We start from the raw sequence: 539,512 nt of genomic DNA, 5'->3' as shown, positions 1-539,512 counted from the left end.
AAGATTACGGCCAGTCAAGGACAGTGGTGGGAAGTTGTGCGTGGAGTCTGAAGAGATAGGAAAGGCGCTAAATGAATATTTTTCGTCAGTATTCACAAAGGAAAAAGACAATGTCGAGGAGAATACTGAGATACAGGCTATTCGACTAGATGGGACTGAGGTTCATAAGGAGGTGGTGTTAGCAATTCTGGAAAGTGTGAAAATAGATAAGTCCCCTGGGCCAGATGGGATTTATCCTAGGATTCTTTGGGATGCTGGGGATGAGATTGCAGAGCCTTTGGCTTTGATCTTTATGTTGTCATTGTCTACAGGAATAGTGCCAGAAGACTGGAGGATAGCAAATGTTAGCCCCTTGAGTAGAGACAGCCCTGGTAATTATAGACCAGTGAGCCTTACTTCAAGTGCTAGAAATGATTATAAGAGATAGGATTTATAATCATCTAGGAAGGAATCATTTGATTAGGGATAGTCAATACGGTTTTGTGAAGGGTAGGTCGTGCCTCACAAACCTTACTGAGTTCTTTGAGAAGGTGACCAAACAGGTGGATGATGGTAAAGCGGTTGGTGTGTATATGGATTTCAGTAAAGCATTTGATAAGGTTCCCCATGGTAGGCTGTTGCAGAAAATATGGAGGCATGGGATTGATGGTGATTTAGCGGTTTGGATCAGAAATTGGCTAGCTGTAAGAAGACAGAGTGTACTGGTTGATGGGAAATGTTCATCCTGGAGTTTGGTTACTAGTGGTGTACCCCAAGGGTCTGTTTTGGGGCCACTGCTGTTTGGCATTTCTATAAATGACCTGAATGAGGATGTAGAAGGATGGGTTAGTAAATTTGTGGATGACACTAAAGTCGGTGGAGTTGTTGATAGTACGGAAGAATGTTGCACGTTACAGAGGGACATAGATAAGCTGCAGAGCTGGGCTGAGAGGTGACAAATGGAGTTTAGTGCGGAAAAATGTGAGGTGATTCACTTTGGAAGGGGTAACAGGAATGAAGAATATTGGGCTAATGGTAAGATTCTTCATGGTGTGGATGAGCGGAGACATCTCATTGTCCATGTGCATAGATTCCCGAAAGTTGCTACCCAGATTGATAGGGTTGTTAGGAAGGCTTACAGTGTGTTAGTTTTAATTGGTAGAGGGATTGAGTTTCGGAGCCATGAGGTCATGTTGCAGCTCTGAAGCGGCCGCATCTGGAGTATTGGGTACGGTTCTGGTCACCGCATCACAGGAAGGATGTGGAAACCTTAGAAAGGGTGCAGAGGAGATTTACCAGCATGTTGCCTGGTATGGAGGGAAGGTCTTATGAGGAAAGGCTGAGGGACTTGAGGCTGTTATTGTTAGAGAGAAGACCATTAAGAGGTGACTTAATAGAGACATACAAGTTGACCAGAGAATTAGATAGGGTGGACAGTGCAAGCCTTTTTCCTTGGATGGTGATGGGTAGCATGAGGGGGACATAGCTTTAAATTGAGGGGTGATTGATATAGGACAGATGTTAGAGGTAGGTTCTTTATTCAGAATAGTAAGGGCATGGAATACCCTGCCTGCAACAGTAGTAGACTCGCCAAGTTTAAGGGCATTTAAATGGTCATTGGAAAATGGAATAGTGTAGGTTAGATGGGCTTCAGATTGGTTTCACAGGTTGATGCAACATCGAGGGCTGAAGTGCCTGTACTGCGCTGTAATGTTCTATGTTCTACCCTTATCTTTATCTGCATGCACAAGGTATATGTAACAAGATAGATGAGTTGACAACAAAAATAAACGAATGTGACTTGGTAGCTGTTACTGAGATGTGGTTGCAGAATGGGAACTCGGTATAAGGGTATGTGACATGCTGGAAAAATAGGCAAAAAGGTAAAGGCGGTTGGGAAACATTTAGTAAAGGAGCATATCAGTGCAGTGTTGAGTAGTGATATAATAGATGTGGAATCAGTTTAGATGGAAATAAGGAATAGCAAGGGAACAAAGTCACAAATGAGAGTTATGTTTAGACTCCCGAAGAGTTGGCTTATTGTAGAACAAAACTCAAATTTGAGAAATAATTGAACTTTGCAAGGACACTATAATTGTCGTGGAGGACCTTAGTCTGCCAATTGACAGGATACATTGGATGGACAAAGGTAACATAGACGATGAATTTGTGGAGTAAATCAAGAATTATATGTTGTAGAAGCAACCTGAGAACAGGCTATTTTAGATGTAGTATTTTGTAACAAAGTAAGATTAGTAAGAGTTCTTAGTTAAGGATCCTCAAGTTGGAAGCAAGCACAACATGATAGGTTTCAAATTCAGGATGAGGGCAAACAACTCTTGTCTAAAACCAGTGTCTTCAAATTAAATTAGGGCAGCTACACAGGTATGAAGAAAGAGTTATCTAAAGGGGATTGGGAAAATAGACAAAGGTCAGTGGATGGAGAAGTGAAAAACATTTAAGCAGATATGTCACTAAGCTTTACAAAAATTTGTTTCAGTCAAAAAAAGACTCAATGAAATGTTTGAACTATCTGGTTTACAAAGAGCGTATCCAAACCCAAAGCTGAGGCATACATAGTGGCAAAAGGTTAGCGGTAGGCCAGAGGTTTGGATACATTTCTCAGAAACTAGCAATGCATGACTAAAAATCTACTAAAGAGGGAGAAAATTGCTTATGAAATTGTCTAGAAATATACAAATAAACAGAAAAACCATCTATGGGTATACAAAAAATTAGAGAGGAGCTAAAGTCAATGTGGGATCCAAGGAGGATGCAACTTGAGAATTAATAATAGAGAACAGGGAAATGGCAGATAATTTAAATAAAGCTTTTACTTCGGTCTTCACAGTGGAGGATACAATAAACATCCCAAACGTATGAATGGTAGGAAAGATCTTGTAATATCCTTTATTGTTGCCTGTCTCTCAGAGATGACAGTGTTCACATAGATGATGATACAGCAGAGACACTTAGAACTCTTAAAATGCGAGTAATTCGTTAAGCACTCCAACAACACACTCTTAATGACTAGCGATACCTTAATCACTGTCTTTCACTACCCTGATTTCTGTAACCAACCCCAAACATTATTACACGACAGACCTGGCAGCTCGCCAGGCCGAAACTCTTTTCGTCATCACCACATCTCCTGGTGAAGGGTACCTCTTGCAGCTTGAGTCTTCAAAGTTTGGCTGAACAATCGGGTTTCTTGGACTGCTTTGAACACAGGTATACGCCTTATTTAGAATTATCTATGCATGTGAGCAGTCCTGAATGTTTTGTCCAAATGCATGCCTTATTTGGTAGAGGCAGCAGTTACTGATTTCCTGCAGTTTTAACTCTAAGCAGACCTGAATGACTCAGCATAACTCCACTAACATAATAACCCATTATAAATCCTTTTATCACTTCATGTTACCTTCAGCCTTATCCAAAACTAAAGGAGAAAGTATTTGACATCTAATGGGAATATAGACACAAACTAGTCATCAGGACCAGTTAGCCTGCATCCAACGGAATAAAAGGAAGTAACTACAAAGATATGCAAGCATCAGTTGAAATATTCCAGAACTTCCTGGATTCGGGGAGGATTCCAGCAGGTTGGAAAACTGATAATGGGATGACCCTGTTTAAGAAAAGAGGGAGACAGAAAGCAAACAATTACAGTCCAATTCGCCTTAACTTTCATTACTGGGAAAATGTTAGACTCCATTATTGTTAAGGAAGGAATAGTAGGATATTTAGATTAGCTTAAACACAAACAAAGTCATCATGGCTTTGTGAAAAGGACCTCATGCCTGTGAAATCTACAAGAGTTCTTTGAGAATTTGATTTGATAAAGGAAACTGGTAGATGCAGTGCGTTTGGATTTTCAGAAGGCATTCAACAAGGTTTATTTAGAAGGTTATTGAAGAAGATAGGAGGCCATGGTGTTGGAAATAATGTATTGGAATGAAATGAGTGTTTATTCACACACAGCAGACAGAAAGTCAGGACTTTGTGTCTTTTTCAGGTTGGAAAGACATAACTAGTAGAGTGCTACAAGGATTTGGCCTAGGACTTTGATTACTAGCTATATTAACGACTTGGAGGAGGAGTGTAACATATCCAGATTGGTGATGAGACAAAAATAGATGGGAGGGCATGTTATGATGAGAACATATGGAATTTGCAAATGGAAATTGATAGATTGCATGAGTGGGCAGAATCTTGGCAAATGGAGTTTAATGTAGCAAAGTGTGAGGTCATGCAAGTTCTGAGAAGACAAAATGAAATTTGACTTTTATTATTAGAGATTTGGAATTTTAGAAAAGGGATATCTTGTTATAAATGTACAGAGTTTTCATGAGGTCGATTTTTTTCCTCCCCATATTTAAGAAAGGATGTATTAGCAGTTCAAAAGAAATTCACTAGGTTAATTTCTGGAATAAAGTCGCTTGTGAAGAAAAGCTAGTACTTTATGTAGTTGAGTTTAGAGGAATGCTTATTGAAACAGCGGGTGTTTGATAGGGTAAATGTTGAGAAGGTCTTTCTGCTAATTGGGAAAATTTCAAGCTAGGCACATAATTTCAGCATAAGGGCACACTTGTTTAAATCTGGGATGCGAAATAATTTCTTCTCCTGGAGGGTAGTGAATATCTGGAATTTCCATCTGACAGTGTTGCGGAGGCTTGGTCACTGAATGTATTTAAAGAGGAGGGAGGTAACTTTTTTTGCATATCAGAGAATTGATGGTTATGCTGAGCTGGCACAAAGGAGGAGTTGAAGCCTGAGGCAGATCAGTCATGATTGCATTAAATGGTGGATTGTGCTTGAGGGGCTGGGTGGCAGCATTCCTATTTCTTACGTTCTGACAGGTAAGCTTTAAGGACTATCTTAAAGAAGTGATAGAGGTGAAGGGGTTTAAAGAGAAAATTTTGCCTTATTGTTGAAAAAGTAGTGAAAATGATAGGGTGTTTTAGGTCGCACATATTTACAATAAACTGGGCAGCTATCATTGCAGGAAAAAGACATGCATCGACCTTTAAGCAAAATAGAATGATGAAACGAAACAAATTGCTGATCCAGATTTTAGTCAGCGTTTCACAAATATGGATGTAGTCTAACTCAACTGCTATCAAGTACCACAACAATCCCTTCATCTGCTGCTATCGTAATCTGCACTGTCAGAAACGAACACTTAGGACAAAATGGAAACAAAGTGCAATGACTTAATTTCATTATAAAACTTTTAACTTTTTTCACCTCTGTGCCTCCCTTTGACAGTGTAAGAACAGTATCTCTTGACAATTGTAACTTTTCAGGACAGAGACGTAAGTAAGTAGTGTGCCTATCTGTTAGTTGCTTGCAGATGTCTTTACTTCTGATCTGTTTCATTAGATATCCCTGTGTCTAGAACACATTTGATGCTGCACTGGCTGCTATCTTCCACTTGTTTAGTCAATTGAGGCTACTGGCCAAAAGTAGCCCTTCACTATCAGGTGGGAACCTCATCTGTTCCTATACCATGACTCGGCTTTCTTCTGTCTTTTCCTGTATCCTGTTATATTCTGTTCCAATATCTTGTTTTGTCACTTGAGATCTAATATTGTTTGAGGATGCTTCTGTTGCCGCTTTTTAAAATGTATGATTTAATTCCTGTCCAGAGCAGTGTTTGCCATTATGATTATTGTATGTAAATTTATCACCGAATCATTGAATTATTACAACACAGAAGAAAACCATTCAACCCCTCATGCCCATACCAACTCTCCAAATAAGTAATTCACCAAATATAATTGTCCACCTCTTAAAGCAGAGTTTTCATTTTCAGATAATAATCCAATTCTCTCGAGTACCTGAATTGAATCTTGTTCCACCACAGGCAGTTCATTTGAAATACGTGAAAACATTTTCTTCATATCACCATTGATTCTTTTGCAAAAGACCTGAAATCTGTGCCCTCACATTCTCAATCACTCCATCAGTGAGGGTAGCATTTCCCTATCTACCTAGTCTAGACACTTTGTGATTCTGAATACCTTTATCAAATCTCCACTCAGCATTCTTGTGGAAGGAAAACTGTCTCAAATTCCCCAGTCTTTCTATGTAACTGATGTTCCTCATCCCATGGACCATTCTCATTAACCTCTTCTGCACGCTGTCTAATGCCTTTGCATCTTTCCTATAAAGTGTGCTCCCAAAACGAGATACAGTACTCCAGTTGAGGTAGAACGTGTTCTACACACATTTAACATAATATTCTTGCTTTTATAAAACATATCACAATTAGGCTTGGGATACTGTATGTTTATTAATCATGCTCTCAACCTATCTTGTAACCCTCAGTGGTTTACAAACATATCCACACGGGTCTGTCTGTTCCTGCACCTCCTTTCTAATTATAACCTTATTTAATATTGATCTTCCAGGTTTTTCCAAACATTTCACTTATCTAATTTTGGACCATATTGCTATTATTTTTATGAGGGAACCGTGGGTGCTCAGTCATTGAGTATATTTAAGACAGGAGTTGAAGGATATCTTGTGATGAAGGGCATTAAGGGATATGGTGATGCAGGAAGAAGAGGGAGAGATCAGTACGACTTTGTTGGATGGTGGACCAGGCTTGAGACAAGCTTATGGCCTTTGTTCCAGCTCCTATATTTGACCCACCAATAGCAGTCCTTTGATATCAGTATCTGGATTTGCACCTGAGAAAGAAGCGGGGAGCTGCCTTCTTGACAAGTCTGTGTGTTGTAGAAACACCTATTGATTGGGAAGGATAGGTGATATTACTCCAATTCAGCATGGCAACTTGGAGGGGCACAGCAGGCCAGGCAGCATCAGAGGAGCAGGAAAGTTGATGTTTTGGGTTGGGACCCTCCTTCTGACCCAAAACATCACCTCTCCTGCTCCTCTGCTGCTGCCTGGCCTGCTGTGTTCATCCAGCTCGACACTGTCATCTCAGACTCCAGCATCCGCAGGTCTAACTAACTCTGATAGGAGGGGTTCTTGCAGGTTTTCCCATACATCTATTGCCCCATGTTCTAAGAGTGGTCGTTGCAGCTTTTGAACTAGTTTTGGTCAGTCATTGCAGTGACTCTTGTCTGTATTGCTACCACTGGTTGAGGGAGGTTATGTTTAAGTTGCCAATTCAACGACCGGTTTCTTCCTGGATGGACCTGTTGGTATATCCAAATGCTCTTTAATGATTTCTCGTTCCTCGAAGAGGCCGCCCCTGAAATGGCGCCTATCCTGGCAGCTAAAGTGCATGGCGCCTGTTCCACATGTGGCAGATTGCAACAAGAGGGCGCGGGCGCGTCTGCGCCAGTTTACACCCGCACCTCCCAACAACACGTCGCTGCAAACCCCAGCTGTCAGCCGGAGGCGCCCGCGCATGCGTACAAGTGAGGTCACGTCAGGACACTGATCTGCCCGGCAACAGCTGGGCTGCAGCTGCCACGCCTGCGCAGTTGGAGGAGGTTCCTGTCTACGTCACCGACAATGTAGCAAAGTTGCCAAAATGTTGCACAACTGTCAAGTATCTAATAATCAAGTACACTGCACATTACTGAGCTGTTAGTACTGTACACAACACTCAGCATTTTTTCAGACAATTCCGTACCATTTATAACCTAGAAATTTACTTTTAAAATATTTATTTAAAATTATGTTAAATGAAATTCTAGGGCATTTTTAAATAAAACATCTGCTCTTAAGATTTTATTCACTGAAGACAAAAAAGTCAGTCGTTCAAATGAGAAGGAAAGAGTGAATGCAATAAATAATACATAGAGGAATAAAGTTGTCCCCTACATTTCGTGCCCTTTAACCCTTTATTGGCTTGCACTCAAAAGGTTGCTCGCTGAAATTATTGACTTGCAGCCATCGGGAGTGACCACTAGCTCAGAACTATGAAACGAGGAACGATACACAAAGGGATCTTTGTTTTAAGTTGTTCAGTGCATTTTTGACATTTATTTACTTCCCCCAACCCGCATTCAAAGTTTCTCACGTAGAAATAATGTAGAAATTTTGCTGGGGATGCAGGCTTCCTCACGCAGAGGAAAGGTGACATCTACCGGCTAATTTTATAATTACCGGTGCAACGATCTGCTGAAGGAATGTACAGTTTTTGAGAAGTGAAGGCGATGTACTTCCGTATAATAAGTTATCGCCTCCTATCAGGATAATGATTCCTTCCAATAACAATAAATGGAGACTTATAATTACTACTTGGAGTTTGTGTGAATATTCTCGACCCAATCCTTTAGTCTTTGAGTTATATGTTTTTTAAAGGTACTAAGTTTGTACTATGGGTATTTGAATTTAGATCTGTATTCAGATTTCAATATAGATAAAAATGGCCTTTTAAAGAAGAAATTACTATCAATAAGCTTGCGTTGGTTCTTTTCAAACATGCAAAATAAAATAGTTGTGATAGAAACCAAAAGAACCGCGGATGCTGTAAATCAAGAACAAAATCTAAGTTGCTGGAAAAACACAGCAGGTCTGGCAGCATCTGTGAAAGAGAAAATAGAGTTAACGTATCGGACCCGAAATGTTAACTATGTTTTCTCCTTGAAAAATAGATTAGATTCCCTACAGTGTGGAAACAGGCCCTTTGGCCCAACAAGTCCACACCGCCCCTTGGAACATCCCACCCAGACCCATCCCCCTTTAACCCCCCCCACCCCCCGAACACTATGGGCAATTTAGCATGGCCGATCCACATAGCCTGCACATCTTTGGACTGTGGGAGGAAACCGGAGCACCCGGAGGAAACCCACGCAGACACGGGGAGAATGTGCAAACTCCACACAGACAGTCGCCCGAGGCTAGTTGTGATGATGCATAGTTTCACACTGAATCCTTTTAAAAAGCGCAGGGGCGACCGCAACTAGATAGCTGCATCCAGTTCTGGTCATTGCACTTTAAGAAAGGCGTAAGAACCCTGTTCGAAGGTGCAGAGGAAACCTATCAAAATTGTTCCAGAGAAGGGAGAGTTTAGCTAGTTGAATTTTTTTTAAAATTTGCTCACGAGGTGTGGGTGTCACATACTAGACCAGAATTTATTCCCCAGCTTTAATTTTTGGGGGCTGTTAAAAGTCAGCCACATTGCTATGAGTCCAGGAGCATACCTAGACTTGGTGAGGATGGCAGATTTCCTTCCCTAGGTCTTCACAACTTATGGTTGCCATTGGGGGAACACTTACTTCCAGATTATTTATATATTTCACAATCCATCATACTGGAATTCAAAGTCATGTCTCCAGAACACTAACCTGGACTCTGGATTACCAGTCCAGATACATTACCACTACACCACAGCCTCTTGAAGCTGGGGTTGTTCTCCTTGAGGATAGAGACGAAATTTGATAATATTATAGAAATGGAAACATGGCCGGACTACGCAGCCCATCAAGCTTGCCCCACCATTCAACTGGATCATGGCTAAAATTCACCTTCAAAAATCATTCTGAATTGCTTCTGTACCTTGCAGGCACATACACAAACCTCTTCCCATATCAACAATTAGGAGTTTCACTCTTTTTCGATCTTTCAATTCTTCCATCCAAAGTAAATAACCTCGCATTGCTCACAGGATAATTCATCTGTCACCTGTTGGCACTCAGCTAATGTGACTATATCCCTTTACAGCTTCTTTGGATCCACCACACAGTGTGGAATTCTACTTAACTTTTCTTTCATTAGTAAACTTAGATATATTACTCTTCATCTCTTAATCTAAGTCATTAATACAAATGTAAATAGCTGAGTCCCCAGCATCTATCCTTGCAGCATTCTCTTAATTGCACTCTGACAACTTGAAAATGCCTTGCTTATCCCCATCTTGCAATTCACAGGCTAATATAGCTCCTCCATATACATGTACACACATATTGCTTATTAACTTTTCATCAAATTGGAAATCCAAGTATACTACATCTACTGACACCTAGTAAGGGCAGGACTAGTGTTAAATATTCCTGGCTACAAAGAGTTCAGAAAATACAAGATGAAAGAAAGGAAAAGAGTTCGGGTGTTGGTATTGGTTAATAAGAGCATTTTAGATCTGGAGAACGATGACATTACAGAGGGTTCAAGGACAGAATCAATCTGGGTTGAGCTAAGCAATAAAAAGTGGTGCAAGTACATTAATCAGTGCACTCTATTGATGATTAACTGGTCGGAAAGATATAATGGGACAAATCTGGATGGAAATGACAAGATACCAACATAATATTGTTATATCTGAGGATTTTAACTACTCAAATGTAGACTGGGACAGTGGTAGCATCAAGGGTGGAGAGTGGAAAATATTTCTAAATTGTGTTCCGGAGCATTTCTTACATCAGTACGTGCTCACTTCAATTGAAAGGATGCACTGTCAGAATTAATTTTTGGAAATAGAGTAGATCGAGTGTTTTTGGCAGTGAGGGGGCTTTAAGTGATAATGATCACTGTACCTTAAGGCATAGGATGATAATAGAAAAGGACTATAGACAATCCAGAGTAAGAATAACTAATTGAGTGACCTTCAACGGTCGACGGTTAAGGTCAAGCAGGTAGGCTGGAATAAAAAGCTGTGGGAAAAACTGCCACCTACAAAGAAGATATGGTTCATGTACAATTAAGGTATGTTCCCTCAAAAGGGAGAAGGAGGTCGAACAAATCCAGTGTTCCATGGGATAAAAAGGGGTTAGGAAACAAAAATGCAGAAAGCAAGTGTGTTTACAACAGATGTCAGGTAGTAAATGCCAATGAGAACCAAGAGGAATATAGAAAATTTAAAACGTGATGAAAAACATATGAGGGAAGTAAAGGGGGTTTGTGAGAAACACCTGGCAACCAATATAATGGGGAATCCCAAAGACATCCACAGGCATATAAATAGTAAACGTGTGGTAAAAGGAGGAAGAGAACCTGTCAGTGACCAAAAGGGGGATTTACAAGAAGCAATTGGAGGCAAGAAGCATTGCTGAGAGGTTAAATTAACACTTTTCATCTGTATTTACCAAGGAGACAGACACCACCCAGCCATAGTGAAAAAGTTCTGCAGTAACACCATATTCTGCATTCTGTTCTATTACACTGATGTACTTATGCATGGTATGCTTTGTCTGGTTAGCACACAAAATACTTTTCACTGTATCTCGGTCCATGTGACAATGTTGGATGGGCTATCAATGCTGAAAGGTGTGGAGGTGCTGGTGTTGGTCTGGAGTGGATAAAGTTAGAAGTCACACAACACCAGGTTATAGTCCAATAGGTTTACTTGAAATCACACAAGCTTTCAGCGTGCAGCCCCTTTGTCAGGTACAGTCAGAGAGGAGAGCACCCAGAAACAGAGTTTATAGGCAGAGAGATCAAGGGCAGACAGAACAAAAGATCATACAGCTGGTGTGATTAGAGTGCCAGCTAATAAGTCTCTGCAGGTGACCAAGAGTGTTAGACAGCAAGTAAAGGGGCAGTACAGTGGCTCAGTGGTTAGCACTGCAGCTTCACAGCACCAGGGACCCGGGTTTGATTCCACTCTTGGGTCACCGTCTGTGTGGAGTTTGCACATTCTCCCAGTGTCTGCGTGGGTTTCCTCCAGGTGCTCCACTTTCCTCCCACAGTCCAAAGATATGCAGGCTAGGTGGATTGGCCATGCTAAATTGCCCATAGTGTTCAGGGATGTGTAGATTTGGTGGGTTATAATGGGATGGGTCTGGGTGGGATGCTCTGAGGGTTGGTATGGACTTGTTGGGCTGAAGGGCCTGTTTCCACACGGTAGGGATTCTTTGATCTAAAATGTTTATAAAGTCAATGTCAGTGCTGTTATGACAAACAGGCAATATACAAAAGTTGACATCTCAGGTCAAACACTGCATTTTAGGTTCAGAATCTGTCTCAGAGTTTCAACCTGAAATCAGGCTGGTTCTATTTCAAAAGTTGGAATTTATAAGATGCCACACTGACTGACTGTGACTACAAATTGTGTGTTTACTAACAAAATAGAATGTATCTGCAGATAAACAAACATCTTGGATGAAATGATTCACCCCATAAACCTATGTGTGTGTATGTGCGTGTGACGGAGAGAGAGAATGTGTGTGTTTGTGTGTGTGTGTGTGTGAGAGAGAGGGAAATAGTGAGAGGAAAAGTGTGAGTGTGTGTGAATGTGTAAGGGAGAAAGAGTGTGTGCGCATGTGTGTACGTGTGCATGTGTGAGGGAGAGACAGTGTGTGTGAGAGAGAGAGATGAGAGAGATGGTGTGAGGGGGAGTGTGTGTGTGACTGTGTGTGAGGGGGGGTGGTGAGAGAGAGCGTATGGCAGCCCCCAGCTCCATTTCCTGGGAACGAGTGAGGTGCAGGCTTCAAATGTACCAGGATATTGTGGTGGAAGTTTGCCAATTGCAGAAGTGGGAGGTGATTCCATCTCACTGGCTGTGAAGGTCACTGTTATTCTTACCTCCATGTGATTGGCTACTTCCAGGGAGCGATGGGTGACCGTTCTGTGATCTCTCAGTCGTGCTCCCACAAATACATCAGAACAGTGACCGGTGCCATCCATACAAGATCACACCAGTTCATTTTGTTTCCCCAAAGCAGGGTCATCCTGGAGCACTGAGTATTGAGGGTCCAGGTGCCTTGCAAACCTGGTTATCTACCCGGGCCATGGCTAATGATACCATCTCACAACCATCTGAGTGATGCAGAACACAGATACAATACTGTCCATGCTTCAACCAAGGCTGTGGCGGAGCAGACCGTGAGGCTGCTGCAGGTATGGTTCCACTGCTTAAACCAGTAGTGGCTCCACTATAGTCCAAACAGCGTATGTCACATCATTCCGAACAATCAGAGCAGGCAATGTGCTGGCTGCTGAGGAATTCGAGGAACAGGAGTGGAAGTCTGAGGAGGATGATAAGGACATTGGGGAGGAGAAAGCTCTGACACTGGCAGAGCTCAGTTGCATCAGATGTTACGAGTCAGGCAGGGATAGCAAGATGTACACAGCAGGCCAAGCAGCAAGCAGGAAAGCTGATGTTTCGGGCCTAGGCTGAAACCCAATTCCAGTCAATAAGATCTGGGTGCTACAGACCATCATGGAATGTTGCCATCGGTCATCACGGCAGTATTTGCTATGCATTGTGGGGGGCAATCTGAAGTCTCCATTGGTGTTATTTGTTTTCCCTTCTGGTGACTGTCAATGAAGCTTACATTTTGACTTGTCCGATTGCTTAGCTATGTGTGACGATCGCCTGTTGGACAATGGCAGGGAGTCGCTGAACAATAAACTCCGGTGGCGGAGTCATAGTGACTTAGAAAGGGTATTTAGGTGGGATGTAGCTGCAGAGAAGTAAACTGTGTGGCCTGGTAGTTACACAGCAATAAGGGTGAGAATAGAGATGTATATGTGAGGCAGTGTGGCTGAGAGCCATGGGCACCATGACTGTGGGTCTGCTGTGCCATTGACATTAGTAATCCAATGTTACCCCTTGTCGGCAATGTTTGTCTACACAGTAGTCTTTCAACGATGGAGTGGACACAAGGAATACCAGTCTTTCAGCTGATATCTGCTACGTGTTCCACTGGAATGCCACATGAAAGACAGGGCTTCTATCAGACATGAGGGATGCCATTAAGTGGGGTTGGCAGTTAATAAGGAGTATTTGATAAGATATGGCAAGAAATAGTGCTAGGCCTCACAGCAGGAATCCCTCCAAAAAAATCTCAACCTAAATCAGAAAGCCAAACAAAAAAATGTAAAATTCATTCCAGAATTAATATTTCAAGTCCACTACAATTCTTCTTCGGATCTAAAGGGGACGAAAACTGATTATTTTTATGTTATTGATAATATAGGAAGGAGGATCAAGTGGAAGGATGGTGAGTGTGCCCAGACCATAAGGCAAAGGCACTGATGATGGTAGTAAAGATATTGATACACCATATACGTTAATGGTAGATCTTAAAAGCAGAAAATGTAAGGTCTGCCGAGCAAACAAGACATGCACAAAGAGGCGGAAATGGTTATAATCACAAATGGAGGACTGTGTCCATGATCTTGAAGCTGATGAACTGAAGGCTGGAAGTGCCTCAGATGCTGTCCTGCCAGCTTGTGTTGGGCTTCACTGGAACACTGTAGCAGGCTAAGACAGCATGAGAGCATCCCAATTAAATGCCTATTAAAGTAGCAGGTAGGCAACTTAATGGACGGCATGATAGCTCAGCAGTTGTTGCTCACAGCGTCAGGGTCATGGATTCAATTCCAGCCTCAGGCAACCGTCCGTGTGCAGTTTGTACATTCTCCCAATGTCTATGTGTATTTCTTCCAGGTGTTCCAGTTTCACTTATTATTCCATTTTCACTTTTTCAAAAAGGACATCTTAACCAAAATACATTTCTGATTTAAAAATATCAGACATTTGAAAAAAAAAATCTTGTTGACAATGAACAGTTTAAAAGCTAGCAACTAGGACCAGTGAAATATTTAATCATCAAAACATGAAATTCATCCAAACAAGATTTCAAAAGAAAGTTCAAAGCAACTTGCATATATTATGTGGCCAAGCAAAATGACATTGTGTAGCCATCACACTAATGGCTTAAGTATCACCTACTAGCTAGTGATGCTGGTATAAACATATGTACAATTAAAGGAATTAACCATGAGGTATTTTTAGGCTGTTTTATTAAAGTAATTTTAACTTTTTCCATATGCAGAAGTTTGTAAGATTTGTACTGCCATACGGTATGTTATGGCTGTCTTCTTTTTAAACTGAATAGCATTTGAATTAACTTAATGAAGCTATGTTCATAAATGCCAGTAAAATGTGTTGCATCCATTGACACAAATGTCTTATTTCTCATTATTATGAGGCTGATACGATATTGTGCTTCTGCCCAGATTTTAAAATTGCCCCTGAGTTGTTAAGGTTGCTAATTAGATCATATCCCTGTTCAAGTAAGAATCCAACTTTATTCTGAAAGTTACGGAATCTGTTTTGACCATCCTCAGGCAGTGCATTCTAAAACAGAAATCCGTGCGTAAAAATATTCCTCCTCTCCCACCTCATTCCTTCACTATTTATCTTAATATGTCCTAGACAGTATTTGTTGCTCATGCTGATAATTCGTGCTGTAACCACAATCCAGATTTAGTACTGTTATGACTCTATGAGTGGTCTTTTAAAGGTCACTCACACCACCTCTGCACACCTACTGTTCTGAGAGCTGTATTTTTCACCCTAGGCCACACTTATGGAGTAGCAGGGATGGTTGCATGAGTTTGAACCACAGGAGTACAGTTCCCTTCTTGAACACATCACAGATGTACATACATCCACTCGTTTATTTTCTTCCACGTGCTTTTATGTTTTCACATTAAACTCCTGCAGGCAATGCTCTGACTAATTAAAGTAGCAGGTAGGAATTTGATGACAACACTGCTAACTCTCGAGTGTGCATTTTGCCAATTCATTCAGAACACTATTTGACACTCAATAGTAATATTCTTTCCCACTGTATCTATTGAGCTGGTTAGTTCATCAGCTCTTTTCTAAAAAAAAACAGGAATTTTAAAAGGTTTAATTAGCATTTTGCAATTGCTGTCAGGTACTGCCACAAGAGCAGTAAACACAATTGAAACTTTATTGTCCAGTATTATATTCAGAAATTCACAAAAATATCTTTCCCCAGCTTTTGGATCATTGCTTAACCTATTGTTATAAAACCAAATTCATGTAAAATCCCTAGAGATGGACTTACTGATTGTTGACTTCTTCACAAATGCTACTGTTTCTCCCCTCACCTCCAACAGAAACTCAAAATAGAAGCAGCAGGAGGCGCCTCAGTCCATTGTGCTTGCTGCAATATTTAACAGCAGTATGGCTGATCTTGAATCGCTGCACCAGACTCCTGGGCTCCTGCTATACCCTTGACATCTTTAATATATTGAAATCCATCTATTTCTTTTTTAAATATATTCAGTGACTTTGCCTCCACAGGCTCATGTGGTAGAGAGTTCCACAGGTTCACCACCTTCTGCATGAAGAAATTTCTCCTCATGTCAGCCCTAAACAGCCTACCTGTATCCTGAGACCTTGTTCTAGATCCCCCAAGCAGGAGAAAACATCATTCCATCTGTCCACCCTTGCTGGAATTTTGTAAATTTCAATAAGATGCCCTCTCATTTTACCAAACTCCAAATTAATACAGGCCTAGTTGAACTAAATGTCTCCTCATGCAACAATCCTGCCATTCCAGGAATTAGCCTGATGAGAAATGTTACACTCCACTTATAGCCAGCATATCCTTTCGTGGTAAGGCAACTAAAAGAGTGCACGTGATCCAGGCCTGGGCTAACCAGTGTCCTGTACAGGTGTAGTAAGGTGTCTATGCTCCTGTACTCAAATCCCCTTGTGCTAAAGGCCTTCCTATCTACTTGCTGCACTTGTGTGCTTGGTTTCAGTAATTGGTGTACAGACACCCAGGTCCGTTACTGCATTTGCACCTTTTTTTGTCACTCTCATAAATGTCTCAGAGTTTCTTTCCTCATGTTACTCCCTTAAATTATACTATTTGGCATGTACGGTTGCGCCTACCATCTGCCAAATTGGTGCACTGAACTGCGTTAGCCATTGACACTCACCTGGGTAACTCAGCTCCAGATCTCATTCTAGCTTGTTCCACGCATAGACAAAACAGCTGTCCAGGAGGTGAAGCAAGTGTGATTGAACCTCACTTACTCAAAGTCTCAAGAGCTGGGATGAAGAATAATAATTGCCAAAGCTTAGGACTCCCACCAGTATCCGATGTAATGTGAGCTGAACTTGCAGCCTACTCCGTACAGAGCCTCATGACCAATTAGGGTTTCTATTCTCTTCCAGGACATTGCTGTGACAGGTTATCAAAAACCAAGGGCATGGCTTTAAGCTTTAGTCATAGATCTACCTTTGCATGTCCCATTATTGAAGAAAGGTATCAGCGGAATCATTGATACTCTAGACTACACGATACTCAATGACCTGTCTCAGAATAGGGAGCATACCTGGGAAGCTTGACTCAGTTCCACTCGTCTGCTTGTTGCTAAGTTCAGAATCCAACAATGTAAATAAAGATGCCCTCAAATGGTTGAAATTTAAAATAAAACAGCATATTACAGCTGTCGCTGAAAATAATTTAAATGCAAATTATTGTTTTATATAGATTCACAAATCCAGGGAATGAATTACTAATTATACTTGGGCTGCTCATTTCGATAGAAGAGCGACAACCTGCATTTCACACTTTTTAAATGACAATCAATGTTTCATATTTAATTCTCGTTCCCTCTCTTGTAAGCATTGAACTACCTCACTGGACTCGAATTGCACAGTGATTGTTCCAGGTGCTTTGAGAGTAAACCAACTTAACAAACATCTAAGATAATGGGAACTGCAGATGCTGGAGAATTCCAAGATAATAAAATGTGAGGCTGGATGAACACAGCAGGCCAAGCAGCATCTCAGGAGCACAAAAGCTGACATTTCGGGCCTAGACCCTTCATCAGAGAGGGGGATGGGGAGAGGGAACTGGAATAAATAGGGAGAGAGGGGGAGGCGGACCGAAGATGGAGAGTAAAGAAGATAGGTGGAGAGAGTATAGGTGGGGAGGGGATAGGTCAGTCCAGGGAAGACGGACAGGTCAAGGAGGTGGGATGAGGTTAGTAGGTAGCTGGGGGTGCGGCTTGGGGTGGGAGGAAGGGATGGGTGAGAGGAAGAGCCGGTTAGGGAGGCAGAGACAGGTTGGACTGGTTTTGGGATGCAGTGGGGGGAGGGGACGAACTAGGCTGGTTTAGGGATGCAGTAGGGGAAGGGGAGATTTTGAAACTGGTGAAGTCCACATTGATACCATATGGCTGCAGGGTTCCGAGGCGGAGTATGAGTTGCTGTTCCTGCAACCTTCGGGTGGCATCATTGTGGCAGTGCAGGAGGCCCATGATGGACATGTCACCTAGAGAATGGGAGGGGGAGTGGAAATGGTTTGCAACTGGGAGGTGCAGTTGCAAACCATTTGCTTGGCCTGCTGTGTTCATCCAGCCTCATATTTTATTATCTTAACAAACATCTACTTCACATCTAACATTCCATATAGGATTCACCCAGGAACTTTAATCAAACTTCATAATTCTAATCCAAAACCTTGCAATAATTGCTGTGTCCTAATTGTTGCCTTTTTAAAAACCACCTCAATAATCCCAAATTACTACTTATGGCAAATCCATGCTGTGGACGTGCAACTATTCTACTGCAAATAAATACACGAGACAAATTCCCCACCCTGTGTGCACTGAAGGCAATCAATATTAATCTAAAAACTGCACAATGTACAAATGCTTGGGGTTTTAATATCTGTGTTGGTATGATGCATTTGCCTTCTGATTTCTGGATGAAAAATGGGCTCTTCAACATCACAAAATCTAAACAAGAACACTCCACCATGTTGTTAACTTACAGAAACTAGGTGCAAGATTAGGCCATTCAGCCTTTCATGCCTGCCTTGCTATGTAAATATGCTGATTATCTAGTACAATATTCCCACTTTCTCTCCAGGGATTACACAGCTCTTCTGAGACGTTTCCCTGCCTCATTGATACTCTGTCACTTCAAAGCAGGAAAATAAACCTCTTCATCAAGAACTTCCATCACACTGTCCAGGTTTCAGGCCAATCCACATCCATCAACCAACTTTGAAAACCTTGCCCACATTTTTACCGCTGTGACAAGTTGCACTACAGCAGCTGAGAGAATTCGCAACATCTTAAATAAGAAATTTCCGCTGCCAAAATCTAATAATTTCTTCATTGGGCACAACTCCCAAGTTTTAGTAACATCCGTCTGGCAGCTTTTAAGATATATTGGCCATACACAAACAGAGGAAAAGAACACCTCCCATCTTCAGAGGCAGAGGTAATAAGAAAATATTGATATGCAAGAAGATACTCTTTTGACCTGTAATCATAACACAATTTTGATATGACTTTGCAGCCAACATTTTTCTGCAGTGCAATCACTGTTCCATATATAAAATGCAACTTGTTCAGTGAGAGATCTTAAACATCAATGAAATAAATAAGCAGTGCTTTTTGTTAAAAAGATGCTAACGAAGGATGAGATATGCAGACAATAACATTGACCTCTATTTAACTAACTAATTTGAGCAACAGAAATGAAGCAATGCAGCACTCTACTGAAATGCGCAGAAGAGACTGTGTTGCAAGTCTCTTGGGTGAAACTTGGAGTTGTGGGCTTCTGATTTGGAAGCAACAGTGTTACTAAGTGAGACAAGGCTGATACTGATTTCTTTCAATGTTATATACAGTTCCTCTCTCAAAAACAGTTATGGCCAGAAACTAAAATGCAGTAACATCTTCAGACTGACTGTAAGCTATTGATACCTCTGTCTCCAGAAGGATTGAAAATTGATAATGTGGCAGAATTGGATGAGCTATCCATATTGCTAAGAGATCAGGAGCCAGTGAGGTGCATCCAAGGATATTGAAGGCAGTGGGTGAGGGAATTAGAGGGGCACTGGCCATAATCTTTCAATCATCTCTGGATTCAGGGTCAGTGCCTGGAGTATTGTGAACATTACAATCCTTCGACATGAGCACAATTGTGAGACCTCAGTTTAAATTCAGTGGTGGAGATACTTTTAGATTATTTACAAAAGAATTAATCGTCATATGGAAGACACCACCGTTAATTCGGAAGAATCGGCATGGATTTATTAAGAGAAAACCATGTCTTACTAACTTCCTGGAGTTTTTTGGAGAGACAATAGTAGAATTGACGAGGGCATCTATTGAACTATTGTACATGGACTTCCCAGAAGGCATTTGATACAATGCCAGACAACAAACTTGAATATGTCAGATCACGGAATAAAAGGTTTGATGGTACAAGGATTCAAAGTTAGCTGACTGACGGAAACAGAATTAACATGCATTTTTAGGCCTGGAGGAAGATTTATAGTGTAGCTCCTCAGGGCATCAGTACAAGGACACTTGTTTTTCCTCAAAAATAATGATCTAGAGCTCAGTGTGCAGGGGACAATTTCAAACTTTGCCACTGACACAACTTGGAAATACTGCAAATTGAGAGGACAGATTGACAAGTTGGTGAAAATGGTCACATTGGTGGTAGATTGAGTTCAATGCAGAGAAGTGTGAGGTGCAGACAGAAAACACAAAGACAGTATGAAGTAGTAGGTACTGTGCTAAAATGGACTATTATTTAAATAAGAGCATGTAAGAAATGGGAAAAGACACATGTTTGGCACTAAGTCAAAATGCTCAGTAAGAGTTGCAGACACTATAGGGCCAAATGGTCTCCTGCTGCACACTAAAAATTCTGTGATTTTGAGATAATACATTCTGCGCATCCCCAAAATTCCTCCTGCAGAAGTCCTTCAGTTACTCCCCTGGCAGCGTACATTTGTTGTATATGCTGAGCCAAGGACTTATAACTGACGTCAGGGATGCAGGAAAACGCAAATCGGGCTTCCCATTATTAATTTTTACTCAATGTGCCATACAGGTTTCAGAACGCTGGGCTAATCTAGAAACTGTCTGGATGGGTGCAGCTCGAACAATGCTCAAGATGCTTGACATCATCCTGGACAAAGCAGCCTGCTTGATTGGCACCACATCGACAAGTATCCACTCCCTCCATCACCGACTTTTGTAGCAGCAGCGTGTACCATTTACAGGATGCATTGCAGAAATTCACCAGAGATCCTTAGCACCTTCCAAATCCACAACCACTTTCATCCAGAAGGACTAGGGCAGCAGATACATAGGAACACCACCACCTGCAAGTTCCCCATAAAGCCACTCACCATCCTGACTTGGAAATATATTGCTGACCCGCAGTCACTGGGTCAAAATCATGGAATTCCCTTCTTCAGTGCTTTGTGGGTCAACCCACAGCAGGTGGACTGCAGTGTTTTAAGATGGCAGCTCGCCACCACCAACTAGGGATGGGCAATAAAATATAGTTGGCAAGCCAGCAATGGAATGGCCACATCCCACAAGTGAATTCTTTTAGGGGTAATACCAGAGCATCTACAAACAACTAATTCAAAGATGCTTCACAGGAGCATTAAAAAACAAAAGTATGATAACCCATAAGGAATATACACATTTTTTAAAAACTCTCTTTTAAACAAAAAAAGACAAAAAGAATAGCACAAAATAAACCATTATGAATAAGTGATGTGTAGCAGATAAATAATGATTTGCTCCTTTGACCTAGTGAAAGCTTAATATTACATAGAGAACAAAAGCCAATTATCGGGTCAATTAATTTCCCATCACATCCAGGTATTTATTTACGTCAGAGATCACCAAGGCCCCAAATATCACTCCACTGCCATTCCCACTTCCACATCCCTTGACTTGGAGTTAACCAGTTCACGTCGGGTCTCAGATGAAATCTGCGGATGGCAGTGGATCCGCAGCAGTTCTAGCAAGGCCTCTTTTTGCTCAGAGGACAGGTCCTCCTTATACCGCTGGGCAAAGGTAAGCAGACACTGGTGCCACAGTACAGGTAGGATTCGCTGATCAGTCCTGAATTGCAGGAAATGGAACACCAAAGCATCGATTACTCGGAAGGGAAGCGCATACTTCTTGTCAATCATCAGTCTGAGGAAGATGCTGTTTGCTCCATTATATTCCATTTCCGCAATCTTCAGCATTGCAGCACTGTTAACAGAAAATACACTGTGCTAAAGAGATGGAAATTGCAGTATCACAAAACTGCAGACTATTAAAAAAAACCTTTTTGCATGTTGCACCACCAAATCATCACTCAAATTTATAAGAATTGATTAATTAACTTAGAAAAGAATTTTGAGTTTGTATTTTTAAACATGCATCATCTTGGAACCAAGATAAATTTTCATTCCATTGCTTACTTTTCTTCATTCACAAATGTATTATTGAAAAGAAGAACTGATTGATTGCTTCCTGTTTTTAATATAATTAGGCAAGGTCGAGGAAGAACTGCTCTCATCACTATGGAGAGCAACTATTTGCATTTAAATAGCACCTTTAACAAAAATGTTCTAAAATGCTTCAAAGAGATGACCTCAAAAGTAGGATGGCATTGCACCTAGAAGGTGGTATTAGAAAGTGTGTGTGTGTGTGTGTGTGTATATATATATATATATATATATATATATATATGTGTGTGTGTGTGTGTGTGTGTGTGCCTTGGGGGTTGGTTCACCAAAAGTGCAAAACGTTACATCCGCAATAAAAGTGTCACTATTTCATAACGGAGTTACAACCTACATTTAAATAACACCTTTAGCAGAAACAAAATGCCCAGAAGTAGTTCACACATGGATTACCAAATAAACAGTTTGATGTGTAAATTTTCCTTCCCTCCCCTCCACTTAGAGAGTACAACATGCAAACCAACAATTACCTAGTGTGCAGAACTGGGATAGAGCATTTTGTCAGAATGCTCCCAATAATGATAGCTTCTCTTAGCGTGCATGTGCCAGATTCACACAAGGGAAGCAGAATACCTGGGGAATGTGGAGGGGGAAAAAACATTAATTAAAAAATTGCAACCAAGCATGCATTCTTGCCTTCTCACAAATTATGCATCTTTTCCCCAGTCTCTCTCACACAATAAACATGTTTAAAACTCACTGAAATGAAACAAAAAGAAATGCTCGAAGTATGCCAGATTAATGAAATTTTTTTACCAGAACAGTAACAAAATAAAAACAATAAACCTGTTATATTAACTCCGTTTCCATCTCCACAGAAGCTGCCAGAGATATGCAATCTCCATTTTTATTTCAGATTTCCAAGCATCTGCAATATTTTCAGTTTTGAAATAAAAATCCACTTATTGCCAGGAATGAAAAGACACAATAATTGTGTAGAACAGACATGGGACATTTCTCCTTGGTATCCTAAAGCATTTTCTCCAAATGTTTCAGTGCTCTCAGTAAGCATCAGGATCACACTCTGCAAATATCTCAGGCTGCAACTTTTCATTGTTACTAAATTAGAATATCCGAGACCAAAAAAATGCATAATGTGTCAACAATGAGGGTAGAGGGAAATGCCATTCTTAACTGAAATGATTTGTAAAAAAAATTCCTTCACAGGACCATTACTCATCCTAAATGCCCTCAAAAAAGTGGTGGAGCTAAACTGCCGTCTTGAATCACTGCAGTCCATGTGCGACAAAAATTAAAATGGACATGCCTTACAAATAGTCCACCAGCACTAACTCAGATGATGACAAAGACAACCAAAGCAAAAGTAGGTACCTTCAGTGCAGGCAGGGAAAAGACGTCTGCATTTAAAGATCAATATTGTTGTTTTATTGTCAACCACCAGTTACCTGCCTGGAATTACCAGCACTTAGTCTTTACTTTCTACAGTTCAAAATTTCTTAAAACAAAACCCAAAGTGCAGGTTGGGTTTATTTATTGCTTTGTGATCAACATAGTTCGTGTTGAGAAATTTAGAGTCCCAGCAACACAGGGTTATACAGCATAGAAAACAAATCCATTGGTCCAACTTGTCTGCATCGACCAGACATCCAAACACAACCTAGTTCCATTTGCCAGCATTTGGCCCATATCCCTCTAAACCCTTCCTATTCATGTACCTATCCAGATGTCTTTTAAAATTGTAATTGTACCCACCTCCACCACTTCCTCTGGCAGCTCTTTCTACACAGGCAACACCCACGATGTGAAGAAGTTAACCCTCAGGTGCTTTTGTTAATCTTTCCCCTCTCGCCTTAAACGTATGCTCTGCAGTTTAAGACTCCCCTACCTTAGGAAAATGACCTTGGCTATTCACCCTATTCATGCACTTCAAGATGGATACTGGACTCCAGGTAAATGCAGCAATTTCTGCAGGTGTGGCTGGGAAACCCCAGTGAGGGCAAGGAGGAGGAATTACAGAGGCTTAGGGATCTAAGTGCATATCTTATGACTGAAAAAGGAAACTGACAAATGTACAAATCAACTGTAGTCTGCTGATGGTGCAAGCTTCCAGATAGAATGTACCAGTTGTTACAATCATGAAGCTCAAATGGGTGATAAAATGATTACAGGGGTTAATTTGTTCATGAGTTAACACAGAACTTGTACATATCCCTATCCCTACACCTACATTAGTGCTCTTAATTGTCTTTACCACAGGAAAGCCTTTTTACCTTTAAACCAAGCTCCAGGTTTGAACAGTGCTTTTTTTAAGGCTGCATAAAGGTGAAAGTTCAGGCGTTTGTATTCCGCAATATCATCTCTGATTCGGGGCAAAAGCACTAAGTTATAGAATCTCTGCGCCATCTTTGCCTTCAGATTGGCAGTAAAAATCCTAGTTTGGAGAGGAACAAGTTAGGCAAGCATCAAAATTTTACCATTTTTCTGTTTCAATACAAAATTGGTGAAACCATGCTGAAACATCTTCTTCTACATCCTGTATATGACTGTATTATATATTATGACATATGATCAAAATACATATAATATACATTAAAAGATTGAATTTTCATTCAGTTTGAGGCAGAGAAGAGTGGGTCTAAGACTAGTAGCTTAAATTTAAGTAAGGGTCATTGTGAGAGAAGAAAAGCACGGCTAGCAAAACTGGACTGACGACTTAGGTTAAACATTAAGTCAATAGAGATTCAGTGGCACATATTTAAGAGAGCAATTCAGGATATACTAAATAGGTGCCTTCTAGTAAGAAAGAAAAATTCCCAGGGGGGAATCCACCAACTGTGGTTAAAGAAAGAAAAAGGTAAAGTTAACGAAAAAAGATAATTTCATCAAGATATGAAACAAGTCCCATAAGACTGGACAGAACATAAAAAACAAAGAATGACTAACTAATAGGTAAAGTTGACATAGTAGCTAGGTAGAAACAGCAAAGAGGATCTGCTAAGTGGATATGAGCAAAGGACTAAATTAAAAAGCAGAACGAAAACAAGGTAATAATCTCTGGATTACAACTTGAACCATGAGCAAATTGGCACAAGATTAAAGAGCTAGATGCTTGGTTGAAAGATTTGTGTGGGAGAAATGGGTTCATTCGAAACAAATTCAAACAAACAATGGGATTTTGGCACCAGTACCGGAGAAGGAGGGAGCTGTTCCAATGGGACAGACTCCACTTAAATCACACTGGGACCAGAGTCGCATAATCGCATAACTAGGACTTTAAGCTACATACTGCGGGGAGGTGATGCAGTTGCAGTTGGAAAACTATGGAAAAAAATAAAGTGAGGGGAAGGCTCAGAAGAGATTTATTAAAGCTTCCGGATTATGTATTAGGACAGAGAGCATAGAAAGGGTCAGGTGAAACTTCAGGCACAGGAGACAACTATGAGAAGCCGGGGGGGGGGGGGCAGTCAACACAGGACTGAGGGTTTTGTACTTAAATGTATGCAGTATATTAAACAAGGTAAAAGAGCTTTTAGTGCAGATTGAAGTTAGCATGTACTATGATGACGATACCACAAAGACATGCTGCAGGGAATCAGGGCTGGGAACTAAATAACCAAGGATTCATATCCTAGTGAAAGGACAGGTAGGTGGGCAGAGTGGGTGGGATTGCCTGATTGGTAAGAAATGAAGTTAAATTGGGCGCAAGAAGTAATATTTTGTCAGAAAACTTAGAATCTGTACAGGTAGAGTTGAGGAACCGAAAGGAGAAACAGACCCTGATAGGAGTACTGTGGAGGCCTCCAAGCAGTGGTCAGGATGTGGAGAAGAAAATAGATCAGTAGATAGAAAGAGCATGTAAGAAAGGCACTCTAACAATAAGCATGGGGGCTTCAATATACAAGTGTATAGGGAAACTCAGGTTGATAGCGGATTTCAAGAAAAAAGGAATTTGTGGAATATCCATGAGATTTTTATTTTGGGAACAGTTTGTGGTACAGCCCACTAGGGAACAGGCAATTCTGGATTTGGTGATGTGTAATGAGGCAGACTTGATTAAGGTGAAGGTTAACCTTGAGGTGAAAACACCCGAGGGGAACAGTGACCAAAATATAATAGAAATCACCCTGTAGTTTGAGAGGGAGAAGCTAGAATCAGATGTAGTGGTATTACAATTGAATCAAGCTAACTATAAATATACGTGGGAAGAGCTGGCCAGAGTACATTGGAAGGGGAGTCAAGCAAGGAAGATGGTAGAGCAGCAAAGGCAGGAATTTCTGGGGGTAACTCAGGAGGCACAGCTGAAATTCAACTCTGGGAAGAAACAACATACTAAGCGGAGGATGAAGCAATGATGGCTGACATGGGAAGTCAGGGACAGCATAAAAAAAACATATAATATCATACAGTGCAGAAAAGGCTCTTCAGTCTGTCAAGTCTGCACCAATGTCTATTCCCACTAAAAGTGCGCCAATTTCCTGGACTTGTCCCGTATCTCTGAATGTTATAGTTCAACTGCTCATCCAATTTTTTTTTGAAAGCTTGTAAGATTTCTGGCACCTGCTACCTTCCCAGGCAGTGCATTCCAGATTCCAACCACCCACTGAGTGAAAATGTTTTTGTTTCCACAAATCCCCTCTAAATCTCCTTCTCTTTACCCTAAAACTATGAACCCTCAACCAAGGAGAAGCTGCTCCCTACTCATCTGTCCATGCCCCTCATAATCGTATACACCCCAATCATGTCCCCGCCTCAGCCTCCCCTGCTCTAAAGGAAACAATCCAAGCCTCCATAGTCTCTCGTTATAGCTCAATTTCTCTATCCCAGGCAACGTCCTGGTGAATTTCCTCTGTATCTACTCTCGTGCTATCACACCCTTCCTGTTTAGAGGTGACCAGAACGACACATAATACTCCAGGCGTGATCTAACCAATGCTCTGTACAACTCCAACATTATCTCCTTGCCCTTTACGGCACAACTGACCCATGTGCAAGTGTCCCACATGCCTTCTCAACTACCCTACTCATGTGGTCTGTCAACTTCAGGGATCTCTGAATAATTACTGCAAGATCCCTCTGTTCCTCTAAGCTACCCAGTATCCTGCCACTCATTAAATACCTCATCTGATTTCTTCTTCCAAAGTGCATCATCTCACACTTAGCTGGGTTAAATACCATCTACCACTGCTTTCCATGTATGAATGGGGTGAAGATTAGTGGAAAGCCCAAGGCTCAGGTAGCCATAAAAATCCAGCAGATGAGAACCAAAAAAAGCAGTAAAACAGGGAGGCAGTGAAATATGAGGGTAAGCGAGCTAGTAGCGGAAAAGATTGCAGGAGATTTTTTTAGGATATCCAAAGCTGAGAGACCACTGGAAAAATGAGGCAGGAGATGTAGTAATGGAGAACAAAGAAATGGCAGAAGTAACTGGTACTCTACACTAGTTTTTCACAATGGAACACCACCAGTAGCATACTAGAACTTCTAGACAGTCAGGGGGCCTAGGGGAGTGTAGTGGCCATCACTAAGGAGAAGGCACTGGGGATGCTGAAAGGTCCGAAGGTGGATAAATAACCTGGACCAGATGGGCTACATCCTAGAGTACTGAAGGAGATAGCTGAGGAGATTGTAGAGGCATTGGTGTTGATCTTTCAGGGATCACTGTAGTCATGGAGGGTCCCAGAGGACTGGAAAATGGCTAATGCAACGCTCCTGCTTAAGAAGGGAGGGAGGCAGAAGGCAGGAAACTATAGGCCAGTTAGCTTCATCTTGGTCAATGATAAGATTTTGAAGTCCACTATTAAGGATGAGATTGCAGAGTACTCAGAAATGCATGGTAAAACAGGCTGAATCTTTAACGAGTAGTGTGCCACGATCTGAAAAGAAACTGTCTATACCTACTGTTCCCTGTTGCTAACCATTCACATACAGTTCACCTGAAGCTTCATCAAGAAGTCGTCATGCCTGATAGATGTTAGAATTCTTTGAGGAGTTAACAAGCAAGTTAGACAAAGGAGAGCCAATGGACATAATTTATTTAGATTTCCAGAAGGTCTTTGACAAGGTGCCACACAGGTCGTCGCTAAATAAGAGTGCATGGTATTAGGAGCAAGGTTTTGGCGTGGTTAGATGATCGGCTGACTGGCAGGAGGCAGAGAGCAGGAATAACGTGGTCTTTTTCAGGATGGCAGATGGTGGCTTGTGGAATTCTGCAGGGGTCAGTGTTGGGAACACAACTATTCACATTATACATTAATGATCGGGACAAAGGAACCAAGGGCATTGTTGCTAAGTTTGCAGATGGCACAAAGCTGGGGGAAGGATAGGTAATGCTGAAGAGGCTGGGAGGGTGCAGAAGAACTTAGACATGCTTGCCAGGAGAGTGGGCAAAAGAAGTAACACATGGAACATACTGTAGAAACGAGAGAGGTTATGCACTTTGGTAAGAAGAATAAAGGCATACACTATTTTCTAAATGGGGGAAAAGTCTTTGGAAATCTGAAGCACAAAAGGGACTTGGGAGTCCTCGTTCAGAATTCTCTTAAGGTTAACAATACTGGTTCATTTGGCAGTTATGAAGGCAAATGCAATGTTGGTATTCATTTCAAGACAGCTAGAGTACACGAGCAGAGATGTACTGCAAAGACTGTACAAGTCTCTGGTCACACCACATTTGGAATATTGTGACTGGTTCTGAATCCCTGTATATAAGAAAGGATGCATTGGTGTTGGACCGGGGTGTGTGGGTTATAGGGGAATGGGTCTGGGTGGGATGCTTCAAGGGGCGGTGTGGACTTGTTGGGTTGAAGGACCTGTTTCCAAACTGTAGGTAATCTAATTTAATGGACTGGGTCTAGAAGAGGTTTATAGGAACAGTCCTGGGGATGAGACGTTTGTTATAGGAGAATGTTAGGACTTTGGATCTGAAATCAAAGGAGCTTAGAAAGATGAGGCAGCGGGGGCTAGGATCTACTAAGAGAATATTAAAAGGCCTGGATTGAGTAGACATGGAATAGATGCTTCCGCTAGTTGGAGTGGCACAGCCCTCAGAATGAAGGACCCGTTAGAACGGAGATGAGGGACTCTTCAGGGGGTTAATCTGTGGAAGTCAATTTTGCAGAGCTTATGGAAGCCAAATCATTGATTGTATTTAGGACAGACATTGACAGTTCTTGATTGGTAAGGAGATCAAGGGTTACTAGGAGAAGGAGGGCAGGGTTGAGAAACATATCAGCAGAGCATATTCCATGAGCCGAGCAGGTTCTTTGCCTTATGGTCCTGTAGTCCAACCAGACCACAGTGCTGCTCTCTCATAACGGAGAGATGACTGGTGGTGGTTGAAGCAGAGGGTCATCACACTTCAGGTGAACTATACAAGAATGGTTAGCCAACACGGAACAGTAGGCATAGATAGTTCATTTTCAGATTGTAGTATACCACTTGTTGTATGTGGCCAATAATCAGTACTGGAACCTCAGCGTTTTGCAGTTTTTATAAATGTCTTGGATAAAACGATCAAAGCCATAGTCACTACAAAGACAGGAATGGAAGTAGAGTATGAAGAGTACATAAGAAGGCTACAAAAGAGAAGTTAAATGAGTGGGAAAACACTAGCAATGTTGTATAACTGAGGCAAAATATGAAAATGTCCACTTTGCAGGAAGAATAATTTTTTAAAAAAACTATGATAAATAGTGAGATATTTCAGAGCTCTGAGATGCAAAGGGATCAGGATGTCCTACTGCGCCAATTGCAAAAGGTTAGGATGAAGGAACAAGTAATTAGGAAAGTTAATGGAATGTTATCTACTCTGGGGGAATTAAAGACAAAAGCAGGGGGGTTATGCTTCAGTGATGAAGAATGAGGCGAGACCACATCTAGAGTAGGTGCAATACTGGTTTCCTTATTTAAGGAAGGATGCAAATGTATTAGAAGCAGTTCAGAGAAGAGATGCTTTGGACTCAAAAGGGGCACACAATGCAGGTCCCCTTTACCTTGTTGCCTGATACATGGCTGCTGCTGTCCAGCTTTCTGGTTCAGTGATGTACAAGATCTGTTCCCAGTTTGACAATGCTGGGATAATCTTAAATGCTTTTGGGAGTTTCCCACTCCTGTACTTGCACAATACCTTTTGGAAATCAAGAAACAAAATTTAACCATTTTTGTTAAACCATTACAGTATTCAATTAATACAGTATGATGATATACTCTATCATTCCAGCTTCAAATGTTAAAGACAGACACGTTTTAATAAATAATAGTTGTGGAAAAATTCATACACCTACAAAGGACATTGGACCTAGTTGAGAAAGGAGATTTCAGTTGTCAATGGTTTAATGGAAAAAAAACACAGGACTGCGTTTCAACACAATTGACAGATGTGCCTAATGTCTTTTCGCAAAATTGATTATGACACATATTCCCCAGCACAACAGAAGAACTTTTCCCAGGAAACAAATGGCAGGAGAAGCTGAAGGAAAAAGGAGCTAACAACTTAAATATTTATACAGGTAACTAACTCTGTCACAGAATGAGAGCAGTTCACAACACTCACCTTAGATCAATGCGTAGGACAGAGTTAGGAATAATCAGTAAGCTAACATCTTTCAGGATTCATACCAGCATACTACAATGCATCGTAAAATCTTCTAGACTGCAACAGTTCAAGAAGGCACCACGTTCTCAAGGGCAATTAGAGGTGACCTAGCTAACAACGTCCACATCCCTGAATTGGAAATGGATTTTTAAAAAATCCACCTTTTAACCTTTATCTTTTTTAAGAAGGGGCTGTTGCACAAAGTTTCCTTTCAATCATTTTTCAATCATCTTTAAGGGGTAAAAGAAAACATTTTGGACCAGAAATGTCTACGACACACAATTAAAATTTAAAGGACTATCAATAATAAAGATAACAAAAATTCCAGATGAAACCAATTTTAGGATTGCGGAAATAATAAATAATAGCAAGACTGCGAAACCAGAGGCTCAATTCAGAGAAACGTGATGACAGGCCTCTTAGAAATCCACACCTGAAGGCTTAAAATTTCAAATGGTGTGAAGAGCCCATAATAGGGGAATTACATTGTACTGCTGACAGAAAACTAACAAAAAAATGGTTCAAGATTGACACATAAGCAATAAGCTAGGAAACAGCCCTCAAGCAAAGTATAAGTGACAAATCATTGTCAGTACCAGTTTAACTAAGTAGGTATCAAATTGATCATTTCTTTGGCTTTGTATCCACAGTTATAGGATGAAAAAGTTCAGCAAACAAAACAAAACTAAACTTGCTCCTCCAGTCCCAGTTTAGTTCTACTTGTACCAGTGGTAATGGCCTCTTCAGAAACAAGAGTGGGAGACTAACGCTCAAGTCAGAATGCAGAACTTTAAAGGCTCGTCTGAGAATGGAGGAGGAGAATGTTTAGAGGAGAAATTCCAGGGGATGGGGGCCTGGTCAATGAATGGAAAAAGGTCAGAATCCTCAGGGCTGAGAGTTCCTGGCAGGTGATGACGATGGATTTGTAGGCACGGATGAAGTAACGTACCTAACACCTTCATATTATACTGTGGCAGAATCAGAATAGAGGTTAAACTCTTTACAGCTCGAGAGCTCCCATCCACAGGATTGTAGGGACAGGGGCATCAGCAGGAAGCAAAATTAATCTCTCTCAATAAAATCTATTTTCAGATAAATAATCTAGAAGATTTCTCAGCTGGGAAATGGTGCAAATATCTGGGGGAGTGGCAAGAAAGTAAGTTTAGTTTTTGAAAATAAGTAAGAAATATGCTGCATTATGAAAATATTTTTAAAAACATTCACAGAATACAAGCATTGCAGGCTGGACCAGCATTTATTGCCCATTCCTAACTGCCCTGGATAAGGGTGGCATGCTGGTTCAGTGGTTAGCACTGCTGCCTCATAGTGTCAGGGACCCAAATTCAACTCTTTGCACATCCTCCCTGTGTCTGCATGGATTTCTTCCAGGTGCTCCGGTTACCCTACAGGTGCTCTGGTTTCCCTCCGAAGATATGCAGGTTGGGTGTATTAGCCATGATAAATTGCCTATAGTGTCCAGTGATGTACAGGTTAGGCAAATTACCTGTGGAAAATGCAGGGTTACAGGAATAGGGGAGGGAGGTGGGGCTGGGTGGGATCTTCTTTGGAGGAGCAGCAGGTACTCAATGGGCCAAATGGCCTGATGTAGGGATTCGATGATAAGGCAGTGACGAGCTGCGTTCAAGTGCTGCAATCCTTGGGATATAGGGTGCTCTTCCACAGTGCTGTTAGGAAGGGATTTTGATGACAAACCATGACATTGACAATGACACAGTGCGAATAACTGGGACACCACAGGGATTCCCGCTCAGGACAGGAGTTCATGAAATGGGCAATGGGGAGACTGGGACAGCCACAATCATAATTTCAGCTGCCCCTTGTTCCACTTATGCAGCAAGCTGGCTACACTTCCTGGCCTGTCCTCAAGTAGTTGAGGACTGTCCAGATTTTCCATGGAAGGTTGAAAGCTGACACCTAACTGCTTGGGTTCTTTCCCCCAGGTTGCAGTTGGCTAAGTCTGCAGTCAACCAGGAAATGGACTTCAGAGAGATGTAGCCGTCAACAGTTTATTGGGGTGCAGAATGCATTTCAATAGGGACAGCAGGATTTTAGATGAGGGTATTTCTTTGAAGTCTTGCCTTATTGGAAATGCTTCATCAGCTGTCATTTGGCATTCCTGAGGAAGACGTTTCCACTACAGACATCAGGAAGCTCAAGATGTGCTTATAGGCAAAGTCACTTAAGCTGTGTTGGTCAATATCATGTCATAGGGCTTGTTTCCTTGCTGTAAGCCTCTTCGGCCCAACTTGTCCATACCAACCTGGTTTCCTAAACTGAACTAGTCCCACTTGCCTGCATTTGGCCCATATTGCTCTAAACCTTTCCTATCTACATACCGGTCTTTACAAGTTACAATTGAACCCTCCTCTAGCTCGTCATCCGGCTGCTTGTTCCATACACACACACCCACTGATTGAAAAGGTTGGCCCTCAGGTCCCTTTTAAGTCTTTCCCCATCCCACCTTAAACCTATGCCCTCTTGTTTTAGACTTCCCTACGTTGAGTTGGAAGCAGTTCTGATCACTCGCCACACTGCACTCCCTCTACTGGCAAAGCTGGATAGAGCAAATTATTATAAACACCATCCAGTATCCCTGTCATGACCACTTTGGTCAATATTACATATTTTACAATGGACCTGGCGGAACACTTTACCTCATGCACGCCTTTATAAACATCCAGGACCCTGGGATCAAGCTGAGGCATAGGTCGGCCAGAGAATTCAGACATGGCTGTCTCCACTTCTGTCTGTTTCTCTGTGATCTTCTCCATGATGATGTCGGCAAGTGTACGCCTTCAGTGAAAAACAAGAAAGTTAACCGAGTAGTGCGCGTGTATCATTCAGAGAATTTCTACAGTGTGGAAACAGGTCCTTTGGCTCAACCAATCCGCACTGACCCTCAGAGCAGCCCACCCAAATCAACACATCCATGAACATTACGGGCAATTTAGATTAGATTCCCTACAGTGTGGAAACAGGCCCTTCGGCCCAACAAGTCCACACCACCCCTTGAAGCATCCCACCCAGACCCATCCCCCTATAACCCACACACCCCTGAACACTAAGGCAATTTAGCATGGCCAATCCACCGAGCCTGCACATCTTTGGACTGTGGGAGGAAACTGGAGCACCCGGAGGAAACCCACACAGACAGGGAAAATGTGCAAACTTTACGCAGACAGTTGCCCGAGGGTGGAAGCAAACTGGGGTCCCTGGTGCAGCCAAAATACTTGCACATCTAATACCTGTGCGGGCTCAAAATTCAACGGTTGATCATTATTCGACATCTAATTCCACACTTACTGACAGTATAGAGGAACATAGCAAGGGGCTCTTATAACACAATGGAATGTCCCTATCTCTGATCTAGAATGCCCAGGTTCCAGTCTCACCCGTTCCACAGCTGTGCCATATCATCTCTGAACAGGCCAATTTAAACATATCTAGAGGAACTTGACATTGGAAGCCTCAAGACCATTATCGCATCGTTAAGAATAGGTAATCCTCACTCATGCCAATTCTGTGAATACATTCATCATCTAGTGTGACACTGGGCACATACATACACAAAAGCAGAAATTTAATCCCTGTTCTGTGCTGGATTTTTCAGATTGCAGAGACTGCGCTGGGACACAATACTAGACAATGGTATACTGACGTCAGCAGGTTGGCTGACAGGGCTCAAAGGTATTGGCTTCTCCATGCTTCGGAGCACTACACAGGGACCACTGCTGGACACCGTACACAAATATGTCAGCTGAGAAAATAAAGATCAGCTGTAGCATTCACCCTAATCTGCACCCATGCACCCAGAGATAACTGCCTGCTGACAATCACAGCTGGATTTGCACCCAAGGCATGATTTCTTGGACAGAGGAGTGCCATGGGAGGGGTGCATGAGATGGTGGAATTAATTAAGTATACTAATTTGACCACCTATTTCTCCCTTCATTCCTATGAGGGTGTTCAAAACATTTGTAAATACTACACATATCTTTTCAAAAAATGTTGTGCATTATAAACACAGCTGATGTGGTATTTAAAGGGATATGTGGACAAATGCTGGCAAATGGGATGACATTAATTTAGGACATCTGTGCAGTGTAGATGAGTTGGACCAAAGGGTCTGTTTTAGTACTGTACAATTCTACGACTCCCCATCTCTACGATTTCAGATTAAAAAAACACATGCACTTCCCTCTGGCAACCATTAAAGCCACTCTACACAGCACATAGGTAGAACATTACCGGGAACAGCCTGTTTGTAGTAAAAGTCCAACTTGACAACTTTTAATATTCCAGACCAAAACTGGAATTAAATAAAAAAAGGTGACCTCAGTAGGTGAAGAATGGAGCAGGCATAGGGTAGAAATTACTGAGTTTTTCTGCTGAAGCAGTCACTTTCAAATAAGTACTAAAAAGCAATGGGCCTCAATGTTTTCTCGACATTACCTTAATGGTGGATTTTTGCTCATGAACATATCGATCGCCTTTTCATCTTCAGGGTTCACGATGACTTCCTTACAATAGTCTTCCTTTGCCATTGCTGCAGCTGTCTCCAGTGTAGGCCATTCATCATCCGAATCGGAGTCAGAACCTTTACTCTTCGAACTTGTGCCTACGTAAGTCAGAAGACATTTCATAACAACAAGCACAGGGTGGGGGTCCTCTTCTTCCTAATTCCATAGTTATGCTTAAACATTCATTCCCTTGGTTTTGCTTCCAGCAGCTTTTAATGAAGGTGAACCTGTCACCTCTCATGACCCTTTGACCCAAATTTCTAAAGGTGTTCAAAGATTCTTTGTGTAAGGCTGCAAATTCATAAGACAATATAGAGGATCTAAATCCAAGATGGTAATTTTCTACATGTAACAGACTGAGTCCTTTCAGTGCCACATATGGGCATTTTGATACCGTAGCCTGCATCGAATGTGGCAAGCCAATGTTTCTATGTGCCCAATCCTTTCAGCCTCTCTGTTGAAGCCTTGTCTAAATTCACCAAAGTGATGTTATTTCTCTTTTTCTATACTTCCAGCTCTGGATTACATTGACAATAAGCGTAGACAGATTCATTCAATGATTACAATGCAAACCGAGGCCATTGAACAGGCCTGTGCTGGATCTCAGCAAGGGCAACTCAGCTGATTCCACTCCACAGTCCTCTCACTGTCAACCTGCAAATGTTCTCTCTTCGGGTGCTTATCCAATTCCAATCTGAAACCCTTGCTGAATCTATCTCCACCAGTGGAGACAGTGCATTCCAGATCATTACCATTCATCCTGCAAAATAAAAGGATATTCCTCATGTCTCCTTTGGTTCTTCAGCTAGTCACCTTAATAATGGGTGCTTTTGTGTTCCTCATTTTTCAGCCAGTCAGCAATAGTTTCTCCCCATCTACCAACCTCAGCAGTTCAACTCTGCATTGCAAAACACACTAATGGTCTTAATCCTTTCTACAAAAGGGTTTATAGCAATATTGATCTGAAAACAACTCAGCAGCTGTTGCAATCAGTTTGGTAGTTTTTCCAAGATTACCCAAAAACTGGAGAAAAGCAAGTGCAAATTTCAAGACTTGGTTTTTACTGAAATTATGCCCTGTATCCAGAATGATACAGCACTCTGCAAGTAGCAGATAAATAAGAATTGAGTGCATTCAAACTGAACAATACTACTGGTCTTACAGACAGGCAAATAATTTCAGTACCCCGAAATAAGCCAAAGACCTCAAGACTGTTCTAAATTTATGTCAAGGAATGGGTGGTTAGCATTCTTAAATATCAAAATGCTCAATCTTTTCAAACACCAAGAGATCTATGTTGTATTTTCTTCAACCTGGCTCTGAACTCCTGTTAATCTGAAATGATGCACAATCAAGGGAACATATTTTATTAAAAATATTAAAATACAAGGAAGTAGGTCTACAGATAATTTTCTATGGTCCATCTTTCACTTTACTTAAGAAAGTAATAGCAGCTTTCCCTCCCCAGTTCAGTCATGACTGAGTACAATCCCACAGGACCTGTACCCTGACTGACATTGTTATTCACTGTCTATATGCATCCTACCACATCAAGCCATGTATGGTACAAGGTATAATGTTTCAAGGTATATAGGCCAGCATGTGTCAACTCATTAATGTTGCATTATTGTTGTCAGTTTCTCCATTTGAAGTCAGAAATGTGCAGTGTTGCAGATGGCTATTGTTGGGGGTCCCAGCAGGACTGGTCACTTATGAGTAGCCCTATCTTCTGTGGAGTTTCTCCCCAACTGCAAACTGAGGACAATATTGCAATAAGATTGAAAACAGCAAACAGTGAAGCTTTGAATCAGAGTTATCCAGGCTTAAAGCCTTAGCTTGCTGTCTCTCCATAGATGCTATCTGACCCACCTGTGATCTCCAGCATGTTATTTTCAGTGCAGATTTCAGCATCTGCAGTAATTTGTTCCTATATCACAATAAGATTGCTTCTTGTCCATACAAGTACAGCATGCTTCTTTTCAAAGGTAGACCAAGAAAACACTTGGTAAGATGAGACCAGCTACAAATGAGGAAGCTGGTCAGCAAAGTGACATACAAACAGTAGGTGAGATTGAAGTGACTTTCTTTAGTCTGTACAAAGTGTCTTCATGGAATGCCAAATAAAAAAAAACACAATGCACGTACCCACATCTTCCTTGATAAAAAAAAATCAACTTACAATTTCTTTGCTCTACCTTCAGAGTATGCATGAAAACATGCTATAGTAAGTTTTTTACCTTGGTCCACATTTTTACAACTGGCGAGCAGGGTCTAGGATCAAAGATTTCACAACACAATGGTCGAGTGATGTTTATCAATTACTATGAGCAGATAACAGATTGTTTGTTTGCAGTACTTAGTGGGACCAATTTCAATACCTAACTTATTAACATTATAATCACTTTTTTGTTCTTGTACTTTACAAAGACACATGCATACTTTGCTTTAAAGCCCCACAATTGAAAACAACCCTTTCCAAATTCCTGCGGAAAAGGAAGAGAAAATCATCCAGTTCCAAAATCCAGAGGAACTGTGCACAAAATACATTTCAAGTTAGGTGTACAACTTACTGATACCACAAACTAAAAAGAAAATGATCAGATTAACAATCTCCATCCAAATCTTAACTTTTTTTCCCCCTCAATTCCTTTCCATTTCAGCTGCTACACATTTTTACCATTTTCTGATTGTACTAGAGAATCCTGTGCAACAGGCAATTAGGAAGGGTAATGGTACGTTAGCCTTTCTCCATGTTAAGAGGATGTGAGTACAGAAATCGTGAAGTCTCATTTCAATTATACAGAAACTTGGTTTGACTGCATCCAGAGTGCACAGCATGTCTAGTTTTGGTGCCCTTACCTTAAGAAGGGTAATACCACTATAGAGGGGGTGCTCTGAAATTCTACCAGATCTCAAAATGTTCAACTAATCTTGAAGAGAGAGACTGAGGAAACTGTGATGACATTTTATAGAGTGAGAGGTCATCTCATTGGAATCTACAAAATAGTTGAAGTGAAGGATGGGAAAGATGCAGACAAGGGGTTTCCTCTGGTTGCAAAGTCTAGAAACAAGAGTCACAATTTGAAAATAATGGGGAAGCCTATCAGAACTGAGATGAGAAGTTTTTTTTTAAAAAAAACTTTGGGGGAACATGAATCTTTGAAAATGTATACTCCAGAGAGCTGTGGAAGCTCATTCACTGCATTTGTTTGATTGACAGATTTTTCAAGACCCATGATATTAAGGAGTAAGAAGATAGTGTGGGGGGGAAAAAGACATGGAATTGGACAATTAGCTGTGATCATATTGAATCTACAGCAGGCTCAACAGGCTGAATAGTCAACTCCTGTTCCTAAACTCCAAAAGTCCAAAGGATCCAATAGCAAAACAATACATCATTAATGTCCTAAAGTATTAGTCATTAACAATACAAAGAAATTTCCAGTTTTTACAAATAGGTACATAACAACTACTTGGAGAACTAACTCTTCACTTACAAACTCATCAGGCCTGGCAACGTCTACAGAGAGAGAAAAAAATCAATCAATGTCATCGGGAAGGCGATCACTGACGTTCTGGGATTCCAAGTTTGAATCCTGCCATAGCAGAACTTTTTATGAAAAGATCCAGAATTAAGAATCTCCTGACGACCATGAAATCGTCATCGATTGTCGGAAAAACCCGTCTGTTTCACTAATGTCCTTCAGGGAAGGAAATCCACCATCCTCACCTGGTCTGGTCTACATGTGACTCCAGACCCAAAGCAGTGTGGTTGACTCTCAATTGCCCTCTGAAATGGCCTAGAAAGCCAGCCATTCAGTTGTACCAATCGCTACAAGATCTCAAAGAAATGAAACCAGATGGATCACCTGGCATCAGCTTAGGCACCAGAAGAGACCATGGCAGAAATAGCCCTGTAGACCCTGCAAAATCCTCCTTACTGACAACTGGGGGCTAGTGCCAAAATTGGGAGAGCTGTCTCACAGACTAGTGAAGACAGCCTGACAAAGTCATACTCACGGAATCATCAGTAGTAACAGTGTGTAGCATCTACAAGATGCACTGCAGAAATTCACCAAACATCCTCAGAGAGCACCTTCCAAACTCATGACTACTTCCATCTAGAAGGACAAGGACAGCAGAGATATGGGAACACCCAACCACCTTCAAATCCCCTCCAAGCCACTCACTGTCCTGACTTGGAAATGTACACTTTTCCTTCACTGTTGCTGGGTCAAAATCCTGGAATTCCCTCTGACAGGAGGTGGACTATAGCGGTTCAAGAAGGCAACTCACTACCACCTTTTCAAGGGCAGCCAGGGACAGAGAAGAAATGCTGGCCAGCCAGCAATGCCCACATCCCACAAATTAATTTTAAAAAGGTCCAAATTAACTCTTCTTCAGGGTTGTCGTCCATGGAGAAGAAGCTAAAGAGGGCCTTCAAGAGGGTTTTTTTTAAAAAAAGGGTTTGAAGACAATATTGCACATAAACAGAAAGTTATCAATGACTTAAGGGTGAAGGGTCCTAAGACAAATACCAACAGAGTGAGGTGACTTATCTGTAAGGCAGAATCTGCTAGGGTGACGGATACAGGTTCAATTATAGCTATTAAAAAGGAACCAAATTGTTTTTTTCCTTCACCAGCAAGAAAACAGCAAATGCAATTCAGGCTCTAACTTGATTTCTCATTGAAAGTGGTACAGACCTGAATGTTCACTTCTGCGCTCAACAAAGAAAGATAGTTTGTATGCATCAACTGTGGTCTTAGAATCACCACACCACGCAAGAAATGTAAATAGCAGGATTGTTAGATTCTGTAAAGAAATGGGTTATTATTTCAACTGAACACATCAAAAGCACCTTCAGTCGGGCCATTCGGCCAACTAACTACTGGCGTTCATGCTTCAGACGATTTTCATCTAAGTTGCTCAGCATTTATTTCTTCCCCCTGCAGTTATCCAACTTTCCCTTAAATTTTGACAGAATTCCAGATCATACGATATTCCAACACTTGTTTAGCCTGGTTAACTATTTTTCGAAACTGCTTTGGCAACCTTGGGTGATGCGGATTTAATACCAAACCTGTTACTACACTTTGAGACCCCCGGCTCCCGCGCTTTCTGGCCGTACGGTGCAGTCAAACCTACCCAGGACCGTGGCTTGGGGTCTCTTCTTCTTGCTGATTCCATGCTCTGCCTCCAGCTCCTCCTGCTGAATCCTGGCCTGCTCCAGGATCTTGCGGGACAGTTTCTCGTCCACGTACTCATCGTCAGCCTCGTCGCCCCGGCCCCGCTTCTTGTTGCGGCTGATCGGTTTGACAGCATCTTCCTGCAGGATCTGATCGGCCAAGGCCAGGCCCCTGGACTCCTTTAGCCTGCCTTTAGCCGCCTTCGCTTTCGGCATCACCCCGTCCAAACTAAAGCACCAACCCCTCCTCAGACACGTTGAAACAAAAACGGAATCGTACCCCTCCTTTCCTAGACGCCGGAAGGAAAACACCGGATCGAAAAGCACTGATCACGTCTGCCCGACCCACGTGGCCAGTGCACTGACTCCTGCGCCTGCGCGACGTGTATCAATTTCAATAAGACGCACCACGTTCCATAATTACATCGCCAGTTTCATTCTACTCAAGTGCTCCTTCCTGCCTTTCTCCCACTTGGTCTCTTTCCATACTTATTGCTTCCTTTCAGTCGGAAGCAGGCCTTCCAGCCTATCCTGCTGATGCTGGCCCTTTGAAAGAGCTCATCCAATCTGTCCTGTAAATTGTATCAGTGGTAAGGGGAACTGCAGATGCTGGAGAATCCAAGATAATAAAATGTGAGGCTGGATGAACACAGCAGGCCAAGCAGCATCTCAGGAGCACAAAAGCTGACGTATCGGGCCGAGACCCTTCATCAGAGAGGGCGATGGGGTGAGGGCTCTGGAATAAATAGGGAGAGAGGGGGAGGCGGACCGAAGATGGAGAGAAAAGAAGATAGGTGGAGAGAGTATAGGTGGGGAGGTAGGGAGGGGATAGGTCAGTCCAGGGAAGACGGACAGGTCAAGGAGGTGGGATGAGGTTAGTAGGTAGGAGATGGAGGTGCGGCTTGGGTTGGGAGGAAGGGATGGGTGAGAGGAAGAACAGGTTACGGAGGCAGAGACAGGTTGGACTGGTTTTGGGATGCAGTAGGTAGAAGGGAAGAGCTGGGCTGGTTGTGTGTTGCAGTGGGCGCAGGGGACGAACTGGGCTGGTTTTGGGATGCAGTGGGGGAAGGGGAGATTTTGAAGCTGGTGAAGTCCACATTGATACCATTGGGCTTCAGGGTTCCCAAGCGGAATATGAGTTGCTGTTCCTGCAAGTTTTGGGTGGCATCATTGTGGCAGTGCAGGAGGCCCATGAAGGACATGTCATCTAAAGAATGGGAGGGGGAGTGGAAATGGTTCGCGACTGGGAGGTGCAGTTGTTTATTGCGAACCGAGCCCCCGCCACAACCGCCCAAAGAGGATCCCCCTCGTTCTCACACACCACCCCACCAACCTCCGGATACAACGCATCATCCTCTGACACTTCCGCCATCTACAATCCGACCCCACCACCCAAGACATTTTTCCATCTCCACCCTTGTCTGCTTTCCAGAGAGACCACTCTCTCCGTGACTCCCTTGTTCGCTCCACACTGCCCTCCAACCCCACCACACCCGGCACCTTCTCCTGCAACCGCAGGAAATGCTACACTTGCCCCCACACCTCCTCCCTCACCCCTATACCAGGCCCCAAGATGACTTTCCATATTAAGCAGAGGTTCACCTGCATATCTGCCAATTAGGCATACTGTATCCATTGTACCCGGTGTGGCTTCCTCTACATTGGGGAAACCAAGCGGAGGCTTGGGGACCGCTTTGCAGAACACCTCTGCTCGGTTCGCAATAAACAACTGCACCTCCCAGTCGCGAACCATTTCCACTCCCCCGCCCATTCTTTAGATGACATGTCCTTCATGGGCCTCCTGCACTGCCACAATGATGCCACCCGAAGGTTGCAGAAACAGCAACTCATATTCCGCCTGGGAACCCTGCAGCCCAATGGTATCAATGTGGACTCCACCAGCTTCAAAATCTCCCCTTCCCCCACCGCATCCCAAAACCAGCCCAGTTCGTCCCGTCCCCCCACTGCACCACACAACCAGCCCAGCTCTTCCCCTCCACCCACTGCATCCCAAAACCAGTCCAACCTGTCTCTGCCTCCCTAATCTGTTTTCCTCTCACCCATCCCTTCCTCCCACCCCAAGCCGCACCTCCATCACCTACCTACTAACCTCATCCCACCTCCTTGACCTGTCCGTCTTCCCTGGACTGACCTATCCCCTTCCTACCTCCCCACCTATACTCTCTCCACCTATCTTCTTTTCTCTCCATCTTCGGTCCGCCTCCCTCTCTCTTCCTATTTATTCCAGAACCCTCACCCCATCCCCCTCTCTGATGAAGGGTCTTGGCCAGAAACGTCAGCTTTTGTGCTCCTGAGATGCTGCTTGGCCTGCTGTGTTCATCCAGCCTCACATTTTATTGTCCTGTATATTGGACTGGGGCAAAAAAAACAGAAATTGCTAGAAAAGCTCAGCAAGTCTAGCAGCATCTGTGGGGAGAAATTAGATTAGATTCCCTACAGTGTGGAAACAGGCCCTTTGGCCCAACAAGTCACACCACCCCTTGAAACATTCCACCCAGACATATTACCCCATAATCCACACTCCCCTAACACTACAGGCAATTTAGCCTGGCCAATCCACCTAGCCTGCACATCTCTGGACTGTGGGAGGAAACCCACACAGACACATGGAGAATGTGCAAACTCCACACAGACAGTTGCCTGAGGCTGGACTCAAACCCAGGTCCCTGGTGCTGTTAGGCTGCAGTGCTAACCACTGAGCCACCATGCCACAAAATCACAGTTAATGTTCAGGGTCGAGTGACCCTCCCTCAGAATGCACCCAGTTAGACTGGGATTGTTTTCCTTAGACCACAAAGAGCTCATTGAGGTCTACAAAATTATGGGGTCATAGAAAAAGTAGGTAGAAACATCTTTTCCTCTTAATAGTGTGGTTAATAGCCGGGGTAGATGACGGGAGGGACACAGCATTAAGGTAAAAAGCAGGAAGTTTACAGGGGAATTTCTTCCAGTTGGGTCGGTGTCTGGAAATTATTGCTTAAAAGTATGGTTTAGATGGGAACCCTTAAGATATTTAAAAGCATTTAAATGACCCCTCGAAATACCATTACATACTAGGCTATGGGCTATGAACTGAGTGCTGGAAAATGGGACTGGACTGGATAGATGCATGATGACCAGCACAGGACACGACGGGCTAAAAGGTCTTTTTCCCTGTATAAGGTCTCCATGGGTCGAATGATGCCTATTGTACGAGGTTTTAGTCAGTTTTACTGGCATCGTAACATTCTGTCTTCAACTCAATGACCCAAGCCCTTCTAATCCTAATTTCTTGTACTTCATTGATTTTAATCACTATATGGTCATATCTTCCCTAGGCCTCCAGGCTCAGAAATACTCACCCTACACTTTTCCGCTTCTCTATCTCCCTTTTATTTTAAATTCTTCTTAAAACCTATTTTTTGACAAAATGTCTGGGCTCCAATATCGCACCATGTGGCTGAGTATCATACTTTGTTTTTATAATACCCTTCCGAATCAACACCTCCTCAGAAACGTTGAAACAAAAACTAAATCATACCCCTCTTTTCCCAGATCCCGAGGGGAGGGAGGAAAAAAAACACTGGATCAAAAAGCACCAACCACTTCTGCCTGACCCACGTGGCCAATACACTGCATTTTGCACCTATGTGACATGTATCATTTTCAATAAGACACACCACATTCCAACATTCCCACAGTCAGTTTCATTCTACCCATAATGTTTTATGACATTAAAGTTTCTATATAAATACAAGTTGCCCCCTATACTCACCTTTGGTTCCTTTACCAGTTTCCATAATTAGCAAGAAGGGTCCCGACCCAAAATGTCAAGCTTTCCTGCTCCTCTGGTGCTGCTTGGCCTGCTGTGTTCATCCAGCTTCACACCATGTTATCTCAGATTCTACAGCATCGGCGGTTCCTACTATCTCCATGATTAGCAATCCCAGTCCTTGCCCATTGCTTAAAGACTTAAAGACTCGATTCTTCTAAATGGACAAATGGACTTCAGAGTTCAAGAAGCTGGCTCACGACCACCTTCATAAGAGCAACCAGGGATGGGCAGTAAGTGTTGGCCCAGCCAGGGATGTTCACATGCCATGAGTAAATGAAAAAAATCTCCACAGTCTCATTCAAAACAAGACAGATTCTCCCAAAGGCTCCCCTTCCTATCATTTTTTCAAGCTCTCACACTTCTTTCATATCCAGCTGGGAGATGAGAATTTGATTTTAAGACCCAAGTTGTTATGATTTTGAAATGTGCTGCCTGATTGGTTGAAGGAAGTATTTTTAAAACTTTGAAATGTAATTACTGTATAGTTCTATAATGACTTGAACAGGCAAAAATAGCAGGGCTGTGGGAAATGAGCAGAAGATTGGGATGAGGTGAATTGCCCTTCCAAAGAGGCTGTATAGTCATAAACCAATTTGGATCAATTTGGCAGCTGCCTCTTCGCTTCAATCAGTATCGTGCTACCTTGTTCAGCAAGTGGAGAGATAACATCAAAATGTTAAAGCTGTTGGGAACCCATTGTGTCAATATGCTTCTGCTGCAGCACCATTTTGCATGTCTGTTAACACTTGTAGACATGAACATATATCATGTAAGTATTTTGTTAAGATGACAACATATCAGAACTTTGAGATACAGCAAATTGTGGATGCTCTTCTATTTAGGATATGGCGGATATGATAACATTTCAACACTTGCAATGTATTCTGATTACCTTGTATGGATCAGATACAAACTTGGTTTATTTGTCTATTCTGACAATAAAAAGTACTTGCAGATGGAATCTTGGCTGATTCCTTCAGTTCTGTTAATTGCTGATTTGGTGCTAACATTTACTTGTTCCAAACTACACTGATTTGTGCATCCATATGCAAAAGTACTTTTAGAAAGTAAGTCACTGTTTATTGTCAGTAGAACAAAGCCTAAGGGGTATATTTCATTTAAAGTAATTCCCCAAATTTTATTATGTGTTATGATTTTATTTCCTTCATTATTATTCCAAAGTGGGAAATAACCTTCTACTTCTGCTAAATTGCACTTCCTTCCTACAAGAATAAATGTTTGTCCCCATAGAACAATATATATCTTGAGTGGTTTCTGGGGTGAAACAAGGACATTATGTGCATTTTTATTAAAAATCTGTATACTTTTCAGGTCAAGAATGGGATGGTGTGGCCTTTGGGAACAGAAAAACCTGCATGAGTGAATAATCATTGTTATAGAACTTTTGTTTTTACTACTGAGACATGATAGATGTCATTTTTGATTAAGATTTCCATCATAGTTCAAAATGCAGGAGGAAAGAGATATTATGCAGTTTTGCACTGTTACTTTTGAGGTGGGAAGAAATGCATTTGAAGGCCACATTCTTTGTGCTTTTAGAAAAAAATTGTCTTTGATGGCCATAGAGTAGAATAGATTTACCTCCTCCAGCTATATTTTTATGTTCTTAAGAGAGCTCTTGTTAAATAACAATGGTGAATTCTCACTCTAAGGTTTAATTGTGACCCCTTTGATCATTTTACAGAGCTTTCTATCCACTGCTTGTTAAACTATTCTTGATCAACCTCATACTCAATTTATTTAAACTGCTGTATAAAAATATTTCACAGTAGTTGTGTTCATGCGTATTATGCATATAATTTGTGATTTTGATCATGATAAATTGAATAAATATTCACGTATAACCAAATACCAGTTTCATTTTGCTTATTGCAACATGTAGATGAATAGGAAGGTTCAGAAGGATGTAGGCCAAATGCTGGCATATAGGTCTAGATTAGGTTAAAATATCAGGTCAGCATAGTCAAGCTGGACCGAAGGGTCTGTTTCTGTACTGTACTACTCTATGACTCCATGTTCTCTTAACAATATAGAACTTTGCTTAAAACAGTCTATTCTGTGTTGACCTATAAAGTTAACTTCTTGTTAATCCCAAATCCAATTGAAAATTAGTTTTAGAGATAATGGGAACTGCAGATGCTGGAGAATTCCAAGATAAAAATGTGAGGCTGGGTGAACACAGCAGGCCAAGCAGCATCTCAGGAGCACAAAAGCTGACGTTTCGGGCCTAGACCCTTCATCAGAGAGGGGGATGGGGAGAGGGAACTGGAATAAATAGGGAGAGAGGGGGAGGCGGACCGAAGATGGAGAGTAAAGAAGATAGGTGGAGAGAGTATAGGTGGGGAGGTAGGGAGGGGATAGGTCAGTCCAGGGAAGACGGACAGGTCAAGGAGGTGGGATGAGGTTAGTAGGTAGATGGGGGTGCGGCTTGGGGTGGGAGGAAGGGATGGGTGAGAGGAAGAACCGGTTAGGGAGGCAGAGACAGGTTGGACTGGTTTTGGGATGCAGTGGGTGGGGGGGAAGAGCTGGGCTGGTTGTGTGGTGCAGTGGGGGGAGGGGATGAACTGGGCTGGTTTAGGGATGCAGTAGGGGAAGGGGAGATTTTGAAACTGGTGAAGTCCACATTGATACCATATGGCTGCAGGGTTCCCAGGCAGAATATGAGTTGCTGTTCCTGCAACCTTCGGGTGGCATCATTGTGGCACTGCAGGAGGCCCATGATGGACATGTCATCTAGAGAATGGGAGGGGGAGTGGAAATGGTTTGCGACTTGAGAATGGGAGGTGCAGTTGTTTGTTGCGAACTGAGCGGAGGTGTTCTGCAAAGCGGTCCCCAAGCCTCCGCTTGGTTTCCCCAATGTAGAGGAAGCCGCACCGGGGAACCCTGCAGCCATATGGTATCAATGTGGACTTCACCAGTTTCAAAATCTCCCCTTCTCCTACTGCATCCCTAAACCAGCCCAGTTCGTCCCCTCCCCCCACTGCACCACACAACCAGCCCAGCTCTCTCCCCCCACCCACTGCATCCCAAAACCAGTCCAACTTGTCTCTGCCTCCCTAACCGGTTCTTCCTCTCACCCATCCCTTCCTCCCACCCCAAGCCGCACCCCCAACTACCTACTAACCTCATCCCACCTCCTTGACCCGTCCGTCTTCCCTGGACTGACCTATCCCCTCCCTACCTCCCCACCTATACTCTCTCCACCTATCTTCTTTACTCTCCATCTTCAGTCCACCTCCCCCTCTCTCCCTATTTATTCCAGTTCCCTGTTCCCATCCCCCTCTCTGATGAAGGGTCTAGGCCCGAAACGTCAGCTTTTGTGCTCCTGAGATGCTGCTTGGCCTGCTGTGTTCATCCAGCCTCACATTTTTATCTTGACAATTAGTTTTGTTTGGAGGGAAATCTTCAGGACAGAAGAAACTAATGTGAAATTACTGGCTTTACTGAATTTTTAAAAAATACTTTTGGCATTTTTAAGTGTGAAAGGCCTTTCAGTCAAATGCTGTAGGTATGCACGTAGAATAAATTAAAGGATCTACTGATTTTCATTCATTTTAGTGGATTTTATTATTGAACTCTATAAAATACAAACTTAAATTCTAACATAATAATAAAACAGAGAACTGTGGTTGTTGAAAATCTGAAACACACAAAATCAGTAAGATGCTATCAGACCTGCAAAGTTAAACTTTATTTTGATACCTAATCTCTTATGTGTTTTTTTCTGGATTCCATTAGTTTGCACAATATGCATTTTGGCACTACATGGGACTTCTTTGATTGAAGTAAAAGGAGACTAACCCTAACCCTAACCCTAAACCTAACCCTATCGCAGGAGACTTTGAGGAGTAGTCATACAGTTATACCGCACAGAAACAGACGCTTTGGTCCAACAAGTCTATGTCGAACATAGTCCCAAACTAAACTAGTCTCACCTGCCTGCTCCAAGCCTCCCTACAAATCTTTCCTATTATCTACTGATCCAAATGTCTTTCAAATGTTGTAGTTGTACCCACATTCATCACTTCCTTAGGAAGTTCATTCTGCACTCAAACCATCCTCTGTGTAAAAAATTTACCCTTTGTATCTTTTTTAAATCTCTCGCCTCTCAATTTAAAAATATGCCCCTGCTCTTGAAATCCCCCATCCTAGAAAGCCACTATTAACCCAGTAGTAGTGAGAGAATAGGAACTGCCGATGCTGGAGAATCTGAGATAACAAGGTGCAGCGCTGGATGAATACAGCAGGCCAAGCAGCATCAGAGGAGCAGGAAAGCTGACTTTTTGGGCCTAGACCCTTCTTCAGAATCTTTCCAGACCTTTCTGAAGAAGGGTATAGGCTCGAAACGTCAGCTTTCCTGCTTCTCTGATGCTGCTTGGCCTGCTGTGTTCATCCAGCTCTGCAACTTGTTATCTCATTAACCCAGTAGTCACTACTGTACTGTAGAAAACATAGTGTCGATGGAAGAGATAATGGGAACTGCAGATGCTGGAGAATCCAAGATAACAAAGTGTGAAGCTGGATGAACACAGCAGGCCAAGCAGCCTCTCAGGAGCACAAAAGCTGACGTTTCATCATTCTCTAATGAAGGGTCTAAGCCCAAAACGTCAGCTTTTGTGCTCGTGAGATGCTGCTTGGCCTGCTGTGGTCATCCGGCTTCACACTTTGTTATAGTGTAGATGGAATACAAGGTGTGGAGCTGGATGAACACAGAAGGCCAAACAGCATCTTAGGAGCAGGAGATGCTGCTTGGCCTGCTGTGTTCATCCAGCTCCACACCTTGTTATTTCAGATTCCCCAGCAACTGCAGTTCCTATTTTCTCTGTAGATGGAATACCTCTTTATTTAAATAAATCATGTGCTTAATTTTGCTTTAAATAATTCCCTCAATTACGGTATGAGATCGTGATCAAGTTTGTCTTAAAGGCAAGAGACGTTTGTAGGAAATGGATCTTTAATGCTAGCATAGCTCCTAAGCCCTGATTCTGAAGACCAGTGGCAGCCAGGAGGTCTTCTTGTCCAGTAGGGGCGCGGTTGCGGGAGAGTCATCGTGAGCGAGGTGAGAGACGCCTCTTGGAAGGTTTGTGAGCTTCGTTGTGGGGATAGCTCTGGGGAGGAGATCGAGGATAGATCGTTACTGGCACCGAAAGGAAAAGCGGAACATTGAGATCTTATCTTAGCAGCAGGAGGTGACTCAGGAGGGTGCTGAAGGATTGCAGAGTTGGAGGAAGAGCCGGAGCTGAGAGGATGGGTGTTACCTGGTGAGAGGCACCTTCTTTATGAACTCTATTCATTAAACAGAACTATCAGTGCGGGGGAGGGAGTTGAGCCTTAGCAACGCTCCCAGACCTGAAGGCAAGTGCATTCAGCAGCCTGTGAGTTCCAGAACAATTTCAAACGTTAAATTTGTATTATATTAGAGCAAAAAAAGGTCACCAAAGCATCCCTCTATGCAAGGAGCCTCTTAATTGCTTAATACATTACAAATCACTGTAAGGTAAAATACTTGTGTCAGATTCGTCAATTTTTATCTTAAAATGTTTTATTTCTGACATGATTACAGATTCTGACCAGTTCCTCTGTACTGCCTGACGTGGGTTTAACTGGAATCCACATGCATGTTAATATTTAGGCCTCTCAGAGGGCTTAAGATTCGAGACTTGCTTTGCTGTCTGTGCTCTGAGTTGTAACTTGAACAAGAAGTTGAGTTTATTTTTGCCCCAGAGTATGGTGGGTGTGTGGAACTTACTGCCTGAAAGTTGTGATGGTAGTAGAAGTCCTCTTCACACTTATAAATCCTTGGATGCTCACTTGAGGTTCCATAACCTGCAGGGTCATAGGCCAAGCTCTGGAAAGTAATATGGGCACAATGGGCCTGAATGGTCCCTGTCACAGCAGTAAATTTTCTACGTTTCAGAGCAATTTTGTTTGAAAGCACCATTAAAGGTGCAGGAAAACAAAAGCAAAGTACTGCGTGTGCTGGAGATCTGAAACTAAATTAAAGAGAAACTTGTATTTGAGGATCTCTGTCACAAGAGAAACAAGCAGTGGAGTTTTGAGTCCAATATAACTCTCATGAACTGTTCGTATTGAACTTGGAACATCTACTCTGTTTCAGTCTCTACCGGTGTTACCAGACCTACTGAGTTTCTCTAGTCCTTTTCTGATGAAGGGTCTGGGCCCGAAATGTCAGCTTTTGTGCTCCTAAGATGCTGCTGGCCTGCTGCGTTCATCCAGCTTCACACTTTATTATCTTGGATTCTCCAGCATCTGCAATTCCCATTATCCCTTCTCTAGTACTTGCAGTTTTCCAGCAAAACTAGAATCAATAGGTATCAGGTGCCAACTCCCCAGTGGTAAGAGTCATACCTGACACACAGGAAGATGGTCATTGTGGTTGGTCAGTCATCTCAGCTCCACCACATCTCTGCAGGAGTCCCTCAGGGTAGTATCCCAGGTACAACCATCTTTAGCTGCTTCATCAGTGACCTTCCCTCCAACATAAGGTCAGAAGCAGGCATGTTCACCGATGTCTGCACAATGTTCGGCACCATTCGTGACTCCTCAGACACTGAAGCAGTCTGAGCCTAAATGTAACAAGATCTGGACAATATCCAGATTTGGGCTGACAAGTGGCAAGTAACATTTGTACCACACGAATGCCAGGCCATGACCTTCACTAACAAGAGACAATCTAACAACTGCCCCTTGATATTCAATGGTGTTACCATCACTGTATCCCCCACTATCAACATCCTGGGGGTTATCATTGATCAAAAACTCAGCGGGACTCAGGTCAGAGGCTAGGAATATTGCAGTGGGTAACATGACCTGACTCCCCAAAGCCTGTGCGCCACCTACAAAGCACAAGTCAGGAGTGTGTTTGGAATACTCCCCACTTGCCTGAATGAGTGCAGCCCCATCAACACTCAAGCTTGACACCATCCAGGACAAAGTAGCCTGCTTGACTGTCACTGAATCCACAACCATCCACTCCCTCCACCAGCGATGCTCGGTAGCAGCAGTGTGTACTATCTATGAAATGCACGTCAGAAATTCACCAAAGATCCTCACAGCACCTTCCAAACCCGCGACCACTTCTATCTAGAAGGATAAGGGCATCAGATATATGGGAGCACCACCACCTTAAAAGTTCCCCTCCAAGCCACTTGCCATCCGGACTTGGAAATATGTTGGCATTCCTTCAATGCTGCTGCGTCAAAATCCTGGAAATTCCTCCCTCATGGCTTTGTGAGTCAATCCACAGCAGGTGGACTGCAGCAGTTCAAGAAAGCAGCTCACCACCACCTTCTCAAGGGCAGTTAGGGATAGGCAATAAAAGCTGGCCAGCCAGATGCACCCACATCTCTCAAAATGAATAAATTTTAAAAGTTTTTATATAATATCAGATGCCCATGTAGACACCAGCAAAAGTTGGTCTTGTCTCCCCGCTCCACACAGCCAATCCTTTGAATGAACGTCTTCTGAATAAAGGCTTATGACAGACAAAGACAAGTTTGGATCCTCAAATGCCAGTGAGAGTAGGTGTGAGCTCAATTTCAAACTTGTGTTCCTGGAGGATGGCACTGAATCCTAACACCCTTGAGGCACTGCTCCGGGAGTGACAGGGAGCTGCTTGCCCCCAGTTAATGTTAAGCTCCTTGAAGAGTTTATTAACTGGGTTGATGTAAAGGTAATTTTCAATGTGAAAATCAACAAACCCAAGCAATTTGGTACACTTTATGGTCTAGATTAATTTAGGGTATCTAGTCAGCATGGATGAGTTGAACCAAAGGGACTATTTCTGGGCTGTACAATTCTATAACGTTATCTGTCAGCTTTAATTTGGGGATGAGTGGAAGTGTTTTCACTACATTGGATCATAGTCATACAGCATGCTCGTTTGGTCCACCTCATCCATGCCAACCACTTGCCTGTATTTGGGCCATACCCCTCCAAACCTTTCCTATTCATATATTTATCCAAATGTCTTTTAAATGTTGTAACTGTGCCCGCATCCACACTTCCTCTGGCAGTTCATTCCACATGTGAACCAATCTCTGCATTTTAAAAAAAAAGTTGCCTCTCATGTCTTTTTTAAATCTTCCTCCTCTCACCTTAAATATATGCGCTGTAATTTTGAACTCCCTCACCCTAGGGAAAAGATCCTGGCTATCCACGTTATCTATGCCCCTTATGATTTTATAAACCTCCATAAGGTAACCCTCAACCTCCTATGCTCCAGTGAAAAAAGCCCCAGCCCATCTCAAACCCTCCAATCCTGGCAACATTCTGGTAAATCTTTTCTGAACCCTCTCCAATTTGATAATATCCTTCCTATAACAAGGCAACTAGAACTGTACACAGTACTCCAGAAGGGGCCTCACCAATGTCCTGTACAACTTCAACATGACATCTCAAATCCTATACTCAAAGGTCTGAGCAATAAAGGTCAGTGTGCTAAATGCCTTTTTATTCACACTGTCTGCATGTAATGTAAATTCCAAAGAATTATGTACCTAAACCTCTAGGTCTCTCTGTTCTATAATACTATGCACGGCCCTACCGTTAACTGTATAACACCTGCCCTTGTTTGTTTTAGCAAAATGCAATACCTTGCATTTATCCAAATTAAACTCCATCTACCACTCCTCAATCCATTGACCCAGTTGATCAAGATCTCTTTATGACCTTTGATAATCTTCTTCATTGCAACGTAGACAGAGGAACTAGCAGAATGGAATAAAGTCTTTACAGGAAGCAGGGTGTGAGGACGTCTAGTTGAGGGAACTGGGAGTTTGTCGGATTGCTGTGTATATCGGCGGCCACCCTAGCTTCAGCAATGGAGACAGAGATGTTGAGGAAGGGAACTGAGTTGGTGGTTCATTATGCATATTAGCCCTCATTTTGACCATTTGGCAACATATGCTCACAGTTAGGCTCCTGACCCTCTGTGGTGATGCCTGCTTCCTTGAGGGTAACTGCAAGTCTCCTCATGGTTGCCATCTGCCTTTGCCACTTGCATTCTGCAGACAGCTCCCATGTCCTGTTAAAGCTTGGTGCCCATAACTAGATGCTGAGCTCAGCAGTGGTCCAGTTAGGGCATTTGCATTTTGAAATAGCATTGCATGAGGGATTCTCTAGCCCTTGATGTTTTATATAATATTAAATGTCTATCCATGTAATACCAACAAAAGTTGGTTTTATTTCCCTGACTTAGGCAGACAATCTGTTGAAAATCAAGACCTGTTATAGCCTGGGATTGGCACCTGGAAATTACCCAGCTATTGGGTTCTCAATCCTGATCTTGGAAATCACTCTCCAAGGAATCTGTGAGAGTGCAACAAGGCACTGTCTTATCATATCTGTAACTGCAAGTAAGCTGAGAGTAGAATGTTGTTTAACCTGAAGTACATCAAAGTGCAGTTGCTAGCAGGAAGTGCTAAAAGTTGATGAGTGCCAATGATTTGACCTTTGTTTCTTTATGGGTTTCAAGGTTATGCTGTCAAGAAAACTGTTTGTGCAATCCTTTTAACTTTGTGGAGTATACCACAGCCGATCCTTGAAAGGTTGAATATTTTAAACACATAGAACTGCTTCCTTTCCTTGAGAACACTAACTATCGCGCACAAAAAATTTAAGCTAACAAACCAACCCATATCAGCAATAATCCCAGGCAGCATAGTATTCAAAAGCTAAAGCTGTTGCATATGCCCTTGCTACAGAGCCCAAGTAAAGCTATCAACTCAGATTGGAGGGTATCTTGGAGGTTTCATCATATGATGTTTCACCCCTGCCCTCCCACTGTTGACTGCCTGATAATCCCATTTTTCCTGTACCACATGCGACATGGACTCAGTTGGGTGGTTTTTGACTCAGTTGAAGTGAGTTTTCCCATTGCTGGGGGCATACCTATATTTTTACAACCAAAATTTGAACATGCATTTTCTTCCTAGAAAATAAAAACAGCACACAATTTTGCCAAAATTTTCTCTGTGGAGAGAAAGGAGAGTTAATGTTTTGGGTCCGGTGACCCTTTTTCAGAACTGATTGTAACCAGGAAAAGGTCAGTGGGGGTTGGGGAGGAGTAAACAATAGGTGGAGATGAAGCCCGGAGAGAGTAAAAAGTAGTTAGGGCGGGAAAATGAATCGGTAAAGGTCATCCTCGGGGAATGATTGCGGCTAATGGGGAACTCGGGCTTGCTGCTGTGCTCCAGTGAAAATCAGTGCAAGCTGGAAGAACAGCACCTCATTTTTCTGCTTGGGACTCTATTGAACTCAATAATTTTAGGGCCTGAGTACCATGTCCCATGTCCTTACCCCAACCCCTACACACTAGGCCTTGTCATTACTTTGGATGCTACCACAAACAATCCGTTGTCAGCCACTAATGATCCCTACTGGCAGCTATTGATTTCCCCAGGCTGACATTTACCCAAGTTCTGAGAATTCAACTTCTTCAAGACTAGAAGCTAATAATTATTACCATTGCAGAAGCCAGGCTGCAAAAAAATTACTTCTCTGGGAAAAGAAAAGTTTTAGAATTTCACTGGTTGGTTATAAGCTATAAATGTCTTTGGGAGTGAATACACCACAACCTTTCAAAGCTGTTCATTCATTTTGCAAATTCTTCAAGAATTGCCCTAGCTTCTACATTAGTCTCATGGGTTAAAAGATGGAAAACCCAAAACCATGTTCAAAAAAGGAAGGAGAGAGAAAATATAGATAGTTATCCTCACATCAGTAGTAGGGAAAATTCTGAGGCATGATAATTGGGAAGTGGGAAGAACATAATATTAAGCTGAGTCATTGCTGATTTACGAAAGGGAAATGGTGTCTGGCCAGCAGTAAGTTTTATGAGGGCATAACTAATCAGGTGGGGAGGGGTACTTTGATTTCCCAAATGGGGAAGGGAACACGGGCTGTGAACGGATTTGACGGGTGAACTGAGTCTCTTGGCACGTGCCAGATGGAATGCTGGTATGGTGCCTCAAATTCCGGTTAGCTAAAAACTGATGATGTGTGAATACAGTTTAAGAAAAGAAGTTAAATTGCCATGAGTATTTTTTAAATTCACCAACAGGGCATGGAAATCACTGGCTTGGCCACATTTATTGCTGATCCCTGGTTCCCGTTTAGAAGGTGGTGTTGAGCTCCTTTCTTAAACCGGTGTAGTTCATGTGCTGTAGGTGGGCCCACATTGCCATTAGAGAGGAAATTTTAATTATTATTCAATGAGTAAAATAACACATGGGCATGTTGACAAGTTTTCAGCTTCTGCAGCTTTGGTGTCTGCCTGTCCTTTTCTGATCTGAGTGACCTTTGACCTCTGACCTCATTTAGGCTGATCTGCCTGACTCAGCCCAAACTGCCCAATCCCAAGACTGGCAGAATCCATGCTGACTTTCTTTGGTGTGTGGAGATTCGGCTTGGGATTCCAACAGGGTAGGGAGTGAGGTTCTCAAGCCATGAAATAGACTAATTTCTCTTTTTCTTTCTTTTTTGATTGCACCATTGTGGAAGGACTGTTATGCTGAACATTCTAATTATTTACTTTCCTGATTTATTACTGTGATTTTATACTTTTGAATGTCTGTAATGTTGGACTTTTTATTTTATTTTTCTCTTTTCTTTGCCTAGGTACCTTTGTACCTAAGATGGTGCCCCAAGTGGTGACTTGTAAACCTTTCACTGTACGCGTGTGACTACGTGACAATAAAGTTAATTCTATCCACTTGTAGACCTGGCTGTGAATTGCTGGTTTTGAGACGCGTGACTTGTACAATATGGGAAAATATGAAGTTGTTTGCTCTTAGTTAGAATGAATTGAAAAGTAGAATATCTTTTAAAAGGTGAGGTATTGGGAAATATTGGCTTTCAGAGGGACCTAGGAGTTCATATAATCACTGAAAGTTAAGACGTGGATACAGCAAATATTTAAGAAAACAAATGCTACATTAATATTTAACTCCCAAGATAATGAAATGTACCAGTCGCCAAATCACGGAATACCTAGAGTGTGAAAGCAGGCCACTCAGCCCATTGAGTCTACACTGACTGTATGAAGAGCATCCTCCCAGATTCCAACACACCCCTCCCCGCAACCCCCACTCAAATCCCCAGTCTCTGTAACCCTGCGTAGCTAACCCACCTAGCCAGCACATCCCTGGACACCACGGGCCAAATATAGTGTGGTCAATCCACCTAACCTGAAAAAATCTTTAGACGGTGGGAGGCAACCAGAGCACTCAGGAAACTCACACAGACAAGGGGAGAATGTGCAAACTTTTAACAAACTCCAGTCCCTGAGGGTGGAATTGAACCTGTGTCCCTGGTGTTGTAAGGCAGCAGTGCTAGCCATGGTGTCACCCTTGTGTAGAGTTTGGTGAGACCACACCTGCAGTGTTGACTATAGGTCTACTTGCCTTATTCAGACTGTACTTGTTTTAGATTGCACAGAAGAAATATTTCCAGGATAAGGTGATTGTCTTGGAAGGGATGGAGTAGGTAAATTACCTTGAGCTTAGAACAATTATAGGTGATTTCATTAAACACATACAATTCTTAAGGGACTCGACAGGAGAGACGTTGGGAGCTATTCACGGAATTTAGAACTCGAGATCCCAGTTTCAGACTGAAGGGTCAACCGTACAGGACTGAGCTGAGAAAACCTATTTATCCAGTCAAAGATTTGTTGATGTTTGGGTTTCTGCACCCCAGAAAACTCTGGAAATTCAGTCATGTAATCATGGCGAGACTAAGACGGAACCTTTGTATGGCTAAGGAATTGGCAGGTATGGGGATAATGTTGGAAACTAGCTGAGGTAGAAAATCAGCTCAGATCTGTTTGAATATTGGGGTAGACTTGAGGGGCTGAATAGCCGATTCCAGCTCCTGTTTATGTTTAGAATTTATGACCTCAGTTGTTTTAAGTAACACGCAAATTGATTTGTGCAGGTTCCAGTTTCACCCTCAAACCAATCTGGTAGGTTCTGTCAGTTTCTATTCCTGGTCTGTAATTGATCTGATTGGATCAGACATTTCTCATTTCCTGCTTCCTATTTGGTTTATACCAACAGTCACTAATTGGGTGATTTTTTTTTCCCTTCTCAAGTACTGACTTGTAAGGTGAGACTCTGTTTTATGTACAGAGTGAAGAGAAAGCTGTGTACCTGAGAGCCTGTTGTAAAAAGTCTGTGTCAGGAACTTGCGAGAAGGCTAATCTCTGATGTGTGCAAGTATTAGGATTAGTTCCTAATTGTTGCTGAGATATAATAACTGCTATAACGGTTCTGGGCCTGAAAACGGATGGTCATTCGTTCACATTCCACATGACAAATTGTGAAATCGGGTTTGTGAGCTGGTTTGAAGGAGCATGCTGTCTTTAGTAAACTTGTCCACACCCCCATCCCCACACATTTATTTAGAGCAGCCTGCTTGCCCTATGGATCACTCCAGTCTATCTGCATTGCAATATGGAAATGGTTACTTTCCCGGTGGATGTTCCAGCCATGTACCTCAGGCAGTTGGAACAACTAGCTTCTTTACTTGAGGTAAATGTGAGCTTTGATTTCATTTGATCAGACTGTGAAGTGTTCTTGCTATGAGTTTGAGGGAGCTCTTGTGATGCTGTGATAGTGTTCTTATATCTGAGACAGAAAGTCCAGGTTCAAATCCTATCTACTTCAGAGATTGTAATAACACACCTGAATGTCTTCATTAAAAATGCCTTTGATGCTTTGTGTGGTTGAATAGTCTGCCAACCCTACTGGGCTGGATTCCAAAACATTATGCATCTGTATCATGCAGATAGGAAGATCTGTTCATGACATGAGGGGAGAAAATGGAATGGAAATACAAAGCTCACTTCTTTCCACACTCCACAACCCCAAACCCAAAATGCTGCACTTGAATCTCTGCTGACTTTTGTTAATCTGCTGATTCTCATTTACAGTGTTTCCCAGATTCCTGCAGTTGAGGGCAAGAGTGTTCAGCAAGCAGTGGAAATGCTCACCAAGAAACTGGAGATATTGGGTGCTGTTAAGCAGGGAACGTTTTGTGTGGACTGTGAAACCTATCATGCAGGACCGACTGTGACCATCCCAGGTAACTGTCACAAACACTGAAGACCCACAAGTCCTTTTCTGCTGTGTAATAATTTGTGATCATTTCTTCGCAAGTTGTAAAATGTAAAGGGAGACACACAGGCACAGCTAGCAGAGCTCTGCAAAACATTTGAAATCAAGTTGGTATCTTCGGTGCAATACTTTAAATCCCAGTTCCGTTCCTTTGAACACTCCCCTTCCACCCCTCCTTTCTACACCATTTCTGTTCCCCCAGCTACCTTGAAGCCCACCCCTATAGCTCCTGTCTCGTGCTTTATACTTGCTCTTAGTTATTCTTCCTTTTGTTGTATTTCTTCATTCACTTGCTGCCACCCCCAGCCTTTGAAAATCAGGCATATGCCATACGCTCCTGATCGTTGGGATGCTGGGTGCCTCAATGTTTGCCAGCCTTTGCCCACCAATCAGAACTTTGTAAACTGCGTATTGTTGTTACAGATTGTCTAACTTCACTAACTGCTGAATTGGAAAATTAATGCATAAATGAAGCTTAGCAAAATGTCCATGTCTCTTTTTTGAAAACCAGAGCAATTTCTCAGAATTGTTTCAGAGAACAATGCAGGCTAGATGTTGTTATAACTCCATTTTTTGGGTGGAGTCAGAGTCGGTCCCCCCTCCTAACCCCCATATTTGGTGCAGCAAAGATTTTTAGTTCTTTTTTAGGCATGGGCTGCATCACATTTCCAATAAAACATGATACTTGCCAAAAGTTTTGGAGCCAATTTCAAGTTTTTCTTGAGTAAAAGGCAGTGGAATTTTGTAACTTATTTACCTGAAAAAAAGTGACATCAGACACATGTAAACACAAGTGTAAAGTTTAAAAGGAATAGTGCATCAAACAAAATAGGCGATTTAAAGTCAGAGCTTTTACAGAACACATAAAGGTGTTTCAGCCCATTGTATCCGCACCAATCATCAAGCATCTATATTCTAATCCTGTTCTGACTTTGTTCTTTTCCAAGTTGGTAAATCTCTGTGACTTTCGTCTTAATATGCATGCCATCCAGAAAGGTGTAAATCAACCAATGGATATAAACTTTAGTCTCTGTACATTTTTGTAATGAAGTTAATTTCTGCTCTGACTGATTCCTGTTTTGTTGATGTCTTTGAGCTGGCCTCAGCCTGGTTGTGTGACCACTTAGCCTTTGTAAGTCAATGTTTTAACCTTTGTAAAATGATTTTAGACCATAAAAGGTCCCAGGTATTGAAAGTGGATAATGGAACTCAAAAATTGATAGTCTATTTTTTACCACCTTAACAACAACCTTGTTGTGAGCTGTAACCTAGCTGGGTTTCCCTCCTGCCTCACCCCAGCATCGTGATCAATATATTCTATTGTGGCCCATCCATAGATATCAAGGGCAGTTTGAGTCCAGTTCTGACCAATGCAGTTTAAAACAACCTATTACACACTAAAGGTCTGGTTTACTTTGAGACCAATTCAGTCAGTAATGTGAGCAGAAATTGCAGAACTGGGCTGCAAAATCTTCCAATGAATCAGCCTAGAAGTACCAAAACTGACCTCAAAGTATTTCAGCAAATCGAGGCCCAAGAAATAAAAATCATTTTAGTTTATTAGTGGCAACACACCTAAGTGTTCATTTGCAACTTTCTAAGTCAGTGAGAGAGTTTGGAATGTTCATGGTGTTTGGTATAGTGTTGGATGTGGCGAATGAGGTTTCAGTTTTCTTCCCCCTCAAGCAAGTGGATTTTTAATGTTAACCTTATTACAGATTGTAAAGACCTAAATGTTTGATGAAAAATCATTTACTGGCTAAGGGAATGAAGCACATGTTGAGATATAGTCAGAAGTCACACAATGCCAAGTTATAGTCCAACAGGTTTAGTTGAAATCACAAGCTTTCATAGTATTGCTCCTTCATCAGGTGACGAGGGTGCAGCACTGGGAAAACTTGTGATTTCAAATGAACCTGTTGGACTATAACCTGGTGCCATGTGACTTCAGACTTTGTCTATTCCGGTCCAACACGGGCACCTCGATGTCATGTGACAATAAATGATTCAATTCAATAAAATGGATATGATGACTAGCCAAGGTTTGTTTTTATCAGAGTAGGGGAGTCCAAAAATAGGAAGCCTAGGCTTAATGTGAGAGGGGAAAGATTTAAAAGGGACCTGAGGGGCAATCATTTCATGCAGAATGTGGTATGTTTATGGAATGAGCTGTTAAAGGGGTGTGTAACGCAGGTACAATTGCAAAATCTAAAAGACATATGGGTATATGAAAAAGAAGGTTTTAGAGGGATGGGGGCTAAATGGTGCAAATGGGAGTGGATCAGTTTAGGATGTCTGGTTGTGGACGAGTTAGACTGAGGGTCTGTTTCTGCACTGTATATCTCTATGAATTCCAATGTGATACGTTCAGGACATTAGCACATATCTTGAATTTGTTTTTTGTCTTGACCAAAGCTCTGAAGTCATCACCGTAACAATCCCATACACACCGACGTGCACTCACACAGGTGCAGAGACACCCTCACCCACAGCCTGCACATTGGCATGTGAGGAAACCCTGGATTAATAAATAATAACTTGCACAAAGAAGACCTGTCAACACTGCAAAAGATTGTGCAAGTGTTGCGAAGGGTAGAGGGTTGTCAGTAGCAGAATAATTGTTGCAAACTTGAAAAATTTATGATTGAAAATCTTACATCATTCAGTGGTTCACTTTCTGACATTGTAGTGGACTGAAAATCTTACTATCTTCCTCTGATGCGAACAGTCAAATGGCAGTTTCATCTATGTCATGTTTTAGACCCAGGAAGCATAATTCTACCTGCATGAATGAAACAAACTGTTTTGTTTTAAGCTAAATGGGTTGCTCTCCATCTGTCTGGCAATAAAAGTAATTAAGAAAGTTGGTAGGATGTTGACCTTTATCTTAAGTGGCTGGGATAAAATGAGGTGGAAGTTGTATTGGTGTTATATAAAGCTTCAGTTAGACCCAATTTGAAGTACTGTTTTGAAGAAGATTAAATTTCGAAATCAGAACTAGGCCTTTCAGGAGTGATGTTATGAAGCACATCTTTACACGAGTAGTGTAAATCTGTAATGGCACATTCCCCTGCAACAAAAAGCATCCTGACCCCCACCAAAAACACTATTGGAGCTTTCATGCACAGTTGATGACTGGGATGAACAGATTATCACTGCTACTCTTTAAAGATACCGCTGAGTATTCCCAGCGCTTTCTATTTTTATTTACAGTACCATGTTCACTTCCGGGCACCACAGGTTCAGGAACAAGATATTGGCCTTGGAAGGGCTGGAGCAAAACTTTTTCTTTCCACTCAGAGGATTGTGAGAGTGCTGAGCAGGCTGCTTGAATGAACAGAAGCAAAAAACTGTCAACTAGCCCAAGAGATGGGATGAAGCAAGATTGCTGCTTGACAGCCATGCGGACGCAACAGCTGAATGGCCTTTCCATGCTGTGAATTTCTTCTCTGATTCACCAGAACAATACTGGAGCTACAAGGGTTAAATTAGGAGGACAGATTGTATAGACTAGGCTTGTATATTTGAGTGTAGGAGATGAAGGGATGATCCATTTGAAATATTTCTGATTAAAAGAATTGTTAGCGCAGACAGAGAAAGGGAAACAAATTTCTCTTGCGATGGAGAACAAGGAAATTGACTTAAAATTAGATCTAAACTAGTCAGGGGTCATGTTGGGAAGCAAATCTTCACATAGAACATAGAACAGTACAGCACAGAACAGGCCCTTCAGCCCACAATGTTGTGCCGACCATTGATCCTCATGTATGCACCCTCAAATTTCTGTGGCCATATGCATGTCCAGCAGTCTCTTAAATGACCGCAATGACCTTGCTTCCACAACTGCTGCTGGCAACGCATTCCATGCTCTCACAACTCTCTGTGTAAAGAACCCGCCTCTGACATCCCCTCTATACTTTCCACCAACCAGCTTAAAACTATGACCCCTCGTGCTAGCCATTTCTGCCCTGAGAAATAGTCTCTGGCTATCAACTCTATCTATGCCTCTCATTATCTTGTATACCTCAATTAGGTCCCCTCTCCTCCTCCTCTTCTCCAATGAAAAGAGACCGAGCTCACTTGTGGAAATGTGGAATTCTCACCACTCGTTCACTCACCAGACTCTGGAACTAAGATAGTGAGGAACAGATCAGCTATGTCCTAATTAATGGGCTGAATGGCCTGCTCTTGTCCCTTATGTGCAGTGCATGTGCATCCAGCATGAGTCAGAGGCTAGAGATGGGGAGGGGAAGTTTGATTTTCTTTTGCTTTTTTGCTCAGAATGTCAGATTATTTAGAAAACTAGCATGAAAGTTCTCCAAGTCAAAATTGGCATGATCAAAACAGTGCTGAGATAAAATGGCACCAATCTTGGATGTGTAACTTGGCAAACAGCTGAACTGAAGACAGATTTTCCTCAGAAGAAAGGATTGTGTCTTATTTTGGTTTGTGCATTTCTAACTGCTATGCCTCATTATAGCTGCTTGAAACGTTAAGAATTGTTATATGTATGATGCCTGCTGGTATTGATGTACTTAAGATTACCTGAATAATATTCAATCAATTCATGTTCACCATGTTGGTATCCCTAAGATGTTTATGAAAAGTACGGAGGTTCACTGCTACCTTGGAAGACTGAACTGGTTGAAACTTTGAGTAGTTCTTCATAATATCATAGAAATGGTTATGTTGCCTTGGGCTTACCTATTCAGGAATGCAGTAGAACTTGGTCTTTAATGCTATTTCTATTGATGATGGAACATGCATTCTCATTCTTAGAACACCAGACCTTTGAAGTATTTAAGGAATTTACTGACATAATGTGTATTATATATTTTCTTGAAAACTTTGAATGTATTCTGCATGTCTGCCTGCATTACAGTTTTGTCTTCTTAAGTGTTTCCAATCCACCAAACTCAACATTCATTTGCAGAAATGAATCTCAACTAGAGATCTTTAGAGGATGAGCATCTGCATTTGACTTTGGTGCTCTTGGGCTAGGGAGAAGGAAATCAGCCAGAGCTCTAGTTTTTGCTCATTATCCATTGACTTATTAGCATATTATGCATAGAGACAGGACAGGATTGTGAAAATTGCTATGATGACTTCTGTGGCTGAATAGTCTACCAACTTCTCCTATTTGAGTGTGGCACAGTTGACAATTGTAACACCAGCAAGTGATCCAATGCCCGTAGAATTTCAAGCCAGTCTGAATGAATGAGTGAGTTCCTTCAAAAGAGGAAGCAACTCAATAAGTGATGTAAATCTCTAGTAGACTGTGGTTAGAACTCTAAATACTGTTGTGTATGTGTTACAGAGCATGATTTATTGCATCTTTGTTAGACAGCTGCAGCACCCACCCTGAACTCAATGTGACCTCTGAGAGGCTGGATATATAACGAGGTCTTAAATCTCTACTTTTGCCTTGTGCTCATTAATTCTAATGATATCCATCCTACTTTTCATCAGGGCAGGCTGCAAAGTTCATGTACGTTATGCACAACACAGAATATCCTCTCAGCTGCTTTGCACTTTTTGAAAACGGCCCCTACTTGGTGGCAGACTCAAACTTTGACACGCTGATGATCAAACTGAAGGGGTTTTTCCAAAATGCAAAAAGCAGCAAGATAGAGAGCCGTGGACCTCGCTACCAATATGGCGATTTCCTGGTGAAGGTTGGGACGGTCACCATGGGACCAAGTGTGCGTGGCATATCAGTTGAGGTATGTTCATTGTTTTCCATGATTTCAGCTGCAGATGCTTGTTCTTTACACCCTTGTATTTCCCTGGCATTGTTTTGTGAGTGTTCTTTCATGTTTAATGCATTGGTTTAGATAAATGTGAGGTGTTGCATTTTGATAAGGCCCACTAGGGCAGGACTTACACAGTTAAGAGTAGGGTCCTTGGGAGTGTTGCCGAAAAAGAGACTTAGAAGTTTAGGTACATGGTTCCTTGAAAGTAGAATTACACGTAAACAACATGGTGAAGAAGACTTTTGGCATGCTTAATTGGTCAGAACATTGAGTATAGGAATTGGGACGTCATGTTGCGGCAATACAGGACATTGAGCCCACTTTTAAAATACTCTGGACCATCCTGGTCGCTCTTCTATAGGAAAGATATTGTTAAACTTGTAAGGGTGCTAAAAAGATTTGCAAGAATATTGCTGGGATTGGAGGGGTTTGAATTATAGGGAGATGCTGAATAGACGAGGCAAGGCAATGGCCTAGTGGTATTATGGCTGGACTGTTAATCCAGAGACCCAGATAATGTTCTGGGAACCTTAGTTTGAATCCCGCCATAATAGATGGTGAAATTTGATTCCAACAAATATCTGGAATTAAGAGTCTAATGATGACATTGAATCCATTGCCAATTGTCTGGTCCACTAATGTCCTTTCGGGAAGGAGACGGCCATCCTTACCTGGTGTGGCCTACATATGACTCCAGACCTACAGCAATGTGGTTGACTGTTAACTGTCCTCTGGACGATTAGGAATGGGCAATAAATACTGGCCTAGCTAGTGAAGTCCTCATCCCGTGAATGAACAAAAAAAAGTGGGTTTTTTTTCTCCTAGAGCATCAGAGGCTGAGGGGTGACCTTATCGAGTTTTATGAAATCATGAAAGGCATGGATAGGATGAATAGCCAAGGTCTTTTTCCCAGGGTGGGCGGAGCCCAAAACTAGCAGACATGGGTTTAAGGTGAGAGGGAGAAGATTTTAAAAAAGGACCTGAGGGATAACTTTTTCATGTGAAGAGTGGTGCGTGTATGGAACAAAGCTGCCAGATGAAGTGGTGGAGGCTACTATAATTACAACATTTAAAAGGCATATGAATGTGTATATAAATAGGAAGGGTTTTGAGGGATACGGGCCAAATGCTGGCAATGGGGCTAAGTCACATTGGAATGGTTGGTTAGCGCTGACTAGTTGGTCTGTTTCTGTGCTGTATGCCTCTGACTGTAAGTTAATGAAAGTTATGATTTCAAAACAAATGCTAAGTGATGTATACCCCACCATGGGGTATTTGGTCAAGAGAGATTCTAATGAGGGTCTTAAAGGAGGAAACTGAGGTAGTGAGACAGCAAGTTTTATAATCAAACATATTCCAGAGTTTAGGGCGTAGGCATCTGAAGACATGACCCTCAATGATAGAGCAATTAAAATTGGGGATTCAGAAGAAGCCACAGGAACAGAGTGGATATGGTGAATGATAGTGAGAGGAGAGGTCAGTGGAAAAATCAATTGTTCCTTGTTTGGTAATTACAATGTTTGCAGTTTTTTAAATTGATATCAAAATAGGTGATCTGTAAAAAAGAAATTAAATAGCCCCTGACCCATTAGTTTGATGAAGCAGCTGAACTGATGTCCCTAAAGAATGATGGAGGTTTTGAACTCTCTTCCAAGAATGGCAGATGGTGCTAGTCTGGATGTTAATTTTAAATCTGAAATAAATGCATTTTTGTTTCGCAATAGTATTAAGGGAGACAGGCCAAATGTGGGTATATGGAGTTAGGCCACTGATCAACCATAATCAATGAGTGGGAGTACAGGCTTGAAGGGTCGAATGGCCTACTCCGGTTCCTATACATGTAACGTGATAGTTTCGGTTCACGTGTTATAAGAAAATCACACAATAGCTGTGTCATTTAAACTAATGGGATTGGAATCAGGTTACAATCTATACAGGTAAGGAAAGTTCAATTTCTTACAAACAGCGGTCTAAATTCTTCAATTGCTGTAAGGTCAATTTGCATTGAAGAAACACGTGTTATTACAGAACCGACTATGTATATATTTTCTTTCACTTTCTGTGCAACATGGTGTGTTTTTGGTCTTTACTTGGTCCATCCTGGCAGTGACCTGACCATACCTAAGAGATAACTTGCGGTTAAATAAGATATACATAAGAGTAAATACTGTGTTGTTCATAATTCTAGGTGGAGTACTGTCCTTGCATTGTATCCAATGACTGTTGGAATCTCATGATGGAATTCATGCAGAGTTTCATGGGAAGCCATACGCCTGGGATTCCTTCTGTATTCTCAACAAAACATGATGGAATTTATTCACCAACAGACACAGCTATTCAATACATGGAGCTGTTCAATAAGATACGGAAACAGCAACAGGCCCCTGTGTCTGGAATCAGATAGACTACTTCAGTGTAGGAAATCTACATTGAGTCACATATGGACTTTGTACTTTTTGTTTCTTTTTGCAATCTAAGCCACATTCTTGCTAAATTAAATAGCAGATTTTCAATATGGAATGTTCTTGGAAGCATTCAAGGTGCTGCAAAAATCTCTCCAGTAATTTGTTTCAAAGAAGCAGAAGGTGGAGTGCAGAAAAATGGTTTGTTGCTTTCCCCCCCCTATCGACAGATGTGGACACTCAACATCTGGGTGTCACTTTTCTGATGTGGTCAATGAAGTCTTCCTGTGCTTTACTTTTAACGTCTTCTCCCTCCACCATCCCAACTCTGCTCACACTGATTCCCTTGTTATATTTGGAATGCTTTTTGGAGCAGAATTGTGCAATTAAATATAGGCACAACCTGAAGTGATGACATCTGCTGGCTTGGCTGTACAATCAGTGCTTTTGCAATTTCAAGTGGTGAGTGGAAGCTTTCAGGAAAGATTTGAAGAGAGTGGTACAGCCTTATGAAGAAGGATCACTGGACCCAAAACATTAGCTGTCCTTTGTCTCCACAGGTGCTGCCAGAACTGCTGAGATTTTCCAGCAGTTTCTGTTTCTGTTACAGCCTTGTTTTTGATTGCACATCCAATCTTCGATTTGAAAGACATGTGAGTGAATGGCTAATTCAGACTGCTGGCCTGGCTGTGGGCAATGTGAGGTTTAGAAACAGTGTGACAGAGGAAAATGCTCTCCAGCTCCTCACGGCCGAATAATCTTTAAACAAAACCAATGTTGGAAATCCAAAATAAAAATTAAAAAATTTTTAATTGTAGTACATGAAGTGTCTGAGGAGAGAGGAAGCTGCTGATGAAAGGTCATTATTCTGAATGCTTACTGTTTTTCTCACTTACAGATGCTGCTTAACCAGAATATTGCCTGTATTTTCTGTTTTGATAAATTAAGTCTTAGTATCTTCCTGTACAACTGTACGGGTTATAAGCTTAATGAAAAGAAACTGCTTTGCTTTAGATTACGACTGAAAGATTGTCTTACGCTTTGTAAACCCTTTTTTCTGCTGGTTCTTCATGGACAAATGAATTTAGTGAAATTAGTTAATAGATCTTAGTTTGTGTTAAAATATAAGTTGGTCAACATCACAAGTACGTTGCTCCCAGGCTGAGGAGGTAATTTAAAACAAAAAAATGCCCCATTTCTGACCAGTTGACTCCCACTGGAGCAATTGTGTGGGCTTCCAGAGAGGGCCAGATCTGGCTACATCAGTCCTTGTGACCATACAGCCTGCTGAGGCAGATTTACATATGAATGGTGCCTCTTGTGAGGTGCTGGTCAACTGCTGGTGCTGTTGGGTGTTTCTAAATTTTGGCTATTAGATGTTTAAAATTCTCTACAATTGTATCTATCATTGAAGCTGTCCAATGCTATTATTCCTTAAAATAATGATTAAAATAATTTGATGAATTTGCTTTTTGCTTTCTGAGCTACTTTCCAACTGGGTTCACTGGATAGTAATCAAAACTGGGGATAATTACTGCTTCCCTATCTCCTGGTAGAGGAGTGCTAAAGAAACATATGGTGTTCCACCTGCTCAGATTAGCAAACTCAAATCAAAAGAAAGGGAAGGACCCTGATAACTTGGATGGCTCCAGTCCCTACTGCAATGAGATTTTTTGATGGCCATCAAAACAATTTATGGAGCACAACTTACTCCAAAAAGTAAGGTAAAACACCCAATACAGTGGGGAGATGAAGAAATCCAATGTTATTGCAATAAGTTTTTAGATGCCTTAATTCTGAAACTCATTATTGTTTAAAGCTATCCAGACTGTTATGTACAATATTATATTTCTGTGTATGGTTAATGGTTTCATCTAGTTTTGGAAAAGACAATTCATTAATGGGACACACCACTCCACAACTGCCAGAGATTGAGATAATGTCATAAACCACAAAGGGCAAACCATAAATAACTTACAAACGATGTCAATTTTGGGAGGTGTTGATGCTCAGAATCCCTTTCAAAAGTGCAAGATTGCAGTATGCTGAATGCAACGTATTCTTGTTCATTTTGTGCTGAGCATTGCTACAATGGAATTGTTGGATTTATGAAGTAATATTGTGTCATATGATGGCTTGGTAAGCAGAAATAGTGAGATTTATTTAACTGAGAAAATAGACAAACAGGACAACCTGTCTGCTGAAAAACAAAAGGAAATACAAATATGCTAGAAATGTGATAGTGTAATAAAATGCGGGAAATGTTCAGGTTGTTTACAAAATGTGGAGACAGTTCTGATGAAGGGTGCAGTCTGACTTTTAAACTAGTCTGTGATTGTTTTTGTATTTTGTTTTCTCCCTACCTCAATATTTCAGTTCTCATACTGACTCTGTTTTTGAGATAAGTGAGGAATGTTTCCAGTTCTTCAACTTGTTAACACGCTTCCAGTGAAGGCCTAGATAGAATATTGGTATGGTTACTTGGCCATGAGAGGCATCAGACTTGATCTGAATCACCTATCCATTTAGTAGGTGATATGTCCCAAAATGTTTCACAAAACCATGAGAAAACGATGGCACCTAGTCAACATATAAGACAGGTGACCCAAATCTTGATCAACAAGGTAACTCTTAAGAACCAGCTTAAAGGAAGAGAGCAAAGCGGAAAGATTTGAGAGAGTTCCATAACTTTGCTACTAGACGACTGAAGCAATTATTGGAAGTTGTAGGAGGTAGAAGATGCACAAAACCGGAATTGGAGGTATGCAGAGTTGACTGAATTGCAAGGCTTGAGGAAGTTGCTGAAATAAGCCTTCTGTAATCAGACAGCCAGACGTTATGCTTTTGACTGTGATCATTGGATCATATTGAAAACTGGGGATAATTTCTCTTTCCTACCTCCTGGTCAAGGAATGCTAAGGAAACATGTAGTGCCGCACCCGCTCAAATTAGCAAACTCAAAACGAGCAAAGGAGGGATCCAGAGATCCTGGACATCTTAATTCCCTACTGCAATGAGATTTTTGGCTATCCTCAGGATTGTTTCTTTACACATTTATTTCTGCTCAGTTGGTACAGTATGGGAATAAATATCCAAATAGCGTTTTAAAACAGGGGGCAATAAAAGTGGCTCATTCATTTTGCTTGTTCGGGATTGTGCTGCACTTGTGACAATTATACAGAATCTGTTTTTGTGTTATTCTTTCATGGGATGCAGGCATCACTGGCTAGGCCAACATATATTCCATTCATGATGGCTCGAGGACAGTTAAATGTCAACAAAATTATTCTGGGTCTCGGGTCAAAAGTAGGTCAAACCAGGTAAGGTCAGCAGATTTTCTCCCTGGTGTGCTAGTTATGTGATCTTGTATAATGTTCAAGATTAAATGAGTTACTATTCGTTTCACGCTGCCTTTTATAAGAAATAGATGCAGGAACTGGCTATTTCTGAACTTGCTCCACCATTCAATAAGATTACAGATGAGCTAATTTTAGTCTTTTCTCCACTTTGCTGTCTCTATATCCCTTGATTTCTTTGTTGATCAAAAAGCTAACTTAATCTTGAATATGTTCAATGATTCAGCCTCCACTGTGCTCCCAGAGACCTTCAGAGGAAAAAAAAATGTCATCTCAGTCTTAAATGGGAGACTCCTTATTTTAAAAATGTGATAGGGTCTCCAGCTCTAAGGATGTCCCTCACAAGGAAAATCACCATCTTAGCCTCTATCTCTCAAATTCCCTTATCTTTTGTTTCTGTAATATTACCCTTTATTCATCTGGTGAACTTTATCTGGACTGCTTTCCAATGCAAATAATATCCCTCCTTAACAAGGAGACAAATACTGCACGCAGCTCTCTAGATGCGGTCTCACCAGTGCCTTGTACAGTTGTAGCAAGGCTCCCTACTTTAATGATGCACCCCCCTTCCAATCATAGTGGATTTTACTTCCCCAGTGGTTGAAAACAGTATTGCTCCATTCCTCAAGAAGTCAGCACAAGTAATCAAGTTGTTAGAGCACCATCTGGTATCCAGCCCTACAGTGCAGGAGGCCAATCATGTTTATTGTGCCTGTGCTGAGGAATTAATAAATAAAAGCAATGACAATCTGTTTTTGTTGTTTATGATGTTGACAATTAGCAATAAAAACCAGGAGTGGAACCACCTCATGCTACCAGCAGGTGGTGGCACCTTAAGACTGTGTGTGTGTGTGTGTGTGTGTCTCAGACTCTGTCTCTCTGTTTCTCACTGTTTGCCTTATGCAGCTGACGAGGCAGCCTGTGGAGTTACCAGCTGTAAACATATCTTTTAATCTTATGCCAGATTCTTGAGACTCACCTAGTTCAGTTCTGAAAAGTCGGAGACTGATGAGTGCAGCTAATTAGCTTTAATATGATATGCAACATGTTGCTGTTTCAGTGTCTGTTCCCAAACAGAATGACTGACAGGGTCAGTGGATTCTGCATACTGAGTCTTAGGCATGACTGTTGACCCATTTAAAACACACTTTCTTTTATATTTTTATCTTTTTGACAGTTTATTGCCAATTGTATTATTTCCTAATTTCTTCTCTCAAAACAAACATCTGTCAACAAAGGGGAGTTATTGAGAATGCGTAAGGCTAAACATATGGAAGTGTTTATTTTTACAAGTGACGTACATCAAAGTGGATAATATTTTTCAGACAATTTCCATTGCGCACACTTACTTTTCTGTTACACCTATGTCAAATTTTATTTTGAAACACCTTTTAAATGCTACAAAGTCTTTACAATGCTACTGCAGACAGTAGCTATATCATTGAGTGGGTTAATGGACACCATCACTTAAAGATTTACTCTCTGTCTTAGTTGGCAAATATGGAATACAGGGTTGCTAAATCATTTGGAAAAGAGCATTGTGATTACTGTTCTCATTTGGGTGGCAGCAGTTGACATATCCATATCCTGGACCTCAATATATTGTTCATGCTTCTTGTGTTGTTGCTATCCTTCTGGAAAATCCAGTTGTGGGGATATTTGACAAGGGCTTAAGCTTGACTGTGATGCCCATGTAGTAAATAATGCAGGTATAAGTTAGGATTTTATTTTATTCCTCATATTTTCAAGATCTGGAATTTACTACCTCAATAGACACAGGAATGGACTGTTTCTGAGCCTGTCAGTAACAATATAGCTGATCTAATTTTATTCTTTACTCCACTTTCCTGTCTAACTCCATGAGTCTTGTTTCTTTTTTCTTCAGTCAAAAAAACTGACGTAGCCCTGAGAACATTCAATGACTCAACCTCTACCATCCTCACAGTAGCAACCCTTAGAGGGGAAAGAGTGGGAAGTAAACCAAATTTTTGATTTTTTTTCAAAAGCTGGCAAAGGCAGAATGGGCTTAGTGGCCTCCTTCAATGCTATAACATTCTACTGTGTGGTTAAATAGCCTTCTGAAATTACTGAGAGCTAATTCTTGGGGGTTGGCCTCTTGGCAAAGGTACAATGGTAGCAGCTGACATTTTGGAACTCCACTCTCAGTCGGAGAAAACTTTCCAGAAAGTAGAGAAAGTTGGGTGGGGAATTGGAGGAGTGTAAGTTGGGAGAGGGGATTTAGTTTGAAACAGGGTATCTGACAAAACAAGAGACAAGTAAACTCAGCAAAACTCATATGCTAGGAATGGTAGTATTTTAAGTGACATTTTAATATATTAATTCTTGCTCCAAAAATAAACTTAGATTGTAAACTCGTTTAACAAAATGATTATATCTAATTACAAATGTCTACAGAATCTGGATTCCATTACGTTCCAGTCATTGCACAATGGTTACAAATTAAAAACATGTTTTTAATAACAAAGCTGATCATTTGATAATTGTCTCTTCTAACGTGCAGTTTAAAAAAAAATTACAAAAGTTTAGATACCTTGCATTTGATGTCTGGATGTAACATTTGCCTATTTAGGCCACTGGCCCATTGGAAATATTTGAGCTGTGATCTTGAAAGGGACAGGCTCAGCTTGCAAACAGTGCTCCAGCAGACTTCAGATATTTTGGCATCTTTTACAGGATTGAAGGGCTCAAGAGGCATTAATTTGGTTAAGTGGTGGCATTTTGAGTCACTCAGTTGTGGGTTTAAATTTCATTCTTGGATCTCAAGGGCTTTATCTAAGTTGACATTTAAGTACCAGAGCTTTGTTTTGAGAGAGAATTTTCTTTATTTTATATAAAATATTAATTTAAACTGAAGTCCTGTGTGCAAGTGAATTAACCTTTACATACTTTGAAGGATATGAGAGATTTCCTGGTCAGCATTTATCCTTAACAGAGTCACAGAGATGTTATGGTGCAGAGCCCATTCGGCCCATTGGACCCTTAACCAAAATCGATTAACTCCTTGTTAACCTTTTGGGCTGTCCTTTCTGTGTCTGATTAACTTCTGCTTTCAAATTTATTGCTTTTAATCCAATCACGTGTTGAGGGCATTGCTGGCTAAACCAGCATTTATTGCCCATCACCGAAGATGACAGTTTCCTTCCCAAAACGATGTTGGTGAATCAGAGGTCTTTTCTAACCATCAATTCATTTTTAGACTCTTAATTCCAGGTTTTTATTGAATTCAAATTCCACCGTTGGAAATGGCACGATTTGAATCTGTGTCTCTGCCATAATACCACTAGGCCATCGTGTAGTGCTTTGAGATCATGCATCAAGGGTAATTGATTGACTGCAAAGCATTTTAGGACACCAGGATGTACTTTGCCACTTTTCCAATCTGGAATGCTTGGGACCAAGTTATTCCTGGATTTATTGTAGAAGATCATTAGAATGTCTACTCATATGCGAGTGAAATGGAAAACATCATTGATAATTCATTATAAAGCAGCAATAAAACCAGTTTTGATTATCTAAGTGCTAAATTTTTCCAGGTATTTTTCTCTCAAAATACTGTACTAAAATGATGAGTCATTTAGGTCCACTCAAAAAAAAACCTTCTAGATAAGTCGTGTTCTTATCCATAGAGGCCAGACTGGAGAGAGACAGTATTATATAAAAAAAATTTCTCTCTCTGAAATGGGATGTATGTGAATTTGAACAGAAGTGATAGCATTTTGCCTATTTTCTATAGCTCTGTCTTTGTTGTCTGGTGTAAAATGAAACACTTCTCTCCTCTTCTAAATAATAAAGGAGCAGTAAATGTATTGTCATAAAGGTACTGGATTTTGTACTGGACATTGGTGATAATATTTGATTATATAAGCTTCTTCGTGTATTTTTATTAGTTGTGCCCATCTTAGTAAGGGAAAATGTTTTGTTTGATGTCACCAGCCCAGTGTCTCCTTACAGTTCTATTATGACGGGTTGTACTGCAAATGAATGGTGCCAACATTATTTGGATATATCCATGAAGTCTTAGTCATCGAAACCACTGCACCCAGTCAAACAACATTCTTTTCCCATATGTCCTTGTGCAAAAACAAACAGTTTGTAAAAGATTTATTCAAGGGATATGGGTATCACTGACTGCCCAGCGTTTGTTGCCTGTTTCTAGTTGCCTTTTAGAAGGTGGTTAGCTGCCTTCTTGCACCACTGCAGTCCACATGCTGTAGATTGCCCTACAATGCCCATGGGGAGGGAATTCCATGAATTTGACCTAGTGACAGAGAAGGAACTCGTAGGTGGTGGAACTTGTAGGATAAGTATTCCAATTTGTAGATAGTATGCACAGCTGCTTCTGAGCATCGGTGGTAAGGGGCTGGATGCTTGTGGATGTGGTACCAATCAAGCGGCTCCTTTGTACCAGATGGTGTCAAGCTTCTTGAATGTTGTTGGAGCTGCATCCATTCAGTCAACTGTAGAGTATTCCATCACATTCCTGACCTATGCCTTGTAGATGGTGGACAGACTTTGGGGAGTTAGGGGTGACTTGCCACAGTATTCCTTGCCTCCAACCTACTCTTGTAGCCACTGTGCTTATGTGGCGAGTGCAGTTGAGTTTCCAATCATTGGTAAACTCCTGTTTTCCCACCCCCACGTCCCAGGATGTGGATAGCAGGAGACTCGGTGATGGTAACAGCATTGAATGTGAAAGGGCAGTGGTTCGATGGTCATTGCCTGGCATTTGTGTGGTGTGAATGTTACTTGTATTTGTCAGTCCAAGCATGGATGTTGTCTGGATCTTGTTACTTTTGAACATCGACTGCTTCAGGAGTTGTAAATCATGCTGAACATCCCCACTTATGACCTTATGATGGAGGGAAGGTCATTGATGAAGCAGCTGAAGATGCTTGGGCCAAGGACACCGCTGAGGGACCCCTGCAGCAATGTCCTGGAGCTGAGATGACTGACCTCCAACAACCAAAATCATCTTCATATGTGCCAGGTATGCCTCCAATCGGCAGACAGTTTATCCTTGATTCACATTGATTCCAGTTTTGCTAGAAATGATATAAGGAAAAACATTGCAATATTCCTATGATTTGGAACACAGTTACTGAAACATGGTAGAAACAAGTTGGATAAGCATTTGAAGGGGGAAAATTGCACTTAAAATAATGTATTTATAAGGTGCTTTTCCTAACATGCAACATCTCAAAAATAGATTGGCTGATGGTGAGAAGAACATTTCCTGCCAATCATCCATTCTTGGTCAGATTCTCATCACTGCAAATTGCCTTTGAGATGGCTGCAGCAATGAAGAGAGAGTTGGACGTCTCCTGGAATTTGCCTTTGCAAAGGCGTTTTGGAAAGAGATGCAGTGGCTTTTGTGGAAGTTCATCCCGAGCAGTTCTGTGATTCTTAGCTTGAGCTGTTGCCTGGAATACACAATGACACAAACCTCAACTGTGGCTAGGGTAGCTAGGCTTCTAGAAACACTTTAACAACAGCTGTTTGTGTGAAGACCGATCAAGTGGAATAGGAATTCCAAGATCCAGGGCTATGCGCTGAGAGTTGCACGAAAACCCAGAGCAGCCACTACCAAGGTACAGTGGGGAAAAGCCACTTTACGCCAAAATGTACCAAGCGGCTACTAACTTCTATAACCCTTTTAGCAAAATACTTGCATTGAAATGTGTTTAGCTTTTGTATTTAGTAATCAAATAAATTTTGCATTTGGAAGGAGGCATGGTGCAAATCATTCAAATGAGAAATGTGGAATTGTATTTTCTGTAATGTCCAATTTGGATTGTTTTGTCATGTACTTTTATAAAATTTATACATGAAGTGTTTTCTGCAAACAAAATATCAGATGTCCCAAAATGCTTTATGGGGCAGTTCAATAGTTTTTGAAGAGTAGTCGCTGTTCTAATAAAACAGCAACATGATAATGATCAGATAATCTCTTTTTTGAAGTTGATTGAGTTGTAAATATCGTGCAGGCCACTAGAGATAACTCCTTGCTGTTCTTTGAAGTAGTGCCACAGGATCTTTTACATCCGTCCAAGCAAGCAGACAGGCCCTCAGTTTGAATCTCTTTCCAAAGACAGCACAATCTGACAGCCCTGCACTCCCTCAGTGTTCCACTGAAATGCTGTGTGCCCAGAGTGACCCTGTAAGACACAACACTCAGACAAGAGTGCTAAAAATCAAGGAGAACAAAGTGTGGTGCTGGATGAACACAGCAGGCCAAGCAGCATCTTAGGAGCACAAAAGCTTTGATGCATCCTCTGATGCTGCTTGGCCTGCTGTGTTCATCCAACTCCACGCTTTGTTATCTCGAATTCTCTAGCATCAGCAGTTCCCATTATCTCTGCTAAAAATCAAGCCTCACTTCACACTAGTCTACATAGTAGAGCGTTGTTAAAAGGAAGTGGGGGGGATTAATTGATTTAGATATTGCTTTTAATGAGCTAGCACAGAGACAATGAAATGACAGTGTATTGGTCTATGATCTCCAATATTTTATTATTTAATAAAAAAAGTTTTGAAAACAAAAGGGAACGTTTTCACCATTTGAAGAAGTACCCTGCCCCCAGCCTGCTTGCCCGCCACCCCATCATCTGATCTGAGTTGCTTTCAGCCAGTATCCAGGAAATGTTAAGTTGTTAGTCTCTGGAGAATCCTTCATGATGTTTCTGGAGGGTTTAAGGGAAGGTTTGCATAAATCCACCTTTAAGGATATCAAGACATCCAAAAAATCTTCATAGCAGCTGAAAACTGTTCACGCTGTATCTTTATCAGTTCCTGTTTGTGAAAACTTTGAACAAATTGCCTCTTCGACTGAAAGGCAGTAGATTTTATGTTATGTCTTTTTCCTCCTTAGTCCTGAGCCACAAACCAGACTATCTTCCATGCTGCTGTCAGCTCCCTATGATAACTGGGAAAGTGCAATTCCCCAGTCACCCGTAACTCTTTAGACAGACACTGACCACCCCTCCCACTCCCCTTGTCTATGGTGCTAACAATGAAAACTGTACTTAGCCTGTGTGCATTGAATCATAATAAAAACTAAAGGAAAACAAAGGAAGATTTGCATCTGTATCATGTTTTTCATGCTCGTTGGCATTTCAAAGTATCGTACAAGTTGTTAAGTAATTTTTGAAGTTAAAGAGCCAAATAAAAAGGGTGTAAAAACACAGCAGGGCAGGAAACATTTGTGGAGAGAACCAGAGTTGGGTTGAGGTGAAATTTCATCAGAATCCAATACTTTCTGAAAGTGGTCATTGTTGGGAAGTAAGAAATGCAGCAGCCAACATATTCACAGCAAACTCCACTCAACATCGATTTGGTAACGACTAAATTAATTTTGTTTTTAATGTTGATAGAGGGATAAATATGAGCCAGAGGTGGAGTGGGGAATGTAACTCCTTTCCTGTTCTTCACAGTAAAGCTATTGCATCTTTTATAACCACCTAAACAAAGTGACAAGTTTAACATCTAATATGAAAAAGATGGTACCTCCAACAGTGCTGTACTGCCTCTACTGCACCGAAGTTGGGGGCGATCAGATTTTCAGAAGGCAAAACTAGGACATGTTGACCAGCTCTTGTTAATATGAAGTTTCAAACTAAGGGGATGTGAGAACCCGTTTAACTGTGGCCCAATCTAGTGTAGTACTGAGCTGTTTCCTTGGCCACCTGGATTAATGGTTTTACCTGAAATTGGAGCATCTGCCTTGCTATTTGTGAACGTGTGACCTAAGAGGTGCTGTCAATATTACACTTGAGAGTGAATCAGGTGAATTTCGCATGAATTCCCAGAGCACAAGCTTGGTTGGAGATGTTTCCCTGGGACAAGTTGTAAATCAGCCTAGATACTCTCCCTAACCCTATCATCGTTTCCAGTTGGTTTACATTCCAGTTGCATTACTATTTTGTCACCACTTCCCTACCTTTGACATAATTTACAACTAGGGTAAAGCTGAAACCTCAGCATTTGAACCACTTTTGAGGAGTTTGTTGGGACAGCCAGGACACAATGAAAATTTGGGACTGCCTTGGTTATACAGGGTATCTAGTCACTCTGAGGAGTGTCAAGTGTGGATATTCACATTTTGGGTGTTTAAGCGGTGGGAATGGGACTTTTATTCCTCCATAGGATATCGGAGGTGGGCATTGTTAGCTAGGCCATTATTTGTCGTCTATCCTTATCCTTGAGAAGGTGGTAGTGGTCTGCCTTCGAGAAATGCTGCAATTAATTTGGAGTAGCTACACCCATAGTGCTGTTGAGAAGTGAGTTCCAGCATTTGTATGAAGGACTGATGATATTGGAACAGATAAATAAATAAATTAGAAGTAGGAGTTAGCTTTTCAGCTCCTGGAGCCTGCTTTACCAATAGAAAAGATCATAAATAATCTTATTCTGGCCTCAATTCTACTTTCCTATTGATTCTCTATAACCTTTGACTGCCTTATCAATGAGGAATCTATCTAAGTCAGCCTTAAGATATTTGATGACCCTCCTCTGTTTAGGAAAGTGAATTTTATCAATCAATGACTCTGAGAGAAAACCTTTCTCCTCATCATTTTAAATGTGACACTCCTTATTCTGAATCTGTCTTCTCAGGACCTAATCTTTCCCATTGGAGAAACATTCCTTCAGCATCCACCCAGTTGAGTCTTCTTGAGCGCTTGCTATTTTTAGTAAGAGGTAGCCTTTCACCAATCTAAACTCCAAAGGATACAGGTCCGACCTGACCCCCAATCTTTCCTCAAGATAACCCTTTCATCCCAGCATCCTTCCAAATGAGTGGACTCTACCATTAATAAAAGCAGGGGCAATGGATTCACGGGAACACCACCACCTGCAAGTTCCCCTGCAAAACATACACCATTCCAACTTGGAAATATATCACCATTCCTTCACTGGGTGTAATGTTAACTTGCAATGTCACATCCCAGGAATGAATCTTTTAAAAAATATGTATAGTGTTATCATTTACTCATTTTTTTCCAGGTCAAGGCGAAAGAAGTCAAGTGAAGGCCTTTGGCTGCTTGAGCCTGCTCCACCATTCAACCAGAACATGGCTGATCTCTAAATCAACTCCATCCTTCCTGCATGAACTCCATATGCTTAAATTCTGTTCATAAACAAACATTTTTCTATCTCTGTCTTGAGTATACTTAATGATTGAGCATCCACAGTTCTCTGGAATAGAGAATTGCAAAGGTTGTTAGCTCTTCGAGTGAAGACATTTCTTCTCACCTCAGTGCTAGCCGGTTGCACAAAGAGCAAATGATTTCCTGCCACTAGCTTCTCAAGGACAATTAAGAATGGCCAATAAATCCTTGCCTAGCCACTGATACCCATATCCTGTTAAGGAATAAATATATAAAAAGAATCAGTTAAGTAGAGGACATTGTACTGATTGGTAAGATATGAGGGTGGAATTGAATGTGGTTCGTGGTGAACATGGTACATTGTCAATGTGAGGCAAGGGTGTGTTAATTGTCAAAGTAAGTGTTGTACATGGTTGGTGTGTCTAGTGTGAAAACTGGCAAAGTGAATGTGGTCATGATCATTCATTAGTGGTCCATTGCAGACAAGGATGACTCTCTTCCACTCTCTGGGTGAATCTGTAAGTGCAATGACTGCAGGCTTGTAACACTTGGGGCAAAAGATGGTTGTGGGAATGGGCGGGTGAGCCATTTGTGTGTTTTTGCTTGGCTTCCACCTTCTCCTGATGGCAAGTCTTGTAGTGCTTGATGCCTTCCCAAGTTTCTCCTCCCCTTTGGTTGGTCTTGGACCAGTGATTCCCAGGTGTTGGTGGGAACGCCACACTTCACCAGTGATACCTTTGAGGATATCACTGAGGTGCTTCTTTTGTCCACCTAGGGCTCACCTGCTGTTTAGATGCTGGGAGTGGAGCATCTGTTTGGTGAGTCTTGTATCAGTACTGTGGAAAATGTGCCCAGTCCGTTGTAGCCGATCAAGGGTGGTTAGTGCCTCGATGCTGGAGATGTTGGCCTGGTTGAGGACGCTGGTGTTGGTGCATCTTGCTTCCTAGTGGATTCACAGGATCTTGTGTAGGCAGTGTTGTTGGTACTGCTCCAACACCCTGAGGTGTCTGCACACAGTCCATGTCTTAGAACCACATTGGACGGTGTGAACCGAAACAGCTCTGTAAATCATGGTCTAGGTGTCAGATCTGATGTTGTTGTCCTCAACTTCCTTTTCCTCAGGGACCTGAAAGCTGTGCCAGTACACTGGAGGTAATGTTCGATCTTTTTATCAAGAGCTGTTTTGGCTGACAGGATACTCAGAGGATGTGATAATGGGAACCGCAGATGCTGGAGAATCCAAGACAATAAAATGTGAGGCTGGATGAACACAGCAGGCCAAGCAGCATCTCAGGAGCACAAAAGCTGACGTTTCGGGCCTAGCTTTTGTGCTCCTGAGATGCTGCTGGGCCTGCTTTGTTCATCCAGCCTCTCATTTTATTGTCCAGGATACTCAGAGGTATGTGGTACATGGTGATTACAGTACATGGGTGAATGTGGCATATGATGAATGCAGTGGATAGTGACTACCTATTGGGCTCACATTCTGGAATCTACATATATTAACACACCCTGTTCTTTGCAGACAGAAAGAGTATGTACATGCACTGTGTGCTGACAGTCATTCACTAGCACATTTTTCAGGGCAATGCTCTGACCACTCACAGTCAATCTGGCTGGTTCAAAATCTAAACAAAGACTGGTGACTGTCCATCTTCATTTACTGCTGCATTCTCCATTGCAACACCTCTACCAATCATAGTACGCTTGCCTGCCAATCTCCATTCCTACAGTATAAATGTTGTTTTTCTTCTTTTTGATATTGTTGTGAATTGCCATGATGAGTGCAAGACGATAGTCTTGTAAAAATTGGGAGTACTCAGTTTAGATGGTGGATGCAGTAAATGGTGAATTTGTTACATGGTGTGTGTGATACATTGTGGATATGATACATAATTAAGTTGTATATGGTGATGCATACATGGTGACTATGATGCAATGAACAGCAAAGGCCGTACATGCTAAATGTGGTGAATGCACTGTACGATGACTGTGGGTACACGGTGAAAGTGGTATGTTAAAAATGTAGCACATTGGAACAAGATGCATGGTAAACATGGAACATGGCAAATGCAGTATGTGATGAATGTAGCAAACGGTAAAGGCAGTGCAAGGTGAAGACACTACATGATGAAGTGGCACATGGCAATTGTGGTACATGGTGAAGATGATCTACAGTGATTCTGGTACATGGTCTAGGTGTTACATGTTGAATGTGGTTCATGGTGTTTGTGGTAAATGATGAAGGTAGTACATGGCAGCGAGTTTTGAGAAGATTTGTAGCTCAGGTTGAGGTTCTGGATGTGAGTTTGCTCGCTGAGCTGGAAGGTTAGTTTTCAGACATTTCGTCACCATTCTAAGTAACATCATCAGTGAGCCTCCGACGAAGCGCTGGTGTTATGTCCTGCTTTCTATTTATCTGTTTAGGTTTCCTTGGGTTGGTGATGTCAATTCCTGCATTGGTGATGTCATTTTCTGTTCTTTTTCTCAGAGGGTGGTAGATCGATTTGGAGCCAATGTGTTTGTTGGAGTTCCAGTTGGAATGCCATGCTTCTAGGAATTCTCGTGCATGCCTCTGTTTGGCTTGTCCTTGGATGGATGTGTTGTCCCAATCAAAGTGGTGTCCTTCCTCATCTCTATGGAAGGATACGAGTGATAGTGGGTCTTGTCGTTTTGTGGCTAGTTGATGTTCATATATCCTGGTGGCTAGCTTTCTGCCTGTTTGTCCAATGTAGTGTTTGTCACAGTTCATGCAGGGTATTTTGTAGATGACGTTCGTTTTGCTTGTTGTCTGTATAGTCAATGGGGAACTTCAAACCAGCGTCTACAGGAAAACAACACATACGGACCAAATACTGAACTACAGGAGCAACCATCTCAACACCCACAAACGAAGCTGCATTAGAACATTATTCCAACGAGCCACCACACACTGCAGCACAGAGGAAATACGAAGAGCAGAAGAAAATCAGCTATACAGCATATTCAAAAAGAATGGGTACCCTATGAACACAGTCCGCTGATTTCTCAGCAACAAACCCAAACAAACAGATAAAATTGGCCCAGAAACCATAACCACTCTCCCCTACATCAAAGACATTTCCGAAATGACTGCCAGACTACTCGGACCTCTTGGTAACAGGGTAGCCCACAAACCCACCAACACACCAAAACAGCTAATGAACTTAAAAGACCCTATACAGACAACAAGCAAAACGAACGTCATCTACAAAATACCTTGCAAGAACTGTGACAAACACTACATTGGACAAACTGGCAGAAAGCTAGCCAACAGGATACATGAACATCAACTAGCCACAAAACGACATGACCCACTATCACTCGTATCCGTACATACAGATGAGGAAGGACACCACTTTGATTGGGACAACACATCCATCCTAGGACAAGCCAAACAGAGACACGCATGAGAATTCCTAGAAGCATGGCATTCCAACCGGAACTCCATCAACAAACACATTGGCTCCAAATCAATCTACCACCTGCTGAGAAAAAGAACAGGAAATGACATCACCAACCCAAGGAAACCTAAACAGATAAATAGAAAGCGGGACATAACACCAGCGCTTCATCGGAGGCTCATTGATGATGTTACCTAGAATGGTGACGAAACGTCTGAAAACTAACCTTCCAGCTCAGTGAGCAAACTCACATCCAGTAGTACATTGGCAGTTGTGGTGCATGGTGAATGTAGTACACAGTGATTGTTGTGCATGGTAAAGGCGGTATGTGGTGACGGCATATATGGTGAAGGCAGTACACAAAGGTAGTAGTACATGGTGAAGATGATAGTGATTGTGGTATATGGTGAATATAGTCCATCGTGATGGCAGTACATGTCAGTTGCGGTACAAGGTGAAGGTGGTACAAGGTGATGGTGATACTTGGCAATTATGGTTCACAATGAAGGCAGTACACAGCAATTGCAGTACCTGGTGGAGATAGTACACAGCAATTATGTGCAGGGAAGGTGGTACATGGCAGTCGCAGCACATGGTGAATATTGTCCACAGTAACCATGGTACATGGTGATTACAGTACATGGTGAAGGCCATGCACAGCAATTACAGTGCATGATGGAGGTGGTACATGGCGAAGGCAGTAAGATGCACTGTGAACATGGTACACAGCGAAGGTAATTGCACGGTGATTGCAGTACATGCCATTAAAGTGCATGGCTAAGGTGATGCACCATGAAGAGGGCACAGTGAAGGCGATACATGGCGATTGCAGTACATGGCGAAGGTGGTACACGGTGTAAGCAGCGTACCGTGAAGGTAGTACATGGTGAGGGTGGTTCTTGGCCCTGACGGAGTGAGAGGGGAAGGTTGACCCTCAGCCACGTGGAGCAAGGTCTCAGTGGTGTGGGGAGGAGACCCCGCCCCCTTCACTTGTTCCCCCCCCCCGGTTCTGGCCCCGCCCCCTCTGACCCCTGACCCCCGGCGGCGTCACAGCAGCAATGGCGCCACCCAGTGACTTCCTGTCCAAGCGCTCTATTGTTCTTTATGAGGATTTTCAAATCTTATTTTGGAGGTTAAAAAAAAACGCGCCGATGGTGCCGGCTCTGCCCAGGCGGCGCTTCCTCTCGCTTTTCCCACTTGTTATTCCATCTGGGGGAAGGAAGATGTCGGGGGAGGAGGTCGACGACGGCCGCCGGTGGCGTCTTCGCGGTGAGTTGTGTTTTTCTTTTTTTCCACACATCACCAGCTTCCCCCCCCCCCCCCAGCACCTCCTCTCCATCCACACACACACACCCACCACCAGCCCCCCCACCCCTTCATCCCGCCGGCGTGGAAAAGGAAAAGATTAAACCTCGCACGTAGACACACAGCAACAACAACAAAACACCCCTCCCTCCCCCTCTCCCTCACTCCTACAGTAATAAATAAAATATAAATATTGTTGTAGAGGAGGAGGTGGCGCAGGCCGCGAGTCAATGTGTTGATCTCGAGGTCTCCACAACAACAATAACAACATCTCTTCACCGCCCCCCCCAACCCAACCCCACTCACTCTCTGTCTCTCCTTTTCACTACTTTTACCTGTCATTACTTTGCTCTCTTTTATCTTTATTTCCAGTGGTCAAATGTGAAGTCAGAAAGAGAATTTTCGCGTAAAACACAATGACACCCCGTCTTTCGCCAGCTCTCTGTACTTTTTTTGTCGTTTCTCCTCTTCCCCCCCCCCCACGCACAAATGAAAATGCTGTGAACTTTTATTTTAGGTGAAAAAATTGTTTTCCCTCCACTTTCCTCACGGCATTCGTGTGTGACTGTCTGATCTCAAACCTTTATCTTCATAACAAGTGTTTGGAACATCCCAGCACGTTGGGAAATCCTCCGTCTCTCTGCTCTCCTGGGATTTTCTTTCTTTCTCTCCACAAGTCTTTATCGGAAAAAATTGCTAAATGTATCTACGTGTAGATTTCTAACTGCCTTTCTTCTCCTGTTACTACTGTCTTTTTCAGTCAGTCCAAGGTTGTGATTTTTCTTTCATTTCTCTCTCTCGTGGTTGCCACATGATTAATTTTTTAAACAGTTTGATGACATGTCGGTGATTATGATGCCAGGGGGAACGTCATTAATCCTCTTGGTGCAAATAAGTACGCATATATTTCTGCTGCCTTTAACTTTGGTAGAAATTCCTGATTTTATGCAGCATCCCCAGCCCCCTCCTGTCTGTGTCATGAATGTAAGCAGAAGATCCTTTTCTGTTTCTCTCGGGGTGTTGGGGGCCGAATCCCTGTTTAGGTGGATTATGTTCTTTTTTTAAAAAAATGAGACTTGGCTGCCTGGAGTAGGAGTCACTGTAACTCCTCCGCCGTGTGTTTGATACTTTGTCGTCGTTGCCATAAAGCGTAATTGGAAGGCGAATATGTTTTTCTTTAAAGTCCTGGCCGGAATTCTTCTGTGCCAAGCCGCAGGCAGCAGAATGGGCAGTTTAGAAGCGAGTTTTTTTTTGTTGCAGACTTGCGTGCGTTGGTATAGTACTGTACATATCGCACTATTAATAGCCTAAACGGCGTATAAGACTCTCTACCTGATGTGTAACATGGTGAATTATATCCCGCAGTATCTCCCCTCAGCACTGTCTTTGAGAGATGGAGGATACGATTGCGTCTTCCTGTGAAACTTTTGTGTGTAATAGTTAACAGCTGCAGGTTTTTGCGTTCCGAAAGTGTTTATCTGGGAGATTCTTGACAATTTTCATTTCGGACAGGAGGCATATATTCCCTTCTAGTGAAAGCAGCTGCTTATTTCAGTTTACAGGTCAGCTACGGCCTATTTGGACCCCATGTATTATTGTTATATTCAAGCACGTTAGTCTGCATTTTGCCAGATTATCTTCCTGGCGTTTGCAAACAGCTGGTGTATTCTATCAAATGTGCAACTTTTACAAATAACCCTGCAATTCTGATAGGTAGCTGCAGACAAAAAGAACTGCACAGGTTGTAGGTCATCATTCCTGGATCATGTCATGGAATTTGAATTTTTGGTATCCATTGGAAAATTTATCTTTTGTGATGTGTGAATGCATTTGACTTCATTTCAAATCATAAGTTTCAGTCTAATGGGATTGTGACATTTTGCAATGCATTTCCTTGCATCTCTAATTTCTGCACTCTTTTTCCTTGATGCTTTCAAAAACTCTTGAGTTCCTGCTAATTTCTACCCTTTTTATGTAATGTTGCTGCTGGTGCTTAAGACAGTTAATTTATAAATTTCAATACAGCTGATTTTTTAAAAACGAAATCCCATTATGAAAACACTGCTCCCTTCTTGAATTGATTTTCTTTGCTTGCATCAGTTTGTATATGAGAACATTATGCACGGTAAACTCTGCTTCAGTTCTGTTTTGTCTTAACTACCTGTGTTAAGTGCCTCAATTGATACTTTCAGCCAAGTCACTACTGATCAAGTATGGGAAGAACACAGCAATAGGTCTCTTCTAAAGTTAGATAGGTAAAAGGTTAGCCAAAGTTTCTGATCAGTCTAGTTATTCTTTTTGGGATTAATTTAAATCTGCTAACTTAATCCTGAAATATAAATTATTAAAATGTTTTCCCAATAATTTTAAGTTGTGCATGATCAGGAATTAATATTAAGATGACAGTCAAGTGTAATGAACAACACATCATTTTTTGCACAAACTTAATGTGAACAGTGATATTTCGAAATTCTTGATTCTGGATGATGGATGTGGGTAGGGTTGAGTTTAGCTGTGATTCCCTTATCTTTTCTCCACTTTGCCTGTCCTCAACTTCACTTTTCAAGCAAACGACGGATGCTTGATACCACTGTTTGTGTGTAAAGAATGGGAGACTTTATGGTAAAGTTTGGACTCACCTGTAGAACGTTGTATCAGCAAGAAGGCACTTAGTGTGAAAACAGAGCAGTACAAGGTGAAAATTTATCTGAAAAAGGTGAAAGAAACCTTTCAAAGATTGCTGGTTGTCTACTTCAAGGTCTGCATCAATTGTCAATTTTGGATTGTCAGACATGGCAAAGTTAGCATCATTGTCTCCTCTGAGTCAGATGTTTGTGATTCTTGTCTGTTCGGTGACTGAATGTCGTACGTATGCTTCAGTGGATTACTCCTCTTACAGTAGAGGTAGTGTCCTCCAAATGAGATTCAAAACTGACTGTACTTTTCTGTAGGTGTTAAAGATCCTCTGCCACTCTTCAAAGAATCCTTCCCAGTGATCTGTCAATATTCTCCTGTCAACTAGTGACACTAAAAACTGATTAACCATTCAAGTATCCTTTCTGTGAAAAGTGGCTGGTGTGTTTGCATAAATTAATCCATGCACACCGAGGTATTTAATACCATGTATGAGAAATTCTTTGAGACGGTTAAGTATCCACATTGGATCTTGCTCACTGATCTTCCTGTCTTTGTTACTTGTATTAAGTTCTAATTGGCTTGATCTACATTTTGAGATTCTCAACCCTGTGTTTAAATGAATTTTGCACCCTTGTCTCTCCCACATTCGTAACTTTCTACAGCCTCTCAGCTGCAGTGTTTCTCCCCCACCCCAGAGACACACAGCTTTCAGATCCTGTAACTCTTGCTGTTTCTGCACATTTCTATCTCTATTCCACATTCTAGAATTCACACCCTAAATCTCTTTGCTTACCTCTCCTCATTTAATAACCTCCTTAAACTTTCTTGACCATCTCTGGCCAAGCATTTTGTTGCCCACCTCAAAGAAAGAACTTCCCATTTCATAGCCTCTTCCATGACCTTCAGATATCCTTAGGTGGTTTATATTAGCTACATTTGAAGGTTAATATCTCCTTTAATCTCTGTCAGTCTTTGCCTGACTGCATCTCTACAAAGCACTTAGGATTTTTCTTCTGCTTTCTGAGGCACTTAGTCAGTAGAAGTTTGACTTCTTCCTCTTTTAGTAGACAAACTCCTATTCTATTGTATCAGTGATAATGGGAACTGCAGATGCTGGAGAATCCAAGATAACAAAGTGTGAAGCTGGATTGACACAGCAGGCCAAGCAGCATTTCAGGAGCACTCCTGAGATGCTGCTTGGCCTGCTGTGTTCATCCAGCTTCACACTTTGTTATCCTATTCTATTGACTGTCCGGTTAAGATTAGGAAAAGAATACTGAATGGCATTAATATATTATCACAATAAAGTGGTATGACACAGGTTGCTATTGAAACCTTTACCTGATTTTGTTGCTCACCAACCCAACCCATGGACCTATGCTAGCACGTGGTTAATTCAGTCTCAAGCAGTTGGCCAGCTTTGGGTTGTAAACTTGTATAGCTGCTATTTCCAAAGAAAGGTATCTTCGCTGAGTTCAATTCTCCATCCCTCACCATCCAACATATGCTTTCAGCAAGGCTCAGCAAAAGTCTGATGACCCTGGAATATTTTCCAGCTGGACGTCCAACGTTTTTGCAACACCCAGCTTAGATCAGTTCATTCCACAATGGCTAGGTATCATATCTGATGTCCTGTGGTCTGTGTTTTTTTTAATGCAATGCAGTATGTGAGCTGGCTGTCAAGTTTCAGGTGCCTCTTCTTTCTGAACTTTAAATTGCAACAAGATGTCTGTACCTGCGTATTTTCCTATAATGTATTAAACATACTTATGGGATGTTACTTTTTCATTGTGCTATTTTCAAGATCTTTTGCAATAGTGAATTGACAGTATACTTTCTTATGCTTCCACGCCTGGTTAAAATGGTTCATTAAGTTCCACATTGTGCCACTGTTCGACTTGACTCTCAATGTGTTGTGAAAATGTAGGATTTTATTGATCAGCTGTGCATGAAGGGCTTAACGCTTGAATGTTGTGCAAAATTATCCAGAGGAATTGTGGTGAGAGGAATGATGTGTGAAAACTTAGGTTTGAATGTTTTCATGTCTTCTCCTTTAACCTGGAGGTGTAACTGGTTGTAATTCAATTCCATCGGCTGCAACAGTGCTCTGAAACCTCAACTAAATGGTAATTCTTGAGCAAGTGAATGTCCAGATGTATCTTTTGTAATGGTCTCTTCCACGGTCAATATGGGTCAGCTAATTTGGCATTATTCTGGAATTCACATGTTTTCTATCAGTACTTGAACAGCGCATATACCATGGTTTTTGGGGCCAGAATTGAGGAGAGCTGTAAAAGATGACCATCTTGTTTTGCACTTTGTATCCAGCAATAACTTGTTCTCTCCTAATTGATTTGGCAGTGACTTTTCACCAGGTGTGATGGCAACTTAATTTGTACATGTTTGCATAAAGGGACACAATAATATGGCACATAGAGGCTTTTTTTCCCCTTGAATCCATGCCACCTTTCTGCAAGAATTCAGCTAGCCTCACTCGTGACTCTTTTCATGTAACTGTACAAATATTCTTCCAGCTGCTTATCCAGTTCTCCTCTGAAAGTCACAGTTGCATCCACCTTTTGACACCTTTCAGACACCGTATTTCACTTTGGTACCACTTGCTAAGCAACAAAGTTTTTTTTTCCCTCGTCACCTTTTTGTTATTTAGCCAGTCACTTTAAGTCTGTGTGTCTTCAGGCTCATGGTTCTTCTGTTACTGGGAGCAGTTCCTATCGGACTAAGCCCCTCATCACCAACGTCACGATAATGCATTTCACTGGAGATCACGTAGACAACAACTGTTTACTTTATAGGTCTAAATATCATAAAGCAGTTCACAAGGGCAGCAGTTAGACTACAGGTAGAATGTCTAATTGATAGGACACATTGTCTAGAGTACATCTTGAAGAGGATATTAACGAATGTGGAGAGAAGAGGAATAAAATGAAGCGTTGTCAGATGTCAAAGTGCTGACTGACTGGAACATCGAGATGGCAAATTTGCATTTGGGAATGTGGCCAAAGAGGTTTAGAACACAAAATGGGGATTTTGAATGTGCTTGGGGACGTTGAATCACTGGAAGTTGGTGGAAATCAATACCTGGAATAACATGGGGCACAGAATTGCGGATCACTTGACTTAAGGCAGAGTTGAGAAGGAGCGACAGGAGAGTGCTCCAGAAATCCAGTCTTGAGGTGTTGGGATGGCAGAAGATGGCAGCAGTAGTGGATTTGCGGCCAGAGATAATGGGAACTGCAGAGGCTGGAGAATCCGAGATAACAAAGTGTGGAGCTGGATGAACACAGTAGGCCAAGCAGCATCTTAGGAGCACAAAAGCTGACGTTTCGGGCCCAGACCCTTCATCAGAAAAGCTTTTCTAATGAAGGGTCTAGGCCCAAAACTTCAGCTTTTGTGCTGCTAAGATGTTGCTTGGTCTGCTGTGTTCATCCAGCTCCACACTTTGTTATCGTGGATTTGCGGCTGTCTGTGTTATGGATGTGGGACACTACTAGTCTTGCTGTTGAACTAGATACATGATTTTAAGCTTTATTTTGTGAGACAAGCACTGGAGATTCTGTTTGGGCATCATTGCTGGTAGAATTAGTGGCTGAGGTGTGATTTATTTTTAAGTGAAACGTGACTGCAGTGATCGTGCTGCTGTTGGAGTTGGCAAAAGTCTTCATCCAATACTTAGTAGTGATCAAATGTCATAGCAGATGCTTAGATTTGGATGGCATTTACGTACAAATCCATAGATGCTGTGATCTGTGTTTGGAGATGTTACAAGGGATAATGTGTTGAAGAGCAGTTGATGGATGTCTGGCATGGCATATGCTGAAGGTAGGTGGGTACAAAGGAGAAACCACTGGAATAAATGGGGATAAGGTTAGGGAGGGTGGTGTATTGGAGATTCATCGTTGAGAAGATTGGTAGCTCAGGTTGAGGTTCTGGATGTGAGTTTGCTTGCTGAGCTGGAAGGTTAGTTTTCAGACGTTTCGTCACCATTCTAGGTAACATCATCAGTGAGCCTTCGACGAAGCGCTGATGTTATGTCCTGCTTTCTATTTATCTGTTTAAGGTTTGTTGGGTTGGTGATGTCATTTCCTGCATTGGTGATGTCATTTCCTGTTCTTTTTCTCAGAGGGTGGTAGATTGATTTGGAGCCAATGTGTTTGTTGATGGAGTTCCGGTTGGAATGCCATGCTTCTAGGAATTCTCGTGCGTGTCTCTGTTTGGCTTGTCCTAGGATGGATGTGTTGTCCCAATCAAAGTGGTGTCCTTCCTCATCTGTATGTACGGATACGAGTGATAGTGGGTCATGTCGTTTTGTGGCTAGTTGATATTCATGTATCCTGTTGGCTAGCTTTCTGCCTGTTTGTCCAATGTAGTGTTTGTCACAGTTCTTGCAAGGTATTTTGTAGATGTTCATACAGACAACAAGCAAAACGAATGTCATCTACGAAATACCTTGCAAGAACTGTGACAAACACTACATTGGACAAACAGGCAGAAAGCTAGCCACCAAGATACATGAATATCAACTAGCCACAAAACGACATGACCCACTATCACTCGTATCCTTACATACAGATGAGGAAGGACACCACTTTGATTGGGACAACACATCCATCCAAGGACAAGCCAAACAGAGACACGCACGAGAGTTCCCAGAAGCATGGCATTCCAACCGGAACTCCATCAACAAACACATTGATTTGGAGCCAATCTACCATCCCCTGAGAAAAAGAACAGGAAATGACATCACCAACCCAAGGAAACCTAAACAGATAAATAGAAAGTGGGACATAACATCAGCGCTTCGTCGGAGGCTTACTGATGATGTTACCTAGAATGGTGATGAAACGTCTGAAAACTAACCTTCCAGCTCAGCGAGCAAACTCACATCCAGATTTGTCATTGGTTAGTTGTAATGAAGGTGGGAACAGTGGTCAGCTATGTTGAAGGCAATGGACAAGTAAATGAACAACGGTGTAGTGTGTTAGCAGCTGCATGACATCTTTGATATCTTCAGACTGCAAATGTGGAGCATTGGGAGTGATGAATGTGAAATTAGTTGATGGATTCTATTCAAAAGACAAGGAAGCACTAGCATTTCTATCGTGCTGTTTATGACGACAGGATGTGCCAAAGTACTTCATTACTGGTAAATTGTTCCTGAAATGTATTCACGGTTCCAGGCAAATGTGGCTGTCAGCTTACCCACAACAACTCTTTAGTAATGACATAATACTTTAACTTTTTTACTCAAAGATAAATTTGTTAGCAAGTAGAGGGCCTTCCTTTATGCGCAGTGGGCAAGTATCTTGCCTGTATTATGGTGCTTCCAATAATACAGCATTCTCTTGAGATTAAATTTAATTATCAATCTGGTTTACGTGTCTAGAATAAGACTTCGTCACCACCACCCCTTTTAAAAATAATTCTGACTCAGAGCAGCGGGTTGCATCCGCACCAAACTGAATCAGAAGGGGTCTGAAAGCTTCCTCATCATTTTGATTTCTTTAGTAATCTTATCCACAGGAGTAGCTAAATTGTTGATGATTTCTTCAAATTAACTTCATAAATTTCTTAGTGTACTGATGAGTCATTAGACTGAGTCAGTAGAAGTTTGGCATGATATACTGCCAAGCAATTGTAGTGTGAGTATTATTGTTGACCCAAACTTATCTAAACTGTTGGAGGGAGAAAATTAACCAATATTCCCTGTCTCCTATCAAGTGATTCCTAGTGGAAAGTGTCTGTGGAGGCAAAAGGCTGTTTTGACTGTGATGTCACCCACAGGTGAATAGCTTGATAGCACTTAATATCCAAATTATGTATGAAAACTGACGAGTTGGCACAAGATAGGTTATGGAACTGTATTTGTAGAACTGTAGCTCAAGTGAGCTCTGATTTTAGGGAAGAACAACATGTGATAGAGAAGAGAAGCATACCGTATGCTTTCTGCAATAATTCAAGCAATCAGCAACAACTTAATTAGCCTACTCGTGGCATGACGAGACTGGAGTCATTACACACCGAGTTCCACAGAAATAGAAAGAAGTGTATTTCATGAAAATGGTGATTGTCAGTGAATGCAAATGAGAATTTGAAATGACTGTTAATTGCAGATTTGAAGGGATGTCAGGGTATAACCTTATCGTGAAGTATCTTTTTCTTTGTTTGTAGGAGAAAAGCAAATTGAAAGAAAAATCGTCCAATGCTTGTCCTTCAAGTTGAGGCCTAGCTCTTTACCACAGTACTGAGTTAGGAGCTAAAATGTGACATTCCGTTTGATTAGCTTTCTTCCCAACCCCTGCTGCTTTCTCCTTTCAATAAGATAGCAGGACGGGGTTGTGGCAAACCCTGTTGGAAGATAAGGAAAATAAACTTGTGGATAGAGTTCTGTTTTTCAAACAAATACTTAGGGATAGAGCTATTGCTCAGAAGTACTCCTTTAAAACGAAGAACTTTTTTATATTGCTTAAATTAGGAGTTTGGAAAAGTAGCACCTTATCAGAAGAAAAGTACTTATCCTAGAAGTGCAATGCATTGTCTTCGAGATTGCAATAATAAAGTGATAATTGAAAATAATGGTAATTTAAGTTAAAACATCCCATTGAAAACTGATATTCATTGTCGTCTTCTCTCTTTTACATTCACCCCATCCCCCTCATGCTTTCTATTCCCTGTGCGATCTCTTTATATTTTGGGTTTCCAGCTTTCACAGTCTTTCTTTTTACCTCTGCTGTTGAATTGCTGAAATTGGCCATTGTCCTCTTCCAAGGCGAGTTTTTATGTTAAAAAAAACTGGCACAAGTTAATTTCTTCTTGCACATGTCCCATGTATACTGGATCAGCAGCTGCTCCCTTTTTAAATTTCTTAAGATATTGCCCAGAATAAACTGTTACACCCTGCTTACACTAGTACAAAGCAGGGTAGTAATGCTAGCTTAAAATGGCAGCAGCATTTAAATCTCTACATGGGTTGGGAAAATATCAGGAAAATTTGTGATTTGTATCAATAAGACACTTATGCAGCTGCTTCTATGTTCAAGGCAAAGAATCAAGCGTCAAAGAGGTCAGTTTTTATGCTAGTTTTACTCTGGCATAGGTTAATCCTAGGATTTATAACCGGGGTCTTGAAAACTTATACCGGGGTAAAACCTCTGGTGTAAATCTAGGATACTATGGAAGAGTGGAAACTAGTTCAGTTTAACATCAGAAGGTAATTGTGGGTATTCCTGAGGAAATAATCCCCACCTTGCAGTGGCATTTGAGTTCTTGATTACAGAGGGGTCTTTCTTTTCATAAATTGCTGAGTTCTTTTTAAAATGAGACCAGCTTCATTTTCTTTAATGCTCTCCAATTTGTGAGTTTCGAGTTATCTGTGCCAATATTTTGTAAAGTGAAATGGAGAAATGCCCTGTCAACACTTGCACCTTTTCATTCTTCTTAAGTAAAATCGCAGAGGAACAATTGCTCCCATTGTGTAGTTAATTGTTTGAAGTTTTGAATATATGTCTGTATTAGTATTGTTTAGGTTACTCGGAAAGCAGTTAATAGAAGTAGTAAACTAAATTTTTAAGAGAAATTTTCTAGCATGTGCCAATCTTTGGAGTTCAAGGACTACTATTTCTTTGCGACTAGCGATGACATGCCGTGTATTCTGGCATTCTCGGCGTCTGCAGCATATTGATGTGCAGTCATTGTGGAACAAAACATTCCATTTTCAGCTGCAGCTTGTCAGAGATCAGTGATGCTAATATATGTCTGAGCAAACTTGAATCGTCCAGACATTGTCACTTTAGCTTGAGTAATTTTGGTTAGGTTATCTACTGTTTAACTTGATGTGCACCAATGTTTTCCAGTGTCCTTTTTCAGTCTCAGAGGATTGATGATTAAATCAATGGAACATAAAATATTCTTATGCGTAAATGAAATGATTGCATTATCCCGTCTGGGTTGCCATTTTGAATCAGGGCAGGCTCAGGAAAGGGTGGCAGCGAGTGATATACTGACTAACGTGATGAGTATCATTTCTGTTTAAGAGGCAGAATGGAGTCAGTAAAAACTTGCAGGATTTAGGTGAATGCTCAACCCACTATTTTATCTGATTATAGATGATGATGCCTTCTGAAGGACTGTTATATAGTACTTCCTTGCACATTTTTGAAAAAGTTGCTTTAAATTGACTAGCATGCAAAATCCATTGCAGTAATTATTATTTTTCTATTGTTTGGGTGGCTGACAGGCGACACATTAGGAAAATTCTGTAGTCGTGACCATATGTGCTATCGAAGGAAGATGGCACGTCAGCTTATTCTCACCTTTCATGAATAGGCTATTAACACATTCTGAAGCTTTTGTTGTGAGACTATCCATCGTTAAATGGCTGATTAATGGGGCAGGCCACAGGACAAAAGGGTGCAAGGTCACCTTAGATCACTGGTGGGGGGTGTGCTGCAGCTGGGGAGAAAAGAGGAAAAACAATCACACTTGTTTATAACCAGAATAGCTTTTTCTTATCAGGAGATTTTGGAATGAGTAAAGGAAAATCCAACACTCCTCAACATGAGAACTTTGCAGGATAGCTGTGATATGTAAGAAACTAGTCAAACTTAAATTATATGGCCTAATCATTATCTAATTTGGTTTACGTTCTCTAACTGTACGTACAATTTACGAAACAATTTTTTAAAAGAGCACAACTTTCTTTTGTGGTATGTAGATTGCACAATGGGTTTATTACTATTTTGTGTCTTGAGTTGAACCTGCTGGAATTACGAAGCGTTTGACCAACAACTGGACTATTTGCAGCAGTTCACAGCTCTTCAGTTTTTTTACACATGACGTAAGACTGGCCAAGTAGCAAAGAGTTCAAGATGTAGCATTGCACAAAACCAAATGCATTGGCTGGTTCTCTAAAATTCAAGATTGATTGTTGAGCAGCCTCTCTTCCTATTTTTTTTGTTGCAACCACCTTGATCTATAGTTGGAGCAAGAATACAAAACTGAGTGCATGTAACTAGATGCAAAAACAGCTCTGGACTGCAAACGAAAATGGGCTTCATCTTAATGTCTGGGGTGCATCATGAGGAAGTGCCCTTAATGTGTAACCATGGTGGGAGTTCATTGCCTTTGTATACTTAACAATGGACTTTAATTTGCTAACAGATAATGTTTAATAGTTTGGTGTATTTTCCAAACAAAATTAATCAAAGTATTTGCCCTGGCAACAAATAGCATTAAAGCTATGAAGCAAGACTGGGACATCTTGCAGCTCTCAAACATTCGGTGTTTTGTTTTAAACATTAAAAAATAATTTTAGGAAGAATGATGGATATTTGGAATGATTACACTGTTGTTATCTACCTGAGATATTGTTGATTTGTGAAATCTTGAGCAAAATCGACTTGTTTATAACAGTCACGTGGGCTCCTAAGATTAAATGTTAACCTTGAAATCACTTTCAGGTACTGATTGAAATTGAAGGGTGGGAAAAAATTTGCACAAACTTATCTGAAAATCACAGTAAATCTATCAACAAATAGTTTCTCCCTTAATAGGTAGCTGTAATAAAATTTTACATTTATATTTCAGACATCTGTTCTGAATTTATTTTTTAAAAGATTGATGTTATTCTGTGCCTCGCAGCAACTGTTGGTGTGCTCCAAATTATGAACTGAATGCAGTCACTAGGACTGTGACCCATCTATTGCAGGTTATCGGGAAATAATTTGCAGTTAAATGCTAGGAAGTTATGCAACAGTTACACTGTCAACTGACATTCAGTTTTTATTTACAAAATGGACTCAAGTTTTTCTTTAGCAGAAAGGCATAGTTGATTTATGCACTACTGTTGACTGAGCTGGCAATAACACTGCCAAAACTAGTCCCAGTCCATCCCTTCCAGTTTCTGCAGGAACAAATCGCCGAGATTTTAACTCCTGCCCACCAGCACAACAACGATTCAGTGAGCCCTGTTTGGGTGTGTATGTACAAAGACTAATTTTGGTTTAGCTGCAATTTCTATTCTTTACCCTGTTGTGCCAGACTGTTGAGTACCTGCTTATGTCTACGCAAAGTACTGGAGGGTAGCCTGCTTCAACTTGGTGCAGTAGCTCATTTGTCAGTACCTGGGGATGGGTGAGGAGAGACAATGGTCACAATTATTTTTACATGTTTAAAGTAATGCTTGAAGGATTGGAATATTCTGTCCTCCCTGTCCATTTTCCTCCCATGTTTTACCCTTTGCCAAATTCTACCAAAGGAAAAGTTACGGAAGTGTCTTGCTGTATTATGATACATTGAAAACTAGCATTGATTTAGGGACATGTTTCTATATTTTTAGGCATGGAAAACTATTTACAAATTTCTGATGTTTGACATTGGTGCAAAATAAATCATAATGCTGAGTTCACATAAATTTTGTGTCAAATTTGATGAGTTTTGGCATTCATCCTGTTAAGATGAAAACAGGATGGATTTGAATCTTAGATAACAAGGTGTAGAGCTGACTGAACACAGCGGCCCAAGCAGCATCAGAGCAGCAGGAAAGCTGATGTTTCGGGTCTAGAACCACCTTCAGAAATCCTTTGTTATCTCAGATTCTCCAGCATCTGTGTTTCTACTATCTCTGGATTTAAGAACAGAGAATTACAATCTGATTTGTTTCATATTTGATTCATGATTGTTGGCAGACTTCTGTGTCCTGCAATCAGTTTCTATGTGGGTATACTATTGGAGGAAAGAAGCTATTTTCTGAAGACGGGTCCTGACCCAAAACATCAATTTTCCAGCTCCTCTGCTGCTTCCTGGCCTGGTGTTGTCCTCCAGCTCCACGCATAGAACATAGAACAGAACATTACAGCGCAGTACAGGCCTTTCAGCCCTCAATGGTTTCTCGGGTCGGCGCAACAATCTGAAGCCAATCTAACCAACGCTACTCCATTATCATCCATATGTTTATCCAATGACCATTTAAATGCCCTTAAAGTTGGCAAGTCTACTACTGTTGCAGGCAGGGCATTTCACGCCCTTACTACTCTCTGAGTACTATTTCTATCACACCTCAATTTAAAGCTATGTCCCCTCGTGCTAGCTATCACCATCTGAAGAAAAAGGCTCTCACTGTCCACCCTATCTAATCCTCTGATCAACTTGTATGTCTCTATTAAGTCTCCTCTTAACGGTCTTCTCTCTAACAATAACAGCCTCAAGTTCCTCAGCCTTTCCCTCATAAGACCTTCCCTCCATACCAGGCAACATCCTGGTAAATCTCCTCTACACCCTTTCCAATGCTTCCACATTCTTCCTATAATGTGGCGACCAGAACTGTACGCAGTACTCCAGGTACGGCCGCACCAGAGTTTTGTACAGCTGCAACGTGACCTCATGGCTCCGAAACTCAATCCCTCTACCAATAAAGCTTAACACACCGTACACCTTCCCAACAACCCTATCAACTTGGGTGGTAACTTTCAGGGATCTGTGCACATGGACACCGAGAGATCTCTGCTCATTCACACCACCAAGAATCTTACCATTAAACCAGTACTCTGTATTCCTGTTACTCCCAAAGCGAATCACCTCACACTTCTCCGCTTTAAACTCCATTTTCCACCTCTCAGCCCAGCTTTGCAGTTTATCTATGTCCCTCTGTAACCTGCAGCTCCTTCCACACTATTCACAACTCCATTGACTTTAGTGTCATCTACGAATTTACTAACCTATCCTTCTACGCCTTCATCCAGGTCAGTTATAAAAATGGCTAACAGCAGTGGCCCCAAAACAGATCCTTGGGGTACACCACTAGTAACTGAACTCCAGGATGAACATGTCCCATCAACCAGTACACTCTGTCTTCTTACAGCTAGCCAATTTCTGATCCAAACCGCTAAATCACCCTCAATCCCTTGCCTCCATATTTTCTGCAATAGCCTACCATGGGGAACCTTATCAAATGCTTTACTGAAATCCATATACACCACATCAACCGCTTTACCCTGATCCACCTGTTTGGTCACTTTCTCAAAGAACTCAGTAAGGTTTGTGACGCACGACCTACCCTTCACAAAACTGTGTTGACTCTCCGTAATCAAATTATTCCTTCCTAGATGATTATAAATCCTATCTCTTATAATCCTCTCCAACACTTTACCCACAACTGAAGTAAGGCTCACTGGTCTATAATTACCAAGGTTGTCTTTACTCTCCTTGAACAAGGGGACAACATTTGCTATCCCCCAGTCTTCTGGCACCATTCCTGTAGACAGTGACGACATAAAGATCAAACCCAAAGGCTCTGCAATCTCCTCCCTAGCTTACCAAAGAATCCTAGGATGAATCCCATCCGGCCCAGGGGACTTATCTATTTTCACACTTTCCAGAATTGCTAACACCACCACCTTATGAACCTCAATCCCATTTAGTCTATTGCCTCTAATTCAGTATTCTCATCGACAACATTGTCTCTTTCCTTTGTGAATACTGACGAAAAATATTCATTTAGTGCCTCTCCTATCTCTTCGGACTCCACACACAACTTCCCACTACTGTCCTTGACTGGCCCTAATCTTACTCTAGTCATTCTTTTGTTTCTGACATACCTATAGAAAGCTCTAGGGTTTTCCTTGATCCTACCTGCCAAAGACTTCTCATGTCCCCTCCTGGCTCCTCTTAGCTCTCTCTTTAGGTCCTTCCTGGCCTACTAGTAACTGTGTGTTATGGGAGAGACATTCCTGGCTAACACTAACCCCTTTTCTCTGAGAGCAGTAATTTCAAAATGAAATACTCCAAAAGTACATCCACTGAAATTAACTAAATTAACACAGATCTCATATCAGACTAAGGCTTCTTTATGACCACAGTACTCCATTGTTTATTAATGATGAGAGAGATGTAATGTAAAGGCCAATTTTAAAGTTTCTCTGCATCACCTACCTCTGTAATCCAGCTCTCTGGATTAATATACCTATATCTTCCCATTGCTCTTGATTTTTATTTGTAGTTGTACTGTTAATGTTTGTGCAGTATTTTGTTTTCCTAATGTTGACGAGACATGATCTAGCATTTGACTTGTGGACCAATTTGGCTGAATGGCCTGTTTGTATCATAATTTATTTATATTTCTCTGATTCTCCCAGTTCAGAAACATCAAATTGTTTTACTCCATCTGTTCCCTTGAGGGCTTGTTGAATGGTTCAGTGTGTGCCAGGTGCCCTGCAGTACCTTACCATCATACCATACTTGAGGTGTGAGCATTGACTGTGCGCATATCATGAGTGAAACATCACTATTGCGTGCACATCTACAGGGTTCCTGCTTCTAATCATTAATCATTTAGCTGCCTTGGCAAAATAATATTTCCCAGTGTAAAAATAAAACTGTGATTTTGGTCTTTTGTTGATATTTAAACTGATTTTTATTGTCCAGTTGTTGAATTACTGCCACTTCATTCCTATCTGTCATAATACTTGATTGTAAGACACTTTGGGATCTCTTTGAGTTAGTGAAAGGTGCTACACAATACAATTCTTTTCCTTCTTTTACAAGCATTATTGCCAAGTGAAAGTATTTTGATGCTTGGCCCTTCAAATAGGAGCCAGCTACCTCCATGGAATGTATAAGCTGGTGTCATGTTCCAGAAAGAAAACACATTGTGAATATGTTTGTATTCCCCTGCCACGCTATAAGAGACAGTCTCCCTTGTTACTGTATTTTTAGTTGCATGAACTTTTGGAAATTCATGTCCTTCTGTTGACCCTAATTTTCTTTGAATATGCAGTTGATTACTGTGAAGGAACAAGCTGCAGAGTGTCTCCCTGGTTTTGTCATTTCGTCTGTATACTGCTGGATTGACAATGTCAGCTTTGTTATGCATCGGTGTTAACTGTAATTATATGAAATCAGCCTTTTTTGGTTCAGTGGACTGTACTGTTAATATATTATCTTAAAAAATACATCCGCAGTATAAATACTGTTGCAGATGAACTCCACCTGAGAATTTTATGTCATAAAAGATATCTTTAAATCTTTTTAAAATTCAGCTATTTTCACATTTCTTAGGATACAGTGCTTCAACACTAGGTCAGTCTCCCCTGATCAAATGCTGCCTCGTAATTCTGATTAGTGTGGAGATTTAGTAGATAATCCATCTTCCATGCAAGCTTTGCCGTTGATCAGTATTCACATCTTCCCTCTAGCTGCATTGCATGTCTAATGTCATAAGTGGTTTTACACAGGAACTGCATCTTTATTAGATTGGGGAGCTGCACCTGTAAATGTTTGCTTTGAAAAAAATGTTTTCATCTGAAGCTTGCCTGTATTGATGTATATGTTTTGAAAATTTGGTATATTTGAGAATTATTATGACAAAATGTCATGTTTCTAGTTTTGTCTAGTATTTAGCCATCTTTTGTGCTAAAGGAATATTATGTGAACTGCACATAACCCATTCTGGGCAAAATGCATTCATCGAGGTTTTGTTAAACACATTAAAACTCATTTAGATAATAGCCAGTTCCAGGGAGAGAGACATGAATGATGTTTAGCCAGAAGTTACAGGCTGCCTGAGAACCTTTAAATGTGGTTCATAGTTTCACTTCAATAAGAATCACCCTCATGACCTTTAACTGAATGCTTTTCCCTCTCCCTAGGCTATGCTCAGTCATTTTATTTTTCATGCAGTGTTGGACTACCTGCTTCACCCATGTGCTGGTTTTATTTCCGCATTCACGGTTAAAATTAGTTATTGCTTCTCATCTGGCTTATGTTTATCCTTGTTTGAATCTTGTGTTACAACTCCCGTTTGAAATGACCCTCCAGGACATCTGTATTCACTGCTGAAGAATATTGGCGTGTTATTTTAAGAATGTACCTATGGTGTTTCCTACAGTTTTCCCAAGTCAGACAGATGAGAATTTGCGACTATAGGAGAAATAGGGATTTCTGGTACATGGGTTCTAAACCGAGGATTTGTTTTCTGGCGTGTTTTTAAGATTTTCTTCAGAATTTCCCAGAATCACGTACATTTCTCAAAATTGCCTAAATCGGCATTCCAAATAAAACGTTGACGTTTCTCTTTCTTTCTTCTCTCCCCACACCTTCGTCCCATCCCTTCTGCTGATTCATTTGGGAAACTAGGGATCAGCAGCCATTTCATTCTTCACCGGTGAGCTTGACGAGTTTCAGGAGGCTATTGAACTGTAGGAGACATCACTGCTGCTCTTGAATTCTTTTCAATGTGCTTGGTGTACCTACAAGACTCAGTCATTTAAGATTGGGGTCAGAAGACTCCTGGCTGATACCCTGTTCTCCATGACACCAGTCACAATGTATGTTAATTGTAGTTGCTGTCTTGGTTCAGGTCACTACACTCCACACAGGGAATCAGACGAAAATTTCTAAAAAGGTAGAATCCCTCCATTGGGAGACTGAAAGTTTCTGAGCTGCAGATTTCTTCATGACTGCTGTGTGTTCACTGAACAGGAACTGTGCTTCTGTGAGACTGGTTGTGCTAGATACCTTCCTCTGTCCCCTATTGACGGTTTCGAAAAAGCAGTCTTATCATAATCTGGCTGTGGCATGGCAAAATGTCCCCTGTGAGGACATAGCCTTAAAGCTAGGGATTTAATTCTGTTCAGGCAAGCATGCCAGTCAAATGGGTCAGTGCCAGATTCCACAGATTGCTACCATTCACAGATTAGTTATCGGATTGCGCAATTTTGCTTGATGATGCACATACAGTAGTAGGGCTTGTTAATATGTGATCACTGATTGTATAGTAGGGTAATGTTTATATGTGAAAGTTGTAATTCTGCAGACAAAGCATAGGTCTTTGGCAATGCACAGTGGTGTTATTTGTGAATGGATGACGTTGATGCGTATTTTCCATTGAAAGGCAGTAGTGCTGAATTTCACAAAATAGAGCCAGAGTGTAGCTTTCTTACCAAATTCTGGATAAACTCAGAGCAAACTTCCATGTTTGTGTTTGAATTTTTTTTTTTGGACAGTTTTCCTAATATATTTACTGTTTTATGAAAAAAGTAACACTTCAAGGAGTTTTGTCGTATCTTGTTCTTGCCATAACGTATCCTTTGTTTAATTCAGCTGATTTGTTTAAAAAATAAATTTCAAAGACATGGTAGTTTTAGATAAATTCTTTTCAAGTTCTTCAGTTTTTAAAAAAGGGTGTTCAGTTCGAATTGGATATTAGAATGAGCTTCTGGAGTATTTTCAGAGACAGCTAATGTTTCCCTTCTGTCTTTGACTGAAATGTTAGCAGACTATTGAGAAAAATAACTTAAATTATCCTGTGAGGGAAGTTTTCCTATCTCTCGATGTTCTCCTTTTTCCCCCACCTCCTGCCTCCCTCCTTCATGGGTACAGGAGGCAAATATTCAGTATCCCTTGCCACTCTATTCCCTTTTAATGGGCTGGAACTATAATGCCCTGCCTGTGACCTGTTTCATACCTTGAGGCAGATTCAAGGGCCAGAACTAGTTCAGTTTGGAATTTCAAACAACTACACAAGCATAAGCTTGCCATTTTAATGTTACTCCAGTGAGTATGGTGGACTGAGGAATTTGTCCCACTGCGTCAACCCTGGGATTATTCCTTGAAGATTTGTAATAAATAAAGCATGAGTAAAATGCAATCTGGGTCTAATTCAGGATCTTTTGGGGCTAGTTCTGGGCAGTTCAGTGCTGTGGCTGAATCTCATTCTGGTCTGAACATGTCAGCATTATTTGTGATCATTTTAGCATGCAGCAGATTGAGAGGAGGAAGTAAGAACAGGATTAACTCACTAATTGCATCTTGCCAGTTTTCTTGGCTTTGTGGAAGTCTGGTTATTAATAACAGCGAGGTTCATTTTGTTCACATAAGAAAGCCCAGTGTGTCACCCTGCACTGAGAACTGTATCAGCTTAAACAGAAAAATCTCGTTTTCCATTGAAATAGCTGAATGTTTAAAAATATATACTTTTCTTTGTGTATACTTTCCTTTTCTCTCCTGTGATGTGCAGTTTATGATGGGGAATTACAATTACAATTAGCTCTAATCTAGTATTTCACTCAAATGGCAATTGCTCATAGGTGAGGCATAGCAATGAGTGTTCGCTAATTCCCTACTGTATCATTTGACACTGAATTCATATCCAGTTTAGCTTCTCTAGAACATGGTGTGTTTTTAAATGTTCTTGTGTTTTTGTTCTCACAGCTGGCACTGACTCTCTTTAGGGATATGAGGGAAGTTGAGTAACTTTCAGAGGAACCTGGTTGTCCTTGTACATGTCACAGAGAGTTAATTGTGCTGGTACAAAAACAACTAGTGAAGCAAATGCTATGTCAGCTATTACTCTGAAAGAATTAGGGCTGAATAACCAAAAAGTCTTGAGCTATTTGTACAAGAATTTGATGAGACTATAGCTTAAAGCTTTGGCCTCCTAACACAAGGAAGGATATATTAGCCTTTTGGAGTGCAATGAAAATTAACTGGGCTGATTCTAAGAGTGAGAGGATTGTGATGTACCAAGAGATAGAGTAGACTGGGCCCGCATTCACTAGCAATACAAAAGGAATCTCATTGCACATAAAATCTTAAGGGACTTGATGTGTTACATGTTGGGAAGCTGTTTCTTTTCTACCAGGGAAAAGACTCAGGCTTAGGAAATGCATTTAGGGCGGAGATAAAGAAATGTTTATTCATTCTTGGAATTATGATCTTTGACAATCCCTACTCCAAAGGGCTGTGGACACTTATTGTTAAATACCTCATGATAGAGATCATGGCTTTTCGGATACCGAGGAGAATGGGGAATGTGTGGGGAAAGTGCAGTTGCCGTGTAGAGAATGGATCAGCCAAGATCTTATTGGATAATGGATCAGGTTCGAAGGGCTGAATAATGTACAGCAAACCTTTCATAAACTGGCACCTCTGGGACCAGGAGTGTGCCGGTTGGTCAAATATTCCAGAAAATCAAAAGGTAAACACAGTAAACTATGAAGTCAAGCTTTGAGGCATTGACATCCCTCAAAAAATCTATGTAAAACTATCAATTCACCTGCTAAAATCAATGTAAAACGCATAATAAATAATCGAAATGTAATGCAGGGTATCCACATCTCTTATACTTTATTCACAGACATAGCAGTAGATCATGATATTTGAGGTATATAATTTTTGCTGGTTTATCAAGAGTGCCAATTGACAAGCTGCTGGTTAAAACAAAGTTTGCTGTGCTCCTATTTTGTATATTACTAGCAGGCCCATTGGACCAAAGTTATGGTGTCGAATTTTACATTGGATGAGAGCTATTGTCACTGTTTGTCAGATGGGTGTCAGGTACTAATTTGATTGAAAAGTGCCCACAATTGGCAGAGGCAAATCATACATTCCTTTTCCAATTTGTTGCACTTCAGAAGTTGCCAAATTGTTTGATTTTTGCTACCTTAAACCAGTCCTGAACTTGGCACTATTCCAATAGCTAAAGCAGTGCTAAATAAATTAACAAGATTCTTTTTAATGGGGTTTATGGTAGTTACATTTTCCTTGGTGGAATCAGTGTACAAACTCATGGTGATCTTGATTGCCCTTTGGAAAGCCCCAATAAGGCCCTGTACTCCTGTACCAATATGCTTTTATTTGGAGGATTATGGTAGCTGAATTTAAATTGGCCTAATCAGCTCAAGAGGTCATGAAGATAATTTTTGACATATCACGCTCTAAATCAGACAGCTCCAGTAGGACTCTACAAAAAAAAACCTCCCTTTCTCTCTGTCTCTTTCATGACACGGATAAACATACATACTCTTCTTGTCCATGATGCATTTAAGGCAGCCAGCACCCAAAGAATTAAGAATTTTAAGTTTTTGTTATATTTGAGGCACTTTGAGAGCTGTTGTGGGCAGTGATAGTGCCCTACCTCCTGACCTCTGAGCCAAAAGGTTGAACCTACCTCTGAATTGTGTTATAACATGTCAGGGCAAATTGTTTGATTGAAATTACAGTCTGAGCTGTGGAATGATTAGCTGTTTGATTGTATAAGATATTGTAACAGTCTGATCTGAACTTGCCTCACATTCCAAACACAGTTACCATGTTAGGTTACTGGACAACAGTAAAAAATGGGAACCTTAGATGATTAGTGGTTAGTACTGCTTCCTCACAATGCCAGGGACTGGCTTTGATTGCAGCCTTGGGTGACTGTGTGGACTTTGCACGTTCTCCCCGTGCATGCATGTGTTACTGCCAGGTGATCTGGTTTTTGCCTCCAATCCAAAGATTTGCAGTTTAGGTGGATTGGCCATTTTAAATTGCCCCATGGTGTTCAGGGATGTGCAATCTATGTGGGTTGGCAGTTGTAAATGAGGGGTTATGGAGACAGGTTGGAGGTCTGTGTCTCGGTGGGATGCTGTGTGGAGGGTTGATGAGGACTGCCTCTTTCCCCACTGTTGGATTCTATGGTTCTATGATTTTGTTTTTTTTGCCTTCTCTGGTTCGGGTATGTTGAGGTCGCTTTTAGCACTGCACAACAGTCGGGATTAGCAATATAATCAATCCCAATTCATAATAAAGGCCTTTATGGACTAGTAGCCTGCCTCCTGTGTGTTCCCACCAAATCTCTGGAGAAGTCAAAGGATAGTATCTGAATATAGGAGCCTTCATAATCATACTTGACCTTCACCCAGCATGTTATCACAGTGTGATTAGCCACAGGAACCTGAATTGGTTGCCTTTACGGCAACTGACTCATCTGCATCTTCCTGCGTCTTAAGACAATTCTTCTGGCTGAATAATCTTGACGATTTTTTTAAAGAACCAAGAAACTCAATTTGCAACTGGTGCACTGTTTTGGTCCTAGAATTGATATCCAGTAGATCCTACTATTTACTGTGGTGGAAAGTTGGTTTCCCAGATGTAGGTACTGATTACAATGAGATCTGAACTTATCCTGTTTAAACTACAAATGCAGCATTGGTACCTCCTGAGTGGTGCTTAACATGCATGTACGACCCTCGAAACACGAGAGAGCAAAGAGCTTTTGTTGTTGCAAATACAGTATCTCTGTTACCATGGTAATCACTAGGCTGCTGGGATACTAATGCTGGTTTCGCACCAGTTGAATTTTTTTACACTCGGCAGATGAACCCAGGATGGAAAGGGAGGATGTGCTTGCTCTTAGAAATTGTCCATTCTGTCTGACATTTAGGATGCTTCTAACTTCATACCAACACAAATGGGATAAGCTAGTTCTCAGAATTGACCCCCTCCAGCCAAAACCTCTGACCGCACACCAACCCCAACCCCAACCTCTTGAAAATAAGGACGTCTACTGTAGATGTAGTTGTGGAGATACTGGCAATCTCATGATACTTTGTCAAACTGGTGATTTTTTTCATATGCCTAGTGGGATTCCAGCAATGGAAAATTTCACAGCTAAGCCCAATTGTGTGTATGATCTACACATCAATATGTTTTCAATAGGAGTCTCTATATTAAAATTTGGAATGGCAAACATTTTTTGACTCCCTTTTTATAGTATCTACCAGAGCTGACTGAGGCTGATCTCTATTTTCAGTCTTTCTGCAATGGATTAATTGAGCATAGAGATTATCATGAATAAATTTTTGTCAGGTGCAGCTTTGTACCACATGACACATTTGCCAATTCAAAAAAAAGCATTTTACCTTTTTCTGGTAATTCAAAGTTTTTTAAAAATAAACTATACATGGTAGCCAACCTATTGACACAGCACCATTAATGTAATGGGGTGTTCTAGTGTAGTCTCAGCTTCCTTTTTACTCCAGGTAAAGTTTACAATTGATATCCTCTCTACCTCCAATAAGTCAGCTGATTCTGCTTCAACCACAGCCCACCAGCTACTAAAACCTTTGTGCCTTTGTTATCTTCAAACTTGATTATTCTGAAGTCTCACCTCCCCTTTGTTGAACACAAATGACCCCATGTCAAGGTGGGAGGAATCTTGAGTGGGGGCTAAGCACTGGTATGGATCTCCCTTTGAACTATCTGCTTAGCCAGCCTCCCAGCTTTCTCCTCCTAAAGCTCATGCAAAATACTTCCACCTGTATCCCATCTTCGCCTGAATTTCCTATCTGATCTAATTGCTGATAATTTTAACATGTGGCCTTGATTATTCAGTGCTGTAGATTTAAAATTCCTATCCTTGTATTTAAGTCCGTTGTTGCTGCTGCACTGTTCACCAAATTTGGACACATCTTCACACGTGCTGCACAAATTGGAATTTCCCCCTATAAATTTCTCTGCTTCTCTTCCTTTCTTCCTTTTAAGCCTCCTCCTTAATGCTTGCCTTACTTGATCAATCTCCCTTCCTGTCCTCCAATTTATCTTTCCTTTGCCTTGGTTCCTTTTGAAAAGATTTGTGTTAAAGATGCAATATAAATGTAAGGTGTCTTGGTGGTTTAGCTCAATTTTTTTCCATTGAGATTTCTGATTTCACTGACATGCTAATTACCAGCAACTTGTTAGAGAGTGACATTAGCTGTGGAAAGGCTTCTTTATCTTGAATGGAGGCATTTAGGAGGTAATGGGCAACATTCTTGTGCGTCAGTATAAAGTTTACTTTAAATGAAACTACTTTCATCCAAACGTTTGGCCCCTACTAAACATTGATAGAAATCTCCCAGCTCTGGAGTGTATTACTTGCTCTTTTGGAGCTGTGCAATTCTGCTTTGCATTTGTGGATGCTGTTTACATATTGCTGCTGCTAAGTTTTCATTCCAAGAGCCTGGAATCCAAGATCCAACTTGAGTGTCTACAGAAATGTGGCCCCAGTGTTTCTCTGGAGCTGTTGTAATTCATTTCTTCATTGGTTTATTAGGGCTGCAAGCGTAAGGCAGCTGAGTTTAATAAACACTAGGGATTGTCTCATTGATGCTAGCCTTCTGGAATCTAAAATAAAATATTTAAAGCAGCTGTACAAGGCTGCTAGTACCAACTCCTCTTAAAATACCAGTGGTCCAGGCTGCGATGTAACAGCCTTACTCAGCTGTAGCCTTTGTGCCCTTGGAGTCAAATGTCACTCCAGGATTTGAGCACATAATCTGTGTTGACACTTCAGGGCAGCACAGCAAAAGCACTGCACTATCAAGAACACAGTCTTGTAGATGTAACATTATTCACGAAGCCTCATCTGCCCTCATTAGCTTGTGGCACTATTAAAAGATAACAAAAGGTTTTCACCTTAGCTCTGAAAATTTGTCCCTTGACCAACAATACCAAAACAGATTAATTGGCAATTTAGCTCCCATTTGAGTTCTTAGTGAATTTGATGCACTTCTGTACAGTAACCATGCTTCAAAAGATTTTATTGGCTGCAAAGTACTTTGTGCTGCTGTAAAGTCCTAAAAAATTCTTCACAAATGGAATTTTGCTCTTTTCAAGGCTAGGGATCTGCTGAAGTTTTGTCTGATCTTGCTGTGTGTAACTCTGTGCCTAAAAACCATGCAGACTAAGGTTCTGTGATAAGCTCTGATGAGTGGTACTTAACCTTCAAGTTTCTTGAATCAAAGAAAATTTACCTCTGTGTAGTTGTTCATTCTGGGTGTGTGCTTGGCCTTGACCAACAGGACAAGTTGGTCCCTGTCTTTCTGATGATGTTTGTAACTCTCACAACATACCAAATAAGCTCCTAGAGGAGTAGCCTGAGAAGGAGGAAGTGGTTTTGGTATGGGGCGTAAGTGAGTAATGCACCATGTGGTCAGGGATCAAACATGGAACCTGATGGTCTACATGATGCAGTATTTAAATATTTTTCTGTATTAATTGAGCTATGCAGTGTGTGGTAATGCAACCCTCTGACCTTGAGCTCTAAAGGAAAGAAATGCAACCAGAATTTGTGCCAGGTTCACCTTCTGCCACAAACAGCGCATTCTCTCTGCCTAAACCTGTACTTTGTTTGTTCAGGAGGAGCCATTGTTTTTCAGAGAAATGGGGAGAATAAAACTTGAGTGCGAGGGAAATTTTATAAACATGCTCCACTTGTAATTCTTTAATCCACTAGCCAAAAAGTTCTAACTTCGACTTCAATATTTTTTTTAAAGATATTGAGAAATCTCAGCAAGTTCATCGTAGATATAGTGTGGGACTCGTTTAACACAACTTAGCAAGCCTGGTGTGCACAGAACAAGGATACAGTTAAGTGTTTGTTGTAAAATGAAGAAATATATATATATCCTGTGAATAAGTGAAAATGCACTGTTGGAATTTTTAGTTTGGATCAGGATGTGTCTATATATAGATTTCACTGGCATTGACAGTTGGTATGATCAGTTCATATTCCTCTTTCCTTCGGGATAGAGTATTTTGAGATGGACCAGCTTAATGCTTAGTGATAGACCTGTGCCAATGTAAAGATATAATTGAACTGGAATATGCTTAGTGGAAAAATAGAATGCTATTCTTCCAAAGCAGGGGTTTTGAAATATTAAATGCACTGCTCTTAGGTTTTGCTTTTCTTTTTGAGAAAAGTTAAATTCCATTAGCGTTCAAACTGTACTACTACAATTTGAGAGCATTGATGAATATGAAGTGCAGTTTTTGAAACCAATTATTTCAGAGAGTTAGTATTAGGTTTTAAAACAAGTACAGCTGTCAAAATGTAAGGTTTTTAAAAACTAGAACACTCATTACATTCATGCCCCAATACTTTCTACTTAATGATTCCTGCACCAATTTGTGGAGTTGTTTTTCTCTCTGTTTTAAGCACCTTTAATCTAATTCTTTTTGTAGCATGCTTATAATTGCAGTTGAAACGCTTCAAAAAAAATGCTGCAACAAATGGCATGTCTGTGATTCATGTTAATTCTGTTAAGGCCCCCTCACACTTTCTCAATGTGCCTCCTTTGTGCATGTTGATCAAATCAGCCAATTGGAACTTCCATTCATCTCTGTCTGTCATTGATCAATGGCAGAAGCCTAAGTCTGAATGCATGATTTGAACAACCGTCCATCCTAAGCCTCTGCAGTCTCTTGATTGGGTGGAGAAGAAACATTTTAAGTGCTTTATGTAGTAACTACTTCACCTTCCATCCACCTTTTTTAAATAAAAAGTGTATAGGGCGATTTCCTCTCTGTACCCAGCTGCAACACCGCTTGAAACTGCTTCTCCTTCCCATAGTCTCCTCCTCTCGCTCACATCTGCCCCCACCCCCCCAACTCTGAGGTTAACTCGCTGTGTCCTTTCTCCCTTATTGTGCCTTGAAAAGCTTCCTCTGGTCACTGTCTTCACATTGCGGCGGTAGGAAAAGAATGTTTAGAAATCTTCTCCTACTGTTTCCATCATGCTGTTTCCTGGGATGAAAGGGAATGCCATGCTAATGTGCCCCTCACTGTAGTGCATGACCTGCTTTCCGTGTCCCCCAGATTCACCTTCATTGCACATTGTTGCAAGGGTTAACTGTACATTTAACGTGCGTTCAAGGAAGACAAGTAATGACAGATGCAATGTACATCATACAGCAGAGTGAACAAATAAATGAGGATGTTAACCCATGCATTAATTTGAGTGTCCTGTTTAGGTTTTCTGTTCTCTAACTTATAAGTGAGATTATGACATTATAAATAGTGCCACAAAGTAAAATCGAAAACCTTGTTCTGGAATTCCAGCTTGTAGTCACTATTATGATCTATCACTTCACGTCATTGATTTTTGGTGAAACCTGCTGTTCGTAATGGCTGACCACTTGGTTCATTTAAAACATCGGACAAGCATATCGTTTGAAAATTATATAATGTTTTTCATTTCTATATTTTACAGTTCTTTGCAGTTCCATTTTCATATGAGAGTTTTACTTCAATATTCAACCAAATGAATTTTGACAGCTACGTTGGTAGATAATCTTAGGATATCTTGCATATTAAAATGATAAAAAGGCAATCCTCCACAGCTGTGCATGTACCTCTTGGGATAGAAAGGGAAGTAACAAATAGAATGCAGATGATACCAGTTAGTGATGCTTACAGAAATAGCATTGTCTAAATATTAATATTCTGTTTCGCTTCAGAAGGTTTCGTTCTCTTAAAATATTTCTGTTGTAGACTTATTCACTAAACGAAATACCTACTTAATGTTTTTCAGGCACTGATTGACGTGTTGGATTGAGGTACTTGCTAGTTGTTGGACTTCATACTAAAATGTGTCTTTTTTTTATTATTTTAGAGCTGTAAGGTTGACTGCCTGTAATATGGTATCCTGACAGTTCTTAGCAACGTATCGTGGAGGTACAGTGCTGTGACTGTTGCTTGCTGAGATGGTATTTCTTCATACTGTGACGACTCTGTTGTTGGGAGAAGATTTAAGGATGTCTAAGTAAGTACAGTACTTTCAACCTGATAATGTGTGCAGCTAAGAACATAAGTATAATTTTTTCTTAGCCTTTACTATGTTAGGAATAAGAGGAGAGTTAGCACTTTCAAAGGTTAGAATTTGCAATTAATACCTATTAGTTATTGTTAAAAATGATGGTCAGTTGTAGTATTGAAGGTAGACTTTGCCTCTTGGCTTTTTGCTTGCAGGTTGTGTTCAGTAATCCTTAAATTTGTTTTCAAATTTTGTTTCCAAATTTTCTCTCTTCCTCATGAAGCCATTGATCCTTGTTCCTTACTGTCAGCTCTCCTTCAGTATATTTGGCAAGTGACCAGTTTTCTTTGGTGAACTAAGGCAGTGGTGTTGGCATGCTGTTCAATTGAAGGGGATTTCACAGACTAGTTTAACAGTTCATTTCTTTCCACTTGTACACATTCTAACAATAGTTGCTGTGTAACCCAGAGATAGAAGCTGATAGCAATTGCAGATGGTCAGATGACAGCATGAATCAAAATTAGCACTCTCTTGTGAATAGATATAATACTTTGATGCACTTTGGAAATATAGAATGTGATCAAGCAGACTCACCATGGCTTCATGAATGGAAAATCATGCCTGACAAACTTCATAAAATTCTTTCGAGAAGGTAACAAGGTGGATGGATAAAGGGGAAGCAGGGATGTAGTACATTTGGATTTTCAGGTGGTATTTGATCGGGTGCTTTATATTAGACAACTTAATAAGAGAAGATCCCATGGTATTGAAGGTATTATAATAACTTGAATAGAGGATTGGCTAACTAATAGAATATGGAGAGTTGAACTAAAGTGTTATTCACAGGATCCCAACCTGCAGCTAGTGATGTGCCACAGGGAGCAGTTCTTGGGCCATAATTATTTACAATGTATATTAATGACTAGGATGAGGGAAGTGACTGTATGGATGACAAAAGTAAATGGGAAGGCAAACGATGAGAATGATTCAGAAGTCTGCAGGGGAGTATAGACAAATTAAATGAGTGGGCAAAAACTTAACAGATGGAATACAATGTTGGAAAATGTGAGGCTGTGCACTTTGGCAAGAAGAATGTAGGAGCTGAATATTATTTGAATGGAGAAAGACTGTAGAAGGCTATGGAACAGGGATTTGGGAGTTGTCATCCCCGTATCACAAAAAGCTAGCATTCAAGTTTCATTGGTAAAAGAGAGAGCCTTTATTTCAAAGGGAATGAAGTATAAAAATAGGGAGGTCTTGGTAAAACTATTCCCTGCATTAGTCCAACCAGTGATGGAATACTATAAATAGTTTTGAGCCCCTTTTATCTAAGTCAAAATGTTCTGGCGTTGGAGGCAATCCAGAGAAAGTTCACTAGGCTGATAGTCGGTATGGAAGCTCCGTCTTATGAAAAGTGGTTGAGTGGATTGTGTCTGTATGCATTGAAATTTAGAATGAGAGATCACGTTCTTGAAATACGCATGACATGTAGCAGACTTGACAGGTAAGATTGTGAAAGGTTGTTTCCAGTTGAGTGACAGTCGAGCACCAGAGGGCATAATCTCGGAAAAGGGTTTGCATCTTTAAGACAGATGAGGGATTTCTTCTGAGAGTAGTAAATCTGTAGAATTCTTTATTGTAGTGGCTTTTGAGTCCATCATCATTGAAAAGCTCTTTTCTGAGATCTTTACATCTTTCCTGAAGAAAACTGTCCAGCTGACTTGTAACGTTCCAACATGATATCTCTATGCTATTGTATTTATAAACCCAAATAAATCACTTGCCTTTTCAACCAACTCTTCAACTTGCTGCAACTTCCTTAGGAATGACTTTTTCTAGACACTGAGGGCTCTCTGTTCATTTACAGATTTCAAAATTGTGCTATTTATATACCAAGCCTTTCTGCATTGGTTGTCCTAAATACATCACTTTCACACTCCCCCATATTGAACTTCATCTGCTATTTCACCAACCTGTTTGCCATCCGATTGTCTGTTATTGTTCTCATCACTATCTGTTCCTTCGCCCAAAGTTCTTTAATATCTTCAGATATTGCATAGCTATTCTTTTCACCCAAGTTGAAATTGCTTATAAAATTTGAGCAGAGTAATAGATCTAAAATCGATCCTTAGGACACACACTGAAGACAACTCGCAGTTTGTCAAACAGCAACCCTTTGCTTCTGGTTGCTGGTCTAATTTTATACTTTCATTGCTACTTTCTACCAGTTCTGTGGAATTTTGACCCTCTAATAAGCCACTTTGGGAATGCCTTCTGAAAGTCCCTGTAGGCATGTGCTGTATTAGCTAATCCAAGAATTTGTTCAAGTTGGCCAAATACGATTTGGTTTTAAGAAACCTGTGCTAACTCTCTTTGATTAACTCTTAGATTTTCAAATGAAAGCTTACTTTGTCTGTAATAATTTCCAATAATGCTCCTCATCATCTGAAATAAATGCTGGAAAAACTCAGACCAGGCAGCCTCTGTGAAGAGAGAGAATTAATGATTTAGTTTGTTAAAATTTTAACAGCATTGTTCTGACAAAAGACTGTTGACCTGAAATATTATCGTAATTTTGAGTTTTATTTTCCCCAGCTAACACATACGCTTCATGTATTTATAAAATTTGTTTGTAAAATTTAGGATTCTGTTTTAGTTAATGTTGCCTACTGATCTTTTCTTGTAATTTCTCCACTTCCTGTTCTTTCAATAATCGACCAGTTTATTAACTGAATCGTCCTGTTGACATTTGTCTTACGCCACCTCCTTCTGTTTTATTTTAACATTTATGTATTTCATCATCTAGGGTCTCTGTGGATGATATGCACCTTTGGAGGAAAAATGCTTGTCCAGTTTGTGCCTACAATTTCTCTTCCTTGAATCCCCTCCACTACTTTACCCTGAATCTGCCTTTTCTGCCCTATCTGTGCTGGATTGCTTCTTAAATCACTGGAATTAGCTGTCTCCCACCTGAGATTTTTACGTTTTGATGTTTTCTTGTACATTCTATCACTACATTGATCTATTGTCACAATCGCTGTTAGCACGACGAGCTTGTTGTGTAACACATTCCACTCACCCTAATCCATTTTGCAGATCAGCAGTTTCCTCCCTCTTTGTTTTGAATTTGAATACTCCTCTCCTTCCCTGCCTTTTGCTCTGTTTTTTTCCAGGTTGGTATCGGGGCCGTTAAAGTAATCTAATAGTATTGCTCTTTTTTGTTACACGGCTTTTAAATTTGCTGTTGATATGTTCATCTATCTCTTTGTGATGCAAAACTCCCTGCAACTACTCATTTCGAATGTCAACCTTGGTACATCCCCTTACTGAATTGTTCAACATAACATTTCCCCATGTTAGCCATCCTTTCAGGCTTATGAAGTGCAGTTGCAGTTTTGGTGCTAGTCAGGGGTGTGCTCATATCATTACTCTTCAAAAGCATTTTAAGCATGCCTTTACTGGAAATGGGAGCCATGTCTCCTATCGTTCTTTTAATGAATTAACATTGCCACAACACTCAATAGTCTTAGAAAATTCATATCAATCTTTCTCTGTTATTTCTTTGAGACATTCTATCATGAACATCAAACATGACATAATTTTGCGTTTTACAAGTGTTAAATGTTTATCTATGTCGTAAGCTCTAGTCCGATGTATAACCTTTTGGCTTACCACACTTTTTTCCTCAAGAATGTCGCATTTACCGCCGTCCAAACCTCCAGCACAACATTCTGGGAAATTGTATTCACAGTCTCTGCATTTCATTTGGATGTTTGATTATAAACGATCTTGTGGCAGTGATTTGTCTGTCTTTAAGTTTGAGTAACATCTTTTGTACCAGCTGTTTGAATAATGACCTTCCTTTGGGTTAAACAAAAACCTTTCTTAATGGCTCCACCCCTGCCTCTAACACAAAGCAATGATGAGGCCATTGTCAGATTACTGTGCATAGTTTTGGGTGCTTTGTTATAGAAAGGACAGTATGCTTTAGAGATATGGCAAGTCTATGCAAGGATCAAAACCCTGTAGGTGTGACTAGGGAGTGAGGGTGCACCATAAGGTATTGGTACTTTTTTTTACTGAGGAATGTAAGGGAACTGTCAATAACAGATTTATAATTTGGAAGTGGTTTAATGGAGTGAATAGGAAATAGCCGTTAAAGGATTAGAGAAGAGAGAAATAAATTTATGTACTCTGTTATATGAGCATGGAATGCTTTTCCACAGGAAATGGTTGAGTCAGGGGCCATTCTTGAACGAAAATCTGGACAAATATTTGAAATAGATAACGATGCAAGGTTCTGAGGTGCTTGCAAGAAAGTAGAATTAGTTGAAGATTTAATAATTGCCAATTAAGTCACTATACCAACTGACTGCCTCTTGTTCTTTGCTATTCCTATAATTCTAATACCCACCTTCACCTGTAAAATGAGGCTGAATTGACATTTGTACATCTGCCATTGCCCTTTCGACCACTAATCGAAACCTTGACTTTTGTCTCGTTAGGAATACACTTTCATAGAACATAGGATAATACAGCACAGAACAGGCCCTTCGGCCCTCGATGTTGCGCCGACCTGTGAACTAATCTAAGCCCCTCCCCCTACACTATCCCATCATTATCTATATGCTTATCCAAGGACTGTTTAAATGCCCCTCACGTGGCTGAGTTAACTACATTGGCAGGCAGGGCGTTCCACGCCCTTACCACTCTGAGTAAAGAACCTGCCTCTGACATCTGTCTTAAATCTATCACCCTTCAATTTGTAGCTATGCCCCCTTTTTATTACTAATTTTCATTCATAATTTTTATTCCTTTCTAATCTCTGTTTTTAGTTTCCCTTACAACGGCTTAGAACTTATCACAGGGAGAACCTTTTAATTTGATGCTTTACTGCCTAGAATTTTTTTCTTAACAGCCAAAGTTTTGTTTTCTCTCTTTCTCCCAACAGGTTAAAGCAGTGCAGCCGGCCAAGGATACTACAACCAGAATATTTCTGAGAGCTTTTAAAGCCATGGATAGGTGTAAGCACGTAGGGCGTCTGCGACTCGCCCAAAATCACTCCATATTGAATCCCCAGAAGTGGCATTGCATGGACTGCAACACCACTGAATCTGTTTGGGCCTGTCTTAAATGCTCCCATGTGGCATGTGGCCGCTACATTGAGGAGCATGCACTCAAACACTTTGAGGAAACTAGGCATCCTTTGGCTATGGAGGTCAATGAACTTTATGTCTTTTGTTATCTTTGTGACGACTACGTGTTGAATGACAATGCTACAGGGGATTTAAAACTGTTGAGAAGCACTTTAAGTGCAATAAAGAACCAAAAGTGCAGTCCGATGGCACGCAATGGCAGGGCATTGCGGTCAATGGCTTGTGGGGAATCTCCTTGTTCGTTTCAGAAGAACAAAAAAGGGCAGACTCATAGTACAGAGCAGATGTTCACTGCTCTTTGGCACAGACGACAGTCTTTGCTAACAAAGGCAATGCGCATTTGGTTTGAACAAACAACCAGCGGTAAACGTAGATTGGAAGAAAAGCGGCTGCAGGAGGAAATAGACAGAAGAAAGGAGGAAGCAAGGAAGCGGCGGCAGGAGCTAAAGCGTAAATTCATGGAGGAACTTGTTAACGCTCCGCCTCGGAAAAGTGCAAGGATTTTATTTCAAATCCGGAAGGAGGACCATATCTCAAAGTGCAAAAAACCAACTGGAAAAAAGGTGCTACAAACTGCCCCTACCTCAAAACGACAAAGGAACAAAATTAAGCGGTATTATGCTACCAAGCGTAAACCAGTGGTAACTCCTGGTGTGACGGGTCTAAGAAACCTTGGTAATACCTGCTACATGAACTCCATCCTGCAAGTACTCAGTCACTTGCAAAAGTTCAGAGAGTGTTTCTTAACCCTTGATCTCTGTGAGACTGAAGAACTATTAGCAAGGACCACAAATGGCAAAACGCGATTGTCGAACAAGGTCACACTGGGGATTGGTCCTGCGTCGTGCATAGCAGGAAGAAATGATCATGTGGGAACTTCAGGGAGATACAGTATGCCAGCAGGTTTGAACGGAGGTGCCTCTATGGCCAGGAACCTGGAACTTATTCAACCTAAGGAGCCTAGTTCGAAGCACATCTCTCTTTGCCATGAACTTCACACTCTCTTTCGAGTAATGTGGTCTGGGAAATGGGCTTTGGTATCCCCGTTTGCTATGTTGCACTCTGTATGGAGCCTCATCCCAGCATTTAGGGGATATGGTCAGCAAGACGCTCAGGAATTTCTTTGTGAATTACTGGACAAAGTGCAGCAGGAGCTGGAATCGGAAGGCACAAAGCACAGGATCCTTATTCCTTTTTCTCAAAGGAAGCTCACCAAGCAGGTTCTCAAGGTGGTGAACACCATCTTTCATGGGCAGCTGCTCAGTCAGGTAAATGAAAATGACTGTGTGTGCAGTCTTATTTTAATTTAATTCTTCATTCTTGATCTGATCTTGTCAAGATGAAGGATGACAATGCTGCTGAATGGAATACTTTCTACTTTGTAGCCAGTGACAGTACTCTTCTATCAGTTATCACATGCATGAGATGTAGCAGTAAAGTTGCCTGTGCTAAATATTAAAGTTAAAGCCATGTCCTTTTGGCATTGCCATCGTTCACTTTTTTAATGAAAACTGAAAAAGATTGCTTTGTAACTGAGAACGTGGTCCCTTTTCATTTCCAGCCTGGTAGCATGTGTTATTTAATGATTTTTTTCAGCAATACAAGCAAGAGTACGTTCAAGGTATTTCTAACCTTGGGTTTTAACATTTTAGTTACAATCTCACTGCTGTCCTGAAGGTGCTGCTGTAATTGCAGCCTAATTCCCGGGGTGCCTGTAGCCATCTGTTTCTGTGCCCAAGTGATCATTCTTAACATATGTGTCTTGATAATGAGTCTTGGCAAGCTATTTGACTGTGGAAAGCATCAGAATTAAGCCCAACCTTGTACTTCCCCCATCATCCTCTATGTACTGTTCAATCTTGAGTGGAAATCTGATGATTTTTGTTTTGTAATTTCTTTTGGGTCATCATTTTTGCTCCCTGCCATGCCCCCCCCCCCCCCCCCAACACACACACACACACACACACACACACACACACACACACACACACACACACACACACACACACACACACACACACACACACACAACTCAGATCTTGCTGAAACAAAGCATACAGCTGAAGGGGATGCTTTTTCACAAAAATAGAGTCTGAATAATGATCTGTCTGGTATGATGTATGTCCCATCCATTGGTTGAACTTATAATTTCTTAGGAGTTCATCGTAAGCCAGAGAAGTTTTACATCGTTCATGTTCCAGGATTTGTTTGATATTTTCATGAAGGATGTGTGTCTCGTTCTGTTCCCAGTCACTTTATCCTGACTTTCACTTTGCTTCAAAGAGGGGTAGATCTATAACATGGGGTAATTGTTGTGTAATACAGATCTGCTTCAATTGAAGGTGATTCTGTAATAGGCTGTTGAAACATTTACAAAAGATTCTGTAAAAGTATGCACCCATGTTTTTGATGTAACTCACTCTCAGGACAGAGATGGGATGTCTGTTATCAAATTGCCTTTATGCCTTTTATTTGCCTTGTTATGCTTGTTTTATGATGGCTTGATCCAGCTGCTCTTCTGAATTCCCAAGGTATCAGCTGGAATACCTTTAGGTCAGCTCATTTACACTGCTCACTGCCCTACTGTCTACTACAAAATGAAACCCCAGCTGTATTAAATCTGAACATGTGTACGTTTACTGACTCATGTTGGGCAATTGTGCACTTTGTGCTTTTCCTATCTTATTTAAATAAACAGCTTCTAGAAACAGCCCTGTGCTGTGAATAAGACGCCACCTATGACTCCAGAGACACAGAGCTCCACCTCAGCAGGTGGCTTCATTCCTGTCCCCAGGGGCAAAGTAAAAGAACAAGGGTGGGCCAACCAGGAATTGGAACACTATATTCCTGACTGTTGAACAGCTGTACTATACACTGTTCCTGCGTGAGCGCTGCTCCAACAATGCTGTCAGTGTCATCAACGTTGCAGCCATATATAAATAGCATAAATTTAGAAAGAGATCCTCATGTTTTAAAATTGCTTCCACTGGCATATGTTCTGCAATATAATGAGTTTTCTTTTTGTGGAACTGGATTTCTGGGATCTTCATTGGACGTATAACATTACAGGACCCACCAGCAAGAAGAAGCTAATGTTATCAGGGTTTTGAGTGTTTGAAAGATACTTGAGTATACGTGCCAACTTTTATTCTTGTCTATTTAAATCTTACGTGCACCCAGTAAAATTCTACTGTGTTGGCAGAAGTTGCAGATATTCAAGTAGATAAAGATGAGCAAATATTTCCTTCACTGAATATGTTTCCAAGAAAATCGACTTAAGTGGGCTATCATTTCAATTGTGAGAAATAATTACATAGCAATTCGAATTATAATCCAGATACATACGTTTTAATTTAGGATTTCATTGAGATTTCAAAGAGGACAAAGCATTTACAGTTACATTGTTTAAAAGATATTTAGATAAGAACACAAATAGGAAAGATTTCAAGGGATATGGGCCAGGAGCCGGCAGGTGGGAGTAGATTAGTTTGGGATTATGTTCGGCAGGAACTGGTTGAATCGAAGGATCTGTTTCTGTGCTGTATGACTATGTAAATAATGCCAAAAAGTCACAGCAAGAATCATTTATCCAGTATCGGGTTGTTTGATTCTTTTCATTATTTGTTTTATCGCTATGTTCTTGCTTGTGATGTGAGAGTATAGTCTACAAAGTAGCCGCATGTAGGTTATGGGCCACTATCCATATGAGCCAAGACACTGACTACTATTGAATATTTGTGTGGAACTATAGAGCTGCATCTTAGCCAATCCTTGCAATTGCTACGTATGAATTTGCAATACAGTGTCATAGCAGCACTTGGGAACAGAAACCCAGCCATCCTCCTCAAAAAGGGAACATAGAACTGTGGCTCCTTCTTCACTTCCTGGAAGCTAAGCATAGGCAGAAACTTGCGAGCAGGTTCCATCTGGGCTGCAAATGCTGCCTGTTGTAAGGCATCAAGACAATGGATTGTGTAGTAGAGAAACTTGTCATCATTTTTTCTTGGAAATTTGTCTGCATGAATTGTGTAAAAAATATTAAGAGTGTTAGATTTGAGAACACAAATGAAGCAGTGTAACCATGTGTTAATTCAAAGCTGTGAATCCCTACGCACAAAACTTTATATTCTCATCTGATCTTGTATCTCCTCCAAGCCTTTTGGCTTCTCCATTAAAGATTATCGAGGTCCCAGGGATCTCCTGTTCCAAATCCTCTGTTATATACCCAGAGGAAATGCAGCCACCTTAGAAAGCATTCTTTATTTGTGCAAAGCAATATCTACAAATAACAATAGATACAACGAAAAGGCAGTGCTCCATTTTTAAGGTACTGTGTTTTTTGGCCTGTGTTTCTACTGTGTTTCTATGATACATCCACACTGGGCAGTCTGAAATCTCATGACCTTGCCAATATAAACTGATTTATTGGTGAGCCTCTTGCTGTGAACAACTCTCAAATACCCCCTAGTGGCCATTGCAGGAGTGGCTATGACAAATGTAGATTTGGATTTCCTACCCACCTTCAGCAGTCTTACAGGAGCACATTACTGCAGATGCTGGAATCTGTGCTGAAAACAAAAAATGCTGGAGACCTAAGCAGGTCAGGCAGCATCCATGGAGAGAAAGCAAGCTAATATTTCGAGGCTAGATGACTGAAGAGTCATCTAATCTTGAAGCATTGGCTTGCTTTCTCTCCATGGCTGCTGCCTGAACCTCTGTGATTTCCAGCTTTTTTTCCAGCACACTATCTTAATTTCACAATAAAATTAATATCAAATGGAGGTGAACAATCTGAAGTAAGATCAAGAATGTCTGAATTTTGAAACTGCTACAGCTCAGGAGAAAGCTAATCAGTCCATCGTGCCATGGTCAACTCTGGAAAAAGCTGTCTGCTTGTTCTTATCCTTTGCCCTCCCCTGAAACCCAGCATGGCTATTGCACGGGGAAACACAGTTATGATGTGGAGCAACTGGTGATGGTGCCAGGATTTTGCATGTCACAGCCAATTTAATTTCCGGTCTACACACTGGATCTCAATACAATATGAAGGGTATTTTGGCAGGAAAATAGAAAGCATATTATCTAAGTGGTAAGGTATTGTGCTGTTCTGTGATGCAGAGAGATTTGGTTGTCCTTCTGCATGAAGCACAAAGGGTTACTATGCAGGCGCAGCAGCAATTAGAAAAGCTAATAAAGAAAGCATAAATTATTATGAGAACTGAATGCATAAGTAGGGGAGGTTTATGCTTCAGTTATACAGGGGCACTAGTGAGAGCACATCTAAAGTACTGTGCATAATATTGGCCACCTTTTATATAATGAAGGATATTTATATGTTGAAAGCAGTTCAGAGAAGGTTTACCAGATTAATAGTGAGATTTGCTGGGAATCCTGAGTGGTCTTGAAAAGGTAGCTGCTTCTCTTAGGGTAGAAGCTCAAACTAGGGGGATCATTGTTTACAACTTATTGATCTCCCATTTAAAAGTCAGATGAGGTAAATGTTTCCTTACTGATGATGGAGAGTCTTTGGAACTCTCTTCCTGAAAAGGTAACGGAAACTCAGTCCTTCGATATTTTTAAGGCAGAAGTACGTAGATTCTTCTTAACTAAGGGGGCGAAAAGTTACCAGGAAAGCAGGAATGTGTTTTTGAAATTACGATCAGATTAGCTAATGGTCATATTGAATGTGGAGCAAGCTGAAAGGACACGGGTTTAAGGTAAGAGGGGAAGGATTTAAAAGGGATCTAAAAGGCAACCTTTTCACACACTGGGTGGTCCATATATGGAATGAGCTGCCAGAGGAATTTGTGGAGGCTGGTACAATTATGACATTTAAAATGGGTGTATGAATAAGAAGAGTTCAGAGGAATATGGGCCAAATGCTTGCAAATAAAACTAGATTTATCTAGCATATCTGGTCAGCTTGGATGAGTTGGACTGAAGGGTCTGTTTCTGTATTGTACCTCTGACTAAATGGCTGACTTTTGCACCTGATTCATCATAATAAGCTGATTGAAATACGACATCAGCAATCTGTACCAAGAATGGTCAAACATTGTCACCTTTCTGCAAAATGTTTTCTGTGATGAAATCCAACAATGAAACAGGTATCTTACAAATAAAATGAAGCCTGTTTAAACATTCCCAGATAATTATAGTCACAATTTTAAGTATATGCGATTTTACGTTCAGTCTTGGGTATTTCTGAGATTTTATTGTGCAAAACATCCTTGCTTTCCTCTTCACTATCCAGAAACTTTGACCTGCTAAGGAGAAGCTCTTCATCATTGGGCCTCATCCAATTACTGCTCAGACTTTGCATGCAGCTGTGCTTCAGAACAATGAGAGTTGTGTTACGGGGATAGGTGCAATAGAGTGGATGGTGATCCCTTAGCAAATATAGCAGAGCAAGGACAATCTAATTGAGCTGTTTATGATTAACAGCATTTGATAAGAGTAAATAGAGAGAAACTATTTCATCTGTAATTGCCTTCGAGACACTGATCGCCTCAAACTCTCCACCCCTCTCACCCACTCCACCCTCTCCCCCGCAGAACGTGCAGCCATCCATTCCCATTCCAACCTCACCATAAAAGCCGCGCAGAAGGGAGGTGCAATTGTAGTATGGCGCACTGAACTCTACATTGCCGAGCCAGACGCCTGCTCTGATGCCTCCTCCTGTCGCCCCCTTGATCATGACACCCCCCCCCCGAGCACCAAACCATCGAGCACCTCTAACCTCATCATTCCCCAATCCTGCACCGCCCACATCTCTCTCCTTCCCAAAATCCACAAACCTGACTGCTGGTCGACCCATTGTTGCCGCCTGCTCCTGCCCCACCAAACTTATCTCCACTTATCTCGACTCCATTTTCTCCCCCCCGTCCAGGAACTCGCTACCTACATCTGTGACACCACCCACGCTCTCCACCTCCTCCAGAACTTCCAATTCCCCGGTCCCCAACAGCTCGTCTTTACCATGGACGTCCAGTCCCTATACACTTTCATTTCCCATGCAGATGGCCAAAAGGCCCTCTGCTGCTTCCTGTCCCACAGGCCTGACCAGCCCCCCTCCACTGACACTCTTATCTGCTTAGCCGAACTTGTCCTCACCCTCAACAACTTCTCTTTCAATTCCTCCTACTTCCTACAGACAAAGGGGGTGGTAATGGGTAACCGCATGGGCCCAAGCTATGCCTGCCTCTTTGTAGGATATGTGGAACAATCCCTCTTCCAAATCTACACTGGCCCTATCCCCCATCTCTTCCTCCATTTACGTTGGCTGTATCGGTGCCACCTCGTTCTCCCACGAGGAGCTCGTACAGTTCATCCACTTCACCAACACCTTGCACCCCAACCTTAAGTTCATTTGGACCATCTCTGATACTGCTGTCTCCTTCCTGGACCCCTCTGTCTCCACCTCTGGTATCCACCTGGAAACCAATATCCATTTCAAATCTACCGATTCCCGCAACTACCTAGAATATACCTCCTCTCACCCACCTTCCAGCAAAAATGCCTTCCCCTATTCCCAATTCCTTTGGCTCTGCCGAATCTGCTCCCGAGGTGAGGCATTCCACTCCCAGACATCCCAGATGTCCTCTTTTCTCAAGGACCGCAACTTCTCCTCCACAGTGGTTGAAAATGCCCTCGACCGTGTCTCCTGCTTTTCCCACAACTCATCCCTCACACTGCCTCCCCGCAATAGCAACCATAACAGAATCCCCCTCGTCCTCACGTACCACCCCACCAACCTCCGAATCCAAAGCATCATCCTCCGACATTTCTGCCATCTGTAATCTGACCCCACTACCAAAGACATTTTTCCCTCCCCACCCTTATCTACTATCCGGAGGGGCCACTCTCTCCGTGACTCCCTTGTCCGCTCCACACCCCCTCCAGCCTCACCACCCCTGGCACTTTTCCCTGCAACCGAAGCAAGTGCTACACCTCCCCCCTCACCCCCATCCCAGGCCCCAAGAAGACCTTCCACATCAAACAGATGTTCACCTGCACATCTACTAATGTGGTATACTGTATCCGCTGTTCCCGTTGTGGCATCCTCTACATCGGGGACACCAGGTGGAGGCTTGGGGACTGCTTTGCGGAACACCTATGCCCAGTTTGCGACAAACAACTACACCTCCCAGTCGCGAACCATTTCAACTCCCCCTCCCACTCCTTGGACAACATGTCCATCCTGGTCCTCCTGCATTGCCACAATGACGCCACCCGAAAGCTGCAGGAACAACATCTCATATTTCGCTTGGGAACCCTGCAGCCCAAGGGTATCAGTGCGGACTTCACAAGCCTCAAAATCTCCCCTCCCCTGACTGCATTCCCAAAACCAGCCCAGCTAGCCCCTGCCTCCCTAACCATTCCTCCCTTCTCCTACCCACCAACCCCCCCCACCCCCGACCGTTCTATCCTCCCTGGACCGACCTATTCCCTCCCTAACTCCCCACCTACATTCACCTTTACTGGCTCCAACCACGCCTCTTTGACCTGTCTATCTCCTCTCCACCTATCTTGCCCATGATCCATCCGCTATCCGCCTCCCCCTCTCTCCCTATTTATTTCAGAATCAACCCACCCCCCTGCCCCATTTCTGAAGAAGGGTCTCAACCTTTCTTGCTCCTCTGATGCTGCTTGGCCAGCTGTGTTCATCCAGCTCTACACTGTGTTATCTCAGATCCTCCAGCATCGGCAGTTCCTACTGTCTCTGAAACCATTTATCGTTGTGCAGAGTCTGGAGCAAGGAGCTTGGCTGTTCCGAGGCATTTTCAGCAAGCATGGCATTGCACGAATGATGGTGGTAACCCAGAATTCTTAAGGCTGGGATCAAGTTAAAACCTTGATGGTAAATTTTGTTAGGCAAGCATATTAAGGTTTACAGAACTGAAATGAATAGATGGCGTAGCTCCTACCTGATGTTAAACTCCAAATAGCCAGTTGAAGGATGAAACTAGAGGCAGTCTTTTCCACACCTTAGACTTATTCACACAGTGAAATATTATAAGCCTATACCCATTCAGAGATGTAATTGCACACCTCTGGAGTAGATGGGCCTTGAATCTGGGGCGCCTGGCTCAGCGATAAAGTCTGTACTAGTGCTCAACAAGAAGCCTAAGCAAACACAGTCGTTACTGAAACTCAGGATTGAACCAGGGACTTTTCAATATTCATTTAAACACTCTTCCCAGCTGAGCTATTTCACGTGGCACAGCATCTCTTCAAGATATTTCTAATCAACAGATATTATGATGCACCTCTAGTGCAGGTGGGACTTAAGCCCTAACCTCTGCTTGAGAGGTAGGGACGCTGACGCTGACTCTGGGTCACTAGAGCCCATTAAGCATCTCTGAGTAACATCCCAATCAATGCATTCCATCTGTCATAATTGATGCACAATTAACATTGATACACTCTTCCTGGGTTAAAAAAATCTCTGCTACAGTTTGGCACTTCATCTGTTTGGTGTGTTGATTTGTGCTAAAGTGGATTGTCTTCACAATTCAGTTTCATACAATGCCTCTGAACACACAACGGACACAATGTTCCCCCTCAGCCACACTTCACCTTTGTATCTAAAACTTCAAGAGGCCCCAAGTTACCAAGAATTTTTTTGGGTGTCTAATTATAAAAGTTAGTTTTGCAAGTAAAAATTTTTCATCTTGTTAGCCTTCTGTCCTTCATGAAAACCTTGAAAAATCTTTTCATCTTTAGGCAAGATAGACAAACCCACAAGTTAAATTTAAGATGTTGCAATAAGTTTAAATTCATCAGAGGACCAAAACATCAATTTTGCTTCTACCTGAGGAATATTTACACGATAAAATTTCTGATGAAGTTTGATGCGGGGAATTTTAAATTGGTGCATCTTGGTAGGGAGAAAAAGGGCACGTAATGGAATATAAAGGGTGCAATTCTAAAAAGGATGCAGGAACAGAGACCTTTGAAGCTGCCTGCGTGTAAATCACTGAAGGTGGCAGACTGCCTTGCGAAAGTGATTAAAAAGACAGATTGGATCTTGGGTTTTATAAATGGACATAAAGTATGAAAGCAAGATTATGGTGATGATATAAAAGTAGAAAATGCTAGAAATATACGGACCTGGTAACATTTACAAAGGAAGGGGCAGAGCTAATGTTTCAAGTCTTTCATCAGAACATATGGAGCGATGATGAACCTTTTTATAAAACTAAAGTGATTTTGGCCTTAATTGGGATATTGTGTGTAATTCTAAGCACTGTATTTTCATAAGAAAGTGTAGGCTTTAAGCGAGTGCGGAAAAAAGTTACCGGAATGATTCCTTGTGTGAGGGGTTAAATTACATGGATTAAATAAACTGGGATTGGCTGCTGTAGGTGGAAGGGCGATTTGATAGATGTGCTTAAAATCACAAGGTGCCTGGATAACAGTAGATACAAACTGCTCCGGCTGGCAAAATGGTCAAGAGGGCACTGATTTAAGGTGATTAACGAAAGGAAAACACAGCATGAGGGACAGTCATTTTTAAGCAGTGAGTGCTCAGCATCTGGAATGTGCTGCCTCACTATTTGTTGGAGGAAGATTGAATTGAATTGAATTGTCATTTTCCAAAGGGAATTGGATAAGCTCCAGATGAGAGAAGTTTAGAGGTCTATGAAGAAAGGGCAGAGCAGAACAATTGGCTGAGTTGCTCTTGCAGAGAGCTGACATAAACATGCTGGGATGAGCTATTCCATGATTCTAAAATTATGTTTCCTCTTTCCCTAACTTCTTCAGATACTGACTAGTTAATATATTGTGAAGAAAAAATTTTAACTAACCTTCACAAAAGACTTAATTTCAATTGAGATGAAAATAGTAACTTTGTTTCTGTCCCAAAATACTGATCACCAAAATTTCCCATTTATAAAGTTTCACTGTGTCATTGACATGCCCTCTTTGCTGCCTGGCTAACTGTGCATGCATCTATCAGATATGCCATGCAGATGACAAACAAAACATGGAGATAAAAACAGAAAAATGCTGAAGGAACTCAGCAGGTCTGGCAACATCTGTGGATAGAGAAACTTGTAACATTTTGAGTCTGGCATGACACATGGGAACAGACTTGCTGAGGTTTCTCCAGCATTTTTATTGCAGATTTCCAACATGCACAGTATTTTGTTCTTAAACAATTTTCGTAAGGGACATGGATAGGGTGAATAGCTAAGGTCTTTTTCTGAGTGTAAAGGAGTCCAAAACTAGAGGCATAAGTTTAAGGTGAGAGGGGAAAGATCTAAAAAGGACCTAAGGAGGAATGTTTTCATACAGAGGGTTGTGCATGGAAGCAATGAGCTGCCAGAGGAGGTGTTAGAGGCTGCTACAATTACAACATCTAAAAGGCATCTGGTTGGATGTATGAATAGGAGAGGTTTAGAATGATATGGGCCAAATACTGACAAACGGGACTAGATTTATTGAGGATATCTAGTCAGCATGGTCGAGTTGGTTTAATGGGGTCTTGTTTCCATGTTGTAGAGCTCTATGACCTTGTATGTGCAGGGATCCCTTTAAGATAGGGTTGAAAGTGGGGTCACAAGCTTCAAAGCAATGGCTACTGTAGTGTTTGAACTGATTCTGACAGTTCTAATACCCCTTTAAGTGCTTTCTTTCAGTTGGACTGTCCAAATGAGCTCCTCTCTTGAGGCCTGATAGCTACATAAAAAAGCATCCCCACACAACTCTTGTACTCCCTCACACAGAGTCTGAGGCATTCAAATGGGATTCACAGCAGGGAACATTTTGGCTGTCTCTGTTCTAAGATGTCTGCTGTTGTGTCCATGCTAAAGAGATTGTACAGCGCCAGAAATGAGCTGTGGACAGCTTGGGGAATTTGACGGAATTGTGAACAGTACATGACTAAAGAAGAAGAAAATTTTGGATTAGAAGGAACAGGTCGATCTGTGGTAACTGGCTGAAATTTCCATTTCCACTGGCATTGCTTAGCTGTTACAAAACTGAACTAAGAATTTAATATTTTAGTTTCACAAAATACATTTGGTTGGCAATAAGTTCTGTTCTATCAAACCTCTGAATTTAAAAAAAACAAGCTCCTGTTTTTATGTTCTTTTCAGTGATCAGACTCAAGTAATAGCATATCCACACAAACAAATTAGGAACCTGAGTAGGCTATTTGGTCTGTTTGAGCCTGCACCGCTATTTAATGATAGTGTGGTTTATTTGATTGTGGTTTCAACTCCATTTCCCTGCCTACTCAGATATCCTTTGACTGCCTTGTTAGTCAAGAATCAGTCTACCTTACCTTAAAAATATTCAACAATCTCCAATCTTAGCACTCATTGGAAGAAAGAATTCTGAAGGGTCACCACTCAGAAGTGAGAATTCTCTTCCTGTCAGTCGTAGATGAATAGCCTTTTATATTAGGTGGCCCCCTAGTTCCAGTGTCTCCCACGAGGAGAAACATCTTTTGAGTATCCACCCTGTTAAATTCATTCAGGATTTTCTGTGTTTTAATAAGATTACCCCTCATTTTTGTAAACGCCAATGGGTGCAGACCCAGCCCGTCCAACTTGTCTTCACACAGTAATGCCCTTACCTCAGGTATCCGTTGTGTCAACTGTCTCTGAACTGCTTTAAGTCCCTTTCTATCCTTTCCTAAAGATACAAAAAATGTGACCCTAACACCCTGTGCAATTGTAGCAAAGCATCCCATTCCCTTTGCAGAAGACAACACTTCATTCGCCAACCACATTCCAATCACTTGCTGTACCTGCATACAAACCTTTTGTAATTCATGTATCTGGCTACCCCAATCCCTCTGTCCCTTAGAATTCTGCAGTCTCTCTGTGTTTAAATAGTATGCTGTTTTTCTATTCTGGGCAAAGTGGATAAGTTCATATTTTCCCACGTAATACTCCCATTTGCCGATTATTCACGCACTGACCAAATCAATCTAGATCTCTTCGCAGAACCCTTGCATCTTCTTCATGACTTAGTTTCCCCTTATTTTTGTGCTGTCAGCAAATTTAGCACCCTGATATCTGGTTCCTTCATCCTGAATTGGTATAAATTTGTAAATAATTGCTCCCCCAGCCCTAATCCCGGTGGCACTCCACTTGTCAGATCCTGCCAACCTGGAAATGCGAACTATTCATGCTTTTTCTTTTGTTTTCTGTTAGTTAATCGATTTTCTATCCCAGTTAATTTCTTAACTCCTATGCCTTGAGTACTTATTTTGTATTGTAGCCTTTGTGATGCCTTGTAAATGTCTTCTGGAAATTATATGCAGACGTTCCATTTATCCACGTTGTTTATGATTTCCTCAAAGGACTCTAATAAATTAGTCAAACGTGATTCCCCTTTCACCAAAGTATGTTGACTCTGCCTGATTCATTCAGAATTTGCAAATTTTTAGCTATAACCTCCTTAACAATAGATTCCAGCATTTTCTTGTGGTTTCTTACTGTCTTTCTTCATTAAGGGTGTTACTCTCAGCATTTTCCATCTGATGGGATCGTTTTAAAGTCTAGGGAATTCTGGGATATTAAAATTGATGCATCTTTTATCTCAACAGCAGCTTTTAAGACTCTTGAATGAAGTCAATCAGGACCAGGGAATTTGTCAGCTTTCAGTTCTTATAATTTTCTCGGTGCCTTTGCTCTGGCAGTTGTAATTGTCTTGAGTTCCTCCCTGTCTTTCACTACTTTTTTTTTCCACATCTTACCTCAAGGGATAAATCTCTTCTGCATCCTTGTTGAAGTCACATCTCAAAATTGCAGATAGTGTCCCACTCTAGTATGATGAATTATTCATATAGGTTCAAAATCAAGTCTGTTTTCCCATTCTATGATCATGCTAATAAAACTTAGGACCCTCCATGGTATTTTCAAAGCTTGTCATCTTATCCTCTCACTTGTAAAGATATGTGTTTTGAATTCTGTTCCTTTGAAAATCTGTACCGTAACCAACTCTATCGTCACTCTGGCCACCCTGGTCTTTTGTTGCAATGGTGACCACAGTTCTTTGTTTTTTGGTATCTTTATTCCTGCCCACAATTCCTCTACAAATAGCTTTCTAAGAAATTTACCTTGGTGTTTTTTTTGCCTCATTTTTAAATACGCAGTGATCATCTGGAAAAATTTAGTGCGTGTTGTATCAAGCATGATGAGGTTAGATTAAATCCTCTCAGTCCCCAAGGTGATTTGGGGATGCAGTATGTCAGGCTAATTGTATGCAGTGTTGCATAGTAGCAAGGAGTGAATAGATTTTCTTTGCATTCCGTCAGAGAAATGTAGCGTCACTCGATAAAGGCAGCATATCACTGGGGCATCTAGGTTTCTAGTCCATGCTGATTTTGCAGCAGCCTAGATAAAATGAGAGGTGCAGTTGTCCTTGATTTCTTTCTCCGCTTGATGAGGAGGAAAATCAATTATGGTTGCTGCTCATCATCACTGTGACGGAATTGTATTGGCTTAATATTGAGCTTGGCTTTGCAGTTGTACAAGAACCCTCCAACTTCACTATGTAATTTCCTTTGAAGACCGGCTGAAGTTAGTTTGAGGTACTGGCACATAACCAGCAACTGTGGAGCTGTCAAATGAGAGAAAATCCAGAATTTTTCTTAAAATAGATAACATATTTTGTCAGGAAGAGGAGAGATTAATGTGTGTGTCTGTATGACCACTTCTGTGTAAAAGGGTGCAGTCATAATGAAGTACTTGTTGACTACTGGCACTGTTAATGGGAAAGTACAGTTAGGCTGCTTAATCAAACTCGGGCTCCATACACTTGCAGTCAAGTGCACAAATCAATCAACCACAGACAGGTGTTTTAACTGTCAGTAGGTTTAGCTCAGTTATAAACCAGATGCATTGGACCAATGCAGAATTCACCATTTGATTTTGCGTGTAGCCTCAGTTATATTGAAGTTTAAAGGTTCAGTTGCATTGTCAAAAGCACAGGTTTATTGCCTTGGCGACTGAGTGAGCGTGTGCTGTGAAACATGCTCTAGTTTACACAATTAGTTGATCTCAGCCAGTGGGAATGGTAGAAGTGGAACGGTTGCCATCTGTTCTCCTCGGCAAAAGAACCCAAAATTTAGCCCTCCACTCTTGTTCAGTTCCGATTTTTGATAGTCTGTGGTTCCCTGATATCAAGAAAGAATGTGATTGGGTCTCAAATATCTCTGGTGGTGTGACAGCTGTTGAGATGTGCCTTTGTGTAGCACCTTTTAATGTTGATAAAATGTCCCAAGGTGCTTCACAGGACTGCTTTCAAATAAGGTTTGGCTCTGAGCCCATGAAGGATTTTGGCATTGGCAACCAAATGTTTAGTCAGAGGTTGGGTTTTGAGGAGTGGCTTGGAGCGATCATGAAACTTGAGGCTTCAGGAGATTATAGAAAACAGGATTCTAACTCAGTGGTGGTTTGTCCTAACAGCACTCTGTTTCTAATGACTCAATAATGGATACTTGGTTAACTGTCATCTCGTGAGGCACTATCTTCAGCAGCAGAAGTGGGAAAGAAAACAATTGTACCATTGAAATTAAAATGGAGAATGCTGACGGAAAATATGCACAGTAGGTTACACATCATCTGTCTGGCCTGTTGAGTTTGTTTCTTGCATTTTTTAATTTTAGATTTCTATTCTCCGTAATATTCTGTGTTTTTTTAAATTTGTACTGCTGTATTTATATCAACCGAAATTGCTGGAGAGACCCAGTAGATCTGGCAGTATCTGTGGAGAGAAAGCAGAGTTAATTTTTCTAGTCCTGTGACTCTACTTCATCTGCTGTTTGTTCTTTTATTTATATGGCAAAATTTGTCAACTTTAATTTTTTTAAATTGATGCGCTAATTTGGACCCTTACAATTGTTGCACAATATATTATGCATATGTTTGTTAATGCATGATGTTAGTGAAAGTCTGTCATTTTGTCTGTGTGATAAGTGACTCAAAACAGCATTTGTGAGCTTGTGCTCATGTCTGGAAATTCAGCTGGAGGGCCAATCACCTGAGACGTGTCTCTATTTTGCATATTCTTTAACAGGGCTGAGTTCATACAAGTTATCTGTGGTGGAATGGGCCCTCCTCAGCTGAGGAGTGAAAGTGAAAAGAATGAATTTAGCAGCAAATATGTAAAGATCTGACCATTTATTGCAAGGTTAAATTTGGATGTCAGATTAGTACGTCAATTAATCATCTGGATATACTGAGCCTTAAAAGAGGTTATGCACAGACATGTTATGTTATTCCAAGGTGGTGATTTAATTGTGAACTTACATTAGTAAATGATGAACTGTTGTCTCAATTAGAAGTAACCCTTTCATAAGAACAGAGATAATGGGAACTGCAGATGCTGGAGAATTCCAAGATAATAAAATGTGAGGCTGGATGAACACAGCAGGCCAGGCAGCATCTCAGGAGCACAAAAGCTGACGTTTCGGGCCTAGACCCTTCATCAGATGCTCAGATGATCTGATGAAGGGTCTAGGCCCGAAACGTCAGCTTTTGTGCTCCTGAGATGCTGCCTGGCCTGCTGTGTTCATCCAGCCTCACATTTTATTATCTTTCATAAGAACATCCTCAATTACTGTGTCCTCAGATTACTGAGTACTGTCTTTTTCTGAATTTGCACAATAAACTGCAATGTTGTTATTCTCATTGGCACTACAGTGTAGTTGGTTAAGTTATGAGTCAGGGCCTGAGGTGACTCCAGAGGAAACTGAATATGCTCCCTTCAGGGCAATGCTTGGCACTAGTGCTGTACTTTAAATGTAATCGATTTGTTTAGCTCACATAGTGGTCATGGAAAAACACAGAAGAAAATAAATTTGGCAAGTTTTTGCAATTCTGTGACATAAGTTTACATGATGTAAATGACATCCACAGAATTATTCTAGTAAAATGTAATAATATGGAATAAAAATATGCACATTGAATGCGCCAATGGTCAGAAAGCCATGAGGAATTGCCGACACCGAGATAAATGGACCAGACGTATCTGGATGATTTTGGGCACATTTATTATGCCTAGTGATAAGTTAGACTTACTCCAGTAAATGTAGCCACCTGCGTTCTGGTTAGCACTAATTCTGACACTAAATCCCTTTCCCTCAATTGCATTGATTTCAAAGTATCTGTTGTTGTTAACAAATGTTGCTACGGTCTCAAAGCATCCTGCCTTTCCAAGTTTCTCCAGTTCACACGAACTTATACCCAGTGATTGATGGAGACCTTCTGTCCCATCTTCCCTCCACCCCATCCCAGTCCATGGGCATGGACACCTAGCAAGGTAAGGAGTGTATAAAACTAAAATTAAAGGGCTTATAAAAATGCACAAAGCACTGAGCATGCAAACAAAGGGCCTCAAAGCAACTAATAAAAAGAGCCACTGAAAGGGATAATGAAAATAATGAACTTTTCTTTGTCTAAGTTGAAATCCTTCCAAAAATCCCAACACCACCACCACCCTCTGGTCCCTGATTAACCTTCAATTACCTGCACTAGGCTGTATCTTAATTCTTAAGCTGTCTGGTGTGTTCTTTTCCCATTTCTCCTTGTGAAGTGCATTGGAACGCAAATCCCTGACTCTGAATTCAAGTAGATAAGACCATAAAGAAATGGTTACAGAATTTTTGGTTTCAAAATTGAAACAAAACCAGTTAATATTCCTGAGAGGGAACAGCTCCAGTTCATTGAAAAAACAGGCATGGACACCTAGCAAGGTAAGAAGTGTATAAAACTAAAATTAAAGGGCTTACAAAAATGCACAAAGCACTGAGCACACAAACAAAGGGCCACAAAGCAGCTAATAAAAAGAACCACTGAAAGGGATAATGAAAGAAAACTTGGAAGGAACATCAAAAGTAATATGAAGAAATTTTATAGTTAAATAAAGGGAAAGCGGGTGGTCAGATGCAATGTTAGGCCACTCAAGACTGAAAGTGGGGGTATTGTCAGTGTTTATGGGAAATGGCAGATATGTTATATAATTACTTTGCCTTAGTATTTACAGTAGAAAAGAAGGCTAGCATGCCAGAAGTCACAAAGAAATTAGTAGTGATTCAGGACCGGGGCTGAATAAAATTAATGCAAGTAAAACATCATTAATAAGGAAATTACTGGAATTAAATTGCCACAAATCCCCAGGACCTGATGATTTCCAGCCATTGGTGTTAAATGAAGTAGGGGGGCACCTTGTAGATGCCCTAACAATAGTTTTTCAGAGTTTCCTAGATGCAGGAGTTGTCTTTCTGGTTTGGAAGAATGCACATGTCAGTCTGCTGTTCAAGAATGGAAAAAGAGGAAAAGCGGAGAATTGCAGACCCTAGTTAGCTTAACACCTGTAATTAAGGATGGTATAACTGAGCCTCAAGTATTCAGTTAATCAGGGAGAGCCAGCATGGATTCATGATATGTAGGTCATGCCTGACAAACCCCATTGAATTTTTTGAAGAGGTGACTTGGGTAGTGAACAAGCAAATATCTGCGTGTTGTTTACGTGGACTTGCAGAAGACATTTGATAAAGTCCCATACAAGAGACTGAAAGTACATATGGAATTCGGGGCAAATTACTGACATGGCTAGGATGTTTGTTGAGTGGCAGGCAACAGAAAGGAAGAATAATGAGAACTTATTCAAATTAGTAGGATGTGAGCAGTAGTGTCCCAGGAGGGAAGCAAAAAAGAATGAAACAAAAAACTGTTGCTGCTGGACAGGGAAATAAAAACAAAAATTGCTGGAGAACTCTCAACCAGGAGACAAACTAAAAGGTGTGACCAAGAGTAACTGGATTCAAAATGTTCATTCTGTTTTCTCCTTGCAGATGCTACCAGATCTCATCAGTTTCTCCAGCAGTTTCTGTTTTGAAGCCCCTTAAGGATCTGTTAGGACCTCAATTATTCATATTATTATTCATATTATTTATTAATTACTTGGATGATGACACGGAAAGCTGTATATCAGGTTTGCTGATGACAAAACGTTAGATGACATCGTAGACTGTGTAGATAGGCTATCAATAGCCCTCTGTTATTTTGTGCTAAGTGATTGGGCAAAATTGTGGCAGATAGAATTCAATATAAGCAAGTGTGAGGTTATTAATTTTGGACTGGAAAGGAATTGATCATAAGATTTTCTAGATAGAATGAAGTTAAATACAGTGGATGTCCAAAGAGACTTTGTAGGAAGGTAGGTTCAGATCCATGGATCTTTAAAATGATACGAACGTGTGCTGAAAATAATCTGGAAAGTTAATGGTATCCTGGCCTTAATATCTAGAGAACGGGAGTATAAGGATGCAAAAGTTATGTTGCGTTTATACAAAACCCTTGTTAGACCCCACTTGGAGTATTGTGAGCAGATCTGGGCAACGGGTTAAGTTACGAAAATTCCACAAATTGGTCTGTTTTCTCTGGAACGTAAAAGGATAAGGAATAATCAGATTGAAGCCATCAGGAAATGAACAGGAAAAAACAGGCTAAATAAAAATAAACTATTTCCGCTGGTTAAGGATTCTAGAACTGGAGGCACAATGAGAGTATTAGGACCACACCGTGCAGGAGGCACTTCTACACACACAGGATAGTAGATGTTTGCAACTCTGTTCCCCTTGTAGTGGATGCTGCATCAGTTGTTAATTTTAAATTTGGATATATAAATACTTGTTAAGAAAAGGTATTAAGAGATATGTGCCAAAGGCAGGTATGTGGAGCTAGCTATGGATCAGCCATGATCTCACTGAAAGGTCAAACAGACTCGAGGTACTAAGTAGTCTACTGTTGTTCCTATGTTCCTGTTAATAAAATAAGCACTGGTTAAGTCATCAATGGTTTTCAGTTTTGGCCGTCCTGTCTAGAAAAAATGTAAAAGACAGTAGCTTTACCAAGTTGATCCCAAAGATTGAAAACTAAAATTGAGCCAAGCTCTGACTTTTCCTCATTGTAGGCTAAGAGAAATTTAGATACAGTTTATTTTTAAACAAATTTTGAATGATTTCAATAAGGTGAACAGGAAAAGCCTATTTTCCCTACCCTTAAGCATCATTCACAAGGGATCATCAATTTAAAGTAGTATGAGTATAATGGAGACGGCTTTACACAGAGTTGATGAACATAGAATCCTTTTACCAGTCAAGACCAAGATTTCACCTTTTCAGGAAGTCATGGATAAATATGCTTTAGTGAGAATTGGCACAGATAGCTGAATGCTGTAAACTTTGAGTCATCTTATAGGGTAAGTCATCTTTAGTATTTTGGCTTATCTGTTGATACTGTTGTCCCGTTCTACAGGTCACGTGCCTGACATGCAATTACAAATCCAACACCATTGAACCATTTTGGGATCTTTCACTGGAGTTTCCAGAGCGTTATCATTGTCTTCAGAAGGGTGCTACTCAGCTTAAAGAATGCACTCTGACGGAAATGCTGGCAAAGTTTACAGAAACAGAGGCTTTGGAAGGGAGGATTTACGCTTGCGACCAGTGCAACAGTAAGGAGTGCCTCTTTTAAGTGAGCTTTCCTCTCAGATGAGCACTGTAACAATGGTTATCCAGACTTGGAGTACTTGAGACCTTGGCACCTGTCGAATGGGTAGTTTCTTATATGTGCCTAAACAGTAAATTAATCCTTTCAAAACTCCTCCCCATTCAGATACGTGATAACACACTTCTGAAGCGGGTGGGACTCGATTCAGGACAGCAAATACTGACAGACTATCTGCATTCATTCTTGTCCTGGCTGTATGTTTACAGAAGCAATTTTAATCTGATTTCCCTACGTAAAGGCTTCTGACACCATTTGTAGTGCCCATTACAGAGCTGGTAAGTCTTCACAAATCAGGGATCATCCTTGCAGCCTTTCTAGTCTCTATAGCTATTCGCTGCCTCAAAAAAACGAAAGCATTGGGTGAAATCTTAAACTGTAGCTGCTTGATGGGACCTTAAGATAACAAACAGAATCATACTTCTTTAAGTATTTTTCTAGTTTCATTGTTCTCAATTACTGTTAGAATACTGCCTTGAGATCATTTTCATTGAAGGATTAGTCTACTCGGTGCACTGTTTGGCCTAGACATTCACCAACCAATAAACCATTCCTTGCCTTACAACAAACTTAAGCTGTGAACAGTGATGTATACCAGTGCATCTGATCTTAAAAGGGCTGAATAAGTAATACTTTTAACTGAAAGTATGATTATTGATATTAATGAAACAGAAACAAAAGATTCAAGTGATAAAGCAACAGCAAAGAACAGTTGGGCCAAATGTCCTGTTTCTGTGCTATGAATTTTATGTAATTCTGGCTAATTATCTCTCAGGTAAACGACGAAAATCCTCACCAAAACCCCTCGTCCTGACAGAAGCTCAAAAACAGCTAATGATATACAGACTACCTCAGGTCCTCCGTCTGCACCTTAAAAGATTCAGGTAACATGAATTTGCTGCAGCTGCAAAAGATTGTGTTTAGTTCCATAATCTATGAATATTTTAGTTGTACCTTTGACCTTTCAGTGCTCATAGTTTTGGTTTTAGCTATAGCTCAATATGTGACACTCTTGGAGTGGACGTTTTGTGTGTTTAAGTCCTACCTGAGAAACTTCAGCACAAATCTCTGGGCAAGCATGTCACTGTCAAGTACTGCTGAGGGAATACTGTCAGAAGTGCAGTCTTTCAGATTAAACTTAAACTAAGGTGCTGTTTGCTCTGTTGGCTGTCTAAAGGATTCCTTGGGACTGTTCCAGAGATGACTAGGGAAGCTATCCCTGGTAGGTATCGCTTATTTGACATCACTGAGAACGAATTAGGTATCAGCTATTATTCTTGCTGTTTGTGGGAGTTGCTAGCTGAAGCTTGGGTGCCCCTTTCTCTCCATTGCATCAATTATTACATTTCAAAAGGATACTTCATTGACTGGAAGGCATAAAATACAAGTTTTTCATTCTTCTTTCTATTGAAAAGAACTTTGTTTTAATTAGAATCTGAGCTGAAGTATAGATAGCATATTTGAGCCGTCAATGTGATTATTCTGGTTGCAGTCTAGTTTCTGCAAGTATAGGCATAGTATAGATTGGATAAGTATGACAATATCCGTGAACCTTGGATCACCAGGGTTGTTATGACCTTGGTCAGAAAGAAAAAGGAAGCAAATGTAAGGTCTAGGAGGATGCAAACTGATGAAACCCTTGAAGTGTGTATGGAAAATAGGAAAGAACTTGAACAAGGAAATAGAAGGGCTAAAAGAGGTCATGAAATGTCATTAGCAAATAGGATTAAGGAGATTTCTAAGGCTTTTTGCACATATGTAGAAAGCAGGCGGATAGCCAGGGAAAGGGTTGGCATACTCGAGGACAAAGGAGGGAATCTATGTGTGGCGTCAGAAGAGGTAGTTGAGGTCCTAAACAAATACTTTGTGTCGGTATTCACCAAAGAGAAGGAATTGTTAGAGGATGATCTCAAGAAAGGGAGTGTTGCGTTTCTGAGCCAAGTTGCTTTTAATAACAAAGAGACGTTGTCTGTCTTAAGGTAGGTAAGTCCCTGGGTCCTGATGGGATCTGTCCCAGGATATTGAGGGAGGCAAGAGAACAAATTGCTGGAGCATTGACAGACATCTTTGTATCCTCTTTGGCCACAGGTGAGGTCCTAGAGGAGTGGCGAATAGCCACTGTTGTCCCGTTGTTTAAGAAGGGTAGCAGGGATAATCCTGGAAATCATTGATCTGTGAGTCCCTTGTCAGTGGTAGGGAAGTTATTGGAAAATATTCTCGGGGACAAGATCTATATACGTTTAGAAGCAAATAGACTAATTAGTAAGAACATGGTTTTGTGCGGGTGAGGTCGTGTCTCACTAATTTGATCAAGATTTTTGAGGAGGTGATGAAGATGATTGAGGGAAAAGCGGTTGATGTTGTCTGCATGGACTTCAGTAAAGCCTTGGATAAAGCTTTTTGTGGCAGACTGCTACAAAAGGTGAAGTCACATCATATCAGGGGTGAGCTGGCAAGATGGATACAGAACTGGCCCAGTCATAGAAAATAGAGGGTAGCGGTGGAAGGATGCTTTTTGGAATGGAAGGTTGTGACTAGCGGTGTTCCACGGATCAGTGCCGGGACCTGTGCTGTTCTTAGCCTACGTAAGTGAATTGGAAGAAAATGTAGCTGGTCTAATTCATAAGGTTGTGAATGATACAAAACTGGTGGAGTTGCAGATAGTGAGGAAGATTGTCAGACGATACAGCAGGGCATCGATCGGTTGGAGGCATGGGCAGAAAAATGGTTGATGCAGTTTAATCCGGACAAATGTGAGGTGATGTGTTTTGGAGGGTCAAGTACAGGTGGAAATTATTCAGTGAATGGCAGAACCCTTAGGAGCATCGATATGCAGAGGGATCTGGGTGTACAGGTCCACAGATCACTGAAGATGGCAGTGCACATACATAAGGTAGTCAAAAAGGCTCATTGAACGGGGCATTGAGTATAAGGATAGACAAGTTATGCTGCAGCTTTATAGAACTTCAGTTAGACCACACATGGAATATTTGTGTACAGTTCTGTTCACACTACCGGAAGGATTTGGGCGCTTTGGAGAGCGTGCAGAAAATGTTTACCAGGATGCTGCCTGGTATGGGGGTTTTTAGCTATGAAGAAATGTTGGACAGATTTTTCGTTGGAATGCACAAGGTTGAGGGATGGCATAAAAGACATTTGTAAGATTGTGAATGGCATGGATAGAGCGGAAAGTACAACGCTTTTTCCCAGGTGGAGGGATCAATTACTAGGCGACATAGGTTCAAGGTGTGAGGGGATGAAGTTTAAAAGAGCTGTGCAAGGCACGTTTTTCACATTAAGGGTGGTGAGTGCCTGGAACGCATTGCCAAAGGTGGTGGTGGAGGAAGCAGACACAGTACCAGTATTCAAGAAGCACCTGGACGAATACATGAATAGGAAGGAAATAGAGGGATATGGATCCTGTAAGTGAAGACCGTTCCAGTAAGGAAGGGCAAAATAATCGGTGCAGGCTTGGAGGGCTGAAGGACCTGTTCCAGTGCTGTGTTGTTCTTTGCTCTTTCTGCCTGCTGAATATTCAGTCTGGTTTGATTTTTTTTTTAATACACACTTGTTACACTTCTATTCATTCCTCTTAAATGATCGTTGTATAAATATGGAAGCCACTTGGAAACCCATAAACGAAATGCTCTGTATTGTTCTATGTTCTAATACTTTATCAATATGATAAGCTAACCTTGAACTGAAGTTACCACAGACTGGAACAAGTTGAAAGATCCTAAGGGAATTGCTGTATCCTTCACCATTGGTGAAAAGCAGGTGACAGCATTTGTACTTTGTATGAGAAGGCTGTTCACGTTAGTAACCATTTGTTGCTGGAGCACTGAAGCGGAAAAACATTGTTTCTTGATTGATTACTTTAGGTATGACTGGATATTAAATGCATATTGCATGATTCGTCCATTTCTGCAAGTGTTCAGACTTGGCCAAGCAGAGAACATATCCTCACAGCATCCTTTCCTGGCCTGTCTTTAATTTATCATGCTACTTGTCTGTCCTAACTCAGCGTATTCGCTACTGAAATTGACAATCTTGCCTTTGCTACTTGACAATTTCAGTGCTGACCTGACCAGCCTCCAAACTTCTGACTTGCATATATTTATACTCCTCCATAATGCTGCATGTATCTGAAGTTGCTCAGGATATCATTACCTTTACATCTGACCTCCTGGTCTGACACTGCCTTGCTTTTTGAAATTCACCTCCTTGTTTTCAAATTTCCTCCCTCTACTTAGCCTCTTCCAGGCCTACAAATCTTTTAGATTTCTTTGCTTTTCCAATTCTAAATTCAGTTTGTAAAAACCCAGCTGTTTGATCAAGTTTTTGGCCATATGTCTTGTTCTCTCCAGTGACCCGGTGTCAGTAATGTTTTGATATCATTCTTATTTAGCCTTGGAAAGATTTACTGCATTCAATGTGGTACATAAATGCCCAACAACAACAATTTACATGAGGGAACAGCTTGGGACTTCCTTTGATTCTCCTTTTCCTAACCAAATTTGGCCCATGAACAGAAACCTGCGTGTGGCATTGCAGTGCTGGCACAGAATTTTGCTCTAGGTTCTGCACTGTGTATTGGAGCTCTATTATACTGCCCTGACAGCAACTGATGTTTTTCACCTTAATCTATTTGAATTACTTCTCTGTAGTTAGACAACATGACAGCTTTCATCCACTATATTCCCTCGCTTGTACCAGTTGATGCATTTGTTCTGTTTGCCTAATCTTTACCCTGTTAAATAAATCACCAGCGTATAAATTCCCAGCTCTATATATTTTCCTCCTGCAAGTGTTTATCCTTCTGTGGCCATAGTATTTGGATCCAGAGTTCCTTCCAAGCCTTGCAGGATTGCAGACAGTAACAATCAGGAGTGTGATACACAGTGGGCAAACAGGTAGCACATGAGTTAGGCATGTGCATGGTCCTGCAGCAATCTTAAAGCCACCAGACATATTCAGAAAAAAGTGAAGCGAATTTAGAAGGAACGTTTCCTGGTTATTGGTGATTCCTGGTTATTGGTGATTCTGTAGATCCTTGCCGCAAGTATTTGTTATTTGTTTGTCCCTTTAACAGTGAATGTGATGCTAAACACTGCAGCACATACCAATTCTACATTATGCTATTGAGGAAGCAGTAAGCTATTTGGAATGTATTGAAATCAAGGCATCTCCTCTCCTTGCTGCACTCTTTCTCCCTGTGCCACTGAGCTGGGATCAGGAGGTGCTAGCCTGGTGAATTTGAATTTCATTCTATTTGTTGCTGCTTTTCCTACCGCGAGATGTCTGTTCTCCCGCTGTGGCTGAGATAACTAACTCAGCGCATACCAGGGATTAAACTTTTCACCTTTTGTTGTTGTGAACTGTTGTAGTTAAACAAACTAATAAGACACTGACTTTTTTATCTAGTTATCTTATACAGAATGAGTATTTTTACAGGGCATTGATATATTGTACTCGTGTTCCTTATTTCCCTCTTGATGCAGCTACTGTGTTTTTAGGTGGTCTGGCCGCAACCATCGTGAGAAGATAGGGGTGCACGTCAACTTTGACCAGGTATTAAACATGGAGCCTTACTGCTACAGGGACTCTTCCTCCACTCTTGGCAAGGAAAGCTTCATATATGACCTCTCAGCTGTGGTGATGCATCATGGAAAAGGATTTGGCTCAGGACACTACACCGCGTACTGCTACAACACAGAAGGAGGTCAGTACACTTTAAGTTTAAACAAGGAAGTGTCTTAAATGATCTTTACTCTTGGTGTTTTGGAGGTATAGTGGCAGAATTCTTCCCCCTAGACTACAAGCTTCTCTAGTTATTTTTGAATTCATACTGAATTAGCTGATGTCAGCTCAGCACGTTGGATTTCTACAGTAGGTGCCAGAGTGCTCAGATGAAAAACTCTGCATCCCACTTCTGATTGCAATACCATATCAACTGCTCATAATAGTGTGCTGAAAAAGATAGTGTCTTGATTGTGGTGCCCTCTAGTACAAACAGCCTGCCAAAACTTCATTGACCTGGCACAACCAAAAAGAATTTTTTTTTGAGTGATCTCAGGGTTGTTGACCAGCATCCAAAATTGGGATCAAATGTAGTAATTTCCCTCCTCATGCAGCTTTCAGTGAATCATAGAATGTGTCAGCAGTCTTGCCCATCTCAGCAAGATATTCCGAATTTGTAATGAGCACAGTTATCTCCAAAGAAAATCATTCAAATTTAAGTGTGGTCATTTTAATTACTATCACAACTGCATAACTATCGGTTATTTCCTCTGGTCACACCTCTGTGTGCTGTGAAATTGTCTGTCTTGCTAGTTGAATACTGTGTGCCTCAAACTTGCAAAAAGACTATCATGCCATTCTCCCACTTTCAAGTTTGTTTCTTTCTGAATCCTGCAAGATGAATGATGATTATTGCAGTTGTGTAAAAAATGTTTGAACTATTTGTTGCCCTTTTCTATTTTGAAAAGAATAATTTGAGGTGTGTAACTTATTGCAATGAGGAATTTTGCTTGAAACAGCTAAACCTGGAAAAGAATAAAATATTAAGTAATCATGAAAAGTGCAAAACAATCTAATCTGTCACTTTCCTCCTCTTTCTGAACGATTTTAAAACCTCCAATATCGGACTTCTTCTGATCACTTTCTCAAAGATATGATGTAGGTAAGACTGGTTTAACAAAGTGCATTTAGTGGTGTGGAACAGGGCCAAACAGTTCCACAGCTCCCATCCCATAGCCCACTGACCCAGTCTAGGCATAAGATTAAAGAATGACTCTTTGGATAAAGTAACACAAGGCTGCTGTCATCCAAGGAAGGAGTGGCATCCGCAAGAGTGAAGTGGGGAGTGGATGAGGCCTTAGGGATTGTGGGAGACTGAAAGTTGTATATCAAACTGTACATAATTTTATTGACATTCTCCATTTGAATAAATATCCTGAAAATACTAAATATTTACAAGTCCGCTGTATCCTTTTTTCCCCTCTTTAGAGTTTTGGGTCCACTGTAATGACTCTAAGCTAAATGTGTGCAGTGTGGAGGACGTGTGCAAGACCCAAGCCTACATTCTCTTTTACACTCAAAGAACCGTGCAGAACAGAGTGGGGTTTGTCACAGGCATGCATTCTGAACCTCAGGTGCCAACCAGAAATACAGAGAAGAACAGGAGACTGACCTTCCCCTAGCATGGGATGCAAAAACCATTATTGGAATTCACTGAAACCATCCAGCGTCAACCACTGGGAACCATGTTGGGGCTGATCAAACACTGATGTGTTCTCATGTGGGCTACACATGCCCTAGGGCTCGTTTACTGAAGCATATATAGCCTTCCTATGCATAATATGGTAGGATATAATTCCGTACTTGTCAATTAAAATGGTTTTTTTTCAAAGTGTCCAACTGTCCCAGGTCGGATGATGTGGGCGTATACGGTATCAACGTTCTTGTTGCAAAGGTTTTCTTTTCCCTCCCCTCCAGGTGGTACATCCATTGTCATCATTCATGTTGTTGGCTGTTCTTGAGATGCAACCATATCTGATACTTGCTTTCATCCTTTAACTCCCAGAAGGTGCCTTTGTTTGCCACATGATTCACTGACTAAACACAGGTACATGTGTTTAACCCATTCTCGTTATTTGCCGGATGCAGAATCGTTTATTCCCTGTGGTGCAATAGCAAGCTAAGCTTGAACTGATTCACTAATTCTGCATTTTCACGTTATGGCCAGGGCTGTGTCACGTTTGCACTGATCCTTCACTAATTATTTCAGGCTCCATAGTACCAGCTATCATTGCCACTAATGCTGCGGAACAGTAAGGAAACCACAAGAGAAATCCTTGTCCCTTTGCTCCCATTTTATGATTTTTGTACTTTATTTAAGTTTAAGGACTTGTGCTGTGAAGAATTACTGACACAACACCAGTCTCATCATTGAAAATATTTACTGGCTTGTATGAAACCTAACAGGATGCGCTTTTTCTGATAACGTAAATCCCTCTGTTGTGGGTCTGATAGATTCAGAACACATGATTCTTAGGAGTTAAAGCAGCCTTAGTGAGTCAAAGCACTTCTGCTGCAAACTCTTCCTGGCTTGTCCTTTTGTCTGTTGGATTTTGTATGAGGGTAGAAATTGTTAGTGTTTTCAGCCAAGCCCTTGTTTTTAGATAGTATATGCATAGCTGATCATGCAATAACATGGCAGCTTTGGAAATGTAAGTTACAACATTTGCAACAATTTCAAAATAAATGTGGGTGATTAAATAATTCTGTTCAATACAATCTTACGTGTGAGTATTTAGAATGTTTCTGCCAATTGTTTGACTTCCCTTTTCCATCATGTTTTGGTTTAATTTTGAGAATTTTTGAGGAATTCAGATTATTCAGAACAAAACAAACACGCACACCGTTCTGCTGTCTAAGCTGCTTACAGCTAATAGGTTTGAATATATTTCAGAGCAATGTTGCGCCCCGGGCTGTTGGCTACAGTGGATTGGAGCAGCATTGGCTGGGCAATTCCTTTGTTTGCTCCTGGGATCGAGCAAAGTTAACTAATCTTTCCCAACATAATCATAGTAGTGTCCCTAGACGAGGTGGGTTGAAAGGAAAAATGGCGTGGAATAGCCCCAGTTGCTGCTGGAAATTTGTTCCATTCGTGTCAGGTATGTTCTCCAAACACAAGATGCTCAGCGCTTATGGAACAGCACTGCACCATGAGTCACCCCCTTCAAAGGGAGCAGTGAGAAGGATGAAATCAATACACATCGTAGTATGCATCAAGTCCAGCATAATAAGCCAGAGAGAGAGGTGGGGGGAGATCTGCTGTTGTCAAGTTGCTGATATGCAGACACATATGAGATGGTTTGGTTTGTTGACTTGGTTTGATACACCTTACAAGAGATGGCTAAAGCTGCTTGAAATATGGTGCCATTGAGTTTTAAATCTTTTTTGAAATTTGTCATTCCTTTTTCAAATGAGATTGTTTAAAGGGTTCAAAATCCAGCTCTCAACATGTTCTTAATACAACACATTTTGCGTAAAGGTGTTCAGCTCCCAGACTGGTCCCAATGCATCACTCAGCTGGAGATTACCCTATGCCTGTGGAATGATTTTCTTCTGGCTGTTTTTTTTCCTCTTTCTTCAGAGGACAGGCTGCTGTCTGTTTTTGCCATCTTCATCCAACAACTCAGATAGTGAACTAGCAAAAGTACTGAGGATGAAAGTTTTTAATTTTTGTTGAGACAGGTTTGAATTCATTCTCACTTTTTTTTAACTTTAAGTTTAGAATTTGAGGTGCTGTTCGCAATGCGCTGCCTTCCCTTATCCCAATTCATCCTCCCAGTTATAACTACTTGTAATCAACCTGTTCTCACACAATGGAATAAGTGGGACTTAAACCCAGGCCTGCTAGCCTGCAGATAGGGACACTTCCACTCCACAACAAGAGCCCTACCCTCCCACTTGTAAACTTGGTGACATTGATTACTCTTTCCACCTAGATTCTGGTTCATTCGGCTGGTTGGAGATAGATCAGTGCTGCCTATCACTTGCTTTGTTGACTTATAAAATGACCCAAACTTTGGTGCTTCAGAACTTAAGATACTTCATATTTAGTATGGCAGCTAACAAGGGAGGCAGTGTATGTCAGTCTGTTACAGAGAGGTACTGTGTGCAAGGCTGCTTTCCACCAGCTTGCACTGCTGCAGCAACTTCAGATCCTCTATGCATATCATTTAATAATGAACTGCCAACCTTTTGGCAGTTTGCACACCATAACAACCTTTTATGTCCTGTTGGAAATATCAAAAACACAATTTGAGTCGTAAAAAGGAACCTATTACCGATTATGTTGTTTCTATAAGCTCAATAGAATATGGAGCAGAAATGCTACTTCAGTGCCTAGAAAGGCCAGTGGCTAAGCTTTTTTATGTAACAAATTGTGTGCAAAATAAGTCTCATTGTGTTCATGCTGAAAGTCAGTTTACGTGTACCAAAATAAAGTCAGACCTGGTCCCCACTTCTGCCCTGTTGGTATCCGCTTGCAAGTTGTCACTTTGTACTATGCATCTAAAATGAATTTGGATGTTGAAACCTATATGGGTTTCTGTAAGTGAGTCCTGATCCATATTACAGTTCAAGTACAGCTTGTGTTTGGTTGAGTTATTTCCTTTTTGCCTACCTTTCAGAATTTGCAGAACTAGACAGTTTTGCGTTATTTGATATCATTCTACTCTCCTGTTGTTTCGAGTGGAGCACAGTTCTGGAAGGAAATTTATTTAAACACAACTCAAATAACTTACGTAAGTTCGACTTTGCTGAAAACTGAGCTTGAGATGGTGCTTTAGATTGATGACCTTTTTTCATTTATCTTATCAATGTTGGTGCTGAAAATTGGTGAGCAAGTTAATCAACCAAAACATTGTAGTTGTTACATCTACCATATGATATAAAAATGAACATAAGATACAAACAAATTTTGCAAGCTCGTACTTGCACCCAGTCATGTCTTAAATTCCCGTAGCCCTTAATTTTGAATAATAGAGTGGAGGATATATTAAGGTGGTACCTATTTTGAGCCATGTCATTATTTTTGCTGTCCTAAACATCCACACAAGACTACCTTGAGCACAGGGCTACCCTTAATGATCTACCCTCATGATTCTTTCTCTAATACAAACCTGACCTAAATATCCTATTCTGGTCTTCCTATATGGTACAGTTCTGCCCTAAAGAAATTCTGTCTGTGATTCCCTCATTTTATTTTATTAGCAAGACAATCTGATTGTTGTGTCTGGCCTCACAGACATCATTCCGGTTCTTTGCAGTTTCAAAGAGTGACAGATCTTTGCCATTTGTTAAGTTTTTTAATTCTACATTGACAAGCTCAGTTGTATAGCAAGGGAAGATTCCATGTTACTACAAGTACAGGCAATCTGCTTTAAAAACAAAAAATGCTAAAAAACATATTAGTTCAGGCAGCATCTGTGCAGAAACGGAGTTCGTCAATCATACAACACAGAAACAGACCCTTCGATCCAACCAGTCCATGCTGACAACGTTCCCAAACTAAACTAGTCCCACCTACTTGTGCCTGGCCCATAACCCTCCAAACCTTTCCTGTTCATGAACTTGTCCAAATGTCATTTAAATGTTTTAACTGTACCCCGCATCCACCACTTTCTCTGGCAGTTCTTTCTACACATGAACTGTTCTGTTTTAAAAAAAAGTTGACAATCCTACATCAGAACCTGCATTTGGTTAATGCCAACTGATTTCAGTTGGGGAACTGGGATTGACCTCAAAATCTCTTAAGTTATAAAAGGATAATCTGCAACCAGGATTCCCTCTCTTTATTGCTATTCAGTTTCATACATTGCAAGTGTGTTGGGTGATAGATGGGGTTGCTTTGATTTGTGATATTTCCCTTGGTCGATTTAGTCTGTTTGCCCTCGATATTGAGGGGAATGGTGTGAAGAATGACTATTTGGGCAATGAACTGAAACTTAAGTAAAATATCCAAACTACTGAAGAACAAAATGCTGCGTTATGTATGATATGTAATTTTGGAAGGATATACTTTAAGCAATAGATTTCCAAATTGGACGTTGAGGGAAAAAAAAAAACCAGTTAAGTAGCAAGAACTTAAACATAAGTTATTTATGATTTGAATTGAGAGTTCCAGTCCCAATAGAAAAATAAATCTTTCCACTTTGTCTTAAACTGTACTAAGTTCAATGTATTTTGAGAAGAGGAATGCTTACTTGCTTCATTTTGTTGACCGATGGTGGTGATGTAAGGCAGATTTCTCTAGAACAAACTGGAGAGATGTATTGAGAAATCTTTTGAAAATATCCTGTCTTTGAAACATAAATGTTTTCTTAGTTTTTCCTATCAAAGTAGTTTTGGCAAAAATTGCATTGTTATTTTTTGGTGAGCTACTTCCAATTATTTTCCTTCAGTTTCAAAATATTGAGTGAAATAAAACATTGATCTCGAGTTCAGTGGAAAAGGTTTTCATTATAAAAGAAAGCAAGTTTGACACTGTTGAGCTAGATTTTTTCAGTGTTATAGTCTTGTTCACTGCTGGTATCCAACTAAATTTCCAATTTTATTAACTTATGAATGAAGACAAGTTTATAGAGATGAATTTGATTTTCTTTAAGTTCTCAAAAGGTCAGTCAAATTAATTTTACAGGTAAATCCATCATTGCTTGATAATTTTGAACTAGATATGGTCTTGGTTTTGCATTTTATAATGAGTTAGCAAAGGACTAATCCATTATTGACAATCTTGTTGTGCTCTCAACTTGCTAATAGTTAATTGAGAACAGTAATTGGCACTGATGCCTCATTTTTCAACTTCAGTAAAGTGATTAGGTCAGGGCAAGTTGGCACTAAGCAGTTCAACAAGAGGCAAATTGATATTGTACTGCTATGAATCGGCTCCACTCGGAAAGGTGTTTCCTTCGGCCATTGTGGTGTGTACAACTACATTACTTTGTAGACAGTGAGGTTTTTAGAAGGGTGTTTAAATATTGTTTGATTGAGGTGCTCCAGGACAGCTATTGCCTGATGACTATTCCTGACCACAACCTTAGAAAAGGGAAACCATTTGGGTGATCAGACAGTTTATTAAAACATTCTGACTCGGTAGCGACATGCAACTATTACAGGCCTAATTGAATTATTGTGAGTTGGCAGTGGTGTAAACTGCATCCAGTGCTTGCATGTTGCAGCTAGTGCTGACATCTTCTAATACAACCTGCCACCCAATTGCAGGTCCTCCCTGTATTTTATGCAGCTACTTCCCTCAAGTGTTTTCTTAGGTCAGCAAATGACTCTGGAAGGAGAGTGGTGGGGTTTTGGGGGGTTTGCCTGCATGGATATTACACCAGTACAATCTCCTTGTGAAACTGTTCAAAGCTGCGTAAATGGATTCAGTAGATTATGATGCCAGGTTTCAGTATAATTATGGCATTTAGGTCATAGAGCTTGTTCAGGGATTGTGTCTAAATAGTGCTCATGCATTACACATCCTGTCCACCATCACCCTGTTACTTTGGCATATACTTAAACTGATAGCAATTTACATCTTTTTAAGAAAACAAAATTAAAGATTTAATTTTACAAACAGTCTTGAAAACCAAATTAAAGGATCAAAGATTATTATTTCAAAGTTAATTAGGAAATTGAGCCTGGAAAATGTTATGGTGACGTATTCAAGGTTTATTTTGGGACCTGCAGTAGCAGTTTCCAGTAAAGTAAATCCAGAAGGGATTTGGAGAGATTGATGAACAGGATTTGAGAGTTGAGGCCAGATATGAGGAACATAGAGGCAGAATTTGACTATTCAGCCCTTCAAGCCAGCTCTGCCATTCAGTTAAGAATTAGTACATCTGCACCTCTGCTGCATTTTTATCAGCCTTTGCTCCATCAGCCTTTGGCAGTCTTACTAAACAATAAAAGCCATCTCAAGATCTGAAGGCGTCCAGCACTCTGTCTTATGGGCTGAGAGTTTCAGGCTTCCTCTATCATGTATGGAACAAATTGAACCCGGGTCCCTGGCGCTGTGAGGCAGCAATGCTAACCACTGAGCCACCGAGTCACCCCGTTTTGTTTTTGGGAGGAACAATGGCAGTGTTAAGGTGCTACATAAATGCTGGTTCTTGATTTTATGACCAAAGGGAATATTTGCTCTGTGTCAGCACTCCTAGATCCTAATATATTAATCAACTCCATCAGATACTCCTCACTTTTTATACTCAGGTGATTACAAGTCAGTTTATGCAACTTGTCTTCATACTCCTGACTTTTCAGCTCTGGAAAACCAGAACCAAATCTAAGACCAGTTTATCTAGAGGCACCTAAAACTGAATGCACTTGTCCAGTTGCGAGTCCTAATAACATCTAAATTTAAGTATGATTTCCTCTACCTGGTATTTTTGTGTTTAATATCATCACCTAGTTTTGTGTGCTGAATGTGCAAATCACTGTTTTTTTACAATTATTGAGAAAATGCTCCAAGTTATCTTTCCTGGATCCTATTTGAGTGACCTCACATTTTCCCCCACATTGAATTCCATCTTCTGAAGTCTTGGTCACTGTACAAACCTATTTGTTTTCCTTTGCAACAACTTGCTTCCACATGTATACTGCATTTTTGTTTCTTTTTTGAAGGTTTGCAGTATTGTGGGGCCTTGAAGATCACTCTTTTTCCTGCAGGTGCAAAAAGAGCCTTTTTTTTAAAGAACCTTATCTTTCTCTCTCCCACGGCCAGGATACTGGCTGCCAGATTGGATTGGAAGCTTGCCAGCTGAATTAGGTCCACACTCCTCTGAGGCAGATGGCCCCCCTGCTTATGAATTTGGGCAATTTAAGAATGAGCAGTGTAGAAAATTGTAAATATCTCCTCCTCTCCCCAACCCCCTCCAAACCAATGCCATCCTAACGTTTGCCTGGAAACCTGTGGTGAAAATCAGGAAGTTTCGTGGGGGAAAAGATATTCTGGGTTTAATTAATTGTGTAATTATTTCAAATTCTGATTATCCCAAAATTGTTAGCTCTGTATCTCGAGCTGTGGTCTTATAATTTGCATCAAACAATTTATATTGGAGAATTCGGGTTGAATCTCCGAGTCAGGAATAGTTTAGATCAGTCATGTTTTTTGGGATTTTTGGGAATTATTTGCCAAAGTAATAGACAAAAACTGCCCATGTTTTGCCACAGAAATTAACTTGATGGATCAAATGGCTTATTTTTATTCCTGTATTTTCTAATGTTGTCTGTGCCCAGGACAGTAACAAGGGATAACAAGACTGCTGTGATCCTTAACTTTGACAATGAGATTTTTAAGATATTTGGGAACCCTAGCAAAGTCAGAGTTGAGTTCCGACAAACAAGAATAAAATTCCAAGCTGGAGAACTTTATTCTACTTTATTGACACTAAAGTTGTAATTTATAACTCTATCACAAGATGTCAGCAGTGTGTTTCATAAATTGTTTCATTTATAAATAAAATGGTTTCTGAGCTTTGGCATAAATTTAATAGTACAACTGGTACTAAGAGAAATGTAAGTTTTTTTTTCTTTAAAATTTTTCTCCTTCCCTTGTCCACCTCTGCTTAACACCCTGCATAATGTTCCTCATGACATGTACCTACCTCGGATAGAGAACACACAGATGGGCCTATTGCTGTCACTCCAGTGTTATTCCATATGTATTCATGAATAACGAGTTGCTATTACTCCCCAATCAGGGACATTCCTTCTGTAGTGGCTCTCTTGAGGAAGCTAGCATTCTGCACCAGTCTGTCTGAATACAGTTCTTGATTGCTGCATCTTCAATTCACTCACCTCTACCCATCAGCAAGTACTTGCATTAGAAATTTAATGTATTTTGCACCTACTTTAAGTATTACTTATGAACTAATTCAGTTCCTTGACCTCGACTGTTGCTAAAAAGGCAGCTTCTGGTTAATTTGATAATGTTTGCTAAACCTGTGTAACCATCATTGCACACTGCTATTCATGGATTAAATCAACTCGTTGGTTTATAAATCCTGTTTGCAGCAGCAATGTGTTTGATCTTCATTACAGTAGCAAATTAAGTCAATCTCTGCAAAATGCATCTCAGTTTCACTTTTGCCCATTTTATATGAAATAATTTTTCAGTTCCATTTACTTCTGTCCACTTCCTAAAGAAGCTAGTTTTACCGCTTGTATTTATTGATTTGAATGTCTCCTTTTACCAGAATATTGCAGCTTGCTCGTAGATGGTTTCATATTTTTGAATGTTTTATTTGAATGTTGTTCAATTATCATGAACACTAAAATAATTGGTACAAAGAAAGTTGTAACAAGTTTTTATACGTTATATTGTCGTTTGTTGTAATTTCTCTTCTAGGACTGTACATTACTCGCATGCACTTGCACTCTTAAGTATGGCAGCTGAGGTGAGCAGGCAATAGACTGGAAAAGGTACAGTCTTTATAGTGAAAACCCTAGTGTCACCCTTAGTATTTGATTTCAAGAACTGTCATCTTCTGGATTCAAACAACACAATACTGTGGTGGTGCTGACTGCTCATTGTGTCTGTGAATACAAACTGTTCTTACCAGCAAATTTTGAGAAAATAAATACATATATACTAGTGTACATTTTTGTGAACTTCATAATGTAATATATTGATGAAGATTGTTTTTTTTAAAGAAAATGTCTGGTTTGTTTTATGTTTCTGTTTTTATAAAAACAGAATTTACTCAGGCCTATTGTTACCAGGTCCAAAAGGAGGTAGTGATCAAATTGCCTCCTAACATTTACTGCCCTGCACATGAAAAGCCCCGGTTACACAGGCAAATATACTGAGATGAGGGAAGTAATACCATGCTGAACTCATCTCAAGTGGTAAATGAGAATTTCAATCACCAAAACCAAATGATTCGATTCGCTTTGTTCTAAGACAGCAGAGTAAGCAACCTGCCTTCCTGTATTTGTCACCCTATCTTATCGTAACTAGTATATATGATGGAGTATATACAGTGCAATCTTGATGCATGAGGTAGGTCAGGGCTGAAACCAGTAACTTGTACATTTTACTTAGAAGATGAAAACTGCAAAAGCACTCTAAGAAACGTGGAGGGTTGTTTTTAAGATTTGCATATTTGAGGATGGCAGTGAAAGCTGCAAAAGACCTTTTTTTTGAGAAATGATTTGACGCTAATGGATCTATGACGAAAAGTGCCATTTTAAAAAATTATCTTACGTACGCCCCCCCCTCCTCCATTATACACATATAAAATGACTGGTATTGATTTCTCCCACAACCCGAAAGGCATTTTCCAATCAGTTTCATTAAGAGTTGAAGTCTGTTTACCAACCTTTTTCCTGAAATTTAAAACCTTCTATTGTTAGCATGAGGAAGTGTGCAGTAAATATTCACTTACACAGAAGTGCAATTCATAAAGAAAATTAATTAGCATAGGGAAGGGTCAAATTTTAACAGGAGGTTAGGGTGACATAAAGCAATTCTTTGATTTTTTTTTAGAAAAATATTGATGTCTTTCACTCCTTATTTTTACTGACAAACATACAATTTTCTGTAAACTGCCTGTGTAAATGGGGCTTGAGAATGGTCCATTTATTTTGTTTTAAGCACATGCGTGGTTTCCCTTTTTTTCTTTTTTTTGGTTTAAACTTTTATAGCTAGTGCCATGAGCTCATTGAAGGCATGTGGTAGCAAGGAGTGTGGCTGGAGCCGCTCGCGAATTGTATTGTTATGTTGGATGTTCAGTAGCAGGTTTTTAAGTGTTAGATTAGGGCACTTTGTTCATGTGTTAGCAAATGTGGTTTGGTATTAAAGAGTACGGCACATTGAATCAGGGTCCATTCCTGTACTGTCTTGCTATGTCAACCAATCTGGATTTCATATCCTGTGATTTGATTTTTTTTAAATAGAAATGATTTTTCTAAGCTTTTGTCTTTCTACATCTATTGTTTTGTAAGTTAAAGTTCTTAATAAAGAAAAATAAAGAGTACAACTTTAGAATTTAACTGTCATCCAGTGGCTGTCTTTAAATAATTTATTCTGATTTTCTCCACTTATAGTTATAGTTTCACAGCATGCCACTAACTCTCCAGTGTATTACCTACATTCTTTGAGATATTAATGGAAGTCTATTCCTAGCTAAGTATGTTATCTTTATCCACAATCACAATCGTCCAGAGACAGTAGGAACTGCAGATGCTGGAGAATCTGAGATAACAAAGTGTAGAGCTGGATGAACACAGCAGGCCTTCCCTTGGAAGGGTCTAGGCCTGAAACATCAGCCTTCCTGCTCCTCTGATGCTGCTTGGCCTGCTGTCTTCATCCAGCTCTACACCTGGTTACCTCACAAATATCTAGAAACTGGTTTTACAGCTTTTCTCTTTATTGCACGGAATCATTCATTCTGGAAGAATGGAAATACAAATTATAGATAGTGAAATGTCCCTTCCAAATAAAATAACAGCTCTTTTGGGCCACTGAAAGCAATACTGGCCAACTGAATGGCACACTGGGAAAATTGACCAACTAAGCAGCATTGCTGGAAATTGAATCAGGACAGGCAAACAAGTATGCAAACCAGCAACCTTAATTGATTATATTGCATAGGCATTAGGAGACAGTGGAACTGAATACAAAGCCAGGAAGCTTGCAGCATTTACTGTCAAATTCACTCAAGCCACACAGATAAGTGAGCCATTCACCTTGATTGACAATTCAATGGGTTGTTGATGAGTCAATACTGCAAGGTTTCAAGTGGAACAATAGATCTGAGTTTCAGTAGAACTGTTTTAGAGACAGCTCAGCTTCTAGAGTTGGCTCAATCAATAGGGGAAATTACAATATCCAATGCTGTCTTTTGTAACCCACTTCCTGAGATAGAAATTCAATTTAAGTTATGCTAATTACATTTGTGACATCAAACTGCTGTTAGGCTGCTGTACTCTGAAATAACCGGGATAATTAACTAAAAGAAGCCGCTCAAATCAGAGGGGTCTCTCTTACACTCCAGGGATCATCAGGACGAAGAAGCAGGAACTACGGGAGCAGAAAGTACAGCCTCAATTCCAGTTTGACCAGCTGTAGTTGGGGTAGTTTCTACTTTCTAACATCTTGAGCTCCTAAAGCAGATTTTAAACTAGTGCGTGGGCATTGACGTTTAAGAACTGTAAGGTTACTTGGAATATTACTGGTTTGTAAAGTGTTTATATATCTTGTGTGTCAAAAATAATAAACCATGTCTCTTGGTAAATCATCTCATTATTAATGTAAAAAGAGTCCCATTAAGTAAGCTATTAGATCAGACATACAAAAACAAAGCTTACAAAATAGACATTGGAAACAAAAAGCATTTGAAGTTTGAATTCTTGCATTCAACACAACAATTCACAAGAATACCAATTTAAGGGGGAAACCGGCATTTTGGTTTTAGAGGGATATGGACCAAATGCAGGCAAATGGTCAACTTGGTCAACATGGATAAATTGGACTGAAGGGCCTGTCTCTGTGTGCATGATTCTTTTGACTATTATATGGAGACAAAAGTGCTAACTGATTGGCGATTGAACTTTGATGGAGGCATTACTGGGATTGATGCCCCAGTTAGGAAAGTAATTATCAGACTTTGTTTAAATTTCATACCAGGAGCTTGAGACGTTGCCTTGGGAAATAAATGTGAATAGCTGTTTAACTCAAAATAGGTGTCAAGGCAGAATGTTGGTTTTCCCGTTAAGACGCTATTCTTAACATCCTTGGTTTATTAAGGTTAGTTTGTCCCCTTCTTATATCCCAATGAGGAAGATGGATTCTATCTTTGATGTGAGTCATGAACTACTTTCCTAAAAATGTTATTGTTCCTCAATTGTCTTTTCTACTAAACTCCTTCCCACTTCACTCGAGCCAACTCTACCTTCATGCCTTTGTAATTATCCTTATTTAAATTTAGGACATTTATTTCTGACTTGGAATGTTTTCCTTTTCAAACTGCTGAGTTCCTGTTATGGCCAATGTTCCTTTGGGGTTCTGTCACTCAAGATCACTCACCAATCTTGCTTCTTTGGACAGTACCAGATCCAAAGTCTGCACCTCCCAGTCGCAAACCATTTCCACGCCCCCTCCCATTCTCTAGATGACATGCCCATCATGGGCCTCCTGCACTGCCACAATGATGCCACCCGAAGGTTGCAGGAACAGCAACTCATATTCCGCCTGGGAACCCTGCAGCCTAATGGTATCAATGTGGACTTCACCAGTTTCAAAATCTCCCCTTCCCCTACTGCATCCCTAAACCAGCCCAGTTCGTCCCCTCCCCCCACTGCACCACACAACCAGCCCAGCTCCCCCCCCCCCACCCACTGCATCCCAAAACCAGTCCAACCTGTCTCTGCCTCCCTAACCTGTTCTTCCTCTCACCCACCCCTTCCTCCCACCCCAAGCCGCACCCCCATCTACCTACTAACCTCATCCCACCTCCTTGACCTGTCCGTCTTCCCTGGACTGACCTATCCCCTCCCTACCTCCCCACCTATACTCTCTCCACCTACTTTTCTCTCCATCTTCGGTCCGCCTCCCCCCCTCTCCCTATTTATTCCAGAACCCTCTCCCCATCCCCCTCTCTGATGAAGGGTCTAGGCCCGAAACGTCAGCTTTTGTGCTCCTGAGATGCTGCTTGGCCTGCTGTGTTCATCCAGCCTCACATTTTATAGTCCGATTCCTGGTTGCATCCGTAATGTACTGTTCTAACAAATAGTCCTGAATATGCTCTGAAATTCTTACTTATTCCTCCTTCTGCCAATTTAATTTTCCCAGTCTGCATATTACAATCGCCCATAATTAATATAATTTTTTGCATGTCCTCATCATCTCCTGATTTATTCTCTGTTGTACAGTGTAAGCGTTGTTCAGGGCATTTATAGACTCCTCCCACCAGTGTTGTCTTCCTCCTTTGTTTTAAACCTCCACCCGTATGGATTCCACGTCTTTCAGTCTTAGATCATCTGTTGCTGTTGTATTTATCCCATCTTGTACTAACAAGACTTCCCCATCATCTTTCTTGCCTGTCCTTTCCAAAAATCTCTCATACCTGAATGTTTATCATCATTCAATCATTACAGTGTGGAAACAGGCCCTTCAGCCCAACAAGATCACACTGACCCTTAGAGTATCCCACCCAGACCCATCCCTCTATAACCACCGTAAGTTATACATCCCTCAATACTACGGGCAATTTGGCATGGTCAATCCACCTAGCCTGCACATCTTTGGACTGTGGGAGGAAACCGGAGCACCCGGAGAAAACCCATGCAGACACGGGGAGAATGTGCAAGTTCCGCACAGACATTCCCCCAAGGGTAGAATCAAACCCGGTTCCTGACACTATGAGGCAGCAGTGCCAATCAATGTTCTTACACACTGTTTGTATCCCTGCTGATATTTAGTTAGGAGAGTGTCCAACTATTACTACCCTATTGCTTTTCATTTAGAAGCTTGCCATCATATTTGCTCCTCAAACACTTGCCCATTATTTCAGGGTTGCCTATTACTGCTTCTGCACTTTTCTCATTTCTAACCTCAACACATATGGCTTTATTTGATGCTGCATTTAGTGCATCATTCCTTCTCAAAGCTGTAATCATTTCACTACTAATGCCACACCCAGCCCTTTGTAGTCATTATATTTATCAACTATCAACATCTTTTCTCCCAGAGCATTCTACTCCCCACTACGCTGACAATTAAACCCCACCTCCCAAATACAGCATAAATGCTGCCACTTCCAGGCTTCACTTCAGCTCTGATGAAGAGTCATCTAGGCTCAAAATGTTGGTTTGCTCTCTCCACATAGATGCTACCAGACCACCTGTGATCTCCAACATTTGTTTTTTCAATATATTCATATACCTGGTCAATGGTATTCAGCGATGTTCACATAACTGAATGTCAAAAGATGATGATTAGATTCTCTTGTCAAGATGGTAACTATCTGGCAGCTTACAGGAAAGACATCACTTGCCACTAGTCAACCCAAGCCTGATGAGTAATCATCAGCAAAATCATCCCACTTCCGACCTTATGAGGAAGAAAAGGTCATTGCTGAAGCAGCAGAAAACAATTAGTTCCCAACTTTGATGTCCTTGTAGCCACACATGTAATGTCTATAGGGTCATTCCAATTAACTTTTGTTCTTAACACTAAGCATTTTAAGAGTCATTAGTTTTGTATTTTTGTAAAACCATCTTTTCCCTGCTGTTTGTCTTGGGGTGTTGCTAAACAAAGAGGCTTGGAGTGCAAGCTCACAGTCCTTCAAAGTGGAGTTGTAGGTAGATAGTATAATGAAGAAGGTGCTTGCCTTTATTGGTCAGTGCATTGTGTAGGAGTCAGGAGGTTATGTTGCAACTATTCAGTACATTGATTAGGCCACTTTTGGAGTATTGCTTGCAATTCTGGTCTCCCTCCGATCAGAAGGATGTTGTGAAACTAGAATGGGTTCAGAAAAGATTTGCCAGGATGTTACCAGGGTTGGGGCAATTTTCCTCAGAACATTGGAGCTGAGGGGGCAACCTTAGAGGTTTTGTAAAATCATGAGGGGCACGAATGGGATAAATATGCAAGTCCTTTCCCAGGTGTCAGGGAGTCCAAAACTACAAGGCATAGGTTTAAGGAGAGGGATTTAAGGGGCAACTTTTTCATGAAAATTGTGGTGCATATGTGGAATGAATTGCAAGAGGAAGTGTTGGAGGCTGGTACAATTACATTTAAAAGGCATCTTGATAGGTATTTGAATAGGAGGGTCTTAGAAGGATATGGACCAAATGCTTGCAAATGGGACTAGATTTATATAGGATATCTGGTTGGTATGGACAAGTTGGACTGAAGGGTTTGTTATCATGCTGTACATGTCTATGACTCAATGTTAATAAAATGTGAGGCTGGATGAACACAGCAGGCCAAGCAGCATCTGCTGCTTGGCCTGCTGTGTTCATCCAGCCTCACATTTTATTATCTTGGAATCTCCAGCATCTGCAGTTCCCATTATCTCTATGACTCAATGTTACTGCTTTTCAATTTTTGTACTCTGTGTCCCTTCATATCCCAGTCAGTCGTTTTCCAAATAGCTAGCCTGCAATTATTACCCTACCCTGTTGCTTTGTAAGCTTGCATTTCTTCTCCTAAACCATTCTCTAACTAGTGTAAAGCCTGTCATATATCCCAAATTATTTGGTTCATCAGGACAGTGATGGTTCAGGCGAGTTCATAAGTGGAAAGATACTCTTCTAACGTTCGACCCACAACAATCTTTTCAGCCCCATGTTTAACTGTTGAATCTATGCCAGAGTGCCTGTGGTTCAGGTAGTAATCTTGAAATTATTACCTTGGAGGTTCTGCTTTTTAATTCAGCCGCTAACTGTTGAAGTTCTTTCAGTAGAACCTAATCCTATCAATGTTGTTCACTATCAACCTCAATGACAACAACTGGTTCACTATCCTCCCACTACAAGTTTTCTTATCTTGAGGAAACATCCTTAACCCTGGCACCAGGTAGGCAACACAACCTTTGGGACCGGGGGTCACGCTGCCAAACCATGTCTATTTCCCTAACTATACTGTCCTCGACCAATACACATTCCGATGACTCCCCGTACCACAGCATCTTTGTTTTTCTCAACAGCTTTCCCAAAATTGATCACTAATTTTATGCAGGTATTCCTTTCTTTCATCTTCAAAAATGACACTATGTGCATCAGCACATATTTAAAGAATTGTAGGTAACAGCTGACCCTGGACTCAATGAATTTTTAAAAAATTTAATTTGAGACTATTTAATGAAGCAGGAAAGACAACATAACTGCAGATGCAGGCATTTGTTACAACTTTATTGTAATGTGTGGAACAAAAAACAATATACATCTAAGTAACTTCTGATTAAACTAGTTAATTATGTACATCAAATTGCTTCCCATTTTGTAAGTTAGTAGCTGCTTTTCATCTCTAGCACAGGATATGATCATAACATGGAAAAGTTGTGACACAGCACTGCAGGTAGACTTTCAGCTATTACTAGGTTCGCAGCATCTGCAAAATAGAAAGTGAACACAGGATGAATTCCAAACAATACAGATGATATCTTGTGGAAAGTAGTAAATATTCGTGTTTAGGCTCCAAATGGACTTTAGCTAGGCTCTCTTCAGGTTTATAAGTCCAGTACTGATCTAGACTTATCCAGGTAGCAAGCAAACAGTTAGGAAAAACCAGAGTAGAGACAAAAAAGCTGCAGATGCCAGAATCCAAGGTAGACACAGACGAGGCTGGAAGAACATAGCAGGCCAGGCAGCATCTGGAGGAAAGGAGCAGTAAACATTTCAGGTATTGACCCTTCAGGACTCTGAGGGGTGGGTGCAGTGTGGAGAAGGAATGGTAGGTAGTAGTAGGTACGACCTGATTTGTCAATGGGAGGGAGGGATCTGGTTGGTGACCAGAAGGGCTCCATCCTGTTTTCCCAACTCCTCCGTCTCCGTCGCACGTGCTCTGAGATGTTCCATTCCCAAACATCCTGGATGTCCACCAATTTCAAACAATGCTTCTTCCCCCCACCTCTGTCATCCAGACAGCCCTTCACTGTGCCTCCTCCATTCCTTGCTCTACAGCTCCTAACCACCGTCACCGCCACCCCCCAACAGGAGGAGGACAGGGTCCTCCTAGTCCTCACTTTCCACCCCACCAGCCTCTGCATCCAATGTATCATCCTCAAACACTTAGGCCAACTCCAATTAGATCCCACCACCTGGAACATCTTCCACTCTTCACCCCTCTGCCTTCCGCAAGGACCATTCCCTTTGCCACTCCTTAGTTCACACCACACCCCCCCCACCAACCTGCCCAGTACCCTCCCCTGTAACCATAAAACATGCAACGCCTTCCCACACCTCCATTCACAGCCCTAAACAGCTCCCCCATGAGAGACAGTTTCACCTGCATCTCCTCCAACCAAGTCTACTGCATCCAGTGTTCCCAATGTGGTCTTCTCAAACGTAGACTAGGTGACCGCTTCGCTGAGCATTTTCCCCCAGCCTGTTACAGCCAACCTAACCTGGTCACCGTCCATTTCAATTCCCCTTCGCACTCCCTCTCTTCCACCTGGGGACCCTACAACCCAGAGGACTCGATGTTGAACTCTCTAATTTCAAATATCTGTCTCCCATCCATCCCACAGCTCCCTTTCCAGCCTCACCACCTCACTTCCATTCACCAACTAGTACCTATCATCCTCCACCGTTTCTGACATCTACAATTCAAACCCACGACCAAAGCAACATTTTCCTCCCCACCCCTATAATGCCTTTTGTAGGGACTGCTCATCTGCTCCACACTCCCCACTAACCCCTCCACATCTGGCATCTTCCCATGCAGCTGCAGGAAATGCTACACTTGTCCCCATCTCCGTTGAAGGCCCAAGACAAACTTTCCATATCCGGCAGGTGTTTACCCCTGTCCATCCTTCAACCTGGTCTACTGAATCCATTGCTCCCAATGTGGCTTCTTCTACATTGTTGGGACCAACTGCAGATTCAGGAACCGTTTTGTGGAGCATCTGCACTCTGTACATGATAATCGCCAACACCTTCTAGTTGCCAACCATTTTAACTCCCCTTCCACTCTCTTGGTAAGATGTCCATCCTGGGCCTATTCTAGCACCACAACGATGCCACATCTGCTCCCAGGATGAGACATTCCACTCCTGCACATCCCAGACGTCCACGCTCTTCAAGGACCGCAATTTTTCCCCCCGCAGTGGTCGAGAACGCCCTTGACCGCATCTCCCACATTTCCTGCAACACATCCCTCACACCCCGCCCCCGCCACAACTGCCCCCAGAGGATCCCCCTCGTTCTCTCATACCACCCCACCAACCTCCGCATACAGCGTATCATCCTCTGACATTTGTGCCATCTACAACCGACCCCACCACGCAAGCTATTTTTCCATCCCCACCCTTGTCCGCTCCACACTCCCCCCTACTACACCACACTCGGCACCTCCCCTGCAACCGCAGGAAATGCTACATTTGCCCCCACACCTCCCTCACCCCTATCCCAGGCCCCAAGATGACTGTCCATAATCAAGCAGATGTTCACCTGCACATCTGTCAATGTGGTATATTGTATTCATTGTACCCAGTGTGGCTTCCTCTACATTGGGGAAACCAAGTAGAGGCTTGGGGACCGCTTTGCAGAACACCTCCACTCGGTTCGCAACAAACAACTGCACTTCCCAGTCGCGAACCATTTCAACTCCCCCTCTCATTCCTCAAACGACATGTCCATCATGGGCCTCCTGCAGTGCCACAATGATGCCACCCGAAGGTTGCAAGAACAGCAACTCATTCCGCTTGGGAACCCTGCAGCCCAATGGTATCAATGTGGACTTCACAAGCTTCAAAATCTCCCCTTCCCCCACCACATCCCAAAACCAGCCCAGCCTGTCTCTGCTTCCCTAACCTGTTCTTCCTCTCACCCATCCCTTCCTCCCACCTCAAGCCACACCTCCATTTCCTACCTACCACCTCATTCCGCCTCCTTGACCTGTATATCTTCCCTGGACTGACCTATCGTCTCCCTCCCTCCTCACCTATACTCTCCTCTCTACCTATCTTGTTTTCTCTCCATCTTCGGTCCGCCTCCTCCCCTCTCCCTATTTATTCCAGTTCCCTCTCCCCATCCCCCTCTCTGAAGAAGGGTCTAGGCCCGAAACGTCAGCTTTTGTGCTCCTGAGATGCAGCTTGGCCTGCTCTGTTCATCCAGCTCCACTCTTGGTTATCTTGGATTCTCCAGCATCTGCAGTTCTCATTAACACTGCCAGAAAAGTTTGTTGAAATGTCAGGGCAAGAAACGGTTGGTGGAGCTGAGCTACCATCTTACTGGTGGTTATTAGTACTGACCACAGAGTTTTGTCACGAACCTTGTACAGAGTATGAAATGTTTTGTAACTTTCTGGTGCACAACTTACCAAGACCACACTTATGCTACAGGCTGAGGTGCCATCAAATCAATGTCAGACAGATTCCGGGCAATATAAACTCCTATGGCAAACAGCCCTATGTTTACAATTAAGTTCCTGTAGAAAAAGGAATCGAAAATTACAAGTTGTAATCAAATTACAAGAAGAGATGGGTGACGGGGAGACAGCGGTCCCAAAGACTCTCCCATCCATCCCCAGCCCCTTTCCCTGTATTTCCCATAGCTAAACCACCTAACTTACTCCCTGGACGTGACAGGCAATTTAGTACGGCCAGTCCACCTAGCCTGCACGTCTTTGACCAGAGAAAACACACACACGGGGAGAACGTGCAAACTTCACACAGACAGTTGCTCGAGAGTGGAATCGAGCCCAGGTCCTCAGCAATGTGAGGCAGCAGTGCAATCAGGAGCCCATTCTTCAAAGTGTCAGTCTGAGCAGTATATGATGGTGAACTGAGGGATCCTTGCGTTATCACACTTCTAAACCCAATCAAAAATGTGAAGGTGTTCAAGGGAGTGCAGACAAGATGCACAGGGATGGGGATGGGAAGGGAAGGGAAGGGAGAGGAGGGGGAGACACACTGGGGGGTGGGGTGGGGAGGGAGAGGAGGGGGAGACACACTGGGGGGTGGGGTGGGGAGGGAGAGGAGGGGGAGACACACTGGGGGGTGGGGTGGGGAGGGAGAGGAGGGAGAGTAGAGGGAGACACACTGGGGGGGGGGGAGGGAGAGTAGTGGGTGGCACACATGGGGTGGGGGAGCGGTGGTGGCGCGACGCCCACCGCAGCCGAATATGCCGCCGGCATTGAAGGGTCGGGAGCGGGAGTGTGCGCGATTATGAGGCAGGATAAGAGTGTGTTAGCGGCCGCGTACGGACTCCCCTCACCTCCTGAAGTCGGTTTTGTCGGTGGCCAGAGCATAGACCGCTTTGACCGTCTCCATGAAGCCCCGGCGACAGCCAGGCTCGCTTTTCTTCGGAGCCGCCATGATGATCTCACCGCAATGTGGGGATGAGAAGGACACACTTCATGGATACACCAAACCCTTAGCGCCAGGGCTACAGCTATAAATGTCCGCCCGGAGGAGGCACCGGGCACGAAGGTTTGTTCCGCGCAATATCAGAGCCCACAGAATTCTCCCACAGAAACATAGTTTTCTCTCTGGATGCTTTTTAACTGTTGTGCTGATTTCTGACACTCCACAGTCATACACCATGTTACTGTTCAATATTCTGCATCCCATGAAACTGTGAAGGAGCTCAGGAAAAACACAACATAATTGACACTGGATCTGAGAATTCTGATTAATCTCTGGTTAAGATAAGAGCAGAAAGTCTGACAGAATCTGTGGAAAGAACAGCAGAGTTAAAGTTCCCTCCAATATGAATTAGTCCTTTATCAAAAATTATTTTTGATTGCCATGAGCTGCAACAAAATTTGACAATGCATACAGTGTTTCAGCTGAATGACTATTTAATTGGTGGGAAACGCAGTGACAAATAAGACATTATGGTCTGACTTGTCTCGTAAGGTAATTTCCAAGGATTACTGTATTTTTAAACTGGTTAATGGATTCAGCAAATAAATCTGGAAACGCATGGAATGCAGAGAAGGTGCTGACAAAAAAAGTTGTCCGTGTGCAACTTTCAGTGGGCAAAGGCTGAGTTGGCACATTATTTCTCAATGAGATATGAAAAATGTTCCTTCCTGGACCTCTCTGACTCCATCTCTTCGGCATTGAAACTGCTCAATCACATTTTCAGATCTTGCTGTGGACCTTACTAGATAGGGAAGGTCTTGTGACTATGGTCTCGGTTTACCTGGAAGCAGTGATCCCAGATCACTGAATTGTGGAGAAACTCAGCAAGTCTGGTAGCAACTGTGGAGAGAAAAACAGTTAATGTTTGGAGTCTGGTATTACTCTCCTTCAGAACTCTGCATTTGTTTCAGATTTCCAGCATCCACAGTGTTTTGCCTTCATAACCAGTGATCCCTATGCTTCTCTATCTTTGGAACTTTCAACAACTTACTAGGCGCCACTAAACACTGGGAAAATACCATCAGCAGTGTCGTCAAACGCATTGACAAGAATTAACACCTGCAGCATCAAGTGCTCATTGCTTAGAACCCAGCTTTGCTGGACATTTGCCTGATACCGGACTTCTGAATCAATAGCTCTATTCAGACTTCGGTTACTGCAGGAGACTCTCAGGAGGACAATGGAATTGCTTTCAGAATGCCCTCAAAGCACCCCTGAAGAGATTGCTGGCTTACGACTGACCGAAAAGGGGTAAGTTCATTCAGGGAGGCACAAACTTATCAAGAGACTGTGTTGAGAAGATGCAGAGGCAAAGTTGAGGTGTCAACTTGTTTACAAAGTTTCCAAAAGTTTATTTACCCAAAGGCTCCAAACATTACGTGAGGAAAGGTCACCAGACCCAAAGCATTAACTCTGATTTTCTCTTCACAGATGCTGCCAGACCTGCTGAGCTTTTCCAGCAACGTCTGTTTTTGTTCCAAACATTACTTGCTCTGCTTGTGAAAGATTTTGTGGTTCAGGCTTTGATTGTCTTTCATCTTGAAGCCCATCAAACTAGAATGGAAGAAGGTCATTGATAATGGGAACTGCAGATGCTGGAGAATCCAAGATAATGAAATGTGAGGCTGGATGAACACAGCAGGCCCAGCAGCATCTCAGGAGCACAAAAGCTGACGTTTCGGGCCTAGACCCTTCATCAGAGAGAGGGATGGGGTGAGGGTTCTGGAATAAATAGGGAGAGAGGGGGAGGTGGACCGAAGATGGAGAGAAAAGAAGATAGGTGGAGAGAGTATAGGTGGGGAGGTAGGGAGGGGATAGGTCAGTCCAGGGAAGACAGACAGGTCAAGGAGGTGGGACGAGGTTAGTAGGTAGGAGATGGAGGTGCGGCTTGGGGTGGGAGGAAGGGATGGGTGAGAGGAAGAACTGGTTAGGGAGGCAGAGACAGGTTGGACTGGTTTTGGGATGCAGTGGGTGGAGGGGAAGAGCTGGGCTGGTTGTGTGGTGCAGTTGGGGGAGGGGACGAACTGGGCTGGTTTTGGGATGCGGTGGGGGAAGGGGAGATTTTGAAGCTGGTGAAGTCCACATTGATGCCATTAGGCTGCAGGGTTCCCAAGTGGAATATGAGTTGCTGTTCCTGCAACCTTCGGGTGGCATCATTGTGGCACTGCAGGAGGCCCATGATGGACATGGCATCTAAAGAATGGGAGGGGGAGTGGAAATAGTTTGCGACTGGGAAGTGCAGTTGTTTATTGCGAACTGAGCGGAGGTGTTCTGCAAAGCGGTCCCCAAGCCTCCGCTTGGTTTCCCCAATGTAGAGGTAGCCACACCGGTTACGGTGGATGCAGTATACCACATTGGCAGATGTGCAGGTGAACCTCTGCTTAATGTGGAAAGTCATCTTGGAGCCTGGGATAGGGCTGAGGGTGGAGGTGTGGGGGCAAGTGTAGCATTTCCTGCGGTTGCAGGGGAAGGTGCCGGGTGTGGTGGGGTTAGAGGGCAGTGTGGAGCGAACAAGGGAGTCACGGAGAGAGTGGTCTCTCCGGAAAGCAGACAGGGGTGGGGATGGAAAAATGTCTTAGGTGGTGGGGTCGGATTGTAGATGGCGGAAGTGTCGGAGGATGATGCATTGTATCCGGAGGTTGGTGGGGTGGTGTGTGAGAACGAGGGGAATCCTCTTTGGGCGGTTGTGGTGGGGGCGGGCTGTGAGGGATGTGTTGCGGGAAATGCGGGAGACGCGGTCAAGGGCATTCTCGACCACTGTGGGGGGAAAGTTGCGGTCCTGGAAGAACTTGGACATCTGGGATGTGCGGGAGTGGAATGCCTCATCGTGGGAACAGATGCGGCGGAGGCGGAGGAATTGGGAATAGGGGATGGAATTTTTGCAGGAGGGTGGGTGGGAGGAGGTGTATTCTAGGTAGCTCTCGGAGTCGGTGGGTTTGAAAGGGACATCAGTGACAAACTGGTTACCTGAGATGGAGACTGAGAGGTCCAGGAAGGTGAGGGATGTGCTGGAGATGGCCCAGGTGAACTGAAGGTTGAATGCCACGATGAGGCATTCCGCTCCCGCACATCCCAGATGTCCAAGTTCTTCAAGGACCGCAACTTTCCCCCCACAGTGGTCGAGAACGCCCTTGACCACGTCTCCCGCATTTTCCGCAACACATCCCTCATACCCCCCCCCCCGCCACACCCGCCCAAAGAGGATCCCCCTCATTCTCATACACCACCCCACCAACCTCCGGATACAACGCATCATCCTCCGACACTTCCGCCATCTACAATCCGACCCCACCACCCAAGACATTTTTCCATCCCCACCCCTGTCTGCTTTCCGGAGAGACCACTCTCTCTGTGACTCCCTTCTTCGCTCCACACTGCCCTCCAACCCCACCACACGCGGCACCTTCCCCTGCAACCGCAGGAAGTGCTACACTTGCCCCCACACCTCCTCCCTCGCCCCTATCCCAGGCCCCAAGATGACTATCCACATTAACCAGAGGTTCACCTGCACATCTGCCAATGTGGTATACTGCATCCACTGTACCCGGTGTGGCTACCTCTACATTGGGGAAACCAAGCGGAGGCTTGGGGACCGCTTTGCAGAACACCTCCGCTCGGTTCGCAATAAACAACTGCACCTCCCAGTCGCAAACCATTTCCACTCCGCCTCCCATTCTTTAGATGACATGTCCATCATGGGCCTCCTGCAGTGCCACAACGATGCCACCCGAAGGTTGCAGGAACAGCAACTCATATTCCGCTTGGGAACCCTGCAGCCCAATGGTATCAATGTGGACTTCACCAGCTTCAAAATCTCTCCTTCCCCTACTGCATCCCAAAACCAGCCCAGTTCGTCCCCTCCCCCCACTGCACCACACAACCAGCCCAGCTCTTCCCCTCCCCCCACTGCATCCCAAAACCAGCCCAGCCTGTCTCAGCCTCCCTAACCGGTTCTTCCTCTCACCCATCCCTTCCTCCCACCCCAAGCCGCACCTCCATTTCCTACCTACTAACCTCATCCCACCTCCTTGACCTGTCCGTCTTCCCTGGACTGACCTATCCCCTCCCTACCCCCCCACCTATACTCTCCTCTCCACCTATCTTCTTTTCTCTCCATCTTCGGTCCGCCTCCCCCTCTCTCCCTATTTATTCCAGACCCCTCACCCCATCCCCCTCTCTGATGAAGGGTCTAGGCCCGAAACGTCAGCTTTTGTGCTCCTGAGATTCTGCTGGGCCTGCTGCGTTCATCCAGCCTCACATTTTATTATCTTGGAAGAAGGTCATTCTCACTCCCAAGGTAATGTCAAAGAGGAAGAAGTAGAATACAGAACTTTAAATTTCTACCTAGCATATGATCAACTCAAATCCCAACAGTCTGAAAAGTAACTTATACACAGCAGGTTTAACGTTACATTCTAAATTGCCCTCAGGTTTGGTTCCTTCCATATTTTCATAGACTCCCCACAATGTGGAAACAGGCCAATTGACCCAACAAATCCACACCACCCCCTCCAAAGACCACCCCAGCCAGATCCATCCCTTTTCCCAGCATTTAACATGGCTAATCCACCTAATTTACACACCATTGTTAAAATGTTAGCAAGGCCAATCTACCTAACCTGCACATCTTTGGACTGTGGATGGAAACCGGAGCACCCAGCAGAAACCCACACTGACACGGGCAGAATGTGCAAATTCCACGCAGACAGTTTCCCGAGGGTGGAATCAAACTCAGGTCCCTGGTGCTGTGAGACTGCAGGCCAACCACCGAACTGCCCTACAATCAGGAGCCCATTCTTCATTGTGTTAGTCTGAGCAGTATGTGATAATGAGCTGATGTTTCCTGGAGATATCGCACTTGTAAACGCAAGCAAAAATGTGAGGGCGTTCGAGGGAGTGCAGAAAAGATTTACAAGAATGATTCCAGGAATGAAAACATCAATTATATGGATAGGTTGGAGAAGTTTGGACTGTTTCATCAGAGAAAAGAAAGTAGAGTGGAGGTTCGATAAAGATATTTAAAATCTCGAGTGGGTAGAGTAGATAGGAAAAAAAATTCCAATTGCTAGCAGGATCAAGCACCACTCAATTTAAGTCAATTTTGGCAAAGCCAGCACAGGTGACATGAAGAAAATTATTTTCACGCTGTGAGTGGCTGGGATCTGGTATGGACTGCTGAGTAGTTCGGTGGAAGCAGAGTAAATCCAGCCATTCAGGCAGGAAATGTTTTTATTATCTGAAAAGGAAGCAATTTTTAAAACTTGCAATTCCAGCATTTTCACAGTATTACAAGGGTCAAGCTCCTTGGTTCCACCCATTTTTAAATACAGACTTTAAGCCAGTTAAGTTAATAAATCAATGCGCCGGCCGAGGCCACCCGCCTGCCGTGGAAGGACGACGGGTCTGCCTGACACTTTATTTGAACGGTATTGATTCTTTTCAAAACTGATTGAGAATATTCACCTTGCAATGAAAGATCAGCAACCTTGTGATCTTTCACTATCTGCCTCCCTTCCTCATTTCCTTCATGCCATTGGTTGTTCTGGAGCTGAGATAAACAGCAAATAATTTCATCCTATAACACTCAATACTTGTGCTGATCTCGGCCTAAGTGTCAGGAGGAATGTAATAGCTGCTTCCTGAGGATTCCCTTTCCTCGGTTTCCCTTCCTTTGCAGCACAGATCAGATTGCAAGAGGTGCAAAATGTGAGGATCTGTGTATGACATTCCTCTGGGGTTCTGCTTTACTGCGGTGAAACACAACCCCTTATTAACGTTGGTGCTAAACTGCGAGCAGATGGAGTTTTGTTGCCTGTGAATATTTCAAAAGCAGAGTGATGGCTGTAAAATGTTGAGAATTGGTCAAGGTCAATCTCTCTTCGCCCAGCTAGGCGGGCAGATAACATTGTCTATATGAATTATTGAAACTTACACTATCAACCACAGCATTCCCAGACACCACATGAGGATTGTCAGAGGACATACCCTGATAACGTAGCTTTGAATTTCAAAGCCGTATTCAGAATGTTTCAGCTGGATTCAAGGAGAAAGATTGTTGTTTGTGGAAAACAATAGTGACCATTTTATTCTTGAAGTATTTGAGATGGCAAACTTTGCTCAGAAAATCCAACCTTCAGGGAAATGTCAGACACATTCTCATCCAAATAATTTGTTTAAACTTGCACCAAATTGAGGAAGTCATAAACAAAGATACTTCAATTAAGTAACTTGTTTGGAGACATTATAACATCAGGAGTTAATGAAAACGCTAATTCTGTTTGAGTATATTTAATGAATAGGAGGAAATACTAATACTTTATTTCATTTTTAAATCAATGAATTGTGTCAACGCTGAGGGACTCGAGGCTGTTTTCATTAGAGAGAAGAAGGTTAAGGAGGTGACTTAATTGAAACATATAAAATAACCAGAGGTTTAGATAGGGTGGATAGGGAGAGCCTTTTTCCTAGGATGGTGACGGTGAGCATGAGGGGGCATAGCTTTAAATTGAGGGGTGAAAGATATAGGACAGATGTCAGAGGTAGTTTCTTTACTCAGAGAGTAGTAAGGGAATGGAACGCTTTGCCTGCAACGGTAGTAGATTCACCAACTTTAGGTACATTTAAGTCGTACTTTAGGTACATTTAAGTGTAGGTTAGATGGGCTTGAGATCAGTATGACAGGTCGGCACAACATCGAGGGCTGAAGGGCCTGTACTGTGCTGTAATGTTCTATGTTCCATGTTCTATGTACATGGAAAATGATAACATTTTCAAAAGATTCCAAAGTATGTGCTGGCATATTGGTAAGCATGAATTGTCCATATTTAGACTGGAATAAAAGCATAATAAAGATTATAATCTACTACATATCCAGGACTTCTTTGAGGAACGAGATAACAAAGTGTGAAGCTGGATGAACACAGCAGGCCAAGCAGCATAAGAGGAGCAGGAAGGCTGATGCTTCGGACCTAGACCCTGCTTCAGAAATGGGGGAGGGGAAGAGGGTTCTGATATAATTTGGGAGAGAGGGGGTGGCGGATTGAAGATGGATAGAGGATAAGATAGGTGGAGACGAGACAGACAAGTTAAAGGGGTGGGGATGGAGCCAGTAAAGGTGAGTGTAGGTGGGGAGGTAGGGAGGGGATAGGTCAGTCCAGGGAGGAAGGACAGGCCAAGAGGATGGGATGAGGATAGTAGGGAGGAAATGGGGGTGCGGCTTGAGGTGGGAGGAGGGGATAGGTGAGAGGAAGAACAGGTTAGGGAGGTGGGGACGAGCTGGGCTGGTTTTGGGATGCGGTGGGGGGAGGGGTGATTTTGAAACTTGTGAAATCCACAGTGATACCATTGGACTGCAGAGTTCCCAAGTGGAATATGAGTTGCTGTTCCTGCAACCTTCGGGTGGCTTCATTGTGGCACTGCAGGAGGCCCAGGATGGACATGTCGTCTGAGGAATGGGAGCGGGAGTTGAAATGGTTCGAGACTGGGAGGTGCAGTTGTTTATTGGAGCGGAGTGTGGAGCAGATGCGGTGGAGGCAAAGGAATTGGGAATAGGGGATGGCATTTTTGCAGGAAGGTGGGTGGCAGGAGGTGTATTCTAGGTAGCTGTGGGAGTCGGTCGGCTTGAAGTCGATATCGGTTTCTAGGTGGTTGCCTGAGATGGAGACAGAGAGGTCCAGTAAGGTGAGGGAGGTGTTAGAGATAGTCCAAGTGAACATAAGGTTGGTGTGGAAGGTGTTGGATGAACTGTTCGAGCACCTCACAGATGCATGAGGCGGCGTCAATACAGTCATCAATGTAATGGAGGAAGAGGTGGGGTTTAGGGCCAGTGTAGGTATGGAAGAGGGATTGTTCCACATAATCTGCGAAGAGGCAGGCATTCCACTTCCGTACATCTCACATGTCCTTGTTGGACTGCAACTTCCTCCTCACAGTGGTCGAGAATGCCCTTGACCACGTCTCCCGCATTTCCCGCAACACATCCCTCACACCCCCCACTGTCACAACCGCCCAAAGAGGATCCCCCTCATTCTCATACACCACCCCACCAACCTCCGGATACAACGCATCATCCTCCGACACTTCCGCCATCTACAATCCGACCCCACCACCCAAGACATTTTTCCATCCCCACCCCTGTCTGCTTTCCGGAGAGACCACTCTCTCCATGACTCCCTTGTCTGCTCCACACTCCCCTCCAACCCCACCACACCTGGCACCTTCCTCTGCAACCGCAGGAAGTGCTACACTTGCCCCCACACCTCCTCCCTCACCCCTATCCCAGGCCCCAAGATGACTTTCCACATCAAGCTGAGGTTCACCTGCACATCCGCCAATGTGGTCTACTGCATCCACTGTTCCCATTGCGGACTCCCCTACATTGGGGAAACCAAGCGGAGGCTTGGGGACTGCTTTGCAGAACACCTACACTCGGTTCGCAATAAACAGTTGCACCTCCCAGTCGCGAACCATTTCAACTCGCCCTCCCATTCCTCAGACGATGTCCATCCTGGACTTACTGCAGTGCCACAACAATGCCTCCTGAAGGTTGCAGGAACAGCAACTCATATTCCGCTTGGTAAACCTGCAGCCCAATGGTATCAATGTGGACTTCACAAGCTTCAAAATGTCCCCTTCCCCCACTGCATCCCAAAACCAGCCCAGCTTGTCCTTGCCTCCCTAACCTGTTCTTCCTCTCACCTATCCCCTCCTCCCACCTCAAGCCACACCCCCATTTCCTACCAACTAACATCATCCCACCCCCCCGACCTGTCTGTCCTCCCTGGACTCTCTCCTCCCTACCTCCCCACCTACACTCACCACTAGAGACGCCATCCCCACCCCTTTAACTTGTCTGACTTCTCTTCACCTATCTTCTCCTCTATCCATCTTCGATCTGCCTCCCCCTCTCTCCCTATTTATATCCGAACCCTCTTCCCCTCCCCCATTTCTGATGAAGAGTCTAGGCCTGAAACGTCAGCTTTCCTGCTCCTCTTATGCTGCTTGGCCTGCTGTGTTCATCCAGCTCCACACCTCGTTATCTCGGATTCTCCAGCATCTGCAGTTCCCACTATCTCTGCTTTGAGGAGCGGTTTGCCTTTTGTTTGGCAAATAAGTGCTGGAATAAAAGAGTCATTGAGCTTTCCACAGATGGTGCCAGACCTGCTGAGCTTTACCTGTTTTTATTTCAGATCTCCAGCATCCGTAATATTTTGCCTTTATTGACATGAGTCTTGGATTTAGCTTTAAGAAATGTGATAGAACATCGATATCAGGCTGGGGCAGGGGAATCTTTCAGTAGCATCAACCACAACACAGCTTGGTTCCAAAGTATTGCTGAAGAAAGATACATTTTGTCAAAGTTTTCACTTGTCATAGAGCCTTTGGTTTTTACAGTACAGAAGGAGACTCCTTGACCCATCCTGTCTGCACAGACTCCCAAAAGAGTGACCCAGCTGTCCCCACTCTCCAGTCCTATCGCGGTTACCCTCTAACGCTTAATAAAAACTGAAAGGACTGCAGATGCTGTAAATTAGGAACAGTAGTTATAACTTCCTACTCCACACACTAGGTCTTGTGATCACAAAGCCTGCCATTACATACTACCTACTGTTAGACTCTAACTGTCCCCACTAACAGCTATTCACCCTCCTAACCAGATCATTATCCAATCCTTTGTCTATCCAACTGCTCTTCTCTCTCTATTTGGGCTCTATCCTATCATTTACTCCCCACCCCATCGCCATCCCCATCCCTACTTTCTGCATACAAACCAAAGTTTTCCCAGCTACCCAGTTCTGAGGAAGGCTCACCAGACCCAAAACGTTAACAGTGATTCTTTTCTTCACAGGTGCTGCCAGACTTGCTGAGCATTTCCAGCAACTTCTGTTTTTGTTCCCGATTTACAGCAACCACAGTTCTTTCAGATTTCACTACACTAATACCTGGAATAGGCAGGTTGACTTATGAGAAAGGATTGTGCAGGGTAGGCTTATGTCTGCTGGAGTTCAGAAAAGTAAGGTGGCTTGATTGAAGCAGATAAGCAGTTGAGAGATCTTGTGCAGGATGTTCCCTCTTGTCGGAGAATCTAGAACTAAGAGTTAATGTTTAAAATCAGAGGTCACCCATTTAAAACAGAGATGAAGTGATATTATTTCTCAGAGATAGGCAAATTTTTGGAATTATCTTCCTGGAAAAAGTGACCTATTCAGAGGCCTTGAATAGTTAAAAGACAGAGGTAGATAGATTCTTGTTAAATAAAAGGGCGAAAGATTATCAGGGGCAGGCAAGCATTTGGATTTCAGGTTATAATCCTTTCAGACATGATTTTATAGAATAGTAGAATTGATTCAAGGGGTGAATGGCGTCTTCCTATTCCTAATTCACATGTTAGTGTGAGTGTGAGACAAAAAGCTTTGAAATAATATGGTTTTTTTCTGCAATATTCAAGTTCTGCCCTACCAAATAATTTTTAAACTCATTTAAAGTACAAAAGAAAAGAGGAAAATGATATCTCCTAAAATGCAAATTTCAATGAGGTAAAATATTAGGATTACAGAAAATGGAGTAAAGCAACATATAAGGGTGTTGGAAAGGCAAATGATGCTCACAGAGAAAGACCTGTGAAGAAAGGGAACAACAAGAGTTATTGTGTGAAGAGTTTTATAAACATTAAAAGTCAAAGAGTAGATGAAGGATAGATTAGAAATGAAGGAATGATTTCTTTTGATTCAAAATGAAGATACAAAAGTGAGTGTTTTTCCTCAGTTTCTACTGCTGCATGTAATGATGGGAATTAAAGAGGACAAGAGGCAGAGATGGTACATGTACAGTACTTAAGGGAGTAGCATTGATAAGATAGTTGATCTCTTTGGTACAGACAATGAACTGTGATGGCATCGTGTAATCCTCAGGGAGCTAAGTGAGGAAGTAGAAAAACCACTGATCAGATACTTTCAGATGTTCTGGAATTCAGAAATTGGATTGGAGAGCCAATGTAAGAGAAGAGAAGAGGGTAGAAAAAGTAACTATGAACCAGCGAATCTAACAACAATAATGTTAAATTATTGGAAATAGTCTTTAATTGATTGCTTATTGATACTAACTATCAGCATCTGCAGGTTGTGCTGTGTAATTTACTGAGTGTGTAGCTTACATTTCCAAATATTTGACTATTGATTATGCATCCCTGTTTGCTTCATCCTTCAGAGATAAAGGAGTTATATAAGAGGAACAAGGATCTCCAAATCACAAGTATCCAGAAATTATGATAAACTGAGGAGATGAAAAAAATAGTTAAGAGCAATTGAACTATCCTGTATAACTGGAGGATAACATTCCTACATTTGTACTCAATTCCCCTAGCGATTAATCATAACATTCAATGAACTGAAGGTAGATGAGTGATGGTGAAATGGTTAATTTAACCCTTTGTTTCCTCTTAGACCTGACAAGACTTAGGTGTCTTTCCAGAAATGTTTGTTTATTCTTGCATGAATGGGAAGCATACACTTCAAAAATGGTGTGTAGCTCGAATCTTTATTGTATGAACAAAGGTTTTATATCATTTGTACATATAATAAGCTTCCAATCAACTATTCCTACAGATGATAATTTCCAATCAAATAGTCAGTAATTTACTCATCCATATCTCTCCGCAAACATAGCCTACATTCCAAGTTAGTACACATGACAATGTTATTCAATCATGCTCAAACTGATACTTTTGACTATTATCCAATCTTATCCAAACTAATACACATTATTCAATCATATCATTATATGTTCATATCTTCTAGCTATTAGTATGTACTTGTGATTACAGAAAATCTACACTATTATTCTCCTTTCAAATGTTAAACTGGCTAATCATTCTGTATTCTTTGCAGAATAGTTTATTCATGGATAAGAATTTAATAAATGACAACGGCATACAATGTGTGTGTTGTGCAGGTTGCTCTTGTGCACAATGTTAGTGTCCCCACATGCACTGGAGATCACAGTCATGGAGTCATAGAGATGTAGAGCATGGAAAGAGACCCGGTCCAATGCATCCATGCCAACCAGACATCCTAAATTAATCAAGTCCCATTTGCCAGCATTTGCCCCATATCCCTCTAAACCCTTCCTGTTCATATATGCATCCAGATGCCTTTTAAATGTTGTAATTTACCAACCTCCACTACCTCCTCTGGCAGTGCATTCCAGACACGCACCACCCTCTGTGTGAAAACATTGCCCCTTCGGTCCCTTTTAAATTTTTCACCTCTCACCTTAAACCTGTGCTCTTTAGATTGGAACTCCCCTATCCTGGGAAAAAGATCCTGGCAATTCACCCCATCCACGCCCCTCATAAATATGTAAACCTATGCACGGTCACTCCACATCCTCCGATGCTCCAGGGAAAATAACCCCAGTCTATTTCAGCCTCCCCCTGTAGCTCAAAGCCTCCAACCCCGGCAATAGTCTTGCAAATCTTTCCTGAACCCTTTCAAGTTTAGCAACCTGTGTCATTACGCGTCTGAACGGGTTGATCAAAACATGCAAACCCGGTCTCCTGGCGCCACACTGCCCCTCTGGACTGTGCAGTTACAAAGAAACTCTGGGAGAAGACGCAGTGGTTTGTGTTGAGGAGTGTCCCAATCAGCTCCATAATGCGGCACTCTGTGTCGGTGGCCTGTTCCTAGGATACACACCGAGATAAATATCAACTGCACCTGGAAGACTATCAACTCGGTGAAAGATGCGGTTTGGTGTGCTTGAAAATTGTTGATCTTCCAGAGCAAAGAACTGACCTTGCCTGAGTGTTGTCGACTGGCACATTCCAAGGCTGATGGACTCACTAAAGCTTGGGGCAGCTGCTGCCAAGGTGCAGGGGGAAAAGAAAACCCACTGTCTGAGGTCTTCCTGCTGAACTGAAATGGGGGTCCATTTCAGTTATTGGACTCTCCGAATCCCTTGAATACATGTACATAATATCTTCCATAATTAAAAAATTCTTTCGGGTTTTTTGTGACCATGGAGAAAGTCAAACGCCAATGTTTGTTGTTCTCCATATGCAAAGAACCAAACTGCTTTAGTAACTATGTATGTACATGAAGATTTCTTCTGAATCAAGCATATTTTTGCAATTAAAACATAAACACAGTGTATGAGGCTCCTGCTTTGAGAAGATATAAACAGCCAGCATTTTTTGAGTTCAGGGAATAGATACCAGTGAAGATCATCCAGCATCCATGGTATTTTGCTTCTGAATTGTACAATATCTGATGTGTGCTGAATCAAAACCAAAAGAACTGTGAATGCTGTGAATCAGGAACAAAAGCAGAGTTGCTGAAAAGCTCAGCAGATCTGGCAGCATCTGTGAAGGAGAAAACAGATTTAATGTTTTGGTCCGGTAACCCTTCCTCAAACTGGTTCGGACCCAGCTTTTAACCAATTTACAAGCTTTATTCAGTTTGCAAATTAAGGCTTTTTTTTTATCATTGGACAGCTCCCAAAGTGACACTGAAAATCATTATCTTATGGCTGGACAATATTATTCTTGCTAGCTTAACATATGTAGATATCATACATTGCATGTGTGCAACAGACCTTGTTGAATTTTGATCTTCAACAACCCAAGCAGTGGGGCGATTTAGTTAATATTGAGGTTCTGAAGAAAGGTAACCGGACCTGAAACACTAATCATACTTTTTCTCCACTGATGCTGCCAGACCTGCTGTGTTTTTCCTGCTATTTCTAGTTTTGCTTCTGATTTCCAGCATCCATCATTCTTTCGTTTTTATTTGCTTTGTTAATGTTGGTTCTTTCAGTCACTGCTGCCCACTGGGTCTCTGCAGGCTTGTCCATTGTCGATAGGATAGATAGCACTGAAACAGGCTGACAAAGTGTGAAGTTGGATGAACACAGCAGGCCAAGCAGCATCTCAGGAGCACAAAAGCTGATGTTTCGGGCCTACACCCTTCAACAGATGAATGACCCTTCTCTGAAGATGGGTCTAGGCCCAAAACGTCAGCTTTTGTGCACCTGAGATGCTGCTTGGCCTGCTGTGTTCATCCAGCTTCACACTTTGTTATCTTGGGATTCTCCAGCATCTGCCGTTCCCATTATCACTGAAACAGGCTGTTTGACTCAACCTGTCATGTCGGTATTTATGCTTCTCTTGAGCTTCTTTCAATGTGCCTCCATTTTAGATCTGTTATTGAGTCCGAATATGCTTGTCAAATTCCCCTTTAAATGCATCATGTTTGTCACTAAATCCTCTTCTCCATGCAGGATAGGAGAGTGAAGTAATATGTTTCCTCCGATTTATGCTTGAGATTCACAATGTGTTTTCACTTCCATGATTCTCCGCTCTATTCTGCAGATACCCCAGTAAATTTTAAAATCCCTATCTGGGCTTTCAACTCTTTCAGAAAGGTCCAATATAAATTACTTTGTGGTTTTAAAAACTACATTTTTCAGCGCTTCTCGTTTCTGAAGAAGTCACACCGTACTCGAAACAACTCTTTCTTTCTCTACAGTTTCTGCCAGACCTGCTGAGATTTTCCAGCGGTTGTATTTCTTTCAGCTTCCCGATGTCTGCAGTGTAGTTTGCTTTCATCCCAATATAAAGTTACCAGTTTAATTTCATTAACTTGATGCAGAGAATGAAAAAGTATTGTTAGGGTTAAATGAAGATTTAAGTCTTGAATGAAGGCTTCATGAAGAAAGTCCTAAACTTTCTTCCAAAATTCGATTCTTACCCTACATGTACTCTTATTCTTCAATTAGTCATTTTAATGCCATGAACTCTGATCTTTGGGAAGCATATTCATTTTCACTTCTAATCTCACAGCCTCTTGTGACCATTAACTTCACCCTTTGTTGTGTGTGATATTTCTTTCATTTTTTAAACTTATACAATTAACAGCTATTAGCAAGATTGCATTCGTTTACAAATACCAGATTCTTTTTCCAGCCAAGATGTGTCATCTCACAAAAAGCTGCATTTACCACACAGTTAGCAAATCTGCAACTCAAGTGAATCTCATTTCAAGCGACCATTTTCTTCACAACAAAAAACAAAGTGGCTGGAAAAACTCAGCAGGTCTGGCAACATCTGTGAAGGAGAAAACAAGTTAGCGTTTCGGGCCCGGTGACCCTTCTTCATTTTCCTCATGTTGAAAATCAGTTAAGTAACTACCTTTTGCATTAATCAAGGGAAACATCAAAACAGAAATTTTAGGTGGCAGACAAAGCCTCAGTTATGTCTCATGGGCTATTTTCCGTGGAGATCAGTGGCTGACGGGTGATCCTATCGAGGTTTATAAAATCATGAGCATGAATAGGGTGAATAGCCAAGCTCTCTTTCCGCAGAGTGGGGGAGTCCAAAACTAGAGGGCATTGGTTTATGGTGAGAAGGGAAAGATTTGATGAAAGATGCTGCCACATCTCAGCTGTGTTTCTCCAGTATTCACGACATTTGTTTCAGATTTCCAGCATCCGCAGTAATTTGTATTTATTTAAATATGACACTTTTGCCTCAGTGGTAATCCCTCAACACTGCTTCTAGAGTCACATTGAATCGAGTACAAAAGACGGAGGTTGGGATTTGAACACACAACCCTCTGACTCGCTGAGCTATCAGTGAACTCAACAATAAAAGCAGAAAACGCCATAAAAAATTACCTGGTTTGATCCCATCTGGGGAGCAATAAACAGATCAAATGGCCACTTTCTGCCCTGTAGTGATTCTATGAGCCCACTGACAGAGAACAGTAGTTGAATAGACATAGCAATGAGTAAAGACCAACCTGGGGGACCCATTTAGTAGCTGACAATGTGGTAGCAGCCCATGTGATAGCAAGGCCTGGTGTGTGGGGGTTGCAGTGAGGATGTGGGATGTAGCACTAAAATTAGTGAATTGGATAATGAGATCAAAATCTAGAGTCTCCACATGGAAAAGGAGATGCTCTTCCATAAAACAGCATCCTGTATCTTATGGTCTATTGGTGTGGAGGTGCCGGTGTTAGACAGGGGTGAACAAAGCCAGAAGTCACACGATACCAGGTTATAGTCCAACAGGTTTATTTGAAATCAGAACCTTTCAGAGCACCGCCCCTTCGTCTCGGGTTCATGTCACACTACATGTGATCCCACCACGCTGTTCTGTGTCTGTAAAATCCTCCTTGCTGCCCTGTGTAAACACCATCATCTTGATAAATTGTAATGATCTCTCTACTTTAGTTTGTACAGTTTTGGAATACTTGTTACTTTGGATAGACCCTTGGCATACCTGTCATGTTATTGCAGCTATTTGTTTTGTCTCCAGCACCATCTTATTTTAAATTTTTTTCTAATTATTTCTCTGTCTCATTTAGGTGGGATTATAGGTCATCCCATCTAACTCACTCTGGTTAGCATAGGCGGCTACAGACAACAGGCTACATGGGACCGTGGATGACTCTTGGTCATCTGCAGACTTATTATTCTACACTCTACTCGCACCAGTTGGTTGAAACTTTTAATCTCTCTCCTTATAAATTCCATGCCTGTCTCACATTTGTGATTTCAAATAAACCTGTTGGACTGGAGCCTGGTGCCCTGTGACTTCTGACTTTATGATCTGATGATATAGGGAGCTGTTGTGGTGCAGTGTTAGAGTCCCATGCCCCTCAAACAAAAGACTCAAGCTCAAGCCCCACTTGATCCAGAGGTGTGTAACAACATTATTGAACAAGTTGAATGGAACGTATCTAAAAGGAGATTTATGTTAAAGGGAGACTGAGAGCTGAATCCCAACCAAAGAGGAAGAAGGATTAGATCTCCTAGTGTAACAAGATGTTATGCTGTTGTATCAGAGATAATGGGAACTGCAGATGCTGGAGATTCCAAGATAATAAAATGTGAGGCTGGACGAACACAGCAGGCCAAGCAGCATCTCAGGAGCACAAAAGCTGACGTTTCGGGCCTAGACCCTCTCTGATGAAGGGTCTAGGCCCGAAACGTCAGCTTTTGTGCTCCTGAGATGCTGCTTGGCCTGCCGTGTTCGTCCAGCCTCACATTTTATTATCTTGTTATGCTGTTGTATCTGTTTTTCCATTTCAATCGTCTGCATCTCAGCCTCGCATTCAATATCTAAGTCAGGCTGCTCTGCTTTTTTATTGTATATTATCTAGTGATAACATTCATGTCTGACTCAGAAGGTTGAGAACTCAAGTCCCTATCTAGAGACTTGAGCGCAAATGGTGGACATTCCAGTACATGCAATGTAGAAGAGGTTAGGCTAAGGCCCAGGCTACCCTCTGAGATAGATGTATTTTACACTGGAGCAAAGATCCTTGAGGTGTGGTCAATGTTTATCCCTTAATTAAAATCACCGAAATAGTAATTTATTTCTAGTCTATGGGATCTTGCTGTGTGCAAACCGGCTGCAGTGTTGCCCTGCATTAGGGTGGCGATTATACTTCGTAAAGCAGTTCCTGGCAGGTAAGTTCCTCAGGACAACATGAGATGCTGAAAAAGCATAAAATAAATGCAAATTCTTTATTGTAAGATCAGGGATTGTCTTTATCCCTCAATCCACATCAGTAAAAACAAAAAACTGGACATTCCGTCATTGCTGTTTGTGGTGTGCAAAGTAGCTACAACGCTTCCTCCAATGCAGTAGAGACCAGTCCTTTTCTGTAAACATTTCATTTGCTGTAAAGCACTTTGAGATGTGTTGAGGAAGTGAAAAGTATTGAATGGTCACTAATGAATTATTTCCTTTTCACTATGCTTTTATTTTGTTGTGCATTATTGTGTATTGTTATTTAAAATTAAGTTTGCGGAAATATTGAACTGCACAGAAACGGGTCAAATATTCATGCTAATTAAAACCAATGTGGCAGCAAACGAAGGATGTGGGCTGTAGTTATAATTGTGCCGAAGAGATTTGTAACAAGGACATTGCTGACGAGTGGCAAGCACAGGGACCTTGAGGATGTTTTAAAAAAAACAAGATGAAGATGACACCAGATGTCTGAATTTCTGATCTGGGAGCAATAAATAAACGAATGGGACAGATCATTATAGAGTAGCTTTGCGAAAACTTCAAGAAGGAAAATTAAATTGCTGTTGTCAAACTCGATAAAGCCAGTGGCAAGTCTGAGGCTTCAGAAGACGACAACAGTCTGTTCCTCAAGGATGTAATTATATGTGAGCAGTGGTCAATTTTACGTAATGCAAGTGGCTGCAGGAAAAATTAGCTAGCAACTAATCATGTCATTGAAAAATGATTGAAGATTAATCAAACACAGCCACTTCTCTGGCCCTGGCTCTGGGGTAATTGGGAATTTGCTGGGCTGTATCAGATATGGATCATTTAAACAAATAAAATTACTGAAGTGTGTCAGCACTAGGTTGTCTGTGCATCCTGGGACATTTAATACATTGCAGTCGCTGCAGGTTGCTCTCTGACGAAGGAATTCCAACTTTAATTCTTCTAGTTTGTGAATCCCTGACGTCCATTGTGCATATCCTGGAATCCCTAAAATGCAATTGGAGGCCATTTGGCCCATCGTACCTGCACCAATCCTCTGAAGAGCATCCCACCCAGCCCCACCCCATCCCACTAACTCCACATTTGCCGCAGCTAATCCACCTCGCCTGAACAGTGTGGGTCAATTTAGCAAGGCTAATCCACATAACCAGCTCGTGGGAGGAAACCCGCACAGGCAACGGAAGAATCTACAAATGCCACACTGATAGCCACCCAAGGCTGGAATTAAATCCCTCTCCCTGATGCAGTGAGGTAGCAGTGCTAGCCACTGAGTCACTGTGCCACTTGGTTTTTCAAGCCTGGCCAGAGTGTTCCCTGACATTAAGGGATGCCTCTGTCCAGGTCGATATGGAACTTGCAGCAGCACTGGGCACTGACCTTGGACAAGCTGCAAAGTCAACCTGGAGTCATGGTGAGAGGGGTCTAGCATCTTGGGCTGAATGGCCTGTTCTTTGTTATGATTCGAAATGATGTGATTGTGCATAATTCCAGAATGGTCCTTGTACACGTGCAGACATGGTGTGTGACGTTCACCCATCTGGAACTGCTGCTGGTGATGAAAATCTCGACCCACAGCAGGGTCTCTCGATTCCGCGATCGGTCAATAAGCACTCGCAGTCAGTCTGGCTGTTTAAGACATTACTCTTTATTTCTTCATACAGCTGGGTACAGATCATCCGGCAAACGCAGAAGTTGAGTAATTCCGTATTCCTTGGAGGAGCCGCACACACAACTTAATGCAAAGACATTTTTATACTTTTCTTAAAGCAGGGTACATGGCGTGATCGCATAGTATATTCAAACAATTACCAATCAATACATGACATTGCTTCATTGACAGTTACTTAATCCAATAATATTAACTGGTAAACAACTCATGTCACTACACTTTGGTCACTTTTTATCTCGCCACTCAGCGCCACAACATTTGCAACCGAAGGTCAGTTAGAATGGTTAGTACTGCATTATCTTATCATTACTGCATATTTATGCAGCTCTAGCAGAATTTACAGTTCCCAGGCTAGAAGCCATTTTTGTTGTGCTAACTTGCCCCGAGAAGCCATCTTGTGCCTGTATCCAAGCTTCAGACTCTCAGTGCAGCAGTGCATGCACCTAGCTGTTGTGGATATTCCTTTCCCTTTTGGCACTGTTGTGGAGGACATCCCTTTGACCACCACACCTTCGCCACATTCATTTTTGCCACTGGAGGGGTACCGGGCCTGCTGCCCCCTGCCCATCCTGTCAATCACCCTCACCACACCTCCTCATCCAGGGGCTACTGATGGACTGATGGCTGGAGCAGTGCCACTGCTCAGGCTTCACTCAAAGGCCATCTCTCAAAGACCTCACAGTCTGGTCCCTGTTACTTCCAGGGAATATCCAGCTTTCAGACTGGCTGCCGCTTTCATTAGCTCTGGAATGCTGTAGGGTGGCTTTTCATGCATGCACACTCTGTGCGTCGTGTTGAGATGGCGTTTGGGGCATTCACAAATGATATCAAGATGCAAGGTGATGGAACATTCTTAAGAGCTTCGCTGTACAAAAGTGCAACTTAAGGAGTCGCTCAAAGGCTTGAAATGCAAAAGAGACATGTGGGTAAATTGTATTCAAGGTAACACTGCATCTGGCGTGAAGTCAGGTTGACACCAATGCTGAACTTTTGAAATGTAAATGAATGATAAGGACCCAAAGCTCAACTATGATTACCTTCAGGCCAGATTTACTCTTGCATTCCTGTGTTATTATAAAGCAATATCCACTGACTATGGAGTTTCAGTTGAATGCAGCCTTAGGCACAAGCTACAAGTTCAATGCAATATGAAACAAAATGCTGCAGCTGCTGGAAATTTGAAATAAAAGTTCAATGTGGAAGAGTCAAATTTGACTCAGACTTTTACTTTTACAAGTTACCAGACTGGAAGCAAAAACGGAAGTTGCTGGAAAAGCTCAGCAGGTCTGGCAGCATCTGTGAAGAGAAATCAGAGTTAACATTTTGGATCGGTCACCATTCTTCAGGACTGATGATAGCGAGGAAAATTTCTGTTTACATGCAGAAGGTAGGGTGTGGGGAGGGGATAAGGAATAAACGATAGATGAGGATAGAGTGCAATGAGAGCGAAGAGCAGTTGGACAGACAAAGGAGTGGATAACGATCTGGCCAGGAGGGTGAATAGCTGTTAATGGAGTCTGTTAGTGACTAACAATAGGTAGTGTGTAATGGCAGGACATGTCATAACAAAGCCTGATGTGTGTGATGGGAGGCTGGGACATGGGAGAGTTCAGGCCATAAAATTATTGAACTCAGTATTGAGCCCGGAGGGCTGTAGTGTCCCCAAGTGGAAAATGAGGGGCTGTTTCTCTAGCTTGTGTTGGGGTTCACTGGAACGCCACAGCAAGCCCAAGACAAAGATGGTGGCCAGGGACCAAGGTGGCGTGTTAAAGTGGCAGGAAACTGGAGGTTCAGGGTCTTTTTTGTGGGCAGAACATAGGTGTTCTGCAAAGCGGTCACCCTGTCTGTGCTTTGTTTCCCCAATGTAGAGGAGATCACATTGTGAGCAGTGAATGCAGTAGACTAGATTGTGAGATAACAAAGTGTGGAGCTGGATGAACACAGCAGGCCAAGCAGCATCTTAGGACCACAAAAGCTGACGTTTTGGGCCTAGACCCTTCATCAGAGGTTGTGAGAAATGCAGGTAAAGCACTGTTCTACCATGAATGTATGTTTGGGCCCTTGGGTACCGAGGAGAAGGAAGAAAATGGGCAGGTGTTATACTTTTGGCTGTTGCAGGGGAAGGTGCCCCAGGGCTGTGGTGGCGTGGTGGGGCTGAAGGAAGAGTGGACCAGGATGTCCCAGAGGGAATGGTCCCTGTGGAAGGCAGACCAGGGAGGGGAATATGTATCTGGTGGTCTCATCTTGCTGGAGGTGGGGAAAATGGTGCCTGATGATCTTCTAGATGCGGATACTGGTGGGATGGTAAGTAAGGACAAGGGGAACCCTATCGTTGTTGCGGGAGGGAAGAGAGGAGGTGAGGACGGATGTTCTGGAGGTGGGTTGGACCCGGTTGAGAGTCCTGTTAACAACGGTGCTGGGGAATCCTGGGTTGAGGAAGAGTGTGGGCACTTTAGAGGCTCTCTTGTTGAAGTTGGCCTCATCAGAACATATGTGACAGAGATGGAGGAACAGAGAGAATGGAATGGAGTCTTTACAGGACACAGCGTGTGAGGATATATAGTCCTGGTAGCTGTGGGAGTTGGTGAGTTTATAATGCATATTAGTGACCAGTTTATCCCCAGAAATGGAAACAGAGATGTTGAAGAAGGGAAGGGAGGTTGTCAGAAATAGACCAGGTGGAAGCAAGGGTGGGGTGGAAATTGGAAGCAAAATCAATGAACATTTCCAATTCCAGAGGAGAGGGGGAAGCAGCACTGATGATATCATCACGTCATGGAGAAAGAGCTGTGGGTGGGGCCCAGAATAAGACTGTACCCCATGAAGAGACAGGCATAACTGGAGCCCATGGCCAACCCTCTGACCTGAAGAAAATGAGAAGAGTTAAAAGAGAAGTTGTTGATGGTGAGGACAAACTTGGCCAAGCAGAGGAGGGTGGTGGTGGGTGGGGACGGCTTGGGTCTTTGTTCCAGAAAGAAGCGGAGAGCCCTGAGACCATCCTGGTGGGGAGTGGATGTGTAAAGGGATTGCACACCCATGGTATAGAGGAGGTAGGTGGCAGGAGCCTGGCTCAAACATCAGAGGAATTGTAGATGTAAGTAGGCAGGGACTAGACTAGGGAGAAAACGACAGAGACAAGGTAGGAAGAGAGGAGTTCCGTGGGGCAGGAGCAGGCTGCAACAATGAGTCTTCCCAGGCAGTCCTGAAACTTCAAAGATCCGGAATACCGCACTAGGGCAACTCTGCTGAAGAGAGCACCGAACCTAGCTCACTGTTTACAGCCTGACCAGCGAGTCGGAACTTATCTCCACACAGTAATTGTGACTGCCACCAATGCCTGGGCGATTCCCTCTCTTGTTGGTGGAACAACGGCCACCTGATACCAACCCACTCAGGCAGTACCCCCAAGAGAGAAAAAAAGAGATCAAACTGCTTATCTGGGCCAGCAATCCCCCTTGAGTGGGCGGTTCAAATCGCCTGGGTTACCCTTCAGTCCTTGACACTGGAATTATAGTCTGGGATCTGCTGTGAACTAAACCAAAATTGGTGCACCCAGAAGGAGCACAGACGGACTCAAATATGAGTTCAAAATTACCAGTGAACTTTATTACAGGAAAATTCAACATGCCCAATCTGCACAATACCTCGATAAAACTGATATTCTGCTATAAAATATAAGAAAACTGAAGCGGCCACAATGTAAATCTTTAACATTACACAATTTACAGAGTACTTATATTTTAAGAATCACACAACCACCCTCCCCCTATGCCTAACCAACTACTCCAGAGTACGAGTGTCCCAGGCCTGAAAAGGGTTCTTACTGTCTCAGAGGCACTTGTTGCTTGTCCGGTGGGGCTCCCTCTCTGCCTCGGGTGTTGTTGCAGACTTCCAAAGTCTAAGGTTGCAGACAGGGTTGACGTCTTCAGCTCCAAGGGGTTGCTGTCCAGAGGAGCAGCAAGCTCACAGTGAGGAGAGTGAAAAAAGAAGAAGAAGAGCAGCCCCGATAGCTGGCCCTGCTGCCCCTTTTACCCTTGCGATTCCTAAGGGCCGGCCGGCTCCACCCCTCAGGTAATTCCATTTCACAAGCATCTCCAAGTATCACAAGCTGGGGGCCGGTTTAATCTCATCATTCGTGGTAACGAAAGGATCGATACTGTCCCAAGTTCACATAACTGAAATTTTGTTGACTTCATGGAGCCTCCCGAACTGTTTTCAGATTAGAGTAAATTGTTATCCCATTAACTAGATAGGCTCCATTGTTCACAGTTTCGGGTTCATTACCATTTCTATACCTGTCCCTGGATACGATGTCTGGCGGGTGCTGGTTTGTTGGTCGAGTTGTCTCATACCTCTGAAGATCTCTGTCCCCAGATACCTGCACAGATGCCAGGTTGACCAGGTCTTCACAAAAGGCCATTTTCTTTCAGCCTTTCCTTTTAAAACTGGGGATTTCCCAGAAACTGCTACATGCCGAGCAACAGTGATAGTACATGACTTAATCACCTAACATTAGAAGCAAAGGTCAGCTGCCCAAAAACGACATGAAACTTTCTGATGAAGGGCCTAGGCCTGAAACGTCAGCTTTTATGCTCCTAAGATGCTGCTTGGCCTGCTGTGTTCATCCAGCTCCACACTTTGTTATCACTGTACAACTACACAGTTCCTCAATTCTCAATCTCCGCTCTAGACAGTTTCACATCTTTTTAGCCTTAGTTCAACATTTACAGAGAGCAGAGTATAATTAGATTACCACATTTTGTCTGCCAGACAGAGGTGCCCATGGTACAGCTCAGCACCTAATTTCTTACATATCAGCAGAACAAGTATTCACCCTTTAACATTTCAAATGGTGCCTGTAAGTTCAGTGAAGTTGCACACTTTTCATTGTATTTTTATATTGAATACGTGACAATAAATGATTCAATTCAATAAAATCATGACGAGCATGGATACGGTGAATAGCCAAGTTTTTTTTCTAAGGGCAGGGGAGTCCAAAAATAGCGAGCCTGGGTTTAAGGTGAGAGGGGAAAGATATAAAAGGGGCTTGAGGATCAACCTTTTCGTGCAGAGGGTGGTATGTTTATGGAATGAACTGCCAAAGAGGTGTGTGAAGCAGGTACAATTACAAAATTTAAAAGGCATCTGGATGGGTACATGCAAAGGAAGGGTTTAGAGGGATATGGGCCAAATGGTGCAAATGGGACTAGATCAGCTTAGGATGTCTGGTTGGTGTGGATGAGTTGGACCGAAGGGTCTGTTTCCGTGCTATACGCTTGTCCAATTTGAAGGGAAAGAAAATGATTTACGGCCCCATGCTGAAGAATGTGCATTGTGCTGTGTATTGCAGTGTGGGAGAGTACGTGAGTGTTGGCTGGCTTATCCCATTCCAAGTAATACAAATTTGGAAGACTTGAATTTCTGTAGCACCTTTCATGATCTCAGACTGTCCCAAAGCATTTCACACCCAATGAAGTGTTTTTGAAGTGTAATATTACAATAGCAGCAGATATGATCCATTGAATTTTAACTTCAATCGACTGGTTCTTGTACCTGAGACTTTTCAAACACAATTTTTTTTTTACAGAGAAGAAATATGGACCTAAAATGTCCACAGTGGTCATTTGACCACAGATTGATGCAATTTTCCTGACGCTCTGGTGGAATAAGCAAAACTCTCCATGCTGAGAAAATCATTTTATCTAAAGACTTCAAAACTAGGCAATTGAATCAGTAGCAAGAAATGTGCAGCTCTTGTTTAATTCATGTTTATGGTAATTTTACATGTTGGAGGTTAGTCAGCCTGGAAAGACAATGCAACCAGATCTAGGAATACACAAGGAATCACATTTCAACAGCTGCTTTGACCAGCAGAGCAGAGAGAAGAACAAATGAAATTTGTGATAACAACCATGGGAACTCTCATTTCAGAAAATAATGACTGGTTAAATTTAGGGAGAAGGGGTGTGAAATGCTTGGAATAAGGGCAGGTTGATCTCATTGAGTTTGAGATCCGTGATTGGGGCTGTTAACCTGAGCTAATCAGGGAGCCCTACCTGACAGATATAAGCATGACTGACAAGTCAGCTGGTCACTCTAGGTACTGGCTCTGAACTCGGTGGTCAGAGACCATTAATGTGCACATGAAAATGAGGTGTGACTTGGTGATGATATACTCTCCTCTGTGGAATTATTTCATGGGGTCAACTATCCACCAAGAACTTGAAGATAACTTCAGATTCTGCTACTTCTGAGGTTACAGTTCTGGTCGCCACATTACCAAAAGGATGTGGATGCTTTGGAGAGGGTACAGAGGAGGTTCACCAGGATGTTGCCTGGTATCAAGGGCGCTAGCTATGAAGAATGGTTGAGTAGATTAGGATTATTTACATTAGAAAGACGGAGATTGAGGGGGGACCTGATTGAGGTCTACAAAGTCATGAGGGGTGTAGAGAAGGTGGATAGCAAGAAGCTTTTTTCCAGAGTGGGGGACTCAATTACTAGGGGTCATGAGTTCAATGTGAGAGGAGGAAAGTTTATGGGAGATATGCATGGAAGGTTCTTTACGCAGAGGGTGGTGGGTGCCTGGAATGCGTTGCCAGCGGAGGTGGTAGATGCAGACACGATAGTGTCTTTTAAGATGTATCTGGACAGGTACATGGATGCACAGGGAGCAAAGGGATACAGACCCTTAGAAAATAGATGACAGGTTAGACAGAGGATCTTGATCGGTGCAGGCTTGGAGGGCTGAAGGGCCTGTTCCTGTGCTGTAATTTTCTTTGTTCTTCTTTGTTCTTTGTTCTTACGGGTCCATCATTATACTGTGGTATTAAGAAACTAACACCACAAGGACTCTAAGGGCCATTCAACTTTCTAACCTTTAGCTTCCATGTCTGGTACAGACTCTCTCCCTTTTAAACATATTCCTTGTGTTTGTAACAAACAGAAACAGAAATTATTGGAGAAACTGAGCACCTGTGGAGAGAAAACAGTTAACATTTTGAGTCCAGTGACCATTTCAGAACTCCAGAACCAATTATTTATTTGTAAAAATTCTAAAGTTGTAAAAGAGTTCTGAAGAAGGTTCGTGGAATTGAAACATTAACTCTGCTTTCTTCCCACAAAATCTGCCAGACCTGCTGAGTTTCTCCAGCAATTTCTGTTTTTGTAATTTATATACCTTTTTACAATGCTATATTTCAGATTCTCCCTCTAAAATAAAAATATTTTGTTCACTATAAGAAGTAAAATCAATTGTTTAAATCACAGAAAGTGTGATACAGTCGGAGATTTTTTTGAACAGCAAGTAACACTGAGGTAGAGCTGCACTAAATTTGTTGCTTGGCACAAATGTCCCATTTCCATGTGTGCTGTGCCCGAGAGGCAGCTCTTTGCTTTGACCTTGGGTGGTTTATCTAGAGTTGAACGTACGTTGTAGCTGTTGAGACAATTGCCGTTGCATTGAGTGGGCAATGCAATGTAGAGACAATCTGAGCCTTTTTGCAAATACTGTAATATTCAGTTTTAATTGTTCTGCCATGTACTTTTATAACTTTTATGAATAAAGTACGTTTTTTTGGAGCAAGAAAATAGCTGGTGCTTCATCCTGAGCTATTTTATTGGCTGTTTTTGTTTGTGTTGGTGATAGTTCGTCGGCAATATCTCCCACTCCATGACAGCACCCAAACATGCCTTTATATTGTTTACAGAGCCTGCAACAACCTTGTGAGCCAGCCTGCTCTCATCCCACCCTATCAGCATAAGCCTGTCTTCCTTTTTATCTTCTTGCTGTATGAAGCTAACCTCCCATCTAAATGCATATCCAGAGCTTGAACAACTCCACGTGGTGGCAAGTTCTACATTCTCATCATTCTCTCTGTCCCTCCCCGGGGGTGTCTTTTCAAAGTACCGGATTTGGATTCTGTTTGGGAGCTGTTGCGAATGGAATGTGAAACAATGTGGCTGGTTTGAAAAGAAATGCATGTATCGGACGGACGAGGTGCAGAACACCCTGGACAGACGCAAGGTACTTGGGCTATTTTCAAACTGTAGGGAATTGGGGTTTAAAGCCAGAGGGATCCCGAGTAAGTAAAATACTGTTTAAAAATAAAGAATAAATATGAGTAATTAATAATAAATCAGTTCTGGAGGTTTGAACATCGGGAATTGGACAGAGGGTGGCATTTTGAAGACATTGAGAGGTTCACGATAATCTCAGGTTATATGTATGAGGAAGTGGAAGGTGTTTAGCAAGTTATGAAACTTTTTACCAGTGTGACTGCCTTTCTCTATCCTCCTGAGTCACACAGATCCAAACACTTGGCTAATGAGACTTTAACCTTCGGTGTCTAAGCACTATCGGTATTGAACACATTGATGAGGGTTTGAACATGGATCAAAAACAAGACACGAATGAATCTGAGACCGTCGGAGGAAAACCTCCTCTCTGCGACTGACCTGACTGACCATCAGAGGAACGTGCCCAATTTACTGCGCTTTTGATTCAATGTGTAAAGTGCGAAAGGTGGCGTGAACCCAGGGTCTGAGAAAAAGATAGCCGAAATTGCACGGTCTTTTGAGAGAGAGATTTCACCTGCAGCAGGTTTTTCATCAGTATTGGAGCTGGGGCAGCTTTTAAACAGAGAGGCATGTAAATGCTGTGGAGGAAGAAGGAACGAATAAAGTTTGTGCAGAAAGCAGGATTTTTGAATGACAAAAGTGTTGGTGGTGTAAAGACGTCAGATTTTCCGCATCCGCACCTACACAGGCCCCAAACCCCACCGTTTCCTCCGGTACATTGATGACTGTATCGGATCTGCTTCTTGATCCCCAGAGGAGCTCCAACAGTTCATCCACTTTACCAAAACCTTCCACCCCAACCTCAAGTTCACCTGGGCCATCTCCAACACATCCCTCACCTTCCTGGACCTCTCAGTCTCCATCTCAGGCAACCAGCTAGAAACTGATGTCCATTTCAAGCCCACTGACTCCCACAGCTACCTAGAATACACCTCCTCCCACCCACCCTCCTGCAAAAATGCCATCCCCTTTTCCCAATTCCTCCACCTCTGCCGCATCTGCTCCCAGGATGAGGCATTCCACTCCCGCACATCCCAGATGTCCATGTTCTTCCAGGACCGCAACTTTCCCCCGCAGTGGTCGAGAACGCCCTTGACCGTGTCTCCCGCATTTCCCGCAACACATCCCTCACACCCTGCCCCCGCCACAACCGCCCAAAGAGGATCCCCCTCGTCCTCACATATCACCCCACCAACCTCCAGATACAACGTATCATCCTCCGACACTTCCGCCATTTACAATCCGACCCCACCACCCAAGCCATTTTTCCATCCCCACCCTTGTCTGCCTTCCGGAGAGACCACTCTCTCCGCGACTCCCTTGTCCGCTCCACACTCCCCTCCAACCCCACCACACCTGGCACCTTCCCCTGCAACCGCAGGAAATGCTACACTTGCCCCCATACCTCCTCCCTCACCCCCATCCCAGGCCCCAGGATGACCTTCCATATCAAACAAATGTTCACCTGCACATCTGTCAATGTGGTATATTGTATCCATTGCACGCGTTGTGGCTTCCTCTACATTGAGGAAACCAAGCGGAGGCTTGGGGAACGCTTTGCAGAACACCTCCGCTCAGTTCGCAATAAACAACTGCACCTCCCAGTCGCGAACCATTTCAACTCCCCCTCCCATTCCTCAGACGACATGTCCATCCTGGGCCTCCTGGAGTGCCACAATGATGCCACCTGAAGGTTGCAGGAACAGCAACTCATATTCCGCTTGGGAACCCTGCAGCCCAATGGTATCAACGTGGACTTCACAAGCTTCAAAATCTCCCCTTCCCCTACTGCATCCCAAAACCAGCCCAGTTCGTCCCCTCCTCCCACTGCATCCCCAAACCAGCCCAGCCTGCCTCTGCTTCCCTAACCTGTTCTTCCTCTCACCCATCCCTTCCTCCCACCTCAAGCCGCACCTCCATTTCCTACCTACCACCTCATCCCACCTCCTTGACCTGTCCATCCTCCCTGGACTGACCTATCCCCTCCCTACCTCCTCACCTATACTCTCCTCTCTACCTATCTTGTTTTCTCTCCATCTTCGGTCTACCTCCCCCTCTCTCCCTATTTATTCCAGTTCCCTCACCCCATCCCCCTCTCTGATGAAGGGTCTAGGCCCGAAACGTCAGCTTTTGTGCTCCTGAGATGCTGCTTGGCCTGCTGTGTTCATCCAGCTCCACACTTCATTATCTTGGATTCTCCAGCATCTGCAGTTCCCATTATCACAGATTTCCAGCATTAACAGTATTTTGCATTTCTATTAGTTTCTTTAAAGTCGATATTGAGGGTCAAGTTGCTGGTTTGCAGTTATATATATGTGTGTGTGTGTGTGTGTGTGTGTGTGTGTGGGGTGGGGGGGGATGTTTAAACAAACGGCCTTTGAATGCATAGACAGACCAGAATATGATTTGTTAAAGCTGAGATACCTGTGGGGTAGTTGCTTTGATTTAAGCGTATCCTGGTGAGAACAGTTTTTGTTTAAATTCAAAAATATACTTTGTTTATATATGGTAACAAATGAAGTTTGGTTCCGTGCCATAGCATATGAAGAAAACAATCAAACATTGGTGTTTGACTCTATCCAACAAACAATCCAAAAGGGTCTGGACCTGAAACATCAGCTTTCCTGCTCCTCTGATGTTGCTTGGCCTGCTGTGTTTATGCAGCTCCACACCTTGTTATCTCAGGTTCTCCAGCATCAGCAGTTCGTATTATCTCTCCCAAACCAAAGGTATCTCTTACTTGTACAACGCTATATTTACATATATTTGAGGCATCAGGAGGGTCCAATAACTGAGCGGACCCTATTTACCTTCAGCAGGAAGTCCTCAGACTGTGGTCTTTCCTCATTGTGATTTGGTGGTAGCTGTCCTAAGCTTTAGTGCATCCCTCAGCACATAGTCCGGGACCTTGGAGTGTGCCAGTCTGCAACACTTGTTGTTCTGGAAGATGAACAAGTTTCAGGCAGACCTAAGAATGTCTTTCACCAAGTTGATGGTCCACCAGGGATAGTTGAAGAGTTAATTAATTGAGTTAAAGCTAACATTGGAATGAGAAAAAAGTGCAATGGTTTGGAATGGCCTGGCACTCGGATCAACACACCGTTAGGCTGGAGGTTGTAGGATACAGAGCTGGAATTATTACATTCAGGAATGGAGGGATCTTGGCTAAAATGTTCAGTGTAATTATTGAGCATAAAAACAAACTGAGAGAATAATTTCCAAAACATGCTGTCTGCTGCGTGCTAAGTGAGAGTGTTCGCTAACTGGCTTCTGACCTGACAGTGGTGCAGTTTTAAATTTATCATCCCTGTTTTTAAATCCCTGCATATCTCTGTGGCCTATTTTGGTCCTACACCCTCTAAGATCTCCATACACCTCTCATTCTGGCTTAATGCAGGATATTGGGGTAAATGCAAAAATTTCTGCATATGTTGGAAATTTGCAACAAACAGAATGCTGGAGAAACTCAGCAGGCCTGGCAGCATCTGTGGAGAGAGAAACACAGTTAACGTTTGAGTCCCATGTGACACTTCTTCATGTGATCTGCTGAGTTTCTCCAGCATTCTCTGAGTTCATTTCATGTTCGGGGCGATACTTTCAGCAGCCTAAGCCTGAGCTCTGGACTTCCCTTCCCTGAAACTGGATACCTCTTTCTTCTGTGAAGAGTGTCCTTAAAACCTGCCCATTTGATCAAGCTTTTTCCTACCTTCCTTAATATTTCTTCACCTGACTTGCCAAAATTTGCTTGCCCATGAAAAGTTTGGCCATTTCACTGTGTTAGAGGCTCAGCATTAATCCAGGTGGCTATTTTGTACAGTGGAAGGGACAATCTTACTTTGTGGTGGCACTTCTCCCCAGCAGATGACTTGAATGACAGTTGGGAAAAGGTAATAAAACGGCTAAAAACAGACCATAACAGCACTGGCTTGAATATTTTATTTTGTGATTGCAACAGTGACTGCACTTTATTGCGTGACGATGTTCTGTCAAAGGTGCAACATTTGTTTATAAAAGAAAGACAAATGTATATTTACAATACTAATGATGCATCAATAACTGAAAGTGAGATTCTGCTCAGTAGCCAGATTGTGGTTAGCAACACCCAAGTAGATGTTTTGGTCAGAATGTGCACAGGCCTGGAGACTGACAAAATAATTAAGAACGATGTTGACAAACTGTGCATTTATATGAAGATGTAACTCTGCATGGTGTTGGTGAGTGGAATTGTAGAGATATGGAGTGGAGGGGCTAGGGAAGATTTGAACCTTACACTTTCCAGACAGTGAAAAACTAGAAGCAGTGAAGGTCAAAATCTGATTGGAACGTGCATTATTAAAATACCATGATTAGTGACAGAAAGGAATCTGAAAGGCCAATGAACTGCTGTCCTTTAAATCTTGAAGAATAGAAGCAAGTGGTTGGAAGTCATGGTACAGATGTACATAGTGCAGGTTAGACCAAACTTGGAGCATAGTGATTCTGGTCACCAGAGCTTAGGAAAGATACATTAATTGGTCTCCAAGGAAGTGCAGCATAGGTTAATCAGAATGGTACTGTTAGAATTCTTGCAGATGTTTAATTATTTCTATCTTTTTATAGAGTAATACTTCATGGAAACAGACCTTTTGATCCAACTCATCTGCACCAATCTGACCTAGTCCCATTGCCAGCATTTGACCCACATTCCTCTAAACTTTTCCTATTCATTTACCCGTCCAGATGCCTTTTAAATGTTGTAATTATACCTGCCTCCACCACTTCGTCTGGCAGCTCATTCCATACACAGACCACTCTCTATTTGAAAAACTAGGTCCCTTTTAAATCTTCCCCCTCTCACCTTCAACCTATACCCTCTAGTTTTGGACGCCCTCGCTGTAGGAAAAAAGACCTTGGCTATTCAGCCTATCCATTCTTTTATCACTTTTGCTTTGGAGCTGTGAGCTGATGATGACCTTTGGACAGTAGCTCGTATTTTTAATCAAATAGGAAGAGAGTACGAACAAACCATTTTGTTTGTTTGTGAGGCCAGATCTGGATGTAAATTGCAGGTTCGTTTTTGATCAGAAGGTTCTATAGATACTTGACACTGACAAAGAACAGTATGTTTAAACGGATAACAGATGTTTGGTCTTAAAGGAGGTCAATCCTTAAGAATTGGCTCCAGCATGTCTGGGAGAGACCCTTTGCTTAAGCAGATGGCAGGTGTTGAGGGTAACTGGAACCTTGTGGGGAGATGGTTAGTCTGACAGGGTGAGGCCAGAGTCTGAACTGGGCTATGGACTGTGTTTTGTATGAGAAGGAGTTTGGCTGATGATGCTGCAGCATGAAGATTTGAAAGTTCTCTGTCTAACCTCCAATTATCAGCTATTGGAAGCTTCTATTTTCTGTTTTCTGAACTAAGTTATATGTATATATATTATATATGTATGTATCACTGATTTCATCTGAATGAACTGAATAGGTGGCTCTGTCTGACATCTTCAGAAAATCAGCTGAGGAACAATCATATAAGACCATAAGACATAGGAGCAAAAATTAGGCCATTCAGCCCAACAGGTCCGCTCCGCCATTCAATCATTGCTGATATGTTTGTCAACCTCATTCTCCTGCTTTCTCCCCGTAACCCTTGATCCCTTTGGTAATCAAAAACCTGTCTATCTCAGTCTTCAATGTACTCAATGACCTGGCCTCCACAGCCTTCTATGGCAGTGAATTCCATACAGTCACTACTCTCTGGCTGAAGAAGTTTCTCCTTATCTCCGTTCTAAAAGGTCTTCCCTTTACTCGAAGGCTGTGCTCTTTGCCTGTAGAACCATGCATTATGAAAACTGTTTAAGTAATTTGGCCAATTTTGTTATTCAATTTAACCTTAATTGTGTTTGTCTTTCTATTTGTCTTTTGTGTGATGGAACATAGAACATAGAACATTACAGCGCAGTACAGGCCCTTCGGCCCTCGATGTTGCGCTGACCTGTGAAACCAATCTGAAGCCCATCTAACCTACACTATTCCATTATCATTCACATGTTTATCCAATGACCATTTAAATGCCCTTAAAGTTGGCGAGTCTACTACTGTTGCAGGCAGGGCATTACATGCCCTTACTCCTCTCTGGGTAAAGAACCTACCTCTGACATCTGTCCTATATCTTATCACCCCTCAATTTAAAGCTATGTCCCCTCGTGCTAGCCATCACCATCCGAGGAAAAAAGCTCTCACTGTCCACCCTATTCTAATCCTCTGATCAACTTGTATGTCTCTATTAAGTCACCTCTTAACCGTCTTCTCTGTAATGAAAACAGCCTCAAGTCCCTCCGCCTTTCTTCATAAGACCTTCCCACCATACCAGGCAACATCCTCTGCACCCTTTCCAATGCTTCCACATCCTTCCTATAATGCGGCACCAGAGCTGTACGCAATACTCCAAGTGCGGCCACTCCAGAGTTTTGTACAGCTGCAACATGACCTCATGGCTCAGAAACTCAGTTCCTCTAACAATAAAACCTAACACACCAGATGCGTTCCTAACAACCCTATCAACCTGGGTGGCAACTTTCAGGGATCTATGCACATGGACACCAAGGTCTCTCTGCTCATCCACACTATGAAGAATCTTACCATTAGCCCAGTACTTTGTGTTCCTGTTAATCCTCCCAGAGTGAATCACCTCACATTTTTCCGCTTTAAACTCCATTTGCCACCTCTCAGCCCAGCTTTGCAGTTTATCTATGTCCCTCTGTAACTTGCAACATCCTTCTGCACTATCCACAACTCTGCCGACTTTAGTGTCATCCGCAAATTTACTAACCCATCCTTCTACGCCCTCATCTAGGTCATTTATAAAAATGACAAACAGCAGTGGCCGTAAAACAGATCCTTGCGGTACATCACTAGTAACTGAACTCCAAGATGAACATTACCCATCAATCGTCACCTTCTGTCTTCTTACAGCTAGCCGATTTATGATCCTTGATTGGGGCCGAAAACAAAGGTTTTTGGGTAAATCCTAGCTAAATTACTTTGCTTAATTTTGCTCTGCTCAAATTGCTGCATTGTTAATAAATTGCTACAAATTGCTGTCTACCATTGATTATACACTGAGTATGGGATTAGTTACTCAGAAACCTGAGTAGGAACCATTAGGGTTAATTTTGAGTTTCTGTAAAGATTTTAACTTTACAGTGCTGTCCTGTTGAGTTCTTATCACCTAACGTATTCGCTTGAAACAAATGTACAGCAGCAACAGACAGATAACTTGCAGTAGCATTTATTTAAGTAAGCGCTTACAAATGTGGAGGATCACTCTACAAATTCCATGCTATACGTGGTGCATTGCACACTGATGCCCCGCGATAAGGGAATTGTCCTCCCTTTACAAAGGATTATACATCACAGTCAGTCATGTATGCAAGATACAATTTTTTACTTCCCCATCGTCATCTGCCTAGCAACACTGATAGTACATAACTTAATCACCTAACTTTAGAAGCCCAAAACAATGTGTGCAACTGGACAGTTCCTCAATTCTCAATCGCCGGTCTAGACAGTGCCTCATCTTTTTCGCCTTAGTTCAACATTTACAGAGAGCAGAGTATAATTAGATTACCACATTTTGTCTGCGAGACAGAGGCACCCACGATGCAGCTTAGCACCTAATTTCTTACATGTCAGCAGAACAAATATTCACCCTTTAACATTTCAGTGCTGTGGATAAAGAGATGGAAGGGCTGATTTGGTTTGACAGTATCTCGACTCCAAGGTTAAATTACAAGATGAGTAATTAAATTAGGGTTGTTTTCCCTGGATTTGGAAGGTTAAAGGATGCTTTGATTGAGGTTTACCAGTTATCGAGGGGAACAGATAGGGTAGATAGAATCTATTTCAGTAGGTTGGTGAATCTTGAACTAGGGGTTATAGTGTAAAAGTTAGGTCCATCAAGAGTGAAATTAGCAGAAGCTTCTGGATGCAAGGGGCCCTGGAATTTTTGACTCTCAGCAATAAAGTGTTGGATTAATTGTAAATTATAGAAGTGAAATTGATGGATTTTTGTTAATCAAAGTTAATAAAGGATCTGGAGCAAAGGTAGGTGGCTTGGCCAATTTGTGGCTCAAGCAGCTACCTACAGTAAAACATTGTGTGTTATGTAACAAAGTGTAGCTACATGGCCGGTATCAAAATGGAGTTTTAAGTATAAAGGCACTATGGGGTTTAACTGCATTCCTGGGAATTGTCAGAATCAGGCAGCTCGAAGAGGCCTCAGTCTAATCAACAGTGGGAGTACTTTCTGGAATGTCACTGAATAAGACGTATTGTGAAGGCCCAAGGATAATTGATAAAGGGGTCTGGTGAATATCATGAGATTGCGGGATAAAGCTGTTCCATGGACTGATCACACAGTCACTTGACGAAGCTGATTGGATGTGTATGGAATTGAATTTGATATGAGATTGGTTTATGCCTGCCAAGGTGGGCTGAAATAAAATGTATAAAAGGAGTATGTTTTGTTTTCTTTAGTGAAGTTGCCTGGACTTCCCTGCAGCTTACTTCCTACTACTGTAAAACAGACCTCTGACGATTTGGAAACGGATATGGGTGTCGAGTGATTCTTTGATCATTTGATTTCTCCTTTCAGTGAGTATATTGGGTTAGGTTGCAGATCAGCAGCGTATTTTGACGTGGTTAAATGGATTAAGATGTGAAGAGATATATTAAGAAGTGCATGTGTGATGCCAAGGAATGCAAGAAACAAATGCTGGAAAATGGATTAGAATATAGTAACGAGCTTGTTTTTTGACTGGTGTTGACTCGATGAGCTGAAGGGCCTTTATCTGCACTGTGGACTTTTTAATTCCACATACCTAGGAAGGCATTCAAATAATTAGATAAAATTTGGGGATAATTATGAGGTCACAATTTAGGAACAAAAATGAGAAAATTTAATAAGTTGGCAGCTTTCAAGATTCTGTTTTGGACAGCAGAGAAAGTTAAAGTTTACATCCAGATATATCTGCTACATTTGTGCTGACTAAGAACATAGGACTGGGAGTAGGCCATTCGGCCCCTCAAGCTTGCTCCTTTGTTTGATGATATCATGGTTAATCTCCTTGTGGTCTTGACTTAGATTCTTCTCTATTCCCAATAACCTTTCACTGACTTGTTACCTCTGCCTTAAAGATATTCAGTGGAACTTCCTTTACTGCTCTGTGGGGCAGGGAGCTCCAAAGTCTGTTGACCCTCCGCAGGAAAACTCTTTTCTTCATCCCTGTCCTTAGTGAAAGACCACTTATTTTTCATTTGCATCACCTAATTTTGGTCTGTCCTTCAAAGGGAAACATACTTTAGCAACTGCCTTGTCAAGTCCCTTCAGCATCTTGTATGCTTAAATGATCACACACTTAATAATGCTAAAAATTTGAGTTCCTGCATTATTCTCATGGGGAGTGCATGTCATTGGTAAGGCCAGCATTTGTTATTCCATCCCTGATTTGTTTGAGTGACCTGCTTGGCCATTTCAGAGGGCAATCAAGAGTGAATCACATCGCTGTGGATCTGGAATCACACGTCAGTCAGGACTGGGTAGAGACTGCAGGTTTACTTGCCTAAAGCCTTCAGTGAACTAGCTGGAGTTTCTGACAACCAGTTGTAGTCTCATGGCATCGTTTGTGAGGCTTGCATCGTATTCCAGATCTTTATTCACTGAATTTATTCACTGAGTTGCACCGGTTGCCATGGTAAAATTTTAATCCATATCCTAGTGGAGATGCTGGTGTTGGACTGGGATGGACAAAGTCAGAAGTCGCACGAGACCAGGTTATGGTTCAACAGGTTTATTTAAAATCTCAAGCTTTTGGAGCACTGCTCCTTCGTCGATTTCTCATCTAATAACATCACCATTACAATTTGTGTCCTTTGACAGTAGAATTTTGTGCCTTGAAATGTGTAAAATGATTACTTTTAAGGATATTCTGTACTAAGACTTTTGATTATAGATGACACATGTGTTTAATGATTCTTTAACAAGTTTGAATTATAAATATGCTAATACATTTGAAATCACACTAATCGACATTGGAATGTTTTTGAAGTTACATTTTAAGGTGCAGGTACACACTAATGTAACGATTTCAAAAGTGCAGGTTGAAATAATCCTGCTAGAATAGCTTTTAGTGTAAGGAATGTTAAAATAACAGTAAAGGACATTAATATCTGCATGTGATATGAAACATATCCAGTTTGACTGTAACCTGGCAACTCTGAGAAAGATAATAAAATGTGAGGCTGGACGAACACAGCAGGCCAAGCAGCATCTCAGGAGCACAAAAGCTGACGTTTCGGGCCTAGACCCTTTCTCTCTGATGAAGGGTCTAGGCCCGAAACGTCAGCTTTTGTGCTCCTGAGATGCTGCTTGGCCTGCTGTGTTCGTCCAGCCTCACATTTTATTATCTTTGAATCTCCAGCATCTGCAGTTCCCATTAACTCTGAGAAAGAAATGTTCCAAGCTGGTATAAGGTAGAACCAGATAATAAAAATGTCTGAGTCACTGACCATTCTTCCTGAATTGATAATCACAAAAATGGAAATATTACCCATAATCCTTCTGTAGAGAAAGGGATGCTATGTAAATGTAGCACTTGATTGATCTAATAGGAAAAAAATCTTTATATAGTTTAAAAACTTTTTAAGAATAAGGTACAATAATAAAATGAAGAAGTGGATGAACACAAGTTATAGTAATTGTTACTTTAAGGCAAACAGTTCTTTCAAGACAAATGCTGATAGCTTTAAGATAAGAGAATTATCAGCAATAAAATTATTTTGGAATGATAGAGAATGAAGTGTAACCTCATCAGGATAATGATAAAGGATGACCCCACACTGGAAAGTGGCAACCACGCAGCTGTCTTAATTAGGTGAAGAACAGTTTAAAGTTAGGAACTTCACCGTTGAAAGTTCAGCAGTAATAGAACCCTCACCAATACTTCTTGTGACAAAAAGGCCCAATGCAGAGTAAAATTCTTTTATTCTTAATTGAGGAGGGATACCTTGATGACCAGGTGGCGTGCCACTTAGAAGAATTTAAGGCAACATTTTAGTTTGGATTTTGATTAGTATCTAAAGTATTTTATTGAAAGATTACAAGAGGTTGAAATTTTTGATTCTACTTTGGAAATGAGACTGTGTTTCCATCTTTAGTCTTCGTTTGTGTGCTTGCCTGTTAGCTCAGTTGTTTGGTGAATGATGCTAACAGTGTGGGTTCAGTTCGTGCACTGGCTGAGGTTACCATGAAGGACTCTCCTTCTCAACCTCGCCTGAGGCACAGTGACCCTCAGGTTAAACCAGCACCAGTTGTCTGTCTCTAATGAGAGAGCAGCCTAATGGTCTGGTTATGACTATGGAGATGTCTTTTACTTTTAATGTTGCAATATAATTTAAACGTAAAGTATATTGCATATTCAGCTCTTTTTGAAACTTGTAATTTACCTCATGTAGGGTTCTGTGTTCTCTTAAATGGGGAGGCAGGCTATTAAATTGTGATTCCTGGACCCTTAAAGAGTCTGGATGTTCATAACCTAGCTGATGCCTATTAATAAAGGTCAATGGATGAAAGTACTATTTTTTTTGCTAGTTCATTTCCCTGCACAAGAGATCAGTTCTTCAGACCGATATAAGAGAACTGGTTTGGCTAAACCGGAGAGATCTTAATAAACAGAGAAATTATCCTCATTGGAATTATTCCCATTATCGGTTAGAATGTAAAACATTTCAGGTAGAGGAGGGGATTTGGCTATAGTTATTGAAATGTGATAGGGAAGTAAAAGTCTTATGGCACAATGGCACCCATTTCTTACGGCATTGGTAAAGTCCACATTGAGACCATCGGGTTGTAGACTCCCAAGGCAGAATATGAGGTGCTGTTCCTCCAGTTTCCCGGTGGCATCATTGTGATCTCCAGCCCAATGGCCTAAATGAAGATGTCACCAGTTTCACAATCTCCCCACCCCCAGCCTCATCCCATGACCAACCCACCCTCTCATTCCTGCCTCCTTAACCTGATGCGACCTGTCCGTCTTCTCTCCCGCCTATCCGCTCCTCCCACCTCGCTGACCAATCCCCACCACTCTCTACCTGCACTCAACTATTACTATCCTACCTACCCCCCCCCCAGCCCCACCCCTCCTCTGTCTATTTATTTCTCAGCTCCCTTCCCTCTCCCCCATTTCTAAAGAAGGGTCCCGACCCAAAAAGTCAACTTTCCTGCTCCTCTGATGCTGCCTGGCCTGCGGTGCTCCTCCAGCTCCACACTGTCTTATCCCTGGCTCCAGTATCTGCAATTCTTACTATCTCTATGCCCTTGGCATGTTGCAATGCTCCAGGGAATCACAGAGCAAACTGGAGGAACAGCGTCATAGAACATAGAACATTACAGCGCAGTCCGGGCCCTTTGGCCCTTGTCTTCAGACTTGGCTCTTTACAGTATTCTGGACTTATTACCGAATTCAACGCCTTCAGATTGTGAACCCACTCCCAATCCTGTCTTTTCTTTTAGCTTTACCTGTTACATTCTCAGTCACCATATCCAGTCCCCCCCTTCCCCCTCCATGGTGGCAGTTCTTTTCAGCCTGGCTTTATGACACAGCATTGTTATGCCATTCTCTCATCCTGGTCACTTAATCTGCACTGTCAGGACCCATTCTCTCCAGCACTCCACTTCCCCAACTATGGCATAAATCCTGCACCACCCCCCCCCACCACCACCCAACACTTCTGCTCTGATGAAGAGTCTTCTACTTTCCAGATGTTAGCTTGCTCTGTTCTCCCTGGATGTTCTCAGATTCGCTGTGATCTCCAGCATTTGTTTGTTTGTAGATGCTGTTTGGCTTCATGTAGCCAGCAGCCACAGTGCTTTCTGTTGAAGTTGCAACCAAGAAACGAGGAAGCTTTAGATTCAGTTACAGCCGTGAGCTAATTGGTGTCAAGAAAGGGAGCAGCTTAAATATTCCATTTGAGAAATCAACCAGGATCAATCTTAATTTTAAAAGTTACAATTAATCCAGTAAGGTGGAGGGCAAGGGGAAGGAGATTATGTTAAACTTGTAGAAAATACTGAAACGTGGGTGGGAATGTTATTGCTTCAAAAGAGAGCTGAAGAAGTTGTTGTCTTTGTGGGAAGAGGTTCACATAGTTATCATAAACATGGGACAGCGGACAAGCAGGGAGTTCAGTAAGGATCTGTGTTTGTTCAAGTTTTCATTTTTCATTCGGGATTCGCCAGTGAGTTTCAGCAGGTTTTTTGGCAGTGGTGTAGAAATGGGTGGGGCAGCCATATCGATGCCAAAATTCAGCTTTCCCACTGAGTGCCCTGGCCCTAAACTTCCTAAATGTGAGGTGCAGTGACCGGCTATAGGATCGTTGAATATTCATCCAAATGATCTGATAGAAGCAGGGGGAAACAGGGGCCTTGGTTTCACATTTTCGTCTAAATTACAGCACCACCCGACAATGTTGCCTTCCCTTAGTGTGGCGAGAGACTGTAGCTCATGAGCTTATCCCTTTGTATTGCCCTTGAACCTACAATCTTTTGACTGGATTCCTCCCTTTGGGAATCAAGCTGCCAGCCTTGGGCAGAAAGCTGTAGGTTTCAGGCAGACAAGATTCCACAATAAATAAGAGGTTTCTTGCTATTATACTTTTTGCTTTTGAAGGATAATGAACAAGTGTTCCGTCAGGGTTAAGCCAGTGCTCCTGGGGGCCAAGCTGGCCAAACGTGGTGGGCTCGCTGACCGTAAGAGCAAACTCAGTTCATGAAACAAGCCACTTAAAAGGAGTTGGCACTGAAGCAGTGCACACTAACTAACAAAAGTCATTCAGTGTGCACTGCTTCAGTGCCAACTCCTTTTAAGTGGCTTGGTTCATGAACTGAGTCTGTTCTTACACATTTACAGCAAAGGGGACATGTGATTACAGCTGCGACAAGGGAAATCGGTGCTTGTATTTTACAAAAGGGCATGACAACATCATTCTTTCATGCTAGCAGGATTGATGATAGAATTGTGTGCACCAGTGACGGATGTAGGATGCAAATCATGGGTCTTGTTAGAAGCATATTGCAACAGTGACTGCCGATAGTGGACGTAAAGCGCTTTGAGGCATTTGGTGCTGCATAAATGTAAGCTTTTCTTTCCACAGGCCCGAAAGGTAGCTTGAAAATGAAAACTCCACACTCTTGTGGCTGGGCTGGTAGCTCCCACATATAGTCGGGCTTTTTGATGAACTTTGCAGTGTCACTCTGCTCTCTTTGCTGTTATTAATAAAACCTATGAAGGACAATTTACCCCTGTGTGCTTGATTATCTGAGGTCAAGGACCTTAAGTCCCCCACTGCTGAGGCTTTGGTCCTCTCTGGTTGATGTGATTCAACTGCTCAGAGCCTTCATCCAGATGTGCTGTGCAGGAGGGTGAAACAGTGATACCAAGTACATGACATCAAATCCTTGATGTTTACCGAGTGAGCTGATTTAAATAATAATCTCATCAGCACTGCACAGTGTCTGAGTGACTCCTCCCCTTTGCACCTCAGGGGGTGGGTTGCTCTGTTTGAAGACTTGGCTGCAAGCCGGATTTCTCCATTGTACAGCTCTGGGTACAAATCCTGTGCAACTTCACCTACAGTTGTAATTAAACCTGCTGGAAGCACTTGGCAAACAGCAGAGCCTTCATTACCGCTGATGTCGTCTTGATTTTTCAGGAATAATTTTCCAGTCGGTGTGGCACAAAAAGAAATTGGAAATACAGATGTGGAAGTAATTCTCTCCCAATATTGAAATGGACCGGAATCTTGATCCTAAAGAGAAGCCTGAAGGCACTCAAGATCCCATGTAAATAAAGCGAGGAATCAATTTCTTGAGTTCAACAAAGGTAACAGTCTGGGAAAGTTAAAGCTGCCTCCTTGCCCACACTGACTGACTGCATTTGGTATTTGGAGTGTGAAGGCTTCAACCCATTGATCCTGCATTAACAGCAATTCAGTCAACTTAGCTGTGAGCGCGAAATGTTTTAATTGAAAAGCTTCCCATATATCAAGAGACTGTTTACAGTAGAGAATATTCCACTTAGGTAAAACTGTGCTTATTGCCAGCACATCCATGAGGAAGTGCGATTAGTCCTTTGTGCACGGCCGTAGAGTTTGCCATTCTTCATCACTGCGGAGTGACAGAATGACAGCTGCCTGTTACAGAGATGGCGCTGCCTATGTACACATGCACTATCGTTTTTCCACAAACCTGAAGATTTCACTGGTCCTGCTACAAAGCACAGTCTGTAGCGTTGGATCTAAACTCAGCCCATTCCATAACAAAGACCAAGGGTTGGCCAGTTTGCAATGCAGAATGGCGCCAACAATGTGGGTTCAATTCCTGCACCAGCTGAGGCTACCATGAAGGACTCTTCTTCTCAGTCTCTCCCCTTGCCCGAGACATGGTGACTCTCAGGCTAAACCACCACCACTGGTCATTCCTCTTGACTGAGAGAGCAGCCCTGTGCTCTGGTATGAATATGGTGACTTTATAACAAGGAACTGCCTCAGTAACATCATTATTCCTTTTACACATGCAGATTATAAAACGCCTCACTGCAGTGGTTTTGGGGAATCTCAAGGGTAACTAGGGATGGGCGATAAATTGCTGACCAGCCAGCAACACCACATCCTATAAGTAAATTAGAAATATCTGTGCTTGCTAATGTTACCATCTCACCTTGAATATACTGGACAGCGGTAGTGGGCTCATCCCTGTTCTGAGAGACCCGCTGGCTGTGAAGACGAATGGGTTCAGATTTCTAGGTGTTGCAATCTTTGAATGTTTGGCTGCTGCTTTCCTGACCTTTGCTGGTTTCGACTCAGTGTTTACTTACCGTTTTTCCCACCTTCTTGTGGGGTTTGGGTTTCTTTGGTTCAGTCGCTGCTTCTGCCACCCTTTTCAGAGTCACCTCTGCGTGGCCAGAGGTTTATGGACACAATGTACCCCTGTAGCAGTTGACTGACATCATGGCGATTGCTTTGCACATCCAAGAATGTCTCCAAGTGGCCATATTTAATGGTGGCCCACGTTAGGAGCACACCTTGTTAAAATGTCAGTGATCAGTAGAGGCCAGTGGAGAGCAGGTCTGTGCTCGAATTCACAACAGCCCTCATCTGATAAGTCGAGCATGAAATAATAGCATGGTTGCAGGAGGCCATTCAGCGTATTGTGTCAGTGCCAGCTCACTGTAAATGGTAACTCAGCTGGACCTGTGTCCCTGCCTTTTTGCTGCAGCCCCGCGACATTTTTTCATTGTAAGCCTTGCTTAAACCTGCCTTTACCATACTCACAGGCAATGCGCTACAGATTCTAACAATCAATTATTTTTAAAAGAATGTTTCTCTTCATCTCACCAGCGATTCTTACCAATTGCCTTCAATTACTGTCCTCTGGTTCTCAGCCTCTGGAGTCACAGAGTTTTTCCAGCATGGATAAAGGCCCTTTGGCCCATCCTACATGTCCCAGTCATCAGGATTCTATCTATTCTAATCCCCTTTGCCAGCACTAGGTCCATAGCCTTATATGCATTGGCAATTCAAGTGCTCGTTTTCATGGAATCCCTACAATGCCAAAGCAGACCATTCAACCCCTTGAGTCCACACGAAACCTCCAAAGAGCCTCCCACTCAGACCCACCTTGCCTGCACCTATATCTGCATTTCCCTTGGCCTACCCACCTAACCACCCTTTTTGGCAGTGAGTCCCAGACACCCACTATGCACTGGATGAAAACATTTTTCTCTCAAATCCCCCCCAAACCTCCTGGTCACCTTAACCTCTGTCCCCTGGTTATTTATCCCTTGACTAGAGAGAGAAGACTCTTCGGCCACTGGGAACGGTTTCTCCTTTTCTGTTATATCCAGGGCGTTGCTGATTTTGAGAACCTCTGTCAAATCTCTTCTCAATCTTCTTCAAGAGCAACCCCAGCCTTTGCCAGACTCTCCATGGGCCTATCCCTGGGACCATTGCCTGACCATAACTGCACTTACCTCATGATGTGGTGACGGATTTTCATTGTGGTATGATTTGAGCTGGTTTCCACATATATATGGAAGCATAGAAAATAAGAGAAGGAGTAGGCCTTTTGGCCCATCAGACTTCTTCCACCATTCAATATGATATGGCTGATCATCCAACTCAGTACTGTGTTTCCAGTTTCTCCCTGTACCTTTTGATCCCCTTGGCCCTAAGAACCATATCTAACTACATCTTGGAAACATTCAATGTTTTGGCTTCAACCACTTTCTGTGGTCGTGAATTCCACAGGCTCACCACTGTCCAATGAAGACATTTCTCCTCATTTCAATCCAAAATGACCTACCACGCATCCTTAGACTGTGACCTCTAGTTCTGGACTCCCTGGACTACATTTGCAAATAAAATCCCGAGTAGAATGAGACCATTGTCATCTGTACAATTGGGCTGTTATAAAGTCATAGAGATGTACTTCATGGAAACAGACCCTTTGCTTCAAGTCGCCCACGCCATCCAGACATCCAGAGTTAATCCAGTCGCATTTGGCCCATGTCCCTCCAAACTCTCCCCATTCAAGGACAATGGATATACAAAAAACAGGGTCAGAAAATGCCTATTACATGAACAACACCAGGAAGATACTACACGACCTAACACACTCATTAGGCTACCCTGCATCAGGAACACATCGGAATTAATCACAAGATTCCTCCGACCACTGGGCATCAGACTGGCACTCAAACCCATGTCAACCTGAGGGCAACTGCTCACCTGAACCAATGACCCACTACCCACTATGGACAAGACCAATGTCATATACAGGAACTCAAAGACTGTGACAAACACTACATCGGACAAACAGGAAGGAAATTAACAGCAAGAGTACATGAACACCAATTGGCTACAAAAAGGCATGACCAATACTCACTCATCTCTATCCACATGGATTAGGAGAACCACCAATTCAGTTGGGACAACACCAAGATCCTGGGACAAGCAAAGCAGAGACAAGCACGGAAATCCCTAGATGCCTGGTATTCCATGAGGAACGCCATCAACAAACACATAGAGCTCGACCCCATATGCACTGCATTGTGAAGGAAAACTGGAAGTGAGGTAATCCAGCTCAATGGACTCCAGAGTTTAGAATTCAGGCGGGAAAACACAACAGCGCTTCATTGGAGGCTGCACTGATGATGTTACCCAGCAGGGTAATGAAACGTCTACGGAACAACCAACCAGCTCAGCGAGCCAACCAACCACAACATCCACAACACGAGCTACAAATCTACTCCAAAACTTTCCCATTCATATACCCACCCAAATGCCTTTTAAATGTTGTAATTGTACCAGCCTCCACCACATCCTCTGGCAGCTCATTCCATACACGCACCACCCTCTGCATGAAAACGTTGTCCCTTAGATCTCTTTTAAATCTTTCCCCTTTCACCTTAAACCTATGCCGTCTGGTTTTGGACTCCCATACCTTGGGGAGAAGATCATGACTATTCACCCTTTACACGTCCCTCATGATTTTATAAATCTCTATAAGGTCACCCTTCAGTCTCAGTGCTCAGCCTCTCCCTGTAGTTGAAACCCTCCAACCCTGGCAAATGCATTCTCAAACCTTTTCAGCCAACTTTCCTGTGCTATAATAGTATAATTTGAAAAAAAAAATGGAATTCCGAAATTGAAAGAGAAAATGCGGAGCGCCTCTGCAGTAGCTCAACAGCAAGTAACTGAGCAACTGAGCCATTGAGAGGGCACAACAACTTTTACATTTATGTGGCACCTTTGATGTCATTAAACACCCCACAGTACTTGACACGAACAAGCAAAATGTAACAGTGTAGATAAACAGAAGTTGGATCAGTTGATGAGAAAGTTTTGGTGTGAGGTTGGGCCTTAAGAAGTGCTTTAAATGGGGAGCTGGTGGACAGAAAGTTGGCTGGTTTTAAGAGGAGATTTTCAGAGTGCAGAGTTGAGAGTTCAAGGCATTGCTGCCGACAGTAGGCAAAGAAAATTGGGAGTGCCTGGGGCCTGAATTGAGGTGCTCAAAGACCTCAGAGGGTTATGAAGTGAGAGAAGATCACAGAGTTTGTGTGGGGTGAGTAGGAAGGTTTTGAATGTGTTTGACAATTTTAATTAATGCACATTTGTCATGATACAGTTGAAAATGTCATTGGACGGAATTCAGCCCAAAACATTTATAAAACCGTTGAAATAAAAGCTTGATAAGTTCTGATCCAAAGTGTGAATTAGTCACAGCAATGTCATGAAGAACTACTGGGCAACTATTCCATGACTGTTCCAGCTCTCCTCCATCTGGTCAAAATAGAGAGCGAGAAACGCGTCTGATTGATGGAAGTGGAACAGTATGGCTAACCGACAGCTAAATCTCTACAAAGTGCAAAGGTGGGACAAAAATCTAAATCATGCACAAATCAGTCTAGTGTGGAAAGGAGAGGTGGTACCAGGCTGCTGACTGAGCCGACGTTTAGGGCTAAGGGTCACTGACCTTTATGGTTGCAAAGATTAAGTTAAGGATAGATAGGGGAGCAATGGAGCAGATGTGTCCTGTTTACATGCCTGTTGGATAGATGATCTCAGAATGATGAGGGTTTTGGGCAGGGGCACATCGTCGGACATTCTTGAAGATCTGGAGAAAAGGTATATGAGAAGGATCATTGGTAATGACAATCTGGGAACAACCACAATGGAAGAAAGACACTGAGCTCAGAACACAGAGAAAGTTTTAAGCCATCAGTATGAGTCTAACCAGTCCCCATCTCATGGGTAATATCTATTTCCAAGCCATGAGTCTTGCGATTTAGTGTAATATGTGACAAACTAGAATAGTGAGTTAAATATGCAGTCATTAAAAATTACGTCAACGCCTGTACATTGTAAGTGGCTTGAGTACTAAGAATGACTGAGTTGTGCTCAAACAAACACAGAAATTGCTGGAGAAGCTCAGCAGGTTTGGCAGCATCTGTGTAGAGAAAGCAGAGTTAACGTTTTAGATCCAGCGATTCTTCTTCAGAACACCTGGGTTCTGAAGAAGGGTCACTGAACCCAAAACATTAACTGAGTTTTCTCTTCACAGATGCTGCCAGACCTGCTGAGTTTCTCCAGCAATTTCTGTGCTTGTTTCTGATCTCCAGCTTCGGCAGTTCTTGGTTTGATTTAAGTTTGTGCTTGACCTTAGTTTGAGTGTCTGTTTGTCTGCCACGTCAGTTGATACCTTTATAGATGCAACAGAGTCAATAGAAGAGTGAGAAAACCAGATATTTCTGGTCATTGGCAAAAGAAGCAATGGCAACATGAGGAAAATCTATACTGTGGAGAGAACAGTTAGGATCTGGAGTGCTGTACCCAAGAGTGTGGCTGGGACAGAAATTTTCGAAAGGAAATTGGATCATTATTGGAAAAGGGATAATTTTCAGGCCTACGGGGATGGGGAGTGCGGGGTGCAAAATGGCAGAGTGTGAGTGGCACAAGGTGAATTATTCTGTCAGAGGGTCAGCACAGACACCACTGGATAAATGGCCTCCTGTTGTGCTGTAAACATTCATTGCTTCTGTTGCACATTTACCTCGGTGATGTAGCTTTGCAGAATGTTTAATGGATGCAGGAGAGTGGAGAGAACGGGCAGGGTACTGGGCAGGATTGGTGGGTTTGCAAATGTGTGGGCTGCCTAAACAATCCTGCAAGATGGAAACTCGCAAATCTTTCTTAAACAAGTCTGGGGTGTGATTTATACAACAGCATGAACTAAAACTCACTCCGACTATTGGCTGTGGCGTGAACGAACGAAAATGAGCAATTTGCATTTACAGAATGCTGTTAATGATTACCAGTCACTCCAAAGGGGTCTACAGCCAATGAGGCTCTTTTAAAGTGCTTTCACTGTTCTAAGGGAGGAAACATGACTGTTGATTTGTGCACAGCAAGCTCTCACAAAGGGCAGCGTGGCATTGACGTCTCAATATCAGTGTCAGCCAATGTCCCCAGCATCGAGGCGCTGGTCTTGGTTAGCCAGTAACACTGGGTAGGCCACACCACCCTCATGCTTGACCCAGAACTCCAAAAGCAAGCTCTCCACTCCAAGCATCATTATGGCAAACAGTTGATTACTTAACTTTTTTTTTCTAACACTCTGCTGTTTCCATTTTGTCTTAGCCTCTGCTCATCAAACCTGAACGGATTGATGTGATATGTATCTGAAGAATTACAGACAGTGCCCGTACCCAGCGGCGCTATCAGTAAGTACCTACTATGTTGACTGTTCCCTGCCAGATTCAGCAATCTGAAAAACTAGGCAAGTTGCCAGGCATGTAATAAACTCTTGTGAAGGGACATGATCTGCCTCATAATAGGCCTTTCACAGCCTGTTACCAAGGCGTATAGAATTCTGTGATCTTTGTAGCCTGGTGCCTGGGCTGGTGAAATTAGAAACCAAATATTGTGGGCTTTGACATTGATGTGACATGCTCTGTGACAGAAAAGCTCCTGGGCGGACAACATTGGCAGGAATTAAGCTGCAGTTTAAGGGGAATCAACTTGGCTGTTTCTGTCTGGGAGGCTGGGACTGTACAAGCTTTCAAATTACACACTCCGGGCTGCACTGCATAACAAAGTGTGTAGTGCTCCAGCCAACACATTGTGTATTTCATCCCTGAGCGTTACAGATGTGCTACAATACATGCATATTAGATAAAGTGGTGCTGAACATTTTGAAATATGCTTTTGTACGTTGGTAGCCTATTACAATTTTATACTCAATATACTGGTCGCCTTCAGTCCTCCCAGTGTATGTGAATGTGGATGCTGAGAGATGTCAGGCAATTTTTCATCCAGTGATGAAGGCAAATGTTCCATGAATTCCCTGAAATATAGACACAAAGTGGGGTCTCACCATAAAATGTGGCCTCACAAAATGGAGTCACTAGTTGAACTGAATGCTGGGAAAGGACTTCAAAGAAAAGACCTCAGGATATCCCAAAGTACTTTGCTGACAGTCACATGCTTCTGAATAAGAACATCAGAATCAGGAGCAGGAGTAGGCCGTTCAGCCCCTTTGAGCCTGCTGCACCATTCAATAAGTGCAATCAGATCAGTCATGAAATCAACATTCGCCCTCTACCCCAACAACCCTTCGTTCCCTCACTTTACACGAATCTGTTTCCCTCCACTTTAAACTCTGCCAATAATACCATGTTTTCATAATCTGAAATGCTCATCATCCTGAGTTATCAGTAGCTCAGTTGGTAGCACTCTCACATGAGTTGTGAGGTTCAGGATATGTATCTGAGACTAAGACATGAGCTTGAGAATCAAGGTAAGTACTCTAGTGCGGTATTGAAACTCTGCTTCCACCACCATTTCAGTCCAAAGACTCACCACCCTCTGAGAAAATAAAAACATCTTAAGTGGGCAAGCCCCGACTGGTCAAACTTCATTTCCATTTCACAAAACCCCACGTTGACTGACCTTAAACTTAGCCAGGAGCTTTGCTATAACCTGATTAATAACTTATAACATATTCTGTATTAAGAAAGTTCAACCAACTGTCCAAAAGTTTTGTGTTTTCTGCCTCACTCCCTTTTTGAATGAAGGAGTTACATTTGCTATCTTCCAATCTCATCCAATCCAGGAATGTAGTCACCAGGAAATGTGGCAGCCAATTAGTGCACAGCAAGCTCCCACAAGCAACAATGCAATCACCAGAAGTTTGCTCTTGAGTTTTGATGGCAGAGGAATAATTATTGACCAAGACACAAGAGACAGCTCAGAGATAGTAGGAACGGCCAATGCTGGAGTCTGAGATAACAAGGTGTAGAGTTGGATGAACACGGCAGGCCAGGCAGCATCAGAGAAGCAGGAAAGCTGACGTTTTGGGCCTGGACCCTTCGGAACTCACCTGCTTTTTATAAACTCTTTTATAGGATGTGGGTGTCACTGGCTAAGCCTGCATTTGTTGCCTTCCCCTCGTTGCCCTTTAGAGGGTGGTATTGAACTGCTGCGTTGGACTGCTAGTCACCATGATGCAAGTAGATCCGCAATGCTGTTAGTGAGGGAGTTCCAGGATTTTGATCCAGTGACAGTGAAGGGATGATGATATACTTCCAAATCAGGTTGGTGAGTAGCTTGGAGGAAAGGGTGGTATTCCCCTGTTTCTGTTACCCTTGTTTTCCTCGCTGGTAGAGGTGACAGGTTTGTAAAGTGCAGTAGGAAGGCTGATAAGTTACTGCAGTGCATCTTGCTGATTGTACACAATGCTGTTACTAAGTGTCGGAGATAGAGGGAGTGAATGTTGACGATGGCTGTTATTGAACAGCCCACAATGAATAAGTATTACTACGATAGAAGATGTGTTTTCCTCAAAATATTGAAACAAATTTATCCAGGGTGGCACAGGGATTAGCACTGCAGCCTCATAATGCCAGGGACCCAGGGTTCAATTCCACCTTGGGGCGACTGCCTGGTGGGAATTTGCACAGCCTTCCCATGTCTGCGTGGGATTCCTGAGTGCTCCAGTTTCCACCCACCATCCAAAGATGTGCAGGTTAAGTAGATCGGCCATGGGAAATGCAGGGTTACAGGGATAGGGTAGGGAGGGATGAATCTGGTTGGGATGCTGTTCGGAAGGTCAGTCTGGACTCGATGGGCCAAATCGCCTGCTTCCATAATTATTTTCTTATTCATTGATGAATATGCTTTAAAGTTAAGATTCTATTTTTGATGCTGTGAAGTGAGTGAATTTTTAATGGTGCCCAATATTAGTAATAATTAGAAATGCTGTCAGATGAATAATTCTCCCAAATTGCATATCCAGGTCGACCTTGTGCAAATGAGATGAGAGGTTAGAGAAGTTCCTGAGATTTATAACTGAAACCTGTGAGCCACATCAGCAGTTGCTGTTTTGTTTGTAATTCACTCATGGGACATGGGCATCGTTGGCTGGGCCATCATTTCTTGCCCTTCCCTGATGTTCCTGAGAAAGTGGAAGTGACCTGCCTTCCTGAGCCATTGTGATTAAGTGCTTTAGGTAAACACACAAACAGTTGCTGTTCCTAATGCGTAGCTCATTGCCAGATGATAACAAAGTGTGGAGCTGGATGAACACAGCAGGCCAAGCAGCATCTTAGGAGCACAAAAGCTGATGTTTTGGGCCTAGACCCTTCATCAGAAAACCAGGTGATCTGTCCAGTTTAATCTCATGTTTACAGACTATGTAGCAATGTCACAACTGAGTGGCTTGCTGGGCCATTAGTAGGGCAGTTTAGAGTCAACCACGTCACTGTGGGCCTAGAGTCACATGTTGACCAGACCAAGTAAGGATGGCAGATTTCCTTCCCTGAAGAACTTGAGTGAACCAGATGGGTTTTTCCCCTATAATCGACATGGTCATCATTACATTTTTAATTCCATATAGTTATCTTTTAATTCCAGATAGTTATTGAGTTCAAATTCCAGCATTTGTCATGGTAGGTTTTGAGGCCAGGTCCCCCGGACATTACCTGTATCTCTGGATTTGTAGTCCAGCGGCAGTGCTGTTGTCTGTGAGAGGGCCATAAATGTGACAGAAGTGACCAGCTTAGACCAGAGAGAGCAGGAGGAAACAGACAAATTTATCCAGGGTGGCCCAGGGGTTAGCACTGCAGCCTCATAATACCAGGGACCCAGGGTTCAATTCCACCTTGGGTGAGGTGGGAATTTGCACAACCTTCCCATATCTGTGTTGGCTTCATGAAACAGTAGGAAGTGCCAACTGAGCTCAAGATAATTCAGCATGCTGGGAAAGCAGGAATGGCACAGTGTGAACCAAAGTGATTGGTCTTTTGTGACCAACACATTTGGACATATGAAGAGAATAGAAGAGCCTGAGGAGAAATCTTAGCTTGCATGATTGCTGGCTGGAGCGCTAGCATCGACTCATTGAAGAAGCCGAAAGGGGTAGAGACAGTTGGCTGTCATTCTGTTCTGTAACCTAGCATACGACATGTGAACTGTTTTGGACTATTGAGTTATTACTTTAGCCAGATAATGATCCTTTGCTCTGTGCTATGAAAAGGTTTGCTGTGAACAATTGGTATCACAGTTGAATTCTTTGAAATGATGTTCCTTCTGTATATCTCAGTTTTGCATCCTTCAATCACCTTACAAATAAAATTGTGTGGATCTCAACCTTGAACGTGCTAATTCCTCTAGCAGCATGGCATTTTGGGAAGAGTATGCAACAGTTTTGTTACTGTATGTGTGAAAACAATGCTTCATAATCTTCTAATCCCCCATCAGCAAAGTCTCAGGGCTCCCTGCTTCTTCCTGGAATAAAGGCCTGAACCATCCCCATCCACCACCCTCCTGCACCTGGCTGAGCTCATCCTCACCCTCACCAACTTGTTTTTTAACTCCTGTCTCTTGCTTCAGATCTAAGGAGTGGCTGTGGGTAGCAGCATTGGCCCCCGTTATGCCTGACTTTTTGTCGGGTGTGTGGAACATTCCTTGCTCCAATCCTACTCCAGCTCCCATCCACAGCTCTTTCTCCAGTACATTGATGATATCATCGGTGCTGCTTCCCTCTGTCATCCCTGATTGGAAAAGTTTGCCTATTTCACTTCCGATTTCCACCCCACTGTTACATTCATCTGGCCCATCTCTGACTCCTGCCTTCTCTTCCTCGACATCCCTGTTTCCATTTCTGGGGATAGGCTGGCCACTAATATCCACTATAAACCTACTGACTCTCACACCTGTAAAAATGTATATTCTGTTCTCCCTGTCCCTCTGTTTTCATGGCATTTGTTCTGAAAATGCCCATTTTGACAAGGGAGCCTCCGAAATTCTGGTTGCAGCAGCAGCGCCAGTGGGAGCTTGGAGCAGGAGCCTGTCGGGAAGCCGGTGAGTCACTGTTTTTGAATCTATAAAAAGCTTAACTCGTGAATAGGTGGAGGGACGCTGAGCAGGAGCCGACACGGGACTGGTGAGTGAGTGAGGTAATATATTTGTGTGGTTGTGTTACCTGAAACACTACCCGGGTAGTGTCTCCCACCCATCCTCCTCCTCTAACCAATAAAAAAAGGTTCTCTGCGCCAGATTGGTAAGGTAACTAGTTTATTTTTTATTCTTTATTTTTCAATAGTCTCTTTGGGAATTTAGAATAATGGGAATGGAGGTCAGGGCAGTTGAATGTTCCTCCTGCAGAATGCAGGAGGTAAGGGTCACCACTCGTGTCCCTGCTGACCACATCTGCGGGAAGTGCACCCAACTCCAGCTCCATGAAAACCGCATTAGGGAATGGGAGCTGGACCTGGATGAACTTCGAATCATTCGGGAGGCAGAGGGGGTTATTGAGAGGAGTTACAGGGAGGTAGTCACTCCTCACAGGAAAAAGGCAGATGGGTTACGGTCAGGGGACAGAAAGGGAACCGGCAGGCAGTGCAGGGATCCCCTGTGGCCATTCCCCTCAACAATAAGTATACCGTTTTGGATATTGTTGGGGGGGACGACTTACCAGGGGAAAGCAGTGGGGCACGGGTCTCTGGCACAGAGTCTGTCCCTGCTGCTCAGAAGGGAAGGGGGAAGAGGAGCAGAGCATTAGTCATTCGGGACTCCATAGTTAGGGGGACAGATAGGAGGTGCTGTGGGGACGAGAGAGACTCACGGTTGGTGTGTTGCCTCCCAGATGCCAGGGTGCGTGATGTCTCTGATCATGTTTTTGGGATCCTTAAGGGGAGGGAGAGCAGCCCCAAGTCGTGGTCCACATTGGCACCAATGACATAGGTAGGAAGAGAGACGGGGATTTAAGGCAGAAATTCAGGGAGCTAGGATGGAAGCTGAGAGCTAGGACGAACAGAGTTGTTGTCTCTGGTTTGTTGCCTGTGTCACGTGCTAGTGAGGCGAGGAATAGGGAGAGAGAGGAGTTGAACACGTGGCTACAGGGATGGTGCAGGAGGGAGGGCTTTGGATTCTTGGATAATTAGTGCTCTTTCTGGGGTAGGTGGGACCTCTACAAGCAAGATGGTCTTCACCTGAACCAGAGGGGTACCGATATCCTGGGGGGGAAATTTGCTAAGGCTATTTGGGTGGGTTTAAACTAATTCAGCAGGGGAATGGGCGCCAAAATTGTAGTTCGACTGTAGAAAATATTGAGAGTAGGGTGGTCCGAAATAAAGTTTCAGGGAAGCAAGATGGCACCGGCAAGCAAGAAGTTGGTTTGAAGTGTGTCTACTTCAATGCCAGGAGCGTCCGGAATAAGGTGGGTGAACTTGCAGCATAGATTGGTACCTGGGACTTCGATGTTGTGGCCATTTCGGAGACATGGATAGAGCAGGGACAGGAATGTTTGTTGCAGGTTCCGGGATTTAGATGTTTCACTAAGAACAGAGAAGATGGTAAAAGGGGCGGAGGTGTGGCATTGTTAGTCAAGGACAGTATTACAGTTGCAGAAAGGATGTTTGGGGACTCATCAACTGAGGTAGTATGGGCTGAGGTTAAAAACAGGAAAGGAGAGGTCACCCTGTTGGGAGTTTTCTATAGGCCTGCGAATAGTTCCAGAGATGTAGAGGAAAGGATAGCAAAGATGATTGCGATAGGAGTGAGAGAGACAGCGTAGTTGTCAGGGGGGACTTCAACTTTCCAAATATTGACTGGGAACACTATAGTTCAAGTACTATAGATGGGTCAGTTTTTGTCCAGTGTGTGCAGGAGGGCTTCCTGACACAGTATGTAGATAGGCCAACAAGGGGCGAAGCCACATTAGATTAGGTACTGGGTAATGAGCCTGGCCAGGTGTTAGATTTGGAAGTAGGTGAGCACTTTGGTGATAGCGATCACAATTCTGTTATGTTTACTTTAGTGATGGAAAGGGATAGGTGTATACCACTGGGCAAGAGTTATAGCTGGGGGAAAGGCAATTACGATGAGATTAGGCAAGATTTGGGGAGCATAGGATGGGGAAGGAAACTGCAGGGGATGGGCATATTAGAAATGTGGAGCTTATTCAAGGAAAAGCTCCTGTGTGCCCTAGATAAGGATGTACCTGTCAGGCGGGGAGGAAGCTGTAGAGTGCGGGAGCCGTGGTTTACGAAGGAGGTGGAATCTCTGGTCAAGAGGAAGAAGAAGACTTATGTTAGGATGGGATGTGAAGGCTCAGATAGGGCACTTGAGGGCTATGAGGTAGCCAGGAAAGACCTAAAGAGAGAGCTCAGAAGAGCCAGGAGGAAACATGAGAAGTTGTTGGCAGATAGGATCAGGGTAAAACCTAAGGCTTTCTATAAGTATTTAAGGAGTAAAAGAATGACGAAAGTAAGATTAGGGCCAATCAAGGATAGTAGTGGTAAGTTGTGTATGGAGTCAGATGAGATAGGGGAAGCGCTAAATGAATATTTTTCAACAGTATTCACTCTAGAAAAAGACAATGTTGTCGAGGTGAATACTGAGATACAGGCTACTAGACTAGGTGGGATTGAGGTTCACAAGGAAGAGGTATTAGAAATCCTTCAGAGGGTGAAGATAGATAAGTCCCCTGGGCCGGATGGGATTTATCCTTGGATCCTCTGGGAAGCCAGGGAGCAGATTGCCGAGCCTTTGGCATTGATCTTTAACTCGTCATTGTCTACAGGAATAGTGCCAGATGACTGGAGGATAGCAAATGTGGTTCCCCTGTTCATGAAGGAGAGTAGCGACAACCCTGGTATTTATAGACCAGTGAGCCTTACCTCAGTTGTTGGTAAAGTGTTGGAAAAGGTTATAAAGGATAGGATTTATAATCATCCAGAAAAGAATAAATTGATTAGGGATAGTCAGCACGGTTTTGTGAAGGGAAGGTCGTGCCTCACAAACCTCATTGAGTTCTTTGAGAAGGTGACCAAACAGGTAGATGAGAGTAAACCGGTTGATGTGGTGTATATGGATTTCAGCAAGGCGTTCGATAAGGTTCCCCACAATAGGCTATTGTACAAAATGTGGAGGAATGGGAGATATAGCAGTTTGGATCGGAAATTGGCTTGCTGAAAGAAGACAGAGGGTGGTAGTTGATGGGAAATGTTCATCCTGGAGACCAGTTACTAGTGGTGTACCGCAAGGGTCGGTGTTGGGTCCACTGCTGTTTGTCATTTTTATAAATAACCTGGATGAGGGCGTAGAAGGATGGGTTAGTAAATTTGCAGACGACACTAAGGTCGGTGGAGTTGTGGATAGTGACGAAGGATGCTATAGGTTGCAGAGAGACATAGATAAGCTGCAGAGCTGGGCTGAGAGGTGGAAAATGGAGTTTAATGCAGACAAGTGTGAGGTGATGCACTTTGGTAGGAGTAACCAGAAGGCAAAGTACAGGGCTAATGGTAAGATTCTTGGTAGTGCAGATGAGCAGAGAGATCTCGGTGTCTATGTACACAGATCCTTGAAAGTTGCCACCCAGGTTGACAGGGCTGTTAAGAAGGCATACAGTGTTTTAGCTTTTATTAATAGAGGGATCGAGTTCCAGAACCAAGGGGTTATGGTGAAGCTGTACAAAACTCTGGTGCGGCTGCACTTGGAGTATTGTGTACAGTTCTGGTCACCGCATTATAAGAAGGATGTGGAAGCTTTGGAAAGGGTGCAGAGGAGATTTACTAGGATGTTGCCTGGTATGGAGGGAAGGTCTTACGACGAAAGGCTGAGGGACTTGAGGCTGTTTTCATTAGAGAGAAGAAGGTTGAGAGGTGACTTAATTGAAACATATAAAATAATCAGAGGGTTAGATAGGGTGGATAGGGAGAGCCTTTTTCCTAGGATGGTGACGGCGAGCACGAAGGGGCATAGCTTTAAATTGAGGGGTGAAATATATAGGACAGATGTCAGAGGTAGTTTCTTTACTCAGAGAGTAGTAAGGGAATGGAACGCTTTGCCTGCAACGGTAGTAGATTCGCCAACTTTAGGTACATTTAAGTCGTCATTGGATAAGCATATGGACGTACATAGAATAGTGTAGGTTAGATGGGCTTGAGATCGGTATGACAGGTCGGCACAACATTGATGGCTGAAGGGCCTGTACTGTGCTGTAATGTTCTATGTTCTATGAAATGCCCTCCTTCTCCCTTGATTGAGGATTCCCCAGCACCATAGTAAAAGGGTCCTCAGTTGGGTCTGACCCATCTCCTGCACTTCAGCCCTCACCCCCTCTCTTCCCTCCCACAACTACGATAAGGCCCACCATCTTGCTCTCACCTACCATCCCACCAGCATCAACATCAAGGGGATCATAAGCTGCCATTTCCACCATCTCCAGCGAAAAGCCGCCACCAGACACATATTCCCCTCCCCTCCCTTTTCTGCAGCAAACCAGAGACAGAGATCTTGGCCAGGGTGGTGTGTTAAAGTGGCAGGAAACTGGAGGTGCATGGCCTTTTTTATGAGCAGAATATAGATGTTCCGTGAAGCAGTCCCGCAGTCTACGTTTCACTTTCCCCAATGTGGAGGAGACCACATTGTGAGCAGTGAATACGGTAGGCTAGATTGTGAGAAATGCAGGTAAAGTGCTGCTTCACCTGGGCCCTTGGATACTGAGGAGGGAGGAAGTAAATGGGCAGGTTTTGCAGGGGAAGGTGCCGCTGGGTTGCGGGGGTGTGGGAGAGTTGGGGGGGGGCGCGGGGTGAAGGAATTGTGGACTGGGATGTCCCAGAAGGAATGTGGAAGGCGGACAAGGGAGGGGAGGGGTATATGTGTCTGCTGGTGGCATCTTACAGGAGGTGGCGGAGATGGCATCTTGATGATCTTCTGGATGTTGATGCTGGTAGGATGGTAGATGATGACAAGTGGAACCCTATCGTTGTTGTGGGAGGGACAACAGGAGGTGAGGGTGGATGTTCAGGAGGTGGGTCAGACCTGACTGAGGGCCCTGTTGACCATGGAGCTGGGGAATCTTGGCTGAGGAAGAAGGTGGACAACTCAGAGGCTCCCCTGTCGAAGTTGGCCTCATCAGAACATATGCAATGGAGGCGGAGGAACTGAGAGAATGGGATAGTCTTTACAGGAAGCAGGGTTTGAGATGTAAAGTCCTGGTAGCTGTGGGAGTCAGTGGGTTTATGGTGGATATTATGTTGGCCATTCTATCCCCAGAAATGGAAACTGATATAAACAGAAGTTGCTGCAAAAGCTCAGCTCGTCTGACACATCTGTGAAGAAAATATCAGTGCCAAAACATTAACTCTTGATCTTTTTCTTCACAGATGCTGCCAGACCTGCTGCAGCAACTGAGATAGTAGGAACTGCCGATGCTGGAGAATCTGAGATAACACGGTGTGAAGCTGGATGAACACAGCAGGCCAAGCAGCATCAGAGGAGTAGGAAAGCTGACGTTTTGGATCGGGACCCTTCAAGGTCTCGACCCGAAATGTCAACTTCCCTGTTCCTCTGATGCTGCTTGGCCTGCTGTGTTCATCCAGCTTCACACCGTGTTATCTGCTCAAGCAACTTCTGTTTTTATTCCTGATTTACAGCATCCGCAGTTCTTTAGGTTTTTAAGGAAACTAATATGTTGAGGAAAGGAAGGGAGGAGTCAGAGATAGTCTGGAGAAGATGAGGGCAGAGTGGAAATTGGAAACGAAATTGATGAACTCTTCCAATTCTGGATGAGAGACGGAGGCAGCACCGATGATATCATTGATCTATCGGAGAAAGTGTTGAGGATCGGGGCTGGAGTAGGACTGTTCCCACGAAGAGACATGCATAACTAGGACCCATTGCAGGTACCCCTGGCCACCCCTCTGACCTGAAGAAATTGAGAGTAGTTAAAAGAGAAGCTGTTGAGGGTGAGTATGAGTTCAGCCAAGTGGTTGTAATTGGGGACAGTTCAGTCCTTTGCTTCAGAAAGAGGCGGGGAGTCCTGAGACCATCCTGGTGGTGGGTGGATGTGTAAAGGGATTGCATGTCCATGGTAAAAAGGTACCTGGAACTGGCAAACTGGAAATTCTGTAGCTGGCGTAGAGTGTTAGAGGAATCACAGATGTACATGGGCAGGGGCTGGACCGGGGAGAAAAGACTGAGGCAAGGTAGGAAGAGATGAGCACTGTGGGGCAGGAGCTGGGTGGTTCTGCCCAGACAGTCCTGTTTGTGGATTTTTCAAAGGAGTTAGAAGCGAGCTGCACGGGGCTGGGGTCTATCAGCTTGGAGGCCGTAGAGGGAAGATCTCTAGGCGAATTGAGGTTAGCGACTGTAGTATATACAATGGCCTGATGTACCATGGTGAGGTCATGGTCCGGCAAAGGTAGAAGGAGGTATCTGAGAGTTGGCGCTCAGCCTCTGCAAGGCAGAGGTCAAATGCCAGACTGCAACAGCACCACCCTTATCGACTGGCTCAATGACAAAGTCATGGTTAGATCTAAATGGATGGAGTGCAGTCAGTTTGGAGGGAAATAGGTTGGATTTTGTGAGGGGGGGGTGTTCAGAGCAATTGAGGCAACCAATATCACATCAAAAATTCTGAATGAACGGATGGAGTGTAGGTAAAAGGCCAGAAGGAGGGGCCGAGGTGGAGGGAGAGTATTGGAGCTAGTTGAAAAGAGTTTGTGGGACAGGGAAAGGACTCTTGTGCAAAGAAATGGGAACGGAGGTGAAGACAATGGAAGAAGAGTCTTTGCCCGAAATTTGTTAGGGTGGGGATGCAGAGTGATAAAGCTGAGACCTTTGCTGAGTACAGAACCCTCAGCATCGGAGCGCAGAAGGTTAGGAGGAATGGTGAATATCTGTCAGGTGGAGGGTTTGGGGGAGAGGATGGAGTCAGAGGGAAAGGGCGTAGAGGAAGGTTCCAGAGGCCTACGGGTATCTCTGGGTTGTTGCATCTTGTGGGCCTTGATGCTAGAAAGGAAAAGTAAAGATTTCTGGTTAAAACGACGAATGAACTGGAGGATGAAGTGGAACTGCAGGATTGGTACAGCCCTGAGCCAATCTGATGCGATGCTGTTGGAGAGAGGTCAAGAGTGTGCATGTGAGGCCACATGGCACTGAGCGTAGGTCTCAGGATGCAGCGAGAGCAGCTGTCTGTGGAACGTTGAACGTTATGGAGATACCTGCGATTGTTGGTGGATTCAGAGCATGAGGGATTCACTCAGTCAATTGCATTCAGTGCCCACAATGTGGCCTCCTGGGGAGACAAAGAGTAGACTGGGTGACCGCTTTGCAGAAGACCTACATTCTGCCTGCAAAAATCACCCTGAACTTCCAGTTGCCTGCCACTTCAACACACCAGTGATAATGGGAACTGCAGATGCTGGAGAATCCAAGATAATAAAGTGGGAAGCTGGATGAACACAGCAGGCCAAGCAGCATCTCAGGAGCACAAAAGCTGACGTTTCGGGCCTAGACCCTTCATCAGAGAGGGGGATGGGGTGAGGGAACTGGAATAAATAGGGAGAGAGGGGGAGGCGGACCGAAGATGGAGAGAAAAGAAGATAGGTGGAGAGGAGAGTTTAGGTGGGGAGTTAGGGAGGGGATATGTCAGTCCAGGGAAGACGGACAGGTCAAGGAGGTGGGATGATGTTAGTAGGTAGGAGATGGAGGTGCGGCTTGAGGTGGGAGGAAGGGATGGGTGAGAGGAAGAACAGGTTAGAGAGGCAGAGACAGGCTGGGCTGGTTTTGTGATGCAGTGGGGGGAGGGGACGAACTGGGCTGGTTTTGGGATGTGGTGGGGGAAGGGGAGATTTTGAGCTGGTGAAGTCCACATTGATACCATTGGGCTGCAGGGTTCCCAAGCGGAATATGAGTTGCTGTTCCTGCAACTTTCGGGTGGCATCATTGTGGCACTGCAGGAGGCCCATGATGGACATGTCATCTAAAGAATGGGAGGGGGAGTGGAAATGGTTCGCGACTGGGAGGTGCAGTTGTTTATTGCGAACCGAGTGGAGGTGTTCTGCAAAGCGGTCCCCAAGTCTTCGCTTGGTTTCCCCAATGTAGAGGAAGCCACACCAGGTACAATGGATACATTATACCACATTGGCAGATGTGCAGGTGAACACCTGTCCCCACACCTCCACCCTCATCCCTATCCCAGGCCCCAAGATGACTTTCCATATTAAGCAGAGGTTCACCTGCACATCTGCCAATGTGGTATACTGTATCCATTGTACCCGGTAGGGCTACCTCTACATTGGGGAAACCAAGCGAAGACTTGGGGACCGCTTCGCAGAACACCTCCGCTCGGTTCGCAATAAACAACTGCATCTCCCAGTCGCGAACCATTTCAACTCCCCCTCCCATTCTTTAGATGACATGTCCACCATGGGCCTCCTGCAGTGCCACAATGATGCCACCCGAAGGTTGCACGAACAGCAACTCATATTCCGCTTGGGAACCCTGCAGCCCAATGGCATCAATGTGGATTTCACCAGCTTCAAAATCTCCCCTTCCCCCACCGCATCCCAAAACCAGCCCAGTTCATCCCCTCCCCCCACTGCACCACACAACCAGCTCAGCTCTTCCCCTCCCCCCACTGCATCCCAAAGCCAGCCCAGCCTGTCTCTGCCTCCCTAACCTGTTCTTCCTCTCACCCATCACTTCCTCCCACCCCAAGCCGCACCTCCATTTCCTACCTACTAACCTCATCCCACCTCCTTGACCTGTCCGTCTTCCCTGGACTGACCTATCCCCTCCCTACCCCCCCACCTATACTCTCCTCTCCACCTATCTTCTTTTCTCTCCATCTTCGGTCCACCTCCCCCTCTCTCCCTATTTATTCCAGAACCCTAACCCCATCCCCCTCTCTGATGAAGGGTCTAGGCCTGAAATGTCAGCTTTTGTGCTCCTGAGATGCTGCTTGGCCTGCTGTGTTCAGCCAGCTTCACACTTCAACACACCACCTTGTTCTTTGACCATCGTCTCCATCTCTGGGGGCGGCACGGTGGCTCAGTGTTTAGCCCTGCAACCTCACAGTGCCACAGACCCAGGTTCAATTCCAGCCTCAGGTGACTGTCTGTATGGAGTTTGCAAATTCTCCCTGTGTTTGCATGGGTCTCCTCCGGGTGCTCCAGTTTCCTCCCACAGTGCAAAGATGTGCAGGTTAGGTGGATTGGCCATGCTAAATTGCCTGTCGTGTTCAGGGGTGTGTGGGATATAGGGGGATGGGTCTGGGTGGGATGCTTCAAGGGGCGGTGTGGACTTGTTGGGCTGAAGGGCCTGTTTCCACACTGTAGGTTATTTAATCTAACCTCAGGCTTGCCGCACTGCTGCAGTGAAGCTTAGTGCAAGCTGGAAGAACAACACCTCGTTTTCTGCTTGAGAACCCTGCAGCCTTCTGGACTCATAGAACATAGAACATAGAACAGTACCGCACAGAACAGGCCCTTCAGCCCACAATGTTGTGCTGACCATTGATCCTCATGTATGCACCCTCAAATTTCTGTGACCATATGCATTTCCAGCAGTCTCTTAAATGACCCCAATGACCTTGCTTCCACAACTGCTACTGGCAACGCATTCCATGCTCTCACAACTCTCTGTGTAAACCCGCCTCTGACATCCCCTCTATACTTTCCACCAACCAGCTTAAAACTATGACCCCTCGTGCTAGCCATTTCTGCCCTGGGAAATAGTCTCTGGCTATCAACTCTATCTATGCCTCTCATTATCTTGTATACCTCAATTAGGACCCCTCTCCTCCTCCTTTTCTCCAATGAAAAGAGACCAAGCTCAGTCAACCTCTCTTCATAAGATAAGCCCTCCAGTCCAGGCAGCATCCTGGAAAACCTCCCCTGAACCCTCTCCAAAGCATCCACATCTTTCCTATAATACGGCGACCAGAACTGGACGCAGTATTCCAAGTGCGGTCTAACCAAAGCTTTATAGAGCTGCAACAAGATCTCACGACTCTTAAACTCAATTCCCCTGTTAATGAAAGCCAAAACACCATATGCTTTCTTAACAACCCTGTCCACTTGGGTGGCCATTTTAAGGGATCTATGTATCTGCACACCAAGATCCCTCTGTTCCTCCACACTGCCAAGAATCCTATCCTTAATCCTGTACTCAGCTTTCAAATTCGACCTTCCAAAATGCATCACCTCGCATTTATCCAGGTTGAACTCCATCTGCCACCTCTCAGCCCATCTCTGCATCCTGTCAATGTCCCGCTGCAGCCTACAACAGCCCTCTATACTGTCAACGACACCTCCGACCTTCGTGTCGTCTGCAGACTTGCTGACCCATCCTTCAATCCCCTCATCCAAGTCATTAATAAAAATTACAAACAGTAGAGGCCCAAGGACAGAGCCCTGTGGAACCCCACTCACCACTGACTTCCAGGCAGAATATTTTCCTTCTACTACCACTCGCTGTCTTCTGTTGGCCAGCCAATTCTGTATCCAAGCAGCTAAGTTCCCCTGTATCCCATTCCTCCTGACCTTCTGAATGAGCCTACCATGGGGAACCTTATCAAATGCCTTACTGAAGTCCATATACACCACATCCACAGCTCGACCCTCATCAACTTTTCTAGTCACATCCTCAAAAAACTCGATAAGGTTTGTGAGGCATGACCTACCCCTCACAAAGTCGTGTTGACTGTATTTGATCAAGCCATGCTCCTCCAGATGGTCATAAATCCTATCCCTCAGAATCCTTTCTAACACCTTGCAGACGACAGACGTGAGACTTACTGGTCTGTAATTGCCGGGGATTTCCCTATTTCCTTTCTTGAAGAGAGGAATTACATTTGCCTCTCTCCAGTCCTCAGATACGACTCCAGTGGAGAGCAAGGATGCAAAGATCTTCGCAAGTGGCGAAGCAATTTCATTTCTCGCTTCCCAAAGCAGCCGAGGACAAATCTGGTCCGGGCCTGGCGACTTGTCAATCTTAATGTTTGACAAAATTTTCAGCACATCAGCTTCCTCTATCTCTATCCATTCCAGCATGCACACCTGCTCTTCAAAGGTTTCATTCACTACAAAGTTCGTTTCTCAATATTGACTCAATATTGAGTGGAACAACTTTAGGTCTTGAGCATGTTTTCGCATGCTTTCTCCTAGCCCACATACCAGGCCTTGTTATCATGAGCTGCTCCTACACAGAACCCATTGTCAGCTACTAAAAGGTCCCATTAGCAGCTATTCATCCTCCCAGGCTGGTCTTTGTCTCCTTTGTCTGTCAAACTGGTTTTCTCTCTCTTTGTGCTCTGTCTCTACCTATCATTTACTCTCCCTCTTCTCCACCTTTGGCTTAAATATCAACCTTTGCCTAGTCTCTACCAGTTCCAAGGAAGGGTCACTGGACCCGAAACTCTGATTTCTCTCCAGATGCTGCCAGCCCTGCTGAGCTTTTCCAGCTATTTCCTGTTTTTGTTTCTTCCTAATCTTGTCAATTGGTTCGTATTCTAAAACCGTCTCCCCTTGATCTCTTGCCCCGTCACCTACCCCAGAGGTAATGGTTTACTCTGTGTACACTATTTAGATTCTTTCCATATGTCAAGCGCTCCATCAAGACCAACCTCTCAAATCTTTCACACTCAAAGAAACATGAGCCAGATTTGTACAACCTGCCATTGGAGTGTGATCCCTCAAACTGCAAAGCCTCAGTAATCTGTGGCCTTCTGCGCACTGTCATTTTCACAGAGATGCAGCTGGTAAAACTGCATGTTTTGTTGTTGTTTGAGGCTGTGTCCGTGTATATTTATATTAAGCCCTGTGTTCTTTCCCTGTTGCACTCTCTCTCTCCCTCCATCCTGCAGTCTCATAGCCAAGAGATGGAGTTAGTCTATAGAAGGTGTCTCCAAAGTGATCGTGAAGGGCACGGTGAAACTGGACACGGCGAAAGTCTCCCTCTGGTTCCCGACCAGAGACCAAAGGAAAAGCAAACTCCTCATTGCAAAGGCGGCAGTGATGAGAATGGCAAGGAACGCAGCCGTGACATTGCTGAAAAGATTGTCCGATCAGCAATGGCCAGCAACCAACTGGAACGGGTAATGTTAAAGTGTCGAAGGGTGACTGTGATGGGGCTGATGGGCTGGAATGACCAAATAAATGACTTTGATTCCCAGGTCCACTTAATGAATCAAAGAGCTTATTGTTTTACAGCAGTGGGGAGAGAGCCTCCAGGCAGCCCAGGGACTTCTGCACTGGACAAAGGAAAACATAGAGTTACTCACTCAGAGTTAGTGAGAACAGCCAATGCTGGAGTCAGAGATATCAGTGTAGAACTGGAGGAACACAGCTGGCCAAGCAGCATCAGAGGAGCAGGAAAGCCAACGTTTCGGGTCCGGACCCTTTACTCAGCCCCCTTTTTGGCATGCTATTATTTAACAACTCATCCAGCTCCCCTGGGGGTTGTAACATTATGGGAATGTGTGATGAGTGTGTGGTCAGGCCCTTCCTTTCTCTCCCAGGATCAGCACCAGACTTATGAGCGACCTTGAATTGAGGCTTCTCTCAGTATTCCTCAAGGCAACACCTTATCTAACTGTCTGTAGACAAGCAGCTCCATCTGCTTCAGTTCCACAGGGCCCATTGTATACATTTCACAAGACCATTTGTGTGTTATCTTAATCCAGTTACTTTGGATATGCTGTCTCTCCTTCATATCTGCAAGGATTCCAGTCCCGAAAACCCCTTCAAATGATGAATTTGCAAGTGCAGAACTTAATAACTCCCGGGCCCCAAGATTATGATTTCTTGCGGTTTTTTTGGGGGGATAAAATAATAAATGTTACTGACGTTATGTTAATACAGTTGGTTCTGCGGCTATGTGATAGGTGTGTTCCTGTGCAACATTGCGTTATAGAAAATTGTGCTATCGAAATAACAGGGTCTATGGGAAAAGTGGCGTTGGGGCGGACCACCAAAAAATATTATGCAAACTTGCTCAAAAATCACTCAAAAGCCTAACACAGAGGATAGTACTCCGCTGACCTGTCTTCCGACGTGGGTCAAGTAGAAAAAGTGAATACGGTTATGAGACTAAAACTCACTCCCTACCCCACCCCCTCCCTATTTTCTGCATATACACCCACATTTCCCAGCCACCATCAGTTCTAAGGAATGGTCACCAGAAACGTTAACTCTGATTTTTTTTAACCTTTGCAGACGCTGCAGGACCTGCTGAGTTTTTCCGGCAACTTCTGTCTTTATTCTACGGTTATGAGATTCACTTAAGAGGCTTCTAAAACCCATGCACACGAGCTCATTTAGCAATGTCTGCCTGGTTAAACCAACTGGGTTGAGTTGACAATGTTACGCTGTTCGATTCTGACATGGTTCGTTTCTAATTGGGAGAGGTTAGTTTATTTTGGGTGTCGCACTTTCCAAACTGTGACTCTGACTGTGGGACTACATAAACTACCAAGAACATATTTAAAAAAAGATGCACTGATGTACAAAAGTTGAAAAGGGAATCTATTTAATACGGCGTCTGAGGAATTGTCAGCCAAAACTAAATTTATTTACCGATCTACTTTGCTCTGTGCTATTGACTTTTCAGCAAACACGATGGTTGTAATTTGTTTGCATTTTTGTCTTAGTCACTCACTGAGCAACCTCTCTAACCCTTTCAGAAATTGTTGCTGTTGTTGGTTCTGCTGTTAAATGGAGAAGCATGTCACTCTGCTGTAAAGAGAGAAGATAAATCTCCTTGCTTGGAAGTTAGAGCACTGATAGTGGATTATGTAATGGTTAAAAGACTATAAAATTTTCATGTGTGTGCCTGTGTTAGTCTGCAGCAGAATTCAGTCCTGTGGAGATTACGAATATACACTTAACCCTTTCTTTTGTTTTACACTGACAGAAAAATAATTGTTCTGCTCATGATCCCGTAAAGGCTGCAAAAGGGAAAGTTCACCAACGGTGCGTAGGATGAAGTCTTTCTCGGTTGTAAAATTCTGTTGCGTTTTGTGGAGCAGCCTTGAGATCTAGCAGACCAGCAAGTAACTCATTCTCCACGGTCCCCGGGAGGAATTGTGTGAGCGACTGGTCTATACGGCTCTTTTCCTGGGCCGAGAAAGGTTGACTAAAAATGACACCGGAAGTGAAATCTTAGGGTGATTGTGAAAGATTGAACATGCTGGGGCTCCAGGCCTCAGAAAAGAGAAGAGAGGACTGAGGCCAAGAGGATGTCGAGAAGTTGTTTCACGTGATGTGGGAGACTGGGACCAGGGGCTATAAATGTAAGGCAGAGATGAACGAATCCAATTAGGAATTCAGGTGGAACCCAGTTGCCAAGAGAGTGGTGAAAATATGGAACTCACTACCCTACAGAATGGTTGAGGTGAATAGCTCTGATGCATTTGAGGAGAAAGCCACTTCAGCATATGAGGGAGATGGGAAAGAAAGGGCACAATACCAGCATTTAAAAGGCATCTGAATGGATACATGAATAGGAAGAGTTTAGAAGGGTATGGGCCAAATGCTGGCAAATGGGACTAGATTAATTTAGGATACCTGGTCAGGATGGATGAGTTGGACTGAAGGGTCTATTTTTTGTGCTGTACATCTCTATGACTCTATTCTGTTTGGTGATCAAGAACAGTGTTGGGGGAGGTTTCATTGGGAGACATTGGCCCAAACCTGTTAAACACTATTTCTGTACTGTACGTTCTAAATCAGCTTCCAACCTCACTGAGTGGGGAGGCATGGAATTGAGCTCAGAGCTGGTTATATTACTCCAAAACTCTGACACGTTTGTGGGGATAGGATAAAACATCAAGAGTTCAAAAAAATTGTACACAAAGCAAATCGAGGAAAACATAGAAAATGCTGGAGAAACTCTAGTAGAATCTATGGAGAGGGAATCAAAGTTAATGTTTTGCTTCCAAATACAGCATTTTCTATTTTTATTTCAGATTCCCAGCATTTGTAGTACTTTGCTTTAATTTGATGAGTAAAACTTCAAAGGTAAATCCACACCATAGAGTGACAAAAGAATGGTAGCGGGGGTAAGAGTCCTTGAGTTTTTAATTTAATTTGTTCCATTCCCCTCCAGTACTAGGGACATAGTCTGAGGAGTAGGGCCAGACCATTCAGGAGAGATGCAAGGAAGCAATTCTGCACGGAAAAGCTGGTAGATGTTTGGACCTCTCTTCCACAAATGGCACTGAATGTTGGATCAGCTGTTAATTTAAATCTGAGAGATTTTTTTTGTTACACAAAGTAATGAAGAGATATGTGCCAAAGGAGCTAGGCTACAGATCAGCCAGGACCTCATTGAAAGGTTAACAGGCTCGAGAGACCGAATGGCCTACTGCTGTTTCTATGTTACTGCTACTAAAATGAGCAATGGTTAGTTTATCAGTGGTTTTCAGTTTTGGCCGTCTTGTCTGGAAAGAACATGAAAGACAACAGGTTGACCTCAGTTATCGGAAGTTATGAGAGCTAGCCTGTGACTTTACCTCATTGTAGACCACAGGAAATTTAGAAGTGTTTTTGAACAAACTTTGAATAAGTTCAGTGGGGTGTACAGGGAAAGGCTATGTCCCTGCCTATCGCATCATTCACAAGTGATCATCAATCTAAAGTAGTATGAAAACATAATATAATGGAGATGGCTTTACACAGAGTTCGTGAACATAGAATCATTTTACCAGTTAAGACCAGGAATACCAATTTTCGGGAAGTAATGGATGAATATGTTATAGAGAGAATTGGCACAGTTGGGCTGACTGGCCTTATTCAGGCTGTAAATTCGAGTCATCTTATTGTGTCAGTCACCTTTGGTATTCTGGGATACCTGTTCCTATATCAGGTCTTGTCACAGTTGTCTCCCTCTCTCCGTCTGTGTGTGTGTCTCTGTGTGTGTGTGTGTGTGTGTGTGTGTGTGTGTGTGTGTCTGTGTGTGTGTCTCTCTCTCTCTCTCCCTCTCCGTCTCCGTCTCCGTCTCTTCTTACTTGCAGTCTTCTCCCGCAAGTTCTGCAGCCTTCCTTAGAGGTCATGTCCTTGACCAACCATGTGCCAGCAGCACATGTTCAGCATGGCTCACTGCATTGCATTTGGGACTGGGAAAACCTGGTCCATCAGGTTGGGTTCCCCAGTCTCTACAGAGTTAACTGCACACCACACGGGCCTTTTCCAGTGAGGCTGCCAACTGCTTCACTATGTTCAATAAAAAAAATCAAAAGGAAGGGAGGAGGTGCTGGAGAACCAGCAAGTGGGTCAGTGAGGAGCGGTCATAGATTAAAATAAATGTTGAAGTGACCAATTGGGAGACGATGGCGGGGGGGGGGGTGGTGGTTGCGGGGGTGGTAGAGAGAGAGAGAGAGATGTACTTTGTGACCTGGAATGTGCTGCACGAAAGAGCAGTGAAAGTAGATTCAAAGGAATTACAAAAATACTTGAAGAAGTTTAAAAAACAACCTGCGAGGAAAAGAGCAGGGTGTGTGCGACTAATTCAACAGCAGAGGGTATAGAATGTAATCAGTAGCTCTGCCAAAGAGCCAGCCTGGGCTTGATGGACCAAATGACCTCATCTGCTATGTTTTTGTATGTAATGAGCGGATTTACTCCTTGGCCGTTGGTCCATTGGCTGCACACTTTGGTAACTTATGACCGTGCTGTTTGTGGATTGAGATTTGTGCCCTGACAGCAGTAACTTACTTATGTAGCTCCTATAACATTTTTTAGAATCGTGAAGTGCTCCATGGAGCACAAACGTGTATGTGGGCGAGTCGCGAAAGGCCATCTTCATTAGGTTGGGTGGTCAAAAGTCTAGACATGGAGGTAGGTGCCAAGGCGTACATTAAAGGGTCAGTATTCCTGATCAGTTTTGGCACAGATCAGGAATAGGGTCGAACTGGAAGGCAGGATAAATGTCTCTTCTTCAGCTGCTGTTTGCTTAGTGGTCCGCCTTTTTTAATGCCCTCGGCCACAGGGAGAACAGAGACCACCCGATTCATGAAAGGAAAAAGCTCTGTCCACCTGAGAAAACCATCAAATGTTTATGCGATTCTTCACACAAGAACCAAGAGAGTGTCCCAGTGAAACCTCTGTCATCCCAGAACACCGAGCAAGGTGAGAGTTTCCATTTCTCTTGGTATTAGTTTAGCCTGGCTCAGTTTGCTGACTGTTTCTTCGCGGTGTCCACTGTAGCTTAGTACATGCTATCCTACTTTTTACTTTGTACTACAGATGGTAGTGGGTTCAAATCCCATTCCGAGAGACCTGAGCAGAGTCAGGGCTGACATGCAAAATGCTTCATGATTGAATGTGTTGTCTTTTGAATGAGGCCCTATCCAGCTGGGGTGGACATAAAAGATCGTGTGACAGTGTGGTGAAAGAGAGTGTGAGAGTTATTTCTGGTGTCCTGGTCAATATTTATCCCTCGATTAACATCAGAATGAAAAAACACAGATGACCTGGTCATTATCTTGTTGCAGCTTGCAGGTTCTTGTGAGTAAGGGCAGGCAACATCTCCTTTCATTTCCTGACTGGCTGTGTCAGCCTCTGTGAAATTTGGCATTCTTGCATTCATCCCAATATCTGAAAGCTGAAAAGCATCAACAAAATATCTCTTGTTTTTCTGCAATGTCAAATTTGCAAAAGTTGATTGAGCAATTAAACATATCTTTCGTATTTGCAACTGCTGCGTTTTGGACTAGGAATGGCACTTGCCCACACCCTCTCAACCTGCAATTTCCGACCCCTTCATTGCCCACCCTCACTGTTACCTGTAGATAGGTATTCTCTTCTCATTCTGGTTTAACTTTGGATCCCAATCCTCTTTTCCTCCACTGTTCTCCACCCATTTACTTCTTAACCTCTCTACATCATAAGTACTCCTTGAAATATACCACTCATTCCACTCACCCCTTCCTCAGTGTCTGTAGTTTGACCTGTGAAGTGTTGGGGGGTGTTTAGTTGCGAGTGGCTGTGTCTAAATGTCAATTATTATCTCTGTGGAGTTCTGCTGCGACCAGCATGGTTTGTCTAAATTATTACCAGCTTTCAGACTGTCCAAAAATTGCTTGTTCCAGATGCAGTGCCAAGAGATTCTTCAACGCTGCCAAGCTCATCAGTTACAAAAAAGGTAGGGAAAGCTGTTTGCAGCACACTGAAGGTCAGTATTGTCTTGGAGTTCGGTTTTCCTTGTGAAATGCAGCAGACTCGATATTTCAGGACTTGACTCATGGGCACCACCTGCTGACGGGTGAGAGCAAACGGGCCTTGTCCTAAACTTGGAAACAAAAACAAAGTTGCTGGAAGCTCTACGTAGTTCTGAGGAAGGGTCACCAGACCTGAAACATTAACTCTGTTTTCTCCTCCGCAGATGCTGCCAGACCTGCTGAGCTTTTCCAGCAACTTTGTTTTTGTTCCTGATTCACAGCATCCGCAGCTCTTTTGGTTTTTATCTTGTCCTAAACGTTGCCTTTTGACATCGTTCTTTGTATGGTCTCCTGTTTTTTTTCTCCCCTGGGAAGGTCATCTTTTAAGGAGTCATAGAATCGTAGACATGTACAGCACAGAAACAGATACTTCGTTCCAACCCGCCCGTGCCGATCAGATATCCTAAATCAATCTAGTCCTATTTGCCAGTGTTTGGCCCATATTCCTCTCAACCCTTCCTATTCATATACCCATTCAGATGCCTTTTAAATGTCTCCAGCACTTCCTCTGGCAACTCATTCCATACACGCACCACCCTCTGCGTGAAAATGTTGCCCTTTGGGTCCCTTTTAAATCTTTCCCCTCTCACCTTACACCTATACCCCTCTAGTTTTGGACTCCCCTACCCTGAGAAAAAGACTTTGGCTATTCATCCTATCCACGCCCCTCATGATTTTATAAACCTCGATAAGGTCACCCCTCAGCCTCTGACAAACCAGGGAAAATAGCCCCAGCCTATTCAGCCCCTCCCTGTAGCTCAAACCCTCCAACCCCATTAACATCCTTCTCAGTCTTTCCTGCACCCTTTCGAGTTTGACATCATTTTCCCGATATTCGCAGGCTGCGAAGGGTGCTAATGTTTTAACATGGAATGGTAGGAACTAGAATGGCGGGAGTTATTTCCAGCCACAGGGTTTGGGATCCATTACAATCCTGTGCCACGATTAAAGGTGAAGTCTGAAAGAAGAGACCATATCGAGGGTTTGAGCAGAAGCGAGAAGCAGCTGCATTTAGTTATTAGTATTACAGAACCCAAAGAGATACCTCTCTGATGAAGGGTCTAGGCCCGAAACGTCAGCTTTTGTGCTCCTTAGATGCTGCTGGGCCTGCTGTGTTCATCCAGCCTCACATTTTATTATCTGAGATACCTGTAAAGAGGTCTTTTCACTCTGAGCTTAACAAAGATGTAACAAAAAAAAGCTCTAGTGTCTACAGTAAGGAATAACTACTTAAACAGTCGCTTCCCCCTGAACTAGCAGCTGTAAGTAATGACTGCTGTTGGTCCTCCTTCACAATAAATTCTTTACTACTTTACTTCTAACCCTCTGCTGTTTTTTCCTGTCTGTTCTGCTCAATTGCTGTCACATTCTTTTCTGATGCAACAGCTACTTGCACTTCTATAGCGCCTTTGACAGGGCGAAACATCCCCAGGCATGTCACAGGAGCTTTTTACCAAATAATTCTGGCAGAAACTGACACTGAGCTGCTGGAAGAGATTCAGGGGCATCTCTGACCAAACAGTTATTCAAAGAGGTAGGTTTTTTGGCATCTTCAGGAGCCATGTGAAACGGGGAGGTTTTGGCGATGGAACCAGTCATTGGTCAGGTCATGCAGTTTCTGTGATGCTTTATTTAACCCTGTAATCTGTTGGGGCTGCAGGAAATGGTAAGTGAGTGAAGTGTCCCACTCGCAGTTTTAATCTACCTTGCCGTTTTGATGTGCTGATTAACCCATGAAACTTCTTGAGCTCTTTCGGTGCTATCTTTAACTCAAACGCTTTTCATGCTTCCTGTCTTTCAGGAGGAAAAGTCAGAAATCCACCTGAAAAAGATTTTCACACAGAATGTGGAAAAAAATGTTCCGGGAACTAGTTCCACTGCCCAAATTCCTGTCCGAATTACTCCACGGGTAAGATTAAAAAATTAGCTTTGATGAAAATGCTTTTGCCCTCGATGACAGGGTGGGTAGCTGGGAGTAAAGCAAAGAGGCAGCATACTTACCTCAGAGTCAGAAGATGTACGTTCAAGTACGGACCAGACACTTGAGGGCAGAAAATCAATAATCTAAGCTGCTCCAGTACTGAGGCAATGTTGCACCCTTATGTGTTGAACAGGGTATTAAACCTTGGCTCAGTCTGTCTTCTCAGGTAGACAGTGTTGAAGAAGAAGAGCAAATTATTTATTCCCAATATTCTGGTGAGCATTTACACTTCAACCAGCATGCTCTCAAAACTGCTTTTAGTTTAGAGTTATAGTCATAGAGCATGGACACAGGCCCTTCCGTCCATTCAGTCCATGCTCCCAAACTAAATTAGTATGACTTTCCTGCGCTCGGCCCATAACCCGCCAAACATATCTTATTCATGAACTTACCTTTTAAACATTGTAACTGTAACCACAACCATCACTTCCTCTGGAAGTTTATTCCACACAGGAACCACATCCTTGTGTAAAAAAATTATCCCTCCTGTCTTAAAATCTTCTTCCCCTCATCTTTAAAAATATGCCTCCTAGTTTTGAACTCCCCCACCCTAGGGAAAAGACACCTGTCACTCACCTTATCCATGCCCCTTATGATTTTATAAACCTCTTTCAGGTCACCCCTCAACCTCCTACGCTCCAGTGGGAAAAGCCCCAGCCTTTCCAGTCTGTTTTTATATAACAAACTCTCCATTCCCAGCAGCGTTCTGCTAAATCTTTTCTGAACCCTCTCCAGCTTAATAATAAACAACCAACCAGTCCATTACCCAATACTGTTAGTACGAGCATGGTGTGCACAGTTAGGCTATAGTGCTTCCTTTATTAAAACACTGACTACATTTCACATTCGCTTCATTAGCTCTGACGTTTCCTCAGCCTGTGCAAGCTTGTGAAAGGCGAGACGGAAATGCAAAGATACATGTATCAGAAGCAAAACCTTGCAGATGCTGGTCATCTGAAATAAAAACAGAAAGTGCTGGAGGAACTCCACAGCATCTTTGGACAGAGAAACGCAGTGAACGTGTCGGGTTCTGTGACTTCAGAACTTCAATGTACAAGCTCCCGGTGGATGAAGAGCTAGCGTGGGGCAGCACTAAGCCATCGTCTTGCTGATGTGCTCTTTTTTCTCAGAATGTGGCGTTGCCTGCACCAGTCTTCACATGTCGAGAGTAAATGTTGTGTCGTTTAAGAACAGTGTATGTACCCTTTTGGATTTTTCTGTCCCTGTCTGCAGAGACCTGTTGGGACTGCCTCTCCTGCTTTCCTGGGTCAGTGTCAACTTGCTGTGTGCAGACTTGGAACAGATAAGGGCTGGCTGACTCAGAGGATTTTACAGCACAGACAGATGCCATTCTGCCCATTGTACCTGTGGCAGCTCTTTGAAAGGACTCTCCAATCAGAGTCATGGAGGTGTGCAGCGCAGAGAAAGGCCATTCGGCCCACCCTGTGACACCAGTGAAAAACAATCATCTAACTATTCTAGTCCCATTTTCCAGCAATTGGCCCATAACTTTGCATATCTGGGCATCACCGGTCACATCTAAATAAAGCAGCCAGCTTGATTGACACCACAATCACAAGCATTCACTGCCTGACAATTGCAGTAGTGTGCACCTATGCTCTGTAGAAATTCGCCAAAGATCCTTCGCATCACCATTCCATCACTGCCGTTGGGCCCAAACCCTCAATTCCCTCCCTCAGGGCATTGTGGGTCAACCCACAGCACACAGATTGCAGCTTGCCGTCACTTTCTCAAGGGGCAACTAGGGACGGGTAATAAGCCTGCGATGACCAAGCCCCAGGAGTAAATAAAAATGTTATGAGGTTTTCTGTCTCTCCTGCCCTTAGCGGCAGTGAATTCCAGGTTCCCAATACTCTTGAGTAGAAGAAGTTTCTGTCCCCTCAATCTCCTGCCCCTCACCAAAGGCAAAGTTTTCTTCCTGTGTACCATATCTATGCCATTCATTGTTTATAATTTCTTGAATTTTATGCATCTCCTTATTCGTGCTCCGTGCTGTTTTGTTGGACCCTGGTAAACTTCTCCATTTCAAGTATTCACTTGTTTTTTAAAAAGTCTGCTCTCTCCCCTCTGGTTCTTTTGCTGGTTAATTTCCAGTCATGTGTCCTGATAATCCACCCTCATTTTTCCTCATATATTCTCATCGAGGTCTCTCATAAGACTTTTGATTAAATCCCAACCCCTCCAACTCTTCTGTGCTCTAAGAAAGACAACTCTCAGCTTCTCTAGTCTCCTCATGTAACATGGATGTTCACCCGCTAACATGGACAATGCTGATATTGGGATTGCGTTTGTGCAATACTGCAGCCTTTCCACAGGATGGCGATAAAGGCCCTTGGAGCCCACAAGGCCCACACAGCGGTTTATTTAAGCTATCTGAATTTAAACAGTTTGAGGTTTTGCTGCGCACTGTTTTATCAGTGATCGTGTTGCTGACTATGATGTGCCTTTAATAGGATCAGTAACCTTTTGCTTTGTTCTAAAACAACTCACTTTTCTGCATTCCGCTGGTTCGTGCAAGGGATTTCTGCAGGAACAGTAGCCAGGGTTTAACCAGGAGAGATTAAACCTTAAGTATCTTACTTTCGTTTTTGACCCATATGTTCGCTAAAGTAGGGGAACATAGTGAGGGAGAGAACTGGCCAAATATTTGTTTAAACTGCAGCAAGTAATTACAATCTGGAATGCGCTGCCTCATCAAAGCATATTCAATAGTAACTTTCAAAATGGAAAGTTCATGAAAGGAAAATATTTTGTTCCTTCATTGTTTTTATCCATTTAGAAACGCACAAGATGGGAGCAGGAGTAGGCCCTTTGGCCCTTTGAACCTGCACCAAAGATATGCGGATTAGGTGGATTGGCCATGCTAAATTGCCCGTAGTGCCCAGGGATGTGCAGGCTAGGTGGGTTAACTGTGGGAAGTACAGGGTTACAGAGATGGGGTGGGTCTGGTAGGATGCTGCTGACAGGGTTGGGGTGACTCGATGAGCCAAGTGGCCTGTTTCCACGCTGTAGGGATTTTATGATTCTTTCATGATAAGTTGAATATGCTCCTCAGTACTCCATTTTTCTAATAATATTCTATAATCTGTATAACTCTGTAGGTGGGTGGCACGGTGGCTCAGTGGTTAGCAGTGCGGCCTCAGCGCCAGGGACCTGGGTTCAATTCCAGCCTCGGGCAGTTGTCTGTGTGGAGTTCGCACACGTGTCTGCGTTCGTTTTGTCCGGGTGCTCCAGTTTCCTCCCACAGTCCAAAGATGTGCAGGCTGGGTGGATTGGCCATGCTAAATTGCCTGTAGTGTTCAGGGGTGTGTCGGTTATAGGGGGATAGGTCTGGGTGGGATGCTGCAAGAGGCGGGGTGGACTTGTTGGGCCGAAGAGCCTGTTTCCACACTGTAGGGAATCTAATCTAAATGTCCTGTCATTGTGCTGCTCTGATCTGCTAATTCTCTCTTTAAAAACAAATTTTAAAAAAACTTTGACTGTGGGAAATAGTATTTAAATCGGCCATGTTACAGGAGAAAGACAACTAGATTAACTGGTGTTAATCTTGAAAGATGTAGTACAGATGTCAGAGGTAGTTTCTTTACTCAGAGAGTAGTAAGGGAATGGAACGCTATGCCTGCAACGGTAGTAGATTCGCCAACTTTAGGTACATTTAAGTCGTCATTGTACAAGCATATGGACGTGCATGGAATAGTGTAGGTTAGATGGGCTTGAGATCGGTATGACAGGTTGGTACAACATCGAGGGCCAAAGGGCCTGTACTGTGCTGTAATGTTCTATGTTCTAATCTGATTCAGTTTAAGTGGGTTTTAAATTTGTCATTGGGTCATGAAAAAATTACAGAATGGATGGAGGCCATTTGGCCCATCATGGTGGTGTTTTTGATTGGGCACTCGTGCTTAGCCTCAGGTCAGACGTTACTTCATTCTGAAGCCTCCCAGTGAAATGGGAAATGAGCCATCAGTTGTTTACTTTAATACTTTGCTGAAAGGAATATCATAAATCCACATTGGGGCCTGAAATTTCATCCAGATAGAGAAGGTCTCGCGTCTGGCCAATAATGTGCTAGAGAAAAAATTCTGCAATTTTTTTGCAGAACACAACCCCCCCATTTTTCATGGGGATTGGATGAGGGAGGGGATGGGGGCCTGGTTGTAGCCTAAATATTAAAGCGTTAAAGTCCAGCTGCCTTAGGGCCGTCCCAATTTCTATAACTCAACTTCAAAACAAGAATTGGGACCTTTAAATCTTTTTAAGATGAGGACGAAAGCCTCATGAGTACCTTTGGTAAGTTGGAGAGGTAGGATTAACTTTGGATAGTTTCAAGGAAACCTTTGGGACATGTTAAGTGCCCTTTGAGATGGAGAAAGATAGACGTGAATGTTTGTGAAAAGTTGATAAATTAATTGGAACCTTTAAGCTGTTTGGATCTATCGAGCTGTCAAAGGATTTAAATCTCCTGGCTTTTAGTTCTTTTGGAATAAAACGCACTGTCTGCACTGTAAAGAAACCAGTGCTTTCTGTTTCACTCTTATGAGTTGACATAAGCCTGAGAGTTATCATTTTGAGATTTGTACTCCATTAATGATTTCACAGCCTAGTAATTGCACAGCAGGGTGCCTGCTGGCTTGTTGTTTGATTTCCGCCTCTAGACATTTATCTTTGAAGTATGGTTGCATATACAAATGATTGTTTATATAAGGCTAGAGGCCTGTGACCAGTGCCTTACAGGTCTGCATAGTGAGACGATTAGAGTATCACAGCAGGGAAGTCTTGCTGCCATTATACAGGGCGTTGGTGAGGACACACCTTGAGTATTGTGTGCAGTTTTGAGCTCCTCATCTGAGGAGGGACATTCTTGCTATTGTGGGAGTCCAGTGAAGTTTCACCAGACTGATTCCCGGGATGGCAGGACTGACATATGAGGAAAGACTAGATCAACTGGGCTTGTACTCACTGGAATTTAGAAAAATGAGGGAGTATCTCATAGAAATATAAAACCCTGATGGGACTGGACTGGCCAGATGTGGGAAGAATGTTACTGATGTTCAGGAAGTCCAGAACTAGGGGTCACAGCCTAAGAATAAGGGATGAACCATTCAGGACTGAAATGAGGACGAATTTCTTTACTCAAAGAGTTGTGAACCTGTGGAATTCTCTCCCACAGGAAGCTGTTGGGGCCACTTCATTAGATATATTCAAGAGGAAGTTGGACATGGCCCTTGTGGCTAACAGGATCGAGGGGTACGGAGAAATAGCATGATCAGCCATGATCATGTTGAATGGTGGTGCAGACTCGAAGGGCTGAATGGCCTAGTCCTGTACCACTTTTGTGTGTTTCTACGTTTCGGTGTGTACTGCAAGAAATGCTGCTGGGTCCATTGCTTTTCGTCACTTATATAAATGATTTGCATCTGAATAAAGGAGCAACAGCTTGGCTAGGGAAGCAGCAAGTCCTGGAGCACAGGCTTTCAGTGCAATTGCTGGAGTGTTGCCAGGGCCTGAAGCCTTCGTAGTATCCAGCATTGCTGACCATTTTGTAGAGTCAGCTTTCACCACTTTTTCAGTCAATGTTGCAGTCCCTGAGAATTGTGCGACTTCCTGGTCTCTCCCTTACATCCTTTGCCGATGATTCTCTTTATTCTTTATTCTTTCATGGTACGTGGGTTCTGGCATTTGTTGCCCATCTCTAATTGTCCGTAGCTGAATGGTTGGCTTGGCTATTTCACAGGGCAGTCGAGAGTTGACCATGCTGCGATGGGCATGGAGTCATGTGTAGGCCGGACTGGGTAAAGATAGATTTTCCCTTACTTTGTCCGTGAAAGACTTTCATTGTCTTGAAATCCTCCATGGGGTCACATCTGACCCTGGCGTGTTGCAAGACGAACAGCCTCAATGTTTCTAACTTCTCCCCAAAACTGAACTCTGAAATTCCTGGCAAATAAACTCTGTGAAGTACTCATCACATCTAATGGCTTGTACGCATTTCCAGCCCTGGCATCACAACATCTTGTGCTATTATGTGGCGACCTTGTGAATTATTTTAAACATTAGCTTTATTTCCAAGCCTTTTGTAACAAAAAAATGTAAAACTGTGATCTAAATAAAACTTTAACACCCCTTTAATTTACTCCATCCTTTGTCACTGCTTTCTCCCTTCTTTATGCAACAACTAACGTGAGTAAGAAGAGGTGGTGGCCCCGTGGTATTATTGATAGACAGCTAATTCAGAGACTTGGTAATGTTCTGGGGATCTGGGTTCAAATCCTACCATAGTAGACAGTGGAAGTTTGAATCCAATTAAAAATGTGGAGTTAGGAGTCCACTTGAATTAAAAGAATAACCATAAGATCACTGTCTTTGCGGGATAGAACATGCCATTCTTACCCAGGCTTGGCTTACAAGTGAGTTCAGACCCATAGTAATGTGGTAGACTGTGCCCTCAGATCAATGAGGGATGGGCAGTAAATGCTGGTTCAGTGAGCTGTCATTAGCAACGTGATTTTAATTGTAGTCCTTAGTTACTCAGGCCTGTGTGGTTTGTGTCCTCCACAATGGGCTTCCTCAACCAGGCCAACATGGAGGCACTGATAACCTTTGACCAGATGGCATGTTGTCTACATGACCGACACAAGACTCCCCCAAGTGGCTGCTCTGCTCCCAGCTTTGGAACAGATAGTGAGGCACAGATGGACAGAGGAAGCACTTCAGTGATACTCGCAAAGCCTCATTGGCGAAGCGCAGCATTCCCGCCAACACCTGGGAATCAGTGGCCCAAATGACCACTTTCTGCACCCTGTGTAACACAGCCCGCAATAGTCACGTCAGTTCGCACAGCAACTTCCGGAATCACCCAGAGAGTGGAAAAGAGTCATTCTTGCCTGCGAGGGACCGCCATTAATAAATGGGCTTTGCGTGTAAAATTCAGATAGGCTGCAGGGGTGATTACCGGCAGTGGTTATTAGTCACAATCAAACAAAAAAGTCACAGTGATTTGGTGTTGGGAAAGTCGTTTAGTTGTGAAAAGAAGAATCAGACCTTGAGGCTATTCAACTGTGACTGGCAGTGCAATTGCCCCCAGGCTGTCTCCGGTTTTTGCTGCTTGTGGGACCTTGCTGTGTGCAATTGTTTTCATTCTGCGTACTGTAAATGGTCTGCGCTTCAACTTGCCTGGGGGAGAGGCATTCTTGTCTCTGCATTTGTCTTCTGGAGGGTATTCATTTGTACGACGCCAGTTCCGAGCCAAGTATTGAATTGAAGGGGAAAGGCTCATTCACAGTGGGATGAATGGCCTCCCCCTGTGCTGTCTTGTTTTTGAGTGTGGACTTCATTTATGGAGAGGAATGGCTCAACATCCTCAGGATGGTGAGCAGTGAGTTAGTGATGGGTGTTGAATGAATGTGACTTTTGTGCTTTGAATCTACATTGGAGCAATGGCAGATGAGAAAGACAATTTGTCTCAGTGAAGCTCACTCCTTTGGAGCGTAATTCACTGAGACATGGATCTGAATATGTTGTGAATGGCCCAGGCGTCCTGCGTGGCCTGCAAGATTTATTCCAAACATTCCCCATCCTTTAAGTAACAGTTTCCTACTCTTGGACGTGAGAAATGGAAACACCGTTCCTATCTGCTTCAACTCCTATCCTCGTCGCATGCGGGGAAATGACCGGAAACTGCCCACAAAGGCCATCACAAGGATGTTGGATGATTGCTTGAAGGAAGGAAAAACTTGCACAGCTATTGGGTGGAGTGGGCGCAAAGGGTTTCACTGACTGTTATACAGACAACCAATGAGCTGAATGGCCCCATGGTGACATTAGTGACTCAGACTCAATGGAGGCCTCTTCCTTTGGCAGACTCAAGCCCAGCTCCTGTTTGTTTTTGAATCTTTGACACAGTTTGAAATACGTGCGACAATAACGAGCCCCTGTATCCTCTTCCAGATTGATGGAGTTGGTCGAACTTCAGGAAGCTTTCTTGCACCGAGACACAATCCTTTGAAGAACCCAGCTGTCACGAAGAGTAAAACAATTGAGTCAAGGTCACCCGAGCTCCCTGCAAAAAGGAAGAAAACTAAGCAGGTAAACAGTCATTTAAAGTAACATCGGCAGGTCCCAATTCTGTTAACTTTCATTCTCCATTTGGTTTTGCTCTTTACCTCCAATTTTCTCCTCAAGCCATTTTTGGTCAGCCATTGGCCCAAGTACAAAAAAAATGACTCAACTATCAATCCAGCAAGCAGAAATTGAGCTATAAGTAGAGACTACATGGACTTGGATTGTTTTCATTCGAGCAGAGAAGTCTGAGGGGGAATATGATTGAGGTATATAAAGGGTATGGACAGGATGAGTAGAGATCAGCTGTTCCCCTTGGTTGAGGGGTCAATCACAAGAGGGCATAGTTTTAGGGTAAGGGGCAGGAGATTCAGAGCAGATTTGGGAAGAAACCTTTTTCACTCAGCAAGTAGTGGGAATCTGGAACGCACGACCTGGGGAGGTGGTGGAGCTGGAAACCTTTCAACCTTTTAAAAAAAACTTAAACGAGTATCTCAAATATCATAAGATTGAAGGACAGGGGACAAGTGCAGGAAATTGTGATGAACGCACTTTGAGTGGTAGTTATGGGCTGATGAGCCTTTTCTGCACTGTACAGTCTATAAAATGAAAGTTAAGATTTTAAAAGCTTGCTCCCAAGGGTTGAAGTGTATTAAACTGCCATGATTTCAAAATGCTACTAGCCACAGATCACAGTTTTATTTCGATGACTGCATTGCTTATAAATATTTCCAGTCGAGCTGCTATCCACACATTTCAGTCACAGTACATGCTGCACCCCAACTGCCAGGAAACCGCTGGTAATTCATAAATCATTGACTGAGCCACTAGAGTCTAGGCATTTACTTATTTAGTCCCAGTCTGTGCATCACTTAGCGTTTCCATCTCTGACACACTCTGTAGGTAGCTGCAGACACCCGTGCCTTATTTTCCTGTTCTGTAAAGTAGAACTGGACGCTGACGGCAACTGTGCAGTTCATATTGCCCCCCCTGCCCCACCAACATCCCCCTCCCGGGCCAGGTGGTGGGGCATGGGGGAGATGAGAGCTGGAGAATGTTTCCATTTCCCCTGACTTGGCTGCCTTAACCTGGCTAGTCACCAGGGGGAGCTGGAGCTCAAGCATTCCCAAAACATTTTGCCAAGTTGAAACAATGTGAGGCTGCGTTGATGGAACTGACCACTTTCCATGGCTTGGAGCAGAAAGAAACAATTCTTCTGGGAGCTCTTTATTATCAAATCAAGATGTCACTGAAACCTTAGTCTTTACATGTCCTTGCTGTGGATGAATCTTGGTCTCTACCTGCCCCTGCTCTGTTTAGGCTGTAAAACCAGACATTCCAAAGAAGCCAGGCCGAGAGATATCAGTGGATGTTGCATCTGAGAGAGCAGACAAGCCTGGCATTGCTTTCTGTGGAAGTGACTCCTTTGCTGTAAATGGCTACTGGTATATCTTAATCAACAGATAAATTTAGCTTCTAACATACAGTAAAGTCACCATAATTTTACCAGATATAGAACTGTTCTCTCAATAGAGAGTGGGGCAACAAGTGATGGTTTAACCTGAGGGTCACCTCAGGCAAGGGGAGAAGTTGAGAGGGAGAGTAATCCAGGGTAACCTCATCTGGTGCAGGAATTGAACCCTTGCTGTTGGCATCACTCTGCACTGCAAAGCAGCCATCTCACAACTGAGCTGACTGGGTAGCACAGTCTGAGCAAAGCCACCCACCTGGAGTCCATTTGTCCTGGTCTGTTTCCTCTTTTAGTTAAACAAAAATGCTTCCTCTGTTCCTTGATGTCAAAGTATTTAATTGGTGAGGAATAGAAGGATTTGAGGACAGGGTTGGGAGGAGTCTCGTCTGGAGCATAAATACCAGCATGAAGCAGTTAGGTTGAATGGCTTATTTCTGTGTTTTAGACCCAATCTTTAAGAAAAAATATTATAAAAAAACCGTAAGAACTGTGGATGCTGTGAATCAGGCACAAAAACAGAAGTTACTGGGAAAGCTCAGCAGGTCTGGCAGCATCTGTGAAGGTAAAAACAGAGTTCACGTTTCGGGACCAGTGTCCCTCCCTCAGAACTGAGCTTTTCCACCAACTTTGCTTTTGTTTAAGAAAAGCATTGACAGGTTTATGATCTCCTGATGTGTTTGTCTGTTAGCTACATCTGTCAGGTGAGTCCAGGTTGCAATATCTCTGACATAGATAGACTGCAGACATTAAATCAGTGGTTCAAGTTCTCCCTCTATATATTAATAGGAGATTGGATTGGTTTCACTGTCAGGATGGAGGCTGGGGGCGACCTGATAGAGATCGACAAAATTATGAGAGGCATAGATAGGTTGGATAGTCCGAGGCCTTTTCCCAGGGTGGACAGGTCAGCTACAAGAGGGCACGGGTTCAGGGTGAGAGGGAGAAAGTTTAGGGGAGAAGTTATTTCACACAGAGGGTGAGGGCTGCCTGGAACGCACTGCCAGTGGAGATGGTGGAGGCAGGCACATTAGCAATATTTAAGGTGTATCTTGATAGATACATGAATGGGAGGTGAACAGAGAGGTGGATATTACACACGATCAGTAAGTAGCAGGTCTAAATAAGGATTAGGAATCGGAGCAGACTTGGTGGGCCGAAGGGCCAGTTCTAGTGCTGCATTGTTGCTTGCGTTTTGTGGGTGGAATTGGTTTTCTGACAGCCACTTGGTTTTTTTTTTAGCGATGTCTCCACCTGCCCTTCCCGCATTCCCAAATGGAATACTGCACCATAATGCGGTCTAATGGCTCAGTTGTAAACCAGCTTTGTTTGTCTGTGGGACATGGCTCCTGAGCCCTCACTGTGGTTGAGTTCTCCGTATGGAGCAGTGCTGCAAGTCTCAGTGGAAAGAGAGCTTTGCATCACCACCAACAGAATTTGGATAGGTATCTGAGGTCAATAAATCAGGCAGGCTGACAGGCATAAAGCAGAGGAGTGAAACCGGAAGGACTGCTTTATGGTGGGCAGGCAGTGACTTGATGGGCTGAATGGCATCTGGCCTAATGACTCTGTGGCTCAATAACAGCCGTGTCTCAGTCCCTAATGAAGGCATTGCAGGAGAATAATGCAAGGAGGAAGAGCAGTAAAAAATGCCCACATTCTGATTGGAATCTCTACAAAGACAGAGCTTACATCCAACTCATTTCGGAAAATATTTTTTCCATTCAAGGCTAGGAAAAGTGATCAACGTGTAGTTGTACAGTTCTGGTCGCCCCATTACAGGAAGGATGTGGAAGCATTGGAAAAGGTGCAGAGGAGATTTACCAGGATGTTGCCTGGTATGGAGCGCAGGCCCTATGCAGAAAGGCTGAGGGACCTGGGTCTGTTCTCATTGGAGAGAAGGCGGCTAAGAGGGGATTTAATAGAGGCATACAAGATGATCAGAGGATTATATAGGGTGGACAGTGAGAGTCTTTTTCTGTGGATGATGACTTCAGCTTGTACAAGGGGACATAGCTACAAATTGAGGGGTGATAGATTTAAGACAGATGTCAGAGGCAGGTTCTTTACTCAGAGAGTGGTAAGGGCGTGGAACGCCCTGCCTGCCAATGTAGTTAACTCAGCCACATTAGGGGCATTTAAACAGTCCCTGGATAAGCATATGGATGATGATGGGATAGTGTAGGGGGAGGGGTTTAGATTAGTTCACAGGTCGGCGCAACATCGAGGGCCGAAGGGCCTGTTCTGCGCTGTATTGTTCTATGTTCTGTGTTCTATAATGCTCTCCCTTTTAATGGAGAGGTTAGGGAGGGTTTATTTTTTATAAAATGCAGTAGGCTGTTAAACTCTGGTATGCTCGACTGGAGTGATTGATGAAAGCTTTAAAAGGGAAGTGGTTAAATATTTGGATGATTTGGAGGGTTACTAACCAGCAGGCATGGATTTACAGGTAATTGGAAATCAAACTAGAGGTGATTTGGGTGATTTTTGTTTTACAAAGCAGTGAATAATGACATACTGTTTGAAAAGGTGGTAGAACAGACGTTGAAGGGGGACCAAATTGCATTAAGGGGCCATTGAGGCCGTAAATGCTGTGCTAGCTCTTTAAAAGAACCTATCCCATTAACTCTCAATGCTGCTGTTCTCTCATAGCCCAGTAATGTATTCCCCCTTTCAACTTCTGTTTCAACCACCCTTCTAGGCAGTAGGGCTGTCACAGGAATAATGGGCTGAAGGGCCTCCTTGTGTAATGCTGATTAGTAATTTGTATTCACACAAATGAATTTTATTTCTTTGCTGTGGTATCTTTGGTAAATGTTTAAACTCATGACTAATCTACAAGCACTTTTGTTAACCAGCTATCATCTATTAAACTAACTAATTCATCTCTCGGTGATGATCACACATTGGAAGGGTTTTGCCTGAGTTAATTGAGGAGTTTGAAACAGAATCACAGAATCACAGCATCGTAATAGTACAGATGGAGGCCATTTAGCCTGGTGTGACCTACACTGGTTCCCTGAACATGTATATTTAATGCCAGTTTCCAGGTTTTTCACTGTAACCCTGCAGCTTTGTTTCTATTTAAATAATCACCCTCTTGATCACCTCCAGCAGACTTCCACACCGCACTCCCAGGCACGAACTACTCGCAATTACTTCTTTTGTGAAGCACTTTAAAACTGTGCCCCTGGTCTTGATCCTTTTATGAATGGAAACACTTTCGCTATTGTCTCCAGATCCCTTGGGATGTTGAAAACGCAGAAAAGTAGAGAGAAGTGTCAACTATTGGTGGGACAGCCCAGACGATGGGGAAAACCCTAGGCCTGGCCATTTGGAGTGGACTCTGCAAGGTGTCATGAAAGTTATGAACCAGTCTCTCAGAAACAGTAGATATTACAACAACTTATATTTAGATAGCACCTCCCACATCACAGACCGATCCGCAGGAGCACTGTAAAGCTAAAGTATGACGCTCGACCACATTTAGCTGAAAAACCTGTTCAAAGAGCTGGGTCTTCAGGCGGACAAGTGTTGTGAGGGGATTCCCAGTAGCTGAAGACCCGGATACCAATGCTGCAGCTAGCTCATGTAATCTTTCTTAAGTCTGAGATTGATGGGGTTTTTTTGTTTTTTTCAGGCGTGAAAGAAGGTGGAGTATAGATCAGCTGAAATGAGGAAGAGATTAGAGGGGCTCAATCACCTTTTTTTTATCCCCATGTTCCTACAGGCCTACGTTAGTTAATATTGAAACCACTAAGGCTCATCCAGGATTAAGTGATGCTTCCAATATGGCCAACAAAAAATACATTGCCTAAAGTTTTGTTTGGAGACCATTCATTCTGTTCCACGAGAGGGATTCAAAATTAATAAGGAAGAAATCTTGGATAGAAAACTTGACAGGGCACCAGGAGCGCATGAGATGCACCTAAAGAGCGAGAAGGAAGGCACGGTGGCTCAGTGGTTAGCATCGCTCCCTCATAGCGCCAGGGACCTGCGTTCAACTCCACCCTTGGGTGACTGTCTGCGTAGGTTTCCTCCGGGTGCTCTAGTTTCCTCCCACAGTCCGAAGATGTGCAGGTTAGGTGGATTGGCTGTGCAAAATTACCCATAATGTCCAGGCATGTGCAGGCTAGGTTGATTAGACATAGGAAATGCAGGGTTATAGGGTAGGGAAGGTGTGTCTCGGTGGGTTGCTCTTCAGAGAGTTAGTGCAGACCTGATGGCAAGAAAGGCCTGCTTCCACACTGGAGAGAATCTATGACCGTCACTACTGCAGCTGTTAAATACTGTGGTAGTAGGACCAATACATTCTAAACAGGAACAGCTTATGGTACTCGACAGGCCAACCAGCATTTCTGGACAGTGTTAGCCTTTTCATACAATGACCTTTCCTCAGAACTGGAAAGCATTTGACTGATTTACAACTCTTTGAGAACAGCAGTAGGGAGTTAGAGTAGGGAGCAGTCCTCCTTCTAATATTTCCATAGTAACAGACATATATAACATTAAGAGAGGTGTGGTTGGGTTTCCCAGGGTGGAAATGTAAGTACTAAGGGGCAATAAGTTTAAAGTGACAGGAACAGTTTAAAGGAGATGTGTGAGGTAAGATTTTTACACAGAGGGTGATAGGTCCCTGGAACACAGTGGAGCTGGTAGAAGCAGATGTGTTAGCAAAGTTAAAGAGGCATTTAGATGGACAAATGAACAGACAGGGAATAGAGGGAAACGGGCCATCTCTGTAGGGAGACAGAACAAAATCAGAAGTTGCCGGAAAAACTCAGCAGGTCTGGCAGCATCTGTGAAAAGAAAAACAGAGCTAACGTTTCGGGTCCATTGATCCTTCCTCAGAACTGAAGGACATTCTGAGGAAGGGTCACCGGACCCAAAACATTAACTCTGTTTTTCCTTCACAGATGCTGCTAAACCTGCTGAGCTATTCCGGCAACTTCTGTTTTTGTTCCTGATTTTCAGTTCTTTTGGTTTTTATTTTATGTTGCGAGATGGGATTAGTTTGGAATGGCGTCATGGTCAGTATAGATCTGGTTGGCTGATGGGCCTGTTCCTGTGCTGTACTGTTCTGTATTCTATGTTGCAGACATTATCTTAAAAGGACTGTTGCTTGCGTATGAAATAACCCCACAGAGACTGGTATCCCATCACCAAGTCACCCTTTAATCACACATGGAGAGTCCCTTGATACAGACCCAGCTTCCTCAGATCCAGCTCTTAGAGTGAACAGAACCTCTAACAGTCCTGCTTATATCTGTCAGCCAGAGCTCCCCGATTGGAGCAGATTAACAGCCCCAGTCAGGGAACTCATATTCCATGGATCCACTTGACTGACCTCATTACAATCACTACAGCTGGTGTATTTCCTGCAAAGCACCCACACAGCCTAGAGGAAGCATTAAGGAGGTGAGGACATTCATTGGCCAGAAACGCTATACTAGGTCGTGTGCCAACAAATTAATGTGAAGGATTGATGATGGTAAAAGTGCAGGAGCGAAAGGAGGATCCAGTGGAGGTGTAAATGGTTCCCTCAGTGGGTGGGAAAGCTACTCTGGCAAAAAGGAGAAGGTTCCTCTGTGTGCGGCAGCAGTGAGTCACGAGAGTCTGAGTGTGCAGACCACTTCATTCTAATGTTAGGCAGTCAGACATCCAAGTACCACTGCGAGAGTCGGTCTCCTAATTTTCTGTATGGTGGTGAGGAAGCTTCATTGTTTGAACTAGATTCCCATCCTGACAAGCTGCAACAGTCTGTGAGTGTGTAAGTAGGACACACAGCACAGCAACTTTGACATGGAAGACATCTCCTGCCTCCTGACGTGTTTGGGGCAGGTAGAGCCCGTCTTCCGTCGCTGATTTGTGTTTTGTGCAGGGACTAGGGAAAATGTCTAAATTCCGTCTCTCTTGGCTGGCCCCGTCAAGGTCTGTTCGATTATTTTATTTGTCGATTTACATTCTTTGCAAATTAATGGTATCCCAGCTTTCAGATTTTCATTCTCTGAAGCAGATTGATCACCTCGTCAAGTATTCCTCCTCTCGGGGAGTCCCTCATGTTCTCTGTCTACTTCACCACTTGCCACTATCCATGTGCCCAAGAACAGAAAACAAACTGTACCCTTCTCTTGCAGCGGGTCTTCACGGCTAATCATTAGCATCCCACTCTGCAGTTTCTCCCGCCTCCACACGGAGTGTTCTTCCGTCAGGATTACACACACCACAAACACACACACACACACACACACACACACACACACATGGGTACACGCACACGCACACACGCACACGGACACACGCACACACACACGCGCACCCCTAAATATAGATGTGCGCACTTGGAAGAATCTGTGCAGAGAAACATTTAATGCAATTATTTCCGGATCCCCGTGCATCAGTGTTTACCAGTGTTTGCCATGAAGAAAGCCTCTAGTTTGATCTCCAGATGGCGTTGGCATGCAGCCTGTCCGTTGGTGACTGTGAGGACAGCTGTGAACCTCGGTGCCCCATAGCCTGGAGTAGAGATAACCAGCCACAGCTAATGCATCCTCCAGTATGTCCTGAGTTAGCTATGTGGAATGTGGAGTTATCAGACCAGGCAGCACAGTGGTTAGCATTACTGCCTCACAGTGTAAGGGACCCAGGTTTGATTCCTCCCTTAGCTGACAGTCAGTGTGGGTTCCTCTGAATGCTTCAGTTTCCTCTCATAGTCTAAACATGTGCGGGTTAGGTGGATTGGCCATGCTAAATTGTCCATAGTGTTAAGAGATGTGTAAGTTAGGTTGCTTGCCATATGAAATGCAGGGTTAGAAGCTGGGGCTCAGTCTGGGTGGGATGCTCTTCAGAGGATTGGTGTGGACCTGCTAGGGCAAATGACCTCTGTCTGCACTGTAGGGATTCTGTCAGTGGAGGAAGTTAGCAGGAAAAATAATAGAAAGGAGAGAAAGTCTTCTGTCTTTAAAACAACTTTAGTGCAGCAATCACTCTGCTTCCATTAGTGTGTCTCTGTTCTGTGTATTTCTGTTTAGTCTGTGAACTCATGACCGATGAACTCATGACTGTCCATAGTTAAGCAGATGTAGGACCCTTGACGTCCCTCCACCCCAAGAAGAACGGATGAGGAAGAAAGACCTGCATTTATATAGAACCTGTCATGACCACCTGACGTCTAAAAGCACTCTACTGCCAGCCAAGTTTTAGGCGCTGTTGTAAATTAGGAAACACAGCAGGCTAATCTGTGGAGAGCATGCACCCAGAACAATGATATGAAATTGACCCAATAATGTTGTCTTTGCAATATTGATGGAGGGATACCTATTGGCTTCTACATCAGGGATAACTCTGCTGCTCGGCTCCAACAAGAATCCACCTGACAGCCTCATCTGAAAGAAGGCATTCCCCACAATGTGGCATGCCAACACTGCTGTACTGAAGTGCCAGGCTTGATAGTTTTGTGCTCCAGTTCTGAAGGTGTTCTTAAACATGATGCCACTCTGCAGTTCTGATTCTTTTTATGATGTTTAGAAATCGACCTGCACAATTCCGAGGAAAGTGATCCACGGGAACACAGGAGCAGACGAACAAAACCAGGATAATCGGGGCACAAAGACAGTGCGCGAAGCTGCCTTTTCAGATGATGAGCTCAGTGATGTAAGTTGGTACCAGCAATACACATTCTGGAGCTCAATTTATAGTGGGTGGCATGGTGGCTCAGTGGTCAGCACTGCTGCCTCACAGCACCGTGGTTCCTGGTTCAGTTCTTGCCTTGGGTGACTGTCTGTGTGTGTGTGTGGAGTTTGCATGTTGTGTCTGTGTGGGTTTCCTCCCACAGTTCAAAGATGTGCAGGTTGGGTGGATTGGCCATGCTAAATTGCCCATAGTGTGTTGGCCATGGAATAGGGTAGGGGGTGTTTTATCTGAGTGGGATGGTCTTTAGTGGCTTGGTGTGGACCCGATGGGCTAAATGGCCTGCTTCTACAGTAGGGATTCTTAAAAAGGAAATTGCATAAACATGTGGATGAGCTTCCTTTGGATGAAAATGTCCCCACCTTTAGGACCAGTTTGGATTGATGGAAGTGTGATGTACACACATGGGGTTATCATTGTCTGACTTTCCTATATCAGGACAAAATCTCAGCTGATGATCTACTAATGGCTTCACTCACACTACTCCCTTCGTTCCCCATTTAATGAAGATGGATATTTGTGATGCATTTCTTTTTGCTTTGGCAGTAATTAATCATCTTTTGTTTATACTCATTTACTTGGGAACACATCATTACACATCAATTACACAGTGCAGTAGTGGTTGGACTGTATTTTAAAAGGTTTATTATTATAACGTTGCATCTAAATTGGCACCTAATTTCTTTGTGCTTCTCCCCAGCCCTTTGAAAACTGGCCAGAGTCCTTCAGACTACCGATTGTACATGCTCCCCCTGTTGGACACTCTGTGTCAGTGGCCTGTTTTTTCTTGCTTCTAAGCTGTTGGTTGAATGGCTGCAGGGGTTGGGGGAAAGGAAATTGGACCTCTTTCATTTATTGACCCTATCCTTTGGCCCCTCCTGACAAGAGCGATGGAGTTTTACAGCACGGAAAGAGACCCTTCAGCTCACCAAATCTGTGCTGGTTAATTTGGTCCCATTTTGCAGCACTTGGCCTGCAGTCTTGTACACTGCGGCACTTCAAGTGCTCATCTCTACATGCCTTAAATGTCATGATTGTTTCCGTCTGTACCACCCTTTCAGACACTAACAATCCTCTGGGTGAAAAACAAATCTTCCTTAAAGTCCCACTAAGCATCAAGCTCTTTTCACCCCTAGTTTTTGACCCCTCTGCTAAGCGAAAAGTGCTCTCCCTATCTATACCCTTTATCATTTTGTATGCCTCCATCAGTTCTTCTTCAGCCTCACTGGTCTAAGGTAAAAACCGCAGCTCGTCTCATCTCACTTCATAGTTGAATTGCTGCAGCCCAAAAGCATTCTGGTGAATTTCCTCCGCACCCTCTCTAATGCAATCACATCCTTCCTGAAGTGTGGTGAGCAGAACAGCATTTGCTATTCCAGCTGTGATCTTACTAACATCTTAGACAGTTTCATAATGACCTCCATGCGCTTGTGTTCAGTACCTTCTCATTTTCCTTATCTACCGCCCTGCTGTTTTCAAGGAACTATGGACATGCACCTCAAGGTTCGTCTGTAGTCTGAAACTTAGTGCTCTAATGTTCACTGTGTACACTTTGCCTTATTAGGTGATGCAAGATGCATCACCTTACACTTTTCAGGATTAAATTCTATTTGCCACTATTCAGCCCATCTAATTCCCCCGTCTATATCATCCTGCAGCCTGTTTTCTTCCTCTATTTTCCACGCCAGCATTTGTTTTATCATCTGCAAACCTACTGATCCTATCTCTAATGCCATGTCTAGATCATTAATGTACACAACAAACAGCAAGGGGCCCAGCCCTGACCATGAGGTACACCAAAGGCTTCCAGTCACAAAAGCACCCTCAATGGTCACCCTCCGCCACTAATCAGTTTTACAGCTAATTTGTCAAATTGGCCTGGATTGTAGGGCTACATACTTTCTTGATCAATCTCCAATGACCCTGTCACAAGCCTTACTGAAAGCCATGTCAACTGCATCAACTGTACCACCCTCATCTGTTCACTCACTTACTGCCTTGAAAAATTCAAGCAAATTTATCAGACATGATCTCCCCTGACAAAGCCATGCTGAGTATCCTTGATTAATCCTTGCCTCTCCAATTGGAGATAAAATCACCACCCTTCTAGAATAATGGTACCACATCAGCTGTCCCCCAGTCCTCTGACACCCCTCCTGTCCAGAGAGGATGTGAAAATTATTGTCACGGTCCCTGTAATGTCTTCACCTCTCACAGCAGCCTGGGATAGATCCAGGCGTGAGGCCCTACCAAATGTTAAGCCCTTTATAGTTTTGGTAAGGATCTGTAGCTCGAATGGTGGGTGAGGCTATTGACTTGCTCACTGAGCTGTCTGGATTTTGTTCAGATGTTTCGTCACCGTGCTGGGTGACATCATCAGTGGACCCTCCAATGAAGCGATGTTATTCCACACTTGGGGGAATTTATACTGTCTGGACCGTTATGGTGAGTTGTGTCATTTCTGGTTTTGATCTGTGTATACAAACCCAGACAGATCAAAACCAGAAATGACACGACTCACCATAATGGACCAGACAGTATAAATTCCAAGCGTGGAATAACATCGCTTCATCGGAGGCTCCGTTTGATGATGTCACCTAGCATGTTGACGAAATGTCTGAATGAGAACAAGCCAGCTCAGCGACACCGCTAATATCCCCTCCCTCTCGACTGTAATTTCTTCAAGTCCTCTTCCCTGATTCCTGTACCTGCATCATTCTTTCTTATTGTGATTACTGTCAAAAAGAACCTGGTGTGTGTTATATGTTTTTTTCTGTCTCCCCCTCCTTTCAGGATGATATATTTCGAGAATTACCGGATCGGCACACAGAGAAAGCAAAAACAACGAGAGAGAAGACAAACAACAAGTTTAAAGGAGAACAGCTGTCACTAAATGCTGCTACTTCTAGAGACGTTGTAAGTATTGCAAGTGAGTGCAAGCTGGGAGGGCCTGACTACCCTTGACAGAAGCAAATGAATGAAGCAAGCATTAGCAGCCATTTTTGACTGAGCATCTTTAAATTTTATAAACAGTGATTCGAGTGAAGTGTCTGCCGTTTATGATCTAATGTTAATCTATCCTCTCTCTCACATCAGTAGCGACTGTTAAGGAGAAACCTTCCAAGCGAATTGGAAGATATTAATGCCTATGTGGTTGCACTCCCTCATAAATAAAAGTTTGAAGGAGTTTCTGTGTTCAACACGGAAGCAGAATTAGCAGAAAGCACAGGTTGCACGTAATTGCTATTTAATTCGTATAGCTCTGTTTGTGCTGACAGCAGGTGTAACATGTGCTGAACAGTTTTGTTAAAGGCTGGTAAAGCTCAGCAGGTCCAGCAGCATCTGTGAAGGAATAAACAGTTAACGTTTCGGGTCCGGTTCTGCAGAAGGGTCACCGGACCTGAAACGGTAACACTGTTTTCTCCTCTACAGATGCTGCCAGACCAGCTGAGCTTTTCCAGCAACTATGTTTTTGCTCCCGTTTTACAGCACCCACAGTTCTTTCAGTTTTTATTTGTTAAGAGGCTATTGTATTTCCTGAGACCATTTGTTATTTCTAATGCAAATCCAACTCCAGTGTTGTTGGCTGGTGGTGTAACAGCTAGCACCTGTTAACTTCTGAGATAACAAGGTGCAGAGCTGGATGAACACAGCAGGCCAAGCAGCATCAGAGGAGCAGGAAGGCTGACATTTCAGGCCTAGACCCTTCTGGCTGGATTTTAGTACGGCTTGTCGTTTAGTGCATGGCAATACCTTTAAGGTAGAGAATAAATCTGGGCGGGCACTCACGATTTTATAAGGTAATCCAACTCTCCCAGTTGTCGTACAAGGTCAGCTCAATTGATTTCAGAATTGCATACGTGGTTAGGTACGGTATTAAGACAGAAACTGCTGAAGAAACTTTGCAGATCTGGCAGCATCTGTGGAGAAAGGAAGAGCCATGCTGGGCTCGAAAAGGTAATTCTGTTTCTGTGTCCGTGGACTCTGCCAAATTGTCCCACTTGACATCTCCCAAATCCTTTGCGGTGAAGTATTTCTGAAATAGTCACTGTTGTAAAACTGGGCCTTACTGTTCTGATAGCTCAGAGATTTTGAATTTCAAAGCAAATTTTGAAACTGGTGTGAGTATTCCTCTTAAGTCCTGGTTGGCAGCAGATAAATGACCAGAAATGTTGGTGGCATGTTGTAAAATCCAGCTGGTTCACTCACGTCCTTCAGGGAAAAGAGCCTGGACAAGCCGAGGCATTGTGGTCGACTATAACGTCCTCTGAAGTGTCAAGGAATGAGAGATGGATAATAACTTTGACCTTGACAGCGTTGCTCACATGTGAAGAACAAAGAATGTTGCCCTGGTGTAGCTGGGCGTGTCATGTGGGATAGAGCTTGTGGTGATCTTAACCTGGAAGAGTAAGAGTGCTCAGAGCTGAGCTTAGTTGTTGAGAGTGATTGGCAGAATAGTGACGAGTTGATATTTTGCTCTCGTTGGGGCTCACTTTGATAGTGAGCACTAGTGACTACCCATGAAACTTGAAGAACAAACCTGTTGCAGGATTGTTAATTCCAAAATATTGATGGGTGGAAGTCAACTGGGATGCGATGGTTCAGATATCTAAACTCTTCTTTATTTAAACTATGTACATGTTTGGTCAAGTGATGCCGTTAAACTGAGGAACAGTGATAATTATGGTGCTGTGTGTGGGTTAGAAGTATCTACGTTGTATTCTGTCCCTTTGTTGTTCATGTTACTGCAGTTTCACTTCCATCCTGCACTCTATGCCCGTGTCAGCATTCCCAGCGTTTACGAAATCTGCCACGTGGAATTGCAAATGCAGGTGGGTCAAGCGAACACTGGTGGCACGCCCCTCTAGGGTTGCCCATCTACCTTGACATGTGAGTTTGCAACTCTTCTACAACTCTTACACTTACAGTCAGCTCCACTCACAGGGAAATTCCCATTCACTTCTCAGTTTACACAGCAAACTTTTTATTAACTGGCGCATACGGACCAGGAGTGTACTGATTAATTAAATATTTCAGTTGATGTCCATCTAATCAATTTAAAATCACATGCACTAGGGTGACACATGCACTAGTGATTAGTACTGCTGCCCCACAGCACTAGGCACCTGGCTACAATTCCACCCTCGGAGGACTGTCTGTGCGGAATCTGCACGTTCTCCCCATGTCTGCGTAAGTTTCCTCCTGGTGTTCCGGTTTCCTTCCACAGTCCAAAGATGGGCAGGTTAGATGGATTGGTCATGCTAAATTGCCCCATAGCGTCCAGGGATGTGCAGGCTAGATGGGTTAGCCATGGGAAATGAAGGGTTACGGGGATAGGGTAAGGGGAGTGGGGATGGGTCTGGGTAGGATGCACTTCAGAGGGTCAGTGTGGACTCGGTGGGCTGAATGGCCTGCTCCAACACTAGGTATTCTATGATTCTAAGTAATAGAAATGTAATATAGGAGTTATTTGTACTGTTATACTTTATTTACAGTGTCAATCACTTAAATAATAATGCAACCTTGTCTTAAATAAAACTTACTGGCAGAGAGCCTTTACACTTGCACCCTCAGCTGACTACTTGGACATTGCAAAGGTCATGATAATATGGTAAACCTGTAATATTTGAAGGATATCATTTCTGCCAGTTTATCAAGAGTGCCAGTTCCTAAGATACCGATTAAAACAAAGTTTGCTGTATTTTGCATTAAAAGCTTTAAAAGGATCAGGAGCAGTGTACTAATTATCTGTGCTTTTGATTGAATGTTTGGCAGATGTACTCCAGGTGGAGCTTTGGGGGGAGAGATTGGTGGTGTGGGGGGAACTTACAGATGGTTCGCCCAGGGAGTTAGGTAAGGCAGTCGGCTGGGGCTGCCTGGGGTGCTGGGTTAGAGCTATATGGGGTGGTGGTTTTCAAACATTTCTGTGTGCAACATGCCTTGCTCAGTTTTGCCCCTCAATCAGGGTCTCATTCCAAGGACAGTACAGCCCCTCTGAATCCTGTCACACCTCATCTCCAGGCCCAACTTTCGAAAGGCTGCCAGTTATCAAGGGGAAAACTGCCATCCTTGCAGAGGGCACCTTTTTTCCAGTCGGTGCAGAGAGAGATAAGGATCCAACACATCAGAAAGGACAGAAACCTGATGCAAGCACAGATTGTGAAATGTCAACCCCAGAGCACGGATAATAATTGGGCTGGGCAGACAGGAACCTAATGGACACTCCAAATGCTGAGAATTACTTTGTCGTCAACTGGGGGGGAACAGTAACTGTTGTGTGTTTGTATCACGTGTACCAACTGTTTAGTTTGAAATGTGTATTAGAAATTAGGCTGGGAAGTTAAAAAAAAATTTGAGTTTAAAGGTACGTTCCATCTCTCTGGGGTTTTGGTTCAGGGACACCTGGAGCCAAAGTGAGTCTTAAATCAGGTCTGCTGGTGTGTGATGTGAGTTCAGAAAGTTTGCACTTCAAACACAACCTGGATCATAAAGGTTTTGGCACAGCTCCGTACTGAGACCTATGATGTAACTCGATAAATATTTATCGGAGCAATCCACCCTTTACTTAAAAGAGAAAAGAAATCACTGCTGAAAAGTTTATAAGATGCCTTATCAAGACCTTGATTTTTGAGATCTTGAGAAATAAGGCCTAGGTATAAGAGTAGGCCATTCAGCCCTTCAAGCCTGTTTCTGCCATTCATTTACATCATGGCTGGCTTGTACCTTACAGCATCTACCAACCTCAGTTCTGCAACAAAAGCCAAACCAAAACATATCAACTACAGTTTTGAAATTTTGAATGGATCTACCTGTAGCAGCTTTTTGGCCAATGTTTCAGATTTCCACTACTCTTTGAAGAAGTGCCTCCTGACAATTCCTCTGATTGGCCTCATTCTCATTTTCAGGCCTTTCCCCCTTTGATTAGACTCTGCTGCTGAAGGAAACGTGTCATATCCTGGTTGCAAACTTATGAATTAAGAGCAGGAGTAGGTCACTTGGCCTCTTGAGACCTCTGAGCCATTCACTGGGTTGGTGATTGATCTGATAACCTGATAACTTCTGATCTCCTTGATTATCAAGAACCCATCTGCCTCTGCCTTAAAAACATTCAAATACTCCCTCCATCTCCTTTTGAGGAAGGGAATTCCAAAGATGTACATTTCCCTCAAGAAACAAATTCTCCCCCTCTGTCTTAAATGGGCAGCACCTTGTTTTAAACAGTGACCCCCCCCCCCCCCCGCGGTACTACATTCTCCCACAAGAGGAGTTTGTCATTTCCACACCCGTCCTGATGAGACCTCAAGATCCCTTTTGTTTCAAGCTAGCCACGCCCTACTCTTCTAAATTCCAGTCAATGCCATCCTAACTTGCCCAACCGTTCCTTATCAAACAACCCGTTCACTCCAGACGTGAATGTAGTAAGCTTTCCAGTTGGTAGCATTCTTGCCTTTCAGCAGCAAGACTGAGGATTGGATGCAAAGAAATCAATGCTGACAATGCATTACCGAGGGGATGCTGAACTGAGAGAGGTGCCAGCTTTTATATGAGATGCTAAGCTGAGGTTCTCTGTGAGGGCTATGAACAGTCCCATAGCACTGTTCAAAGAAGTGTAGAACAGTTTTCAAAACATATGCAGTCAATATATATCCCTCAGCCTTGGAAGGGAAAGCAGATGCTGGAGTCATTTATGTTTATGGGATCATGCTGCACACAAAGTTGGCAGATATGTTTCCCCATTCCACCCATACCTACCCATCAAAGCCTCTTTGCAATATCCTGAAGTTGGGAAAGGTGCAGTTCCTTTGGGTCCCTTTGTCCTGGACAGTTGCCTCCCAGAGCTGGAGTGTGAGGCTGCCTCTTGATTTTCATGTCAAAGTTCTGCTCAATCCTCCATGTGCTACAAGGTATGTTGTGAAGGGAGCTGAATGGTTGTAATTTGATATGTGCTTTCTGCTGATTGTATAAAACACTCAGGGTGTGCTGTCCTGCTTCATGGTCAACTTTTCCATTGCTTTGCAGTTTTGACATGCCCTGCACAGTTTCTGAAGTTTTAGATACTTTATTAAAATGAATTACCACATCAGTGAAATGACATTAGTGACAAAAACGTAAGGAACTTGAACCCTCTCACACTTGTTCACTTTATGTAGAGTCACACAGCACGGAAGCAGATGTTTTGGTTCCACCCGTCCACCCCGAACAGTTTCCCAAACTTAAATAGTCCCACCTGCCTGAACTTGGCCCATATCTTTCCAAACCTTTCCTATTCATGAACCTGTCCAGATGCCTTAAATGTTGTAACTTCACCTGCATCTATCACTTTCTCTGGCTGTTCATTCCACTGTAGATCTACAGTTCTACCATTCCAAGGAAAACTGTTACTTGAGGTTACAAAGAGCGGCAGGGAGCGGTAGTTGAGAGAACAAATCTGAGAAATCTTTAGTGGCTTGAGTTAAATTTTCACTTTATATGGCCAGTTTCTATTATTGGGTTCTGTTAATAGTGAAATCTTGTTCGTAAAATTTAGCATTGAGAATTTTAAAATCCCCTATCTAAAGTTCAAGTAACTTTAAAGTAAAGATACAAACGTTTCATCGAAATCTGAGGGATAAACAGAATCAGTCATCTGCTATTGAGCCACGGCTCTCAGGAGTGCCCCAATTTAGATCAGTTAGGTGTCAGCTCTGTGAGTGCACTTTGCCTTGGAATCAGAATGTTATGGATTTGAATCCTAATCCGGAGACTTGAGCACAGGTAGTCCTGATGCCCCAAGTATGGTCCACCGTGAGGTACTGTGCTTTGAATGAGGCTCTGAATCATGGCCCTGCTTGGGCCTTCAGATAGACATACACATTCTCTTGGGTACCCTTTTGAATCAGGGCTTCGGAGTTCTCTCTGGTATCCTGAGAGAGCAGGACAGGCCAATGTTTATCTCTTCATCAACAGTCAAAGAACAGTGCAGCATAGGAACACCAAGACTGTGCTGACACATGATGCCTTTCTAAGCTAAAAATCTTTGGCTTCTACGTGCCCATATCCCCTTATTCCCTGCCATTTCATATATCTGTCAAGGTGCCTCTTAAATGTTACTATTGTATCTGCCTCCAACCCCTCCTCTGGCAGTGGATTCCTGGCACTTACCATCTTCTGTGTAAAAAAACTTGCCTGTCACATTTCCATTAAACTTACCCTTTTTTACCTTAAATCTATGTCTCTTACTGATTAACATTTTTACCCTGGCTAAACAAAATCTCCGACTATCTATGCCTCTTAATTTTGAAAACTTCTATTTGATCGCCCTTCATCCTTCATCATTCAAGTAAAAACAAACCAGGTTTGTCCAATCTCCACTCACAGCTCATACCCTCCAATTGGGCAACACCATGGTAAACTTTTTCTTTGCTCTCTCCAAAGTTTCCATATCGTGGAACGCTCTGCCTGCCAAAGTAGTTACATTAGGGGCATTTAAACAGTCCCTGGATAGGCATATGGATGATGATGGGATAGTGTAGGGGGAGGGGCTTAGATTAGTTCACAGGTCGGTGCAACATCGAGGGCCGAAGGGCCTGTTCTGCACTGTATTGTTCTATGTTCTATCCTTCCTGTGGTGTGGCGACCAGAACCGTGCACAATGTAGTCACTATCACATTGCTGTTTATGGGAGCTTGCTGTGTAGAAAATGACTGCCGCATTTGCTACCTTGTGACAGTAGCTTTTAAAAAAAAGCTGTAAAATCCTTTGTGGTTTTAGAAGTAGTTACACAAATGCAAGCTCTTTTTTTTCTAACTAGCCTCTGCTCAGCTGATGTCTACCAACTGGTTGGAGCAGAGTGGAGGTGGGTCTGAAGCTTTAGTTAAACGTAATGTCCCTGAGCTAGTGAAGGAAATGGAAAAAGAAATTAGGAGCTGGAGTAGGCCTATGAACTAGATGGCCTGCTGAATCTGTCAGTAAGATCCAGTGGGTACTTCTCTCTTGGCTACACCTTTCAGCGTTGTCTCAGATCCATTGATCCCCTTCATCACAAAGTATGTACCAATGTCCAACCAGAATATGGTCAACAACTGAGCATCCACAGCTCTCTGGGACATACGAAGCTAAAGGATGCTGAACATTTTGGTGAAGAATCCTGAGGAATGTTTGCCTCACCTGGTTGCAATGCAGTGGTCCTAGTTATGTGGTGGTCAGTTAACTCAGTTGGCTTGAGGGCTGGTTTGCAATGCAGAGTGATGCCAACAACATGAGTTCGATTCCTGCACCAGATATCATTGAAGGACTCTCCTTCTCAACCTCTCCCCTTGCCTGTGTCATGGTGACCCAGAGGTTAAAATACCACCAGTCTTCAGTCTCTGATGAATGAACAGCCCCGTCGTCTGGTAAGTCCATTGTAACTTTCCCTTTTAGTTACTCCACTGTGAGCCCTGACAGAAAATTCCACCTGTTTAGATCTTGAGAGAGTGGGGCCAGACTTTGATGAGACTTGTTCACACATGGTGGTGACCACTTTGGGGAGGGGGAGGGAAGCTGAGCCACAGAGGAGAGCTTGGCCTGATTCTCACAACTTTTAACAAAAGTGAAAATTTGGAAGGACGGGTGGCCAATCCACTCTTTGTGAACCATGTCTGTTTGGGAATGGAGCCTGATGTTATTTTGTTCTCTTCCCTTCCTCCCTCTTTCTTCTAAGCACCATTGCCAGAAAAAACATTCTTGTAAGAATGGAGGACAGAACAAGGAAGGCAGTCGGCATCCTAGTAGAGATCTTAAATCTCACAGTGCCTCAGCAACTGGCTGCAAAGTTAGTAAGGTAAGTCATTCAAAAAGGATTTTGCATTATGTAAGTGAATTGTTATTTCTTGGAATTATACAAACTAAATTATGTATATTGCCATATCAGAACAGTTTCTCTTCTTCTATTCTCTCTCTTAATCTTCTCTCTCCTTCAAAGATACATAGTGAGCTCCACAGCCACTTGGTGCATTCTCCAAGTGTGAGGAATAAATGATTTTTAAAATTAATCTGTGGTGTGTAGGTGTTGCTGGCTAGGCCAGCATTAATTACCTATTTCTCGTTTGGTGGCAAGCCTTCTCCTTGAACAGCTGCAGTCTGTGTGTTGTAGGTACTCCCACAGTGTGATTGGAAAGGATTTCCTGGATTTCAGTGGAGGGTTATCTTTGAGGGTAAAGAAAAGGTCAACAAAGGAGCATTAGCCAGTGAATTGGGAACACTGTGTTTCGACTTGGATTTCTGATTTGTGCTTCAGTTCAGCGAGGATGCACTCATATAGTTAGCCCCACGCTGATAGCTGGCCGGGACCTTGCTTTTGCAACATGCGACCCTCACTGAAAGCACCAGATTGTCGGCCAGCCTGGGTCTGCAATACCCAACGTTGTTTAATCCTTTGAGAAGTAAATGAATTAAACGAATCGCACCTTTGAAAGTCAAGGGAGAGTAGCAGACCACAGGACTGTGTGCACTGCTTGACGTATTCTTGCGAGTACTGGATTCAGATATTCTCGAGTGCTCGCTGGAGAAACAGAACCATATTGCCTCATGCTGCTAGATATTAGAACCCACTTTTTTCTCTCCATCTCCCTCTCCCATGTGCCCTTGTGCTCTCTCTGCTTCTCTCCACACAAAAGTAGATGTGCTTATGGCCAGTAGACTTCATGTGGATTTAATAATAATAACCACAGTGTAGCTTCCTCCACTGATTCTCCATCTGCTGCACCTATGTCTCATATCAGTCTGGCAGATTGTTTCCCATTATTGCACTTTATGAGAATATGGGATAATCAAATGTAATGTCTTTAATTTTGCAGGCTAGTAAGGACGTCTCCAAATCAGATGCCACAACAGAAAAAGACCGACCCAAGAACGAGACCCATAAAGACCCTCGGTCTGCTTTAATTTTGGCAAAAAGAGACAAATTGATGAAGGTATGTATGTATAATCTTCTATTCTGTTTTGCTGCCTCCTAGCCTCCCAAACCCATTGTAGAACAGTGTCACTTGGAAATGAGCTTGAGTTAGTGGAACAATGGAGATGTGATCACTAAGAAATCACCTGCCCAGAGAGAATAAATGATCTTTTTTAAAATTAACTCACAGGATCTGTGGCTCCTTGAACATGGCTGCAGTTAGGTACACCCACTGTGCGGTTAGGAACAGAGTTCCTGGTGTTCTTGTCCTCGTGACAGTGGAGCGAAATACATCTTATTGATGTGAAACGCTAAATTTGTTTTTGCCCTCAGATGCTGAACAGGCACTTGTTGAACTTTTACAGCGCTTTTGATTCTTGCACCAAGGAATCCTTCATCCATCTAGAAAACCCCGTGGCTGAACATCTCAGTGACCAGCTGAAATCCCTCCCGGATCTCACTATTCACCCTCCTTAGCAGCCTGTTTGTTAGAAATTTCCTGGCATTGCTCCTAGGTTTACCTTTTCCAGTGTGAAAACAGGTCCATTCCCTGTGCTTAAGTTAAAGTGGTGGCCCATATTCACTGTTCTATGCCATGGAATGTCATGTAGACCTTGAGATGGTTCATTTGCAATGTCTTCATAATTGCCCATTCAATATTGCCCAATCATTAAATGATGATCTGTTCCAAGGTTGAAAAGCATGTCACTTGGAGGAGAACATATGGCTGATAGTGTTCCCATACATCTGCTGCCTTTGGTCTTCTGGGTGTGTGGGTTTGGAAGGTGCTGTGAGAAGAGCCTTGGCAGGTTGCGGCAGTGCATGTTGGAAATGGGAAGTGAGATTGAACTAGCATTGCTCCTAGCTTTACCTTTTCCAGTGTGAAAACAAGCCCATTCCCTATGTTTAAGTTAAGGTGGTGGCCCATATTCACTATTCTATGCCATGGAATGTCATGTCGACCTTGAGATGGTTCATTTGCAACAACTTCATTATTGCTCTTCTCACATTAAGATTCAATGCCACTGTGTGCCCATGGCGGAGAGCATCAACATTGAAGGTGATAAATGGAACGGCTGGTCAGGCAGACTGCTTTGACCTGGGTCACGTCCTTGCGTGTTGTTGGACCTGAATTTGTCCAGTAAATTGAAAACTCTTCCACCACACTCGTGACTTGTGCTTTACAGGTGGAGAGATAATATGGGGAACAAGGTCAATGTGTGTGGGAGCACCCAGAAAGATTTGTTTGTCATGTCTGTTGTTACGAACCATGTTTCGCTTACTCTTACCTCTCTTTTGATGAGTGGCCATATGACGTGGATTTAAACTGACCGACTAGCCTTTCACAGATGTCTGCGGAGTTTGTGTCTAGACCAAGTAAATAATGACTTTTGCTCATATCATTAAGAACAGTTTGTGAAATTGGCTTGAGCCATTTCAATCCTGGATTCAGGTCCATTGAATGCAAGAACTGCTGTAGCGCTGAGATGGTTTGACAGTGGTGTTACTTCAAGTATAAAAATTTCTCCCCAGATATAAATTATAAAGGCCTAATTGTATTGTTTCTGTGTGATTGCCCACTTAATTGTACAAGAGGATAAAACACAGAAGGATGAGAGACACTGGACTTAGTGTTACATTGTATGATACTGAACTACACTAGCAGTCTCCACTGAACTCAAAGAATGGTTCAAAGCCAAAATTCTACAGATGCTGCAAACCTGAAATAGGACAGAAAATATGCTGGAAAAACACAGCAGGCAAAGCAACATCTGTGGGATAATCTGAGTTAAACAACCCAATTCAATGACCTTGCATTGAAACTGTTCCTATTGATGCGAAACGCTAAATTTGTTTCTGTCCTCAGCTGACGAACTTTTCCAGCACTTTTGATTCTTGTACCAAGGAATCCTTTATTCATCTAGAAAACGTTGTGGCTGAACATCTCTGCGACCAGTTGAAATCCCTCCCGGATCTGACTATTCCATCCTCCTTAGCAGCCTGTTTGTTAGAAATTTCCTGGCATTGCTCCTAGCTTTACCTTTTCCAGTGTGAAAACAAGCCCATTCCCTATGTTTAAGTTAAGGTGGTGGCCCATATTCACTATTCTATGCCATGGAATGTCATGTCGACCTTGAGATGGTTCATTTGCAACAACTTCATTATTGCTCTTCTCACATTAAGATTTACTGGTTGAAATAATGCTGGTGTTGTGGCCGGAAGTGAATCAACAAAAGGACCTGTTTGCTGGTTTGCCCTCCACAGATCTGATGTATCCCACCCTCTTAGGAAATCCCAATCAGGAAATTTCAGATCACACTATACTGTGTTTGCAAAAATCATTTGGAACATCCAAGAATAAGAAATAGTTAGGACTCTATTTTCAATGTTACAAATTTAGGATTTGCTGACCAAATATGTTCACTTCTCCCAGAGTAGTCTGGAATCAGGAGCAATAATTACCATCGCCTCCCTCAGGGACCTCTGTGGCCCATTTCTGTTTACCCTTTGGTGGGATATGGCTGTCTCAGGCAAGGCCAGAATTTGTTGCCCACTGTTGAACCAATTGGCTTATTGGGCCATTTCAGCGAGCAGTCATGTGTCAACCATATTGTTATGTGTCTGGAGTCACGTATAGGCCAGACAGGGTAAAGGCAGGATATTTCCTTCGCTGAAAGACCTTAGTAAACCAGATGGGTTTTTATGACAGTTGATGATGGTTTGATTGGTCACCTTTATCGATACTAGCTTTCAATTTGAGTACTACTACCTGTGAAGGTGGAATGAGGACACATGGTTCCAGAGAATTGAGTGGGTCACTGGATGACCAGCCCAGTGACATTGCTAGCACTTCACAGAGTTCATGTTGTCACCTTCCTATTATTTGCCCTGCTGAGATAAGAAAACACGGCAAGCAATTTTTTTGTAATAATGCAGCTTAACCAGTATTAACACAGGATTCTGGACCTGCTCATTGCTTGACTTTGTGTTCCTTTTTGCTGTAGACATACAGATTGGACTGTGAGGCCTTTGCCATTGTGGCAAAACAACTGGTCAACCAAGATCCTACGATCGAGAAGCAGGTCCAGTTAGCACTCAGGAAGAGTCTGCGGCTGATCGGTGAACGCTGCCTGGGAGAACTGAAGAAAAGTATTGCAAAGTACGATGCTGCAAATGCAGCGAAGAATTCAAGCTGAGTTTGTTCCTTTAAAGCCACAATTTGACATGGGCACCTTGTACCTTTCGCTGGATTTCTCCGTGCACTTTCCGCTGCCAAAATTTATTTTTCTTCCTTTTCATCCTGAAATTCTGGGTGAGGGAGGGAAGAGAGATTTGGTCATATAACACCTCCAGTGGCATGTGGCTATCTCTCAGAAGGGCAGGGGTCACTGACTGCAGGCAGTCTGAGCCACAGGGGAAGATACGTGCAATTGACAGGTTAATGTAAGTCTGTATTACATCATTGAATTTCTGCTCCCGTTGGATCTACAGTTTGACAATTTCGTTGCCCTCTAGTATTCTATACCCCATCCCCCTCCTCCTGAAGGCTGTGTGGCTGTTCCTCGGAAGTCATCATGACAGAGCCTGATTCTGCCCTTGCCCAACATCGCCACAAATTCCCAACAAGTAAATGCTGCAGACGGTTTTCTCTTGCTAATTTCTTTTTGCTGTCATGTGTGGCCAGTTAATTTCAACACGCGCTCATTTTGAATGTTTTTGCGGTGGGCGGGTCACGCATGACCCTCCTCGTGTACGGGACAATTTGTGAATGACTATGTGGGGGAAACCTGTGCCCACGCTTGCCCTGGAAGGACTGTTGTCCACAAACCTTTCTTTTGCTCATCCTAGCGCCAGGACACGACCGTCATTTTGCAGCGCGTCCGTTCCCGTCCCGCCTACAAAGCGACTTCACAGCCACCAGGGCTCAAAGCTGCGAGCATCTTGTTCCATATGACTGTGGAATTCATTATATTCATAATTTAATTACGCTGGTGAGGCATTTTGTACGTTTTAAATGCAACCATTTAACTAGGCTGTTGGGCACCTGTAAATGGCAAATCATAGCAGAGGCAGGAGGTAGATCTCCTTGGCTGTCAATTTGATTGCATTGTGATGAAAAGAAATAGATATTGTGATGATCGATGCCTCAGTTGTCTTTCTTTTATAAAAGGCAACACTTCTGTTGTTCAGTTTGTACATTTAAAAAAAAATTGCCAAGACAACTGGCACATAGTTAGGATCCAAATGACAGGACAGATTGCCTGTGATCCATGGACAAGTGTAGACCAAAGATCAAAAAATGATTCCTGCCCATGTTTACTTTGAAATGTTCGCATTTTCCAGTGAGTCATTGGGCAGAAAGAAAGGTTTTAAACACTTTGCTGCTATTATTGTTGTTGCAAAAGAATAAAGCTATGTTTTTGAAAAATATGCGCCTGTTGAATTCTCATCAAGCTATTGATCTACGATCTGCTTCACCCCCATCCAACTTTTCTCCCCCTGCTTTTGTTCCAGTGGACCACAGACCATCTGTTTGGCCCTCCCTTTGGCTTATAATACGTTATTCAGCCATCACAAATGAATGTCTTTCCGACTCCAACCACACAGAGAATGTTTTTCTTTGGAAAATATTTACCACAATAATAACTGTGATGCAAAACTGTGGAGAGTCTAATTGTTCTCAACTGGCCCAAAAATGTGCAGCATTGACACCACAATGAGACAGAAATTTCATCCGACTCGCCTATACTGATTTATGCTTCAGTTTAACGCCGCGATTTCTGAGCAATGTGTTGTCACCAGCTGCGTTGCCATTATTGTCATTTTTTCATTTGTCTTTCTGCCCCACCCCCACCTCGTTACCACTTCTCCTCCAAATGAGTTGTTCTCCCCACTTCCTGAGGCACCCATTTTGATCTCAATTGGTGTGTGACCCCAAGGCTGCCCCTGGGGTACCATGAATAGGGCAAGTTTTCCTTCTAAGCCTTTTTATACCCCTCTCAGGATTGCTGCAGAAACCTGACTACTCAGGCACAGTTTAGTGAAGACAAAAGAAAATAAGTTGGATCAGAGCCCAAACTAACCTGGCTCCTTTGCAGCAATCTTTTTACAACCATTTTATTGTCATTCTGACATCAGATTACAACAAATTCTTACAGTTTCTTCTGTAAATAAGTGTGTGTGACACTTGAAATATTAAAACATTTTCTGTTCAGCTTATACGTGCAGCTAGGGAGCATAAATAACATCCACAGTCTTTAAATGTGCATATGCTGTTTAGAAAGTGTATATAAAATGATTTTTATAAGTAAATCTGTGAAGTATGATATTTTTATTTACAGAATTTTCAGCAATGTCATCTTTAGGGTCATTGCAGATCCAGTAGTGATGGTTTGTTAGTCAAATTGATTAGGGATGAAATGGGCAAATGGCTCAGAGGCTGCACACATTACACCCCATTCCTCCAATCATTTGGCAGGAGCAGGCCTCCATGCCCACTGGGGAGTTGAGCTCACAAATTTAAACCAGCTTAGTGTGTTTTAAATGTTGCAGCTTCTGGAATGACGAGTTGACCTAGAGAATGGTAACGTTTGGATAAAATCAGAATTGATGAACAGAAACTCCTGAATACACTTGGCATTGATGAAGAGAGTTTGCTGGCCTTTCATTGACGTGAAGTTTTAACTTTATCATCTTTCCCCATCTGTTTCTTGGTATTTCAGGTTTCCAGCATCTGCAGGGTTTTGCTTCAAGTAATACATGAACACGCTGATACATCACCTTGGCAGGCAATGCTGGCAAGCTACTGGACTGTTGCGGGCATCACAAATGACCCTGGTGTCTTTGCCCGAAGAATAACAGTAGGGTTGATTACATAGGGAATGTGACCTTAACTGAGTTTTAATGGAACGGATGTAGATGGAGAATACTGACTTGTACAGCCCGATTGAAAATGACTTGGTAATTAAATCAAAAGTGTTGATTAACGGGATTGAAGAACCAATGGTGCAGTTGGTGAAATTAGCGTACAGAGCAGGAAGTCCCAAATGCAATTCCTGCTGCACTGATTTAGCTGTTTCCAGTTGGGATGGTAGTACAATAGTATCACTATTGCTGGCACCAGGGTGCAGTGAATCAGCCAACATTCCATTTCTGTGCTTTGTGTTTAGTGCTGCACTGTCTCTATGTAACTCTCATAATCTCCTGGTGACAGAGCAGTGTGCTACAGTTATTGTCCAGACTTACACACTGACTGGCTAAGCATGGTACCAGGGCACAGCTATTGGCAATGAGAAACTAGTCCAGCAATGGAACTGCACCCAGCGTACATGGGGGAGAAATTGTCATCAAAACAAGGCTTTTGTAAGTCACCAGGAAAAACAATCCGTTAAAACCCATCTTTGATTCTGGAATATCTAATTCAGTGCCAGGTGTAAATACTCATTCGGAATGGCGTTGAAGAGGCTGCCTAGGAAACGGTGCAGTTTTTGTTCTTGTGCTCTCTCTTCCTGTGTGATTTGGCACTCTGTGCCATCATGATGTCAGGCGCGGCATTCGATTGACAAGGCTCCTGCCGCAAACGGCAAGCACTGCTCGTTTTGGGTTGTGGGATTGGTTGTCCTAGAAAATAGCCCTCCTGTTCGGAATCAGAGGACGAGGAGGAGCATGTTGAGCAGCAGCCATCGTCATCTTCACAGCATAGGCCAAGGAAGTGATTCAAAGTGATGTTCTGAAGGCCACTATTGCTTTCCCTATAAATGGCTTGTTGGTTATGGGAGCGCTTAGCTTGGGGCTTCTGGCATGTGGCTGTATGTACAAGCTGGTTGTAATGCTCCAAGAAAGTATTGTTATTCTTACTCTCCAGAGACCTCTCGGTGATCGTGTGAAGAGCCTCATCTGAGCATGATCTCTGAACTCTTCTGGAGTGATGGCGGTGGCTACGGTAGTTGCCTTTATGCCTGTAAACCTTCCTTCGAGTTTGCTCGCTCATGGGTGTCTGGTGACACCTGGATCTTCCCTTGGGCTTTGAAAAAGCGGTATCACAAAATGTGATTTGCTGGGGTCTAATTTGGGCTGCAGTCCTCCTCACTGGAGACAGGGACTCTTGCTTCCACTTTGACATTTGTGCGGTGCCCTCTGGTTGCTTGGAGTTCAAGGAATGGAGGAACTCTATGCTTCTTTTATGAGGGAAAGATTTAAGGATTCCAAACTTGCTCTGCATTTCAAATCCCTTTTCTGCCTCATGGTTGTATTCTTGGTCAGGCCTGAGTGGTTTTTGCAGCTTGCCTTCATTGGAAGTCCCTTGGGGAAGAAATTAAAGTCATTAGGTCATTTTAAAAAAATGTCTCCTTCCATTTCATTCTACGGATTACTAAGAGAAAGCAGTAAATTAGTTCACCATTTAATGAAAGGTGGTGGAGTAGTGGCAATGTCATTGGACTAGTAGCCCAGAACAATGGGTTAATGTTCTGGGAACATGGGTTCAAGTCCCATGGCAGATGATAAAATTTGAATGCAGTAAATATCTAGAATTAAAAGCTGGTCTATTGGTGATCATGTCATTGATTGTCACACAAGCCTGTCTGGTTCTCTGATGCCCTTTGGGGAAGGAAATGGACTATCCTTATCTGGGCTGGCACACTTACAACTCTAAACCAGAGCTAAGTAGTTAACTCTTAAGTGCTTTCTGGGCTGTCAGGGATGAGTAATAAATGTACCACATCTAATGAGTGAATATTTAAATAAAAAGGTTTTCTGAAGTTGAGCCAAAGGCAAGGCAAGAAATACATCTCTCTGGGCTCTTTTTATGCAATGCACTAAGAGTTAAGAGTTATCTTGGGAGGATAAGGAACATTGTAATAAGAAACAAGGAAATGGTTAATACACTCACTCATCTCAAACTTTCGAAAGAATAGGATTTCAACATGTAGAATTATTTGCAAACTGTGCCTTTTGAAACTTGCTAACTACATGAATTTTAGCTAAACTCAACAGTAAAGTTTCAACAAAAGATCTAAATCCATTGGAGATGGTTCAAAAGAGATTTGCTGAATTGGTGCCTGGAATTAATGGGATGTCTTATGATTTCAACTTACTGTTGTCACATGTACCAAGATCCAGTGAAAAGTATTGATCTGTGTGTTGTACACGCAGATCGGACCATGCAAAGTTCATCTCGGTAGCAGAACAGAGTGCAGAGTATTGTGTTACAGCAGCAGAGAAGGTGCAGAGAGATATCAGAATTAACATTTGAGAGGTCCATGCAGAAGTCTGATAACAGCGGGGAGGAAGCTGTTCTTGAAGCACTTCATTAGTGTATTCTCATGTGTTCATGATTAGTTTCTTGAGGTGTTGGGAAAATGGACAGACTGGATTTTTTTCTCCTAGAATTTAGAAGAGTAAGGGGGGACTTGGTAGATGTTTACAAGATCCTGAATAATCCTGACAAGGTGGATTTGGAAAGCATGCTCACTTATGTAGGTGAGTCCATAACTAGGGGTCACTGTTTTAAAACTAGGAGTCATCCTTCTAGGACAGAGATGTTCTGTCAGAGGGTTGTGTTACTTTCAAACTCTCTGTCTCAGAAGACAATGGTGGTAGAGTCATTGAATATTTTAAAAGCAGAGGAAAATAGTCTTCTTCAGCTGGGGAATTGAAGGTAATCAGGTTGAGATTGGATCATGGAATTGAGAACACAAACAGGTCATCCTTGACCTTACTGAGTGGTGGGGCAGGCTTGATGGGCATAATGGTCGACTGCTTCTAATTCATATATTCAGTAAGCCACGATTGACACTGTTATTTGGCTATTACAAAAGAAAAAGGTGAGTTATGAACATTTGAGGACTGTATGTACAAACTCTGACGTGGTTCATTCCACACTGAGGGGAACTCTGTTGCAGGTAGAGCAGAATTTAGCATGAAGTTGGCCAGCACCAAAATATGTGGTTTATCCTATGATTGAAGATTTGTCCTTCACCACTTGAGGATTAATGTAGAGGGGACTTTAAACAATTGATTGAACATTGACGTAAACATTTTTAAATTTTTCTGTTCTTTGCTCTAAAGCAGGCTTTTTCCAATGGGTATCCAAGGTCCGTGACATTTTTTATTCATTCACGAGATAAGGGCATCGCTGCCTAGGCCAGGTTTTATTGCCTGTCCCTAATTGCCCAGAGGACAGTTAAGAATCAACCACATTGCTATGGGTCTGGAGTCACATGTACACCAGACCAGGTAAGAGCAGCAGTTTCCTTCCTTAAAGAACATCAATGAATGTGTTAGGATCTGGCCCACCATGATGGCATGGGCCCTTGGAAATGGTATGTGAATCCACCATGATTGTCTATGGACCCTCTGAGATGGTCTGTGGGCCCTTGGAGATTATAAATAGGCCCACTGAGATGGTATACGTACCCTCGGAGATGGTATATATGCTGTGGAAATGGTATATGAGTCCACTAAAATGGTATATGCGCCCTCTGTGATAGCATGCGGGTGCTCCTTGATGATATATGGGGCCTCTGAGATGGTATATGAAGACACCTCTATGGTATATGGGCCCTCTGTGATGGTACATGGGCCCATAGTACTATATTCATGGTACACAGGAAGGAATTGACATTTGCTGTAAATCCAATAACAAACTCCTTCTCTCCCATGTTGGCTGTTGTTTTGATCAATGTTAGCTCATGAACCGCAAATAATAACGAGAAATGGCCCGTGATTGGAAGAACAGTGACCAGTGTGAAGGTGCATGATTGATCTTTCATTTTGACTGGGTCCATTCTGTCTCCATCAGTGGATGTTCTCCCCTTCTGTCTCTTTCTGCCTCCCTCTCATGCAGACACCACCCCTTAAAGGAGCACAAGGTGGTGGCAAGAGCTGGAGAAACCATGAGGAAAATCACTGGCAGCCACAGAGCCTGTCATTGAAGGTGAAACATTAAACAGCATACAGCGAGATGTCCTCACACATTCCTGACCACCTGACATTGGTAAGTTGTTCAAATCTCACAGGCCTGAGTTGGAGGGACTGACTTTGTGTGGAAAGGACTGAGTCTTAAGGGTCCCGAGAAAGAGTGAGTCCAAATGGGTCTACGAAGGAGGTCAGAAGTGAGAGGGAGCGTGTGACCCTGAGACTTAGCTGGAGATTTGTGCTCACCTTCTTCCACCACTTCCTCTTCTGACCCGTAAATAAATAGATATCCACAAAGCCAGTTGAGACAGGCTGAAAGGCAGCCTGCTTCTGACACACGCTTTCATCTGGATTCTGCTGAGACCATCTTGGAATTTGCACCAAGAAGAATAAAAGCAAGGTCAGCGTTCATTAAACCCAAAGCCATGGCTCATCCTGGGCCCCAGCCTACTTCTGAGCCCACTCCCTCTACAGCATTTATGCGGAAAGGCATACAAAGTTTGAAAAGTTGGCTTCATTTATATTCATTAAAATGTCAATTGTTTTTATATATTTTTTATTTCTTGTATAATGTTGTGCTGGAATTTGTCAGTTGAAATTTGGCTATGGGTCCCTTGACCAAGGACAAATATTTAAACGTAGCTTTCCCATCACATAGAAAGTTGGGATGCCCTTACCCTGTGTGTTGTAGCTCAACAGCTAGAACTCTTGCCTCTGCATTTCTGGATTCGAGTCCCATTCCATGGCTTCAGCACAAAGATCAAGATTCCAGCACAATGTCATGGAACTACTGTCCTGTTGAACATACTGAGTTCTTTGTCCAAGGTCTCATCTTGCTCAGGTGGATGTAGGAGATCACATGGCTCTAACTCAGAGAGACAGAGGGAGCTATCCCCAGTGTCCTAGCCAATATTTATCCCCTTCATCAATGCCACAAAAGGACACATATCATGATGGAATGATCACATGGTTCTTTTTGGGAGCTTGCTCGTGCACATGGGTGGCACACTGTCTCTGTGGTTATCGCTGCTGACTCACAGTGCCCGGAACCCAGGTTAGACTCCAGTCTTGGGTAACTGTGTGGAGTTGCATATTCTCTGCGTCTCCATGGGTTTCCTCCGGGTTCTCTGGTTTCCTCCCACAGCCCAAAGATGTGCAGGCTAGGTGGACTGGCCACGCTCAATTGCCCTGTAATGTCCAGGTATTTGCAAACTAGATGGATTAGTAATGGGAAACGTTGAGTTATAGGAATAGGTTAGGGGACTGGGATGCTCTTTAGAGGGTTGGTATGGACTGAATGGCCTCTTTACACACGAAGGATTCTACATTGGCTGCTTTGTTTCCTTCATTCTAATATAGACCACATTTCAAAAACACTCTCAAAATGCTTTTGATATTTGATATTGTTTGTGAGAAGTGCTGTATAAATGCAAAATCCTTCTTTTGTTTCTTAACCCAGTCACTATAGCAGTTACAGTGTTGGTGAGCATCAAGCAGCATTGGTGAGTAGTAAGTCACTTGTGGCTATTTAATACAGATTTTGCAGCTCTGTCAGTTCATGATTTCATTTGTGCATCTAAGACAGACTTTCAGACCAAGATGAAGCTGGCTAGTGAATATAGAAATGTAGTAAGAGAGTCAAAATGACAGAGAAAAAGTAAAGAGATAGTTGGAACTGCAGATGCTGGAGAATCTGAGATATCAAGCAGTAGAGCTGGATGAACACAGCAGGTCAAGCAGCATCAGAGGAGCAGGAAGGCTGACATTTCGGGCCTAGACCCTTCTTCAGAAAGGGGGGAGGGGAAAGGGATTCTGTCTTTTGCACCGAGAGCATCTCAGAAGAAATTTGTTTGATTCTTCAGACAGCAAGGGACAGACAGCAAGGTATCGAGGCAGTGAGTCCATCTCAGACTCTGAGGTATCTTCAATGCATGATGGGAAGGAATAACCCATGGGTTCTGGAACAGTTGTGTCGAGAAGCTGAGTACATTTTGTTCCTGCACTTTTTGCGAGTTCGCAGTTTTCATACTGTCCACAAGCTTGTTCAAGACCATCGCACCTCCTGAACTTTATACATCACTGGACCTGACCTTGTGATGACCATGTTCGTTACCCATACAGGGTATTCCCAGATTCCTATGTCATAGTTGGTCCCCTGAAGTAAACTGTTCCTCTTGCTTACCGGTGTCTTGTGTCCAGCGTTGGCATTTCTGATACTGTTTCACTCTTCGTCCACACACCCCTAGCTCCAGGAAGAACAGATTCAACCTGGTGTGGAGTCTTCTCCCCACTAGAAACTCTACTGGAGCTCTGTCTGTAGTTGCATGAGGGCTGGTCCTATACTCAAATAGTAACTGGGACATTTTGGTATCTAGTGTAGCTGCATGCTGTTTCTTTAAGCCTGCCTTCAAAGTTTGGACTGCTCTTTCTGCCAGACCATTGGATGATGGATTGTATGGAGCTGTCCTTATGTGATGTATGCCATTTAACTTTAGGAAATACTGAAATTCCCTGCTGGTAATTAATAGCCCATTATCTGTGACCAACATTTCCTGGCGTCCATGTATCGCAAAAGATGCTCGCAGGTTTTCTATCATCATCCCAATGTTTGACAAATGAACTTTATGTACATCCATCTTTTTTAAGTGGGCATCCACAATGACGAAGAACATTGAGCCACTGCAAGGATCTACATAGTCGATGTGTAACTGAGTCCAGGGCTTACACAGCCATTCCTAGAAAAGTGGTGGGGGGGGGAGGTGGGATGGTGCTGGTGGTAACCTTTGTACTTGTTGGCACTGCCCAACCAACGTGGCAATGTCTGCATTCAGTCCTGGATACCAGATATTACTTCTCACCAACATCTTCATTTTGGAAAGCCCTGGGTGACCCTGTTGGAGTTCAGTCAGTAACTGGTAGCAACCTTTCCTCGGGACAATCACTGTTGCTTCCCATAATAAAATGCTGTCCTCTACTGTAACCTGGTCTCTCGGGGTCCAAAAGGATTTCAGTTTTGGTTGTCATGGCCCTTGTCTTTCCCCTATCACCAGCTTTTACAGGTTTGACAGGGCAGGCTCTTTCTGGGTCTGAACCCTGATATTGTCAGCTGCAACTAAAGGTGTGGCTAGAAAATTTAAAACCATTACAGACTCTTCCAGTGGCAGTACAACCAGCAGTGTATCTGCCAGCAGGAGGTGGATCAATGATCTACATTTGCTACTTGGCCTTCTGGTTGATGTGTCAATCTGTAACTATATTCACATAGAATCTCTACAGTGTGTATGCAATTAGTATTAGGGCCCACTGCTGCATTCGGCCTAAAACTATGGGCACTGGCTTATCCTCTTTAAGTTGACCCAGCAGGAGTTTGTGGTCTGTAATTAATGCATATTTACATTTATAAAGGTATTGGTGGAACTTCCTGACTCCAAATATCACTGCCAAAACTTCCTTCTGAATCTGGGCTTATTTATGCTCTGCATCAGCCAAAGTCCTGGATGCATACACTATTGGGTGTTCCTCTCCATTGGGCCACCTATGAGCTAATACTGCCTTGCTACTGTATGGGGAGGCATTGCATGTCAATACCAGGTCTCCCTTGGGATCATAGTGTGCCAACACTTTACAGGATGATAGCAGTTTCTTCACTTCCCTAAATCTATGATTTGGTTACATGATCATTTCCAAGGCTGACCCTTTTTCAAGAGGTGGACGCCAGGTTATGTATGAACTTTCTGTAATAATTCACCAGCCCAAGGAAAGACCAAAGCTCTGGCACAGACATGAAAGACAGGGCACCTTTGGTCACCCTCACTTTATGTTACCATGGTTGTAACCTGATCTTGTCAACTCTGTAGCCCAAATAGGCCACTTGGGTGCCTGGAGTAAACATTTTTCCCTTCTAAGGAATATAGCCACCTGGGAGAAATGTCTAAGGACTACATTCAGCTTAGACCATAAGACATAGGAGTGGAAGTAAGGCCATTCGGCCCATCAAGTCCATTCTGCCATTTAAATCATGGCTGATGGGCATTTCAACACCACTTGCCTGCACTCTCCCTGTAGCCCTAGATTCCTTCTGAGATCAAGAATTTGTCGATCTCTGCCTTGAAGGCATCCAACGTCCCGGCCTCCACTCCACCCTGCGGCAATGAATTCCACAAGCCCACCGCTCTCTGGCTGAAGAAATGTCATCTCATTTCAGTTTTAAATTTACCCCCTCTAATTTTAAAGCTGTGCCCACGGGTCCTAGTCTCCCTGCCTAACGGAAACAACTTCCTAGCGTCCACCCCTTGTAAACCATACGTTATCTTGTAAGTTTCTATTAGATCTCCCCTCAACCTTCTAAACTCTAATGAGTACAATCCCAGGATCCTTAGCTGTTCATCATACATTAAACCTACCATTCCAGGGATCATCCGTGTGAATCTCCGCTGGACACGCTCCAGGGCTAGTATGTCCTTCCTGAGGTGTGGGGCCCAAAATTGGACACAGTATTCTAAATGGGGGCTAACTAGAGCCTTATAAAGCCTCAGAAGCACATCGCTGCTTTTATATTCCAACCCTCTTCAGATAAACGACAACATTACATTCGCTTTCTTAATTACGGACTCTACCTGCAAGTTAACCTTTAGAGAATCCTGGACCAACACTCCCAGATCCCTTTGCACTTCTGATTTGCAAATTTTCTCACCACTTAGAAAATAGTCCATGCCTTTATTCTTTTTTCCAAAGTGCAAAACCTCACATTTACTCACATTGAATTTCATCAGCCATTTGCTGGACCACTCTCCTGAACTGTCTAAATCTTTCTGCAGCTTCCCCACCTCCTCACTACTACCTGCCTGTCCACCTATCTTCGTATCATCGGCAAACTTCGCCAGAATGCCCCCAGTCCCTTCATCCAGATCATTAATATATAAGGTGATCAGCTGTGGCCCCAACACTGAACCCTGCGGGACACCACTCGTCACCAGTTGCCATTCCGAAAAAGAGCCTTTTATCCCAACTCTCTGCCTTCTGTCAGACAGCCAATCCTCAATCCAAGCCAGTAGCTCACCTCGAACACCATGGGCCCTCACCTTGCTCAGCAGCCTCCCGTGAGGCACTGTATCAAAGGCTTTTGGAAGTCTAGATAGATAACATCTACTGGGTTTCTCTGGTCTAACATACTTGTTACCTCTTCAAAGAATTCTAACAGGTTTGTCAGGCACGACTTCCCCTTAGTAAATCCATGCTGACTTGTTTTAATCTGACCCTGTACTTCCAGGAATTTAGAAATCTCATCCTTGAAAATGGATTCTAGAAGAATTTTACCAACTACCAAGGTTAGGCTAATCGGCCTATAATTTTCCATCTTTTGTCTTGATCCTTTCTTAAACAAGGGAGTTACAACAGCAATTTTCCAATCATCTGGGACTTTCCTTGACTCCAGTGACTTTTGAACAATCATGACCAAAGCCTCTGCTATTTCCTCAGCCACTTCCCTCAGAACTCTAGGATGTAGCCCATCGGGGCCAGGAGATTTATCAATTTTTAGACCCTTTAGCTTTTCTAGCACTTTCTCTTTTGTAATGCCTACCGTACTCAACTCTGCCCCCTGGCTCTCCCTAATTGTTGGCATACTACTCATGTCTTCCACTGTGAAGACTGATGCAAAGTACTTATTAAAGTTCTTCAGCTACTTCCTTATCTCCCATCACTAGCCTTCCAGCATCAATTTGGAGTGGCCCAATGTCTACTTTTGCCTCTCGTTTGTTTCTTATGTATTGAAAGAAGCTTTTACTATCATTTCTAATATTACTAGCTAGCCTACCTTCATATTTGATCCTCTCCTTCCTTATTGCTCTCTTTGTTATCCTCTGCATGTTTTTGTAGCCTTCCCAATCTTCTGATTTCCCAGTGCTCTTGGCCACTTTATAGGCTGTCTCTTTTTCTTTGATATATTTCCTGACTTCCTTTGTCAGCCATGGCTGTCTAATCCCACCCCGGGCAATCTTTCTTTTCTTTGGGATGAACCTCTGTACTGTGTCCTCAGTTACACCCAGAAACTCCTGCCATGTTGGTCTACTGTCTTCCCCGCTAGGCTCTGCTTCCAGTCGATTTTCATCAATTCCTCTCTCATGCCCCTGTAATTATCTTTATTTAACTGTAACACCATTACATCCGATTTTGCCTTCTCTCTTTCAAACTGCAGACTGAATTCTACCGTATTATGATCGCTGCCTCCTAAGTGTTCCCTTACTTTAACGTCTTTTATAAAGTCTGGCTCATTACATAGCACTAAGTCCAGAATAGCCTGCTCCCTTGTGGGCTCCATCACAAGCTGTTCCAAAAAGCCATCCTGCAAACATTCCATGAATTCTCTTTCTTTGGATCCACCTGCAACATTATTCACCCAATCCACGTGCATATTGAAGTCCCCCATAATCACCGTGACCTTGCCTTTCTGACATGCCCTATCTATTTCTTGGTGCATCTTGCGCCCCTGGTCCTGATCATTGTTAGGGAGGTCTGTACATAACTCCCATTATAGTTTTTTTTGCCTTTGTGGTTCCTCAATTCCACCCACACAGACTCCACATCTTCTGACCCTGTGTCATTCAGTGCCGTAGATTTAATTCCATTCTTAACTAACAAGGCAACCCCACCCCCTCTACCCACCTCCCTGTCTGTTCGATATGTTGTGAATCCTTGGATGTTTAACTGCCAGTCCTGAACTCCCTGCAACCATGTCTCTGTGATGCCTATCACATCATAATCATTCAAGAGGATTTGTGCTGTTAATTCATCGACTTTGTTGCGAATACTACGAGCATTTAGATAAAGTGTCTTAATGCTAGCTTTCTTATCATTATTAGAGAGGTTGGAAATCCCAAGATGTCTTAAGCTATCCTTCCTTTTTGCTGTATTCCTAGTCTGCCTCGAGCTTAAATCCACCTGTACTCATGCTATCCTGTTGCTTATCTTTCCATTTAACTCCATTCTCTCTGTCTCTTTCACTTTCCCTTCCCCCCGACTCACTAGTTTAAAGTCTTACTGACCACGCTATTTATCCTTTTCGCTAGAACACTGGTTCCAGATCGGTTCAGGTGGAGACCATCCCAACGGTACAGATCCCCCCGGTTCCAAAACTGATGCCAATGCCCCATGAAATGGAATCCCTCTTTCCCACACCAATCCCTTAGCCACGTGATTACTTCCCTAACTTTCTTTTCCCTGTGCCAATTAGCACGTGGCTTGGGCAGTAATCCGGAGATTATCACCCTTGAGGACCTGTACTTCAATTTCTTTCCTAGTGCTTCATAATCCCTGAACTGGTCCTCTACCCGAGCTTTGCCTACGTTGTTAGTCCCAACGTGGACCACAACAACTGGATCCTCCCTCTTCTGCTCCAATATCCTTTCGAGCCGGTCAGAGATGTCCCGCACTCTGGCACCGGGCAGGCAACACACCATGCGGGACTCCCGATCTGGCTTGCATAGGATACTGTCTGTCCCTCTAATTATAGAATCCCCTATAACAACTGCCAGTCTTTTTGCTCCCCCCTCTTGAATGACCTTCTGCACCACGGTGCCGTGGTCAGCTGGCTCATCCTGTCCACAGTCCTTTTCCTCAACTGTACAGGGAGCAAGAATCTCATACCTGTTGCTCAAGGCCAAGGGCTGAGGCTCCTGTACTCCTGAACTCAGAATCCCCCTACCTGCCTCACTTACAGTCACACCTTGTCCCTGAGCACTTTCTGAATTTGAGTTATTTAATCTACCGGGTGTGACCGCCTCCTGAAACAAAGTGTCCAGGTAACTCTCCCCCTCCCGGATGTGCTGCAGAGTTTGAAGCTCAGATTCCAGATCATTTACTCTGATCCGGAGTTCTTCCAGCAACCAACAGTTGTAGATGTGGTCGCTGCCGTTCACAATGGGATCAGCCAGCTCCCACATCATACAGCTTCACTAAATGCTCCTTATTGGTGTTCCTTGTTATTAGCACATCATCCAGATAAATGGTGACCTGGGATAGATTTTGTAAAATGTCCTCCATCATCTGCTGAAAAATTGCAAAGGCTGAGGATACCCCAGATGGCAGTCTCATATTGGTACAAATCCTTATGGTGTTAATTGTAGCATACTGCTGGGAATCCTCATGTAACCACGACTGCATGTGGCTCATGTACAGCTACATGAAGGACAGAACCCCTCTCCCCCACAACAAACATTGATTTATAAGCAATTCCAACTTTGCTTATAAATCCTCTATTTGAGGGTCTGGGTATTTATCCAGCTGTGAAAAGCAGCTTACTGTTTGTTTAAGATCCCCACTAAGGTGAACGGACCCGTCAGGCTTCACAATTTGTAGAACCAAAGCAGCCCATTCTGTAACCTGGGCTGGTTTGACAATTCCTTCACATTCCAGCCTCCTGATTTCTGCCTCTACTTTTGCTCGCAACGTAAACAGCTCTGGATGGGCCTTGCAGAATCGTAGAATTTCTTCCTGGTCAACATGCAACTTGGCCCTGTCTTCTTTGATAGTCCCTCAATCTTCCTGAAAAACTTCTGGGTATTTAATTAGGACTTCACTCAGGCAGCCATTTTCTAATTGAAAAATCTTAAACCAATCAAGGTGAATTTTTCTCAAGCATTTTGGCCTATCAAGCTTGGGCCTGACCCTTTTACTACAATTAATGGTAACTGAACCAGCTGCTTCTCATAAGAAACTGAAGTTATACTCTTAATCTATAAAGGTTCCCCAGTCTAGGTTTTCCATCAAACCGCAGTCTTGTGCAAACTTAAAGATTAGAGTCAATTTAGGCCCAGTGGGATTCCTTTGTTGTCTCGACTCTGCATGTTGGCTGCGACTACAACAACTTGTCAACCCAGATCCTGAAGAAAATGTTATCATTTGGGCAAGCCTTGCTTTGTTTAGGGGTCTTGCTATGAGCTGAGTTAGAGTTTCTCATTCAGGAATGTCCTCAGTGAGCCATATGCAATTACCTAGGCTCAAGTGATATTCCCCAAAGCTCAGTCAGACTGGCAAGGCTGCCCACTTCCATTGGAATACCCTGCACCTCTTAAGCATCACTTGCTACATTTCCCAATGATAAAGCCAGTTGTAGTGCCTGCTTGAAGTCCAGTTGGGCTTCAGTTTTTAGGTGCTTTTGCATGGCTACATCATTAATCCCACATCCCAAATGGTCTCTCAGCAAGTCATTAAGGGGCAGCACAGTGGCTCAGTGGTTAGCACTGCAGCCTCACAGCGCCAGGGACGCGGGTTCAATTCCTGTCTCAGGCGACAGTGTAGAGTTTGCACATTCTCCCTGTGTCTGCATGGGTTTCTTCCGGGTGCTCCGGTTTCCTCCCACAGTCCAAAGATGTGCAGGCTAGGTGGATTGGCTATGCTAAATTGCCTGTGGTGTTCAGGGGTGTGTGGGTTATAGGGGGATGGGTCTGGATGGGATGCTTCAAGGGGTGGTGTGGACTTGTTGGACCAAAGGTCCTGTTTCCACACTGTAGGGAATCTAATCTAATCCAAACCAAAGTCGTGTGCATCTGTCAGTTGTCTTAACCTCGTCAAAAATCCCAATACAGATTCTCCTGGTTCTCAAATTGCTGAGTAAAACTGACAGGGTCTCAGGATTGAAAGAAGCTTGGAGTCGTAATATTCCTTAACCAAATCTATCAACTTTAGAAAGGTTTTAGTACCTTGTGCCTCAGGGAAAGTTAGGTTCCTAAGCAGTGAAAAAAAGGTGCAGGTCTACAAGCTCTCAAGGGAATTACTCTTTGCCTTTCATCTGCCCCAGAGTCATTTGCCTGCAATAAATAACACATTTTTTCCAGATCCTGGGCCAAGCTCTTCAGTGTTAGGATCGAATGAGTCAAGCTTCCCAAATAACGGCATGATGCCAGAAATGCTTACCCCCAACTCAAAAACAACTGGTGCGAGCGAATTTCTTCATAAGCATGCTTTTCTCCCGTTGCCACTGAAACAAGTCGAGAGAGGTCGGGATCACTTTGTTTACGCATGGACAGTCCTTGACACTGATCCAGCTCCCTCAGAGTCAATGGAACCTCTCACACTCCTGTTATTAAAAGTCACTCAGTGTTCCTTGATTGGACCAGATTAACAGCCCTAATCAGGGAACTCATATTCTATGAGGTCCACCTGGCTGACCTTGTTACTATCACTACAGATACCACTTACTTTTTTGAGTTGATCTTTACTGAATGGACATATTGTGAGCAAAAACAGAGTAGGAGTCGCAGAAGTAGAGACATAGGAGATAGAAACAAGAGTATGCCATTGACCCCATCACGTCTGCTCTGCCATTTGATATGATTGTGGCTGATTGTCCAACTGAATAGCCTATTCCCGCTTTCTCCCCGTACCCTTCAATCCCTTTAGTTCTAAGAGCTGTACCTAACAATTGCTTGAAACCATTCAATGTTTTGACCTTTTTCACCGGCAGAGAATTCCACAGGCTCACTGCTGTGTGAGTGACGAAATTTCTCCTCATCTCAGTCCTAAATGGCCTACCACTTGTCCTTAGACTCTGACCCCTAGTTTTTAGACTCTCATTGAGAGCATCCTTTCTGCATTTACCTAGTGAAGTCCTGTTAGAATTTTAGAGGTTTCTATGAGATCTCATTCATTCTTCTAATCCCTAATGAATGTCATCTTAACTGATCCAGCGTCTCTTCTTACATTAGTCCTGCCATCCTGGGAATCAGTCTGGTAAAGCTTTGCTGCACTCTCTCCATCACCAGAGCATCCTTCCTCAGATAAGGAGACCAAAACTGCACAAGATACTCAAGGGGTGGTCCCACCAAGGCCCTGGTACAATTGCAGCAAGACATCCCTACTCCAGTGCTCCAGTAATCTCTCTATGAAGGTCAGGAATCTAGGTAGTGGAGCTTTTCTGCTAGTCCCACCTCCAGTCGACATTTGGGAATGGTCATGCTTGGGATTGGATGGATTCTCCAGGTTTCAAGGACTGTGGAGTCATAGAATCATTACAGAACAGAAACAGACCCTTCGGTTCAAGTCGTCTGTGCTGGCCTGACATCTGATCTGACCTGGTCCCATTTGCCAGCATTTAGCCCATATCCTTCTAAACCTTTCCTATTCATTTACCCATCCAGGTGCCTTTTAAATGTTGTAATTGTACCAGCCTCCACCACTTTCTCTGGCAGCTCATTCCATACACGCTCCATTATCTGTGAGAAAAGGTTGCCCCTTCGTCTTTTTTAAACTTTCTCCTCTCACTTTAATCCTATGCCATTTAGTTTTGGACTTCCCTACCCTACCCTGTCCCTCATGATTTTATAAGCCTCTGTAAGGTCACCCCTCAGCCTCTAATGCTACAGGAAAACAGCCCCAACCCATTCCTTATAACTCAAAACTTCCAGTTCCAGCAAGATTTTTGTAAATCTTTTCTTTACCCTCTCATGTTTAACAATATTCTTCCTATAGAAGGCTGACCAGAATTGTATGCAGTATTCTAAAAGTGCCCTTACCAATGGCAAAAAGACCTCTCAATTCCTATACTCAATCCACTGGCCAATGAAGGCAAGCATGCCAAATGCTTTCTTCACTACCCTGTCTACCTGTGACTCCATTCTCAAGGAACTATGAACTTCCAACCCCAGATCTCTTTGTTCGGCCACACTCCCCAGGGCACTAACACTAACTGTATAATTCCTGCTCTGGTTTGCCTTACCAAAAAGCAACACCTCACGTTTATTTAAATTAAACTCAATCTGCCACTACTCAATCCATTGGCCTGTCTGATCAAGGTCCCTTTGTACTCTGAGGTAACCTTCTTCGCAGTCCACTGCACCTCCAACTTTGGTGTCATCTGAAAATATACTGACCATGCCTCCTACATTTGCATCCAAATCATTTATATAAATGATGAAAAGCAGTGTTTGTAACTGCTGTTCTGAGTGGAAATCCCATTGAGTCCAAACCAATTTACAGACCTCAGACCCTGGGGACCTGTAAGCCTATTACTGTTTATCCTCATTCATTAATTTTAAATTTGTGATGGGTGGCTGAACTACATGTGCCCAGATATACTCAGTATACACTACATTCCTGTAAAGTAAGAGCAGAAAAAAAGGAGCATCGTAGCCAGGTTCAAACCTATTTGTACATGGTTGCCTTTTGGTAAAGATCAGGAGGAATGTATGTACATATTATTCAAAAAGCTGCTGTGGCACAATTCACACCTCCAACAGCATCTTAGCTAATAAACACCCAACTAAAACCAGACAGGATTGAACTCAACAAATCTAGAAGCATTTGTGGAGACAGATACAGAGGTAGCATTTTGAACCGTACATTACTGGGATCTTCAGTCCATCTAGCTCGAAATATTAGCTCCACTTCTCTCTTCACAGATGCTGCCAGACCTACCCAATTTTTTCAGCACTTGCTGTGTTTTATTTTCGCTCTGAGGAATATTTCATTTTTATTTTGGGATTGAGCTTCTGATTTCCAGAGTGTAATGGCTTTTCTCCTTCTCGTCAATTCATTCAGCTCCTCTTCATAAGTGTGGTTCAGAGGGGCAGGAATGAAAGAGAGAATGGAAGCCATTCCTAGTGTGAGATCTGTTGACACTCATGCATTGATTTTATTACCTGCAGTCTGGATCATTGCTAAGGAATCTTGTTGGCTCCTTCCAATTCTCTGCTCTGTCATCTGGTCTGTCAAACTCTGAGGTGATGCTTCCTGGTCTTGTGCAGGGTGTTCCGAACTGACGTGAATATCCTGCCATTGATTCTGTTTGTTCCAAGACGATTCAGTGGGACTATCCAATACACCCAGTGGTTGGCCTTCCTGTTCAATGCAGTACATGTCCAGCCTATGTTTGAAAGCCAAGCTTTGATCAAGAGCCAAAGTCTCTGCAGCCACTGTTTTCTTTATTCTTTGGTCCTCCACAGGCCAAACCTCATGCCCGTTATTAGTTATAGACGTGTTGTCAATGACTTTCATGGCATTTTCAAGTCCACCCTTTAGCCAATTAAAATTACACAATGGTGCTGAATGATCGTTTCTTTTGCTGGGTTCTTGGCTGTAGGTCACAATTTCTAACTCACAGCCTTTGTCTTTTGTGAGGTTGTCATTCTCTGACGCCCAAACCTCTGGCGTCTTTATCTCGCTTCGAAGCTCTGTGTCCTTTTCCAACAACTCTGTCTGCCAGTTCGGAAGTTTAACGGGACTCTTGCATGGCATCATGAACTCGGGCACAAGATGATCTTCGCTGTCTGTTGCTCGGTCTTCGATACTGAGCACGTCGACACGTTGAAGGACACAGTCTACATTGTCCCCTGACAGTCTTTGAGTGGTCTGGTTGCAGAGCCAATTTTGTGAGGGTGAAGCATTGTTGGCCGCTGGGTCTTCTCCAAGGCTGAAAACACAACTGGATTCTTGGGACTGCGTTGACTGGAAAGCAGAGTCTGAGGAATCTGAGCCAGCAGGTTCTTCCACCTGGCTGCACATTATCGAGCAGAAGACTTGACCGTGCCGGGAGGTGAAGCTACAGCCTAAGAGAGGCTTCTTGCATTGAGTACATGAAAAGCAAGAGTTGGTTGCGTGCCAGTGCTGACCACTGAATGTTATTTGCCCATAGTCAATACCTGTTGATTGAATGGCACAACATTGAATGCATGGCTTCAATAAGAAGTTGAAAGATTTCATATCTTAAGGATGAGAACATGCAAATCAGAAAAATGTGGGCACATTCTATAACTATCAATAACTGGTTACTGGTTGCAGTTAGTTATACTAGTTAAGAAAGGCCTATATTTGGGAAGTTCTGTGGAACAAAGAGACCTTGACCTGTTTATACATAGATCTCTGAAGATAGAAGGGCGTGTTAGTAGGGTGGGGAAAAAGGCATATGAGTCATGTTTTTATCAATCCAGGCATAGATTACAGGGCTGGGAAGTCATGTTGGAGTTGTATAGAATTTTGGTGAGATCACAGCTGGAGTGCAATGTGCACTTGTGGTCACTACATTGCAGGAAGGATGTGATTGCACTGGAGGGGGGTATACAGGAGATTCACCAGGATCTTGCCTGGGATGGAAAATGTTATGAGGACAGGTTGGGGAGTTTCATTTAGAGCAGGGAAGACGAAGATGTGATCTGATTGAGGTGTACAAGATGATGATGGGTATGGACAGAGTAGATAAGGAGGAGCTGTTCCCATTAGTTGAAGGGTCAGTTTCAAGTTGTCACAGGTTCCAGGTGAAGGGCAGAGGGTTCAGGGGGGATGTGAGGAGAAACAGTTTTACCCACGGAGTGGTGATGGTCTGAAATGTGTTGTCTGCGAGGGTGATAGGGACTAATTGCCTCACATCCTTTAAAAAGTACCTGGATTAGCACTTGGCATGTCGTAAAATTGAAGGCTATGGGCCAAGTGCTAGTAAATGGGATTAGGTTAAACCTCAGGTGTTTCTCATGTGTCTGTGCAGACTCGATGGGCCAAAGGGCCTCTTCTGCATTGTATGATTCTATGACTGAGTTGAATCCTGCTGAAGAATTATCTCATTGTCTCTTCTGAGATTACTTTCAAAGAGGTGAAAATATCAGATGATTTAAAGAAGCCTTTGGATTAAAAATAGCCTCTGCTGCTGTTAATACAGCCCCTTTATGTCCCAACTTAAGGTCTGTTTCCCAAATTCTGATGAGAAAAACTTTAGGATTCTTGTATATTGGTATAAATACATAAATGGACATTGTTGTTCTTGGTCTCAGTAACAGATCTGTAATTATAGCATTAGTATTCACCATTCAAATAAAAATAACCCTTTAACATTAAAAGGCAGTGATGCAGAGAAAGATTGAAGTTTTAATTGGAAGGAAGACTTTACCTCAACAATGCATTAAAATTCCAGTCTAACTTCAGAGTTGAGACAGATGGGAATTTCTTTTATTATATTCTTTAATTATCTCTTCTGCCCATTTTGAATTTTTCTTTTATTTTAGATACTCACTAATTATCTCTCTGCAGGTTTCACAGTATTCAGCGTAAAGTGTCTCAAAACAGCCGCAGCAATATGGTTGCCCTTCCTTCATAATGTATTTCTGTCCTCCGAGAATTGCTTCGCATTCTGTACAGCTGAAGTGGTCCATATGCCAGTATCTGCCTTCTGCCTCTGTGCACTCTTCAGCAAAGATCAACTGAAATGTCACAGAAACTTATTGTTATAATCAGACACTGGCAAAGCTTCTACATCCCAAAAATTGTGCCCTTGGGCTGCAAAGTGGCAGAGGAATAATGTGGTGAGGGAATGTGTGTTTTGCTCCCAATACTTCCTTGCCCATGGTTGCTATCATTCAAGCCCTCCACCATCTTTTCTTCCACAACTCAGGATCGGGAAGGTCACTTTTTGCCAGAGCAGTGGAGGTCTAATTGAAATGGAGATGTTGTGTGCTCGTGACATCAGTAGGACTCGTTTACTGTTTCTACCACGACTTTCACCCTGACAGAATTCCAAGCAGCCAGGGAAAACCCACGGAGGTTAGAATCCTGGCTGCAGGAGACCTTAGTGGGTAAAACTTTCTTATTTGAAAAACTCATTGTGTAAGGTAGGTGAAATAACTCCACTGAGGTTGGTATCCATCACTAAGCTACCCTTTTTTTACAGGTGGAAGGTCCTTGACACTGTTCTAGTTTCATCAGAACCAGCTCTCAGAGTGAGCAGGATGTCTGACAGTAATAATGGGAACTGCAGATGCTGGAGAATCCAAGATAATAAAATGTGAGGCTGGATGAACACAGCAGGCCCAGCAGCATCTCAGGAGCACAAAAGCTGACGTTTCGGGCCTAGACCCTTCATCAGAGAGGGGGATGGGGTGAGGGTTCTGAAATAAATAGGGAGAGAGGGGGAGGTGGACCGAAGATGGAGAGAAAAGAAGATAGGTGGAGAGGAGAGTATAGGTGGGGAGGTAGGGAGGGGATAGGTCAGTCCAGGGAAGACGGACAGGTCAAGGAGGTGGGATGAGGTTAGTAGGTAGGAGATGGAGGTGCAGCTTGGGGTGGGAGGAAGGGATGGGTGAGAGGAAGAACAGGTTAGGGAGGCAGAGACAGGCTGGACTGGTTTTGGGATGCAGTGGGTGGAGGGGAAGAGCTGGGCTGGTTGTGTGGTGCAGTGGGGGGAGGGGACAAACTGGGCTGGTTTAGGATGCAGTGGGGAAGGGGAGATCATGGGCCTCCTGCAGTGCCACAATGATGCCACCCGAAGGTTGCAGGAACAGCAACTCATATTTCGCTTGGGAACCCTGCAGCCATATGGTATCAATGTGGACTTCACCAGCTTCAAAATCTCCCCTTCCCCCACCGCATCCCAAAACCAGCCCAGTTCGTCCCCTCCCCCCACTGCACCACACAACCAGCCCAGCTCTTTCCCCCCACCCACTGCATCCCAAAACCAGTCCAACCTGTCTCTGCCTCCCTAACTGGTTCTTCCTCTCACCCATCCCTTCCTCCCACCCCAAGCCGCACCCCCATCTACCTACTAACCTCATCCCACCTCCTTGACCTGTCCGTCTTCCCTGGACTGACCTATCCCCTCCCTACCTCCCCACCTATACTGTCCTCTCCACCTATCTTCTCTCCATCTTTGGTCTGCCTCCCCCTCTCTCCCTATTTATTCCAGAACCCTCACCCCATCCCCCTCTCTGATGAAGGGTATAGGCCCGAAACGTCAGCTTTTGTGCTCCTGAGATGCTTCTGGTCCTGCTGTGTTCATCCAGCCTCACATTTTATTATCTAGGATGTCTGACACTCCTGTTTATATCTGTCGGCCAGAGCTCCCTGATTGGACCAGATTAACAGCCCCAATCAAGGAACTCATATTCTATGATGTCCACCTGGCTGACTTCATTATAATCACTACAGTACAGTTGATAAATTTTTGATGAACGCTGGCGTAAAAGATTATCAGGGACAAATTGGACAAATAAAATCAACCATGATCTGATTAAACTGAGTAACTCTCCGTTCCTCAAATCAAATATATACGTTCCCTGCTCTTGCCATCTCAAAACCTTGGAAGCCAGGGCTACTTCATCTTGTCTTACCCAAACTCACTTTCTTCCTGGAGCCAATAAAGCCAAGGAACTTCTGGATAATTCTTGTGGAAAATATTCATAACTGGGAGGAGGCAGGGGAAAGCTGGTTACGACAAAACAGCATTTATGTCAGAAAGAGCCCTCCTTCAATTCTCATGAGGGGTCACTGAACTCAAAGTGGTAACTCCGATTTGTCTTCACAGATACTGTGGGACCTGCTGAGTTTTTCCATCAATTTCTCTTCTTGTGACCATTTACATCAGAATTGTAATCCTAACTTTTGGTTGCAAGGAGGAATGAGAGGGTCGAGTTTTACCAGCCTCAATGGGACGGCAGACGAAATGCTTTGAGTGGTGAAGGGGGTGCATGTAATCTCTGATTTACTGACACATGATTCTTAAAGGTCAGTTCATCATAGTTTGTGTAAATAATTGATCTTCTGTGAGCGAATCAAGCAATAACTGACCTGAGGCAAGTTAGAAACAAAAACAGAAATTGTTGGAAAAGCTCAGTAGGTCTGGCAACATCTGCGAAGAGAAACTCAGAGTTAAAGTTTCAGGTCGCATGACCCTTCCTCAGAACTGTCAGGTTAGATATTACTGATACGATAAGATTGGGAGTTGGAAAAACAAGTCGGGGAATGTTGAAAACTGCTCACCTGGTCACATGATGCACAGCGTGGTTTAAAGAGATCAGCATGGTGTCTGCCGCAGTATAGCTTCCCATCCTGGTAAAAGTAAATGAGGTCTACAAGCAGCTCCTGACAGGTGGTGCATCCAAAGCAGTAAGGGTGCCAACACGTGCGGTTCCCAGCTCTCTGAGCAAAGACAGCAACGTCCCCTCCATTTATCTTCCCACCACACTGAAAGCACATGAGCAGATAGCCAGGGTGTAAATCCTACACAAGGCTTGATTCCACAATACTAACATTCTCAACCATGCTTTCGATCTCCATCTTTCTAACCATCTCTGACCCTACATCCCTCCTGGATCTCTGTGCTGATCTACTTGTGGTTTCTTGTGCACCCTGATTTTATTTGTTCCATGGCTGTGCCTTCCTCTGCCTTGGCTCTAATTTCTGAAGTTCTCTCTCTAAGCCTTTACTCGAGAGATATTGGGATACTGGTCAATATGTGGCACAAAGGTAGATAATTGTCCATGACCTGTTTAAGTAATAGACCAGCTTGACAGGTGAAATGTTCTACCCCGCCCCTATTTCTTCCATACTCCTCCGTATCTTTGTCTACTCCTTTAATCCCTTTGTTACAAACCTGTTCCTTTGACCAAGCTTCCAACAGTCTCAAGCTCTCCTGTGGTTTGTTTGGCAATACTCTCGTGAAGCACCTTGTGATGTTTTATTACTTTAAAGCCACCATTTAAATGCAAGTTGCAAGTGGTGCAGGGCTGCTTTATTTGGATCATTTTGTGACCAGCTTTTTCTAGGCCTCAGATTGACAATGTGCACATGACACTCAAAATATACACCACACTTCATGTTCATTTCATTGGCTATCATTTTTGCCAATTATAGATATGCTGTCAATTTCAGACTCAAACTGAGCCTTGGTTTCAAGTTATGTTGCTTTGAAATGTCAAAACGTTTATGGCTTTGGCATTAGTTTTTAAAAGTGTATTCTGAGGAAGCGGGCACTATAAGTTACATCAGCATTTAATGCCCATCCCTAGTCGCCTTTAAGAAGATGGTGGTGAGCTACCTTCTTGAAACACTGAAGTCCATGTGTTGTCCACAGACCCACAATGTCCTGAGGATGTGAATTCCAGGATTCTGACCCAACAACACTGAAGGAGCGGCAATACGTTTCCAAGTCAAGATGGTAAGTGACTTGGAAGGGAACTTGCAGGTGGTGGTGTTCCCATGTATCTGCGGCCCTTGTCCTCCCAAGATGAAGGTGGGCCTGGGTTTGAAAACTGGCTTTCAAAAAATCCTTAGTGAATTTCTGCAGTAGATCTCATAGCTGGTTCACAGTGTTGCTTCAGAGTGTTTGTATGGAGGGGTGGATGCTTGTGGGTGTGATGCCAATCAGTTGGGCTGCTTCGTCCTTGATGGTGTCAAGATTCTTGCATGTTGTTGGAGCTGCACCCATCCAGGTAACTGGGGAGTATTCCATCACACCACTGACTCGCGCCTTGAAGATATTTAGGCTTTGGGGAGTCAGGGGGTGAGCCACTCACAGCAGTGTTCCTAGCCTGTGACCTGATTTTTTTGCCTGGTCCAGTTCGGTTGCTAGTCAGTAGTAACCCCAGGATGGTGACAGTGGAGGGACTCAGCAATGGAAATGCTGTTGTATGTCCAGAGCAAATAGTTAGTTTCTTGTTTGATCAAAATGGTCAGTACCTGGCACTAGTGTGGCGTGAATGTTACTTCCACTTGTCATCCCAAGCCTTGATATTAAAAGCATGCTCCTGAACATTCTCAATGACATAGTCACTTCACAGTGTATGAAAGACCCATCATGACATCACAAGATCCTAAAAGTTACCAAGTCATGTATAGCCAGAGGTCATCTCATTGACATATACTTTAGTAGGGCTGGAGTCAGATATTCAAATACATTTCTTGCAGAAGCTCACAGCCATAAAATTGTGAACAGGCTGGGAATATTTTAAAGACATTAGTTCTTATGGCTGGTTTTGATTCCTTGCACATTTTTCTACATTTCAACTGATGCTATGTGATCAGTTAAAATTAAATTTATCAAAGTAGCCAACTTCCCCAAAGTTTGGCTACAGAGAACGTAAGTTGGACACAGGAATTAAGGCATACCAAATGTAGAGAGATAACTGGGCTGCTCAGAACATAGTAAAATTCATGTTATCCAGCTCCTTACTAACTGGAGTTATGAATTTTTTTAAAAAATTAGATGCCGTACAGTGTGGAAATAGGCCCTTTGTCCCAACAAGTCCACACCACCCCTTGAAGCATCCCACCCAGACCCATTCCCCTATAACCCATTCATCCCTGAACACTACAGGCAATTGAGCATGGCCAATCCACATAGCCTGCACATCTTTGGACTGTGGGAGGAAACCAGAGCACCTGGGGGAAACCCACACAGACACAGGGAGAATGTGCAAACTCCACACAGACAGTCGTCCAAGGCTGGAATCAAACCCAGGTCCCCAGCACTGTGAGGCTGCAGTGCTAACCACTGAGCTACTGTGCCTGCATATGCTGTCCCTGCCTATCACTATTGCTGTATAAAATCCCACTGATGTCAGCCTGAAGTGATTGTAAAAGGGCAGCTGAAGGTTGAAGTGTTTTCCCCTCAGTGTTTACAGTGAAAAGAATCGAAGGTGAAGAAGCTGTAATCCTCATGCAAGTTGCGCTATACTTTTTGTTTGATTCCTATAATAACCACAAATTTCAGTGGGTTAACCAGTGCTTTTGATATACTGGCACCACCCTATCTCTGTGTGTTTCAGAGGACAGGGATGTTACTGTCTTAGTAGGAGGACCATAGGAGATGGTCTAATGTAGCCCGTTAGGTCTCAATGTAAGGATCCGACTCCAAATGAAATGGAGTTGGTCTACTGACAGTGTGAATTAAGGAGGTTTAAGAAGTAAGGTTAATGTCTGTGCCTTTTGTAAATAAACATTCTTTTGACCTTCACTGAACATCCACAGGGTTACCAAAAAGCTGAACTGGGCCGGCAACATAAATATTCCGGCTAAGCTATCAGGCCAGAAGCCAGACATTCTGTGGTGACTAACATCCTGGCCACCATCTAGAAGGTACAAGTCAGGACTCACTTGTCTGGATTTGTGCAGCTACAATAGCACACAAGTAGCTTGACACCATCTGGGAAGAAAAACATCCCACTGATGGGGCCCCCATTCATCACCTTAAATAATCACTCTTCCGTCATCAGTGCACTGTTTTAGGGAGCTGGATAACATGAATTTTACTGTGCTTTGAGCAACCTAGTTATCTCTCTACATATAATATGCTCTAACCCCTGTCTCCAGCTTGCCTTGTCTAACTCCAAACCTCAGGGAAGTTAGCTTCATTGATAAATTTAATTTTACTGATCGCACAGCATCAACTGCAGCGTAGAAAGATGTGTTTGAATATGCAGAATGTAAGAGAAATCACATTACAGGGTGGTTGTAGCAAGCTTGAGGCTGCTGTTTTGACCAGCAATGAGAGAATGGTAGGGGTGGGGGGTGTCAAAGCTAGTCTTAAGAACTAATGGCTTTAACTTTCACAGCCGCTTCACGGTTTTATGCCTGTGAGCTTTTGCAACTGCAATAAATGTACTTGCATATCTGACTCCAGCCCTACTAAAGTAACCTTCAATGAGATTGCACTGCAGCAACCAATCAACACTCCTTCGATAGTACCCGCCAAACTTGCTACATCTACCATTTAGAAGGACAAGGGCAGCAGGTGCATGGGAGCACCATCACGTGCAAATTGATCTCCAAGTCACATTCTGTCCTGCTTACAGGTCGACATCCAGGACATTCCTCCCTAATTGTACTGTGGGTGTCAAAACACCACATTCATTGCAGTGGTTCAAAAAGATAGCTGACCACCATCTTCTCATGGATATGCAATAAATGATGACCTAGTCTGTGACATCCACATCCCATGAAAGAATTTTAAAAAATTCAACTAATATTTTCTGACCTCAAGTCCGTCTACTTTGTTGGATTCCCATTTTTACTTTTAGCTTACCTTTTCACAGAGTGCTCCAGTGGCAGTTAAAGGAAACACCTGAACAATTCCACGTCCCAGTGCTTCCCTCTTCCTCTGACCACTGAAGACACGCAGCTCCCTCTTCTCTTCTTCACTTAGTGATTGGCAGTACTTCTCCTGTGAAGAAACAAGACAGAGTTAACTTCATTGTTATGTATTCTGTAAATCACAGGGTGCAAACTAATTGGAATTGATGGCTTAATGTTATTTTTGCTAAACTACTAATTCACTTTATGTTCTGGAGACCTGGATTCAATTCCCATCCAGGCAGGTAGAGGAATTTGAATGAGATATTTTTTAAGAAGTCTGAAATTAAGAGTCTAATGACAAAGAAACCATTGTCGAATGTCAGGAAAACCCATCTGGCTCACTAGTGTGCTTTTGGGAAGGAAACTGCCCTCCTTACCAAGTCAGGCCTACATGTGACTCCAGACACACAGCAATGTGATTGACTTTTAACTGCCCTCTGGGCAATGCAAAATTGGGCAAATAATGCTGGCCTGGCCAGTGACACACACATCCTATGAATGAATAAAAAAAACAGTAATTCGGAAGGTCTCAAAATTCGCAGCAAACAATTTATTGACAGAAAGGGGTGGCCAAGTTATAGTAAATTGGCAATGTTCATAAAGGCATGCAATTGAATTGCACTTCGTACTTAAATTCTAAGCAGTCACAGCATATGTTGACAAAAATTGTTAGCTTTAAGCTCTAGTTTTGAGACAGAAGAGGACAGAGAGTGAAAAATATCTCAGTTGAGGCAAAACTACCAGAAGAGGTCACAAATCCCAAGAACTGACGATTACCTGCCATTTAAGTGGCCAACAGTCTCCACTGAATTCAGGTGTTGGTCTGTTCTCAGTGCATTTCTTTTGGATTGTCAGAGAGCCCCTTGGCACAGAGCAGTGGTACCATTGTGAATATGGTCCCACAGCATCTTCTGAGTGTGTCCTTTGTGATCAGCAGGTGGGTTTTAAGTATGCTTATTCACAGGGGAGGTTGTGTGTAAATGGTGCATCAACCCTTTTGGAACTGTCCAGCTTGTCAACACTTGCTGACAGATCTTGATGTGTCTGGAATTATCAACAAACATCTGCCAATGATGACCTGGAAGTGTGAACATATTTGACCTGTCAAGAAGTGTTCACTTGTCAAGAACTGTCAACAAGTATCAAAATGCGTTTTGATGCATTAGAATGCTTTTATTGACAGTGTAGGCATTCTTGTTTTCCTGTCAATACTCAATGATTTATAATAGTAGGACAAAAAGGTTGGTCGGTTGATGAAGGCACTAAGTTGGCATAGGGATTTGAAGGGCCATGGATGAATGGCTAAAGGTCATTAAGTTGCATGGATTGGGCATGAGATTTTGTGGGATTGAGACAGGTCTGAGGTGAGGGCTACTTGACCAAGGAATCAGAAAAATAAATGGCAACTATTTTAAAGTGCTTATACACATAAAACCACTATAGCATTTATGCTGCATGACTGATTTTTGGGGGGTGGTGCTGTGGTACAGTGATTAGCCCTGCTGCTTCACAGCATCAGGGACCAGGGCTTGATTCCAGTCTCAGGTGACTGTGTGGAGTTTGTACATTCTCCTTATGTCTGTTTGGATTTCTTCCAGATGCCTCTGATAAAAGTCTTCAGCTGCTGTTGAAAGGAAGTGTGCATGATATAAGGGGTTATACCCCTCACATGAAATATTTGTTTACATAAGATATTAGGCACTTGAGTGAAATGTTTATTTACTTAAGGGATTAGTTGAAACGATTTCAGTATTTTGGAATTTATTTGCATCACTTAAGTATGTTTTGTTCCAATGGTGGCATTATCAATAAAATGATAGTTTTATATTTTGTCAGTATGCCTCCTCATTAATGCTCATTCTGGGCAATGAGTGAATTGGCACAAACAGATAAGAAAAGGGTGACAGGCCAGACTGTATGAGTAGGCATAGGAGCCATAAAGGACCATGGGATTGACGGGGGCCTGGCAGGATAAGGGGTCATATGAGGAAGAGGTTGGTATTGGGATATGTGGGGCCAGAGATGGGTGCATGGGCATGGGGTGGCATATGAAGGACAAGAGGCCATGAGATGTGGCTTAAGGGGCATAGGTTGGCATAAGAGTATAAGAGATCATGAATGAGTGAGTTAGTAGATGTTATAGGATGGCCTGGATGGGGCATGAAGAGTGGGGGTTTCAGGGCAAGAGGGATGTATTGTGTTTTATTATTTATTTTTAAACATTGAACATGGTGCTGGAGTCCCCTCAACCCACCTTGGGGCCTGGCAGCCACCACCACTTTGCCTCAGTGGCTAATTTTCTCTCAACTGCCACGTCACGGTCCAAAAATGATGAGTAAAGGCTATTGTTTACAAAGTGAGAGTTGGAGAAACTGTTTCTTCTGACTGTGCACCAGGCCTGGGAATGAAAATCGGGTAATAAATTGTGAAGCTGGATGAACACAGCAGGCCAAGCAGCATCTCAGGAGCACAAAAGCTGATGTTTCGGGCCTAGACCCTTCATCAGCTTCACACTTTATTATCTTGGATTCTCCAGCATCTGCAGTTCCCATTATCACTTATCAATGAAAATTGGGTGATGTGTTTCCTTGTTCTGGATTCACTGGTATTGGGAAATAGACCCTTTGCTTTTTCTCAATTGAATCCTTTTCATTCTAAATACTTTATTCAGAACAGACCCCACATGCTGAAGTCGAAGGGAATAGAAACTGTTAATGCAAACTGACCTTGTCATTTCACCCTTTAACCCCGGTATCATTTTGGTGAATTTGTGCAGGACACATTCCAAGGACAGTAATCTCCCTGAGCTGCAGCTCAGCACTGAACACAATGCCCCAAATGTGTTCTGCCCAAGGCTCTGTTAAAACAGATGCAACGCTGCTTCCCCTTTGCATTCCAATCTTCTCGAGCGGAGGTGATTATTTGCTGAGCACCTTTATTGCAACGTAATTAAGTTGAAAATTTAGTGCTTTAAAACATGTGTTAATGGCTTTCATATCTCTCACCAGCTGATCACGTGAGTCACTCACAGATGTCGATGGTAACTAAATTACTTATTTCAGGTCTTTTTATGTTTATTGAGAATATATTTGCAAGTATCATTCAGTTAACAATCTTTTTGTAAAAGCCTTTAAAATGTTGATAGTCAGATGCTCGTTTCCAATTATGTTATTTTGTGTTTGTGTATGAGGATTGGTTAAAAGCTATTGCTTAGAAATTCATAAATGTATCTGACCTGTTTTTCATTATTACTGACATGAGTCACAATATTGCTCCTCATAAAATGCTGCATTTTGAAAATGAAATTGGCTGCTCCTGTTATTAACATTGATTATCCCTGGTCTAGGCTGATACTTGGTACTATTGCATTGCTGGCGCTGATATCACTTGGCTAAAGGTTTTTTGCAGCTTCCAATGGATAATATAGATATTAAAGATCCCTTGGCTCTACTTGGTCAAGAACACATAGTTCAGACAGTGTTGCAGTCATATTTCTTTAACCAGCAATGATAGAGAGCAACTTAGCTCTCTTACTATTTATATAAGTGAGATGTATATAGAATGACGGTGCCTACTCTTCAGAGTTGACCTATTAGTGATACAAGCCTTTAAATTATTTTATTAATTATAGAAGGAATTATTGGTGATTCAACCTTTAAATGCTATGAAGAATTATAGAGGAAATTCTAGAACATTAGGACCTTAGCAGCTGAAGATACAGCCATCAATGGAGGAGGTATTTGGAGAGCTTAAACCAGTGGGGTGTTGTTGTTTTGTGGCATGGTGTAGTGTCTCTACCTCTGATTCAAGAGGCATGGGTTCAAGTCCCACCTGCCCTAGAAGTGGGTCATAACATCTCTGCAAAGATTGATTAAAAGTATCTAAACTGACAGGATGTGTGTGCAATATGATGTCCTGAGGAGATTCTGAGTTGTACCATTTTAAATGGGTTGATGCTAATTGCAGAGGGAGATCAAAAGGCACCCATGATCACTGTGGGTAGCACAGTGGCCCAGTGGTTAGCAGTGCTGCCTCCCAGTGCCAGAGATCCAGGTTTCATTCCAGCCTCAGGTAACTCTCTAAGCTTGCATGTTCTCCTGATATCTGTGTGAGTTGTCTCTGGGTGCTCTGGTTTCCTCCCACAATCCAAGGATGTGCAGATTAGATGGATTAGCCATGCAAAATTGCCCACAGTGTCCAGAGATGTGCAAACTAGGCAGATTAGCCATGGGAAATACAGGGATAGGGTAGGGGTTTCGGTCTGGTTGGGATGGTCTTCATAGGGTTGGTGTGGAGTCAATGGGCTGAATGGTCTGATTCCACACTGTAGGGGGGTTCTATGAACTAGGTTTCAAGCTTCCCTGTCCAGTGTCCTGTACCGAGTGCTAGAAAATCTGGTCTCAGTTCTCCTAGCCACCTGCTGCATAAGCAAAGAACAGAGAGAAAAAGAAGGAAAAACAGCAGTTTTTATGGCATTGCATTCTACATAAATACAATATCTTAAGATGCTTGACAAGAAGGCTATAAAGTAAAATATGACACCAAGCCCCATAAGGAGATATACTGTCAGATGACAAAAGCTTGATCAAGAGATAGATTTTAAGCAGGGAAGTGAGGTGGAAAGAGAAGAGTTGTAGGAAGGTAAGCACAGGCCTGACTGCTAAAGTTTCAATTATTAAAATAAGAGACATTGAAGAGGTCAGAATTAGAGGAGAGCAAATATCTCAGAAGGCTGTAGGGCTATAAGAGATTGCAGAGGGGAGAGGCCATAGAGGAATTTGAAAGTGACAATGAGAATTTTAAAACTAAAACTTTGCTTGGCTGGGATTCAGCATAGGTCAGAGAGTACAGGGCTGATAGTGTCTTGGTCAAATTTAGGAGAGTTTTGGATTTCCTCAAGGAGGGTATGATATGGAGATCAGCCAGGAAGGTAGAGTCATTCCAGAGATAACGAAAACCAGAATGATGGTCTCAGCAGCAGATAAACTGGGAAAAGGGATAGGTTGAGCAAAGCTACCGAGGTGGAAATAGGTGGTCTTAGTGATCCCACGAATGTGAGGTTAGGAACCGATGGGGTTAAAAGTGATGCTGCAATTTTTAGCAAGCTAGTTTAATGTCTGAGTTTTGCCAGGGAGAGGGATGGGTTTGAACACTAAGAGGAGAGGAAAGCACAAGATGTACTGTTGAAGTCTGCGTCTGGATCTTTTTTAGTTCGGGTTGTTTTGAAAAGCCATGAGGGCTTCTCAGAGTAAACCCATGCTAAACTTACACATTCATTTGTGGCTTTTCTCAAATAATATTGAATTATTGGCACCCTGCACTCACTATGAACTTGGTTGGAATTCCCCCAAACACATTTCACTTCACGCTGTCAAAAAGACCTTTAATGTTTTGGTCTGTGCTGGATTACAAAATGGGCCCCAACTTGAGAAGGAAAGCATAACTGAAACAGTTGTATTGTTCAGTTCCATTTTCACAATTAAGAAAATATTATTTCAATTTTGGTGAGGAGCCCTTATTTTCAGTAAAATGGCTTCTGGATATTTTCTTGCTGCGCTGATCATAACACAAGGCTGTGGGTGGAATACCTTAACTGAAATGTATTGATAATTGTCCTTTGTGCATTTAAAGAGGGTTTTTAACTGCTACTGCATTATACAAACCAATTTAAGTATGTGAGAAATTGCTATAATAAGAGTCTGTTATGTTTTAGTAGCTAACCATATAAGCTTTCATTTAGTTTCCTCATGGTAATCTTACCTTAGGTGGTTTGTTCATGAAACCAAATACTCTTTATTACTCCCTATGCAGTTAACAAATGAACTGTTGTAATAGTTTTCAATGTTCCAATTGATGCTTTACATTTGCCATTGTTTCTCATGGGAACTATATGAACATTATGAACTATAGTGGCAATATTCAGTTTAAAGCCTAAAAATGACTACAGGAACGAGGCAACGTTTCCATGTACCCATTTCTCCCTCCACACTTCTTATTTGTAGTTCCATGGGTGCCTGACAGCCTCCCTTATCTTTTCCAAGCAATCACTTTTTTTTCTATTAGTCCAGATACGAAGGCATGCTCAGCTGAGTTTGTCATCGCATAATTGCTCTTGTAGCAAAGACCGCTGGATTGCTGGAAATGCTGGGTTAACTAACTCCCTATGCCCAGGCAAAGGAAAACAATTGTTGGATGTCCCAAACACTGCCCCAAATCAATTAGCTCGGTATAAATTGAGAAGCAAAGCTAGAATCTTAGGGTGCATGAAAGTTCATGCCACAGAAGGAGAACATTCAGCCGATTGTGACTGTACCAGGAGTTAGCAACACAACTCCCACTTTGCAGCTTCTGGGTTACAGCATTTCCAGTTCTTAGCCAAGTACTTTTTAAATGAGGGCTTTAGTCTCCATGACCACTTACAGGGAGTGAATTCCAGCCACCCACCACCCTCTGAAGGTCGCATTTCTCCTCGACTGCATTTTTATTCTTCTGACAATTACTTTAAATCTGTACCTTCATTGTTAAGGGGAATGAGTCTATCTGTCTTCTTGATTGGAATTCTTTGATCCTGACGACATTCTTGTAAATCTCCTCTGTAACCTTACTAACATGATAACATCCTTCCTGTAATACCATTACCAGAACTCTTATAGCTGTAGTTTTATTTGTGCCTTATATAGGTGGAGCATGGCAAGCATGCTCTATGCCTCAGCTAATAAGAGGAATGCTATCTAAATCACCGTATTTATTTAACCTGCTTCCTTCAGGAATTGGTGGCTATGTGCTCCAAAGTCTTCCTGTTCTCTGCTCTCTGATGAAGGGTCTAGGCCCGAAACGTCAGCTTTTGTGCTCCTGAGATGCTGCTTTGCCTGCTGTGTTCATCCAGCCTCACATTTTATTATCTTCCTGTTCTGTATGGTTTAGCACAACACCAGACAATGCTCTTCAATGCCAGGCAAGAACTGGCAGGGATTATTAAAGGTTGATTTGCATCCAGATCCAATCTCTCAAATCTAACAACCTTGGGACCGAGCCCATGCAAGATTTTGGATTTTTCCAGATTTTAAGCCAGCTGCTTAGTTCAGGGGGCTGCTCAGATCAGTTGGGTCATGTGGTGTCAATGGGCCACTAGGAGATGAACAGGTCACAAAGTCAGCATCACAGTTGTCCAGGCATGTGGAAGTTGATTTTAATTGAGAAAAGTTGAAAAAATATGATGCATGGCACATTCTAGAAACCATCTGGTTTTTGGACGTTTTGATTATTAGACAGCAGTTTTGAGAAAGAAAACTTGTAGTTAATTGTGATCATCACAGCAAATGTTTGATGATTATTCATTTTGAAAGGAAATTGGATGACTATGTGAGAGAGTGGGATTTTCAGGAGTGAGTGGGTTTGAGCAGGATCATGGGACTGACTGTACTGTTCTGCAAACTTACCAGCATTGACTTGATGGGTTGAATGGTATCCTCTTATTATGGAATAACTATTATTGCTTTTTTGCATAGATTCCAGATCAGACAGGTGGCATACCTTTAATCACATCATGTGATCTTCCATTAGAAAGGTACCTGTCTCACCTTAAGTCACTGTCAGTCTATTGGAATCTGTGCAGTGTCTTCAGTCAGTCAGTGTATGTAATGTATGATATTATGAGTAAACACAGAATCCAGATCTTCCACCCCAACCTCAAATTCACCTGGACCATCTCCAACACATCCCTCACCTTCCTGGACCTCTCTGTCTCCATCTCAGGCAACCAACTAGAAACCAATGTCCATTTCAAGCCCACCAACTCCCACAGAAAACTAGAATACACCTCCTCCCACCCACCTTCCTGCAAAATTCCATTTCCTATTCCCAATTCCTTCGCCTCTGCCGCATCTGCTCCCAGGACGAGGCATTCCACTCCCGCACACCCCAGATGTCCTCGTTGAGAACACCCTCGACCGAGTCTCCCGCATTCCCCGCACCTCATTCCTCACACCCCGTCCCCGCAATAACCGCCAAAAGAGAATCCCCATAGTCCTCACATACCACCCCACCAATCTCCGCATACAACGCATCATCCTCTGACACTTCCGCCATCTACAATCCGAACCCACCACTAAAGGCATTTTTCCATCCCCAACCTTGTCTGCCTTCCGGAGAGACCACTCTCTCTGGGACTCCCTTGTCTGCTCCACACTCCCCTCCAACCCCACCACACCCGGCACTTTCCCCTGCAACCGCAGGAAGTGCTACACTTGCCCCCACACCTCCTCCCTCACCCCCATCCCAAGCCCCAAGATGACTTTCCACATCAAGCAGATGTTCACCTGCACATCTGCCAATGTGGTATACTGCATCCACTGTACCTGTTGTGGCTTCGTCTACATTGGAGGCTTAGGGGCCACTTTGCAGAACATCTATGCTCGGTTCGCAATAAACAACTGTGCCTCCCAGTCGTGAACCATTTCAACTCCCCCTCCCATTCCTTAGGCAACATGTCCATCCTGGGCATCCTGCAGTGCCATAATGATGCCACCTGAAGGTTGCAGGAACAGCAACTCATATTCCTCTTGGGAACCCTGCAGCCCAATGGTATCAATGACGATTTCACAAGCTTCAAAATCTCCCCTCCCCCCAATGCATCCCAAAACCAACCCAGCTCATCCCCGCCTCCATAACCTGTTCTTCCTTTCAACTATCCCCTCCTCCCACCTCATGCCGCACCTCCATTTCCTACCTACTAACCTCATCCCGCTCCCTTGACCTTCCATCCTCCCTGGACTGACCTATCCCCTCCCTACCTTGCCACCTATACTCTCCTCTCCACCTATCTTCTCCTGTATCCATCTTCGGTCCACTTTCCCCTCGCTCTCTATTTATTTCGGAGTCCCCTCCCCACCCGTCTTTTCTGATGAAGGATCTAGGCCCAAAACATCAGCTTTTGTGTTCCTAAGATGCTGCTTGGCCTGCTGGGTTCATCCAGCTCCACACTTTGTTAACCCAGACTGCATATCTGTGATATTATTGCAATAGAAATGCAGTTGTTAAACTTCAAGACATCAGTATCAATAGGAGCCCTGTCTTTGTGATAAATGTTCTCAAACCAAATCATACTGGCTAAAAACCGAAAGAACTGCAGGTGGTGTAAATCAGAAACAAAAATAGAGATTGCTGCAAAAGCTCAGCAGGTCTGGCAGCATCTGTGAAGAGAAATCAGTCAATGCTTTAGGTCACCCGACCCAAAGCGTTAATTCTGATTTCTGCCAGACCTACTGAACGTATCCAGCAATTTCTGTTTATCGGCTTGTTTAAATACTGTATAACTTTATGACTCTATGACTGTTCAGTAGCAATAACCCATCACACCCCTGCCCTTACCCTGCCCACACCACTAAGCACCTTGAGAACACAAAGATTGCAATTACAAGTTCATCGTTATTGTGCTCGCTGTTACATTATTTCTTTTAAAATAAAAGCAAGTCGAAAATTAATTTGAAATGTTTCATGCACTAGACAGTGTGGGAGAGCAATGTTGAAATTTTTAAATGAGAACTGGTAGATGAAGAATCTATCAATTTAAGCAATGGATGGCTTCAAAGTTAGAATTTTGCCTGTTTGATTTATTAATCATTGAGAAAGATGGCTGTTCTCTGCTTTTTGTGGAATGGAATTTTGAATCTTAAACAATGCCCATCATTTTTATTCCACAAAAGAAACCAATTGAACAAAGTTCTGAGTAACAGTAAGCAAAATAAAAAGATCTGTGAAAATCAGCTCTGCCAGTACATAGAGTCTGATGGAGACTTTCGAGCCAAAAATCTTTTTTCCTTTAAGGTTGAAGGTTCTGCTGTGTGTTTTCAGAATTTGCTGTTCCATTTCAAAGTCATGCTACTCTTTGCCCCACAGGTCGAAAAAAGGCTTATTAAACATTTTTGACATGTTTATATATTAAAATATTGGTATCATTTAAAATTACTTGTACTTTTAAGCCAAGATGAGGGAGGAGGGATCTAATAGAGTTATGTAGACAAGTAAGTGTTATAAAATGATCGAGCTGGAGCTCTACTTTAAATTAAAAGTGACAGCAGGGCAAATGGAGACAAATTTCACGAAGTATATGATAAATTTATGATTACAGGAACTTGCTTATTTAAATTTAGGTCAAAGCATGGAACAGTGAGCTGGCTAGAATAGTTATAGAGTTTTACAGTGTGGAAACAGACCTTTCGGTCCAACTAGTCCACACTGACTATGTTCCCAAACTAAACTAATCTCCCCCTTGCCAGCACTTGGCCCATATCCCTCCAAACCTTTCCTATTCATAAACCTACCTAACTGTCTTTTAAACTGGCACCCATCACTTTCTCTGGCAGTTCATTCCACACATGAACCACACTCAGTGTAAAAATGTTCCTCTCACGTCCTTTCTAAATCTTTCTCCTGTCACCTTACAAATATGTCCCCAAGCTTTGAACTCCCCCACCCTAGGGAAAAAAAACCTTATCATTTATCTTATCCTTGCTCCTGATGATTTTATAAACCTCAGTAAGGTCACTCGTTAACCTCCTACACATAGTGAGAAAAGTCCCAGTCTTTATTGTCTATTTTTAAATCTCAAAACTGGAATAGTTTAAGAAAGCCGGATGCTTCGATAGGAAGACTATAAGGTAAGAAATAGCCTGCATTTACATTACACTTTTCACATGCTTAGGATGTCACAAAGTGATTTACTGCCAATGTAATATGTTTGAAGTGTTGTTACTGTTGTCATATTGGAAACCAAGATCATTGACTTGCACACAGCAAGACTCCTTAAGCAGCAAAGAAATAAGTATCTGGATAACTTTGTTTTTGAGCAACATTGGTTGAGAGATAAGCATACAAGTGAACACCGGGAAGAACTACCTACACTTTGTCAATCTCCCAAGGAATCTTTTAAGTTGCCCTGAGAGAACCTTTGGTTTGATGCATCATGCAAAGGTTAGCAACTCCAATAGTACAGTGCAGTATCAAGGAGTGCTGTGTTTCAGCGTGGATTGTATGAGGTGTGAGGTTTGGATGCATGGCCACAGACTTGAAGACAAGAAAACAAACACTGACCCTACAATGATGTGTGAATGCAAAGGTGATGGTTTGTGAAGAGCACAGGTTCTTGACACAGATGGGCAGACGTCAACTACGCAGTATTCAAATGGAAGATAGCAAATCAGCAGGCCGTTGAGATCAATGAGAACAAAAACAGGCCACCGATTTGCTATAACACAGTGTGGAGCTGGAGGAGCACAGGAGCCAGGCAGCATCACAGGAGCAGGAACGCTGACGTTTCGCGTCAGGACCCTAGGTTTCTGAAGAAGGGTCCTGACCCGAAACGTCAGCTTTCCTGCTCCTGTGATGCTGCCTGGACTGCTGTGTCCCTCCAGCTCCACACTGTGTTATCTCTGACTCCAGCATCGGCAGTTGTTACTATCTCCTACTGACTTGCTACTGTGTGTTCCGTACATGTTGCAGAAAATCAAGATCTGTCAACATTTATGAACAAGGAGTGGCACAAACAATTTGTACCAGCAAATGGTGCATGCTCAATCAGGCAGTGGGCCTAGATGGGCGAACAAGTCTGATAATTCTTTGTTATCTTGCTTGTGCTCTTTTCAAACAATAATCACTTGGAAGTTTTGTTTTGCATTTGCGGTTAGTCTTTGTGGACAAATTATTAACAGTTTATGAGTCAATTGTGCTTGTATAGAATCACACAGATACTCACATCATTATCATGGGGAGGAAGCTGTTCCAGGAGCTGTTTGATACGGAACTTCTCTCCAATGCTGTTGACATATGGGATGTTCTCTTCAGGTAGACAGCGAAAATACTGGTGCACCTGTGGATTTAAAGCTGTCTCTATTATTCTTTTAAAACATAAAAATCATTTCATAAGAGACCAGGGAAACAGGGCTCATTGCTGAGGGGAGATAAAAACAGGGAAAAATGAATTCACAAATAAAATCAAACACTACTCTCTATTTTCCATTGACACCCATGTCCGGAATCAATTTCCCGATGGGCTTTCATTATATAAAATTAAATGAACTCTCTAGGGCTTGATATATAATGCAGCTTTGAATAGTGAATAACATCATTTCTTAAGGGGACACAGGGAACAACTAATGCTTTTGCTGAATTGGAATAAAACAAATTGGCAGTATTATTCTGGTTTGCTTCCAGCAGCACAGGGCTATGTCATGGTAATTATACAATAGTTTTTTCAGTTATATTAGAACAAATGTGTTTTGTAGAGCTTCTCAGTCAACTTGACTGTAGTGTACTGATTAGACTCCAGCAGCTCCTGTCCACAAACTCAAAAAGCCCTATTCAGTATTGGTCAATAGTGCCTCTGGTGAGACTCACATTTATTGGGCATCTGGAGTTTCCATGAAAAGTTGGTGCTGAGCCTCCTTGAGGAGCTGCAGACCCTGTACTGAAGGAGCTCCCTCAAAGCTGTTGGGAGAGACTTCCAAGTTTTTGAGCCAGTACAGATGAAATGAAGGCTTTTATTAAAGGATGAGTAGCTCCAACATTGGACATGTAAGACCATTTTGATTTAAGAAAATTAATAGGAGCTGTGTCTTGTGTCGGTGTAATTGTAATGAGACAGAGTTATGGTTTAATAGTATTTTGGGTCTGAGCTCGTGGCGGTGAGCCATATTGTCTTACTGGTGTAGACTGTGTGGTGAAGGTTCTCCCACAGTGCAGAAAGGAACAGTCATTGTTATCCAGGTCAGGGAGTTGTGGACCTTGGGATAAACCTGGAGGTGTTGCTGAGCTCATGTGTCTGCTGTCCTTCATTCCTAGGTGTTGAAGGACTTGGATTTGGGAGTTGCTGACAAAGAATGTCTGCCATTGTTGCTGCATTGTATCTTACTGATGCTACATACTGTAGCCACCATGCTGGCAATGAGAGGGTTAGATGTTTACACTGGGATGTAGTATAGATTATATAATTCTTGAACCAGCACTGATTCAGGTAAGTGGTAAGTACTCTGTCAGGATGGTAACTACTGCCTTGTCGCATGAAGTTGCAATGATTCAAATTTGGATGAAATGAAACTCTGGGTGTGTCGTAGAATTAGCCATTCTCACCTGCACAGTATCAAATCCAGTAGAATGATCCCTGGGATAAGCTGAAATTGAACACTGGCTACTGAATTGACCTTGTGTAAACTTGACATTTGGCTGTGCCAATCAATCAGTATGGGTAATCCACATAGGACACCAAAATCATACAGCTGTGCACAAGACATTATTTGATATTGAGTTCTACATTTGTAAAGAATGTCCAAATACTGCAAGTATGCCTAAACCAATGTGGTCCTGAGATGCTGCTTGGCCTGCTGTGTTCATCCAGCCTCACATTTTATTATCTTAGAAGGTTACAAGTGTCATGTTACAATTGGAAAGAATGTGCAAGTGTAAAACCTTGGCACAAAGAGTTAGGCAGATATTGCAAAAGGTTGGGAAACTCTGCCGTTGAGTTTATGACCTGTTTGAACCACAAAGAGACCAACATGAAACAATTCAACAGGCAGGCATTCTCTCCAGCAAGGAGGAGGATGAATAGAGCTGCTTATGCAGCTCCGCTAATGTGGTTTAAGGCAGTTTGAGCAGAGAATGTCCCATTTCCAGTCCAGCCCTTCAGGATTGGGGAGGTACCCTGGCAGAGAGGCTAATCCATGTCGATTTCATCCGCAGAGTTTAGACAGATTCAAATGAAGACAAGTCACCATCTCCTGCGACATTAAGCGGTGAGGGTGTAGTAATTACAGCAACAGTGACAGATGATTGGCTCCAAGATAGTCTCAGCCACATCCTGAATTCATATGCAGTGAGAGACATTATTGACATGGATGAAACTGGACTGTTTTACAGTCATTTGTGGGGCCAGTCTTTAGTGTTCAAAGATAAAATGCGTAAAGGTAGAAATTGGAGCAAAATACGTCATTGCTTAAGTCTGCACCAACAGGAATAGCACTGAAAAGATGCTGCTTCTTGTGATAGGAAATTCCAGGAAGCCATTTTCCCTTGCAAATATCAAGAAATGATCCACATTTTCAAGCTATCAAAACCACTTCAAACACTTTTGAGGCAGGGTTCAGGGAAGTGGGCAAAATATCCCAATGTAAGAAAAGGAAGGTTATCATTATTACAGACAACTCCCTGTGCACCCCACCACCCCTCAACATTACCGGCCTCAGAAGTGTTATGTTGACTGTCTTGCCACCAAACACCACACAAACACACTGTTCAGCAACAGAACTGAGGCAATTGTAAATGCAGTGCCTTTATCAGCCAAGCCGATGACCCAAACTTTCAGATGAACTGATGAAAGCCTGGCTGCTGGTCCTCTTGTTTCCCAAACGGAAGGCCAAAGAGAATCTCTGGGACTTCACACTGCAGCATGGTAAACATGGTTGGTTGTGTTGACAACACTTACCCAAAGATAATCAGAGGAAGATCACTGAGCATTTCCAAAACTAACTCCTGACATTTTTCAATGCCTTTTGCAAAGTCAGGTGTGATTAACTTTAATAATAAAGAGATTCTTTTTCATATTTATTGCTTTACTGTGTTTTCACTTTGGATGTTTACGATTTGGAGGGAAATTCGGTTACATAGAAGCCTCCTCCGCTATCTCCATGCACACTGTTTAATATACATTTTCAGGCTTATCCCCTGGAATTTATCTTATCCATATTTTCCTGTAAATGTTGACCAGCTACGGGGTGTCATGAGGACAATATCTAGCATCAGAATTTTGGATCTGATCTTGTGGTATTTATGTGGACTGTTCTGATCAATAGAAATTCTCTAGATGTGTTGCTTTTTTAAATTCACTCACAGGATGAGGGTGTTGCTGACTAGGCAGTATTTATTACCCATCCCTATTGTCCAGAGGGCATTTAAGAGTCAACCACATTGCTGTGGGTTGGAGTCACATGTAGACCAGATCAGGTATCGATGACCCTTAATTCCAGATATTTATTGGATTCAAATTCCACTATCTGTGATGGTGGGATTTGAAGCTGGGTCCCCAGACATTATTTGGGTCTCTGTTTTAACAGTCCAGCGATAATACCAGCAGGCCACTGCCTCCTCCGTTTGCTGATGGAAATGCCATTGAACAGAAACAGTTAAGTGTTAAACTCCTTCCTGAAGTTAATGGTCATTTGTGTAGCGTCAATGTTACTTGCTGCTTATCAGTAATGTTTAACCAGCTTTTCTTTTCTTTTAGCGTTATGAATCTTTGAAATCCCCTTCCTCAAAAGGCAGTGAAAGCTGAATCTTTAAATATTTTTAAAGCATAGGTAGATAGATTTGTGAATATCATGGGATGAAAGATTATTGGGGCTGTTCAGGAATGTAGAGTTGAGGTTAAAATCAGGTCAGCCATAATCTTATTGAATGGCATTGCTGGTTCAAGGGCCCTTTGTTCCTAGTTTGCATGTTCATAAATAGTGTTAATAAAACATGACATAGGTTTTCCCGTGTAGTCAAATTATTAAGGCAAAAATTAGCATGATAGAAATATCAAACTATTCTAAAAGCATGCCAATTAAATCTCTAGGAATTAGCTGTAACTACAATTTTATGCATTTAATGCTTACTCCACTAAATTCAACGCTGCTTAATTTGAATTATTTTCGAAAATCAGACCAGATACCAGTCTTTGCTATTTCAATAACATCAATTCATGACAACATTTGAATTTTCTTCAGCAAAATTTGACTTGAATTAATGAGACCAGATGAAGCTTGTTTCCCTGAGTAACTGGTGGACAAGTTCTACTGACCTGCTCGGGTTTGAGTCCAGGGGGAACCCATGCATACTCTTCCAGGGCGCAGCCAGAGTCATTGTCTGATGGTGCATTTTGTTGGAAGTCAAAAATCATCTTGTTGGTAACCTTCTTATTCTCTGAAGTCCTGGTGTCTAGCACAGACATCTTCAGATTTTTGTTCTATCAACCTGAAAGAATAAATTAGATAGATATACCATATTGTGTTTATAGACGATAAAGATCCAAATATGAGATCCAAAGTAATGTAATATAGTAATCTCTTCTCTAAGTTTGTAGTCAAACAGCGCATAGTCATGGGGCATGATGCTAAAACATGTTTTTTTGTTGGTGTGGTTGGACAAGGCTGCTGAATGCTGAGTGGGAGTCTAGTTATGACACCCCAATCTTCTTCTCTTGATGATTTGCCAATATTCACTATTACATATTCTTGGGCATAGTATGCAGAGTACGACATTCTCATGAGCCTAAATCCAGACCTCCAGGAGAGATTTCACTTGGACTTTGGAGTCTGAGGGCCAACCCGACAGAGGTTTTACAGAATGATATAAGCGTGGGCAGTATGGATTGTTGGAATTTTTTTTCCATGGTATAAATATCAATTATTAGGTTTAAGGTAAAAGGGGAAATATTTAAAGGAGATGTGAGAGGTTAGGATTTTTACACTGAGGATATGGTAACTGCCTAGAATGCACTGCCAGAGGAGGTGTTGGAGGTGATCACAATAGCAAGATTTAAGAGGCATCTTGATAGACACATGAATCGGCAGGGAATACGGACTGCATAGAGGCAGAAGGTTCTTTAGTTTAGAAAGGCGCCACGTGTTGGCACTGGCTTGGTGGGCCGAAGGGCCTGCTCTTGTGCTGTACTATTGTTTGTTTTTTGAGGAGAAGCGAAAAAACAGGTCACATGCTGTCAGGGACTCGGGATAATGAAAGGCAAATTTAGTGCTAGGGCCAGGAAGTTCATTCATCCGAAAAAAAGACAATTAATGCTTAGAGTGGAACTTTAATTTAAAGATAGGAGAATAAAAATGTGTCAAATGACCTTCATCTGCACTGATTGTGTAATTTGTGGGTGCCGATGGTCAGTGGTACCTTCCTGATATATATAAAATAAATGTTACCAGGATTTGAAGTCATTTGTCCGAGGTGGTCAGGGAAGTAAATAATAAATGGTGTCGCCTCTGAACATTATTACATTTGATTTACTTTTCTCTTGGGTCAAGAAAGGAAAAATATCCATGACCGGCAAAGTAAGCTGTAAAGATTCACAACAGTCTCGATACTTATTCACAGAAGCACAGCTGTCAGAATTAATGACTGGGCGAGAAATCTGCTGAAACCATTAAGGTGCGGGGAGAGATGTGTTCAAGACTTCTGAATGCTTGAACAACCTCGGAGGTTAAAATCATCATCCAAGAAGTAGGCATCCTAACATGCATTTCATGACGATTGCAATAAAGTTCCAGCTGTCTGATAGTGAAGGTGCTCTCATTGTAGAAACAGGATAGTAAGCCAGCCAGGTCTAGGGTTCAGTTTATGGATTGCAGTGGTGAAGCATTTCAAGCTGCGCTTTGCCACAGATGATATTTGTTTAAAAATAATCTTTTTGCCAAACATGTCAGCCTGTATCTTTAAAAAGAAATGGACAGTTGTATAATTTGGCAAGTTATAGGCTGCCTGTCAATCACAGTGAAATCACACAAACCCCATGAAGCTCACATTCTACAGCTGGGAGCTGGGTGCAGGACAAAGCCACAGCCTAGGGGAAGGCATCTTTATTGCCTTTGGTTCATGAGACCTGAATGTTGTAATGGTAGCAATTTAGGACGTTCCATAATATACACAAATAAAGTAAGTGATAATTATTCATGTTCATTGTTCTTAAAATTAGCAAACACAGGAAATTGCATGTTTTATTTCAATATAAAATATTTGCATCTGTGATGGGGGGAGTTTGCAACCAAAAGGGTGCACAGATTGAACAGTGCCTTTGGTATTGCTGCTTTTTAAAAGAAACATCCATGCTGCCACATCCTGGTGTTCTGTCCTAGCTCCATTGCAACTGCCAGCAATTCTCCTACCTCACTTTATGCGTGTGCATGCTTCAATGGTGCATGTCAACAGGTTGTTTCCAACATGGCCTGATCTAGTCCTCATCAAATGCGCACAAGCACACACACACACACACACACACACACAGGAACAAAAACAGTTGCTGGAAATGCTGAGCAGGTCTGGCAGCATCTGTGAAGGAGAAAACAGAGTTAACGTTTCGGGTCTGGTGACCCTTCCTCAGAACTCACACTTACTCAGATTTAATAGTGACAGGAAAGCAGAGCTTTCATTTATCGGGCACTTATGACTGAGTCCCAGAGCACTTAATAGCCGGTGAAGTACGTGTGAAGTATATTCACTGTTGCATTATAGGAAGAGTCAGAAATCACATGACACCAGGTCATAGTCCAACAGGTTTAATTGAAAACATAAGTTCTTTCTCCGAGTGTTAGAGAGGTGGCATCGGACACAGAATTCATAAGTAAAAGATCAAAGGATCACACCACCGATGAGGACGTATTAAACAAACCTAAGATGCTGTTAAATCTTTAATCAGTTAGAAAGGTTCAATTGATTGTTGTAGGGTGTTCACAGCAAGCTCCAACAAGTGGCAAGGTGATAATGGTCACATAATCTTGTTTCTGTGATGCTGCTAGAAGGGTAAGTATTAGGAGGACACCCAAGATAGTTCCCTCTACTTTAAAACAATGCCATGGGATCTATCACATCTACTAAACAGGCAAATGGGTCCCCAGTTTAACACCACACCTGAAAGATGGGACCTTCAATAGTGCAGCATTCCGTCATTAGCACTACACTGAAGTATCATCCAGGATTTAGAACATGAGAACAAGGGACAGGATTGGGAATTTATTCCCCACGAGCTTGCTCCACTATTTAACACGATCATGGCTAATCTCACCTCGGCCTTAACCCTACTCTTCCTGCCAGCTCTCCATTAACTTTTAACCCATTTCTGATTTAAAATCTGTTTGTTTCCTTCTTAAACTTATTCAACATCACAGCATCCACTGTGCACTGAGCTGGTGAATCCCACCCTCGGAGAGAATAAGTTCTCTTCACCTCGGTTTTAAATCTGTCATTCCTTATCCTAAAACTATGATCCCTCCTTCTTGATTGTCCCACATGAGGAAACATCATCTCTGCCTACTTTGTCAATCCCCTTTAGCATCATGTTTACCTCAATTAGACCTGCTGTTGTTCTAAGCTCCAGACAGTATGGGCCTAAACTGCTCGAGATCTCTCTTCATTAGATATTTCTGGAATCAATCTAATGAATCTCCTCTGAACTGTCTTCAATGCAACTATATTCCTCCTCAAGTAAGGGTCCAAAATTTCTATGCTCAGCCCCTAAAATAGGACCTGAAGCCAGAATCTTGTGATACAGGGGTAAGGGTGATGCCAACTGAGTCACGGCTGACTGGATTTTTAGTTCTTTTAAAAAAAAGTTTCTTGATTGTGTCAGAGTGAAAGTGGCAACTGGAAATCTTTGACCCCTCTACTCCCTGTGGGGCAGGGACCATATTGAATGCCGCATTTGTACTTTACTGCGGGAGAGAAACTGGTGATTTAATTAAACCAATATGTCCATTCTGGAACGAAATCTCCATTTTCTGATACTTCTTCTCTCTGCTTCTGCATTTAAGACAAGGAAAATCCTATAGTGTCCTTTTAGTTTTGGAAAGGACAGCTCAGCCATTTCACACTGCAGTGCCCTTTCCAAGTTGCTAAGAGAAGAGATAAATTATATGTGCATTTACATTTCTCCTTTCTTTCATGCACTCGTGGCTCCCCTAAACCTGCCACACACACCCTACAGTTGAGTTACAGAACTGTTATCATTATGGATCTATCAAATGCTGAAGGAAGTGGAACAAATTAGATCTTTGGCCTGATTCCAATTGCATCCAGCTATTTTCTCCTGTTTTAAAATATTGTGAACACTGAAGGCAGCTGTGTGCTGATTAGAATGAAGCCCTAACTCTGTACTTGGTCTCAGAGTGAACCTTCGCCATCCATTGACCTTTCACATTCCCAGCATAATCCAAAAGAAGATCCATTTGGATATTGGTCTTCATACTCTAAGAGCCTGGTGTCTGGGTGTCAGGTCGTGGTGTTGACCCTGGTAACAGGTCAGTTTTGCATTGTGCTGCAGAAGACAGATTTGAACATTCTGTTTATTAGGAGGTAGTATGTAACTCTGTAAGCCCCAAATAAAACGAGCATCAATGCATAATGTACTAAAAGGACTGGTATATAATATTCTGGTCAGTTGAAAGGTCAAGTACAGAAAGGTCTGTTACTTTCAGAGAGTTATGTAAATGCATAGTTTCTGATTACAAAATGTTTACATGACACTCAAGAGAGCAGACAAAAATGAAAGCTTTTACAGAGTCTGTCATTCCACAGAGGTCAGTGGCTGACAGCTGTTGGGGTATTCAGTCTGCACACGCTGGTGTGCATAATCAGGGCTGTGACAGTATATCGAAAACGGAAAATAATTAACCCCATGAGTTTTAAATTACAGCAACTCTTCAGAAGAATCAGAATTAGAATTAGGCTTATTGTTGCGTGTACTCATGTACAGAAATACAGGAGTACAGTGAAAAGTGTGTATAGTCGCCATTCCTGGTACCATTTTAGCTACAAAATCTTCTGTACAAAATAGAAAAATAAAAAAATAAGTTAAAAGTTCAACATTGTAGTTTTTCTGTAGCCATGGGCCTGCAGTCGCTCCAGTCTGGGCTTTACCCACGATAGCTCGCTCACCCCTGCATGGGGCCTACTCTCCCCATAAGGGCTCGCTCACCCCTGCACCCAATCACAAGAGCTCATTCTCCTCTGCACAGCCCCGAGAGGGCTCGCTGTCCCCAACACCTGACAACCTGTCCTGGGCTTCCCACGTAGATGCAACAGTCAAGGCGGCACAACAACATCACTTTTTCCTCAGACGGCTCAGGAAATTTGGTGTGTCATAAGGTCCCTCACCAACTTCTACTGATGCATCACTGAAAACATACCATCCAGTGTATAACGGCCTGGTACAGCAACTGCTCTGTCAAGGACTGTAAGAAACAGAAGGTGGTGTGCTCAGCCCAGACCATCGCAGAAGCCAACCTTCTATCCATGGACTCTATTTACACAGCTTGCTGCCACAGAAAGGCTGTTAACATCATCAAAGACCCATTGCACTACAGTAATGACCTCCTACAACCTGTCCCATTAGGCAGTAAGTACAGAAGCTTGAACACGCACGTGAGCAGGTTCAGGAACAGCTTCTTCCTGGCCATTATTAGATTGATGAATGGATTCTCTACTCTCAAATAATGCTGATCTTGCTAACATGATCGCACCTAGTGCACACCCTATGTAATGTAATCTGTTTGCCTCTGTCAAAGTCTTTTTGAGCTTGACTGTTATAGTCTACTGTCTTGCTCATAAACAAAGCTTTTCACTGTACTTTGGTACCCGTGACAATAAATCAATCAATCACTGGACCCACACTCCCCACGAGGGCCTGTTCTCCCCACGAGGGCCTGTTCTCCCCCACACAAGGACACACTTCCCTCACACAGGGCCCACGCTCCCCACGAGGATTCATTCTCCCTCACACTGGGCTCTACCCATAAGGGCTCATTCTCCCTCATGCTAGGCTTTCCCCACGAGAGCTCGTTCTCCTCACACGGGGCTGTGTCTCTCACTGCCATGAGGAACAAGTTTTAATTTAAATGTTCTGCTGCAAAGAATTCTAAGTAAATCTAATATCCCTTGTTGCATCTATCAATTTGCCTCTTTGTTTTATTTGAATAGTGCTTGCTAATGAACTAACTTTGGAGTTTGTAAGAAGCTGAACTAACATGCACTGTCAATGCTGACATATGGCGAATCACTACATTCATTGGTAGTAGTTTGTTCAATATAACCATCTCTCTCATCTAATGATAACAGAAATCTTCATGATAGTGGTGCACCATAATATAAGGCCAGAACAAAACAAACTGGATGTTAATCTCGTTCACAATTATTGCCAATCGAAGTGTATTTTTTGACCCTCCAGCTTCATCTCTTTTTTCCTCACCTCAACAACTTGGATATTCATTTAATGGATAAATCCTCATTTTGAGAAATGCCCTGGTCACAGCAAGTTCCATCTTGCAAGCACCAATGGCAGAAAATCTCCCCATCGTTCGCCAGCAAGCCTCCGGTATTTTGTGTTCTTCATACAGTAGCTAAGTTGGTAATGTTGACAAGTCATTCAACCTGAGGAGGTGAGGAGGGGCATCTTAGCCATGTTTGATTTTGTCCTCATTTAATATCAATTTTTACAGGAGCTGAGCATTGATTTGACATTACGATCCAAGTGTGGACCTCACTTCCCATTAGCATTAACTTACTGTGTCTTCCTAAAGCCTGACTATTGTTTAAAATATATCAGTTCAAAGACCACTAATGATTGGCGCTATATGAATTTTGTTATACAATATTTAACCTGTCTTCAAAAATACTTTGAATGACATTACATTAGGATGGTTCCCTGGTGGAATTTCTTTGTGTACATTGCAGCAGGGATTGTTCTCTCTCGCTGGGTCAAAATTCTGGAACTCCCTCCCTAACAACACAGTGGATGTTCTCACCCCATGTGGACTGCAGCAGTTCAAGGAAACAGCCCACTGCCAACTTCTCAAGGTCAGTTAGAGTTGGGCAATTAATGCCGGCATTCTCCAGGAACCACAATTAATTTTAAAAAGTAAAAAGAAATTAAGAAGTATCATAACCAGGCCAGAATAATAGCATTAGAGAAAAGACAATAGTTTTAAAATTTCAGCTAACTCTTTCCGCACAGTTTCCTAAGGACGGTGAGAGATGGCAGGCTGTTTGATCAAGGAGTTGGGAAAGGAATGGTCATCATGAACCTTATTCTTTTCTCCACTGAGATTGAGATCAATTGTTACACTTGACATCAAAAACGAGGTAACTCAATGGAAATGGAAGACTCAAACCTGCATAGCTTCCTAGTCAGTCAGTGCTGCACCACACCACAGATGTGTTTGCACAGTTAATCCTTCAAGGGGTTCTGCAATGTGCCCATTTTGAATAGTCATTGAACCATAGAACCCCTACACTATGGAAGCAGGTCATTTGGAAAGAGCATCCCACCCAGACCTATCCCCCCACATATCCCATGGCCAATCCACCTAACCTGCTCATCTTTGGACTGTGGGAGGAAATTGGAGAACCAGGCAGCAACCGACAGTGACATGGGGAGAATGTGCAAACTTTACACAGTCACTTGAGGGTGGAATTGAACTGGGTCCCTGGAGCTGAGAGGCAGCAGTGCTAACCACTGATCCACTGTGTTTCAGGGCGCAGAACAGAAAGCTGTTACAGAAGAACACTGCTGTACGTGACCTTTGCATGTAACATATAGCAGAGGATGGTTTTGATCCATCGACATCTGGGTTATGGGCCCAGTACACTCTTGCTGTGCCATTCTGCTTGTCCTTAATTTGTGTTTGAAACATGCCTATGGAAAGCACATTGACATCAGAATAACACTGCCACAGGCTTGCTTAACACCTGCGCTGTCCTCAATGTTCTCCCTTCCTTGCCTGATAAGGAAACATAAGAAGTAGAAGCACGGACATTCTGCCATGAAACCTTTCAACTAGATCATGGCCAAAATTCAACCTCAGCACCATTTTCTTGCACCAACGCCATATCCCTTCAAGTCTTTGATGTGTAACCATCTATTGATCTATGTCTTGAATGTTGCTAGTAACAGCCCCCATAGCCATCTGAGGTAGGGAATTCTAAAGATTGTCTCCTGCCTGAGTGAAGAATTTCCTCTTCAATCTCAGGTCTAGCCTTTATTGTGTTCTTTGTTCAAGATCCCCAGCCAGGGATACATTATGATGAACTAATATCCCTTCCAAACAGTGCATTCCACACCCTAACTACTAGCTGAGCAAAACCTGTTTCCTTAATTTACTCTTGCTTCTTTTGCTTTAGATCACTTTAGATCGCTTTCTGAGATTATGTTCTTCTGATCCCAAACTCTCCCGCAATGTGAAACAATGTTTGCACATGTACTCTGTCAAGCCCCCAAAGATCTTGTGAGTTTCAATAAGGTCTCTTCTCATTCTTCTAAATTCCAGTGGATACAGGCCCAACCTACTCAACATTACCTCATAAGACAGTCCCTCCATAGTTCATAGAACGCCTACAGTGTGGGAACAGGCCCTTTGGCCCAACACACCCACACTGACCCTCAGAGCATCCCACCCAGACCCATCCCCCTATAACCCACCTAATCTACACATCCCTGGACAATATGGGGCAATTTATCATGGCCAATCCACCTAGCCTGCACATCTGTGTAGTGTGTGAGGAAACTGGAGTGTACCTTGGATCAGCCAAGTGAACCTCTCTGGACTTTCTCCAATGTCAGTATATCTTTCTGCAGGTCAGGGGTCCGAAACTTCTCACTGTATTCTAACTGTCGTCTCACCGGTGACTTGTACGGTTTTAGCAAGACCTGCCTATTTTTGTGTTTCATTCCCTTTGAAATAAAGACCAAAATTCCATTCGCCTTCCTTATTTCCTGCTGATTCTGTATGCCAGATTTTTGTGATTTATCCCTCTGTGCTGTGTTTTTCTCCTTTGATACAATATTCAGCTCCTGTATTCTTCCTTGGAAAGTGCATAACCTCACATTTTCACAGATGCGAGATCAGACCTCAAAAGGAATTAATTAAGGTAAAAGAAAAGGCTTGCATTTATATAGTGCCTTTTATGATCACTGCAACAATGCACTTTATAACATATTACTTTTGAAATGTAGTTAATGTTGTGATGTAGGAAATATGGTAGCCAATTTACATGCAGCAAGCTCTCCCAAACAATAATGTGATAGTAATCAGAGATCATTCATTTTGTGATTTTGATGTAAGGATGAATATTGGCCAAGACTCTGGGGAAAATCTCCCTGGTTTTCTTTGAATTGTGCCCGTGGGATTGTTATATCCATCTGAGAGAGCAGACTGGGCCTCAGTACAATATCTCATCCAGATGCTGGCTCCTCTGATAGTGCGGCACTCCCTCAGTACTGTACATGTGTTTGAAAGAAAATTTGTGTCTTAACACTTTTTTAGTTACTTTCTCCTTGTCTAGAAAATGTTGGCACTATTACCTTGCAGAAGCAGACGAAAGTAAGGTTAGATTTCCTGGACAGTTGAGTCATTAGAGGGTGAGATGACTGGTGGTTCTATAATGTGAGGGTCACCCCGTCTCAGGTGATTTGAGTGAGATTGAGAAGGAGACCCCTTCATGGTAGCCTCAGCCAATGCAGGAATCGAACTTGCAATGTTGGCTTGACTCCACATAACAAACCACCCAACTGAGCTAACCTCCTACTGGGATCCTCAAATGCTGCAGAGGGATCAGAAATGTAGAGGTGTGTATCCTTCCTAAAATCCTACAATACAAAGCAGGAATGAAGCAAGTTTATGACAAGTGTTATCCGATACCCCTGTCTCAAAAGTAAACCATTAAGGCATTAGCGGTGTAATGAGATTCTTTAAATGTCCTCTTGACTCAGTGGTATCAGTTATGTATCTGACTTACAGCAGGATCTGACAGCATACTTTAGGAAGCATGCAAAAGCAATGAACTGAACAGTTCCCATGTCTTATGGTCTTATCTGAGAATAGACAAATTCTTAATTAATAAAGGGATCAAGAACTATGGGGAAAAGATGGGAAAGTGGAATTGATATAACCAGATCAGCATGATCTCGTTGATTGACCAAGCAGCTGTGATGGACTGAATGGCCTCCTTCTGCTCCTACATCTTGTGGTCTGAGTTAATACCAAGGTGTGCCTTTTTGAACATAACAGTGAGCACATATGTAGGAGGCAAGTTCTCCCAGCGTCCTGACCGACAAACACCTGAAAAGGCACTAATTAATTGGCCTCTGTTGTTGTTGGTTGAAGGATTATAGAGAAACTTGTGACAACCTGACAATGGGAAAGGCACCACGTCCACATGAGGTTTGTTGTTTCTTTCAGCAAAAACTTGAACGAGACTCGCTACATAAAGGTACTTCAAAAGAGAGATGGGAATTTCAGACAGTGAACAATGAGTGGACACAAAGTGTGAACTGGTGGTTACTGGATGAGATGGGTTGACATCAGGCTGAATATCGAGTACAGTCTATAAAAACAGAGGGATAACACCGAGAAGAAAAACACCTCTGAAATAAGAAGACAGGATAAGCAACAGATGGATTGACTGTGGTGTCTGTCAAGACTAATCTTTTAAAGGAGGCTATTGTAGCAGATCTTACTACTTGCCAAGTTGAAAACTGGACTTGGAAAAACTCTGGGAGCACAGGAAGGTGGGCATTGGGTCATAATTCTGGAGATTTATTTTGCCAACAATGAAAACCAATGAAACTTTCAATAGTTTTGAGGATAGGTTGAAGCATTTGAAGTTTATTTTTGGAAGGCAAGCCTTTGGTGACTAGGAATTTCTAGACAGCCCACTCAAACACTAAATGGTTGGCAATTTAACAAGTTGTCCCATGAATTTAGTCAATCTGAAAGTATGATCCAACAATGCTCTCTTTTTAAACACCGGAAAGCATACTGCACTAAAATAATAACTTTACTAAAACAAGCACAGCTTTTCAACTGAAATTTAAACGGTTAACACTGTGAATGTAAATTTTGGCAGACAATGCAACTCAACCAACTGAACAGTGACTCTGTATCTATACAGTATGAACAGTATATAAACCAGTGAACTGCTACCCAAAAACATGCTGTAACATTTGTCGGACCTCCCATGTGATGTATACCCATGGGGTCGGACGGGTTTAATTGCTTGCCTCGCACCCTGAGTAGTTTCAGCTGAACAATGATCTTGAGCACATTTCACTTTTAAAGCTTGCGAAAAGTCGCTTTTAATATAAAGGAGCAGTGTCTGAGAGGTTACAAACAATTGTGGGGTGGGACAGCGCTTCTGTTAAAATTCATAAACAAAATCAAACTTCTCTCTTACAGATTTCAATCCCTTTGAAACTTTTTGATTTGAATCGCACTTTCAAAACTCACTCGCAGGTACTTTGAACAATCATTAACTGTCTGCGTGAGACGCAGCGATACTACATTCTGGACGGGAATGGAATCTCATGCCTTTCTGATTTTATACAATGTTGAGCACAAATAAATACGAAACAGACTTCAAGCAACATTTGAAATTTTACCTTCTTCCACCTCGATTTCCAGAGCTGTTGAATTCTTTGATAGTGGAGCACGATTATCCTCTCTGTTTCGCTGGAGTGTGGCAGAAGTGCCTTTTGGCATTCAAAGTACAGCAACTGTGGTAAGGCAATATCCACTTATCTCTCGCCTTCCACTCCAGTTCTTTGCGTGTGGAGACTGACTGCTTTGTGGTGTGTTTAGCACTGCGGAGTTAGAACCACCCACTGTACATGAAGTACAGGAACTGACTTGCTTGCCCTGAGCTAGGTTATTTTATATGCTAATAACTCTTCTCCCACTGCAATTGTTAACCAGAGAACTCACTTTATCAACCTGCTATCAAGCCTTCATAATGTGCTTTGTCAACAGACTGCAATAAAGGTTGTTTGTGCTTGAGAGCCCTGAACTGGCACCTACTTCTAATGTAAGCTGTGAATTAATTGCATGGGGAAGCAGAGACCAATAGGCGAAGCTCTGTTGTACTTTCATTAGCTGTCGAGAATTCAATATGTTTAAAACATCGTGTTTGTGCTAATCAGGGCATATTGCAAAGCACTTTTCTGTTCATGTACAGAATGCTATCATGAGTAGACTCAAGGGATTCAACACAAAGGCTGTCAGAATGTAAGGCTTTCGCTGAAACTAATCCATATTTAGGTTTGCAAAATAGTGGCACCACTGTAGAGTAGAATTTGATCTGCTTTTTCTGCAGTTGCTGTCTTTTGAGTCTCAGTGTAACAGTATCTTGTCACATTCCTTGAATGAGTCATAAACTCAGCCTTAAATTGATTTGGTTGGGATTTACATTCACAGTTTGCAGCCTCGGTCCTGGTTAAACTCATGTACAGATGAACAAATGGGTCTCGTGTCAGTGCTAATTTCTTCTGTTGTAAGAGCAACAATAAATTAGCTGCACTCAATTCTGACCATCAGTTTAACTCTTGGGGGTTAAAGTAAACCAGTTTCAAGGGTTTGTCTTTTGCCAGGATTGGTTTGGAGGCAGCAGAGTATCTATTAGTGTTGGTAACTGTGATTTCATCACAAGAGTCAAACTCCTTGCCATTAGCAAGGCCCAAACCAAGCCCCATTAATTGGCCAACATATGGTTCTGTAAGACATATCCATTCCCATACCAATTGGAAAACAAAAAGACTTTTCATCAGTCAACTGATGTCTCATGACTGTTAGTCGAATGGCTTTTCTCTCCTGGTTTGCTCTTAGCAGTATCCAAGAGATTAATCTCTAATTCCCAAAGATTCCAGGACAATCCCAAAGAATTGGCAGCATTAACGTGTCCGGTCTGTCTTTCTGCCACCCTGGTCATTAATTACTTGCACCATTCTCTCTGTCGGGATGAACTGATGCCAGAAACATCTTTAGCGCATGTTATATTAATTTGTGAAGGCTGATTAGAGATCAGCAGTGGATCTGAGAGAGCCTCTAATGTAAACAAATTCACAGGGACCAGATGCCAACTGTAATTCTGGCACAGGCATTTGATATAAAAGAAGACATTTAGCAGCTCCTGTGGTATTTTGATGATTTTGTGGCCCTGGACCAAATAGACCAAGAAAGTCCTGGAATTTCAACTTTGTATTCCTACATGAATATGCCTGTGCTCTAACATACAAGGAGCAGGATTAGGCCATTGAGCCTCTTGAACCTACTCTATCCTTTAATAAGATCATGATTATAACCTCAAAATCACTTTCCCACCTATCCCAATTACCCTTCACCCGCTTGGTTATGGTCATTGAGTCACAGAGGTTTACAGCATGGAAACAGGACCTTTGGCCCAATTTGTCCAGACCGCCCAGTTTTCACAATGAATCTAATCTCATTTGCCTGTGTTTGGTCCATATGCCTCTATACTTATCCTATCCATGTACCTGTCCAATTGTTTCTTAAATGACAAAATTGTATTCACTTCCACCACTATCACTGGCAGCCCATTCCAGATGCACACCACCATCTGTGTGAAAAAGTTGCCCTTCTGGGCCCTTTACTATCTTGCACCTACCTTTGTTTTAAAAATATTCAAAGATTCTACTTTCACAATCCTTTCAGGAAGAACATTCCAAGGATTCACACTCCTCTGTGAGAAAATAAACTTACCTCATCTCTGTTTGAGATAACAAGGTGTAGAGCTGGATGAACGCAGCAAGTCAAGTAGCATCAGAGGAGCAGGAAAGCTGACGTTTTGTGCCTAGACCCTTCTCCAGCATCTGCAGTTCCTCCTATCTCATCGCTGTTTGAATTGGGCGATACCTTATTTTTAAAGAGACCCTAATTCAACTTGCTTGTCTTAGCAAAGTGTGGCAACATATTTGAAATTGATCCACGCCACAGTCTAACTTTACCCCTAATCCAGTGGTTTGTTTGCTATGCCCCAAGGAATATGTGCTCATCTCAGTTGTGCATATTTGTGTCCCAATAAGGTCCAATCCAGATAATTATTTAGCTCAGTTTTGAAAGAATGAATCAACTCATTACTTACCTTATTAACGTTAGAAGGACATTTCTTCTAGTTTAATTTGAGGCATATTAATTTCAAATCTGTGACCTCTAGTTCTTCGGCTGCCATCTAGTCGACAAACAGCATGTCTGTTTATGCCTCTTGGCATTCTGGTACTTAACTACCCTAAGTCAACATACAGTATAACACAGTATGGAGCTGGAGGACCACAGCAGGACAGGCAGCATCAGTGGAGCAGGAAAGCTGATGGTTCAGTCTGAAGAAGGGTCCCGACCCGAAACATCAATTTTCCTGCTCCTCTGATGCTGCCTGACCTGCTGTATTCCTCCAGATCTACACAATGTTATCTCTGACTCCAACATCAGCAGTTCTTACTATCTCATCATACAGTATGTCTGTTTATGCCTCTCGATATTCCACAACTGAATGTGGCCTATGAAATTGTGCTTGCAATGTTAAAGCAGCGTATTTTCTTGGGGTTAACGTCAGAAAAATAAGTGCTACACAGGCCAAAATTGGGAGTTAATCTGCTACTTGCATTCTGTCCCTATTGTAACACTGCACCTGAATGTCTTTCATTCCTTCTTCAGCTGGTTGTCCCTGACAATACCAAAAACAGCAATGACCATTTCGTGACAGTAATGAATTCGAGAGCTGTGTGATCACAGATTGCCTGTAACAGCTCCCAGAATGTTTGCAGGCAACACCACATCTTACTAATTCTGAGCTTCCAATTAGTCAGAAATAATAGGTTTATTGGTTGCTGAGAGACTTTATTACATTACTTAGAAAGCCAAAGGACTTGTTGCTTTAAGGCTGTTTGAAGAATACACTTATGTATTTGTATATGGATGAAAGCCTTAGTGATGCAATTTCTCTCACACAATTTAAGTACAATGAAAAATTTTGTTTTGCATGCAGTACAGGCAGATCTATCATACAGAGCACGTGAAGGTAATAGAGCAGAGTGAGGAGTACAATGTTATGGGTACAGAGTAGATGCACAAAGAACGAGATCAACATTAAATTTTAAATTTTGAGAGGTCCGTTCAGAAATCTAATAACAGCGAGGGAAGTAACTCCACTTTAAGCGATAAGTGAAAGGCAGTGAAAATGATCAGAAGCTTTGTTGACAGAACATGAATTTAAGCATCTGGGTCCCACCTGACTTGACTTTTCAGGTGACAGATTAATTTGCTGAAATATAAAATTGTCAACCATGGAATATGGCATCCTATGCCAGCTTGAATAGAAAGAAAAGCCACAAATCAGTGTAATACTCGCACGCTAATCGGCATAAGCTGTAAGTGATAGACAGGGCTAAGCTATCCCACAACCAATGGATCAGATCCATCTCTGCAGTCCTGCCACATCGAGTTGTGAATGGTGGTGGACAATTAAACAACTCACTGGAGTAGAAGGCTCCGCAGATATCCCCATCCTCAAAGATGGAAGAGCCCAGCTCGTCAGTGCAAAAGATAAGGCTGAATGCTTTGCAGAAATCTTCTACAGAAGTGCTGAGTAGATGATCCATCTCCTCCAGTGGTCCCTAACATTTTAGATACCAGTCTTCAGCCAATTTGATTCACTCTATGTGATATCGAGAAATGGTTGGAGACACTGGATGCCGCAAAGGCTATGGGCCCTGGCAACATTCCGGCAATATTACTGAAGACTTGCGCTCCAGAACTTGCTGCTCCCATAGCCAAGCTGTTCTAGTACAGTTACAACACTGGTATCTACCCAACAATGTGGAAAATTTCCCAGTTAGATCCTGTACATAAAAAGCAGGACAAATCCAACTGCCACCCATCACTCTACTCTTGATCAATAGTAAAGTGATGGAAGATGTCACTAACAGTGCTATCAAGCAGCTACTGCTCAGAAATAAACTGCTCAATGATGCCCAGTTTGGGTTCCACCGGGGCCACTCAGCTCCTGATCTCATTACAGCCCTGACTCAAACATGGAGAAAAGAGCTGAATTACAGAGGTGAGGTGAGAGTGACAGCCCTTGATATCAAAGCTGCAGTTGAACGAATGTGCATCAAGGGGTCTGAGCAAAACTGGCATCAATGGGTATTGGGGGCAAATGCTCCAGTGGTTGGAGTCACACCTGACACAGAAGAAGATGGTCGTGTTTGTGGGAGGTCAGTCATGTCAGCTCCAGGATATCTGTGCAGGAGTTCCTGAAGGTAGTATCCTGGCCAGGCCATCTTCAGTTGCTTCATCAACAACCTTACCCCCATCATAAGGTCAGAAGTGGGGATCTTTACTGATGATTGCACAATGTTCAGTACCATTCATCACTCCTCAGATACTGAAGCTGTTCATGTTCAAATGCAACAAGATCTGAACAATACCAGGCTTGGGCTGACAAGTTGCAAGTCACATTTGTGCCACACAAATGCCAGGCTATGACCATCACCAATAAGAGACAATCTAAGCACTGCCCCTGGGCATTCAATGGTGTTACCATCACTGAATCCTCACTATCAACATCCTGGGGGTTACCATTGACCAGAAACTCAACCACACTCACCACATAAACACAGTGGCTACAAGAACAGGTCAGAAGCTAGGAATACTGTGGCAAGTAACTCATCTCCTGACTCCTCAAAGTTTGTTCACCATCTCCAAAGCACAAATCAGGAGTGTAATGGAATACTCCCCACTTGCCTGGATGAATACAGCTCCAACAACGCCCAAGAAGCTTGACACCATCCAGGACAAAGCAGCCCACTTTATTGGCACCACATTCACAAGCATTCACTCCCTCTACCACTGACGCACAGTAGCAGCAGTGTGTACTATCTACAAGATGCACTGCAGAAATTCACCAAAGGTCCTCAGATGTCGCCTTTCAAATCCATTACCACTTCCATCTAGAAGGACAATGGCAACAGATATATAGGAACACCATCATCTGCAAGTTCCTCTCCAAGCCACTCACTATTCTGACTTGGAAATATATCAGCGTTTCTTCACTGTTGCTTGGTCAAAATCCATGATATGTTAAGAGGTTCTTCTTTATCCACAGCTTATGTTACTCCTTTACAGAGATCTAATAAATTAGTTAAACACCAATTCTACACTATTTTTCCTCACATTATCTATGCTCTTCCATCTACTGCTTGGCACTATGGTTCTTCCCTTATCCCAGGTCCTTCAAAGACATACTGCAGAAGCACCTAGTGTGTACTTGGAATGTTCTTGCTTTACCAGCTGTGACTTAGAAGAATATCCTCATTCACCTCGCATGTAGAAATCTTTAAAGGAAGACAGTCATGTATATAACCACATTTTAAATAACCACATGATGTGTCAAAGTGATTTTGAACAAATTAAGTAATTTTGAACCATGGTCAATATTGTCATAGGAATGGAACAACCAATTTTCACGCAGCAAACTCCCAAAACTGCAATGACCAGATTTTGTTTTATTCAATCACAGGATTGTTGGCTAGGCAGCATTTATTGCCCATCCCTAATTGCCCAGAGGGCAGTTAAGAGTCAACCGTATTGCTGTGGGTCTGGAGTCACCCAAAGACTAGATCAGGTAACGATGGCAGTTTCCTTCCCATAAAGGACATTAGTGAGCCAGATGGGGGTTTCACAACAATCAGCAATGGATTCATGATCATTAGACTCTTAATTCCAGACTTTTATTGAGTTTAAATTCCACCATATGCCATGGCAGGGTTCAAAACTGGGTCCCCAGAACATTATCTGGGTCTCTGGATTAACAATCCAGGATTAATACCACCAGGCCATCGTTTCCCTATTTAAAAAAAAACTGATTTTGCTTGAGAGTTAAATGTTGGTTGGGTCTCCAGGCCTCTGCATAACTCCTCTGGTTTTCGTAAGAATGCCCACGCTCCTCCTGTTTCCTAGTGTCCACAAGTAACTGGTTAGGTGTGTGATGGAAAAGTCTACACTTGCCTGCATGAGTGCAGCTCTAACAACACTCAAGAAACTTGATATCATCTACTAACTTACATATTCACCCCCTTTACCACTGATACACCAGTGGCAGCTGTCTGTACAATTGACACGATGAACTATAACAATTCACTCAAGCTCCTTTGGCAGCACCTCCTAAACCCGTGATCGCTACCACCTAAAAGGACAAGGGCAGCGGATGCATGGAAACATCACCACCTGAAAGTTCCCCTTTAAGACTCACACAGTTCTGCCTTGGAACAAAATCATTGTCACTGGGTCAAAATCCTGGCACTCCCTTCCCCAACAGAACTGCCAGTGTCCTCATGACCTAAGGCCTGCAGTGCTTCAAGAAGGCAGATTGCCCCCACCTTCTCCAGGCAATTATGGATGGGCAAATACGATGGCCTACCTATTGCCACTAACATTCCATGAAAGAATGATGAAAAAGAACAGCCAAGCACACATTGCTTGTAGATAAAGACATGCATTCCAGCCAGCATAGGGATGATTGCGCAATTTTCCCTGTCAACCATTCTGGCTAATGACTCAGATCAATTTTACTCACATTATTTCTCAAAATGGTCCCCTTACTGTATTTCTCTGGGGAAAGGATCCTGATGTACATGGGACACTGTTGTAGAGCTTGCAAACTCATGCACTTTAAAATTGCAAGTCCTCTCTCTTCTCCAACTCATATGACTGTTGTCAACATACAGTCAGTTAAATTAATGCAAAGACCACCAGCATACAAACCACAGCTTCCGGCAAACATTAATTAATTTATTTACTGCTTTTCATTTGAAGCTGTCCTCCTAAAAACATGCTGTTACTGCTGGCAGTAATCAAAGCCCCTCTGGCTAAACCTTTTACCTGCCCCTTTAACACTGCTATTGCCTTTAAACTATAGAAAGTGTCCGGATTTTTCCCAAAGGCCTTGTGCCCAACAGGTAATAAAAGCAAACTTTATTTGGACAAATTTATCCTATCTTCTAATGATTCTTCTTTTACTTTCCACTCAGCATTTTTCACTTAATCCATACTATAAATATTCATTCTTTGTTTTATCTCTAAAAATTGTTTACTTTGTTTTACCAGCTAGCTTCTGAAGACCTCGCTTCTGGGAGGTCTGATCCCTCACCCCACCCCTACCTGTAATCTTCCCACGTCCGATATTAATTTGTTTCCACATCTGAATTTCTATGGGTGTAGCTGCATTTTTCTTTGTCTCTTAAAAGCTGCAGCTGAAAATTAATTACCCCTTTTCATCAAGGAATACTATTTCGCCCAGATTTTCTTTTCATTTTATTCTGTTACGTGTTTCTTAAGACAAATACACTGAGAAGCCATATCCACTCTTCATAGTGGCTCAGGTGGAAGTGTAAGATTGAGGCATTTTTTGAAGAGAGCAAATTAATTCACCAAGCTCCCACCTCCAGATTTCATCCTGACAGCCCAACATCACCAAGATCCATCTTCATCTCACTGCTGTTTGTTGGGAGATTGCTGAATGCAAAATGTCTGTTTTGTTATCCTACACATTAACAGTGACAACACTCCAAAATATGTTGAAGTACTTTTGAGCTGTTTCTGAGATGAAGCAAATGCAAATTCTTTTGACCTTTTTTAATTGTAAGGCCTGGACAGATTCAAGTTCTGACTCGATGCCTTTGGTGTTAATTTACCCATGACCACTGTTCCACATTGCAGTTTCTTTCACTGAACAATTCAGAAAACGTATTAATGACTTTCAAGATGAAATAAATTTTTTTTGTTTCCTTGCTGGCTTTCTCCTCCACATTTTTTCCCCTTCCCTCCATAGGCACAAATCCAAAAGTATTAAGGACCACTCAGCAACGTGTCATCGTCTACACCTTACTACTGAATGCTATCTGGATGTCCATCTCCAGATGAATCCAGTTCTCATTGCGATGCCATCTATGCATTCCCAATCTGGCTGGCAGGTTTGCTGTCAGAAGCGGAACACTGGAACAGTTCATTTTCTACAACCTAAGGGCCTCTGTTGCGACCCGATACAGAAATTTGTAATCCGCCACAGGCTGGTGATGGATGTTGGAATGGGTGGGTGGGGGTTGGTGGAGAAGGTGGTGAAGGGGGAAGTGGCATGGTGGCTCAATGGTTAGCATTGCTGCCTCACAGTGCCAGGAACCCAGGTTCAATCCCACCCTCAGGTGACTGTGGAGTTTGCACATTCTTCACGTGTCTGCATGGGTTTCCTCCCATGGTCCAAAGATGTGCAGGGTAGGTGGATTGGCCATGCTAAATTGCCCAGAGTGTTCAGGGGTGTGTGGGTTAGAGAGAGATGGGTCTGGGTGGGATGCTCTGAGAGTCAGTGTGGACTTGTTGAAGGGCCTGTTTCCACACTGTAGGGATTCTATGAATTATGGTGCAGGCTAGTAATTCCCAAGCTTTTCTGATTTCGACAGTTTACTGAATTGTGTGTGTTTTGTTCCTTTGGATGTAAGTTGACATTGTCAATATAGTGACAGCTTCCAATTCAATTTAAGCAGGCAAAAGTCACCACTAATTCTTGGCATTGTGGTGTGATACGTTTCAGGGGATTAATGTGTGTGTAACTGGTCTTGCAAAGAAAAGCCTGAGTGCACTTACTGTTTTACATTACTTCTAAGACATAAGTAAACATTTTAATGGTGTGTGGATACACATTATGTGTCCTCTATTTATAAGTCCACACTAATGTGAGGTCTGATGCTGTAATTTTTTTTCAGAATCCCTACAGTGTGGACATTGGCCTTCTGGCCCAACCTCTCCACACTGACCCTCAGAACATCCCACCCAGACCCATTCCCCTAAGCTACACATCCCTGAGTACTGTGGGCAATTTAGCATGGCCAATCCACCTAACCTGCACATCTTTGGACTGCAGGAGGAAACTGGAGCACCCGGACGAAACCCTCGCAGACACAGGGAGAATGTGCAAACTCCACACAGACAGTCGCCCGAGGGTGGAGTCAAACCCAGGTCCCTGGCACTGTGAGGCAGCAGTGTTAACCACTGAGGCATCATCCTGCCCTGCTGAGCTACCGTGCCATGTTAACAAAATGTTGTCAGAATATAGTCAGTGTAAAATTCACCATTGGCTGCTGTGCAAAATGTATCATGGGGGATTAGTTAGACATTATAAACCCCCAGATCACCACCTGCTGCACCACCCCTCCCAATGCTTTCTGACCCATCAGATTTATCTGTTTGCTGGTATGTATTCCTCTTAGAATCTCTTACCAGAAGCAATGGTCACAGCAGTGAAGTGTCAGTTCAATCAGATTCACTATGGGAAGATTAGAAAGACAATGGGCCTATTCGTTGAAGATCCTTCGAGCATCTCTGTTGATGATGGTAGCGAAGACGGCATTTGATACGCTTGCCTTTATTGGTCAATGCATTATGTATAGGAGTTGGGCGGCCATGTTGTGGCTGTACGGGACATTGGTAAGGCCACTTTTGGAATACTGCTGCAATTCTGGTCTCCCTGCTATTGGAATGATGTTGTGAAACTCAAAAGGGTTCAGAAACGATTTTCAATGTTGTAGCCATGGTTGGAGAGTTTGAGCTATAAGGAGAGGCTGAATAGGCTGGGGCTATTTTCCCTGGAGTGTTGGAGGCCGAAGGGTGACCTTCTAGAGGTTTATAAAATCATGAGGGGCATGGATAGGGTGAATAGCCAAGATTTTTTTCTTTAGGATAGGTGAGTCCAAAACTAGAGGGTGTAGGTTTAAGATGAGAGGGGAAGGATTTAAAAAGGGACCTAAGGGACAACATTTTCACACAGAGGGTGGCACATGTATGGAATGAGCTGCCAGAGGAAGTGGATGAGGCTGGTACAATTACAACATTTAAAAGGCATCTGGATGGGGACATGAATAGGAAGGTTTAGAAGGGTGTGGGCCAAATGCTGGCAAATGGGACTAGATTAATTTAGGATACCTGGTCAGCATGGAAGAATTGGACTGAGGGAATGTTTCTGTGCTGTACATCTCTATGACTCTATGCAACAAAAAAAACTACTGTCCCATAACACGACTGTTTCACAATGTGTTGCTGAATTTATCTCCTGAAAGTGGTGACCTTTACTCATTCCTTTGACTCGCTCTCTCTCACCTTACAATAACCATTTAGCTCTGGCAACATTAACTGACAGTTTATCTGCCTTCTCAAAGTCCACATGGGTACTTTACCTAAAGGTATCACTGGATATTCCAGTAGGAATATACATAACAGCATTTTAATCCTGAGAATGAGTAGTTAGTTCAAAAATTCTTCTATTCCCCCTACCAGTTTATCTTTTGAACCCTGCTCCAGTATCATGACCTTGTAATAGTTTATTTGTGTCAATTGATTTAAAAACCAATGATTAAGTCAACACGTGGGATCAAACAGGACTCTTTTCAAAGCCACAGAACTGTTGGTAATGATAATGAATTTTGTTAATGAATGGATGACCTCAGTTTATTGAGGGCATTGAGATTGTGGTCAGGCTTGTAACATTTAATACAATCTTGTAACAGATATCTCTTTAAAACTTTGTTATAATTCCTGCGCAGGAAAGAAAATCATTTTCAGCTGCTACAGTTCGGAGTTCTGGAATTTCTTCCCTAACCTCTCTGCCAATCTATCGCTCTTTAACCTCTCAGCACTCTGCCACTTTCTTGCTTCTCTGTCAATCTATCTCTCTCTTACCTCTCTGGCCACTCTACCTCTCTCCTGCATCTCAGGCACTCTACTTCTTTCTCATGTCTCTGCCACTCTACCTCTCCCTTGATTTCTGACACTCTACCTTTTCTCATCTGTCTGACCACTCTAACTCCTCTCTCACCTTGCAGACCACTCTACCTCTCTCTCTCACCTCTGTGCCAATCTAGCCATCTCTCAGTCGTTTACCAATCTGCCCCTCTCTCACCACTCTGCCAATCTACCTCTCTCACCTCTCTGCCAATCTACCCCCTCACCTCTGTGCCAATCTAGCCATCTCTCACTTGTTTACCAATCTAACCCTCTCTCACTTCTCTGCCTATCCCTCATCTGTCCTCCTTTATGATGATCCTGCAGCCTATCTCTAAGGCCAAATGTGCCTAATCTAGAAACATTGGAATAGGTGGAGGCCCTTCAGTCCCTCGATCCTTTCTCCGAGCTCATTGAGATCATGCTCAATTTGATTTTTTTGTCACTATGTCAAATTGTATTCAATAATAATGATCATTTGAAATATCTTGGAACATGTAATGTTGAATGCAATTTGCTCCTTTCCCTTGCTTCAGATAAAATCAGAAATAATTTACCTTAAGATAAGATGCAAATCACAGAAAAGGGTAATCTACTATCACTTTGACTTCACCCAGATAGTGAAGTGAAAGTCTTCGATTACCAAGGATTTCTGAAACAATTAGAGGCAAATGTTTCAGTGGGAAAGAATATTTATGGGCTACACTTCTAAATCCCTCCTTCCGTTCCTCACTGACCTCCTGGCCACATCTGAAATATAGACATTGCAACCTGTTCATTAGACTAGTTAGTGTCTGCACTTTGTGCTGACATACTGGGGGGGGGGGGGGGGGGGGGGGGGGGGGGGGGGAATAGTAAGGGAGAATCTTAAAAAGACCCTCCAAAAAAGGAGAGTTAATTTATTTTAGAAAGTCATTGGAGCATTGATACACTACTGTCTCAGAATGCGCTGCTTGTAGGCAATTGACGTAGTTCCTTTGCTTTCCCTTATAGCACCTTCCAAAATTTACATTGATACAGCAGCTTTAGTGTAATAAATTATCCCATGGGTTCAAAGGATCATAAACGAATAAGATATGACACCAAGCCACATATAATAATGGCTTATTAATCCAAAAACTCCACTGATGGTCTGGGGTCCCACGTTCAAATCCTGTCACAGCAGATGGCAGAATTTGCATCCAATAAAAAATAAATCTGGAATTAATAATCTACTGATCACCATGAAACCATTGACAATTGTTGTAAAAATCTGTCTGACTCACTAATGTCCTTCGGGAAGGAAATCTGTTGCCTTCGCCTGGTCTGGCCTACATGTGACTCCATACTGATGTCAATGGAGTTGACTCTTAACTGCCCTCTGAAATGGTCTGAGAGAGCCAATCAATTGAAGACCAATTAGGGTGGGCAAGAAATGCTGGCCAGCCAGTGATGCCTGTGTTTCACAAGTGAATAAAAAAGGAACAAGCTGAGTTGACCCAAAGCTTGATAAAAGAGGTAGATTTTAAGAAACTCCAGAAAGAGAGAAAGCAAGTTACTGAGGCAGACAGGTATAGAGACAATACTCCAGAGCAGGCTGCAAGTTAATGCACAGTTTTGGATGTCCTCCTGAGGAGAGCTAAGCCCAGCCAAGAGCAATGGATTTCCAATTTTAAGCTGCATCATCAGAGGATGAGGATGTACAGAGCTAAGGCACTTCTTAAAAGTGGAAAATTTAATCCATTGTCCCTTTGCAGAGACTCCTAACCATTTGATGCATATCTTTGTTGACCTTGAAGTAGAATGGTTGGGTTGTCCCTTTGTCTGGAACATTTTCAAAGACTATTTTCATGAGATGCAGGCATATCGCTGACAAGGCCAATGTCTGTTGCCTGTCTCTAATTGCTACAATGGAATGACTTGCATGCCCATTTCCGAGAGCAGTTAAGAGTTAGCCATATTGCTGTGATCTGGAGTCACATGTAGGCCAGAACAGGTAAGGACAGCAAATTCCTTTCCCTATAGTGAATTATGGAAATAGTGAGGTTTTCATGACAGTTGATGATAATTTCATGATCACTATCACCAGTTTTCAGACTCAATTGAGTTTATTAATTGATTGCGGGATTCAAATTTCACCAGCTCCCATGCTGGGGACTTGAACTCCTGTCTCCAGATCATTATCGTGGTTTGTGAGATTATTGGGCCAGTGATATTACCAAGATGTCTCCAATGGAAGCAAAGTGTAAAACAACTCGAGAAAAATGCATGCAATCAAATGCATGAAGATGTAACACCTGCCTGTTTATTTGTTTCCTTACCAGTTCCCAAGATGCTAGACACAGCTTTCAGTTGAAGCGTCACTTTACCTGCATGTCAGTCAATTTGGTTTACTGCATTCATTGCTCACAATGTGGTCTCTTCTACACCGGGGCGTCGAAATGCAGACTGGATGTCTGTGTTGTGGAGCGCCTATGTTCTGTTGGCAAAAATAACTCTTCCAGTTGCTTGCTACTTTAACACACCACCATCCTCTGTGGTCAACATCTCTGTCTCAGGCCTGTTGCAGTGCTCCAGAAATGCTCAGGGCAAGAGGAACAGTATCTCATTTTCCACTTGGGGGCCCTGCAGCTTTCAGGGATCAATATTGATTCAATCATTTTCGGGCCTGATCACCTTTTCCCATGTCCTTCCCCACCTGAACACATCAGGCCTTGACATAATATCGGACAATAAAATGTGAAGCTGGTGTTCATCCAGCCTCACATTTTATTATCTTCGATTCTCCAGCATCTGCAGTTCCCATTAGCACTTGACATAATATGGGCTGCTTTCACTGCAGCAAACTCATTTTCATCCACTAAAGGTCCCCAAAAGCAGCTTTTCTTTCTTCCTGGCTCACCATCATCCATTCCTTTGCCTGTCCCACTGCTGCTCTCTCTGTGTCTCTTGGCTACATCTCCACCTCACTCACTCACTCCTTCCCCTTCCCCAGCACACCCCTCATTTTCAACGCATATATCAACATTTTTCTGGTTACCTCCCACCCACCCTCCTGCAAAAATTCCATCCCCTATTCCCAATTCCTCCACCTCCGCCGCATCTGCTCCCACGATGAGGCATTCCACTCCCGCACATCCCAGATGTCCAAGTTCTTCAAGGACCGCAACTTTCCCCCCACAGTGGTCGAGAATGCCCTTGACCGCATCTCCCACATTTCCCATAACACATCCCTTACATCCCGCTCCCACCACAACCGCCCAAAGAGGATCCCCCTCGTTCTCACACACCACCCCACCAACCTCCGGATACAACGCATCATCCTCTGACACTTCCGCCATCTACAATCCGACCCCACCACCGAAGACATTTTTCCATCCCCACCCTTGTCTGCCTTCTGGAGAGACCGCTCTCTCCGTGACTCCCTTGTTCGCTCCACACTGTCCTCCAACCCCACCACACCTGGCACCTTCCCCTGCAACCACAGGAAGTGCTACACTTGCCCCCACACCTCCTCCCTCACCCCCATCAAGGCCCCAAGATGACTTTCCATACTAAGCAGAAGTTCACCTGCACATCTGCCAATGTGGTATACTGTATCCATTGTACCCGGTGTGGCTTCCTCTACATTGGGGAAACCAAGTGGAGGCTTGGGGGCCGCTTCGCAGAACACCTCTGCTCAGTTCGCAATAAACAACTGCACCTCCCAGTCGCGAACCATTTTAACTCCCCCTCCCATTCTTTAGATGACATGTCCATCATGGGCCTCCTGCAGTGCCACAATGATGCCACCCGAAGGTTTGCAGGAACAGCAACTCATATTCCGCTTGGGAACGCTGCAGTCCAATGGTATCAATGTGGTCTTCACCAGCTTCAAAATCTCCCCTTCCCCCACTGCATCCCAAAACCAGCCCAGTTCGTCCCCTCCCCCCACTGCATCACACGACCAGCCCAGCTCATCCCCTCCCCTAGTGCATCCCAAAACCAGCCCAGCCTGTCTCTGCTTCCCTAATCTGTTCTTCCTCTCACCCATCCCTTCCTCCCACCTCAGGCCGCACCTCCATTTCCTACCTACTAACCTCATCCCACCTCCTTGACCTCTCCGTCTTCCCTGGACTGACCTATCCCCTCCCTACCTCCCCACCTATACTCTCTTCTCCACCTATCTTCTTTTCTCTCCATCTTTGATCCGCCTCCCCCCTCTCCCTATTTATTCCAGAACCCTCACCCCATCCCCCTCTCTGATGAAGGTTCTAGGCGCGAAATGTCAGCTTTTGTGCTCCTGAGATGCTGCTAGGCCTGCTGTGTTCATCCAGCTTCACACTTTGTTATTTTTCTGGTTACAATCAGCTCTTTAGAAAGATCACTGGACCCAAAATGTCAGTTCTGTTTTCTCTCCACAGACGCTCCCAGACATGCTGAGTTTCTCCAGCTACTTCTGTTTTTGTTATAAGTTTAACCAATACTACAGAAAAAAAAGTGTGTTCATACGTCACCTTTGGCATGAAAAAGAAGTCCTAGAAATATAAAGGGTAGAAATACTCAACATACTAAACAGATCTGAATATTAAAAGCAGTGTAGCATTTATTCTGTTTATGACCTGATTGCTTCTGGATTATGCAGTTGCTAATTACATTGGATGATTGAAATTATGACACAGCAGACTTTTAATTCCTACCTGATTTACAACTTTGTGGATTGTATGTTCCTGTGCGTGCACGAAAAAAATGAGGTAAGTGACTATTTTAATTTGGATCAGTCGTAATCATAGGTTAAGTTTAACACATAATGTGAAGAAACCAGTTTCAAACCAGTTTTCTATTCCAAAAGCTGTCTGACGATGGTTCAAGAAATCTGGATTTTTTCCAGGTAGAGAAGTATAACAGAGTGCTTGAAATGGAGGCGTTGTTAGTGTGACTATATGATCTGGCATGAATTTAGAGTCATTGAGTCATTAATTTGCACTGCTCAGAAACAAACGCTTCGGTTCAATTCATCCATGCTGACCAGATATCCTCAATAAATCTAGTTCCATTTGCCAGCATTTGGCCCATATCCCTCTAAACCCTTCCTATTCATACATCCATCCAGGTGCCTTTTAAATGTTGTAATTGTACCAGCCTCCACCACTTCCCCTGTCAGCTCATTCCATATATGCACCACCTTCTGTGTGAAAAGGTTGCCCCTTGGGTTCCTGTTATATCTTTCCCCATTCACCTTCAAGCTAAGCCCTCTAATTGTGCTCTCCCCCACCCCGGGAAAAAGACCTCTGCTATTCACACTATCCATCCACTTCATAATTTTATCAACCTCTATAAATCGAACAAAAAATTTAAGGCAATTGAATCAATATTTTCAGCACCAAAACTGATAAGTCAGACTAATTGAAATTTAATAAATGCAAGTCCTCATTTTTGGGAATCAACACTTATGTAAAATTAAAGTCAGCCACTTCCCACACCTATGTAGACTGCACATTTAATCATTCAGCAATCTATCCAAATTATCACTAAACCCAGGTTTTCATTAAAATGATTTGACTTACCAAATGTGCCATTTGGAGTTGGTGCCAGATCAAATGTATACAGGGATGGACAGGTGTGTAGTGGTGTTCCCTTTCTTTAACACTATTCTGTAAAATTCCTATTATGTCTCAATACAATATAGCCATTAGCTTCCTTAAAATAATGGGCAGCATGATGGCTCAGTGGTTAGTGCTGTTGCCTCACAGTGCCAGGGACCTGGATTTGATTCCACCCTTGGGCTATCTGTGTGGAGTTTGCACATTCTCCCCATGTCTGTGCGGGTTTCCTCTGTGTTCTCCAGTTTCCTCCCACAGCCCAAAGATGTGTGGGTTAGATGTGTTAACCATGGTAAACAAAGGGTTATAGAGATAGGGTGAGGATGGTGGGTCTGCCTGGGATGTTCTTCAGAGGATTGTTATGGGCTCAATGGGCCATATGGCCTGCTTCCACACGGGATGACATGAAATGGTGAATGACTGTGATAAATAGCATACAAAGGAATTTTATGGAAGGGTGATAATCAGTTCATTGCCAACTGAATTTAACCCTCAGTGGGTGCAGAATTAATTTGATCTCTAAACTTGATTTGTGCCTAGTGGCTGTGATGATCTATAGTTTCTCAGGAAACTGTGGCAGGGTGCTTTCTTACTCAGATGTGGGCACTACCATTGTGCGCAGTGTCTTTTTCTATTTGGTTGGATTGCGAATTCTTTCCTCTCCTAATGCCGTTTTCTTCTTTTCTGGTGCCGATTGCAGATGGCAGATTTTGTGGAGAGTGTGACCATTCCTCAGCTATGATCATTGACATGGACTGCAAACTCACCAATTTATTATGGAGTCAGCATCCAAAACCTCACTTTCGTCCCTTATAACAGCAACTGCACTTTGAAAGTACTTCATCTGAAGGACTTGTGGACATACTAAGGTCAAGAGTGGCGCTAAATGAATGCAAGACATTTTTTTCACTCAATACTGTCATATAGACCATTCTAGTCTAGCTACATTTCAACTAAACAACAACCTATGTTTCCATAGTTCCTTCAGTGTCCTAAAAATGTCCCCATGTAGTTCATAAAATGTTACTGAAAGTTGACATTAAGCTACACCAAGAGATAATAGGATGACCTAAACTTGGGTTGAAGAGCGGGTTTTAAAAGTGGCTTGAAGGAGGAGAGGTTGAGAGGTGAGAAAGCTTAGGTAGGGATTTCAAGACTTGAGGGAAAAGAAGAAGGGTCGAGGCTCGAAACGTCAGCTTTTCTGCTCCTCTGATGCCGCTTGGCCTGCTGTGTTCATCCAGCTCTACACCTTGTTACTTCAGAAAGTTGTATGGCTGGAGGTGGTCGTAGACATAGTGACTAATTGGGCAATTACATAGTCCATAAAATGAGATTATATAATGTATGATTAGGCACTCCAGAGATCTTTGTTTAGTTTTGACTATCCTTTTACTGAAATACTGTAAGAGTATCGAATGCAACATTTTACAAATTATATCATTAATAGAATTATGTTGTCAGGGTAACTTGCAGGCAGTTGCTGTAAATTTACAGATAGTAGTTACAGACAGGCTATTCATTACCATTGTTCTTCAGGCCCCTGCTGAAGAGATTGAAAACAGAGGTGAAGGACAAGCTGAAAATACCGCGGTGAAACAAAGAGCTTTTTCTGCGCCACACTTACACAAAAGATCGATGTCTTATTGAGATACAGATTTATCACCGACTTAGGAAATATTCCTGAGCTGCTTGCATTCCGCCAGCGTAACTCTGCTTCACGAGCAGCCTCAATCCAATTTACGTTGGTAGTGTCTTTGTACCTAAACCTAGACAGTAGATCTGGAGTTGCTTAAAAGCCAGATCAAAGGGTGCCACTACAGACTGGAGCTGGAGAAACACAGCAGGTCAGGCTGCATCAGAGGAACAGGACGGTCGGCATTTCAGGTCAGGACCCTTCATCTTGCTTTCTTGCTCCTCTGATGCTGCCTGACCTAGCTGTGTTCCTCCAACTCCACACTGTATCAATGCTGACTTCTAGCATCTGCAGTTCTCGCTAGCTCCTAGCTGCTGTAATCACAGACTGACAAGTTTACAAGGACAATTTCCAATTTAAACATGAACAGCAGAAATCTACCATCTTTACGTGGTCTGGCTTATAAAGTGACTCCAGATCAACAGCAATTTGATTGACTCTTAGCTGCCCTCTGAAATGCCAAGTAAACTAATCAGTTCAAGGGCAATTAAGGATGGGCGACAAATGCTGGTATTGTCAGCCACACCCACATCCAGTGAAAAAAATTTTAAAACGTGTGATTGTAAAATGGAGTATACCTATGACTCTTGGTCTAATTATCCACCGCCCTCTAAACTCCCACTTAAACAGGAGACTGGACTTGGGTTTGAATCTCTGTAAGTGACACTAGAGGTAATTGACTGGTTTAATCAACGAAGTGGTTACCCATAACACACCATGGCCACTGGGCCTGAATAGACATGGCAGTGATGTCACGTGGCTGTGCTAGGATAGGCCAAAGGAAGCATCTACAAATGCACCAATGATTAAACTGTGTTCCTTGTGCAGCGATGTTATCACAAATGCATACACTGCGGACTGAGGCAGACGCCAGGACCACAGTTTTCATTGGGCAATTGCCTGCCTGAGGAATGAGGGTTTGTGTGGGATTTGGGGAAGATATGGGAGCTGGAAGGGGCTGGCCTACAGTAGGAAATTGGTGGGAGGGTAGAGGTCTGAGAAAGGTCAGGGGATGCCTCTGTATCAGGAGCCAGCTTAGGCAGGATATGACAGGGAGCCTGGGGGAGGATTGGGAAGTCACGTGAGAAGTGGGAGAGAGAGAGAGAGGGAATTTTAAAGTAAGCTGTTTTGTTCTATTGTACAGGCTACTTTATTTTACAGTCAGTCAGTGCCAGATGGTAGTTACAGACAGGCTATTCATTGCCATTGTTCTTTTGTCTCCTCCTGAAGAGATTGATAGCAGAGGCGAAGGCAAGTTGAAGGGAGGCGATGCAAACTGCTTAGAACTGCAAAACTATCTTGAGGTGGAGGTGAGAGAGTAAAACAAATCACTCTGTGGGCCAGGGGTAAGGGGAAGAGATGGTATGAAAATCAACACTTCCCCCAATCCGGACAGCCATCAATTCCCTATCATGGTCTCAGAAAGACGTCAACAAAGGGGGAGGCGATGGCCTAGTGGTATTGCTGGACTGTTAACCCAGAAGCCCCGATAGCATTCTGGGGACCTGGGTTCAAATCCCGCTACGGCAGATGGTGGAATTTGAATTCAATAAAAAGAAAGTCAGGAATTAACAGTCTGATGATGACTGTGAATCCATCATTGATTGCTGAGAAAACCCACCTGGTTCACTCATGTCCTTAAGGGAGGGAAACTAACATCCTTACCTCGTCTGACTTACATGTGACTCCAGACCCACAGCAATGTGGTTGACTCTGAACTGCCATCTGGCCAATGAATGGGGCTTAGCCAGCAACACTCTCATCCAGTAAATGGCTTTCACAGACAGACTCTTCAAAATAAACACTGGAACTTGTATTTCATGGAAGGTTCTGAGAGATTACTGAAAGAGAAGTTGCTGTCTCTCTTGTCCTCAAAGGAACTGGCCTGGTCCTGTATGTTCTTTAATTTTCCTTTGTTGGACACTAAACGCTTTTAATTTTGGACATGCGTATGTCTGTGCAAGGGCCCAAATGATTGCATGAACGCCAGATACTTAACATCTTGTCCTTGTTACTTTTTGAGGTCAGCAGTTAATAAAACTGCTCCTTCTTTTATTGGAGAAAATCTCGTGATGGACTCCTTATTGCTTCCAGCGAAATATAGTCAGCTGCATTTTAGTTCAAGAAAGGTATAGCGTCATGCTGAAAAAAAACCTTACGACATTGTTGTGACCAATCAAGGAGGCTGGAAAAAGGGGAGCTGGTTCATTCTTTTTCACCTGCTGGTAACAATTCTGCACAGTACTATATTGGATTAATGTATATGGCATTTGGGCTTGTAAGAAGAAGACAGGAACATTCAGTGCCATCAAAACTAACACAATAATGATCCATAACTCAAGCATCAATGGAGAAACTGTGTAGAAGTTAGCTCACGAACATTTTAGCTTGCGTAATTTGCTACAAATTAATTCTGTGGTATTTCAACGCCAAAATCCAATTGATTTCCTTTATAATGCAGGCCATCAAGTGAGATTTTTTTCATTGTAATACTGTAATCAGCAGCAATTTGTTGGATTCGTAAGGATTTGTAGTGGCCAGACTTAAGCTTCTGGTTATAACGTACAGACTTGCACAAAAGTAATAAAAAAATTAAGAATCAAGTGAGAAGCTTACCGGCATGGATCTCATAAAATAGGGCTGTTTGGTAGTATTGGATAGAGCAGTAATTTATTGTAATTAATATTTATTGTAATCAATATAATGTATTCAAAAAATACAGTGAAAAGTGCAGTTTTCAGATAATTGTTTCTATCAGGCTATTCTCTAACAAGATTTGTTCCTCCCCTCCTGAGGTGACTGATTTCCTGTAGATACTGTCACTGAACTTGCTGGTGTCTAAAAAACTGACTTGCTGTTGTAGCCAGCTCCACCATTACAGGAGCTATGGTGGATGCTGTTCATAGCACTTGGCTGCAAGACATCTTTGTAGAAGTGTAGAACAAACAGCTGATTTTTGCAGTACATCATCACTATTGATTGAACATATTTAGAAAGCTTTGATCAGTTTGACAGGCTATGTTAAGTAACGAACATTTTTTTGGTGGATTCACAGCTGACAGACACATAGGAAAGCTGGTTTAGGATTGAATTATGTAAGGCATACACATCACTCACACATTCTGTCTTCACCTAGATAGCTTGACACATACATTAATACAATATGTCGTCTGCAGCACTGTTTGAGATATGTTGAAAGGAAATACTCACTGAATATTTCACTGCACGAGAGTGACATGATTCTGTTTGATCTGTGTAAATGTAGACTGCCTTTTTGCCCTACTTTAAAGTTGATTTCGGGAAGAAAGCACAAGAACATAAGAAATAGGAGCAGGAGTAGGCCCTTTGACTAAATGAATTCTTTTTTTCCTTTAATTAGATCATGACTGGTTGAGGCCTTAATTCTACTTTCCTGCCTGTCCTCTACAACTCTTGACTCCTTTGTCAAGTCTGCCTAGTTCAGCCTGAAATACTTTCAAGAACCCAATTCCCACTGGACACTGGGGAAGAGAATTCTAGACACTGAGAGAAGATATTTTTCCCTATCTTTGGCTTAACTGGGAGGTCCCTTATTTGAAAATGTGCTTTCTGATTTTGATTTCCCAAAAGTGGAAAAACATCACTTTAGCATCTACCTTGTTAAACCCCCTCACAATCTCACATACATTCAGTGTTGGTGAGGGGAGGACCAATTCTCATTTGTCTAATATCATAGCTAAATGCAAACCCAAAGAATTAGTCAGATTTCCCTACATAAACTTTCTGTGTAGCATAGGTTCTTTAGATATTTGATTACCATTCTCATTTGCTATCTTATTTGGTGGTTAGAAAACAATGATTTGCAACAAAATTAATAGTCACATTGACAAATATGTGTTAATTAAAAAAAGTCAGCATGCATTTCCTTAGGGATAATTGTGTTTAATGAACTTGTATTTTTTTGAAGAGACAACAAAGAGGGTTGATCCCCAGATGAAGTGGAAGATGGCTCAGGTGGCTGGAATGGTACAGATTCAGGGAACATACAACAGAGTGAGAGTACCTCACACTTGATGACCAGGATTTTTACCTGCTATAGAGTGAGAGCAGTCCCACTCCCCCAGTTTCAGCCCCACCTTTAGCCTGTCCAATTCAGATACCCAGCACCTTCAGATAGCCTGAGCTGATGGTGAAGGGAGTAAAGGATTGGTTGGCCCAGTTCCTAAAGAAGAAGGCGACACTCTTGCCTCAATTTACCATGGTTTCCGATGCCAATTCAAACTGGTTGCAGTTGCTTATGAGTCTGTGCACTGACAGTGGATCTGAGCAGATAAAGGTGATGTTGCCAATGTATAGGGAGGCTTTGCCCTGCAGGTCTCTACTGCCTGGAATAGTCACCCCTCTCAAGCTCACATCTTTCCTGATGGACATGGCATAAAGCTCTGTAAACACACAAAAAAGGCAGGAGAGAGTGTGGGCAGCCCTGCGCGACTCCAGACCAGATTGGAAAGGTTTCTGATTCCCACCGATCAAGACTGCACTTACCCTGTTGGTGTAGAGCAGTCGGATCCATTTGCGGATTCACTCCCCAAACCTCAGTTTTTTGGTCCAGGTTGATGAGGCAGGTATCCAGTCCCCTGTCCTGAAGATCAGGCGATTGTATCCCTGAGGAGTGTGAGGCTCTTAAAGATTTTCCTGCCTGGTACAACTCAGGTTTGGTTGCAGTGAATCACCAATCGCAGAGCAGACCTGACCCGGTAGACGATGACCTTCGGCAGGGTTTTATAATCCACATTCAACTGTAAAATTTGTTCAGTGATAATGGGAACTGTGGTATATTGTATCCATTGCACCCAGTGCGACTTCGTTTACATTGGGGAAACCAAGCGGAGGCTTGGGGACGGCTTTGCAGAACACCTCCGCTCGGTTCACAACAAACAACTGCACCTCCCAGTCGCGAACCATTTCAACTCCCCCTCCCATTCCTCAGATGACATGTCCATCATGAGCCTCCTGCAGTGCCACAATGATGCCACCCGAAGGTTGCAGGAACAGCAACTCATATTCCGCTTGGGAACCCTGCAGCCCAATGGTATCAACGTGGACTTCACAAGCTTCAAAATCTCCCCTCCCCCCCACTGCATCCCAAAACCAGCCCAGTTCTTCCCCTCCCCCCACTGCATCCCAAAACCAGCCCAACTCGTCCCCTCCCCCCACTGCATCCCAAAACCAGCCCAGCCTGTTGCTGCTTCCCTAACCTGTTCTTCCTCTCACCCATCCCTTCCTCCCACCCCAAGCCGCACCTCCATTTCCTACCTACCACCTCATCCCACCTCCTAGACCTGTCCGTCTTCCCTGGACTGACCTATCCCCTCCCTACCTCCCCACCTCCCCACCTATACTCTACTCTCCACCTATCTTCTTTTCTCTCCATCTTCGGTCCGCCTCCCCCCTCGCTCCCTATTTATTCCAGTTCTCTCTCCCCATCCCCCTCTCTGATGAAGGGTCTAGGCCCGAAACGTCAGCTTTTGTGCTCCTGAGATGCTGCTTGTGCTGCTGTGTTCATCCAGCTCCACACTTTGTTATCTATAGTAAACTTTGTTGCCAGTTTCTAATTTCCACGTTTTGATGAGGGTGATGATACATTCCAGAAGCCTGCTGGCCTCAGGCCCTGGCCAGTCAAGTCCTTCAGAACTGAATGCAACAGGTAAGCCATCAGTCAGGGCTGGGGGAGGTGTTCTGCTCCTCACCGGGGGTACTGTCCCTCAATCAGGGCTGGGGGAGCTGTCCTGCTTCTCCCTGGGGGCACTGTCTGTCAATCAGGGCTGGAGGAGCTGTCCTGTTCCTCCCTGGGGGCACTGTCCCTCAATCAGGGCTGGTGGAGCTGTCCTGTTCCTCCTTGGGGGTACTGTCCCTCTGTAAGAGCTGGGGGAGCTGTCCTGCTCCTCCCTGGGGGTAGTGTCTCTCTGTCAGGGCTGGTGGAGCTGTCCTGTTCCTCCCTGGGGGTACTGTCCCTCTGTAAGGGCTGGGGGAGCTGTCCTGTTCCTCCCTGGGGGTACTGTCCCTCGGTAAGGGCTGGGGGAGCTGTTCTGTTCCTCCCTGGGGGTACTGTCCGTCTGTAAGGGCTGGGGGCGCTGCCCTGCTCCTCCCTGTGTGGGTATTGCCTCTTGATCAGGGCTGGGGCAGCTGTTATGTTCCTCCCTGGGGATATTGTCCCAATGTGGCATCTTTGGGACAAGGACAAAGCTAAGATCTGGACCTGCCTTTGTGATCTGCGCTTTGTTCGGACCATCACGGCTCACAGGTGCCAGGAGCTGTGGTGCAGTGGGTACCTCTTGGTTCCCGATGACTGGAGATTGGCTTTCATCGTGCCCCTCATGATGTCCGGCGTTTCTGGTCTAAGGGTGCTCCTTCTCTCCCTCTCCCCTTTGGTGTTCTGCTTCTTTGTTTGTAATGACCATCCCTCCGCACATCTTCATTGTTCCAAAAGTCCAATGGAATGGAACTTTGTTCAAGCTCATTCCCCAGTCCTCGCTGCTAGATTGCGTCAGCATTAAGCTGGGAACGAGCAACAATGGAACGTCTGTGAGACTTCTGACTGAAAGAGACGTTTGTTTCAAGTTTGGTTCCATTCATTTTTTTTCCTGGTTCCCATTCTATTTAAAGCATGCCCTATCTTCATGTTTTGTAATCTTGATAAGAAAATTGAATGTTATCTTTATCCACCATCCACCTCCCCAATCAAAACCCATAATACGACAACATGTTGCTACTTCTCTCAGCCAGGTTCCTAAAAAATGACTGCAGGAACAGCACTCTGTATTCATTCATTTCTGCACACTATTAATTACATTTTGGTGCCTTAAGCTAGTATTTCTATTGCTATTACATTGCCTATCTTGTCAGATTCAGTACTTTGTTGATAACCTTCTCTCATTTTGTTTGGGTCACCATGTTGCTGATTGATCATTCTCATCCATCACTTCTGACCATTCACCCATTCCTCTTCAATTCCCACTGCATTGAAGTCTTGCACCAGAGCATCTTTCTATCTGATCTCCAGGGTCACCCTCTACCATTTGCCTCACTTAATTTTTGTCTCTGTCCATTACAAATGGCCATACCATTTCAATCTCCTCTGGGCTACTTTTCTTCAATGATCCCACAATCTTCATGAACTGGTGCAATGATTTACCCCGACTCTGAACTCCACAAAGGTCAGGAGATGTCTGTCTGGGCCTAAGTGAAAACGAGTTCACCATGTGTCAAACAACAGCAATAACCTATATTTTCAAGGTGCTTTTCTCATAATTAAACATCCCATCTTGTTGGCAAAGCAATTACTGAATTGAGAATAAAGCAGCAGCTGTTTTGTTGTATAATTTCCCAATCAGCAACATATTAAATGATTAAGTATCAAAAGTTGCTCAAAAGGACAGCTTTTAAGGAGTGTCTTAAAGGAGAAAGGTAAGGCAGAGAGCTCCCGGGAGGAAATACAGAGTTAGAGCCTGGTTAAAAAGGTAAAGTTGCCATTGTACTACTGGACCATAGGGTTGGTCTCTGTAAGAGACAACTGGCAGTGGTTTAACCTGAGGTCACCTCATCTCAGGCAAGGAGAGAGGTTGAGAGGGAGAACCATCCATGCAAGTCTCACCTGGTGCTGGAAAAGAGCCCCTGCCATCAGTGTAGCCTGCATTGCAAACGGGCAATGTGGCTAACTGAGCTAAACAGGGTCCATGAAAGCCTGGACAATTAAGTTATAAACATCAAGTGATTGAGGCTGTGACGCTCAGAAGGCCAGAATTTGATGAGTGCAGATATCTCGAACAGTTGTGGGGTCCGAGGGAATTAGGAGATGGGGAGTGGTGAGGTCGTGAGGGGGTCAAGTGAAAAACCAAGATGCTGCTTGATTAGGAGCCAATGAGGTTGTCAAGGGCAGGGTTGATGGTTGAATGGGGCTTGCTGCTAGTTAAGGAACAAGAAGAATGAGTATTTCTGCAACACCTTATGACAGCTTAGTGAGCTGTCACCAGTGGGTTAGCAGGCAGCTAATTTGTACCTAGAAATTGTTCCATGGTCCTAGAAACACATGATAAGTTAATTACCAGGTGTGTTCAGTTTTGGTGTTGCTTCATCAGTGAGAGGGTTACAGATCCAGGCTGTGGAAGAAGCTCCCTCTCCAACGTTCTGGGATCCTTTTTACTCTCTTAAGCAAGCAGACTGCACCTTAGACAACTCTCTTAGCTGTTTCACTGAAGCACTGGCCTATATTCTCATGCTCACATTTGTGTGGGAACAGATTGTAAACCTTGCTCCTTTGCACTCTAATAATTTCCCAAGTCACTGGACTCAACTTGTGCAACAAGTGTCTTTTTTAAATGTCTGGTTCAAGTTGAGCACAAGACAGTGCCAACATTTTTCAGGTAAAAATTCTGCAGCCTCTTTCACTCTCACGGTTCTTAAAAAGGAATCCTTGAACATAAACGGCATGATGATAACAGCAGCAGAGGAAGAGTTTATTGAGGTTTTGTTTAATTGAATGAAACCCTCTGGCCTTTATTTCAATGTGCTCTTTATAATGATGCTGAGGTCATAGCCATGCTGTCATTGAGTGTCAACTGGACATCAAGATCATCACTTGAAGTGGATCTTTGTAAAAAAGTACAGCAGGAACCGATATTTGCTGATCTTCTGATATTTAATATGGTCCCCAAATTTTGCATTTTTCAGCTGAAGTAGAAGCATGAAGATAATATTTCATGCCAACAGAATTCTGCCCCATCCAGCATGGTGATTCAGTGGTTAGCACTGCTGCCTCACAATGCCAGGGACCCAGGTTCGATTCCAGCCTGTGTGGAGTTTGCACGTTCTCCCCTGTGTCTGTGTGCTTCTCCTACCACAGCCCAACGATATACAGATTAAGTGGATTGGGCATTCTAAATTATCCCATAACGTCCAGGGATGCATTCGCTGTGTGGATTAGCCATGGTAAATGCAGGGTTATGGGGACAGGGTAGGGGCTTGCTGTGGGTGGGATGGTCTTCGAGGGGCCGGAGCAGACCTGATGGGCAGAATGGTGTCATCCCACACTGTAAAGATCGTATGATTCCATGCAAGGATTCCAGGAAATCCCACTTGATGATGGGACCATGTTAATCTTCTTGGGCTGGAATTCTACCCATGGTAGGCTCAACCAATTGAGGCCTGTGGTAGGCTTTGGGAAAAGTCACATGTCTGCCCCAGAGGGAAGAACCATCAAACCTTGAGGGATAATCTATCTATGCCTTGGAGATACTTTTAATGGTGTGACTCCTTCCTTTGAGGCACCAGAAATCTAGGTCAAAATGGAATAGGTGTTTCTTTAAATAAGAAAAGAGATAGGACTGAATTCTGCTGACGTTGTGACCATTATATTTGCCTCTAAGGAGCAGAATTAGCTGAGGCTGTGAAGGTCAAAATTTTTAATAAAGCAGTGTGACAGAACTGTCCTGTAGTCACTCTGAGCAGTTTATAATCAGTGATCTCAGGAGGATTGGCTACAGTTCAGCCCCAAGCACAGAGATTTCCATCAGTATGTCTTCTTTTCCAACCTTCCAGGGAGCCAGGGCTTTATTGGTTTGTATTCTCAGAATCTGAATCTTAGTTCCAGGCATTTGTGAGAGCCGATGCCGAAAGCGCACAGCCAGACGACAGTGAGGCTCCTTGCACAGCCGTGTTTATTTTGCCTGCACTTGTGTTTCACATTTCCAGCTGTTCTGAATCAAAGAGAAACTAGATTTGCATCATGATTGCCATCCAGACTCAGCTTCGAAGCAGAACTCTGAATGTAAACCGAGTCCTCAGACTGACACAGAAAATCTTACCTCCTCTGCCTCGAGCTGCACATTGGTTCCATCACCATCCCCCCTCAAACCCAATACCTCCCCCACCTTCTCTTTTCTTCCAGAACCCTTCGTAGCATTGACATACAGAGGGATCTGGGAGTCCACAAACCCCTGGAAGTGGTAACAAAGGTGGATAAAGTGGTCAGGAATGCATGCAGCGCATCTGCCTTCATTGATCAGGGCACAGAATAAAGAAGTTGGCAAGTTACGTTGCAGCTGTAAAAAACTTTAGTTAGGCCACACTTAGAATACTATGTGCAGTTCTGGTTGCCACACTACCGGAAGGATGTGGATGTTTTGGAGAGGGTGCAGGGAAGGTTTACCAGGATGTTGCCTGGACGGTTTTAGTTCTGAGGAAAGATTGGATAAACTCGGATTGTTTTCACTGGAGAGATGGAGGCTGAGGGGTGATACGTTAGAAGTCATACAGTCATAGAGATATACAACACAGAAACAGATCCTGTGGTCCAACTCATCCATGCTGACCAGATGTTCTAAATTAATCTAGTCCCATTTGCCAGTATTTGGCTTATTTCCCTTTAAACCCTTCCAATTCATATACCCACCCTGATGCCTTTTAAATATTGTGATTGTACCAGCCTCCACCACTTCCTCTGGCAGCTTATTTCACACACGCATCATCTGTGAAAGAGTTGCCCCTTAGGTCTCTTTTGTAGATTTCCTCTCTCATCTTAAACCTATGCCCTCTAGTTTTGGACTTCCTTACCTTAGGGAAAAGACTTTGTCTATTTACCCTGTCTACGCCCCTCATAACTTTATAAACCTCTATAAGGTCACCCCTCAGCCTCTGTCACTCCAGGGAAAAAAGCCCTAGTATATTTAGCCTCTCTCTGTATCTCAAAACCTCCAGTCTTAGCAACATCCTAGTAAATCTTTTCTGAATTCTTTCAAGTTGCACAACATCCTTCCTATAGCGGGGACACCAGAACTGCGCGCAGTGTTCCACCTTCACAATTACTAGAGGCTGTTTCCCAGGGAACAACGGTCAACTACATTAGGGCACGGGCTCAAGGTGAGGGGGGAAAATTTTGGGGAGATGTGAAGGAAAATGTTTCACACAAAGGGTGGTGGGTACCTGGAACACACTGCCAGTAGGGGTGGTGGAGGCAGGCACATCTTGACAGACACATGAACGAGAGGGGAACAGAGAGACTGAAACCGTGCATTGGCACTAAGTAGCGGGTCTAAATAGTGGAAAGAAGGGTCTGTTCCTGTGCTATTTTGTATTGTATTTATCTCCTGATGTTGGTTTTTGAGCATGTTGCGTGGGGACATGGCCATACACAGACATTGTCAAAATAATGGAATGTTGCACTTTATATCTGCAGTAATAGCATACAATGGGAGAGAACTTATGCTACAATGTATAAAGCCTAGGTTAAATCATGCAACTCCACAAGCCTCCTCTGACAGCACCTTTCAAACCAGCAATCTCTACCATCTGGAAGGAGAGAGCAGCAGATACACTACAATGACACCAACTGCAAGTTCTGCTCCAACCTACACATCATCCCAACTTGCAAGTATGAGTTCTGAGGAAGGGTCACCGGACCCGAAATGTTAACTCTGTTTCCTCCTCCACAGATGCTGCCAGACCTGCTGAGCTTTTCCAGCAACTTTGTTTTTGTTGGAAATATATCCCTTTTCCTTTGCTATGGCCGGGTTGTAATCCTGGAATTCCCTTCCGAATTGTGAGTGTGCTTAAATCCCAAAGACTGTCACTGTACAAGAAGGTGGTTCACTGGTATCCCATGGGCAATTAGGCTGGGCAATAAATGCTGGCCTAGCAAGTGATGGCCAGATCCTGTGAATAAATAAAAATAAAACATAAGAATAATATTTTTGGCTTTGGAGGGAGAGCAGCATAGATTTACCAGAATGATAACTGAACTCCAATTACAAGGTGATAATGCATGAATTATAGTTGTGTTCCGGGAATTCAGAAAGTTATGCAATAATTTGGGTTGTGGTTATCAAGGTATCAGGGATAAAGTAATGATAATGGAGACAAGCTATTTCTGCTGCTTCTGAAGTCAAAGACTCAAGGCATAGTTAAACTCTTAGAGCCAGGTCACTCAGGGATGAATTTAGGACACACTTCTTGCTACAAAAGATGCTGGGATTTTGATCAACTGCCATTTATGACAGAGTTCCAAAATATTTTAAATCTGACGGTAATAGATTTTTACTCCCCAATGACATCAAGGAACATGGAGCAAAGAGCTATATGGGGTGAGTATATGGAGTTCAGTCATGATCACATTAATTATGTAACAGACTCAAGGGGTTAAATGACCCTCCCTTGTATCTAGGTTCTTGCTAAATGCCCTCCAAAAATTTATCCCAGACAGTTTCCACGCCCGTCTGTGTCAAGTGAACATCGTCTAAAGGGTTAATGCTCAACATGCAAATAGTCCGCAAACTGCATTAGTGATGTAAAGCACCACATAATGGTAGATCCTGGAGACAGATGATTTGCTGTTCACTTCATGCTCAGCATTATTATGTAAATAGAGATCAGGGTACAGCAATATCTATTGATCCTAACCAGGACACAGCCTCCCCAAAGGCCTACAGACTGAACTTATCTTGGGCATTTCGGTGATGAACGTTTATGGGAAACAGTGGATGCACAAAGTGCGTCATTAAAATGAAATAAATATCAATTTGCATTCGCAACAAAAACAAAGTTGCAGGAAAAACTCAGCAGGTTTGGCAGCGTCTGTGAAGAAAAAAATCAGAGTTAACGTTTCGGGTCTGGTGACCCTTCCTCAGAACTATCAATTTGCATTGCTCTCATATGTCTATTATAATCTCCTCGATGATTCATTTTTCTGGAAAAGCAGAAAAATGGCAAAAATAATGCAACAATGAAGAAAATGTACAATCAAAGGCCGGTCATTGGTGACATTATCAAAGATATTTCTGCAAAATATCCTGAAGATATGGCAGCACTCTCAAATTCTCAATTTCCTTTCGAAACGCTGTCCACTTATTTCCCATAATTTTCTTCTGCTTTCAGTGAATTTAGTACCATCTGTTGCTAAATTATCCAGCTGGCCTGCCTACTCTGAGTCCTTGATGTGCCAACACTGTCCTCACTCAGTCTTGGGATAACACTCTTGAATTTTGTTCTCCTTTTCATTCTCCTGAGGAATTTTTCTCCCTCCTCTTTAACACAGGGAAAATTGGTACATCAGTACTGCTGTTTTACTTTAAATGTAATCATTATTAATATTGTAAAAAAAGTCTCAAGGTGCTCACAGGAATATGACTGAAGCAAAAATTGCCATCAAGCCGAAGTAGATGTAAGGAGAGATGACTGTAGGCTTTAAAGAGCCATTTTATGTGAAGTGGGACAGAGAGGTTTAAGGAAGAGAATCCCAGAATATAATGCCTAAGTGACTAAAAGACCAGTCAGCAATTAGTAGGGTCAAGGAGTTGAATGATGCTAAAATGAAAGAGAAAAGAGATTTCACAGGGTTGTCACTCTAGATTACTGAGACAGGCAGGACTTAAGGGTGCACAGGGATTTGAATTCAAAAATAAGGATGATTTACAAGTTGCCATGTTGATGAATAGGGAGTCACTGAAGATCAACAAGCGCCGAGATGATGAGCTCCAGTCAATTCGGAGTAAGGGAAGGTGGTTGAGTAGTCATAGTGTCTCTGAGATAGTAATCCTGAACAGCAGCTCAATGCTCTAAGGGCATGAGTTCAAATCCCACTATTGCAAATGACAAAACACCAATTAAACTGAATTCTGGAATTAAAAAGCAAGGTTAGTCTAATGGCATCTGTATAACCACTACTGATGGTTATAAAAACCCCTTGGTGCACTAATGTCCTTTAAGTAAAGAAATTCACCATACTTTATCTGCTCTGGCCTACAGAACCACAGCAATATTTTACCCTTAACTGTCCTCTGGATGACTAGGGATGGGCATTAAATGTTTGGCCTTACAAGGGATGCCCAGGTCCCACAAACAAATAAAAACAATTTGGGATGGATCTTGAATAGGAAGGGCTTGGAGGGATATTGGCCAGATGCTGGCAAATGGGGTTAGGTCAGATTGAGATGTCTGGTTGGCACAGACAAGTTGTCTCAGTTGGTCAAGATTTGCAGAGGGAGCAGAATGAGCTACAGTCCATCTCTATGGCACTTGGTGCGTGAACAAGAATGTTATGACTGTCTTTTTTAGCAGACACTAGGATTGTATCTCTAATACTTCACTTAATTTTGCTAAAGCATATGTTTTAGAGTCAATGATAAAGAGAGTTAGCAATCCCACTACAACAATAATATTGATTACTGTATGTAATTCCTCCCACTTATTATCATTGCTGAAAATACTTCAGCATAATTATGGGAAAGTAGGTGGAAAGCAATTAATGTTGCACAGGATGTACTGTCCAGTGTCAATAAGTCATACAGCATGGAAACAGACCCAAAACAGACAGGTCCAACAAGTACATGCCAAACATAATCTCAAATTAAACTAGTCCCACCTGCCTGTTCTTGGCCCATGTCCCTCCAAAACTTTCCTATTCATGCACTTATCCAAATGTCTTTTAAATGTAATTGTACCCACATCCATCACTTTCTCAGGAAGTTCAATGTTAATTGTTCAAACTAAAAGCGAAATACTGCAGATGCTAGAATTCTGAAATTAACGAAAAGAATGTTGGAGAAACTCAGCAGGTCTGGCAGCATCTGTGGCAAGAGAGAGACATAATCTTAATTGTTATATTTGGTAGCCTAGGGACCTCATATGGCTGATATGCCAATGCAACTATTCAGTCTCAGCTGTGGTTCAGTTGGTAGCACCTCTTGCTACTAATATTAGAAGGTTATCAGTTCAAATCCCATGCTTGGGACTTCAACACTCACTCCAATGCTACGCTGTGTGAGTGCTTCACTGCCAGAGGTGCTGTTTTGCAAATGTTGCTTTAATGGAAGATATTCTCAGGTGGATGTATAGGATCCCAAGAGTTTAAAGAAGAGCACGGGGTTTCCCCCTTATTTCCTGGCCAATGTTTATCCCAGAGCTACATGTCACCAAACACAGAATATTTGGTCATTATCACAGACTTATAGAGTCATTGAGCCATGCAGCATTGAAACAGGCCCTTCAATCCAACTTGTCCGTGCCAACCAGACATCCCAATCTGACCTAGTCCCATTTGCCAACATTTGGCCAATATCCCCCCAAAACATTGAGGCATGGGATGGGGGAAATGTGGCAGATTGGATTCGGAATTGACTGACCATTAGAAGACAAAGAGTGGGAGTGAAGGGAAAATATTCAACATGGTGCTCAGTTACGAGTGGTGCACCACAAGGATCTGTTCTGGATCCTCTTCTATTTGTGATTTTTGTAAATCATTTGGATATAGGAGTGGAAAGGCAGATTAGGAAATTTGTAGATGATATGAAGGTGGGTCAAGTTGTAGATAGTGCAGAGGGCTGTTCTAGGTTACAAAGGGACATTAATAGGATACAGAGCTGGGCTGAGAAGTGGCAGATGGAGTTTAACCCTGAAAAGTGTGAGATGATTCATTTTGGAAGGAAAATCTTGAAAGCAGAATACAGAGTTAACAGAAAGATTCTTGGCAGTGTGGAGGAACAGAGGGATCTTGGGGTTCATGCCCACAGTCCCCTGAAAGTTGCCACCCAGGTGAATAGAGTTGTTAAAGAAGGTGCAATGGTGTGTTAGCTTTCATTAATAGAGAGATTGAGTTCAAGAGCCGTGAGGTTATGCTCCAGCTTTACAAAACCCTGGTTCGGCCACATCTGGATTATTGTGTCCAGTTCTGGTTGCCTCATTACAAGAAAGATGTGGAAGCTTTGGAAAAGGCGCAGAGGAGATTTACCAGAATGTTGCCTGGAAGGTCTTATGAGGAAAGGTTGAGAGAGCTAGGGCTTTTAGAACGATGGCTTGATAGAAGCGTATAAAATGTTCAGAGGTATAGATAGAGTGGACAGCCAGAGACATTTTCCTAGGGTGGAGGTAGCTATTATGAGGTGGCACAGTTTTAAAGTGAGTGGAGGTAGATATAGGGGAGATGGCAGAGGTAGGTTCTTTACTCAGAGAACGGTAGGGGCGTGGAATGCATTGCCGGAGACAATAGTGGAGTCAGCCTCATTAGGGGCATTTAAGTGGTGATTAGATAGGCATAAGGATTATAGTATGAGGTAGGGGTGGAGGGTCGATAGATTTCAGGATTAGGGTAAAAGCTCGAGACAGCATCGTGGGCCGAAGGGCCTGTGCTGTGTTGTACCGTTCCCAGTTCTATGTTCTAAACCCTTCCTATTCACAGACACATCCAGATGCCTTTTAAATGTTGCAATTGTACCCACCTCTGACACTTCCTCTGGAAGCTCGTCCCATACACAAACCGCCATCTGCATCAAAAAGTTACCCCTCAAATCCTTATAAATCTTTCCCCTCTCACCTTCAATCTCTGCCCTTTAGCTTTACACTCCATCTTAGGAAAAAGTCCTTGGCTAGTCACTCTATCTCTGCCCTCACGATTGTATAAACCTCTATAAGACCACCCCTCAGCCTCTAACGCTTCATAGAAAAAAGCCCCAGCCTATTCAGCCTCTCCCTGTAGATCAAACTCTCCAACCCCAGCAGGGTAAATCTTTTCAGCACCAATCTGCATCAATCATTTCAGATGCGTCTCCTGTGTTATAATAATGACTGCATTTGATGAAATACTGCATTGTCTGTGAAACACATTGAGGTATCTGAGGTCGTGGAAGTTGCAGAGGGTCTGCCCTAGGAAATAGCTTATTCACACTCATTACTTTGATAATGCCCTGACACCTATTAAAAGCGTGCGAGTTATGAGATCCATTCATTATGGAGGTTTTTGATGCATTTTCATCAATTTGCAAGAACAAATCATCCACAAGTCAATACTCTACTACCCAGTTCTGCTCCTATCTTATCCCTTGTTTAGCTTTTCATTGCCTTGAAAAGTGGGTAACCTTCTCACAGATGAAAGTGCAATGTACATGTATTTAAGTTCAAGTGTATTTCATGTAATTGTATAGAACCATCTCTTGTGTCACAAACAAAAAGGGGCTTTAGTATTTCAAAACTCTGGGCTGTGAAAGACCATAAGATGTTGGAATAGAAATCAACCATTTATCCCATCAAGACTCCTCCAATTATGGCTGATGTGATGATTCTCAACACTAATTTATTGCCTTTTCACCTTAACTCAACTCAAATACTGATTATAAATCTATCTCAGCCTTGAATTTACTTAATGATCCAGGCCCCACACCCATCTGCAGTAAAGAATTAGAGATAATGGGAACTGCAGATGCTGGAGATTCCAAGATAATAAAATGTGAGGCTGGATGAACACAGCAGGCCAAGCAGCATCTCAGGAGCACAAATGAAGGGTCCAGGCCCGAAACGTCAGCTCTTGTGCTCCTGAGATGCTGCTTGGCCTGCTGTGTTCATCCAGCCTCACATTTTATTATCTTGCAGTAAAGAATTACCCAGATTCACCAGAAATAAAAGCCCTGGAGTTCCCTCATCCTCAACTACAGATTTTTCTGTGTCCAAATATTTCTGCGATGTCTTAATTCCTCTGTTTGGCCCTTCTGAAGCTTGAATTTTCCCTGATATGTTTCTTCTGCCCATCTGCCCCAGGGCATGATTACACAAGGAAGTGATTCGTGTTTGTTTCCAATGATATGTATCTTGAGAGTCATTTAATTCACCCGACTGAAGAGTTTGCAAAAGATGAGCTCTGGGAAAAAGCAGCAGAATTGTATTGGACTTATTTCAAAACCCTAGAGGATTTGCCAATAAGTTCACAGGATTTTTAAAAAAAGTATCTGATTTATTACCTTATTAGATCTTTGTCCACTTTGCTGTCTCCTCTCGATGGGACAGAAAGCTACAGGTTCAGGTTGCTCTGAATATGCCTTAGTGACCCAAAGCTGGAGACACAGCGGAAAAGGGCGAATCATTTGTAATGGGCTGATGCTGCCAGCTTTCCCTTCCTTAGGGTGGAACATTCCTTTATCATGTGCTGCAACGAGCTGCACAGTCAGGAACTGACAAGTATCCGTGTTAGATTTGACGGAGAGCCAAGCCTGGAGTTGGCTTGGGAAATGTGTTTTGTTGTTGCTGCACTGTAGGGAACAGGAAATTGGGAACAGCAGATTGTGCTCATTAGACGTGCATTCACCTTGGTGTTTCCACTAGTTTTCTCCTCCTGTCTCCTGCGCACAGTTCAACAGGCAGCAGGCGCCCACAGCTAGATTGGCCATTTGGAAAGAGTGTGCCCACAGACAATGAATGTTAGCAGGCTGCTCCCATCAGGACCTAACATATAAGGTTTGCTCCTGTTCTCACCGGCTAGCCACACAGCCAAATTTACAGCCAAGGACGATACTTCTGTTTCTTTAGGCTCTTTCCCTTATTCCCTTATCCTGTGTGTTGTTGAGGCCAACATAACACTCCTTCCTTTCACTGCTGCACAGGATTGTCAATTGACTCCAGGACAGCCTCTGACAAATGGAACATAATTCGTCTGGACAGTGACAATCAACCCAAGGGCAACAAAATCATTGGTGATTGTAACCAGGAAACGGTGCCTTTCATTTTCATTTTCTTTTGAAACTTCTGCTTATTAAAACCATTGGATATGGAGAAAAGGGATGTTTGATTGATGGGCTTGGAGGGTGTTTATGTGATGAAAACCTCAAGGAATGAATACAACGAGAGTTGGCAAAACCGTGTTACGCTGCTGCTGAGATCAAGTAACTCAGCATGGAGCAGGGATTAAACCCCAAATATATGCCAAACCTCATCCATCAACTTCATACAGGCAATTCCAATAGGGACTGCCAATATAAAGCCTGTCGAATTGTCCCTTCCAGAATCACTAAGAACAATTGTATCAGGTACACACATCCTGGATTGATAGGAGTCAACTCAAACACTGATAGTGTACAAAGATGTTGGAAGACCACTCAGTCTAGTGATAACATCATTTGGCTAGCTCTCCAGAACCTGAGGCAAATGAACTAGGTTCTGAGGAAGGGTCACTGACCTGAAACATTAACTCTGATTTTTTTCTTCACAGGTGCTGCCAGGCCTGCAGAGTTTTTCCAGCAACTTCAGTTCTTGTTCTAGGTTCAAATTCCACTGATTGGTAGACAGTGAAATTTGAATACAATATGACCTGGAATCAAAAACTAATCATGACCATATAGCCACTGTAAAATGTTGTTAAAAATCAATCTGTTTCACTGATATCCCTGGGGGAAGGAAATCTGCTGTGCTTATATGGTCTGGCTAACACGTCACTGCTGGAATAGGTGTAAGGCTTTGAGAGAGGTGATCAGGCATGATAACCTTGAATCATAGAGTGGGCTGAATGAACTGAATAGCTACATTTACTTTGAATTTTTAAGCTTCCCCAACAGATGAAATTGCATCTCCCTGTCTATCCCGCAAAAGCAACTAACTATCCTATGAAATCATCTGATGGTTTTAAAAATCTCAACTCAGTCATCTCTTAATCTTCAACAGGTATGGAGTCATAAAGTCACACAGCATGGAAACAGACCCTTCGGTCCAACTCGTCCATGCCAACTAGGCTCCTAAATTGAACTAGTTCCATTTGCCAGCATTTGGCCCATATCTCTCTAAACCCTTCTTACTTGTACCCAGCCAAATATCTTTCAAATAATTGTAATTGTACCCACCTCTTCCATTTCCTCTGGCAACTTCTTCCATACATGCACCACGCTCAATGTGAAAGAATTGCCCCTCAAGTCCCCTTTAAATCTTTCCCCTCTCACCTTAAATCCATGCTGTTTAGTTCTGGACTCCCCCACCCTGGGAAAAAGACCTTGGCTTTCACCCTATCCATGCCCCTCATGATTTTATAAACCTCTATAATGTCACATCTCAGCCTCCAAAGTTCCAGGGAAAAGAATCCCAGTCTCCCCTCGAAACTCCAATCCTTCAGTCCTGTCAACATCTTTGTAAATCTTTTCTGCATCCTTTCCAGTTTAACCTCCATGTAACAGGGTGACCAGAATTGTACACAATATTCTAAAAGTAGCCGTACCAGTATCTTTTTCAACTGTATTTTAACACCCATCTCCTGCACTCTATGCTCTGACTGATGAAGGCAAACATACCAAATGCTTTCTTCATCATCCTGTCTACCTGCGACACCACTTTTAAGGTGTTATATACCTGAATCTCTAGGTCTCTAAGTTTAAAACAACAATCCCCAGGGCCCTAGCATTAACTGCATAAGTCCTGCCCTGGCTTGTGTTTCCAAAATGCAACACTTCACATTTATCTAAATTCAACTCTATTTGCTACTCCTTGGTCCATTGGCCTAATTGATCAAGATCTTGTTGTGTTCTTAGCTAACCTTCTTCACAGTCCACCGTACCACCAATTTTGATGTCATCCACAAATTTACTAACCTTGCCTCCTATATTCTCATTGAAATCATTTGTACAAAATAATGAACAACTGTGTACCCAACAACAATCCCTAGAGCACACTGCTGGTCACTGGCCCCCAGTCCAAATAATAACCCTCTGCCACCACCCTCTGTTTCCTACTGTCAAGTCAATTTTGTATCCAATTGGCTAGCTGTCCCTGTATCCCATGTGATCCAACCTTACTAATCAATCAAGCATGTGGAACCTTGTCAAAAGTCTTGCCAAAATCCATGCAGACAAAATCTATCACTCCACCTTCAGCTCCCTTCTAAGTAACCTCTTCAAAAAGCTCAATCAAGTTTTTAAGACATGATTTTCCCTCATCAGTCCTTGCCTTTTCAAGTGCATGTAAATTCTGTGTCTCAGAATCCCCTCTGACAACTTACCCACTACTGATGTCAGCCTCACTGGCCTATCATTTACTACTTTATCTATTTACTGGATTGATTGACTGAGCTATTGAGATGGAAACTGGTCATTATGTAATAAAAATGAAATGAAGCAGATGCTGGAGATCTGAAATAAAAATAGAAAGCTCTGGAGAAGCTCAGCAGGCCTGGCAGCACCTATGAAGTGAGAAACAGAGATAATGTTTTGGGTCCAATATTGAAGAGGAGTCATATTGGTCTGGAAACGTTAACTGTTTCTTTCTCCGACAGCAACCACGTGATAATTTTCCAAGACATTTGTAGGAGATCATTTATTGTCAGTGTTTACCAGTGGATTATTTTGCAGTCCTCAACAGTGACACTAAAAATGCCGCTGACCACCAGTATATACCATATCATTAGGTACATTGTAGGATCCAATGTAAAAATCTCAAAGGGAGAAAGCTTAATTAGTTTGGCATTAATTAGTTTCCAGTAAAAATAGCCAAGCGTGATAAAATTTCCAATGATCTACAACAGTGCTCAGTCTTCCAAAATCCTATTATCATGACAGAGGTAAAGTTGTATAGGATCTAAACAGTGTCCTCTGTGGTTTGTAAATAGGTCAGAAGCCCTGATAAAACTGTTTTACATGTTTATATTTCATGTTTGCTGTTCTGTTCCACTTGAATTACATATGAGGCCAAGAGGTTTACCAAAGGCTGCAAATTCCTTAGATCTAAAGTGCTTTCAGATGTGCTGAGGTTATAAAAGGTGCTATATAAATGCTTCCCAGTTTCCAGGCTCACAATAAGATCAACAATTTCAGGTTGTAACTATAGCTTCTATTTATTCAGAAGTTCCTACTGGTAATGATTACATCGCTGCCATTTACACCTCCTCTAGATCTGCCCTTTCTATTCCTATCCCATCATCTTGCACCATCATCCCATTTGTCATTTAATTTCTTGCATTTACCATGCTGTCACAGAGCTTTTTCATTGGTTTTCACTCCTACTACTTGTATGCTTAAAAATGCTGGATAAAGCAGAGTGGTTATGTCACTGTACAATTGTCCCTTTTTATACAAAAATTTTCTTCCTGCAGTGAGATTGCACTTCGCCTCATCTGTGAATCCTAAAATGAGGCCTGAACTGAGATCTGTTGCAGCTCGAGGTAAATGCACATGCAGACAGAAACAGGGATTTATGCCTTATTTGTAACCCAGCAGTGAAAGGTATCTCAAAGCCTAACTGTTTCAGTTTGCTACCATACAGTAGCAACATGAGTAGCGCTTGCTACTAACTAAATGCCGCTGTTAAGTCAAAAACATGTTCTGTTGACTACACATATGAGTAATTTAATTTATTAATATCAGTCCCAGTGTGATGGCTGTATTTCCCAAAGACTGATGGACAATATTGAACATCATATCCTTTTGGCTTTCCGTAACAGTGCTCAACAGCGAGTTCTTAAATTCAAAACAATGTTCCACATTAGCTGAGATTGGACAACATTTGTTGAATAATTCTGAGTATGCTCATAATTACAGTGCCAACCAATTTCAGATTTCCACCCAGGCCCAGCTTGTGTGAACTGGAAGCAGCATTTATTCATAGATAGGCGCCTGTTCTTTGCCACAGAAGGACCATTGACACTCTTTGCATCTGTTTCAACTCAACAAAATAGCGACGGCCATTCTCTGATTAATTTCTCAGGGCAATGCTATTGACAAATCAGAGTTAAAACCTGACTTTAAAAATCAAAGCTTGGCAGTTAACTGTCAGTCATCATCTAACAAACAGTGCATTCTCCATGGCATTGCCACCACCAATCAGAATTCTTTTGCCACTCTTACAGTATGAATGTTGGTTTCCCCACACAATGGTATTTTCTGTGAATTGCTCTGATGATGATAATCTTTGACAAAATGTCAAAGCATCTTTTTGCAGCTGTAGCTGATTTCATTACAACTGAATGACTGACAGCATGGATAATAGGAGCAGATGGGTTGGAGCAGGAGCACCCTCTGCAATATGGAAAACAAAGGGACAGAAACTCAGGGTTTCAAGGGATGACAAGGTTGCAAAGGATCTACATCAGCCTCAGACAGTGTCAAGGGTGTGTGATAGAATCAGCATCTAAGAAATGGAGTTTGTGGTGGGACTGAAAACAATGGTTTCAGTCTTCTAATGGTTGGCAGTCTGACAGCACAAAAACAGATGTAGGGAGAATTGGATTCCTCAATGCGCTTCTGGGTCTTGATTTGTATATTCAGATTATATTCCTTAGTGATACTGTGTAGATGAAAAATAGGAAGGTCCAAGGCTAACAATGTGTGTGTGGGAATAGCAACCATTGCAGAAAATCTTCTATCTGTGGAAGATAGCCAAGAGTGGAATCAAAACAAGAAATTCTGGAGGAACTTAATAGGTCAGTTTGCATCTGTGGAGAGAGAAACAACAAACATTGAGCCCAATATGACTTTCCTTCAGAAGAGATGAGGGCCTTTTGTAGCACGCAGTTAATTGGTTAAGGGCTTCAACAGATATAAAGATGGCTAGTCTGCCTGATGCTTTATTCATCTCTTGTAATATGGGGTGGTAAGGGGGGGTCAGCTTGAGGGTGGACAAGAAGGCAGAGAGCTGCTTTATTTTGTGGGTTCCTCAGTCTTTAGATATGCCAGTTGTGTAAAACTCACTATCTGTTTACCTCCTAAATAATCACTCCCAGACTACTATTACTTCAGTACGTACTAGATAAATGTAATGCCAATACTAATTTATAACAAAATCACAAGGGGCCAACAGTCAAGTTGTCTTGGCATGTGAGACAAAGTTAATCTTCACTTTCTGTGCTTATTTGTTTATGGATGCGAAAACAAATTGGATCGAGGGCTAGCATATGGAGAAACGGCCACAAAGTGCTTGCAATGTGCATGTGAAAAGTTTATAGGCCTGCAATTTTATCTGGGACCTCAAATCTGACAGATTATTTTATATTGATTTGTCAATTCAGTAGAACAAGTTACTTTTTTGTTCTACTCATTGAGTCACCCAATCTGCTAAAATGTGACCTTGAAAATGCTGCATGTCAGGGAATGTGCCAAGAAACAGGGTTGGCCTGCATTTTAACATGCAGCAATCAAACATTCACAATCTCTGCTCCCACACACAATATCGATCAAATGCGGCAAAAGGGTTTAATAGTACATCGCATTACCCTAAAATCTTGTTAGCTACTTTGCTTGTTCCTGAAATTAAGCAAATGTATCCAGTTTTAAACTGCTAATTTACCCTGAGGTTGAAGAAAACTTGTAAATTAAGTCAATTGTAGCTTGCTCATGGCATTACATTCCACAAGAAAATGGGATCTAAATTGTGTATTTCACCATTCTGAGAATAATTGATCGAATGCACAAATAAATAAATATTTTGACACAGTACAAGACCCTTCTAGTTAATGGTTGATAGTGCTTGTGAGTATACTGGGCCAGTCACTTTCTCCCAATGACCGGGTTACTTGTGATAGGGGACTGAACTGATTTTGCAATTGATTGGAAAGTGCACAACTGACCTTCATGTGCACAAACAACATGACATTCATATGGTATTAATAGGAGAATGTTTAATTAAATCAAAGTGAATGATGCATCCAACCTTTAAGAAACAATCTGCTAATGAAGGTAATAATAAGATGGTCAATGGATGCAATCTCTCAGGACTTCTCTTCCTTGACTGGGAGTCTTTGGGAGATTAATGATTCAATAAGAGACCTTTTATATGGAGAAATACAATAGTTGGAATGTCATTCAATTTTTCATGAAATGTAATGCCTTTGGATTAAACCAATCCTGGGAATAAGCTCTCTTTTTTGGAATAAATTTCAATCAGTAACAAGACTTAATATTGACTGTTCATTTTCAGTAGCAAATATTGAAGGAGAATGTTACCTTTCTATTAGAAACACAGAAAATAAGGACAGGGCTAGGCCATTTGGCACTTTGATCCTGCTCCACCATTCAGTAGGATCATGGCTGATCATCCAACACAGGACTGTGATCCTGCTTTCTCTTCATATCCTTTGAGCCCTTTAACCTTAAGAAATATATCAACTCCCTCTTAAAAATTGCAATGGTTTCAATTTTATCAATATTTTCAATTCAATGTCATCTCTCTCTGGATGAAGAAATTTCTCCACATCTCAGTTCAACAAGATGGCAGCAGAAAATGACGTTACTGCCGGAGCTCCCCTGCTCTGTCCGTTCTTTTCCTTTTATTTTCTCTTTCTTTTTTTCACCCCTTATCCCTGGAGACAAATCCTGGAGCAGTTACAGGTCTGGGGAACGATTTCCGGAGCAGTGATCCCCAGAGAAGCACGTGGGCAATGAAATCCCAGAGCAGTGTGTGGGAGGGACTCCCAGAGCAGGGTGTCGGCAGGGACTCCCAGTGCAGTCTGTAGGCAGGGACTCCCAGAGCAGTCTGTAGGCAGGGACTCCCAGAGGAGTGTGTAGGCAGGGACTCCCAGAGCAGTAAGTCCCAGAGCAGCTTGTAGCCAGTGACCCCCAGAGCAATGCGCAGGCAGTGTGTCCCAGAGCAGTGTGTGGGCAGCGAGTCCCAGAGCAGTGAATCTCAGAGCAATGTGTGGGCAGCAAGTCCCAGAGCAGTGAATCTCAGAGCAATGTGTGGGCAGAAAGTCCCAGAGCAGCGCGTGGGCAGCGAGTCCCAGAGCAGTGAGTCCCAGAAAGTGCGGGCAATGAGTCCCATTTGGAGACCAGTGACGGGGAGGCTGCCCTGGAACTTACATTGGAGCAGCTGAGTACCGGTACAGAGCGGTCTAGAGACTTGGACCGGAGCGGGGAAGGATCTTGGACTGGGGTCCTGTGTGGGCAGTCAGACTACGTGTGGAAGCCCTGTGCTGAGCTGCTACAAGGTAATGTTTATTTGAAATTTTTTACCTGACTGTAATGTCAATCCTTTCATGATGAATTATTTTGACATTATTTTTTAAACTCTGTAAAGTGGTGCACTGATTTTTTATTCCTCTCTAGTATCCATGATTTGTACAAGAGATGGCACCAAAAGAGGCAGACATTTTAAAAGCGTTTCACTTTTCACTACAATGGAGTACACATGACAATCAATAATATTTTATTCTAAATGATCATATTAGTAATTATTTTCCAGAATCTACTTTCAGAATCTGAAGCATAACATCTTGCCCCCTTTCTTTTTGTACAGCCATTTGATGTAAAGTTTTTCCTGATTTTACCTTTTATTCCACGCCGAATTTTTAGTTTTCTTTCCATTTTGCTATTACCTTCTCTGGGCCACAGAGCCTTTAGCTTGAAAAACTACTTCTACATTGATCTATTTATTTATTTATCAATCAATCCATAAAGACAGCAGATTCCACATGCAGAGAGGAAGGGACATTCACTCTCTGCCTGTCAAAACATCAACAAGCGTGAAAGCCCAAGCCTTTGTGGATGTTTAAGTGTTTCACTTGGCTGCTCCACATCTGGTCCTGCTGGGAAACTTCAAGATAACGAGAACTGCTAATGCTGGAGTCAGAAATAACACAGTGTGGAGCTGGATTTCGGAAGAAGGGCCCCGACACGAAACACCAGCTTTCCTGCTTCTCTGATGCTGTGTTCCTCCAGCTCCACACCGTGTTATCAGCTGGGAAACTTACTGTGTATTGGAAACAGCCTGAGGGTGAAATATATGTCCCCATTTTCCATGTTTCTCTCGATAGATTTCTAGACAGCGTTGGCATCAAGTGGCACAGAGAGAGTACGGGTGCACGGCCTTGAGATTGAGGATCACTCACGATTGTATTGGATAGTGGAGCAGTCTTGATGGGCCGGCTGGCCCACACTTGCTCTCATTTTATGTGGCTCTCTGTTTCTATCTTGGAGAAGCTAATAGAACTGCTGTCCCCCAAAAGGGGGGCACTTACAGCTGCTGCCATCACAAGCTATTGAAAATCTCAAGTAAGTCTTGGGTCAGGGATCCCGAAGTCAGCTTCCTGTATGGCATGGCCTTCTTTCAACGTGGGTGAAAGCAGTGATGGCATGATGTTCTTAAGTGGCCATTAATTGGACTGTCAACTTGATTGAGATATTCAAATTGCTTAGAAAATGTGGCAATTTGATAAGTTAGGGAGAACATTCGAGGGACGTGAGCATAGACCAAGGCTACTCCTCAGGGGGTTTTTGCCTTCCCCTTGATCCCATTGACCTATGGAATAGTCCTGCAGTGGGTGCCAGGTTTAAATCACAGCACTAGCATTGTGTAACCAAAAAGTGCGCAGGGGCAAGCAGGGCACAGAAAGATGATTGAGGCATTTGAAGAACAAGGGAATCTATCTCCTCTAGTTTGTAGAGTTCACACGAGGGGAGATAATTTTAAATTCATATGCTTGGGACAATTTCAGGAAGCACACCTTCACACAGGAGGGGATTGGAAATCGCGAACACTCTTGTGCCAAAGTGATGCAGAAGATAGGGGCCAGTTAAGAGGGCTTTCATGGAAGAGTGGCAATGTCTTCACTTCTAGACCAGAAGATCCAAGTCCAATTCCCACCTGCCCTGAGAATATGTCATGGTACGTCCAAATGGATTGATTAAAATAATTGAGGCTAAAACTTAGTTTGATAGATTTTTTGGTGTTGTTTTTCCCCTAGGATAGGAGGTTTCAAGACTGGGGGCACATTTTTAAGGTGAGAGTAGAGAGATAAAAAAAAGGTATAAAGTGCAAATTTCTTACACAGAAGATGTTTCGCATGTGGAATGGTGGATGTGGGTACAATTATAACATTTTAAAGGCATATGGATAAATACTTGAATTGGAAAGATTTGGAGGGCTATGGGCCAGGAATAGACAGATGGGGCTACTGTAGTTTGGGGTTATGGTCAGCATGGGCTGGTTGGATCGAAGGGTCTGTTTCCGTGCTGTATGACTCTATGAAGGAAGAGTTATGGAGGAAAAATACAGATTGGTCATGAGCTAATGGAATGCCGGAACAGCCATGTGTTGTTGAAAAATCTTCTCATGCTCCTATGTCCCTGACTTTTTAGGGAGCTTGCTGTCAGCCCTATTAGGGTGGGCTGCCTTTTAAGTTGTGACAACTGCTATTGAGTGTGTGTTTCTTGGGAGCTCTGCTGTCTGCAATTTGGTTGCAGTATGAGCAATGGAAGTCTCAGGCTTCTCTCCAGTAATAAGGTTTTGGTCCAAATTCTACAGGCACCTCAGCTAAATGTGTTGAGTGCAAGTCCAAAATGATTGCTCGCGTTCAGCCACATAGTTAGTCTCGTGGTGATCATGTAACCACCGATGATTATTGTAAAAGCCATCTGGTTCACTAGGGTAGGAGAGTCCAAAACAAGAGGGCATAGGTTTAAGGTGAATGGGGAAAGACTTAAAGGGATTTAAGGGGCAACTTTTTTCCACCGAGGGTGGTGCGTGTAAGGAACAAGCTGCCACAGAAAGTGGTGGAGGATGGTACAATTACAACATTTAAAAGGCATCTATATGAGTATATGAAGAGAAAGGCTTTAGAAGGATATAGGCTAAATGCTGGCAAATGGGACAAGATTAATTTAGGATATCCAATCGGCATCAATGTGTTGGACGAAAGGGTCTGTTTCTGTGCTGCACATTTCTATGACTCTGTGACTAACGTCCTTTAAGGAAGGAATTCTGCTGTCTTCACCTGGTCTAGCCCACATATGACTCCTGACCAGCTAAGTGATTGACTGTTAACAGAAATGACCATTTTTGTTTAAATATCACTAGTTTGCAGGAAAGTGCTGTAACTTTTCACAGCATGTGTTTAGAAATTGTACTGTCATATTGGTTAGATGCAAAAATTCAAACCTTCCATTTTCTAATTTAGTCACCATAAATGAAGCTTGCTGTTTGAATCTGACAGCCTGTATAAATTATGGGTTAAAAGCTCCCAAAGAACAGATATTCGTTCGCCTCAGTCCAGCTTTCATTGTGACTGTGGTCCTGGCACCTTGTGAAGGAGGGAGACCATGTCCAGCTCTTGATCTGTTACATGATTAGCAGTTGTTATGGGATGTTTATTAATCTGGAAAATCTATTGACGTTTGCAAACTCGGAATGTGTGTAAATATTGGGTCACCTGTCTGCAGTTCAGCAACACGGCCAACCACGCACTCAGAATTAAACTCATGCTTTCATAATTCAGATGAATAAATTTAGTCAATAACTTACCTTACCTAATTATCGACTAATTATAACGCAACAGCAACTGTTGTAATGAGTGCAGGGACTAGAACTGGGTGCATAGTTTTAAAGTAAGAGGTCTCCTGTTCAAGTTGGAGATGAGGAGAGTTTTGTTTTCTTTCAGGGGTTGACTAGTCAGTGGGATTGTCTTGCCCAGAGAGAGCTGGCAGAGTTATTGCCTATTTGTAAGGCTGAGCTGGTCAGATTCTTAACTGGCAAAGGAGTCAAGGAGTATAAAGGTGGGCGGAAGCAGAGTTGAGGCCACAATCAGATCAGCATTATCTTATCAAATAGCAGAGCAGGCTTGAGGGGCTGAATGGCCTATTCCTGCACCTAACTTATATGTTAGAGAGATAGAGATCTACGGCACAGAAAAAGATACTTTGGCCCATTGTGCCTATGCTGATCAACAACAACCACTTACCTATTCTGAGGTAGTAGATGCCGATGCTGGAGAGTCTGAGATAACAAGGTGTGCAGCTGGATGAACACAGCAGGCCAAGCAACATCAGAGGAGCAGGAAAGCCGACATTTTGGGTCTGGACCCTTCTTTAGAAAAATGTTACATCTTCACTTAACTATTCTACTCGCATTCCAGCACTTTCTCCATAGCCTTGTCAGCCTTGGCATTGCAAAGACGTATTCAGTGGCATGCTGGCTCAGTGGTGAATACCACTGCCACCCAGATTCGATCTACCCTTAGCCAACTGTCTGTGTAGAGTTTGCGTATTCTCCCAGTGTCTGGGTGCGTTGGCTTCCTTGCTCGGCCCAAAGATGAGCAGCATAGGTACGTCGGCCACACTAAAATATCCAGGAATGTGCAGGATAGGTGGATTGGTTATGGCATATGTAGGGGTTACAGGAAAGGGGCGTGGGTTACTCTTCAGAGGGTCAGTGGGATTTGATAGGTTGAATGGCTTGTTCCCACACTGTAGGGATTCCATGAAATATTTCTTAAACATTTTGAGTCTTTCTACCTCTGCCATCCCTACAAGTAGTGAGTTCAAGATTCACCCTCTGGGTGAAAAAGAATTTCTTTCCCTCCCTTCCAAACCTTCTGCCTGACCTTAAGTCTATGATCTGTTCATTGATCCCTCCACCAAGGGGAAAAGTTTCTTCTGATTTACCCTGTCTGTACCCTTCAATTTTATACATCTCAATCATGTTCCCCTCGGTCTCCTCTGCTCCAAGGAAACAAACCCCGGTCTGCCCAATCTCTCTTTATAACTGAAACTCAGGCAACATTTGGGTAAATCTCCTCTGCACCATCTCCAGTGCAATCACATCCCCCCTATCATGTGGATTCCAGAACTGCACAACATTCTGTGCCTGTGGCCTAACCAACTTTTCATGGTCATCAGTAAAAATGTATGCAATTTTTGTGCTGGTGACACTGCCAAGGGGGGTAAGGAGAGAAAAATTGATGAATTAATAAGTATATTTTTCTAATTTGTGGAAACTAGCAAATGTGCGTCCATCTATTAAACTCTTCATTGATTAGTTGGATAATTTTTTCAGTAAGATGACTCAGGCAGAATGGGCCAATGACATCCTCCTGAGTTCTAAACATCAAGAAGATTTGAGAGATTAAGGGTGAAAGAGTGAGCAGTCTTCAGAATTTTTGATTAAAATCATGTTTAAAATTTGGATGAATTTTACAAATGTTACCTGGGCTGGAGATTATCATGAACTGTTAAAAGAGGCAGGCAGGATTCCTTTGGGAGTCTTCCCCTCATTTCTGACTGATTTCATATGAAAGTATATAGTAGTAGCAGCTGTGGTCCATTCAGCTGCTTGAGATTGCTCAGCTATTCAATATGCCCATGGTTGACCTGGTTGTGTTTTGAATTCGATGCTCCTATCTACCCTGATAACCTTTGATTCTCCTGCCGAACAAGAATCTATCCACTTCTCTTAACAATATTCAATGTCACCGTCCCCACCTCCTTCTGAAGCAGAGAATACCAAAGTCACACTTCGAGAGAAAACAAGTTATCCTTTGAACAAAAACAGATGTTGCTGGTAAAGCTCAGCAGACCTGGCAGTATCTATGAAGGAACAAAACAGAATTAACGTTTCGGGCTTGGTGACTCTTCCTCAGAAATTCTCCTTGGTTGTGTTTTAAAGTCCATAAAGGCTGCTACTAATTTTTTATAGATGCACCCCAAAAAGCATTCTATCTCGATGCATCATGGCTTGGTATGTCAACTGCTGGGCAGCATGGTGGCTCAGTAGTTAGCAGTCTTACAGCACCAGGTTCGATTCTACCCTTGGGCAACTGTCTGTGCGGAGCTTGCACGTTTTCCCTGTATCTGCATGGACTTCCATCAAGTACTCCAGTTTCCTCCCACAAATCAAAGATTGGTAGATTGTATCCAAATGTATATATTTTCACTGTAGAAAGGGACTTAACCAGCAGACTGTTACTGACATATATTTAGAGTAGACATGAATGTTCATGAGACTGGATAAGGTCTGCAGAACTGTCCTACTGTAAAGTTATTTAAATTCCCAGCTCTTTAAAACTTAAAAAAGGCTGCCAGTGCCAGTGAGAGTTGGAAAGTATTTGTTCTAGCAGTTTCAGTAGCTATTGGTTGACAGTTCCTCAAAGTTATCTTTATATCATTATTAATATATGGCAGGTCTTCACAAGCTATAATTATCTCAGTGGCTGTTCCTACTTTTGCTGAATAATTGACAGTTCAAGTTTATTACCTGGCTTGTAGTAGTAGGGGTTTTAAACTAAATAGTTACAGGGGTGGGGGCAATCATTTAAGAGATAGTACTGTCAATCAAAAGGTAGTAATGAGACAATAGAGCAGGATAACAAGGTGGGTGATGATAACCAGGTGGGACAGAGCATCCAAATTTAAGGCACCAACAGATAAGGTCAGAGATTGTCAAAATGTAAAAAAGACAGAATCACTGGTTCTGTATTTCAATGCAAATGGCATTCATAACAACATGAATGAATTTTGAGCACGGATAGAAACAAATATGTATGACGTGGAAGTCATTACAGAGACATGATTGCAAGGTTACTAAGGCTGGGGCCTGAGTATTAATGATATCTAACATTTTCTACAGATAAAAAGCAAGGAAAAAACTGGTGATGCGTCTGTTAATTAAGGATGTCATTATTGCGGTATTGAGAGATAACCTCAGCTCAAAAGAACAAAATACAGAAAAAAAATATTGGAGAGAAATAAGATAAAAGGCAAGAGGTCACTTGTCAGCTTGTAGTTTATCGGCCCACTAACAGTAGTTGCTCTGTAGAACAGAGCATGCAGGAAATAGATAAAGTGTGTGTGTAAGAAAAGGACCACAATAAGCATAGGTGACATTAATCAACAAGTAGAATTGATAAATCTGATTGTCAAAGGTAGCCATGTAGTCTATCAGAGAAAAAATAGGGTGGATGGGGGGCAGGCAGTGTGGGGTGATGAGGGGCTGAATGCTGTCAGAACTGCGAGTGATATAAAGTGGGTAATATGAATGTACAGTGGTGAGGTATGAAGATATGGAACAGACACATCCCAGTAGCCATCAAGCAACAACACATATATACAATAAAAAAGTATTTCACATTTACACACACACATATAATACACCTTCATTTAGTTTTGTCTCAACATGGCTCCAATATCTGCCCTTCATGAATAATGAAGGGGATCAGGCATTGGAATAAATGGGTGATCAGGCATTGGAAGGCGGTTGAGGCATGTGTTGGCATTAAGTTGTCACAGTGGCTATGAGGAGCTGGGTGAAGGACTTTGGCTGATAGTAAGCTGGCATGGAGGTGGCATGGGGAGTTGTTGGAAGGGTGATGGTCTGTGAATTCAATAAGGCCTTAAATAAAAGAAAAGCTGGAATGAACCAAGGTGGATATTTTACACATTCACCTTGGCATATGGCCATCCTTCTGTGTCTGGGAACAGTGGGCTTGACTCCATCCCTGAAATTTCCTGAATTGCACTGCCTACTTCTGGAGTAAAAATCTGACTCCTTGGTGTCAACTGGCGAGGTAACACATATCCTGGAACTGACACTATTCCACTGCCAACTGGATGGGTTGTACCTCTTCCTTGTCTTTTTTCATTGGCCGTTAGACTGAATGACTCAAAATGACTTACCTCCCAAATCTCTTTGACTTCCGGATTTGTAGTTAGAAATCTTAAGGAACATTCCCCTAATCCAACAAGGTGATTCCTCCCTCACAGAGTGAATTATCATAGACCTGAAACAATGTCAGCAAAACATCCTTTATATATGTGTGTATCCATTCACACATGTCGTTGTTTGAGCTCTCTTTTATGACTGAGATTAGCATTAGTGTGTTCCGTCTACAAGATGTAATGCACCAATCCATCAAGCCTCCTTAGGCCACACCAGGACTACTATTATCTAGAAAGACAAGGGCAGCAAATTCATGGAAATACCACCAACTGGAAATTTCTCTCTAAGTCACACACCTTCCCAGTGTGGAAATACTTCTGTTCTTTTGTGGTGGTTGTGTCAAATCTGAGAACTTCTATCTTAACAGCACTGTGATGTATCTAAACCAAATTAATGCAGTTGTTTGAAAAGATAGCTCACCACCATCTTCTTAAAGGCAATTCACAATGGGCAATAAATGCTGGCCCCGCCAGCAACACTCACATCCCATGAATGAGTGAGAAAATTCTCCTCCCGAGCAGTTGCAATGAAGAACCTAACCAATCACGTTGCTATCTCTAGCTGGATGTATGTCTGGATGCCTAATCACACGCCCATTCCCCTCCTACATCCAGCTTCTCCCCTGGTTGCAGACCTTCCGATCACTTCTTGTGGCCAATCAGAAAACATACAAACACTTCATCACCTGACTGGGAAATTCCAGACTGTCAGCCAAGTAGCCTACTTTCCTGTCTCTAATATTTCTACACCAAAAATAAATTGAGGTTTTCAAAGAAAATTTAAAAAGCACATTGTTGATATACCTATGAATTTTCTCCAGGGTTGATCTCAGCAATGTCCTGAAGATTAACGTTCAAACCCTGGAATACTTCAGGCCAATCCTGAAGGGCTCCAGCCTAATTTCCATATTGAGCTCTTCCTTTTAATGATACTTGCATAACAAAAGGCTGGCATTAGTCACTTCCATTGCGCACCACTTCCCATTGCATTTTATCTCTTCACTCCATCGGGCACACTCTTTCATCTACTTGTCTGGGGAAATAAATGTTTAGGAATTACTGGAGAACTTATAATTTTTCATGTACCCTGGGTTCTCACCAGTTTAGTGAACATTTTATTCACTTGGGCCTGTTTAGTGTCCTGTCCCAAATCATTCCTCTGAACTTTTTTGAGCCCTGTACACATTATCAACATTTAGGAGGAAGAATTGCTGCATCTTTGATAAGATGAAAAGAAAAAATAAATAATAATAAAAAGCCATTCAATGCTAAACGAAAGAGATTTTAATTTGTTGATTGAGACTAGTTTTATGTAAAGAAGAAATTAAAATGTAACCTTCAAAAACTTCCGTTCCAAACTTGCAAGAGCTTCAAAGTGAATTATTTACATCAAAGAAGCAGCAAGCAACTGTGTGATAACTGTTTACGTTAAATATACAAAACCAAATATGGCTCAAACCCTCTTTCACATAATGCCAGCTCGTTTTAAACACCAGTGTATTTCTAGCCTTGAAAGTGAATTTGTTGACCACTTAGTTCCATTGCCATTATTTTTATACTCCTGTGATAACCTTGTAGAACATTGTAGCCTTGCTGAGGAGCCTTTAAGTCAGGCCAAAAATACCGAGAGAAGTCTACTTTGAACCAATCTAGTATGAAGCAATCAACTTTGGCTCAGTTGGTAACACTCTTGTTTGTGAATTGTAAGTCTCTCTCCAGGATTAAGCAAGGCTGACATTTCAGGGCACTACTTTGAGTGTGTGGCATTGGTGGAAGTGACGTCTTTTAGATGAGATGTTAAACTGAGGTCCTTTCTGCCTTCTTACTGTTAGATGTAAAAGATCCTATGGCATTAATTTGAAGAAGAGCAGGCTTACTTTTGTTGTCCTGGCCAATATTTAACCCTCACTCGGCCTTGTGAAAGAACAGATTATCTGGTTGCCATCATATTGCTGATTCTGGGAGTTTGCTGTGAACAAATCAACTGATGTGATTCTGACATTGCAGTATCAATGTAATCTGAAGTGCTTCATTTGTTGTAAACTACTGTGAACACAGATCCAGTTGTGAAAAGCGCTATTAAATTGCAACAGGGTTTGTTTTTTTATTTTTTTCAAAGGTACTTGCCACAAGGAGTGTTTGATTAAAACACAATTACATGCAAGTTAATAAAGTGTGAGGCTGGATGAACACAGCAGGCCAAGCAGCATCTCAGGAGCACAAAAGCTGACGTTTCGGGCCTAGACCCTTCATCAGAGAGGGGCATGGGGGGAGGGAACTGGAATAAATAGGGAGAGAGGGGGAGCCGGACTGAAGATGGAGAGCAAACAAGATAGGTAGAGAGTAGAGTGTAGGTGGAGAGGTAGGGAGGGGGTAGGTCAGTCCAGGGAAGATGGAGAGGTCAAGGAGGTGGGATGAGGTTAGTAGGTAGGAAATGGAGGTGCGGCTTGGGGTGGGAGGAAGGGATGGGTGAGAGGAAGAACAGGTTAGGGAGGCAGAGACAGGCTGGGCTGGTTTTGGGATGCAGTGGGTGGAGGGGAAGAGCTGGGCTGGTTGTGTGGTGCAGTGGGGGGAGGGGACGAGCTGGGTTGGTTTTGGGATGCAGTGGGGGAAGGGGAGATTTTGAAGCTGGTGAAGTCCACATTGATACCATTGGGCTGCAGAGTTCCCAAGCGGAATATGAATTGCTGTTCCTGCAACCTTCGGGTGGCATCATTGTGACACTGCAGGAGGCCCATGATGGACATGTCATCGAAAGAATGGGAGGGGGAGTTGGAATGGTTTGTGACTGGGAGGTGCAGTTGTTTATTGCGAAACGAGCGGAGGTGTTCTGCAAAGCGGCCCCCAAGCCTCCGCTTGGTTTCCCCAATGTAGAGGAAGCCACACCGGGTACAATGGATACAGTATACCACATTGGCAGATGTGCAGGTGAACCTCTGCTTAATATGGAAAGTCATCTTGGGGCCTGGGATAGGGGTGAGGGAGGAGGTGTGGGGGCAAGTGTAGCACTTCCTGCGGTTGCAGGGGAAGGTGCCGGGTGTGGTGGGGTTGGTGGGCAGTGTGGAGCGAACAAGGGAGTCATGGAGTCAGAGGTCTCTCTGGAAAGCAGACAGGGGTGGGGATGGAAAAATGTCTTGGGTGGTGGGGTCGGATTGTAGATGGCGGAAGTGTCGGAGGATGATGCGTTGTATCCGGAGGTTGGTGGGGTGGTGTGTGAGAACGAGGGGGATCCTCTTTGGGCGGTTGTGGCAGGGGCAGGGTGTGAGGGATGTGTTGCGGGAATGCGGGAGACGCGGTCAAGGGCGTTCTCGACCACTGTGGGGGGAAAGTTGCGGGTCCTTGAAGAACTTGGATATTTGGGATGTGCGGGAGTGGATGCTTCATCGTGGGAGCAGATACGGTGGAGGCGGAGGAATTGGGAATAGGGGATGGAATTTTTGCAGGAGGCTGGGTGGGAGGAGGTGTATTCTAGGTAGCTGTGGGAGTCAGTGCACTTGAAATGGAAATCAGTTACAAGCTGGTTGCCTGAGATGGAGACTGAGAGGTCCAGGAAGGTGAGGGATGTGTTGGAGATGGCCCAGATGAACTTGAGGTTGGGGTGGAAGGTGTTGGTGAAGTGGATGAACTGTTGGAGCTCCTCTGGGGAGCAAGAGGCGGCGCCGATACAGTCATCAATGTAACGGAGGAAGAGGTGGGGTTTGGGGCCTGTGTAGGTGCGGAAGAGGGACTGTTCCACGTTTTTTTGTCCTTCGAGACTGCAAGACCTAGGAGCAGTAATGAGGTCATTAGGCCCATTGAGTCTGCTCTGCCATTCAACCATATGTAATAAGTTTCTCAACCCCATTCTCCCACTTTCTCCCTGTAACCCTTGATCCTCTTGATAATCAAGAACCTATCCATCTCTGTCTTAAATGTACTCAGTGACCTGGCCCCCACAGCCTTCTGTGGTAGGGAATTCCATAGATTCACCACTTTCTAACTCAAGATATTTCTCCTTATCTCTGTTTTAAAGGGTCTTCCCTTTACACTACAGCTGGGCACTCAGGTCCTAGTCACTCCCACCAATAGAAATATCTTCACAATGTCCATTCTGTTCAGGCCGTTCAATCTTCTGTAAGTTTCAGTTGGATCCTCCCCCATCCTTCTAAATTGCATTGAGTATAGACCCAGAGTCCTCAAATGCTCCTTGTATTCCTGAGGCCATTCTTGGTGAACTTCCTCTGGACCTGCTCCAGGGCCAGTACATCCTCCCTGAGGTATGAGGTCGAAAATTGCTCGCAATACTCTAAATCTGGTCTGAGCACAGCTTCACAAAGCCTCAGAAGTACATCCCTGCTTTTAGATTCTAGTCCACTTGAAATAAATGCCAATGTTGCATTTGCCTTCCTAACTATCGACTTAACATGCAAGTTTACCTTAAGAGAATCCCAGATTAGAACTCACAAGTTCCTTTGAATTTCAGATTCCTGAATTTTCTCCCCATTTAGAAAATGCTCCATACCTCTACTCTTCTTGCCAAAGTGCATGACCTTACACTTTCCTACGTTGTACTCCATCTGCCACTTCTTTGCCTATTCTCCTAACCTGACAAGTCCTTCTGCAGCCTCCTCGCCTCCTTGATACTACCTGTCCCTCTACTATTTTTGTATCATCTGCAAACTTAGCCAGAATGCTCTCAGTTCCTTCACCTTGATCAGTAATGTATCAAGTGAAAAATCGTGGCCCCAACACTGACCTTTGTGGAACACCGCTCGTCACTGGCTGCCATCCTGAGAAAGACTCTTTCAACCCATTCTCTGCTTTTATATTCAAACCCTCTCAAAATAATTGCCAACATTGTATTTGCCTTCCTCACTATTGACTCACCCTGTAAGGTTACCTAAAGACAATCCTGAACTAGCACTTCTAAGTCCCCTTGCACTCTCTCCTTCCTGGCTTTATGTAGTCGTGTGACTTTTGGCATGTGACTGAATCTGAGGAAGAATGAGTTCAAGCAATATTGTATTTCATTAACACGTGAAAAAGACTTGATGCTATGGGATGTTGCAGAAGTAACAGTTGTGTATACTTTGTGCTTAGTATTTTTGTTTTGAGGCAGAGCTGGATCTTTCTACATGGCTGAGGAGACCTGTCCAGTTGAGCAGGAATGTGGCAAGGAAAGTTCAGCACTCAATCTATTCATGACCAGAAACAAGCAAAAGGCAGAGATGACACAGTGTAGAGCTTGATGAACACAGAGGCCAAGCAGCATCAGAGGAGCCGGGAAGTTTGACGTTTCGGGTCGGGACCCTTCTTCAGACCGTGTTATCTCAGATTCTCTAGCATCGGCAGTCCCTACTATCACAAGCAAAAGGCAGTTTGCTGCTGAGAGAAATTCATCACATCAGAGTGATGGAAAATCCTCTTGGTACATAGGGCAGTTGATTCTACTTCACTCACCAGTGGCCATGCTGCAAGCCCATTACAGGTCTTACCCATGTGTTGTTGGGAGCACTCCTTCCTCTAAAAAAGAGACTTGCTATGAGGGCTACATGTGTTTAAAAGACTCAAAACAGCCGACATGGGATAAACTGAATTAAACAGCCTGCTCCAGCAGTTAGACACAAAATGGTGGAAAAGAAATGAAAACAGAATTAAATGCCTGCTCCAACATTTAAGTCAAACGTACTGGCACCTTTGAACAGTGCTACTCCAAGGTGAATTTGAGGCCCCATACAAGCAACCATTGAGACAGTTTTATTAGAAGATATCTCAGGATAGTCACAAGTTCATTAAAATGCAACAAGTGATTGATTCCAGCCTACACTAGCATTTATATAGTGTTCCTACACTTGCATTTATATAGCACCTCTCATGGCCACTGGACATCTCCAAGAGAATTCAGCCAGAATGATGGAGTCCTAGAACTGATTTGCTAAGCATTAAGTACATTCCAGTCCCCCTCCAGCTAATTGAGAGTGTAGGTCACACTGACATTTCCTGCAGCACTGAGGGTAGCTGGGTGAAGCACTATCAGAGCTTTTACAGTCTAAAGTTGACCTTACATTAGCAAAGACAGTGCAGTTTGCCAGACAGACTGAGCTTTACAAGCAAAGTGGGCCTTTTATCTGTTAGAGAAATCTTTTCTGGTATCAAACAACTGATTCAGACTCAGCCAAAGTGGGGAAGGCGATGAGGGTTCTGAAATAAATGGGGAGAGAGGGGGCTGCAGACCGAAGATGGATAGAGGAGAAGATAGGTGGAGAGGAGACAGACAAGTTAAAGAGGCGGGCATGGTGCCAGTAAAGGTGAGTGTAAGTGGGGGGGTAGGGAGGAGATAGGTCAGTCTGGGGAGGACGGACAGGTCAAGGGGGCGGCATGAGGTTAGGAAATGGAGGGTGCGGCTTGAGGTGAGAGGAGGGGATAGGTGAGAGGAAGAACAGGTTAGGGAGGCAGGGACTAGCTGGGTTGGTTTTGGGATGCAGTGGGGGGAGGGGAGATTTGAAGCTTGTGAAATCCACATTGATACCGTTGGGCTGCAGGGTTCCCAAGCGGAATATGAAATGCTGTTCCTGCAACCCTCGGCTGGCATCATTGTGGCACTGCAGGAGGCCCAGGATGGACATGTCATCTGCGGAATGGGAGGGGGAGTTGAAATGGCTTGTGACTGGGAAGTGCAGTTGTTTATTGCGAACCGAGCGTAGGTGCACTGCAAAGCGGTCCCCAAGCCTGTTTAACTTGTCTGTCTCCTCTCCACCTATCTGCTCCTCTATCCATCTTCGATCTGCCTACCCCTCTCTCCCTATTTACTTCAGAACCTTCTTCCCCGCCCCTATTTCTGATGAAGGGTTTAGGCCTGAAATTTCAGCTTTCCTGCTCCTAAGATGCTACTTTGGCCTGATGTGTTCATCCAGCTCCACACCTTGTTATCTCGGATTCTCCAGCATCTGCAGTTCCTATTATCTCTGATTCAGACTGAGTCCATTTCATTAGTCAGGGACTACCAATCCATCTACAGCATATGCAGTTCATTCAGTTTTTATACACTATATTCCACCCCTGTTCCATTATCCTGATGTACTTATGTAAGGTATGATTTGTCTGGTTAGCATGGATGCTTTTCACTGTATCTCGGTACATTTTATTATATTAAATCAAATTTAAAAAATCTAGTGTGTCAGGAGCTATGTCATAATGTTATCAGATCAAACAGAATTGAGACCAGAGATGATCACATTCCAGAAATGTCCTCTCTTACCATTTCTTGTGGATAGTTATATTTAGTAAAGGTTGTTGATGTAACAAGGATGTGAACTCCCCCTTATCTATCAGACCTGATCTTAATCAATTACCCCACTTCATTGTTCCTGCATTTTAAAAATCCCCTCAATTTGATCCTGCTTTTACTCACTGCAAGATGATGCCTACGGCTCATTTAATAAAACATTCTTTTTGGATCCTACTAGCTTGTTTTTGGCTTTGGATTTGGGCTGATCTCTGAGCAACAGCTTTCAAGTGAGGTGATATGAAGTACTAACCTCACCAGCACCACAATTCATGAAAGTCTCGCTGTCAGCACTTTCTGACAACTTTCTGCCACAGTAAGACAAAAGGGGGTATTGTATCTTTAATCATACAAAATATGCAGATGCAGTGCCTTCTGCAAGGGATCCAAAACCAACAAAGATTAGACTCAACCCAGTGTCTGCAGCATATTCCATAATAATCACAGCTCCATTCCGAATGATTTACATTGGTTTCTCCTTGTGTCTTGTTACTTTCTGCAGGGCGTTCTCTCTGGGCTTTATTCAAAATTACAGTATAAATAAAAGATCAACCGTGTTGCATTTTAAGCCAGATTGTCACTCTTATCTTTCAGAATTCACAAAGGAGGGTAATGAGAATAAACCTCACATGCTGCACATTTGAATTAAACCCAGAAAAGTTTGAAAATATGTAAGTTTTTAGGTAATTCTGTAGTGAACAGAAAGGGTCTGATGCTTCAGGCATGCAACTTTTTCATTGAAATATATAAAGGGCTTTGATGAGCTCCTCTGTGCTTCCAACAATTTTTTCTATTATACCACGCCTTTATCACTTGATTTGGCATTTAGTATTAGCATGGAAAGAATGTATGAAACAAAAAAAAAGCCAAATTGTTGAGCTTTCATCTCTGACTTGAGAAGAATTTACAAATCTTCTTTGGAGCCATGCTTTCTAAAGTTATTGTCCTTGAAGGAACTTTTATTTTAGAACTTTCCCTGTTCAAACAGACTCAAGTTAGTTGCTTTGATGTAAAGACTAGAAAGGTTTGCTGTTCAGCATTAGTTGATCCCAGCTAGGTCTTACAATTTTACAAATGTCCTCAATGAGGAATACCACTTGAAAAACCCAAGTCAAGGACTGTCTAGTGCAGCAAATTGGGTATGCGTGCGTAATATTTGAAGAGAGCAAGAACTGATTTGGTTGATTTTTAACACTTAATATCAAAGTTCTCAGATCAATGTGTCATTTGAGTATTTTTTTCACCCATGAGCATCATTGGTAAAGTCAGCATTTGTTGCCCATCCTTAACTGCACTTCAACTCAATGGCTTGCTCAGTATAGTTCAGAAAGACATTAAAACATCAACCATGGTGCTGTGGGTCTGGAGTCAGAGGCAGGCAAGGCAAGTTAAGGAAAAGAGATTTCCTTCCTGATAGGCGTCAGCAAACTCTATAGGTTTTGATAACAACCAATTAATTCCAGATTTTATCATTTTAATTTAACTTCCACCAGTTGCTGTGTTGGGATTTGAGCCATGTCCCCAGACAGCTAACAAAGACATAGAACACTGGAGAAACTCAACTGGTCTGTCAACACCTTTGGAGAGAGAATCAGGGTTAACATTTTGGATCTGATATAACTTGAGTCCAATCGGTACAGAAATGTTAACTCTGTTTCACTAACATTTTCTGTTCGTTTTAGATTTCCGACATCCACAATATTTTGTTTATATTTCTCAGTGCGCTTGCTCTTTGGATTACTAACTCAGTGGTAATACCATCATTCTACAGCCTTCACATCCAGTATAACAGCAACAGATGCCTGTGGAGTCATTCTAGACTTGGAAGCAGCACCCTCAAGTAAAACTTTAAAACACAATTTGCTACGATCATTAAAAATATAATACAATTTATTTCCGATGCAAGAAGCTTGATACTAGAACAGAAGAGATCCATACTGTGGCCAACTGAATGACAGACCTTCCCAGTAGCTGTGTAATACATCTTGGAATACAACACAAGCTTAGTGTCCAGTCATGAAACTCTACAAGACCAGTGTCCTGTACAATGCCAAGGCCCAATACAATTTGAACTCAATTGCTAAAGATCACATAACCACTTACAACACATGTATTATCTTGGAAATGAAATAAACAATGTGGTACTTGTGTCTGATTGAGACATAACTGAAATATATTTTACCATTTGCATAGATCAGTAAATGCGCAAGAAGAGAGAACTGAACACTAAAAAAGCTTATTTGAATTCTTCCCTAATTAAGACTAACTGATTTGTTTCTCTCTCATATTCAGATTATATTTATATTCATTTAAGGCAGTGGATCGGAATTAAAGACAATGTTACGGGGAGAAAGTAAGGCAAAGTTAATAAAATAGAATGTTACCTCAATTAGGTTTTCTTCTTGTTTGGTGATTGGGTTGAAGAGACAGCCTCACATTGCTGCTTATCGGCCATCAATCAAGTCTATATGGACACTTCTGGTAAATTCAGGAAGCTTGTCAGTGTAAATGCTGATTCTGAGACATGCCTTAAAGCACTGTATGATTTATGGAGGTACACTGGCCCATATCATTATTGAAATGCTACAACAGCTGTATGAAAGCCATTTCCTGACTGGGCTATCACTGCTGACAGCATCCATGCCATAGGACCTCATAACTCAGCCTCAGTGTCTGCAGTTGCAGACACTTTAGCTCGAGGTACAATGAGTTACAGAAGAGAAATGTTCATTTGAAATGACCTCATAAATTGAATTTCATTTGCTTATTTAATTTCTATAGAGTACTTTTGATTTATAATTATTTTCAGAGATTGAGGTTTGATTAGAATTTTTGTTGCATGTTTGAGGCAAGACAGTGAACTTACTTACTGAGTACAGAGAGGAGCATGTAAATGCAATGTCATTGAGCTGCAGTGTCCCCACGCTATATCTCTTCACAGAATCATGGAATCAGAGAATCCCTACAGCGTGGAAGCAGGTCTTTTGGCCCATCAGAAAAACTTGCAGCAGCGTGGATCTTGCTGCAGCTCCTGGGATTGCAGGCTCAGTTAAAGATTTATTATGGGCTTTTTTTTTACAGTTTTACCATTATTATAGTAATTATAGTCATTTCTTCCCATTTTGTTTAATTGACATTCAACAAAAACATAACAAAGCCAAACAAAAAAAAACCCATCTTTTTCAAACTGACTTTATTTACAAATGGCTTTTTCTTTAAGAATCTGCAGTGAATGGCTGAGGAATTTTTTGTTCTTAATTCAGAAATTTAAAAAGTCAATATGTGTTTTAGAGGCTTTTTTTGTACAAAAAAAACCAAAGTTTTTTTTAGTGTGGAGTTTTGGGGCTCTGTCTGGCAATTGTCTGCGTTGAGTTTGCATATTCTCCCTGTGTCTGCATGGGTTTCCTCCGGGTGCTCCAGTTTCCTCCCACAGTCCAAAGATATGCAAGCTCGGTGGACTGGCCATGCTAAATTTGCCCATGGTGTTCAGGGATGTGTTGATTAGGTGAGTTATCGGGGAATGGGTTTGGTGCGATGCTCTAAGTGTCAGTGTGGACTTGTTGGGTCAAAATGCCTGTTTCCACACTGTAGGGATTCTATGGAGTTGTGCGTTCGTTCTGGAGAGTCCTACAAGTGGTAAACTCTGGAGAAGATTTTCTTTTTTCTTCGAGGAACTTATTAAAGAGGCATTTTTTTTATTCAGCTAATCAGCAAAGTGGTTGCTTTTATTTAATTTTTATATGTTCGATATGTATATTTTAAATTTTTTTCCATTTTAACATTATTTTCTGTAGGTAATGAAAGGTTGTTTATTTTTTATATAAAGTATTATTGAAAGTTTTTTTTGGTCTTAGTGTTGTTAGGCCATATATTAGGTAAAGAGTGAGATGGCTAGTGGATTTAGAAGAGTTATTGTGTAGTGGGATCAGTCAAATAGATTGTTGGGAAAGGTAACAAAGGTAGTTCAAAAGTCTCTGGTGGCTATTCCTCTCACAAATAGATATTCAGTTTTTGGAACAGTTGAAGGGGATAGTCTCTATAAGGAAAATGGAAGGGCCAGTCAGTTATTGGACACTTAGAATGATTCTTATGTTGGGCAGCATTTGACAAGGTTTGGTAGCATCATTGTTCTCGAGGACTGTCTTGTCAGGGGCACAGGCAGGAGGTTCTGTGTAAATTTAGGATGGTTTGTTGCTTTCCTGGTGCTAGGATTAAGGACTTCTCTAATTGTTTCAAGGCTTTTGTTAAAAATAAGATTGAGAAGCCAGAAATTATTGGTTGGAATGACATTTTTAGGAAAAAGATTAAAGCAGTACAAAGTGAATTTAAGAGATTAGGTAGACGATTAAAAGATAAAACTTAAAAGTAGCAATTTATGGTTTACTCCCAATGTCAAACTCAAACAAGGGAAGGAATAAAAGGAAAAAGGAGATAAATCAATAGCGGAAGAGCTGGTGTTTTGTTCAGTGATTCAGGTTTTTGGACAATTGGAATGTCTTTTGGGATAGAAAAGACCTGTTCAAAAAAGATGGATCTAACCTAAACTGAAAAGAGACCAATATCTTAGCAGGGAGATTTGCTCGTTCTGTTAATGGAGACTTTATACTGATCGAGAGGGGGAATGGGGGAATTCTAAGTAGCAGTGTAAATGGAAGGATTGATGGAGTAGGTTTTGAATGTGAAGAAAGCATGTTAATTAGCAAAGGAAAACAAGAGAGTCAGAGTATGTTGTAACTCTGAAGAACTAAATTGTATTTATTTCAATGCAATTGGTCAATACAGGTAAGGCTGATGAACTCAAGGCATATTTAAGAGCATGGGATTGGGACATTATAGTTATTACAGAAACATGGCTGTGAGATGGACAAGACTGGCAGCTCAATGTTCCAGATTTTAGTTGCTATAGGAAGGATAGAAAAGGAGGCAAGAAAGGAGTGGTGGGTGGTGGCGCTTCTGATTACAGAATAGATAATTTCTGTAACCAGGGAAGATATTTCTGAAAAGTTGTCCAGTGAAAATTTATAGTTAGAAATTACAGAATCTCTACAGTGTAGAAACAGGCCCTTTGGCCCAACCAGTCCACACTGAACCTCATAACATCCCAGCCAGACCACCCTGCTATAACCCACCTAATCTGCACATCCCTGAACACTACGGGCAATTTAGCATGGCCGATCCACCTAATATCTTTGCATATCTTTGGACTGTGGGAGGAAACCGGAGCACCCGGAGGAAACCCACGTGGACACAGGGAGAATGTGCAAACTCCACACAGACAGTCACCCGAGGCTGGAATCAAACCTGGTGCTGTGAGGCTGCAGTGCTAACCACTGAGCCACCGTGCCAACCCAAAATACAAATAAGTAAGGAAAGATCACTTTGATGGGATTGTACTACAGGGTCCCAATAGTAAGAGGGAAATTGCGAAACAAACATGTTGGGACATCTCAGATGTATGTAAACATAATAAGGTTGTAATAATGGGGGATTTTAATTTTCCAAACGTTGATGGGAGTGCTGTAGTGTTAAAGATTTGGCTGGTGAAGAATTTGTCAGATGTTTTCAAGAAACGTTTCTCTTTCAGTATGTGGATGCTTCTACTAGAAAAGGAGCAAAACAGACCTTTTGTTGGGCAATAAGGCAGGGCAGGTGACTGAATTAAAAGTAAGGAAACACTCTGGGTCTGGCAATCATAACTCTATTCATTTCAAAATGGTTATTGAAAAGGATAAGTCTTCTAGAAAAGTTAAAGTTGCTAATTGGAGTAAGACAAATTTCAATGGTATGATACAAGAACTTTCAAAAGATGATTGGAGTGGACTGTTCACAGGTAAAAGGATGTCTGACAAGTGGGAGGTGTTCAAGAGTGCGATGATGAGAGTTCAGAGGCATTTTGTTGCTGTTAGAGTGAAGGGTAGGGCTGCTAAGCTTAAGGAACAATGGATGAAGAAAGATATTGAAGTTCTGGTCAAGAATAAAAGAGAAACTTTTTTTTAGATATAAACAACTTGGTTCTTGAATCTCTTAAACAATGTAAAGAGTGTAGGGTCATTCCTAAGAGAGAAATCAGGAAGGCAGAGAGAGGATATGAGATAGCATTGACGGATAAGTGAAAGATAATTCAAAGAGATTTCACACATACGTAAGAGCAAGAGGCTAAGTAGAAGGAGGGTAGGCCCTGTTAAAGACCAAGGAGGTCATTTTGTGTGGAACCCCGGGAGACGGGAAAGATACGAAATGAGTATTTTGTGTCAGGTTTTACTGTGGAGAAAGGTCCAGAAAATTCAGTGAAATAAAAAGTGATGTTTTAACAACAGTTCCCATTACAGAAGAGGAAGTTTGGGAGGTATCAGAGAATATAAATGTGGATAAATCTCTGGGACCTCATCTAATATTTCCTGAATGTTGTAGGAAGTAAGGGAGGAAATTGGGAGCGCAATATTTGCATTATTTTTAAATACAGGTGAGGTGTCTGGTGACTGGAGGGTGGCTAATGATGTACTTTTGTTTAAGAAAGACTGTAAGGACAAACTGGGGAAATAAACACCTGTGAATCTGACTTCAGTTGTGGGTAAGTTGTTGGAGGTGTTTATAAAAGACAGGATTTACGGACAGTTAGAGAGGCAGAAATTGATTTGGGATAGTCAGCATGCGTGAGCAAAATTGTGTCACACAAACTTGATTGATTTTTTTGAAGAACTTACCAAAATGTTGATTATGGCAGAGCAGTAGGCATTGTTCATTTGGATTTTAGTATTTTAATACATGATTGGCTTAATGGCAGAAGAACAATGTTGGAGGATTGCTTTTCTGACTGGACGCCTGTGACCAGTGGTGTTCCACAGGGTTCGGCTCTGGCTCCTCTCTTGCTTGTCATTTATATAAATAATTTGGATGAGAATAAAGAAGGCATGGTTAGTAAGTTTGCGAATGAAACCAAAATTGATGGCATTATAGACAGTGAAGAAGGTTTTCTAAGATTACAAACGGATCTTGATCAAATGGGTCAATGAGCTGAGAAATGGCAGAGAGAGTTCAATCTGAATAAATGTGGGGTATTGTGTTTTGATACAACAAGCAAAGGTAGGGCTTTTATAATGGTAGGTTTTTTATATAGTAGGGCCTTGGGTAATGAAGTAGTACAAAGGGACCTGGGATGCAGGCACATAATTCTTTAAAGTTTATGTCACACTTAGACAGGATGGTTAAAAAGACAGTTGGCATGCTTGTCTACATTACTCAGTCCTTTGTGCATAGGAAGTGAGATGCGCGGTTGAGGTTGTAAAGGACAGTGGTGAGGCCGCTTCTGGGATACTGTGCCCAGTTCTGGTCACCCAGTTCTAGGAAGGATATTGTCAAGCTGGAGTCGGTTCAGAAGAGATTTACCAGGATGTTGCCAGGTATGGAGGAATCATATCATAGAATCCCTACAGTGTGGGAACAGGCCCTTTGGCCCAAGAAGTCCATAGTGATCCACAGGGTATCCTACCCAGATCCATCCCCATAATCTATACATCCCTGAACCCTATGGGCAACTTAGCATGGTCAATCCATCTAACCTGCACATCTTTGGACTAAGTTTGAAGGTTTGAGCTATAAGAAAAGGCTGGATAGGCCTTTTTCACTGGAGTGTAAGAGGTTGAGAGGTGACTTGATAGAATTTTATAAAATAATGAGAGGTATAAATAGAATTGATGGTAGTTGTCTTTTTCCCTAAGATGGGAAGTTTCAAGACACATGGGAACATTTTTAAGGTGAGAGGAGAGAGATATAAGTGACAAATCTTTTCTGGGTCCTCCCCTGTGTGTGGAATGAACTTCTTGAGGAAGTGATGGATGTGGATACAATTACAATATTTAAAAGACTTTTGGATGGACATATTAATAGGAAACATTTGGATAAATATGGGACAGAAGCAGGAAGGTGGGACTAGTTTAGTTTGGGAATGTGGCATGCAATGGTTGGACAGAAGGGTCTGTTTCCATGCTGCATGACTCTATGAGTCCTTGCCAACCCTCTGAAGAGCATCTTTCCTTCGATGTCTGAGCTATGTAGAAATACTTTGGTCTACAGCGCACTCAACAACTGACTGTCACCAAACAGGACGGAAACCAAAGTCCAGTCCTGGTAAGGTGGATGATATTTCACTGCTTAGACTCCAGCAGTATACCTTTACATGAGAGTGATCCCTCAGCCTTATCTTGTTCTAGTCTGGCCACAAAGTCAAATGCAATTAAGAGTCGCACTTCCTTGTAGAAAGAGAATGTATTAGAGTTAAGTTTTTGATACAAATAATTTGATTCATCCTATCCCGGATCTTGATCTCACTTACACACACTGACAGAAGAGGGTAGGGTCACAGTTGCAGAGCAGCATGTGAGCGCCTGCTTGGAGCTCAGCTGTTCTCTCCACTTTTACTTCTGGTCTTCTTTCACTGCTCTCATTACCCTGGTTCAATATCCTGACCAAGGGTGAGGTGCGAGTTTGTGCAGCACAGAGGGAACTATCACTGAGGAGTTCAAGCCAGTGCAGGGACAGTGATACCAATATGGTGGCAAAAGAGGTCACTGGCTTTAATGGCAGTCACCCTGAGTGCAGCAAGTGCGGAAAAGGCTAGTAGCGGAGGTGGGAGCAGGCAGTGCGAGGGGGCCGGCAGTGAGAGTGCGAGCAGGCAGTGCGAGGGGGCTGGCAGTGAGAGTGCGAGCAGGCAGTGTGAGGGGGCTGGCAGTGAGAGTGCGAGCAGGCAGTGTGAGGGGGCTGGCAGTGAGAGTGCGAGCAGGCAGTGTGAGGGGGCCAGCTGTGAGAGTGCGAGCAGGCAGTGTGAGGGGCTGGCAGGGAGAGTGCGAGCAGGCAGTGTGAGGGGCTGGCAGTGAGAGTGCGAGCAGGCAGTGTGAGGGGCTGGCAGTGAGAGTGCGAGCAGGCAGTGTGAGGGGCTGGCAGTGAGAGTGCGAGCAGGCAGTGTGAGGGGCTGGCAGTGAGCGTGCGAGCAGGCAGTGTGAGGGGCTGGCAGTGAGAGTGCGAGCAGGCAGTGTGAGGGGCTGGCAGTGAGAGTGCGAGCAGGCAGTGTGAGGGGCTGGCAGTGAGAGTGCGAGCAGGCAGTGTGAGGGGCTGGCAGTGAGAGTGCGAGCAGGCAGTGTGAGGGGCTGGCAGTGAGAGTGCGAGCAGGCAGTGTGAGGGGCTGGCAGTGAGAGTGCGAGCAGGCAGTGCGAGGGGGCCGGCAGTGAGAGTGCGAGCAGGCAGTGTGAGGGGCTGGCAGTGAGAGTGCGAGCAGGCAGTGTGAGGGGGCCGGCAGGGAGAGTGCGAGCAGGCAGTGTGAGGGGGCCGGCAGGGAGAGTGCGAGCAGGCAGTGTGAGGGGGCCAGCAGTGAGAGTGCGAGCAGGCAGTGCGAGGGGGCTGGCAGGGAGAGTGCAAGCAGGCAGTGCGAGGGGGCTGGCAGTGAGAGTGCGAGCAGGCAGTGCAAGGGGGCTGGCAGTGAGAGTGCAAGCAGGCAGTGTGAGGGGGCTGGCAGTGAGAATGCGAGCAGGCAGTGTGAGGGAGCCAGCAGTGAGAGTGCGAGCAGGCAGTGTGATGGAGCCGGCAGTGAGTGTACGAGCAGGCAGTGCGAGGGGCCAGCAGTGAGAGTGCGAGCAGGCAGTGCGAGGGGGCTGGCAGTGAGAGTGCGAGCAGGCAGTGTGAGGGGGCCAGCAGGGAGAGTGCAAGCAGGCAGAGCGATGGGGCTGGCAGTGAGAATGCGAGCAGGCAGTGTGAGGGAGCCAGCAGTGAGAGTGCGAGCAGGCAGTGTGAGGGAGCCAGCAGTGAGAGTGCGAGCAGGCAGTGCAAGGGGGCTGGCAGCGAGATTGCGAGAAGGCAGTGTGAGGGGGCTGGCAGTGAGAATGCGAGCAGGCAGTGTGAGGGGGCCAGCAGTGAGAGTGCGAGCAGGCAGTGCAAGGGGGCTGGCAGCGAGATTGCGAGAAGGCAGTGTGAAGGGGCTGGCAGTGAGAATGCGAGCAGGCAGTGTGAGGGGGCCAGCAGTGAGAGTGCGAGCAGGCAGTGTGAGGGGGCCAGCAGGGAGAGTGCAAGCAGGCAGTGCAAGGGGGCCGGCAGTGAGAGTGCGAGCAGGCAGTGTGAGGGATTCGGCAGTGAGAGTGCGAGCAGGCAGTGCGAGGGGGCTGGCAGTGAGAGTGCGAGCAGGCAGTGTGAGGGGGCCAGCAGGGAGAGTGCAAGCAGGCAGCGCGAGGGGGCCAGCAGTGAGAGTGCGAGCAGGCAGTGAGAGGGGGCTGGCAGTGAGAGTGCGAGCAGGCAGTGCGAGGGGGCCGGGAGGGAGAGAGCGAGCAGGCAGTGTGAGGGGGACAGCAGTGAGAGTGCGAGCAGGCAGTGAGAGGGGGCTGGCAGTGAGAGTGCGAGCAGGCAGTGTGAGGGGGCTGGCAGTGAGAGTGCGAGCAGGCAGTGCGAGGGGGCCAGCAGTGAGAGTGCAAGCAGGCAGTGCGAGGGGGCCGGCAGTGAGAGTACGAGCAGGCAGTGTGAGGGGGCCGGCAGGGAGAGTGCAAGCAGGCAGTGCAAGGGGGCTGGCAGTGAGAGTGCGAGCAGGCAGTGTGAGGGGGCTGGCAGTGAGAGTGCGAGCAGGCAGTGTGAGGGGTCAGCAGTGAGAGTGCAAGCAGGCAGTGCGAGGGGGCCGGCAGTGAGAGTACGAGCAGGCAGTGTGAGGGGGCTGGCAGTGAGAGCGCAAGCAGGCAGTGAGAGGGGGCTGGCAGTGAGAGTACGAGCAGGCAGTGTGAGGGGGCTGGCAGTGAGAGCGCAAGCAGGCAGTGAGAGGGGGCTGGCAGTGAGAGTGCGAGCAGGCAGTGTGAGGGGGCCAGCAGGGAGAGTGCAAGCAGGCAGTGCGAGGGGGCCAGCAGTGAGAGTGCGAGCAGGCAGTGCGAGGGGGCTGGCAGTGAGAGTGCGAGCAGGCATTGTGAGGGGGCCAGCAGTGAGAGTGCGAGCGGGCAGTGCAAAGAGGACGGCAGTGAGAGTGCGAGCAGGCAGTGTGAGGGGTCCAGCAGGGAGAGTGCAAGCAGGCAGTGCGAGGGGGCTGGCAGTGAGAGTGCGAGCAGGCAGTGTGAGGGGGCCAGCAGGGAGAGTGCAAGCAGGCAGTGTGAGGGGGCCGGCAGTGAGAGTGCGAGCAGGCAGTGTGAGGGGCTGGCAGTGAGAGTGCGAGCAGGCAGTGTGAGGCGGCTGGCAGTGAGAGTGCGAGCAGGCAGTGTGAGGGGGTCAGCAGTGAGAGTGCGAGCAGGCAGTGTGAGTGCGAGCAGGCAGTGCGAGGGGGCTGGCAGGGAGAGTGCAAGCAGGCAGTGCGAGGGGGCTGGCAGTGAGAGTGCGAGCAGGCAGTGCAAGGGGGCTGGCAGTGAGAGTGCAAGCAGGCAGTGTGAGGGGGCTGGCAGTGAGAATGCGAGCAGGCAGTGTGAGGGAGCCAGCAGTGAGAGTGCGAGCAGGCAGTGTGAGGGAGCCGGCAGTGAGTGTACGAGCAGGCAGTGCGAGGGGCCAGCAGTGAGAGTGCGAGCAGGCAGTGCGAGGGGGCTGGCAGCGAGATTGCGAGCAGGCAGTGTGAGGGGGCCAGCAGGGAGAGTGCAAGCAGGCAGAGCGAGGGGGCTGGCAGTGAGAATGCGAGCAGGCAGTGTGAGGGAGCCAGCAGTGAGAGTGCGAGCAGGCAGTGTGAGGGAGCCAGCAGTGAGAGTGCGAGCAGGCATTGTGAGGGGGCCAGCAGTGAGAGTGCGAGCAGGCAGTGCAAGGGGGCTGGCAGCGAGATTGCGAGAAGGCAGTGTGAGGGGGCTGGCAGTGAGAATGCGAGCAGGCAGTGTGAGGGGGCCAGCAGTGAGAGTGCGAGCAGGCAGTGTGTGGGGGCCAGCAGGGAGAGTGCAAGCAGGCAGTGCAAAGGGGCTGGCAGTGAGAGTGCGAGCAGGCAGTGTGAGGGGGCTGGCAGTGAGAGTGCGAGCAGGCAGTGCGAGGTGGCTGGCAGTGAGAGTGCGAGCAGGCAGTGTGAGGGGGCCAGCAGGGAGAGTGCAAGCAGGCAGTGCGAGGGGGCCAGCAGTGAGAGTGTGAGCAGGCAGTGCGAGGGGGCTGGCAGTGAGAGTGCGAGCAGGCAGTGCGAGGGGGCCGGGAGGGAGAGTGCGAGCAGGCAGTGTGAGGGGGCCAGCAGGGAGAGTGCAAGCAGGCAGAGCGAGGGGGCTGGCAGTGAGAATGCGAGCAGGCAGTGTGAGGGAGCCAGCAGTGAGAGTGCGAGCAGGCAGTGTGAGGGAGCCAGCAGTGAGAGTGCGAGCAGGCATTGTGAGGGGGCCAGCAGTGAGAGTGCGAGCAGGCAGTGCAAGGGGGCTGGCAGCGAGATTGCGAGAAGGCAGTGTGAGGGGGCTGGCAGTGAGAATGCGAGCAGGCAGTGTGAGGGGGCCAGCAGTGAGAGTGCAAGCAGGCAGTGCGAGGGGGCCAGCAGTGAGAGTGCGAGCAGGCAGTGCGAGGGGGCTGGCAGGGAGAGTGCAAGCAGGCAGTGCGAGGGGGCTGGCAGTGAGAGTGCGAGCAGGCAGTGCAAGGGGGCTGGCAGTGAGAGTGCAAGCAGGCAGTGTGAGGGGGCTGGCAGTGAGAATGCGAGCAGGCAGTGTGAGGGAGCCAGCAGTGAGAGTGCGAGCAGGCAGTGTGAGGGAGCCGGCAGTGAGTGTACGAGCAGGCAGTGCGAGGGGCCAGCAGTGAGAGTGCGAGCAGGCAGTGCGAGGGGGCTGGCAGCGAGATTGCGAGCAGGCAGTGTGAGGGGGCCAGCAGGGAGAGTGCAAGCAGGCAGAGCGAGGGGGCTGGCAGCGAGATTGCGAGAAGGCAGTGTGAGGGGGCCGGCAGTGAGAATGCGAGCAGGCAGTGTGAGGGGGCCAGCAGTGAGAGTGCGAGCAGGCAGTGTGTGGGGGCCAGCAGGGAGAGTGCAAGCAGGCAGTGCAAAGGGGCTGGCAGTGAGAGTGCGAGCAGGCAGTGCAAAGGGGCTGGCAGTGAGAGTGCGAGCAGGCAGTGTGAGGGGGCCAGCAGGGAGAGTGCAAGCAGGCAGTGCGAGGGGGCCAGCAGTGAGAGTGCGAGCAGGCAGTGTGAGGGGGCTGGCAGTGAGAGTGCGAGCAGGCAGTGTGAGGGGTCAGCAGTGAGAGTGCAAGCAGGCAGTGCGAGGGGGCCGGCAGTGAGAGTACGAGCAGGCAGTGTGAGGGGGCTGGCAGTGAGAGCGCAAGCAGGCAGTGAGAGGGGGCTGGCAGTGAGAGTACGAGCAGGCAGTGTGAGGGGGCTGGCAGTGAGAGTGCGAGCAGGCAGTGTGAGGGGTCAGCAGTGAGAGTGCAAGCAGGCAGTGCGAGGGGGCCGGCAGTGAGAGTACGAGCAGGCAGTGTGAGGGGGCTGGCAGTGAGAGCGCAAGCAGGCAGTGAGAGGGGGCTGGCAGTGAGAGTACGAGCAGGCAGTGTGAGGGGGCTGGCAGTGAGAGCGCAAGCAGGCAGTGAGAGGGGGCTGGCAGTGAGAGTGCGAGCAGGCAGTGTGAGGGGGCCAGCAGGGAGAGTGCAAGCAGGCAGTGCGAGGGGGCCAGCAGTGAGAGTGCGAGCAGGCAGTGCGAGGGGGCTGGCAGTGAGAGTGCGAGCAGGCATTGTGAGGGGGCCAGCAGTGAGAGTGCGAGCGGGCAGTGCAAAGAGGACGGCAGTGAGAGTGCGAGCAGGCAGTGTGAGGGGGCTGGCAGTGAGAGTGCGAGCAGGCAGTGTGAGGGGGCCAGCAGGGAGAGTGCAAGCAGGCAGTGCGAGGGGGCTGGCAGTGAGAGTGCGAGCAGGCAGTGTGAGGGGGCCAGCAGGGAGAGTGCAAGCAGGCAGTGCGAGGGGGCCGGCAGTGAGAGTGCGAGCAGGCAGTGTGAGGGGCTGGCAGTGAGAGTGCGAGCAGGCAGTGCGAGGGGGCTGGCAGCGAGATTGCGAGCAGGCAGTGTGAGGGGGCCAGCAGGGAGAGTGCAAGCAGGCAGAGCGAGGGGGCTGGCAGTGAGAATGCGAGCAGGCAGTGTGAGGGAGCCAGCAGTGAGAGTGCGAGCAGGCAGTGTGAGGGAGCCAGCAGTGAGAGTGCGAGCAGGCATTGTGAGGGGGCCAGCAGTGAGAGTGCGAGCAGGCAGTGCAAGGGGGCTGGCAGCGAGATTGCGAGAAGGCAGTGTGAGGGGGCTGGCAGTGAGAATGCGAGCAGGCAGTGTGAGGGGGCCAGCAGTGAGAGTGCGAGCAGGCAGTGTGTGGGGGCCAGCAGGGAGAGTGCAAGCAGGCAGTGCAAAGGGGCTGGCAGTGAGAGTGCGAGCAGGCAGTGTGAGGGGGCTGGCAGTGAGAGTGCGAGCAGGCAGTGCGAGGTGGCTGGCAGTGAGAGTGCGAGCAGGCAGTGTGAGGGGGCCAGCAGGGAGAGTGCAAGCAGGCAGTGCGAGGGGGCCAGCAGTGAGAGTGTGAGCAGGCAGTGCGAGGGGGCTGGCAGTGAGAGTGCGAGCAGGCAGTGCGAGGGGGCCGGGAGGGAGAGTGCGAGCAGGCAGTGTGAGGGGGCCAGCAGGGAGAGTGCAAGCAGGCAGAGCGAGGGGGCTGGCAGTGAGAATGCGAGCAGGCAGTGTGAGGGAGCCAGCAGTGAGAGTGCGAGCAGGCAGTGTGAGGGAGCCAGCAGTGAGAGTGCGAGCAGGCATTGTGAGGGGGCCAGCAGTGAGAGTGTGAGCAGGCAGTGCAAGGGGGCTGGCAGCGAGATTGCGAGAAGGCAGTGTGAGGGGGCTGGCAGTGAGAATGCGAGCAGGCAGTGTGAGGGGGCCAGCAGTGAGAGTGCAAGCAGGCAGTGCGAGGGGGCCAGCAGTGAGAGTGCGAGCAGGCAGTGCGAGGGGGCTGGCAGGGAGAGTGCAAGCAGGCAGTGCGAGGGGGCTGGCAGTGAGAGTGCGAGCAGGCAGTGCAAGGGGGCTGGCAGTGAGAGTGCAAGCAGGCAGTGTGAGGGGGCTGGCAGTGAGAATGCGAGCAGGCAGTGTGAGGGAGCCAGCAGTGAGAGTGCGAGCAGGCAGTGTGAGGGAGCCGGCAGTGAGTGTACGAGCAGGCAGTGCGAGGGGCCAGCAGGGAGAGTGCAAGCAGGCAGTGCGAGGGGGCTGGCAGCGAGATTGCGAGAAGGCAGTGTGAGGGGGCCGGCAGTGAGAATGCGAGCAGGCAGTGTGAGGGGGCCAGCAGTGAGAGTGCGAGCAGGCAGTGTGTGGGGGCCAGCAGGGAGAGTGCAAGCAGGCAGTGCAAAGGGGCTGGCAGTGAGAGTGCGAGCAGGCAGTGCAAAGGGGCTGGCAGTGAGAGTGCGAGCAGGCAGTGTGAGGGGGCCAGCAGGGAGAGTGCAAGCAGGCAGTGCGAGGGGGCCAGCAGTGAGAGTGCGAGCAGGCAGTGTGAGGGGGCTGGCAGTGAGAGTGCGAGCAGGCAGTGTGAGGGGTCAGCAGTGAGAGTGCAAGCAGGCAGTGCGAGGGGGCCGGCAGTGAGAGTACGAGCAGGCAGTGTGAGGGGGCTGGCAGTGAGAGCGCAAGCAGGCAGTGAGAGGGGGCTGGCAGTGAGAGTACGAGCAGGCAGTGTGAGGGGGCTGGCAGTGAGAGTGCGAGCAGGCAGTGTGAGGGGTCAGCAGTGAGAGTGCAAGCAGGCAGTGCGAGGGGGCCGGCAGTGAGAGTACGAGCAGGCAGTGTGAGGGGGCTGGCAGTGAGAGCGCAAGCAGGCAGTGAGAGGGGGCTGGCAGTGAGAGTACGAGCAGGCAGTGTGAGGGGGCTGGCAGTGAGAGCGCAAGCAGGCAGTGAGAGGGGGCTGGCAGTGAGAGTGCGAGCAGGCAGTGTGAGGGGGCCAGCAGGGAGAGTGCAAGCAGGCAGTGCGAGGGGGCCAGCAGTGAGAGTGCGAGCAGGCAGTGCGAGGGGGCTGGCAGTGAGAGTGCGAGCAGGCATTGTGAGGGGGCCAGCAGTGAGAGTGCGAGCGGGCAGTGCAAAGAGGACGGCAGTGAGAGTGCGAGCAGGCAGTGTGAGGGGGCTGGCAGTGAGATTGCGAGCAGGCAGTGTGAGGGGGCCAGCAGGGAGAGTGCAAGCAGGCAGTGCGAGGGGGCTGGCAGTGAGAGTGCGAGCAGGCAGTGTGAGGGGGCCAGCAGGGAGAGTGCAAGCAGGCAGTGCGAGGGGGCCGGCAGTGAGAGTGCGAGCAGGCAGTGTGAGGGGCTGGCAGTGAGAGTGCGAGCAGGCAGTGTGAGGGGGCTGGCAGGGAGAGTGCGAGCAGGCAGTGTGAGGGGGCCAGCAGTGAGAGTGCGAGCAGGCAGTGCGAGGGGGCTGGCAGGGAGAGTGCAAGCAGGCAGTGCGAGGGGGCTGGCAGTGAGAGTGCGAGCAGGCAGTGCGAGGGGGCTGGCAGTGAGAGTGCAAGCAGGCAGTGCGAGGGGGCTGGCAGTGAGAGTGCGAGCAGGCAGTGCAAGGGGGCTGGCAGTGAGAGTGCAAGCAGGCAGTGTGAGGGGGCTGGCAGTGAGAATGCGAGCAGGAAGTGTGAGGGAGCCAGCAGTGAGAGTGCGAGCAGGCAGTGTGAGGGAGCCGGCAGTGAGTGTACGAGCAGGCAGTGCGAGGGGCCAGCAGTGAGAGTGCGAGCAGGCAGTGCGAGGGGGCTGGCAGCGAGATTGCGAGCAGGCAGTGTGAGGGGGCCAGCAGGGAGAGTGCAAGCAGGCAGAGCGAGGGGGCTGGCAGTGAGAATGCGAGCAGGCAGTGTGAGGGAGCCAGCAGTGAGAGTGCGAGCAGGCAGTGTGAGGGAGCCAGCAGTGAGAGTGCGAGCAGGCATTGTGAGGGGGCCAGCAGTGAGAGTGCGAGCAGGCAGTGCAAGGGGGCTGGCAGCGAGATTGCGAGAAGGCAGTGTGAGGGGGCTGGCAGTGAGAATGCGAGCAGGCAGTGTGAGGGGGCCAGCAGTGAGAGTGCGAGCAGGCAGTGTGTGGGGGCCAGCAGGGAGAGTGCAAGCAGGCAGTGTGAGGGGGCTGGCAGTGAGAGTGCGAGCAGGCAGTGTGAGGGAGCCGGCAGTGAGAGTGCGAGCAGGCAGTGCGAGGGGGCTGGCAGTGAGAGTGCGAGCAGGCAGTGTGAGGGGGCCAGCAGGGAGAGTGCAAGCAGGCAGTGCGAGGGGGCCAGCAGTGAGAGTGTGAGCAGGCAGTGCGAGGGGGCTGGCAGTGAGAGTGCGAGCAGGCAGTGCGAGGGGGCCGGGAGGGAGAGTGCGAGCAGGCAGTGTGAGGGGGCCAGCAGGGAGAGTGCAAGCAGGCAGAGCGAGGGGGCTGGCAGTGAGAATGCGAGCAGGCAGTGTGAGGGAGCCAGCAGTGAGAGTGCGAGCTGGCAGTGTGAGGGAGCCAGCAGTGAGAGTGCGAGCAGGCATTGTGAGGGGGCCAGCAGTGAGAGTGCGAGCAGGCAGTGCAAGGGGGCTGGCAGCGAGATTGCGAGAAGGCAGTGTGAGGGGGCTGGCAGTGAGAGTGCGAGCAGGCAGTGCAAAGAGGACGGCAGTGAGAGTGCGAGCAGGCAGTGTGAGGGGGCTGGCAGTGAGAGTGCGAGCAGGCAGTGTGAGGGGGCCAGCAGGGAGAGTGCAAGCAGGCAGTGCGAGGGGGCTGGCAGTGAGAGTGCGAGCAGGCAGTGTGAGGGGGCCAGCAGGGAGAGTGCAAGCAGGCAGTGCGAGGGGGCCGGCAGTGAGAGTGCGAGCAGGCAGTGTGAGGGGCTGGCAGTGAGAGTGCGAGCAGGCAGTGTGAGGGGGCTGGCAGGGAGAGTGCGAGCAGGCAGTGTGAGGGGGCCAGCAGTGAGAGTGCGAGCAGGCAGTGCGAGGGGGCTGGCAGGGATAGTGCAAGCAGGCAGTGCGAGGGGGCTGGCAGTGAGAGTGCGAGCAGGCAGTGCGAGGGGGCTGGCAGTGAGAGTGCAAGCAGGCAGTGCGAGGGGGCTGGCAGTGAGAGTGCGAGCAGGCAGTGCAAGGGGGCTGGCAGTGAGAGTGCAAGCAGGCAGTGTGAGGGGGCTGGCAGTGAGAATGCGAGCAGGCAGTGTGAGGGAGCCAGCAGTGAGAGTGCGAGCAGGCAGTGTGAGGGAGCCGGCAGTGAGTGTACGAGCAGGCAGTGCGAGGGGCCAGCAGTGAGAGTGCGAGCAGGCAGTGCGAGGGGGCTGGCAGCGAGATTGCGAGCAGGCAGTGTGAGGGGGCCAGCAGAGAGAGTGCAAGCAGGCAGAGCGAGGGGGCTGGCAGTGAGAATGCGAGCAGGCAGTGTGAGGGAGCCAGCAGTGAGAGTGCGAGCAGGCAGTGTGAGGGAGCCAGCAGTGAGAGTGCGAGCAGGCATTGTGAGGGGGCCAGCAGTGAGAGTGCGAGCAGGCAGTGCAAGGGGGCTGGCAGCGAGATTGCGAGAAGGCAGTGTGAGGGGGCTGGCAGTGAGAATGCGAGCAGGCAGTGTGAGGGGGCCAGCAGTGAGAGTGCGAGCAGGCAGTGTGTGGGGGCCAGCAGGGAGAGTGCAAGCAGGCAGTGCAAAGGGGCTGGCAGTGAGAGTGCGAGCAGGCAGTGTGAGGGAGCCGGCAGTGAGAGTGCGAGCAGGCAGTGCGAGGGGGCTGGCAGTGAGAGTGCGAGCAGGCAGTGTGAGGGGGCCAGCAGGGAGAGTGCAAGCAGGCAGTGCGAGGGGGCCAGCAGTGAGAGTGTGAGCAGGCAGTGCGAGGGGGCTGGCAGTGAGAGTGCGAGCAGGCAGTGCGAGGGGGCCGGGAGGGAGAGTGCGAGCAGGCAGTGTGAGGGGGCCAGCAGGGAGAGTGCAAGCAGGCAGAGCGAGGGGGCTGGCAGTGAGAATGCGAGCAGGCAGTGTGAGGGAGCCAGCAGTGAGAGTGCGAGCTGGCAGTGTGAGGGAGCCAGCAGTGAGAGTGCGAGCAGGCATTGTGAGGGGGCCAGCAGTGAGAGTGCGAGCAGGCAGTGCAAGGGGGCTGGCAGCGAGATTGCGAGAAGGCAGTGTGAGGGGGCTGGCAGTGAGAGTGCGAGCAGGCAGTGAGAGGGGGCTGGCAGTGAGAGTGCGAGCAGGCAGTGTGAGGGGGCTGGCAGTGAGAGTGCGAGCAGGCAGTGCGAGGGGGCTGGCAGTGAGAATGCGAGCAGGCATTGTGAGGGGGCCAGCAGTGAGAGTGCGAGCAGGCAGTGTGAGGGAGCCAGCAGTGAGAGTGCGAGCAGGCATTGTGAGGGGTCAGCAGTGAGAGTGCAAGCAGGCAGTGCGAGGGGGCCGGCAGTGAGAGTACGAGCAGGCAGTGTGAGGGGGCTGGCAGTGAGAGTGCGAGCAGGCAGTGTGAGGGGTCAGCAGTGAGAGTGCAAGCAGGCAGTGCAAGGGGGCTGGCAGTGAGAGCGCAAGCAGGCAGTGAGAGGGGGCTGGCAGTGAGAGCGCAAGCAGGCAGTGAGAGGGGGCTGGCAGTGAGAGTACGAGCAGGCAGTGTGAGGGGGCTGGCAGTGAGAGCGCAAGCAGGCAGTGAGAGGGGGCTGGCAGTGAGAGTGCGAGCAGGCAGTGTGAGGGGGCCAGCAGGGAGAGTGCAAGCAGGCAGTGCGAGGGGGCCAGCAGTGAGAGTGCGAGCAGGCAGTGCGAGGGGGCTGGCAGTGAGAGTGCGAGCAGGCATTGTGAGGGGGCCAGCAGTGAGAGTGCGAGCGGGCAGTGCAAAGAGGACGGCAGTGAGAGTGCGAGCAGGCAGTGTGAGGGAGCTGGCAGTGAGAGTGCGAGCAGGCAGTGTGAGGGGGCCAGCAGGGAGAGTGCAAGCAGGCAGTGCGAGGGGGCTGGCAGTGAGAGTGCGAGCAGGCAGTGTGAGGGGGCCAGCAGGGAGAGTGCAAGCAGGCAGTGCGAGGGGGCCGGCAGTGAGAGTGCGAGCAGGCAGTGTGAGGGGCTGGCAGTGAGAGTGCGAGCAGGCAGTGTGAGGGGGCTGGCAGGGAGAGTGCGAGCAGGCAGTGTGAGGGGGCCAGCAGTGAGAGTGCGAGCAGGCAGTGCGAGGGGGCTGGCAGGGAGAGTGCAAGCAGGCAGTGCGAGGGGGCTGGCAGTGAGAGTGCGAGCAGGCAGTGCAAGGGGGCTGGCAGTGAGAGTGCAAGCAGGCAGTGTGAGGGGGCTGGCAGTGAGAATGCGAGCAGGCAGTGTGAGGGAGCCAGCAGTGAGAGTGCGAGCAGGCAGTGTGAGGGAGCCGGCAGTGAGTGTACGAGCAGGCAGTGCGAGGGGCCAGCAGTGAGAGTGCGAGCAGGCAGTGCGAGGGGGCTGGCAGCGAGATTGCGAGCAGGCAGTGTGAGGGGGCCAGCAGGGAGAGTGCAAGCAGGCAGAGCGAGGGGGCTGGCAGTGAGAATGCGAGCAGGCAGTGTGAGGGAGCCAGCAGTGAGAGTGCGAGCAGGCAGTGTGAGGGAGCCAGCAGTGAGAGTGCGAGCAGGCATTGTGAGGGGGCCAGCAGTGAGAGTGCGAGCAGGCAGTGCAAGGGGGCTGGCAGCGAGATTGCGAGAAGGCAGTGTGAGGGGGCTGGCAGTGAGAATGCGAGCAGGCAGTGTGAGGGGGCCAGCAGTGAGAGTGCGAGCAGGCAGTGTGTGGGGGCCAGCAGGGAGAGTGCAAGCAGGCAGTGTGAGGGGGCTGGCAGTGAGAGTGCGAGCAGGCAGTGTGAGGGAGCCGGCAGTGAGAGTGCGAGCAGGCTGTGCGAGGGGGCTGGCAGTGAGAGTGCGAGCAGGCAGTGTGAGGGGGCCAGCAGGGAGAGTGCAAGCAGGCAGTGCGAGGGGGCCAGCAGTGAGAGTGTGAGCAGGCAGTGCGAGGGGGCTGGCAGTGAGAGTTCGAGCAGGCAGTGCGAGGGGGCCGGGAGGGAGAGTGCGAGCAGGCAGTGTGAGGGGGCCAGCAGGGAGAGTGCAAGCAGGCAGAGCGAGGGGGCTGGCAGTGAGAATGCGAGCAGGCAGTGTGAGGGAGCCAGCAGTGAGAGTGCGAGCTGGCAGTGTGAGGGAGCCAGCAGTGAGAGTGCGAGCAGGCATTGTGAGGGGGCCAGCAGTGAGAGTGCGAGCAGGCAGTGCAAGGGGGCTGGCAGCGAGATTGCGAGAAGGCAGTGTGAGGGGGCTGGCAGTGAGAGTGCGAGCAGGCAGTGCGAGGGGGCTGGCAGTGAGAATGCGAGCAGGCATTGTGAGGGGGCCAGCAGTGAGAGTGCGAGCAGGCAGTGTGAGGGAGCCAGCAGTGAGAGTGCGAGCAGGCATTGTGAGGGGGCCAGCAGTGAGAGTGCGAGCAGGCTGTGCAAGGGGGCTGGCAGCGAGATTGCGAGAAGGCAGTGTGAGGGGGCTGGCAGTGAGAATGCGAGCAGGCAGTGTTTGGGGGCCAGCAGTGAGAGTGCGAGCAGGCAGTGTGTGGGGGCCAGCAGGGAGAGTGCAAGCAGGCAGTGCAAGGGGGCTGGCAGTGAGAATGCGAGCAGGCAGTGTGAGGGAGCCGGCAGTGAGAGTGCGAGCAGGCACTGCGAGGGGGCTGGCAGTGAGAGTGCGAGCAGGCAGTGTGAGGGAGCCGGCAGTGAGAGTGCGAGCAGGCAGTGCGAGGGGGCTGGCAGTGAGAGTGCGAGCAGGCAGTGTGAGGGGGCCAGCAGGGAGAGTGCAAGCAGGCAGTGCGAGGGGGCCAGCAGTGAGAGTGCGAGCAGGCAGTGCAAGGGGGCTGGCAGTGAGAGTGCGAGCAGGCAGTGCGAGGGGGCCGGGAGGGAGAGTGCGAGCAGGCAGTGTGAGGGGCTGGCAGTGAGAATGCGAGCAGGCAGTGTGAGGGGGCTGGCAGTGAGAGTGCGAGCAGGCAGTGTGAGGGGGGTGGCAGTGAGAGTGCGAGCAGGCAGTGCGAGGGGCTGGCAGTGAGAGTGCAAGCAGGCAGTGCAAGGGGGCTGGCAGTGAGAGTGCGAGCAGGCAGTGCAAGGGGGCTGGCAGTGAGAGTGCGAGCAGGCAGTCCGAGGGGGCCAGCAGTGAGAATGCGAGCAGGCAGTGCGAGGGTCTGGCAGTGAGAGCGTGAACAGGCAGCGCGAATGGGCTGGCGGTGAGAGTGTGGGCAGGCAGTGTGAGGGGGCCGGAGTGAGAGCACGAGCAGGCAGTATGAGAGGGCAGGAAGTGTGAGGGGGCTGGCAGTGAGAGAGGGGGCAGGCAGTGTGAGGGGGCTGGCAGTTAGACGGGAGGAGCTAGCATCAGAACACCAGCTAGCTGCAAAATGACACATCATCTCAGTGCACTCAGACAATGAAGGCCATCAATTTAACTGGGACAACGTGACCATCCTAGCTCAAGGCAACCACAGAGACGCACAGGAATTCCTCCGGCCTGGCTTTCAACCCGTAATACAAATAAGAAACACATGGAATTAGACCCCATATCTTAACCTGTGCAGAACAGAACCGGAAATTACACACTCCAAATTAATAGTCCGGATCATATTAATTCCAAATGGAGGAGAAAAACATCACTTCATCGGTGTACACACTGATGATGTTACCTAGCATGGTGACAAAATGTCTGTACAATAACCAGACAGCTCAGCGAGCAAGCCAACAACCAGACCTTTGTACCTCAGATGGTGCTGTAAGTGGCAACTTGTAAACTTTTCATGGTATTCATGTAAGTTTACGTAACAATATTCAAATTTAGATGTATATATTCCCATTCATAAACATTAGAATATCACAGGAAAACCCCATGTTTAAGACAGTTAACAGGTGGTCCAGATTTTACTCTGAGGAGTCACAACGTGTTTGAAGAAGCAGAATGAAAAGAAATGGCCAGAAAATCTGATTTCCAAATAAAAACTTGTCTAATCACCTGCCATGAACTTTGTTATTGAGGTAGATCAGTGAAGGAAATAAACAGAGCAAACTGGCTCCATTGCAGAGTTGGCACACCTTTCTGCTCATTACCTTTTGGCTAAAAGGCTAATTACGCTGTATATCATTTCTTACACAGGTTGGAATGAAAGCAGAAGTGAGCACATTGGGTCTTGAATGAAAAAGATGTTTGTGACTTATTGCAATGCTAACAATATGTAATTAGTCAGCCTGCTTCATCTGTAAAAATTACATCTATTATTTGTTTTCTAACTTCTGTTCTGGGTGTTTCCTCCAGCAAGAACTATTCCAGTCAAGTAAGGCTTCATGTGTCTCCTATTTCATATTCCATATGTCTCCTTTCATGCTTGCTGTTTCTAAATGTTACCAATTTCAGTGGAAACAGTGATCAGAGAAGCCCCACTGCACTGATGATGTGGGCTGCTATACTCCAACATGAACACTGTTGGTGAGGATTGACTTCAGTTTCCAAGGTGGAGGAATCCAAAACCAGAGGGTATGAGTTTAAGATGAGCGGGGAACGATTTAAAAAGGACCGTAGGGGCAACTTTTTCATGCAGAAGAGAAGGTGGTGCGTATATAGAATGGGCTGCCAGAGGAAGTGGTGGAAGCTGTTACAGTTATAACAATTAAAAGGCATCCAGATGGGTACATGAATAGGAAGGAATTATATTGATAACAGCTAAATGCTGGCAAATGGGGCTAGATTAATTTAGGCTTTCTTGTCAGCATGAACAAATTGGATCAAAGGGTCTCTTTCCAAGGTGTACAGCTCTATGACTGTATAACTGTGTCTCCTTGAGTGTTTTTTTTCTCTAATTTCTTTGCTTACCCTTCTCAGTCTTGTAGGTGTTAACCTTCTCCCTCGGGAACCGCTGAGTTGGCAACTCCCGTCCTGTAGCACCTTACCGAACCCTCTTTATTCATATTTGACCCAGTGATGCTCTGAGAACTGCACAACTGTACAGGATACTGCAGCACAGCCTAATTCTGTGCTGTCCAAGCCCATTCATGCAAACTTCCCAATACATGGTCATTAGAAACAGGCTGATTTTGCTTTCTTAATCTAGAGTCAGTAACTCCATCAGGACCATGATGGGTGACAGTAAGATTTGATTTCTCAGGAAGATGTGAAAGATACCTGGGCATTATTCTGAAGAAAGGAAAGGGAATCCTGAATGATATTTATCCATTAAAAGAACCATCACATAGACGTGATTATCTATGTCACATTGCTGTTTGTAGGATGTTGCTGTGCACAAATGAACTGTCGACATTTCTATGTTAAAACTGCAACGATACTTGAAAAAGTAGATAACTGGCTGTAAAATGCCACTTAAAAATAGCCAGATTTATATTTCTGTACAAAGTACATATTTCTTCAATATATCTGGCTGAATTTTAACCAGAAACTGGGATAGTGCCAATTTTGGTAAGTTTCATGGAGGGTTTCTCTCCAAAATCTCTAGTGTCTTATTACCTCATTATCTCTGGCCCCCACCCCTTCCCCCTCAACAGGGCCATGCTCATTGTGTTCTCCCACTTGCCACAAGTGGTGGTCGCGGCTGGCTATGTTCCCTCTATTTTCCTTCTGTGCAGAATTCTGAGGTTCATCCACGGAAGTGAATTCCGAAATGGGAGGTCAACATTGCGGATGGTGTCAGCGTGTTGATTGGCATGCTCAGACCCTCAGAGCGGCTACACAGCTTTGAGGGTACATTGCTGCCAGGGTCTTCTGAGATTCCTGGCACCAGGCCCATTCTTGAAGCCTAGCCTTGTACCTGGTCAGGCACTGGCAGTCTGGTGCTGCCCTGCGCAGCTTCTGCCATTGCCCCAGAAAGTGTTAGACAGATGAGTACTGACTGATGGAGATCTGGAGGTCCTGGTGGATGAATGTTAGGAGTTGGATAGAGGAGAGGGAGTTTGGTGTGATACATGTGTGGTCACTGCCAATAGTGTGTGCCCCAAGGTGATGGTCCTGGGTGTCCAGGATAGAGAGGCAGAGGAGCACATGGTGAGCTGGTCTGATGTTCAGATTAAGAATTGTAACCATATAGCTTCTGTCCAACAGTTGGGAGAATGGAAAACTGCATATTAAATGAGAATGTTAGTTCATGCCAATGCATGTTTAAAAATTCATTCATAGGATGTGTGTGTTACTGATGGGATAGCATTTATTGGTTGTCCATAGTAGCCCTTGAGAAGGTGATGCTGAGCTGCTTTCTTGCACCGCTGTAGTCCATGTGCTGTAGGTTGACCCACAATGCCCTCAGGGAGGGAATTCTAGAATTTTGTCTCAGCGACAGTGAAGGCATGATGATGTATTTCCAAGTCAGGATGGTGAGTGGCTTGGAGGGGAACTTGCAGATGGTGGTGGTGTCCTATGTACCTGTTACCCTTGTCGTTCCAGATGGATGTGGTTGTGAGTTTGGAAGGTGCTGACTGATGATCTTTGGTGAATTTCTGCAGTGCATCTGGTAGAAAGTACACACTGCTGCTACTGAGCATCAGTGATAGAGGGAGTGGAAGTTTGTTCACATGGCAGCAATCAGTTGGGCTACTTTGTTCTGGATGGTATTAAGCTTCTTGAGTGTTGTTGGAGCTCCACTCATCCAGGCAAATGGCGAGTATTCCATCACACTCCTGACTTGTGCCTTGTGAATGGTGAACAGGCTTTGATGAGCCAGGAGATGGGTTATTGGCTGCAAGTTACATAGCCTCAGACCACTCTCATAGTCACTGGATTTATATGGCAAGCTCAGTTCAGTTTCTGATTAATGGCAACTCCCAGGATGTTGAGAGAGGGTGACTCAATGATGGTGATGCCATTGAAAGTCAAGGAGCGATTATAAGGTTTTATCTTGTTGGAAATGGTCATTGGCAAGCATTTATGTGATGCAAATATTACTTGCCACTTGTCAGCCCAATTTTCCTTTATTCATTCATGGGATGAAGATGCTGCTGGCTAGGCAGCATTTATTGCCCATCCCTAATTGCCCAGAGGGCAGTTAAGAGTGAGCCACATTGCTGCGGGTCTGGAGTCACATGTAGGCCAGACCAGGTAAGGGTGGCAGTTACCTTCCCCAAAGGACATTAGTGAGCCAGATCGGTTTGCCAACAATTTGCAATGGATTCATCATTAGACTCTATTCCAGACATTTATTGAATTCAAGTTCCATCATCTGCCGTGGCGTGATTCGAACCTGCGTCACCAGAATGTTACTTGGGTGTCTGGATTAATAGTCCAGCGATGATACCACTAGGCCATTAGCCTCTCATATTGTCCATGTCCTGCCAAACTTGGACATGGACTGATTCAGTATCTGAGGACTTGCATGCAAAAAGGAGTTTTGTTACATCAGTAGCAAGAATGGCATCTCATCATTCCAGATCCTGTTGTAAAATATGCCAGTTTGCCTTTGATATTGAGAATCTCCTTATTGCTGATCCCTTGTGATTCTCTCAACCATCCTGGTTAAGGCCCATGTAGTTCAGTGCCCGGGAAAATTCAGCCCACTTTACCCAAAATATATTGATTTTAAGAGAACATACTGCAGGCTCTGATCCTTGAAAACACGTGGCAGAAATGTGGGCATGCCCTGTGGATGATTTCCTTAGCCATTCGTCTAAATGATAAAACGTTGATGTGATTTTGTTTGATTTTTATTTTCATGGGTATCTAGTTACAAAGTGCAGTGAACAGTGTTGTACAGTGTCACCACTCTCCAGTTCCATCATAAAGCAAAGAAAAATGAACTAAAACATTGATTAAAAGGCAGAAAAATGAAGAAATAAAGTGTCCAACTTAACAGTCCTTCTTGTTAAGTTGTCTGTCACTCACTATGGGTCTGGTAGACAGGCCCGAGTCCCCTTTGCAACGTTGCCATTCCTTGGTGCCATCTTGCCTCCCCCTATTGCCCTCAAGTCTACATTGCTGGGCCTACTCGAGTCTGCAGTGCAGGCCCTACTCACTGCTGTCAATGCCTCTGCCATGACCAACAGGTAAGTAAAATAAAATAGAACAGAAAAAAGAACGAGAGAAGAGAGAAAAAGAAGAAAAGAAAAGTAGACAGAACCGATGAGCCCAAGGCCCAGAAACCCTACCACGCTGCCATCTTACTGGATGGCAATTTCGAGTACTTATTAAAGCCCAAAAGGGCCTCAATTGACATGGCTGAAGTTTCAAATGCTGCTTCTCACGTCCCTTTGAAACACTTTATTGGAAAAAAAATTTCCTGTCACAACTATCTTGACTAACTTTCTGAGTACCTCTGGACTGGACCCTCCCAGCAGATTGGCCTCGGGGATGTTTATACTTTGTAAGATCCCAGACTCTTAATTACACAGTACAACAAATTAAAATAAAAATGATCTCACACCCAGCTAGGAACTGCAGGATACAGAGAAAAAAAGGATTGCTAAAATAACACAGGGCCCCAGGCAGGAACTGATCAACTGAATCTGAAATTGACTCTTCAATGCCAAAAATGCTCTAATCTGAGTTTATGTTGAAAATAACTCAAAAAGATTCCAATGATGGTTCAGTGCTCTGGTTGGGTCTGTTGAGGAGGCATATAGATAGGATGGAAAGCAGGCTTAACCATGTTTACATGGGATGGATTTGATTTTGGCACCAGAAAGCATTTACAGTTGTTGCTGCCATTATTTTACAAACAAGCGCGTACACACACACACACACACACACACACACACACACACACACACACAGAGACAGACACAGACACAGACACATGTGCACACATACACGTGCACACACACAGACACACACAGACACACACACACACAAAGACACACACAGACACACGTGCACACATACATGTGCACACACACAGACACACACACACACACAGACACACACAGACACACGTGCACACATACACGTGCACACACACAGACACACACACACATTCACACACACACACACACACACACACACACACACACAAATGTGCACACACCAACACATGCATGCACACACACACACAGGCACATGCACACACACAGACAAACGCACAGATAAACAAAAACAGACAGATAGACGGACACACACGCACACAGACACACAAACAGATAAATATGAGCAGACAGATAGACATAGGCACAGACATACATAAGCAGACAGACAGACACACACACACATACACACACCGACACACGCAGAAATATACACAGTCAGATAGACTCACACATTGATATACACAAACAGACAGATGCACACACAGACACTCACAAACTGATATACACAAACAGACAGATAGAAACACACACAGGTATACATAAGCAGACACATGCTTACACATGCAGGCACACACACAAATATACACAAACAGACAGATAGACACACTCACACAGATGTTTATACACAGATAGACACACATACAGATGTACACAAACAGACACATGTGCATGCACACAGATACACATGTACACACGCATATACAGATAAATGCAAACAGACAGATAGACACACGCACAGATATACGCGGTCAGGTAGACACAGAGAGGCACACAGACACTCACACGGATATACACAAACAGACAGACACACACACACAGATGTTTATACACAAACAGACACACATACAGATATATACAAACAGACACATGTGCACACACACAGACACACATGTACACACACATATACAGATATATGTACATGTATCTGTATACATACACAGATAGACACACACACAGATATACACAAACTGACAGATAGACACATACACACAGATATACGCAGTCAGATAGACACAGAGAGACACACAGACACACACGGATATACACAAACAGACAGATAGACACACACAGATATATGTAAACAGACAGACAGACACACACACACACACACACACACACACACAGACACACACACACACACGTCTATAAAGAAATAGATGCACAGACACTCGGGGAGGTGCACTTGGGCTCAATAACCAGGAGCTCTTGCAGACCCACTGTACCAGGGTTAGGGCCGTGGGACAGCTGTACTGGGGTCAGAGACAGAGGGGCAAGATGGATCCCTAGGCCATGTGAAGCACTAGGGCCTGGGAGGTCTATTGGCTGCACCTGGTATGTGAGACCTTTTGTCATTGGGCATTGAGCATAATCATGGCATAATGGCAGCCAAAGAAGCCTGTTAACGTCCACGCCCTCTGATTTCTCACCTTTTGTCACCAAATAGACCACAATAGCTCAAGATGCCTCAGTACCACCTCCTCAAGTGCACCCAAGGATGAGGAATAAACACTGGCCTTGGCAGCACTATGAGCATCCCTAGACTGAATAAAAGAAAGTTTTCCCAATGTCAGATCACGCCCTATATAGGAAACTGGTGGCAAGACAAGGTCCTGGCAGGATGGGGGGATAGAGAAATGCAGCCTGAAGCCTGATTTGCAATATCAACTTTTCAGCAATTGTTTGTTCATAAATACTAAAGCTGCCAATTGTTAGTGAATGTGTTTAATATAAACATGACAAATTTGGTCCAGGGTGTTTGTATAACACTTGCATCCCTATTATTTAAAGTTAACATCTTCAAAACAACCACAGAGCCAGAGAGAGTCATACAGCACAGAAACAGAACCTTTGGTTCAACTCGTCCATGCTGACGAGCTTTCCTAAGCTCAACTAATCTTATTTGTCTGTGTTTCGTCCAAATCCCTTTAAACTTCTCCGATCCATGTACCTGTCCAAATGCCCTTTAAGTTTTGTAACTGTATCTGCATCTGCTTCCACCAGGACTTGATTACACAAAGCATTCAGCAAAGATTTACAAGGATGTTACCAGGATTGAAGGCTTTGAGCTATAGCGAGAGGCTGAACAGGCTGGGGCTACTTTCCCTGGAGTGTTAAAGGCTGACGGGTGTCCTTATAGAGATTTATAATATCATGAGGAGCATAGAAGGGTGAAATAGCCAAGATCTTTTCCTCAGTGTAAGAGAGTCCAAAACTAGAGGGCATAAGTTTAAGGTGAGAGGGGAAAGATTTAAAAAGGACAAAGGGGCAACTTTTCTCACACAGAGGGTGGTGCATGTATGGAATGAGCTGCCAGATGAAGAGGTGGGGGCTGGTACAATGACATTTAAAAGGCATCTGGATAGGTATATGGATAGTAAGGGTTTACAGGGATACAGGCCAAATGCAGGCACATGGTACTAGATTAATTTAGGCTATTTGGTCAGTAGGGACGGGTTGGACCGAAGGGTCTGTTTCCATGCTGTAAAACATTATGACGCTATGACTTTCTCTGGCAGCTCATTCCATAATTACAACACCCTCTGCATGAAAATGTTGTCCCCTTGGGTCCCTTTTATATTTTTCCCCTCTCACCTCAAACCTATACTCCCTTGCTTTGAACTCCCCTAGCCCGTGGAAAAGACCTCTCAAAATTGTATTAGGACTCATCAACAAGAACAGCTTATATTGTTATAGGACTTTTATGGTTATGACATATCCCAAGGTACATTTCTGGAGCGTTGTAAAACAAACTATCACATCAAGATGTTTAAGGAAGTATTAAGCCCAGTGATGAAAAGAAGGTAGGTCCTAAAACATGGCTCAAAAGGAGGAAATGAGTGGGGTGAGGCAGAGAGTATGGAGAGTTTTCTAGAGCACCCAGGAAATCAGAAGTGCAACCAGCGACAATGGAATGATTACAATCAGGAACGTTCAAAAGGGTGGAATTAAAGAAACGCGAATATTGTGGAGGTTTGGGGGTTTGGGGAAATTATGGTAATAGAATGGAAACAGGCCTTGGGAGAAAATAAAAAACAAGATTAAGAATTTTAAAATCAAGATATTGCTTGCAGAGGGGAGGTCAGAGAGCACAGCAGTGACACGGGAATGGGAAACTTGGTGCAAATTAAGACACAGACGCCAGATGGAAATTTATGTGAAATTCTATAAAATACACCTGGATGAATGGGATTAAGTGAGCAATCTATTTCATTAGCTTCAGCTAGTTAAATCCATCAGTAAAAAAAGGATTAAAGATGAAACAAATTGAATGAGGACTGTAAACTGAGAAATAAACATGTAAAGTGACACAACTGCCTTTAGAACTCATCAATCGGAAGGGAGTCTCAACTGTCTCTGTCTGTGTTTATATGACTGGTGTCCGGTTTCCATAAACAGGCTATTCCACGTTGTTTTAATTCCACAGTGAAGAAGCTGTGATGCAGAACATGAGTGCTCAGGAGGATAAATAGTCGTAATTGCTGTCTAAATTTTCAGAGCCCAGTTAGGATTCGATTGAGCAGAAACAATTCTGTCCTGCAAATCTCATAGTGTATTTATCTCCTAAGGGAAAGGCTAAATGAACAATTATACCAGGAGAATAAATTCAGCTACGAATCCCCTATGATTTGAATGTTGAAATACCTAACCATTTCATGAATTCTAAAGGGCACGGTGCAATTTCTGTTTAAGGATCCAATTGCATTTGTATAGCAACTGCTGTCCCAATGTACCTTGAAGCCAATGAAATCCTTTTAAGGTATAATCAGTATTATAGTTTTGGAAAGATGGCAGCCAATTTGATTGGATTTGATTTGATTTGTTTTGATTTTTATTATCACATGTACTTTGTTACAACGTACAGTGAAAATGTTTGCATGTTGTTGCCACTCTCCTGTGCCATTTTAAAACACAGAAAAAATAAACCAAAACCTAGAATATGAAGACAGAAAAATCAAGAAATACAGAAAGCGTGTTGAAATACTTTATGCACAGCAAGATCCCACAAATAACAGCATGAACAGATAACATTGTTTTTCCCTGATGGATAAATGTTGACCAGGACACCAGGAATCTTGGTCTTCTCTAAAATAGTGCCATGGGATATTTTACATTCATTCAAGACAGAAGGTGAAACCCCATTTCAACATCCTGTGCAAAAGACAATCAACAACAGAGAACTCCTGTTCTTGGTGCTGGCTATCATTGTTTGTTGACCCAGGAACAAAAACAGAAGTTGCTGGAAAAGCTAGCATTCTTCACAGACGCTTCCAGATCTGCTGAGCTTTTCCAGCCACTTCTGTTTTTGTTCTTGATTTACAGCATCCGCGGTTCATTTGGTTTTTAGTTGTTGACCCGGGTCCTGGAGTGCGACTTCAGCCTGGAAACTTGCCATTCAGAGTCAAGTCACAGCAGATGCTCACTGCTTGCTCAATTGTTCAACTTGCTGCAGACATGAATGGAGCATTTAAAATAGAAAAAATAGACTGGAAAGGCCAGGACTTTCTTCACTGAAGTGTAGGAGGGTGAGGGGATGATGTTATTGAGGTTTATAAAATCATGAGGGGACATAGATAAGGTGAACAACAAGGGTCTTCTTCCTGGCATGGGAAAGTTCAAAACTAGGAGCCATATTTGTAGGGTTACAGGAGAAAGATTTAAAAAGGACATGAGAGTGGCTCATGTGTGAAACGAACTGCCAGAAGAAGTGGTAGCTGTAGGGACAGTTACAACGTTTAAAATACATTTGGATAAGTTCACGAATAGGAAAGGTTTTGAGGAATATGGGCCAAGCACAGACAGGTGGGGCTTGTTTAGCTTGAGAATATAGTTGGCTTGGACCATTTAGACCCAAGGATCTGTTTCCAAGCTGGGTAACTCTATGATTCTATTACTAGGTATTGCCCAACATTTGGGAGACTTCCTCCCGTGGTATAGCTCTTCGCTGAACATTTTGGCAGATGTGTGCACCTCCTTTAATCTGGAGTGCACAGTCTTCCACAATGAGGAGAATAAGTAAAGCCAGTCTCCACAAATAGGCATCAATTTTCTCCTTAATTGCCAACCAAACTATTTTTGGCACTCTTCATTCTAATCCTGATTTTGAATAATGGTTTTCTTTGTTTGATTACACACCACAGCTTGGCAGGAGAAGTGATTGTTACATGTACAGTGCATAATAGCGAAAGATGAAGTGAAAAGGGATAATAAACTCAGCACTTAGCATGTCTAATCATTGTGGAGTCAAAATACACAGGTAAGGAAATACTAGATTAATTTTACAAGGAAAGCACTAATTGATTTGGCTTGACCAGAGATTGAGCACTGTGGGTTCAGTTTTGGTTATTGAGGCAGAACAACTTTCAAAGCGTGAAGGTGTTGCAAAAAAGAGTCATCACACCGATCCCTAACAGATAAAATGCGAGAGAAAGTGATCTTAACTTTTGCAAAAAAAATTATGAAAAGAGGTGTGAAGACACAAAAGACATAACTAAGGTTAACCAGAACTGTACCACAAAGGTTTACTAGAACGACGGGGCTCGTGAATATTAAAGAGAAATGTTGGGAAGAATTTCTTCACTCAAAAGAGCATGGTCTTCCTGCTAACGAGTGTGCTGGCATAGACCCATTTGATATACAGTTACATATAGTTACATAATGGGGGATAATATTTTGATGAATGAGCCAAAATGGATCAAGTTGTCTACCACAGTGATGTTTTTTTGAATGAAGTGTAAAAAGCTTTGGAAAACCTGTGGACCTGGAATTCAGGCTGGTCCGAAGGAGCAAAATATGCTCATTATCTTTAGAAATAGCGAATGGAGCTGCCAATTCCTCAGTTCTGCATTAGAGGACAGATCCAATCTCCACCATGGGTAGGGCACAGAGGCAGGCCCTGAATCCTCTCCAGCCTGAAAAGAGATCAAATCCCGTGCTAGTTCAGTCTTCCAAGGAGCCCCAGTGCTGTGGCAATACATATGTTGCACCCTGGAGTAGTGATAAAAGATTTCAATCATATATTGGAGGATATACAAATTTCCATATTATCAATGAGGCCATCAAGTTCTTGGCCATCAAGTCCTAGAGTAAGATTTGAGCCCAGAGCTCCTTCTTGGAGGTGGACTAGAACTGGGCCATAAGAGCTCCTGTAGAGCTGCAAAAAGCATTACTATTACCACATCAATATAGATTCCCTGTAGAGGATCAGTGCGCTAAAAAGGATCAAACCTTTCTTACAAATAAATGGATGACTCTCAAACTCCTCTAAACCATGGATGGAAGATTAAGGCATACTCATTGTGCAACTGTAAAGTTTCTAATCAAAACCTGGAGCACCATCATGAAAAGCAAATATTCATAAGCAGCCTACAATTAATCTATTCTATTCCTGTGTGTAAACTGACATTTTCCCAGCCGCCGTCAGTTCTGAGGAAGGGTCACCGGACCCAAAACATTAACTCTGATTTTTTTCCTTCACAAATGCTGCCAGACCTGCTGAGCTTTTCTAGCAAATTCTGTTGTTGTTACTAATTTACAGCATTTGCGGTTCTGTTGATTTTTAATCCATTCTATTACTGGAAGCCTTGGCTTGGAGAACTGATTAGACGTTGATACAGGTATTTGATATTTTAAGAAAAATTACTGATGATAAAAATTTGCTTTTTCTTCTTTCACTCCTTCTGGACCTTAATTCAGCGCAACAGATTGACAACATTATTCGTATCATTAGTCCTAAGAAGAAAGATTGGTGGCAGTGGATCTCCCCAAACCATTTCGCACAGTCCCGGTCAATTTGACCTCAACAGATGCAACGCTGGCAGAGCTGGGTATCTGAAAATGTGCCATGCTGACAGCAATGTGGTTTTCATAATATATACCACAAGAAGATTTCAGACATAGGGAACAGTGAAGCCATGGTGAGCTTTGAAAACAAACATGAGAATTTTAAAATAGGGTTGATTCTGACAAGTGTCAACTTTCCCACCACCACCCCCACCACCCCGACCACCCCCCCAAGCCATCCTCCTGTTCTAAGTCATGTTGGTCCATTTCTCCTACACTGGACCACTTTCCCTTTGGAAGCATTAGAGGCAATTGAGAACAAAAATGTCCGAAAGTAATTAATTAATTTGGATGTAATCAGGACTGTGAGAATGATTCTAGGGCTGTTAAATGGGAGAGAACTGGGTGAGTTCAGATAAAAGGTCAAATTTCACTTATTTTTCTCTATCAAACTCTCCTGTTGTATTTTCCTCAGCATTTACTTCAGATTTTGAAAGTTTGAAGGTTTTTTTTTTAACTCAATGAGTCAGTTTTCTAAGAAATGCCATCTGAGTGCTTTTCTCCGGTATCTGTATGGATGCAACAAAAAAGTGCATTTACTCACTCATCGTAGAACAGGGTGCCTGTTTATTCTTTAGTTTCGATAGAGTTGCATTCTAACAGTGATGATGCCTGTGAGACATTTTGGAATGACCTCAGAGTATGGAATCCACCATAAAATTCAAGATCCTCCTCTTTTCCTTTAGCCTTGCTTATGGATTGAGAAAGGGAAACCTGCCAAGCTGAGAGAGACAGGGCAAGGAAATAGCAGCTGTAAAGACAGCTACCCCTTTGGGATGGAGAGATTTGGGAGGTGCACAGCAGAGAAGTAAGTAAGGTACAATTAGGGAATGAGCACGAATCAGTTGTGTGAAGAACACAGGAAGCAGGGCAACATATCACACAGATGGCGTGGCTCTACATAGAGCACAGGCAGGGTATTAGAATACAGCAGAGTGGAAAAGTACAGTTGATTCATAGAATAAAGGGGAAAAGAGATGGTTTGTAGACCAGGGGCCAGTCAATCAAGCCCAGAAAAGAACATCCCTCCCTAGCATTGGAGACGCTGCATTGACATGAGGACATCTTTAACCACTCCTTGCATCTCGGCTGGCTCAGTTGGGCTAACAGTCTGTGCGACAGCAAAAGGACTAAATCATGAAAAGCCTGAGCTTGAATGCTTCAATTCAGAAGCAATAATACAACTTCCTTTTGGTAGTCAGTTGATGGAAATCTGCAGGACAGCTGTTTTGACCAGATGTTCCCTTGCTCCAACATATCTCCCACGCTGTGTTGTTGATACTAGCTGGGAACTCCTCCAACTAATCTTTGACACCATAATAGAACACATGAGAGGAGACCATTCCCACTACTGACACGCATGATATTGTGAACAATAATCCTTTGGAAACTGGGCCTGTGCGTACTGGATCCCTGGGTCTGTTAGCCTAGGACAAGAACTTTTCCTGAACCCAGGAAGAGATGATTGACCACTGATCATCTAATCTTGCTCAGCAGTGCTTTGTATCTTACTCTGGGTTGGAGAATGAATAAATAAAATGGAACAATGTGGTTAGTGTCTCTGCTATAGGAATGAAAGGTGGGAAATCAGGCTACTTGATGATTCCTTCTTTGAGTACATGCCCAGCGCCTGTGATAGATACAAAGCACATTTATTTTAGGAAAGGGCTGACTTAACTGTGATGCTGAAGAAATGACTGAGCAAGATAGGAGACAGTATATTTGAAAACAATGATTATACTGTGATAGTTCGTCCCTTTACGAGCCTGACCACGTTAAGTCTCCTCCTGACTCTCTGTACCCCCAATGGGTGCGACCCTCCAGCTGCTGTCTAGCATTGTCTTCGTGCCCACCTAAGAGTCTGATGGTTTGTTATTTTTACTCTGCATGCGGCAATTTCTTGCCACTGGTTGTGGGCAGAAGTTTTTTGTTTTGAAGGGAAAATAAACGTATAGAACTCAAAACATATATACTTACTTCAACACTCATTTTAACCCGAGAGACTGCAGACATTGCATTTTGGTCTCGTTTTCAAGAGGAGACTGTGTGATCTCTTCAATTTTTCACCACCCAAGAAGTTGGGTATGGAATTGGAGAAAGATGGGGGAGAGATGGCAGCTTAGAGTTTTAGGTCAAGATTTATTTTTCGTTCAGACCCTCTCATCATCATTTCAGTTTCACTGCGCTGATATAGGTAGTTTGGGGGCCAGTCACACTTACAGCACTATATGTACCATTTTATTACATAATAATATTCCCAGCATATTGGTGGTGTCCATGGGGCATTTGAGATGGCAGGTTACCCCACCTCCCTCTATACAACCTGAAATACCCTTGCTTGCCATCTTGATGGCAAAGATACTTCCTCTGCCTTTGTTAGGCCCACCTAAATTTCAGTCACAGTCGCCACTAATAATGCTGCTCCTTGTTATACCATTTTCATCCTCGCCACACACGCACACACTCACACACGCACACACTCACACACGCACACACTCACACACTCACACACGCACACACTCTCACACACGCACACTCTCACACGCGCACACTCTCACACGCGCACACTCACATACGCAGACTCACACACACTCTCACACACGCACACTCTCACACACGCACACACTCACACTCACACACACTCTCACACACGCACACTCTCACACACGCACACACTCACACACGCACACTCTCACACACGCACACACTCACACACTCACACACTCACACACGCACACACTCACACACGCACACACTCACACACTCACACACGCACACACTCTCACACACGCACACTCTCACACGCGCACACTCTCACACGCGCACACTCACATACGCAGACTCACACACACTCTCACACACGCACACTCTCACACACGCACACACTCACACTCACACACACTCTCACACACGCACACTCTCACACACGCACACACTCACACACTCACACACGCACACACTCACACACTCACACACGCACACACTCACACACGCACACACTCACACACGCACACTCTCACACACGCACACTCACACACTCACACACGCACACACTCTCACACACGCACACACTCTCACACACGCACACTCTCACACGCGCACACTCTCACACGCGCACACTCACATACGCAGACTCACACACATTCTCACACACGCACACTCTCACACACGCACACACTCACACTCACACACACTCTCACACACGCACACTCTCACACACGCACACACTCACACACTCACACACGCACACTCTCACACACGCACACACTCACACACTCACACACGCACACACTCACACACGCACACACTCACACACTCACACACGCACACACTCTCACACACGCACACTCTCACACGCGCACACTCTCACACGCGCACACTCACATACGCAGACTCACACACACTCTCACACACGCACACTCTCACACACGCACACACTCACACTCACACACACTCTCACACACGCACACTCTCACACACGCACACACTCACACACTCACACACGCACACACTCACACACTCACACACGCACACACTCACACACGCACACACTCACACACGCACACTCTCACACACGCACACTCACACACTCACACACGCACACACTCTCACACACGCACACTCTCACATGCGCACACTCTCACACGCACACACTCTCACACACGCACACTCTCACATGCGCACACTCTCACACGCACACACTCTCACACACGCACACTCACACACTCACACACGCACACTCTCACACGCACACACTCACACACACGCACACACACACGCACACACTCACACACTCACACACGCACACACTCTCACACACGCACACTCTCACATGCGCACACTCTCACACGCACACACTCTCACACACGCACACTCACACATGCACACACACACACACTCTCACACACATACACGCACACATTTTTGATCTTCTGGGCCTGTAAACTACAGCGTCCTTCTAACAACCGCTATTTTCTCATGAGAACTGCCCTCCTGCCAGATCTAAAGCCCCAAATTCCTGAAAGTGTCCTGCTTTTTGGGAGGTCACCCACAAACAAGGGGCAGCTTTAAGTATCAACTTTAATCAGCTGAAATGCCTGGTCTGTTGTGCCTCTGTGTGCTTGCTGAAGGATGGAGTGTTCATATCTCTCTGTGTGGCTTTTGTTCTCCTACATTCCACTGGTTTTTACCAGGTGTCTCTGGTTGGGGTTTTGCAGCCAGCTGCTTCTTGATTTTATCATGGAGATTTCCACTTTGTTCATGAGAAAAAATCATGTTGGCAAGAGACCTCAAGTCAAGGAAGATTAATATCATGATTAATGGACCTTAATCATTTATTAATCTACAACTGTAATCGTTTATACCTAATTAAATTACTGGCAAAAATTTCCTCGCTTTTGATAGGACGTAGCTTCTCAGATGAGATCATTTCCCAGGAATACGTCAGCCTCCTTTTTTCACTACTGCTTGAAGAGGCTGACTCCATAGAATTAGCAGACACTGCTTAATAGGAAATACCACGTCCTTCTTAATCTGTAGGTTTGGGTAGTGAAACCAAGTTGTAAATTAACCACAGGGCATCACAAACACGTCTTGTCCCCACCTGATTTCTCAAAACAAACTATTTTCCGGAAGAGGTTATTAAGCAAGGTTACTGACTGACCCAGATCGTCCCTTCCAAGACCAAGAACATGAGAACAAATTGCAATGCCCTTCACTATCCAAATGCTGTCCCCTTTAGCTGAGTCAGCAACCCCAGGCATTACATCTTGTATCTTCCAGTTCCCTGCTGTGGCTCAGTTGAAATGTGCATTTATGAACGAATCCAGAGATTAGTACCTTGGACAAAGTATCAAGTAATCTCAGCTAGTAGCCTATGGAATACAGTAGTAATCATAGAGCAAAAGAAAAATAGTCAATTGCAAACTTCATCAGGGGCTAAGGGTTTAGTCGTGTTTCCTGTGGGGCCAGAAAGAGATAGTGAATGAGAGAGAAGGTTCACGAAGAGTTGATCCTAGGTATGAAGGACTTGTCTTATGGAGAGATGATGAGTAGGTTGGGCTTGTACTCAAGTCAGACTAAAAGGTACCAGTAGAGCTGCGTACAGTGACATGGGAGTGTGGTGGATGTGGATCCCATATGATGTTTCAAACAAGAGACCATTATTGAAGCCTACAAGATTCTTAGGAGATTTACAGGGTGGATGTGGCAAAGTTGTTTTGCCTTTAGAAAGAACCTTGGCCAAAGGACATAATCTGAGAATAAGGGGTTGATGTTCAGCCTTGACTATGTTGTTAAGTATATTCAAGTTGAGAGAGACAGAGTTTTAATCATAAGGGAACCAAGGATTAATATAGTAAAGGCAGGAAATTGGACATTTGGATTGTCAGATCAGTCATGGTCTTATTGAATGGCAGAGCAGACTCAATGGGCTGAATGGCCTATTTCGCCTCCTGCATCTTACAGAAAAGACATCCTTAGACTGCTGAAGTAGCCAAAGAATTTGAACACTGCTTGCAGGCCATTTTGAATGTCTGCTCCGCTGCTCCACTTGTATCTTTTAGTGTGACATGTGTGAGAGAAAATTAATGTCTGATGGAGCAGTTTACAGTGGCCACCACTTCTGTGATTATCTGTGGGAGGGAAAAGGGGATATCTGATAGATTCAAAGGAAATTAAAATTCCCAGAATTATGATACAGTTAAATAATAGACATTGCTCTATACCTGTCAATTGGATCAATGTTACCACTGTGCCATGGAATGCTGCTTGACTGCAATCTCTATGTTAAACTTGTTTAATTTGGCTCTGTTTGTATCTTTAGCAAAACCTGTATTCATGGCCCGCTCGCAATTTCCCTTGAGCAAGTGGAAGTGAGCTGCCTTGGAGAGTGATGGCTGCATCCACTGAACTGTGAGGGAGGGAGTTTCAGGATTTCAATTCGGCAATAGCATAGCATAGTACAGTACAGTACAGAATAGGGTTTCAAACACAGGAGACCTGGTTTTAAATGATTGTCATCTCTGGCCAAAATGATCAAGCTTCCGAAAGGAGCATAAAAGCTCAGGTTTTGGGCCTAGACCCTTCATCTGCTTTTCCTGATGAAGGGTCTAGGCCCAAAGCATGAGCTTTTGTGCTCCTAAGATGCTGCTTGGCCTGCTGTGTTCATCCAGCTCCACACTTCGTTATCTCAGATTCTCCAGCTTCTGCAGTTCCCATTATCTCTGTTACAATTTTAAGCTCCCAAAAGGGGCTGGATCTCAGATTGAGTCATTCACAAAATCAACTCAAGAGATTGAAAACAGATGACACTTCTTCATGAATTACCCTCGAAATTCATTTATCTTCTGTGAGTTCTGATGTGCTATCTCCCCCGGTCAATGGCACTCCATGGTCCGCCAGCAAAGACTTACTCCTCAAGGACCAGTGACCTGGACATCCTGCTGATTAATGCACTGAGCCAGTTCATTTGCCTGTGTTGTGACTCAAAACAAAACCATGAGACTGACAGACTGATGAATGCCAATTTCAATTTCCCAGCTCACTGAATTCAGTTATAACCACACACCCCCCCCCCCCCCCCCCCCCGCAAACCCCTAATCCAATCTTTTTCCCATTCATTTCAATCTTGGGTGCAATGCTGCAAATGCAAAAATAAGTCAGTGATTTGTTTTTTCACTCTTTTAGATCTCTTGGAAGCTGATTGAGAAAATGAAGCCACAGTCACATAAAAAAATCTGAACTAGCACCAGACAGAGGCCAGTTTGCCTTGGCTCCATGCAAAAGCACCGTGAGAAAGGACAAAAGGATTTCAATTAACCTGGCAATTAGGGATGGACAATAAAATCTGGCCAAGCCAGCAACACCCTCATCCTGTGAATGAATAAAAAAATGCCAAATTTCCCAAAATCTACAGTGCAACTTCCAATATTTCACTATCTATTGTTCAAACATGACCCAGACTAAGTCATCCAGATACCTGTTAACTTTTACCTTTTGTTTTGGACTCACTTCTTATTCCTAATCTGAGGATATGGGTGGCACAGTGGCTCAGTGCTTAGCACTGCTGTCTCACAGCACCAAAGACCTGGGTTCGACTCCACCCTCTGGCGACTGTCTGTGTGGAGTTTGCACACTCTCCCCGTGTCTGCGTGGGTTCCCTCAGGGTGCTCTGGTTTCCTCCCACAGTCCAAAGATGTGTAAGTTAGATGGATTGGCCATGCTAAATTGCCTTCAGTGTTCAGGGATGTGTAGATTAGTTGGGATACAGGGGTATGGGTCTGGGTGGGATACTCCAAGAGTCTGGGTGGACTTGTTTGGCTAAAGGGCCTGTTCCCACACTGTAGGGATTCTATGATTCAATATGTATGTTGAGTTATCAACTGCTTTCATGTTTAGCAACTGATAAACCCTCTTATTTTTAACTCAGGAGAGCCTGGTTAAATTCGCTCCTGTTACAAATTCATTTGGTCTAGGAGAAAGATGTCCACGAGGGAAGGGACCCTTTTCAAATTAGTCTTGTGACCAAACAAGGACAAGGGGGTATAAAGAAAGAGATATAGTTCATCTGTCCACATCCAGGATCTTAATGATTTGGAATATCTGTCTGGGACTGTAAAAACTTGGGGAACATTGTTCAGGAAATGATCGTTACAATACTTTTAGCACCAGTTCTTTAGCAACATATTGGGTTTTAGTCAAATTATTTTGTGCTTCACTATTTGACACTGCTAAGAGTCACCAGGCACTGGTGCTTAAGGTAAGACTACTAGAGGCAGTCCCTGGGTTGTGAATGGTTTACAAGTCAATTTGTACGTAAGTTACAACACACTGCAAGACAATATAAAGGTGCTTTTTGTAAGTACAGGAATTGCTCATATCAATACAGTGTGGAGCTGAAGGAACACAGCATGTCAGGCAGCATCAGGGGAGCAGGAAAGTCAATGTTTTGGGTTTACACCCTCCATCAGGACTAGGAAGGGGGAAGAGGGCTTGGATATAAATAGGTGGTTGGGGATGGGGGAAGGTAGATGGGATGGTGATAGTTGGATGCAGGTAGGGGGTTGTGGAGATTGGTCATGGGAAGGTAGGTGGGAAAGAAGATGGACATGTTGTGTCACGTCAGCAAAGTGGGTATGAGAGAAAGGGTTGGGCATGGGATGAGGCCAGGGGTGGGGAGATTTTGAAACTGGCGAATTCTATGCTGAGGCCATTGGCCTGTAGGCTCCCAAGGTGGAATATGAGGTGTTGTTCCTTCAGTTTATGTGTAGCGTCACTGTAACACTGGAGGAGGCCCAGGATGGATATGTCACCAAGGGAGTGGGAAGGGGCATTAAAATGCACCTGGAAGGTATTGTTGATTACAAATACAGAGTGCAAATGCTCTGCAAATTGGTCACCAAGTCTGCACTTGGTCTCACCGATGCAGAGGAGGCCACATTGGGAGCAACGGATTCAGCCAACCAGGTTGGAGGATGTACAGGTGAATCCCTGTTGGATCTGGAAAGATTGTTTGGGGCATAGACAGAGGTGACGGGGTGGTGTAGGGGCAGGTGTAGGGAAAGGTGCTGGGGGTGGTGGGGTTAGTGGGAAGTGTGGAACGTACAAGGGAGTCACGGAGTGGGCAGTCCCTATGAAAGTCAGATGGGGGTGGGGAGGGGAATACCTGATGGTGGTGGGGGTGGAGTTTTGGTGACATAAGTGGCGGAGGATGATGTGCTGAATGTGGAGGTTGGTGGGGTGGAATGTGAGGATTAGGGGTCTCTGGGACTTTGTTGGTGGGAGGGGGTTTGTGGGCAGAAGTGCAGGAAACGCAAGAGGTGTGGTTGAAGACATTTACATCTTGCACCCCAACCTCAAATTCACCTGGACCATCTTCGACACCTCCCTCCCCTTCCTGGGCCTCACCGTTTCCACTTCTGGAAACCGCCTCCGCATCGACATCTATGTCAAGCCCACTGACTCCCATCGCTACGTGGGCAACACCTCCTTTCACCCACCTTCCTGCAAGAATGCAATTCCATACTTCCAATTCCTCCAACTCTGCTGCATCTGCTCCCAAGATGGAACATTCCACTTCCGGGTATCCTTGATGTCCGCCTGCTTCAAGAAGTGCAACTTTCTCCCTCCTGTGATATATAATGCCCTCAACCTGACTTGCATTTCCTGTACTTCTGCCATCAAACCCACTCCCACCAACAAAAATAAGGACAGGGTCCCCCTGGTCCTCACATACCACCCCACCAATCTTCATGTCCAGACCATATTCTCTGCCACTTCCGCCACCTACAATCTGACTCCACGACCAAAGAGATATTTCCCTCCTCACCCCCATCTGCCTTTCATAAGGACCGCTCTCTCTGTGACTCCATCCCCTCCAGCCCCACCACCCCCGGCACATTTCCCTGCAACCGCAGGAAGTGATACACCAGCCCCTACATCACCCCCATCACCTCCATCCAAAGACCCAAACAATCTTTCCAAATCCAACAGGAATTCATCAATACATCTTCCAACCTCTCTGATGAAGAGTCTAGGCCCGAAACGTCAGCTTTTGTGCTCCTGAGATGCTGCTTGGCCTGCTGTGTTCATCCAGCACCACACTTTGTTATCTTGGATTCTCCAGCATCTGCAATTCCCATTATCTCTCATCTTCCAACCTGTCTGACTGTATCCGTTGTTCCTGATGTGGTCTTCTCTGCATCGGTGAGATGAAGTGCAGACTTGGTGACCAACTCACAGAGCATCGGCACTCTATATGCTGCAATCAACAATACCTTCCATTGACCAACTGTTTTAACGCCCCCTCACACTCTCTGGGTGACATGCCCATCCTGACCCTCCTCCAGTGTCACAATGACACCACCCACAAGCTGGAGGAGCAACACCTCATATTCCACCTTGGGATCCTACAGCCCAATAGTCTCAACATTGAATTTATCAATTTTAAATTCTCCCCACCCCAGTCTCATCCTATATCCAACCTTCCCTCTCATCCCCACCTCCTGGACCTGACACAACCTGTCCATTTTCTAACCTATCCACCCCATCCTTCCCACGGACCAATCCTCACCACACTACCTGCATCCTCTTATCACCTTCACCATCCAACCTACCTTCCCCCAGCCACACCCCCTCCCTAAATTTATTTCCTAGCTCCCTTCCCCCTCCTGATGAACGGTGTAAACCCAGAAATGTTGACTTTCCTGCTCCTCTGATGCTACCTGACCTGATGTGTTTCTCCAGCTCCACACTGTATCGACTCTGACTCTTGCATTTGCAGTTCTTGCTATCTCCTAGTCACAGAATTCTTAATATGTCAGGTCTTCAAAATTATATCCCTGTATGAGCTTGCATAGCTAAGCATACATGTCTGTAAATTGGACTTTGGTAATTTAGGGACCCCTTGTATTAGATTTTGAAACATGAGGTTTGTGCATTTAAATGATCCAATGTAAACAGTGGGAAAAACCAGTGAAGAAAGCAGTAAAAGAAGAAATTGAATGTATTAGGTTTTCTGGACCTCCATTTTGAGATATACTGTAAGATCAGTAGGTGTTCAAATACAGGTTTTATTGCTTCTTTTCAGTTAGCATTGAAGAAAACTGTAGAGGACTCTCATTGACTCTATACACACCCCAATACATTTCCATGTCTCCTGTACAGACACAAGTAGAGTGGCGACGTTCATGCTCTATTACAATTGTTCCCACTTTTCTGGTTGAATGACTCCCTTTCAAATAGATTGGTAATCATGGATCGCACCCCCATGATTAAATAAGGGAAAAGGCATTCTGGGTGTAGTTGCATGTTTGCATCCCTTCTCTCAGTTTCAGTCTTGTTTTTTTTTCATTTTATAAAAAGGCCACCTTTCTGGAGGAGGCTAAATTTGCCTGCCACCAGCCTTGGCAATGACATGTCTACTGGGTGATCCTGTGTTGCTGTCAGCATTCTCCCCATGCACTCCTTGCTCGGTGAGACAGCCAAGCTACTGTACACCACCCGTGACACAGTTGCACTTAATCCATGTACTTTGACACATAAAGGGGCCATTCACTGTATTTTGTGTGCTCAAATTCTAGAGTCACGATTCTGCTACACAGCTTGAAACTGAGTGTTAAACACTCCATCCATCTAAGTGTAACTGAACTTAAGTTTGTTCCGATCAAACAGCAAGTACTATACCTCTGTGGTTGATGTGTCGAAAAGTTTGGAGCCTGCTCTGAGTTTTCATACAAATGGTTGTTCTCCACTTTGTAAATTATTTCTCATTTCCAAAAGTTTGGAATTGAATTGAATTGAATTAGCTTTGTTTTCAAATGAGTACAGTGAATAGTTTACAAGTTGCCACTTACGGAGCGGTCCTAGGTAGAAGGTACCCGGGTACAGATTCTTCAGTGCAAGTTCTTAGGGAAATAAAATTAGAAAAATAAAAAAATAAAATGTCCAGCATTCCAGGTGATAGGAGAAAATTAGAGAAATAAAGAAATAAAATGTTCAGAGTAACAGCTCTTCCAGCCCAACACTAATAAATTGTAAAAGCAACTTTTCAGCTCGCCTTGAATGGGACTCTCCCTCCTGCTAGTCAACAGTTTGAATATTTGTAACCTGCAGTGGAATTTAAGTGCCTAATGATTCTTTATCATAGAACCCCTACAATGTGGAAACGGGCCCTTCGACCCAACAAGTCCACACCGACCAACAGGCCATCCCACCCAGGCCCAATCTACACATCGCTGAACACTACAGGCAATTAATCTGCCCAATCCACCTAGCCTGCACATCTTTGGGCTGTGGGAATAAACGGGAATACCCAGAGGAAACCCACGCAGACACGGGGAGAATATGCAAACTCCACACATGTAGTTACCCGGTCCAGGTCCTTGGCACTGTGAGGCAGCAGCGCTAACCACTGAGCCACTGTGCTGCTCTTAGTTCACACTTTACTGCTGCAAGTACATCATGTTGTTTAAGATGCTGCCTTTTAGTTAAGATTTTAAACTGACCTTTAAAAGGTATCATGTCACCACTGGAAGAGAAGCAAAGAGTTAATTCTCTTATTGTCTATGCCAATGTCTCACTCTCGCTAAAAACAGATGGCCTGCTTGTTTATCACGGGGTATGATCCCCATGGCGTGGTGCTTCCTTTGCCTTCATAAGTGCAATCACTGAACTCTAAAGGTCATTCATTAGGGGCAGCTTTGATTTTGAGTCAATTGCTGATCTAATCACACCATATCATCTTGTGCCTCAACTTTATGTGCGATCCTTCGATTCATTTTGACATGTCAAATGTCAATATTACTGAAATTTCCAGGTCAAGTTTTACTTCCAGAAAAGGGGACTACTAATTAAATGAAATCAAGGTTGGATTTCAAGAGCTGGTATATGTACATAGGAAAGCAAAGAGCTATGTAGATTTGAGATCTCGAGAAAGATTTAGAATATAAAGTATACAGGCAGTGTGCAGAATTTTGGCTTGAACATAGTCAAGAGGAGGATGAATGCATCTACAGTTTAAGATAGAATCACTGTCATTCACTTAGAAAAATACAGCCTTTTATACAAGGCAGAAATTTGCCCTGAATACAGGCACTATTACTAACAGTGATATCCACAGCACACTTTAGCATATGAGCAGATTCATGTACTAATGATTTAGGAGTACAGCCTTAAATAGATTCTAAAATGCATCTTATTAAAGAACCTAAATTGCCCACGGGGAGAGTGGGGAGACAGTGTTATTATGATCAGGTTTTAAGATGGCCTAAGGTGTTCCAATAGGTCTGGGGCTTGGATTAGTAAAATCACAGCAGTCAGAATGCAAATCTGTCCCAATCTTTGAAATATTAATAACCCCCTCATAGAGTGAGCTCTTCTGTATCCAAGATCCTTTCATGTTGATTTTAAAATGAAGCAAAGAGGAACAGGTCATGATGAAGCTCATTTGATTTTTGATGCCCCATATTGCCACTTAAATGTATATTTCTGCAATAAAGAAAACCCTAGATGGGTCTTGGCTTGGATTCAGCCCGACACAGAGTAATAAAATTACAGACCACATGAAAGCAGCCAGAGAGGTGACAGGAAGCATAATATTACCTTTGGCTTTCATTTTGGAAATGTGTGACTAATTTTATCCGTTACTTTCTAAATCTCCTTCGGAACTCCTGGCCAACAATTACAAACTGTGAAACATTCACAAAAGCGATAGTTCATGTGTGTCAGGCAATGACAGACCTGGAGTGGAATAAATTTCCATTCTGGCTTGTTGATCCCATGTTGGCCTAGCCAACACATGCAGGCGATATAAAACAGGATACTGCTACTCAGGGAGACATTTCCGTTCCCTAGCTCCTCATATGAATCAAAATATTTTCAGCTGAATGTGGGCATGTTTACAGGGGATGGTTTGTACAATACTAACAATCGATTACTGAGATGGTGAGGAGGATGATGCCAATAATACTGATAAAACCGCGGTCCAAGAAAAAAGCTCAAATACTACATTACTGCAACTTTATTACTGTGTCATCCATGACCGAGGAGGTAGCATTTTTGCCTTTCACTTGGGAAGACTGTGTATTCAACTTTCACTCAAGATAAATTGCAATCATTCTGATAGTCCAGTGCAGTACTGAGAGAATGCTGTAATGACTGAGGTGCCAACTTTCACATACAGTTTCAGAGTCATAGAGTCATACGGGACAGACCCTTCAGTTCGACAAGTCTATACCAAACATAATCCCAAAATAAACTAGTACCACTTGCCTATACTCGGCCCATAGCCTTCCAAACCTTTCTTATCGTGTACCAAACTAAGTGTCCTTTAAACGTTGTAACTGTGCCCACATCTTCCACTTCCTCCGGATGTTTATTCCATATATGAACTAGCCTCTGTTTAAAACATTTGCCCCTCATGTCTTTTTTGAAGCTCTCTCCCTGCACCTTAAAAACATGGCCCCTTGTTTTGAAATCCCCCAACCCAGGGAAAGTCAGCTATCATTAATTCTATCTATGCCCCTCATGATTTTATAAACCTCATGTTGAACTGAAGCCCTGTTTGGCTTCTTAGGTGGAAAATCCCAAAGTGCAGAACAAGGGGATTTATTCCTTGGTGGCCTAGCAGCATTCAGACCAAATACAGGTGATCAGGTGGCTGTTTCTGCAAGCTTGTGTACAAATGCATTACTCTGTTCCCTTCACCACAGCAATAGCTCTGCAGCCTTACACAGACAGTGCTTCAGGATGCTCCAAGTCCTTAGTTCTTTGCATCCATTTCTCTTCCCTGAACAAATGCTGTTTTCAGTGTAGGAATTGCGACAACACAGCAATCTTTCCAATGTTGGAACAAAAGCTGAACCTGGATGTGTCCTCATTCATCATCCACATACGCTCATGTTCCAACTGGGTGCGTGCATTTATGTCACTTCCTCATTAGCCAGGAATCACACCACACCAGGTTATAGTCTATTAGGTTTATTTGAAAACACAAGCTATCTCCTTCGTCAGGTGAAGGGGCTATGCTTCGAAAGCTTGTGTTTTCAAATAAACCTGTTGGACTACAACCTAGTGTGGTGTGATTTCTGGCCTTGTCTGTCCCAGCCCAACACCAGCACCTCCACATCGCCAGGAAGATACAGGGCATTTCTTCTATCCATCCCACCTCCCATTCCCCTGACCCTGAGCTCTCCACCCCTTATTCTCTGCTGAGACTGGCTTGCTTATCACAGGCCAGGGCTGGTAAATAACATTTGTGTCACAGAACACCCAGGTGATTAAAGGCTATGACAAGGTAGAATCTAACCATCATTCCTTGACATTAAGTGGCATTACCATCACTGAATCTTCCATTATCAACACCCTGAATGTTATCATTGACCAGGACTTGAACTGGACCAGCCATGTTTGTCCTGTGACTGCAAGAGCAGCGTTAGAGGCTGGGTATCCTGCAGCAATTAAGTCACATCTTGACTCCCCAGTGCCTGTTCAAGGCTCAAGCTAGGAGTGCGACAGAATCTTCTTGTCTGCCCTGGATGAGTGCAGTTTCAACAACACTTGAGAAGCTTGATGCATCTGATATGAATCAGCCTATTTACTTGGCACCCCAGCCCACCACTTTAACCATTCATTTCTTCCACCATTGCTGCAGAGTGGACACAGTTTGTGCTGCAGATACAGGGTACAAGGACTCACCAACGCTCATTCCAAACTTGCAAACCCTACCAGCTAGAAAAACAAATGCGGCAGAATCATGGGAAGACTGTCAGCTGACATTTTCTCTCCAAGTCACATGCCATCTTCATTTGGAGCTACATCATTTTCATTGGATATAAATCCTGGGATTCCCTCTCTAACACCGTTGTGTGTGTGTGTACTAACATCTCAAAGAGCCTTTGTTTCTTCATTGGATTTGGGCATCACTAGTTAGGAAAGCACATAGTGTTCATCTCTAATTGTTAAGGGCCAAAATATTGCTGTGGGTGGGGAGTTACATGTAGTCCAAACCAGGTAAGGCTCCCGTTAGCGAACTACAGCAGATGTTCCTGACAATTGTTCATGGTCATCATTGGGCTCTTGATTCAAGATTTTTTAAAATAACGTTCAACATCTATCAGTGATAATGGGAACTGCAGATGCTGGAGAATCCAAGATAATAAAGTGTGAAACTGGATGAACACAGCAGGCCAAGCAGCATCTCAGAGAGAAGGGTCTAGGCCTGAAACATCAGCTTTTGTGCTCCTGAGATGCTGCTTGGCCTGCTGTGTTCACCCAGCTTCATACTTTATTATCTTCAACATCTGTCATCTGTCAGGGAAGGAATTGAACCTGTGTTCTCAGGATGTCACTGAACTCTCTAGATTAATACAACCAATGATAATGCTACTAGGTCATTTCATAAAATCCCTACAGTGCAGAAACAGGCCCTTTGATCCAATAAGAACACACTGACCCTCAGAACATTCCACCCAGATCCAGCCAATCTACACTTCCCTGAACACTATGGGCAATTTAGCATGGCCAACCCACCTAGCCTGCACATCTTTGGACTGTGGGAGGAAACTGGACAACCTAGAAAAAACTCATGCAGACACAGGGAGAATGTGCAAACTTCACACAGTCAATCACCTGCGGGTGGAATTGAACCTGGATCCCTGGTGCCGTGAGGCTGCAGTGCTAACCACTGAGCCACTGTGCTGCCCAGCCTCCCCCAGGAATTTGCAATGTTTTAAGAAGGTGACTCACCACTACTTGGCCTTGTCAGCCATGGTCACATCCCAAGAATATACAAAATAAAAAGACGGGGGCTGAACCCAAGAATTTGCTGACCACGTTGCTTGATGTGATGCCATTACAAAGTAGTGGAGGGAAAATAACAAGAGGTGCTCAGACTGAGCGATACAGGTCTCTAGAGAGCCAGACTTCAGTGACCCAAAAATGGCCTTTCCTCCTCCTCGAAAGTTATGTTTCATCTGCGTCCTGATATATTTGGGGAGATTCCCTCTCCATCAGTCACACAAAGCAGATCCCAGCAGGTGATCAACTTCACATCCAATGGAAGTGCACCTCAGGCAGTGTATCAAACACGTTATAATCACAATCATCTGATTTGCACCACATCTTAAGAACATTTTTGTCCCAACTACCTCTGTAGTAATACACAAATATAGCGATCAATATTTCCCCATAACTTTTCTCTGTGTGTGCAGCCTGTTTATTGCATGGCTGGCTGCACTGGAGGTTGCTATGCACACATGTGCACATACATCCCAGAGGGAACATTAACCATGTGCAGCGTATTCAGGATTGTTATACAAAGAACAAAGAACAAAGAAAATTACGGCACAGGAACAGGCCCTTCGGCCCTCCACGTCTGCGCTGATCCAGATCCTCTGTTTAAACCTGTCGCCCATTTTCCAAGGATCTATATCCCTCTGCTCCCTGCCCATTCACGTATCTGTCTAGATACATCTAGATACATTAAATGACTCTATTGTGCCCGCCTCCACCACCTCCACTGGCAAGAAATTGAGTCCCCTATTCTGGAAAAAAGCTTCTCGCTATCCACGCCGTCTATACGTCTCATGATTTTTGTAGACCTCAATCGGGTCCCCACCCTCAACCTCCATCTTTCTAATGTAAATAACCCTAATCTACTCAACCTCTCTTCATAGCTAGCGCCCTCCATACCAGGCAACATCCTGGTGAACCTCCTCTGCACCATCTCCAAAGCATCCACATCCTTTTGGTAATGTGGTGACCAGAACTGCACACAGTACTCCAAATGTGGTCAAACCAAAGTCCTATAGAACTGCAACATGGCCTGCCAACTCTTGTACTCAATACCCCGCCTGATGAATGAAAGCATGCTGCATGCCTTCTTGACCACTCTATTGACCTGCGTTGCCACCTTCAGGGAACAATGGACCTGAACAGCCAGCTCTCTCTGTGCATCAACTTCCCCATGGCTTTTCCATTTACTGGATAGTTCGCTCTTGAATTGGATGGGATAGATCCCATTCGGGCCTGGGGACTGGTCCACCCTAATGCCTTTTAGAATACCCAACACTTCCCCCCTCCTTATGCTGACTTGACCCAGAGTAAGCAAACATCTATCCCTAACCTCAACATCCGTCATGTACCTCTCCTCAGTGAATACTGATGCAAAGTAATCACTAAAAATCTCACTCATTTTCTCTGACTCCTTGCATAACTTCCTTTCTTTGTTTATGAGTGGGCCAACCTCTTCTCCAGTTCCCTTTTGCTTCTAATGTATGAATAAAAGGCTTTGGGATTTTCCTTAACCCTGTATGCTCAAGATAGTTCATGACCCCTTTTAGCCCTCTTAATTCCTCGTTTCAGATTGATCCTATTTTCCTGATATTCTTCCAAAGCTTCATGTGTTTTCAGTCACCTCGAACTTGCTTCCTTTTTCCTCTTTGCTAGTCTCACAATTTCACCTGTCATCCATGGTTCCCTAATCTTGCCCTTTCTATCCCTCATTTTTCACAGGGACATGTCTGTCCTGCACTCTAATCAACCTCTCTTTGGAAGCCTCCCACATATCAAATGTGGATTTACCCTCAAACAGCTGTTATCAATCTACATTCCCTAGCTCTTACCGAATTTTGCTATAGTTGGCATTCCCCCAATTCAGCACTCTTCCTTTAGGGCCACTCTCGTCTTTGTCCATCAGTATTCTAAAACTTACAGAATTATGATCACTATTCCCAAAGTAATCCCCTACTGAAACTTCAACCACCTGGCTGGGCTCATTTCCCATCACCAGGTCCAGTACGGCCCCCTCCCGAGTTGAACTATTTACATACTGCTTCAAAAAACCCTCCTGGATGCTCCTTACAAATTCTCCTCCATCTAAACCCCTAACACTAAGTGAATCCCAGTCAAATGTTGGGAAAATTAAAATCTCCCATTGCCATCACCCTGTTGCTCCTACATCTTTCCATAATTTGTCTACATTATTGTGCCGCTATCTCACACTTGCTGTTGGGAGGCCTATCGTACAGTCCCAACACTGTTACCGCACCCCTCCTATTTCTGAGCTCTGCCCTTATTGCCTCACTGCTCAAGTCCTCCATAGTGCTCTCCTTCAGCACAGCTGTTATATCCTCTTTGACCAGTAATGCAACTCCTCCACCCCTTTTACCTGCTCTCTATCCTGCCAGAAGCATCTATATCCTGGGAAATTTAGTTGCCAATTTTGCACCTCCCTCAACCAAGTCTCAGTAACAGCAATAATATCATACTACCAGGTACTAATCCAAGCTTTAAGTCCATCTGTCTTACTGCTACACTTTTTGCATTGATACAAATGCACCTCAGACCACCTGAGCTTTTGCTTTCATCATCTGCTCTCTGCCAAATCTTCCCCTTAGTCACACTGACTTCATTAACTAGTTCCTTACTGGCTTTAATTGCTACCTCCTTATTGTCCACTAACCACCTCATTTGGTTCCCATCCCCCTGCCACATTAGTTTAAACCCTCCCCAACAGTATTAGCAAAAGCAGCTCATAGGATATTGGTTCCAGTCCTGCCCAGGTGTAGACCATCTGATTTGTAATAGCCCCACCTCCCCCAGAACTCATTTCAATGTCCCAAAAATCTGAACCCCTCCCTCCTGCACCATCTCTCAATCCAATCATTTATCCTGCCTATTCTTTCATTTCTGCTCTGACTAGCATGTGGCACTGGAAGCAATCCTGAGATTACTACCTCTAAGGTCCTACTTTTTAACTTGGCTCCTAACTCCCTAAATTTTGCTTGTAGGACTTCAAGCCACTTTTTACCTATATTATTGGTGCCTACATGCATCACGACAGCTGGCTGATCACCCTCCCCCTTCAGAACGTCCTGCAGTCAATTTGAGACATCCCTGGCCCATGCACCAGGGAGGCAACAGACCATTCGGGAGTCTCGATTTCCACCACAGAACCGCCGCCGATCTACTCCCCGTTCCTTTTGCGCCTATGGTATATAGCGAGGAGATTGCCCATTGGTTCTTGATGTTTTATCATGGCGGGCGCATAAAATCTCCAGCTAACTATCTCCGTCATCAACTGTCTTAAAACTAGCTCTAACCCCTCACAACAAATTGGAACATTCATTGTGTTAGAACATTCACTGGACCTATACCAGAATGTGGAGCAGCACAAAAACAGAATATTAAGTGGCATGTGACTTATAAAGAAAATGAATTGCTTGTGAAGGTTTCGCCTGTTGGTTCAGCTGCTTATGGCAGTAAGTCAGAAGGCTTCAGGTTCATGTATGTGCTGTGTTGGCTGATCTCAGAGGGGCTTGAACTGGCCTCAGCACATTTTGTATAATGGATGGAAATTGTGTTGGGATTCCATTGACAAATCATTATTCGGTGGATTTCCAACAGCTGCAGTGTGTTGAGCACTTTTGTTGGGAGCACTCGACTGGATTGCCAAGTCTTGTCATCACTTCTACAGGATGAACTGGGGCTGAGGTGAAATGCAGGCGAGAGATTGATGCCTGAGAGGCTGTTCTCCAGCAGTACCCACCAGGGGAGCAGGAGAGAAAACTGACAGAATGATGAAGAAAACACAAATCAAAGTGAATCCAATTGGAAATTTCTGAAGCTAATGTCGCGCAGAAAGCACAAACAGCAAAGAATGTCTACATAAATCTCTGTTAGCTAAAGTATGGAGAGACAGGCTTGTTTACTTCAGAAAGTATTATCAAGACAACAAGCAGCAAACTGCAAGAAATAAATCTTCTATCAGCTGAGAACCTTACACTTGCTTTGTATTGTGATACCTGCTGTGAGCAAATATAAAGTCAAATGTGTGAATCAAAGATTTAAAAACAATGGAAATTTAGGCAAACCTCTGCACCAGTGAGGTAATATTTTCCAAAGATACCTCAAAGTTGGAATTGTGCGTTTGTTATTGAAGTGAAAATAAATCTCAGTTCCCGTGAGGTTTGATTTTCCAAAAATAGCTTAAAATTGGAATCATGCATTTCTTGTGATGACTGTGAGCTCTGGTAGTGTTGAGGAATCTTTGTGCACATTTTACAACCCAGTGAGAGCATCAAATGTGTCCAGTTCAGTCCTAATGCATGTTAACAACAGACTGATCTTCTGGTGGTTCTGGCCAATTAAGTGTTTGTAGGTTAGCTACTGCTCTTAAATGGAGTACTGTGGAAGACTCATATTTGACTTAAAAGATTCATACTGTTTCTGTCTCCATGGAAGCTGTCAGACCTGTATGTCTAGCACTTATTGCTTTAGCTTAAATGAACTTAGGTTGAACAGTAATATTCCCTCTTCACTACCCCATCAAACCATTCCAAAGTTCCATTCACTTTGGTCTGTTCCTCACATGAAAATATATTTAAAACAGTCCATAAAGCAAAATGTATGAGATATATATAACTTACTCCGGTGTAGTAATATGATAATAAAAGGTTTAATGCAATACTGGGAAAGCACTGAACAACAATCCAGATGTGAAATGTTTAAGAATATGAGCAGATGCTTTTGCAGATGATTTAAACTCCTTGAAATCCATGACAGACACATAGTTTTCAGCCCCATCCCAGATATTAAGTATTTCAGCTCTTTCATATGTTACATAACACAATTGCTCTGAAATTTTCAGAGGTTCAATTCTTCTAGTAATAGCTCAAAATATTTGTAGCCTTTTGTGGCTATGTTTTAGTTTAATCATCCATTAGTACCATTAGGAATTAACAGCCTTTTATACTGCTAAAACATGTAGCATCGTGAATATTGTCATTACGCTGTACAAAATCTCCCCACCAATAGATGAGGACACAAGAATGCAACTATTCTGCAGTTAATCTGCCATCAGTGCAACACACAGGATCAATATCCTGGACTTATTGTCATACATCAAAAGTTATTAGCTTTTTTAACTCCTCACATTCACACTTGCTCCTCTTTCTACCAGTACTTTTCAATTTTCTTTCAGTTTTCACCTTAACCCTCTCTGGGTTGCAGCACGTATTGGCTGAAAGTGAGGTGCAAGCGATTTGTTCATTTCTCAGCCCTATTCTGTGCTAAGGTAAGGAGGTCCACATCAGAATAGGGGCAGGGGAAAGTAACACAACATCTAAATGCCCGCTTTGTCCCCGTCAAATAGTTCTTGGACTCAACTACTTGGCTGCCATGGTGGAAAATCTTAGATTAAGACCTTCCTATGTCTTCAGAAGTTAGCACTGACACCTTTAAGCCCTGCATTTGTAAGAAACTGGTAACAATACCCTATGGTATGTAATCTGTTTAGGAATAACTTTTCCTTTTGTTAGTTGTGCCTACTGAACACATCACACTTCCATTTAACCAAAAGCTGACAGCAGATCCAAGCTCAAAATCTGTTTCTGGTAATTGTAACCATGAAACAGTTATAGAAATATCCACAACTGGAACTATTTAACTAAAAGGCCAGATCAAAGGAGTGAAATTGTGTTGATTATAAATGAGGGAATCAGATCCAAATCAGACAAACCCCCGGGAACCCTGTTAGCATTTTAGAAACATTTTTCAAATTAACTAAACTGAGCTGTAAGCGAAATTACAAGCCCCATTAATACTAACTTAAAACTAAGCTGTAAAGTCGTGAGAATGGGAATGGAACAAAATTTTGAACACCAATTTCTGAGAAAAATGAAAATGATAGACTTACCCTGAAACACAGGCAGAATTGTTTCAAGCTCTTTGACAGGTTAAATGCTTCTTAATTTCCTCTCTGTTGTCACTTTCTTTGTTAGCGTTTAGTTTCCTCACCAAGCTTTTCTGGTTTTATTTTGGTGTGTGTGTGTGTGTGTGTGTGTGTGTGTGTGTGTGTGTGTGTGTGTGTGTGTGTGTGTGTGTGTGTGTTTTTGTGTGAGTGTGTGTGTCAAGTTGTCCAATTTATGAAGCTTCTTTTTCTTCCTTCGCTGTGCAGTGTGCAGCTCTTTTATTTTAGCTGGGCTGCATTCTCAGTGCAGAGGCTTGTACTGGTCGGTGAGTAGTTTATGCAAGGAATAGGGCTTGAGGTTAAAGCCAATTGATTGCAGGGCTGTCTGCACAGGAAGGAGAGATATACATCCAGCTTGTGCTGCCTCTTCTGCAACATCGGCCAATACCAGTACAGCATATCAGTTGGGTGGAACGAACACACATTGAAAGAGGAGAGACTGTTGCTTGAGGGGATTTTAACTCCTCGAAGGCCACGCTATTATTTTGTATCTAACAGGTTATTTGGACCAGGCAAAAATGCAGTAATGTTATAGCATTAGGACTAGGATGAGTTAGTATGCTAGTCCAATTTTAGAGTAATATAAAAATAAAACCTGTATTTTAAATATAGAATTTGCAGGGGTTTAATTAGCAAAATGGGTTCAAAAGGCATCAGGCACACCATCGCCTGGTGGGATGTGGTTGTTACTAGTGATTCCCAAAGTAAGATGTTTCTGTTTAGGGCAGGGAAACAGTTGGACGCTACTGACAGCAAGATTTGCTGTCTCTGCTTTCACATATCTCTTATATTGCTGTTTAGAGAAAGAAAGAAGAAGATGCTTGCATCCTTATGATGTCTTTCACAATCCCAAAGTGCTTCACAAGCAATAAAGTCACTTTTGTATTTTGGTTGCTATTGTAGCTAATTTGCACAGTTCAGCTGTCTCCAGCAGCAAGACAATAATGACCAGATTGCCATTTCTTTTCACGATATTGCCTGAGTGTGAAACATTAATCAGGACATTAGGAAGAATTGACTTTCTCATCTTTACTATGGTGCCTTGATATCTTGTGTATCTACCTCAGAAGGCAGAATGCTTTTACAATTCATTTGTGGAGGGATGGTATCTCCAACTGAGCTTTCCCTCACTACTGCAGTGGAACATTTGCTTCAAGGTCACATCCAAGTCGCTGGGTGTGATTAATCCACAACAGCCTGACTCAGGTGAGAGTATTACCACGGAGTAACAACACCGGGTTTGGGCTATGTCCATGTTGCCAGCATCTCCATCCGTCACGTCACTGTGTGCAACACCCCTCCAGCTGCCAGATGGAAATTTCCATTGGTGACAAATGGAAAGCATAAGTGAAGGACACAGCTTATTGAAAGGGGATGTGGGGGGAGTTCACTCACGTGTCTTCTCCATAACAATTATTTCGCCATTGCTGCTGAGGTTTGGAATTGAGATTGTGGAAGAACTTTATATTGAATTGAATCCTCCATGCTAAACATGGCATCACTGACTAACTGCACAGTGGGGTTGGCTAGCAGTTGGCAATTGGCTGCACAATGTAAAGGAACAATGTAACAGAGTTCAGCTAATTCTCTGCCCTCCCATGGGATAATAATTGAAGTTTCTGTGCTATCATGCTTTCAAGGAGGATGAGGAATGGTAGCTATTTTCCACATGTTTAGAATTCTTGCTTGTTGGTTCAGAGTAGACATCTGCATGTCATTCCTCTATTTATTGTTTGATCGAAGTCTTGAGGAGGGGTAGCACCTGGGGCCTGCATCATAAATGAATTATGGTGTCATTTGGTTTCTCAGAGCTAGCTGGAAAGAAAAGACAAACATTAACCCTTTCCTTGGCATGGGCTTACCTTTATGTTTGGATGTAAGTCAAAGAGGCTTTATTTTTCTGAATGAGGAAGTTATTTCAAATGGGGGGAAACAAAGGAATGTCGTGCTGGTCTCTTTACAGAAGCTCAAAAATCACACGACACCAGGATAAAGTCTAACAGGTTTATTTGAAGACGCAAACTTTAAGGGCCTCTCTCGTCCTTCAGATGTCAGAGAGAGAGGTGACATCTGACACAGAATTTATAAGCAAAAGATCAAAGAACTGATGAAAATGTATTGGACAGACCTAAGATGGCTATTAAATCTTTAATCAGTTAGAAAGGATTCATATGCAAATTCCAGAATTTCTTTTACGTCACTACCCTGAGATATCTAAAGGCTTTATCAGTTCCCTCAGTATGCCAGAGGTGACAGCCCAGGTCAGACAATGCATTTTAAATGTGAGGCCTTGTTTAGAATCTGGGTGCGTATCAACTTGGAGTCAGACTGGTTTTATTTCCAAAGCAGGATTTTATAAAATACCACGTTGACTGTCTACAAATTGTGTACGTTTTGAACAAAAGAGAATGTATCCCCATACTGACCTAGTCTGTTGGCTTCTAGCTATGAATTTTTCTGGGGTGGCACGGTGGCTCAGTGGTTAGCACTGCAGCCTCACAGCACCAGGGACCCGGGTTCGATTCCAGCCTCAGGAAACCGTTTGTGTGGAGTTTTTCCATTCTCCCCGTGTCTGTGTGGGTTTCCTCCGGGTGCTCCAGATTCTTCCCACAGTCCAAAGATGTGCAGACTAGGTGGATTGGCCATGCTAAATTGCCCATATTATTCAGGGATGTGTAGATTTGGTGGATAATAGGGGTATGGCTTGGTGTGGACTTGTTGGGCCAAAGGGCCTGTTTCCACACTGTAGGGATTTTCGGAACTATGTATCTGCAAATGTGAGTGGGTGAATAAATAATGTGGTGGGGTCACCTGCAGTATGACATGAACCCAAGATCCCAGTTGAGGCCATTCTCAAGGGTACTGAACTTGGCTCAGCCTCTGCTTGGTGACTCTGTGTTGTATATCCTAAAGGACGTTAGCTCGAAGATCCAAGGCCAAATGTCTCTGACCGCTGAAGTGTTGCCCCAGTGGGAGGGACCATCCCTGTCTGGTGATTGTTTCATGGTGTCCATTCATCCATTGTTGCAGCATCTGCGTGGCTTTGCTAATGTATCATGCATCAGGGCATCCTTGTCCATGTCGATGATCTGACATGTGTTACAGAGGTTACCATGACAGGGTTCTATAACGTTGCGCTCAATGTTGTCCTGAAGGCTGGGTAGTTCGCTGCGAAAAATGGTCTGTTTATGGTTCAGTGGTTGTTTGAAGGCGAGAATTGGAGGCATGCGGAAGATCTTGGTGTGATGCTCCTTGTCATCGATGATGTGTTGAATGCTGCAAAGAACATAGTGTAGTCTCTCTGCTTTGAAGTTTGGTGTCACTGCCGTCTTGGACAAGTGGTAAGGGAAGATTCTAGACCTCGGGAAGGGAGGAGAGAAGCCTTCATTCATCCTTCAAAAATGAGAAGTTTAAAAAGTGCATTTCAAAGCTCCTTTTGCAGTCATGCAAGAAAAGGTGGTAGCGGCTTCAAGGGCTAAATCAGAGAGTGGAGCTTGTGTATTGTGCAAGCCAGGGGCTGAACTTAATGTGGCTCCTGACTCACGACAATCCCACAGCCGTCCAATCTCCTTGGATTGGCTGCCTTACCCCACATACCATTACATTTTCGGACCAGGGAGCTGTTTAAGATAGATCTTCACCACCAACTGGGAGAAAATCCCCACCTTTGTGAGCTACCAGGTAACAAAATGGCCAGCAGATCTCTACAGCCCCAATAGTGACACCGGATGCACAGGCCACAGGTGGAACTGCATCCAGTTCCCAACTGCAAGAAGCTTTCTGGAGATAAAGATAGGTTGAGGAGACGTTGTTATTAGTGAGGCCAGGCCAGCAGACCTTTCTGAGAGGGGATGGACAAGGTGGGGCAGGAGGTAGGAAAAGAAAACTGGGTGGTGTGTGTGCAGAAGACTTTGGGCAGGGCTTCCAATAAGCCCAGGGTATTCTGCTAAGGAGGCATTGTTCCCTCCCCCACGCAGCCCCACCACTTTTCCTGCCATTAACTCAAAGTTAATTGTTCTGTTATTTGGAGTGGGCGTCTTCCACTATTGGTAAAACACAGTAACATTGGGCTGAGGCCTTTAAATCATTAATTAAAATGATAATTAATTACATAGATTAAGGCATTATTTGCCTCACAGGCAAGTGGTTGGACCTCCTGCTACCTCTCCACATAGTGCCAAAATGTGATAGGGTAGGAGTTGGGCAGGTAGGTGGCAGGCATGGCAAACTTAGCAAGGTGTAGGGGGCATACGTCCTAAAATATGCCATGTGACCTTGGCTATTCTGCAGAAGATAATTCCGTACTTGACCTTCAGAGAAAGCAATAAAACTTTCCTCATGTTTGTCTTAAAAGTGCAAGGGAGAGGCTGTAGTCGAGCCCGATCCTGTCTTCGCTTAATGTCTAAATTAAACTGAGAATGTTAAAGAGACTCAGCAGCATCTGGAGAGAAAGAAACAGGGTTAATGTTTCAAAACCAGTAAGACTCTTCTTGAAGAAGATTCTTGTTTCAGGTTTCCAGCATCCATGGAGTCTTGCTTTTATTCACTTGATGTCCACATAGATCTGCTTACTGTTGATCAGAGGTGTGAATCCTGTAGGCTTTTCCCCTCTCTTCAGCTAACTTAAGCTGAATGCAACACATTTAATCCTGCCCAGTTCAAGACCAGATAACTCAGCACCAAGACAGCATTTCATCTGGGAACTTTATAGGCTCTACTCATGGAGAGGCTCTTTGGAGTTCTCTTCAGCCTTGCTATAGACTAATATAGCCCAAAATTCACCCTATGTTTCATTTCTTATTGGTTACACCAATTCTTGTCCTTGAATATAATCCAACTGTTTTATAAACTGCGCCCTGATGGTTAACAATAACAGGCTTGTGGATTGACCCTACCGTCTCAGGAAGTTGAACAGAGGATAAGTACCAGAAATGAGTAAGAGCAATAGTCCGTTCAACCCCTCAAGACAGTGCTGAGTGAGAATGATGTTTGAGCAGAGAATGCGGGAGGTGCATTCTGCTAAGTTCAGAACATAGCTGAGTCAATGTGCTTCTAAAACACAAAAAAGGGACCCTTGCCCTGATTCAATTCTGGATTAATGGGCCTCTACTCTCCTGGAGAGTGGAACCATCTTTACATCATCAATTGAGCTTGCTTCAATAACACAGGTGTTAAATTTCGAGTATAACAGCTGAGAATTTCTGCTGACACAGCTGACCCACCACGTCCCAGTACATGCAGGGCAGCCTTGATTGGTTTTATATCTCACTGCACCCAGTGAAACTGCTTTGTACCACTTTAGCACAGATATATAAATACAGGCTTAATCCTTTAAGGCGGCTAAAATCCCAAAGGATTTACTATTTATCCTCATTTAAAACGGTGCCATCGAATCCAGTAGTATTTAAACAGGATTCTTTGGAGGATGTTTTGCTAAAGGATGATAAAGAGATTACGTTTGTTCAAAGGTAATACAGTCGACAGATAGAATGCAGCATTAAATCATTAATAGGGTAAGCATGAGGCTTCTTGCTATCTATGTGCACACAGGACATGCAGGCAGAGACAGTGCTGCAACATGAGCCTAAGGGTAGAAAGTATCGCTTGCGTGGATCCCTCCATAAAATTTCCACATTTCAAGTGGTTAAGCACTCCACACCATTCCGCCAAAATCTGGGCCCCAGGATCTGCATATTCCTCCCAGTCATAAAACCGCAAGTGTTGGCTTTAATTAAATCTGTTCACCTGCATTTTTTGTTTGGAGGATAAATATCCGAACATCTGATGGAAATTGTAATGTTTGATGTGTGTGATTATGAAGTTGGAGAACTTACTTTGGTTATTTTGCATGGTTACAACTGAACTGCTATAGCTTTACATTTATAATGCCGTTAGGTCTAATCTTTCGCCTGCAAATTATCAGTGCCTGGCCAATTATAAAATAAGTCCGTTCAACTATATATATATAAGAAAAACTTCAAAAGTAGCAGACTACTGCTTGTTGTGGTTGTCTGCCTACTTTTTGGAGAGATGTTTGTGGAAATTGAGAAATGAGATAGTTGCATTGCAATTGGAGGTCTCTCGCTTCCTGATTTTGGGAAAGATACAGTAGAAAGCTCTGTCTCATCTCCTCCAACAATTTGATCATGGCTCATTTGTATTTTCACTTCATCTACCTATTCTGTTCAGAACCATTAATTCACTTGCCTAACAAAAGAAAGACAAAGTCACCTTTTTGCCAGGAGGATGTTCCAGATACTTTGTGCGAAGAATCACAGGGTCATAAAAGCTTACAGCACAGGAGGGAGTCGTACTGCCTTTTATGTCTATGCTTGCTCTTTGTAAGATTTGTCCCACACTACCTCCATTTTCCCATTGCCACATTTTTGTTTTCGAGTTGCTGCACAAATTTTCTGTTGTCTTTGTGACTGAGACTAGGAATGTGGGAATATTCACCGTAGCTGTTAATTGTGCATGGATATTGAATGAGCATTGGAAATGATGCCTTCATCGCCCACAACCTCACATACAATTAGGAGGTGTGCCCAAATTCACCCTCTAGGATAATACATGAAGAAGAACACTTGGCGCAGTGCTGTAGAGCTGACAACACCTTTGAAGTTGCACCTCAGTAAGACTCACTGGATTTGAGAAAGGAGATGGGAAAACTAAGAGACAAAGCCATTTGTGGCACACCTTAGCGACGACAGTTCACCGACAGCTGTAACATTATTCACTCTTTGTTTTCCAATTCCTGTCAATCTTTCTGGGAAGTGACTCAATAAAAATTATTTTCCAGCATCCCAGAAGGCAAGGCCCCTACTGTGCATAGATTCCCAATGCTAACAAACCCCTTTAGCTCCAGGCACTTGCCTGAGTTTATCTTAAACTCGGTACAGATGGAGCAGGAGTATGAATTTGTTGCTCTAGTGCCTGAGGATCCACAGATCAATTTGGCAGCCAGCTGCTCTAATGTTATCCAGTACAGTCAACTAGCAGCAAGCATTTCACTGTAAGGACAGAATACTTCCTCTTAAGATTCATTCAATAAGATTCCCTGTGGTGCTCCTTTGCAATGATGCGCACGGGCATCAGCTCAGTGAGTGACAGCTTTAGATATCGCTTCATATACTGGAATCAGAGAGAGGTCACTTTAAACAAACAGATGGACTGTTGATTGACAGCCCCCTACTACCCAAAGGATACTCAGCTCTTCTGAGAGAGACACTTTACCAGTCACCTGATGTACGGGGTCAACGGTTGCAAAAGCAGAGATAATTCCCCTGCTGGAAATATGCAGCGACCCAATCCTGGGGATTGTTTATTCCTGAAATCCAACTAGAAACCATTGTAACTTGGCTTAGCTAGTGCTGGAAACCCTCTCACTATTCTATAGCTTGTATTTTCCTGCTCTGATATTTTAGTATTAAATACATTAAATACAGTGTTGTTTAAGTCAAAAATCCAATACAAATTAATTTTCAAGGTACGCCATAAATTATTTCCACCTGGGCCTCCTTTAAAATTCATAACATTTCCAGTGTAACCGAATGACCTGGCCTATGAGTGAAAGGCAGTATTGTAGCCTTTAACAGCATTAGTATAAAATAATGGCAAGAGGTTGGAGCATTTACAAAGGAAGCAGTCACTAAACAGTTTAGGGAGAATGATTTTTCTGCATTTTGCCAGATGTTTGCAACAAATGCAGCTTATACAATAATGCATGTCACCCTTTACCGTGTTAGAAAATGTTGTGGATGGGTAAACACAAGATGAGACTAGGATGAGTTTCTCAATTTCCTCACTGTTTGTGGTTCCTAGCCCTGGCACAGATGGAATCCAGTATCATACCTTTGCTTTGAACTGATAGCTTGAAGTCCATGTTTCTGCCATTAGCGGAGGTCAAACAATAGCTGACATACTGCTGACTAAAGTGTTGGTTGATTTAACTTGCTGACTTTAAAGATGCTGTTGTAACCTAGGTGTTGCTTTGCACGAATGTTGACAGATGGCCACATAATGCCATTGCCCACTATCTCAGCAAAGCATGATCCAAACAAGTTAGCAATTTCATTAACAGAGTGAATGGCATACTTACACAGTGTGCTTTCAACTTTTCTACCACACAACTGGAGGTAATTCACTAAGCGATGAATATTTTTTTAAAGCCACACCAACCAGCTTGAACTGACGAGTGTCAAGTAACATTTGATCCACATAACTGCCAGGCAGTGACCATCAGCAACAACAGAGAATATAACCATCACCACTTGAATTTTCAATGGCTTTACCATCAATGACAAGGGACGACAAGATTTGGTCACAGGCCAGGAGTTCTGTGGCAAATAACTCACCTTCTGTCTGCCAATTCCTGCTCACCATCTATAAGGCACACTCACTTTTGCACATGTGTGCAACTGCATTAACACTTAAGGAGCTCAAAATTATCCAGCTCGATGCATCCCATTTAGTTGGTACCCCATCAAACATATCCCTTCCCTTCACCCCAAATGCAGTGATAGCAGAATCTACAAATTGCACTGAACTGCATCAGAAGTGGCAGATGCAGGTAGATTTGCAACATTTAAAAGACATTTTGTATAAGTACATGAATAGGAAACATTTAGAGGGATATGGGCCAAGTGCAGGCAAGTGGGACTAGTTTAGTTTGGGAATATGATCAGCGTGGTCTAGTTGGAATTAATGTTTCCATGTCATATGGCTCTATGACTCTATAGGTCACCAAGGGTCCCTTGAAAGTACCTTCCAAACCCACAAATTCTGCCACCTAGATAGACAAGAGCAGCTGATTCATAGGAGCATTGCAAGTTCCTCTCTGAACCAGTCCCCATCCTGATTGGGAAATATATCACTGTTCCTTCACTGTCATTGGGTCAAAATCCTGGAACTTCTTTTCTAATAGCACATTGGGTACCTCTGTACCCCAATGATTGCAGTGACTCAAGAAGGCAGCTCACAATCTTCTCGAGAGGCAAATAGGGATGAGCAATAATTAGCGACCTAGTCAGTGATGCACACATCTCATGAATTAACTAAAAAATATAATTTTTTTAAAGGTGCTGAATTGTATGGAAATTAAGGGAAAAACATTATGTACTTGATGTTAATTATAATATTTCCAGGGCAGTTTTACTTTCTTGGTTTCAATGTAAATTGTATCCAGCTTGCTGCAAGAATTATACTGAGCATTGCATCAGCATAAAATTTCCATTTTCTGAGTTAGTCCTTTGGTTGAAGGCGCTGTCTGGTTGTACTGAGGGGTATGTTGATGACACCTACCTCAGAAGCACTGATCTCATGAAGCAAGCTGTAACACCACAAACCCTGCCTCTTCCCAATGCCAATTTTAGTGAACTCCAGCAACTTTTACTTTTTGGTGGGTTGCGTGAGGCCAGTGTGTTGGAACATAAAGTCATCACATACGGAAACAGTTTGAGCAAGTCTAGGAGCTAAATAGGGCAGCATTATTGGAAAATTTGTGCAGTGAACAGTTAAAGCAGGAAAGATCTTACATTTATACAGTGCCTTTCACTGTCTGAGGCAGTCTCAACGTGCTTTACATCAAATTAAGTATTTTCTGAAATACAGTCATCAATGTACCGCCAAGTATCAGCACCAGGACCCTTACTGTTGTTAAATACATAAATAATATAGATGAAAATGTGGGAGGAATGTTAAACAAATTTACAGATGATACCAAGATTGATCAAGTAGTTAACAGCAAAGAAGATGGTTGTACATTGCAGGGAGATACAGATGGGGTGCTTCGACGGCACACCAATGTTAAATGCTATTTAACCATGATTAGTTTGAGATGATGCACAATAGAAGAAGAGACTAGATGAGGGAGTATTTAAAGAAAGGCAGGACACTGTGTAGCTTAGAGGAATGGAGGGATCTTGGGATAATTATTCACAGATTCCTGATGTTGGCAGAGCATGTGAATAGGATAGATGAGAAGGCATATGGGACACTTGCTTTCATCAGTTGTGACATGGAATATAAGAGCAAGGAGGCAATGTTAGAGTTGTACAGAGGGTTGGTTTGCTGGAATACTGTGTGCAGTTGTGGTGCTTCAATACAGGAAGAATATGATAGCACTAAAAGGGGGTACAGAAGCAGCTCACCAGGATGCTGTCTGGGCTGGAGACATTGAGCTATGAAGAGAGACGAGAGGCGCTTAGATTGTTTTCACTCGAGCAGAGAGACTGAGGAGTGACATGATTGAGGTGTATAAGGGGTATGGACACGGTGAGGAGAGAACAGTTGTTCCCCTTGGTTGAGGGGTCAATCATGAGAGGGCATTGTTTTAGAATAAGGAGCAGGAGATTCAGAGGGGATTTGGGAAAATACTTTTTCACTCAGTGAGTGGTGGGAATCTGAAATGCACTGTCAGAAAAGGTAGTAGAGGCCGGAAGCCTTTCAACTTTTAAAAGATATTTGGTTAAGCACTTGAAATATAACTTTCAAGGATATGGGACAAGTGCAGAGAATTGGGATTGGCACAACTTTAGTTGTAGTTATGTCAGCGCAGACTCAATGCATCTTTCTGCACTGTATCTACGAATTGGTGTAAAGTAGGAAACATAGCAGCTGATTTGTCCACAGGAAGCTCCCCAAAACATCAAATTGAAGATGATCTGGGGTTTAATTTAGTGTTGGTGGGTGATAAGCGTTATCCAGGACCCTGGGGAAAACTCTACTGCTCTTCTTCTGATATGGCAGTACCCTCGTAGTATTACATTAATATGGCATTTTTAAGTATGAAAAGAAAGGCACAGTACATAAATATTGCTCTCTGATGAAGGGTCTAGGCCCGAAACATCAGCTTTTGTGCTCCTGAGATGCTGCTTGGCCTGCCGTGTTCATCCAGCTTCACACTTTGTTATCTTGGATTCTCCAGCATCTGGAGTTCCCATTATCACAATACATAAATGTTGTTCTCCTGATACATGCCACTAGCCTCCAGAAAGTCTACTAATTTGCCTTTTGAGCCAAAGTATTCAGGAGGTACCTGAATTCATTTAGGTTTTATTATAATCCTTGTTATAAAATTAAATGCTCTTGAAATGGTAGAAATGGTTAATAACTCCCTTCCCAAAGACTTTAATGCAGTATTTAGGCTGACACTGCAGTGCTGTACTGTGGAGTGCTGCATTGTTGGAAGAATCATTTTTCAGAGGGAAAGATTAGGTAAAACATATCCTTCTCATGGAAGATAATAAAATGTGAGGCTGGATGAACACAGCAGGCCAAGCAGCATCTCAGAAGCACAAAAGCTGACGTTTCGGGCCTAGACCCTTCAAGATGAGTGTCACTGGCAAGGCTAGCTTTTGTTGTTCAACTCTAAGTACACCTGAGAATGTGATGATGAGCTATCTTCTTGAACCGGAGCAGTGCATTACACAGCACCATTCAGAGTTTCCTCTGGTGTCCTGGACAGCATTTATTACTCAATCAACATGGAAGAAAAGAGAGAATTTTCAGGTATTTAGTTCCATTCACAATCACAAAATGTCCCAAGGCACTTTACAGCCAGTTTACTGTTTGATATACAGTCAGTCTTGTAATACAGGAACATCACAGTCAATTTGCACACAGCAAGCTCCCAAAAACAGTAACACGTTAATTGAAAGATAATCTCTTTTTATGATGGTGATTGATGTTCTGACTCACACATAAGCACACTACGACTCAGTCATTGCCGATAGTAAAGACAGATAATCTAGAGATTGTGGTGTTGATGTTTGTGGGATTTTGCTGATTACAAATTGACAGCTGTGTTTCTTATATTACAACAGTGACTACAATCCAAGAATATTTCATTGAGGTCATTAAAGATGTTTTGTAACTATACTTTCTTTCTTTCTTATCTGTTCTTAAATACTGTTGCCCCATCACAATTTTCATTCTAGGTAAAATAAATTACCCAAATTATGTATTTTAGTGTACTGTCTTGAAAATGATTCTTAGTTTTACACCAGAATGCTTGTTTGCCTGTCAAATTTTGTTGTTTTAATGCATTGGCTGGAACAGAAATTAGACTTTAAAAAAGACTTTCTGAAAAGGACCATGTAATTTCTACCTCCATCAAAATGCCTGAACCAAGTATTTCCCGTATCCTAGCCCTGAAGAGGGGAGACATCATTCTGCAACATTCTCCAAAAGCAATGATGATTCTGGTGACAGGGAAAGACCTTCCATTCTGCTCAATTAACAAGGTATCTATAGAGGTCACCTTCAGTAATCAACAGCTGAAGATGAGTCATTCAGTTGCTGGCTGCTTGGATGAAAAGACCTTGATTTTTAAGCTGGTTGTGTTTGCTACCAAATCAAATGCAGATGTGTACTCACTCTACGTGTGATCTCACTGTCAGTGACACCTAACATCAAGCAGTGATTGATCCTAGAGTCAACGACTCTGCTGACACTCACGGTCCAATTACACAGGAGTTTGGTGCGCCCTGGACACTGCACTCCAATGTACCTTCCCCAGCCTGGGGAAGCAATGAAATTCAGAAAATAATGAGAAATAAGAGCCACAACATTCAATTAGCAATTTTACAATGATAACTTGTAGAATACCAACTGTTGGCCTTAAGAACTCTGTCGCTAAAGACATCTTTGTAACCAATCCACTCATATTCCCTTTTCTGTAAAAGGTTCAAATTGCTCATGGAATTATAATGTTTAAGCGTAAACAGATTTATCAAGCAGCACAATATCAGCTCTTCAAACAATCTGCTAATCAATAAAATATTAACCAAGAATTGCAATTTATTCCAATTTGGCAATGTAAATGTGGAGGTTTACTTTACAATTTCTCAGTTAAATAGGGTTTGGATTCAGCCTGGACTGTGAGAGGAATTATGAAGTTTAGTCGCAGGAGCTGGGATATCCTTTGTACATTTCGCACACCAATGCAGAGAACAGAAGGTGAATAGTGCAGAAAGGGTGATGACCAAGGCCTGAAGGGATGTGACGACTGCAGTGGGTGCTACGTTCATAGTGCACAGGAGTGGCATCAGTGCCACAGTATTCCTGTTCCAGTGTAATGGTAGTTGGAGTATATGCTCAAGTTTGAATTGCTGACTGTAGGAAAGACATCGTATGGTCAACACAAGTCTTTTGTGTGATTTAAGCTCTTGATTTTTTCAGCAGAACAGCTAAGCAACGGAGAAAATAAAGTGGTTCCTTTCTCAGCGGTTCTTTCTTTCTCCATGCACCTTGCAAGTGACTATAATATACAGGAGACAGATTTTAAAGAAGCAGCCCACTTTCACTGATACATACCCAGGAGAACTTGTGTGACATTCTTAAATCAGAAGCATCAAGGCGAATAAATTCAACTTCAGCTCTCCATTATCTGCAGTGCTTTGTTTTATTTATGAATTGTGTAATAATTGGTCAATCTATCCACCCCTTTCATGTCTGTGTCTGTTTTTTTTATTCATTCATGGGATGTGGGCATCACTGGCTATTGTCCAAAGGCCAGTTAAGAGTCAACCATATTGTTGTGGGTCTGGAGTCTCATGTCGACCAGACCAGGAAGGATGGCAGTTTTTTTCTCTAGGGGTCATTAATGAGCCAAGGAGGGTTTTCCAACAATTAGCAATTGATTTGTGATCACGAGACTCTTAATTCTAGTTCATTTTTTGTTGAATTCAAATTCCACCATCTTCTGACGTGAGATTCAAACCCAAGTGCCCAGAACATTACCCTGGGTTTCTGAATTTACAGGCTGGCAACAATACCACTAGGCTATTGCCTCACCTGTGTGTGAAAATTGGAGCATATTTTACTTACATATAACTAAATTAACCTTCTTCTTTGTTAAACTCAAGAAAACCTGTCAGATTAGTTCACTTGTCATCACAATATATAAGCAGGGAACAAATATTATGTTGGCAAGGGTATCATTATCGAAAACTAAAACTCAGTTGCATTTAAACACAGGAAAGGGAAAAGTGGGGAGTCCTTTAGCCCCTTCTCACCTCATTGTAACATCAGGGACCAGGGTGCGGGAAGTATTTCAGGGCCCAATAATTAGAGCTGAGGGTTGTATGATCTGCTGTCCTTGGGTCAGAATCACTGTGTACGTTTCAGGGGTGGGGACACGGTGCTTGGCTTGTTAGCTGGAACAAGAGGCCTGGGTCAGGAGCGGGAGCAAGCCCATGACTTCTGTCCCTTGCAAGATCAAAAATATAATGAATCCACGTTATTTTATAAATCTTTCCAATGCAGTGTCAGCTCAGACGATGCTGATAAATATTTCAGTCTGCATTCCTGTGAGGTGTCAAGATGATCAAGAGGGAAGCCAATTTTCGTGCTAGTGTCAGTGTTAGCCAAGAATTTGTATTTCCCTGTAGTCTACTGAGGATTAAAAATTGCAACAAAAGTCATGTGGAAGTTAAAGAGCTTGGAAGAGAAATTGGAGGCAGAACCTTTTGATACAGTAATAACCCAATTAACCCTGATGATTGAATGCCATTTGGATCATGTTGAAACAGAATGGATTCGACTCGCATGGTGGTTTGCATTGCATTGTGTTCCTAAATCATTTTATGCACCAAGCAATTATTGAAAAACAGACGGCAGTTCATAGCACGCACCGGCAAGAGGCAAATGACATTCAAAGCAGGCTGGCTCCATCAGTTTCATTTGAACCTTAATAGAGTGAAGCATATGGATTTGGCTCTAGATATAGTCCTCGAAATCTTCAGTAATGACTGCTCCATTCAAACTCTCATCATTTTCATTTATTAAAGTGGCACACAGTTTCTCTCAAAGAAGCACTTAGCTCGTGGGGTGGAGAGCTCTTTTTAAATCGTAATGGCATCAAGCAAAAGAATGACTTTGTTTCAAAGTAATCTAAACTTTCTTCAAAATACCAAATGGTGCCAGAGTTGTTTGCGCTCCTGGAGTCACTGCTGTGTTGAGTCCTTTCTTTAAAAATTCTCTGTCACTTACATGGAGAGAATCATGCAATGGCTAGCAAGTAGCAAGTGTAATTGTAAGTTGAGTGGATGGAGACAGTTACAGAGTGGCCAGAGGGACATTGCTCCTCAGTTGCTCAAACTGTTCTACTCTGAAACTGTGTTTTTAAACTTCACAAAGAACTTGGGTTGTTCATACGATCTCTTGCCAGCTGCCAGTAATTCAAACATGACTCTGTATTCCAATGCCATCCTGCCAGCACGCTGAAACAGGAAGTCAGTGCCTCTGATGTCATCACAGTGCACCAGGGACAGGAAGTTGGGGCGCCCACTATGTTGTCATTGTACTACGTGCTGTTTTTTTCACCGTCCCCTGCTCATCGCCTCTTCACTACTTTTGTATGTGAATGGTACAAGACACATCCCAGCTCCTATAGATTATTTATCCTAATATTTATTCTCACTTTGTTGGAATCTTGAACTCTTTCATTATTTTCCAATACTCAAAAGCATGGAAGTCCTTCCCATTCTCAGTTTTTACATAATTTACAGAATTTTAGCCTCAAGATTTGGCATTGCTTAATCGCAATATTCTAATTTTCCTTGTTTTCTCCCTTGCTTTTTCATACAATCCTCATATCCTGCATTACGAGCCATGCCCCTCCATCGAACTTCCTCAATTTAAAAATAATACATTTCGGCATATATTATCCAAATCAAGAAAAGGTTCAACCAACATTTTTTTTTGTGAAAGCAGTCCCTTATTAATGGACATCCTGTTTACTTTCGATTAGCTCAAATATTTACACAGTTCCCAACTGATCATATCTCATGTGTGAAGCACTACTGGGATTAATATGGGATGTTATATGTAGAGGAGAATTATTGGGATAAAAAATACAACAAAGTAGACATAGGTCATTTAAATGAAGAGGAAAGCAATATAAGCATCTGCATATTGAGCGGAAATTTATTTTTGCTATTTTAACACAGGAACCTAGGTATGGGACTGGCCATTCAACTCTCAAGCCTGTTCCCCCATTCAATGAGATCATGGCTGATATGTGCGCTAACTCCATATATCTGCCATTGGCCCATATCCCTTAACACCATTGCTTAGCAACACTTTTTAACATCAGGTTTAAAATTAATAACTGATTTGATTTGGGGAAAGGCGCTCCAAACATCTACCTCCTGGCCTGAAAGTTTACACTATGGTTCTTATTTCTAGAATGTTCAAATGTCAAGTTGAGTTAAAAATTATTAATCTACTTAAAAAAATGAATTTGTAACAAATAGTGCAGAGGTTTCCATAAAATTATTCCTCAATCTAAACCCAACTGAAGGACTGAAGTGGAGGTTTTCCTGACATACAAGCTCACATCCTTTTTGTTGATGTTTTCTGTCATGGAATCATGAAAGAGAAAAATAATGATTGGTTGCTATACCAGAACTAAAGGACCTCACTGAGGTGAACACACAATCCGCTTAGCCCTCTAATGAAGTGAAATTATAATGATTAAAACTGAGTCAGCCTAGTGACTTATTCCAAGTCACTATGATATAGGTTCATATCCATTTCCAAGGCTTGAGATCAAACATATAGTCTTACTGTGGGGCGACAGGAGTGTTTTTGAATCAGTTTCCATGGGATGAAGGAAGCATTGCATTGATACAGGCTCTGTGCCCCAGGACACTGTGATGGAACTAAACCAGCTACAGAAGGCTTCAGCTGGGCAGCTGGATTGGGGCCTTAGGGCAGCAGGAGTGGGAGGCCACTCTCTCCCAGTCACTGTGAAAGGGGCAGCCACTTTGAAATTTTACGTGATTGGCACCTTCCATGGGAGTGAAGTGTGGCCGGTGTGAGATCTCTCTGCTGTGCTCCCACAGATGCATCAGGGCAGTGACCGATGCCATCGGTGCAAGATCACATCAGTTCATTTTGTGTTTCAGCCGGGGCAGTAGGACTTAGGAAAATAGCTGACGACCCCAGGAACAGGGTACCATCCACTGCCCAACACAGCACTGAGAAGACAGTATCACACCACTGTGGAATTCACCACAGGAAAGGGCTCCATTCCATTAATGTCCAGCATGATCACTGGCTCCTCTTCTTGGAAGTGTGTATCTGCAGCTCTGAAATTGGCCATGCTTCCTACATCAGGGAGTAGTCATCCAAGAGTGATGGTGAGAATTTTGGGAAGGAGGAAGCTGTCCTTGTCGATGACAGAACTCAGCTGACCGGGTGCTCCAAGCCTGACAGAGGATGGCTGACACCTGGTTCCAGTTGATGGGAGCTGGATGTGACCAACAATCGAGGATTGTCAAATAGTTGCTGATCATTACACAAGAGTTTAGTTTTTATTGTGGAGGTGAATGCAGCCTCTTTTAGTTTTATCTGTATTCACTTTTGTTGGCTGTAAGTAAAAGCCTCAACACTAGAAATATCTGAATGTTTGTCTGTCAGTGACAGTCCCTCATTGGACAATGGTGCAACAGTGGTTTGCAATGGGACATCGGCAACAGAGTAGAAACTTAGAGAGGCACAACAATGTCTCTTTGCCCTCAGGCGGTTCAAGAAATTTGGCACGTCCATAGGGACCCTCAGCAACTTCTGCAGGTGTAACTTTGAAAGCATACTGTCCAGTGCATAACAGCCTGGTACGGCAACTGCTCTGCCCAGGACTGTAAGAAACGACAGAAGGTGGCGTGCACAGCCCACACCATCACGGGAACCAACTTTCCATCCATGGACTCCATTTGCATAGCTCACTGCCACAGAAAGGCGTCCAACGTCAACAAAGACACATCCCACCCTGGGTAATGATCTCTTACAACCGTTTCTGTCAGGCAGAAGACACAGAAGCCTGAACACATGCATGAGCAAGTTCAGGAATGACTTCTTCCCAGCCCCTAGACTGATGAATGGACTCTCTAGCCTTAAATAATTCTGATCCTGCTAACATTGATCTCATCTAGTGCTCGCCCTATGCAATGTAACCAGTATGTCTCTGTCTAAGTCTTTTTGATCTGTACATCCTTGCTCACTATGGTGTGCCTGTACTGCTCATAAACAAAGCTTTTCACTGTATTTCGGTACATGCGGCAATAAATCAATCAGTCAATCAATCAATCGATCAGAATGGGAAAATGAGATGTGGCTAAGGACAGGTGGATGGTGTGTCTGAGACATAAAATTGGAACTCTATGTCTCAGCAAGGGTCACTGATGTCAGCTATATGTGGTGAGCAGTGTGTGCTGGGGGCTGCTATGCCATGACATTGCAGGTGAAACACAACTCTGGGACTGGCTGGAGTTGAAAGGTGGTGATGGCACTAAGCATGCCAGTTTATTCTGGGATATTTGAGTAAGTTCTTCTGGCACCAGTGAGTGGTAGAACCAGGCTAGCATTGGATGACAAAAGTGCTATAAGGGGGTGAGAACAAGGCAAGTTTGGAAGTATATTGGTGAGAGATGTACCTAGACATCATGGAGAAAAAAACTCTGTGAAAATACGACAAAATGGATACTTAGCCAAATTATTGTAGGACTCAGTGCTAAGTGCCTTATTCAATAATTATGTTTGGTGTATTTCTTTGCTCATCCATTCTTCAGCCCTACATCATTCTCTTTACTTTGGATATAAACTAAGCAATTCAGCTGCATCTCAGAAAAATTAAACAATAGTGTTTATGAATGAAACATGTTTGACCAAGTCCTAGAGAGGTTTAACTGTATTTTTTGTTGTGTCATTTAAGGAAATTACGTACACTCGTAGAATCTTTGAGTACAAATGAAATCTGTGGGAACTGTAAATATCTTCTAATAAAGTTGGAGCGTTTTATGGCTAGTCTTTGGGAGTTACTGACGCTACTCTAATACAACAACACAGTAATATATATGTGTGGAGCCAATCTACCACCCCCTGAGAAAAAGAACAGGAAATGACATCACCAACCCAAGGAAACCTAACTAGATAAATAGAAAGCGGGACATAACACCAGCACTTCATCAGAGGCTCACTGATGATGTTACCTAGAATGGTGACGAAACGGCTGAAAACTAACCTTCCAGCTCAGCGAGCAAACTCACATCCAAATATGCGTTGAGTTTTTGTCTGTAATGCTGTTCATTGGATTCACATGTACAAAATAGCCAGCTACCTTAGATACTGTAAGAAATGAAGAATTCATGTTTGAAATATATATTCTTGATAAATACAGCTGTGAGGCTGTCCCTACAGCATGTTTCAGCTAATAAATAGCTTCCAAAAAGTAAGTTTCATTGTTAACAGCACAACAATAGTCAGTACATTCGTTGCAGAAACAGAGGAAAGGACAGAACTGCGTTAGCAAATTGTAAATGATCATACTGAAGCCAGATGATGTGTAGTTGGTAACACACTAATCCAATTTGTTTCCAGGACACTTGTGCTTAAAATTCAACTTCGATTAATGTGTTGCCTCAGTAAGCTGTTTAGAGGGTTTTTCAGTGGACTGATTTTTGTTTCAGCTATGTTCTTGTGGCAAAATGTTGACATTGATTGAAAACTGTCTGTAATACATTGTACATTCCTGTTAAAACTGACAGCTAAAATCTTACAGCGCTGGCTGATGGCTGGTTTGAGGAATTAAAATGTGACAATTGTGCACTGGACGTGCTCCTCTCAAATTCAGATGATGGCTTTTAGGGAGGAGGAGTAATGGAGTTGCAGACACACGACAAATGGCTTTAGCTTCAACAACAAACTGACTTAGCTTTGTGGCCCAAATTGACTCGGACATTGGTGAGGTTTTCTCCTTCATGGAGTGCAACTGTGGATTTTCTCAGGTGTTTAATTAGTTCTGACTCCAAATGCGGACATTCTTATGGTAGTACCATTTTCATCACATGTCACAACTGATTAACGCAGTAGAGATTGGTGCATTTTGGATGATACCCACTCACAGAGTTTAATCATATGCTGAGAGTGGGGGCCTGCACGCTCCATTTTATGCTACTTGTTGGTGGTGGACTTATTGATTAGATTGCCATGCCATTGTCTGCAATAAAGGGCAGACCCACCTGACCCCAGACCCACTCCCACTGTGGACTAGCAGGCCAACTGCCCATGGCCTAGTTGAGGCCAGTAAGGGGCAAATTGATACCCAATGAGGGGCTTTATATCACCACAACTCTGATTTAATGATCAATGGGATCAACTCTACCCAATGTGTAGCCCTGGCCAATTTAACCCTGCGGCTATGGGGTCAGTGACATTTCAGGGGAAGGTGGTGCCTTCCTCCAAAGCCATCAGTGCCAAACAGAAGCACATCCACAGTTTTTCATCCTTGTGTCTACTGAATAAAGTAATGGTTCTGTAGGAGTTAATGTTACATTGAGCTTCACCCATTCTAATAGCACACAGTCGGCTCAGTTCTGCACAAAATGGTATTTCCACCAGGTTTGTAGATAAGATATTTTAAATATCTAAGTGTGCATGAACAAAGCTAACCAATGAACTACGCTATGAGATACACAACTCCAGCAAAAGCTGGGCCATTAACTATGTGTAAGATATCACACAATGGCACTTCTAAGTTAAACTGAATACTGGCTGGGGCTGAGGGTTGGGATAAAGGGGCCCTTTTCAGGATGGCAGCTGGTGACTGCAGTAGTCAGTCCACTATTATTCACGTTATACGTTACAATCTGGACGAAGGAGCTGACGGCATTGATGCTAAGTTTGAAGGTGACACAAAGTTAGGTGGAGGATCAGGTAGTGTTGAGGAAGCGGGGAGACTGCAAAAGGACCTGGACAGGTTGGGAGAGTGGGTAAAGAAGTGGCAGTTAAAACAATATAGGAAAGTATGATATTACGTACTTTGGTGAGAAGGATAGAGGCATAGACTATTTTCTAAATGGGGAAAGGCTTCACAAATGTGAAGCACAAGAAGACATGGAAGTCCTAGTTGAGGACTTTGTTAAGGTTTACACGTCGGTTCTGTTGGCAGTTTGAAAAGCAACTGCAATGTTAGCATTCACTTCAAGAGGACTCGAATACAAGAGTAGAGATGTACTGCTGAGGCTGCATAAGGCTCTGGTCTGACCACATTTAGAATATTTTGAGTCGTTGTGGGTCCCGTATCCAAGGAAGGAAGTGCTGGCATTGGAGGAGGTTCACAAGAAGGATCTCAGGGATGAAAGTCTTGTCATATGGCGAGAGGTTAATGAGTCTGCATCTGTATTTGATGGAGTTTAGATGGATGAGGGGAATCTGATTGAAATTATAAAATACCAAGTGTCCTGGATAGATTAGACATATAGTAGATGTTCCATCAGCAGGAGAGTCTAGGAGTCAAGGGCACAGCCTCAGAGTGAAGAGACGACCCTATAGACTGCAATGAGGAGGAATTTCTTCAACCAGAGAGTGATTAATCGGTGCAACACATTGCTGCAGAGCCAATGGAGGCCAAGTCATTCAGTGTATTTAAGACAGAGGTAAGTTCTTGATTAGTAAAGGGATTGAGGGTTATGGGGAGAAGGCAGGAGAATGAGGTTGAGAAACATATCAGCCATGATCGAATGGTGGAACAGACTCAATGGCTGGAATGATCTAATTCTGCTCCTATATCTTATGGTGTTACGGTCTACGTACCTTCCCTGGATGTAAGGAAGAAAGATTCTGTATGTTGGGTCTATATACGTTGGCATCGAGAAGAGAGGTGATTTTTATCAAAATATATAAGATTCTGCAGGTGCTGAGGGTAACGCAGCTGCTGGCTTTTAAGATTTTTGGAACATTTGGACCCTCAAAAAAGTCCCTTCCAAAATGAGGTTTGCACTATATGCTGAGTATAAAAGTGACTGCTGGTATGAGAGGGAATAGTTAACTTTTTTGTCATTTGCCATGGCTATGGGTGGGGAAGTGTCTGTTCTTTGTGAGTGAATCTTAAATCCTGCAGATCTTCACAATGCCGTTTATATCTCCCCTTGATTCCTCGCATCTGGTTATAAGATACCAGTAAATGAAATGTTCAGCTGTGGGGTTAAAAATTCGTGGTTGGAAATTGGTGCTTAATCAAGAATAAGGAGCACTGTTTCATATCATGCGGCCTCCCATATAAAATGGAGAGGACGAGGGATTTGTTTTCTAGGAGGGGGGTTAACTTTTTGTGATTCTTTCCCCAGAGTCCAACAGAGTTTTGAGGACCAAATGTATACAGGGCTGAGTTGGACAGATCCATGATCCAAAAAGAAGTAAAAAGTTATGGTAGACAAGGGGAAGGGAGGGGCATAATCAGGAAAGCGCAGTTAAAAGTCTGAATCAAATTGGTCATGATCCTACTGAATGGGAGAGCAAGTTTGAGGGGTCAAAGAGCCTACTCCTATCCCCTTTGTTCTCACTCAATTAGCTATAAAGCAATTTAGGACTTCACACAATCATAAGAGATGAGATATGAATGCAACCCTTTCTTTTCAATGGCCTAGAGCATATTTTAAATCACTTGCTATTCTGTTTGCAAGTAATAGCACTTATTCGAGGAATGGGAGAAAATATATTCAAATTAATCATTTGACAGGAACTGTCTAGTCAAATAGGCCTCATTATGAATTTTTCTTTGCTATTGTGTGAGGAAATCTAGGTGTTACAGACGTGAAAGCAAGAAGGAATGGCTGAGTCTGCTGTACTGAAGAGTGTGTTGGAGGCTTGCTGAGAGGGCTAGACACTTACACAACAAAGTGACTGTACAGAGAAAATTAGGCAATCACTCATGCATTAAAGTAACTTCAAATTCCTCATGGTAGGAGTGCACGGAACCTAATGTGAATTAATTTGAAATGAATTGGATTCTCACTTGTGTAGTTCGATCGATATTTATCATCTGTAAAGTATTACCATCTGACTTGTTGCCATTAATAAAATGTGCCAAATGTAGCTTTAGTAGAAGGGGCAGTAGAGAGGGCTGGCCGATAACCCTATTCAAAGGAATTTTCACACATTTCATTACTTGCCATTGCGAGAAGATAGAATTTGCTGTTAAAAGGGGCAAAATTAGTCTTATGGGGCAGAGGTGTCCAAACTAGGGCCAGTGAATTGGCTAGCTAGTTTACATCCCACCTGATGCTCTTTTGCTTTTGAGTATTAGGGTAGCATGATGGCACAGTAGCTAGCACTGCTGATTCACAGGGCCAAGGACCTGGCCTTGGGTAAGTGTGTGTTGTTTGCGCATTTTGCCCATGTCTGCATGGGTTTCTGCCGGGTGCAGGTTAGAAGGATAGGCCATGCTAAATCACTCATAGTGTCCAGGGATGTGCAAGATAGGTGGATTAGCCATGGGAAATGCAGGGTTACAGGGATTCAGCAGGGATGTAGGTCTGGGTGGGATGCTTCCGTCGCAGCAGATGGTGGAATTCAAATCCAATAAATATCTGGTATTAAGAGTTTAATGAAGACCATGAATTGATTGTTGGAAAAATCCATATGGTTCACTAATATCCTCAAGAGAAGGAATCTGCCATCTTTACCCAGAGTTGGAGGTCTTGCGCTATAGAGAGAGGCTGACTAGTCTGGGGCTATTTTCCCTGGAGTGTCAGAGACTGAGGGATGACCATACAGAGGTTTCTAAAATCCTGAGGGGCATAGTGAGAGTAAATAGCCAAAGTCTTTTTCCCAGTTCTGAGAAAGGGTCACTGGGCCTGAAACGTTAACTTTGGTCTCTCTTCATAGATGCTGAGAGGTTCAACTCCCTCTCCCATTCCTCAGACGACATGTCAATCCTGGGCCTCCTGCAGTGCCACAACCTTGCCACCCGAAGGTTGCAGGAACAGTAAATCATATTCCGCTTGGGAACACTGATACCATTGAGCTGCAATATGGACTACACAAGCTTCAAAATCTCCCCACCCCCTACTGCATCCCAAAACCAGCCCAGTTCTTCCCCGCCTCACTAACCTGTCCTTTCTCCCACCTCCTTCCACCCCAAGCCCCACCACCATCTCCTACCTACTAACCTCATCCCAAACCCCCCAACCTGTCTGTCCTCCCTGGACAGACCTATCTCCTCCCTAACTCCCCACCGACACTCACCTTTACTGGCTCCATCTCTGCCTCTTTGACCTGTCTGTCTCCTCTCCACCTATCCTCTCCTCTATCCATCTTCTATCCGCCTCCCCCTCTCTCCCTATTTATTTCAGAAGCCCCTTCCCCTCCCCCATTTCTGAAGGAGGGTCTAGTCCCAAAACGTCAGCCTTCCTGCTCCTCTGACGCTACTTGGCCTGCTGCGTTCACCCAGCTTACACCCTGTTATCTTAGTGAGAAAATATGTTGTTTTCTCCAATTTTCTGCTCATTGCCTTTCTATCATGTTGTGGCATCGTGTGTGTCATGGTGAGAAGATCCAGTTTGTAATGAGTTTGCAAATTTAGAGACCAGTGTTGTTGATAAAATTGTGGTGACCTACCTGTACCTTTAAGAGTTTCGGGGGCATCTCTCCCAAACTACCAGCAGATGCCAAACCATGAGACACACCTTCCTGAATCAGGACGTAAAGTTTGCACTGGTCCAAGAAGAATAATTTTCACAATTTGTAAAAGAATTGCTGCTGGCGAGTGCCTAACACTGGAAACCTTCTGGACCTCAGTCGAACATGTACCCGCTATCTTCTATGTTCTATGTTCTATTGGCCAATGCATTGAGAAAGGGGTACTGTGCACAATTCTGAGGGTTGCCTGGAAATACCTGCCACAAGTACTTCCTTGGCTTTTTGATGTTGGCTTGGAAAGAAGGGTCACAAAGAGAGAGGGCAAATGGCATGCCCCCTTCCATCTTGGGTGGAAGTTAGGTTTGTACTTTGCATGGGGCAAAATCGTGGTCATACCATGTGCTGCTCTAGATCCCAGTTCCCAACAGCAGAGCAACTGCTGATCTCAGAACTTGAATGCTGGCATCTGTGAAATTTTAAGACAAAAGCGGCCATTGTCATCATGGTGCCTGGACCACATTATCAAGGTGAAATCAGCAAACTTGGTTTGTATAGAGTCAATAAATGTGAAGCTGGAAAAGCACAGCCGGTCAGACAGCATGTGGGGAGCAGGAAAGTCAATGTTTCGGACTGAAACCCTTTGTCAGCTCCTTTCATCACATTAAGATGCCCCAAACTGGTTAACAGCCAAATAAGTGCTTCCAAAGTGTACTCACTGTTGTTATGCTGGGGAACATGACAACCAATTTGCACATAGAGATCCCAGAAATGCCATCAAATGACCAGATGGTGTAGTTTGAGGGCTGAATGTTGGCCAGGATTCCAGTGAAAATTCTCAACTTCTCTTTAAATAGTTTCTGCAGATTGCCAGGGGCATCTGACAAAAAGCAGTTTTAATGCTTCAGTTTAATGCCCAAAGTGGAAGACAGCTGGATATTCTGCCAAGACTGCACTGAAGTGTCACATGCTGAAATATCTGGCACAGAGTGCAACAAAGATTTACCAGACAGATTTCTGGGATGGCAGGACTGATCTATGAAGAGGGATTGAATCAATTAGGACTTTATTTTTCAGTTCAAAGTTCCTAGAGTTTAAAAAAGTGTGGGAGGAATCTCTTGGCAACCTAGAAAATTTTAACAAGACTAGACAAGGTCAATGCAGGAAGGATGCTCTCAATGACCAAGGAGTCCAGAACCAGAGGTCACTATTTAAGGACAGAAGATGAGGAGAAATTGCTTTACCCAAAGAGAGGTGATTCTGTGGATTCTTTTCTACAGAAAGCAGTTGAGGACAAAATATTTAATGTTTTCCAGAAGAAGTTAGATATTGTTCTTAGGACAAAAGGAGAAAGCATGAACAAGGTGCTGAGTTGGATGATCAGCCATGATCATAGTGAATGGTGGAGCAGGTTCAAAGGGCTGAATGGCCTACTCCTGTTCACATTTACTATGTGATTTGAACCCACAACATTCTGGCTTAAAGAGTTCGGGCTATCAGCAGAGCCAAAGCTGATTTCCAAGTTTTATTCCAATGGAATTCCTACCCTTTCTCATAATTCTTCAATTGGAGATACATAAACCTAAAGCAATATCAGTCTTAAATGTATCAGAGATAATGGGAACTGCAGATGCTGGAGATTCCAAGATAATAAAATGTGAGGCTGGATGAACACAGCAGGCCAAGCAGCATCTCAGGAGCACAAAAGCTGACGTTTCGGGCCTAGACCCTTCATCAGAGAGGGGGATGGGGGGAGGGAACTGGAATAAATAGGGAGAGAGGGGGAGGCGGACCGAAGATGGAGAGTAAAGAAGATAGGTGGAGAGGGTGTAGGTGGGGAGGTAGGGAGAGGATAGGTCAGTCCAGGGAAGACGGACAGGTCAAGGAGGTGGGATGAGGTTAGTAGGTAGCTGGGGGTGCGGCTTGTGGTGGGAGGAAGGGATGGGTGAGAAGAAGAACCGGTTAGGGAGGCAGAGACAGGTTGGACTGGTTTTGGGATGCAGTGGGTGGGGGGGAAGAGCTGGGCTGGTTGTGTGGTGCAGTGGGGGGAGGGGATGAACTGGGCTGGTTTAGGGATGCAGTGGGGGAAGGGGAGATTTTGAAACTGGTGAAGTCCACATTGATACCATATGGCTGCAGGGTTCCCAGGCGGAATATGAGTTGCTGTTCCTGCAACCTTCGGGTGGCATCATTGTGGCAGTGCAGGAGGCCCATGATGGACATGTCATCAAGAGAATGGGAGGGGGAGTGGAAATGGTTTGCGACTGGGAGGTGCAGTTGTTTGTTGCGAACTGAGCGGAGGTGTTCTGCAAAGCGGTCCCCAAGCCTCCGCTTGGTTTCCCCAATGTAGAGGAAGCCGCACCGGGTACAGTGGATGCAGTATACCACATTGGCAGATGTGCAGGTGAACCTCTGCTTAATGTGGAATGTCATCTTGGGGCCTGGGATGGGGGTGAGGGAGGAGGTGTGGGGACAAGTGTAGCATTTCCTGCGGTTGCAGGGGAAGGCGCCGGGTGTGGTGGGGTTGGAGGGCAGTGTGGAGCGAACAAGGGAGTCACGGAGAGAGTGGTCTCTCCGGAAAGCAGACAGGGGAGGGGATGGAAAAATGTCTTGGGTGGTGGGGTCGGATTGTAAATGGCGGAAGTGTCGGAGGATAATGCGTTGTATCCGGAGGTTGGTAGGGTGGTGTGTGAGAACGAGGAGGATCCTCTTGGGGCGGTTGTGGCGGGGGCGGGGTGTGAGGGATGTGTCGCGGGAGATGCGGGAGACGCGGTCAAGGGCGTTCTCAATCACCGTGGGGGGAAAGTTGCGGTCCTTAAAGAACTTGGACATCTGGGATGTGCGGGAGTGGAATGTCTTATCGTGGGAGCAGATGCGGCGGAGGCGGAGGAATTGGGAATAGGGGATGGAATTTTTGCAAGAGGGTGGGTGGGAGGAGGTGTATTCTAGGTAGCTGTGGGAGTCGGTGGGCTTGAAATGGACATCAGTTACAAGCTGGTTGCCTGAGATGGAGACTGAGAGGTCCAGGAAGGTGAGGGATGTGCTGGAGATGGCCCAGGTGAACTGAAGGTTGGGGTGGAAGGTGTTGGTGAAGTTCATCCCCTCCCCCCACTGCACCACACAACCAGCCCAGCTCTTCCCCCCCACCCACTGCATCCCAAAACCAGTCCAACCTGTCTCTGCCTCCCTAACCGGTTCTTCTTCTCACCCATCCCTTCCTCCCACCCCAAGCCGCACCCCCAGCTACCTACTAACCTCATCCCACCTCCTTGACCTGTCCGTCTTCCCTGGACTGACCTATCCCCTCCCTACCTCCCCACCTACACCCTCTCCACCTATCTTCTTTACTCTCCATCTTCGGTCCGCCTCCCCCTCTCTCCCTATTTATTCCAGTTCCCTCCCCCCATCCCCCTCTCTGATGAAGGGTCTAGGCCCGAAACGTCAGCTTTTGTGCTCCTGAGATGCTGCTTGGCCTGCTGTGTTCATCCAGCCTCACATTTTATTATCTTCAGTCTTAAATGTGTTCCTTATTTGTCAGAAGTGGGGGCTGTAACAAAATGAAGAAGAAGCCGAGAGTTCAGTCCCTTCTCCTATTGACAGTGAACACTTTAACCTTGCGCTCAGTGAATCCCTGTCGGTTTTAGTTAAGTACAAAGTGAACGCTCCCCCGGGAGAATGCTAGAATGGAGTCATGATTACAAACGTGTGACAGACTGAGAACCCAATTAAGCACAAGAGAGCTGTTTTTCATCATTAAGTGAGATACATCAAATTAGGTGACGCTCTTAAAGCAAGGTGAAAGAGCCTTAAACTAAACAGGGGCTCCTGACAGGTCACTAACCCTTCACTATAGGCTGTGATGCTGACGAGAGGTTCTGGTTCCCAGTTTCACCGCAGGGGTCCAGGGACCCACTTACCCTGTCACATCAGTTTTGGCTGGGGTGATGTGATTCTTCTGTTAAACGCTGTGTCATTTGACGCTGTCCCCAAGGTGCTGTATATGAACTGATGGTCATGATGAACAGATTACAGAGATAGGCAGACATAACAGACTCTAAATAATTAATGCAATCCATACAGAATTTGCAGGGTTCTTTTTATCTCATGCATATTCAAATGTCAGAACACAAAGATGCCAAACTAAATGGATAGCCACGGGGTGAATAATAAGATGTGTTCTATAGCCTCCAATGGTCAGTATACACAGAGGTGATTGTAAACCAGCAGGAGTTACCATGCATAATTTTAATTCATTCCTTTCCTCTTGGTCCTTTGTAAAATGCAGAGGCTGCTGCATGGTTGTGGAAGGTGGCATGAGTCTGTGCTGACAGCAAAGAAGCCACTTGACAGTGTCATTTGAAATCACAGGTGAGAAGCTGCAAGTAAAGGTCATCATCAGAGATGTGACAAGTGACATGTAAAATAACAGTGGGATTCTGTTAAAGCAGAGAATCCAGGAGAGGTGGGTGACTGAGACAGAAACATCCTTGTTCCCACATTTAACTGTGCATGTGTGGTAACTGGAAGTTGCTGTCTGCATTAGCCTCACTGTTATCATTAGAAACATAATCTAGCCCATTAACAAATTATTCTTGGATCAAGGCAGTTATGTAAAGTGCAGGGTACAGATGTGATTAAAAATCTTAACTTTTCGCTCAAGCTGCTCAGCAACTACTCAGATGGCACAGAAATCAGACAAATGTAATGGAGATAATCCACTTGGCTTAACTCATTGAGAGATACTGATGGTATCCCAATGTTGCATTAAATTGCCTCATGATGTTCTAAGACATTTAGCTTGGTACTGGGTTAATCACTCTTTGCATGAAGAAGAGCTCACTAAATTTAATGTTATTCAAGCATTACACAGAAGTCATCTTCCTGATTTATATTTTTCATACCATTTAATATTCCTTCTCACCAGTGGGTCAATTATTTAAGGATGCAGATCCCCATGTTCCTCCAAACTTTTCTTCTTTATCTGGCTTGCCTACATTGCCTCCAGATCTTGGTGTTAGCGGAATATGGGAACAGGAGGAGTCCATTCAGTCCATCTAGCTACTTCTTCCACTTAGTTAAGACAGAATTGATATGCACCTTGAGGTAGCAAGAACTGCTGATGCTGCAGTCAGAGATAACACAGCGTGAAGCTGGAGGAATACAGCAGGCAAGGTAGCATCAGAAGAGAAGGAAAGTTGACATTTCAGTTTGGGACCCTTCTTCAGAAATCTGATGCTCCTCCAGCTCCATACTGTGTGATCTGTGCTTTATCTTCATCTGCCTGCTTTAATTCTGTAACTCTTACCTCACAAACTACCTATTGGATCACAGGGTTCACAATGGACATCATTGCATTTTCATTCAGATTTGAACACATGGACAAAGCACAGACAGAAATCACGCTGTTCATTGGATCATTGCTTTTGAAATGCACTCCTTTCAGATGCATCAAAACATGAACTCAATGGGGTGAATTTTAATTTTCATACTTGCACACTACAGAGGAAGCTGCAAGTATGTGGGGCATCATGAAATCTCAGCGGCAGGTTTGTTGGCAGCTTTTTTAAACAAACCACAACATTTACGTCTGACTTCCTAGTTTTGCAATCAATCAGAGGAGGTGCCCACGTCTGTTTCTGCACTGCTATTTAAGGGAAACATGTAACTATCAGAATTGAAGGATAGTCAAAATGTCATAGCTGGCAGACCCAGGGCTGTGCAGATGAATGATCCCTATTTTGATCTTGCTGATGGCCCACTCCTTGCCACCAACAATTTCATCATCATACAATCCCTACAGTATGGAAACTGGCCCTTTGGCCCAACAAGTCCACACTGACTGTCAAAGCATCCCACCCAGACCCATCACTCTAACCCAGCTAATCTACACATCCCTGAGCACAATGGGCGATTTAGCATGGCCAATTCATCAAATTTACACATCTTTGGACTGTGGGAGGAAACTAGAGCACCTGGAGGAAACCCACATAGACATGGGGAGAATGTGCAAACTCCACACAGACAGTCACCTGAGGCTGGATTGAACCTGGGTCCCTGGAACTGTGAGGCAACAGGGCTAACCACTGAGCCACTGTGCCGACCAACTTGGTACAAGGTGCATGGGATGTGAGCATTGCTGACTAGGCCAACGTTTATGACAGGACAAAGCAGCCTGATTCATTGGCACTACATCCAGAATCAACCACTCCCTCCAACACTGACTCTCAGTGGCAGCAGTGTGTACTATCTACAAGATGCACTGCAGAAATTCACCAAAGATCGTCACACAGCACCTTCCAAACACATGAGCACTTCCATCTAGAAGGACAAGTGCAGCAGACGTATGGGAACACCAACACCTTCACTATCATGACTTGGAACTATATCACCGTTCCTTCAATGTCACTGTTATCAAAGGAAGTTTGGTACATTTTTGCTGCACTGTGGATGGTGCAGAGTGGTACCACTATACTTTGGTAGTGAAGGAAGTGAATGTGGAAGCTAATGGATAGGATGCCAGTCAAACAGAATGTTTTGCCTTGGATGGTGTCAAGTTTCTTGAGATTGGTGTTGGAGCTGCATCAAATCAGGCAAGTGAGAAGTATTCGATCACATTCCTGACTTTGTAGATGGTGGACAGGCTCTCAGGAGACAGGAGGTGAGTTGCTCTCTGTAAAATTCCAAGCTTATGACTTGCTCTTGTTGACCAGTGTTTATATGGCTCATTCAGTTTAGTTTCGGTAAAAACTGGTAGCTGACAAGTTTGAGAAACTTCAAATGGCAGCGCAAGTCATTGCAAAAAGACTGAAAAGCAGCTCCACTCAGCAGTAACAGCACACTCTCTCAGAAGGTTAGGAACCAGTATGGAATATTGTTTATTGCAAAGGGGATGTGATATCCAAGTCAAAGGTTTCCTGCAGCTTCGCAGGCTCGGAGGACTTTGCACAATTCTAATTCCCTTTGAAAACAGGATATAGTTTTGTTGGACACAGTTCAGGGAAAGTTAACTTCTCACATTCCCAGATTGAAAGGCTAATGAAGAAAGGTTACACAGGTTGTCCCTGTAAGCATTGATATTTAGAAGAATGAGAGGTGATCTTGATGAGATCTGATCCTGGGGTACCATGATTGGGCGGTTAATGCGAGGATGCTTCTTTTGTAGGGAAGACTGAACCTAGGGAACATGTTAACACAAATTAAGAATAAAAGTCCTTATGTTTAGATACAAAGATGAAGTGAACTTTTCTCTCTCAGAAAGTCGTGAAGGCTGCTTCATTCAATATTTTAGCAAGGCTAATTTAGATTGGTTTCGATAAAGAAGGGAATCAAAGGTTCTAGAGTGAAGGCAGGAAGAGAAGGCGGACGTAAGGGGCAATTTTTCCATGCAGAGGGTAGTGCATGTTTGGAATGATCTGCCAGAAGAAGTAGTGGAGACTGGTACAATTACAACATTTCAAAAGCATCTGGATGGGCACATAAATAGGAAGCCAAATACTGGCAAATGGGACTATATTAATTTCGGATATCTGGTTGGTATGAACGAATTGGACTGAACGTTCTGTTTCCATGCTGTAAAGCTCTATGACTCTGTAAAGCCATAATTTTCTGAGACAGAGGTGAACCTAAAATTTAGAACAATGGCAGTGGGGTGGGGGGGGGGGGGGGGCGGGCGGTGGGAGTCTGAATGAAACATATAAAATTATGAAGGGGTTAGATAAAGATAGAAGCAGCATGATTGTTTCCTCTGCCAGTTGAAACTTGAATTAGGGGGCATAGTCGCAAAATAAGGGGGAGCAGATTTAGGACTGTGTTAAGGGTTATCTTCTTTAGGTGAGCCATGGCTGACACTCCGTTAACTTTCCTGATATTATACACATTTGTTTTTAAAAGCAATTTAAAACAATGACATCAGGTTAAACCAAATAATGGATATTGGCCCCTTTAAGGGGCACTGCAACAAAATTCAAATGTCCAAATTTAAATGAACAGAAATAAAATTAATTATCATTTCAAAGGCTAACATAAGCCCTTTTGGCCATGAAAAGCCATGAGCACAGCAGCTTAAATTAAATTGTTGTGATATCCTGAATCATGAAGATTCAAACTTCAAGATTTGAGTATAGACTGTGCTGAATGTGTTCAGGATTGTGGTTGAGTTGTGAAATTGCAACCCTTTTGCCTTCCCAAGTTGCAAGATCTCATGTGCTATTTGTAAAATTGGGGAATTTTCCTGATGTCTTGGCCAAGATTCAAACCTCAAACGACAATATTTTTGTGGAACCTTGTTATTGACAAGTTGCCTACTTAACAACAGTGATTATACTTCAAAACTGTGAAACAATTTTAGAAGTTACCATATTTACTTGTGTAAAAGTTGAATTTTTTGAGACCAACATTTTAGGGTCGCCGAGTTGGTTTTTACATGTTTTTGGAATGTTTTTGAGCAAGTAAAAATGTGCTTGATTTATGGCCTGAGTGAAGTCCAAAAAAAGAACATCCAGAGATGAATGAAGTTAAAAAAAAGCATCATGACATAATCCATTTTAATTAGAATCACACAGCATAGAAACAGGCCCTTCAGCCCACCATGTCGATGCTGACCAACAAACACCAAATTACACAAATTCTACTTACCTGTATAGACTACTATGTGCTGGCATTTTAAGTACCCATCTCGATGCTTTTTAAATATTGCGAGAGTATCTGCCTCCACCACCTTCTTAGGCATCTTTCTGTACGTCTACCAACCTGCAGGTGAAAGAAAATTCTCAGATCTCTTCTCAGCTACTCTCTCCTCACCGTAAAGTTATGCCCTCTGGTCTTAGACACGTCGGCCATGGGGAAGAGATTCTCACAATCTATCCTGCCTATGCTTCTCATAAATTTATATGCCTCAATCAGACAGCCCCTCAGCCTCCCCTGCCTCAAGGGAAACAAATTCAGCCTATCCAGTCTCTCTCCTCATAACTTGAGATTTTTCATACCAGGCAACATCGTGGTGAATCTCCTCTGCACCCTCTCCACCTCAATCACGTCCTTCTGATAGTGTGGTGACCACAGCTGTACATATATTCTATGTGTGAGCGAACCAATGTCTTACAAAGTTATAACAAGACTTCCTTTCTGCTATATTCTATGCCCTGGCTAATGAAGGCAAGTATCGAATGTCTTCTTCACCACCCTGTCTACCTGTGTGGGTACTTCAGGAATCTATGGACTTGTACATTAAGACCCTTTGTTCATCAGTACTTCCTAGGCACTCACCATTCATTGTGTATGTACTTCCCTTATTAGGCCTCCCAAAGTATATCATCTCATGCTCATCAGGATTAAACTCCATCTGCCATTGCTCCGCCCAATTTACCAGATGATCAATATCGGACTGTAGCCTCACTATCAACAACACCCTTCAGTTATCTATAATTTATTTATTCTACAATGTTACAAATTATATTTCATTCATACTGATTGCCTAACATTGTGAACTATATAAATTTCATTCAGTGTAATACAATGAAATCAAATTGCCCCCAGGATTATACTTCGGTTCTGGAATTTTTGGACTGTATTCCCTAAAAATCTAGATTCATTGTTACACAAGGGATTAGAAATATTATCCTTCTTTGGTTATAAAAATTGTAGCGTTGACTTTTCTGCAAGATCAACTTTTACTTGAGTACATAGTATGTATAAAGCCAGTTTCTTTCTCAAATGGCATTTAAATTTAAAGTTAGTTGAACATGATCATAGAGACATGCAACTGTTTATGTTCAAGCTTTGGGCTGTAATTAGACTACTTCTGAAATTCAACCATACTCAGGTAGAAGAAGTTAAAAGGGCCTCCAAGGCAGCTTTTAATCGTTTAATCGCTGTCATGGGTAACTTGTTCCTAACGCATCCCTCATCTTTGCCTCATGTTTCCAGTATTTTTGATAATATTACTCAATGATTATGATAATGCAAAGACTTTCTTTTGTTCCTTTAATTAATGAATTAAAAACATAAATATTTTTTGCAGATGTCACCAATCTTCCCTGAAGAGGCCGAATCTGTATGACGTCACAATTATTTTCATGTAATGCTCGGTAAATGAAAAGTTTTTTTTAAAAAAGATACTTTATGTGCAAGCGTTTAGAAAAGACACTGCCTTTGAGACCCAGACAGCTCCTGCCTGCAGGCATTCTGACACTATTACCAATCCGTGTTGCACAGTATCTTGGGCCCAGATCTTGCAAGGTGACCTCTGACCTATTGGTGCTAATAAATGCTTCCATTTCAACAAGAGAAATTGCAAAATTATTAACTCAAAAATGCTTTTAACTCATTTGGTCTTTTGCACTGTGTTTTACTTTTGAAACACATAAATGATTCCAAAGGGAAAACCTGTTTCATTTATGAAACTGATAGAAAATTAGGCTTTGTGGCTGCATTATGATAAAGAAATAAATTTGACCTTTTCATGAGTTTTATGAGAATAGAAGATTAAGATGCTAAATATACCGATTCCTAATAGGAGCGATGGCCTTACTTCAGGTTTGACAGTTTGAGTAAAATTTATTTTTGAATTTAAATGTCCCTTTAGAATTGCCTTTTCTTCTGGCTTTTCTGTAATCCATCTACTAGAATATGTATCGGCATAAGTTATACATATTCAGTAATTGTGTTGATGTCCCTGACAACAGAATTGGGGTTTAATACAATACATATTAATGAGAGTAAAAGCTTTGTCTAAACAGATGCTATATGCCCTTCTGTTAAGAAGCATGCCCATTGCTCAACTGCTCTGAGTTTACATGGGCTGCTGTTCAGTATTACAGATTGGGGAGTACTGACCTAATCCTACAGTTTAAGAAACATGTCATGAATTATTTGACCCTCTGTGAACATCAATGATCATGATAAAAATAACAAGTGAATGATAACCTCCAAGCATCTTTTTTTGTAATATCTTTTTATTTACAATTGCAGCACCTGCTTCCTGACCAAGAAGAGAGTATTTTTAAATGTCTTTTGGATAATATTTTCCCTTGTATTCACCTTCCAAACCGCACAGCTAACTTGCTAGACAAAACTTGCACATAAGTTGGCAGTGAAATTGGTGAGGAGTTTGTTCTTGCAAGTGATTAAAAGTTTTATATTGGATTTGCAAGATTTGATCTAATGAATAATCATGTAAACCCAGATAAGAACCATCTGATAACAGTACTTTACTGCTTAAGAGTCGCTTTATTCTAGATCCTAGTTTTCAAACGTAGACAGAAGCTCAGTGCTACTGTTGTACTGAATGTTTGAAGGCTGGTTGAAACTGATGATATAGAATTACTATAAGTTGATACACTATTAGTTGTTAAACAGAACATAATGATTCTAGCGCAAATTGGCTTATGATCAATATTATACAGTATCGCTGCAAAATGCAGTCCTTCTTCCTTTAGAGAGTAACTTTCCACCTTTAAGATATTTCTTTTCCCTTCCTGTTCACATTCACATCATGTTAGACACTACCTCCAGCCAAAAACCTAGAGCAATCTGTTACCATTCCCATGCCAGCAACATCTGCAACTGGCTGCAGGGAGTTTGGTAAGAACAGTCTCGGTGATCCTTCCTCTTATCTACATCCCTACCCTCCCTCACTATATCAAAGCACGTTAGGTTCTGCTTTACAATTCTGCACAGAAATTAGACTGAAATAAGGACATATATTGAGAAAACTTCCAGAGCAAACACATCCCTCTCATTGGGGTATTGAAGATTACATGTATTAGGTCATTGTTTTACCTGCTATGGGATACAATTTATAGCTTTAAGATGTTGAACTGCTCCCTTTAATTGCAATCTATATTTGCTCAGCCTCCTTGCTTTGATATAGTAATAACTGTGGTATCTCACAGGAAAGCTGGGGGACTAGACTGGATCGGTAAAACTCTGTGGAATCTTACTTATTTCAATTGTGTGTAACATAATAGCTAATGATTCATTCCTTGTCAGGATATCATTGAATCTCTACAGAGGGGAAGCAGGCTATTCAGCCATTGAGATTGCATCGACCCTCTGAAGAACACTCCAACTAGACCCAACCCCTATCACATCCCCGTAACCCTGATTTTTTTTTAGGCTAATCCACCTCGTCTGCACATCCCTGGACACTGTGGGCAATTTAGCCTAATCAACCTAACTTGCACATCTTTGAGCTGTGAGAGGAAACCAGAGCACTTGGAGGAAACCCAGACAGATATGAGGAGAACGTGTAAACTCCACACAGACAGTTGCCCAAGAATGGGACTGAACCCAAGTCCATGGTGCTGTGACGCAGCTGTGCGAATCCCTGAGCCACCAAGTCACTGTGATGACAAGGCCATCATTATCAATATTCGCATTTATTCACCATCTCTGAGAAGGCATCATTTCGAGCTATCTTTGTAGAAGTTTTGATGCAATAGATCATTGATGAACTTGTGGAGCCAAAATGTGAGGGATGGGAGTCACATACAGGCTAGAACAAACGGAACAGTGAGTTTCCTGCCTCAAACACTTTAAGGACATGTGAGAATGAATTGAATTTTTATGGCAACTCAACAGATTGATTGTCCCATTCATTCCAAAACAGAAGTTATTTTTATAGCTAATTTCAAATTCTCAAATTGCCATGGCGAGATTTGAACTCGTTGAACTGAATTTTACGGTCCGTAGGGAGGGGATGGCTAGGAAGGTTTGGGGGGGCGTTGTGCTTTGGGACCTTGGATGTCATTATGCGAAAAGTGGCTCCTGAGCCCATGGTGGAAACTCCTGTGCAACTTTATCACAATTGGCCTCCAAAATGAACCACCAATGGACCAGCTGGTGTTAGTGGACAGACTCTGGATGCTGTTGGTCTAGTCACACGGCCAGCAGCTCTGAAGGCTCAGCCACTCTGTTGTGAGTGGTGGTTGCTGTTGAAAAATGCAGGACAACTGAGACGTAACTTTTAAAAAGAAAATTCATGGCACCATCAAACTCCAAAATTTGTCGGCGTGGCCCACTGCTTTGTTTTATGGAGCTAATTGCCTCCCTTGGATATTCTCATGGTTGTCTGAAATCAGCTCTAAGAAAATGTCTGAAAATGTCACCAGCTAAACGCTTCCTGAAGTGTGTGTTTGCTTATGACCTTAGTCAGGCCAAAACCATGCTATAATCCTTCAGCCTCTGGGTTTTTCAAAGCTAAAATCAATCCTTGTATATTGTAGATCAAAGCAGGTTTCAATAGTTACTCACTGACATTAACCCCACAATATTAACACACAATTTTTCCAATCACACTGTAGGGGGATTGCAGTCACCTGCCCTCTGAAACATATTGAATTTGTTCCCTTTTGGAAAGTCTCTCGACCTTTTTTCTAAATCATCACTGATATATCACTTGTTTGAAATCCAGAGTGTCAAAATTATATTAAATCCTACACAAATTCACCACAGATGAGCAACTAAGATGAGTCTCCCTGCTTGAGTGGCTGCGAAAGACTTCTTGATCCAATTTCAAAGAAGAACATGGGGTTTATCAAGGTGTCTTGATCAGTGTCTATCTCAAAAAAACCAGATTATCTGGTCATTAAGGTGCTGTTTGTGGGAGCTTACTGTGCACTAGTTGGCTGTTGTATTACCTACATTTTATCATTGACTACACTTCAAAAAGTGCTCATTGACTCCAAAGCACTCTGGGACATCCAGTGATTATGAAAAGTGCTATCTAAATGCAAGCCTTTATTTCGGTTAACTTCAGGCTGGGTCTCAGTTTCCAGGTCCCAGCTCTCTGGAACTTTGCACAAGGAGACTTGCTAACACATCAGGAGAGAACATGAGTCTTCCTGAGTTAAATATTAATCTTCTGAGCGCTGTTACAACCAACTACCAACCAGGGAGAAATCTCACTGGAGCATTTAAAGGAATTGCTTTTTCACCATTTCCTTTGAAAACTTTTTTTTTACAAGTGTACGCAGATACAGCAAGTAATAAGAAATGATGATAGAGTGTTATCATTTGCTGCAAGGGGAATTGAACAGATAATTAATGGAACTGTGCATCAGTTACATGGGGCACTCATGAGACCAGTGAGACCTGGAGGATTGTGTACAGTATAAATCACCTTATTTAAGGAAGGAGGGCAATTCATTGCAAGCAGTTCAGAGAAGCCTTACTACACCAATACCTGGAATGGGGAGATTAGCTTGTGAGGAAAGGGTGGAGTTTAGATTGGTAAGAGGTGACTTGATTGAAAAACATAAGATGCTGAGTGTCCCAGACAGGATGGAGGTGGAAAGGATGTTTCCACTTCCAGGAGAACCTAGAACTAGGAGTCACTGATTGAAAATAAAGGACCACCCATTTAAGACAAAGTAAAGGGAAATACTTTTGCACAAAGAGTAGTAAATACTTGGGAATCTCTTCCTCAAAAGGTGGCAAAAGACAGGTCTTTGCATTTTTAAAAGCACTAATAGTTAGATATATGTCAAGGAAGGAGGTGAATGGTAATGGGGGAGGGGGCAGCAGGGGTGTGGTGGGGACAGTGGGGCAGGCAAGTGGTCAGTTTAGCCGTGATCTTGTCGAATGGCAGAGTGGGCCAAGTGGCCTATGCCTGCTCCTAATTTGTGTTTTGTAATGTAAAAGATTGTTCCACTGAGTGGGGTGATTGGAAATTTGTGGCACAACCTCTGCCAATATTCCCAATTGGATTTGGTGAAACCACATGTAAGTATACATTATTGTAGGCTTAACATTAAGTTTCCAGAAACTGTTTAAAATTATGATGCAACACAGGGAGTACAGGACTAATTGCCTAATCACCAGAATTCCCTCCTGGGTCAACAAGAGAGACAACAGTTATGCTGGAAGGACAGAAAAAATGAATTGAGACCACAGCCAGATTAGCCATGAACTTATTGAATAGATGAGCAGGCACAATGGGCTGAATGGCCTACTTTCATTCCAAAGTCTGATGTACCTTTCACGGGTTGAAATCCCCAACCCAGACCTGAACCCTCATTTCCAATGCACGTGTGAATATCTACTGCCGAGGTTGCAATGTATTGATTGGAAGCCAGATGCACTTTTCCTCCCAGACATGTGTGCTGAGGGATCGCTCTCAACAAGATCAGCTAACAAGCTCAACATGAGCTGGGAATTTGATCTAGGGGGCTTGCATCTTCAGCTAGTCACTGGGTAAACTCACCAAGTTATAGAGTAGGTTCCTGTTTTATTTTTAATGATAGTAGAGTGTACTGGGTGTTGTTACAGTGGTGTTGACAAGAGGTGTAATGGCCGATGACCGATGATGCACCCTTAGGTTCAATATCCTATCCAGTGCTTCTACACACTTGGTCCCCTGTCTCATTCTAAAATTATTTCCAATAAAGAAAAATCAAAGCTCACTAGTATTTTAGACAAAATAATAAGCATAGTATAGTCACTGACTGTAAACATTTTTAAATTAAGGATGAAAATCCAATAATCGATGAGTACCATAGCTAAATTCTTTGGCTGACTGAGGAAACCTAAGGGTGATTTTAGTTTTGGTTCTAAGTTATTCTTTATCATTAGCCTTATCATTTCACAATTCTGTTTGTTATCAAAAGCCTGGATCAACTATCTCCTCCCAGATCACCCTGAAAACCTCTTGTTCTTAGCTATCAGGATGTTTGGCACTCAAAAGGAATAAACCTCTCTTTTAACATTTCCTTTCTCCCCCATCAGGCTGACATTTCTTAACAACAGGCACAGATTGCTTAACACATGTGCTTTTGGATTACATTGAGGCAAGATGGCAACACTTTGCCATCCCCTAAGAAAAGGAAGAATTCAATTTAGAATTGATGCAATGAGACTTGATGGTAAATAAAAAATATCGTTTCTTGTCATTTCCATACAATGTTGTAACTGTATTTCAGCTTGTATTTCTGGCAAAGCAAACAGGAATGACCTTTCCATAGGTTAGCTGCTAAAGGCTTTTGTATTTAAATTTGTTTTACAATTATCCCCCAAAGGTGATTATTTATTTCTACATCTATATTAATGAAATTTAAAGTTATAAAAATATAAAGATCTTTATATTTATGGAGCAAAAGCAGGTGAATGGAGTTAAGGTACATATAAGTCACAATCTCACAGCGTGAAGGCTTATAATGGCCTACTCCTGTTTCTAAATTGCATCCTATCTCCAAATAATGTCCCAAGATAGTTTGTACCAAATGAATTTGCAATGCAATTACATGGAAAGAGAAAAACTGGCAAAGTTGTCATAACCCTACTGGACAATCGGGCTAACAAGGTGTCGAGCTGGATTAACACAGCAGGCCAAGCCGCATCTTCAGAAGGGTCTAGGCCCAAAATGTCAGCCTTCCTGCTCCTCTGATGCTGCATTGCCTGCTGTATTCATCCAAGTCTACACCTTGTTATCTCAGATTCTCCAGCATTTGCAGTTTCTACTATCCCTGGACAATAGGTCTGCTCTCTTATTAAGAGACACAACTGGTACTGATTTAGCCTGAGGGTCACCACACCTCAGGTGAGGGGAGAGGTTGAGAAGAAGAATCATTCATTGTAATCTCTGCTGGTATGGGAACTGAACCTACCCTGTTGGCATCACTCTGCATTGCAAACCAGGCTTCCAGCCGAATGAGTCCATTTCTTGCCACCCTGTTAAAGGAAAGTTATTATTAAGCTGGAGCGGGTTCAGAAGAGATTTACCAGTATGTCACCAGGAATGGAGGGTTTGAGTTATAAGGAGATGTTGGATTGGCTGTGACTTCTTTTCCCTGGAACAGAGGTGTTTGAGAGGTGACCTTATAGAGGTTTATAAAATTATGAAGGTTATAGACTAGGTGAATGGCAAGAGTCTTTTCCCTAGGGTGGAGATTTCAAGGTTCAGGGGTATATTTTTAAGGTGAGAGGAAAAAGATTTAAATAAGACACAAGAGGCAATTTTTTTGCACAGAGAATGGTTTATGCACAGAATGAACTTTCAGAGGAAGCAGTGGATGCAGCTACAGTTACAACGTTTAAGAGACATTTGAATAAGTACATGAATTAGAAATGTTTGAGGGTATATGGGCTAGACACAGGGAAGTTGGACTAGTTTAGTTCTTGTCAGCATGGAATGGTTGTACCTAAGGGTCTGTATGACTGTGACTCTGTAACTGCTAACTGATCCGTGTCATAGCAATAGCAATTGGATAAATAGCCGACTTCAGTGATGTTCATTGAAGGAAGATATTGTTTGGGACATTATTCAAACTCTCAGTTCTCGTTTATGTAGTGCGGCAGACCAGAAAAATGCAATCAAGATCGTGACTTAATGGTCCACCTGAAGTGGGAAAAAACACCTGTGCTCCTTTGCACTACATTAGAAGGTTATCCTGGGCTATGTGTGTGTAAACTCTGATTTAGACTTTGAGCTGACAACATTCTAACTCTGAGCTAGTGATGCATACTCAGCCAGATTGATACAGGGTCCAACACACAGACTGAACCTGGAGCTTTCTAATTGTAAAGCCCATTGCTATTTATCAAATACTTGAAATTCTAGAACTTTCTAGACGAGTGAATAGAGAAACTGGAACTTCTGTTTAAAGCAGAGAGATTATGTTGAGTTATGGAGTAGTTGGGTAGAAACTAGAAAACACATTGGTGACCAGTTGACACGGATTAAATTAATTGACAGGTAATTGATAGGCAGCTGCAGGAAACAATCTTTATGACAGAGCTGTTATGATCTGGAACACCTTCCCTGAAACTCTGGAGGAAGCAGATTCAATGATAACACCCAGAAGGGAATTGGGTAAATACTTTAAAGTAGAAACAATTTATATCATTCGGAGGGCCTGTATGGATCAAATAGCTGCTTCCACCCTGCAGAGACTCTATGACCATCCTAATGATGTAAATTGTCAAAGACCATCTCACCCAATCCACCACCTACCCTATCCCTGTCTAATCCACCGAGCCTGCACATCCTTGGACACTTTAGCATGGTCAATCTATTTAACCTGTACATGTTTGGACTGTGGGAGGAAACCAGAGTACCTGAAGGAAACCAGGGAGAATGTGCAAATGCCAAACATACAGCCACCTGAGGTTAGAATCAAACACAGGTCCCTGGTGCTGTGAGGCAGCAGTGCTAACCACCGAGCCACCGTAAGCAGGCAATGAGTTTCCATTGCATTGTTCCCTTTTGCCAATGTACTCCAGTGTAGAATTTTCATAAAGACCCTGTGTTTTGACTACCTGAGGTGTTCAATATTGCTGAGTGGTGATATGCTTCATGTGGTTTTTTATATATTTACTCGTGTAACATATACTACAGTGTTGGAGTTTCTATTAAGTCAGATATCTGAAAGTTTATCAACAATTCAACATGCATGTCAAAATTACATCTCAGGCTTACATTTACCATTTGGGTTATGTCCTTAGGTAGCTTACTATTAAAGTACAGGTTTGCTCACAGGCTAACTGCTGATTGAAGGAACAGAGAGTTAAAAAGGGGACTCTTCTACTATAACATCACATGGCATCTAGCTACCTCAAAGGTACAGTGCCTTTCTGAGATCAATGCAATGTTACAACAAATGGCGGCTCTCTTATCCAGGGCTTCTCAATCTATAGGTTGTTGGGGGTCACAAAGCAAGATTTTCATGTCCCAAGCTCTGAAGCAGTAATGGTTGTCATGGAGCCGAGACATATCCTTGACGGCTTTGATCTCACTTTAAAATGTTCATTTTCCTTCTGCTGGAGTGCAGGGCCTAATCTATCATTCGACGAGGTCTGTTTCAGACTGTGCGAGAATCAGTGTGAAAATGCATGTGTTTAGTCTGCCTCGCCTTTTAATCAACTGCCTGACAAAGGAAATGGGAGAAAATGGAGGAGATGGGAGATAGATGGTGCAGGTTGGTGAGGGAGAAGGAGCTGGGGTTGGATTGGGTGGGGGGGGGGTGCGAGAGATTGGTGGGTTTGGGGAAGGGAAGGGGAAATGTAAACGGGCAGCGGGGAAATGTTCAACTTCTTGAACTCCTGTTGTTACACCTGAAGCCTCCCCACTCTGCTTACCAACTGAATGTCCTCCAGCTTGGTTAGCTTTCTTCCCACTTTTCCCTCTACAATGCTGGATTGTCGCAGGTTTTCACTCAGGGTCACATGACATCTGGGCCATGAAAACTGAATCACAGCAGCAAATGTTTGAGAAATGCCTGTCTGACTACTGAATGTCAGGAGATTGAGCAGTCTTGTCAAGTATCACACCAGAAATGTGGACACCAATTCCAAACAGACACTCTAATGTAGCGCTCAGGGAATGCTCCTCTTGAGAATCATAGAATCTCTACAGTACATAAAGAGACCATTCAGCCCATTGAGTCTGCACTGACACTCCAGAGAGCATAACACACAAGTTTAGCCCTCCCACCCCATCCCTGTAACCCTGCATTGAGCATGGCCAATTCACCTAACTTGCACACCTTTTGGTTGTGAGAGGAAACTACACAGACACAGGGAGAACAAGCAAACTCCACATAGACAGTCACCCAAGGCTGGAATCAAATCTGGGTCCCAGGCACTGTGAAGCAGCAGTACTAACCACTGAGCCACTGTGCTGTCTAACTGTGCATAGTAGAACGAACTGTATTTGGGATACAACACTAAATGGAAGTCCCCCCGACCTCTCTGGTGGATGTCAGAGACATCAGCAGCCTAGCCACTAAACCACACCATTCATCTCTGCCCAGCAAGTTGCCTCTGGTTTCCTGGTTCTGGTTGATGCCACCCTATTGAGTCTGGCAGTGTGAATGGCCACGGCCGTACCATCAACCCTATTCAGTGTGAGTCCCTGTGTGTGATTTCCTGGGATCATGTCCTGTTTTGGGGAGGATACAGTTTCCAGGCCCAGATTCCTAAAAGCCGTACACATTTGACTCCATGTCATGTACTAGCTCGTGTTAGAAATTCTTGTTTTCAATGCACCCACACTCTTCTGTGTGACTTTTGCCTGAGGCTACAAATTAGGATGAATGATTCCAGTTGACAGCCATGAAATCTGGACAGACTTACAAACCAGATGTTCACTGTCCTGGAGACAGCCCACTTCTGACATAGGGGTCACCAGGTATATTAATCAGGCAGTGTTCCACCTTTCAAGCCTGTAACCAGGCAAAAACACATAAGGAGCTGCGTACTCTCCACTTTCCTGTCTGCCTCAGAAACCTGGAACATAAGTAAAGATCTGTGGAAGGAAAATGAGGCTTGTGAAATGTCAATACTAAGATGTGTACCAATAACCCCATAGATAGACTATAAAACAAATGGTGAGGCTTTCAAAATTGTATGAGCAAAAGAAATTCTAAACAGTGCCACCCAGAACAGACTAGTATGTGGGCCATTTGATCAGAGGCACAGGGATCAGAAGTTAAAGCAGAGGGCAGGAGAAAAAGGGATTGACTGGATGGTGGATATGACAGAGTGATAGCAGATGAGTTACAATGGATGTGTATGGATGGTGTGTGGACAGACAAGAATGGCACGACAGCAGATTTTCCAACTGAAATAGCTACAAACAGCAGCAGCAGTCTTGTTCATCAGATTTCTTGTCGATAAGCACCAGCCATGGTTGGGGTTTTATTGCAGTGCGACAATGTGTGCAGTGATGTGAAACAAGGCGTTAGTGAAGAAATGTCCTGTTTCAACGTGCCAGTTTTCACACTGCTGTTAAGGTGGTGCTTTGATTTACAGGACAGTCACTGGGGAAACAGTTCCCTGTGGAGATATAATCGCACAGCGAGATTTGCTATGTTTGCCATATCCATATAAATTCTAATTAAATGTTTTCATGTATGAATTTCCCCTAATGTCCCATTATAAATAAATAACATTTTGGGTTATTTGCAACATGACATATGGTTAATGTAGTGTGCCTGAATGGGACAGGGCATTTAGGACTTGTAGTTCCCAAAGCTCCCCAACCACTGGGGGTTCTTCTCTTGTTAATTGGTAGGAGTTGATCAATAGCTTCATTACCATTAGATCATAGATTGTCAGACAGTGAACTAGAGGAGCATGGGTCTTTTGTATTATCAAGAAATATGGACTTTCCAGACACACAGAATAGAATTCTGTTTTAACCAGGACAGTAAGCATCACTTGGGCTAATCAGGTGAAAGAAAAGCCACACCGGAGCATTACGGGCTAGTTACAGGACCTTCTCAATTGACATTCCATTCATTTAAATAGAAGGAAAAGACTGTGTCTCTCATCCCAATGTGCTGTATTCCCTGCCTGATATTCCTCCTCCATCAAGCCCACGTTTCAAGTTCAGGCAGACCAAATAAAGTAAAGCCAGAACACTTAGCAGATGAAATCTTCTCCCAGCTAACTTTGCTTTTAGGATAATTTGATGAATAGCACCATTGTAGAACTATACCACAGATTATTGTCAGGCTATTTATGATATCACCATGAGATTGGAGGATATGTTATTGGTATGCGTGATCTTTGTCTTGTTTATATTTGATGAAGTACCTTGGTATTTTCGGATTCTTAATTTTTAAGATATATACTGATTACATTCAAGGTGATGACTGTACAGCTGAAACTGTTGTCACGGTACTAGCTACTAACAGAAATTAAACCAAAACACCCCTCCCATCACCCCTGCTAGCTTCTGGTATAGCAGTAGTTTGGTTTTATACTTCTCATTCTTGTGATGCAATCCTTCCATTCATTGCTCCTCTCTATCCCTAGCTGCACTTTTCCAATTCAACCCTGCTGCATGTCTCTGAGATGAATTTCTCCACCACTGGAAGATAAACCTTCAGCCGAAGATGCCCTAACAGTTCTGGAATGCCTTGTAAACATTTCTAAACCTTGACCTTTCTCAATTATTTTTAAGAATGCCCTTTAAACTCTACCTTTTTGATCACTATTGCATGGTGTTATCACCATGCTAATTGGGATAGGCTTTGAACAGATCTATGAACTCAGGACTGGGCATTGATGAGGTGCTGTGGGCCATCACCAGCAGCAGTACTCAAACATAGTCTACAACCCCATGCCCAACATAGTACTCACTCTATTACGCTGGAATCAACCCTGGGTCAATGAAGAGTAGAGGAAGGCATGCCAGGTTTCAACCTGGCAAAGCTACTAAACAGGGCTACTTGCATGCCAAGCAGCATGAGCATTAAGTGATAGATAGAACTAAGCAATTTCACAATCAACGAGTCAATTAGAAGCTCTGTAATCTTGTCACATCCAGTTGTGAATGGTAGTAGGCAATTAAACAATTTACTTGAGGAGGACTCTCCACAAATATCCTCATCCTCAATGATAGGGTGTCTAACAAATCAGTGCAAAAGATAAGGCTGGAGCACTTGCAATAGCCTTCAGACCGGTGTGTTGATTTCTTGACTTCTTGCCAGATGTCAGTCTTCAGCCTATTTCATTCACTCTGCATGATATAAACAAAGGGCTGATGGTATTGGATACAGCAAAGGCTATGAGGCCTGGCAAAATTCTGCCAATAGTACTGAGAACGTATGCTCCAGAATTTGCCATACCTAAGCCAAGCTCTGACTGCAAGAGTAGATCAGAGGTCAGGAATTCTGCCTTGAGTGATTCACAGCCTAACCCCAAAAGCCTATCCACCATCTATTAGGCACAAGTCAGGAGTGTGATGGAATAATCCCCACTTGCCTGGATTCATGTAGCTCTGACAACATTTGAGAAGCTTGACACCATCCAGGATAAGGCAGCCTGCTTGGTTGGCACCACATCCACAACATCCACTCCCTCCACAATTGACTCTCAGTAGCAGCATTCTGTATCATCTACAAGATGCACTGCAGAAATTTACCAACACTCCTTAGACACCACCTTTGAAGCCCACGGCTAGAAGGAAGTGTAGCATCTACTTGGGGTCACCACCACCTACTCATCATCCTGATTTGGAAATATATTATTTGTTCTTCAATGTTGCTGAGTCAAAATCCTGGAACTACCTCCTCAATGGCATTATGTGTGCCCTCCAGCAAATAGACTACTGTGGTTCCAGAAGGCAGCTCACCACCACGTTGTCAAAGGCAATTATGGACGGGCAACAAACACTGGCCCAAACAGTGATGACTATATCCCACAAATGAATAAAGCTAAATGTAGGAGAAAATTTCTCCAGATGCCGGATGCTGTACTGAAAACAAAAATGCTGGAAATCATGATGGGTCAGGCAGCATCCATGGAGAGAAAGCAAGCTAATGTTTCGCGTCTGGATGACTCTTCACCAGAGCTGACGTGAAGTGGGTATCACCTAATGAAGGAGGATATCTGCTAATTTAATTGTATCAGCTTTATTCTCCAGGAGCTGTGTATTTGTGCCAATCGATCAGTTTGATACAAATCTAACACAGCCAGGAAGAATGTGTTGAGAGAAACTTCACATTAGTTCTGAAGAGTCATCCAGACTCAAAATATTAGCTGCTTTCTCTCCATGAATGCTACCTGAGCTGCTGTGATCTCCAGCTTTTTTTGTTCACAGTTGAATGTTAAATGAAACTTTTGGTCACATGCCATAATATTCCCTTATGTATCTTAGTGTCAAATTTAGTTTGATAATGCTCCTTGGAAGTGTCTTTGTATGTTTGAACATATGAAAAATACTATATAAATGCAATTTGTTGCCATCATTTGCAAAGGTGCTGAGGAAGTCAAACTGACAGCAACTGTCATAGAATCCCTACAGTGTGGAAATGGGCCCTTCAGCTCAACAAGTCCACAATGATCCTCAGAGCATCCCACCCTGACTCATTCCCCCAGAACCTAATTAATCGATACATCCCTGAACACTATGGGCAATTTAGCATGGCCAATCCACTTATCCTGCACATCTTTGGACAGTGGGAGGAGACCAGAACAAACCTACGCAGACACAGGGAGAACTCCACACAGCTGCCCGAGGGTGGAATCGAACCTGGGTTCCTGGTGCTGTGAGACACCAACAGCAACAGAAAGTTTTAATTCCCATTTTTTCAGTAGCAATCTCTAGTCCCAAAATTATAGTAGATCAGTGTTCCACAGCAACATCGTAAAGGACAATGTGTACCTTAACAGAAGAAAGATTGAGTCACTAGACTGTGGGCAGAACCTGGGAGAAGTCATGCATGAGAAAGAGCAATAAATCTTGTTCTGCTTAATAAAGTACCTTTAAAATGGGAGACTTTTCAACCATTTGTTTCTTTTTATTGATGAACCTTCACCTGTTCACCATCAGCCCTGTTGGAGACAGTCATGGCTTTTGTTCTTTGAATAGAATGGCTTTCCCATAAAGTGAACAATTAACATCCTCCAGCAACATGAGCAATTGGCCGAATAATTCAGATTCCAGGAGAAGTTTTGGATAATTAAGCACTTTTCACTTGCACCTGGTGTCCTTGGGTTCACAACTTCATGTGAAAAGTGTAAAACATCTCCCCTGATGGAGTTTGACAACTTTCTTGTCTTGTATTCTAGTCGTTTTACCACGTGCAATCCTTCAGTCTCAGTACATTCTCTCAAACATTTCTTCCTGGTTCTGTGAGATTTCTATCAAACTAAATGGCACAAATATGCAGTTCCTGGTAAACAAAATTGATGCAATTCATTTAGCAGTTGGCATTTCTCTATAGTTTTTTTATGATTCATTTACAGAATGAGGGAATTGCTGGATAGGCCAGCATTTATTGACCATCGCTAATTGCCCAGAGGGCAGTTACGAGTCAACCACTTTGCTGGAGGTCTGGAGTCACATATATGCCAGACCAGGTAAGGATGGCAGTCTCGTTTCCGACAGGAGATTAGTGAACCAGATGGGGTTTTCTCCCCCCAACAATCAGCAATGGATTCATGGTCATCATTAGACTCTTAATTTCAGATATTTACTGAATTCAAATTCCACCATCTGCTGTAGTGGGATTCAAACCCATGCCCCCCAGAATATTACCTTGGTGTCTAGGTTAACAGTCCAGTGATGGTACCACGAGGCCATTGCCTCCCCTAATGTATAGTGCACTCATGTGTAGCTTTTCCATTAATCATTTGAGCAAGCATGGTAGATTTTCCAGGAATATGGAATATTGCTTTTAAGTTATATTGCAAAGTTGTAGCGCATTGCTAAGCACGAATTGTCCCACAGTCTCAATGCCTGCACTTAGTGTGTCTTTTCCACAGATATTAAGGCTAAGTGACACATTATAATTACCAAGGTTTCCACCTTATGTTGCATCCAGAATGGGGATTGAATGAATCAGAGATAATGGGAACTGCAGATGCTGGAGAATCCAAGATAACAAAGTGTGGAGCTGGATGAACACAGCAGGCCTAGCAGCATCTTACAAGCACAAAAGCTGACGTTTCGCGCCTAGACCCTTCATCAGAAGGGGATTGAATGAATGTGGAATGTTGAGTCGAGGCTATATCCTAATATTCAAGTGAGCGGAGAACTGAGCTACATTAGTAACGTGAAGCAGGTGGAGGGAAACACAAAAATCAACAGATCATTGTAGAATCAGATAGCCAAAAAAAAACGGTTCAGAAGAGCCATTGGGTTAGTCCTAGTTCATTGCTCTTTCCCTATATCATAGAGTCATAGAGTACTACAGCATGGAGGCAGGCCCTTCAGCCCAAACCAGACCAAGCTGACCAAAGTGTCCATCCAGGCTAATCCCTGCCCTTGGCCGATATCCATCTTAACCCTTCCTATCCTTGTACTCACCCAGATGCTTTTTAAATGTTGTTAATGTACCGGCCTCAACCACTTCCGCTGGCAGCTCATTCCATCTGTATATCACCCTCTGTGTAAAAAAGTTGCCCCTCAGGTTCCCATGTATTCTTTCTCCTCTTACCTCAAACTGATGCCCTCTAGTCCTTGATTCCCCAACCCTGGGAAAGAGACTGAGTGCATTTACTCTATCCATGTCCCTCATGATTTTATACACTACTAAGTTACCCCCCTTAATCTCCTATGCTTTAATGAAAAACATCCATTCTTGTCCAACCTCTCCCTATAACTCAATCCCTTGAATCTTGGCAATATTCTTGCAAATTTCTTCTGCATGCTTTTCAGTTTAATAACATCCTTCCTATAGCAAGGTGACCAAAACTGAACATAATACTCCATGCGCGGCCTCACCAACATCCTGTACAACTGCAACATAACTTCCCAACTTCTATATCAATGCCCTGACTGATAAAGGTCAGTCTGCCAAAACCTGCTTCACTGCCCTGTTTCTCTGTGACTCCACCTTCAGAGAACCTTGCACCTGAACCCCAAGATCCCTCTGTTACACTACACTCCGAAAGGCCCAACCATTCACCATGAAACTCCTACCTTGATTTAACTATCCAAAATGCAACACCTCACAGTTGTCTGTATTAAACTCCATTTGCCATTTCTTTTCCCACTTCCCCAGCAGATCAAGATCCTGCTGCAATTTCTGTTAACCTTCCTCACTGTCAACAACACTGCATATTTTAGTGTCATCCACAAACTTACTAATCTTGACTTGTACATTCTCATCCAAGTCATTAGTATAGATAATAAACAGCAATGGGCCCAGCACTGACCCTGAGGCACACCACTGGTCACAGGCCTCCAGTCTGACAAGCATCCCTCACTATTACTCTCTGCTTCCTACCATTAAGTCCCAATTGTGCATCCAATTTGACAACTCTTCCTGAATTCCGCGTTCTAACTTTCCAGAGCAGCCTACCATGTGAAACTTTATCAAAAGCTTTACTGAAATCCATATAGACTACGTCTACCACCGTGCCCTCATCAACGTTCCTGGTCACTTCAGCAAAGAACTCTAACAAACTTGTGAGGCATGATCTCCCATCCACATGCTGACTACTCCTAATCAAACACCGTCTTTCTAAATGCATGTATATCTTATTCCTCAGAATATTCTCAAGTAACTTACCTACCAGAGATATTAAGCTGACTGATCTATAATTCCTAGGTTCATCTTTGCAGCCCTTCTTGAATAAGGGAACAACATTCGCTACTCCCCAGTCTTCTGGGACCTCACCTGCAGCTAAGGATGATGCAAGTATATCAGCCAGGCCCTCCCACCATTTTTTCCTCTAGCTTCTTGCAGGGCCCTTGGAATCATCTGATCAGGACCGGGAGACTTCTACATTCTAATACTTCCAACACCTCCTCTGCAATTGTTTTTTCCCTTTTAAGTATTTAATCAATTCCATTTGAGCATTACCATTGATTCAGAACAAACGTTCCCTACTTTGCTGCAACAATGAATGAGATGATCAGGGATGACGTGGATTTGAGCCTGTAATCAGATTTTACCTGATTTTATCTGATGGCAAAGCAAGCATGAGGGATTCAATGACCTGCTCCTGATTCATATTTTCATATGTAACACCAACCAAAATGTAACATACTTCACTTTAAAAAAACAATCTTTTAGCGCTGAAAAGGAACTGGAAAGCATTAAACCTCACCACTATTTGCCAGCTTTAACTCCACTGAAGCTTAAGCATGTAATCTGGTTGACATGACACCACAGTACTGAATGGTTGCTGCATTGTTGGAGGTGTTGTGTTTCAGATGAAAAATTAAACCAAAGCCCTCTCAGATAGATCCCGTGGCATTAATGTGAGAAGGAGTTCTCCCCAGTGTCCTGGTGTGAATCAGAGAGAGGACGCAGGTGGAAATGGTTACATGAACACAGTGAAGCAGACAAACAGGTTAAAGGCATATGAAGTAAGAAAGTTAGTTGGAGAATAAATTTAAGAGAAAGGGTGAGAAATGGAGATTGAGCCAAGTAAAAGTTAAACAGAACTGAACAAATTCACTAGATAAGTGATAGGTGATGAAGGTGATGTAAAAAGAGAAACAGAGCAGGTTAGATGTGGTCAAAACAGTGAATTACTGTAAAGAAATGCTAAAATGAAAGGGGAAGAAAATAGAATTTTTCACAAATTTTCAGAAGTGAAGCACATCACCAAACTGAGTTTGAATTTCTAACACCCTCTACCACTTAATTTGGAAAATGTTGAGCTGATGAGGCTGATCAAATGAATAGCTATCCTGGTGCTTTTAATGACCTACTGAAATGGACCTCTGAACTTCCTCACTGCAAGGTGCAGATTCTATTAGCTGCAGATTGATGATGTAGCCCAGATGAAAGCTTTCTGTGATTTCCTGTATTTCAGTTCGGTTTGAGCACTGAAACCTTGTTATTCTGAAAAGTGAGATGGAAAGGAAGGCAGGTACAAGGGAAACAATTTTTATTTTGAAGCGTGTAGCTTGGATAGAAGGACAAATGTACTGTTTGACAAGGCCCTTAGCTCTGAATGCGCTCTTATTATAGATATGTTAGATATCAATTTTCTTTTAATGAAGACAACCACAACACAACGAGTGTGATATAATGGTGGAGATATATCAGTAAAGGTTAGACTGAAGGGGCTACATTGTGTGCTTGGATAATAATTGATTCCAAAATATATTTTACTTACTGATGGACATAAATTATTTCCACTTCAGCATTGCTCTTAATCGACATTCAGAATTAACAAGCACACAAAGCCTATAGTGATAGGGGTTCATTTAAACTCTTTAAACATTGACAAATCCTAATGAAGGCAAATGTTACCATCTGTGACAGCTGGATGAGAAGTGGTCACACACCCTGCATCTATTGCTTGTCTTTCCTCAGGGTGATAAAACGTTAGTGGCACATCTCTGCTTTATTTTTCTACTAATTAGTTTTGGCTCTGAGTGACTTGATGGAGCGTTTTCTTTATTAGTGTGGCAATCACCTGTCAATCAATGCCAGCAGGATAATGGTTTGGTTCCAATTAACAATGTCCAGTTTACATTGCATCTTTCCTTCCTTGATTCAGTTTTACTAGTTGCTTTTGTCCTCTTCCTTTGTAAAGTGGCGCCTCGTTAATACAACCTTGATTCTAGCTAGTGCTGAGTTAGAATCAGCTTTCCCTGCTGTTATTTCCATTCAATGTTCATGTTTCTATTGAATGAATGCACAGGATCACATAATTTATTGCAATTAGAGCCACAGAGTCATACAGCATGGAAGCAGACCCTTTGGCCCAATTAGTTCACACCGAACATGTTCCCAAACTAAACTAGTCTGACCTGCCAGCATGTGGCCCATATCCCTCCAATCCTTTCCTTTTCTGTAACTGTAACCTTACCTGCATCCACCACTTCATGTGGCAGTTCATTCCACTCACACTAATCACTCTCTGTGAGTGAATGTCACCCCTCATGTCCTTTTTAAATCTTTCCCTTCTCACCTTAAAAATATGTGCCCTAGGTTCGAATTCCCCAACCTATGGAACTCTGCTATAACTCTGCTAATCACCTAACCGTGCCCCTCATGACTTTATTATCCTTGATGAATCTGGGATTACATTTTAAGGCAGTGATCTCTCAAGCAAGCAATGCTTCCATGTTACAGATTTTTACAGATCATGCATTGGTGTTATCGGGTCATATGGAGATGTACAGCACCGAAACAGTTTGCTTGCAGAATAACACAATACAACAGTATTTTAAGGAGAGGAGACATAGTTTATAGCATGGTTTTCATCCACAGCTTTGGCATTTCTTACTCCGGGTGATTCCAGATCGTATCTGGTGGAGGATCTGAATGGACTTGGTTGTGAAGACTGTGTGCATGCATTACTTTGCTGAGATATGTCACTGGTCTGCTGGGTGTGTTTTTGGTTGGACGCCATGTAAATTCAAGTGAATGCCCAGGCCACCAGATTCCTGCCCAAGCCGAACATGACTCCCCCACCCTGTGCCATATTATGGAGGTGATTGAGTGCGAAATAAGCAGTCTGCCTGCCTTCCCTCAATAAATGATTTAGGGTCAATTGAGCTTGTTAAAAGCGTAACTGACCACAATATTTCACAGCCCATGCCACATTGTTGGCCTATGTATCCAGCTGGAAATGGACAACCTGTATTTTTTAAAACAAAGTTTTTAAAAAGTATGGGAAGAGGTGTCATCATCATTTGAGTTCTGACCATCTCTTTGACCTGAAAATTATATCCCTTTACTTCCTCACCACCTTGACTATAAAATCCAACCAACCTGTACTTTTTAAATAAAAACCGAAAGAACTGCAAATGCTGTAAATCAGGAACAAAAACAAAGTTGCTGGAAAAGCTCAGCAGATTTGGCAGCATCTGTGAAGGAAAAAACAGAGTTAATGTTTCGAGTCTGGTGAGGGTTCTAGGAAGGGCCACCAGACCCGAAATGTTAACTGTGTTTTATCCTTCGCAGATGCTGCCAGACCTGCTGAGCTTTTCCAGCAACTTTGTTTTGGTTCCTGTACTTTTTTAAAACAAAGAGATGCCATTAACCTTTGAGTTCTGGCCATCTCTTTGACCTGAAAATCCTGTCTCCTTACTTCCTGACCACCTTGACTGTAAAACCCACCCAACCCCTCTTTATAGTGGCTAGACATTCTCCACAAGTAGCTGTGACCTTTCTGGGTGCAGGGTTGCATCAGGGCTTCTAATCAGAACTGCTTGCAGTCTTTGCACTGCCCACTACTGAGCTTCTAAATTGTTGGGATTGCACGAGCTGCTGGCCATCTGCTGGGATGGCAGCTCCAGAGGCTGGGCTTTCCTCCTACTGAGGGCTGAAAATCCTATTCCACAGGCTGTGAGATGGGCTTCTTGACTTCCTGTCAATGGGGCACCAATTTTCTTTCCATCGTGGCAAGTGGCAGTTCCTCTCTCCCATTAAATTATGCCATTTTTCCAAAACGTAAGTAAAAATGGTTAGATTTTAAATGTTCATTTTCATAAAGAAAACATTTATCTATTTGTTCCTGCAGATTGTACATTCTCCCCATGACCGTGTGAGCTTCTAGTCACGCTCAGGTTTCCTCCAACTGTTCAAAGATGTGCATGTGAGTTGGGTTAGCCATGTTAATATCAGGAGTTACGAGGGTAGGGTGGGGGTCTGGATCTGGATGAGATGCTGTTCGGAAGGTTGTAGCAGATTGTTGGGCCAAATGGCTCTTTCTGCACTTTAGGGCTTCTATGATTGTAGGATTCCAAAATGCAAGATTCGACATGGTAGTGAAAGAAGGGCAAGTGACACACAGGAATGCCAGCACTTGGATTTTCCGTCCTAATCTCATGTCAACTTGATTTGCAGCTACACCAATACTCCGTCACTGTTGCCGGGGCAAGTTCCTTATGTTCCCTCCTCAACAATAATGATCAGAAGTTAGGTTTTCCCTGGATTTCAATGGGTCTGGTCCCATTCCACAGCTGGCCACCTGCTCAACCTGTTTATTTGCAGGCAACAGCAAATCAATCTGGAGTTTGTTCAAAAGCGGTATTAAAATCAACTAATTACAAGCTGAGGGGTTCCAAAAGGTCATCCTAATGGCCTTGTTGATTATATAATAATCAGATCATTTCCACATCAGTGAGGGTGCCCATGAAGAAAAGTCCTTTACCCTTGTTGTCCAATATTGTCCTACCTGCCTCAATGGCTAATGCAGATGTCAGTTGTTCAAAATTATGTCAAGGCTGCCATTATATTATGTATGGGCTATTATGCTGCACATCCAGGGAGCGGGATCATTTAGAACCGCAGAGAGTGGCCATCCCTGCCCTGTGTAAGTCTTTAACAGGCAAATGCCCCATCCTCAGTGGGTACAAGCTGTGACGATCAGCAGAAGCCTGCAAATGTTTGTTGGTGTGGGGTGAAGAGATAGAGCCCTGAGTTACTGGCTGCTGATACACAGAGGATCAATCAGGAAGACAGCAAATGTATCCTAATGCCAGTCATATTGCTCACTTTCTCTTTGCAATTGAAAATGGGAGGCTCTTACTCACAATTTAAAAAGAAAAGGAAGGACTACAAGATAGTGAGAAATGAGCAGAGGAATCTCCCTCAGACAAATCACTGGTACTACACTATTTAAGAAATGTTATTTATTAATACAGTTATTGTTAGTAATAACCATTTAAATTTCTCAATAAGGTGATTACTAAAATATCAACAATAAATTGACAGGCTTTAAAGGTCATAGCCACTTTTGCTAGCACACATCGGCAAGGTGTTTAGGGTGGAGGGGGCTGTAAGTGGATGAGGAGGATGATGAGTGAGGTCTTTGTCTGGGATTCCTGGCTGCTGTCAGTGATCTACAGAATTATGGATGTATCCACACCACGTTTACTGCAGCAATTTAGAAGGATAACTAGGGTTGGCAATAAACTGGCATTACCTAGTGAGTATCGCATCACGTGATAATGTAAAAACAAACAAAATTCATTTTGTTGTGATATATATGACCAATTTCTGTAGATGCATCACAGAAAGCATTCTATCCAGGTGCATTATGGTCTACTGTGCCTAGGACTGTAAGAAACTACAGGAAGTTGTGTGCACTGCCCAGAACATCACGGAAGCCAAACTCCCATCCATAGACTCCTTTTACATAGCTCGTTGCCATTGGAAATCACTGCCAACATCAAAGACCCATCCCACCCTCTCTTCCATCCTCTTCCATCAGGCAGAAGATACAGAAGCTTGAACTCACGTACCAACAGGTTCAAGAACAGCTTCTTCCCTGCTGTTATTGTACTGCTGAATGGACCTTTCCAGCATCAAATAATGTTGATCTTGTTAATGCCGATCTTGCTTTGCGCACCTTCTATGCAGTGTAACCTGTATGCCTCACTCTGTCTAAGCACCCTATGATCTGTATGTCCTTGTTTGTTATGATCTGCCTATACTGCTCACAAAACAAAGCTTTTCACTGTACTTAGGTACATGTGACTACAGTAAATCAAAATAAAAAAAATCCTAGATATTCTCTAACTTCTCCAAATGGCTTTACAGTATATGTTATGTTTACAGTAAAAATGATGGCCTTTTCTCAGCATTTTGTGATTCAATGATAAGAAAAGATAATTGATATTTTGTCACATGTTTATTTCTGTAATAATGTGAAATAACATTTGAAATTGAGGTGGGTAATTCAATGTTTGAACACTGTTGATCACAACCCTCTGATTAAAGCCATTATCTTTGCTTCCTATAACAAACTCTATTCCCTCACCAATAATTCCATCATCCTTTGTGGTCCCCGACTCAAGATGAACCCAACTCTGCATCACCTCTGTCTGCTAGTGGACCACCAGTTGACTTTCAGATCCAGGTCATTTTCTTCACAAAGGTGAGCTACTTCAGCCAATTTAACATTTGCCACCTTAGTGACTGCTTTGACTCAGTTGTCGCTGAAATCCTAATTATTTGACAGCTCTAGACTCAACTATTCTCTAACATTGATAAACATTGTCTGATCCAATGTTCTACTGCCCATTGCCTTTCATACCTCTTTATGGCTCCTTGATCATCCATATTCACTTCCAGATCCTCAAAAGCTCCCATTTAGAGGTTTCATCCTTGTTTTCAGATTCCTTCATGGCTACATCTCTCCAGATTTTGAGATCTCCTGTCCTACAACTACTCCCAAAGAATTCCATTGTATACTAGCTCTGGCCTCTTGTCCCTTCCCTTTGCCTGCACTTCAGCTGCGCAAAGTCAAGGCTCTTGAACGCTCTGCCTATGCCATTCTCACTTTTCTCTGTGAATATCCTTCTAAAATCTCACTCTTGGCAAAGTGTTTTTAACCAACCCCCCTAATATGCCCTTCTTTGAAGCTAAGTCAATTTTTGCTTGATTATTGACATGTGAGACATCTTGCGACATCTTCCCAGTTTAGTAGTGTTATCTTGCAGGTTCTGACATGTAGGAATGAGTCAGATTCACATGCAAAAAATTGGATTGCTTTCTCTTGCTCTTCTTCTTTTCTTGTAGTATTCTCCTGTCTCCACTTTTCTCTTCTCTCAGGTCCATCGATTTATTTTTCATCCCTTGGCTCTCTCCTTTTGCTGTCCCCTCCTTTAGCCTCTTGCAATCTCCTCCTTGAATTTAATATTGATCTGCCCTTTTCCCTTTTGCTGTACAGTCGGCTTTCCTGTAATGCTACGGTTGCTCAAAATCGCGCTACAGAAATAACAGGGCCTATGGAAAAAGCGGGGCTAGACCACCTAAAAATATCCCTCAAAGTCACTCAAAGACCACTCAAAAGCCTAACACAAAGAATAGCACAATTTGAATAAATGTTTAATTCATATCTAGTAGTGAAATAAAAGTAAATTTAACACTTGGCCTTGAAAAAATGTCAAGATGATTTTGAGATAACTCTGTTATGCAGGGACTGAGGGTCGTCATCATCATCATTATCATCATCATCACTACCAACATCACCACCTTCAGGTGCAGTGTGCTTGCAAGGTTAGGGTGAAAAATAGTTAATTGAGAAATGGATGGCTGTGGCTCATTGTCTTCTTACTGTTTCTTGGGAGTTGGTTTAAAAAAGACATCCCGTTTTTTGATGTAATTGTGCTGTAGCCAACACAAGTTTGTGTTTTAGAAATAGTTTTCCCCTATTCGTCGGTCAGTTATAGCCAATTCGCATTGCCGGAACATGTGTTATAGCAGAACTGACTGTAATCATTTTCTCTTCTTTTCCTCTCTTTCACTTAATTCTCATCTCACGCCATTTGTTCCTTCTTCGTTTCATAATGGCTGTGCCCTTCCATTCATCCCACACTTTATTCTCCATGCTTTTGCTCTGTCGTCTTCACACATACTGTATTTTTCATAATGGGCTTCTGCATCTCATTCTGCTATTGCCTCTTCTTCATCTTGCTTTTTTCTTCCCTTCCCTTTGTTCTCTATTGTCTCCTGTTCTGTTTTCCACCATATCAGTTCATTCTTTCTTTTTCTTCTCTCCTTTTCCTTTTTGTATCTTTACACTCTCTCCACAAGATCTGGAAAAAGGGATAGCCATATTTGTACCATAGAATGCGTCTTTCCAAGTCTGATTATCGAAGTTTTCTTTTGGCCATGAAGTAGAGGAAGTTTTAATTTACATCTGATCGTAATGTGAATGGATGCTCACCCTGGCTATACGTTTCAATTGGCCTCAACACTGGCATTCAATCCCCAATGTGTGAAATTAAATCACAAAACTGTGTTTGAAAGTACAACTGGGAGAAATAATTATGAGATACTTGTGGCCATGTACTAATACCACAAAAGTATTGAATTATAATTTAACTCAGCAAACATATTAAAAATCTCTATCTCATTTTGATTAAATGATAAGAAGCCCCCACACCCCAAATTGCCTTCAACAAGAATTGATTACACTATTACATTAAAGACATAAAACAGCCCAGGATACTGTGGAGCTATGAAATTAATGTTGTGTTTTATTAACTTCTATAATCATAGGAAAGAGTGCTGTTTCTTATTTTCCATATTTGTAGATATATTTTAAGTTTGATAAGGGAGTGGGAAGAAGATAATTCCCTCAACATGAATATTGAAGAGCTGCATTTGGCATGTTGTTTTCAGTGTGGATAATTTGTGTGGAGTTTGCTGCACTCTGGTGAGCACTCATGCAATTAATCTTCTTAATACACTTCTGTCAATATTGCAAGGCATTAATATCCTTTAATGAAGGTCATCACTCTTCAGGACTGTGAAATGATCTGATAGGCATGGAGACACAGAGTACACCTAGCAAAATGATCTTCAAGATGTGACAAGGGAGTGAAACAAACTACACTGTAAGACAAAACCGAGTAGGGACTGACTTTGAGGTGATAATTTAATTTCAAGTCTCAGATTACAGTATCAATTTCAGATACTTCACTTGTGGTTTTTATATCTTCTGTATTCATTAAATAGCTTTATTGACTTGTCATTCATTCTGAGATACCTGTTATTCTGAATTGAAATGGAGGTTTCAGTAGTGCACTGACTTTATTTTCTGTCTCATAAGTGAGATATAAAAACTAAAATGGAAACTTGCATTTGTTTAGCATCTTTCACCAACACAGATGTTCCACAGCACTTACAGCCAATGAAGTACCTTTTGAAATGTTGTCACAATTCTAATATAGGAAATGTGGCTGGCAATCTGCAATAGAAAGCTCCCACAAAAGAATAATGCAAATAGAAAATATGAACATATGAACAAGAGTAGGCCATTCAGCCCTACCATTCAATGCAATCTTGGCTGATTGAATGCTTGGATGCCTTTTGCCCACACCCATCCCCATAACTTTGTATGCCACTGGTAATCATGAATCTATCAAGCTGACTGTGCTTGTTTGTATTTGCTCGTGGGACGAAGGCATTGCTGGCTTGTCAGCATTTATTGCCTGTCCCTACTTGCCCTTGAGAAGGTGATGATAAGCTGCATTCTTGAACCGCTGCAGTCCGCAAGCTGTAAGTTGACCCAAAATTCCCCCAAGAGGGAGTTTCAAGATTTTGACACAGCAACCCTGAAGGAATGGAGGGGAACTTGCAGGTGGTGGTGTTTCCACATATCTGCTGTCGTTGTCCTTCTGGATGGAAATGGTGGTGGGTTTGGAAGGTGCTGCCAGAGGATCTTTGGTAAATTGCTGCAGAGAATTTTGTTGATAGGACATACTGCTGCTATTGAATGTCTGTAGTAAAGGGAGCAGATGCTTGTGGGTGTGGTGCCAATCAAGTGGTGGCTTTGTCCTGGATGGCGTTGAGCGTCTTGAGTGTTGTTGGGGCTGCACTTATCCAGTCAAGTGGGGAGTATTCCATCATACTCCTGACTTGTGCCTTGTAGCTGGTGGATAGGTTTTGGTGAGTCAGGAAATGAGTTCCTCACCGCAGTATTCCTAGCTTCTGGCCTGCTCTTGTGACCATGGCGTTTATATGGTGAGTCCAGTTGAGATTCTGATAAATGGTAACCCCTAGGATACTACAAATGGGGGATCCAGTGACGGTAACACCATTGAATGTCAAGAGCAGTGATTAGATTGTCTTTTATTGGAGATAGTCATGCCTAGAAGTGTCTAGTGCGAATGTTAGTTGCCACTGTCCAGCCCAAGCCTGGGCATTTCCTAGATCTTTTTGAGTTTGAATTGTATCTGAGGAGTCACAAATATCTTTCATAGTCCTCTGGGGTAGACAACTGGTGGGCACCAACTTCCTTGCAGGGATGTTTAGTAATGCCACTCAGGAGGGTTTATCTTGGTGTGTTAGTGGGGTGAGAGCCAGAGCAGTAGGTCAGAATGGGAAGTAGTTGATGAGAAAGGTAAGGTTAAGTCAAGTAATAGGAATAAATGAGAGGGTCAGGTTAATGATCACAGTGGGACTGCCCGATTAAAGATTATATATTTTAATACAAAGAATATGATGGATAAGGCAGGTGAGCTTTAAGCTGGACTAGTATGTAGAACTATGATATTGTAGCCATTATTTTGGCAATTAGGATGAAGAATTCCAAGGTGTCTTACACGTATATTAGGAGCGAGAGAGTAGCTACACAAAAGGGTAGATCCACTAAAAGACAAATGAAGGAATTTTTCTTGGAGCCAGAAGAAGTGAGTGAGGTCCTTACCGAGTTCTCTACTTTGGTATTTTCACCAAGAAGAAAGGCATGAGGGATGGGAAGATTAGGGAGGGATGTGTTGATATTCTAGGGCATATTTATATGAAGAAGGAGGAGGTGTTTGGTGTGTTGCAAAACATTAAGGTAGATAAGTCCCTAGTTCTTGATGGGTTTAAGCCCAGAATACTAAAGGAGGCAAGGGAAGAGATTGCTGGGGTCTTGACAGAGATCCTTGTATCCTCTTCAACCACAGGCAAAGTCCAGACGACTGGAGGACAGTCAGTGTTGTTCCTTTGTTTAAGAAGGGTGGCTCAGTGGTTAACATTACTGCCTCACAGCACCAGGGACCCAGGTTCAATTCTAGCTTCTGACAATTATCTGTTTGCCCATTCACCTCATGTTTGTGTGGGTTTCCTCCCGGTGCTCTGGTTTCCTACCATAATTGAAAGATGTGCAGGTTAGATGGATTGCTCATGCTAAATTGCCTTGTAGTGTGCAGGCTAGCTGAGTATTAGTTATTAAGTATGGTTATTAGTATTAAGTATGGTTAATGTGAGGTTATGGGGATAGGGTGGGATTCTTTTCAGAGGGTTGGTGCAGACACAATTGGCTAAATAGCCTCTCTCTGCACTGTAGGGATTCTGTACGGGCAACAGGGAATAATCCCGGAAATTACAGTTTTACATCAATGGTAGAGAAATAATTGGAGAGTATTCTTAGAGACAGGACTTACTCTCATTTGGAAAAGAATCGACTTATTAGAGACAGACAGCATGGCTTTGTACGAGAGAAGGTCTTGTCTCACAAATATGATTGTTTTTCTTGAGAAAACGACGAAGATGATTGTTGAGGGTAGGGCAGTGGGTGTTGTCTGCGTGGATTTTACTAAAGCATTTGACAAGATCCGTTATGGTAGGCTGATCCAGAAGATCACGTCACAAGGGATTCGCTGTGAGTTGGTAAACTGGATACAAAATTGATTTGGTCATAGAAGACCGACAGTAAGTGTTGAAGGGCAATTTTCTGTCTGAAAGTCTTTGACTAATGGGGCTCCACAAGGATCAGTGCTGGAACCTCTGTTGTTTGTAATATATAGTAATGATTAGGACAAATTGTGGGTGGTCTGATTGATAAATTTGCATATAAAATGAAAATTCGCGGAATTCTGGATAATGAAGAAGGTTGACAAAGGATTCAACAGGATCGATAGATCAGTTTGAAAATTGGATGGAGAAATGGCAGATGGAGTTTAATCCACACAAGTTTTACATGATGCATTTTGGGAAGCAAATTCATGAGGAAAGTATACATCGAATGGCAGGACCCTTAGGAGCATTGATTATACAGACATTACCATGAAGTGCAAGTCCATAGCTCTCTGAAGATGGCAACACAAGTGACTAAGGTGGTAAAGAAGCTGTGTGGCATGCTTGCCTTCACTGATTGGGACACTGAGTATAAAGGTTGGCAAGTCATGTTGCAGCTGTATAAGACTTTAGTTAGGTGACATTTTGTGTATTGCGTGCAGTTCTGGTCACCATACTATAGGAAGGATGTGGAGGCTTTGGAGATAGTGCAAAAGAGATTTGCCAGAATGTTGAAGCGTGTTCGCGACAAGGAGAGGTTGGACAAACACGGATTGTTTTCGCTACAGCATTAGAGGCTGTGGAGTGAGCTAATAGGAAAGTATATAAAATTATGAGAGTAATGGATTAGAGGGGAGAGTCAGAGTCTTTTTCCCAGGATGAAAATGTCATATACAAGGGGACATAGTTTTAAGGTGACATGGGATAAAGTTTTAAGGCAATGAGTGACACAAGTTTTTTTACACTGTTATAGGTGCCTGTAACGTGCTGCCAGGGGAGATTGTAGAAGCAGATACCACATCAACATTTAAGAGGCAATTAGACAGCCAAATGAAAATCAGAGAATAGAGGGATAGGGACCATGTGCAGGCAAATGGGATTAGTTTAGAGTGGCATCATGGTCAGCACAGGCTGAAGGGCCTGTTCTTGTACTGTGCTATTCAACGTTCTGTTTTCATGTTTAATGTTCACAATCCTCTGAGTAAAATCATTTCTCCTCATCGCGAATCTTAGTGCCAGTTCCCTTCTTTTGAAATTGTGTCCCTAGTTTTAGACTCCCCAACAAGGGAGACATCTTATCTGCATCTACCTGTCTATCCCTTTAAGTATTTTTAAAGTTTTAATGATATCAACTTTTGTCATTCTGCAGAATACAGGCCCAGTTTATCAATCTTTCTTCATAATAAAGTCTCACCATTTCTACTGAATCTTTATTGAACTCGCACTCTATCTATAATATCTTTCCTGAGATAAGGATGCCATAAATGCAGAATACTCCAGGTGCATTCTAACTGAGCTTTAATACAAATGAATCAAGACTTCGTTATTCCAAGGAACTAATCCTTTTGTGATAAAAGCTAACATTCCATTAACCTTCTTAATAGCTTGCTGTATCTGCATGTTTTATTCAGTGACAAGGACACCGAGATCCCTTTGTACATCTGCACTTTCCAAATTCTTATTATTTCAGAAATACTCCGCACATCTGTTTTTTCCGTCAAAGTGGATAATCTCACATTTTCCACATTATCTTGCCATGTTCTTGCCCATTCACCAAACCGGTCCAAATCTTCCAAGATAATAAAATGTGAGGCTGGATGAACACAGCAGGCCCAGCAGCATCTCAGGAGCACAAAAGCTGACGTTTCGGCCTCTCTGATGAAGGGTCTAGGCCCGAAACGTCAGCTTTTGTGCTCCTGAGATGCTGCTGGGCCTGCTGTGTTCATCCAGCCTCACATTTTATTATCTTGGATTCTCCAGCATCTGCAGTTCCCATTATCACAAATCTTCCAAGATTCGCTTTATGTTTTCCTGGCAACACATTCCCACTTAGCTTTGTATCATCCACAAATTTGGAAATCTTACGTTTGGCCCCACCTCAAAAGCATTCAAATATATCATGAACAGCTGCAACCCAATTATTGATCTTTGTGGTACCCCAATCATCACAGCATGCCAACATTTATTCATATTCTGTTTTTGTTGTCTGCAGGCCAATCATGAACCCATGCCAGTATGTTGAGCAAAAAGCTGTCAAACAGAGTGTAATATGCGAAATGCAAAGTTGTTCACTTTGGAAGGGAGAACAAAAGAACAGAATATTATTTAAATGGAGAGAAACTGCAGAAAGCTGCAACACAAGGAACTTGGGGGGGGGTACTTGTACATGAAACACAGAAAGCTAGCACACAGGTGCAGCAGTTATCTGGAAGGCTAATAGAATGTTGGCCATTATTTCAGGGGTTTGTGGGATGAGAGTAGGGAGGTTTTACTGTACAAGGTTTTGGTGCAATCACTTCTGGAATACACTGAGCAGTTTTTGTCGCCATATTGAAGCAAAGATTTCATTAAGTGCAAGGTAGTTCAGAGAAGGTTCACTGGGATTATTCATGGTATGGGGGGATTGTCTATCAAGCTAAGGCTGAACAGCTTGGGACTCCAGGGTATTTAGAAAATTGAGATGTGATCTTGTTGACTCATAAGGGGCTAGACAGGTTAAATACTCAGAGGATGTTGCCCCTCATGGGAGGATCTAGGACCAGAGTGCATAGTCTCAGAATAAAGGGCCATGAATTTCAGACTGAGATGAGGAAGAATTTTTTTTCTTAGACAGGTGTGAATCTTTGTAATTCCTAGCCACAGGCTGCTGTTGGGGCAGAGTCATAGAGTCATGGAGTTGTATAGGATGGAAACAGATGCTTCAGTCCAACTAGACCATGCCTACCAGGTATCCTATATTAATCTAGTCCTTTTTGCCAGCATTTGTCCCACATCCCTCTAAACCCTGCCTATTAATATACCCACCCAGATGCCTTTAAATTTTGCCAGCCGCCACCACTTCCTGTGGCAACTCATTCCATATACTACCCCCTGCATGAAAAAGTTGCCTCTTAGGTCCCTTGTTAAATCTTTCCCCTCTCACCATAAACCTATACCCTCTAGTTTTGGACTCCCTTACCCTGGGGAAAAAACCTTGGCTATTCACCCTATCCATTCCCCTCATGATTTTATAAACCTCTACAAAGGTTACCCCCTCAGTCTCTGACAGTCTGAGGAAAAATGACCCAGTCTATTCAGCCTCTCCCTATAGCTCAAAATATCCGACCCTGGCAACACCCTTGTAAATATTTTCTGAACTTTTTCAAGTTTCACAATATCTTTCCTATAGCAGGGAGATCAGAGCAGAATGCAGTTTTCCAAAAGTGGCCTAGCCTTTTGAATATTTAAGGCTGAGGTAAATTTTTGATCAGTAATGGAATCAAGGGTGATGGAGAAAATGCAGGAAAGTGGTTGTAAGGGATGTTGGATCAGCCATGATCCTAATGAATGGTGGAGTAGGCTTGAGGGGCCGAATGGCCTACTCCTTTTCTTATTTGCTATGCTCTTATTGCCTCCTATACCACATGCTTTAATATTTCTAAGCCACCTCTTGTGAGGTACTTTATCAAAAAGTGCTAACTTGCAGTTTTTTTGACGCTCATTGAGGAATAAGTATTGACCAGGGGATAACTCCACTGTTCTCCTTCAAAACAGCACCATGGATTCACCTCAGAGTGGTAGGGCCATCTCCATTTAATATTTCATTTGAAAGATGACTCCTCTGACAGCGCTTTGCTGTCTCAAGCACCAGTGGAATCACAGAATCCTTAAAGTGCAGAAAGGGGCCATTCAGTCCATCAAGTTTGCACTGACTGTCCATAGCTCATCCCACCCAGACCATCCCATCTTTTCCCAGTAATCCTGCATTTATCATGTCTGACCTACCCAGCATGCACATCACTAGATTCTACAGAGGAAGTTTGTACAGCCTATCCACCTAACCTGCACATCTTTGGACTGTAGGAGGAAACCAGAGCACCCAGAGGAAACCCACTCAGACAGAGTAGAATGTGCAAATTCCACACAGACAGTCACCCAAGGCTGGAATTGAATGTGGGACCCTGTGCTGTGAGTCACTATGGAATATCAACTGTAATTTTTGTTCTTGCAGTGTAGGGCATGCACTCACACAAGACTGCATCTGAAACTATGATGAATAGCTGAGAAATTTCATTCTTGGCCTGCTTTTGATTGACTTAGACTCAACTCATAAATGATATAACTTGAGGTTAGGGTGTCTTGGTATATTGCTCAACTCATTGCTCAATTTCTTCTTCCACATGCAAACAAACATCTTCATCACCTCTTTTCTTTCTGAAACATTGACCTGTGGAAGTCCCATTTCTTCAGTGCTCTCCTTGATAGTACTTTGGCCTTCACATTCTGTTACAAGTCACAATACACATCCTCCAATCCTTGCTAGGGTCTACAGAATCAACCTTATGATCGTTGTCATACTTGCCAATCCTTCCATCACCTTGCCCTTCTTTACCTTCTAGCACACATGACCTCTGGAACTTTCATGTCTCTCAACGTATACTCCACTGCTCTGCCATGGGCCTACTCCTTGCTCCCCATTCCCCCTCCATCGTTGGCACTTGTTCCTTTAGGATACCAGTCTCCCTGAGGTACCCTTCATATTTGGTGTTGGCAGGATCTTTACTCATGGGGTGCTTAGAGTTGAGTCCAATTTTGACTATGTTTAATTTCCGCATACAAACATATACACAATTCTAGCATGGATCGCTTGATAATGACTTGGAGTGAGAAGTTGGCCTAATTTATTCTTCTTAAGGGCACCACAGTCAATTGTTATATTCCTGCTGCTGCCCCTGCATTGGTCTAGCCTTTGATCCTATCCTACCATTCCTATTTTATAAGGTTCAGACACTGAATGGGTTAACATCAGGTGAGGTGCAAGTGTCTTCTAGCTGGCCTAGATGGGTTAATAGCAACTACCTTTATTGGTCTTTTTCATATTTTGCTTGGGTTTTGTATTTCTAAAATTACATATCCAATGTAGCATGGATGTATCCATAGCTTTGGATGCATTTGCATTCAGAGTGTACACAGAGCGTCAACATTCCAAAATACCTCAGACTTTTGAGGATCTCATATAGCGTGTATTAAAACATTTTAAAGTTACTGAGAAGTACCAATTTTGTTACACAATAAAGACAAGCAATAGCTTTTCAGTTTAGTGTCTAATCTCATAATTTGTCTTATTCCTCAGGCATCTCCTGTTTTTGGATCTTTGTAAAATTTATCTTATGCAGTAGTGGCTCTGTTCCAAACCCAGTGACAGTAGAACTCGATCTATTATAATGTTAAAACTATTCAGTCAGAAGGAAGTCATTCAGTCCATTATGCCTTTTTGAAAGAATGATGCAATTGCTGTAATTCTATTTTGCCACCGTTTCACGATAGCTCTGAAAGTTTTCGGCTCTTCAAGTATATATCCTATTCCCTTTTGAAAGTTGGATCTGTTATCACTGCCCTTTCAAGCAGCACATTCCAGATCTAAAACTAACTGTGTAAAAACAGTTGACTTTATCTCCCCTCCAATTCTTTTGCCAAATATCTTATATCTATGTCCTCTAGTTACCTACAGCTCTACCCTATCAAAACCTTTTTGCTTATCGTTTATTGGTGTTGTCACAAGTTGTTCCAAATTTGTGAAAAAAATTAGATTTTACCCTGAGGTGAATTAGTTGCTTTATCTGTTTTTATATTTGGCAAGCTAACTGAAATATTTGGAGCCCAAATCACTTTGTTCATAAATTAACACTTTCGGTCCCCTTTCTCTCCCCTAGCTGAAATCCATCCATCGTAAAAGTTGACCACCTCTTAATGTTTCATATTTTTAACCATATGATGTAAGCTTTGAATTCAAAATGCTTGAAAAATTCTTCTTCACTCTCAACCCAGAGACAGTAACCTCTTCGCGTCTGAGAGCAATCAGTTGTAATGAAGGTTTGCTATTGTGATGAGGTGAAAAAAATAAAGCTGCATGTTTGTAATTCAGACACCAACCTGATACTTTTGTAGCTTTGTTTGTCTTTGTGGTTTTTTGCCTGCAATTTAATATACCTTCAGTCCAACCACATGTAAGGTGGGGCTCTTTGGGTAGACATGATGGCTGCGATTCTGGCTGACTTGTGTGTTGTGAAAGTTTTGTGACTTCTGCGAAATAGCTACATTGTTTTGATCTCAGGCAGTCTATACTTAACAATAGATTGGGCAATGTGGCAATTGGTGATGCAGAGGGTTGGTAGCACTTGTGTAGGATGAGAACTGAAGAAGGATTATCTTGTTGTTGGGTTAGCATAAAGAAAAATGCATTACACTAGCATTTTCCCTGCAGCAATAAGCACATTCTCTCTCTCAATGTATTGAGAATCAGAAACATGAAACGCTCAATATATTAAGATAATAAAATGTGAGGCTGGATGAACAGAGCAGGCCAAGCAGCATCTCAGGAGCACAAAAGCTGACGTTTCGGGCCCAGACCCTTCATCAGAGAGGGGGATGGGGAGAGGGAACTGGAATAAATAGGGAGAGAGGGGGAGGCGGACCGAAGATGGAGAGAAAAGAAGATAGGTGGAGAGAGTATAGGTGGGGAGGTAGAGAGGAGATAGGTCAGTCCAGGGAAGACGGACAGGTCAAGGAGGTGGGATGAGGTTAGTAGGTAGATGGGGGTGCGGCTTGGGGTGGGAGGAAGGGATGGGTGAGAGGAAGAACCGGTTAGGGAGGCAGAGACAGGTTGGACTGGTTTTGGGATGCAGTGGGTGGGGGGGGGAAGAGCTGGGCTGGTTGTGTGGTGCAGTGGGGGGAGGGGACGAACTGGGCTGGTTTAGTTTACACACAACCAGCCCAGCTCATCCCCCCCACCCACTGCATCCCAAAACCAGTCCAACCTGTCTCTGCCTCCCTAACCGGTTCTTCCTCTCACCCATCCCTTCCTCCCACCCCAAGCCGCACCCCCATCTACCTACTAACCTCATCCCACCTCCTTGACCTGTCTGTCTTCCCTGGACTGGCCTATCCCCTCCCTACCTCCCCACCTATACTCTCTCCACCTATCTTCTTTTCTCTCCATCTTCGGTCCGCCTCCCCCTCTCTCCCTATTTATTCCAGTTCCCTCTCCCCATCCCCCTCCCTGATGAAGGGTCTAGGCCCGAAACGTCAGCTTTTGTGCTCCTGAGATGCTGCTTGGCCTGCTCTGTTCATCCAGCCTCACATTTTATTATCTTGGAATTCTCCAGCATCTGCAGTTCCCATTATCTCTGATACGCTCAATATATTATCCTCCTTCTAATTAATGCATTAGTTCACCACAGACTGAGATACAATCAGTTAACCTCAAGCCCTTGGTTACAATTAAGGTCAGCTGGACACACTGTTCAGAGGGATCACTGGCTGACATTAATCAGCTTTATGAGTTTACGCTTCCATTGCTGTTTACTTGAATGAGAACAATTTTGACAGCAAGAGATTAAATTCAAAATCATTCATTCTGAAATGGGATTGTACACCATTAGTAATAAGAGTGGTGGCCTGCCTTTGAGCTGGCTGATTTATATGCCTTATTTGTTGCAAGGCACAGGACAAATTGTTTAACACGATCACAATTTACACGTCTCCTTTTTTTGTATAGAGCCTTCCTACCCACGTTTTCTTCCAATCTGTCTGGAAGGCAGTGATTCATGTTGAAAGAGGGTTCTGCAAATATTTGTGATCAGAGATAATGGGAACTGCAGATGCTGGAGAATCCAAGATAATAAAGTGTTGGGCTGGATGAACACAGCAGGCCAAGCAGCATCTTAGGAGCACAAAAACTGACATTTCAGGCCTAGACCCTTCATCAGAAAACAAAGGCTTCTTTTTCTGATGAAGGGTCTAGGCCCGAAACGTCAGCTTTTGTGCTCCTAAGATGCCGCCATGCCTGCTGTGTTCATCCAGCCCCACACTTTGTTATCTCTGCAAATATTTGTAATGTTCTGGAACTTCACTGACAGTTCCCCTCTTCAGGTGTGAGGCAAGCGTTAACATTAACTCAGTTGGTATCTCAACACCTTTGAGTCACAAAATTGTGGATTAAAGCCACTCACTTTCAGCAAGAGCTGAAGCAGATGACTAAAAGCAAGGAGCCAACTTCTAGAGAAAAAAAGCAAGTTAAGACAGTGTTTGGCCTAAGCCACACCCTCAAATTCCAACAGTCCAATTGCAATTTACAATCTGTGGAAGTGTGGGGAGTGTTTCCCTGGAGAAGAGACGGCCAAGTGGAAATTTGTCTGAAGTTTTCAAAATTGTGAGTCATAAAACTTTAATAGGTATTTATATGACATAAAGCCTTTAGGGTAACTTAGCTATTTGCAGCTAAGTGCAAGGGAATGAGACTGAGAAAGAGCAATAACTAGTGGAGATTTAAAGAAAATGTTTCTAGGGTGTGCGAGAGGCATCTAGGGGCACGGGTGGGTAACTTACCAAATGCAAGAACATATATCTGCGGATGTGATCTTGGGGGTTTCTGCAGCAGGTGAGCTGAGAAAAGGATGAAATCTGCAGATGTTACAGAGCTACTGCACACAGCGGCTGTTGAAGTGCTGTAATTTAAAACAAGTTAATGCAGTAAGAATCTCCAGGAATTGGAGTGCCGTCCTATTTCTCATTTACAATCTGTCCCTCGGCAGCAACATACCAAGGCACACAGTGTTAAGCTTGCAAGAAGACACCCAGTTCTAACTTACCACCAGCCCTCTTCTCCACAATATTTTGTTATTCATTCACAAGATGAGGACATCACTGGCTGCATTTATTGCCTATCCATATATTGCCAGAGGGCATTTAAGACTCAACCATATTGCTGTGGTTGTGGAGACCAGAGCAGCTCAGGGTGGCAGTTACCTTCCCTAAAGGACGTAAGTGAATCAGATGGGCTTTTCCAGTACTGGACTCATGGTGATCATTATACACTTGATTGTAGATTTTTAAAACTGAATTCAAATTCCACCATCTGCCGTGACAGAATTTGAACTTGGGTCCCCAGAACATTAACTGTGTCTCTGGATTAACAGTCCAACAATAATACCAGACTGCTTACCCAATATCTAGCACTGAATGGTCAGACAATTCTTCCATTTGGGAGACTAAGTACGTTATTTTCAGTCTCCATTTCAAAATCCATTGACAAGCTGCTGACTCTATTCAGTTCCTTTGCAACACACCCTGATTAAACAACTCTGTTTGCGATCTGTGGTGCTACATTACATCTTGAGATAAGCTTCCAAACTCACATTTGGGCCTTTACTAAGATTATCCATTTCTACCTCTATAACATCCTCAGACTTCGACTTGTTGGGCCGAAGGGCCTGTTTCCATACCATAAGGATATGATGATGATGATGACGATGTCACACCTCACCTGCTGCTGAAACCCTTATCCATGCGTCATCCAACCCGTTAGACTCAACTATTCCAGGACAGTCCTAGCTGGTCTCCCAAATTCTACCCAGTGTAAGCTTAACAATATTCAGAACATTGCTGCTTTGTCTTAACTTTTAACCAGTGCCATTCACCTTTTACCCCATGCTCGCTGACCTAGATAGCCTCGCAATCAAGCAACATCCTGATTGTAAAATTCTCATCCTTGCTTATCATTCCTGTATTTCATTTCTTTTACTATCTAGTTAATTATATTGTTAAGTTTGTTAAAGCCTTCATTTAAACTTGAGAGAAACATATGTCGTTATTCATTGTCCGAGCACAAGGAGCAGATGTGGCACTGTGTATATGGGATGAGTTAAAGCCTGAGGAAACCAATAAGCACTCTCTACAAATGAGAAGATATGTGTTCTGGTTTCAATCTTACCAGCTAGCTTGGAATCCATCAACAATTTCTGCATGTTTCCTGGGGATTGTTTCCCTAAGCTTGTCATTAGCCTTTCTTCCTTCCTGCACTTCATCTCCCATCCTGCACCAAATTTGGGCGCTTCTGCTACTTGGTTTTCTTAGGTTCGAACACAGTTATCATTCTTTTGACAGCTGTAGCTGACTTCACTGTGCTCAATTAATCTTGTGCTCAAGATTAGCTGGTCTTGCACTCACTTATTGACTGCTCAGAATAGTCATTATAAACAATTAGTCTATCACCTCTCTACTCCATGCTCCCTGCTGAAATGCAAGGTGTCTAACTGCATATTAGTTCTGATGGCAAGCTCTGCAATATATTCAGACTGAAAACAAGGACAAAATTTGGTACTGAAAAGAAAAGAAAGGAGGGCAGAAGATGGGGAGGTGTTGGCTTAGTGATATTATCACTAGATTACCAACCCAGGTAATGTTCTGAAGACCTGTATTCACATCCTACCTTGGTAGAATTTTAGTGGCTCAGTGGTTAGCACTGCTGCCTCACAGTGCCAGGGACCCAAGTTCAGTTCCACTCCTGGTGGTCCATGTGGAACTTATACAATCTCCCTGTGTCTGTGAGGGTTTCTTCTGGGTGCTCCGGTTCCTTCCCACAGTCCAAAGATGTGCACGTTAGGTGGATTGGCTGTGGTAAAAACAGGGATAGGACAGTGGGGTGGGTCTGGGTGGACGAAGGAGCTGGAGTTGTCAGGATCCCACTCTGACTTTCATGTCGGGAATTTGCGGCGTTTAGTTTCTATCCAGTGACTGGGAATTTCGGGGCGTGTATATCAATGAGGTGATATTAAGTAATTATGAAGGTGATAATGATTGCTAATCCTCCTTAATAAACCTCTCGCTGCTCACTAGTGAAAATCTTGTATTGACACCTGGAATGTAGTTGGAAAATGTGACTTTTTCTCCCGAATATCGAGAAAAGCCTCTTTTGAATTCTCATGCAATTCTCCCAGCTTTCCCATCATCGCCCACATCACTCAGAGTATGTGAAGAATCCATCCTTAGTGCAGATAAAAGGTGCAATTAGTTCAAAGCAGCTTGGGGATAATAATGATTGTCTTCACAGTTGTATGGTGTTGGAAGTTTCAAAAAGTGAAGGGAGGTAGATGGAATATGGGTAACTGGAACGGCTGCTCTGGCTCTGAGAATTTTTGCATAGAGTGGACAGGAATAAGTACATTCTTGGGAAGCCTTTGGGGATAAAAATGTACTGAGACTGCACATGGGTTGAACTATAGCCTACTTGTAATTGCTTCTTTTGAGGTGATGTGCTGGTGATGTTTGAGAACTTGGGAGCATTTAATTCTAGCTTTGGAGAATCTTCACACATTGGAATGAAATGATATCACATTATTTTTCGATGTTAAATTTTATTAACCCTTTTATGACAATAGTCTCAGTATGTTTAAAATTGCGGAAGCACTCATGTTGATGTTAACACAATTTTAAATGAGAGGAATATTCCAAAGTTATTTTAAACTACTGATGTTTCTGACCATGTGCTAACTGATGCAGTTTATTTGCAGGCAGAAGAGAAATGTAGGAAAATATCTTAAAAGTCCTTGTCAGGCTTATAGAAAATGCATTTAAGGACTTCTACTTTTATCGGCAGATGGATTTTGGGGATTCTTTGTGATATCCTGTGTCAGTAGATGCTACCCTAGAACTAATCTGTGATCTTGAGACTTACAGGACATGATTCAACAACGTAAAATTCTTTCAAATAAAAGGAGTCATATTGAATTCGCAACGTTAACTTCTCCAAAATAGATATATCAGATTCCCGGCCTAAAGTGTTTCACTCTCCACAGTTGTTGTCAGACCTGATGAATTTCTTCAGTGTTCTCTCTTTTTATTTCAGATTTCCAGCAAAAGCAGAATATTGCTTTTATATTTTTTCAAAAGCAAGGGGATCAAGAGTCTGGGTTTGCAAGTTCTCTTTTCTGTTCCATGATGATTGGTTGACAGCATCAAGTGGTGCATGCTGGGTAAGGAACACCTCTTAAAATGGGATATCATTTTTGTATAATGTTGGTAAACTTCCTTAATTTGAAGACACTATCGTGAGAACCAAAGAGATATGAAGTGGAACAAGAAATTAAAATCTGTTTGCATTACAAACTTTTTATGATCTTATTCTTCCTTAAGATTGGTTTAGCTCAGTTGGCTGGATGACTGATTTGTGATCTAGAGTGATGCCAACAGCATAGTTTCAATTCCTACATTGACTAGGGTTACCAAGAAGGATTTTCCTTCTCAACCTCTCCCCTTGCCTCGTGCATTGAGACTCTCAGCTTAAATAACAACCAGATGTCTCTCTCTAATTAGGGAGCTGCCCTGTAGTCTGATAAATCTATGATGACTTTACCTTTTACCAGTAAGATAAATAACTGTCAAATCATAGTTCTGGACACTTTTGGTTCTGGTAACATTATTTTCTCACTGTGATCTTGTTTTAATAGTGTCTACACTTGTAACAACTTCAGTTCGAAGTGAAATATTGGAGTGAACTATTCGTATTCAAGATGTTAACTTGTTCTCCAAGCATTGGCTTGAGATGAAAATGGGCCAATGGGACAGAAAGAAATTCACTGAACTGGAGCATCATTTTGCTCCACAAATTCATATTAAGCCATCAAGGAGTTCAAAAGAACAATCACATTGAACTTGAAATGTTAACTTTCGCTACAGATGCTGGCAGACCTACTGAGTTGGATATAGATAAGGGCCCAGGCATTCTGAAGGCCATATAATTGTTGTGCAGCTTGGACGGGAGTTGAGCAGCAGAATCCCTGATGTAACAGATTCTGAGGGAAATGGAAGATTCCACTGGTCAATTCCTGATGCTTGGAACACAGCGAAAGTACATATTTAAATTAGAGAGCTCAGAGGGCTCCGCTTCAGTTGTGTAAATAGTTTCTCAAGAAGGGTAAGATTCTTAAAATCCCGCTCTAACTCGTGAGTAACTATTCAACTAATGTCCCCAACTTATCTCACATCCACACCAAGTAGACCCATTCTACCTTCTGGACCTTCATTGAGCAACACTTTGCAAGGCCCAGCCCCCACTCCCCAGGAACTGACACCCGTTGCTGTGAGACCTGCCAAATTCTCCTCCATACCAGAGACCTCCCCTCCTTGACCACACTCCATATCTCCTGCCCACCATGACTTATCCTAAATACTCCATCACTTACCTTGCTACATTGCACCCTACCCATTGGCATCTTATTCCCCTAACCGCTTTGCACCTGCTTGTCTGGACTCCATTCCCTAACCACCACCTTGCACCCTATTCACCTGGCACCTCACCCCCTAACCACCTTGCATCTTACCCACATGGAAGCGTAACTTCACACTGACCTTACATCCTTACTGTCTCTCAAGAGATGTCAAAGTGCCTGTCTGCGATGTTGGACCTTTAAATTGTAGACAGCGGTAATTGAATGCTGTGAAATAGGTGGAAGGCAGCCGGGAGAGCTTGTCTTCCCTTGAAAGTACCTGTCAGAACGAACGTATTTGCATTCTGAAAGATTGCATTTCTGAAAGATTGGAATCTGCATGTGATTGCAACTCCTTGTTAAATCCAGCACATAAGCTGTTTCTGAGATAATGGGAACTGCAGATGCTGGAGAATCCAAGATACCAAAGTGTGAAGCTGGATGAACACAGCAGGGCAAGCAGCATCTCAGGAGCACAAAAGCTGATGTTTCGGGTCTAGACCCTTCATCAGAGAGGGGGATGGGGAGAGGGTTCTGGAACAAATAGGGAGAGGGGGAGGCGGACCGAAGATGGAGCGAACATAAGCTGTTTCTTCTGGCTGCTGAGTCTAAAACCAGTGACAGAATCTCAGGGTGAGGGATAATTTGTTTAAAACTGAGATGAGGAACAATTTCTTCAATCAGATGGCAGTGCATTAGAAGAATTCCGCACCTAAGAGAGCTCTCAAAGGTCAATCATTGAGCTTGTTCAAAACAGAAATTAATTGTCTCCTGAAGAATAATGATATTTATGGGAGGCTTTATTTTCCCTGGGGCATTGGAGGCTGAGGGGTGACCTTGTAGAGATTTATATAATCATGAGGGGCATGGATAGGGTGAATAGCTAAGGTCTTTTTTTCCTGATAAGGGGAATCTAAAACTAGGGGGCATAGGTTTAAGGTGAGAATGGAAAGATATAAAAGGGATCTAAGGGGCAACTTTTTCACACAGAGGGTGGTGTGTGTTTTTGAATGAGCTGACAGTTGGAAATGGTGAAGGCTGGTACAATTATAAAATCTAAAAGGCATCTAGCCTGGTACATGAATAGGAAGGGTTTGGAAGGATATGGGCCAAATCCTGGCAAATGAGACTAGATTAATTTAGGATATCTGATCAGCATGGATGAGTTGAACCTAAGGGTCTGTTTCCGTGCTATACAACTTTATGACTTTGTGTTTAGGACAGTGGCACTGAGATAGATGGTCGGCCATGATGTAATTGAATGGTGGAACAGGTTTGAAGGACTGAATGGCCTATTCCTGTTTCAATGTTCCTAGGTCTGATTCGAGTCAAAATGAGTTGTAAAAGAAGAATTTTTGTAATTGGCATAGACAGTCTGGAGCATTTCCAGAGCTTTGAAGAGGTTTTCCAAAGCTACCCAGGGGCTCTTGGTCTGAATATAAAACTCCAGGATGAAAGCCACATCATTTTGCTTCAGTTCAGACAATTTTACCTCGTGTTAGAATGATTGATTGGCAGCAAGAATTGTGTCAATAAAGCCAGTTACTACAAATTCTAATTACACCATGTAAGAACCGCACGCTGTTCTAAGATGTGTCGGCCTTGGCGCATTTTTGCACTCGTACTGCTGATTCAGAAGAGTGTTGCATTCAGCTCCTCCTTCAGGAAATAGGCTGGCATCAGTGTGTCAGAGAGTGCTGCACTGTTGGTGCTACCTTCTTTCGTAAAAAACTTTAAAATGTGTTCAGTTTGTCTCTTCACCTAGATGCAAATGATTACAAGGCATTATGAATCGAGAAAGGCCTTGGAGTTGTTCTGATGTCTTGGACATCCCTCAAACAGCAACAGCCAATCAGCAATCAGAGATCACTTACTTCAGCGCCATCTGTGGGAATTTGCTGTGCAGAAGCTGACTGTCATGGCTACCTACATAACATCAACAACAATACGTCAAGAGTATTCTGCTGCATAAGGTAACATTTCTGAAAGTTTAAAAACGTATTAACGTTCCTCCAGTCTGGTGATTTCATGCAGTCTTTGGCAGGGAAAAGAGGAGTCTTTCTTCAGATCCTCATGAAGATATGTTATCATTGTCTCCTGATAATGTCCATTATTGTTGTGCCCAACTGGCCAGTGTAACTTCTATTTTTTGTTATTGTGCAATAAACTAAATCTTGTTAAGATGAGTGCTTCTTCTCATTAAGACTCACTGATTGTCAATCTTTTGCCAATGCTGTCCAAACAAGTCATTAGGTTTGGGTATAGAAAGGGGAATTGGGGTCATAGCACCCTACTGCCTGCCCTTCTTTCACAATTAGTTACCTCTGTGCTCGGGTCCATTGAGAGGCAGCATGTGGTGCCCGCTGGTGCAGTGGATGGCTTTACAGACTGGTGGGCATCGCAGAGTCTGCGTGCTTTATGACTCCAGAAAGCAATGATTTGGTTTGATTTTTGTAAGTTTCCATTCCAGTTCTGGGGGCTGTGTAACATGATTAAGATTTTATAGAGTCATAGAATCATACAGCATGGAAACAGACCCTTCGGTCAACTAGTCCATGCTGACCGTAATCCCAAACTAAACTAGGCCCACCTGCCGATTCTTGGCTCATATCCCTCCAAACATTTCTTACTCATCTACTTATCCAAACTTTTAAACGTTGTAATTGTAGATGCATCCAACACTTCCTCTGAAAGTTCATTCCACACATGAACCACTCTCTGAGTAAAATAATTGTCCCCATGTCTTTTTCTAAAAATCTTTCTTCTCTAGCCTTAAAAATATACCCCCTAGTCATGAAATTCCCCACCCTAGGGAAAAGACCTTTGCTAATCACCTTTTCTATACCCCTCATGATTTTATAAACCTCTTTAATGTCTACTCTAAACCTTCTATGCTCCAGTGAAAAATGTCCCAGCCTATCCTTATAACTAAAATTCCATTCCCGGCAGCATCCCGATAAATTTTTCCTAAATCTGCTCCTGTTTAATAATATTCTTCCTTTAACAGGGAAAAGTAGAAAGGAGAATTGTAAACAAAAAATAAAGTTTTAAAATGAGAAAAAGTGGAACGGTGGATTAGTGGCAGCAATCCTGTCCACTCCTCAGGCATTAGCTGCTACACAATGGCTTTGTTACACCATACAACAAATACAATGGTTGTAAAGCAATTTGGGCCAATCTCATGGTTGTCATGGTCTGTGTACCAACATCACATGAATTGTAAGAAGGTGGCTCATCATGACTATCTCAAGGGATGGGCAATAAATACTGGACTAACCAGGGACGCCCATCCTCCATAAAAGAAAAAAACTGAAAAATTAAACGCAAATCCTATATTTCTGAAGATGGCAAGCATCTCAGCTGGAGAAATTCCTGGCATTTGCAAATTTAAGTGAAGAAAAGAAAAATAATCTGCAGGAATTTATAAGTTATCCAGTAAAGGCTCAATGCACAACAATATAAGTGGATGGAAACATCTGGTTTTGCCGTTTTCTGGGGTTTCTACTTGAAGTCACAGCAGGAAGCACAAAAAAACCTCAGTGCTTCTCTTTAACGACTGATGCACAGTGTTGGGTCTTATTGATTAATACCCTGCTGCTTATTTTGATTGTCTACCTTTCAATGATGCAGAGGAGGGCTGTGAACTGAAAAATGAGTCTATTTACTTCTTATTAGTTTTAGCTGTTGGCTTTAGGAAAATGGAACGTAAACTGGATTGCTGCAATTACAGGGTGAAAAAGGCCGCACGGTGGTGAAGTGAAAATGTATCTATGCAATTTGCTTCATTACGACATAAACATTTCAGTGAATTATGGCATTTTTTTTTAGAAAGCCTGTGGAACACTAAGCTGGTTAGAAATTTCATACTGGAGAATCTGAGAAACATTTGGCCCATTCGTTGTAATTACTTTGTCAGCAACAGAAATAAGCTTTTGCTTTACAAGGAGAGACTGAGGAATTTTAACAGGGAAACTAATGGAAATCCACACCAAGCAGGGAGCAAAACCAAGATCCCTCCTGATCCAAATATTGTAAATCCCTTAAATTCTAAGTGAAACCAGAAAATGCTGGAAGTGCTCAGCAGGCCAGTTTGTGCAATGAGAAGAGAGATACTGAGTTAATGATTCTGTTTGATGCGGTTCCACGAATCCTCTGAATTTCCTGAAGAGAGAATGATGTTAAAATTAACTCCACACTTTCTGCAGTATGTTTCTGCTCTGTAACATCGTACATCTTTATACTCGCCTGGGCTCATCTGTGGCTGAAACCCTAACTCTTTACTTTGTTGCATTTAAACCTGATTCTTCTCCTGGTCTCCTAAATTCTATCCTCAGTAAACCTGAAGTCACCTGAAACTCTGCCCACCTCCCAAAGTGCAACATGTCCCCTTTCTCAATCATCTCTCTGTCCACTGACTGGCTAGCAGACAAAAGATCCTTTGATTTCAAAATTCTTATCCTTGTTTAAATAGCCCTCCCTCTCTGATCTCATCTATGCTACCAACTCTCCGAGACATCTGTCCTCAAATTGTGGCCTCATCACTTCTTATTTGATGACTGTGCCACTAGTCACTGAGGAATGCTGTCCCTATTAGCCATTCCAATGTTAATATTCTCCTTTCAGAATTGAAAATGTGCTCTTTGACCCAATTTGATCACATGGCCTAATACCTCCATGCCCTAATGACTTGGTGTCATGCTACATTTTATAACACTCCTCGGACATGCCTTGGTACAGATCATGAAGTTAGAGGCGCTATATAAATATACATTTTTGTTGTTGGTTGGTATAAAGATACTATGTTTTGTAAATGTATGAGTATGTTAAGGACATCACATTAGCTTACGCATCAGGCAACTTTCACACCTAAATCAAAGTGCTTCTTGCAGTGATAATCAAATGTGCTCGAATCCTGACACCTGATTAGGTAGGTGAAAAAACACTCAGAGGCATCATTGAAATGGTTATTAGGCAATTTTCTCACCGAGATAGAAGCATGTGCAGAAAGAACTGAACAAGGAAAGGGTCTAAACTTAACACATTCTAAGATGGCAGTGCCGCACAGAACTGAATATGTTAACAATTTTGCGGTTCACTTAAAAGCTAAATTTCCAATGAATTGCCTTTGGAGCAGAAGGATGAGACAGCATTCTCAAGCAATGGGGAGCAGCTGCCTGTCTAAGGAGAATTAGATTAGATTCCCTACAATGTGGAAACAGGCCTTTTGGCCCAACAAGTCCACACTGCCCCTTGAAGCGTCCCACCCAGGCCCATCCCCCTATAACCCACACACCTCTGAACACTACAGGCAATTTAGCATGGCCAATCCACCTAGCCTGCACATCTTTGGACTGTGGGAGGAAACCCGAGTACTCAGAGGAAACCCACACAGACACAGGGAGAATGTGCAAACTCCACACAGACAGTTGCCCGAGGCTGGAATCAAACCCGGGTCCCTGGCGCTGTGAGGCTGCAGTGCTAACCACTGAGCCACTGTGTCACCCTAAATGTTGTTGGGCTGTACAATAAAATAGCCTGCATGACAGGACAAAAAGAGATTTTATTCTCTGCTAACAGCCTCTCTCTTTCTCCCACTCTGCCTGCAGCCTTCTGGTATTTCCCCAGCCCTCCTGACATTCCCAGGCAACGAGAAGGCAGGCCCCTTGAATGGGCTTCATAGCCATTCTAGTTACAGGACCCGCCACTCCCTCCCTATCTCCACATCCTCTCGCCAACCACCATGTCTGCAGGTCTCCTCCTCCTCCTCTCACTCTTGGTGCAAGCCTCCCCACACCCCACTCCCCCGGCCCTCCCCTGATTCCCCAGCCTACGGCACTCCCGTTCCAAGGCTGCGCCCCACTCTAACTGGACCCCATCCTCCATCTTCACTCCCCGTTCATAAATACATTACCATGGCCAACGCATGGAATGCTCTGCCCTGTCAAATGATGTCACTGAATATATCTATATTGGCATCCTTAAGGCTTCCGGCCCTTTTCTGTGCCAGCTCCTTACAGCCATCAACTCCCTGATAGTTCAAAACCCTGATTTTCTTAAGAAGGGTCTAGGCTCGAAACATCAGCTTTCCTGCTCCTCTGACGCTGCTTTGCCTGCTGTGTTCATCCAGCTCTACACCTTGTTATTTCATAACCCTATCTGCCTCCTCTTTTAGTGACCTCTGTCCACAACACACCGAGGGTGAGATTTCCAGAGTTTCACTACCTTCCAAAAGATGAAATTCCTTTGCTTTTTGGTTTTAAAAAGTGTCCTCTTGTCTTGTAACTACGTCCCCAAGTTCAAAATCTACCCTATTAAGAAACCCGTATGTTTCAATAAGATCACCCCTCAATCTTCAAAGTCTAAAAAACAAAACTGTCCATGCTAAGTCAACACTTCCACTCCAGGAATTTTAGTGATGCCACAGTGGGTCGGTGGTTAGCACTGGTACTTCACATTGCCAGGAGCCCCAGTCTAATTCTGACCTTGGGTGATCGTCTGCGTGGAGTTTGCATGTTCTTCCCATGTCTTTGTGGGTTTCCTCTGGGTGCTTTAGTATCTTCTCAGAGTCTAGAGATGTGCAGGTTAGATGGATTGGCCAAGCTAAGTTGCCCTGTAGTTCCAGGGACATGCAGACTGGGTGGGTTAGCCATGATAAACATGGGGATAGGGTGTGCGGCTGGGTCTGGTTGGGATGCTTGTTGCAGGTTCAGTGGAGACCTGATGGGCTGAATGGACTTCTTTCCGCACTATAGCGATTCTATGATTGTTTTGAATCACCTCCAATGCTCTTACATCCTTACTCAAATATGGGAGCCAAAACTGTACACAATGCTCGAGGCGTGGCCGCACCAACATCCTGTATAGTTGGAACAACGCTTCATTATTGTAAAACTCTAACCCCCTTGCAATAAAGGCCAAAATCCCATTTGTCTTTTTAATTACCTGCTGCATTTGCAGGCCGATGTTTTGAGTTTCATGCACGAGAAAAATCAGATCCCGATGAGCTACACTTTTTTGGGCTTGTGCACTATTTAAATAATGGTCTGCCTGTTGATTCTTCCTGATAAAATGCATGATACCACATACTACATTAAACTCTATCTACCACATTTTTGCTCATTCACCCAATCTATTTATATTCCCTTACACATTCTTGTGTTGTCATCATAATGTGTCCTCCCACCTGTATTTGTATTGCCAACAAATTTGGATACATTGCACCGTTCCCCTCTTCCAAGTCATTAATATAGATGATATAAAAATTGATACCTCAGGACTGATTCTCGTGGTATTCCACTAGTTCCATACTTCCACCTGAAAAGGCCCATTAATCCTGATTCTCTGTCTGCTGTTAACTAATCCTCAATCCATGCCAATACATTGCCACAATACAGGTACGTAATTCTTTGAGATAACAAAGTGTGAAGTTGGATGAACACAGCGGGCCAAGCAGCATCTCAAGAGCACAAAAGCTGACGTTTCAGGCCTAGACCCTTCATCAGAGGTGCAGGTTAGATGGATGAAGCGTCTAGGCCCGAAACGTCAGCTTTCGTGCTCCTGAGATGCTGCTTGGCCTGCTGTGTTCATCCAGCTCCACACTTTGTTATCTCGGATTCTCCAGCATTTGCAGTTCCCATTATCTCTGAACATAATTCTTTGATATTTGCACCAGATGTACACAGGGTGGTTAAGAAGGCATTTAACGCGCTTGCTTTCATGCTCAGGCCTTTCTGTATTGCAGTTGGGAAGTCATGCTGAGGCTGTACCAGAAGTTGGTGAGGACCCTTCTAGAATACAGCATCCAGTTCTGGTTGCCCTGTTATAGGAAGGATATTATTAAGCTGGAGAGGTTTCAGAAAAGATTTACCAGGATGTTGCAGGGACTGGAGGGGTTGAGTTATAAGGAGAAGCTGGATAGGCTGGGTCTTTTTTCACTGGAGTGTAGGAGCTTGAGGGGTGACCTGATAGAAGTTTATAAAATAATGAGAGGTACAGGTAGAGTTGATGGCAGTTGTCTTTTCTCTAAGATGGGGGATTTCAAGACTGGGGGTATCATCTTTAAGGTGAGAGAAGAAGATTTTAAAAAGGCACAAGGGGCAACTTAATTACACAGGGCTTGGTTCGTGTGTGGAATGAACAACAAGGGAGGTGGTGGATATGGCTGCAGTTGCAATGTTTAAAAGATATTTGGATAAATACATGAATAAGAAATGTTTGGAGAGATATGGGCCAAGTGCAGGCAGGTGGGACTAGTTTAGTTTGGGATTATGTTCGGCATGAAGGTCTGTTTCCAAACTGTATGACTCTATAACTCTAATACTGTTCGTTCCTATCTTCTACAATATACTTTAACTTGGCCTTAGACTTGAAAGTGCTCTTATACCTTAAAGCAGGAAATACTAAGAATTGCATGCAGGTTCTTCAGCACCTGTGAAAGACAGTTTAACAGCTGTGGTACTTTTTTCTCCCACCATTTCATCAGTTCTACCAAAGTTTTAATGACTAGATGATAGAAATGGGAGTCCACCTGAAAAATTTCAGTAAACATTGGGCTAATCTTTTCTCCTGTGCCAGACTGCCTCTCAGGAATCAGCGTCTAAATTAGCCTCAGAAAAGCCAATATGTAATAAAAATGTGACATATGCTAAATATACATACCATTATCTCCCAAGATAGTTGTGTTATTTGTCTATAGATACCATAGGTTTAACACACGGAAATTAAGTCAATGGTAAATGCCTATTACGATTTTTTTTGCTTACCAAGAGAATGGAATACTGACACTAATTCCTCTCTGCTGCTCCTGCCGTAACTTTTCTTTGTGGCATCCGTCAGTCTCGAGAGACCATGGATTTGCTCCTGGAGAGTTGTGATTCAGCTGCTGATGAAAGCGCAGTGTCTGTTGTGGCTGTACAGGCCTCATGGGAGTGACAGTCTCGGTTGCAGCGACTGCATTTGAAGACACTGTCCTCTAGTGCTGCCGTGTTGCTGTCTTTCTGTTGAGCACGTTTTTCCTCAGCGGCAAGCCTCAGTTTCTCCTCTCCTCACTCCAGCCCTCGGTGTAGTTCCTGTCTCCAGCGTGAGCGCTCTTTTGTGATGTCTTCCCGTCTCTCGACGTCCAGGTCCATTGACTTCATGTCCCTTTTGCAGACGTCTTTGAAACGAAGATGAGGCCGTCCTCATGCTCTCTTGCCAATGACCAATTCCCCATACAGCACATCTTTCAGGATCCTCCTGTCCGGCATATGATGTACATGACTCAACCAGAGGAGGCGGTGTTGTTGGGAGTAGGGTGAAGAGGCTGGGTCCCAGTAACTGGCAAGGTAATTAATTAATATGTGCCAAGCATTTATAATTAAAACATTAGCCTTCTTGTTTCTTTAAACAGAGGCTGACTGACCTCCTCTGCATTTCTATCATTGTCCTTTCAGATGTTCAACTTTTGTAGTTTGTCCCTTTTTACTTATACTCTTATGCCAATCTTTTCAAATAATTCATGTCCTTACTTATTGTTATCACAGACTTTGTCTCTTCTGAACACAATCAGTTGTTGGAGGTTCTCTACCTCTGGCTTATTAACCAGACAGTCACACTCACAAGTGGATGAAGCCTTGTTTTCATCAACGCGTGGACAGTCATTTACTCGCCTCTTCAGGTCAGCAATGCAGTTCACGTGAAGAGTGTATTCAGGGGGAGGTTTCCTCACATTTTGCTCAATTTGCTTATTTTGCTTCCTGTATTATATTTTCCTGTATTTCTCCGTTAACTGAAAGTGCCAAGTTATGACATACTTCCAGAATTTTCCAACATCTTTTGTGTCCCATTGATTGTGTTTGGGGTTGGGTTGTGTTGTAGGTAGAGAGGAGTGGAGGAGCTTTTATGGAAAAAAAATTACATTTTCAGACTTGAGCATTGGCACTCTTGATGCCATTGACTGGGAGGAGCAACAGAGAATAATTAGGGATGGTATTCCATTCTCCAATATGAATACTCATTACCTTGCTAAACAATGGCAATCGTAATAGGTATTTACCATTGGCTTAATTTCCATGTTAAACCTATGGTAAAATTATAGACTTTGCTGAAAAGGGAGAAATGTTGCTTTTTGGTTATACACACCAGGACAATGTACCATTTTCTAAAGAGGTGAATCAGTGGGTTTACACAGAAATTGAAGAAACCATTGGACAGAGAAAGTCATTAACTTAGAGAATGTAATTTATTTAAAACACATAATCAACACATCAATTTATTTATTTTGAGGTAGTAACTCTATCAGTAACTGTTCAAATGCAACAAGCAAATGTGAAAATTGCACCTATGATTTTTAAAGATCTGAGCGGACAAAATTGTAGACTAATGTTGGCAAGAAATGGTCAAGTTTCTTTTGCTCTCTGCTACTAAAATAAGACAGGAATCAGCTGAATGATACAGAATTTGAAACTCACGTTGCTTTGTTCCGTGCAAAGTTAAAGCCCTATGGCATTATTTTTATTATAATAATATAAACAAGATTGGCTGAATTTCCAATGAGCATAACCATTTATACAAGGGGAGAAAAAGGATGGTGGGCAAGTTGACTCAGATTGGCAAAGACACTTCCATGGAGGAAACAATAAGGAAGTATAGGTTCCACATACTTCAGGCAATTTACAAAAGATGTCAGCCTTGAAAGTATTCCTTTTCTTTCCGGACAACAGAACCTCATAAGAATAAGTCACTTCTAGTAAGTGCAAATAAGCCCTGTTACAAGCTTGACTGATTATTTTGAATTGATTATTAACGTAGCTTTTTCATGTAACACTCAGGGTTTGTCAGCAAGTGTTTTCCAATTGTGGAATTTCATCTAACGGTAGACAAAGAAACAAAGAAACCTACAGCACAGGAACAGGCCCTTTGGCCCTCCAAGCCTGCGCCGATCAAGATCCTCTGTCTAACCTGTCATCTATTTTCTAACGGTCTGTGCCCATTTGCTCCCTGCCCATCCATGTACCTGTCCAAATATATCTTAAAAGACGCTAACGTGTCTGCGTCTACCACCTCCTCTGGCAACGTGATCCAGGCGCCCACCACCCTCTGTGTAAAGAACTTTCCATGCATATCTCCCTTAAACTTTCCACCTGTCACTTTGAACTCATGACCCCTACTAATTGAGTCCCCCACTCTGGGAAAAAGCTTTTTGCTATCCACCCTGTCTATACCCCTCATGATTTTGTAGACCTCAATCAAGTCCCCCCTCAATCTCCGTCTTTCTAATGAAAATAATCCTAATCTATTCAACCTCTCTTCATAGCTAGCACCCTCATAATGGGCAACATCCTGGTGAACCTCCTCTGCACCCTCTCCAAAGCATCCACATCCTTTTGGTAATGTGGGGACCAGAACTGCACACAGTTCGCCAAATGTGGCCGAACAAAAGTCCTATACAACTGCAACATGACCTGCCAACTCTTGTACTCAATACCTGCCCAATGAAGGAAAGCATGCCATATGCCTTCTTGACCACCCTATTGACCTGCGTTGTCACCTTCAGGGAACAATGGACCTGAACACCCAGATATCTCTGTACATCAATTTTCCCTAGCACTTTTCCATTTACTGTATAGCTCGCCCTTGAATTTGATCTTCCAAAATGCATCAGGCTCACCAGTTGATAATTACCTGGATTATCCTTGCTGCCCTTTTTAAACAAGGGGACAACATTAGCAAGTCTCCAGTCCTCTGGGACCTCACCTGTGTCCAAGGACGCTGCAAAGATATCTGTTAGGGCCCCGTCTATTTCCTCTCTCGCTTCCCTTAGTAACCTGGGATCAATCCCATCTGGACCTGGGGACTTGTCCACCTTAATGTCTTTTAGGATACCTAACACTTCTTCCTTCCTTATGTCAACTTGACCTAGACATTTCGCTTGGTCCAAGCAACCTGATACAGTTTGGTAAGATCAAAGGAAAATGCAAACTCAGCAAATTACTGTATGAAATTATGACAGAAATCTGAAGTAAAAACAGAAAGTGCTGGAAATACTCAACAGATCAGGTAGCATCAGTTCAGGTCTGCAATAAAAAGGGGTCCAAAACATTAATTATTCTATAGATTTCCAGGTCATTCAGGGAGGTTATTCAGTCACCTCACATGCAATTAGGTTCACTTCTGCTGTTATTCAATATTATCTTTTATAGCAGAATGAAACTGCTTTGCATTAGTTGCTTCTGCTGGGATTTTATGAACCATATGTAATACATTGTGAACAATTTATTGCATGCTTGACACTTGCTAATAATCTACTCATTGCAATTACGCATTGGGTCTCATTTATCATGTATAATCCATAGCTTGGGGCTCAAACCCATGTTATATATGAAAGACTACACTTAAGGGAACATCTGATTTTGGGTCTTCTGAAGAATAGTCTTGTTAAATTCAATAACTTACTGTATCTCTTCCGCAGGTGGCAGACCTGCAAAATATTTTCAGCATCTCAGGTTTTTAATAGCACAAAATCAGTCTCCATATTTTTTCTCTCTATTCATTTGTGGGATGTGGGTGTCGCTGACCAGTCAGCATTTATTGCTTGTCCCTAGTTGCCCCTTGAGAGCTGCCTCCTTGAACTGCTGTAGTGCACCTTCTGTGGATTGACCCACAATGCTATTGGAGAGGGAATTCCAGGATTTTGAGCCAGCGACAGTGATGGAACCATGATATATTTCCAAGTCAGGATGGTGAGTGGCTTGGAGGGGAACAGGGAAGCGGTGGTGCTTCCATATGTCTGATGTCTTTTTCCTTCTAGATGGAAGTGGCCGTGAGTTTGGAAGGTGCTGTCTGAGGATCTTTGGTGAATTTCTGCAGTGCATCTTGTAGATAGTACACACTGCTGCTACTGATCATCGGTGATGGAGGGAGTGGATGCTTGTGAATGTAGTGCCAATCAAATGGGTTGCTTTGTCCAGGATGGTGTCAAGCTTCTTGGGTGTTGTTGGACCTGCATTCATCCAGGCAAGTGGGGAGTGTTCCATCACACTCCTGACATGTGCCTTGGAGATGGTGGACAGGCTTTGAGGAGTCAGGAGGTGAGTTACTCGTCACAGTATTCCCAGCTTTTGGCCTGCTCTTGTAGCCACTGTGTCTATGTGGTGAGTCCAGTCTGGTCAATGATAACCCCAGGATGTTGATAGTGGGGGATTTTAGTAATAGTAACATCATTGAATGTCAAGCAGTGGTGGTTAGATTGCCTACTATTGGTGATGGTCTTAGGCTGGCATTTGTGCCATATTAATGTCACGTGCCACTTGTCAGCCCAAACCTGGATATTGTCCAGATTTTGTTGTATGTGAATATGGACAGCTTCAGTATCTGAGGAGTATCGAATGGTGCTGAACATTGTGCAATCATCGGCGAACATCCACACCTCTGACCTTATGATGGAGGGAAAGTCATTGATGAAGCAGGTGAAGATGGTTGGGCCCAGGATACTCCCCTCAGGAACTCCTGTAGAGATATCCTGGAGCTGAGATGATTGACCTCCCACAACCACAACCATCTTCTTCTGTGTCAGGTTTGACTTCATCCACCAGAGCGTTTGCCCCTGATACCCATTGATTCCAGTTTTGCTCGGGCTCCTGGATGCCAGGCTGGGTTGAATGCAGCCTAGATGTCAAGGACTGTTACTCTCACCTCATCTGAACCAAGGATGTAGTGAGATCAGGAGCTGAGTGGCCCTGGCGGAACCCAAACTGGGCGTCACTGACCAGGTTATTTCTGAGCAGGTCCTGCTTGATAGCACAATCCATGACACCTTCCATCACTTTATTGATGATTGAGTAGACAGATGGGGCGGTAATTGGCCGCGTTGGACTTGTCCTGCTTTTTACGTACAGGACATGCTCAGGCAATTTTCCACATTGTCGGGTAGAAACAGTGTTGTAACTGTACTGGAATGGCTTGGCTATGGGAGCAGCAAGTTCTGGTGCACACGTATTCAGTACTATTGCCAGAATGTTGTCAGGGCCCATAGCCTTTGCAGCATCCAGTGTCTCCACTGTTCCTTGATATTATATGGAGTGAATCGAGTTGACTGAAGGCTGGTATCTGTAATTCTGGGGACCACTGGAGGAGGCTGAGGTGGATCATCCACTCGGCACCTCTGGCTGAAGATTGCTGCAAATGCTTCAGCCTTATCTTTTGCATTGATGTGCTGGGCTCTTCCATCATTGAGGATAGGGATATTTGTTGATCCTCCTCCTCCAGTGAGTTGTTTAATTGTCAACCATCATTTACAAATAGATGTGGCAGGACTGCAGAGCTTAGATCTGATCCGTTGGTTGTGGGATCGCTTAGCTCTGTCTATCACTTGCTGCTTTCACTGCTTGGCATCCAAGTAGTGTGTTTGGTAGCTCCACCAGGTTCATACCTCATCTTCAGGTATGCCTGGTGCTGCTCCTGGCATGCCCTGCTGCACTCTCCATTGAAACAGGGTTGATCCCTGGCTTGATGGTAATGGTTGTGTGGGGGATGTGCTGGGCCATGAGGTTACAGATTATATTGGAGTACAATTCTGTCGCTGTTGGTGGCCCAATGAATGACCAGTCTTGAGTTGTTAGATCTGTTCAAAGTCTGTCCCATTTAGCAAAGAGATAGTGCCATACAGCACAATGGAGGTTGTTCTTAATGTGAAGGCAGGACTTTGTCTCCACAAGGACTGTGCAATGGTCACTCTTACTGATACTGTCATGGATAGATGCAACTGCAGCTGGCAAATTGGTAGGGATGAGTTCAAGTATGTTTTTCCCTCTTGTTGGTTCCCTCAGCACCTGCTGCAGACCCAATCTAGTAGCTACGTCCTTTAGGATCTGACCAGGTCGATCAGTAAGACTGCTGCTGAACCACTTTTGGTGGTGGATATTGAAATCCCCCACCCAGAGTACATTTGTGCCTTTGCAATCCTCAGTGCTTCCTCTAAGTATTGTTCAACATTGAGGAGTACTGATTCATCAGCTGAGGGAGGAGGGTATGTGGTAATCAGCAGGAGGTTTCCCTTGCCCATGTTTAACCTGAAGCCATGAGACTTCATGGGGTCCGGTGTCAATGTTGAGGACTCCCACAGCAACTACCTCCTGACTCTATACCACTGTGCTTCCCCCTCTGCTGGGCCTGTGCTGCCCGTATTGCTTAACTAGCACGTGAGAGACAGCTCTCCCAATTTTGGCACTAACCCCCAGAGGTTAATGAGGAGGAATTTGCAGGGCCATTTTGGCGGTTGTCTTGTCCTGTGCCTAGATCGATGTCAGGTGATCCATCCAGTTTCATTTCTTTGAGTCTTGGTAGCAGTTGGTATAACTGAGTGGCTTGCTAGGCCACTTCAGAGTCAACCACATTGCTGTGGACCTGGAGACACATGTAGGCCAGGCCAGGTGAGGGTGGCAGATTTCCTCCGCTGAAGGGCATTAATGAACCAGATGGGTTTTTCCTGACAATTGGCAATTATTTCATGGTGATCAATAGATTCTTAATTCCAGACTTTTATTTTTTAATCTATTGAATTCAAATTCCACCATCTTTTGTGGTGGGATTCGAACATGGGTCCCCAGAACATTAGCGGGGTTTCTGGATTCATAGTCTAGCGATAATACCACTAGGCCATCACCTACCCCATCACCTAAGAAGTTATTAGATTCTTAATAATGAACTAGTCAAGTCTTATTCTCCTGCTTTCTTAAGATTTAGTTGACAGTAAGTTGAAATTCAATGCATTGAATTTCATCCATGCTTTTTCACAGCTTTCCACACCAGTCAGTTTGAACTGGCTTACCATGAGTGCCATCTCCTGGTCATTGACGAAATACGCTGGAAGGAATTCAATCTGACCTTTCTTTCACAAAGTCAGATTTCCTATTTGGTTTCCTGGAAGGATTCTTGCCATGGTCGCTCAAGGGTTTTCTTGCCACATCTTACTAAATTCGCCTCATTAACTGCTGACCCTGTGGCATCTGTCACATTCGATTCTGGCAACATCTCACCACGTGCTGTTCTTGGGACAGCACACCACTCTGCAGGTCTCCCAGGATTTATTGCATTCTTGTGCTACTTTTAAAAGGCTCCCAAACATGTGCTGTCACTCTGGAGCTCCCCTTCACAGTTTTTGACATTCTCCCCAGATAAGGAGCAATCGGGACCCTGCTTTGTGGACAGGGACCTGAACACCCTGGTGGACAGAGTGGTGCAGAGGGAGGATTTCCTCCTTTCCCAGGTTCAGTCGAAGGGGGCACGACACCAGACCAGGTCACCCTGTTGCTACCTTGGTCAGCGAAGTCTCAGTTATCTGGAGGAATGCCCAGGTGTCTAGGTAGAAGGTCAATGACCTTACATGTGCCACCAGCAGAAGTGCCACCATCTTCCCTTCCATATCTCACAGTCACTCTATCTCTGCTGCTGAATCCACCTCCCTCCGAGGGTCACGCTCTACTACTCTCACTGTCGCATGCAGCACCATCCCTCGCGTGGTCTCACTGGCAACAATATCTGACACCACTAATCCTGCGTACTTTCAGTACTGCCTACTCATTTGCACAGGACGCCTGGCCGTCTGCACCACAAGTCACTATTGTGCTGCCCCATTTTCATCTCCTCTCACACTTCCCCTCCCATTCCAGGAGGAAAATACCCACAATAGGGTTAGAGAGTCAAAACTGCTGGTGAGCTGAATTAAGTAAGCACAGTTCCACAGGGCTCTGTCCTTGGGCCTCTACTGTTTGTAATTTTTATGAATGACTTGGACGAGGGAATTGAAGGATGGGTCAGCAAGTTTGCAGACGACACAAAGGTCGGAGGTGTCGTTGACAGTGTAGAGGGCTGTTGTAGGCTGCAGCGGGACATTGACAGGATGCAGAGATGGGCTGAGAGGTGGCAGATGGAGTTCAACCTGGATAAATGCGAGGTGATGCATTTTGGAAGGTCGAATTTGAAAGCTGAGTACAGGATTAAGGATAGGATTCTTGGCAGCGTGGAGGAACAGAGGGATCTTGGTGTGCAGATACATAGATCCCTTAAAATGGCCACCCAAGTGGACAGGGTTGTTAAGAAAGCATATGGTGTTTTGGCTTTCATTAACAGGGGGATTGAGTTTAAGAGTCGTGAGATCTTGTTGCAGCTCTATAAAACTTTGGTTAGACCGCACTTGGAATACTGCGTCCAGTTCTGGGCGCCCTATTATAGGAAAGATGTGGATGCTTTGGAGAGGGTTCAGAGGAGGTTTACCAGGATGCTGCCTGGACTGGAGGGCTTATCTTATGAAGAGAGGTTGACTGAGCTCGGTCTCTTTTCATTGGAGAAAAGGAGGAGGAGAGGGGACCTAATTGAGGTATACAAGATAATGAGAGGCATAGATAGAGTCGATAGCCAGAGACTATTTCCCAGGGCAGAAATGGCTAGCACGAGGGGTCATAGTTTTAAGCTGGTTGGTGAAAAGTATAGAGGGGATGTCAGAGGCAGGTTCTTTACGCAGAGAGTTGTGAGAGCATGGAATGCGTTGCCAGCAGCAGTTGTGGAAGCAAGGTCATTGGGGTCATTTAAGAGACTGCTGGACATGCATATGGTCACAGAAATTTGAGGGTGCATCCATGAGGATCAATGGTCGGCACAACATTGTGGGCTGAAGGGCCTGTTCTGTGCTGTACTGTTCTATGTTCTATGTTCTAATACCGAGGTGTGGGTTACTAGAAGGGAAATAAGGGATAACTCCATTACAACTAAACAACAGCTTCATTTATATAATTTCCTTATACATTCCTAGGCACTTCACAGGAGTGAAGGCAACAGTCTAGTGGTATTATTGCTGGACTCTTAATCCAGAGACCCAGGTAATGTTCTGATGACTTGGGTTCAAATCCTGCCACAGCAAATGGTGGGATTCAAATTCATTAAAAATCTGGAATTAAGAATCTAGTGATGACAGCTGTTGGGGTGAGGAAAAAAATACACTTTTTTTTCAGGAGGGAAACTGCCACCCTTACCTGGTCTGTCTTACATGTGACTCTATAGGCATAACTATGTGGTTGATTCTTAACTAGCCTCCGAACAAATAGGATCAGAGATAATGGGAACTGCAGATGCTGGAGAATTCCAAGATAATAAAATGTGAGGCTGGATGAACACAGCAGGCCAAGCAGCATCTCAGGAGCACAAAAGCTGACATTTCGGGCCTAGACCCTCTCTGATGAAGGGTCTAGGCCCGAAACGTCAGCTTTTGTGCTCCTGAGATGCTGCTTGGCCTGCTGTGTTCATCCAGCCTCACATTTTATTATCTCCGAAAAATAGGGCTGGGCAATAAATTCTGGCTTAGCTAGAAACACCCTCATTGTGTGACTGAATAAACAAAAACAAAATTTATTAACAGAAGGTAATTTTAGGGCAGGTGATCAAAAGGTTAGCCACAGACTTTGGTTTTAAGGATGGTTCAAAAGGGGTGGAAGAGGTAAAGAGGCCGAGAGAAGGGAATTCCAGAGTTCAGCAATCAGACCAATGAATGTGTAGGTATCAATGGCTGTTATAAAGGATACAGAAGATGGGGCAGAACAGTGGTGTTGTAGCTGAAATGAATAAGAGATCATCATTGTTATAGTCATTCAGATTATAGCCAAGGGCTCCTTTTTCTGGAGCATCAACTTCGTCCACTGCTGACACTCAGTAACAGCAGTGTGTACTATTTACAAGATGCACTGCAGAAATTCACCAAAGATCCTCAGACAGCACCTTCCAAACCATGGCCACTTCCATCTAGAAGGACAATGGCATCAGACATATGGAAATACCATCACCTCCAAGTTCCCCTCCACGTCACTCACAATCCCGGCTTGGAAGTATATTGCCGTTCCTTTACTGTCACTGGGTCAACCTACAGCAGGAGGACAGCAGGGGTTTTAGAAGACAGCTCACCACCAACTTCTCAAGGGCAACTGGGAACGGGCAAGAAACGCTGGCCCAGCCAGTGGCACCAACATCCTACAAATGAATGGAAAATAAAAAGCTGAAGTGGAATCTCAGTTGGAGAGATTTGACATATGAACACAGTCCAGTATCTGAGGGAGGAAAGGGAGTTTTGAGCTCTGGTGCTTTGGAAGGGTCTGATCCTTTGGACAGGTGGGAGAAGACAGTAAATTTTAAAGAAACGAGAAGAGGGAACAATGGCTTATGTTTGTAAAGCATCCTTAACCTAATTAAACATCCCAAGTCAATTCATGGGGGCATTATAGAACAATGCACAACACTGAATTGTGAGAGGAGATTTTGGGTTGGACAATCTTGGTCAAAGAGATGAACATTAAGGTGTGTCATTTAAGAGGAAAGTGACGGAGTGGTGCAGACGGGTATAAGGAGTTACAACAGAGATTGGTGCCACAGCAACTGAAGTCACAGCCAGAGCTCTCCATAAGGGCTGTGGGGCCTGAGCAAATCTTACTCTACAGAGTGCCATCCCACTTCTCCTGGGGCAAATCCCACAATGTGCCAACACCCTGTTTCACCCCATCTCCCCTGTGGCACTGTGCGAACTTTCTTTGCATTAATGACACCTTGCTACCCTCAAAATAAAACAGAAATGAAACGAAAGGTCTCACAGTCCCACACTCCACTGTTCAAGGTTACTCCCATCCTGAGTTCTGGTTTATCCAAGGTGCTTATAGACCTAGTGCAGGTCCCTCCCCCAAAATACAAGGTCCTTGAGAATTCACCTGACATGCCCTACTCTAGGGGCAGTTCTGGTCATAATAACCATCAGTGGAGCCATTAAAACTGAGGTTGTGCAAAATTCTAGAAGTGCAGATCGCTCTGAAGACTGTGGGGCTGGAAGCGATCACAGTGATAGGGATTTGCAGAGCTGAGGAATGATTTAAAAATCAAGGTTGAGAATTTTAAGGCAGTTGCTTGACTGGGAGCCAATGTGCGTGGATGATAGGGGAACAAGATTTGCTGAGAGTTAAGATCCAGCCAGCAGAGCCTGGGATGACAGCAAAGTTACAGAGAATAACTTGTGGCGATTCTGAGATTATCGAAGAAATCCAACCAGAGAAGCATGGCTCCAAACAAAGGGCACACTTCAAGATTGTTGGTGGATATTTAGAAAGAGAAGCTGCCTTGTGTTTCGCTGCCTCACCTGATGTGAATTGATTTGATTTTTGATTTGATTTATTGTAGTCAGACGTACCTAACTACAGTGAAAACTTTGTTTCGTGAGCAGTACAGGCAGATCATAGCAAACAAGGACACAGATCACAGGGTGCTGAGACAGAGTGAGGCATTCAGGTTACACTGCACTGAAGGTGCGAGAAGCAAGATCAACATTAACAAAATCAACATTATTTGAAGTTAGAGAGGTCCGTTCAGCAGTCTAATAATGGTGGGGAAGAATCTGTTCTTGAACCTGTTTCAGCTTTTGTTCAAGCTGCTGTATCTTTTGCCTGACAGAAGAGGTTGCAGGAGAGAGTTACCGGGGTGGGAGGGGTCTTTGATGATGTTGGCCGCTTTTCCATGGCAGCAGGCTATGTAAATGGAGTCCATGGATGGTAGGTTGGCTTCTGTGATGGTGTGGGTTGTGCACGCCACTTTCTGTAGTTTCTTACAGTCCTGGGCAGAGCCGTTGCCATTCCAGGCCGTTATGCACTGGACAGTATGCTTTCAATAGTGCATCTGTTAAAGTTGGTGAGAGTCCTTATGGACATGTTGAATTTTCTAAGTCATCTAAGGAATAAGAGATATTGCTGTGCCTTCTTGACCATTGCATCTACGTGGGAAGTCCAGGACGGGTTGTCAGTTCTTGTCACTCCTAGGAACTTGACTTACTCAATTCTCTTCACCTCCACTTTCTTGATGTAGATGGGGACATGTTCTTCTCCTTTCTTTCTGAAATCAATGATCAATTCTTTTGTTTTGTCGACATTGAGAGTTGTTATCATTGCACCACAACTCCCAGCCCCCTATCTCCTTCGGATTCTGACTCATCTGTCCTACCTTGGTGGAGTTGTCAGCAAACTTGTAGATGGCATTTGTTCGGAATTTGGTTATGATGTTGAAGGTGTACAGGAAGTACAGTCAGGGACTAAGAATGCATCCTTGTTGGGCAATCCAGTTTAGAGGGTTATCATAGAGAAGGCACAGTTGCCTATCTTCACTGATTGTGGTCTATGGGTCAGGAAGCTGAGGATCCATGTTGCAGAGGGTGGAGCTGAGACCTAGGTCTAAGAGTTTTGAGATCAATATGGAGGGGATAATTGTGCTGAAGGTGAAGCTGTACCCAATAAATAGGTGTTTGACGTAGGTGTCTTTGCTCTGCAGATGTTCTAGGGATGAGTGCACGGCTAGGGAAGTGGCATCTGCTGTAGGCCTGTTACATCAGTAGGCAAATGGCAGGGAATCAAGGCAGGCTGGGATGCTCAAGTTGATGTGGGCCATGACTAGCTTCTTGAAGCACTTCATGATTGCACTGAAGAGCAAGAAATTCTGATGTAACATATCATGGGGCCACGACGGTGGCATCTTGGGTCCCCTCCTTTCCTTTTGTCCAGGAGCATTGGGCAAAAAGGATGGTCTTAAGAAGAATATGCTCCATATGATTTAACATTTGCACATTTTTTAAAAAATCAATGTTTAATAAAAATAAAGCAAAAACCCTGAAAATGGAGATATTGTGATGCTGAACATTTG

General features: G+C 43.3%; 5 protein-coding genes across 13 annotated transcripts; 3 read left to right on the top strand and 2 right to left on the bottom strand.

The window, feature by feature from the left end:
• Window positions 1-21,297: 21,297 nt before the first annotated feature.
• On the bottom strand, window positions 21,298-40,615 carry bysl (bystin-like). The gene is made up of 7 exons (XM_048553654.2): window positions 40,200-40,615; window positions 34,984-35,149; window positions 33,186-33,324; window positions 29,909-30,042; window positions 24,188-24,348; window positions 22,427-22,529; window positions 21,298-21,699 (listed from the first exon to the last, which is right to left on the bottom strand). Exons 1-7 carry the CDS (start codon window positions 40,453-40,455, stop codon window positions 21,357-21,359), a joined length of 1,302 nt encoding a protein of 433 aa, XP_048409611.1. The 5' UTR covers window positions 40,456-40,615; the 3' UTR covers window positions 21,298-21,356.
• Window positions 40,616-49,160: 8,545 nt separating this feature from the next.
• On the top strand, window positions 49,161-75,996 carry med20 (mediator complex subunit 20). Of its 2 annotated transcripts, none has more exons than XM_048553548.2 (4): window positions 49,161-49,356; window positions 58,050-58,201; window positions 63,703-63,956; window positions 66,175-75,996. In XM_048553548.2, exons 1-4 carry the CDS (start codon window positions 49,343-49,345, stop codon window positions 66,388-66,390), a joined length of 636 nt encoding a protein of 211 aa, XP_048409505.1. In that variant the 5' UTR covers window positions 49,161-49,342; the 3' UTR covers window positions 66,391-75,996. The 2 variants fall into 2 exon arrangements, with proteins under 2 accessions (XP_048409505.1, XP_048409506.1); XM_048553549.2 differs by having other exon boundaries at window positions 49,347-49,450.
• A 7,351-nt stretch (window positions 75,997-83,347) lies between these two features.
• LOC125462839 (ubiquitin carboxyl-terminal hydrolase 49-like) lies at window positions 83,348-154,833 on the top strand. 3 transcript variants are annotated; one of them, XR_007249720.2, is made up of 8 exons: window positions 83,348-83,560; window positions 111,438-111,587; window positions 116,530-118,002; window positions 137,017-137,215; window positions 138,044-138,152; window positions 142,770-142,990; window positions 144,277-147,584; window positions 153,188-154,833. XR_007249720.2 is itself a non-coding variant. In XM_048553269.2 (7 exons), the coding sequence occupies exons 3-7, from the start codon at window positions 116,593-116,595 to the stop codon at window positions 144,468-144,470; spliced, it is 2,118 nt and encodes a 705-aa protein (XP_048409226.1). In that variant the 5' UTR covers window positions 83,348-83,560; window positions 111,438-111,587; window positions 116,530-116,592; the 3' UTR covers window positions 144,471-154,833. The 3 variants fall into 3 exon arrangements, 2 of the variants coding, with proteins under 2 accessions (XP_048409226.1, XP_048409225.1); XM_048553269.2 differs by having other exon boundaries at window positions 142,785-142,990; window positions 144,277-154,833; XM_048553268.2 differs by having other exon boundaries at window positions 144,277-154,833.
• A 37,038-nt stretch (window positions 154,834-191,871) lies between these two features.
• LOC125462834 (daf-12-interacting protein 1-like) lies at window positions 191,872-271,809 on the top strand. 4 transcript variants are annotated; one of them, XM_048553257.1, is made up of 16 exons: window positions 191,872-192,095; window positions 200,663-200,779; window positions 206,894-207,063; window positions 213,380-213,462; window positions 229,896-230,126; window positions 231,944-232,002; window positions 235,019-235,158; window positions 236,121-236,173; window positions 238,051-238,158; window positions 246,199-246,336; window positions 255,305-255,430; window positions 258,260-258,382; window positions 260,218-260,298; window positions 266,148-266,267; window positions 267,283-267,399; window positions 270,386-271,809. In XM_048553257.1, the coding sequence occupies exons 4-16, from the start codon at window positions 213,415-213,417 to the stop codon at window positions 270,575-270,577; spliced, it is 1,536 nt and encodes a 511-aa protein (XP_048409214.1). In that variant the 5' UTR covers window positions 191,872-192,095; window positions 200,663-200,779; window positions 206,894-207,063; window positions 213,380-213,414; the 3' UTR covers window positions 270,578-271,809. The 4 variants fall into 4 exon arrangements, with proteins under 4 accessions (XP_048409214.1, XP_048409215.1, XP_048409217.1 ...); XM_048553258.1 differs by lacking the exon at window positions 206,894-207,063; XM_048553260.1 differs by lacking the exon at window positions 260,218-260,298.
• A 675-nt stretch (window positions 271,810-272,484) lies between these two features.
• LOC125462833 (prickle-like protein 1) lies at window positions 272,485-441,836 on the bottom strand. Of its 3 annotated transcripts, XM_048553255.2 has the most exons (9): window positions 326,305-326,650; window positions 321,118-321,299; window positions 314,956-315,128; window positions 310,876-310,989; window positions 299,074-299,211; window positions 295,032-295,235; window positions 292,294-292,480; window positions 289,934-290,932; window positions 272,485-274,682 (listed from the first exon to the last, which is right to left on the bottom strand). In XM_048553255.2, exons 3-9 carry the CDS (start codon window positions 315,103-315,105, stop codon window positions 273,850-273,852), a joined length of 2,625 nt encoding a protein of 874 aa, XP_048409212.1. In that variant the 5' UTR covers window positions 315,106-315,128; window positions 321,118-321,299; window positions 326,305-326,650; the 3' UTR covers window positions 272,485-273,849. The 3 variants fall into 3 exon arrangements, with proteins under 3 accessions (XP_048409212.1, XP_048409213.1, XP_048409211.1); XM_048553256.2 differs by lacking the exons at window positions 321,118-321,299; window positions 326,305-326,650 and adding an exon at window positions 441,730-441,836; XM_048553254.2 differs by lacking the exon at window positions 321,118-321,299 and having other exon boundaries at window positions 326,305-326,649.
• Window positions 441,837-539,512: the final 97,676 nt, after the last annotated feature.

Source organism: Stegostoma tigrinum, chromosome 21 (assembly GCF_030684315.1).
Source record: "Stegostoma tigrinum isolate sSteTig4 chromosome 21, sSteTig4.hap1, whole genome shotgun sequence".
Lineage (NCBI taxonomy): Eukaryota > Metazoa > Chordata > Chondrichthyes > Orectolobiformes > Stegostomatidae > Stegostoma > Stegostoma tigrinum.
The sequence above is the reverse complement of the archived record's forward strand: the minus strand, read 5'-3'. Positions and strand labels throughout refer to the sequence as shown.

Coding starts and splice junctions, on each gene's coding strand:
- LOC125462839 (XM_048553268.2), top strand. CDS start 116,593: ATGGATAGGTGTAAGCACGTAGGGCGTCTGCGACTCGCCCAAAATCAC. Junction 118,003..137,016: donor ATGGGCAGCTGCTCAGTCAG/GTAAATGAAAAT, acceptor CCCGTTCTACAG/GTCACGTGCCTGACATGCAA. Junction 138,153..142,769: donor CTGCACCTTAAAAGATTCAG/GTAACATGAATT, acceptor CTCTTGATGCAG/CTACTGTGTTTTTAGGTGGT.
- LOC125462834 (XM_048553259.1), top strand. CDS start 213,415: ATGTATCTGAAGAATTACAGACAGTGCCCGTACCCAGCGGCGCTATCA. Junction 232,003..235,018: donor AAAGGGAAAGTTCACCAACG/GTGCGTAGGATG, acceptor CCTCGGCCACAG/GGAGAACAGAGACCACCCGA. Junction 246,337..255,304: donor AAAGGAAGAAAACTAAGCAG/GTAAACAGTCAT, acceptor TATGATGTTTAG/AAATCGACCTGCACAATTCC.
- bysl (XM_048553654.2), bottom strand. CDS start 40,455: ATGCCGAAAGCGAAGGCGGCTAAAGGCAGGCTAAAGGAGTCCAGGGGC. Junction 35,150..40,199: donor ACCCCAAGCCACGGTCCTGG/GTAGGTTTGACT, acceptor TGACTTACGTAG/GCACAAGTTCGAAGAGTAAA. Junction 21,700..22,426: donor ATCCCAGTTCTGCACACTAG/GTAATTGTTGGT, acceptor TTCTGTTAACAG/TGCTGCAATGCTGAAGATTG.
- med20 (XM_048553548.2), top strand. Junction 58,202..63,702: donor ACCGACTGTGACCATCCCAG/GTAACTGTCACA, acceptor ACTTTTCATCAG/GGCAGGCTGCAAAGTTCATG. Junction 63,957..66,174: donor TGCGTGGCATATCAGTTGAG/GTATGTTCATTG, acceptor TCATAATTCTAG/GTGGAGTACTGTCCTTGCAT.
- LOC125462833 (XM_048553256.2), bottom strand. CDS start 315,105: ATGTCTGTGCTAGACACCAGGACTTCAGAGAATAAGAAGGTTACCAAC. Junction 295,236..299,073: donor CTGGAGCACTCTGTGAAAAG/GTAAGCTAAAAG, acceptor ATGTGCTTTCAG/TGTGGTGGGAAGATAAATGG. Junction 274,683..289,933: donor AGCAATGATCCAGACTGCAG/GTAATAAAATCA, acceptor TTCTTCCCCAAG/GGACTTCCAATGAAGGCAAG.